Here is a 576,716-nt window from a genome sequence, read left to right on the forward strand (position 1 = left end):
AACTAACCAGAGGAGGTGACCCAGGGAGGGATGATGCAGACACAGCTAACTTCTATCTCTGCAAACGCATCAACGATGCACTAGATCTTACAGCCCCTCTAGCCAAAACCAAACCTAGTGGCCGTGTTAAAAAAAACGCACCCTGGTTTAGTAGTGAGCTGCGTAATGCAAAAACGTCATTGAAGAGAGCAGAAAGGCAATGGCGTAGGGCTTTCTCCAAAGACACTAGAGAGGCCTACTTGTCAGAGAGGCGACTTTACCATGGATTGATTAGAAAGGCGAAAGCTACACATTATGAGACCAAGATCAATGAAGCTGGTAACTCAACGAAGGAGTTATTTCTGCTTTACAAAACTCTTTCCAGTGGAAAATCTGTCACGGTCCCTGATGACTGTTCGCCTGAGTCTTGTGACAGAATCGCAGATTTCTTTGCTGAGAAAATATCAAAAATTTACTCGGCCTTCCCAACTCAACCCACGAATGGGATAGAGTTTGCAGAAAGCCCAAGGGATAGGGGAAACGCACCCACTCTGACCAACTTTGTTACCCCACCCACAGAAATCCCCCTAAATACCTGCAGATCTGTAAAGTCAGGTTCTCCACGGGACCCTACCACTCCCAAACGCCTAAGAGATAGCCTGGGGGTCTTGGAGCCCTACATTAGGCATCTACTGGACGTGTCTTTTAATACTAAGACAGTGCCTAAAGAATGGAAAAAAGCGGTGGTCCTTCCTCTCAGGAAAAAACCCACTATAAGCTTTGATAAACTAGACAATCTGCGGCCCATCTCCCTCTTACCTTATATGGCCAAGGTAGCCGAAAAAACGGTCAATCTCCAACTTATGGATTTCGTTGACAAAGCTGACTTACTGCACGACACCCAATTTGGCTTTCGCCCCCGCCATTCTACGGAATCGGCACTACTGACGGCTGTGGAGTCCCTACGGCAGGGGGTGGATGAAGGTCATACTATGGCCCTTATCCTATTGGACCTGAGTGCGGCATTCGATACTGTAGCTCATTCCACCTTGCTACAGTGTCTGAATGATAGAGGTATATCTGGAGCCGCACTCCAATGGATCCAATCCTTCCTAACGGGGAGAAGTTTCCAGGTCCGTCAAGGTGACCACTATTCCCGAGACATAGAACTGGGTCAGGGCGTTCCGCAGGGATCGTCCCTGAGCCCAACTCTTTTCAATCTTTATGTCTCCCCAGTGGCTCCTATTGTTGAGGGACACGGACTGCAAATTGTATCCTATGCCGACGACACGCAGCTGGTTGTCTCCCTCTCGCGTGCGCCCGGCCTTGCCATGGACAGTTTCAGAGCTTGCATGCAAGATCTAGCAACCTGGATGTCCACAAATTGCCTGAAATTAAATGGCAACAAGACCGAGGTGCTCGTGGTGGGAGGGAACCCATCTGTCTGGACGTCGGCATGGTGGCCACCTTGCCTAGGTGAGGCCCCCACACCACGGAAGGAAGTCAGAAATCTCGGGGTCTGGCTCGATGCAGACCTGTCATTCGGACCACAGATAAACAGGGTGACGGGCATCTGCTTCAGCATTTTAAAGACTCTGCGGAAGGTCCTAGCTCTCCTTCCTACGGCCGCCCGCAGAACGCTGGTGCACGCCCTGGTCACTTCACGCATGGACTTTGGTAACCTACTCTATGTGGGAGCTACCTGCAAAGCAATAAATCGACTTCAGGTGCTACAGAATGCTGCAGCTCGCCTCATTTTAAACCTCCCAAAAAGATCGGACTCTAAGGCTGCCCTCCAATCACTCCACTGGCTGCCAGTGAGGAGCAGAGTTGAATTTAAATCCCTCTGTACCTGCCATCGCATCCGCGCTAAGAAGGCACCAGCACCTCTCCAGAACCTAGTCACCAGGTATGTACCAGCTCGCGCTCTGCGCTCCTCGCAAGGAGGCTTACTTAAGGTCCCTAGGGTGAAAAAGGCCCGTATGGGAGGAAGATCCTTCCGTCACCTGGTGGCTAAAAGCTGGAATGCTTTACCTCTCAATCTCCGTCTGGACCCCTCCGAATCTAGTTTTCGGAGGAAACTAAAAACTCACCTCTTCTCAAAATAAGTGGGCTCCCACCCTACTACTCCTTCAGAGTGCATCAGTTTAGCGCGGGGACACGCATTCTGCGTAACCAGGCGCTCTATAAATGCCCCTTAATAATAATAATAATAATAACAATGTGTGAGACTGTCACCAGAAGTGAGGCTGAGTTTCACCACTATGAACACCCTTAAATCACCCCCTACCTTATGAGTGATACTGTGCTCTGAGTAAGGCTCACATTGAGTAAATGGCTATGTGGGCTGCCCCATAGCCCCTCTACACATTAGATGTAATGTCTTGTTGTTTTCACAATTGTGTTTATTCAAATTGTAAAGTATGGAGTATGTACTTTTTGAATGGAGTTTTCGCTCAAGGATCCCATATTATTGAATACATTGCTCTTGCCCAGGTACTACTGTGGTGCCCCAGACGCTACTGTCACTTGCGAACAGAGGCCCATGGCAGAGCCATCCAGTTATGTTGAAAACCACACTGAGAGGGGGAGGGTCAGGGAAAGAAAGGTTTTTAAGCATCCTGGTGTGTGATACCTTGGTTTTTAACTGTGCTCGTTTTTGTATTGTCTTGGATTGACAATGTCAATAAAAAGACTGGGGGAAAAAATTGCTCTTGCCAAGGAAAACATTTAAATTAAATAAAACTTTTTCAAAAGCTCATCTCCAATATAATTTACACCAACAAACAGTCCAGAAATTAAAATCAATTGCTCTTAAAGGTAAAATCGAAAATGTATCCTTTTGAATGTCATTAAATAAGAAGTTGGTGAAGAGAAAATACATTGTCTAAGGGCACTATGGTGGTTGTGGTGGTTTGAGTCGCCACATCCTGCAGAAGTCGGGGGAGGGCCGAGAATGTTCTGGCCATCAAGAAAATGTGAGGAAGGAGGTAAATGTGGTCCAATAGCAGTAAGGAGCCAATTAACCTGAAGAATGCTTACTAAGTAATGGGAATAAAGATAATTTGCGGGGCATTTTAGGTCGAGAATTTAAGACCTCTTGTATATACTTTAGTGTGTATATATATCTATATATTCACTGAAAAAACCATAGCTTTCACAAACGTTATAGTTAGGAATTAGCATTTAAAAATGTCATTTGAGATGTCATCAGTGATGTCATGAGTAATGTCACTGACCATGTCATGAGTGATGTTATATGTGACGTCATCAGCAGTGCATTGCGGGTGCGCAAGTTATAGTTAGCTGAGCAAACTATAACGGAGGAATTTCAAAGGTTTTGTATGAGAGAAATGTTCAGCTAACTATAACGTGTGAAAACTAGGGTTTTTTCAATGAATTTGCATAGTTTTTTGAATGTTAATGTTAATTCCTAACTATAACGTGTGTGAAACCTATGGTTTTTTCAATGAATTTGCAAGGTTTTTTAAATGTTAATTCCTAACTATAACGTTTGTGAAACCTATGTTTTTTTCTGTGAATTTTAAAGGTTTTGTAAATGATAAGTTATAAATGTATTAATTATTATGTCTTTCTTTTTACACTAATTTCTTATATTTTTAATATAAATATTTATATGTATTTAATTTTTTAGATTATATTTCATATTCTTATTATAAAATAATAACAAAAATAAATTGCAAAGTAATTTTTGGATTAATTATTGCTTGACTTCGGTTGCAAGTATAACACAACTCCAGCAATGCTCTGGGGCCCTATGCTCACAAAGCTGTATCAATCCTTACACCTTCTTCAAGCATGTGCAAGGTTTTGATGCAGTATAATAAGCTCAAAAGTGACTGAATGAAATATTGTACATTTCACTCAGTCACTTTTAGGAGGCGTTGCTGCACCCCCTTCTGCACAGGAAAGCCCCTTCTGGCGCACAGCTTTAGAATGTAATGCACCCTCCAGATGCGTCACATTGTTAATAGCATGGCACATCTTTTGCACCACCGCTGTGTGAAAGAGGCACACTGGGATTGTAATCCGCCCCCAACACATACAAATTCACCCAGGCAGTTTCACCAGCAGCGCAAATTGAAGCATAGACTTCTAACATATTTATGTACATATGTTACATTCAACTGCTTCGCACATACTACAGTATACTATATACAGTATACTATAGGTAAACACCTTATAGGTTTGTGCTGTAGCACTTCCTCATAGTTCAGCACTTTCACATTCTCCATACACTAATATATTCATTCATTCATTTATGAACTACACATTCATTCTGACAAACTTTTACACACTAACATAGAAATATTGTTCTTTCTTTGACCAGTGAAGATAGTTCTAAAAAGAACAGTTTTTTTTGTTTTGTATTTTATTTCTGTTTCCTCAACAAATTCCAAGAGGAACAAAAGAATAAAAAAAAGAACAACCAATGTCGAGGACAGCAATGATCCTGTATCCTGCGTTTTATCAGGTCGATAGACTGTTCCCCACAGCACAAAAGTTTATCACAATAAATGCAAAGAAATTTAACTTTAGCAAAGTCAGAATCAATATGTGGGTGTGGACTGCTTGCTGAAAATGCTGCCGCAGTTGATGTGCTTGGTGTAGCAGTAGGTGGGGTTTCGTGCAACCTCCGTCTTTCAGCTCGAGCAAAGTTCTTGGGGTGCAAGTTCTTCACGTGTCGAACCATATTTGCTGTGCCAAAGGAGTATTTTTTACATGGATTACCCCTTGAAAGAGTTCTTTGGCAAATTTTACAGGTTACTTTTGCAGCATTAACCTTTTTTTGACCTTCTGGAAAAGTGAAAAACTTCCAATATAAGAGCTTCTTTCATCTTCTTTGGAGCTTCTTCAGGAATGAAATCTCCCTCTGAAGACCTGCTGGAAGATGACTCTGTTGCTCTTATTATGGTGATCTTCCTTCTATTTGAGAAGATTCTCACAACAAATGCTTCTTCTTAGAAAGTCAAAGTCGAATAATTATAATGGGACGGAACTTTCAACACTCGCAATAGGAAAAGTTCAAATCTCTACTTTTAAAGTCACATGGCTTTGCGTACGCTTATGATGCACTTGCGCAGCTCTTTCAATACGAGTACGAATGATCTTCTACCACGATTTGTATAATTCTTTTTAAAAGTAATATAGGATTATTAAAAGTATTTAAAAAAAATCATAGTTATCCCAAATGTCTGCCCTTAGTTTCTATATTAAATACATAAATACATGTTTTAAACCAAGTACAAACATTGCCCCCTTTCGCGTACAGAACGCTGTACATGACATGACACCGAAGCTTTAATGTGACGCGTAACATCAAAGCATATTCGTACTGTATGCGCGGGTACACGCTGAGTATGATAAGCAGTACAAACTATGGTGCGATCACCTTTAAGTGACAAATCAAAGCTCAGAGCGCGTTAAGAAGAATGATTAGAAGTGCTGACTCATTGCAGATCCGAGTCTGGGCCTGCCTCTGCGCACATGATAACACCGCCCCCATCTCTCTCTGTTGTTAATTGTTGGTGCACACACTCACACTTGCACATTCGCGGTGCACGCCCGCCTACACTACCCACATGCCACCACCAAGCATGCTTGCTATCATTTAGCCTGGAAACCAATACATTAGCCAATGTGATCTCCCCAGGGCAATCATTCTCATAGACCGCGAAAACGCTACCAATGACAGCCCTGGGCTTGGTTTGGTCAACCCCTGCGGTTCCCATATAATGCGGGCACTGACGTGAGCACGCTCTCTTTTGCCTGCCTCTGCTGCGATGACACACAGACTGTTGAAAACACCCCAGACTCAGCGAAACCACAGCTTTTCAAGACACGACAAAAGACGACAGAAACAAAGGTAAGAGAAGACGTCACAACATCAGCCTCCACTGTAAATTGTATATGCATAATACTATTTTTTTATCCTTCATATGGCTTTCCTACCCCTCAATAGTTTTAAATTGTACTTACATAATTGAAATATTTCTTTATAAGTCACAAGGTCCTATACACCTCTAATCTTAATAATTGTGCGTGCATACATTTCTGTACTATGCCACGTGCTTAGGTCTCTATTATTATTAATTGTGCGTCCATGATAGTATTTTTTTTTCTGCGTCACGAGGCCGTCCCAGGCCTTTATTAACTTATTGATCTTCCTTTGTTTGCTGGAGCTTTCTGCAACAGACTTAACTTCGGAATATTAAGAACCCACATTAAAATTCACTTTTGATAGTAGTTACGCAGCTCAGTTTCAATGACTAATCAAAATGTCCTTTTGTTTCCTTCACCAAACATCGTTCAGAAGCAACTACGGCCTATCGAGCAACAGCTCTGTACTAGATGCAGGTCAAACGGCGGCACTGGTCTTATTAGACCTAAGTGCCGCCTTTGACACTGTATCCCATACCATTCTTATCCGCAGGCTTGGTGAGGCGGGCATATCTGGCAAGGCGTTGGATTGGTTCCAGTCGTTTCTCGCGGAACGATCATTTCAGGTAGTAGTGCCACCATTCAGATCAAAACCTCACGCCATTACTCAAGGAGTTCCGCAAGGTTCGGCGTTGAGCCCCACTCTTTTCAACTTATACGTCCAACCTTTGGCGACGGTTGCGAAGAGTTGGGGTCTCACTATGGTATCTTACGCCGATGATACCCAGCTGGCTGTGGTTCTTAATGGGGACTCTGACCAGCTGGCATCCAACTTTGCGGATGGTTTGAGGGCTGTTGCTAGCTGGCTTACTACCAACTGTCTACAGCTCAACGCCCTCAAAACCGAGGTGATGGTGTTAGGGAAACATCCTGATCTGTGGGGTGCGAGTTGGTGGCCCAACGAGTTGGGTCCCCCGCCCAAACCGGTCTCTGAACTCAAAAACCTTGGCGTGTGGCTTGATTCCAAACTTACCTTCTCATGTCATACGAAGAAGGTGGCATCTACATGCTTTGGCATCTTGCGTGGTTTGAGGCCTATCCTCAAATTTTTTGATGCCCCCACCCGCCAGTTGGTGATTCAAGCCAGCATAGCATCAAGGCTTGACTATGCAAGTTCACTGTTTTTAGGCGCCAATCAGGCGGAGGTCCTGCGACTCCAACGGGTGCAGAACGCGGCTGCCAGGGCTCTGGTAGGCTTGCCACGGTTCTGTTCAGCCCGCAGTACAATTTGTAAATTACATTGGCTGCCAGTAATCAGGCGTATAGAGTTTAAGACGATGTGTTTCGCATTTAAAATTCTTAAAACCGACACCCCTTCCATCCTTCAGCATCTTTTGACCCTGTATACTCCATCTCGTAGTCTTCGCTCTGCTAGTCAAAATCTAGCACTTGTTCCACGCTTTAAAAAAAGTAGACTAGGTGGTCGTTCTTTTACTGTATTGGCTGCCAAGATTTGGAACGCGCTTCCTGTGCACATTCGAGCCTTGGAAGATCTTCTGGTTTTTAGGAAGGCTGTTAAAACGCATCTCTTTCCCCTGCCTTATTAATATTTTCTGATCTTTTCTGTTCTGCTTGTTGTGTTGCTTTTCCAGTCATAGCGCCGTGACGCCCCTTTGCTGGGGCAGCTGTGCGCTCAAAAAACTTAGTAACATAACATAACATAACAGCTATGGAATTCTCTGCAACTTATTGAATATACTTTGACGTATAGTAGCAGACTTCAAGTCGAGTGGTAAACTCTGGTGGCCGCACTCTTTATACAAGGTAAGCACAGCAGCCTAGATCTACAAAGCCTGCATAGCAATGCATTTGAAATAAGTTGCCATAACGGGCATCAGTAACGCAGTAGGCACATCCATATAGACACAACTTGAACGCGGCACTATAACAAGTAAAATGTACCAGGTACACTGCACTCGTAAAACTGTAGTGTAACTTTTATTTATGAAAGGAGAGAGGGCCACATTATCAAACCTTGGCAACAGAATTATCGCCACTTTATCGTCAGGAAACTGGGGATAATGGGTTTGATAATATACTCTATGGAATTCCAATCGAAGCTCATGTTAGATGGGAAGGACATCTGACATGAGCTTCGATTGGAATTCCATAGAGCATATTATCAAACCTATTATCGCCACTTTAGCGACACTTTCCTGCCGATCAAGTGGCAATAATTTTTGTCGACCAAGCTTGATATTATAGCCCAGAGTGCGTAGTGTACAGCAGCTTCTCTATAAAATGTATAATTACCTCCAAGCAGTGACAACAGATAGGTTACAACAGTCTGACAAACAGATCATCAACCTTATTACGCCACTTTTGAGTCACTTTTAACATGGGTAAAGTGATGCAAAGAGCTAGAAAATCTACGTCTGGGTCAACAAACAATCTCAAATCCAGACTCTGCGACACAGTTTTAATGTTGTTTTCTCTCTCTCTCACTCTCTGTGACATCATTTCTCTTTCTCTCTTAAACTCAGACACTGCTGGCCGCTTGGACGTGTAGAAGATCTGCTAAACTTAAGTTGGGAACTCAACTTCCTAATGTGTTTGGCGCAAAGTTTACACAACGGTAAGCACAGAGGCCTAGATCTACAAATCCTTCATAGGAATGCATTAGAAATTTTTTGGCATAACGGGCGTCAGTAACGCAGTAGACACTTCCATATAGACACCACTTGAACGCGGCACTATAACAAGTAAAATGTACCAGGTACACTGCACTCGTAAAACTGTAGTGTTAGCTTTATTTCCGAACAGAGAGAGGGCCATATTATCAACCCTTGGCGACAAAATCATCGCCACTTTATCGGCAGCAAACTGCCGCTAAAGTGGCCATAATAGGTTTGATAATATGCTTTATGGAATTCCAATTGAAGCTCATGTTAGATATGAAGGACATCTGACATCAGCTTCGATTGGAATTCCATAAAGCATATTATCAAACCCATTAGCGACATTTTCCTGCCGATAAAGTGGCAATAATTTTTGTCGCCAGGCTTGATATTGTTGCCCAGAGTGCGTAGTGTACAGCAGCTTCTCTATAAAATGTATAATTACCTCCGAGCAGTGACAACAGATAGGTTACAACAGTCTGACAAACAGATCATCAACTTTATTACGCCACTTTTGAGTCACTTTTAACATGGGTAAAGTGATGAAAAGAGCTAGTAAATCTACGTCTGGTTCAACCAAAAATCTCCACTCCAGACTCTGCGACACAGTTTTAATGTTTTCTCTCTCTCTCACTCTATGTGACATCATTTCTCTATCGCTCTTAAACTTAGACACTGCTGTCTGCTTGGACGTCTAGAAGATCAGCCCACCTGAAGTTGTCCATCCCAGTGGCTGCAATGTTTGGCCGCAAGCTTTATACAACGGTAAGCACAGATGCCTAGATCTACAAATCCTTCATAGGAACGCATTAGAAATAAGTCGCCATAACGGGCGTCAGTAACACAGTAGGCACTTCCATATAGACACCACTTAAATGCGGCACTATAACAAGTAAAATGTACCAGGTACACTGCACTCGTAAAACTGAAGTGTTAGCTTTATTTCTGAACCGAGAGAGGGCCATATTATCAACCCTTGGCGACAAAATTATCGCCACTTTATCGGCAGCAAACTGCCGCTAAAGTGGCCATAATAGGTTTGATAATATGCTCTATGGAATTCCAATCGAAGCTCATGTTAGATATGAAGGACATCTGAAATGAGCTTCGATTGGAATTCCATAGAGCATATTATCAAATCCATTAGCGACACTTTTCTGCCGATAAAGTAGCAATAATTTTTGTCGCCCAGGCTTGATATTATTGCCCAGAGTGCGTAGTGTACAGCAGCCTCTCTATAAAATGTATAATTACCTCCGAACAGTAACAACAGATAGGCTACAACAGTCTGACAAACAGTTCATCAACCTTATTACGCCACTTTTGAGGCACTTTTAACATGGGTAAAGTGATGAAAAGAGCTAGTAAATCTACGTCTGGTTCAACAAAAAATCCAAACTCCAGACTCTGCGACACAGTTTTAATGTTGTTTCCTCTCTCTCTCACTCTATGTGACATTGTTGGACAGGCCACATGAAGGGCCGCTCTCCCCCGGCCCAACCAGGCCCGAGTCCGGGCCCGCAAGTACCACACACCACCATTACACGTCCTCTGTCCCCTCAGGGACCCCTGCCCTCGAGCATGTCAACCTCGCGGGTCCGATCCACTGCCGGCCCTCGCGCCCATCCTGGGGCGCCATCTTGGACCCTCCACCACGAGGCCGCCTGGCCCCCGATCGACCTCAACCCTGGGCCTGGCCCGGCCTCAGACATCCCGGCACCACCATCCACCCAGGAGGTGAGCGGGCTACTTGGCAAGTCAATGGGAGAAAGAGGTGTCGATGGCTCTCCCCCGCCAAGTGCCGCTCGCCCATCGCCTCCCCGGGCGCCGGCTCCACCCCCCTGCTGGGTGTCTGGACTCCCCCATCCCGGACCTCCCGACCTCCAAGTGCGAGGGTCCGGACATCAAAGCACGCCAGCCCTATAACTGGGGCAGCTCCAGAGCAGGAAGGTAGTTGTATCTTGGAGTCGAGAGACGTAAAGAGGAACTCATCCTGGACGGACTACTGGCGCTGCCATAGCTCTGTCCTGTGCACCATCGTCCTGCCTGTTGGCGCTGCCACAGCCGTCGTAACCTTCATCCTTCATCGTCGTCGGGATCTGCTGGCGTGGCCGCGGACCGTTGTAACCGTCATCTTCCACCGGGACCTGCAGGCTCCGCCGCGGACCATCGTCCTTCCTTCATCCATCTCGGGACCTGCTTGGCTCCTCCACGGCCCGATCATCTAGAACGCCGAGCTCGAGGATTGAGAGCTATTTTGTACTCATTGGTAACTAAGACTGTCCCGCTACCCCTTTCCTAAACCAGAGACTAGAACCGAGGGGACCCCTGAGTCCAGACCTCCTTGTATCCATCCTCGTAACCTAAGAATTGCATATAAAGTCTCGTTAACCTTCAACCTTGTGTGGTGTCCGTCTGTGGGGGGGAAGTTACTTATCTGTACAGTCGTTGGAGACGGCTCTCCCTGGAGACCTCTCCCCGTAACCTCGGCCGACCCTCCCGGTCCGTCTAACATTGGTGGCAGCGGTGGGATCCGAATCACCGCATAAACGTACAGAGAGTAGCTCACCCCACGACGAAGTCACAATGACCACGAAAGAGAGCGGATCAACCGAAAAATTCCAAATGGAGAAATTGGAGGAGTACAACCATCGTGAACTTAAACAATTCTGCATCGAACTGGGTATCGCTACCACCGGACTGAGTACCAAGGACGATTTTAAGCATGCCCTAGAATCTTGGGCAGAAACCGGGGCTGCCGGAACCCCTGATCAAAGCACCGTAGAAAAAACGACCACGGCCCCGGAAGGGCAAAGAACGGGTCTCTCGCAAGGCGAGATCCAGGAAAGAGAAAGGACCCGACTACACGAACTAGAAATGGCCCGACTTAAAATGGACGTTGAACTTAAGTTGGCCGAACAAAAAATCAACTTAGAGCACCTGCGTCTCCGAGAAGAAAGAGAGGAGAAACAGAGACAAAGGGAGCTCGAGGAAAAAAAACTAGCGTACGAACACGAACGAAACTTAGCCGAGATCAACCTACGCAAGCAGAATAAAGAAGCAGGGGTACCCGAGCGACCCCCCACCTCAGGGGCCACAGACAAAAAGGTACACATCCCCAAGGATGTTGTCCGAGAATACTTCAGAGAGGACGACATCCAGCAATGGTTTAAAGCCTATGAAATCGCTATGACTGCACACCGGATCGATAGAAGCGACTGGGGAGCCGGTCTCTGGGGAAGATTCCTCAGTGAGGGCCGCGACACCCTACTACAGCTCCCGGACCACCAGATGACCTCCTACGACCATATGAAAGCGGCCCTCCTCACCCGCTATGGTCTCACACCCGAGATGTACCGTCAGAGGTTCCGAGACTGCACCCGCATCCCGGGTACAACTTGGGTGGACTATGTAACATACTTTAGCCGAGCCTTCGAGGGCTGGATCCGAGGAAGCAACGTCACGACCTACGAGCAACTATTTAACCTGATGGTATGGGAGCATCTGTCGAACAATTGCTTCATTGAACTCCGCCAACACCTCCTCGACAGCAAGTTAACGGATCCCCGGCAGCTCGCAGCCGAAGCTGACCGGTGGGAGATCACCAGAGTGGGCCGGAATGGGTCCTACGAACAGAACCGGAACAACAATGGTCAGCACCGACCCAGAGGAGGAGGAGGGGGCCAAGGGCGAGGAAGAGACAACGCCCCGGTCGCCCCCGCTACCAACACCACCCCCCCGGCCAACCGGGGCAGCACCCCAGCGCGACCGGGATACAGAGCCAATGTCACGTGTCACCGATGTCAACGAGTCGGCCACTATGCGAACGACCCGAACTGCCCGCAGTACCAGAGCCCAAAACCCCGCCAAGTGGCCGCTGCAGCCCTAGGAGAAGAACAGATCTCCGAGGAACAAGAAGAGTACGAACAAGAGCATCAGGAGTGGGAGCCAGCCGCCATGACTCTAGCCTGCTTAGGGGGGAAAGACATGGTCCCGCGGGTCCCCCTACCCGCTAACACCCAGAAGTACAGCCAATGGGTGAGCATCAATGGACACCAGGCCGAAGCCCTTCGTGACACCGGGGCCAGTGTAACAGCCGTCCGCTGTCACCTGGTGGCCCCAGAACAGTATCTACCGAACATTCTCTGCCCTGTACGATCAGCCGATAACTCGGAGAGCCTGTGTCGGATGGCCTGCGTCCCCTTCGAATAGGGGGGGGTCTCCGGCATGTTGAAAGTGACGGTCCGAGACGATGCCCCCGTAGACTGCCTCCTGGGCAATGACCTGGAAAGCTCTCCGTGGGCCGCCGTGGAGCGAAAGGAGCACCTGGGGATGTTGGGCGTCCCCGACGGGGCGTGCGTCACCACCCGTTCCATGGCCGCCCGTGCCAACCACCAGCCAGAAGAACCCGAATGGCCGGCGCCACCGCCTCCGGTTGCCCCGGCCGAAAACACCGACCGTAACCTTCCCGCCGAACCAGCTCAACCCACCGACCTCGCTAACCTCGACCAGTGGCCTCAAGAAGGGGGGCCCACGCAAGAACAATTTCGCAAAGAACAGAAGACCTGTCCCTCCCTCGAGGGACTCCGCCAGCAAGCGCTCGCCCAAAGCGCAGGGGATACCCCCGGAACTCATTGGGTCTACTGGGACAATGATCTGCTGTACAGCGAGCAAAGAATCGCCGAGCTGGGGAGCAACCGAGTACTAGTGGTACCCCTCCGTTTCAGAGACTTCCTGTTAAACCTGGCCCACGATGTCCCCCTGGCAGGACATCTGGGACAAGATAAAACCTACAGTCGCCTAGTGACCCACTTCTTCTGGCCCAAAATGAGAAACGATGTGCACCAGCATTGCCGATCTTGCCCCACGTGCCAAGCCAGTGGGAAGAGCGGCCGCAAACTAAAGGCTCCCCTGCAACCTTTTCCCGTGGTCACTACCCCGTTTGAGAGAGTCGGAATAGACATTGTGGGGCCCTTGGACCCACGCACAAAACAAGGCCATCGATTCATCCTGGTGCTAGTGGACCACGCCACCCGCTACCCTGAGGCTGTTCCTCTGCGAACTGTGACAGCCCCGGTGGTTGGCCGAGCCCTGATGGGGATCTTCTCCCGTGTGGGCTTCCCCCGAGAAGTCGTCAGCGACCGAGGCACGAACTTTATTTCCAAATACATGAAGTCCCTCTGGCAACAGTGCGGGGTCACCTACAGATTCACAACCCCCTATCACCCTCAAGGGAACGGACTCGTTGAGCGGTTCAACCGCACGCTAAAGGGAATGATCGGGGGGTTGGAAGAGCCCCTCCGTCGCCAGTGGGACGTGCTGCTGCCGTGCCTCCTCTTCGCATATCGAGAAGTCCCCCAGAAATCCCTGGGCTTCAGCCCATTTGAACTGCTATATGGACACCCAGTGCGAGGGCCGCTCAGTCTCGTCAAAGAAGGCTGGGAGATGCCTCCGCTAAAGAACCCTCCAGATGTCTTCCGGTACCTCCTCACCCTCCGCAACCAGACCCGGCGGTTCAGAGAACTAGCGAAGGCCAACCTAGAGGCCAGTCAAGAGGACATGAAAAAATGGTATGACCAAAATGCCTCATCCATTGAATTTGAACCTGGCCAACAGGTATGGGTGATGTCCCCCACTGAGCCATGCGCCCTGCAAGACAAATGGACGGGGCCCTTCAAAGTAATAGAGCGCAAGGGGCCTGCCACTTATCTCATCGACATGGAATCCTCCCGGAACCCTCTCCGGGTCCTCCACGCTAACAGACTAAAGCCCCACTTTGTGCGAACAGAGCTCAGCCTCCTGATGGCCACAGACACTGGGGTTGAAGAAGACTCCGAGCCTCTCCCTGACCTCCTACGGACGCAAGAGCAAGACGGCTCCGTGGATGGGGTCCGGCTCTCAGAGGCCCTCACCAGAGAACAACGCCAGGAGTGTCAAGCCCTCCTATCACAGTTCGCCAGCCTGTTCTCCCTCACCCCGGGTGTCACTTCCTGGTGTGTGCACGATGTGGATACCGGGGACAGCCCCCCTATCCGCCACCGGGCCTACCGCGTGCCAGACCGGGTACGGGCCTGCATCCAGGAAGAAATAGCCAAGATGCTCACGATCGGGGTCATCGAGCCCTCAGACAGTCCCTGGGCCAGCCCTGTCGTACTGGTCCCCAAAGCAGCTGCCCCCGGCACCACACCCGAACTCCGGTTCTGCGTCGACTACCGGGGCTTGAATGCGGTCACCAGAACGGACGCGCACCCCATCCCCCGGGCAGATGAACTAGTCGACCGAATGGGAGCTGCCCGCTACCTCAGCATCTTCGACTTGACAGCAGGCTATTGGCAGATCGGCCTCACACCCCGGGCGCAAGAACGTTCTGCCTTCTCCACCCCCGATGGCCATTACCATTTCACGGTCATGCCCTTCGGCATGAAGAATGCCCCAGCAACCTTCCAACGGCTCGTCAATCAGGTCCTGGCGGGGCTCGAAGGATTCAGCGCCGCCTACCTAGACGACATCGCTGTATACAGCCACCATTGGACCGAGCACCTCCACCACCTCCGAGCAGTGCTGCAAGCCCTTCAGCGAGCTGGCCTCACGATCAAGGCCAGCAAGTGTCAAATTGGGCAAGGGTCTGTAACCTACCTCGGACACCAGGTGGGAAGCGGCCTAGTGGCCCCGCTACAGCTGAAAATTGCCGCCATCCAGGCCTGGCAGCCCCCCATCACCCAAACTGAGGTACGAGCCTTCCTGGGCCTCACGGGCTACTACCGAAGGTTCGTAAAAGACTATGGTACCATAGTGGGGCCCCTCACAGAACTCACGTCAAAGAACCAGCCCAAGAAAGTCACCTGGACCCCAGAGTGTCAAACTGCATTTGAACAATTAAAGGCCGCCATGTGTTCCGCCCCTGTGCTCCAGGCCCCAGACTACAGCCGGGAGTTCGTCGTCCAGACGGACGCCTCCGACCAGGGCATTGGGGCAGTCCTGTCTCAAGTGAACACCGAAGGCCTTGATCAACCGGTGGCCTTCATCAGCCGGAGACTCCTACCACGGGAGCAACGCTGGAGCACCATAGAGAGGGAAGCCTTCGCTGTGGTATGGGCCCTCAAGAAGCTCCGGCCCTACCTTTTCGGCACCCACTTTCGGGTGCAGACCGACCACCGACCCCTGCAATGGCTGATGCATATGCGGGGGGAGAACCCAAAGTTGCTACGCTGGTCCATCTCCTTGCAAGGTATGGACTTCACAGTCGAACACCGGCCTGGGCCAGATCACGCCAACGCGGATGGCCTGTCCCGGTTTTTCCGCCTCGACGAGGAGAGTCCCCAAGAGGATGGGTAACTCTCCCCGCCTTCAGCTGGGGGGGACGCATGTTGGACAGGCCACATGAAGGGCCGCTCTCCCCCGGCCCAACCAGGCCCGAGTCCGGGCCCGCAAGTACCACACACCACCATTACACGTCCTCTGTCCCCTCAGGGACCCCTGCCCTCGAGCATGTCAACCTCGCGGGTCCGATCCACTGCCGGCCCTCGCGCCCATCCTGGGGCGCCATCTTGGACCCTCCACCACGAGGCCGCCTGGCCCCCGATCGACCTCAACCCTGGGCCTGGCCCGGCCTCAGACATCCCGGCACCACCATCCACCCAGGAGGTGAGCGGGCTACTTGGCAAGTCAATGGGAGAAAGAGGTGTCGATGGCTCTCCCCCGCCAAGTGCCGCTCGCCCATCGCCTCCCCGGGCGCCGGCTCCACCCCCCTGCTGGGTGTCTGGACTCCCCCATCCCGGACCTCCCGACCTCCAAGTGCGAGGGTCCGGACATCAAAGCACGCCAGCCCTATAACTGGGGCAGCTCCAGAGCAGGAAGGCAGTTGTATCTTGGAGTCGAGAGACGTAAAGAGGAACTCATCCTGGACGGACTACTGGCGCTGCCATAGCTCTGTCCTGTGCACCATCGTCCTGCCTGTTGGCGCTGCCACAGCCGTCGTAACCTTCATCCTTCATCGTCGTCGGGATCTGCTGGCGTGGCCGCGGACCGTTGTAACCGTCATCTTCCACCGGGACCTGCAGGCTCCGCCGCGGACCGTCGTCCTTCCTTCATCCATCTCGGGACCTGCTTGGCTCCTCCACGGCCCGATCATCTAGAACGCCGAGCTCGAGGATTGAGAGCTATTTTGTACTCATTGGTAACTAAGACTGTCCCGCTACCCCTTTCCTAAACCAGAGACTAGAACCGAGGGGACCCCTGAGTCCAGACCTCCTTGTATCCATCCTCGTAACCTAAGAATTGCATATAAAGTCTCGTTAACCTTCAACCTTGTGTGGTGTCCGTCTGTGGGGGGGAAGTTACTTATCTGTACAGTCGTTGGAGACGGCTCTCCCTGGAGACCTCTCCCCGTAACCTCGGCCGACCCTCCCGGTCCGTCTAACAGACATCATTTCTCTATCTCTCTTAAACTTAGACACTGCTGTCTGCTTGGACATCTAGAAGATCAGCCCACCTGAAGTTGTCCATCCCAGTGGCTGCAATGTTTGGCCGCAAGCTTTATACAACGGTAAGCACAGAGGTCTAGATCTACAAATCCTTCATAGGAACGCATTAGAAATAAGTCGCCATAACGGGCGTCAGTAACGCAGTAGGCACTTCCATATAGACACCACTTGAACGCGGCACTATAACAGAACAGGAATATACCAGTCACACTGAACCTATAAAACTGTAGAGTTACCACAACTTGTAATGCTTCAGCTCATTTACTCACATCTATATAATTATAATCTCTAATTTTCTTTTTTATTTCACAGATTACCAATAGGACACCTTTTGGAATCCATTTCACAATTTCTTTATAACATTGTTTAACTTATTTTGCCAGTTCTAATATAGTTATAATTGAGTTTCGTTTATATTTATTGTTTAATGAAAGTTAATTAAAAAAAAACCTACATACTTCTTTTATTTTGTGGGGGAGGGGTATGACGGTCCACAATAAAACTAATGTTGAAATACTATAGTAAAATATTCAAGACTACGATTGAAAACTACTGAATTCTAAATAACTAATACAATAAATACAACGGTGAGAAACTACTAAAATGGCGGTGGACGGAGTACGTAATCAACGTTTGGCGCCTCGGCACTACCTTTCAAATAAATATATAAAAAATATTACTATTAATACTGTACAAAAGTACAGCACCGGATGAATCACACAAACCGGGAAAACAAAGCAACAGATTTTCCAAGTGATATAAAGAAAGGTTTGCTCGTTGAACTTGAAGAAAAAAACGTGAACTTCGAAACGACGCTGATCATGCGAAGAGAGTACAACTGCTACACCAAAAAAAGGAAAGCTTTACATTCAAAAGGCGATACATTATCGCCGCTTTTATCGACAGGAAACTGCCCATAAAGTGGCGATAATGTGCTTGATAATAGGCCCTTGTACCTTCCCATAGCAGCCCACGTTCTGTTCCTAACCTAGGCTGCTATGATTATTCACAAGTACCTATTATCAAGCCCATTATCTCCGCTTTATCGGCAGTTTCCTGCCAATAAATGCGACGATAATGTATATTGATAATATATGTTGATAATATGGACCATTGTTCATGTTTTTGACCAGTAAACTTAGGTGCATATTATCAAGGACCGGTGTTAAAATTATCGCCGTTTTATTGTCAAGACACTGCTGATAAAATGGCGATAATGAGCTTCATAATACGGCCTTGTTATTTCCCATAGAACCCCATGATAGCAACAGAACATAGGCTTCTATGGGACTTAACAAGGACGTATTATCAAGCCCACCCTCCCAACATTAATAAAAAACTCCAGACAATGCAGATACCCAGAGCTGGAAGGTCATTTTACATATCACTGGCCCAGAAATGTGGCGTTCCCCGCGACGTGTACGGGGAGAGAGAGAGCTCAAAACATATTTTTTTTTAAAAGACCCGAGGGGTGCCGCTCCCCGAGACTGCGGAGACTCGGAGTAGGACCGTAACCCCCCGCGTACTTCAAAATAAAACCAGAGGAGTCCCATTCCCCAGTGCTCGGGCACCTTACAAGCCCCCATTATGCAGAAAGATTGCCCCCGTAATTTACCCCCCCGGGACCTAATGAATAAAACGGACTTCTACTTTTTTTTCACCTTTTCCACGCGTACAAGTACTGCACGAGTACCCCGCCATTTTTTATTTTTTTTTAATAAAAATTGACCCTCAAGATCCATGTACCACCCCCTGACCAAGACTATAGGCTCAGAATGTTTCTACCCTGCCCCCTTTCCTTATTTCTCAACTTTGTTTTACTGTTTTCTTGTGACTCTGCTCTTCCGACAAACAACATGGCTGCCAATACTTCCTGGTTTGGAGTATTGACAGCCAATCAGCATGCAGCTCCTGCTCGTAATTGTAGGTATTTACATACGCCTACGCCGCAATTTTTCTTTAAAAAAAAAATAATAATAATAAATAGAGTCCAAACATCCATATACGACCCCCTAAGCAAGCCTAGATGGTCAGAATATCTCTAACCTACCCCCTTCCCTTATTTCTCAACTTTGTTTTGCTGTTTTCTTGTAACTCGGTTCTAGCGAGGCACAAGATGGCCGCCAACACTTCCTGGTTTCCAGTGTTGACAGACAGTTCACAGCCAATCAGCATGCAGCTCGCACTTGTAATTGAACAGATTTCAGTAAGCGTACTGAACTCAGACTCTAGATATCGCTATGATTTTACTTGCAATTTTCTCAGAAACTACTGAACGGATTTACACCACTTAACAAAAAGCACAATCTGCGAACAGAACTCTACCTCTCTGACAAATTTCGTGTCATTCCATTCAGCCGTTCGGGCTGTAGCCCTGGCTAAAGGTCCCCATGGAAAATTGCATGTAGAAAACACGTTTTGGGACCCCCTTTTTTCTCGGCCCCTGCTTGCCGAATCACCCCCAAACTTCCAGGGAAGGAGCGGAACCGAGCAGGCCATTTTCTTGGAGAAATTCCCAAAGATTCGTCCACCGACCCCAAAGTTATTCCAAATAGAATGTCGTGGATTTCCTATGGAAACTAGGTCCTAACTATAACTACCTACTGGCGACCGCCAGTAAGTAATACATATATATATATATATATATATATATATATATAATACTCTAAAGTCTCTGCACTTTCGAGTGCGCTGGCGAACAGAGGCGCCGTCCCAACGATGAGAGGCAAAATGTTTTATTTCATGCAAGAACCTCGAACTTGACGCGTTTCGGGTACCTAGTACCCTTGCTCACAAGTCAAGTTAGAAACATGATTCGCCATTTTAAATGCAAAAACTGTGTTGTAGTGCTGTCACCACGTGACAAATAAACATAAACAAAACACTAGCATTCTTATTTAAAAGCACTAGCGAGTCTGTTTTCCAAACAATTGCACCATCTCACCATATATATATATATATACTAGCAGCCCGTCCCGACGTTGTCCGGGTATGAATTGCTGCCGGCCAGTAGTATATTGTTTTGTAGGATTTCGTTTTGATAGCATTTCTTATCTGTGATAGGCCAGTGAAATGCTCCGATTCACAGTGCACTTAAGAGTGCGCGTTCAGTAGTGTGTGAACTCGAGTTTCCCTACTTTATTTTTCCTTGCAAAATTATACAGCGCGAACTCGACAACATGAGCACAATTTACATTACAGAAGAACACATTCATTTGTAGTAGGCACGGGGAGACAAAACGATTTGCCTGGAATCACAGGATGTTGAGCTGATGCCGAGATTCGAACGTAGCTCCCCAGCTCTAAAGTTTGCAATTCTAGAACTTGTGGCGGGAGGTGTGTCTAAAAGTGTATGTCGGTGCTGACCATCAATGAGAGAGACCTGTGCATTTTTCAAACCGGTGGTGAAAAAGTATGAGTATGTTACTGGAGATATGAGCCGCCGTGCCACCAATGTACTTACCGGGGGAGGGTAAACACCCATTATTCCGCAACTTTCTTTCCGCATACCATCACTCCGCATACTTTCATTAGGAAAGTACCATGACTCCGCAATGCCATTATAACGCATGGCATTACATTTTATATGCTTTTACCACACATACATTTACAACGAAATTTGTTGTAAATGCATGAATGGTAAAAGCATGTTTTTTTTTAATGTTTGGATAAGGTAAGTATGGGTATAGGGGTATATGTTTTGGGGTACTGAGGTATATGTTTTGGGGTGTTTGGGTATTTTAAGGGTTCAGATATATTTTTGGGTTATGGGGTACAGGGGTAGTTTTAGGGTTTAGGTATGGGTTTTGGGGTACAGGGTTTTTTTTAGGGTTCAGGGCTAGGTTTGGGTTTTGGGGTACCGGGTATTTTAAGGGTACAGGGCTAGGTTTGGGTTTTGGAGTACGGGGGTATTTTAAGGGTTCAGGGCTAGATTTGGGTTTTGGGGGTACAGGGGTATTTTTAGGGTTCAGGGCTAGGTTTGGGTTTTGGGGTACAGGGGTATTTTAGGGTTCAGGGGTAGGTTTGGGTTTTGGGGTACAGGGGTATTTTTAAGGTTCAGGGCTAGGTTTGGGTTTTGGGGTACAGGGGTATTTTAAGGTTCAGGGGTAGGTTTGGGTTGGGGGTACAGGGCTATTTTTATGGTTCAGGGCTAGGTTTGGGTTTTGGGGTACAGGGGTATTTTTATGGTTCATGGGTAGGTTTGGGTTTTGAGGTACAGGGGTATTTATAGGGTTCAGGGCTAGGTTTGGATTTTGGGGTACAGGGTATATTTATAGGGTTAAGATGGGTTAGTGTTTAAGGGTTTTGGGGTATTTTAAGGAGTAAGAGTGGGTTATGATTATGGGGTGCAGGGGCATTTAAAGGGAGCACGGTTGAGACCCGGAGCTGGAATGTACAGAACGTGGGAAGAAAAAACAATGAAATATTGGGCACACCGCTCGATTTTTTTTCCCGTAATTCCGCGCCCCGCACACGCCCCCAGCACACGATATGAGACATGGCATGAAGGGCAGAACGTACCACACGCCCCCAGCGTTTGTCACGCCCCCAGCACACGCCCACAGCACAACGCAGACACGCCCACAAGGGACTACTTTGCTGGCACGGTTCTTTTACCTTTTAAATGTATATGGTGGGCGTCTGCATAGCCTATGTCCTTCTGCTGCAACTGCCCTTTCCAACGCTATATTGGGTCTTCTGATTGGTGCTATGGTTCCTGAGATTACCCGCCTCAAAGGTTTGGGCTCTCTCTTTATTATATTAGTATAGATATCTATCTCCTACTGGCGATAGCCAGTAGGTATATATAGTTAGGACCTAGCTACCACAGGAAATCCACAACATTCTATTGGGAATAACTTTGGCGCCGGTTGAGGAATTTGCGTGTAATTTTCCAAAATTTAGGCCAGCACCGCTTCTTCCCTGGAAGTTTCGGGGGATTCGTCATGCGGGGGCCAAGAAAAAAGGGGGGTCCCAAAACGTGTTTTCCCCATGTTAATTTCCATAGGACGAATAGACAAGGCTACAGCCCGAACCACTGAATGGAATTACACCAAACTTTGCAAAATTGTAGGGACTGATACGCAGAAGTGCCTTTTATATATTTGGTGAAAATTGCTCCAGTGGTTTTTATGAAAATTAACTTCAAAAACACATATATATCTGGGCAGAGCCTAACCACACATCTCATTGTGAGATCTGATTGGCTGTCAGCACTTCATCCAAGAAGTGTTGGCAGCCATCTTGGGACTAATATACATGATAGCACCTCATTAAAAAGCATTGTAGTGAATAGTTACATTATAAATCATTTGTTGATGGTACCAAACTCATTATAGGAATTGTGGTGTGTACTAAGGTGATTTTACATGTGAAAAAGCCTTCTGCTGGGATATCATGAATCATGTTTGAAAGAAAACTATTATCTCATGCTTTTCCCACAGTGGTTTGGAAGGGGATCTATAAGCTAAACTGAAAGCATATTTTCTGTAAATTCACCTTATCTTTCTCAGTCATGTGAGAATGAAGTCTGACATTCTCCGTAAAACATGTACATACAACAAGGACAGAGACTGTCAGTTGATTCCTTTGTGTTCTACTGCAGCCTCCTAGAGTGTTCTAAAGAACAACTAGGGCACTAACAGTCCTACTTATTACAAAGGTATGGCACACCTGAAGCCATCTTGATTGGAATAAAGTGGTAACTCTTAAAACATTTAATTAAAAAAGGAACAAAATGAGGGGGTATATTTTGCCATAGAAAGTATGATTAGTGCTTCAGAAAGAAAAAGTAGGGCACATTTTGAGTGACTTCTCAAATCCTCTTCTATTTCATTTAAAACATTCTGACATGCAGTCTCCCAAGATGGCCACCAGAGACAAAAGAGCCCAAATGTAGCCCAAATATCACCCAGATGTAGCCCAAGTATAGCCCAATGACAGAATGTCCCAGAGTGTTCTAAAGAACAACTAGAGCACTAACAGTCTTACTTATGACAAAAGTATGGCACACCAGAAGCCATCTTGATTGGAATGAAGTGGTAAGTCTGAAAACATTTAATTTATAAAGGAACAAAATGAGGGGGTTCATTTTGCCATAGAAAGTATGTTTAGTGCTTCAGAAAGAAAAATTAGGGCACATTTTGAGTGACTTCTTAAATCCTCTTCTATTTCATTAAAACAATTCTGACATGCAGTCTCCCAAGATGGCCACCAGTGACAAAAGAGCCCAAATATCACCCAGATGTAGCCCAAGTATAGCCCAATGACAGAATGACCCAGAGTGTTCTAAATAACAACTAGAGCGCTAACAGTCTTACTTATGACAAAAGTATGGCACACCAGAAGCTATCTTGATTGGAATGAAGTGGTAAGTCTGAAAACATTTCATTTAAAAAGGATCAAAATGAGGGGGTTCATTTTGCCATAGAAAGTATATTTAGTGCTGCAGAAAGAAAAATTAGGGCACATTTTGAGTGACTTCTCAAATCCTCTTTTATTTCATTAAAAAAATTCTGACATGCAGTCTCCCAAGATGGCCACCAGAGACAAAAGAGCCCAAATGTAGCCCAAATATTACCCAGATGTAGCCCAAGTATAGCCCAATGACAGAATGTCCCAGAGTGTTCTAAAGAACAACTAGAGCGCTAACAGTCTTACTTATGACAAAAGTATGGCACACCAGAAGCAATCTTGATTGGGATGAAGTGGTAAGTCTGAAAACATTTAATTTATAAAGAAACAAAATGAGGGGGCTCATTTTGCCATAGAAAGTATGATTAGTGCTTCAGAAAGAAAAATTAGGGCAGATTTTGAGTGACTTCTTAAATCCTCTTCTATTTCATTAAAACAATTCTGACATGCAGTCTCCCAAGATGGCCACCAGAGACAAAAGAGCCCAAATGTAGCCCACATATCACCCAGATGTAGCTGAAGTATAGCCCAATGACAGAATGACCCAGAGTGTTCTAAAGAACAACTAGAGCGCTAACAGTCTTACTTATGACAAAAGTATGGCACACCAGAAGCAATCTTGATTGGAATGAAGTGGTAAGTCTGAAAACATTTGATTTAAAAAGGATCAAAATGAGGGGGTTCATTTTGCTATAGAACGTATGTTTAGTGCTGCAGAAAGAAAAATTAGGGCACATTTTGAGTGACTTCTCAAATCCTCTTCTATTTCATTAAAAAATTCTGACATGCAGTCTCCCAAGATGGCCACCAGAGACAAAAGAGCCCAAATATCACCAAGATGTAGCCCAAGTATAGCCCAATGACAGAATGGCCCAGAGTGTTCTAAAGAACAACTAGAGCGCTAACAGTCCTACTTATTACAAAGTTAGGGCACACCTGAAGCCATCTTGATTGGAATAAAGGCGTAACTCTTAAAACATTTAATTTAAAAAGGAACCAAATGAGGGAGTATATTTTGCCATAGAAAGTATGATTAGTGCTGCAGAAAGAAAAATTAGGGCACATTTTGAGTGACTTCTCAAATCCTCTTCTATTTCATTAAACAATTCTGACATGCAGTCTCCCAATATGGCCACCAAAGACAAAAGAGCCCAAATGTAGCCCAAATATCACCCAGATGTAGCCCAAGTATAGCCCAATGACAGAATGTCCCAGAGTGTTCTAAAGAACAACTAGAGCGCTAACAGTCTTACTTATGACAAAAGTATGGCACACCAGAAACCATCTTGATTGGAATGAAGTGGTAAGTCTGAAAACATTTAATTTAAAAAGGAACAAAATGAGGGGGCTCATTTTGCCATAGAAAGTATGATTAGTGCTTCAGAAAGAAAAATTAGGGCACATTTTGAGTGACTTCTCAAATCCTCTTCTATTTCATTTAAAAAATTCCGACATGCAGACTGAAACATGCACTTTGAACATCAGCAGCAGACTTCCCTGGTGAGCAGTAGCTTTACTACAGTGATCTAATGAGCAACTAGAGTGCTAACATTCAGAATTAACGGCAAATGTGTGACACATGTAAATGCCTTCTTGATGGAACCAAAGTAAACAAGCATTGAAAATGCGATAGATCTCGCCCTCGTTTAAGTTAAAGCCATTCTGTTTGTAATGAGGTGGCTTTTTAGCTTTGCTTTTATTAGTGTTTTTAAAACTTTCATGTAAATAACATGCATATGTATGCATATATGTATATGTATGCATGCATTTATATTTGTATTTATATAGATATGCAGATTATATATGTTTATATATGTATGTATGTATATATATATATATATATACACATACATATATATAAATGCATATGCATATATATGCATATATATATATGTGTATATGTGTGCGTGTAGAGAGAGGTAGAGGTGTAGAGGTAGAGAGGTAGAGACTAGTAGAGAGAGAAGTAGAGAGAGGTAGAGGGTAGAGAGTGAGTAATAGAGAGTAGAGAGTGAGTAGTAGAGAGTAGTAGAGAGCAGTAGAGAGAGTAGCAGAAAGTGAGTAGTAGAGAGTAGTAGAGTGAATAGTAGAGTGAGTAGTAGAGAGTAGTAGAGAGTATTAGAGAGTAAGTAGTAGAGTGAGTAGTAGAGAGCAGTAGACAGTGAGTAGCAGAAAGTAGTAAAGAGTGAGTAGTAGAGAGTGAGTAGTAGAGTGAGTAGCAGAGAGAGAGAATAGTAGAGAGTAGTATAGAGTGAGTAGTAGAGTGAGTAGTAGAGAGTAGTAGAGTGAGTAGTAGGGAGTAGTCGAGAGTGAGTAGTAGAAAGTAGTAGAGAGTGAGAAGTAGAGAGTGAGTAGTAGAGAGTAGTAGAGAGTGAGTAGTAAAGAGTGAGTAGTAGAGAGAGTAGTAGAGAGTGAGTAGTAGAGAGTAGAGAGTAGTAGAGAGTGAGTAGTAGAGAGTAGTAGAGAGTGAGTAGTAGGGAGTGAAAAGTAGAGAGAGAGTAGTAGAGTAGTAGAGAATGAGTAGTAGAGAGTGAGTATTAGAGAGTAGTGGAGTAGTAGAGAGTAAGTAGTAGAGAGTAGTGGAGAATATTCCAAAGTTTGGCACAGCACCACTTTCACAATAAGTCCAATCAAATCATATCACTTAGAGTCCTTATTGAAGCGCTGAATCTTGGTGTATATTCAAATGCTTTCATTTTCCTTACGTTTATGTACCACAGCCAGCCGAAACGTTTCGTTCTGTACAACAGAACTTCTTCGGGGCGTTCTTATTTCCTTCAAGTTATGTCGGTATCCTGTTGTGAGGTGCCGGGTTTTTAGAGATCCGGTGGGGCCAGGGGACCACACCCGAAGACCTCTGAGTTCTCCCTGTTCTGGACTTACAGAAACACAGAGTCTTCTGGTTGAAGTCAGTGATCGAGTTTTATTGGCTGCAACCAAGTAACATGCGTCCTAGAAGTACGACAACACGGGCCGTAAGTTCTCAGGAGACTGTTCGTTTTTACAGAACCAGCCTTCTCCTTATATACATAAATAACAGCTGCAGGCAAGAATTCTTGAGTTTATGAGATGGCTATACAAATATTTCTACAATAATACAAAGAGCGAAGTCATGCTGGTCAGCACATTTTTAGATGTCCAGTTTGTGATGGATTACCCCGCCAGATCCAGAACTCCCATCAGATATTGATGAAACACCAATAAGGTCGGGCACCTTCCCATCATAAAACGGGTCATAAACAAGAGTCATGGGCAGGTGTATGTGTATGGAAAACAGGGTCTGTATGTAGTGGATGGTTTATGACATGTTGTGCCTTGATGATATCTTGCTCGGCCACTGGGCGAGGAGCTGCCCAAACAGGCTTGGCTGGAGGCAGTGGGGACAGCTTCGGCCAGGTCATGGGGAAGTCAGCTACGGGGACGTGTCCTTTTAGATCAAACTCGGTCTTAATCAATTGACTATATGAGGGCAAGTCCTAAGATGGATGCCGTTTACAAAATGGAGTCTGAGGGTTAGGGGACGGAAACTACGATTTATGGGTGTTAGCATCACTCAATCATGACGCAAATGTATAGGGATAATGTCCTAATCATTACCGGTCCGTAGATACCAAATTCGTCATGGTACGACGATATTTTGTGACACGAGTGTTGGACCTCGATATCTGTGAAACAGCGGGGTCCGGATTTGCAGTACCACAGACCCTCCTTTTACCCTCATATTAGGCAATAACTCACGCTAGTCTGAGTCCAAATCTGTATTGATGAATTCACGGAGATGCTGCTGTAGCATCATTCTGTTGCTCAATTCGTCCCTTGACACAGGCTTCCTTACACATGAAGTGGCGCAGAGGCCACATATTGCAGGAGTGCACTGCACAAACAGGCAGGACATAAACAGAACGGCTAAGACTATCCCGATGAAGACCAGAGTTTTCCATCCCCAGGCAGATATCAGTTCCCAGAACCACCCGAGCAAGGACCAATCCCCTTTCTCCACGTGAAGGGAATCAGAGATTTTGTGTAATTTAAAGATGGCCTGGTACACTGTCGGAGCATTATCGGGGATGAAAATGCAGCAACTAGATTGGATCACTCTACATACACCACCACGGTCTGCAAGTATGACATCAAGGGCAACCCGGTTCTGAAGGGTCATAAGTCGATCCGACTGAAGCTCGGCTGTCAAGTTGCTAAGGGCACCGGCCGTTTCAGTCACGGCGAATTCAACTATACTCGTCAATTGTCGAATGTTCCTGCTGTTCACCATGGGCCCCCAAAATGGCAGAAAACCCTTTGCGAAGTCTCCAAACTCCTGACCCGCAGTGTCGTCTTGACTCACGACACCCCTAACTGCCCTTGTCCGATGGTAATCTGCCCCGGCCGTGTAGGTGAGTGGCAGCAGGAACGAGATAAAACATGTGCCCGAGAAGTCAGGGGGCAACCATGTGTAGGCTTTGTCATGGCAGACGAAATAGGTGCCTTTAGCCGCCAAGAATGGAGGGGAGGTTCGGGAGGCAAACGCATATGTTTCCGTGCATACGCTCTTCCCCAACTGTGCTTTGGGATCCCTGCCAATACCTTGCAGGCATAAGTGACCTCGGTGGGGCACTATCCAGACTGGGGAGGATTTCTTTGATTTCTGGCTTTTATTCAAAGAGATCCCGTATTTAGTCACGTTCCAACGGCTGTAGGGAGTGAGTTCATCTTTAGGAATCATTTGATACGTGTCAACATCCCTACTCATATTTCTTATCCCTACCACTAGAGCCTTGTTGCTGGAATCGCTCTCCGCGGAACGGGGCAGGTATGGTTCTAGGGCGAACAGGAACATGGTCTGGAAAGCCCACAGAGAACCGTAATAACTGAATGGTAGGATGAAGTATGGAATGCCCTTATCTGTCATGTGCGGCATGAGTCCGCAGATCCAACAATTCGATGTGTTCATTATGGACTGGTGCTGGTGTAGGAGCTGGATAAAGGAGTTATTTACGAACTCTAGTCTTCTGGCAGACTCGTGTTCAGGGAGAGGGTGAAAGGAGTGTAAAGAAACAGTTGGAGGAGGTGTGGGCTGAGTGTTGTTTACAAAGGTGATTTGAAACGTGGATAAGGTATAACCAATCAAGAACACCATTATGCTACATATCATCAAAATACATATTGTCAGGAATTTCTTCCTGGCCATCACAGTGCATATTTTCGTTTTAGAGTTCATGTGTCTAGCAGGTCTCTCTACCCTCGGAAACTCCATCCTCTGGTTGCTGCCCGCGGTGGGAGGTTGCTTCTGCCAAGATGTGGGCTCTGTCCAGTCCGGGGTAATTTCCTCAGACTGACCAGAACCGTTGACCTAGGCGTCCCCGGCTGCACTCCTCAGACTTCAACCGCGGCCCTAGTAGCAGAACCGGATGGCGGTTCGAAAATCAAAAATGAGCTAGTTCCCTGGGCGAGAGAGCTGTGAAATCAAAAATAGTTCATGGGAAAAAGGGGGGGGAAATCGTACAGATTCGATTATGTCAGTTCCTTGGTCTTGACCTCAGATTATATCGTTCTTTTCCAGGCACGGTGTGATCTTCAAACAATGTTTCAGGTTCAGTAGTGTCCAACTGCATCGACGGTGGCACAGATCCTTGCAAGATACAATCGCTCTTTTTGTCAGTACCAGTTCCTTTTAATCGTGCATCGCTGAAGGGGACAAAACGAGGTATAGACTCAGTTTCGGAGTCAGCGACTCCTTGCCGGACCCATCGGTCATATGGAAGGGGCAACGGGACCCTTTTGCAGTGGGCGCCGTGCACCCAGTGTTTCTTCCCGAGGACACGTACTGCAGAGCGGGTGGACAGTAAAACCTGGAACGGTCCGGTCCAGCGAGGCTCCTCGTTCTTGGTTCGTCTGAAATTCCAAATCAGGATCCAGGAGCCGGGTTCAATGGCGTGGCCTGGATCGTCAGACGCCGGTGGAGAGGAGCCGTGGACCTGTTGATGTAAAGCATGCAGTTTAGTTGTCAGTTTGTGCAAATAGTCAAACAGTGCAGGGTACTCTATTTCAATGAGTCTCCTGGGTCTCGGTACTCCCCATATATTTGCTGGGCCCCCGAACACGATCTCGTGCGGGCTAAGTCCTAATCTGGAATGGACAATCATCCTGGTAGACAGGAGTGCTAAAGGCAGGGCATCTGGCCACTTGAGACCTGTGCTGGCTTGGATCTTGGCCAATTTCAATTTTAACGTGCCATTATAGCACTCTACCAATCCTGCCGATTGGGGATGATTTGCAGCATGGAACTTCTGGCGGATGCCTAGACACTCACACACTCTCTTCATCACTCGTCCCACGAATTCACTTCCGTTATCACTCCAGACAATTCTAGGCATGCCAAATCTAGGGAAGAATTCCTTAACAAGGGCTTTGGCAGTTGACAATGCAGTGTTGTTCTTAAGGGGGTACGCTTCTACCCACCTGGAGAAGGCGCAAACGACAACAAGGACATATTTCAGGTTATTGCACCTCTCCATGTGGATGAAATCGAGTTGCAAGACCTCGAACGGGTACGTTGGAGGTGCAAAATGACCAGCTGGAGTTGGGGTTCCCCTACCGGGATTGTGCTTCAAACACACCATACAATTTCTGACCAGATTCTCTGCACATTTTGGGATACCACTATTCTGCCATACTGGGGCCAACAGTTTACATATTCCTTTCACACTGATGTGTGCCATTCCATGGGCCATCGTTACCACTGCGAGCACATAGGCGTCAGGTAACAACCATCGCTGATGTTCTGACAGTTCGACCCAACAACCATTCGCGTCTAACCTACCCTTGCTTTCTCTCCATTCATTCACCTCTTTCTCGGTAGCATCAGCTTGTATAGACTTCACACTTTCGATGGTGTCCTCACACATACCCACATCAGGGGTACATCTAGCAGGACATACAACATACATCCGACTCATTGTGTTCCTTGCAGTCTCTTTCGCGACCTCATTGGCAAATGCATTCCCTCGGCCAACATCATCTCGGATTTTCTTATGCACGCTGTACTTCACAATCGCAACCTGTAGGGGCAAGGTCAGTGACTCGAGAAGGTCGTGTACTAGCTGGCCGTGTTGGATCTTTGCACCACGTGACGTCAGGAACCCACGTTCACGCCACAATCTTCTGAAACTGTGGGCTACGCCAAAGGCGTACTGACTATCAGTCTACACATTCACTCGTTTTCCTTTCGCCAACACACATGCTCTTGTGAGTGCGACTAACTCTGCTGCTTGTGCAGAATTCTGGGGGATGCGAGCTGTCTCTACAATCGTGTGCAATGTTGTCACGGCATATGCTGTAGTCGTATCACCATTTGGCAACTTGAAACATGAACCATCAACCCATAAATTATCATTACATTCAGGGAGAGGGGTGTCCTGCAAGTCTACTCTCCCTTTTGTCTCTTCCTCGGTCCTAAAGCAGCAATCATGTTTGTCGACCTCTTCTGTCTCTGCTGGTGGAATGGGTAGTAACTTAGCAGAGTTGAGTGTATCACACCTTTTTATGTGAATGTGGCTTGCTAACAGGGTCAATTCATAGCTGGATAGTCGGGCACTAGTTAGGTGTTGCGTTTTCGTCCTATTTAGTAGGATATCTACTGCATGTGGGACCATAACGGTCAGAGTATTATTCATGACTAACCCAGCCGACTGTCAATCAATCAATCAATCAAAGGCATTTATAGAGCGCACTACCTACCCATAGGGTCTCAAGGCGCTTGGGGGGGGGTGGGGGGGGGGGGGTGCCGTTACTGCTCGAACAGCCAGGTCTTGAGCTTCTTCCTGAAGGAGAGGTGGTCTTGGGTAAGGCGCAGGTCGGCCGGGAGGGAGTTCCAGGTCTTGGCGGCCAGGTAGGAGAAGGACCTTCCTCCTGTTGTCGCTCTCCGGATGCGTGGGACGGCGGCGAGGGCGTGGCTGGCTGATCGGAGGTGGCGTTTGGGAGCGTAGAAGTTGATACGGTTGTTGAGGTAGCTCGGGCCTTGATCGTGTAGGGCTTTGTGTGCGTGGGTGAGGAGCCAGAAGGTGATTCTTTTGTTGACGGGGAGCCAGTGCAGGTCTCTCAGGTGTCCGGAGATGTGGCTGTTTCGTGGGATGTCGAGGATGAGTCTGGCTGAGGTGTTCTGGATCCGCTGGAGTCTCTTCTGGAGCTTGGCGGTGGTTCCGGCGTAGAGGGCGTTGCCGTAGTCCAGTCGGCTGGTGACGAGGGCCTGGGTGACGGTCTTCCTGGTCTCCGTGGGGATCCACCAGAAGATCTTCTGAAGCATGCGCAGGATGTTGAAGCATGACGAGGAGACGGCGTTGACTTGCCTGGTCATGGAGAGGGAGGAGTCCAGGATGAAGCCCAGGTGCCGCTGCGGCAGTGGCCCTCAAGCAACTTGGTAATGCCTTAGCTACAGGAGCTAGAGTCGCAGAGAAATATGCACATGGGCGTTGTTTGTCCCCAAAGTGCTGCGTCAAGACTGATAATGCACAACCTTCCTTCTCATGGACGTAAAATGTAAAAGGCTTACTGTAGTCGGGGTTGCCCAACACAGGAGCCGAACATAATGCCTCACGCAACTCATGGAAACTCGCCTGACAATCTTCAGACCAAGGCAAAGGATTGGGTGTGTCTTTACGCATTAATGCCAGCAAAGGCTTGGCCAACAGTGAGAAATTCGGTATCCATTGTCTACAGTATGATGTAATGCCCAAGAAGGCACGCACTTCTCTTTGTGTCCTTGGGACACTCAATTCTGCAATTGCCTGTATTCTTTCTAGGGTCAGTCTCCTTCCCTCCTTCGATAAGATGTGACCTAAGTAGGTTACTTCTTGTCGGCAAAATTGTAATTTGGAAAGCGAGACCTTGTGCTTCATGTCACATAAATGGCGCAACAATGACAACGTCGCTAGTTTGCAAATCTCTTCAGTATCTGCAGCGATCAGCAAATCGTCTACATACTGAATCAGAGTCGCGCCACCAGGTAGAACAATTGTATCTAGTTGTGTTTTCAGAGCCTGACTGAATATTGATGGACTCTCACAGTAGCCCTGAGGAGCGCGTCTGAAGCGGAAGCTTCGTCCTCCTAAATTGAAGCCGAAGATATCTCTGCTCTCCTCGGCAATCGGGATGCTGAAGAAAGCATTCTTCAGGTCTATCACTGAAAACCAATTGGCTGAGGCTGGGACCATTGTCAATAAGGCAGTAATGTCGGGGACGACTGGAAACTGCGGTACAACGATCTTATTCACTTCCCTTAGATCGATCACAAATCGGTACACAGGGAGCTGTGAAGGATCAGTACGCTTTAAGACAGGCAAAACAGGACTGTTACAAATGTTGCCTGTAGTCTCTTCGATGACATATTTCGCAATTAGATCGTGGACTATCGCTAACAAAGCCTTTTCACATTCTTTGGACATTCTATATTGGGGAACACGTGGCAACCTGACATTAGTTTTCAATGTTATGACATACGGTGCTATCTCTAAACGACCTACATCATTAGAACCATTCGCCCAAAGTATATCTGGGAGAGATGACAACTCAGTCGGAATTCTTTCTTTTGACAAATACATCGGGGAAATAACTTTCTTGCCAAGAGTGAGTTGTACTCCCGAAGGAGAACAATACAAAGTCGCATATAATCTCTTCAGTAAATCCAAACCTAACAAATTTTCGCCACAACCAGTTGTAAGGATGAGGGGTGCCTCTAATTCGCATGGGCCAACAGAAAGGGGCATGGGACTGGAGATCGGGTTTCTAACAGGGGCGCCAGAAAAACCTACTGAAACATTCATTTCGCCGGACAAAGGTGCGCCAGGAAGTTTTGAGTGCATAATAGAACTTTTTGTAGCACCAGTATCCAGCAGAAATGGCTCCGACACTCCGGATGTAATTACCTCGACATAAGGTCCATTCTGATCTACTGGAACTGAAACAACTCCCTCTCTTTGTCCATGGCTGTCCTAGCAATTATTACCCTCATTCTCGTTTTCTGCGTAATAGTCATCTGCATAGTACTGAGCTGACCTAGAAGATGCATTATTCTGTTGGTCAAAGCTATTCATAGAATTCTGAGGCGGAAAAGAATTGGTGTTCTGGGGGAAATTTCCACGGCCCCTACCTCTGGGAGCCTGTTGAACACCTCTACCTCTTGTGCCGGAGACACCGTTTAAACGTCGTGCAAGAGCTTGGCAATTACTTTTGAAATTACCCTCTTCTTTGCAATATGCACATTGATTCGGGCCATACGGAGAATGCTGGTGGGAAAACTCGTTTCCTTGCGCGTTTCTCGAATACTGCTGTGGCTGCTGATAATTGGGCTGACTAGGAGTGCGAGGCGGATAGGCTTGCTGGAGGAGAACTTTAGTTTTTAATTCTTTAGTCTTCTTGTCTGACTTATCTAGCTCGTCTTTGCGTCTATTTTCGTAGTACTGGGCTGTGGCTAAAATCTGCGCTGACGTGGAAACAGCCCAAGCACTCTCTGAATCTTTCAATTTATTGCATAATTCATGAAGCAGATTATGTACAAATTTGTCTACAAACAATCTTTGGCCACCCTCGGTAGCCATGTCCTGACCACTGTGATCAGTGAAAGTTTCCTCAAACCTCGTGAAAAAGTCAGACACATTCTCTCATCTTTCTTCTGCTTGCATGCAGATAGCTTGTCACAATTTACGCGAAATTCAGGCATTAACGTTTTCATGTACGCGATAATCCTACCGGGAAGATCTGCTATTAAAGGCTCGGGTTTAGAACCACCTACTTGTCTAGCATCAGTAGCAGTAATATTAGCCCATGAGTCACCTAGTTCTTGATCATGATCTGCATGACGGATTTTACTCCATAAAGGATGCGGAACAACGTTCCCAAACAACATGTCTATATCTGCTAAATTCATTATACATGAGCTGGCAGTCTGCGATAATTCCTTGTAATATCCTGCTGGGTTTTTACGGGGATCGGGTAGTGTCTGTTTGAGTGCTAAAACTTCGGATCTTTTCCAGGGGACATGTACCCATACACGCTGGAAATGTGGTGGAACAGGTGGTTGTGCATTTGCATCACCTTCCCTCCATACCGGAGGAACCTCTCTCATGGGGTACTGTCGTGCCTTTTTCCTACCAGACACATCATCCTCATCAAACGATCTAGAGCTGTTTCCCTTACTCCTATAGGATAACAACAGATCCATTGCTCGTTCAACATCTGCACCTATAATCATGCCTTCGTAAAATTTGAATCGCATGCGGGCTAGTTCCTGCATTCTGCGTTTTGGGTCATTGTCTTGTAAATCTTCCCAGAGGTACACGCACATTTCTTCAAACACATATCTTTGAGTGGATGAATCCCACTGACGGAAGACTTCCATAACAGACTGAACATCATATCTTACAGTATCAGTGACCCATTTGCGCGCTAACTCATTCAGTACTCCTCTTTCCTCGTAGTCGGGTAGTTGACTACGCAACTGTCTACGTTCTGGTTTAGGGGTCGTTTTAGGCGACCCAAAGAAGGGCGAGAATAGACCAGTGACAGTACTTGCCACTCTCTGTCTGACAGAAGGAGAAGCTTGCGGCGAAGCAGATGCGCCAGAAAAGACAGGCTGATGTAAAGAGGAAGTCGAAGCAACAGCAGAGGAAGTCGAGGCAGTAGCAGACGTAGTATCGTAGTGAATAGTTGGAGCAGTAGGCAAAGTCGTAGAAGTAGATGGAGTATGTAGCAAAGGCGGCGGCCCTTGAGAAGGCTGCGCCGGAGAAGTAGGAACCAGTTGAAGAGGAGCTGGTGCTTGCGCATGAGCTGCTTTTCGTGCGCCAGGGCGCGGTATAACAATACGCCTCGGGGGTCCAACAATACTCGATGTATATGGGGGTGGTGAGTTCAATAAATGGGACATTAATGGATCTTTCTCGGATGTTCCCTTTGAGTCTTGTCCCTCATGTGGTAACATCGGGTAGCATTTATCTATTGCTAGTTTCTTGCTTCTGAGCATTTGTTCACTTTCCTGGTCTTCCTGCGCGGGGATACACAGTTGTGCAGCCATGCGCTATACAAATGCTTTATTATTATTATTATTATTATTCCTCATTATCCCTGTATGCGATGGCAGCTTGTACCATCGACATGCCTCTTTTATTTTTCTTTGCTAATTTTATTTCTTTCTGTTTGGCTTCTTTGCGCCATAAGCGAAAAGAGTCAAACATCGCCGGCCGGGCTTTCTTCTTGAACAATTTGACCTCGAGGTTGTCAATATTTCTGAGTCAAAACTACCATATTGGGGCCATTTTAAAACACCATCCTTGCGAGTGTATTTTATCCATACCTCATTATACGTGATAGGACCTACTCCGTGTTTTATATATAACTCATATGTTGGAGTTCCGATCGGAGGAACCGGACACGAATCCTCTAATCGGGAGTCCTTACTACAACCAAGACAAAACAAGTTTCCAAGTCTGCTAAGACCAGGCATCTTCGCTCACTAGTCTAGCTTCAAACTTCAAGGGATTATCTAATTATGCGTGACTACACGAATCCCTCGGTTTTGGTGCTTGCAAGAACCAATACAAACCGTATCTCTGGGATACCAAAACTAAGAACCAAACTAAGAACTGGGAGACGCTCCACTTATACTTAACTGAATATTGAAGATCGGTGACGTCACCAGAAGACTCTTCTATCGTTTCGCTCTACCAAGGATCACTGGGTCCAAAACAGGGCGATAGTCAGGGCAGCAGTCCTTCGTAGCCGTCGGGACGCGGGGAACCTCGCAGCAAAGACCTTCGGAACCACGTCGACATGCAGGGGTCGCTGAAGTGGCTGGCCGTCCTCCGGAATTTTCACACGAAGCTCCTCACGAACATCTGGCTTGGACCGTCACCGCTTGATATCGCCCCACGTGGGCGCCAACTGAGGTGCCGGGTTTTTAGAGACCAGGTGGTGCCAGGGGACCACACCCGAAGACCTCTGAGTTCTCCCTGTTCTGGACTTACAGAAACACAGAGTCTTCTGGTTGAAGTCAGTGATCGAGTTTTATTGGCTGCAACCAAGTAACATGCGTCCTAGAAGTACGACAACACAGGCCGTAAGTTCTCAGGAGACTGTTCGTTTTTACAGAACCAGCCTTCTCCTTATATACATAAATAACAGCTGCAGGCAAGAATTCTTGAGTTTATGATATGGCTATACAAATATTTCTACAATAATACAAAGAGCGAAGTCATGCTGGTCAGCACATTTTTAGATGTCCAGTTTGTGATGGATTACCCCGCCAGATCCCGAACTCCCATCAGATATCGATGAAACACCAATAAGGTCGGGCACCTTCCCATCATAAAACGGGTCATAAACAAGAGTCATGGACAGGTGTATGTGTATGGAAAACAGGGTCTGTATGTAGTGGATGGTTTATGACATGTTGTGCCTTGATGATATCTTGCTCGGCCACTGGGCGTGGAGCTGCCCAAACAGGCTTGGCTGGAGGCAGTGGGGACAGCTTCGGCCAGGTCATGGGGAAGTCAGCTACGGGGACGTGTCCTTTTAGATCAAACTCGGTCTTAATCAATTGACTATATGAGGGCAAGTCCTAAGATGGATGCCGTTTACAAAATGGAGTCTGAGGGTTCGGGACGGAAACTACGATTTATGGGTGTTAGCATCACTCAATCATGACGCAAATGTATAGGGATAATGTCCTAATCATTACCGGTCCGTAGATACCAAATTCGTCATGGTACGACGATATTTTGTGACACGAGTGTTGGACCTCGATATCTGTGAAACAGCGGGGTCCGGATTTGCAGTACCACAGTTGTCATATAACTAGATATTTCTTCCAAATGTTAGACGAGACGTAAGTACATTCTTATTCAAAGTGACTAGGTATCAATTTCACCCACACTATTCAGGCAGACTTGAGTAATTTATAGCATCCTCAAAGTCAGTCTTTCAAAAATTCCAAAGTATAGGACATGATAATCCAAATCCAAATGTTTCTCAAGAAAAAGTCATTTTCAATCGTTCGGAATATCGGCGTTTGGGCAGATATGACCCAGGTACCCCCAGTATGCAAGGGGAATTAGTCCCTCCTCTGCAAACGTGCCAGTGGCCTGCGTTGCAGAGAGGTGTAAAAAGGGGCATAGCCTCATTACACCTCTGTGCAATGCAGCCCCCTGGCGCATAATGGAGGTTCCAGGTGGGCTAGTTGGGCCCCAGGGACCCCCAGTATGCAAGGGGAATTAGTTCCCCCTCTTCTAACATGCACGGGGCTGCGTTGCAGAGAGGTGTAAAAAAAGGGTGTGGCCTCATTACACCTCTCTGCAATGCAGCCCCCTGGCGCATACTGGAGGCTCCTGGTAGGCTAGTTTTCCCCCAGGATGCAAGAGGAATTAGTTCCCCCTCTGCAAACGCGCCAGAAGGGCTGCGTTGCAGAGAGGTGTAAAAAGGGGCAAGGCTTCATTACACCTCTCTGCAAAACAGTTCCCTGGCGCATACTGGAGATTCCTGGTGGGCTTTCAGGTCTTATATAGTAAGGAATTAGCATTAAAAAAACCTTTGAAATTCACTGAAAAAAACATAGGTTTCAGGCATTATATAGTTAGGAATTAGCATTTAAAAACCTTGCAAATTCACTGAAAAAAACGTAGGTTTCAGGCCATATATAGTTAGGAATTAGCATTTAAAAAACCTTTGAAACTCACTGAAAAAACCATAGGTTTCAGGCCCTATATAGTAAGGAATTAGCATTTAAAAAACCTTTAAAATTCACTCAAAAAACTATAAGTTTTAGGGGTGTTATAGTTAGCTGGACATTTCACTCATACAAAACCATTGAAATTGCTCCTATATAGTTAGTTGTACTAACTATATTTCGCGCACCCGCAATCCACTGCTCATGATGTCACATATTACATCATTCATGACATGGTCAATGACATCACTGATGACATCTCAAATGACATCACTGATGACATCATCCACGTGACAATCACATACACCTTTTTATACACTAGTAAAATCTTTCATCACTCTTTGTAAAATACAGAGTATCATATTTGAATCCATTGTTACAGCAATACAAGTATCTAAAAACCCACTCAGTGATTCATAGATGTATACACACATCTAATCACTTACCTGTAGATTCACTCATACATGCTGTCAATGAACAATAGAACACTATCAAAAATACTTATACATCTAAATCAACATTACACACCAGCACACATCCTATTCACATATGAAGTCATCCTACTCACTTAAGCAAACAATGGATCATACTTACATATTTACTTAGCTACACACTTATAAAAACACAACTTCATCTATTCATTTAGATAGTAGGTCATACTAAGTGAATTATAAAATCATTATTACAAGTATAAAGTTATCCATACAGTCACTCACACAATCATTGAGTCTTAAGTATACTTATTTATATACAACAACTGACACATACACTGCCTTTTATTTTTCTAGTTTGTTGGACATGTACCATTGAGAAATATATTTACTCATCACCACACCCATAAAGATATTCACTCACCCAAACAACTGCTAGAACATGTAGTTTTAACTTCATATATCTAGTGAATCAACTATTCACACATCTTTGGGCAGTCACACTCCCCCCACCGAACCACACACACATTCACTCTCCCATACAAATACTCAGTTAACTAATCAATGCTTGCTCCTAACTATATAGGGCCTGAAACCTATGTTTTTTCAGTGAATATATATATATATATATATATATATATATATATATATATATATATATATATATATATGTTCCAAAAGTTTCCAAGTAACGGTGCTCTCAGCCCACAAATCCACGCAACACCTCTCAAAGCTCCAAGGGTGTTTATTTAAACCAACAACATGTTTCGGCTGCGGACAGCCTTGTTCACGTTAGTTTTCAATGTGCACAGTTTCCGGTAAATAAAGTTTCATTTCAACACCATAGAAACAGGACTTGGTAATACATAGCAGTAAAAAGTAAAGTAACCACATTTCAATAGTCATGTGCATGACCCTCACACAATGTTTGTGTCTAGTAAGGTTCAACTCATATTAAAACGATAAAATAATACATTTTCATCGCGTGTAATTATTATTCACAAAATATGAAAATAAATACAAAAAACTCTACTGTTGGATGCACAGGAGAATGGAGTATGTTTAGAGCGCTTCTGAGTTAGATGTGCATATTGTAGTGAATGCACCCCAGCCCGAGATCCGCCATGATGGTAGTTTAAGCGGCAGCGCTGAACTACAGGTTGCTATGGCAACCTAGCGTGAAACCAGTGTTTCACAAATCAATCGGGCTGCCAGAATGTACGACCTGGAAAGTAAGAGATTACTTTTCCAGATACACTGGCATGGCCCAATCACGTGAGTGTGTGGCACAGAACGTGGCTGGCATGGGTGTCAGACAACACGCTGATCGTGTTGCCGGAGACACAAAGTGTCATGGGTGGTAATGTTATGCCCGTTCCCACTGTTACTCAGGCTTAGAGGGAGCTGCAAAAATATGAACTAAGAGGAAAAAAGTGTTACCTGCGTTCTACAACAAAGAAGCAAGGCACAAAGATGTGGTGTGCACTGGACCCATATTAGTCAGGGGACTATGTTTGTAAAATACACGGAGTGATGGAACAGAAAGGTCTGATGCATTGTGCCTGACAAATGTCGTGACCCATAAATTCCAACAAATTCATACGGAAGGCAATATGTAACCAAGTCCAAAGTGTGGTAGCCCCCACGAGTGGGGCCTACCTTGAAAGAAACTGTCTAGATGCCAAGTGAAGAGAAGGAAGTAGAGTGCTCCCAAAGAAGAGTGTCCATATTAGAAGGACGTGAGAAAATTAATTTGCAGTCGTGTTCTTAGTGGAACCAAATCTGTGAAGCAAAAAAACATAAATTACAAGAGTTCAGTGCTCAATGAGTTTGTTTCAACAATTTAAAAGATTCACTCAAAACATCATAATAAATAAACAAAGCATACTCAATCATGGAAGAAGCCTGATGTTACAAATAACTACGGGGAAGCTAACACAGATAATAGTGCTCATGCTTTAAGGTGGACTGCTAGCTCTTCATCCTGGTTAAGGCCCCCCGGTGTCTTGGTCTGGAATTCAATGATACATTTGGACTCTGTTTGTCTAAGTTTCAGGGTCCTGTCTCCCCCCCGAGGATTTCTCTCAATCTGTTCCAATATATGGAAGCTCATTACGGCTGGGTTGGAAAAATGAGTTTCGGCAAAATGTCTTGCCACAGGGTATTTTTCGTTTTTGTTGGCTATGGCACGGTAGTGTTCAAGCACACGATGTTTAGCTTGTTTGGTACTACTACCGATATACCATAACCCACAAGGGCAGACAATGACATATATGACATAGTCGGTGCTACATGTCAGGAATTGTGTCAATTTTCTCGTAGTTCCATTATATGTGACTGATTTTTTGTGGAAACTATGTCTGCAAGCCTTACAGTGGCCACAAGAGAAGAATCCCAATAGGCCCAAACTCTGGGATTTGGGGTAAACAGTGATATCACTTTTCACCAACAAATCGCGCAGGGACTTGCCTTTCCTGTAGGTGATGCGAGGCGTGTTGGATAGATCCTTACCGATCACATTGTCAGCGGTGAGGATGTTCCAATTTTAGGAGACAATTTTGCGAATTTGTTTGGACTCGGTGTTGTAGGTGAGAATGAGACGTGTCTGATCCTCCTCACTGTCAGTCTCAATTTCCTTGTCTCTGTCAACTAGCGTGTCTGCTCTAGGGATACCATCTGCCCGTGCTTTGGCTTTTTTAATCACCCAGGCAGGGTAACCTCTCTCTTTAAATCTTGCCATCATATCACGGCTGGTCTGTTCGTAACCCTGATCTGTGCTGCAGTTTCTTTTTGCCCTGAGTAGTTCACCAAAGGGAATACTCCATTTGAGTGTTTCTGGATGACTACTCAGGGCATGCAGTACACTGTTGCCTGCAGTAGATTTTCTGAATAGGTAGGTCTGTAGTGTACCTTGGATCACCTCAACTTTAACATCCAGGTATTCTGCGCTACTCTTACTGATGTTACTCGTAAGTACAATGTTGAGATCATTGATGTTGAGTTTGTTTACAAACTTGTTAGCCATTTCGGGGGAGCCACTCCATATCACAAAGAGATTGTCGATGTATCTCCACCATGTATCCACGAGTGGCCAATAAGACCTGAGGTTGGGGTCTGAATTGATGCTTTGCTCCCAGTAGCCCAAAAAGAGGTTCGCAAAACTGGGAGCAAAGCATGAACCCATCGCCGTCCCAGTTGTCTGTCTGTATAGGACACCATCAAAAACAAAGTAATTATTACATAGGCAGTACGACATCATGTCCACTAACATTTTGCTATGTTCTCTAAACCGTAGAGGACGCCCGGCTAGAAAAGTGGCGCAGGCATGTAAACCTTGTTCGTGGTCAATTATCGTATATAGAGATTGCACATCCATAGTTATTAAAAGATTGTTTTCCTTCCACTGGACCAGTGACAATTTCTTCAAAAAGTCTTTAGTGTCTTTAATATAGCTGGGAAGTTCTTGTACCCAATCTCTAAGGAAGAAATCCACATATTTGGAAATATGTTCCGAAACACACCCCCTCGAGGACACAATGGGTCTTCCAGGAGGGTTGTTAGTGTCTTTGTGGAGCTTGGGAAGAAGATATAGGACCGGTAATATTGGGTGGTCATTTTTTAGATACCTAAACTCTTCCCATTCTAAAATGCCCTGGTCTTTCCATTCAATAAGTTTCTCCCATAAGGTCAATATGCTTTTGTTATAGAGATCATAGGAGGTCGTGGTATAGTATTTCGTATCACTCAATTGTCTTAGGGCTTCTCTTGCATACATCTCACGGTCCATGATAACTATGTTCCCTCCTTTATCAGCTGGACGGATGACAATGGTTTTGTCATCCATTAGGGAAGTCAGGGCTTTTCTTTCTTGTGTACTGAGGTTTTGTTCTCTCATTATCCCTCTACCTTTTTTGTTCCTCTGTGTGCGGATTTGTTTATTAACACAGTCATTGAAGGTATCAAGGTTATCATGCGGCATGGTAGGGATGAAAGTTGATCTGGGTTTGAAACCTGATAATGTACTATCATCGGTCACAAAGGCAGCTTCCTTGAGCATCTGTGTGTTTGAGCCCAAGTCTGTTTCATCCTCTTCGGCTGATAGGCCTTGATCAAGAGTGATGATATTAATTATACTGTCCACATCACTAATCAACAGGTTATCATCTCTGATAGTAGAGCTATGCCCTCGCTTCTCATAATTTTGATTCAATCTTTTCAACTTGTGCCATTTTTTTAATTTAAGTTTACGAATAAACTTGAAAATATCAATGCGTGTGGTGCAAAAGTCAAATGGCATGGATGGACAAAATGAAAGGCCTAAGCTAAGGGTGGATTTCTCTAGGTATGAGATGTTTCTTTTAGATAAATTAATCACTGTTTTGTTTACCATTTCTTCATTATTCATTGGCCTCTCTTGGATCGTGTGACGATGTTTCTTGCCTCTCCCGTTGCTTTGTCTTTGTTCCCACCTCTGGAAAAGCCTCTTCCCCCGGTTGTTCCTCTGCCGCCTCTTCCTCTCGCTCGTCCTCTGCCCCTCGGTGTGTGAGCTGCTGGTAACAGTGGGAACGGGCATAACATTACCACCCATGACACTTTGTGTCTCCGGCAACACGATCAGCGTGTTGTCTGACACCCATGCCAGCCACGTTCTGTGCCACACACTCACGTGATTGGGCCATGCCAGTGTATCTGGAAAAGTAATCTCTTACTTTCCAGGTCGTACATTCTGGCAGCCCGATTGATTTGTGAAACACTGGTTTCACGCTAGGTTGCCATAGCAACCTGTAGTTCAGCGCTGCCGCTTAAACTACCATCATGGCGGATCTCGGGCTGGGGTGCATTCACTACAATATGCACATCTAACTCAAAAGCGCTCTAAACATACTCCATTCTCCTGTGCATCCAACAGTAGAGTTTTTTGTATTTATTTTCATATTTTGTGAATAATAATTACACGCGATGAAAATGTATTATTTTATCGTTTTAATATGAGTTGAACCTTACTAGACACAAACATTGTGTGAGGGTCATGCACATGACTATTGAAATGTGGTTACTTTACTTTTTACTGCTATGTATTACCAAGTCCTGTTTCTATGGTGTTGAAATGAAACTTTACTTACCGGAAACTGTGCACATTGAAAACTAACGTGAACAAGGCTGTCCGCAGCCGAAACATGTTGTTGGTTTAAATAAACACCCTTGGAGCTTTGAGAGGTGTTGCGTGGATTTGTGGGCTGAGAGCACCGTTACTTGGAAACTTTTGGAACATTTAATTTACCGGCAGGCTCGGCCGGCGTTGGTGCCACTTCCCACGGGGCCGCTGTCAGCGCTTGAGCGGACTTAGGAATATATATATATATATATATATATATATATATATATATATATATATATATATATATATATATATATATATATATATACATATATATATATATATTCCTCCAATCCTGCTTAAATCAAAGACAGGTCTGACACATGCTCAGGTTTCTCAAAGGGATTTAATTCAACCGGTGCACATATTTCAGGCTTCGTGATGTCCACAATATCAGCGTCCGGCAGACGCGTTTCGGCGTGTGCCTCTTGAGTGCCGGTTAGGTAGCTGATTGTGCCCAGGTGAGTTTTGCCACGTAGCTGTTGTTTAAAATACAATCCAAGTGTTTTCATTGGCTGGGAGTCGTTCTCACAAACAGCGGACAGGCAAAGTTCCTCCGTTGGTAAATGCCGCTGTGCCCCCTGCCAGGAAACCACGGATACAGTGCACCACATCCCGCAATAAGGAACCGTCGAATAACAAACAGTCAGTTTAAGGTACAGTGACCCAACCTTGCACACGATAATGCTTCTGTTGCTTTTTCTGGGTCCCTCAGTTGCGGGAAACACAGGTCGGCTTTCATCACTGCCGGGAAACCTTTAAGCAAACATACTGTTCGCTCCCTCTCCCCAATACCTTCGAGACACTCCAGGTTGGGGGGGCGCCGCACTTGTGCCTTCTAAGCACTCCAAGCCAGGAAAGTTTGTCGGTTATTGTGCGGAGCTCCAAACCGAGGGGCGTGTCATATGCGGTAGAGCCGACCTCCACCTTAACATACTCCTCCAATCCTGCTTAATTCAAAGACAGGTCTGACACATGCTCAGGTTTCTCAAAGTGATTTAATTCAACCGGTGCACATATTTCAGGCTTCGTGATGTCCACAATATCAGCGTCCGGCAGACGAGTTTCGGCGTGTGCCTCTTCAGTGCCGGTTAGGTAGCTGATTGTGCCCAGGTGAGTTTTGCCACGTAGCTGTTGTTTAAAATACAATCCAAGTGTTTTCATTGGCTGGGAGTCGTTCTCACAAACAGCGGACAGGGAAAGTTCCTCCGTTGGTAAATGCCGCTGTGCCCCCTGCCAGGAAACCACGGACACAGTGCACCACATCCCGCAATAAGGAACCGCCGAATAACAAACAGTCAGTTTAAGGTACAGTGACCCAACCTTGCACACGATAATGCTTCTGTTGCTTTTTCTGGGTCCCTCAGTTGCGGGAAACACAGGTCGGCTTTCATCACTGCCGGGAAACCTTTAAGCAAACACACTGTTCGCTCCCTCTCCCCAATACCTTCGAGACACTCCAGGTTGGGGGGCGCCGCACTTGTGCCTTCTAAGCACTCCAAGCCAGGAAAGTTTGTTGGTTATTGTGCGGAGCTCCAAACCGAGGGGCGTGTCATATGCGGTAGAGCCGACCTCCACCTAAACATACTCCTCCAATCCTGCTTAATTCAAAGACAGGTCTCACACATGCTCAGGTTTCTCAAAGTGATTTAATTCAACCGGTGCACATATTTCAGGCTTCGTGATGTCCACAATATCAGCGTCCGGCAGACGCGTTTCGGTGTGTGCCTCTTCAGTGCCGGTTAGGTAGCTGATTGTGCCCAGGTGAGTTTTGCCACGTAGCTGTTGTTTAAAATACAATCCAAGTGTTTTCATTGGCTGGGAGTCGTTCTCACAAACAGCGGACAGGGAAAGTTCCTCCGTTGGTAAATGCCGCTGTGCCCCCTGCCAGGAAACCACGGACACTGTGCACCACATCCCGCAATATATGTAGCATTACACTACACTCCTTGACCTTTGATTCATAATATACATATCTAAAATCAACTTTCTTAGGTAACAAAATGTATTTAAAACTAAGCACACATTAAAAAAGTGACATAACAAAATCATGCCATGTATTACTAAGATTATCCACCTAAAATAACGCATGTATATCTAATAATAACTCAGCTACAGAAATAAATGTGTGATGAGTACACAAATAGAATCATACATGTTACCTTATTAATGCTCCTAGTATTCCAAATGGCTATTCCTGGAAATTCTACTAAGGAACTGCTTAAGCTTATATATTCTGTCTAAACAATAACTTAATATTAAAACACCATCTTCAACAAACTGAACAGTTTCTCTTGTACTCTGGGTATGTAATGCTGGATTTAATGGAAACATCATTAGTCCACACTGTGGGAGTGTACACAGCACTCCTGTTGTATTCCAAATGATATTCTTTCACATATATAATTAAAAAATATGTTTGGAATCACCACTTTCATCAAGCTTGACTTATATTTCATTATCAAAATCATTCTTATTTGAGCACATTTAAAATGACCTGTAGAAAACAGTCTGTTGGTTCACCAGCAAAGGAGTAAGTCTGCACTGTCAAGTGGTCATTTCCGGGTTGTGGGCTCCCAGTCACTCACTGCCCCACTCAGACAGAGGCAACCAAACTCAGGGCGGGTCATCCAGTGCACCAAAACTTTGCAGTATGATCTAGGAAAGAAATAAATATAACTATTCTTGCAAATATTATTTTTCAGAAATCACATTCTCCTTTTTCTGCTTTGGATCTGATGACAGAATATTGTCGTTTCCATCTGCAATGGTATCTGCATGTTCTATGGAATGATTTTCGGATTCTACCCACACTTTGGCCTCTCGGTTCTAGGTAGTCGAGTCAAACCCTCCTTTCCCTTGCACAATAAGAAGGGCTGGGGCAGTCCCCTTCCTGACTATCCCTCCATACACTGCTGAATAAGTACATATCCCAGATTTCCATCCGCTGTAGCTTACTTCCCTTCTTTTTGCAAAGCGCCGAGACGCCCCTTTGTTGGGGCAGCCGTGCGCTATATAAGATCCCATAACATTAACATTAACATTAACACATATCTGTACTAGTAATTTTCCTCTCTCCAACTTGCCCCTCACTACCTGTGGGACTGGTTTATGTTGTGCATACCGACAAATAGGAATCACAACTCTCATCAAATTTAGGAAAATATGCATCCCTCTATTCTCTGTCCACCTATTAGTGGCTTTCTCTCCCACGTGTCCACATTTTAGTGTGCCTACTTAGCCATTCCCACCCAATTAGAATCCTGTGTTGTCACCTCTGCCTACAAGATTTTGTTTTTTTTGTCTGCAAGGGAACTAAACCAGCATTTGTAGTGGGACGACGGGCCTGTACATGATACAAAGTAACTGTGCTTTGCAGTAACATTTCCCAGATCTCGGGCCACAACTCCTTACCCCACTTCACAGGGGATTACTGTATCTAAAACACATACTGTAGCACCTCTGTATTTTCCACCGGGACATGCACCACCTGCTTTTCCAACACTGCAGTTTCTCTCTGTATTTACCACTTCCATTTGATTACATTTGCTTATTGTGCGTACCCTATTCTGTGTGTCTGTGTGGACGCAATTCATCCCCCATTGCATTAGAGGGATTTCAAGTCTGAAAATCACATTATGCCTTATTGTCATCTGCTCATTGTCTACCAGAGCGCCGTAACACACAAGCAACTGTTTTTCAAAGGGAATATACTACTCTCCAGCATCTGGCAATATTTTAGTCCAAAGCCAAGGAGCACCCTCTTCTTTCCTTGTTTTTGCCACATACTTCCCCTGGACGGTCACATGTAACTTATTGTCTCCTTCCTGAATTGCGACACATCTACAGCATATTGTGTAGACTCTTGTCAATTCAAAAGCACATTGCTGCAGCTTTCCTCACTCAGAATCATGTTTAAAAAATAGCATTACTCATAAGTGCTTCGTTAAGGCTCTGCATAGAATCTGACAATGTAAACCAAGGTTTATCATTCACTGCCTTGTCTGACTCTGTAGGATACTTGTGATTGCACCCAGCAACCACTAATATTTTATAATTCCCAAAATGTTCCTGTACAATGGGGTCAAGGCTTAGAGTGCAAAACGTTGCATATTTTTATCGGTTTAACATAATTTCAGAGGCTCCTAAATCAAACAAGTGCACAATCCACGTTAGCAAAGCCACCCATGGTTTCTTTTAAAATCTGTCAAAAATGCCATTAATCTCTTGCTTAGTAAAGACCTCCAGAGAATTCATTAAAACCTCCTATGGGTATTGTGAATCAACCTGCAACTTTTGTTTGATCACTGGCTGTTCATGGACAACATTCCTTTCTTCCAACTCACTCTGGCTATCTGAACAGTCTGGTAATGTATACTGCATCACACACACAGCATCTCCCTTTGACTCTGTCTGATATATCTCCAGTTTATCTTTTAACAATTTGTTTTCACACATCAACATATTAGAATTCTTTTTAGCTTGAACTAACTGCTGTTGTATTTAATCAGTCAGTCAGTCAAAGAACTTTATTTCGGTAAACATACCATAAAAAGGCCATACACAGAATACACACATCAGAATAACAGTTAGAACTAATGATACTAAATGTAAATATGTTAAAAAATCTCATATAAACAGTTCCTACAAAAGTTTAAAACATCAGTTAAAACACAAGAGTGTCAATATATACATTTTTTATTAAAAAAGTGTGACACCCCCTCGAGGAAACCCTTAAAGCAAAGTCTGAGCTTCCAGCTTTATTATTGCACATCTCGTATACCACATAGACTGAAGAAATCTAACTGTGGCAAACACTATCAGAGGGGAGGTATCATATTTAAGGATCCTAAAGACCTCCCTGTAGTCCCTAAAGCCCCTAGCCCTACACAGCTGCAAAATCTATTTCTCCCTTGCTCTGGCGTAGGAGGGGCAGAAGAGCAGAACATGCAGATCTGTCTCTCTACCGTTCGAACACCCTGGGCAAGTGCCCACCGTTGGGGGGGCCTTCCTCCATTTACGTGTTACAGCCCTCAGTGGCAATGAGCCGTGTCTAAACTGGATCAACAGTTTCTTGGCCAAGGGAGGCTGGATATCATCCAAGAAGACTTCGAAAAGAGGATGGGCCTTAATATTCAAGAAAGTGTCAGTCAACCTGCCCATGGAGGAATTGCTTGTTGTAGACTCCAATCGGTGACTCCTTAAAGCCACATTCAGTAGTTTCTTGGAGAGCAATGGACAGGTGTCTTGGGGAACCAACCACAGATCTCCTCTACCTAGGGCGTGGCAGAGGTGCTTAATATAGTTCAACTAAGGTATTTTCCGCGAGGTCCCCCTCTGTAGAATGTCTCTCAGATAATCCCTATAGCTCGAAAGCTCAGGAGTCGCCCACAGGCGTCTCTAATACAGGAGAGGGCGATTTGCTACGATCTCCTGTATAGGTACCAGGCCCAGATCCAACCGCAGCGGGATCAGGGGGGAGCTCATAGGTAAACGGAGCAGGCGCCTAATAAAGCTGTTTTCCGTAAGCATCAGGGGGGCAGCGCTGGTATGGCCCTATAGATCTACGCCAGGGTCGGATTGGGATCACAATTGGGCCCGGGCACTTACGAAAAAAGTGGCCCACATTCAAGAGGCGTGGCCCATATTTAAGGGGCGTGGCCCACATTCAAGGGGCGTGCCCTTTCATGAAACACCATTTGCACAGACAGGAATGAAAGTGGGATGATACTGTTCTTGCACACGACACAGGGCCAAGGTGACAATGGCCTACATACTGAGCAACTAAAAAAAATACAACTAAAAAAAATACAACTAAAAAAAATACAACTAAAAAAAATAGCAAGGCCCCTTTTTGTCACAAAATTATTCCAGCCCTCCAGCACAGGAGCACCTGAAAAGCAGCAAAGCCCCTGCTATTACTAACCTACTCAGCCCTCATCAGACCTTCAGCTCAGGAGCACATGAACAGAGGTAAGGACCCTGCAATTAGTAAATTAATCAACCCTCCAGGCCTTGGGAAAATGTCCTGGCAGGGGAGGACAAAACACAGCTTTCTGGGTCATCCAAGGTAGCCAGGTAGCCAGGTAGCCAGGGGGGAGGCTGAGGTGAAGCTGGTGCATGGGAAGTGCCTTCCCAGTGTGTTCTGGCAGTTTGAGTGTTTACCATTTACTGTAGTATTACCCTTGTACCTGTGTATGGTACCCTTTTGTAACTTGCACAAGTCACTTTTCTCTTGTAACACACTGTTTGCTACCTCTCACTTTTGTTTGCTTTAGATACTTGCACAAGTGCCACCATTGCCTACGTAACGTTTGTTCTTGTGCTGGAGTGTCTGCCATTAATTGCAGTATTATACCTCTACTTGTATTTTGTACGCTTTTGTAACCTGCACACATATCTCTTTTTCCTCCTGTAACGTATCGTTTGCTCCTTTTGTATTTTGGTTGCTCACTATTGTCACTTTTGATTCATGTAACTTAACGTTTGCTTTTGTAATTTGTCCACTTATAATTTTCTCCTCATGTATTATTGCTGTTCCTAGTGTGAAGCGCTCTGACACCTTCGGGTAAAGTCCGCGCTATATAAAATTGCATAAATAAATAAATAAAACCAAAAACTTCCAAACATCACCAGGCCCCCAAAGCAAGACCCATTCTTCCTCGCCCACTATGCCCTGAATGTGAAGGGCTGTGGGCGAGGTGTTAAGACTAACACCGTTTCTGGGCTGCATGGGCACCAGGGGGCAGAGGTGCAAATGGCTCAAAGGCCTGAGAAACACCTGGCCACCAGGGAGGCCGATTATTGCAAACAATCACCCCTCCCCAGCCCAGCCTCAGCTTGATTGCTTGGCAGGGTAGGGGTGAAGGAGAGCCCACAGCTGACAATCGCTGTCTGGCCGCACAGCGAGGCTGCTTTCAATTTCTCAGGCTCTGTCTCCGTGCACTCTGTGGGCCGTTTTTTTTTCTCCCCTTTCCTAGTCCACTCTCTGCGGACTGGGACAGGGGAGAAAAAAAACGGCCCACAGAGGGCACTGAGGCACCGGCCCTTCGGCCCATTCCCGAATGCCCGCCTTGCCAATCCGCCCCTGATCTACGCCATAGAGCGGCCCCCTCTTGCCTGAGCCTTATAGATCTTTAAAATACCACCCGATGATTGGGCCAGCTTTAAGTTGGCCCTAGCCTTGTGTGTCCCCCAGTTCATCTTATCATTGAGTGTGACCCCCAAATACTTGAAGGTAGACACTTGATCCAACACCATTCCATTCATATGTGGACGGGGGCAGTTAGCTGATTTATTATTATAGACCATGAACTTTGTTTTGGAGATATTAATCTCCAAGTTTCTCAATCGGCAGAAAGAGCAAAATGCCTCTAGTGTGCGCTGCATACCCCCCGACGATTTTGACACCAGGAGAGTATCGCCAGCGAACATAAGGGCAGGTATCTTTCGCCCTGCTAGACTGGGAGAGTCCAGATCTTTTGCCCCCGAGAGATGATCTATTAACCCGTTAAGGAAAAGGGAGAAGAGGGTAGGAGCCAGGACACACCCCTGCCTAACTCCCCTTTCTACCGGGAAGGGGGCCGACAACTCCCCTCTCCTCTCATACCTCACCCATGCGTATGTGCCCTGGTGCAGACGTTTGAGTAGGTGGCACATATAGGGTGGAGCGCCCATCTCCAGCAATAGTGCCTAAAACCTGTCCCTGTGTACCAGGTCAAATGCGGACCTAAGGTCCACAAAAATCAAGAACAAACTACCCGCCCCGATGGTGACCGTCTTCCAGTAGACCAACTGTAATCTGAACAGTTGGTCTATGGTGGAAACCTTCGCACAAAAGCCCGCCTGAAGGGAGGTTAGGATGTGTTGTTCATCCATCCAACTCTGCAACCTTGATAACAAAAGGCGTGCAAAATTTTCTGGAGTACGTCGATCAAACTTATGGGGCGGTAGTTAGCCGGGTTGAGGGGGGAAGCTTTCTTGTGGATGGAGATTATTTCGGCTCCCAACCAGGTGCCGGGGATCTCCAGGCCCTGGAGGATGGCGTTAAAATAGACACAGATGTAGGGAGCCCAAACCTTTTTTTCACTACAGCAAAGGTCCCCAGGAATCCTGTCAAGGCCCGGGGCTTTCCCTGACTTCAAGCTTCCAAGGGCCACCTGCACTTCATATATAGAGCAAGGTGGACAGAGTGGGACCAAGGCCTCCAGGAGAGCCGGTTCTGGGAGGCAAGTTTGGGTTACGGCCTCTCCAAGATGTTCACTATGGCCAAGTGAATAAAGGGGCTTGAAGTGATCTAGCCAGACATTTTCACTGAGATTAGGGATAATGGCAAACTTCCCCTCGGCCGACCCATCTCGCACAAGGTTCCAGAATGACCTGAAATCTCGGGCTCCCAGTGCCGCCCTAATGCAGTCCCACTTTGCGGCTTCCCACTCAGACCTAGCCTCCTTGATCAGGCATTTGTACGTTTCCCTCGCCTTTCTAATACTGGGGATTGTGCCCGACTTTACCTCCCTGATCAAGCACCTCTTCGCGTGTCTACATGTTTTGTTAAACCAGTGATCTCGCTTTTTTATCCTGCGACACTTGGGATCACTAGAATAAAAATAGCTGACCAGGGAGCCAAAGAGCTTGTTATGAATGAGCTGCAGCCCCTGGGAGTAGGGATAAGGAAGATCACTGGTAGTACCCAAGAGGTTAGAAACCTCTGTAAGGGAGCTTAGAACGAGTTGGTAAAGTTCTGCCAGCATGCCGGGCGCCGACACAATCCTCTCCCATCTAACACGTCTTCCTCCAGCTGCTAAAACTAAATTAGGATCGATGGCAGTCCCCTCACGCCCAGGTTCAGTGTGACAACCCAGGGAGGCTAATAATTCTAATGACAGTAAATTGTGATCACTGTCAACCCTTGGAATCACAGAAAAAGCTCTAAGGCAAGCCCAAAACTCTACACTCACCAATATATAATCTATTGTCGTGCTTCCCCCGGTCTATTAAAAGTGTTAGTACCTGGAACATCTGGGGCCAGTCTGCCATTGCAAGTCCTTAGTGAATACAAGAAAACCATCTTATTGATCGCTAGGGCCAATGGAAGTAGGCGCTTTTCCGGGTACATGGTGCAGTCCGGGATCAACCAACTTTCGTCCTCATCCGAGGATATGGAAGGATCCCCAAGAGTGGTTCAAAATGACAGTTGAGGTCTGCACCGATGATTTTGTGAGTCGACGGGGGAAGAGATTGGAAAAGGACCTCCAGTGCATCCAAAGTTGATAGGCCCCGCTGGAGCAGGTGGGGGCACAAGTAAATATTAAACACTGACGTCAATGAGCCATTTGTAAAATTCAGTAGCACACAAAGGATGTCCGGGCAGTGAGAATCAATAACCTTTACTGTGCATCCCAAGTGGACCGCAACCTAAGTACATAGATCCCCCGATGGTCTGCCCCTCAAACCCTGGACTGCCGGAACATGGAAGGACGCATAACCTTCCCTAACTGGAGGGGTCAACAACCAGGTCTCTTGAAAAAGACATAAATCATAGGAATCCATCAGCTCTCCCCACTCCGGGTTTAACAGCTTCGTTCCCCACCCTGCTACATTCCAGGACCCAATAAGAGGTAAATGAGATGGAACAGGGGGCGGAGAGTGTGCCAACGATTGGGGCTCGATAAGGCAAGAAGAATCTGAATATAGAGGGCTACCCACTTCCTCTACAAAGCTGGCTAGGCCACTATTAGGGGAGGGTGGAGGTGTATTTATGTTTGCCCTGTACAGACAAGCTGTCTGGCCAGGAGAACTCTCCTCTCTGCTAGAGTTCCCCACACCCTTACTTGCCAATTCAATCGGGACAGTTCCTGCTGGACACAAAGTTGGTAATGGTCAATCTATGTAGCTTAATGCAGAGAATCTGTTACCCACTGGGATGTTAAATTCAAAAACACGACCTGCAGGAAAGGAGTGAAGAGGTTCAAGCCCACCTGTAACAGAAGGTTGTGAATAAAAATACCCCAAATGGACAGTATTAATGGTATCCATATGGGAAAACCCTCCATTACGTAATACATGTCCCACAACCCTTGGATCCCGAAAATTTACAATCACACAGTCACCACTAATGTCCTTAGGTCGCGTCCCCAGCCAGCTAACTCTGCGTGCAAACAAGATTTCCCCCTGCCCAACACCCATTAGAGGTCTGTGCCTACTTAACCAGAGAATAACTTTGTTCTTCCGTTCCGGAAAAGATTCCCCTAGTTCACTAGAGAGGGGTGGAACACCTGTGAGCACCACCACATATGGCAGGGCTTCCGGAGGAAGCTGGGGTTGGGGAGGAGGTTTAGAAGAACCCAACATGTTGTTATTCCTAGGCGGACACTGTGAAGACCCGGCTACCTTTGTGTGCTGCAGCAATTCCCGTGGTTTAGATCCAGGCACGGCGGGGGATTTAATAGGGCAACCAGTAGGGCCAGGGACATTTGTGGCTGGTATAGGAAACAGCGTATTAGGGGGATCGAAGCAGGAGTAGAGGAATTAGGGCAGAGACTATCACCCGTGGGTTGGCCCTTCGTAGCTACCTGAATAGGTCCTGAAGCACCTGCCGAGATAGTATTCCCCAGTGTAGTGACTGGCTGTACTTTACCCGGGCCTTTACTATTTATCAATGAGACTAGTCTATCAATCTTAGAAGACAGAGACTTAAAGTGAGTATTGATGACCAGTTCCATGTGTGCCTGGAGATCGGACAGAAGGTGACTAGCCCAGAAGAGGGGACCAAGATTAGAAACACGGGGGCCTAGATCACAATCACCACGAACAGGAATAGATATTGGTGTCTTAGTTGGTTTACCAGCCTTTTTAGGTTTCTTAGATCTGGGACGGCGTATATACTCCTTAGGAGGTGCAAGGGAAGGGGGAGATGGAGATTGAACAGTCTCCGTTACAAAATTCAAATCAGACTCGATCTGGGCACAAGGTAAGTTTGAGAATGAGGGCATGAGGGAAGACATAAAATCAGCAGGGAAAGCTGTGGCTACAGAGCAATCCTCCAAAAGAGTAGAAGAGGGCATAGCAGGAGTAATTGAAAGGCGCCTTTCAGTATTTTCTATTGCATTAGCCACCACCCCTATTGTTTTCTGTAGCATTTTATCAATAGCAGTAAGGCTAGGAAGGGGTTGGGTCGATGCCGCTAATTGCCGGGTCATAGGGCGCGGAACAGTCGTCTTGTCAACTTTACCCATGCTAATACTAGATGCCACTTACAACCAAATGGGGGGTATACACAATTAAACCAGATGCAGGAACAGTAAGGTGGCCCTAGGTAAAATAACTAATAAAACAGCAGGTTTTAAAACTCACTCTGACTGCATAATATAGAATAGCATTAAAACAAGGTACCGTGCTAAAGTTCGCCCAGCAGTTAGATAAACTTTTGAGGGAGAACTTAGAGGGGTAGCCCAGCCCGGCCCCCTTCGGCCCCTGACGGCCACAGACGGTCCAGCCCTTGTCCCGGGCTTCTCCCGGGACACTCCCGCGCCGCGGGGTTGGTAGTGGAGAAGTGTGGCTCAATGATTAGAGCGGCAGACCCTGATGCAGAGGTCTAGCCCGGGACCAGGGTTCAATTCCCCACCTCTGCGGGTCTTGGGCTCAAAATTCCACGGACCTGATAATTCTCGCCTCGGTGCCTATTCCAATCATGGAGTCCCACTCTGCAACTCTGGGCAATAGCTTGCTTAATCTCCACAACGGCCCCCACAACCCTAAGGATGCCTAGCCTCCACCTTGGGGTTGCCCAGGAGTGGACGCCTCACAGGGAAAGCCAGGATGGGTTCCACAGCGGTATTCGTACAAGCGCCTTGAGACCCTTGCGGGTGAGTAGTGCGCTATACAAGTATCAATTTACATTTTAGTTCGTTTAAATCATGCCTGAGGCTGTGGGCGTGTCGGGTCTCCGGACCAGGTGTGCGGCGGCAGAGAATCCTGGGACTTGCAGTCCCGCAAGAGTGACGGTGGATTCTGCAGCAAGCAAAGGAGCGCCTCTCCCGCTTCGAACGATGTGGGGGTAGTCAGGCTCCTGTTAGTCCCCCAGCAGCTGGAACAAAAGTCAAGGGATCACACCACAAACCACTTCTAGCGCTGCGGCACCCGCGAAAGCGGGTACGGCGAGGGTATTTCAGTGCGCCTGAGGCTGTGGGCGTGTCGGGTCTCCGGACCAGGTGTGCGGCGGCAGAGAATCCTGATACTTGCAGTCCCCCAAGAGTGATGGTGGATTCTGCAGCAAGCAAAGGAGCGCCTCTCCCGCTCCGAACGATGTGGGGGTAGTCAGCCTCCCGTTAGTCCCCCAGCAGCTGGAACAAAAGTCAAGGGATCGCACCACAATACACTTCTAGCGCTGCGGCACCCACGAAAGCGTGTGCGGCGAGGGTATTTCAGTGCGCCTGAGGCTGTAGGCGTGTCGGGTCTCCGGACCAGGTGTGCGGTGGCAGAGAATCCTGGGAATTGCAGTCCCCCAAATGTGACGGTGGATTCTGCAGCAAGCAAAGAAGCGCCTCTCCCGCTCTGAACAATGTGGGGGTAGTCAGCCTCCTGTTAGTCCCCCAGCAGCTGGAACAAAAGTCAAGGGATAGCACCACAAACCACCTCTAGCGCTGCGGCACCCGCGAAAGCAGGTGAGGCGAGGGTATTTCAGTGCGCCTGAGGCTGTGGGCGTGTCGGGTCTCCGGACCAGGTGTGCAGCGGCAGAGAATCCTGGGACTTGCAGTCCCCCAAGAGTGATGGTGGATTCTGCAGCAGGCAAAGGAGCGCCTCTCCCGCTCCGAACGATGTGGGGGTAGTCAGCCTCCCGTTAGTCCCCCAGCAGCTGGAACAAAAGTCAAGGGATCGCACCACAATCCACTTCTAGCGCTGCGGCACCCACGAAAGCGTGTGCGGCGAGGGTATTTCAGTGCGCCTGAGGCTGTAGGCGTGTCGGGTCTCCGGACCAGGTGTGCGGTGGCAGAGAATCCTGGGAATTGCAGTCCCCCAAATGTGACGGTGGATTCTGCAGCAAGCAAAGAAGCGCCTCTCCCGCTCTGAACGATGTGGGGGTAGTCAGCCTCCTGTTAGTCCCCCAGCAGCTGGAACAAAAGTCAAGGGATAGCACCACAAACCACCTCTAGCGCTGCGGCACCTGCGAAAGCAGGTGAGGCGAGGATATTTCAGTGCGCCTGAGGCTGTGGGCGTGTCGGGTCTCCGGACCAGGTGTGCGGCGGCAGAGAATCCTGGGACTTGCAGTCCCGCAAGAGTGACGGTGGATTCTGCAGCAAGCAAAGGAGCGCCTCTCGCGCTCCGAACGATGTGGTGGTAGTCAGCCTCCCGTTAGTCCCCCAGCAGCTGGAACAAAAGTCAAGGGATCGCACCACAAACCACCTCTAGCCTGCGGCACCCACGAAAGCGGGTACGGCGAGTGTATTTCAGTGCGCCTGAGGCTGTGGGCATGTCGGGTCTCCGGACCAGGTGTGCGGTGGCAGAGAATCCTGGGACTTGCAGTCCCCCAAGAGTGACGGTGGATTCTGCAGCAAGCAAAGGAGCGCCTCTCCCGCTCCGAACGATGTGGGGGTAGTCAGCCTCCCGTTAGTCCCCCAGCAGCTGGAACAAAAGTCAAGGGATCGCAATACACACACACCACCTCTAGCGCGGCGAGGGTATTTCAGTGCGCCTGAGGCTGTGGGCATTGCGGGTCTCCGGATCAGGTGTGTGGCGGCAGAGAATCCTGGGACTTGAAGTTCCCCAAGTGTGACGGTGGATTCTGCAGCAAGCAAAGGAGCGCCTCTCCCGCTCTGAACGATGTGGGGGTAGTCAGCCTCCCGTTAGTCCCCCAGCAGCTGGAACAAAAGTCAAGGGATCGCACCACAAACCACCTCTAGTGCTGCGGGCGAGGGTATTTCAGTGCGCCTGAGGCTGTGGGCATGTCGGGTCTCCGGACCAGGTGTGCGGCGGCAGAGAATCCTGGGACTTGCAGTCCCCCAAGTGTGACGGTGGATTCTGCAGCAAGGAAAGGAGCACCCCTCCCGCTCCGAACAAAGTGGGGGTAGTCAGCCTCCCGTTAGTCCCCCAGCAGCTGGAACAAAAATCAAGGGATCGCACCACAAACCACCTCTAGCACTGCGGCACCCACGAAAGCAGGTGCGGCAAGGGTATTTCAGTGCGCCTGAGGCTGTGGGCGTGTCGGGTCTCTGGACCAGGTGTGCGGTGGCAGAGAATCCTGGGACTTGCAGTCTCCCAAGAGTGACAGTAAATTCTGCAGCAAGCAAAGGAGCGCCTCTCCCGCTCCGAACGATGTGGGGTAGTCAGCCTCCCGTGAGTCCCCCAGAAACTGGAACAAAAGTCAAGGGATCGCACCACAATCCACTTCTAGCGCTGCGGCACTTTAATCATGTTTGTTTTCCAACTGAACACATTTTTAATACGTGGTACGAAAAGCACTCAAAATAATCCAACCTTTTCTCCCTGAAGTACTAATCTCTTTTCCCTCTTCAAAGGAGACTTTCTGCTTCGAAGGCTTTGAAGACATTGCTTTTTACTCAACGCGCCCAATAGTCTGCTATGGCTCTAGCCAGGTGGAGCTGCCTCCTTCTTCTACAGTCTATCCCTAGCGCCGGGAAACCCATTGTGGGTAGCTGCGCGCGGTATAAGCTTAAATAAATAAATAAATAAATTTAAATATCTGTGCTTCCCCTCAACTTCTACACATGTATAAGGCAAAAAGAACAATTGATGGACAGAACGCTGACCAATATCATACATTCACCCCAGTGATCTGGGGCTAAATCCATTGTTTTGTTTGCTCCTTATGCCTTTCCAGTTTAGACCCAGCCATATGCAAATCAGTCTTAACCCTGTTCCCCATGGGAACAGTCCAGCCCGAACTGCCAAGCCAGGTCTTCCCTGGACTGGAAACAAGCATCCTAGGGCCAGTTTCTGGGTTTCAACCCTCATCAGCCAGACTAGCGTGCCTCAAGTTGCATAGAGAGCACGCAACCCATGCCTGGGAATACCTGTTCCATTCGGGCCAGAAGAACAAATGATGGACAGAATGCTGAACAATGTCATAAATTCACCTCAGTACAGAGATATGGGCCTAAATACATTGTTTTTTTACTCTCCTAAACTGGGGTGGCATGGTGAGAAAAAGAACAATGAATTTAACCCAGATCTCTTGACTGAGGGTGAATGTTTTGATTTGTGCTGCATTCCATCTATCACTTGTGTGTCTTTTGCTTTCTCGCCCTGAGTGCGCCAGGTATGCCAGACATGGGTCCTGGACTCACTGTGCCACTGGATTCAGGCTAGCCTGGCTGATCAGAAATGAAACTAGGAAACCAGTCCTAGGATGCTTGTTTCCGGTCCAGGCAGGACCTGGCATGGCAGTTCAGGCTTGACTGTTCCCATGAGAAACTAGGGTAAGGCTGATTTGCATATGGGTGGCTCTAAATTGGGGTGCCATGATGAGCAACAGAACAATAGATTTAACCCAGATCTCTTGAATGGGGGTGAATGTTTTGATTTGTTCTGCATTTCGTCCATCACTTGAGTGTCTTTTGCTTTCTCACCCTAGGTGCGCCGTAAAAGCCCAGACCTGGGTCCTGGGCTCAATGTGCTACTGGATACAAGCTAGCCTGGCAGATGAGGGGTGAAACACCGAAAATAGTCTTACAATGCGTATTCCTGGTCCAGGGAGGACCTGGCTTGGCAGTTTAGGCTTCACTGTTCCAGAGAGGAACTTGGGCAAGACTGATTTGCATATGACTGGGTCTAAACTGGGGTGGATTGGTAAGCAAAATAATGATGAATTTAGCCCAGATCTCTTGACAGGGGTGAATTTTTTGATTTGTTCTGCATTCTGTCCATCACTTGTGTGTCTTTTCCTTTCTCGTTCTAAGTGCGTCGGGTATGCCAGACATGGGTCCGGGGCTCACTGTGCCACTGGATTAAGGCTAGCCTGGCCGATGAGGCGTGAAACTATGAAAACAGTCCTAGGATGCTTGTTTCTGGTCCAGGCAAGACATGGCTTGGTAATTCAAGCTTGACTGTTCCCATGAGGAACTTGGGCAAGAATGATTTGCATATGGCTGGATCTAAATTGGGGTGGCAGGGTGAGCAAAAGAACAATGGATTTAACCCGGATCTCTTGACTGGGGGTAAATGTTTTGATTTGTTCTGCATTCCGTCCATCACTTGTGTGGCTTTTACACATACATAAGTGGCGTCTTCCCAACCCAATATCTTATTTGACTTCGGAGAGTCTGCAACTGATAATATTATCCCCATATCCCTTTAAAATATTAGAAATTCAGTACTTCCAAGATGAGGCACTCGGTAAAGCAGGAAGAAACACCTGGAAAGGAGGCTCAGCACTCACAAAATGAGGCAAATCAAAAGGCAGTCTCAAAATAAAGCATGGGGTTTTATTAATGCAACAAAACATAAGCAGATAATAATGGACGTGCAAAGCAAGAAACAAGCCCTGTCAAATACCAAGAAAAAGCCCTGTCAAGTGAAATATTGAAAAATAAAGAGCTTGTATACACAACATGAAAACATTACAGAGCAATGAAACTTATAGCTCATACTTCACCTTTAAGAACACATTATTCCGGTCAGCTTGACTGGGAATCCCTTTCAGTCATCCAGAAGTCTCAATGGGACAGCAAAACCTTTCCTGTGAAAGTGCGTCCACCCCACGAGTGAGCTTCTATATGAGTGCCAAACTTCCTGTCTTTAATACCTTTTACTAACAGAGAGAGAAAGAGATCTCTAGAAATCCCCCCCTCCCCTCATCTATTACAAAACTAAAGCTGACCGAACTGGTCTGTTTCAAGGTCAAGACGGAAGCCGGCCAAACCTCCATGTTTTGACTCTGAAACCGAGAAGTACCTTCCTCTCTCACGCTTTTAAACGCACATCTCACAGGGTCTGTTCCAGTAAGGCTGTTTTTCTCTGTGCTGAAAAGAAAGAAAACATCCTGCTCTTAAGCTGCAAGAAGGCTCAAAATGAAATCATTCAAGAGCACAAAAATGATGCTGTACATTCAAAATGGAGTCAGTTAAAACACGTAGAGTTAAAGGTCACCACAATCTCGCGATGTAAAAATATTTGTAGCAAGAAAGAAAGATAGAAAGAAAGAAAGAAGGAAACACATTGTTTGAAGCCAAGATTTTAACTCATACTTGGAAAAAACTCTTTATACAAGTTATTGAGAGGAGAAAAGCCATTGTAAGCATTTAAACTATATATTTTAGGGGCAGAGCCAGGCAGCGAAATAGTTGGCCGTGCTGTACTCAGATTCAGAAAGGCCTTGGTTTCTCCTTTGCTTGGTGCTGGTTCAAGGAGTTTGAGACATACAGAGAGAGCCAACAAATAGTGGAAGCAGTGAGGACTCCACTGATCCAAAACATTTGTGGGTGTGAAGTGTCCTCATCCCTGATGCAGACCTAACTGCGGCAAGGAGAAGCCTAGACGGAAGTTGCACCTGGCGTGAGGAATGCATGTAGCTGTTGGGGCTTCGTGCACACTTGTTGGAACATAAGTGTAGCTATTTCCTCTTCAGGTAGTATGAAGAAGAAAGTACATTTAGGAACGGTCTTAACTATAGAGAATCCCTAAAACCAGAGTGGCTAACCAGAAAGATTCATTGGGTTTCAGCAGCCTTCTTGGAGGAAGAGGAATACATCTGGAGACGTTTTATGGTGGGGAAACACTCTAAAAAGTGAAGGGAGACCTTTTTTTATTTTTACTACTCCGATGATGAAAAAGAGAGAAGGAAAGGACACATACCGTAGAGGACTCAATAGCAGGTGTGAACTGGGAGACAGAGTGACATGATGTGAAGAGTGGGGGTGCTTACTAAGAAGTTGGATGGCGAGGAAAAGGTTTTTAATAGTCAAAAAGCAGATGGGTGAAATAACACACCAAGTGTCGGGGTGGAAGCAGCAGTATATTCAGTGAGCAAAAGAGTTCATTCTAGATTATCGGGCCGAAAACATGTGAACCTGAAGCACAAAGAGGTAGCATACCTGGGCAAAGTGAAATGTAACCCATGATTGCTTGAAGCTCTCAATAATAAGATACTGCTGGCGCAGAAGTATTGGTGGTGACACAGTCTTTCTTCACTGATCGCTTGATGTCCAATGGAAACTCTCACCCACCTCTGTTGAGGACCCTTTGATTGCCATCAAAACATTCTGAGTCATCAGGGACAATTATGATGGTACTGTCATACCCAAAACTATAAGAGTTTATTGTAAACAAATAGCAGTGGCTTGAACGTTGACCTTAAGTATAAGAATAAGAGGACACTCTAATTAATGGTAAGTAAGATGGAGCTCTTAAAGAAGCAATTGAAGAATGCTCATTTATTTTAAGGGCCTTTCTAGACAAATTGCACGGAAGAGGGTCATTTTGTCAGTTTATATCATTGCCAGGACACAAATGCTTGGTTCTTGCAATAAAGTGTCACTCTAAGTGCCACACATGCAACATTAAAATGACACACATAACAACACTGAATGCATTTAAATTCCAGACATGAGCAAACAGAAAACGTTATAGCTTTGGATAAATCCCCTTGATCCCTCACAGCCTGGACGACTGCCGCAGGGGCCCTGTGACCAGGTCCATTAATTGCTTACTCTAACCGAAGCCTCCATCCACCTCCTAGGGGTCACCCATGATTCTTAATTACGCGCTACCACCTTCTTCTTTCCTTTCCCTTCTTCCACCAGTGGTTGAAGTGGGCGGGATATAAAGAGAAAAAAGTTCCCAATCTTTTAATTTTCAGAAACAGTTCCAATACTTTTTGTTAAAAGAAACAGCCATCCCTGAACGGTTAATGCCGACCTCTGGGGGCCTCCAGCTGAAAGAGAAGGGGTGGAATTGTCCTGTACCGTGAAACCAATGTAGAGGCAAACAGCAAAAGAAGAAGCATGCCTTCCTATCAGGTTGCTTTTACCTCAAAGAAATATAAATATGTACAATAGATAATCAGCACATCAAAAGGCTACTTGGGAATCCATGATATTGCTTTAATAGTTGGGAGTTATTTGAAGCATTGGGGTGACAAATATGTATTTTATGCATGATAATGCGGCTGAGTTCGGGAAAATGCTGATGGAGCAAGGATTCGCACGTAACGCGACTTGCTTGTACTCAGTCCTCCAGACATAACGTTAATATACTAATCAACATGTTTGTTTTAATAATATTGCATTACACAGCATCTAAGGGTAGCTTGCATATGTGCTTTTACTAATGATAATCCGCTTGCAAATAAAATGGCTGCTGCTTCGCGGGATTTTCTACTGCGCATGCGTCTGTCATACTCACGTGACATGATGTATCTTTCACTTGGGGGGAAATTTTCGTTTCTGCGCACTAGAACTAAAATGGCTGCTCTGTGTAACCGCATGATTGAAGCTTGCCCAGCTGCTTTTGCTAAGCTGTTCGTTCTGCTTAACACTAACGCAATAGTTAAAAATAAAGTAATGGGAATAGAGTTAAGTGGTATACAGTGCATTCATTTATTCTGTGTTCTAGAACTGTTTCTTTTCTGCTTTTCATGTATCGTAATCTTTGGGCCCGAGAGGTTCTATTACTCCATCTTGAAAACCCACATTGAGCATGTCTGACTCTAAAGAGAACTGAAGTAATCTAACCTTGAAGCAATGGCAAGCTACCGCGCACTGGAAGATGTACATGAAAAAGCGAAATTTTGAACTTAAACGGAAGAGAACTTGTTAATATGTTATAACAATGTTTTGTTAAAAGAACATTCATTGTCGGTGGAATAAAACATACGTGGGAAAATAATTTGATGGGCGGGAACGGTAAATTTAATATCATCAAGAAAAGTTTCATTTTGGTATGGTGTGATGACCTCTCCTCATTCTTTGTCCAATCAAAATTGGGAATCCTTACACTTGCAACATTGGGGGGTGGTACACTGACCTGGAAAATAGCATAACTAGGGTAGGCTTAGCTAGTTAATTTGTCCGACTTGTCCGAATAGCTGACCTATCACTGACCCAACCCACTCAATAGGTGACCAAGAGCAGAGGGCTGCGGAGCACTCTGTCAGAAGATTCGATAACCCAATCGGGGTTCCGGGAAGCTGAAGTTGTGGCGTAACACTTTGACGGTGAAATCGATAACCCAATCGGGGTTCTGGCTGTTAGCTGCAGAGAGGGAGTAGCGCAGGCGTTGCAACTGAACTGCAGGTGCCGGTCTTACCTTTGGTGGTCCTGTCCTGATCCAAATTTGGCTTTACCTGTCCTGATTCTGATCTGCACCTGCTAGCCTACTGGCAACTTTCGGGGTTCTGTCCTTGAACTGACCTATGGCCAGGGTTGGTCTTCACACCATTTTATGTAAATATAAATTTGTGTGGGTTTGTCATTGTATTGTTTCCTTTCTCTTTACCCTTCCTACTGTTAAATTCATTTGTTAAATGCTCAAATAATTTTGATTTTTCTCTATTTTTCTTCAATCTACCACCCTGATCCAATAGGTTTACAGGTACTAGTCAAGTATAGGTAAGTCAATGGTATAGAATCTAGTAAGTAAAATAACTGGTAGTAGAGCGAAGGTTACCTGATTAAGTTATGAGTTATTGATTGTGGGCCCAGGTGAGTATGGTAAATTTATAGTCGGGTGACCTGCGGGCTCTATCAATGCATTTCCAACAGAAACTTACAAAAGGGTTTCACTAAGAAGAAACTAATTGCATCTTACTAAAAATATATATTTTTAAGGCACTTGTTTTACCTTGAACACTAAATCTTTTTGTACATTTCTTAACACCCCAACTAATATTTTAATTTTAAAATAATAACTTGCATATTCACAGTGCTTTCAGTCACAGTATGGGACCGACGTAGTACTAAAAAATATGTCATTTTGCCCCACTGCGCAAACCAGGATCCAGTTCTGCCACTGTCTGGTTACACACATAAAATCTCTGCTGCAAGTGCAATAATCATTTGGGCTTTCATACGGAAGAAAAGTGCATTTCCAACCGATTATTCTACCTTCCATGAATTTTTATTCCTAATTTTATATATCTTTACCTGAAGGTAAAATGACAACAAAACAGTTAGATATCATTGTGTTCTTTTTTACCCATTTCTCTTCCTTCTGTAGACTCACTGGCTCAGCACCACTGCACTCGGAAAGATCTATTTTTCAGTTTTATATAGCACGAACTCTATCCGAGGGTATTGGATGGCTTTACATAAACACCAACGGCAACAGGCCGCTAGACGGCATCTGTAGACTGTAGGGAGAAAGACGGCTCTGAGTCTCATTGAGAAGCACGTGAAGACGCAACCAATCAGCACTTCTGAATACTGAGCAGCACAGTAGGCGTTACTAAAGGTTCCCCGATCCTCCAATCCGAAGTCACCTTACAGGTTTTCGGTACTTCCCACTCCTAAATGACTCCTAAAGTATGTTCAGCTGTGGTATTGGATATTATGAAACCCGGAAGTGCTAAAGTTACTCGCGAATAGTAACCGCGAAACAATGAAACATGAGCAATGGATGTTAGTCTCGATTAACGGGCCGGTTTTAGAAAATTGCGGGCAGGTGACGAAATAGTTCGATATTACGTCTCGGGCACCCCAGAAGGTCAAATGGACCAGCCGAAGAGTGAAGACAACATTTTAAACCTTTATAGGTGTGTGAAACATAGCTCTGTATTTATGCAAATACCTGAGTACAATATTATGATTTTGTTTCTTTGTTTGTCCCTTTGTTTGTCCCCTCCCACCCCGATAATATTGTATTGACAATAAACAACAGGGGAAAACTTCTTGCAAATGTATCGTACACAACAATTTCAAGTCAACATTGGACGCATGCACATATTGGTGTGGTCATTTTACGCAAAACTGATCTATTTGTGTTGTTATTAAAAATGTTACATTATATACTTAAGGCATATTACACAGTTGGACGGTAGTGGATATACACGCTTCCAAGTTGCTATGTAAGGGAAATGATATCGGAGCACGAGATCGTGATCCCAAATGGACATGCAAAGTGCAAAATTTAATGATATCAGTAATTTTTGTTGTAAAATGACAACAGTAACGTATTCCTCATACACTCATATTTTCTGTTACTTCGGGATCCTAGATTTTCTAGATCAAGAGAGTTCAAAGCAGTGAGCCATGCCAAATGAGTTGATCGTATGTCGAAGCACATATCAACGTGGTTTAGATTGCTGCAGGAAAGAGTCTAACGTATCCCATAATTGCTGTGATCCCTGATTCCTATTTAGAATATCGATCATTACTTTGTCAGCATCTCTAGCAGAGTCAAGCCCATCATGTATGAATTGACAGTTGCTTAGAGCTTTTAGATAGGATCCATCTGACTCCAATAACTATCACGAGACCCATACATCAGAACGTTTTAATTTGGGCACATGGTTACAGGCAAATATGCAAAAGAAGAGCATACTATAGGTAGGGAACTAATCTGCGTTAGAATTTTATTTGTAAAATAACTTGCTTTATTCCAGAATAGGCGAGTACAGCAGACATTTAGTATCTTTCGTTTTAAATTACCAGTCTCCTTTACACAATTCCAAAAATTATTGGTGGTGCTGGGACGTAATTTATTTAGTCTGTATGAGGTCCCGAAATTTCCGTGCACAGACCAACATTTTAATTTGGACAAGTCTAAGGTATTGTTTGCTGTTGTCTATGAGCACTAATTCAATCACTTGCTTCCTATTATATTGGAGGTAGGATAAGAAAGGCTATGATGGAATCCCATTTTTCTTAAGTCTTGAGAGTAAGTTTTCATGTGTAGGTTAATAAAAACCTATACACCTTTGCAGCAATGTGACCTTTCTGGGGGGTGGGGATTTGTATGAGTAGTTTGGGTGCTCTGCGTGACAAGCCTCCTTTGTTTTTGATACTGCAACTTTCAGTTTTAGACATTTATATAGATCTATCTCAAGCAGTCTGTGTTTCTCTTCCAGTTGAGTGAATGGTGGAGGTCGTTTCATTGTGACCAGGTGTCTGCTTACAGTAATCCCTTTCTTCCCAATAATATTTTCAAGGAAAGTGAAGGAGAGAGGAAACTGAAGATTTTCTAATTTTATGAGCCAATTTATTATCCAGTCATCATAGCCCAGATGGGTTACTCTGTCACAACGGTGACTGATATCCCATCAGCCGAAATAAAAATCCCAATATAACCAATGGCTTTATATTTCGGCCAATGTGATCCCTGTCACCGTTGTGACGGAGTAACTTGTCTGCCGCAATTGAAATCAGACCCTTTGTCTTTAGAATGGTTGCGCTTAATTTCTATTATAGTAACAATTGCCATTAGGTATAAGGGATGAACTAGGTTTCTTCTTTGTTGGCATGCTGGAAGGTTATGAATGTCTTGACTAATCAAGTGTGCCCGGGGGCAAAGGCGGTGCGGTTCCCACCAGAGTGTAACCAATCAAAATGCATACTCTTAGAGTAGATCTCAGATCCCAGCCTCGAAATAACGCTAGTGAACACCAACCCCCCACCCATTGGCAAGCTTTGATGGCTAACCAGAGCTTCATGCATATGCCAGACTCGCAGAAGACATTTTCAATTGTGGCTTACTACCCAGATCATAGTGTATGATTGGCGCAGCCTGCATGAGTGGCAGTGCTTCTTTACCAGACTTAAGACTAAGAGCAGAAGGTTAGGCAGTGTGGAGGTGTGATACGATGTGCAATCACCCTGGCAGCTGAAGCACACTGATTAGTGGATGGGATCCAAGAAGAAACCTCGGAGTGTGGTACATCAGGCATTCTATTACTATTTTCCATGTCGATCAGTGGCAAGGTGGGGGGGCAGGAGGACAAAGCCCCCCCTCAAAGCATCAAGGTCTCACGTTGTGGTTTGCCGAGGCTCTCCTGGGAGAATGTGGTGGACGGCAAGAGCCTAATGATTGGAGAGCCCTGAGTATGGAAGAGATAAAAAATAGAATCGCCTGGCACTGCCCATTTTCCAATGTGGTAGGCTCCCCCTTAACGCTGCATGCTGCTTCCTAAATCCTCACTTGTGTCACCCACCAGAGGCCTTTCCTACAAAGCATATTGATAATTCTCTATCAAAATACTGGTGCTGGTGCTGCTTACTATTGGGATCCACTCCTTGCTTTAGCAACAGCAAAACTGATTCAACAGGTGGCTGCTACAAGGTGCTGTACTAAATTGCCGCTGCCTCACCCCACTATAGTGTTGATCTTGGGCCAATGTTATTGGTAAGACAGAAGCACCTCAATTGAAACAGCTAACATTAAGGAGAGTGAAAGAGCACAAATGGGACATTGGGGCCAGAGAAGACAATGCAGAGGACTCTGATGTTCAGACTTTGTTACTCGAGTTGAGGAGGAGTTCAACTCCATAGACTTCAAAATGGACATTCTTACTATCCAAGTTGATCACATGAAGGAACTACTGGATAAATACGCATAGAGACTGGATGTGCCAGAGAGACGCATATCTGATGCGGAAGATGACATAGCTACACAGGATATAAAAATACAAAAGCTAGAGAAAGCTAAAGACCACATACTTGCCACACCGGAAGACTTGAAAGCAAGATATGAGTGTAATAACCTGCGCATAATAGGTCTCACAGAGACCTCTATCACTGGTCGTATGGATTTATTTGGAGAGAAACTACGGAAGCAACTGTTTGGAGAAACAGAAGTGTCTTCCGTTTTTGTAGTTGAGCCAGCACATCGATCCATATAATTTCCAGGTTACTAAATTATAAAGAGAGGGACTTACTCTTATAATTGGCTTGAGAGTCTTATAATTGGCTTGAGAAAAAAGGACTTGCACTCGAGAAGCTCTTTATTAATATAGCCAGACTTCAATGTCAATGTGCAGGTCTTAAAGTCAGCCTTCCTATCTGTGAAGAAAAAGCTACAACAAATGGAATTGGAATATATGATGGTTTCTCCTGCCAAACTTAAAATAACGCGCTAGAGTAAGCAGTTGTTCGTAAAGTATATTATGATCTTTCTAATCATATACAAGTGTATGCAAGCTGATGTATAGGTATGACCACGAAGGGTATTTTGCTTGCTATGATATATGGTTCACATAGGTTTACTCTTTCTCTTTCAAGAGTTACGCTATATTGCATGTACACGTGATTAACAACGTTTTATGATTACAAGCTAATGTTTTTTTTCTTTCCACAAACATAACTGATAGGCTGGGATGTATATCGTGGGCGGGATAGCATCTCGGTGAGCCACTGGTAGTCACATGTGCATGTATTGCATTGTCAATAGAGCTTCAAGTACTGCACTCTTAAGCTTATGGTATTTATATTCGAAGGCAGCTTCAGTTATGGGAATGTTTTTAGTCACTGATAGTTAGAGTTCACAGTGTAGTTAGTAGCTGTGTGATTTGGTATGTTTCTTGTTCAAAACAAGAAGGCAGATATGTTACGGACATTCAGAGAGGTCGGATTAGGTCACTTTCGATGTATTGCTACCAGAATGGATGATATGGATTACATAGGAATGGCATCCAAAAAATGAAAAACTACCACTCTTCAATCAATTTTTCATTCCTAATTCAACAAAATCACATACGACAGGCACATTATTTAATAATGTATTTTAGTTGACATTATTTGTATTCGTTGTACTTATTCTTCGTCATCAATATTTCAAGCCTCTACAAACATCTACTGTTCCACAATCACATGCTACCTGCTAAGGCTAGCTCTCATATGCTGATGCCCCTGCTTTAGTTTGGTCTGCAGCAGGAAGCCCTAAGTAGACTCATTACACACATGCTGTGATTTGTTAATTGAAAGTTGATTCTCTGCCTCTCCGGAGAATACCGCTCAAAGTATATAGTTAAGCTCCCCTTTTACTGTCCATTTTTTTAATGTTGGTAGTATGATTCCCACTTCTTTGGTTGCGTTCCTGCTGCTCTGGAGCAGCCACTGTATGGCATACACTTTGGCTATTGGTAGTAATAGTCACACCTAAGGGTCACTCTGGAGTGGGCGCCTTAACCAATATACCGTGGCTGATTGTATAACTACCCAGTCCTACCTGTATTAATCCTGTTGCTCCTGTAGCAAAACTAAGTAAAAGCTCACAAGATTTATTGCAGATTTTTTTCTTTGGTAGTAGATACACACACATCATGGACTGTTTCATGAGTTGTGCCAAAGCGTTCATCTTCTACATTGGAAAAACGTAATAAGATAAAATTTCTTTTTCCTAGGACTTGAACATGCAAGTTTATGATCTATGCTCTATGATCCTGTAAGCAGCACATAAGTGAACCATAGCATTGTTGTACAAGCCTGTGGATTTCCGCACTTGTTATTTTCCTACCCATTTGCTCACAATCTATTTGGAAGTGGCAGGGTAGGGAAATCAGCAGACTTTGGGAGGGAACGTTTTCTGAATTTATAAAGCAATAAAAAAAAAGATATGGAATATGTAGACTAAATGAGGAAGTACACTGGTATCTTGAGACAACACAGTGTGTTCGAGCCACACGCTGAGGGCCTTTAAAGAATGCAGTAAGTATGATCTTGATAAATTGGGGTAATGTCTAACAATGTCAGTGGCTGCTTTTCCTATGATCAGTCTAATATAGATCACCAGGAGCAGGTAATCCAATATTGTTTCAGATCGATTTGAAACCTGCAGGGGTGCTTAAGACAAGGGTACAATTTAGGTGGGATTATGCTGCTTTGCATGGTCTTCTCACCCTGACAGACAACGATCCAGATTTGATGACATTTTAGAAAGGAATTGCTCTTAAAACTGAAGGATGGCACATGCTGTTAAGTCAGTGCCACTTTAAATATTGAAATCAAAGCAGTTGAGAGAAGTAAACTTTAGTATATGTTCTTTGTGATTTTTCCCTTTACTTTCAGTTCTGGCAATGAGTGATATCGAAGAATGTTAAAATGTGAATGTGTCTTAAGAAAAACAATAGCTTGCGACATTTAATACGCCTGTTAGACATTTGCAATGTTTCATTTATATTAAACCGCTTTCGCTAAGTTCTGACAAGACCACACATCTGACATGCAAAAAGGAAGAGGAGTATTCAGTACAATAAAGCAATTTATTAACTACTCTACAGCTGGTCCATGATAATCTAAGCCTGCCTTTTCCTTGCAGGCCTGATAAGCGTTGGCATAGGTATGGTGCTAAATGCATTGCTAACAAGACAAAAACCCTGCTGCTTCACGATCAATGGAAAATTAATCTGTACTGTTTGGTGTATTGCTCAGTGCTTTGCGTTATGCGGCCAAACATTCTTGGGAGGAACCAGCAGCCAACCACATAAATAGCGAAAAGAAATCCCATTGAACCAGCGCACATCCAAAACAGTCACCTAGCCCTGGACTTCACAAAAGTAGTAATTTCTTTGGGAGAGGAATCATTACTGTGTGATAACTATGTGAAAAGTAAAAAACGAAATTACAAAACAGAGGTTAACTAGCCTACTGATGTCACTTGTGGAACATACTTCTCATTAGATTGACTTTATGCATTTACTATCTACTTGCGGTGAACCACAAAAACATGTATGCTAGCTCAAAGACCATTTACGTTCTTGTTCAAGCTATATTTTGACATCTTATCTGGTAATCAATTGCTCCAGTTTATTATCTGAAGTTGTATGCTGCCAACATAGTAACACATTCTAATATTTGGATTGCGTTATTTGGATCATTAATGCTTCAACATTTTATCAGTTGGTTTTCCCCTTCTATCTCAATGCCAACTGTTTACCCTAACTCATAGTGTTACTGTCGTACAAATGTAGCAAAAGTCCGGTGGAAAAAAATACAAATTTCTCAAAGTGTGGTTAATGTTGCTAATAAAGTTCAGCTAACCTGTGTAACAAGCTAACCTAAATAACGTGTGTATTCTGTTTTCTATTTGTAGACTTGGAGAACAAATAACACAGCAGCTAACAGAAGTCCAGAGAGTACTTGCAACCAGTAAGTAGACCTATTGTATTTTTCTATTGTACATTTTCACAGTTATTAAAAGAGTTTCCTTGCACTTCATGCTGTACCCTGTTGGCTTATATTTAAGGTGGAAATATGAGCTGTGAGGTAATTTCTAGAGGAGACATCACTGGCATGTGTGGTTCTGATCCCACACCACCTCATACCTCCTCATTGAGTGAGTGGAAGATTGTAAAGTTGGCAAGTACCCATGTTCCAGAACCCACAGAGTGAGGCACATCCTAATTTCAGAGTCTTCTGGAACCAGTTTGTAGAACCTGGGTGTTTTGGAAATGAGGGGACACCCTTACTTCCGCTTGGGTGTTGCCAGACTCTTATTCAACATAGCCTCCTACTACCCGTTCGAGCATGTGTGAAGTTCATAGGACAGCATGTTGAGCTAAATTCTGATGTTACTCTTTACTGCCTGTGGTACCTGGGGTTTAGAGATCTGACACTGCTTTATTTTCTCTGTTGAAAATACTTGTGGGTCACTTTTCTACATAGTTTAATTCTGGGTGTCGTCTTGTTCCTATGCATAGCCCGTGCATTCTGGTAGTGGAGCAGAGGCATAGCTCACACTCCTTGTTTTCACCCTTTTCTTTCTCTCCTCGTATGCCCCCTCATTCTTTATTATTCTTGTACATAACTTTCACCTGGCCAAATTGATAATTTATTTGTATTTGTTTGGAGCAGGTCATGCACTGATTAAATTAATTTTTTAACACTTAGAATAATTCATTTGTGCATAAACTTGAAACGGCACCAGGCCTCGATGCTAATATGGAGGTTCTACAAGGGATTGCAGCTAGTACAATGGAAAAGATTTTGTCTCTGGGGCATATATTTAAGTTGGGATTAAACAAATAGCATGCTTATTGAGAATAGGTTAATTGAAAAGAGGTGACTTTAAAGGCCGTTGTTATGGATTAATGTGCCAAAAGGTTGTTTCATAGTGAAGACCCTATGCGTTGGGAGACCTTCCCAGAGCACATTTTATCTCACTGGTCAGATTTTTTGGGTCTGTCATAGGTGTCTTAAGACATGGTAAGGCTGAAATGTCTTGGATCACTGCTCCTCATGTGAGTATGCAGTACTTTGTGTACCAGGTAATGAGTTGTGAAATGTGGCATTCTCCCAGGAACTATTCTAAATAATAACTTAATGTTTGGCATTCTAGGATTTAGATAACTTGAGTTTATAGGAGTTGTTGAGTTTGGGCTCTTTGCAGTTTGGGGAGATCTTTTTTGGGATCCCGTTATAGGAGGCATTTCAGTTATCTAATCATGAAAAAGCCACAGCTGTTTAATGGGTTAGGTTCAGCTGCAGGAGGATTCTGCGAAGCAAGTATAAGTGATGAACACATTCTTGATGACTCTTGACTTAAGAAGATGTGAAAGGTACGCCACTGTCAAACAGTACTTCTCAGAGCATGTTTGCCTATGTGATGACATCTAAGACTGTGGTTTCTATCCTGAGTGGCTGGAAACCTATTTGATAATCACTAAGGAGGTTGTTCATTTCGTGATGAATGGAGAATTACTTGCCCCCGCCATGCACTGCTTATGACCTTCCATACTTCACTCATGACGGTAAATGACGTCATTGATAAAACCACAAATTACCTTATTGAAGAAATCTCAATTTACATCATTGAGGACATTTCAAATGACATAAAAAATGACATAACTAATGACATGATCCAAACTACTGCTCCTCGAAGTACTCTATAATTCGCTTTATCATTTTAATTAGTAAAGCTCCCACATACATATGCAGCCTAGATTGACTATACATTTGTGCATACCCAAAATAGAAACCGTGTAGTACTGGAGACAAGTCTGATTCACTGTGGTAAAAGTTTTATGTGCGCAGTTTAACCATCAATAAATCTTTAAGTGCAAACTGTATTTCATTTAAACCAGAAAGGGACTGTGTGCGACCAGTGTGAATTGCAGACATATGTTGCAAATAGGTTGCAGCTTAAATCAAATGACAAAATATGTTGGAAAATCTAAAACTTATCCATGCAATACATTATTCACCTGTGAATTTTTGTGCATGTGCTGATTGATGTTAGAGTAGTCATGCAGTGCTAATGACAATTATAGAAACTGAAGATTTATGAGATGCAGATATTGATTTCCAGATGTTCATGGAAAATTCTGCTGAGATATTAAACATTGTTAATGGAGATCTAATGTGTTGGTGGCTTATTTCCAAAAGGTTCAAGTTGCAGTATGGCTGTAAGCATTATTCCGATGGTGTACACCATTCTGCTTGTTTCAGGAATAGGTGTAAGCTATTTTTAGAAACTGAAGAGGGTTGTATGTAGGACCTGGTTATGCCTACCTTATCAGTGGCTAAGGCATACATGTGAAGTAGCTGCCTTACAATTCTATATCTGATGAGTCATCTAGGAGGTACAACTAATTAAGGTAAGTAATGACCAAACCTTTTTGAACGCTGTTCAATGTTTAATAAATTGCTGATCGCATTAATATCTACAGAGACGTTAACAGGGTAATTCACAAAGATAACATCCACTGGTGAGTAATTTACATGTCTAAGTTTACTAATAAATACATTGCTGATCCCATTAAAGTCTACAGAGATATTACTTTTCTTATATGCCTATATACCAGTAAAAAGAGCATGAATGTGGGTGATTTCACAGATATGGTTAATGTTCTCCATATATTTCAAAATGCATGCAACACTACGGAGGTTATAGAAAAGAGTATTGCAAACTGTAACATTCATTTGATGTCGTCAGTGAAGTCATTTGAGATCTCATCAATGATATTGTCAATTATGTCATTTAAAATGTTATGAGTGATGTAATAAGCAGTGCATGGCATATTGAATTCGCTGTATAACTGGAGAAGTTCTGTTTTAAAAAAAAGTTTTTAAATGTAACACAAAACCATAATGTTACTTTAAAATCAACAAACCAATTGCACTCAGACTTCTGCCATGCTCAGCTGGGGGTGTACCAGGCTCAATCCCCACTGGTGCCCAATCCACAGCAGCCTGTCGTCCATGGTCAGTATGCTAACCCTTTTCTGCATGCCTTCCTATCTCCCAAAAACTATGGAAACAAGCATTTGCAATGCAATAGGTCTCGCATTAGGAAAGTTTGAGCTATTGGTATTGTAAATGACACATTTTTTATTTATGTTTTGTTTTTGAAAGTAACGAAATTAATAGCTTTGTCATTTACAATGCCAATAGTTATAACTTTCGAAAATGTGACACCTATAGCATTTGTCATGCAATATGTGTTGTATTTACGTGACTTACATGTATTGATATTACAAATAACAATGGTTTTTAATTTTTTATCAATAATTAACTTAAAAAAGTTATTGTAATTTATAACGGCAATAGCTTAAAGTTTTGTAAATAACTTTTGTGAAGATTATGTTCAGTGTATTTTATTGTGACGAAAATCCAAGAACAGAAGTGAAATATTAACATCTTTTTGTTACATTTGTAATAAAGCTTGAAACATTGAGAGAACATATTTTAACCAGGTGTTGTTGAATGGTTGCACAGACTGATGCTGTGGTGGTGCTGAGTGATGTGATGGCGAACGAGTGATGCTGTGGCGTTCAGTGATGCTGTGGTAGCGCATAGTGATGTTGTGGTGCCCTGAGTGATGCCGTGTTGGTGCAGAGTGATAATGTATGCTATGCTATGTTTTGTTTTACTATCCTATGTTTTGTTTTACTATCCTATGTTTTGTTTTGCTATCCTATGTTTTGTTTTGCTATCCTATGTTTTGTTTTGCTATCCTTTGCTTTGCTATCCTATGCTTTGATTTGCTATGCTATGCTGTGTTTTGTAATGCTATACTATGTTTTGTTATGCTATGTGATGTTGTGTTTTGTTATGCTATGTTTTGTTATGCTATGTTTAGTTTTGCTATCCTCAGCTTTGTTTTGTTATGCTATGCTATGTTTTGTTTTATTATGCTATGCTATGTTTTGTTATGCTATGCTATACTTTGTTATGCTGTGCTATGTTGTGTTATGCTATGCTATGTTTTGTTGTGTTTTATTATGCTATGCTTTATTTTGCTATGTTTTGTTTTGCTATGCTATGTTTTGTCATGCTATGTTTTGTTATGTTATGCTTTGTTATGCTATGTTGTGTTATGTTATGCTATGCTTTGTTGTGTTTTGTTATGCTATGCTTTGTTTTGCTATGCTATGTGTTGTTATGTATGCTATGTTTTGTTGTGTTTTGCTATGCTATGTTATGTTTAGTTATGTATGCTTTGTTTTGTGTTTTGCTATGTTTTGTTATGCTGTGTTTTGTTATGCTATGCTTTGTTTTATGTTATGTTATACTATTTTTTGTTATGTTATGCTATGTTTTGTTCTGCTATGTTTTGCTGTGTTTTGTTATGCTATGCTTTGTTATAATATGCTATGCTTTGTTATGCTATGCTTTGTTGTTATGCTATGCTTTGTTTTGTTTTGTTATGCTATATTTTGTTTTGTTATGCTATGTTTTTTGTTTTGCTGTCCCATGCTGTGTTTTGCTATGCTATGTTTTGTTATGCTATGCTGGAGTGGGGGGGGGGGGTGAGTGAGGGTGTGAGGGTGTGAGGGTGGGTGAGGGGGTGTGTGAGGGTGGGGAAGCAACACAGAGCATGGGTGGGGGAACCAACATGGAGGGCATAGGTTGTGGGGTGGGGAGAGCAAACTGGAGATAGCAAGAGCAGCAAGAAGCACAGTAAGAGAAAAGCAAACAGGTAGAAGAGAGCAATGTACAGCTTAGATGGAAGTGGGGAATGAAGCACACGGGCCACAAAGCAACGCTTGGAGAGAATCAGTCGGGCATGTGCATCATGGAGGGGGGCAGGGGCAAAGAAAAAGGATGAGATACAGCAACACGGAGCGTGAAGAGAGAAGAGAAGAACACTAGGGAGACAGCTGGAAAACACATGCACCAAAGCAGAAAGCACTGTGATGTTAGTGGTTTGTTAAGCATTATTTAGAGACAGAATCATCATAGAAGCGATACAACAGAAAACAGTAACGTCAAAGAGGCACGTCTTTTGTTTTTTCCAGATCTGAACCCCCTCTACCCTGACTAGGAAAAACAAGAATTAGGAAAGCCAATAGATTTCATCTTAAGGACCTATTAGCTTTGCCAGCGATTTTTAGCGATGATGTACATCATCCACGGAGCTGCTCATCATGATTGATAAATAATTTTTAACAATCCTGTGACGCACCAAGCATGCACTCTCAAATTGACGCAGTGCCTTTTTTCTTTTTATTTAGTGATCCAAGTTGGATCGGCAAATAAAAAGAAAAAAATTGCGAACACATTTCTTTTTAGGAGGATTGGGGAGCAACACGAGGCGTGGGAGTGGGTGAGGAAAGCAATAAAGGGGAAAGGTGGGGCAGAAGTGAAACAGGCGATAGTAGGGTGGAAGTAACACAGAGGAACGAGTGGGATGAAAGCAACACAGGGACAAGAGTAACGTGAATGCAACACGGGGGCACGACTGGCATTAGAAACATGTGGTACAAGCGGGATGGAAGCAACACAGGGGGTGCAAGCAACACAGGGGTGCAAACTGAATGGAAGCAACACAGGGGTGCAAGCGGGGTGGAAGCAACACAGGGGTGCAAGCGGGGTGGAAGCAACACAGGGGTGCAAACTGAATGGAAGCATCACAGGGGTGCGAGCAGGATCGAACACAGGGGTGCCAGCGGGGTGGAAGCAACACAGGGGTCACAAGTAGGGCAGCAACATGCAGGGTGCGGTTGCAGGGCAGAGAAAAACAAACTGGCTAGAGGGAGCAACGTGGAGCACAAGAGTTAACAAGAAAAGAGTGGCAGACCATATAAACGTGGACGGGCATGTAACCACGACCACGGCCGATTTCCGGCATCTGTGACTGCTAGGCAGTCTGGTGACGAGAAGGGGTGTGGAGTGAGTACAAACAAAGGAGCCTGATTAAAGCAGAGGAGAAGGGAAGGGGAGTGCGAGCAAAGGAGCCATTAAAACAAGCTCTGTTTGCATTGCACGGAGTGGGGTGGGGGAGCTATTCCTGTAAAGTGTAAATAAACCAGCATGAGTGCGGGGATGTCAGAGAAAAGCCTTGACAGAGGAGCTTTCAATTAGCATCTTCTTGTAACACCTTTGCATACGACTTGTGATTGTGACACAACACTGAAAATAATCCCACGAAATGTTGGCACAAAAACGAATACGAAAACCAACCTCGCCCGCAAAATATAAAAAAAAAGCTACTCTCCCTTCGACTTAGACCCGACTTATCCTCAAGCGCCAAAAATATCCTCATAGGACGGTGTGCATATTACTACTCCGAGTGAAATACTGTTCAGGTTATGAAACAAGGATCACAGGAAGAGAACAAAAGAGAGGGATAGAAACAAAAAATCTAGAATCCTCCCCGGCAGCAGGACATACAGCCAGTGATTACCTGCTCCTTAACTCTTAACAAAAGACGTGCGCGTGCACTGCCGAAAACTAAACCTGTCGTGGGGCGGGACTTACATCTTCTGCAGGAAGCCCACGGAGTGGCTGGCCAGAGGAGCAGTGGTGACGCGGGGCTCCCATGTCCGAGGGAGAGCCCTGCTGAGGCTGCAGAAGTCCGGAGTGGCGCCGATGCGATGAGTGGGGCTTACTTGTACTGGGGGTGGCATGTCTCTGTGCGCTCGTGTGTGTGTGTGCGCTCGTGTGCGGCGGCGGGGGGTTGTGTCTCTGTATGTGTGCGCGTGGATGTGCGCTTGTGTGTGTGTGTGTCTCTGTGTGCGCGCATGCGTGTGCAAAAGCAGGGGGGTGTGGCTGTGTGTGTTGGAGGCTTTCAAGGGAGACAGGAGATGGTGAACGCTGAGCGTGCCCATCTCTTGTCTCCTTGTAAGCAGAGCCGCCGACAATAGGTCTCTCGCTGCGACAGGGCTTCGCCCTGCGTCGCAGGTGCGAGACCTAAAAATGGGACAATGAATTTTAAGTGTAATGGAGCGTCCGTGCTTTGGTCAATAGGGGCACTTGTCCAAATGATTTGTTGTCTGTAGGGAAAACCCTCTGACAGGAATTGTGCTGAAAAGGAGGACACGATTTGTGTATTGACCAAAGCATGAACACACCATTACACTTAGTATTTTATGTCTTATTTTTCCGCAAAAAAGTCTATCCCTGTGGAACTTACACAGCAATCACATCTTTTGTGCTCTTTTATGTCCTTGAAACGCCATCAAGTTTTCCGTCTGAAACAGAATACTTACTGAGTTGTGATTGATATCTGCATAAATTCTTGATCTTTTCTTCTACGCATGCACAGTATTGTACTATCTTTACTTAGCACTAATTTTGTTCCTTTGTGTTTCACTTTGTGCTGTCAACACAAACGTCACAGTTACTTAACACAAAGCCAACGGTAAGCAGTGTGCGGAATGCATTCCCAGGGAAGCTTTCGGACTGTCCCCAAGAAGTTGCTAGAAACAAGCTGTGTTACATGATAAGTTTCGGCTTAAAAGTGAAATACAAATCTATGAGCTTCCAAAATTTAGAACGATACAGTGGACTTAATTTTTACAATTTTGACAATTGAGCCTGATAAGCACTAGAGACGTTTTAAGAGGGAAATGCATAGACTTCGAAAAGAATTACCAATGCTTGATTTGCTTCAAAAGCGTGCGTATATCAAGCCCATATACTTGTAACTAACGTGAATGGTACTGCCTAGTATTAAACAAGATTTCAGTAGTTCATTGCATCAGGGAAGTAGGAAAATGTTAGTAAATTCGGAATGCTGAAGTAAAATGCCAGTTGACAAAATGATTTTACTGCAGAACGTTGAAAAAAGAATTGTAAGTGTACAATGCACTGACTTCCTGTCCACCCTCGCTACCGCACTCAATTTCCAAGGCTGTTCCTGCGGTACAAGCTGCTCAGCCTTTAAAAATAATGGCAAAAACACTCAATGATACGAAAAGGTTACAAAACTCACTAAGGAAAACCACAAGTGAGTGCATTCTGGAGTTCATGCCTGCTGCTGGGATGCATGAGCCCAAAACAAAGACTGGTGCCCCTTTTGGATTACTCCACGCCCCCCAGGAGAGCCCACCCTTCAGTTAGAAAGAAGACCACTGCCTTAGGAAAGCGTTTGCATATTGATTCTGCTTGACCATTTTGCTGGGGGAGCTTTTGCCATTATTTTGCTTCCGTTTACACTGGGGAACTGCCTTCATCTACCTGCCAGGATCACACCCCTTTTGCAGGGTGTTAGCCGCTGTGCTGCCTAGCCGCCCCGGTTGCTTCTCCAGCTGTATGTAACCTACTCTACTTAAACTGCTCCCAGTCGTGCTGCGCGGACTGCACCCAGTCAAAGCCTAGGCCAAGGGCTCACCCATCGGTCTAGAGGAGGCTGAGTTGGGCCACCCCTTTTGGATTTTGTATTTGAGATATGTGCCTTTGCCCCCTGGTTTTAGTATACTAATGACTGAAGTTGGTCGCAGAGTTTGTTTGTATGGGAGATCATTAAAATGGGGAAGAGAAAAGTGGGAGGTGGTCCAAGTTCTGCTACTCCTCCACCTGTAACTGCCTTGATCCACTGGATGATGCTGCGAGCGTAGAATGGCCTCAGTAATGTGATTAACCTCACAGAAAAAAGACTCCATTACCTCGGTCAATGGGTCGGGCCTGAAAAGTAAACCCCTTACTTCTTTATCAACCTGTTCTTCTGCTCTTCCCTTAAATGCATCAGGTCAGTCTTCGTTGTTTTTTCCTGTGCCTAATGTAAACGTTGTACATCTTGCTGGGTCATCTCGCTTCCTTGATATTTCATAACCTTGAGGAGTGACCAAGAGCTCAAAGCGAACAACCAGACCTTGATTAGTTGAAACTGTCATTTAGACCCACCACCCTTCACCGTTTCTAGCTGCTGCTCCAGCTTTAGTTGTAGCCTAGACAGTTACATCACCAGTGGAGAATAGGGGGGGGTGATTTCGTACCAGATCCCTGTGAATTAAGGAGTCTGATTGATGGCGGTTTGGTCAAAGTAATGAAGCTTTTGCAGCTCGAACTGACACCAATTCTCACCCAACTAGATGACATTGAATGCTCGTTATTAGACCTCAAACTGTCATGGGGTTTATCTGGTCAGGGCTCTGCTTTGTCAGTCACTGCAAATTCGAATGAGGAAGGGTTCCAAAGCTTACAACAAAATTATCCATCTAGGCACCCCTCCAGGCTAACGTCCACTTCAACACTTGTACCTTCTCAAGATTCACCACGTTTGGGGGCCTAATACCCTTGTTAAGCTAAATAACCAAAGTGTCTCTTCCAAGCATATCAATTTCAACCAAGCCTAGCCTCATTCAAATCAAATGGTACTGGGCTCAGGAAATCTAGCAAATCATGGTGGTGGACATGAGCAACTGATAAAGCAGACTGTGATGGGTCTCCCTCCTGCTTCCTGTCCCTATGTGATAATTATGTCAGGAGTACCACCTTTGCGGTAGGATCAAAAGGAAGCACAAGAAGATCTGTCCAAAAAGACTTTGATCCCGCTGGTTCGCTTTAGAAAGTTTGCATCTTCCATGGCCAATAATATTTTGCTGACAAGGATGGTGACCTGATTTAGGGCAGGGCCGAAGGATTGGCCAGGAGATTATATTATTGTCAATTTCAGATCACCTTTTCTGGTACAGAGTTTCTTTTTGGGCACATGAGCACCAACTATGACAATAGTAACATGATTCTTTTGCCTTTGAGCAATTTGTATAAACCAGACCCTCAGCTTGCCATGGACAGTAACTGGGTGCAGAGAGTGGCCCCTTAGCGCCAAATAGTTGCAATGTCACTCTAGTTGGGATTTCAACTTCTAATCGAATTGATGCATTAGAGGATATAGACTGACTCGGTAGGGGGGGATCTGGTTCTCATTCTGTTGTTTGTGAGAGTGAGCACTTGATTGAAGGTAGTACAAAGGTGGTCCCCAGGGTTAGTGCAGGTCTCTTTGGGGACCTGTAATACTCTTGGGGTATTGAGCTTGAACGTGGCACGGATCAGACTTCGATTAGCTGATGAACATAGGATTCATTTCTTTAAATCCTGTGGGATTGTGGGTCTACAAGCGACTTGGGATGCTTGGGGGATGGCTTTCCTTGATAGATTTGCAGCTTTTCGTGTCTGTGCCATACCCACGCTACATGGTAGAGCAAAGGAGGGTTTGTTGACATTCCTGAGCCTAGGATTGGGATGCGATATGGAGCTAGTCCCTTGTGATTCAAGAGATATCTTAAGTGTTCTTTATCTTTCACGCACAAGCTAGGGGTTTGGTAAGTAATGTTTACAACTCGCCCTCAACAGATGAATCCCTGGAAATAGAGCAACGAAAATTCCTGAAAGAATTCCTACTGGCCTGGTCTTTTTCTTTTTTTATTAGCTGAGGATTTTAACATCCATCCGTTCTCAATATGTGGTTCCACTAGGGAAGACCATGACATTTCTGTAGAGCTAGAGCAGACACATTTCACTGATTCTCGAAAAGGTGATATTTTAAATCTTTATCAAAATTCAATCTTATCAACCTTTGGACTAAGGATGAGTAGGATTTCTCTCCGATTTAAAGGAAGAGGCTTTAGCTCTACTATCAATTTTATTTTTGTGTCTGCTTGCATGTTGCCCTCTCTTAATTATTTTAAGACCGAATGGAATGGGGCTAGTGATTATAGCCTACTTCTAGTGGAGTTTACATGGTATGATTCTATGGATAGGAATTCTAATCTGTGCAAAGAAACTCTTGTAACTAAGGAGCAGGGTCGTAGAATAGGTTGCAGTAAGATTATTCCAGGGGAGTTTCAGAGGGATTTGATGCTAAGATGTAGAACTTACTTCAAAGTTTGCCTTCGGTTGGAAACTTCTGACCAAGTTATCTTGGACTTGTTCACAAATATCTGCAAAGAAGTATACAGACTGCCCTTACTAGGAAGGGAAGAATGGTAGATGGTTCTTGCTCAAAGTGGTTTGATTGTTGTTCAGAGGCCCATAAATATCTGATGACTGCCCTTCACCAGAAACCAAGATCCAAAGAGGCAGAAAAGGAGGCTAGAAGGCAGTATCCTATGGCTTGCCGGAATCACAAGAGTGCCCTGAAAAAGAAAGCTTGCGAGCAGTTAACGGCTGCTTGTATGTCAAGAGATATGGCCCAATTGATTCCAGCTCAGGAATGGGTTACACAGTTTGAGTCCATCTACTTGAATAATAACTATTCCCCTTCGATGACATCTTTTGCTAGAGGAACAAAATTACAGCTTGACTTGGCTGAAGTGTCTGAAGCAATAGCGTCGCTTTTCTCAGGTAAAGCCCTGGTCTGGATGGAGTGCCTGGGAATCTTTTTAAATCATGTATGGAACTTTGAGCCCCACTAGTCCCCCAACAGTTGAATGCAGCAGTGCGAGGTCTTATTTCACTGTCTTGGCAAAAATCGGTTATTGGCCCCATCTTTAAAAAGGGAAATCGATCCTACCCATAATGTTATTTGGCTATTTTTTTTATTAGATACCGAAGTGAATGTTGTTGGCAGTGTCCTTCTTAACTGATTAACAGATTGGGCAGAAAATGGAAATATGATGTTGGAAATACAATATGGCTTCAGACCGGGACGAGGGACCATAGAACAAAATCTAAAACTTTACTTGCTGAGTAATACGTACAGTGTAGGTAAGAAGGAAACCATCCATCTGGCCTTCATAAACCTCAGCACAGCTTTTGATACAGTAGATAGATCGAAGCTATAGGCTGTGCTGTGGGACATGGGGAGTAGATGATGCCTTTCTGCATGATTTGCATGCGGGGCTTGAAGCCTATGTAAGATTCACCTCCATTGGAGTGTGCCACACAGACTTTGATAGGGAAAGGATTCTGACAGGGCTGCATATTGGCTTCAATGCCTTTTTATACTTTATATTAACCAGTTAGAGTCGTTTTTAGGGGAACTTTGTAAAGATGTCCCAAAGGTGGGGAACAGACAGGTCCATCATTACTCTATGCGGATGATACTGTACTTATAGCATGCACAACAAATGGCCTTCGGCTTTTGTTCAATAGATTTTATGGAGAATCTGGACTTGAAAATGAATCTTACAAAATCATATACCATGATGCTGGGACCGAAACATGTTAAACCTAAAACGTATTCAATTAAAGGTCATGGCAATGGGAACATGGATACATTTTGTTATCTTAGCATTTTGCTAGATTGCAAAATGAATTGGAACCCATTGATGAGTACGCATGTACAGTCTTCTAATAGGATAGCACATTGTATTGACGCATTCTCTAGGCGCTTAGGTTATGTTCATATTAAATCTATGTTGGACCTCTATAAGGCTAAATGCGTGTCAACAGTGCCATTTGGTACTGCGATATGGGGATAAAAGCATCGTCACCCTCCACAAGTTGCAGAGAAAAATTCTTCAGGAGAATTTTGAGTATTCTCCAGAGTGTTCCTTCAGAGATTGTGCATGATGAATGGGTGCAGGTTTTGTTTTATTTCTGATTATATCCAAATTAGCTCCATATTATTGGGATTTTCACTTTGGCTGAAAAGTGATTTGGAATTCAATAGGAAGATTTTAAAAGATTGCCTGGGTCTGGGCCATTGACTTCGGCTACCATGGGTGCAATATGTTGGGGGCATTCTCTACTGAATTTTCAATTTTTAGATAGTGCTATTGTTTGTTTTAACTTAGCATTGCTTCTAGCGAGGTGTTTTATTCTGATTCATTAAGTAAAATAATTTAGTTTTTAAAGGACTTAAACTGATGTTATTGAAATGTGTTTATCAATGTACTTCTATGATTTACTAAGCTAAATTGAATAAAGTTATTTTGACTTGACGACTCTCATATTAGAGCTAGTCTATAACGAGATTGCTGCCATAAGTTGTCGCCGCACTACATCGCGCCAAAGGGACAAGTGGATTTTGTTACAGGACAAGTAGATTTATGAAGCAGCCTGCCCCGTGAACAAGTAGATTTTTTATTAAATTCCACACCCCTGATTGAGCACTATAAAAATCTCCAAATAGAATTTTAATATCACATTTTTGCTAGTGTTTGTACTTTTGTTGTAAATAAGCTCTAAATAAAAATTACACAGTCGATTCACACAATTGAAAATAGGAATATTTGTCATGTGGAAAGAGAAACATGAGAGAAACGATTACAATTAAATTCCAGGACAAAGTACGACAACTGATTTCAATGTGAAGTGTGAACATGCCTGATGAGAACCCACTGAAAAGAGATCCCCAAATGGGGAAGAGATCAACCTATATCTAAATTAGGTCCACAAGTGCTAAGAATGAATGATTTACATGGAGTGTGTGGGTTTATAAAAAATTCCCAAAGGCCATTAGAATAAGATGTGACATATTTGTAATCTAGCATTGATTCTATTCTTATTCGCTGTCCCTTCTCATATAGTATGTACTGTAACTGAGTTGAAACTTAATACTTGTATTTTATTTTATCTCCCCACATATCTGACAAATATTTTTGATTTTCAGGTGAAGAAGGTACTCCTATCATAGACCATGAAGACAAGCTCATTGAGACGTAGGTTTTTTGTGCCTTGCTTCTGTCTTAAAGAAATGTGATGATGCTTCATCTTCCTTTTTTTTCTGCCTTTCAGGATATTGAATTTCTGAATACCAAACAGAATAACTCTGCTACTAGTTACAGCTGGGGCAGAACACCAACCAAGTTAGTTACCTACTAAGGAAGTTATTTATGAGAACTGATTTGTAAGGTCGTTGCATCCTACGAGGGCTACAAACACACAACCTTCTTCATTTACTGTCTGCATGACACTGCTACAGGTCACCTTCTTAATAAAATTCGCATTACATGGATCTCGCTGATCAAAGATGGCACTTTGACCCCTCATTTTGCTATCCTTTTCCTGGAATGGGAGGATCATGACTCTTAAATGCTTACATTTAGTTACAATTTCTTTAGTTATACACAAACCTTCTCTAGCTCCCTAAAGAACTCCATTACCTCTTCTTTAATGACTGCAATCAAACTCCTTGTCTAGTGTCTCGAAGTACTAGAACAAAACAGGTTGCATAATTCTTTTCTTTGTTATTCCTCCAATGAGTCAATTTTTTCTCTGTCATAAACTTTTAATAAATGTATATCTTTCATCGAATTATTTCCTAAAATGTGATGTTTAACACTTGCTTTGTGTTTCGAACTATCAACTGAAGAAGTAATCCCTAATAAAAAATATTTTAGAATTGGCACATTCAGGCTCCATGTATTTTAAGTATTTCAAGTGTATATTATCACATATACTACTTACTCTTCAATTCTTGTAGTGGCTTCAGTAGAAGGACAGAGAAGACCAAAAAGTTATCATTCTGAAAATGACCTGTGCAGAAACATCTATCTGCAAATAAACCTCAGTGGTATTCTGTGGAGTGAAAAGCTTAAATGATTACGTTGATAGTCTCGATATGTAGTATTAATTGTAAAATATCATTACAGACCTGTATGTACTTTTAGAACTTTTTGTGACTAAAGAGTATGTGTTCTGGCTCTGTCCTCTACAAGAACTATGGAAAGTAGCTGGCAATAGCTGATGTATCGCTAAATGTGAGAACCAAAAGAGCAAAGTGACAGATTTAGCCCGTAGCAGACAGAGTACAGTTTGTCAGGGTGTCGGAGGTCTTAAGGTCCACCTCCCAGAGTTCGATGGCGTACATGCGGGCGGAGTGGGTGTTGAGTAGGATGCATCTGAGATGATTGCGTACTTTCTCGGTGGGTGGATTGGCGGGTCGGATGCTGGTGAAGCTGCAGTTCCGGCAGGAGAATGGTCCTTTGGTGCGCTTCGTGGCGGCCCGGAAGCAGGTGTGCGATCGTCCGGTGTTGAGTGCGTGGAGGGTGCTGGCATCGTAGTGGTGATGGGCGTTGTGGTGTTTGCAGGGGCCAGGGGTTCTGGCGATGTCGCGGACGGGCGCAGACGGGCTTGCCTTAGGCACGCCAGCGGCCCCCATATAAGGTGGAGGTGGGAGGGAGGAGCAGCTGGGAGGCGAGAGTGGGTGACGAATGGGTGAGCACTGGGCTGGGGCCGCAGGGACGCAGTGGTGGGAAACTGGTGAAGGGAGGGGCACAGGGGTAAACAAGGGGGGCACAGAGACAAGGAGGAAAAACTAAGGGGGCAACAGGCAGCAGTACAAATGGACTAAGGGCACAAGTACAGGCAGCAAAAACGAATAAGACAAGGCAGAGCACAAAAAACGGCAGTACCGGCCTACCGAAGCTGAGAGGGGCCTCGAACCTGCGGCTCAATCTCAAGCGTATTAGAAACTGGAGGGTGAAGAAGGTGCTCCCATCATAGACCATGAAGACAAGCTCATTGACACATAGGCTTTTTGTGCCTTGCTTCTCTCTTAACCCCTTGGGCGCGGCCGCGATTCTGCGCCTGTGCAGCCGTTTTAATGAGTGGGCGGGTTCATGACGGCCCCCAGCTGTCATCAGCACACGCCCACCGCGCACCGTGATGCATGACGGACGGGGGCCGTCATCAGCATGGAAGGGGTTAAAGAAATGTGATGATGCTTTATCTTCCGTCTTTGCTGCCTTTCAGGATATTGAATTTCTGAATACCAAACAGAATAACTCTGCTACTAGTTACAGTATTTGTTGGTCAAATCAGAGTTCTCAGGTCAGCTATGCTCTACATCCCTGTGGTAGGAGACCGACATCTCAACAGTCCGTTCCAGTGCGAACTCTCAAGAATCACAACAAACAAAGTAACAAAACCCTCTCCTCCCCAACTTCCCCCCATTCAACTCCTACACCCCCCTCCGCCCCCCAGGCAAGTCGCTCAATCATCTATGTCTCTGTGGAGAATAGTATCCAGTCATGCAAGGCATCAGGCACAATAATTCCAGTAGGAAGGGATCAGAAAAGGGTAAGCCTCTATGCAATTTATGCTTCCAATCCCCAGGCTACGTGCACAGATAAGGCAACGTTTCAACCCCCACACAGGGTTCTACTCATTAAAGGGGTGGTTCGTTATCAGTCATGTGCTTGAGCAACTCTACTAACTCCACCCACGCTCTTGCTGTATCTAGCATTTTTTCATTGCCTGTTCTCTGGGCCATTTGCAGTCTAAGAATCCCTTCACAATCTGCCCATTTTGTAAATTCCCGCATCCACCTCGAGAGACTAGGGGCACTGGTCGCCTTCCAGTGACTGGTAATTTCTTGTTTAGCCAGGACCAACTCCACGTCTATGAATTTGCTGGTCATTTTATTCCAGGCAGTGTGAGGAAACCAGTTTATTAGGCAATATCCCGGGGTTAGTGTTCTGTCTATTTCCGTTATGTCGCGTAGCGTAGTCGATACCTCCCTCCAGAACCCGTCTAGTAATGGACACTCCCAGAACATATGTAAAAATTCGGCATTTTCTAAGTTACACCGCGGACAGGCTGATCGGGCCCAAAATACTCATTAACCATGTGCGGGTGAGATACGTTCTGTGGAGGACAAAAAAATGGATTAGCTGGAATCGTGCATTTCTGGAACTTTTTCATGCTTTTTCGACTAGTGTCTCCCACAGCTTCTCATCTATGGGCATCCCAAGGTCTGTCTCCCATTTAAGATGCAGGCTCTCCAAGGGACGTCTTATTTCCTGGGTGAGCCGCCTATAAAGGCAAGTGACTGTCTTGATCATCCCGACCGCCGATACTACATACTGGCAATGTAAAGAGATCGGCGGTTCTACCATCCCCTTCTTCCAATGCTTACGGATGGCTGCCGTCCGAGCGGCATGTAAGAGAAAGGCTCTTCCTAGAAAGCTCGTAACGCTCTAATAAATCATTAAAGGGTAGCTGGGTATTGTCCTCGTAGAGGTCTCCGATAATGGAGATCCCCGCCTTCCCAGATCCGTATTCCCTGCCAGTCTCCCCCATGGGGTATTGACTCGCAAACTAGCAGCGGAATCTCAGGCGCATATGGGGGTACCTGCTGGGCTCTTTTACTAGCCCGGTTCCAGCATTGGCTCATCGCCCACAGGTCCCTCGGAGGGGAGCCACTGCAGCACACGGGAGAGATGTCTCAGATCCGGATCTGTACTCCCTTTGCTCCCATGACCTCATTGCGAAACCTTCCCTCCCATCTATTTCGTGAACCATTGTTGTTGAGCTGCGTGGTAGTAGGCCTGGAAATCAGGCACTGCAAAGCCCCCCTCCCGTCTAGGTCTCATCATAGTAGTGAGTGCTACCCTGCTTCTCCCAAAGCCCCATAAAAATCCAGTGATCATTGTGTTAAGTTGGGTAAAGAATTTTTGCGGGATCCATAGTGGTAACAAGCCAAAATAATAGAGAAAGCACGGTAGTGTGACCATATTTAGCAGTGCCACCCGTCCTGCCACTGAGAGCGGGAGAGTCCCCCAGAATTCAAAGTTAGTCTTGGTGGCTCGTATCGCCACCTTCCAATAACTCTGCAGCTGTGTGATAAATACGTAATTCCAGATAAGTCAGACATCTGCTTTCCCATACCACAGCCCACCCCAAATATGACCTTAACTCAACAACTAACTAACTGAAAACCTCATGGGCCACTCAACTCACGTTGAAGACCTACTCCTCCCAAAAAGTGGTAATAACGTTGGGCACTAAACATGATTTTTCATTTTCTCCCATTGTTTGTCCTTACATGTAAATCACTAGTCCATTAGATGAGGCAGATTCAGGGATTAATTGAATCTCTTTAGGGGAACGATAACATAAGCTGGTAGTGTTTACTAACAGCATATTGATTATACTTGGGAAACCTTGCTCTATTCTTATTGCCCTTTATGGCAGTTCTTTTCAGAAGTAAGAAAATTGCTCTTTTTCATGATAAATATGGATACATTTATACATGAGTGCTGGTACAGTACCTCTAGCAGTACAGTAATTTTGCTGCTATTTCTCTACCGTGAGGCTGCCGACTGCCATTTTTTGAGTGAGGGCCCGTCACATATGTGCTCCGTCAGATAATACTGATGGCATAAATGATTTACTGGTTAATGTTCGTAGACTTGGTGACATACTAATTTCCTTGAAGCCTCGTAACTTGCCTAAGTCTTGACGGTGATAAATGACAAAATTCGAATTCCTTTTAGTTAGATTTCCACTCCCCTTGCTAACCGATTTTCTCTCCCTCAGGCTAGTCATCAGCACAGTTACTTTTGATTGAGTACTGCATCCGTCTTTTTTTTTATTTTATTAGGAACCTAATTCCTTTCACTGGTGACTGATTAGTCATACGTTTAGTGGGATATGATTGTTGGTATAATACCTCTTTCAGAGAGACAATTACTAGTGTAAATTATCTGTAGATTCGTATTGTACACATACTTCATTGCGTGGGATTGGTGGGGTTAATTCGCTGTTTATTACCTTTTCCCAGTTTGGAAAGGCAATGCCGAGGAGTTACAGGAATAATTCCTCTGTAGTGAAAGAGATTCAAAACCTGCTTTGTCTGCTATGGTAGATGGTTGACAGTTTTTGCACATCCTTGTTATTTATATGGTGTCTGTTCCTTTTACCAACAGAAGTAAAGAATTGGAAAAGGAAATTGAATTCGCAAAAGTTTCACACCAAAACAAAGCGCTGACTTTACAGAGGTAAGTGTGGCTGATTGTAGTAATCTTCAATATTCGTGGGACAATTGTTGCTCTAAATCAGAAATGGTATGAAGCATTGCATGTTCATCACTTTAATGGATTGTTAAACCCTTTGGCTCAGTGGTGTATAATTTGCCTCCAGAAATAACATTACTTAAATTCTGTTTAAAGTGCATTTTTCGCTCTTGTTCATTAATGTTCATACTGCAAGTGCTTGGAAATTCAAGCGTTAGATTAAGGTTGGCACACAATACATATGTTTACATTGAAGTGGTGGATGCTCATGGATTGCGTTCAGCATGAAAATATATTGACACTAATTTCCAGCAGATTCCATTCAAGAAACTTCAAAGATATCCACCTTGCTGATATTTACTGAAACATGTGCCGGAGTTTATGTGCACCCCTCCTGTGTACGCCAGCGTGTTTGCTCATCCAGCTACCTGTCTTTTTAATTGTACCTGGTGCTGTAATTATACATGTGTAAAGATAAATATTTACAAGTTTTTTCTAACTCCTACCCTTCAGTTTAATGTTTGTAGGCAGCCATCCGTGCCACTGAACTCTGCCCTTAGTAGGAGAAAGACCTGGACATGTCAATGTGGTAGGCGACCCAATGTGTTTGTGTAGGCTGCATCAGCCATTTGCTCTCCAATTACAGTTTTTTTCCACACAGCTATTAATATTTTCTTTATAACTAGCACATTAAGGGCCTCTTGTTTTCAAGAAAACATGTGACCAATACTGTTTCCCTCCCCCTGGTGAGGCTATTTTTAGGTCCCGCCTAGGCTAAGCTGTCTCTTTGAAACATGCTATATTCAGGTATGGACTTTAAGACCCACCCATTTTTTTACCCATCATTTCAATTGGCTCCTCTTACTGTCCTTAGTAAAGAATGGCTTTTGATTTGTAAATCGGCTTAGTAGTCTCTCCTTAGTACCTCTCTCTTTTGTTGTTACCTCCCATGAGGATAGGTCCTCTTACATGTGACCTTACTCTCTAAGTTTCATTAACAGTTGGTAAGCACTATTTAGTTAATTTATGTCTTGTTGAAGCAGGCACAACATGCTGCATAGGCGGCCACTGCATTTGTTTTCCATTTATTTACTTTTGTAGCAATGGCGAAACGCAGCGCTTTATTTTTAAACATCTTAAGCGCGGCATGCTGGGATTGATACGCAGGTCTTTTTTTTCCATTTATTTACTTTCGTAGCAATTGCTGCACTTTTTAGGTCTCGCGACCTATCAATGCGCGCAAGCGCATTGAGCGGAGCGAGAATTCATGTCAGCAAAACACAAGTCAAACCAAGGGCTTTCAGCCCCGCGGTTTTCTTGCAGTTCACGTTAATAAACAAGCACGCACATCAGACACTCATCCCACACCTCACGGACATCTGTTCATTTCTCCTCCCCAGCCAGCTTCCCCCAGGCCCCTGCTGCTTCACACCCTCATTGCCGCTCGGCCCCCTCCCATGCCCGCCGTGTCGCATTTCTCCTCCCCCCTCCCCTTCTCTGCCTTGCCTTCCCTCCGTCTTGTTTTCTTTGTCAGTTAAGAACTATAGTGAACTCCCACAGTTCAATACAACAGCTGGGCTCCCCTTTCATCCACACATCGCTCTGTACCAGTCAAGCAAAGAAAGCACTAGTAGATCCAGCAGAACCACTATGTGGCTCCAGCACAGTGCCTCGCGTGCACTCAGTCCGATGCAGTTAAGGCAGGAAAAGGCAAACAAGCTGTCCCCAGTCTTCGACTTGTATACAGGATCAGCGCACACTTTAAAGTCTTTCTGGCGCTGCGGAGAATTCAGTCCCAACACCAACCACAAAATGCCCAGAGCAGGTATCAGCAGGCTACACGGAAGTGCTCGGATTTTATCTTTGTCCCGACTTTCATAAACTTTCCCTTTCATCGACATAGGAGGACAAACCAGAAGGGTTATAAGAGGTGTTTGAAACATGACAGAAAAGAAAGCGTTCTGATTGCTGCAGGATAGCTCAGCGTGGTGACCGTTCTGTTCTATAACCTAAGTAACGTTTGTAGGTCAGGAGTTCGATTCTAGGCACTGACAAATCAGCTCATCTATCTTCTGGTGGGTAAACTGACTTTTATTAATAATAAAATATGCCATTACAGCGCTTAGAAGCTTAAAGAGTGTGGCATACAAAAAAAGTAATTGGTACATTGAGCGTGCATTATTTGTTCACATGTCCAAATTCTACCATGGCCTTTGTGTGTGCCATGGTAACACCATTTGTACATTTTGTTTAATTGCTTCGAAATGAAAACTGTCAAGTTTATTAATGCACACACATTTTTATCCTAAAAAATAAAGTATTTACATTTGTTTGGTTGTATCCATTTTTGCAGTCCTGAAGCACATCTTGGCAAAGGTGCTGCACAATTACACATAAATCAAGTATGACCTATTTAGTCCGTAAATCCAGAGCTGCCTGTGAAACTCCTACGTGTGATTTGTGGCATTCACCCACCACCACCACATCCACCACACCCACCACCACCCCATCCACCACCCCATCCACCACCACCACCGCATCCACCACATCCACCACCACCGCCACATGCACCGCCACATCCGCCGCCACTACATCGCCACCACATCCGCCACCACTACATCCACCACCCCATCCACCACCACTACATCCACCACTACATCCACCACCCCATCCACCACCACTGCATCCACCACCACTGCATCCACCACCACATCCACCACCACTGCATCCACCACCACATCCACCGCATCCACCACATCCACCACATCCACCACCACATCCACCACCACTGCATCCACCACCACATCCACCACATCCACCGCATCCACCACTGCATCCACATCCACCACATCCGCATCCACCACATCCACCTCCACCGCATCCACCACCACCACCACATCCACCACCGCATCCACCACCACATCCACCACCGCATCCACCACCACAGCAACCCCCACATCCACCACCACATACACCACTACCCCCACATCCACCCCCACATCCACATCCACCACCATCACCACCACATCCACCACCGCAACCACCACCACCACCCCCACATCCACCACCATCACCACCACCGCAACCACCACCACCCCCACATCCACCACCACCCCCACATCCACCACCACATCCACCACCACTTTCACCACATCCACCACCACCACATCCACCACCACATCCACCAGTAGGTCTCGCAGTAGGAAAGTTGGAGCTATTGGTTTTGTAAATGACAAAGCACTTTATGTTTTTAAAATGAAAAGAAAAATACAAGGCATTGTTATTTGCAATTGTAATAGCTCCAACTTTCCTACTGCGAGACCTATTGGCAACGCCAGTGCTTGTTTTGGTTTTGTAGCAATCATGGCATGCCACACTTTAGCTTTAAACATCGGAACCTAAAGCGTGGCTTGCCGCGATTGCTACAAAAGTAAACCCATTTAAAAAAAATGCGGGTGGCCACTCCATTAATTTACTTTTATACCAATTGCAAAATGCTGTGCTTTAGCTTTAAACATCTGAAGCTAAAGCACAGCGTTGTGCAAATCGTTTTTTGCTGTCTTTTCTTGCATCTGTGCAGTGCTACATCTTCCTCTAACCTGGGCGCTTGGGAATAAATAAGGTTGTATTGTACTATGGCTACAGGAGAAGATCCCTTCACCTTAGCCAGAAGGGTAGGGAGGTGTTCCTAGAGGGGATACGTTCTCCCAATTCAAATATTGGTCCTCAATGGTATCCCACCTGGTATAGAGATCACAGATGGGCACTATTCTCAACTCAAGGGCACCACCCACTCATGCGCGGAGAAGGAAGCCATTCCTTTTTGTTAAATACCCTTACACACTCCAGTAGTGTCATGCTTCATCATCAGGTTCACCCGGACTCCTAAAGGTAAGGGTGGGCTCGACCGTATTTCAGGGAGCACTTAAGAGAAAATGGCCATGGGGTTTAAAGATTAAAACTCCTCCTCTGACTCTAGGTATCCCTTTATTAGCAGAGTCGTAGGAGATATTAAAAATAGAAAGAGGGGGTCGAAAAGAGGTAATGGTTCTATGACCCTAATGCCAACATGTTTCAGCACTATTAAGTGACCCAAACGGATCATGGACTTTCTTAAGGGCAAACAGATCTCCCCCCCTGTTTTTTAACTAGCTACTTTCCTATATTTAAATACAGAGTGTTGAAAGCTGCACTCATAAGGACCGGTAAGTATGTTATGTTACATCTGCTTATATAGCGCGGCGGCTGCCCCAGCGAAGGGGCGTCCCGGCGCTGGACTAGACAGGAGAGAGCACAACATACAGACAGGCTATCAGGTCAACTTAGCAAAACAGGTGGGTCTTTAATGCCTTTCTGAAGGCAAGGTCATTTATACTTCGGATCCACAGTGGTAGTGCGCTCCATAGTTTGGCAGCCATGTATTGAAAGGAACGTCCTCCAGTGCAGGCGAGTCTGTCACGGGGAATCATGACCAGATTTTGTCCTTCTGGTCTGAGAGCTCTCTTCGGAGTGTACTGCGTTATGAGATGACATAGCATGGGAGGTGAGGATTTTTTTAGAATCTTAAAGGCCAAGCACAGGGCCTTGAAATTAATTCTCTTTTCCACCGGTAACCAGTGCAGTTTTACCAAGGTCTTGGTTACAGACTCGAACTGGGGAAGCCCTGTCGGGGCCCGCGCTGCCGCGTTTTGGACACGCTGCAGACGTTTTTTTTCCGCTTGATTGGCTCCCAGGAGTAAGGAGTTAGCATAGTCCAAGCGGGAAAAGATTGTGGCTTGGATAATTACCTGACGTGTAGAGGGGTTGAAAAATTTTAATATAGGTCGTAGGTTGCGTAGGATACCAAAGCTTGTGACAGCTACTTTTTTTGTGTGGCCAACAAAACTCAAGGTTGAGTCGAACCACACCCCCAAGTTTTTTACCTCTGCTTTGGGGTCAGGGAGGGGGGGGGGGGGGCAAGAGTATTGGGCCACCAGTCCTTTCCCCAAGCTTCGGCATTTTTTCCTACTATTAACACCTCCGTATTGTCAGCGTTAAGTAGTAAATAATTGGCCGTCAGCCACTCAGTTACTGCAGTGAGGCCATGCTTGAAATTCAGTGCTCCTGCTCCGTTGTCATCACTCAATGTTACCACCTGACGTAAATAATTAATTTACTCTCTTAATTTCTATGCAGGTAAGTACTTAATCAATAATAACTCAGATCGGATGAAAAAAGACAGAGTCCGTGGTGTTAGAGTTTCTAAGGGTTTTATTCCTCAAAAAGGAATGGTCGTGACCAAGATATCGGATTCTGAACACCACAGGGGTGTCAGAAGGGATAGATGAGCGCGCTACATTTTATTGTCAATCCATAGCTTATATACTTGATTCACATCATAAGCAACAGTGCAAGAGGCGTAACAGCTGAGAGAAGACAAGATAACAGTATACACGTGGTACTAGTACGTAATCAAGAGGCGTGAACTAGGCGTGAACTGGAGGTGTGTGCTAGAAACGTCACTGATAGGTGACGCAAGTGGGTGGCACCAAGGGGTGGTGCTAACTGAATTGTTGCAACGTCAGCAGAAATCGGAAGCTTGGATGCGCGCGCAGCTGCATGACGTGTGATTGACGGGGTGCAGGGGACTTGACATTTACACTGACGGAAAGAGACAGAAGTCTGGCATGTCAGATCAACTTGTACTTCTATCATATCTGATATCTGATGTTTAGGAACCATACTATCTGGGCGGAAAAGGTCTCTAGGGCAGAAGCTATTCTATGCTAACTGTGGATGCGTGTATAAGCGCCTAAGTGTCTGCATGAGAAGCGTGGGGGCATGAGGCCTTCCATGGGAGCATGGTAACAGAGGCTATGAATTACTTGCACTGAGACAGGTCGGCCCTTTGGCTCTGCAGCTGGGGAGGATGTTTACTGAAGCTAGTAGGCAGGAATGCATTCTCGAGGAGCGGAACAGATAACTCGAAGGTTATAGTCAGTCTTGGCAGAAAGCAGGCTGAGCTGAGCGCGAGGGGCCGCGCTGGAAGTAAGTCAGAGTTCACGGGTACAGAGGTAGCCTGGGCAGAGGCTGTCAGAGTCAGGAGCCAAAAGAGGCTCGATGGCAGAAATTCAGGGCCTACTCTGTCAGAGCAGGAAAATATGTAAAGTACACTACAAAAAGACGGTGGCATAGCATACTTAGGAACGGACTATATAATCCATTCAGGGTGGATCTAAAAGAGGACAAGTTAACGTTGGACGCAAATGTATTTGCGTCTTCATAGCTGACACAGGAGGGAAGTTACATGCACTTTAAGCTGGTACATGGAGTCGGTGGGGTACGCGCTAGGGAACATAACATGACCAAAAATTTATATTTCCTCATTCCCTCCTTGTTCCCTACGGACCCTTCATGAAATATCGATCCTCATGAATCGATCAGTTTGTTCTTGCAACATCATTTGCTCTTCTTTCTTTCGTTTGCGTTTTGAGAGAAAACTAGAATGTTCAATACAAGAGGTGGCACACAGTCCACAAATCGCTGGCCCACACTGTAGGCACAGGCAGCAACTAAATACTAGGACTAGGCCAATGCCTAGGAAGGATAGGATCTTCCATCCCCAAGCTGTTAACGTTGTCCAGAACCAACCGGACCAAGTCCAGGTGCCTGGATTCTGATGTATCTGATTTGCAATTTTATGGAGACGGGTGATAGCTTGATATACAGATGGTGCGTTTTGTGGTATGAAAACACAGCAACTTGACCCGATGACCTTACAGGCTCCACCTCTATCTGCCAAGATGACGTCAATAACAAGACGGTTCTGAAGGACAACAACCCGCATGGCGGACTGCTCTTCTGTTAAGTTACCTCAGGCGGCGGCAGTTTCATTCACTACTGCTTCAAGTGTTCTAGTTAATCTGCGTATTAATTTACTATTCTGAACAGGTCCTAAAAAGAAAAAGAATCCTTTGTTAAAATCGGTGTACTGTTCCCATGCCGTTTCTGTGTAGTCGACAAGTGGGATATCTCTTCTGGGTCTATTCTTTACTAGATTGGTATTTCTATGGTAATCAGGGGGAGCTAGGAAAACAGGTGGCAGAAGGAATGCAATGTAACAGGTACCATCCCAATCTGGAGGTAGACGTATGTATGCGGTATGACCACAAACAAAGTAAGAATGACTAATAGCTTTAAAGGACGATTTTCCATGATCGCTGAATTCGACCACAGTAGTGCATTTACTATGGCCTAAGTGTACTGAACCTTTCTTCCTGATACATAATTCACCAGTGACTGGCAATACTGACATAATGGGTATAACTGGTGCAGCTTCGGACTCGACAGTAAGAATCATAAGGCTAATTGTATAATTACCTAATCCATACACGTCATTTTCTAGATCAGTTCCTATTCTAGTGGGGAGTCCCTCCTTATCAGGGTAACAGACGTCTAGCAGGACTAAGTTCAGGTTTCCCCAAACCCAACCCCCATCGAAAACAGCAATGTCAGGATCTAAGGAATTAATTATTTTAAACCATGCACCGCAGGAGCCATTGTGAGTGAACGGGTACGGAAAGAGGGGCAGAGCTCCCTTGTAATTCTGGTAGGGAGGGAGTCGGCCACATATCCAGCAATCTGTAGCATTGTTAGTTTGATGGGAATGGTGTAACATACTAATGAATGTGTTGTTGCGCAGCGCAAGTCTGTAGGAAAGTTCATGTGGAGGTAACTCACTAAAAGTGTGTTCAGCAGATATATTGTAAGCAGATTGTTCACGCTTGAAAATAGGGTAGTAGATAGGCAAAAGGATGCTAGTAATAATAATTAAAATACTCAGAATAAACATGATTAATAGGGTCACTATACAGTGACTACGAAGTGATTTACAATATGTACGTTTCTTGGCTTCTCTCTCTCTCTCTCTATCTCGATCTAGGGGATACATGTCAGAAACTATTTAACCGATTCACCTAGGGGAGGACTTAAACAATTAAACTGTCTGACTTGCTAGATCGGAGTTTCATGCGATACTTTTCTTGGGGAGTTTTTTCTCGTTCAGATTCTGTAAAGTCTTTTGGCTCGACACAGTCTTTGGTGGGGGTGGACGAGTCTCGATCAGGTTTCAGTCCCAATTTTTTTTTCGCATGACTCGTATGAACCCACCCCTTTCTCCCCTCGATCTTCACGGCGGTCCTCGTGGTGAGAAGGACGGTCTTCGGTGATTTCCAGCGGGGCTCCAACGGACTCTTTCTATCAAAATTGCGCACCAGGACTAGGTCGCCAGGACGGACGTCGTGTGGCTTTACATCAGTGTTGTCAGGGAAGGCTGCGGCAACCTGTGAACGACATGATTGGAGTGCAGACATCAAGGAGGCAAGGTAATCTGTCAACATATTACAATCAACATCAGTAATCTTTTTCGGAATGGGCGTCCCCCACATATTCGGTGGTCTGCCAAAGACCACCTCGTACGGAGATAGCCCTGATCTCGAATGGGCAACCATTCTCATGTAGAATAGTGCCACTGGCAGGGCGACTATCCAGTCGACCCCTTTCTCCTGACATATTTTGGCAAGGCGGATCTTTAGTGTCTGGTTATGCCTTTCTACAAGGCCTGCGGCTTCGGGATGTCGGACACAATGGAACTTCCACTGGTATCCCAATAATAAAGAAACTTCTTTCATTAATGCAGATGAGAATGGCTGACCGTTATCTGAGTACACGACACGAGGCAGGCCGTATCGTGGGAAGAATTCACGAACCAGCTGCTTGGCAATGGTCGGAGCAGTGTAATCTGGGACTGGGTATGCTTCGGTCCAGCGGGACAGAGCACAGACAACTACGAGAACATATTTAAATCCTCGACAACGGTCCATCTGGATATAATCCATCTGGAGGACTTCAAAGGGGTGCTCGGGAGGATGAAATCCACCTTGCTCTACAGGGACGCTTTTACCTGGATTGAACTGACAACAGATCATGCAAGTACGCACTTTCTGTTTTGCGGCTGCTCGTAAGTGTTTATTGTTCCAAAGATTTTGTAAACTGTCTAACATCGCTTTCTCTCCTAGGTGTGCTGGGCTATGTGCTGTATTTATCATGACTTGAACCATAGAGTCAGGGAGAAACCATGTAGATTTTCCCTTCGTCACCCAACCTTGATCTGTTTGGATCCCTCCTAGTTCAATCCATTTCTTTATTTCTTCTGGAGTAGCATGTGTCTGAATGTCGATAACATCTAGTGTGGGATCCCTGACTGTCATACAGTTTGTCGGTTCTGTTGTCTTTGTCGTATCAGTTGTCTGAGTGTGAGTCAGTGCTGTATGTTTTGCTGTCTGGTCTGCCAGGTCGTTACCCTGGGAAACAGAATCTGTGACTTTAGTATGTGCTTTACACTTCATGACGGATATGGCTGAAGGCAGATGTATTGCTTCTAACAATGCTTGAATGAGGGGACCATGTTGGATCTTGGCACCATGAGAGGTCAGGAAACCTCGTTCTTGCCATAACATGCCGAAGTCGTGTACAACTCCGAACGCATAACGGGAATCAGTGTATATGTTGACATTTCTGTTCTTGGCTAGAATACAGGCTCGGGTCAGAGCGATGAGCTCTGCCGCTTGTGCAGATAATGTATCAATACGATGTGTTTCTTTAACTTCAGTTTCAGTGGTCACGGCATATGCGGCCACTAATTCTCCTGTACTTGTTCTCATACATGAACCATCCACATAAAGTGTCAGGTCTGGATTTGTCAATGGAACATCTGTTAAGTCTCGTCGGGGCTTTGTTACTGCATTAATGATCTCTATGCAATCATGCGGAGCTGGATCTGTCATAATTGTAGGTAACAGTGTTGCTGGGTTCAGGATACTGCAACGTCTGATTTCTATGTGTGGCTGGAATAGTGTCAATTCGTAACCTGTCAGTCGTGCTATAGTCAAGTGTTGAGTTTGGGTTCTGTTTAAAAGAACCTCTACGGAATGTGGAACTTGTACTGTTAACTGATGACCTAGAACAATTGAGTCGCTCTGTCTGATTGCTAGCGCTGTTGCTGCTACTGACTTTAAGCACGCAGGGAGTGCCTGGGCTACTGAGTCCAATGTACTTGAAAAATAAGCACAAGGCTTATGTGAACCTGCTTGATCTTGAGTGAGGACAGACAATGCTGTACCGTCACGTTCTGTAACAAAAAGTGTAAACGGTTTGCTGTAACATGGTGTCGCTAAAACTGGTGCTTGGCATAATGCTTTCTTTAATTCCTCAAAGGCTTGTGTATGTTCCTGAGTCCAAGGGAGGGCAATCGAAGTTGCTGCCTCCTGCGTCGTTAACTGGATGAGTGGTTTAGCTAGAAATGCATATTGAGGAATCCATTGTCTGCAGTACGAGGTGAGGCCTATAAAGGCCCGCACTTCCTTTTGTGTCTGGGGTCGTGGCATGTTTACAATTAACTGAATGCGATCGGGAGTGAGCTGTCTCCCCACTTTGGACAGCAAGTGACCCAAGTATACAACTTGCTGAACACAGAATTGTAGCTTCGAAGGAGACACCTTGTGTCCCTTGTCGGCCAGGAAATGTAAAACTGTCAATGATGCTTGTTCACATTCGGGCTCACTTCGTGCGGTGATCAGTAGATCATCGACGTATTGCAGTAAAGCGGTGTTAACTGGCATTTGAATACAATCTAGTTGTCTTTTCAGTGCTTGACTATAGATGCTGGGGCTTTCTGTGAATCCTTGAGGTGCGCGGGAAAATTTGAAACTTCGTCCATTTAAACTGAATCCGAAGAGATATTGGCTCTCCGGATCAATAGGTACACTGAAGAAAGCGTTCTTGAGATCAATTACAGTGAAGAACGTTGCTTCTGAATCAATAGCAGTCAATAGGGAAGAGATATCGGGGACCACAGGGTACTGCGGTACAATGCATTTGTTCAGTTCTCGAAGATCAATCACCAGCCGATATACTGGCGGTGCATTGGGGTCTGTACGTTTAAGAATTGGAATGATAGGTGAATTACAGATATTGGAGTCAGTCTCTACGACCACTCCCTGGGCAATAAGCTCTTCAATGATTTTCAGTAAAGCCACTACAGCATCGGGTGGTAACTTGTATTGTCTGATTCTGGGTAGAACAACTCCTGTCTTGAGTGTAACACGATATGGAGTGATATGCATACAACCTACGTCAGCTGGGCCTTTTGCCCATAGGTGATTTGGTACATTTTTCAATCTGACATCAAATTCTCGTAAAACATAATGACCCTTGAAATCCCGTAGAAAGAGTCTAACTCCCTCCGGGGAACAGCATATTATAGCTCCTAGAGCCTTCAGTGTTTTAATTCCTAACAGATTTTCTGGGCATGAGTTCGTAAGTAACAAATCTGTAACTCGTGATAAAGGACCCACAGCCAACGGTACTGGTTCCGATACTTCATTTACAATAGGCTGTCCTGAGAAACCAAGGGAAACATTCTGTGAGCCTGAGAGGGGTGCCCCTGGGACTTCATTATGACTGATTGTAGTGCGGCTTGCCCCTGTGTCAATTAAAAACTTTCTGTCTTTTCCCAATACGTGACTGTGTACATAAGGACCTTCTTGATCTACAGGAATTTCAATAAGAGGCAAACCACCTTCCCTCTCTAGGCTATTTCATGTATATCGGGGGTAATCTGGATATGCAGATTGGGCATACTGGTACATCTGTTGTGAAACTTGCTGAGTCGCGGCAATGGGCTGTGGCTGTGGTACTGCTACTGTCTGCGCTGTGTGGGATGAAGCATGCATAGGCTGTGTACTCTGCATTGGCTGTACATTTTGTGAGGTCTGTTGCTGGACCTGATCGTGTCTAGGCGGATGCGGTCTTTCTTTAGTTTTACCTGTTGAAATGTTATGTTTCAGGACTGGGCATTCATGTACATAATGACCTGGCTGTTTACAATAATTACATGTCCCTTTAACGGGAGCTGTAGTGTGATTTGTCTGTGTCCCACCTTTTCTTTGACCGTCGGCTGGGACCGTCTGAGCTACTAACATCTTCATTTTCGTGTCTTTCATACGTTTCTGTTCCTGATCTTGTTCTTCTCTAATTCTATTCTGATGATATTGTAACATTTGTAACATCTGGGATGGCGTATTTGCCTGCCAAGTACTTTCAACTTTGTATACTCTATTTTTAACTAATGGTAGGGAATTCTCGACTAATTTTGATACGAAAAGGTGTGGATATGACTCGCTGCTTGGTTGTAGGCCACTATTTATAATGAAACATTTCTCGAATCTTGAATAGAAGTCACTAGTATCCTCATCATGTTTCTGTTTACAGGACGAGATAGCGTCCCAATCTTCCTTTCTAGTTGTCAATAATCTTGGCAAAACCTGTACTATTAATCCGGGCAATGCTTTAGTCTTATCCCCAAGGCCTAACCCTGGGACCCGTTTACTTTCTTCGTCTTCTATCTCTGCCCATGCAATCTTTGTGTCCCCCACCTCCCATTCTTTTTCTTTTAATTTCTCGTAAATGCCCGTGGGCAACAGTACCTTCAACATTTTCATAATATCATCATACGTGTAATCCCCCATTAACAACATGTCTTTAAGCTCTCTGTGAAAACCTGCAGGGTCTTTATCATGACACGGAACTAGTTTCTTCATTTCTAATAGTTCTAACTTAGTCAATGGCGTGTGTACATATACACGTTTCAAGGTGTGATCCGTACCCATAACTGGGTGTACTTCTCGTAAGGGATTCTGACTTTCAATGCCACTACCGCATTGCATGTGGTACATTTTTCTTTCTGGAGGCGGGGCGGGAACATATTCAGAGCTTATGAAGGTGTTATATTTATGTCGTTGTTCTAGAATTATTTGTATTAACTTGGTACTGAAACCTCTCCATCTATCCATGAGTAGTGCTTCTAATGTTTCGTGTAAGGGACCTGGATCGGAATGGCGGTTTCTGTACTTGATGAGGAGGTGCTGAATCATGTATACACCTGCTAATTTCTGCTCGTCTGGGGAAAGGTTCAAGAATGTCTGTGCTAACGTATCATCATTATATATGTCTGGGTTTTCGGCCCATAACACGGCTGACCGGGCTAGTTCCTGTTCATCCATAGAATTTAGTACATGGTACCCCATTCGGTCTCGAAGCCTTTTATCAGTTTCCTGGAACTGATGTTCAGAAGAATTCGGGTTTGTTAAAGCAGAGAGAAAAACTCTCTTGTTTTCCGGGCGGATGCCTTTCCTAAGGTAGTTTCCCTTACCTACATACGCTATAGTATCTGTAGTCCTTCCTGGTTCTGCAAGTTCTTCTTCCTCCTCGGAGGAAACCTTGTCATTCCCTTTATGGTGTACCATTATCACTGCTTTTCTAATTTTCTTGTACATACTGGCTATGCAAGCCCCCCTGTCATGTTTTCCATCGGCTATGTTTTGACCCCACTTGTTTAGTGCATCTAATTCACTTTGATCTGTCTCAGGCCTGTCTCGTTCTCTTATTAAACAATTTATAAAAAATCGTAGTATTTGTGCTTGAATATCAACCTTCTGTTTATCCATTGCATCCTTGATACTGTCAGGGTCTTTCCCTGTCTGAACAAACTCATATATTCTATCTAGCCGTTCCTTCATTCCTACATAGCATAACAAGATATCAGTGGCAGATCTTAACCGTAGTGATGCCAATATCATTAGATCGTTTTTTCCGGGTACTGGATCATATCTGCAAACTGACATGTTTTCCTTTAATGCGTCGAGGCGGGGAGACTGGAACGTGAGAGGACTCTGCGTGTCCCTGAAATTGAATCTGCGTGTTAATGGCGGGGTCCGAAGACCCGCAGTCGCACCTCCTGAAGCGGATGCTTGGGCATTATCTCCCTGCTGAGTCTGGATCTGAACTTGAATTTGTCGTATAGTAGGATCAGGTAGGACTTGTTTCGGTAGGTCAATCTTGGGTGCGGGAAGTGGCGGAGCTGGCGGAACGGGGGAGGTCTGTCGTGGTACCGGCGGAACATGATCTGGGGGCGTAGTGCCACCCCCGTCCCTGTCAGTGGGCAGGGCACGAACAGGCAGATTGGCGTAAGCTGGTGCTACATCCTCTAAATATGAATTTAGGAATATGTCTTTAGTAGTTTTATGCATTACTTTAGTTGGAACTAATGGTGGCGGTAAGTTTTTCGGTATTTCTGATAGGGCCTCAGGTGTACCTTCGGCCGCGAGATACATTCCGTTTACAATATTGTTTCGGGCACGGTCTATTTGTTCTGTTTTCACTCGGATCCCTTCAATAACTAATTCATTTTCTTGGGCTTTTTCTGATTCTTTAAGTCTGTCCTCTCTACGGAGTGCTTTCTCAGCACGCTTATGTGATTCCTTACGCCAGAATTCTATGGCGTCTTTCTGGGATTGTCTAGCTTTCTTTTTCCATAATGCTTCTTCTACCTTCATGATGCACTCGGCATCCCATGTTCCGGTAACAGGCCATCTGTGTCTTTCGTCTAGGTGCTTGGTATAATCGGCCCATAAGTCTAGATACAATATGGCGTCTATGCCATGTTTGTGATACATAAAGTTACCTGGAGTGTCCCTAGGGGGAATAGGAATTTCTTCCTCCAGTATCCCTTTCCTAGTTCCTATCTGCTTTAACTTGTTGAAAAACGGCATTTTGCTTACTTATTACTGAATACTCAATCCTTACTACTTAATACTGGTTACAGCTACTTTATACAAGAAACACAAAAATGCACATTAAACGGTCACATTCATACCACGACATTAATCACATAAGAAGACATTTAAGACATAGATGACTACCCCCCTATACTGGATGTACTGCTCAACAGTACAGATACACTGGTGTAACAGTGCAGAAATTCGGAATACTAAATATACTGCTAAACAGTACAGATACACTGCCTAAAAACAGTGCAGACCGGACTTGTGTACCCAAACCCGTCTAGATACGTCCCAGCAATGGTACTCACCGGGAAGCACGGAAACAGAAGGCCTCAGAAAACTCGACTGGACTCGACTCGGTACTTCGGAAAACTTCGGAAAACCTCGGAAAACTTCGGAAACCTGGTGGGCCTCTTGACACCTCGGACCTTGCTTCTTTCGGCTAGGCTCTGGTCGGGATCCTCCGCACTCCTCACCGCCTCGTCTGGGCACTGATCGCAGTCTTCGTCACCTCCTTGGGTCAGAGGGAGATGCAGGAAATCCTGCCAGTACGCGTAGGTTCCTTCTAACTGATGGCAGGGGACAGAGCTTGCAACGCACCAACCGGCGCGTGAGGTGGGGGAGGGGTCCCTGTTCGGGCGCCAAAATGACGTAAATAATTAATTTACTCTCTTAATTTCTATGCAGGTAAGTACTTAATCAATAATAACTCAGATCGGATGAAAAAAGACAGAGTCCGTGGTGTTAGAGTTTCTAAGGGTTTTATTCCTCAAAAAGGAATGGTCGTGACCAAGATATCGGATTCTGAACACCACAGGGGTGTCAGAAGGGATAGATGAGCGCGCTACATTTTATTGTCAATCCATAGCTTATATACTTGATTCACATCATAAGCAACAGTGCAAGAGGCGTAACAGCTGAGAGAAGACAAGATAACAGTATACACGTGGTACTAGTACGTAATCAAGAGGCGTGAACTAGGCGTGAACTGGAGGTGTGTGCTAGAAACGTCACTGATAGGTGACGCAAGTGGGTGGCACCAAGGGGTGGTGCTAACTGAATTGTTGCAACGTCAGCAGAAATCGGAAGCTTGGATGCGCGCGCAGCTGCATGACGTGTGATTGACGGGGTGCAGGGGACTTGACATTTACACTGACGGAAAGAGACAGAAGTCTGGCATGTCAGATCAACTTGTACTTCTATCATATCTGATATCTGATGTTTAGGAACCATACTATCTGGGCGGAAAAGGTCTCTAGGGCAGAAGCTATTCTATGCTAACTGTGGATGCGTGTATAAGCGCCTAAGTGTCTGCATGAGAAGCGTGGGGGCATGAGGCCTTCCATGGGAGCATGGTAACAGAGGCTATGAATTACTTGCACTGAGACAGGTCGGCCCTTTGGCTCTGCAGCTGGGGAGGATGTTTACTGAAGCTAGTAGGCAGGAATGCATTCTCGAGGAGCGGAACAGATAACTCGAAGGTTATAGTCAGTCTTGGCAGAAAGCAGGCTGAGCTGAGCGCGAGGGGCCGCGCTGGAAGTAAGTCAGAGTTCACGGGTACAGAGGTAGCCTGGGCAGAGGCTGTCAGAGTCAGGAGCCAAAAGAGGCTCGATGGCAGAAATTCAGGGCCTACTCTGTCAGAGCAGGAAAATATGTAAAGTACACTACAAAAAGACGGTGGCATAGCATACTTAGGAACGGACTATATAATCCATTCAGGGTGGATCTAAAAGAGGACAAGTTAACGTTGGACGCAAATGTATTTGCGTCTTCATAGCTGACACAGGAGGGAAGTTACATGCACTTTAAGCTGGTACATGGAGTCGGTGGGGTACGCGCTAGGGAACATAACATGACCAAAAATTTATATTTCCTCAACCAGCTGAGTATCGTCAGCATATGACACGATGGAAAGGTCCCACCTCTTGGCGACCTCAGCTAGTGGTTGGACATATAGATTAAAGAGTGTCGGGCTGAGCGCTGAGCCCTGAGGTACTCCCTGCATTATGTTACACTTTTTAGAGACAAATGGGGGGGTAGCTACCTGAAAAGATCTGTCTGACAGAAATGCTTTAAACCAGGCCAAAGCTGCGCTCTTCACCCCTGCTGCCGTATCAAAGGCAGCGCTGAGGTCGAGCAGGATCAGTGCTGCCGTTTGACCGGAATCTCTGATGGATCTGAGATGTTCTGTAACACTAAGAAGTGCCGTCTCCGTGCTGTGATCTGCACGGAAACCGTGCTGGGAGGCATCCAAGATGTTATTGGCATAGAGGTGTGCCGTAAGGATGGTGTTTACGTAGGACTCAGTGATCTTGGCAGGCCATGGTAGCAGAGATATGGGCCTATAGTTTTCAGGTTTTGTCGGATCTAAATTTGGTTTTTTGATTATGGGATTCACCCATGCCTGCTTCCATTTTATGGGGATTTCTGATGTTGTCAATGATGTATTAATAATGCCTCTTAGTGGTTCAAGTACTGTGGTATCTGCTTTCCTGAATTGCTCAGGCTTTAGGGGGTCGAGGGGAGAACCTGATTTGACTTTTTGACAGAATCCGTAAAAGACCTCCTGACTTAGCTCCGGGATGTTAGTAAGTTCAGATATAATTTCTGTTTTAGAAGGGCTGAGCATGGGCTTTGCGGGAAATACATTATAGATTTTTTTCAATTTTTTCCACAAAAAACAAAGCCAGTTTATCGCAGAACATCTGTGATGCATAAATGTTAACTTCTGCTTTTTTAGTGCTCAGATCTTTCAGGATTTTAAAAATTATTTTGGAGGGATTAGAACTTACATTGATTTCGTTGGCATAGAAAGTTGCACGGGTTTTACAGACCTGCCTGTGATACTTTTTCTGAATTGTATTATATTGAGCTTTTAGGTCGGGTCATATCGTTTCCTCCATTTACGTTCAGCTATTTTACAGCTTTTTTTAAGGGCGAATAGCTCTTCGTCAAACCAAGGGCTTGACTCCTTAGCGCGTGCTTGAATCCAGGAAGTAGGAATCAATATATCCAGGGCCTGAGTTATCCAATTACAATAATTTTCGTAACATAGGTTAGTGTCGTCAGAGTGGGATAACGGTAGTTTTTTTAGCCGATTGGCAAAGTCTTCTAACCGTAGTTTCCTCCAGGGCCTCTTATACATCTTGTGTATTGGCCTGGGCTGAGATTTAGCCTGGTTGAGGATGGACATAATAGTTAGCATACTTATCTCTTATCCGGTACCGTATGGTTTCATGTCTGCCTGTAGAAGCAACAATGATTGTATGAACATATGTGTCCAGCTCGCGCTACGCCTACAAAAATTAATTCAGGATGGATGCTATGTTGTGCTTTCATCCATCATGCTTTGTGTGGTTGTGATCAAACACAAGCTTTCTGGGATACTGTCCCAGGAAATTACAAATATCGAGTGGTGATGCATTTCACATCTCACCACCCATTTTGTGGAGCCAGGTAAAAAGGTGTTGTTTTTAAACCTCACAGCTCTTTACACTCACATTCATACTTCCGGGTTAGGTATTGTCCGTGATTTATCACTTTTCACTCGATAGTTTTCACTACATTTAAATATCTTACCATTTGGCGTAGGTTCTAGAATGTCTCAAGGGACTGGGGGTAAAAAGGGGGTAGCCTTGTAGTCAGACTCTGTACAAGTACGAGCCAAAAAGTAAAAGAATGAGGGAAGACAAAATAGAAGAGACACTCGCTTCGTTAATGAACTGCGGCCGGAGGACTTACACATGCATCTCCGTCCATCACAACCCCCTTTTGTACCGCTTTGTTCGCCATAAGTTGGCAGGGTATGCTCAGACGTGAGTCCCTTGCTCACTTTGCCACTGGATTCAAGCAAGCCGTGCTGAAGACAGCTGAAATGCCAGAAACCGGGCCTTGGAAGCTTGTTTCCGGTCCAGGGAAGGCATGGCTTGGCGGTTCGGCTGGACTGTTCCCATGAGGCACAGGGTTAGACTGATTTGCATATGGCCATGTCTGAACTGGGGTGGCAGAGTTGGGCTAAAGAATGGTGATGGATTAAACCCAGATCTGTTGACTGCGTGTGAGTGTTTGATTGGTTCAGATGCTCCGTCCATCACTACCCCCTTTTGTACCGCTTTGTTCGCCATAAGTTTGCAGGGTATGCTCAGACATCAGTGAATTGCTCACTTTGCCACTGGATTCAAGCAAGCCGGGCTGAAGACGTCTGAAATGCCAGAAACCGGTCCTTGGAAGCTTGTTTCCGGTCCAGGGAAGGCATGGCTTGGCGGTTCAGGCTGGACTGTTCCTATGAAGCACAGGGTCAGACTGATTTGCATATGGCCATGTCTGAACTGGGGTGGCAGAGTGGGCTAAAGAATGGTGATGGATTAAACCCAGATCTGTTGACTGGGTGTGAGTGTTTGATTGGTTCAGATGCTCCGTCCATCACCACCCCCTTTTGTACCGCTTTGTTCGCCATAAGTTGGCAGGGTATGCTCAGACGTGAGTCCTTTGCTCACTTTGCCACTGGATTCAAGCAAGCCAGGCTGAAGACGGCTGAAATACCAGAAACAGGTCCTCAGAAGCTTTTTTCCGGTCCAGGGAAGGCATGGCTTGGCGGTTCGGGCTGTACTGTTCCCATGAGGCACAGGGTCAAACTGATTTGCATATGGCCATGTCTGAACTGGGGTGGCAGAGTGGGCTAAAGAATGGTGATGGATTAAACCCTGATCTGTTGACTGGGTTGAGTGTTTGATTGTTTCAGATGCTCCGTCCATCACCACCCCCTTTTGTATCGCTTTGTTCGCCATACGTTGGCAGGGTATGCTCAGACGTGAGTCCCTTGCTCACTTTGCCACTGGATTCAAGCAAGCCAGGCTGAAGACGGCTGATATGCCAGAAACCAGTCCTCGGAAGCTTGTTTCTGGTCCAGGGAAGGCATGGCTTAGCGGTTCGGGCTGGACTGTTCCCATGAGGCACAGGGTCAGACTGATTTGCATATGGCCATGTCTGAACTGGGGTGGTGAGGTAAATAAAGTATTACCCTGTCATAATTTCTATAAATAAACAAAGGGTCATGCATAAAATGAGAGGCAGAGTCCGTGGTGTCCGATTCAAATGGGCTTTATTTCAATAACTCGAGTTAGGGGAGAATCGGTTCCATCACCACGAAGGTACAGGAAGGGTCTTCTAAACTTTATTCACAGAGTACAATATTTATACATTCAATTTCGCACTAAGGGAGGAGTGCTCCAGGCAGAGCAAGAGAAAGAGAGATAAGAACATGTGGGCGTGCATGAGGGCTAACATGTGGGCGTTCACTTGAGGAGTCATAGGTGAGTCATAGGTGGGTGGATACATGGAGGGGGGTTGCATGGCCAGCTGGAACCTTACCCTACTTGTGTGCGCAACTTGATCATGACGTGCAAGTGACGTGTAACTGGGGGGAGCTGACTTTCGGTCTGGTAGGGAGGCCTTCAGTGTCAGGGCAACCAGCACGTCTGGTATTATCTGATATCTTAAGTCCGGGGATATATTATCTGAAGCAAAGGTCGCTCATCACCAAGAGCCAGTGTGGGCATCTATTTCTTCGTTCATTGCGTGGGGGCCTTGAGCTTTCTACGGACGCGAGCTCTGCAAATCACTTAAACGGAGACAGAAAGGCTAGGCCCTATCTCTGCAGACGGGTTCTGTTTACCTTCTTCACCAGGCAGGAATGTGATTCTGTAGAGCAAGCAGATAACTGTTGTGCACAATACTGTCTTGGCACCCCGTGCTGGGCCCCTCTCGGCTTAGCCAAAAGTATGCGAGGTCAGGGATACGTAGCTGCAGCCCTCAGAGTGTCTGGAGGCATGAAACTTCAATTCGGGGACTGGCTGAGCCACAAAATGGAGAAATGTGTTTTTCGCGATATATTAAAAGCGCACAATGCAAATACATGGGCCACATGGGCCTCAGTGCAAAATTAACGTTTCTTTTATGGAAGACTTGGTGACTGGCATCCTGATGTGGGACGTAAATGCAGAGGCATCATTATTGCAGGCCATAGAGGGAAAATGCATAGGTGACATGCACGTACACTAAACGTTAGGGTACACGCAGGGGACATATTGGCCATGTAAAATTTCTTTTTTCTCATTCCCTCCTTGTCACCTACTGTACCCTTCAGGACACATCTATTCTCATGAGACCGTATATTTGTTCATACAGCATCATTTGTTCATCTTTGATCCTTTATATACGTGGATGTGGAACACAGGCAGTCGCACACAGGCCGCAAATGGCCAGGCCACACTGCAGACAGAGACAGCAGCCGAATATCATAAGCAGTATCATTCCTAGGAACGACAACACTTACCATCCCCATGCCGATATTACACCACAGAGCCAACTGGACCAAGTCCATGTGCCTGGGTCTTGATGTATATCGTGAGCAATCTTGTGGAGCCTTGTTATTGCTGCGTACACAGATGGCGCGTTATTAGGTATGAAAACGCAGCAACTGGAGCCGATCACCCTACAGGCCCCGCCCCTATCCGCCAGGATGACGTCAAGAACAAGGCGGTTCTGAAGAACAACCAGTCGCATGGCAGACTGCTCCTGGGTCAAGTTCGCCAGGGCAGATGCAGTCTCATTCACAACTGCTTCCAGAGTCCTTGTTAACCTGCGTATGAGTTTACTGTTTTGGACGGGACCTATGAAGAAAAAGAATCCTTTGTTGAAATCTGTATATTGCTCCCAGGCTGTCTGTCTGATCAATCTCTGAGGCATCGGTCTCTCTCCTGTGTCTAACATGCTCTAGTCGTGAATCTCGATGATAATTGGATGGGGCCAGAAAGACGGGTGGCAGCAGGAACGCTATATAGCATGTCCCACCCCAGTCTAAGGGCAGATGTACATAGGCTGTCTGACCGCAAATGAAATAGGTATGGCGAGATGCTTTGAAAGAAGACTTTCCTTTATCATTAAACTCCACTACAGCATTACACTCGCTGTGTCCCATATGTACTGATCCTTTCTTTCTAACGCACAAATCACCTTTTACTGGTAGGACTGAAATAGACGGTGGACCCGCATTTTGCGTGGGCTGAACATTCAGCATTATAAAGCTGAGGGAAGCATTTCCTTGCTCGTACTCTTCATTTTCTAGATCGGTCCCCTTCCTTTCGGGGAGTCCGTCTTCGTCTGGAAAACATACCTCATTCATTACTTTATTCAAGTTTCCCCATATCCAGTCACCCTGGTAAACTGTGGACTTTTTGTCCATTGATGACATTAAGGCAAACCATGCTCCGCACGAACCATTGTGGGACAACGGAAAAGGAACGAGGGGCAGAACTCCCTTCATCTTTTGATAAGGTGGGAGTCGGCCACATACCCAGCAATCTGTCACATTGCTGGTCTGATGAGAACGGTGCAACATCCGAATAAAAGTATTGTTGCGCAGGGCCAGTCGATATGACAGTTCATGGGGTGGCAGATCACTAAATGTATGCTCTACGGTGTCATTAATGGAAGAGTGTATATGTGAGGCAATAGGAGGAAAGAAAACGTGTAGTATTAAGCTGACACAGATTATAGTGATGCACAGAAGAGACAGAAGAATCAAAGATACTATACATCTACTACGTAATATCTTGCAGTATTTTTCTTTCATTTTGCTCTTTTTACTATTATTGTCCGCGATCTTATGCATGTCAGAAATCTTGTTCAACCGATTCACCACCTAGTGGACTTAAATGATCAAACGTAGTCTGGCTTTCTAGATCGTAATTTGGACCTGTACTCTTGCTGTGGAGTCTTTTCTAGCAAAGGGGGCTCAAAGTCTGTAATGTCTTTTTTCTTTACCAAAGTTCCAGAGTCTCCAAAGTACCGTTTACAATGATGGGCGTGAAGCCACCCTTTTCTCCCTTCGACTTTGATGGCTGTCCTCGTTGTTAGTAACACTAACTTCGGCGCCTTCCAACGCGGCTCAAGGGGGCTTGATCGATCAAAATTCCGGACGAGCACATAATCTCCTGGGGCTATGGCGTGCTCCTTGACCTGGGTGTTGTCAGGGAAGGCGGCGGCAACCTGTGAACGACAAGAGAGTAGTGCAGACATCAAGGAAGCCAGGTAATCTGTAAGCATGTTACCGTCAACATCAGTTATTTTCTTAGGCATAGGCGTTCCCCACATGTTCGGCGATCTACCGAAAACCACTTCATATGGTGATAGGCCTGTTCTGGAATGGGCTACCATACGCATGTAAAAGAGGGCAACCGGCAAGGCTACCATCCAATCCACGCCTTTTTCTGCACAGATCTTTGCTAGTTTCGTCTTAATTGTCTGATTATGCCTTTCTACAAGGCCTGCTGCTTCAGGGTGTCGCACACAATGGAACTTCCAGTTATATCCTAACAGAAGAGACACTTGTTTCATTAATTCAGAAGAAAAAGGCTGACCATTGTCTGAGTAAACGACACGGTGCAATCCGTATCTTGGAAAGAATTTGCGCGCCACTTGCCTGGCGGTTGTCACAGCAGTATAATCTGGGACTGGATACGCTTCTGTCCATCTAGTTAGTGCACACACAACTACCAGGACATACTTGTAACCTCTACATCTGTCCATTTGGATATAATCCATCTGGAGGACCTCAAAAGGGTGGTCAGGAGGATGAAATCCGCCTTGTTCCACCGGGATGCCTTTACCTGGATTGAACTGACAACAGATCATGCATGTTCTTACTTTTTGTTTCGCTGCTGCACGCAGGTGCTTGTTAAACCAGATATTCTGTAAGCTGTCCATCATTGCCTTCTCTCCCAAGTGTGCTGGACTATGTGCTGTGTTTATGATCACTTGTACCATTGAATCAGGAAGAAACCATGTTGCTTTGCCCTTAGTCATCCAACCTTGGTCAGTCTGGACCCCTCCTTGTTCAGTCCATTTCTTTATTTCCTCTGAAGTGGCATGTGTCTGTATGTCGAGTACATCTTGAGAAGGATCCCTGACTGTCATACTTTTTGTCAGTAATGGTACCTCTGTCTTTGTCGTGTCTATTGGCATCTGGGCTGTAAGTTTAGCACTTCGGTCTGCCAGGTCATTACCCTGGGAAATGGTGTCTGTAGCTTTGGTGTGTGCTTTGCATTTCAGGATAGCTATGGCTGCAGGTAAATGTATTGCTTCCAACAGGGCCTGAATAAGCGGGCCGTGCTGAATTTTGGCCCCATGAGAGGTCAAGAAACCTCTCTCCCTCCATAGTACTCCAAAATCATGAACTACGCCAAAAGCATATTGTGAATCTGTATAAATGTTCACTTTCAAGTGCTTAGCTCTTATGCTTATGCTTGATCGATCAAAATTCCGGACGAGCACATAATCTCCTGGGGCTATGGCGTGCTCCTTGACCTGGGTGTTGTCAGGGAAGGCGGCGGCAACCTGTGAACGACAAGAGAGTAGTGCAGACATCAAGGAAGCCACGTAATCTGTAAGCATGTTACTGTCAACATCAGTTATATTCTTAGGCATAGGCGTACCCCACATGTTTGGCGGTCTACCGAAAACCACTTCATATGGTGATAGGCCTGTTCTGGAATGGGCTACCATACGCATGTAAAAGAGGGCAACTGGCAAGGCTACCATCCAATCCACGCCTTTTTCTGCACCGATCTTTGCTAGTTTCGTCTTAATTGTCTGATTATGCCTTTCTACAAGGCCTGCTGCTTCAAGGTGTCGCACACAATGGAACTTCCAGTTATATCCTAACAGAAGAGACACTTGTTTCATTAATTCAGAAGAAAAAGGCTGACCATTGTCTGAGTAAACGACACGGGGCAATCCGTATCTAGGAAAGAATTCGCGCACCAATTGCCTGGCGGTTGTCACAGCAGTATAATCTGGGACTGGATACGCTTCTGTCCATCTAGTTAGTGCACACACAACTACCAGGAAATACTTGTAACCTCTACATCTGTCCATTTGGATATAATCCATCTGGAGGACCTCAAAAGGGTGGTCAGGAGGATGAAATCCGCCTTGTTCCACCGGGATGCCTTTACCTGGATTGAACTGACAACAGATCATGCATGTTCTTACTTTTTGTTTCGCTGCTGCACGCAGGTGCTTGTTAAGCCAGATATTCTGTAAGCTGTCCATCATTGCCTTCTCTCCCAAGTGTGCTGGATTATGTGCTGTGTTTATGATCACTTGTACCATTGAATCAGGAAGAAACCATGTTGCTTTGCCCTTAGTCATCCAACCTTGGTCAGTCTGGACCCCTCCTTGTTCAGTCCATTTCTTTATTTCCTCTGAAGTGGCATGTGTCTGTATGTCGAGTACATCTTGAGAAGGATCCCTGACTGTCATACTTTTTGTCAGTAATGGTACCTCTGTCTTTGTCGTGTCTATTGGCATCTGGGCTGTAAGTTTAGCAGTTCGGTCTGCCAGGTCATTACCCTGGGAAATGGTGTCTGTAGCTTTGGTGTGTGCTTTGCATTTCAGGATAGCTATGGCTGCAGGTAAATGTATTGCTTCCAACAGGGCCTGAATAAGCGGGCCGTGCTGAATTTTGGCCCCATGAGAGGTCAAGAAACCTCTCTCCCTCCATAGTACTCCAAAATCATGAACTACGCCAAAAGCATATTGTGAATCTGTATAAATGTTCACTTTCAAGTGCTTAGCTCTTATGCAGGCTTGTGTCAGAGCGATGAGCTCTGCTGCTTGCGCTGACAGTATGTCTATTCTTTGTGTCTCTATGACTTCAGTAGCTGTGGTCACGGCATATGCTGCCACTAATTCTCCCGCCCTCGTCCTCATGCATGATCCATCTACATAGAGTGTTAGGTCAGGGTCTGGGAGTGCAACATCTGTCAGGTCTTGTCTTGGTTTCGTCACTATATTCATTATTTCCACACAGTCATGTGGTGCGGTGTCTACTGTACTTGAGGGCAAAAGTGTAGCTGGATTTAGTATGTTACATCGTCTGATCTCTATGTGTGGTTGAAATAACGTCAGTTCATATCCTGTCAGTATCGCTACGGTCAAGTGTTGTGTCTGTGTCCTGTTCAAGAGAACTTCCACTGCATGCGGTACCTGTACTGTCAGGGGGTGGCCCAGCACTATCGAGTCACTTTGTCTTATGGCTAAGGCTGTTGCCGCAACCGATTTCAGGCACGTAGGCAGAGCCTGGGCCACTGGGTCCAGTGTACTAGAAAAATAAGCACAAGGCTTGTGTTTTCCTGCTTGATCTTGTGTGAGGACAGATAATGCTGTTCCATCCCGTTCAGTTACGAAAAGCATAAAGGGTTTACTGTAACTAGGAGTCGCTAAAACTGGCGCTTGACATAAGGCTCTTTTTAATTCTTCAAATGCCAAGGTGTGTTCTTGTGTCCAAGGGAGGACAGTCGATGACACTGCCTCCTGTGTTGTCAACTGTATGAGTGGTTTGGCTAGATAGGCATACTGGGGAATCCATTGCCTGCAGTATGAAGTGAGGCCAATGAAGGCCCGCACTTCCTTTTGTGTCTTGGGCTGTGAAAGGTTAGAAATTAACTGAATACGTTCTTGTGTCAGCTGTCTACCCCTCTTGGACAGCAAGTGTCCAAGGTACACCACTTGCTGTGCACAGAATTGTAACTTTGAAGGGGACACTTTGTGCCCCTTGTCTGCCAGAAAGTGTAAAACCGTCAGTGATGCATCTTCGCAGTCTGTTTCTGATCTTGCTGTAATCAGGATGTCGTCAACGTACTGTATCTGTGCTGTGTTGGTAGGCATATTAATACTGTCCAGCTGTCTCTTCAATGCCTGACTGTAAACACTAGGACTTTCTGTGAAGCCCTGTGGTGCTCTCGTGAATTTAAAACTGCGTCCTTTTAAACAGAAACCGAAAAGGTATTGGCTGTCTGGATGAATTGGAACGCTAAAAAATGCATTCTTCAAGTCAATGACTGTAAAGAACGTTGCCTCAGAATCAATAGCAGTCAGTAATGAAGAAATGTCTGGGACCACTGGGTATTGTGGGACTACGCATTTATTCAATTCTCGAAGGTCAACAACTAGTCTGTAAACTGGTGGTGCATTAGGGTCTGATCGTTTAAGGATAGGAAGGACAGGTGAGTTACACACATTCGAGTCAGTCTCCACCACCACCCCTTGTGCAATGAGTTCGTCAATAATTTTCAATAAGGCCACTTCGGCATCAGGTGGTAATTTGTATTGTCGTATACGTGGTAGTACTACTCCTGCTTTGAGAGTGACCTGGTGTGGTGTTATGTTCATGTAACCTACGTCAGTCGGACCTTGTGCCCATAGGTGCTGTGGTACATTCTGGAGTCTGGGGTCAAAATCTGTCAACACATAATGACCCTTAAAATCACGTAAGAACAATCGCACTCCCTCCGGAGAACAACAGATAACTGCTCCTAGTTCTTTTAATGTCTTTATACCAAGTAGGTTTTCTGGACATGATTTAGTAAGTAGCAAGTCTGTGGTACGTGACAGTGGACCAACCCCGAGGGAGACTGGTTTCGATACTTCATTAATAATAGGCTTTCCTGAAAATCCCAGGGAAATATTCTGTGAGCCCGAGAGAGGTGCCCCTGGAACCTCGTCATGGCTGATGGTAGTTCTGCTCGCCCCTGTGTCAATCAGAAACTTTCTGTCCAGTCCCAGTACATGACCATGTACATAGGGACCTTCTTGATCTACAGGAACCTGAATAAGGGGCAAGCCATCTTCCCTCTCAAGGCTGTTTCATGAGAATGATTGGTATTCTCGATAGTCTGACTGTGTGTACTGATACATTTGTGGTGTGGCATGAACAGGCGGTGGTGGGGGTGGAAAAGTCGCTATTGTCTGTTGTGTGCTCTGTTGGGTGCTATTTTGCCTAGGAGTGTGTGGCCGTTCTTTTGTTTTGCCTGTAGCTATATTGTGTTTCAGGACAGCACATTCCTTTGCATAGTGACCTGGTTGTTTGCAATAATTACAGTTCCACTTGACAGGTGTCGTGCCATTTTTGTTCGTATTTGCCGGTACCGTTTGGGCAACCAGCACCTTCATTTTTGTCTCTTTCATGCGTCTCTTTTCCTGATCCTGCTCTTCTCTAATCCTGTTCTGGTGATATTGTAGCATCTGCAACATTTGTGAAGGGCTGTTTTCTTGCCAAGTACTCTCAACCTTCAGTACTCTATTCTTGATCTGGGGTAGGGAATTCTCTACTAATTTGCTCACGAAAAGATGGGGATACGATTCGCTACCGGGCTTAAGGCCACTATTAATAGCAAAGCATTTCTCGAATCTAGAATAGAAATCGCTTGTGTCCTCTTCTTGTTTTTGTTTACAGGCTGAAATAGCATCCCAGTCTTCCTTTTTAATAGTCAATAGTCTCTGCAAAACCTGTATTAGGAGTTCAGGTAGTTCTTTAGCTTTGTCACCAAGACCAACCCCCGGGCCTCTGTCTTTATCCTCTGTTTCCAATGCTTCCCAGCTTAACTTTTTCTCTCCCACCTCCCAGTCTTTTTCCTTAAGCTTTTCATAAATGCCTGCTGACAATAGTACTTTCAATAGTTTCAGAATGTCAGCGTGCGTATAATCTCCGATGCGGAGAATGTCTTTTAATTCTCGGTGAAACCCCCCCGGGTCTTTATCATGTGAGGGCAGCATCTTTTTCATTTCCAGTATTTCTAATTTCGTCAAGGGGTTGTAAACATACACCCGTTGAAGCTCATTGCTTGCATTTTTGACGGGATGTACCTCTCGTAGGGGGTTCTGTCTGTCTACGTATAGGTGCTTTCTGTCGTGGTATGGGGCGGGAAGGATGCATGTGGTCAGAAAATTAAGTACTTATGTCGTTGATCCAGGATGACGTTAATTAATTCAGTACCCAGGCCTGTCCATTTATCTAGAAGTATGTCGTCCAGTAATTTATACAATTGACCGGGATCGGAATATTGATTCTCATACAACGTTATTAAATGTTGGACCATGTAAATACCGGCCAAACGCTGTTCGTTCGGCGGGAGGCTCAAGAACGTTTGGGCCACTATATCATTGCTATATATATTAGAATTGGACACCCACTGGGTGGCTGACCGGGCCAACTCCATTTCGTGTGGGGTGTGAGATCGCTCGTTCTTTATCCGTCGGTCCAGTGCTTTTTCAGTAGCTTGGAATAGATTTTCAAGGGAATATCTTTCTTGTATAGCCGGCCCCTGTTTACGGTAGTCGAGGCACTTGGGCCTGTCTAACCGTCGTGCATTACCTACATAATTTATTTTGTCTTTCGCCTCGTCTACCTCTTCAGTTGATGACTCACCCTTCTCGTCTGGCTCTACTTTGTGTGTTGCTAATATTTCCTTTCGTATTTTGTTCATCATGCTGTCTGTCTGTCCCGTTTTATCATGCCGACCGGCATCCATGTGATCACTCCATTCTATCAAACCAGGCTCTACATCCCCGTCTCCTTCGTCTTTTTCCCTGATCAGGCAGTTAATAATAAAACGGAGGATGTAGTTCTTAACCCCCACCTTTCTGTTTTGCATGGCCTGTGCTATACACTCGGGTCCCTCCCCCGTTCTAATGAAACGGTATATTTTATCTAGGTGGTCTTTCATATCTGGTAGTTTGTCCAAATATGCGACGGCCTGTCTTAGTCTTAGTGAAATCACGAGCATTGAGCCCTTTCCTGGTTCTGGATCGTATATACAGTGGGGGATTGCTACATCTATAGTAGGCCCCCCTACGGCCCCGGGCCCCACGTCGTCTTTCACGAGCTGCTGGAGCTGTTGGAGCTGTTCCGCTGGTGGGGGCGGAGGGAAATCTGCGTTTGCGTAGTCCGGTGGGGACTCTTCTAGATAGGAGGAAATAAACGCCTCGGATGCTGTCGGCTTTATTCTACGTACTCTATAGGGTACAGGTGGTGGCGTTCGCGATCTACGGGGTGTTTCTGAGGGGGTCACTCTAGCTAGTTCTTCTGAGAGGACGGGATTAATACCAGTAACGACGGCATTTCTTTCTCTATCAGCCTGTTCTGCTTTGACCCGTTCCCCCTCCTCCCGCAGCTCTTTTTCTTTGGCTTTTTCCGCTGCTTGTTTAGTTCTCTCTGCTTGGTTGAATATTTTCTCTGTTCTCCTATGTGCTTCTTTGCGCCATAACTCAATGGCATCTTTCTGAGAGGGTCTTGATTTCTTTTTCCATAGCGCTTCCTCTACTCTCATAATGCATTCAGAATCCCACGTTCCCGAGACAGGCCATCTGTACTTCTCCTCTAAATCCTTTGTGTAATCTACCCATAGGTCTAAATACAATATGGCATCTAGCCCATGTTTATTATACATATAATGACCAGGTGTGTCTCTAGGCGGGATGTTAACTGGCTCTTCTAGTATACTTTTTCTGGTCCCTATCTGACGTAATTTTGAAAACAGTGGCATGTTGAAACCAACTTAATGAAAACACAATACACACCAAAATAATCTGACTGAAACAATCATTAACACTAAAACACTAAAACACTAAAACAGATACAGTTTAACTCCATGTACTTGAAAACAGTTAACTTTATGCACTGGAATACAGCACAACCATACCGGTCTCATAAATGAGACACGTCTTTACCGTGTTCAAGTAAATGAACCCGCCTTTACCGTGTTCATGTAAATGAACCCGTCTTTACCGTGTTCATGTAAATGAACCCGTCTTTATCTTTATGCGTTCCCAATAGTGGTACTCACCGGGAAGCAGAACTTGAAGGCCTCGGACACTTGATACTGCGCATGCGCGGAACAGGTGGACCTCTGGAAACCTCGGACTCTCACGGGTTGGGCTCTGGTTGGGATGATCCGCGATCCTCATAGCCTCGTGTGGATGCCTGATCGCAGTCCGTCTCCTCCGTGGGCCTGAGGGAGTGAGCGGGAAGTCCCGCTGGCGTGTACACTTTGAAGTCCGTCACGGCTGTAGAAGGGGGCAAGGGCTGGACCTACATCTCCGGCGCGTGGGGAAGGGGATTTGTCCCTATTTGGGCGCCAGATTTATGTGGTAAATAAAGTATTACCCTGTCATAATTTCTATAAATAAACAAAGGGTCATGCATAAAATTAGAGGCAGAGTCCGTGGTGTCCGATTCAAATGGGCTTTATTTCAATAACTCGAGTTAGGGGAGAATCGGTTCCATCACCACGAAGGTTCAGGAAGGGTCTTCTAAACTTTATTCACAGAGTACAATATTTATACATTCAATTTCGCACTAAGGGAGGAGCGCTCCAGGCAGAGCAAGAGAAAGAGAGATAAGAACATGTGGGCGTGCATGAGGGCGTACATGTGGGCGTTCACTTGAGGAGTCATAGGTGAGTCATAGGTGGGTGGATACATGGAGGGGGGTTGCATGGCCAGCTGGAACTTTACCCTACTTGTGTGCGCAACTTGATCATGACGTGCAACTGACGTGTAACTGGGGGGAGCTGACTTTTGGTCTGGTAGGGAGGCCTTCAGTGTCAGGGCGACCAGCACGTCTGGTATTATCTGATATCTTAAGTCCGGGGATGTATTATCTGAAGCAAAGGTCGCTCATCACCAAGAGCCAGTGTGGGCATCTATTTCTTCGTTCATTGCGTGGGGGCCTTGAGCTTTCTACAGACGCGAGCTCTGCAAATCACTTAAACAGAGACAGAAAGGCTAGGCCCTATCTCTGCAGACGGGTTCTGTTTACCTTCTTCACCAGGCAGGAATGTGATTCTGTAGAGCAAGCAGATAACTGTTGTGCACAATACTGTCTTGGCACCCCGTGCTGGGCCCCTCTCGGCTTAGCCAAAAGTATGCGAGGTCAGGAATACGTAGCTGCAGTCCTCAGAGTGTCTGGAGGCATGAAACTTCAATTTGGGGACTGGCTGAGCCACAAAATGGAGAAATGGGTTTTTCGCGATATATTAAAAGCGCACAATGCAAACACATGGGCCACATGGGCCTCAGTGCAAAATTAACGTTTCTTTTATGGAAGACTTGGTGACTGGCATCCTGATGTGGGACGTAAATGCAGAGGCATCATTATTGCAGGCCATAGAGGGAAAATGCATAGGTGACATGCACGTACACTAAACGTTGGGGTACACGCAGGGGACATATTGGCCATGTAAAATTTCTTTTTTCTCAGTGGCATAGTGGAATAAAGAATAGTGATGGATTAAACCCAGATCTGTTCACTGGGTGTGAGTGTTTGATTGGTTCAGATGCTCCGTCCATTACCACCCCCTTTTGTACCGTTTATCAACTCTAGTCATCTCAGGGCAGCTTCAGGCAACATGCAAGAAGGCAAGATTGATAGTTTTACATTTTCTGCACTGAACCCGGTCAGGAGTGTACTACAAGCGGTGCAACTTCTTGAATTGTACCAACTTATGTTGAAAGTTAAACAGCATATTGTTAACCTGTGTACAACAGTAACTCCAACTTTTATCGGGATGGGTCTACACAGCTTTATCTCCCAATATTGTCTCTCCCAATGCTGTATGGATGCGTGGTCTGGTTTAACCAAAGAAATGATCAATTCCTCATGCATAACTGATATAGTCTTGCCCACTTCTCCCCTTTGTATCAATTTGGCCAGCATTCCTAGTTCTGGCAGGCACTTGGAAAAACTGAGAAAAATTGAAGGTGCGTTGTGCCCTAAAAGATAGAGTAGCATCACCAATGCAATGTTTCCACCTTTGTCTCCAAATTCCTGTAGGCCAATAACATTGCCCCCTTTGAACAAGTAACCTAGTATGTTAGTACCAGATTTGTGAAATAGTTTTACTGTTGTTCGTTCTAATAGTGGTAAAAATAGTGTTTATTATCTATTTTAACAATGGTGAGTAGGGATTTTCCATCCCCTACAGTTTAGCAATTTCCTGCTGTGTCCCGATCGGGATGGCTATGACATCTACCTCATTGCGCTGGTATACTGTTTTTTTTGCCCCTGTTATTTTTGGACGTAGGTACGGTCTAGCTAGTGTCTTTTCCTCTGACTTGAGTCACGGCTGCTGTTTCCATGAACCTGTATTTAGCATGATACGTTTGTGCAATTAAGAACTACAACGAAGGGTCTGGTACTCCTAATCCCCCTTTGTACGCAGGCTGTGTAAGTATATCCCTTTTCAAGCGTGGTTGCTTACCCCATATATCAACCATGTTAGCTGTTTCAGGAGCTGTCAGAAAAACTCTTTTGAGATTCGTACAGGGATGTTCACTAATAAATCTGGCCCTTTTGACAAGATCACCATTTTGATTAAGGATACATGACCCAGAATGGACATGGGAAGCTTTATCCAATGTTCATTTGCCTGTTTTAGGTCTTCCATCGTTGCTCTGAAATTTCTTCTCACTAGCTCTGAGGTGACTCTAGTGACATATATCCCAGATATTTAATTCCTTCAGGACTTCAAAAGAGCGGGTATTCTCCCTTCCACTGTCCTGTTTCGTTAGTTAATAGGAACACCGCCGATGTATCCCAATTAATCTGTAGTCCAGAGTACCGACCAAATTGGATTATATCTCTAATGGTAGGTGCCGCATTTGCTGCAAGGCCCTGAATATTTAGTATGACATCTGCATACATTGGCACTACTGATAATCCACCTCTGATCTGAATCATACTACACGAGTGAAATCCCGTAGCCAGCAAGTGAGTGGCTCAATGCATTACACAAAAATAAGCGGTGACAGTGGGCACACCTGATGGGTGCCCCCACCCATATGGAATGCTGAGTATTACCTACCATTTATAGTGACGTGACCAATTATGTTTGTGAATAGCAGTCTAATCTGGTTCCTGAAGTACATACCTAGACCAATAAGCCACAAGACCTCCTGCATATTTTTCCATTGTAACACATCAAACGCTTTCTCAGCGTCTAGTAACATGCCCAATGCCGATATTGTAGGGGTGGGTCTATGTAGCGCAGCCATTAACATTCGAAGATTGTTGTTGTAAAATCATGAGTAATGCATTAAAGGCTGTAATCTTTGTGGTAAGATCTGATGAAAATCTTACTGGCCACGTTAAATATCGAAAGCAGAACGGCCTGTGTGGGCCACATTCACTGAGGTTGTGGCTGGGTTTTGGCAGACCTGGAATCACTGCCTCAGGCATTGACAGCGGCAGTTTACCTTTAAATATCGATTTGTTATAAACTGTCAATAGTCTAGGGCTCAGTATATCAATGAATTCTTTATAAAATCCCACGGGTAAGTCATCGCCTCGCAATCCACTAAACCATTCCATTTGCCAAAGCAGCAATCGCCAATTTCACATCTTCTCCTATTGGGGAGTTTAGCAATTTCTGCAAGTTTCTATCCTGGCTAATTATTATTATTATTATTATTAAAAGGTTCTTTTATAGCGCGTGGCCACTCGAGAGCATCCCAGCGCTTAAAACTGACCAGACAGGGATGAATTAAAGAAGGAGATCTGAATTATCTGGTTTTTGGAAACAGAAGAGTTTTTAACTTTTTCCGAAAGACAAGAAGGTTAGGCTCCTGACGAAGAGGTGGAGGAAGAGTATTCCACAACCCAGCCGCATTGTGGGAGAACAGACGACCTCCTGTGCGGGCTCTGCTGATCCTGGGAGCTATCAGCAGGTTTTGTTGGTTCGAGCGGAGATTCCTGGTGGGTTTGTATGGTCTGATCATGTCATCTAGAATGGGGGGGCCACTCCCATAGAGTGTTTTATGGACCGTGCAGAGTGTCTTAAAATGGATTCGCTCCTTTATGGGGAGCCAGTGCAAGGTGCAGAGTGCGGGCTTGGCTGATGTACGATGGTTGGTGCCCGTAAGTAGCCGTGCTGCGGAATTCTGGACAACCTGAAGTTGCCGGATAACCGACACGGGGGCTCCAAGATAGATAGCATTTCCATAGTCCAGCCTAGACAGAATAAGGGACTGGACTATGGTTTTCTTTGCTGCTTCGGGTAGCTGAGGGAGGATTTTCCGAATTGTTTTCAGCAGTCCGAAGCAGGTGGCCACTGTCCTCCTTGCCTGGGTCTTAAATGACAACTCTGCATCCAACCAAAACCCGAGACTCTTTATCTCGGTCTTTGGGGTAGGTCCTGGACCCATACAAGGGGGCCAATGCATCGTGTTATTGAATATGGCTCGTTTTCCTAATAGCATCAGCTCTGTTTTTCCTCCATTCAATTTCAGGTGGGACAAGTCCATCCAGTTTGCTACTGCCTCCAGGCAACGGCAAAGCCTGGAGGGGGCGGATTCCACCTGATTGAGAGAGACAACTAGCTGGGTGTCGTCAGCATAGCTTACCAGTTGGATCCCAAAGGGAGCTACTACTTCCACCAGGGGCACCATATATACATTAAACAGTGTGGGGCTAAGGGAGGAACCCTGTGGCACCCCACACTGTAATGGCATTAGTGGAGAGCAGCTATTTTCTGAGAAGACCTTAAAAGATCTGTCACCAAGAAAGGATTCCAGCCACATGAGTGCCCTGTCTTTGACGCCCAGCTTTCTGAGACGGGACAGGAGGACCCGGTGGTTCACCGTGTCGAAGGCGGCACTGAGGTCCAGAAGGATAATGGCCGCGCTGCCACCTGCGTCCAGAATCCTCCTGGAATCCTCTACCACCCTCAACAGTGCCGTCTCCGTTCCCTGCCCTCTCCGAAACCCAGTTTGGGTTGGATGGAGTAGGTTGTGGGTCTCCAAAAAGGATGCTAATTGTTTATTTACCCATTTCTCGGCAAGTTTACTAATGCCCGGGAGCAAGGAAATGGGACGATAGTTGGAAAAGTCCTGGGGGTCGAGATGAGGCTTTTTTAACAGGGCCCTAACCATGGCCAGTTTCCAGTCTTGGGGTACCCTTCCTGATTCAAGTGAGGTGTTGACTAGATGGATGATGTGTGTACTAATATTAGGCAGGGCCAGCTTTAGAATATTCATAGGGGCTGGGTCTAACGGGGATCCGCTTTTTACAGAGTTGAAAAGTGAGGGTAAAGGCTCAGTGCTAAGGGGGGAGAAGAAAGAAAGGCAAGGCAGAGTGAAATCAGTTTCATCAGGCAGAGGAAGGATTGGTTCTTCCAAAGAAAGAGGGGGGAGGGACAGGAGGTCTAATGTAGCTAATGCTACATTATCCAAATAACTATTGATTTCCTGGTCACCAGATCCCAGTCTGGACGTATATGGCTCTTCATACTATTGTCTGAAGACTACTAAGGTGCCATCCATTTTAATTTTGTCATCCTCACCCATGATAGAAGGCATTTCCAAGGTCTCTTCATGTGCCTTAAATACCTAGGCAATTGTCTCTCGCCTGGCCTGTCGCCAGAACCCTAAATGTTTGTTTCCCTACGTACAGTACTTCTTTCTGTCATCTCCCTGAAGTCCTCTAGGTCTTGTTGAATTTTGAGCAATATGGCTGAGTCTTTGTTGCTCTCATAATCTATTTCACAGTTTTTTCCCACTTTAGTATGCCTAATCTTGTAGGTAGCAACTTTAATGTCCTGCCCTTTGGATATATAAACGTCACTCATATAAGCTATGAATGCATCCCCTAAAGTTCCTAATTCTGCCACTAATCCCTGGTTCTGTTGAAAATATTCTAGAATACTGGCTCTTAACTCTGAATGAAAAGCTGAATCCCTCAGCTTACCCCTCATCAATTTCCAAGTCTAGGCTCTATACACCCTGTCTGCCACAGTGAAGACTAATACCACAAAGAAGTGGTCAGGCGGGGTTCATGGTAAGATCGGTACCTTGATAAGTCAGGGGCTGTGCCACCAACCGGACACTTTTTACTGTACTCCTTGTTTTCTAAGAGTTCAGTTATTGCCATTATCATTATGTACACCGCATGGCCCAATAGATAATGCACTTGTAAGTTTAATTCCAATAATATACATAATAAACAACTATAAATGTATAACTTTTTGGAGGGGGGGAGGGGAGGCTTGCCTGGCTGCAAGATGGCAGCGCATTGAAGTAGCTCTGTGAGACGTAAATCCTATCCGACTCGATCCTGCTCTTATATTCCACATATAACACTCCCCTGCTGCTGCCGTCGCCCAGAGAACACATCAGCTGCCAGGATCGCCTGAAAGGCTCGGTGGCGTGCCTCGACTGGGAACTGCGGCCTATATCCGGCCTCGTGAGCAGAGTGCGCAGCCCGTCTGGTTGTGTGGTGCTGCCACTGCGGAGACCGCTTCTCTATCTGTGACTCCCGGAGTGCTCCTTGCCAGCTATACAGCTCCGGTGTATCGGCGCTGCACCGGCCGGAGTACTGGTCGTCTTCCGGTGCCGCTGACTCCGGGGCCTGGCCACGGTGGTGGGGATGCCTTATCGTTGCGGCTGCGAGGTGCGCCCGGCGCTTCGCTGGACATGCGAGTACATGTGGCGACCCACACGCGCCCCCGATGACTCAGCGAGGGGCTGATTGAACTCTTTGCATGGTCCAATATCCTAGAGCCCCCTTCTGCATAAAACACTGTTCTTGCTGTGTGGCATGGCCACAAAACCCATGCGGGGTCTTGGGCCTACAGATTGTTGGGATTCGGTCTACATCTCCTGCTGGGAAGCCCGCTAGGATCTCTGAGCCCCACTGCCTTCCACAACACCTGCATCATGGGCAAGGTGGTGCAACTGTAAAGACGCTGGCAACTTCCGGTACCATTGAGCCCCGTATCTGATCATGGGGGCAGAGGTGCCTTACTACTATTGCTGCGTGGTCTGCACTCTCCAGCTCCATTCCTCCCCACACTACCGTAAAGGCCTACACCAGGTGCTTAACTCCTGGTGGCATAGGGAGGCGCTCACCAGTCCCCCCAGCGCGTTTAACATATTGCGGCTCCCCCCGTGACCATCTCTGAGACTGCACTGCAGACCCCTACGATGCCGGTCAGACAATTTCATACAGGACCTTGGTTTAGCAGCTTGTTATATTCTACGGTACACCTCCTCCGCCTCTGCCTCTCGTAACCCCAGAACTACATGCATAGGTGGCACTTGGACTGCTAAGCCTGAGAGGAACTGAGGGATTGCAGGAGTTAGACACAAAGGCGGGGTAAAGCGGACTGTTATTTAACCAGGTCCAGCAAACATGTCCGGAATAACAGTAGATCAAAACCAGTATGCAGTTCCTGACAGTGGGTGCAGGATTTAAAGTGTTTAATGTGAATGTTCGAGACCTACGCAGAGTCAGATTGGTATGGAGAGAGAACCTCTCCTTCGGAAAAGACCCCACACCCAGCCAGCTAGGTGTCTTGCTTCATCATCGGGTCTGCTCCAAATCGGGTCAGCGGTGCAATACCCGATCAGGCACCCGTGATGGGGCCTACTTGGCGGAGATCTTTTTTCCTTAATGCCGGTGGGTGAGGTGCGTGTGAAGGCCCTGGGTGAGTGTAGGTGTAAGATGAGTGTGAGTGAGGTTATAAAATAGGGCAGGAGGTCCACTCAGGACAATTTTAATAACTGTGGCCCCTACCCTAGTTAAAAAATATACAACAAAACGCGTATCTTCACTCTAAGGATGTGGAGTATACGTGTTTGTGGGATGAGGTCAACATGTTTCTCGCCTTTCAACCTATTAGATGGTGATTCATCAGGACCAGAGGGATCTACCTACACTTTTTGGTAGTAGTCAAATTGACATATGGAGTGTATAAGTGACCACCAATACAGCACCCTAAAAAGTGGTACCTAGTAACAGGGGTTCCCATTCTCTGCTCCTGTGGTGGACTTCGGATGAGCTCGCTACCCCTCAGATATTTAAACGCTGGCAAGGCTGTAACTGAAATCGGGGGACAGTCCACAATAGCTACCTGCAGAGTGGGGGTGGATCACAGTAGTCACTCGAGAAATGGCGCATCCCTCAGGTGGGGTCCCAGCCCCTACTGAAGTGGTTTCTGCGAGGAGGTCCCCTTTAAGTCTTATGAGCTTCCCGGTACCGCCGGGGTGATGATGGGTCTTACGGAGTAATCTCAATCCAAGTTGCAATTTGAGCCACGCAAGACCCCCAGGCAGCAACCTATCTAGAAATACGCTTGTGAGTCTGGATCGGAGATAGGGGACAGTGCTGCTGACTCTGACCTAAAACAGATTCTCATGGCTATGCAACTCAGCTTAACGAAAATTGACGGGAAGATTGACGCCCTGTCCTTCAGGATGGACAGAATGTCTGAGAGGCTGGACAAATATGCAGCAAGATTAGATACAGTTGAATAGAGGGTGTCGGGCACCGAAGACACGCTGAACTCCACTTTGAGCTCCACCACAAAGCTAGAAAAGCTCCCTCACGCAGTCAAGTCTGAGGCTGAGGACTTGGAAGCGCGATCAAGGAAGAACAATTTGCGCACAGTGGGTATTGCTGACTCATCCAACATACCAAATATGGAGATTTTTGTGGAACAATTGTTGGTAAAACTTTAGGGTAAGGATACCTTTGCTAACATGTTCATTATTGAGCGTGCCCACCGCTCTCGTGCACCCAGACCTGTCCCTGGGGCTCTCTCCGCGCCCCCACCATCGCACGGGTGTTGAACTATAGGGACAGAGATGCAGCAGTGAAGAAAGCCAGGGAATTGCAAACCTTGAGATATGAGGGCTCGGAGACATCCATTTATCCGGATTTCACGCAAGGTGTTCAGGAGGCGCGATGCCAATTTGTGCTAGTAAAACGGAAATTGCGAGACTTAAACCTGGAACACAACATGATCTACAGAGCGAAATTGAGGGTTCGTGCTGATGGGAAATACCACATTTTTGAATGACCCTAAACAGGCCTTGCAATTCCTGAAGAATAGAGAGAGTGACAACCACAGTGGCGGTTCCCCAAAAACTCGCTCTATGCTGGATGACGATTTTCCAGAACCTGAAGCACAGTGAATTAAGTGTTACGCCACTGAATGAGTTTTTTGTATCTGGCCCTGAACAGTGGGGTGTCACTAACTGTGGTGTTTTGGGGTGAAGGGCCAGCTTTGAAATGTTGTTTTGGAAGATATGGGTTATACTGCCCTGGTTATCTTTATGCACAGCAAAGCGGATTAGATTTGAGGAGAAAATATATGTACAGTCTCTAGTACCAAACTCTAGATGTGAGCCAGGCAACATCTTCCCCAGTGTGTATTCCTCCTACGAGAATTGGGTTTGTTTATTAATGATTGTTTGCATTGTGGTATTGATTCATGTTTGCGGGAGGGGGAGGCTATGGGACCGACTATGCCAAGTTGGGGTAAGCATAGCGTAGGTGGGTGGAGGTGTGGGTCGATGATCATTTATAAATTGATGGCAGGTAATGGCACACTGATATTAGATGGGCACGCTGGCATGGAGTATGACACTGGAAATTACTGTTTAATGTACATTGTTTGCGAACTCCATACATGACGTCCAAGATGATTAAACTCTGGACATGTAACATCCGGGGGCTGAACGATTATCGTAAGCTCTGTAAAGTTGTGGCCTAGTTGAACAGACACTAAGTAGACCTAGCAATGATACAAGAAACCCAACTAGCCCCACAAAATAAGATGCTCTCTAGGCGGCGATTACAGGGTCTATTCTGTGCTGCTGGTTTTACCTCACATGCTAGTGGTGTTCTCATTTGGGTTAATCCTAGATCAGGCCTTGCTTTGCATGTGGAGGAGTTCGGTCCTAATGGTAGATTTGTAATGGTCCGATGGCAGGCTGAGGGATTTAGTGCACTTCTAGTAAATATATATGGACCCAATTACGATCATCCTCCGTTCTCTCAGGCTATGACGGCAAGCATGTTCACCACTGATGAGCTGCCACAGGTGTGGGGATTTTAATTGTATACTTGACCTCAACAGAGATGGGTCACGGGGCTCGCAGAGGAGGCCTGCGGGGCTGCCAGTGCTATCACAGTGGTGATGGAACAGCTTGGATTAGCAGATTGTGGAGGCAGCGGCACAGTGCCAACCCTGGGTTCACTCACTACTCTGCCACACACAACACCCACACTAGGATCGAGTACTGGATTGTTTCTAGAAGTCTCTCTTGTCGAGCTGTGAGCCGCTCCCCAGAACTTATTCGGACCACTCCCCGGTACAGCTGAGCTGACAGTCCCCACTATGAGACATGCCCCATTTATGTGGAGGTTCCCCCTTATTCCTTACTCAATAAGGTATTTCACTCGGAAATGGCTATAGCTATTGATAAATTCTTTGGGGAGAATATAGGCACAGTCCCTGCCTTTTCAACCGTCTCGGAGATTTTTAAAGTGTCCATAAGAGGGGAAACAATAGCTAAGCATGCTGGAGTATTTAGATCAATTCAAAACAGGCTTACTAAACTAGAGGCAGACATTGCAGCCCTGGAAAGGGAGCATCAGCTGATTGGTAATGTAGAGAACAGTATTAAAGAATTACTGGAGGAATATCAGGACATAGCTGAAAGCGAAGTCAAACATTTACACCACAGCGCGTGTGTATGGGAAAGGCGAACGTCCTGGTGCCCTTTTAGCTATGCGCCCCCCTAGGGAAGCTAACCCTATAGTTGAGATCATGGGCGAAGTTGGTAGAATGATATAGACTTAAAAGGCATTGCGGATAGATTCAGTAGATACTATGCTGAGCTCTACAGATCATGGTTCTCCCCGCTGGTCCTGCTATAGAGGACTATTTTGACACCTATCCGCCTTGCTAGGCTCACTGACCTCCATAGGGAGCATCTCATGGCTTCCCTTGACCCCAGGGAAGTTAGGGTTGCCTTACCGATAAAAAGTGGCACCGCTCCGGGCTTGGACGGGTTGACAATCGCTTTCTATAAAGCCTTTCAAGACCTTCTAATACCACATCTTGTTACACTAGTTGAAGAGATGGCGGAGAGTAAGGTGATGCTCCCTCAATGCATGAGGCAATGATTGTTACTCTCTTCAAACTAGGTAAGTCCCCTAGCGAGTACTCGTCAGATAGGCCCCTGTCCCTGCTAAACATAGACACAAACCTATTGGCCAATCATACTTCTCCCCTACTTCCGGGACTAGTGGGAATCGAACATGCAGGATTTGTACCTAGGCGCAACCTATCATCCACCTTAGAACAATTTTTGCCACAATTCATCACATTAACCCAAGAGTCAAAAGGCTTTCGACTCTGTTGAATGGCCTTTTAATGGAAATGTCTGTGTGGGTGTGCACTGTTTTTATTGAAGCCTTGTCCTCTTTTAATAATGGCTTTTATTTTATTAGATAGTCTTAACTTGTGTTGTGCTATGTACTTTTTAAAATCTTTGTGATCGAAATAAAGTTATAGATGATGATAACTTTTCCTACATGACTAACTTTGACACAATATAGGTCATCTGTACTACTTGAATAGTCACATAGAGGGGTATATAGCTCAGCTCATTTAACAATACGTGGTGATTTCAACATCTTCAATTGTTATGCCTACCAGCTGCTGTGCCTCAATTCGCTCGGTCGAAAGTGAGTCTTCAGAAATTCCAACACAGACTCCGGCTGAGTGAAAAAATGTAATTTCACCTTATGCTGCACACTGCACACTGAATTTGGCTGGGAAAAGCATTGAGTATTCATCGCTTATGATGTTATATCTTTACTTCCAGGAAGGATCTTAGGAATTCTTGCGCAAATGATATAAAGTTAGGGTAGAACGCAACTGGGGAGCCTTTCTATTGAAGATCCGAATGTTGCCTATTTAAGCATAGATCGGTGTCCCTATAATTTAACAAGTGGGTTATAATGGGTCTGTGGTTCTAGCTGAGCCTGGATGCAAACATTCTTAGCGCTGTTTTGACAATAAAGACTGTGGAGAATACCTCTAGTCCAAACAAAGATTCAAGCATTGATTCCACAAACTACATCCTGAAAGTAAAAAAAAATAAAAAATACTTCAGAGCTTAATGATGCAACTCAATTCACCTTTTCATATAGCTGTGTTCTCACCCGGTAAATGAATTTGCGAAACTTAGCCAGGTGCAATTTAATAGCTGTGTAAGTGGTAGATTCTTCAACCCAAATTTCTATGGCCAGATGCAACTTTTCTGCAGCTATATTCAAATAGTCGTGCCATGGATTATTCCCAGTAATGAAGAAAGAGTTTTAGACTGCTTTCATCGAGTTATCAGGTTATGAAATTATCTGAAAAAAGTATTTTGCATGTGGGACCATACATTCACGTTTTTAACCTCAGTCGTAGGGCTCAGAAGATTTGTGTTTAATTTACACAGGTTATTTATATCCGCTTTCCTTTAATTTTCATCGTTTGCTGGTGTGTGATGGATTTCCCAGTATCACAAAACCATGCACCAAGGGAGTTGTAGTTTCGGACACACACTATCTTCTGAGACCTAAGCCTTCATTTCTGTTTCTTTTTCTCTGTAGAGCTCCAAAATCATTGCTTTTGTTTTATTTGAGTTGGCGACGAAGTCATTCCTTTCGTGGTATTTATTCAGTTCATCCAATGGCTTTGAGGTAATTGGAATTTTTATGGTCAATTTTGTCCCCTAACGTAGACCCCAACGGCTCTATGTACGTGCTTCAAGTACATGTAATTTCCCTCCATGACCAGATATGAAGACGCAAATACATTTGCGTCCAACGTTAACATGTCTTCTTTCAGATCCACCATGAATGGGTCGATAATTCCGTTCCTAAGTATGCCGTGCCACCGTCTTTACATGGTGCACTTTCACGTTTTTCTGATTCTGCTGAGTTAGGCCCTGATTTCTGCCATCGAGCCCTTTCTGCCTTCTGCCTCAGAAAGCTGCAGCCTGGACCTGCATCCATGACCCTTACCCTACTCCCTGCGCGGCGAGCAGTGCCCGGCTCGGCCTGCTTGCCTGCCAAGACAATTCAGCCTTCAAGTTATCTGCTCCGCTCCTCGAAAATACATTCCTGTCTAGTGATTTAGGTAAACATCTCCCCAGCTGCAGAGCAAAGGGCCCGGCCTTTCTGTCATCGTGCATGAAATTCATTGCTCCTGTTACCATGGTAGGCCCATGGCCCCTCGCATTACACGTAGACACGTAGACACATATGCACGCACTAGCAGTCAGTATAGAATAGCCTCTGCCCGAAAGACCTTTCCTTCTAGATAAAACAGTTCTTCAACACAAGATATCAGATATGATTTGGGATTAGGTTGTTCTGACACGCCAGACTTCTGTCTCCCCTTTTGGTGCTAAATGTCAAGTCCCCTTCACCCTCCAGTTCCACGTCAATCACACGTCATGTTGCCTGCGCGCGCATCCAGCCATATATTTCTGCTGACACTGCAGGATTCCTCTTTGAATCCACCCACTTGTGACACTTTCATGTGACGTTTCTAGCACACACCTCCGTGTACGCCCTTGTGCACGCCTTCTGTTACGTACATGTGTTCTTATCTCGTTTCTTTCAGCTGTTACGCCTTCTGTATTCTTCATCATTGTATGCATTTACTATATATAATGTGCACTGTTAATAAAGCATTGTCTATCCCTTCCTGAACCCTCGTGGTGATGGAACATGATACCATGGTTCGAACCATTCCATTACATGGAATAAAACCCTTATAAACTCAGCCTCCACGGACTCTGCCTCTCATTTTGATTGAGCTATTTTATTGAACTTATACCGCATAGAAATTCAGTATACGGTAAATTTATTTACCACATAATTGGCGCCCGAACAGGGACCCCTCCCCCACCTTACACGCCGGCGATGCGTCGCAGGTGTTGCCCCCTGCCACAGCCGTGACGGACAACTACGCGTACCCGCAGGATTTCCTGTATCTCCCTCAGGCCTACGGAGGTGACGGAGACTGCGATCGACATCCAGACGAGGCGGTGAGGAGTGCGGAGGATCCCGACCAGAGCCCAGCCGAGAGAGCAAGGTCCGAGGTGTCTAGAGGCCCACCAGTTCAGAAGTACCTACGTCACGTGTCGAGTCGAGTCCAGTCCGGTCCAGTCCAGTCGAGTTTCTGAGGCCTTCCGTTCCGTGCTTCCCGGTGAGTACCGTTGCTGGGGACGCATCTAGACGGGCGCATTAATTTGTGTCCGGTCAAGACGGGTTTGGGTACGCAGACCCGGTCTGCACTGTTTTAGCAGTGTATCTGTACTGTTTAGCAGTATATCCAGTATCCAGTTATTCAGTTATTGTTCATTCTGAAATGTTTAAATGTATTTCAATGTCGTGGTATGAGTGATTGTTTGATCGTCATTCCTGTGTTTATTGTATTAGTTGTGTCCGAGTAAGTATCAAGTATCAAGAATCGAGTTACAGGATGCCTCTATTCTCTAAACTGAGACAGATAGGAACTAGAAAAGGGATACTTGAGGAAGCTGTTCCCATCCCACCCAGGGACACTCCCGGTCATTTTATGTACCACAAGCACGGCTTAGACGCCGTATTATATCTCGACTTGTGGGTGGATTACACTAAGGACTTAGCAGAAAATCAGAGATGGCCCGCTACAGGGACATGGGATGCCGAGTGCATCATGAGAGTAGAAGAAGCGTTGTGGAAAAAGAAAGCCAGACAGTCTCAGAAAGATGCCATTGAATTATGGCGTAAAGAAGCACACAGACGGACAGAGAAAGCACTTAGAAAAGCAGAGAAAAGTAGAGAGGATTCTGAAAAAGCCAAAGAAAAAGAACTACTAGAAGAAGGAGAACGAGTTAGAATTGAACAACACGACAGACAGAGTAATGCCATTTTGACAGGATTGTATCCAGTCCTGGCCGAGGGCCTGCCCAAGGCGACCCCGGAAACACCGAAAAATCTGCCCCCTCCATTGGTTCCGACTAAATTACGTCATAAGACCGCAGCAGACATTTTCCTTTCTTCCTATTTAGACGATGTAGCTCCCGCATATACCAATGTACCTGCCCGTGTACCACCTGACAATAACCTGCCCCCTGATCATCAGCCCCCAGGTCCGCAACAGCAGACCCCTCCCGGTCCGCTTCCTGCACCCTTACCTGTCGTTCCCCCTGGTATTCAACAACTACATCCTCTTAATCCTTTTAAGACTGACACGGTTCAGGTTCCAACCCAGTTACAGCAGGTACCGACCCTACAGCCAGGTTATGCTCAAGCCTCCGCCTCAGGAGGTGCTACAGGAGGTTATCACACCCCACCACCGTTACACCGAGTGACAATGAGAGAATTCGCAATGGCACGGACACCTAGAGGTGCCCCGGCAGAACAGCTTAGACGACAGCTTACAGATTGCAGATATGACACAGTGCCTGGTACGACAGGACCCATGTTGTTAGCGTCCCTACGTTTAAGACGTGTTACAGATTATTTGCAATTACTACCAGAAATGCCAGACCATCTAGACAAAATGTATCATTTTATTAGAACAGGAGAAGGACCGGAGAGTGTTGGTGACGTCATGTCACGTCAGAAAGTTGAGAACAAAGGTTTAATCATGCGATTTTTGGTTAATTGTTTGATAAGAGAACAAGATCAGGCAGGTTTTCCACAAAATGAAATGGATAGATTGAACAGATAGAGCCAGAATATTGCTGATGGTAAGCATGATAGAGCGAAAAGTGTACATGTCATGGTTAGAAAGATCCGTAAAGAAATAATAGATATACATGCCCATCGAGAACCTGAAGAACCACTCGGATCAGACGAGCCAAACTCCTCGCAGGAGGAGGATGATACAGAGGATCTAGCAGAGACATCGCAACTGACAGACAAAAAAACGATAGCATATGTAGGTAGAGAGAAACATCCTAGACCGCACTCTTTTGATAGGCCCTTCGTTAGACCCATTCGTAAACAAGAAACGTTCGAAAACAAGGAACGTTACCTTTGCCCGATACCAGAGCGATGTACCCTTGAACATGTGTTCCAAATGACTGACAAAGTACTGAAAGAAAGGATAGGTTATCAAGAACTCAATACCCTACGTGATCAGGAACTAGCCCGGTCCGCAGTACAGTGGGCCGGAGATGATAGTATATATAAAGATGATTCGGTAGTGCAAACGTTTTTAAGTCTCATTCCAGAAGAACAGCGATTAGCTGGTATATACATGACACAACACTTCATTATACAGTATGAAAATAGAGCATCTGACCCAGGTCCGTTATATAATTTACTGCAGGACTTACTCCTGAGAAGATGGAGAGGTCTAGGTACTGAACTAATTGAAACGATTTTAGAACAACGCCACAAATATAGAACCTTCTTGGCTCCACATCTTGTTTCTGTTCCACCCCCAGTCAGGAAACCATTTCACTTTGACTTTGACAAACAGAATCCTTTGCGAGAAGTACATCCAGTCAGGAATGCTGATGATACCCTTACACGTGTTTACGTATACACGCCTATAACTAAAATGGAATTATTGGAAATGAAGAAAATAGTGCCCAGTCATGATAAAGACCCTGCAGGTTTTCACCGTGAAATAAAGGACATGTTACTCATGGGAGATTACACCTATCCCGACATTATGAAAATATTGAAAATTTTATTGCCTGCCGGTATTTACGAGAAACTCAAAGAAAAAGAATGGGAGGTGGGAGACCAAAAGATTGATTGGGCTGCATTAGAAAATGAAGAAACAACTCGAACCCCAGGTTTAGGTCTTGGGGATAAAACTAAAGCATTACCAGGATTGTTAGTACAGGTTTTGCCACGTTTATTAGCAACTAAAAAGGAGGACTGGGATGCAATCTCAGCCTGCAAACAGAAACCCGATGAAGACACTAGTGATTTTTATTCCCGATTTGAGAAATGTTTTATTATTAATAGTGGCCTGAAAGCAAGTAGCGAGTCATACCCACTCTTTGAAGACAACAAGGGTTCCCTGTATGCGCGTTAACATTCAACCCCTAGGTCAGGGAAATAAAATTAATGGAGAAAACTACCTAGGCAGTAAGTTCAAATTTAAAAAACACAATAAAAAAGGACCAAAACTGAGAATGAACAGTTTCCAGATAAGTACATAAGTTTATTACAGTTTATTATAGTCACAATAACAAAAAAATAAAATTAACATTTCATAAAAAATTTAAATTTACATAAATCATGACATAAAAATTCTTGAACATGGAAGGTAAGTTGTGTGTCGACGCGTTTCGGCGACCAGCGCCTTTCTCAAGACAATTTACAATGTTCTGAAAATAAAATACAATGTATAATTTTAATTTTATATACTCGGTTTTCACAATAACATATTATATACATGTTTTTTAAAAATATAGCGAGTCATACCCACACCTTTTTGTATCCAAATTAGTCGAGAATTCATTGCCCCAGGTTAAGAACCGTGTACTGAAAGTCGAGAGCACATGGCAAGCTAATTTGCCTTCACAAATGTTACAAATGTTGCAGTATCACCAGAATAGGATCAGGGAAGAACATGACCACGAACAGAGACGTATGAAAGACACGAAAATGAAAATGCTAGTTGCTCAGTCAGTTCCAACAGACGGACATAAAAGGGATACTACACAATCCAATAATTCAAATTCAGCAGCTCCTGTTAAAGGGATATGCAACTATTGTAAACAGCCAGGTCACTATGTAAACGATTGCGCAGTTTTGAAACACAACATATCTACAGGTAAAACTAAAGAGAGACCGGGTCCTCCTAGACAGGACCAGGCCCCACAACACGTTCCACAGAATGTTCAGCCTATGCAGACTACACAACAGACTGTAGCGGTACCACAGCCACAACCCATTGCCGCAACACAACATGCAACCCAGCAGATGTACCAATATGCACAATCTGACTATCCCGATTATCAGCGATACACATGAAACAGCCTAGAGAGGGAGGTTGGCTTGCCTCTTATTGAGGTTCCTGTAGATCAAGAGGGTCCTTATGTACATAGTCAGGTATTAGGGAAAGATAGAAAGTTTTTGATTGACACAGGGGCAAGCAGGACAACAATCAGTCACGACGAGGTTCCAGGGGCACCCCTCTCAGGCTCACAGAATGTTTCCCTTGGATTTTCAGGAAAGCCTATTGTTAATGAAGTATCGAAACCAGTTCCACTTGCAGTTGGTCCATTGTCCCGCACTACAGATTTATTACTCACGAAATCATGTCCAGAAAACTTACTTGGTATAAAGACCCTGAAAGCTCTAGGAGCTGTAATTTGTTGTTCTCCGGAAGGAGTAAGACTGTTTCTGCGTGATTTTAAAGGCCATTATGTATTGAGAGATTTTGACCCCAGGTTACAGAATGTTCCTGCACATTTGTGGGCGAAAGGCCCCACTGATGTAGGTTGTATGCACATCACTCCATATCGCGTCACACTGAAGCCAGGAGTAGTACTACCACGCATTCGACAATACAAGTTACCACCAGATGCTGTAGTGGCTTTACTGAAAATCATTGACGAGCTCATTGCACAAGGAGTGGTTGTAGAAACCGACTCCAATCTATGTAACTCCCCTATCATTCCAATTCTTAAACGTACTGATCCGAATGCACCCCCAGTTTATCGATTAGTTATCGATTTATGAGAATTTAATAAATGCATTGTACCACAATATCCCGTGGTCCCAGACATTTCGTCCCTATTGACAGCTATTGATTCCGAAGCGACGTTCTTCACTGTAATCGATCTCAAGAACGCCTTCTTTAGTGTCCTTATTGACCCGGAAAGCCAATATCTTTTCGGATTCTGTTTAAATGGCCGAAGCTTCAAATTTGCACGTGCACCTCAAGGATTCACAGAAAGCCCCAGTATCTACAGCAAGCATTGAAGAGAGAACTTGACAGTATCCACATGCCTGACAACACTGCCCTACTCCAGTACGTCGATGATCTATTGATCACCGCCCGTAGTGAACCAGAGTGTGAACAAGCGTCACTGACAGTTTTGCATTTCCTGGCGGACAAGGGACACAAGGTGTCTCCTTCAAAGCTACAATTCTGTGCCCAGCAAGTGGTGTACCTTGGGCACTTGCTGTCCAAGTGGGGTAGGCAGCTGACACCTGACCGAATTCAGTGTTAGAGGCATGTGGGCTGCTGAATTCATATCTGTGCATAGATCGCCGCCTAGTGTTGGGTCCGGATGATTGCACATTGTTGTCCTGGAAGAGTCTTCGAAGTATCACGAGATAGGTGGCTCCTCCCCTGGACTACAGTGCGCATGGGCATCGCCTCCATCCCCAGATTGTTTTTTCCGCCATTGGGTTCGGATGTGTGTCGGTTCCCTCTTTCGGAACCGATAGTTGTTAACTCTCTTAACTCGAGACCAAAAGGTCTTTAGGCTGGGCGCCGGTATCGTTTGCGTTCGGGTTTACTATATTCTTCAGCTCCGAACTCTCGCTGCCCATCCGCGTGCTGTCGGCGCGGACGGGCCTACACGACGCTCCAGACATGGACCGGACTCTGTTTAAACGGTGCCCGGTGTGCAACGCGAAGCACTCGCGCCTCGACGTGCACCCAGTGTGCAACACTTGTCTGTCGCCGGACCCCGACGAGGCCAGATGTATGGCCTGCTCGAAGTTCCGGTGCAAGAAGACCCTCAAGATTCGTCGGGCTGCGAGACTCCAGGCCAGACTGTCGGCACCCCCGCCGGACGACATCTTCGAAGAAGACGTCGGAAGCGACAATGTCCATCAGGTTTCGGACTCTAGCCCTGCGTCCGAGGGGGAGGCCTACGACGCAGGAGACGAGGAGTTTGACGAAGCCGGCGACGAGGTAGGGGACGACGATACGGCCATTGCCACCGTGGGGGATAGCTCGGAGGAGGAGCATCCCCGGACTGACTCGGGGGTCGACCCCATTCCTGCGGCACAGGTCGAGGGATCGCCTTCGGGCCTTACCCAAGACCATGTTATTAGTCCAGCAGCTCCGCCTACGGGCCCGGCCACGGACATTTTGGAGGTGCCACTCACATTTCCAAAAACGAAAGTGAAGCCTTCGGGTTCAACGCCTCCAGTTTCTAAACCGAAAGTGAAAGCAGTGCTGAAGGCTCTAGAGGCGTCAAAATCAAAGAAATTCAAAATGGCCGTCATGGACAGTCCCGCCAAGATGGCCGACCCAAAGACCTCAGGGTCGGTGCCGAAGGCGAAGTCGTCCGACGCGGCTGCGTCGGCGCCGAAGAAGGTCGCGGTCGATGACCCGAAGAAGGCTTCGAAGAAGCGTCAAGGCGATCCCAAAGCTCTGGCTTCCCCGGCTCCGGCCGTCGGAGCCAAGGACGGTAACGCTTCGACTCCGAAGACGGTGCCTCTCGCCGACACCACTCCCAAGTCTGGAAAGTCACGAGAGGCGGACACTCCCTCTCCAGCCCTTTCAAAGAAAGTCGAGGAGTCCCTGCAGCGAATTCGGAAGGTCGCGGAGCATCCCGACCCTGAAGCTGGGGTGTCGAAGCCCGCGCAGAAGCCGTCGAAGGCACAAGCGCCTATCCGTTTCACTCTGCCGCCGAAGTCGACGCCGAAGGCCTTCGCTTCGAAGCAGGTAGCTGGGGTGCCCTCGAAGGAGGTGTCGACGCCCAAAGCGTCTCCGGTGGTGGCTAAGCCTCGGCTCCAGCCACTCGCGGAGGAAGAACGTCGTGAAGTCATCATCAACGCCAATACCGGGAAACTGCCCCTCCTCAAAAGGAAAATCACCACGGAGCCGGTGTTGGAACACTTTCGCATTCCTCTCAAGAACAAGAAGGACTCTGCGGGTACTTTAGCACCTTTGGCGCCGGCGTCGCCGAGTGACCTGCCGCGTTCCCCGACTCACTCCAACGCGGGGGATGGCGACGAGGAAGAAGTCGAGTACAACTATCCGGCGTACTCGGATCCGGAGGAGGAACATGAACCTTGGTCTGCCGGAGGCGACCCTGACGACCCGCAGTCGGGTCAGGAACCGCAACTCTTTGCGGCGAAGACTTCGCCAACGGAGGACTCTGCTGCCTTCAACGCGTTGATCGAGAGAGCTGCGGCTAACCACGATGTCGAGCTGCACTCCGATCCTGTGGATGTGGACTTTTTATTTGACACTTTCTCTGTGGCCGAAAAGTCAATCAAAACTTTGCCAATGCTCAAGGGGGTGCTCAAGCACGCGCAGGAGTTCTTCAAGGAGCCCACTCGGGCACGTGTCGTCAACCCACGCATTGATAAAAAAATATAAGCCAGCGCCCTCGGATCCAACATATATCAAGGGACACTTGCCACTGGACTCTTTGGTTGTGTCCAACGCTCGCAAGCGGGCGAACTCGCAGACGACTGGTGACGCTCCTCCCCCAGACAAAGAGTCAAAAATCTTTGAGGCCTCAGGGAAGCGGATTGCTGCACAAGCAGCTAACATTTGGCGCATCTCAAACACGCAGGCCCTACTTGCACGCTACGATAGGGCTCATTATGACACCCTAGAAGCACTGCTACAGCACTTGCCTGACCAGTACAAGGAGGCAGGGGAAATGCTCATTCAAGAGGGGAAGCTCATCACAAACGCTTCCATCAAATGTGCGCTAGATGTGGCTGATACGGCCTCCAGGGCAATCAACACTAGTGTGTTGCTCAGAAGACACGCATGGCTTAGGATTTCAGGGTTTAAACCTGATATACAAACGACCATCCTGAACCAAACGGTTAATCCTGACCATTTGTTTGGCCCTGAGGTGGATGCGACGCTTGAGAAAATGAAAAAAGATACGGACACTGCTAAGTCTATGGGGGCCCTCCAGTCTCAGCAGTTTCGGGGCGGTTCCTTTCGCCGCTCCAATACCAGAGGCACCTCAAGGGGTCAGGCATCGCAATCCACCCAGTACTACAAGGGCAATACCCAAACCTCATACACCAACAAGGGTAGAGGTGGCTACAGAGGCAACAACATCAAAGGCAGGGGACGTGGAAACAACAGCTCCAGGTCCACCGCCGCCAACAAGCAGTGACGCCTTGTCACTGCCCCCCGACCACACAACACCGGTCGGGGGGAGACTCCAGCAGTTCCTGCCCGCGTGGAAATCCATCACCACGGACAGGTGGGTCAAGTCTCTTATCCTGTACGGTTACTGTCTGGAACTTACCTCCACTCCACCGAACATACCCCCAAGAAGCCGTCCTATGTCCGGCGAGCACTTGCTCTTGTTGCAGCAGGAAGTTCAGGTCATGCTGCATAAAGGGGCAATCGAGCTCGTCCCACTGCAGGAAAGGGGTACAGGGGTTTACTCTCTGTACTTTCTGATCCCCAAAAAAGACGGTTCCCTGCGGCCCATCCTGGACCTCAGGCCCCTCAACTGGTACATTCTCTCGGAGCATTTTCATATGCTCACGTTGCAACAGGTACTCCTTCTGCTTCAACAGGGGGACTTCCTGGCTACGTTGGATCTAAAGGACGCATACTTTCATATCCCCCTGCATCCTTCACACAGGAAATATCTCAGATTCACGATCCAAGACCAGCACTACCAGTTCAGGGTTCTGCCGTTCGGGGTCACCACAGCGCCAAGGGTCTTTACGAAGTGCCTGGCGACGGTGGCGGCGCATCTGCGACACCAGAACGTCCACGTCTACCCTTACCTGGTTGACTGGCTCATTCAAGCAAAGACAGACCAACAGTGCGCCGACCACGTGTCCCGCACCATTCATCTCCTGCACGATCTGGGATTCTCTCTGAACTACCCGAAATCCCATCTCCAGCCCGCCCATGTACGACAGTATCTGGGCGCGACAATAAACACTCTGGCAGCCACTGCACAGCCGAATTCGGTGAGAATCGCCAGTATCCAAACGCTGATCCAACGATTCAGACCCCAACACTCGCTTCCAGCGAAGGTGTTCATGCAGTTGATAGGCATGATGGCCTCCTGCATCTCTATTGTCCCGCACGCGAGACTACATATGCGTCCGCTTCAGGAGTGCCTGGCACGTCAGTGGACTCAGGCTCATGGGCAACTGACAGACCTAGTGTTGGTGAGCGGTCGGGCGTACAACTCTCTGCATTGGTGGAATCCACAAAACCTTTGCAAGGGCCGACCGTTCCAAGAGCCTGTGCCACAGATTATCCTGACGACGGACGCTTCTCTCCAGGGATGGGGAGCGCATGTACTCCACTACACAGTGCAGGGACTATGGACACTACAGCAAAGGAAGATGCACATCAATGTGTTGGAACTGATGGCAATCTTCATGGCCTTAAAGGCGTTCAAAGTACATCTGTGCAACAAGGTCGTGTTGATCTGGACGGACAACATGACAGCCATGTACTACATTCAGAAGCAGGGAGGTACACACTCTCCGCAGCTGTCTCATCTGGCTCAGAGCATGTGGAAGTGGGCCATTCAGAGGAACATCTTCCTCATGGCAGAGCATCTCCCGGGCAAGGACAACCAGATGGCGGACCTGCTCAGCAGGCACAGTCATCAAATGCACGAGTGGGAGATACATCCATCGGTACTCCAACCGTACTTCCAAAGGTGGGGTCATCCAGAGATAGACCTGTTCGCCACAAAGGAGAACGCAAAATGCCCAAGCTTCGCCGCCAGGTTCCCACACCCGCAATCACAGGGCAATGCGATGTGGATGAACTGGTCAGGCAGATTTGCGTACGCTTTTCCCCCAGCACCTCTGATACCGCTGGTGGCACGCAAGCTCAGGCAGCACTCGATGACTCTCATCCTGGTTGCTCCAACGTGGGCTCGCCAACCATGGTACACCACGTTTCTGGAACTCTCCGTGGTACCGCATGAAAGGCTTCATCTCACTCCCAGCCTTCTGACGCAGAGCCATGGCGACATTCAGCACCCAGATCCGCAACAGCTCAACCTGGCGATCTGGCTCCTGAAGTCCTAGAGTTTGGCTACCTCGATCTTCCTCCCGATTGCATGAACATAATTCGGGAGGCAAGAAAGCCCACTACTAGAGCTTGTTATGCGGCTAAATGGAAGAGTTTTGTTATTTACTGTGTTAACCACAATATTGACCCGCTAGATGCTTCAATTCGAAACATCATTTGCTACCTGTTCCACCTGTACCAATGCAATTTAGCGTACTCTTCCATCCGCATTCACCTGTCTGCTATGGCAGCATACCTCCAGAACAGGCAACACCTGTCACTTTTTAAGGTCCCTGCTATCAAGGCTTTTCTGGAAGGACTCAAGAGAGTCATTCCGCCAAGGACCCCACCAGCTCCAGAATGGAACCTCAATGTGGTTCTTACAAGACTGATGGGTCCTCCCTTCGAGCCACTGCACTCTTGTGAGCTTCAATTTCTGACTTGGAAGGTTGCTTTCTTAGTAGCAATAACATCGCTACGGAGGGTTAGCGAGTTGCAGGCGCTCACCATCCAAGAACCTTTCTTCCAAGTGCATGCTAACAGGGTTGTGCTCCGCACTAACCCTAAATTCTTACCCAAGGTTGTGTCTCAATTCCATATGAACCAGACAATTGAGTTGCCGGTGTTTTTCCAAACCCAGAGACGCTGGCGGAGCGGATGCTTCACACCCTTGACGTTAAAAGAGCCTTGATTTTTTATGTGGACAGGACAAAAGATTCTCGCAAAACCAAGCAGCTTTTCGTTGCTTTTGCCTCACACCACAAGGGAAACGCTATCTCCAAAGCTGGGATCGCTAGGTGGATTGTGAAATGCATCCAAATCTGTTACGCTAAAGCTAAACGCACTCTCACTATCCCACCAAGAGCCCACTCCACCAGGAAGTTGGGGGCCTCTATGGCTTTCCTAGGTAACATTCCCTTAGAAGATATTTGTAGAGCAGCCACATGGTCCACCACACATACTTTCACTAAACATTACTGTGTAGACGGGCACTCCAAACAGCAGGCAGCTGTTGGTCAGGCTGTTCTCAAGACACTTTTTCAGACTGCTGCAGCTGGCACGGGCGACCGCCGCTAATGGAGGGACTGCTATGTATTCTATGCACAGATATTAATTCAGCAGCCCACATGCCTCGAACTGCAAATGCTACTTACCAGTATGCATCTGTTCTTGGCATGTAGAGCTGCTGACATTCATATCGCCCACCCTCCTCCCCGGCGCCTGTAGCAGCTGCAGTCTTCATGTACATATATGCTCATAGCATGGTCATCACTCACATACTTCACTCCATCTCTGCCAATGGCTAAAAACAATCTGGGGATGGAGGCGATGCCCATGCGCACTGTAGTCCAGGGGAGGAGCCACCTATCTCGTGATACTTCGAAGACTCTTCCAGGACAACAATGTGCAATCATCCGGACCCAACACTAGGCGGCGATCTATGCACAGATATGAATGTCAGCAGCCCTACATGCCAAGAACAGATGCATACTGGTAAGTAGCATTTGCATTAATTGCACATCTTCCGCAACCTAAGACACAGAAAGAAGTACGAGCCTTTATTGGACTCACTTCCTATTGCAGACAATGGATTCCACAATATGCATTCCTAGCTAAGCCACTCATACAGTTGACCACACAGGAGGCAGCGTCTTCGACTGTCCTCCCTTGGACTCAGGAACATACACAAGCTTTTGACGAATTAAAGAAAGCCTTATGTCAAGCACCAGTTTTAGCAACACCATGTTACAGCAAGCCTTTTACACTTTTTGTCACCGAACGCGAAGGTACTGCGTTGTCAGTACTCACCCAGGATCAAGCAGGTTCACACAAACTGTGTGCTTATTTTTCTAGTACATTAGATCCAGTAGCCCAGGCTCTGCCTGCGTGCCTGAAATCTGTAGCAGCAACAGCTCTAGCGATCAGACAAAGTGATTCCATAGTGTTAGGACATCAATTGACAGTACAAGTTCCACATTCCGTGGAAGTCCTTTTGAACAGAACACAGACTCAACATCTGACTATAGCACGACTGACAGGGTATGAATTGACATTGTTTCAGCCACACATAGATATCAGACGTTGCAATACATTGAATCCTGCTACACTTTTACCATTAAGTGAGACAGACCCTTTGGCACATGATTGTATTGAAGTCAATACCATTACGACGAAACCCAGACAAGACTTAACAGACACCGTATTACCAGATCCAGACCTGACACTTTATGTGGATGGTTCATGTATGAGAACAAGTACAGGAGAGTTAGTGGCCGCATATGCAGTCACGACGGAAACTGAAGTCATAGAAACACATCGCATTGACACACTGTCAGCCCAAGCGGCAGAGCTCATTGCTCTGACTCAAGCCTGTATACAAGCAAAGAACAAGAGAGTTAACATTTACACGGATTCACGTTATGCATTCGGAGTCGTACACGACTTCGGTGTACTCTGGCCAGAGAGAGGTTTCTTGACCTCTCACGGAGCCAAGATCCAGCACGGTCCCCTCATTCAAGCTCTGTTAGAAGCAATACATTTGCCTATAGCGATATCCATCATGAAATGCAAAGCACATACGAAAGTTACAGATACCATTTCCCAGGGTAATGACCTGGCAGATCGAACAGCCAAGCATACAGCTCAGACTCATACTCACACAATTGATATGACAAAGACAGTAGTCCCGACACCGACACATTGCATGACAGTTAGGGATCCCGCCCTAGATGAAATCGACATACAGACACATGCTACACCAGACGAAATCAAGAAATGGACTGAACTAGGAGGGATCCAGACAGAACAGGGATGGATGACGAAGGGAAAAGCCACATGGTTTCTCCCCGACTCGATGGTTCAAGTTATCATTAACACAGCACATAGTCCTGCACATTTAGGAGAAAAAGCCATGTTAGACAGTATTCAAAACCTTTGGTTCAATAAGCATTTACGAGCAGCAGCAAAACAGAAAGTGCGTACTGGCATGATCTGTTGTCAGTTCAACCCAGGAAAAGGCATTCCCGTAGAGCAAGGTGGATTTCATCCTCCCGATCACCCTTTTGAAGTCCTCCAGATGGATTATATCCAGATGGAACGTTGTCGAGGATTCAAATATGTCCTCGTAGTTGTATGTGCACTCTCCCGATGGACAGAAGCATATCCAGTCCCAGATTACACTGCTCCGACCACTGCCAAGCAGCTGGTACGTGAATTCTTCCCCCGGTATGGTTTGCCCCGTATCGTGTACTCAGACAATGGTCAGCCATTCTCGTCCGAGCTTATGAAGCAGGTATCACTCCTGCTAGGATATCAGTGGAAGTTCCACTGTGTCCGACATCCCGAGGCAGCAGGTCTCGTAGAGAGACACAATCAGACCCTGAAAACACGTCTCGCCAAAGTGTGTAAAGAGAAAGGCGTAGATTGGATAGTAGCTTTACCAGTTGCTCTTTTCTTTATGAGAATGGTAGCCCATTCAAGAACAGGGCTATCCCCGTACGAGGTGGTCTTTGGTAGGCCGCCGAATATGTGGGGGACGCCTCTGCCTCGTAAGATCACAGATGTTGACTGTAATATGCTGACAGATTACCTTGCCTCCTTGATGTCTGCACTACAATCATGTCGTTCACAGGTAGCCGCAGCCTTTCCCGACAACACAGAGGTGAAGCCACACGAGATCGTCCCTGGAGACCTAGTGCTTATCCGGAATTTCGATCGGAGGAATCCGCTGGAGCCCCGCTGGCAGGAGCCGAAGCTTGTTCTTCTCACAACAAGGACCGCTGTTAAGGTGGAGGGCCGCAAAGGCTGGCTCCACTCGAGTCATATTAAGAAATACCATGGATTTCCGCCAAAAACAGACTCCCAGCTCTGCCCCGTTTCAGAGACTGATACTAAACTTCCCCTGGTAGAGAATACTCCTCAGCAGGAGTTCCGAATGAAATTGAGGTCTAGCAAGTCAGACAGTTTAATTGTTTAAGTCCTCCCCTAGGTGAAGCGGTTAGACAGGTTCCTGACATGTATCAGTTAGACCCCAATAGAGAGAGAGATAGACAGAAACAGATCAAGAAAGAGAAATATTGTAAATCTCTCCGTAGCCATTGCATTGTTGCATTATTGATTATGTTTTTTCTGAGTCTTACGATTATTGCTACAAGTTTATTATTACACATGTATTTTCCTATTTCCGTACGTGCACATTCTTCCTCAAATGACACTGTCGAGCATACTTTCAGTGAATTGCCCCCTCACGAGTTATCATACCGACTTGCGCTGCGCAACAATACTTTCATCAGTATGTTACATCATTCTCATCAGACCAGCAACGCTACAAATTGTTGGATATGTGGCCGACTCCCTCCCTATCAGAAATACAAGGGAGTTCTGCCCCTCTTTCCGTACCCGTTTACGCACAACGGTTCCTGTGGTGCATGGTTTAGTTTAATAAATTCTTTGAATTCTGATTCCATAGTTTACCAGGGCAATTGGGTATGGGGGAATCTGAACACAGTTATGCATAAAGCATGTTTCCCTGACAAGGAGGGTCTTCCACAAAGGACAGGGACCGATCTAGAAAACGAAGTATATGGATTGGGTAATTTTACACTTAACCTCATGATTCTGAATGTACTGTCCGATACAAGACCAGACTTACCCGCTATGTCAGTATTACCAGTCAAAGGTGAATTATGTGTCAGAAAGAATGGTTCAGTACACCTAGGTCATAGTCAATGTACTACTGTGATTGAATTTAGTGATAAAGGCAAGTCTACATTCAAAGCTTCCCGTCATTCCTATTTCATTTGTGGTCAGACAGCTTATGTACGCTTACCTCTAGATTGGGATGGTACTTGTTATATTGCATTCCTTCTGCCACCTGTTTTCCTAGCCCCACCTGATTATTATAGGGACTCCCTTCTAGTACACAATAGACCCAAGAGAGATCTCCCGATTGTCGACTATACTGAAACAGCATGGGAGCAATACACAGACTTTAATAAAGGTTTCTTTCCCTATTTAGGCACTGTCTCGAATAGTAAACTGATACGTAAATTAACCAGAACCCTTGAAGCAGTAGTGAATGAAACTACTTCCGCCCTAGGCAACCTAACAGAGGAACAGTCTGCTATGAGACTTGTTGTTCTTCAGAATCGTCTTGTTCTTGACGTCATCCTGGCCGATAGGGGCGGAGCTTGTAGAGTCATCGGATCGAGCTGCTGTGTTTTCATTCCAGAAAATGCACCATCAGTATATAGAGCCATAACCCGTCTCCACAAGATTGCAAGTCAGATACACCAGAATCCAGGCACCTGGACTTGGTCCGGTTGGCTCTGGAGCGTGTTATCAGCCTGGGGATGGAAAGTCCTATCCTTCCACGGAATAGCCCTTCTCATAGTATTCAGTTGTTGCCTATGTTTACAATGTGGGCCGGCGATTTGCGGCCTGTGTGCCACATCATGTATTCCCCATCCAAGTCCACGTTCTAAATCCCGCCTGAAAAAGGAAGAGCAAATGATGTTATTTGAACAAATAGATGGACTAATGAAGATTGATATATCATGAAGGGTCCGTAGGGGACAAGGAGGGAATGAGGTAATTGGAATTTTTATGGTCAATTGTGTCCCCTAACGTAGACCCCAACGGCTCCATGTACGTGCTTCAAGTACATGTAATTTCCCTCCATGACCAGATATGAAGACGCAAATACATTTGCGTCCAACGTTAACATGTCTTCTTTCAGATCCACCATGAATGGGTCGATAATTCCGTTCCTAAGTATGCCGTGCCACCGTCTTTACATGGTGCACTTTCACGTTTTTCTGACTCTGCTGAGTTAGGCCCTGATTTCTGCCATCGAGCCCTTTCTGCCTTCTGCCTCAGAAAGCTGCAGCCTGGACCTGCATCCATGACCCTTACCCTACTCCCTGCGCGGCGAGTGGTGCCCGGCTCGGCCTGCTTGCCTGCCAAGACAATTCAGCCTTCAAGTTATCTGCTCCGCTCCTTGAAAATACATTCCTGTCTAGTGATTTAGGTAAACATCTCCCCAGCTGCAGAGCAAAGGGCCCGACCTTTCTGTCTCCGTGCATGAAATTCATTGCTCCTGTTACCATGGTAGGCCCATGGCCCCTCGCATTACACGTAGACACGTAGACACATATGCACGCACTAGCAGTCAGTATAGAATAGCCTCTGCCCGAAAGACCTTTCCTTCTAGATAAAACAGTTCTTCAACACAAGATATCAGATATGATTTGGGATTAGGTTGTTCTGACACACCAGACTTCTGTCTCCCCTTTTGGTGCTAAATGTCAAGTCCCCTTCACCCTCCAGTTCCACGTCAATCACACGTCATGTTGCCTGCGCGCGCATCCAGCCATATATTTCTGCTGACACTGCAGGATTCCTCTATGAATCCACCCACTTGTGACACTTTCATGTGACGTTTCTAGCACACACCTCCGTGTACGCCCTCGTGCACGCCTTCTGTTACGTACATGTGTTCTTATCTCGTTTCTTTCAGCTGTTACGCCTTCTGTATTCTTCATCATTGTATGCATTTACTATATATAATGTGCACTGTTAATAAAGCATTGTCTATCCCTTCCTGAACCCTCGTGGTGATGGAACATGATACCATTGTTCGAACCATTCCATTACATGGAATAAAACCCTTATAAACTCAGCCTCCACGGACTCTGCCTCTCATTTTGATTGAGCTATTTTATTGAACTTATACCGCATAGAAATTCAGTATACGGTAAATTTATTTACCACAGCTTTTGGAGTCCTATTTTCGTGTTGTCTAAGAGGATTAGGTCAACAGCATATTGCATATCGTAGCTCTTGATAGTGCGGGCCCAAATCAGCTGTATACAAATGAAATAAAATTGAGTGGAGAACACATACTTGTTTCTCTTGGATTTTTTAAGTAGCCATTTCATTAGAGAATGTTATGCATACCCATGTCTTGTTGTAAAGTGACATAATGGCTTTCAGAAGTATATTTTCTGTATTCCAGTTTTGCAGCTTCTGCCAGAGTTTGTTACGCACTACTCTATCAAATGCGGCAGAGTATTCGACCAAGCAGGCAAAATGGGCAAGTTGATGGGAACGGCTGCTTGTTGTGCTATATATAGGAGAGGGCCTTACTCTATAGCATGGGTACTCACAAACTTTCTCTCGGGGGACAAATTTACAGTGTGGTTTGTGGCCGAGGGCCGCACCGGTGGGGGCGGGGTCAGTGGGGGACGGGGCGGGGCTCAAGCAACAAAAAAAAATGGTACCATGAGGTGGATCACTGCTCCCTGCAGCGGACGCCTTCGTGCACTGAGCCACCAGAGCTGACATACACACATCTCTCTCTCTCGTTCTTTCTCAGTCTCTCGCTCTCTCTCTGTCTCTCTCTCTCTCTCTCCCCCTCTTCCTCCCTCTCTCTACCTCTCCCTCTCCCTCTGTCTCTGTCTCACTCACTCTGACTGTCTCACTCCCTCTCACTCCCGCTCTTCCTCTGTCTCACTCACTCTGACTGTCTCACTCCCTCTGTCTCACTCCCTCTGACTGTCTCACTCTCTCTCTGTCTCCGTCTCTCTGTTTCCCTCTCCCTGTTACCCTCTCCCTCTCTCTGTTTCCCTCTCCTCACTCTATTTCCCTCTCCCTCTCTCTACTTACCTCTTCCCCTCTGTCTCCTTCCCTCTCCCTCCTTCCCTCTGTCTCCCTCTCTCTCCTTCCCCCTCCCTCACTCTGAGGTCTCCCTCCCTCGCTCTGTCTCCCTCCCTCGCTCTGTCTCCCTCCCTCGCTCTGTCGCCCTCCCATGGCCTCCCTCCCTCGCTCTCCCTCTGTCTGCCTCTGTCTCCCTCCCTTACTCTCCCTTGCTCTCCCTCTGTCTCCCTCCCTCGCTCTCCCTCTCTCTGCCGTCCCTCGCTCTCCCTCTGTCTGCCTCTGTCTCCCTCCCTTACTCTCCCTTGCTCTCCCTTGCTCTTCCTCTGTCTCCCTCTCTCGCTCTCCTTCTCTCTGCCTCTGTCTCCTTCCCTCGGCCTATGTCTCCCTCCCTTGCTCTTCCTCTGTCTGGCTCTTCCTCGCTCTCCCTTTGTCTCCCTCCCTCGCTCTCCCTCGCTCTCCCTTTGTCTCCCTCCCTCGCTCTCCCTCTGTCTCCCTCCCTCGCTCTCCCTCTCTCTGCCTCCCTCGCTCTCCCTCTCTCTGCCTCTGTCTCCCTCCCTCGCTCTCCATCACTCTCCCTCGCTCTCCCTCTCTCCGCCTCTCCCTTGCTCTCCCTCTGTCTGCCTCTCCCTCGCTCTAACTCTGTCCGCCTCTGTCTCCCTCCCTCGGCCTCTGTCTCCCTCCCTCGCTCTCCATCTCTCTGTCTGGCTCTCCCTCGCTCTCCCTCTATCTCCCTCCCTTGCTTTCCCTCTGTCTGCCTCTGTCTTCCTCGTTCGCTCTCCATCACTCTCCTGCGCTCTCCCTCTGTCTGCCTCTCCCTCTCCCTCGCTCTCACTCTGTCTGCCTCTGTCTCCCTCCCTCAGCCTCTGTCTCCCTCCCTCGCTCTCCCTTGCTCTCCCTCTGTCTGCTTCTCCCTCGTTCTCCCTCTGTCTGGCTCTCCCTCGTTCTCCCTCTGTCTGGCTCTCCCTCGCTCTCCCTCTGTCTCCCTCCCTTGCTCTCCCTCTGTCTGCCTCTGTCTCCCTCCTGCGCTCTCCATCACTCTCCCGCTCTCTCCCTCTGCCTCTCCTCGCTCTCCCTCCTGTCTGCCTCTCCCTCACTCTCCCTCAGGGAGGGAGATGTGTGTCTATCCTAAGCCCACCAACACTCACCCCAGTGTATGTCGGGGGAAAGGAGATGTGTATCTGTCCTAAGCCCCAGCCGAATGGTTTGGTGCCCAACCCGTCAAACCTTAACTGAGACCCTTAATTAAAACTCATTAGCGCCATCTAGACTAAGGATCAAACTCAAATTCTTCTCCATATATAGACTTTTTATTATAACATATATTTGCCTTTGTCTTCCCTTAAAAATATGTGCCATTTCTTGGAACACTTTTTCCCTTTTTAAATAGTGTTTAATTTTCCATTTTCTTCCAGATTTAACAGAATGACAAACCCTTCTATGCCAACCTAATAACATGACGTGACTGACTCCGCCCGCCTCATTTGATTTCCAGATAGGACCTAAACTGAGAAAATAGTCCGTGCATGTCTATAACAAAAACAGTTCAGCTGAGTTGTCATTTATCAGTAAAAACCGAGAAGGTGTTAAAGGTGAGACGATAGATATAATGTTGCTGCATACATCTGCCTTTCTGCACTTTTAAAATGCAGTGACCAGCCTAGTAGTCTTTCTTCATCGTTTAGCTGCACAAGTGTGGCTGACGCTGGCCCAGCCCTGTCGGCCTTACAGGGTCTCACTCGTCCAAAGCCCTCATTCCCTTAAAGATGCAAGACTGACCTGTGTCTGGTTCTACCCTAGCTCCCCCTGACTTTCAAACGGTGCCATTTGGTAGGTTGGCAGACAGGGATGAATTGTACCTCTTTAAGACCAGGTAGCCATCCATCCTCCCCCTGGTGCCGGTTTGCTAAAAAATACCAAATATAGATGTTTTTAGATTCAGAAGCCAAACTATAGTTGGTATAGCTAACATCAATCTCAACTAGATTTCCCCTTGTTTAAAGCACAAATCCTACCAGATTTATACACCCCTTTGTCTTCAAATCCTGCCTGTGTGTGCCTGGGCTGAGACAGCTTCCGGGCACACACACACACAGCCGCACCCGAGCAATTCACTGGTCTTTAAAAAGACCATTCCCACGTTAATGAGGCTTTGTTCACCTCGTAGGTCCCTGCAGCTCCACGGAATCGCCCGGCACCGGCCCCACAGAGCAGCAGTCTCTTGACTCACGCTGCCGCAGGGGTGTTTGCTGACACTATTAAAAAATATATATATATATATTAAAACACGGGTACGATGTTTGGACGGGCCGCCCGTGAAGGCTTGCCGTGCCACTGGCGGATCTCTTAATTGCTGCAACTTTCCATGACCCTATTTTCATTGTTGTAGCCTGGTGGTTTGCACTTCCCACAGCAGTGTGGTTATTGCATGGAATATCTTAAGTTTTTTCCGTGCCTGATTTGCGGCAATCCAGCTCCAGTCATTTGCTTAGTCACTTGCAGTTCACGGCAGCATAATTATCCTTTGGTCTCTTGCGTGCGCCTCGGGTCGGTACTAAAGAATTACATTCCTGAAGCTGTAATTGGGCTGCCTTCTTGATGCGCCCATTGAAATGTCTTTTTTTTGTGGGCTGTAACTCGTGAACGGGCGCCATATTTCTTAGCATGTGTGGCTATTTTTCATCTCTGGTTCGCAAACAGGTTTTTTTCCAATAACCTCCTTTTTCACATACCTGCGTTTTTCCAAGTTATTATTGTGGATTCTCTCAGTTTTACTTTCCAGTTGAATTGGATGCTTAGTATGTCTTTGCTTTTAGTGGAAACTAATGAGGGGTTATAGACTACCTAACTACGTATGGCTCATATGCTTACTCAAGTAGGGAACTTATCACCCTAGGGAAACATACCCCGGGCACTATGCAGACAGAATTTTTACCCTGCGGATAGTCCCACCTATTGGCAATGTGGCACTTGCAAATTTGAATGGACCAATAGGTCTCTCCAGAAAGGCATAATGACCTGTGCCCCCAACAGCTGTCCCTCCTAAAAGTAATTGTCCTGCTATCAGCAATTACACCAGCCTGGAAGTGGTCTGTAGTACCCCATCCCAGCTATGTTGCATTTATCTTAATGCACGTTCGATTCCTAAACATGTCTCAGAACGATGGGGCCTCCTAGATGCCACAAAGCTGGATATTTGTTTTAACACTGAATCATGGCTAACCCGGTCCTCCTCCTCTTCCATAGCTGTAGCATTCCCTCAAGGCTACAGCAGAACTAGGTGCGATAGACCGCACAAAAAGGGTAGGGGTTAGCCATAGCGATAAGAAACCCTTCAAGAGTAGACACCCTGGACTCATGCTCTACACCTATGGTGGAAATGATAATCTTTCAACTGAAGGTCCCAACGAACATAACCTGGAAGGGAGCCCTTGTTTATCGCCCTCTGGATGGAAAAAAAGGACTTCAGCACCAAGCGAATGGAATGGGTAGCGCCTCATATCATAACATCAGACCACTTCCTGCTTTTAGGGACTTTAATTATCACATAGGCAATCAAACCTATACTGATACTGTGGCCTACTAGCAGCAATAGAGTCACTCGGTCTTCATCAACTGGTAATATGCCCGCTCATATGGGAGCGCATACATTTGACCTATTCTTCACAGATGCCAATAATCTAGCAATAGACACTCCTGCCGAGCAGGTATGGACTGACAATTTCTCCATTAACTTCCACATAGAAACTAAAACCCATAAGGAAACCTGCAGCTAAAGAACCAAACTTTCAAGACACTGGAGAAAGTTAGTGCCCTCCACCTTTCTCCCTATCTTTATCCCTCCTATCATCACTAGCCATGAAGATATCAATCTGGCCCTAACAGCCTTTCAAGACGCCATTGCTCCACCAAAAAGACCTAAACATCGAGGAGAAACCCCCCCCTGCCCTCTGGTACTCTGAATCTCTAAAGAAGGAAAAAGCCACAGTAAGTAAACTGGAACGCTAATGGAGAAAATCTAAAACCATAGAGGGTAAAAGCTCCTATAAAGTTGCCTGGAAGACATATCTAAGTACTGCAATTCGGCCAGAAGAACTTGTATAGCAGAGAGAATTATCTCTGCAGAAAACTCATATAAGTAGCTTTTTAAAGTTCTCAAGAAACTTACCAACCTTAGTAGTAGCAATCAAACAATACCGGTGTCACAATCACATTGCGTCAACCTCAAGGTTCACTGTGAACAAAAATTGAACAGCATGTACAGCTCGTTTACTAACAATGCAGCCTTCATAATCCAGGGACCTCAAGGGGCACTGCAGTCTTGCACCCTGGAATCCTTCAGTCTGATGACTGAGGACCAGGCTCAAGTAGTCTATCCTGCTCACCCCTAATACCGATTTATGTAACCTCGCCTTACCATTGGCCGCTATCCCTCGCAAATGGAAAACAGCGTGTATTAAGCACCTCTTAAAAAAAGCAAGAGCAGACCTACAGAACCCTGCTAACTATAGACCTATCTCTCCTCTTCCTTTTGTCTCCAAAATTTTAGTCTTCAGTAAATGCCCAACTAGTCTCATACCTTGAATCTAATCATCTACTGGACCCCTTGCTTCAGGTTTTCGTGCCTCTCATAGCACTGAGACTGCCCTAGTAGAAGTAACGGATACACTCAAAGTGGCACTTGACCAGGGATACTCGGCCATGCTTATGAAACCATCTCCCGTTATATCCTAGCACAAAGACTCCGGGAGTCAGGGGGAAAGAGTGGCTAAAGGATTTCCTGTCAGAAGGCACAAACTCAGTTCTGCTGTGTGAGCTTACATCGACATCCACAATCCTGAACAAGCATTTTCAATGCAATGGTTTCGCCTTTGGAAAAGTTTGAGCTATTGGCATTGTTAATGACAACATTTTTATTTATGTGTTGGTTTTGAAAACAGATAAATAAATGGCATTGTCACTTACATTGTTATTAGCTTAATCTCTGGAGTCTCTAGAACTCCATAGCACTCCCTAGCACTGTGCACTTCCTAGCTTCCCTAGTCCCTCCGCACCTCTTAGCATTGTGCACTCCCTAGCTTCCCTAGTCCCTCCGCACCTCTTAGCATTGTGCACTCCCTAGCTTCCCTAGTCCCTCCGCGCCTCTTAGCATTGTGCACTCCCTAGTCATTTCCTAGCACTCCTTAGTCACTCCCTAGTCACTCTGCACTCCCTAGTCACTCTGCACTCCCTAGTCACACATGCACACTTAGAGCCACACCCCCCCAAAGCCACACACTCCTCCCAGAGCTACACACACCTCCCCCCAGAGCCACACACACACCACCCCAGAGCCACACACACACCACCCCAGAGCCACACACCACCCCAGAGCCACACACACATACACACTTTGAGCTACACATATATAGCCAGAGCCACACACATACACACTGATTACAAACACACCCAGAGCCACACCCAGATGCACACACAGAGCTACACATACATACCCAGAGTCACACACATATAGAGTTATACATACACCCAGAGTTACACACACACATACAGAGCCACACACACATACACACCTAGAGCCACATACACACACCCAGAGCCACACAAAGACATACACACACAGAGCCACACGCACACACACACATCCTGAGCCACACACACTCAGATCCACACACACAGAGCTCCACACACACACACCTAGAGACACACATACACCTAGAGCTACACGCCGCTTGCAAGCTGTCTAGGCTCGACCTAAAAATCAGAGTGGAGAAAATAAGAGTGGCAAAGTGTTTTGTTTCTAATAGATAGATTACTGTTGTGTGGCAAAGTTCGTAAACAAACTGGGGATTTGTATACACTAGGGTACTGCAATCTACAAGTCAATATGCTAAGCGTAATTACTGGCAAATGTAAAACATTGGCTTTATCAGTCATGTGACAGTACCAAAACTTATCCTAGTAGAAACCACCTTTCACAGAATGCAGAGTTAAAATGATTCATTTTGTACAAAACTGGTAGCGACAGAAGTACGATGTTGAGATTCAGCACCGTGTTGGTTGCAGCTACTGGGCACATGCATTAGTCGTAAAGCTAACATTAATTTAGAGGCTTTATACCTGCCAACAATTATGCCGACATCGCCGCAAAAAGCCGCAAAACAATGTCACTGAAGCCAAGCATGCATGCTTAGATAGCTGCAGTACCTTTTTTAGTACAGTAAATTGATCAAACATCCTGGCCATTTACAATTAAGAGTGGAAGTACGGATAGATAGATTTTTTTTTTTTTTTTAAACAACGAGATAGAAACAATTACTTTTATATGTAATTATTGGATTTACGATATTAAGAGGCATGGGAAACATGCACAGATGGGCAAATGTTCTATATCTGTGATTTAAAAAACTCTTTCTTCAGCAACACCAAATCCCTGCATTTTTTAATATTAATTAAGAAGCCTCCTTTTCAAAAAAATGTGTGCCCCAAGGCCAAGGGATTCCTGAAACCCGTCCTTCACATCTGACTTGGGCATTTCAGACGAATAGGCCTCCAAGCCCCCCGAGGTCTGGCTCCTTTTACAAGATGTGCAGAAAACAGGGGCTAATGGGGCTTTGCTGAATGCACGGCTCTGCATGTCTCCTCCTGGGAGGCGGCCGAGCAGATGTGATATGGTAGGGAAGCAGCATTACTGATGGCGTGCAGCCCAAGGAAACTGCCAACCCCGTACACAGAAAGGACACGCCCCTGCAATGTGTTTGCCACCTACATCTACCACCAAAATAGAGGCCAGTTTAATATATCATTACCACAAAAAATGCATATGCAAATAATGTCTGCTGTATTCCAAGAGTCTTTGAAACATTCACTGGCACGCTGAAATATGAGTCAACTCGCCTAGCTTTTAATGGAAAGGGTACAAGGCTGACTAAAATGTGTAACTGACCATGGTCAGGTGCATGACGGGAATATGACTATATGTATCCACTTGTAATAAGTGGGCACCAGACTTAAGCAGTGGCTACAATGATGTTGACTGTGCACGTCAGAAAAACATCCAAGGGTCGCAGTGCACACAAAGCGCCTTGCAGATGCCTGCAGTGTGTAACGCACGCGTTTCTCAAGTAACTCAATGCACAGGAGCTCGTGGAACACACAAGCCAAAGATTGTTGTAGAGACCGGATATGATGCCCCTGAGCTCCTCATAGATGCTCTCTGTAATTACATTTACTTTGATAGAGTTTGCACAGCGCTGTGCATGGCAGATATAGCTGTTAATCAATAGGATTCGTTGTTGAGACTCGTGAAGGATGAAAGGCTGATTTAACCCGGGTTAAATGTGAAGACTTGACCTGGTGATTATGCACGGACCTCAACACTGATTAGTTCATTTTAATAAGTTATATTACAGAAGAGCTACAAGTTATCTTGCCAAATGCAAAATTATTTTTCAAAGGCGAGTTCAAAATTAATAAACCTACTGGTCAGTAATGCCAAAAAAAATGGAAAATGCATGTGAAGGGCAAGCTATAAATCAATGCACAACTGCTACAACATAATCCATATTTTACAGGTGTGCTCGTCTTTATGCAGACATACATAGCCATGGCCCTTTTAAAAGCGCATATGATATCCTCCCAGTGATGCTCGGCGTAAAAACACTACTCACAGTCGCTTCCACCCCCATGTTTTGGCAGCAGTCGCTTTTCCGTGATCTTCACGATGAGTACTTGAAAGTAACCACTCCACGCACAAAAAATACTCACTCGGCGCGAGAGAAGAGTGGTCGTGGTCAAATGAGGACAAATTTATGCTAATCTTTGATAAACATTCACAAACAAACATTTATTTCGCTTTCGACACGTTGGCCCCGTTTGAAAGCATGGAGGCGAAGCCAGGATGATGTGTGTGTGTGGGGGGAAAGAGGGGGGGGGGCTAACATAAAGATGCAAAGGACAGCTTAGAGGCTGCCACAGAGCATAAATATTCAGAGAGAAGATTATAGGATTCGTGTAAGGCGCTCTTAGATTTCACCAAAGTCCACGTAGAATACTGAAGAACAAAAGTGGTGGACGTGGAGCAGATGTCAGACAATGCTTCGAGTCCCCCCCCTTCCCGCTCTCACTCACTCCGCTGTACTTAGATGCTTTCAAGAGAGGGGGGGGGGGGCCTCTCTTTGAAAGCACCCGCACTCACCGGCTGTCTTCTGGCGGGCGGGGCTAACCTCCTCACACGGGAGCCTTGCTCCCTGCAGCACTCCTCCGGCGGTCGCTTTGGGGCCGCGGGCGGGGTTCCTCTCCTCCTGGGCTCTCCTAGATGCAGCAGGGCTCCCTCGCATCACGGGAGCCCTGCAAACCGGCCGCCAGGCTTCTTCTTTCTTCCCTCCGGGCTGCGGGGGCGGGCACTTCCGGCCAACCACTTCCGGGTCGCTGCGGGCAGAGCAGCGGCCCTTCTCCTTAGGCAGGCAGGCGGGGGCTGATTTTATCGGGCAAATGCCGGGTGGGCACCGGCTCTTTAAAGATAACTATCAATCGAGGTGGGCACTCGATCGGCCCACAAGTCCGCCACAAAACGGTCCAGATGCCGGGTGGGCGAGGGGGGGCGTGGTCGAATGACGAAAATAAACCCAGGGGGCGGGAAAGGGAAGAGGAGAGACGCAGAAGTGCCGGCAATGCCGGAACAGACTCGGGGGCGTTCCCGGCGTCGCGTGACGTCGCCAAAGCCAAAGAATCTCGGGAACGCCCCCGTGTCTCCTCCGGCCATGACGGACGCCTCTCTGTTCCAATGGCTAGCCTCCATTTATGGAGCTAGCCAATGAAACAGAGGGAGGGACTAAGAGTACACACTAAGAAACATAAGATTTCTCTGGAGGCGGAGCCTAACGGCTCCGTTCCCCAGCGAAACCTAAAAAGGGGGGTGCCACAGGGCTCAATCTTGAGCCCCATGTGTATATAGCCCCCTAGCAAGACTTATAAGATCACATGGATTTGAAACCATCTCTTATGCCGATGACACACAACTGGTTATCACCATGGACCAGGACCCCTAACCAAATTAAAGAAATGCTTGCTGACCAGAGCCACATGGATGTCTAACAACTATCTACAGCTGAACATGACTGAAACCGAGATTCTCCTGTTCGGGAAATCACACACAGCCTGGTCAGCCGACTGGCGGCCATTGGAGTTGGGCCCTTCACCTTTCCCCAATAAATATGCAAAGAACCTAGGAGTGCTCATTAATGACAATCTCACCATGAGTGAGCATGTCAAATTGGCCTCTAGAACCTGCCTTGACCTCATGCGATTACTTAAAAAGGTCTTTCAATGGACCCCTCTACATGCCAGGAAAACCTTGGTGTAGGCATTGATGATGAGTCGCCTGGACTATGGCAATGCCCTTATGGTGGGTATCAACGAAAGCCTCCTATTCAAGTTACAGATGGGGCAGAACTCTGCTGCTTGCCTGGTCTTGAATCTTCCCCCCAGCGCTCCGTCGGAGCCTGCTCTCTTTTCCCTGCACTGGCTCCCGATCCAAAAGCATGCCCTTTTTAGGTCTCGCGTACCGATGCAGCGCCATGCGTTGCTCGCGTAAGCGACACTTATTGGTGCTGGCTAGCTTAGCGAAGTGGGACAGGAGAAGTGCACAAGCGTGGAAACACATTGGAAACACATTGGAGTCATGCCCTGTGAACGAGCGCTTTTGGACACATGAGCTGTGAGCGTGTACGGCTGCGTTAGCCGCGTCTGTTCTCGCATTCTCCCGTGCTTTCACTTTTGCTCACGCCGATGTGCACGCTCACGGTTTGTTGTTACCACCCTTGTTATGTCCACTGCAATCTCGCTTTTCTCCTCCACTGTCTGTATTTCCATGAAGTGGTGATTACGTTGCACCTGACTGAAATATGTTCCTTGAGCTCCCTACGGGCTTTACGAGCATCTGTGTTGACGTTATTCCAGTGGGCCACGCCCCTGGTCCCCGCGCTCCCGGCTCCGCTGTACCCCGGTGATCGAGCCGCCGCAGCTCTAGTGACTGTCACGGAACCCCCTTCACCTGCCCACCCCCTCCCCTGACAGAGATGGCAGCGGCTCCCCCCGCACACCCACCCCTTGGGCCAGGTCTAGAACGGATTGGATACTATGAGCTGGAGCGGACCATCGGCAAGGGTAACTTCGCATTAGTGAAGCTGGCGACACACATTGTGACTTGTGCAAAGGTAAGCCCCCTTGCATCCCACACCCAAAGGTAGACTGCTTCCTACGCAGACCTTTGAACCTCACTTTCCACACCTGCAATGACCATTGCACGTCTTACAGAAGCATCCCGCTGTAAAGCCTGCCTGTACCTGGGGACCCTTGTTTTCTAAGTGGTTACTTAGCTGCAATACGACAGAACGCTGACTAGCTTTTACACTTTACATCTACGAGCAAGTCAAAGACATAGCATGTATCTTTAATTCTTTCTTTTTGGTGGATCTCTGGTGCCAAGGGCTGACTACCAGGGCTTTACTCTGTAAAAGTGCATTTGACCAGTTCAGTTCATAAGGCTTTATTGCGGAATATAAAAACAATGTCCATAAAAGCACAACAAATACAAAAGAGTACATTCATCAGTAAAAGAGCAAGATAAATTGTCTATGTAAATAGTTAAAAAATCATACTTTTCCTGGCCCTAATCGCTTTCAGAAGAAAAGTAGTAGTAAAAAAGCAGATATCAACATGATTTAAATTAAAAAGCAATTTCAAGGCATCATGAACTGTCCTAACACCAAACTTAACAAAGACAGGTTTTAAATAGGCGATACAAAAATTTTCATATAACTTACATATCAGAACAAAGTGCAGAGTGCTTTGTGCGGAGCTATTGTCACATGGGCACGCGACCTCTGGGTGCTTGTTCAGGGAAGGGAAAGCCACCAAATGGTGCACAATCCCCAACCTCATCCGAGTCAAAACAAATCGGTGGGACGCTCTATTAACATGCCTTAGATAAGGTTGAAAACCCGCACTTTCGTTATATTTGGCATAGAAGGAACAAGTGGATAAATTAGCTCCATTACATCGCCGCTGCTCAGACTTATACATTAAAAAAGCATTCTTCAGTTCAGCTTTAGACAAGTCGGAGGCTGCTAGGCTGTCCCCCTTGACATCAATTCCAATGATCTCCTTGAAGGTGTTAATTACATATTTAATACAGGGGATCTTAACATAATTGTCAAGCGAAAGACAGTCTCCTATAATTGCTCTGTTTAAGGACGTTTCTTCCTTCGCCCACACAGCACGCTATAACGTTAGATGTCTTAAAGCTATTAAATCAGACAGATGGGGGATTCCTAGTTCCTTGTGAACTAAGTCGTTAGAAGAAGATTTAGGTAAGCATAAAAGTCTTTTAAGGAAACATTTTTCCTCCACCTGGAGACTACTTACAGATGCAAAACCCCGTATCCCAGCTTAAATTGCAATCGATAGGGTTCTCGCCTCATAGATCTTAAGCATGTCTTCAATCCGCCTATCTCCCAATTTTGGTGGCAAATTTGCATACCCCATGTGCGCTTTTCGCCCTTTTGCCTAACGTTATTGAGCTCACAACCCCAGCCTTTGTTTTTAGAGAACGTAATACCCAGGTAGCAAAAATTGTCCACTAGTTGGACCTTCTGGCCATCAATAAAATATAGGTAATGTTTCCCCCTACCTTTACCACATTCCATAACATAAGTTTTGGATTTGTTAATGACCAGTTTTCGTTCACCAATAAAAAGAGAAAACCTATCCATAAGTCGTTGCAAACCCAGGGGAGTCCTTGACAGCAGCACCGCGTCATCCACATATAATAATACCGGGACGGCGATATTATTTACTTTAGGGGCGTCTGCCACAATAGTTTTAAGAACTTTATCAACTTCATTGATAAAAAGAATAAAAAGGAAGGGGGCGAGGACGCACCCCTGTCTAATTCCCCGCCCTATCCTAAATTTGGGTGTTCGTTCCCCCCTTGGGCCATAACGGACACTCATACAAAGGTTGGCATAGACACGTGCTAGGAAATAGACAATGCCCTCAGGCGCTCCCAGTTCTAACAGTTTGGCCCAGAGAATGTCATGGTCCACCAAGTCGAAGGCGCTACTCAAATCCGCAAAGCAGAGGTAGAGAGAGCCTGACTTTGCCTGGGTATACTTCCCTATCAAGAGTTCAAGATTGAGGCATTGTTCGATGGTACCCCTCCCCTTCCTGAAACCATATTGGCAATCTACAAGAATATTATTTGAGGTGGCCCACTCTTCCAATCTTGTAAGTAAAACTCTGCTCATAATTTTTACAGAAGAGTCTAATAGCAAGATGGGGCGATAGTTCTTCGCCTCTCCCCTGTCACCTTTCTTGTAAATTGGGACAATAATGGATTCCTCCCATGAGGGAGGAACCCCGTAACAAACTGCAGCATTAAAATCTTTGGTTAACAAAGGTCCTCAGAGCTCAGGGATAAATTTATATACGTCAATAGGTACCCCATCAGGGCCCTGGGCTTTGCCCCCTTTACTGGCATTGATGCTATCCTCGACTTCCGTTAGGGTAATATTTAGTGGAACAACAGGCCACGTACCATCACAAACCTTAGCCCAGCCTTCCGAGTCAAAAATACCTGAAAAGTGAGCAACCCAGGAGTCAGAATCAACATTTGAAGTCAATTCGGGGACTTTGTCGTCCTTTAGGAACGAACCATTCACTCTGGCCCAGAATAGTGTATTATTGGAAGTTTCTGCTGCCAGAGCCAAGTTATCCCAGGCTTCCAGCTGCAGTTCCTTCTTTCTACGTTTAACTTCCTCCCGGTAGACAAATCTAAGTTGTGTTACCACACTCGTTTTTCTCGGTTTTACAGTGAGTGCCTCCTTCAACTTTTTCAGTGCGAGGGTGCAGGCATGATCAAACCACCCCCTCTGTCGGTAAGTTTTCCCCTTGCCAGTTTTGGTCATCACTCTCTCAGTAAGAGCATTAATAGTAATAACATTGGCTACAGTCTTACTATTGTCCACATCGCTATCCAGGATGGCAATGATATCTGAAAAACAGTTCCTAATGATGGCAGTAGACATCGTTTCTGCTTTGTCCCCCTTCCATCTAATTCTAAATCCATTCATTCTGTGTGGTTCAATGTTAACAATAACACCATTATTAAGGGCTGAATTTAACTTCCAAAAAGTCACCTCAATAGCTACACAATTATGGTCGCTATGCAGGGAGGAGTCCACAACCCTAAGCGCCCTACACCTGGAAATGAGGTGGGAGGACATGCAGATGTAGTCAATTGTGGAACTTGAGTTCCGTCCTGTATAGGTAGGGATGTTGGCACGAGAGGTATCTTTAGCAGAGGGCAACATTTCCATATCGTAGGCAGCTAACATGTTATTCAGTGCATCCCCATATTGATTATGTGGGAAATGGATATCAACATCCCCGTTCAAATCAACAATCCCACATACCCTTCGATCAGAGAGAGGACAAACCACCAAATTAAAGTCGCCTACCCAGATCATTTCAAAAGCAACATTAGAACCCATAGTAATATCTTCAAGGGCACTCTCTAGGGCAGCAACCACCAAATGCCGTGAACTGTCAAAGATGTTGGTATAAAAATTAATTAAAAGAAAGTTTCTGCCATTATCCTGTTTCAGCCTTAGAATCTGTGAATGAGCGCCTACTAGCACATGTTTTTTCACCATGATAGGAAATTTAACAGAAATCAAAACCAAAAGCCCTCCCTTCGCTCTTTCTGATGGAGATGCCAGAGCTGGTAGAGAGTAAGAGACATATCCATTAAGGGTAATGGGTTCTTTGGACCAAGTTTCCTGGAAACATAATATATCGAAACTATTTACAAACTCTGTCCAAATATGACACTCCAATTTGACAATATGCGCTATGTTCCAACTGCCAATTAGACAGGCCGGTTGCCTGGAACCACTATCCAGAGCGGTTAATGGCCTGACGCTACTATTATTAGGCAATTCACTTTCCTTTCCTATAATCAAATCAGGCAGTGACTGGTTTCCACTACAATCCATAGGCTTACTAAGGGTGGATACGGATAAGGGGGACTGTACGACCTCTATGTGTTCAGTGCGTCAATCCACAGCCTCTAATTCACGAAACCGATTAAAGCAGGGGATGTTAAAGGGGACATATTGTGGGCCCATGCAATCTGCATATTGCTGTCGGTCGTTATAATGTATTCTCCCCGCCCTTCGATGTATTTATTTATTTATTTATTTATTTTATTCGATTTATATAGCGCGTTATAACCCAGGGGTCTCTAAGCGCTTGTCCGGTAAGCACAGCAGAATTCCTGAAAGGAGTTATAGCCCACCCCAGGCCTTCTGGAAATGAACAGTTTTCAACTTCTTCAGGAAGGACAACAAATTGGGTTCCTTACGCAGATCCGCCGATAGATTATTCCAGACTGCTGGGAGGGTATTAGAGATGGCACGACCACCCACTGTCGCCAATCTGAAACGTGGTTGGGTAAGAAGGGTTGCTTCAGCAGATCTTAGCACCCTACCCGGTTTGTATGGAATCAGGCGGGTCTTAATGTATCTTGGCGCCTTGCCATAGAACGATTTATGTGCAATACATAACCCTTTGAAGAGCACCCTCTGCCTTACTGGGAGCCAGTGTAACTTGCGCATAAGTGGGGACACATGCGCGCTCCTGGGTTTCTTATGAATAAGCCTAGCGGCATCATTCATCACCACTTGGAGTTTGTCCAAAAGTTTTTGGGGCAATCCTAAATAAAGCGAATTGCCGTAGTCCAACCTTGCTAATATCATTGCGGACACCGCCCGTCTCAAGGTGGAATAGGACAATAGTGGCGCAATTTTTCTAAGTTGACGGAGCAGGCCAACACAGGTTCCTACCACCATGGTGACTTGCTTCCGCATGGATAGTTTATCATCCACATGGATGCCTAGGCTTTTTACTGCTACTGCCGGGGGCGGCCCAAGTTCCCTAGGCCAGAACCCGTAGTGCCATGGATTGCCAGCGATGGTAATAGGTAAAACCTCCGTCTTGTCCGGGTTGATTTTTAAGGAGTTCAGCGACATCCAATTAGCTGTATGCTTAAGAATAGTTTGCAGATTTGCTGACGCCCCAGGGGCATTATCCATTTGGATAATGATTTGGGTGTCATCAGCGTAGTTATATACCTGACAATCCATTTGATTAAGGAGTGAAATCAATGGTTGGAGATATATATTAAATAACAGGGGCGACAAGGCCGACCCCTGTGGCACTCCACAGGAAATTGGTGTTGCAGTAGAGAGCAATTCTCCCAGCTGAACTCTTTGTGTCCTCCCTTGTAGGAAAGAAGCAAACCAGGCGTGGGCTGTGCCCTGGATGCCGAAATCCCTCAACCGCGACAGAAGTTGTTTATGACACACGGTGTCAAACGCCGCAGAGAGGTCTAACAACACCAGGGCACCAGGTATCTTCTTATCTGCCCTATTCCTGAGCTCATCCTCGATAGACAGCATGACCAGTTCCGTGCAATGATTCGCACGGAACCCCGATTGATTTGGTTCCAACAGACCGTTCCTTTCTAGATGGTCAGAAAGATCGGACAGAACATGCTGTTCCAGCACTTTGGCAAGGAAAGGGATCTGGGAAATAGGCCTGAAGTTTTTTAGGCATTTCACATCTGCCCCAGTTTTTTTTAGCAGAGGGATCAACCTTGCCTCCTTAAAGGCTGTGGGAACCTTGCCTAATGCTAAGGATGAGTTCAAGAGAGTCAAAACCTCCTCTTCTATTCATGTATTGAAGTCCAGCCATCATTTACCCCCTCTCCCCAAGTATTTTGGCTTGGGTCCCCAAACGTTTCTTGCCCCCACCCTCCCCTGGGATGATTAGAGCCCCTCATCCAGCTCCATCTATTGTCCGCTGGCTGTGCTGGCATGTAGAAAAATGAGAGTGGTCTTGCCACAATTGATACTCCATTATTTCTCTTTGCCCCCAGACAAATATGGTCCACTGTTCTTGGATCTTCAAAGGTTACCACCACACAGTCTCCTTGAATACTCTTTCTAGTTTTTCCCACCCAGGGAACCCTCTGTACCATCAAGATGTTGCTAGTTACTGTTGTTGGGAGGGGGTGGTTAGAATTTAGCCAGTGAAGCACCTTATTTTTAAGAGCCCGGAATGGTTCCGTGGCTTGGGGAACCAATTCAGGGACCCCAGTTAGTATTACCACGTATGGGCATGCTTCAGGTGGTAGATTGATCCCTCTGCGTTTTTCAGTCCTATCTTGGTGGACTTTATTAGGACTGTGGGTAGGGATAGTTAAGGTGACTGGTTTATTTGTGATAGACTCAGTGTTCGGAGTGGATTTAACACATTTTTTACTTGTTACCGGCGGGCAAGAGTTTGGCAATGGCGTTTTGGGAGGTGTTTTATTTTACTTCAGTAGATGGCTTGTCTATTATTCGAGGTTTATTGACAGGTAGAGTTGAATGACCTACTTTTTTAACCTGGGTCATACGCAAGGCTTCTATATCCTTGTGTGGCACATTAAGTTGGGATTCTATTGCCAGAAGCTTGTTTTCCAGGGGAGACAATAAGGATTTAATGATGGTTTTTAGTGTAGATATAAAAGGATCTTCCCTATCTACACTAATACCTGTACTATTCGGTCTAGTGCTGTTAGAAAAAATATCAGCCACGGTGTCATCTAGAGTGGAATCATCAATAGTCAGAGGCAATATTCTAGAACCAACCTCTTCTTTCCCTGAGTCCGCCCTAGAAGTTTCCCTCACTAATTCTTTACTAGTTTGGGCTCCCGGTTTTTTCACAGTTACCAATTTTGTCTTTTTAGAGATGGTGTTGTTTTTGGTATGTCTATTCTTTGGGATTGCTCCCTCCCTTTTCCCTCGCAACTCATTATTGGTACTTTCCACCTGGGAATCTATTAGTGTAGTAATCAGGATATTTTCTGATGGTGCCAGGGCCTGGGAATCACCGGGGATAGAATCCCGAAGTGCGGGCTGGGTACTAGTATTGTTGTAGACTTCTACGTGTGTCTGCAAAGGTGTAGGATTACTTATCACCTTAACCGGGCTGCAAACCTCAGCAATGTGGCCCATCGAAGACCTCTTTGCAAACGCTAAGTCCTGGGAGACCCTTCTCTCCATGAGCACAATTCCCTGTTCTATCAGTGTATTTGTGCGTACTATAAAGTCATCAAGTGTTCCTGCCAGCTTTACCCCACCAGCTGCAGCCTTGCTTCTAGTTTCACGCGTCATTATTCAAAACGACGGTGGTTAGTTTAGGTGGACAAGTTAGAAGTTATTTCTGCGTTGGCGGTTTAAAAGTTAGACACAGATGACCACAATGATAGAAATATGCAGGACAGTATAAAATCTGAGTGCCTGCAATTCCAAGGGATATCCGTGGAGAAATGAGCAGGGTTTCACGCCCAGCCCGGCCTCCTCTGGCCTCTGAGGGCCACGCCCTTGTTCCGGGCTTCTCCCGGGACGCTCCCGCGCAGCGGTACGCTCTACTCACTATAAAGGGAGGGGGAGTGGTCAGGGGGCGGGGCAGGCAGGCAGGGAGAGCGGACCAGGTGATGTTGCTAGGTCAACAGGGGCTCCTGGGAAACGAAGTCCCTGTGTGAACGCTCGCAGCCCTGTAGCCTGATAAGCCCTCGCCTTCCTGTGCTCAGCGCTCAAGTGTTCAACCAGATGCAGGTAGTTACAAAGTCCTCAGCCTGCGAATATATGAGCCTGCACACTGCTGTTCTGGTGAGCGCCCATCATTGATGTATTCTTTTCCACACCCCTCACCACTGCGCCGTTTATTCACTTGATTAAGATGTCAATGTATTCTTAACCTGACTATGAGATATTGTATACGATTCGTTGGCTTTTTCCACTTTATTCCAAACCCATTGCGCCGTTTTTCACCTGATCACGATGCAATTTAATTTACCCCAGCACCAACAACCACTGTAGTATCTACTCCACCTGATAATTCCAGTATCACTGCGCCGCTCTTCACCCTGACACTTAGCTCTGTGAACCACCTACACCTTAGCACCTAAACTGTCGCCTACAGCATGTGCAACCGCACCCAGTCACATGCTTGTCAAACACCCAATAAGTCACTCGCTGTTTCCACCAGGATACAGATCTATAACCATGTCACCCTCATGATGCATGTGAGTAAATTTAATGTAATTTTTTTGTCCTCCCCTTAGGCTAAAGAGGCTAGTAACTAAAAAAGGCAACCATTGCTTTGTCCTGATGATGGACCCCATCATTTAGCAAGGGGGTCCGAAACGTCGTCGACCCACTGTGTACCATATACCTGTGAAATTTACAATACAAAACTATGTAATGGTACCCACATGTAATTCTCTGTCCAAAATTGGAACCCTACAGAGACTGTTGATGTTGCCTTGCAAGCCCTTTGTGTATGTCCTTGTCTGTGCACGGTCGTGGTTGGGTACAGGCTTGTGCCCCACGCACGTGAATTGTTGAAGGAGTTATTTTGTTTTGTATATTTTGATTTAAATATAAACCTTGAAGACCTCTGCCCGGCTGGGTATGTCTTCAATAATATAGAACTGACTGGGTCTATATTCATTTTCAATCAGCATTCTTCTCCCTGCCAGGAACCACTGTTGTGTTTATAAGATTAAGCTCCCCGAGGTCCCTCGCTGATACCAATTGGGGACCCCTTGTTGTTTAAAATATGACAAAAGTATGGCACACCTGAAGTCATCTTGATTGGAATAAAGTGGTAACACTTAATACATTTAATTTGAAAAGGAACAAAATGAGGGGTTTCATTTTGCCATAGAAATTTTATATATATATACACTGAAAAAACCATAGGTTTCACACCAGTTATAGTTAGGAATTAGCATTTAAAAAACCTATTAAATTCACTGAAAAAACCATAGGTTTCACACCAGTTATAGTTAGGTGGAAATTTTACTCGCATAAAACCATTGAAATTCCCACGTTATAGTTAGTTGGACTCACTAGAACTTGCGCGTGCAATGCACTGCTGATGATGTCACACATTACATCACTCATGACATGGTCAGTGACATCACTTATGACATCACTGATGACATCTCAAATGACATCACTGATGACAAAACTATATGGAACTATGAACTACAAAATGAAATATCTGGGTCATAAAACAAACTAGTGTATCCTGAAACAAACTTGTAGGCAATGCACTGCTGATGACGTCACACATTACATCACTCATGACATGGTCAGTGACATCACTCATGACATCACTGATGACATCTCAAATGACATCACTGATGACAACACTATATGGAACTATGAACTACAAAATGAAATATCTGGGTCATAAAACAAACTAGTGTATCCTGAAACAAACTTGTAGGCAAACTAAGAGACTAAAAGCTAACCAAGGAGAATAGACAGAGGCTGAGAGATTCTCATCAGACCACCTAAATGGCAGAGTGTCTTCCTATGAGGTTAGATAGTGGATCCAAACAACGCCCAGACCATCATGTGACGGTATAGTTGTGGATACCAATTAATATCTCCAACCAGGGGTTATCCTCAATTGGTTGCTGATGAGGTGCAGTGCGTGAAAGTGAGTGAATTTTAAAATTGATTACCAGAACAAAAATATGTTTAATTGGTATTGTTCTGGCGTCAAACATAAAAACTACGCCTGGTAGTCTGACAATATGACTACCCAATGGAGCTGTGTTAGACGGTCGACATTTTTCAGCCAGGAGGAAGTACTATCCGGCTTTCTTCAGGAGCAGATCAAAATCTAATGCTACTGCACTGAAAAAGTTCTTACCATAAATACGTGTAAGTGTGAATAAACAAAATTATAATCATCCTACCAGGACCTTGGAGCCCCAATGTGCCCTGGAGTTATGAATATTGCGATCCTTACCCAGCTTTATGTGGGTGGTGGACCTCACCTCACCCGGCATCCGCTTGGGAAAACTGAGGCACCGCTCTCTCCGTCGGTACCCCTCTCTGGCGTCCGAGAGGAAGAGTTTAACCATCTCGGCGATTTGTTGCAGTGCCCGTGAGCGCGTGCACATCAAAGCCACCAGCCTCCTCAGGCATCTCAAGCTTCCCCCAGCCGGCATTTCTCCTCCCCTAATTATTCACTGCACGGCCGGCCGGCCGGCACATCAAAGGCTGCTGCTACCGGCCCCTATTTTTCCCTTCTTGCCTCTCCCCGCCCCCCTTCCCTCCACAGCAATGCCGAGGGCTTGTTTGTATTGCAGCCTAACCATCTCGCACGCTGCTCTTGAAACAATAACCGTTGTTGATCATGATATAATTAAACGCTCTAATTATTTTATCAGGGCCACACAGAATTTTATAAAGTCTTTTGCTGGTATTTTCGTTTTATACTGATTGCTATTTTACACCTTTCACATGCTGGCAATTTGCTTCAAAGGAATACATTCATCCTGAATCCCGTTACTAGAACTTTCTCCTCTTCTGCTATATATGGGTTTTAGTTGAATTTAATTGATCTCTTTTACTAATGATTTATAAAAAGTGCCACCCACTACACAGCTCCACCTACACAGCTCCACTGATGCACCCACCACACAGCTCCACCGATGCACCCACCACACAGTTCCACTGATGCACCCACCACACAGCTCCACCGAGTCACCCACCACACAGCTCCACAGATGCACCCACCACACAGCTCCACAGATGCACCCACCACACAGCTCCACAGATGAACCCACCACACAGCTCCACAGATGCACCCACCACACAGCTCCACTGATACACCCACCACCCAGCTCCACCGATGCACCCACCACACAGCTCCACCGATGCAACCACCACACAGCTCCACCGACACAGCTCCACCGATGCACCCACCACACAGCTCCACTGATGCAACCACCAAACAGCTGCACCGACACAGCTCCACCGATGCACCCACCACAGAGCTCCACAGATGACCCCACCACACAGCTCCACTGATGCACCCAAGACACAGCTCCACCGAGGCACCCACCACACAGCTCCACCGAGACACCTATCACATAGCTCCACCAATGCACTCACCACACAGCTCCACCTATGCACCCACCACACAGCTCCACAGATGCACCCACCACACAGCTCCACAGAGGCACCCACCACACAGCTCCACAGAGGCACCCACCACACAGCTCCACCGAAGCACCCACCACACAGCTCCACCGAAGCACCCACCACACAGCTCCACCGATACACCCACCACACAGCTCCACCGATGCACCCACCACACAGCTCCACCGAGGCACCCACCACACAGCTCCACCAAGGCACCCACCACACAGCTCCACCGATGCACCCACCACACAGCTTCACCGATGCACCCACCACACAGCTCCAGCGATGCAGCCACCACACAGTTCCACCGACACAGCTCCACCAATGCACCCACCACAAAGCTCCACCGATGCACCCACCACACAGCTCTACCGAAGCACCCCCCATACAGCTCCACCGAGGCACCCACCACACAGCTCCACCGATGCACCCACCACACAGCTCCACAAATGCACCCACCACACAGCTCCACAGATGCACCCACCACACAGCTCCACGGATGCACCCACCACACAGCTCTACCGATGCACCCACCACACAGCTCCACCAATGCACCCACCACACAGCTCCACCGAGGCACCCACCACACAGCTCCACCGAGGCACCCACCACACTGCTCCACCGAGGCACCCGCCACAGAGCTCCACCGAGGCACCCACCACCCAGCTCCACCGATGCACCCACCACCTAGCTCCACCGATGCACCCACCACACAGCTCCACCAACACAACTCAACCGATGCACCCACCACACAGCTCCACTGATGCAACCACCACACAGCTCCACCGATGTACTCACCACACAGCTCCACTGATGCAACCACCACACAGCTCCACCGACACAGCTCCACCGATGCACCCACCACAGAGCTCCACAGATGCCCCCACCACAGAGCTCCACCGATGCACCCACCACACAGCTCCACCGAGGCACCCACTACACAGCTCCACCAAGGCACCTACCATACAGCTCCACCGATGCACCCACCACACAGCTCCACCTATGCACCCACCACACAGCTCCACCGAGGAACCCACCACACAGCTCAACAGATGCACCCACCACACAGCTCCACCGAGGCACCCACCACACAGCTCCACTGACGCACCCACCACACAGCTCCACCGACACAGCTCCACTGATGCACCCACCAAACAGCTCCACCGAAGCACCCACCACACAGCTCCACCGATGCACCCACCACACAGCTCCACCGATGCACCCACCACACAGCTCCACCGATGCACCCACCACACAGCTCCACCGATGCACCCACCACACAGCTCCACCGATGCACCCACCACACAGCTCCACCGATGCACCCACCACACAGCTCCACGAGGCACCCACCACACAGCTCCAACGCACCCAGCACACAGCTCCACCGACACAGCTCCACTGATGCACCCACCAAACAGCTCCACTGAAGCACCCACCACACAGCTCCACGGATGCACCCACCACACAGCTCCACCGATGCACCCACCAAACAGCTCCACCGAAGCACCCACCACACAGCTCCACCGATGTACCCACCACACAGCTCCACCGATGCACCCACCACACAGCTCCACTGATGCACCCACCACACAGCTCCACCGATGCACTCACCACACAGCTCCACCGAGGCACCCACTATACAGCTCCACTAAGTAACCCACCACACAGCTCCACAGATACACCCACCACACAGCTCCACAGATGCATCCACCACACAGCTCAGATGCACCCACCACACAGCTCCACAGAAGCACCCACCACACAGCTCCGCCGATGCGCCCACCACACAGCTCCGCCGATGCGCCCACCACACAGCTCCGCCGATGCGCCCACCACACAGCTCCGCCGATGCGCCCACCACACAGCTCTGCCGAGCGCCCACCACACAGCTCCACCGATGCACCCACCACACAGCTCCGCCGAGGCACCCACCACACAGCTCCGCCGAGGCACCCACCACACAGCTCCACTGATGCACCCACCACACAGCTCCACCGATGCACCCACCACACAGCTCCACCGATGCACCCACTAAGCTCCACCGATGCACCCACTACACAGCTCCACTGATGCACCCACTACACAGCTCCACTGATACACCCACCACCCATCTCCACTGATGCACCCACCACACAGCTCCACCTACACAGCTCAACCGATGCACCCACCACCCAGCTCCACCGATGCACCCACCACACAGCTCCACCGACACAGCTCCACCGATGCACCCACCACACAGCTCCACTGATGCACCCAAAACAGAGCTCCACCGATGCACCCACCACACAGCTCCACCGATGCACCCACCACACAGCTCCACTGATGCTCCAACTAAACCCGACCAATGCACCCACCACACAGCTCAACCAATGCACCCACTAAGCTCCACCGATGCACCCACCACACAGCTTCACCGATGCACCCACCACAGAGCTCCACTGAGGCACCCACCACACAGCTCCACCGATGCACCCACCACACAGCTCCACCGATGCACCCACCACACAGCTCCACCGATGCACCCACCACATAGCTCCACCGATGCACCCACCACACAGCTCCACCGATGCACCCACCACACAGCTCCACCGATGCACCCACCACACAGCTCCACCGATGCACCCACCACACAACTCCACCGATGCAGCCACCACACAGCTCCACCGACACAGCTCCACCGATGCACCTACCACCCAGCTCCACCGATGCACCCACCACACAGCTCCACCGACACAGCTCCACCGATGCACCCACCACACAGCTCCACCGATGCACCCACCACACAGCTCCACCGAGGCACCCACCATACAGCTCCACCAAGGCACCCATCACAAAGCTCCATCGATGCACCCAGCACACAGCTCCACCAAAGCACTCACCACACAGCTCCACAGATGCACCCACCACACAGCTCCACAGATGCACCCACCACACAGCTCCACAGATGCACCCACCACACAGCTCCACCGAAGCACCCACCACACAGTTCCGCCGATGCACCCACCACTCAGCTCCGCCGATGCACCCACCACACAGCTCCGCCGATGCACCCACCACACAGCTCCACCGATGCACCCACCACACAGCTCTGCCTAGGCACCCACTACACAGCTCCACCGATGCACCCACCACACAGCTCCACCGATGCTCCAACTAAGCTCCACCAATGCACCCACCAAACAGCTCCACCAATGCACCAACTAAGCTCAACCGATGCACACACCACTCAGCGCAACCACAGCATCACTCAGCGCAACCACAGCATCACTGGTTCAAATATGTTCTTTCATTGTTTCAAGCTGTTATCAAGCTTTCACGCTTTATTACAAATCACAAAAAGATGTTAATATTTCACTTCTGTTCTTGGATTTTCGTCACAATAAAAAACACTGAACAGAATCTTCACAAAAGGTATTTGCAAAAGTTTAAGCTATTGCCATTACAAATTAAATAATTATTTAAGTATTAATTATTTAAAAAAATTAAAAGCCATTGTTATTTGTAATATCAATACATCTAAGTCACGAAAATACAAAAACTGTTGCATTACAAATGCTATAGGTGTCATATTTGCGAAAGTTATAACTATTGGCATTGTAAATGACAAATCTATTAATTTAGCTATTTTAAAAAATAACACATAAATAAAAAAAATCATTTATAAGACCAATAGCTCAAACTTTCCTAATGCGAGCCCTATTGCATTTCCAATGCTTGTTAATCTTTTCATACCAACCGTGTTCCTGAGTCGTGAAAAGGTAACATCTACAATAGTGAATACCCAGCTTTACCAAACTAGCTATATAGGCCTATTGCATTAATCGATGTAGAAGTAGAGCTTGATGCGTCTTGTCTTCTTGAGCACTTATAAGGTTAGGCAGAAGGAAGAAACCGGATTCCACAAATACAAACCGAGTTCAGGGCAGGCACAGGGACACTATCTAATCTCCTAGTAAAGAAGGCCAAACATAGAAAATCACAGCTATTCGCTTGCTTTGTAGATCTTAAATTTGCTTTTGATCAGGTTCCACGTTGATGCCTATGCTCAAAATTATATGAATGGGGCATCCCAAGATGTTTGCTGAGGGCAATTGTAGCACTGTATGCAGAAACCTTAGCTCAAGTTAAAATTGGAGACGCAGGCAGAGTTAAGAACAAAATAGCTTCAATGAACAACCTTAAAACGGGATGTGGTTTAGCCCCAAGTTGTTCAACTTGTTCCTTGCAGGTCTAGTAGGAGCCCTCTCACAGAAAAGAACAGCTACCCTCCAATCCTGTCTTCAGAGAAACTAGGATACCTTCAATATGCGTGCAATATCGTCCTATTGAGTCAAACACCAATAGGCCTGCAACGCAGCGTGAATGCCCCACAAAATTAGATGAACGAGCAAGGGCTAGAGCTAAACTCAAATAAAAAAAGAAAGTGGTCCGGTTTGTGGATTCCAAATTCAAGTTACTTACCTGATTTCTAGAAGGCAGAAAAGTTGAGATGGTTACTACACAAATATCTAGGAGTCAATTTGAAACATCGAATTTTTAAACATTTTCTAACTGCCATGCAGGATAAAGCTCAGCCGCTAACTTTTGGGTTCAAATTATTAAAGAAGAAATTGAGTTATCCGTCATTTAGCAATCATTATACTGCAGTGTCTGCACAGCTTATGCCAACGGTGACCTATGGCACGGAAATTATGCAGGGCCAGGAAATAGTCACTCTTAATAAGATCCAAACAAAAGTATACAAAACTGAGTTTAACATTCTAAAGTTAGTTTCACGAGGCCCAGGTACGTCTAGAATTGGGCTTAAAAAGTAAATCTTTTCAAAGCAAGAGTGCTTTTATTAAACTATGCAGCTGGCTTCACGCTTCTGAAAGGGGTTCCATCCACAATTTTTGCTGGTTGGAAATTGAGGAGCAACAACACTGCAATGTAAAGCGCTCATGGGGAAAATACTGAAGCCAGGCATTTAAAGAATTTGGCATGCAAGACACCTGTGCCACCAGTATGGAAAAATCAGCTTTTTACCAAGCAACCAATGCCTCAGCTCGGATCCTGTCTCATTTAAAAGTTGATTACTCCCTCGTGCGAAGACGGCATGTCTGGGCCGTGATTAACTCATTACCTCCTCGTTAGTCTTCCTCGCCACATGACTTACATAGTGAGCTTCAGCTCCACGACAGAACCCTCCAAAGTAAAAAAAAGCCTCCCACCCCCTCCCAACATGGCCGACCAGTCACCCCTGACCTCTATAAGAGGCGGGCCGGCCCAACCAACAGCCTGTTTTTTTTGTTATGCGCGATTCTCTCCAGAGGCGTTGTGCAGGTAAGGTTGGACCTGCTCCAGCTGGTCATTGGGTTTTGGGTTTGAGGTCCTGCCTTAGCGGACCCTGGGACCTTTTACCTTCAAACCCCCCCCCCCCCCCGTCCCTCTTCCTTCCCCCGGTCCTGCGGGCCGGTTAGGTGCTGCTGTAGCGTGCCAGGGGTATACGGGGGGGGGCAGCCGGGGATGTGGGGTTTGTGTGGCATTCCTTTTCCCTCCCCGGTTGGTATGTTAGGGGCCCTCGCCTTGCTACGGCGCTGGGGGTGCCCCTGTTTGTGCCTGGCCTTGCGTAGGGCGGCGCTGTTACTTTTTTAGGTATCCGGAAGGTGGTCCCGGCCGCCTTGGTGCTAGCGCTGTGCACCGTGTGCCGGCTGGGTACCGCGATGCGTCCTGCGGCGCGCCCCTGTCTGCCGTGTTGATTCGGCTTGGAGGGGCGCGGTCTCACCTTGTAGGTCGGGCGCGGCTTCGGGCTCCTCTCGGTGTCTCGTGCCCCGGGTGTTGGGAGTCGGACAGCGTTTCCGACGCTTGCCTTCGGCAGTCTGGGTGCTCATTGTTTCAGCGCTGGACGCTGCCTTCAAGAGCGGGGTTTTTCAGTCCTTCGTCCCTCGGCTGATTACAGCACTGGGATTGGCCGGGCGCTTCCCGCCCCTTGGGGGCGGGGTCTCGCACCGGGTGCAGTTTGAATGCCTTCAGCTGGGTTTCCCGGCTGCCTATTTAAAGTCCCGGCGTCCTGGGTTTCCCTGAGTTTCACCTTGTCATTCAAATTGGTGTGTTACTCTTGAGTATGGAGGATTCTGTCGCAGCTGGGTCGGTGTCTGACTCCTTGTCTGCAATGCCCTTTTCTGCGCAGTCCCTGCAGCTGATGATACAATCTGCTGTTGCTGATGCTCTGGCGCAGCGTGATGCCCAGGGTCCTTCCTCACCGAAGCGGCCTCGCAGGGACCCCGCTCCGGTGTCTGATGCGGAGGGGAAGAGGAGGATCTCCATGGCCGTTACATCCAGGGTCAGGAGCTTCGTGACGTTCTTTCCCACATCAAGGAAAACTTGGCCTTCCCTCCTCCTGCGACGGAGGATGTCTCCGAGGATTTCTTTGTCCAGTATCAGCGCAAGGCTCCGGACTCCCTCCCTCTTCATGCGTCCATCAAAAAGGTCATCGAGGGGGAGTGGCTGGATGTTGATAAACAGTCCTTTCCGGGATATCTGTCAAAGCGTTACGCTGTTGAGGAGTTCACTCGGGACTTCCCGCCGGCGGTGAAGGTGGACTCGCTGGTGGTGGGTCTGTCGTCCCAGGGTTCCATCATTTCGGAGGATGCCTCCCCCTCTGACCCTGTGGACAAGCGCGTTCTTATGCTGCGGCTAATTTCACCATCAGGGCCTCAGTCTATTTGTCGTGCACGGTGCAGTCTTTGTTGAAGGACTTCCAGTCCCTGGGCGAACTCCTGGATCAGGGGGCTGATGTTGTCCCGACACTGACCTTGATGGAACAACAGACGCGCCTCCTGTCGGACATCTCCTTTGACACTCTGGGTGCGGCGGCTGCCGCTGGGGGTGCGGCGAAACAGGCCCGGCGTCAGATCTGGCTACGGCATTGGAAGTCGGAGGCGGCCCAGAAGGCTCTGCTCATGAAGATACCGTTTTCCGGGGCTAAGCTGTTTGGCCCTCCTCTGGAGGTTGTGATTAAGAAATCTGCTGAGGACCGCAAGTTGCTGGCTCCCATCAAATCGTCTGGGGCCCGCTTCCCGGGTCGCGGACGGATTTTCTCCTCGTCTTCCAAGGGTAAGGGCGGTGCGCCCTTTCGTGGAAGGGGTCGCGGCCGGGGCACCCCTTACTTCAACAAATCCCGTCTCAGCCGGCTGCTGCCGCTACCTCTACCGTCCCTAAATCCTGACTTTCGGCCATCTCCCTCCGGGTTGTTCCCTGTGGGGGGACGTCTCCGCCACTTCGTCCCGGCCTGGGTGGAGTCTGTCACGGATCTTTGGGCTCTTCGGATTGTGAAGGAAGGATTCTCCATCACCTTCTCCTCCCCTCCTCCGGATTTTTTCCTGGCTACGCCCCTGCCTTCCTCCCTGGTCAAGAGACGGGCCTTGCTGGCCGGAGTTCAGGACTTGCTTGCCAAACGGGCCATCCGCCCGGTCCCTCCCTCACAGAGGGGTTCAGGCTTCTACTCCATCCTGTTTCTGGTGAGGAAGGTGTCTGGGGATTTCCGCCCTGTGTTGGATTTAAAATGGTTGAATTCTTATATTCCTCATACTAAATTCAAGATGATCTCTCTGCAGGAAATTCTGCCTCTTCTGGTGCAGGGCGAGGTGGTGGCTTCGCTGGATCTCCTCGACGCCTACCTCCATGTCCCGGTCCATCCGGTTTCTCAGTCCTTCCTCAGGTTCTGCGTTGGAGGTTCCCACTATCAGTTCCAGGTACTTCCGTTTGGCTTGTCATCTGCCCCGAGGGTGTACTAAAATACTGGCTCCCCTGGTTGGTATTCTTCACCAGGAGGGGATCACGGTTTTTCCGTACCTGGACGATTGGTTAATATCTGCCTCTTCTTTTTCCAAGGGGATGCTGCACGTCGGACGGGTCTGCGAGGTTCTCTCCTCCCACGGCTTCCTGATCAACGAGCGGAAGTCACATCTGTCACCCACTCAGGACTTGGCCTTCATTGGGGGTCGTCTGGACATGGTGCTGGGGAAGGTGTTCTTGCCTCTGGGTCGCCGGGACACTTTGTGGCGGGATCTGAGGTCCCTTCTGGCTCGGGGTTCTGCCCCGGTTCGCCTCTGGCTACGAGTTCAGGGCCTGATGTCGGCAACCATAAATGTGCTCCCCTGGGCTCGCCTCCACCTTTATCCCTTGGTCAACCATCTGCTATCCTTCTGGGATCCCCGCTCGGAGGATTACGAGTTCCTAGTCCCGGTCTCCCCTCAGCTTCGTTCGGAGTTGGGTTGGTGGTTGGTGGAGTCTCACCTCTCCGAGGGTCTTCCTTTCTTGGTGTGCCCGTCCAGGGTGGTCACGACCGATGCCAGTCTCCTCGGCTGGGGGGCGACCTTGGGCGCAGGGTCGATTCAGGGTCGTTGGGATCTCCTTCTGTCGCGCTGCTCCTCGAACTATCGGGAGTTGAAGGCAGTCCTCCTGGCCTGCCATCATTTTGCTCTTTCTCTACGGGGTCACCATGTCTTGGTCAGGACAGACAACCAGGTTGTGAGGAGCTATGTCAACCATCAGGGGGGGTGCAGGGTTCGCTCCCTTTGGTTGCTGACTCAGGAGTTGTTGTCTTGGGCGGAGTCGTCGGTCCTGTCTCTTCGGGCTGTCTATCTCCCGGGGCCGACAATGTGGAGGCGGATCGACTGAGTGGGATCTTTCCATCGTTGCCTTGTCTCTCCCTGACTCCGGTGGTGTTTCAACGCCTGGTGTCTCGCTTCGGTCTGCCGCTGGTGGATCTGTTCGCGGACGGGGACTCGGCCCTCCAACCAAGTTCTGCTCTCTCCTCCCGGTTCCGGGGGTATGGCGTGTGGATGCTCTGTCATTCACTTGGCCCTCCGGTCTTCTGTACGCATTTCCCCCGTTCCCACTGATTCCCCGGGTCCTCTGCAAGATTCGCTTGGACAGAGCCAGGGTGCTTCTGGTGGTTCCCGGCTGGGTCCGCCGCCCCTGGTACCCTCTCCTTTGCGAGCTGGCGGTTCAGGCCTACTGGCCGATCCCGGATCTTCCCTTTCCTTTGAAGGGCCCCCGCTCCCGGAGTCGGTGTTGCGCCGGCTCCATCTGCAGGCCTGGCTCTTGAGCGGGTGACGCTGCTTGCTCGGAGTTGTTCTTCTGGAGTAGTGGATTTGCTGCAAGGCTCCCGCAGGTCTTCCACCTTATCATCCTATGCCCGGCACTGGGCTTCTTTCTCGCGTTGGTGCGGTCTGCAGGGTGCTGAACCCGCCTCCGTGGATCCCTTGCGGGTCTTGGATTTCCTTGCTGAGGGGTTTTCCTTGGGCTTGGCCCCTTCTTCCCTGAGGGCCCAGTGGGCGGCCTTGCGGGCCTTCCGCAGTCCGGATTTCGTCGGGCTGGATTCCCTGGTGGCTCGTTTGCTCCGGAGTTGTTTTCTCCGTCGCCCTCGGACGCTCTGCCTGTCTCCCCCTTGGGATCTCCCTCTCGTTCTACGAGCCCTTCAGGGTCCCCCCTTTGAACCCCTGGCCTCGGTGGCTATGCGGTTTCTCACCTTTAAGGTGGTTTTCCTGGTGGCCGTGGTGTCTGCCGGGCGGAGGGGCGAGCTGCGTTCGTTCCTCCGCTCCCCTCCCTTCTTGCGGGTTTTTCCTGACAGGTTGCTTCTCCGTCATGACCCCCGTTTTCTTCCCAAGGTTCCTTCCCTGGTGAACCGGTCTCGGGAGGTGTCATTGCATTCTTTCCCTCCCGACACGGATCCTTCCTTGTCCTTGCTGGATGTCCGGCGTGCTGTTTTGATTTATCTTGAGCGCACGTCTTCCCTTTCCCGGTGTGATAGCCTGTTCGTGACTTTCGGTCCCGTTCATTCTGGCCACAAGCCCTCTCTTTCCACCTTGATTTGCTGGCTTAAACAGGCTATCATACTTTCCTATGCTTCACTGGGTTCGGTGGTACCGGCGGGGGTCCAGGGTCGTTCCACTAGGAGTGTATCTTTGTCCTGGGCCTCCTTCAAGGGTGTCTCCACTGAGGAGATTTGTCGGGCTGCGACGTGGTCGTCCCCCCACATGTTCATGGAACACTATCGCGTTGTCTTGGGTGGTTCTGTCCCTGGGGACTTCGCTGGGGCCGTGCTGAGTGCGGGAGCTGTGGCTCCTTGATGGCCTTTTCTTTGTGTCTTGATTCAGGTTTGCTGGAATTCCTGTTTTCTTTTCATTGTACTGAATAAACCTTGTGTTAGTTTTTCTGCATCACCGTGTGGTGTTGTTCTTCTTGTGGTCAATGAAGCCTTTTGGCTTGGGTATTTGCTCACTATGTAAGTCATGTGGCGAGGAAGACTAACGAGGAGGTAATGCCCCGGTTACTTACCGGTAATCTTCATTACTCCGAGTATAGTCTTCCTCGCCACATGAGTTCCTTCCCCCCCTCCCTGTCTGGCTATCGGCTTCATTGTTTGCTTGGTGGTTCAGGCTGTTGGTTGGGCCGTCCCGCCTCTTATAGAGGTCAGGGGTGACTGGTCGGCCATGTTGGGAGGGGGTGGGAGGCTTTTTTTTACTTTGGAGGGTTCTGTCGTGGAGCTGAAGCTCACTATGTAAGTCATGTGGCGAGGAAGACTATACTCGGAGTAATGACGATTACCGGTAAGTAACTGGGGCATATTCTAACTTGAGACGCCAGGAATATCTCTCAGCGCACGTTTCCCTTCCCAGCCCTTAAAACATCTGCTCATGTTATTTTGCAAAGGGATCATAGACACTAAAGGCCTCGTTCCAGCCTGGACAAATCAGTGTCAAAATCAACATTGCAGCCTTTGTGGATCCATGCAAGAGTCGTTAGCACACATTTTTACCTATGTCTGGTGCCACTGGCTCAAAGCAAAAAAATACTGAAACCAATACTAGTAAACTTGCAGAAATGCTCTTGCAGGCAAGCAGTAATTACTGGTTAAGTGGCACTTCAATCCCTTTATCCTGTTAAGGTTTAAAATTTGTAAAACCGTTCCTAAAAGAATTGGACCAGTGAACGAGTAAGTTCTGGCTCAGAGACATTTCCCTGTGCAAACTTCTGTGATCAGGCAAGTCCTAGGAGCACCTAACAACACAAGGCACGGCACTTTATACCCATTCTAAAAAAGCCAACAAAGTAGCTAAGTGTGGCCATTTTTAAGAACGCTGGTTTGCACAAGTCATTACTTGCCAAGGCCTGGCTATTCTTCAGGATAACTAACCTTATAAGCAATCTGCACTTTATAATCTGCATCTAGGGGGGAAAAGAAGCAGCAAGGCGTCCTACTGGAAAGATTGGAATTACGTACATGGCACTTACATTTTTGCCTGCAAACTGAGCAATGACAGGCCCCACAATCTGCGGGTAGGAGGAACATGAAGCAGTAAGGACTGTAGACTTGGATTAATATTGGCCAATCAATCTGCGCAAAATGAAGGAGTAAGGACTGGTGACTTGCTAGATCATTGGTTTGCACAAGTCGCTCGCGCTTTACCTGTTAACTGAGCAAGGACAGGAACAGTATTGGGCCAACGAAAGACCCTGGTCCAGCTACTTGTACTTTATGTATTACATCATCAATAATTATAGGCCGAATGACACAATAATGCGGTTTATTGTGTAACAGTAGGGTTCTTTTGCTTACGGAAATGCAAGGTTTTTAGAATTGTATTCTTTGTATTTTAAATGAATCCATTAGATGTTGTTTTATATTGTTTACAGAAACTCTATGCAATTGTTTTAATTAATTATGCAAATTGACTTGACTGTTGTGTTCTCTCTTGATAATTGTGAGAAGGGTTAGATAAAGATATTTCTCTGTAGATTGTAAAAAGAAAAGTATGGATGAGACCGAAAAGGCAGCCATTTGTGAATACAGTCATTTGAATGAGGGGCAGGTGTCTTTAAAACTAATACTGGTAACCTCATAGAATACAACTTGTTTATGGCATGCAGCTGAAACATGGTTTCTGGTGCCTTTGCCAAGTATAAAATATATGGCTGCATTTTGTGCTCTTTGTGGCCACTGCAAACCGGAATAGGAAACCTTGTATAGAGGTCAGTGCATTAGCCTAAATGGGCATTTACTGTAGTCCTAAGAGCAAATACCATTTTCAGAGAGCAAAGGGAGAACAGGCTTCAACCTCCTCAGCTAAAAAACATTTTGAGCTCCTAATTGACTTTTGGCCAAACAAGACATCGACATCCAATATTATACAAAGGTTCTTTACTGCATCAGTTGTTTTGGAATAAAGGTTGACATTTTAGGTGGTTTCCTTAACTTACCACTTTGTTCCGATTATCTTATTCTCAGCGTTTGGCTACCCTACCATTTAAAGCAGGCAAGGCGCCGTAAACCACAAATGATTGCCCTCAACAGGTTGGGAGTAGATTACCATACGTTGGAATTAGATCCTCACTAACTAGAGATATTTTAGCACCTGTGACATCCAAATCTTGAACTGTTTGAAAGCAGAAACCACAAACAATACTAGTTTCTTTTCTAGTAGGCACAGGCAACCACAAAAAAGGCAAAGTGCTTTAATTGAACTGGTCAACAAGATGAAGAGAGCTGTATATGGTCATCCTGTCTGCCTCAGCCTGACCCAGACCATGTTGAGGTGTCAGGCCTTTAGCACCTCACCCGCAGACCACACATTACCAATGATATTCCTATGGCTCTACTTTCCAAGTTTTAGAGTCACTTCCTGCATGATATCCAAATTTCACTCAGTTTGACAGCCTAGCTCCTGTGATCGTTTCATTTGCCCACTTTGAGATTGCAGCAGATTGCAAAGGTGTGGTGACTGAATCTGTAGCAACATTGATGACTAAGGCCTATACCCCCACTGAAGGAGTTTATATGGCAATTGTTTGGAATTTTAAACTCCTGTGCATCAGCCCATGGATTCATGTGAACTAAATACTGCCGAGACACATACTTCTATTTAAACCCATCCACACAGTGAGCATGAAGGTTCTGCCTTGGGATATGGCCTTGTGTCCTCAACATGAGAGGATAAGATCCATGTTAGCTTTCACATAAAAAATGCCTTGGTTTGAAATGCAGAAATGTATACTTATTATACATTTCAAGTTCTTTTCAGATCTTTGTCTCGATTATTAGTCTGCACTCTTTATTTTCAAACCCTACTAGTGCAGCATCCCTTAATGTTAGGTCATTGAATGTAAAATGTAAGGTGGTAACTAAGAAAACAAGGTTCTCTTTCATCCAGGCAGGGAACAGCTTGCATCACATTTTTACATATGAAGGCCACTTGTCCTCTCAATGGAAGAGATACCGCCCACTTTACAAGTTGTTTGTAGACCACTGTGCCTTTGTTTACAGGAGTATCTTCTCGACATTTGTAGGGCTGCTATATGCAAGAGTCTGTAGATGTTCACCAAACTGACAAATTCGTTCTTTTGCAAGTAGTTCATCACAATATTTCTTTAAGGTGAGCCTACTTACTTGCTTACCACCTTCTTATATGTATTATGTGTATTATGAACTGCTTGCCATTCTGATTCAAGCACATGAATATGAATGATCCAATGTGGGGAAAAAAGTAGCTTATGTTTTCCTGTCATCGAGGTGGAAGTCCCATGGTAATTATAATAAGTTGTGTATAGTAAAGCATTGTCAGCTAAGCCTAAACTAGTGACATTGTTAGCCAGCCCCCATCATTTTAAAAAGAAACAAAGTTCAACCAGAAAACTGCTCCTCAAGCTCTCTTGCCCTCAAGAGCCACCATACTTCACATTTCTTACCGCACGGTGTGTGAGAGAGAGTCCCCCTGAACTATGCTCAGTTCATCAGTGTTCTAGTTGGTTTATCTCATTTTTTTTTTTTTTTTAAATATATTTTTATTGCAGGAATCAGTACAACAATACAGTAACGACCAGCATCATATTATAGCCAACTCTTCCAAGATATGGCCCACCGACCCCTTTCCATAGTATTGCTATACAGCCAAGCGGCCCGTGTCCTTGGGGTTGGGCGGTGAATGTAGCTGGGGTCAGTAGGATGCTGAAGCTGGTCCGGATAACACACTGTCCGTCATCTGCTTTTCTAAACAAACCCCAACCCCCAAAAAGATACCCCCCCCCCCAACTACCAGGCATTATGAAACCCCCCCCCCCACCATCAGCGCCAGGGAGTTTATCACTGTAGGATCCACTGTTTGACCCACGGGGAAGGAAATAGTGCTGTTAATGCTAGTGTCTAATGGGACTCGGGTCTAGTTGCTTCTTCGCTTTCGGAGTCGCTGGGGGTACAATAATCCCTGAGGGCCTGCACCAGCGTTTCCCAGTCTAACGCGGCCTCCTGCGCCTTCTCATTGTTTTGCCTCCAAGCCAACTGATATCGCAGCGCGCTCTCACCCGCCGCCCATTTCAAAAGTTCACCGTGCCATCTGCTGCCCGTAGGACCAGCACGTGCCTTCCAGTTCCTGGTCACCTCTCGCTTAGCTAGTAGGAGCCCCAGGTCTATAAATTTACTGGTGATTTTATTCCGGGGGGTATGGGGGAACCAGTGCAGTAGCGCTACCGCCGCATCGAACGATAAGTGCCTCCCCGTCACCTCTTCTAAAGTCGCCGCCACCTCCTGCCAGTAGGACGTTAGCCCGGGACAGGCCCATAGCATGTGTAGGAGGTCCGCCTCCTGAGCCGGGCATCTAGGGCATTCCGCCGAGGCTGTGGCAAAATAACGCCTGATCTTAACCGGGGTCAGGTACGCCCTATGGAGAACATAGTAGTGGACCAGTTGGAAACGGGCACAACGTGTACCCTTCCATGCTCGCCTCACCAGCTGGGACCAGGTCGTTTCCGGGATCTCCTTACCGATGTCCTCTTCCCAGCGGGACTTCAGTGTGGTGAGAGGGACCAACCCCTCGGTAATCAGCCTGCCGTAAAGGCAAGTGACCGCCTTCACTGTTCCCGCCGACATCATCACATACTGGCACACCTGAGACAACTGAGGTTCCTCTAGTCCGTTTTGCCAGTACGCCTGGATCACTCGCACAATGGCCGAGTGCAGCAGAAAGTCGCCCCGGGGAATCCCAAAGCGGTCAATGAGACCCTGAAAGGACAGGAGCACTCCGTCCTCATACAGGTCTCCGACGAGCTGTAAACCCGACTCCTCCCAGTCCGCTAGACGCGACCAGTCTCCTCCATGGGGGAGGGCCGTCAGCATCCCCAATGGTATTTCAGGTGCATATGGGGTCCGCAGGTGACCCCTGTTATGAGCCCGATTCCAACAGAGTCGGATAGTCCGCTCCTCCATCGACAGGTCCCGAAGGACTAAACGCTGCCGCAGCGCGATAAAGGAGAGGACGTGTCTGGCTATACCCGTCCCTCTACCGTCTTCCGGGCCTCTGAACTCCCTGGCTATCTCCTGGGTGTATGTCTGGAGCTGCGCCGCCAGATAGTACTTCTCAAAGTCCGGCACCGCGAGCCCCCCTTCGTCCTTCGGCCTCATCAGGGTATTGAGGGCCACCCGCCGCCGGCCCGTGCCCCAAAGGAACCCGATCACCAAAGAACGCAAGCGGCGAAACGTAGCCGGCGGGACCCAGATCGGCAAAGTCCGAAAATAATACAATAGTCGGGGGAGCGCCACCATTTTGAGCAGGGCAATGCGCCCTGCCACAGAGAGCGGCAGCGTGGCCCAAAAATCCATGCTGCCTCGGAGTGCTCGTATGCAACGGGCGATGTTTCCGTCCAGGAGGTCGGGTTGGTCGTGGTACACAAATACCCCAAGGTATTTAAAGCAGTCGGGTTCCCACCTGATCTCTCTACTTAGCGCCGGAGCGGGGACACTCCTACGCATCGGGAATAGGCAGGTCTTAGACCAGTTCACTCGCAGGCCTGAGACTTCCCCGAACTCCGTTAGCGCTGATTCCGCTCCCCGTAATGCGTCGATCGGATCTTCCAGGAAGAGCAACAGGTCGTCCGCATAGAGCGAAACGTAATGCGGGCCCGCCGCTGTCCATAAGCCCGTATAGTGGGCTCCCGAGCGAAGATGCATCGCTAGTGGCTCCACCGCTAGTGCAAAAAGAAGCGGGGATAAGGAGCACCCCTGCCGCGTGCCACGCTCCACCGGATATCGCGATGAAATCAAAGGGCCCGATCTAACCCTGGCTGAAGCAGAAGCGTAAAGAACCGCTGTCCATTTAATAAATCCCTCCCCAAGGCCGAATTTCCGCAATACCGCGTCTAAATAGTCCCACTCCAGGCTATCAAACGCCTTCTCCAGGTCCACCGACAAGACTACCGGGGACGGGGCATCTACGAACGGTTCCCCAAGCAAGCGAAACAACCGTCGGATGTTCATGGTCGTATTTCGCCGTGGGATGAAACCGGCTTGGTCCTCGTGCACTAGGGAGCTCATGTGTCCCAACAGCCTCGAGGCCAAGATGCTGCTCAATATTTTGTAGTCCACCGTCAACATTGAGAGGGGACGGTAGGACCCCGGGTCAGACGAATCTCGGCCTGGCTTGAGGAGAGGAACCACCAACGCCTCACACATCGAGCCGGGGAGGCGACCCAGCCTCTTCGCCTCCCTGTAGACCACCATTAAACGAGGGGCCAGGAGGTCAGCATAGGCTGCATAGAACTCCACCGGCAGGCCATCCAGGCCTGGGGTCTTGTTCCTCGCCATCCGTTTGATGGCCCCGCGGATCTCCCCCAAGCCTATGTCAGATCCCAGGGCGTCTGCCACTTCTCGTTCCACTGTGCGGAGTTCCAGCGGGCGAAGATAGTCATCAAGCCGGTCCGGGTCACGCGCGGAGCGACTGCGATATAAACACTCGTAATAATGCCGGAAGCAAGTAAGAATCTCCGGTTGGGTGCACACCTCGGTCCCATCCGCCCCACGCATCCCAGTCGTCGGTTGGGACTGGCGCGTAGGGTTGGCCAACCACGCCAGTAATGCGCTCGATCTGTCGCCCTCCGCTATAGATCGGACCGTGTAGGCCTTGTAATCGAAACAGCGGAGCCGTTCTACCTCCACCGCCACCTTCTCCCTCGCCTCCACCGTTCGTGTTTGCAATTCCGGGTGTCCGGGTCGGCTAATTTCGAGCTCGCGAAGCGTTCGGTCCGCTGCGTCTAAATCAGCCAGGATAACACGCCGCATGCCCACCCTCTTAGAGATACAGTACCCCCTCACCACCACCTTGAAAGCGTCCCATTCGAACGCCCTAGTACTCGCGGAACCGCCGTTGGCCGCAAAATAATCCGTGATTTTTCCCCCTAGGTCTGCCCTGAAGACACTGTCCTCGAGGATCTCGGGGCGCATCTTCCAGGTGGGTACCGCTGGCGTCCCAGGGAACCAGCGAATGTCCAGTAGGAGGGGGTTATGGTCCGAAATGGTCCGCGACAAATACTCCGATCGGACCGCTGCCGAGACTAATTCGGACGAACCAAGGAAGCCATCCAGTCTGACATGCAGCTCATGGAGGCTCGAAAAGTACGAATAGTCTCTAGACGCGGGGTGATGCGCCCTCCAGATGTCCGTCAAACCCCAGCGGGTCTGCCAATCTTGACGGCCCTTAGCCGTCCGCCGGACCGGGGAGTCGGGGAGCGGGGGATGCGAGCGGTCCATATCTACATCTACCACGGAGTTGAAGTCTCCCCCCAGCAGGAGGGGACCGGTGAAAAAGTGGGCCAACGAGCCCGATAACCCGGAAAGGAAGGCAGTCTGATCCATATTAGGGGCATACACACAACAAACATTCAAGTCCCTCCCTCCTAGCGTGCCTGATATGGCCACGAAGCGCCCCTCCGGGTCTAACACTGTCCTCGTGACCCGGAAGGGGACTCCTGCCCTGATCCATATAAGCGCCCCCCTGGCATAAGCAGAGAACGCCGTGGAGAAGACCTGCCCTCGCCACCTACGCTGAAGCGCCGCCCCTTCCGCCTTGTTCAGATGCGTTTCCTGCAGCAGCGCCATTTGCACTCCCCTACGCACTAAATAAGCGTGGACCTTGTGACGCCTAGACATAGTGTGAAGCCCCCTCACGTTCCAAGTAATACATTTCAAGTTAGCAACATCAGCCATTGTCCCAAAGTGTTCTTGCACAGTCCCTCCGTCCGGGTCCCCACAAAGAAAAACCATCATTCCTCCCAGCGCTGTCGGCGGCCATTTTCCCCAACCAGAACCAAACCCCCCAAAACCAAACAAAACCCCCTCCCAACCACCCCAGAACAGGACCCAAACTGCACCATCTAGATCCCATCCAAACTTCTACGGAGAACAACCCCAAAAACCCTGCTAGTCCTACGGTCGCCACCGTAGGAAGGCCTTATGGGCCAGGTGCGGGCTGAGCGGAGGCAGTGGGCCCTCGTCGCCCAGGCTGCTAGGACTATCATAAGCCCCCCCGTGTCAAAATCTTTCGGGGCAAGAGTAGAAGCCTCCCGACCCTCCCTCTCCCATTGTCAGCAATAGAGGACGGCAGCCGCCTCCCCCCTGTCGGGCCCCCACCCAAAACAAGGCAATCGATCCCATTACCCCTGTCCGTCCAGAAGGTCCTCCACCGATTTCGGTGTGATCACCGGTGTGTGGGTACTGTCTGCCACTGAGTCTTCCGAGTCCGATGGTGCCCCCTGAGCACCCGGGTTTTCTTCCTCCTCCTCGACGTCTTCGCCCCTTGCTCCTGACAGTTCCGACAGAACTTCCAACACTCCCCGCCGCTCAGATGATGTCTCCGCTGTCGAGGGTCCTCCCGTGCGGCCGCGGCGGTTCCTGACCCTTTTAGATCGCCTCCTTTGTTCCGGCTCCTCCGCCTGATGGGTCGAGGCGTTATAACCATCCTTCCCTGTTCGGTACAGTTCGAGCCAGTCACAGGCCTCCTCCGGGGTGTCGAAGAACTGGGTTTTGTCGTCGACAATGACTCGGAGCCTCGCGGGAAATAGGAGTGAATATTGGATGCCTTCACTCCTGAGTTCACGCTTAACCGCCAAGAAGGAGAACCGCTTGCGCTGCGTCTCATAGGTATAGTCAGGGAAGATATTCACCTGGCTGTTTGCAACCTGGAACGGGCCATTGTGTCTGGCGGCATTTAGGATCAGGTCTCTGTCCCGGAAATGTAGCAACCGCGCCACCACCGGCCTCGGGGCTCGTCCCTGCTGTGGGGGTCGCGCTGGAACTCTGTGGGCCCGTTCTAGAGTGTAAAAGGAGGACAGGCCCTCCGGGACCACCGTGTCTCGGAGCCATGTCTCCAGGTAGCGCACCATATCGCCTTCCTCGACCTTTTCCGGCAGGCCCACTACCCGAATGTTATTCCTCCTGTTTCGGCCTTCCGCATCCTCCGCCCTCCGTTCGAGGGTCTCGATTCGGGACATGGCATCCTTTATCGTCGCAGCCAGGGTTCTCTGCGCCGGTTCTATAGTCCCCACCTTGCTCTCCACCTCCTTGACCCGGTCCGAGAGCTTACCATGGTCTGCCCTAAGGAGGCCCAGGCCAGTCGCCACCTGGGCAATGTCCTGTTGTAGGGCCGACCGAGTTGCCTCTATGGCTTCCAGTACACGGTCGAATTGTTGTTGGAGTGGTGCGCCACCAGGTCTTGTAGGATCTCCATGTTCTTCCTTGTCCTGGGCCTCAGAGTCCGAGGTGGCCTGGCTGGATCCCTTGGCTCCTCTAGGTTTCCCCATGCTGTCAGGGGCTCTCCGCAAAGGTCCCGGAGTAGTCGCCTCCGTGTGCAAGTGTCCAGCGCGATTGTCCCGGGATTTCGCCCTCCAGTCCGGAATGGGCGATCTCCTTCTCCAGAGCCCGTGGAGACTCCGCCGTTTCGACTCACGCCACCGCCACGGCGTCCGAGGGCACCGATAAGGGGGCGGAGATACCCGTCTCCGAGTCGGGCAAGTCCGTTCACCCACTATAGCTCCGGGGCAAGGGCCACCAACTCCCCCGGTTGTCCTGTGGCGCCCGAGCGTCGCGCCATCCATGTAATTGGGGCGGCCAGGAACTCGCAGCCAGTTGCGGAGTCGCGGTGTCGACCACTGCCTAGAACCGAGTGCACCCGTGCCCGGCGCCCTCTAGCGCGTGGGCACCCGCCCGGTCGTCTAATCGAGTATGGTCCCGCTGTAGAGGGTCCGGACCAGCCAATGTCTAATGTCTAAAACAACTGAGGCTGGTGAAGCCGGGTGCCGGGCGACACCCGCGAGACCTCCTCAACTCCGCAGGTTCGATCAAGGGGACAAAGGGGTCCGGGCGCCATATTGGGTCGCACTCCGCCACTCCGCAAACTTCGGCATTTCTTCAAAGCCACCTCCGTCCAAACTCCACCAGGGCCCTCGGGAGGGTGTCGTCGCCTCGCTCAACCGAATGCGGGGTCTGGGGTGCCCCTCAGCCTCCGATATTCATTATAATTCCGGGCTCAGTCCCGGAGCCGAGCTCTCAGGCGACCATCGCCATCGGCGCTCAAGCCACGCCCCCTTGGTTTATCTCATCTTTTGAACGCTTAACTGTTTTTGCTGCCATTGGCTCTCATTGGCTGCGAGTGGCTACAGGAATTTGTTTGAAATCTTGTACATTGTTCACAAGGCCCTAATAAAGCTGGCCCCATTTATTTGACTAGCAAAATTAAGCTTCATGCTACCAATTAGGAAGTAATAAGGAAGTTAATTAATAAAATTAAAATGAAAGAGATGAAAAAGGACGGAGTAGTGGAGAATTTACAGTTAGACATTTTGAGGAGTAAATGAAAATTGAAGCATATGTAGTAATAAACATAGAGCGTTATATACTTATGATTCTGATAATTCGGTAAAAATCATAGTATGTTATAGAAAACCAAAAGCCATTTAGAATTATCACGTTGTAAAGTAATATATATATATACATGTTGTAGAGAAATGTGGTATTCAATTATAAATTGTCATAAACATAAATATTAAAGAAGGAATTTCAAGGGGGTTTAGGCACATCTTCAATCAACGTTTGAAGTAAAACATACAAAATAGCAGTATTATTTAGATCAATGGTAACAGGAGACCATAGAGTTTCCCTTTTCATAGAAAGTGAGATGGGCACAACATAAGCTTCATCAAGTCTATGGTTATAACATATTCTATACCACCAAAATGTGTTTTGAGTTCTTCCAGTTTCTAGTAATTTGTTGTAATGCAACTGCTAACATAATGTCAATTATTTTAACATTCAACATGCAATCACTCCAGTTGTCTAATAAGCTGCCTAGGAACAGATTGCCATTTAAAACCCAGAATATACCTGTTCCCAAACCTTAATCCAAAACTAGTGAGTATAATGACAACTAAATACTAAGTGCTTTTAGACAGTGTTACATTCATTACATGTCATACAAAATAAAGGAGGCCCCCTTCTGTTTTGGGTCTGGGACCAGGGGAAATCTTGGAAGAAAGGACAGAAAAGTCCCTACATGAGCCACAGAGGTGGTCTCAAGTATATAAAGTTGCCCTACTGTTAACAGCAATACCAATCTCACAATAGTCTGGAACCTCCAAATATCAAAAAAACATAAGTGATCACACATTAACAATAGGAAGGATTATTACAGATAGTAAGCAGAGAGAGAAGCTTTTATTTTAAAAATTGTACAAGTGTGTATTTATTCAGTAGTATTACTGTTTGATAATCACAAAGACTGGAAGAATACATTCAATTATAAAAAGTACATGATCACTAAAAATAATACAATAACAAAATACGGCGATAGTTAAAATTGTTCACAAGAACAAGGGTCGACGCAGCGTTTCGGTTGTAATTGTCAATTAAAAACCTTCTTCAGGACCAGTTCTGAGTTATATTTAATTCCTCCGAGTTAATTATAGAGGACACAAGGCCCGTTGCATGATCCGGGTGGGGCAGAGTTCAGGCTTTAATAGTATGGATATGTCTGAGGAATCTGGTATTTATACCTTCAAATGGTTCTGTTCATGCTCACACTATTATAATAGGAGCCACCGATGTCCGCTTTATGTAGCTATTAGTGTATTGCAAACTTCATTGTGTGGCAAATCGCTGTACTCGTAGCCATCCGATGAACACAGAACCCCCGACACGCCGTTATAATAGGAGCAGGGAGGCCGACTCTACATGAAAAGTGGGAGGACAACCTCCAGACTAGTACTATCGTAAAGAAAAGTCACGTAAAAGGGCTACGAGTACAGCGACACTACACCTTGCTCTAATGTTCCCCGTGTGACCCAGAAACAACTCCTGTGTAAAACGAAGTTTGCAGTTTATGTGCTGGAGTGTCCCTGTGGCCTGCGTTATGTGGGCAGCACCAAGCTGCAGGTCCACAAGCGGATACTCCAGCACATAAGGGCTATCAACACAAATGTCGCAACATAAACTGTTGCACGTCATTTTAAGGATCAGCACGATAACCAAAGTCTTCTACTTAAATACTTTGTGATCGACTCAGTCCCATCCCTTCGCAGGGGAGGGAATCGGGAGGCAATTTTGAGAGCACTTGAGACTAGGTATATACTGGACCTGGACTGTAAGTCTCCATCGGGCCTCAATACGTGTGTCGATTTCTACACGTGTTTATAAGTGCTTTTCTTAGGCCCCTATCTGCACCTTCCTGCCAACTGTAGTTCAAAGTCCCACTTTAGCCGCTCTCCCCTAGGGTAAAATGATGTATTAATAAACTGCCCCGAAGAGAGCAACCTAGGGAGTGTCATTAGTTCGTGGTCTCCTTTCTACATGTAATTCAGTGACGTAATCAACATCATGCACATTCTAATGTATTCTTAAACATTTAATGTTTTTTTATCTTAAAGGGAAATATATAAAAATTGATTTTATTACACAGGTCTTTGCACTTCTGAAATTCACTTCTGTTACATGAGTTAGTTGTATAATTAATGTAGTACAACCAGGGACGTTCAAAATTGTTCTTGATGATGATGGATTGTACCCACTGGGGTTATATCAGGTTTGAAACGTTCAAAGCGGTGAATTGATTTTACAGCATAAAACTGCATTATATATGAACCAACAGCCAGGCTTGAGAAATTCTGGGGCTACATCTTTCGCATGGGCTATTGATTTCACCCACTTGGGTTATATTTGGTGAAATTCCTTTCTTGATTTCACTTTGTTTCTAAATTAAGGAACTCGAATGAATTTCTGTTTACCACGCTATGAGACTTAAATGTTTAATATTGCTGGTTATTGGTACCAATGGTGCTATTTACTATATCTAATTGTTCTATTTCCTGTTAGGTATTGTGAGTCATGTTTTAACCCCTTCGCTGCGGGGTTAATTCCCCCGCTGTGCTGGGGGGAGAAGGGGGGCCCTCATGACGAGCTCAGCTCATCATGAGCTACAGTGCTCCTGTGCTCATGACTAGCTCAGCTCGTCACAGGTGCATTGGTTCCCGTGGAACGCTCAGCACAGCAGGGGAATTATCCCCGCACCTGAGCGTTCCACAGCCCATGACGAGCTGAGCTCGTCATGAGCACCGGAGCACCGTGCCTCATGACGAGCTCAGCTCGTCATGAGCATGGAAAAGGTTAACTTCATTATGAAGTTTTGAAACGTTGAAACTTTTTAATGCGAAAGTATAACGTTGAATATGATGCGCCCAGTATTTTCTCTGTGTTTAACAATTCTAGCTAGGGTGACAACCAATCATGTAACAGGTTTTTGCACACTTGCACTTTAAATAGAAACTGCTACTTCATTAGCGTCATGTGACCAAGGCCTCTGGTTAGGCCGAAACGTTATGCTGGTGGCGAAATTTGAGAATAAATAATTTATTCACCTTAAGCTTGGGTTGGCTCTCGTTTCTTGTCCCCGGTGGAATTCTTCTTGTGGGAGAACTACTATATATCCAAAATCAATGAAGTTATGCGACTGGAATCAATCAGATTCCACTCTGCTGCAACAAGATTATTTTCACTCTCTAAGAAGCTCATTCCCACAGGAGCAAAGTTGCTCAGAACACATTGTCCTTTTCCGAGAAAAAACCGCAAACTTTGTTATTTAGTATACATCAGTGTGAGCATTTAAACCTTTCCCACTCCCCTCCTGTCAGATGAAAAACATAACATTCCCTTTTAACCTAGATTTCCTCCCACTAAGTCCCACCTTCCACATTTTGTTACTGACTTGTCTTAAACATGCAGTATATCCTGGTTCTTTCTTGCTGTTCCTACATTTTATTCCTACATTTTAATTTATGTTGGAGACCCTGGTTTCTTTGTTAATTGTAAAGTACAATGACATACTTCAAGGTAAGCGCTTCGCTATGTAAGAATCATAAGTAAATAAATGTTGAATGAGTGTCTCTTGTTGTTTGTATGGCGCAGCTTAACACCCATGAGGGTATCCAGGCTCTGGAGCAGGAGCATAAGCCCGGTTGTGCTCCTAGTGGAACAGCTAGGTTTTAAGTTCCTTGCAGAAGTTGTGAAGTGTATTGGCAGTACTGATGTGTTGAGGAAATTTGTTCCAGTTGTTTGCGGTGATGAAGGAGAAAGCTCTTCCTCCTGTCTTGCTTCTGCAGATGTGGGGTATGCGAGCGAGGGAGAGAGCCAGAGAGAGAGAGAGAGAGGTAGCTTATAGATCTCATAAGGGTTGGTGGAATTGGAGGTGGTCATTGAGGTATGCTGGTCTTGTGCTGTGGAGGGCTTTATAGACGTAAATTAGCAGCTTGAATGTGCAGCATTTCTGGATAGGTAGCCAATGCAGTTCAACGAGGCATGGAGTGATGGGAGCGCTTCTGGTGACCTCCAGAGTGACTTTGGCACTGGTGTTTTCAATTGTATGTAGTCTTTGCATGAGTTGCCGCTTGATCAATCAATCAAACCAGACTTGTAAAGTGCGGCTAATCACCCTTGAGAGTATTAAGGTTGAGAGTCTTGCTGCGGAGTTAGGGCTCAGTTGAACTGCCAGTTTTTGAGTCCTTTCCTGAATTCCAGCAGAGAGGAGGAAGTCTGAAGGTGAAGGGGTAGGTCATTCCAGGACTTAGGTGCGAGGTAGGAGAAGGAGCGTCTTCCACTGTTATTGGATAGATGCGAGGTGTGTGGGCGAGGGAAAGGGAGACAGAGCAGAGATGTCTTGCGGGTTGGTGGAAGTTCAGGCGGTGGTTGATGTATGCTGGTCCTTGGTTGTGCAGGGCTTTGTATTTGTGGTTCAGCATCTTGAAGTGACATCTCTTCTGAGTGGGGAACCAGTGGTGCTTCCTGAGGTGGGGGGGAGGGGGAATGATTCAACATGCGTATATATGAATAATTCTAACGCTGGAGAACTGCAGTTTCACGTAAGTAACTGGCTTGAACCTGCACTGATTTTTCAGACACAAATGGTTCTGCTCAATATTCTTTTCCATGCGTCAGATGGCCGTCCGACGTCACGGTGGGTGTTTGTATAGGATGGCGGGGGAGCGTCCAATCTGCGCACGGGTCAGATTCGGCCGCACCCCGGTGAAATGTCCGCCGCGGCAAAGCAGCTAAAGAAAACAGTTTTACTCAACACTGTCATATTTATTGCAATACAAACCAGAACAACATTTCCAGAACATTGATCCCTCAAAAGGATTTAAATGTATGCAGGTAAAACTCTTGACATCATAAAGACAAAATGTATTTTCTTAATTTTTCATTCATCAATTTATCTGCCGCCATCAGTGTTTCTGGAAGTGCACCCATCCATGCCTTTGTCTGTCCGTACATGCTGCTTATGATTGGTTTGTGTGTAAATAGATGTTTGTTACAAAGGTTGCTTGTGTGCCTCTATTTAGCAAACACGTGCATGTCTACCTCAATTCTTCTGATTATAATTTCATCTTGAATTAACTTTAAAGTCTTATCCAGTCTGGTTTCTGAATGATTGCACTGCTTATTTTCACAATCCTGGCTTTTCTTATCATTGTTTTCCTGCATGTGGCCTCATTAACTTCTTATACAGTAGTTTCCCATGGTGACCAGATTTGCATTTTGGTGTTAAAATCAGATAAATATTTATACATCACAAAAAACCAAGGGCAACAAAATACTGAAATACTGCTTAAACATACATTATTCAAAAAGATGGGTATTTAGCAGGATAAACTGTTGAATATGCCTGAGATCACCTGGAAGCAAGTTCTAGTCCAGCTTCTTTCTACCTCATTTTAGAGGTATCAAACGCTTCTTCCAACAGATCTTAAGGCGTATTTGTGCTAGAGATCTTAAGGCTCGTTTGGGCTGGTTCTAGGGGAAACTATATTTTAAGTAAGCCATGTGCACTCCTGTATAAAAAGCTATGCAATCATGTGAGTATTAGGAGTGATCCTAGAGGCCACTTGCAACCAACGCAACTTAAATAAGAGGTGTGCATAGTAATGGGAGGAGTAAATACTATTCTTAATTCCGAGTTCTACAGCCCATGCAGCTTCCTAACATTTGATTTTGAGGCATCAGCCAGCACGACATTACCATAATCAAATTTTGAGTATATCCATGCTATCGTTTTCAAATCAAATTTTGAGTATTTACTGCATAGGTTTCCCCCAAAAGCTTATTGCTGGTTTTCTCCTGGAGTTGAACAACATACTTAGTACCAGATGATCGTACTAACATGACATCCATTGTCATCTATTCATCAGACAACACTCCTAATATATTAACCCTGTCCAATATCTCATTTTCATGTTCCTACCAAGAAAAAGCGATATAGTGCCATGCCATTTCTCAGACATTGATCAGTGCCAAATAACAGAAAATTGTGGCATTTGAGGGTAGACAGTTTTTATCTGTTCACTTTTGCGTCAGCAACTCTAACTACTTTGAATGTGTCTGTTTTCTAGTCATTTGATAGGCAGCACATAACCTTTGTTGCATCATAATGAACATTAACCAATAAATTGTGCAGATGCTGAACATAGATATTGAAAATAGAGATAGACAGGAGCCCAGATGGACACCTCGGGTGACTGGCGAGGTACTGATTCAATCCAACACTAGCCTTCCAATTCGATAAAAATTAGTCAAGGCACCTTAGAACCCCAACTAGTCTCTTCTGCCACTTGGGCTGGTATACAGTGCCAAAGGCTACGAAAAGGTCCTGTAATGTAAAGAGTGCTGAGTCCTCAGAATCTGCAATGCAGAAGATGGCGAACTGAACACTCCTTATACGCTAGTATCTTTTGAGCAATGGATGTTCTATTTAGAACTGCTTCTGCAGAGGAGGCCTCAATCCTCTATAATAATAGATGCTCCGTTAGAACTACCATTCAAAGACTTCACTGGCTGCCAATCGAATCTCGGATTCAATTTAAGGCCACTGCTTTTAAAATTCTTAAATCTGAATGTCCTGAACTCGCCCATTCTTGGTACCCTACACTCCTCAGCGCAATTTGCGCTCTTCAGGTCAACACCTTGTATCGGTTCCTCGAACTAAGCTCTGTGGAATGGGTGGCCGCTCCTTCAAAGTTTTTGGGGCCAAACTTTGGAACTCTCTGCCACTGCACATTCGTTCCCTGAATAACTTGCTTGCCTTCCGTAAGGCAATTAAAACTCATCTGTTCCCTATGTCCTAGGCCTCTCGCTGCTCCTTCCCTTCCCCCTCAGCTGTTATTTCATGGTTTAGCGCTGGAAAGGCCCCGTTGCTGGGGCAGCTGTTTGCGCTCTAACAAATTTTTAACATAACATAACATAAGTCCAGTATTATGAGATTTGCAACCACCATCTCTCTTCCGTTTTTTTTCCCTATTACATTAATACTGCCTTAGTAGCACACAAATGATTTATCTATTCGTATCTATGTGTGATTTCCTATTAGAGGTTCATCCTATAGATGTAGCAATCTTAGGGCTAGATAACAACACTCATTTTGACAAATGTGGCCTATTATAGCAGAATAGTAGTGACATTTGTTATGATGCCCGAAATTCTATCTAAAAATGCACTGTTTTAGCCACTAATATTTACTCTATCATGTGTTTTTCACCATTTCTATAGGATTCAGTTGGGACACTCTCTCAGGACAAACTTAGAAGAAAGTGGAGACGACTCTGAGTAAGTTTTAATTTTTTTTGTCCATTTCTATTTTGGGCATAAAACTAGATTATTTATTTTAACTGAATTATCTATTCATGACTCAAGCAGTCAGAACCAGCCATGAATTAGCTGAAGTGCCTTTAAACCTAAATAGATATGTATAACAAATGTAATTATTATTTGGGGTGTATGACTTTCCAACTCAAGGAATAATCACAAGCCTTATCAGGGTGAACCCTTAAAGCCACTAAATTAACCTGAACCCCCAGCGCCTGGTAGCTTTAGTACCAAGCAGACAGGCTTTACTTAGGTCAATGTGTAAATTATTTATGCAAGACCAAAACAATAATGAAGTCAGAATGCAAAACAATAAAAATCCTACAACGTATTAGAAAAATATAGACAAAATGTAATAAGCAAACTGACACAAATCCATTAAGGGTATACATTTTCAAAGTTCTAAATAGAAACCGCGCCAAAAAGCATAAAGTGCCAATAGTAGTCAATGGTCGCAGTAGACCGTGGCCTAGGCTCAAGGCAAGACTGACCACACTATAGCGTGGATCAGATACACCAACCAGGTTTGATCTGGTCAAAGATTCTACCTTATGAATTGGGGCCTGATTAATAGTGTGGAGTTGTGTGTTTACTCTGTCATGGTGATGGAGTAAAATACTCCATCCTCCTGACAGTGTACCCATTCTCAAAATTTAGAGATGTCTGCCAGTCATTGACAGGAACCGCCTTCATGGCAGTTCCTATTGATGTGTTAAAAGTTTGACGGACAGATGTTACACATTTTTGCTTTTTTTTAAAACAACATTCCAAAGCACAATTTTGTTTAAAAAAAGATAATATTAATGACGTCCTACCAAATTGTAGGTACACCAACGGAACTGTAACAAAAGTGGAAGGTCATGCACCATTCTTTTTGCTTGTACAGCATTGGGCAGCTGATTAAAACCAATCTTACAACTTCCTTGTGCCTAGACACTTCCCCCCCTAGTTTGCAAATTCTAATGCACACTGTATGTAATACACTCCCAGGTCTGTGGTTACATGTCGCATGCAAAAACAACAGTTGATGGACAGAATGCAGAACAGTGTCATACATACTCCCCAGTACAGAGATCTGGGCCTAAATCCATCGTTTTTTTGCACTCCACACCACCCCAGTTCAGACATGGCCATATGCAAACCAGTCTTGACCCTGTGCCTCATGGGAACAGTCCAGCCCGAACTGCTAAGCCATGTCTTTCTTGGACTGGAATCAAGCATCCGAGGACCGGTTTCTGGCTATCAGCCGTCATCAGCAAGGTAGCTTGACTCCAGTGGTTTGAAGAGCACGGGACTCACGTCTGAGCATACCCATCCCACTCGGGGTGACAAATGCAAAAACAGGATTAAACCCTGATCTTTGACTGGGGGTAAATGTTTTGCCATTGTGCAACATTCCGTCCATCATCTTGTGTGTTTTGCTGTTCACCCTATGTGGGAAGGGTATGCCCAGACGTGGGTCCCGTGCTCACTAAGCCACTGGAGTCAAGCTATCCTGGCTGAAGACTGCTGATAGCCAGAAACCGGTCCTAGGATGCTTGATTCCGATCCAGGGAAGACATGGCTTGGCAGTTCGGTCTGGACTGTTCCCATGAGGCCCAGGGTCAAGACTGATTTGCATATGTCCATGTCTGAACTGGGGTGGCTTGGGGAGCAAAATAACGATGGATTAAACCCTGATCTGTGACTGGGGGTGAATGTTTTGCCATTGTGCAACATTCCGTCCATCATCTTGTGTGTTTTGTGGTTACATGTCGCAGCATAGTTACTGTGCCTTTATGGCATTTACAATGCTTGAACACATCATAGCAGACATTGCATGCATGCAATATATTTTGATGTTCAACATTTTTACATGGTGTAAAATAGGTCCATACTCCGGAGTGGTGGTGGCCTCTTTGTCCTACTGGGGCAACGTCAATCCCAGCTGCTGCAGATCCTGCATTTCTGCCCACAGCCTCAGGAACATATGAATTATCTTCCCACACCTCTCATTTGCAGCAGCTACTTGTCCTGTGGGCTTTGTTCTTATGAAAGTCTTACAGAGACTCTAGTACAATATATATCTAGTGTAAATGGCCCTGCTTAGTGCAATTACTTTTACGTTTAATTGGCTGGATCCTAACTATTGGAATGCAGATGTTCTTAAAATGATACCACTTGAACACCTGAACAGAAAAATACCAATATACCATTCATATTACAAATCAAAAACATTTTGCAATTGAAATGTTACAAATGTATGTGAAAACTGACTAGAAATGCAACACTGAAACAAACAATGTTGCATTTTCAGAGAGGCAGCAAACCACAGCTAAAAAATGTCCTAAAAGTACTCTCTTCACAACCTCAGGAATCTGAAATAAATGTGTTATTGAAATAATGCTCCTAAACGAAGTTGGGATGCCAAAAAAATCAAGGTTTGACATATATTAAACTATTATCCTTGTTTTAGTCTTAAGTATAAACAAGTTTTCATAAAGTTGTAGTAAATATATCGGCAGCATATTTCAAAATGCTTACCAGACTTTTTCTTACACAATGTTACTTATCCTTATGCACTAAGCCCCATGGCAACAGGACATGACACCAACCAATTCCATTTACCATTAAATTGAAAAGCAAACCACCTATATTTTGTAACAGCTTTTGCCTTGGTGGCTTGGCACCAGGCTCATCTTTTGTGAGAGCTGGCAATCTTGACTTTCATTTCGATTTCAATCTGACATTGCTCAATGGATATTGCTTGTAAATGAGCCACAGTGCAAACAATAAAAAAGCTATATTGAAAATCTAGCACCTTTGATACCTGAGCCTCAACTCAAAGGAAAAACCAATGCAAGTAGTTGTAATTAATCAATTTGGACAGCCCGAGTTCCTGTTGTTTTAACCTTTATAAATTGCAGATTGTAAACTTGAGTAATAGGTAATCTGTTTAGAATAATGTTATACCATCAAATGTAGCAATTGTCATTGTCTTTAGGCATAACCACAGTGGTCAGAGATCTCCAGATATTACACTATACCGATTTTCCTCATGAACTACGCCTGCAGCTGAAAGCAGATTGCAGACACCATACTGAGAAAAGTGGACCAGCTGAGCCACCTTAACATTAGAATAGAACCGAACTGTTTAACTTTTAGTTCCTGGTAAATGTTCTTTAGAAACTCCCTTTGTCCGGCTGTTCTCAGACGGGGGTGCTTCCACTGCAATGGCAGCACAAACTGGAAGCAGAAGTTACCAACACTCTTGTTCTCTTGTTTGTGATGTGGCAGGCACATATACTGTCGTGGACGAGTAGTGAGGAATAGCATTCGTCATTCATGAATATCAAGCTGAAAACATTAATACGTTTATATTCTCTTTATTGTTTTTCACTTGTGTGTTTTGTATAGTGAATAGCTCTGTACCGTACCCTTTTAAAAGGTCCTTTCTGGGTCCTCTAAATTGTTTGAAAGTAGATAAGATTTTGTTTTTTAAATATATTTTTTAATGAGTTAACTGTTCCTGAAATTAAGTATAATGTTTTCAAACATAGCACACATTTGGAAAAAAAATGAATTCGTATAATATAAACATTGATTTGATGGAGAGATTTAAGTGAATATGACAAAGTAACATGCATATTATGGAAAAACCAATGCCTTTTTTTCGTTTACATCTAGATTCAATAAAGCCAAAAACCACCTCACTAATTGCAGCTTTTCAATCCTTACACTGCAAATTATAAAGCCCAATCTTGGCACCTCTTTTTGTAGTGATAAAAGCCAAGCTTATCTCAACAATGAGCTTTGGCACAGTGGCTTTCCCGGGGAAGTTTGGGCCCTTTTTTAACTCTGTACAAAGCAAGGCATTTCCTTTTTGCCTACTGCATAGCACTTACCCAGCCCAGTTGCCGCTGGAATTTGGTCTGCCAAACCAGGTGTTAGTACAACACAGCTCTTTACTTAAGTATATGTCACTACTAAGGCTGTCCGATCAGTCGACACTGTGTGCTGAAATATGGGTAAAAATCTAAATGGAAACTCCAAACTCTGGCGGGCTTTCGATCTGGCTGTGAATGCTCTTAAGGCTATTGAACTATGGGAATCAACACTACTGCATGCCCTCTTCAAAATCTTTATTTATTAGGTTTTATTTTCCAACTGGTCGGTTGTACACATATATGCTATACAATCATCCATACTCTTTTTCTTGAAACATGCAGATCTCCAGCAATACATCATTCAAGTACATTTAAACATAGCGAGAGGAAATAGATGATATACAAATCATGTTAACGAAGATACGATCTAATGGTAAAGGGACATGAGAGACTTTAGTAACAGAAGCCATACATGGATAGTCATTGACTCTTACAAACAACCCTGCCCGCAATCATACTTAACTGTTTTAATGTGGTTCTTCATTAAAAGCAAGTTCCTTCCTGTGTGTTTTGGCCTGTACCAAACTTAACAACTGCCTGCCAAAATGGTCAAGGAAACCTTTGTGTTCTAAATGTAGGCTTTACATGCGGAAAGTCTGACTCACATCGTAGCAAGTTGTTCAAAGTTGCTGACTGAATGTAAGGCTTTGTTGCATAACCTTTTTAATCTGAACAACATCAGAACTTGCTATCATGCCTTACTCTTCTCTCTAAAGATTTATCATAAAAGTTGATGGCTGCTATTAGAAAAAGGCATAGAGGCTTGTCAAGATGAAAGGAGAGCGGAGGACTCCTCAGCCGACTTTGAGGTTGATCTGCCCTGTCTCGTAAGAAATGGTGCCCTTCTGGACATCCCAATGCCAGTTTTCCACTCCCAGATAGGAGTCTGAGGTCAGGCAAAGGAAAGTGGGACTTCCGGATGTACCACCATTACTGTGGCTGAGATGAAGTGGGTTTATATACCAGAGGTACACGGTCCTTTTAAAAATGCTGCAACGCCAGATTATGGCGGGCACGCCGGACTGAGTGAGGAAGGCGCCGAGTGGAGAACTGGCAACTGGGAGGGTGTCTTATTGTCTCAAGAGGAACACGGTGGTGGGGACAATTTGGAAGCTGGTCCACCCACACAGGACTGCATGTGAAAGCAGGAAGCCTGACAATGCTAATCCAAGGGGCGCAGGATTGCAAGGGCAAGGCAAATTGGACGAAGAGTCGACTGAACCAGGAGACCACTGGTTCACGCTGTGCCCGGCCACGCTCCTTGGGGAGCGTGGCTTCACAAGGTGCAGAGCCATATCAGCCAGTTACATGTTCTGGAACTATGGGGAGTATGTCCTTTAGTATTTCAGTAGTAGGTTTTTGAGAGTTAGTGCTAGCTTTTTTTCAGAGTGTCTAAAGCGTCTCTCACTTCTATTTCAGCTATGTTAGGGGGTGGTTATGTTCCTTAACATTTAATACAGTAGTTTCTTTTGTTTTAGCACTCCCATAAAATGCATTTGAATAATATTTGCTGCATTTTCAATTTATTTTGTTGCCTGTCTGTTTTTCTTGGGTCTAGACATATCCCATGTACCATTATTACATTTTCCTTCTGAAAAGGTATGAAGTTTGCAACTTCAGCCATTCTGATGTTTTAAATGCTATGAGAAATGTATATAAAAATATAAAATGTATTGTAATTGTTTTTTATTGTAATAAAGATTTTTATACAAAATTATACTTACATGCTTGAATATGTTGAACTTTTTTTGACACTGGGGTGTTTCTGTTGGTGCTTGGCTTTAATATTTAATTTTATTTCCTGCAGGCAAAAATAATAACTTTAATAAATGTGTTTAGCAGCATTTTCTGTATTTTGGGGTTTGTGTGGTTAGTGGGCGTTTTGGTTTGGGATTTATAGTTGTTTTAAAAGTTTAATTTAGATTCATACTTTTTTGGCAAGGTGATTTTTTGATGATGTTTGTAGTTAGTTGAGTGTCTTGTGGAGTTACTCTAGAGGAGATATAATTTAAAAAGACGTTAAATTATTGTAAAACCTGCTTTTCGATTATGTTATACTGTTGTAACATTAAATAGATATTTTACTTACTTTGTGAAGTTGAAATCAGAGCTTTCAGTGAGGAAGTCCAATGTTGCAGAAGCAATCCTGCAGAGATTCCCCTTATTCTTCATTTTGTTGTTGGTGCATAAAATAATGTTACATTTTCTTTAGTTTATATAGTGTTTGTTTAATTGTGCTTTGAATCTTATTGGGTTATTTAAGTTGTAGGTGTTTTTTATTGGTTGTTACTAATGTTTTCAATTAATTTGGCAGTTATTTCCTTATATGGGAAACGCTAATTAATGTTCAGTTCAACTTTTTTTATTCTTACTTTATTTAAAAGTATAAAAGTATATTATTTGTAATTTATATTGCATTGAATGTAAAATGAAAATCATTTGTTTTATATATTTGTAAGAAGTATTTTGGTGAATTTAATTATGTTAAAGGTATTTTTGTAATGATAATTTAACTTAATTTTTTTATTCATTATGTTGTGTTTGTGATATTTATTTTTTTATTGTATAGTGTGTTAAATATATTTTTAACGTGTCGATATTTTTATATTTTTCTTATCGATATTTGTGTCATTTTGTATGTGTATTTAATGTTTTAGATATTAGTTATGACAATATTATTATCACCAATATTAGTGATATCGATACTGTTTGACGATATTTAAGTGTCGATATTTGTGTATTTTTTAAATAAGTACAGTATATCGATATTTATGTTTTGATAATTTTGTAGGTCGATATTATGAGTGTCGATGTTATGTCAGTGATCTAATTACAGGAAGTGTTCTAAGTGAATTACGCAAGAGTTAAGGAAGTGTCTCAATCTTTAAAGTGCTTGTGGGGTTGTATTTTTAACATCGCTAGAGCGGCTTTGCCTCCTCATTGCCGCACATGTATTTTGTGTAGCTTTGAGTCTTAGGGCTGTATCCAAATAATTCGTTTGGTTTGTAGTGCTAATGTACTGTTTTACATTGCAGGTTTGCTTCACAGTTTTCATTAAGCCCTCTAATGGGTCTTTTATTTGCTATTTTGTTTGATCCTTTGATGATGGCAATTGCACTGCCCATGTGTGTGCTTCATTGGGTGAATGGTCCACCAGTTTGCAGTGGGATGTATAGGTATCTGATTGTTATTCGTATCCTTTAGTTGGTGTAATAATTGCTAACAAACTATTTCAATCTTTAATGTCTCCAATCATATACATGATTTTCAGAGTGGGCCAATGTTCATTGCAGAATTTAACCAAGTCTTGCTCCTTATTCTCTGTACATGATTATAAGCAATCAACTTTGAATTATTTCCATAGTTTTTTCCAACTGCACTGTTGGTTCTTTTCATGATTGAGTTGTAGGATATAATCTTTTCCCAGTTGTCTCTGTTTTCATAGTGTTTATTCATTTGATTGTCCATTGTAGATGTTTTTTTTCCTAGATTATTTTATTTTTGGTTTTTCTATGTCTTATATTTACCGCTTCAAGGGTGTGGAATTTAATAAAATGTCAACTTGTCTATGGGGAAGGTTGCTTCATAAATCTACTTGACCTGCAACAAAATCCACTTGTGCCTTTGGTGACATGTAGTGCAACGACAAATTGTGGCAACAATCTCATTATATGAGAGCTCTGATATAGCCTCTCTGATTATGCCAAGGCTCATACCATAGTAGTGTTTGAATACTTGCAATCCCCTTATTTTGCCACGTTACTGCAGATCTACATACTGGGGCTGAAAGTAGTATTAAGCAATTGTTCAAGGGTTAGAATACCCTATTGAGTCTGTGCAAACCTACTAACTTGCATGTTTTAATGGTTTTCCACAACGCTTCACTAATCTTTGCCCATACTGAGAAATGTTGACAAATTATTCCTGCCATTGGCAGACGTAAACCTTCTTCCAAAGTCAAACCAGATTTTCGCATGAGCAAATCTACACATGCATATTTGCTCATGCTAAAATGCAGTTCACATATATTTTCTAGTACTACTTTTTCTTGTCATAGTTTTTTACATTCTTGGGAATTCTCGAAAGCCGTATAGCTGCACTTATTATTATTTTTATTCTTATTTGTATGGTGCAACTAATCATTCCAGAAGGGACGTCTCAGCGCCTGAGAAAGGACACCCTATGAGCAAGGACATAAGATACCACGAGTGCACTTTTGAAACTTTCTTTAATAATTGGGCCCCTAATTTGGTCTGGCGTTGACAGTGATTTTTTGAGTTTATTAAAATTCTCTCTCTCTCTCTCTCCCTCTCCTCTCCTCTTTTTCCTCTCACCCCCCCCCACCCGTGAGTGACAGTGTTCTGCTCTTTCACAAGGAGCATATTGGCACACAGCGTAGTTTTGTTTAGTGCCAGTAGATACTGTGGCAGTGTGCTTTTTGAGACCAAAAACACATTTTGCTAATGTTTGTTATAATGGTTAGGGCTTGGCTGCTCCCACACCAATAAGGTTTTATCAAAATAATGCCTAAACAAGTCACACATTGACAAAACTAAAAAGCTGACCACCAATTTCAGACCGACTGGCTTTGTCAATGCTTGTTTATTTGTGTTTCCCACACTCTTATTGAAACCGATTACACTGATTTTCCATTATGAATATTTTTTGGAAATACTAGTATGTATCAACATGTTACTAAATGATGCTGCAAAGAAATGGTACCTACACTTTTAATGTTTTTCTTTCCTGCTTTCATTTTTATATGAACATTTTATTTTGAAAGCAAAGAATCATCAATCTTGCTTATCAGCTCCTGAAAATATTTGCATCAACAGAGAGCTTTCTGGGATCATTATACATAGCCTCATATTGCTAAACTTTAAAAACATGTGTAAACAATTTTTATACTGGAACCACTGTCAGTATTGCAGTCAGAGCTTACAAGATTTCCATAGAGTGCTGACCCTAATAATAAAGGCTTTCAAGTAATGAACCATAAATTCAAGTTTGAACAGCATTAACATATGGACAGAAATATGACCTTAACTGCAGACAGTGCCTTTCCCTGAGCCATAATGTGGTACTGCAAACTGACAGGCAAAGCGTTTGGGCTGCAGGGGGCTGGGCCTACTTGCCCCAAGGACAAAATACACATGAAAACTTGCTGCCCTTGACCACAAACAATATGTCCTGGGCATCGGGCTATAGGAATTCCACATCCCTGCTGCTTCCTCATACTTGTTGATAAGTCTTTCTTTCTCAGTTTCAGGGATGGTTCTTGTAAAGCTTTGTTGTATCTGTCATCCAGAGAATGTTTTTATTTGATTGCTGTGTCATAAGTGTACATAAAGCTCTTCGTCCTGATTCAAATCTTTCGGAGTCAAGAGTTCATAGTGATAATATGTACCTAGATTCTCTGGCGTGAGAGTTTTTCTCTGTTTTCCCCTCTTCCAGATGGAACTATTGATCAATGGCATACTAGTGGAGATCTTCCCATTTGCTGCCAAGTTGTAGCTCCATGTGTTTTATCACTGCTTTCTTTATTTTGGGTGGCACAGATATGTTCAATAATCCTCTTTTTATTTTAGTGGTGGTACTTCCAACGCCATTTGCGGGGACATTCAATCACGTATACTACATATTTGCATTTGTACGGGATATATTGCGTTATTGCCAATGTGTGACCCTTTTCCAGGATAAATTCTTTTTGATTTTCTGCTGTTTTGCAGGCTTTGCAATAATTGTATTTTCAGAAGCCTGGGAATTTTATACATGTCTTCTTATTGCTTTTTCTCAAGTGACTGTGTACTAATCACTCTTTAAAGTTTCGGGCCCGTGTATATGTTATATTGGGATGATCTCCTGTTACTTCTGCCACAGCTGAGTCCAGTTTCAGTAGTCTCCAGTGTTTTCTCAATATGTGACATAGTTAATTCGATTCTGCAGAATATGTTGTTATTCTTATCTGATTGGATTCCTTTTTTTGTATTGCAACATTTGTGTTCCCTGCTTTTTTCCGGCTCTCTCCAACATAGATTTTATTATTATATTTTTGGGATATTTGCCTATTTTGAAACGTTCACAAATTGTCTGACTGTGTTTTTCAAATTCAGTGTTTAATGAACAACTACTTTTTATTCTCAAGAATTCCCCATATGGGATGCACCATTTAAAGCTTTTTTGATGGAAGCTCTCCACCTGTAAAACCTCATTAGTAGCTGTATCCTTTCTGTGCAAAGTTGTCTGAAGCATATTATTGTGGATGTAAATCTGAGTGTTCTGGAAGGTTACACTTGTTGTGCTGATGTCATATGTGAATTGAAGTTTGACTTGGTTGTTGTTAAGAATTTGAAGCATACGTTGAGAAACTTAATTGGTGCCATCCTATATAAAAAAGATCAATAATGAAGCGAAGCCACATTGTTTTTTCAGTAAATTTATCTTTCTTGGGGATGCAGGCGCTCTGCTGCTTACACCACCCCATTGTAAGGTTGTCTTAATTTGGCAAAAATAAAAAGCCTACAGCACTACCTTTGATTTGTGTAACTTTTACTCTGTTGAAAATGAATATATTATTAAACACGGTACAAAAGGGAGTGGTGATGGACGGAGCATCTGAATCAATCAAACACTCACACCCAGTCAAAAGATCTGGGTTTAATCCATCACCGTTCTTTAGCCCACTCTGCCACCCCAGTTCAGACATGGCTATATGCAAATCAGTCTGACCCTGTCCCTCATGGGAACAGTCCAGCCCGAACTGCCAAGCCATGTCTTCCCTGGACCGGAAACAAGCTTCCGAGGACCGGTTTCTGGCATTCCAGCCGTCTTCAGCCCAGCTTCCTTGAATCCAGTGGCAAAGTGAGCAAGGGACTCACGTCTGAGCATACCCTGCCACACTTATGGCAGCCAAAAGCGGTACAAAAGGGGGTGGTGATGGACGGAGCATCTGAATCAATCCAACACTCACACCCAGACAAAAGATCTGGGTTTAATCCATCACCTTTCTTTAGCCCACTCTGCCACCCCAGTTCAGACATGGCTATATGTAAATCAGTCTGACCCTGTGCCTCATGGGAACAGTCAAGCCCGAACTGCCAAGCCATGTCTTCCCTGGACCGGAAACAAGCTTCCGAGGACCGGTTTCTGGCATTCCAGCCGTCTTCAGCCCGGCTTGCTTGAATCCAGTGGCAAAGTGAGCAAGGGACTCACGTCTGAGCATACCCTGCCACACATATGGCGGCCAAAAGCGGTACAAAAGGGGGTGGTGATGGACGGAGCATCTGAATCAATCAAACACTCACACCCAGTCAAAATATCTGAGTTTAATCCATCACCGTTCTTTAGCCCACTCTGCCACCCCAGTTCAGACATGGCTATATGCAAATCAGTCTGACCCTGTGCCTCATGGGAACAGTCCAGCCCGAACTGCCAAGCCATGTCTTCCCTGGACCCGAAACAAGCTTCCGAGGACTGGTTTCTGGCATTCCAGCCGTCTTCAGCCCGGCTCAGCATACCCTGCCACACTTATGGCGGCCAAAAGCGGTACCACCCCCTTTTGTACCGTATATTATTAAACAAGCATGTCTCCATCATTTCCAGGAGCATCCGATTATGATGATAAAAATCGGTGTTCCTTTGTTCCAAAACTTATTCACTTGCATGGAGACCTATCTCATGTTCAATGCTTGTATAAAGCTAACCCATATCCATTGTGATGAGTTCATACATTTGTAGCCAGGGTATTCCAGTTGTGTCTCTGAGAGATGAATTCGAATCTTTCACTAATGGTGGCAAAATATTATCTAAGTAGTTAGAAACCGGTTCTAATATTGAGCGTCTTGCTGACACATTGGTCTTCTCCTGGGATTTTGTCTGATTTTATGGATTTCCGGTAAAAAATATATTGTTGGTGTGATCGGATGATCTGTTGTTAGATATTTGTATTCTTCCTTATCGATCACTTCCTTTTTCAGACATTTATTGAGATTTGCTGTTAATGTTTCTTTTATCTCCTTGGTGGGGTTGTTGGGCAGACGACTGTAACAAGCTTATCCATTAATTGTCGATTTGCTTATGATTTGTTGAGTATGTCTATATTCCCTCCTTTGTCTTTTATGTCTATAGTTTAATTTTCTTGTTTTTTTTAAGAGCTGCCTTCTCTTGCTGTTTTAAGTTGTTCTTCAACCAAATAGTCTCCATTGTGTATTAATCTTTGATTTTTGGCCTCATGGAAAATATCAATTTTATTCCTTGCTCGTAAATTGGGATAGAAAAATGATTTTGTTTTCCGCTTAACCCAGCTCCCATTGGCAGTATTTCATCGTCAATTTCACCTGGTTCTTAGGTCATAGTGTCATCTTCCAAAGTCATGAGGGCAAAGAGGGTGGATCCCTCCTTCACCATTAGATTACAACTATGCTTCACTTTTGAGGGTTCTTCTCATTCCGAAGATTTTGGCCTGTTTGATATTTCGAATATATTTGTAAAGATCGATTCTTGTTTCTGCAATGTCCAGATGTGCTGTAGGACAAAAATGTAATCCTTTCTTCAGAAGCATAGTGTCTTCCTAAATTATCATTCAAGTGCACAGATTGAGTAAGTTCCCGAGTCTCTTTTTGTCATAATTGTTTACTTGTTTAACACTCCCTCTTGTCTGGACTCCAACTCTTTCTTGATCCCTTTCCCATCGTATCTCTCTTTGTTTTTCTCCTTCGATGCTCTGATGTTTCCTCGTCTACGCCCTCTCCCTCTTCTCCTTATTGGTGGGTTTTTTCTGTCCCACTGTTGTTGTAATGTGAGGCGCATCTTGGTTAAAAAAAAAAAAATCTTTTTGCTGTTGGTGAATGGGGTGGCGACCACTTCCTATTCACTGTAGTCTGTCTCTGTTAGGAATTCACCGCTCGATTGCTCTCTTGCTGTGCTGTCTAGTTGATTTTTTTCTCCGTATTGTATCGAACCTTTTCGCAAAGGTTAATATCCTCCCCTCCTCACAGTCCTCTTTATCCCTTTTAAATTTGGGTTGCTTTCTTTGCTTTACTGCTTTTTCAAGCTTTTCAATTTTACATGATATCCCTTCTTTTTCCAATTCTTTCAATTTTTTTTGTATTTAATTTAGTGCCTTTTCTGTATTTTTAATCAAAATGAGTACAAATTCAAGTGATGCGCCTAGTATATTTTCACCCCATTCCTGCCACAGTTCTCCACTTGTATTGCAATGACTCAAAATACTCTTTGTACCTACACAGATTTTTTCAGGGCGACGACTTCCCGCTACTTGTTTATTGTTTTTTTTAATCATTTCTTCCATTCTCATAATTTGCTTTTCACATCCACTTTTAAGTTTTGTTGTTTCCCATCTCCCGATTTTGTTTGTGAACATTGTTGCCATGTCTGCATTTCTTTTGGCCTCTCTTAGCTCAATCGTTCCTTTTCTATGTTTCTATGAATTATTGTTTAATGGTTAGCAGTATTCTCTGTTCTGTTCTTTTATTGCTTTTGAAGTTGATTTATATTATTGAGGTCATTGCTTTGTGTGTTGACTGCAAGCTCGTATTTTACCACTGTACGCTTTCACCAGGCCCACCCACCCCTTTACTTGGGGCTTAGGCCAACATTGTGCACCGAGTACCTAGGGCTTTCTTTAGCCACTCTATTGTATTGTATTGTATTGTATTGTATGTCGATTTATAGAGCGCGATTGCTGCCCCACGGGCGTCCAAGCGCTGAGTCTCTAGACAGAACTGGGCGTTGAGGAAGAAGCTAGGTCTCGGTGGACTTTGCAAACAAAAGGGTCTTTAATTGTTTGCGGAATGAGAGCAGATTAGGGTTGGAGCGAAGTTGTGCTGGAAGTGAGTTCCACAACTTGGAGGCATTTAGGGAGAACATCCTGCCTCCGGTTCTAGCTCTTTTAACTTTGGGCACTACGGCCAAAAAAGCCTCCGTAGAGTGAAGATTCCTGCTTGGGTGGTAGCGGGTGACTAGGTTGTCATTAATTGCTGGGCCCATCTTCCAGAAGGCCTGGTGGGCGATGCACAATGCCTTAAATGCGACTCTCTGCTTCACCGGCAGCCAGTGCAATCTTTTTAGTCCGGGCCTGGCTGACTGAGTGCGGGGGATCTGTAGCAGGGTACGGGCTGCACCGTTCTGTACAACCTGCAATTTCCGCAAGGTCAGTTCTGGGGCACCCACGTAAAGGGCGTTATTAAAATCTAGCCGGGACTGTATCAAGCCCTGTACTGCCACCTGTTTGGCTTCCATTGGCAAAAGAGGCAGAACTTTCCTCAGTGTTCTGAGTAAGCCAAAGCACGTGGCAGACAGTTTGGTTGCCTGGATGGTAAAAGAGATTTTTATCCAGCCATACTCCCAGGCTTTTTACACTTTCCTTGGGGGTAGAGGGGGTGTCCAGGCAAGGAGGCCAGAGGGAGATAAATGGCACTGGTGATACTGGGCCCAGGAGCATGAGCTCTGTTTTATTTCCATTAAGTTTTAAAGAGGAGGCTGTCATCCATTCCTTGACATCCTCTAGACATTTCATCAGGCCTTCCGAGGTTTGCCTGTTACCATCCTGAGCCAAGGAAACCACTAGCTGGGTATCGTCCGCATACGATATGATCTTGATACCGTGCGGTTCGACGACCCCAGCCAGTGGTTTCATATATATGTTGAACAACGCAGGGCTCAAGGAGGAGCCCTGCGGAACCCCACAACTCAGTGGTTTGCTGGCTGACACTGTGTCCCCGTCAAAGATCTGAAAAGATCTATTGCTCAGGAAAGAGTCAAGCCACCTAAGTGCCTTGCCTGTTATTCCGATGCTAAATAGACGGTTCAGCAGAGTGGTATAGCTGACCGTGTCGAAGTCTGCGCTTAGGTCAAGGAGGATCACTGCCACTGATCCTCCTTGGTCCAGTATCCTGCGTGACTCTTCGGTAACCGCTAACAAAGCGGTTTCAGTTCTGTGCTTGGGTCTAAAGCCTGTTTGAGTGGTATCCAGTAGCAAGTTGTTCTCGAGAAATTGAATTAGCTGGATGTTTATATATTTCTCCAAGATCTTGCTTACCCAGGGGAGAAGTGAGATTGGGCGGTAGCTGGAGTGATCTTCTGGGTCAAGGTTGTTTTTTTTTAGCAGTGCCCTTACCATGGCTCTCTTCCATACAGTGGACACTGTGCAAGATAAGATGGAAGAGTTTAACAGATCCAGAATTGCGGGCAGGGTGGCCTGGCTTGCCTGCAACATGATCTCCGGAGGTGCTGGGTCAAGTGGAGAGCCCGATTTGACTTGGCGGGCCAATTGATTCAGAATTTCAAGATCTAAAGTGGGGAAGTGTTCAAGGGTTGGCCGGTCACGGAGAGTAGGATGTTTCAGAGGTATTTGGTCGACTACTCCTGGATTTGTGGCTACTGTCGGGAAAGAGGAATAGATCTGGGTAGCCTTGTTGTGGAAAAATTCCGCTAGCTCATTACACTGTGCTTGCGTTTTTGCCAAGGGTGGGGCAGTGTTATTGACTTTAGTAAGTTTTTTTACTCTATGCTGATGAAACAATCAAGACGTTTGAAACACTTTCGCCTCGTGTAGTTCTCAAAATGCCAGAGCCAAATGGTACCCATAGTTTTTTAAATTTCATTCATCGCAGTGCTTCGCTGCTTACCTACTCTGCTTTGGTTGCAGGCGCTGCTACCCTCCGGTTACCGTTTCACGCTCTTGCTGCCTTTCGGTTTCCAGCACGATCCTTCCTTCCTTTATCTCACCGCATGGAAAATGGTGGCGGGCGCCCGTCCAATTTATTATGTCTCAACTTTGGCCCCTTTATGTGGGCCGATTATGAGCAGATTACGGGCCTCTTCTTTTTTTAATGGCTGTGAATTGTCCCTGGCAGGTCCACGCCGATTACTAAATCTCCTAACTTGTCACCAAAGTATTTGCTCAGATCATCTGTCATCAGGCTATTAAGGGGATTATAAATAGTCCCTATTTTAGGAGGGTTACTGTCGATCAGTTTCTCCATGAGTTCACCTTTACCAAAACCGGAGGGGCCATTCCCTTGCACTGTAGAAATTTGTAGATATTTTTAAAAATTCCTGTGAATAAAGGGCAAAATTGCTTCTTAAATCACTAAATGATAATATTCCAACAAGAGAGTAGAATGCACCCAGTTTATCTATCCCAGCCTTGATCCAAGGTGCCAAATAATGGTCCCCAAAGATCTCAGGTAGTTTCTCGTTATTTCCTGTTTGGAGTATAAAAACTCAATCTACCAATGCCTAAGAATTTGCAAACAGTGGTAAAAGCCTTATAAACTCCTACAAGGGTCTTGAATCTCACCCTTTTGTAATACCCCAAAATAAAGTTGCCGCCACAGACAGCCCAGGGTCCGGGCCCAATTAAGAGTTCAAACTGCGAGGGAGGATCCAAAGTCCGATCAATGGAACAATCTTGTAATAACACGGGACAGTGCTGCAGCATAGTCGCCCAATAACACAGTTTTGGGTTGGGCAGGACCCATCCACCTCTATCCTTTGGGAATGATAAAAACTTTATAGACCTTCTGGGCTGAGATTAGGCCCGGGCAAATAGTGAAAAGAGGTTATCAAACTTCTTTAGCAATTGATTCAAAAATTCTAAAGGAATTACTCTAAACATTTTAGGCAAAAACGATCATTTGTAAAACGTTACATCTACCTACTAAAGAAAGGTGCAAATTATTCAGTCTAAACAATGAGCTATTAGTCTCGATGGCTAGTAGGGCTAGATTTTTTTCAACAATCAAGTCGGTATTAGCCAATACGTTCACCCCAACATACCTTGCCTTTTCCACCACTCTGGAGTCAGCCCATTCTATTTCCTCATTAAGGATAATTTGTGTATTTTCCTTATTTAGGGCATATCCCGCCATGTCCCCAAAAATGTGGGCCTCTAATTCGCTCGCCTCAATCGAAGTTTTCGGATCGGGGGTTACTAATGCGATGTCATCAGCGTAGGCCATAATTTTCGTGTTGTGCCCATGCCTAAGAATCTGACGAATAATCTGATTATTTTCTACCCTCTTACTGAAGGGGCTGATATATATTGCAAAGAGCAAAGGAAAGCAGGCAGACCCCTGCCGAGTCTCCTGTGAAATCTGAAATTGTTCAGTCAACTCCCCATCTATCAGCACGCTGGAGGGGTGGCTGTCTCGCCCGAATAAACCCAGAGACAATCCCCATTTTCTTTATGTCAGTCTAAGGGAAAAGCCAGGAGACACTATCAAAAGCTTTTTCTGCGTCAAGCAGAATCCGTGCCATAAAGTCTCCTGCAACCTGCATTGCGTCAAGCAGAGAAATGGCCCTTCTTACATGATCAGTAGTACCGCTCCCAGGTATAAACCTATGCTGCCACTTAGAGACCAGTTTGTCAATTACTTGCGACAGAAGGGTGGCTAATATTTTTTTATGGGTTTTAGAGTCCCCATTTATGAAGGTAATCGGGCGGTACAAGCCCAGCTCCTGAGTAAGTTTATCTTTTTGGGGAAGACCATCATATTGGCGGATGACTGAGAATAAGAGGGAGTTGTGCCATTGAACAGTTGCTCAAACAGGGATGTTATAATATCCTTAAGTTGGCCAGAGAAAACGTTATAAAATTCAATGGGCATATGGTCTAAACCAGCTGCCTTTCCATCCGGCAAACTAGTATATGCGGTAATAATCTCCTCTCAAGAAGGCGGACCTTCCAATAGCTCTTCTTCCTCCCCATTCAACAAAATATAGTCTCTCTCTCTCACTCTCTCTCTCACTCTCTCTCTCTCTCTCTCTCTCTCTCTCTCTCTCTCTCGCTCTCTCTCACTCACTCACTCACTCACTCACTCACTCACTCACTCACTCACTCACTCACTCATTCACTCACTCACTCACTCACTCACTCACTCACTCACTCTCTCACTCAGTCATTTTGTTCAGTGCCAGGAACTACTATGGCAGTGTGGGCATTTTGAGACCAAAACAATTTACAGTAGTTTAGCTAATTTTTTTGCGCTTTTTTTTGTTTACATTTTATTTTAAAGCAAAGAATCATCGATTTTGCTTTCACAAGCTTCTGCAAATATTTGCATCTAATCAGAGAAAATTTGGGAGCATTATACATAGTTTCATATTGCTCAACATTGAAAACGTCTGTACACATTTTTATACTGGAACCACTGGCATTAGTGCAGTCTGAGTTAACAACATTTTCTTGGAGCGCTCACCTTAATAATAAAGGCTTGCATTATTGAATCATAAATAAAAGTTTGATCAGCATTAACACATACACACAAATATTACCTCACAGGCAATTACTTTCTCTGATCCGTACTGTGGTACTGTAAACTGGCAGGCAAAGAGGTTTGTGCTGTAGGGGGTTGGGCCTACTTGTGCCAAAGTCAAAATTAACATGAACACTTGTTGCCCTTGACACCAAACAATAATTGCCAGGCATCGGGCTATAAGAATTCCTCATCCCTGAGATAGAAATAAATATATATACAAGGACAAGTAGCGGTAGCTCATGATAAGTGTAAATATGCATCATGAACAGTGAAGATAGACTCAATCCAAATCAGAATGCATTTCATACACTCTCAATATATAAATATCCCAAATTCCATTCAACTGCTAAAACCTTTGACGACATCAGTATAAAGATAACCGGCTATATGCATATTTAGTGTATGAAATGCATCAAGAATCTTGCACGCTTCAATTAGAGTCGGACTTCTTCTGCCTACAGGACCAGAAATAAGCATCCTGGGGCTGGTTTGGGGGTAACACCACTCATTATGTTTGCTTCATTCAGCATTCGTCTATCATTTGTTCAGCCGCGTAGCTAGGGGGCGGCGGGGGGGAGAGGGGGCGGTCCGCCCCAAGCAGCACCTTTTCTGAGGCGGCCGCGCGGGCGGGCCACCAGGCCCAGGGCTGGCCGTGCTGTGCGGTGTGTGAGTGACGTGACACCGGTCAGTCTGTCAGCTAGTAAATCACCAGCCATCCCATCTCCGATCTACGATCTCCCCCCAGTATAAGCACACCATGCATAATGTATTCAGTATTTAATTATAAATCATCTATGTCGTTTGCGCAATGCGAGTGCGACCACTTCCGATTCATTTCGAACTTGAAGCACCTGACCTGATCACGACGTCATCTCATCAACTACTGGCCCCCACCACCTCCCTCCCTCCCAGCCTCGCGCTCACAGTGCCGTCAATCAGGTAGCGTGCGCGGTGCGCACAGCCGCAACCAATGATGACGGCCCTGTAACATTTTGGGCAAGCCCTCGCTCTCGCCACTGCACTGGTGACGCGTTACGCGCTGCGCGCTCATAGTCGGCCCCTCCCGTCGTGTCGAGGTCCGGGAGTAAGTGTGGAGAGGAGACCACCACCATTCTTCGAATCCCATTCTTGCCGTAACCGTTGCCTGCCCTGGCCCTGCTGAAGCTGCCCTGTTGCACTTGCAGACAGTACTGTCTCTCTGTGGGCGGCTGTGGCTGTGGCTGCGGATGGCACTGGGCACTCTGCTGGACTCGAGCTCGACATACACAGACAGTGAGTACACACGTCGTCACGAGTTTAACTATAATTGATTGAGGAGAGTGAGTGAGCTGGTGAGAGAGTCAGATCGATCGATCGATTGGAGTCGAGTCCAGCAGTCAGATGGATGGGGCCCAGGGGGCACGGCAGACAGAGACCGTGACATACCAGGGTGGTGGTGGGGCTATGATGCATAGCTGCTGGTGCTGGCCAAGGTTTCAAATCGCTACCATGCTATCTGTAACAACATCTATCTTCATAATTTCAGTATATGAACAATGAGTGAGTGGCATTTCAACTACTATGAGTGACACACTGTCTTGCAAGCCATACAATGAATGTAGACGAGGGAAACTTATATTTCATTTGAAATTAGTCTCACTTGAGCACAGTGCACAGGTCGTCACAACTATAATTGATTGAGGTGAGTGAGCTGGTGAGACAGTCGGATCGATTGGAGTCGAGTCCAGCAGTCGGATGGATGGGGCCCAGGGGGCACGGCAGACAGAGACATACCAGGGTGGTGGTGGGGCTATGATGCATAGCTGCTGGTGCTGGCCAAGGTTTCAAATCGCTACCATGCTATGTGTAACGACATCTATCTTCATAATTTCAGTATATGAATAATGAGTGAGTGGCATTTCAACTACTATGAGTGACACACTGTCTTGCAAGCCATACAATGAATGTAGACGAGGGAAACTTATATTGCATTTGAAATTAGACTCACTTGAGCACAGGCAAGCATAGAGAAACTCTGAGGAGAACTTAAAACTGCAGCTGGTGGCTGGTGCAAATGCCCGAGATGGCTGACTCACATGCCCTTAGGTGAGTGAAATGGGCTGGGACTGCCAGACAGGAGTCATCTAGTCCCATTTAGTGTATTGGACTGGCACTACTAAAGCGTGTGGCAGTGCAATACAATACTCAACCTTCACAAAGGCGCTTTTTGTTTAGCACCAGAGCTGCTTTCCTTTGAGTGCCACACACATATTGCTGCATTTACAAGATAACAGGGTCAGGGACTGACCAGGGTACTGGGACAATTGGTGTGAATTTAGCCCCTGCCGTAGGGCAATGCACAGCAGGGACCGTTGGAACTCTCCAGGAATTAGCTCCCATGAAACTAGTCATGCCTTTGGTTGGGAGAAAGATGAGACATAAAAGGACAAGGGAGGGACTGGGAGGAATGTAAAGTGAGGTGACAGGTGAAGTTAGGAATGTTGCTTTTTCAGATAAAAATGCAAGATATTAACTGAGTTCTAAAATCATTAATGGACTTGTAAATTGCATTTTAACACAAATGTGTGCATTTCTTCTTAACACGTGTTTTTGGATTATATATATATGTAGGGACCAGTGAAAAAATGTTAGAGACTTGTGGAGATAGTAAGCGAGAGATGGGAGTAAGAGAGGCAGAGCCAGCGAGAGAAGGATAGAGGATGGGTAAAGATGAGAGGCAAGTGGAGAGGACATTTGGATGTAAAGGCACGGAACCAGCAAGAGACATGATGAGCCTGGTCATAGGGAAAAGGGCATAAATAAGAGAGTTCTTGTGTGGTGTCCCTTTGTAAAGTTCTTCACTGTGTTACTGTGTAGGATCATAAATGTTTTACACACTGCCTCTGAGATAAGCCTAGCTGCTCGTGCTACGTTACCACAGGGTTGAGCAGGGGTTATCAAAGGGTGTGTAGCCCCCTTACTCTGACTTAGGAAGAAGGGTCCCCACTTGGACAGTGGCAAGCCATTGCCAACTAGAGACCCCCATTTCTAACAAACACCCATTGCGATATTGAGAGGAGTAAACATCTCAATGCCCATTAGATTCCCCATGAATGTTAGACTTATGTTCTGATTAGTTACCTTTGCCTCAAATTGTAAAGTGCTCTGACATCCTTCGGGTTCATGTTCGCGCTATATAAAACTTTATAAATAACTAAATGTAACTTTCATGATCGAGGTAACTGTTAGCAGCAATACTACGTGTCTCTCCTCGGAGACTCTGACAACTTTAAAGTGATCAACATCCTTTTTCACCCAGCCCCCCGGGCGTCAATCTGAAGGGTCCCTTGCTCACTGTTCCAGTGGATTCAAACTAGCCTGGCTGATGTGGGGGTGTTGCCTTGAACCCAATCCCAGTATGCTTGTTTCTGCTCCAGGGAGGACCCGACTTGGCAGTTCAGGCTGGACTGTTCCCAAGAGGAACAGGGTCAAGACTGATTTGCATATGTCTGGGTTCAAACTGGGGTGGCGTAGTGAGCAAAAGAACGATAGATTTAACCCAGATCTCTTGACTGGGGGAGAATGTTTGTTTCATTCAGCATTTTGTCCATTATTTGTTGCCGCAGGACGAATACTCATCAAAGGCGGAATGTTTTGGTCCTTAATTAGGTGAACGATTCCACTATACCCACTTCTATACTCCAGTACCAATAGAGGCAGCAGATATGATCCTTGCCACAACATCCTCTGTGGCGCAGCTCGCTGGCTAATTGAGGACTTGGCTAAATGATGGAGAAGCAAGCCACCACATTTCCCTTTCCCTCCCCTCTCACACTGCAGCCCTAAGGTACTGGCTTCTGCTATCATTGTGGCCCCTAAGGCCGCTGACTTTAAGATTCTGTCTCTTTCAGTTTTAGTTCTACTACGTTTTTTTCTCACTTTTGGGATACTTGGGAACAGTGTCAACCCCTATTTGTCTCTCAGTTAAAAGAAGACCATTGGCCAGTGGACACAGATTGTTACTATGTATAAAGTATATTCGAAAATAAGCACATCTTCTGAAAGTGAGTTATAAGTGATTCACAGAAAATGCTCAAAGCTTTCTTGCTGTTGGAATATTTAGTAAAAAGCTATGATAGCTCAGCAAGTAAAGTCACTTGAAGTTTATGTGAGCAGAGTGAATTCCAAGAAACTTCACTGGCATTATTCTTTTCTGTTATTTGTCAAACACAGACTGAGAAACTTAACATTGATCTTTCCTTTGAACTACAACTCCATTTGCTTGAAAACTGCATGTTGATGTTGAAAATATTTCCTTGTAGGAACTTGACTTTTTGGTGCTTTAAACTTCCCGAACAGTTGGGTGCCAGATTTCTAATGAAACCTATCAATATCTTTCTATGTTAAACTTTAGTCCTCATTTATATCCTGATGATGTGAAGCTGTGGAATTTCTATTGATAGATTTCTGAAACATTGACAATGCAACAAAAATCTGTAAATCCTATTTCATTCGAAGGACCTTGCCTAGTCGTATCTACTGATGTATGATATCTCACTTGAGTGAATTGTGTTGTTTAATCTCACAGTTTAAAATTCTACTGCCTCAACAAGTGTTTTGTTTGTTATTAGGCAGATTTTGAACACGATGAAGCACACTCTAAGCCTTTGTTCTTCAATACTTCAGTCACAAGAGGTAAGTATGATGAACTCTGCTATTGGAACACAGTACTGTATTCTTTCTACGTCGAGAGCAGTGAGCATGTTACATTTACTCTTCTATGTTAGGCCATAATCTATTTAAATGAAAAACAGTAATTTAAGAGGACACCCAAGCAAGGAAAGGCATAGTATTTGTGAATACCCCAATACCCCAATCAATCAATCAATCAATCAATCAGAGTACTTGTAAAGCGCGCTACTTACCCGTGAGGGTCCCAAGGCGCTGAGGGTCGGGGGGCTGCTACTGCTCAAAGAGCCAGGTCTTGAGGAGTCTTCTGATGGCGAGTAGGTCTTGGGTCTGCCGTATGTGGGTAGGGAGGGTGTTTCAGCTTTTGGTAGCGAGGTAGGAGAAGGATCTGCCGCCGGAGGTCGTTCGTTGGATGCGGGGGACAGCGGCCAGGCTGGCGGAGCGGAGTTGGCGGGTGGGGGTGTGGAAGCTGAGTCTGCTGTTCGGGTAGGCTGGTCCGGCGTTGTGGAGTACTTTGTGTGCATGGGTGAGGTGCTTGAAGGTGATCCTCTTGTCGACGTGGAGCCAGTGTAGATCTCTCAGGTGGGGGGTGATGTGGTTGCAGCGGGGAACGTTGATGATCAGTCGGGCGGAGGCGTTTTGGATGCGTTGTAGTCGTCGTAGGTGTTTCGCTGGAGTTCCTACTTAGAGTGCGTTGCCGTAGTCCAGTCTGCTGCTGACGAGGGCCTGTGTCACCGTTCTTCTTGTTTCGGTCGGGATCCACTTGTAGATCCTGTGGCTCATGCGGAGGGTGTTGTAGCAGCAGGAGGAGGAGACTGCGTTGACCTGCTTAGACATGGAGAGGGAGGAGTCGAGGATGAATCCTAGATTGCATGCATGGTCGGTGGGTGTTGGTGAGGTTCCCAGTGTGGTCGGCTACCAGGAGAAGTCCCAGGCTGAGGGGGTGGGTCCGAGGATGAGTACCTCCGTCTTGTCCGAGTTCAGCTTTAGACGCCTGCTCCTCATCCATTCGGCGACGGCCTTCATTCCCTCGTGGAGGTTGGTTTTTGCGGTGTGTGGGTCCTTGGTGAGGGAGAGGATGAGCTGGGTGTCGTCAGCGTAGAAGATGATGTTGAGGTCGTGATGGCAGGCCACTTGTGCGGAGGGGGCCTTGTAGACGTTGAACAGCGTTGGGCTGAGGGATGAGCCCTGGGGGACGCCGCAGATTATGTTGGTGGCTTCGGATCGGAAGGGTGGGAAGTGGACGCTCTGGGTTCTGCCGGAGAGGAAGGACGTGGTCCAGTCAAGAGTCTTCTCTTGGATTCCGGCTTCTAGGAGGCTTGTCTTTAGAGTGCGTAGTTGGGTTGTGATGGCTGCGTCTGCTTTGTTGAGTACGTGGTGTGGGCATGGGTCATACGGAGATCCTGAGTGGATAGAGTTCATGACCTTGTGTGTCTCGTCGTCGTTGGACCAGGAGGTCAGGCGGTTGGCGCTGGTGGTGTTCACAGGGGAGGTGGAGTCTGGCATAGTCGGGGCGGTCGTGGATGTCAGCGATCTTGCGGTGGAAGAAGATGGCTAGTGAGTCGCACAGTTCTTGTGAGGGTGGGATGTCGTTGGCGCTGGGGTTGGAGAGTTCCTTTGCGATGCTGAAGAACTCTTTGCTGTCGTGTGCGTTGTTATCCAAGCGGTCTTTGAAGGAGGATCTCTTGGCTAATCTTATGGGGTGGTGGTGTCTGCGGGTGGCGTCCTTGTCGGCTGCGTGGTTGTCCGGTGTGTGTTCGTGGAGCCATGTCTTCTCCAGTTTCCGGCATGCGCGTTTAGAGGTCTGGAGCTCGTCGGTGAACCAGGTGGCTTTCTTGTTGGCGTGGCTGTTGGAGGGTTTCTTGAGCAGGGCGAGGGTGTGGGCGCAGTCTTTGATCCACTGTCTGAGGTTTCGGCTGCGGCGTCTGGGTTGGTGGGGTCGGTGGTTGGGTTCTTGGCGAGGGAGGTGATCAGCTGATCTTCGGTGACTTTGCTCCAGCAGCGGCGAGGCAGCTGTTGGATGCGGTGGTGCGTGGTTGGTTTCTTGAAGGTGAAATGTATGCCGCGGTGGTCGGTCCAGTGGAGTTCGGTGGTGTGGTCGAAGGCAACATGGGAGCCTGTGGAGAAGACGGGATCCAGCGTGTGGCCGGCGGTGTGGGTGGGTGCGGTGACTAGTTGTCTGAGGCCCAGGTGGCGAGGTTGTCCATCAGGGTGGCGGAGTTGGCGTCGTTGTTGTTCTCGAGGTGTAAGTTCAGGCCCCCGAGGAGGATGTAGTCTGTGGAGGCGAGTGCGTGGGTGCTGGTGAGGTCCGCGATGGAGTCGCTGAACTGAGCACGAGGTCTGGGGGGTCTGTAAATGAGTGTTCCTCTGAGGGTGGTGTTTGGGTCGGTGTGGATCCGGAAGTGCAGTTGTTCGGTGGTGTTGAGGGTGTCGTCTGCGTGGGTGGCGACCTTGAGGGTGGATTTGTGGACGATGGCTATTCATCCTCCGATTCCGTTGGCCCAATCCCTGCAGGTGATCTTGGAGCCATCCGGGATGGCTATGGCGATGTCGGGCGCCGAGGAGTCGTTCCACCAAGTCTCGGTCAGGAAGGCCACGTCTGGGGCGGAGTTGTCGAGCAAATCCCAGAGCTCGACGGCGTGTTTGCGTGCGGAGCGGGTGTTGAGGAGTATGCAGCGGAGGTGGTTGGGTCCAGTCCTTGGAGGTTTGGTGATTCTGTCGCAGGTGAAGCTGCAGGTGTGGCTGGAGAAGGGTCCGTGGGTCCATTTCGAGGCGGCCTGGAAGCAGGTGTGGTTTCGGCCGGCGTTGAGTGTCTGGAGGGTGCTGGAGTCGTAGTGGATTCTGGGGTCGTGGCGTTTGCGGGGTCCAGGGGTTCTGGCCCTGGGCGCGGTCCAGGAGCGGATGGGCGTGGCGCGCCATTGGCACGTCCGCTGCGCGGCTGCTTCTTGGCCTGCATATGAGGTGGCTTGTGAGGGAGGAGCAGCTGGGAGACGGGAGCTGGGAGGCGAATGTGTGTGCATTGGGGGGCGGGAGCACAGGGATGCAGCGGCAGGAAAGGGTCAGATCGCGAGCGGCGTAGGGAACTGGTGCACAGGGCAGAGGGTAGGGAAAACCCAGGAAACAAAGAGGCAGGAACCAGGCAGTCGGGTGACGAGCAGCGGCCTGGGGGCGACCTGCCTGCAAGCAGGGTCAAACGAGTAGCACAGAGGCACAAAGGTCACAGAAAGGTCACAAAAAACAGGGGCACAGAGGCAGAAAGGTCACAAGAAAGGGCAGAAAAGGTCACAGAAAACGGGGGAAACGAGTGGCACAGAGGCAGAAAGGTCACAAAAAACGGGGGGAAACTAGTGGCCCAGAGGCACAAAGGTCCCAAGAAAAGGCCGAAAGGTCACAAAAAACGGGGGGGAAACGAGTGGTACAGAGGGCACAAGGGGAGTAGAGGCAAGAAAAACGAGTACAATCAGGGGAACAGAGCGCAACAAAAACGAGTGCAATCAGGGGAGCAGAAGGCACGAAAAACAGGTACAATCAGGGGAGCAGAGGCAAGAAAAAAAACGAGTGCAATCAGGGGAGCAGAATGCAAGAAAAACGAGTGCAATCAGGGGAGCAGAAGGCAAGAAAAACGAGTGCAAATCAGGGGAGCAGAAGGCAAGAAAAACGAGCGCAAATCAGGGGAGCAGAAGGCACGAAAAACAAGTGTAATCAGGGGAGCAGAAGGCAAGAAAAACGGGTAAAATCAGGGGAGCAGAAGGCAAGAAAAACGAGTACAATCAGGGAACAGAAGGCAAGAGAAAGGGGACAGATAAGAATGCAGGCACAGGGGGGAGACAGGCAACAGCGGTCACCGACACGAGAAGACAGTATGGGCAGTACAGGGAAGACAGACAGACAGCGACAGTGATACAAACCTAAGGCCTACCACTGGCCACCAGGGATGAGGCACAGGTGGTAGCCTGCGGGTGGAGGAGGGCCTCAACTTCTAGAGCAGGTGCAGCTGGGGCAGCGTTGGGGTACACAGACGGGGCTGTGTGGTGGGGGAGCGACCTACCAGCAAGGTCAAGCGACGCCCAGACATCAACTGGGGATTATAAATCCCCAAACTGAAAATGTGAGTATGCGTATGCATTTGTTTAGATGTGGACTCATCTGCTAACCGCTTTATTACCCTCTAAGTTTCTAACATCCTGAAAATATTGTTCGAGTTTTGATGAATGCTGTGTCATTTAAACATTTCATTCATCTTGCAACGTGGCAGGAAATTGAGACACGTTTACATTTTAGAACTATGACCTGCAGGAAAAACACTGAAGAGTTTTTCAGTTGAGGTAAAAAAACAAACACCTCAGATCATACCTTTCACAGTATTACTCAGACCGGATAGGGAGTTTGACCTTTTTTTAAAGATGTCTTGCTTAGCACTAAATATCTCTTACTTTTCCATCATTAGTTCCTTTATTACATTTTTTTCGCACCAATTAAATCTGCCTCGCTGCTGGATCCTGGAAAACCTCATCAGAACATGGGGAAAAAACTCAATAATTGTTTTTTTAAAAAATATATATATATATATATTTTTTTTTTTTACCGGGCCCATTAGTGAGAATTAATGCCTTGTACAAGATAAAACTCTTCAATTATCAGAAAGAAATAATGCCCATTTTATTTTGTATCTTTAGCTCCTACTTTTGCCTGTTCCCTTAAATGTCAGTTTTTTCCACATCTACTCCAAGTCATGCGAGAAGTGTGTCCTGTTGCACCTGAAAACGATCCAGGAATGTGAAGCCAAGGACTTTTTAATAAGGACTGCTCACGCTCGAAGTCAAGGACAAAGATACAGTCCTGCGACAACTCGTCTTTGAAGTCCAAGTCTCTGGGGAAGTCAATATCAAAGAAAAAACACAAGAAGTTGAAGCAAGCCTCATCCCAGCCCGCCACTCTCCGTCTGAGAAGTTGTGAGAGAAGCATTTAATGAATGCACAAAGGCTTCTAGTTGGGTTACCACTCGTGGGGTCCACCCTCAATATTATGTTAAGAGTTTATAAGCACGCAAATACCTAAAAAGTGTTCTGCTGCTAAAAGATTTATGGCAACCCTACCCAGAGCTGTAAGACAAATATAGAACACTGAAAACCTAGCAATGATCTGTCCCTGCAGAGAAATTTTCTGAAGCTTGATAGGACTAGTATTCTACAAATTCACAGATTCCACCGAAAAAGCCCTGCTGCCTTTACTGGCCCAATAGAATTTGGGAATGGAAAGAATATAGGCATCCTTCAGGCAGAGAGAGAGATTTGTGGCGAAGATATTCAATTTATTTTCCTCGAATATAGTGGTCTGGAATTATGATCGTCCTTGTGATCTGTTGAGAGATTTAAAAGTGATCCTTTTTGATACTGGAAGGCAATATAGCAAATGCAAGGCAGAGGCAAATAAGGCATATATGGGCAATCTAAGGGCTGGTCTAGCATCAATGTTTTGAATATGCTGGAGCTTATTGCCCACACCCAGAGGTGGACGACATTCCTGGCGACCTGAATGGATAGAAGGAGGGCAATTTTCCCTAGCACAGACAACAAAAGAAAACAGGAGGAGGTCATATAGTTGCCCATATTTCGTAAAGTCAGATTCTTATCCAGAGAAAATTTTGACAGATTTTGCTGAGTTTGAGGAGTCAGATCAGGATGGAGGCCCGAACATGGATGGAAGGAGTCTAGCCGGAGAGATGTGGGAAATCCAGAGGAACTCTGCCTTTACAGATTTGCACTTCAGGACATTGAGTTGCTGCCAGGAAGTAACAGCAGTCATGCAGTGATGGAATGACTCAAGCAGGGTCAACAATTTCCTAAGTCAATGATCAATTGAGTGTCGTCGGTGTAATTCACACAAGTGACAACAAAAGAGCTAACTAAAGTGGCCAGAGCACGGATGTCAATATTGAAAAGGGTGGGGCTTGGAGCAGGATGCCTTGCCCCATTGCCTTTAGGGCCGACACAAATGGAGACAAGTAAACTGCTTGATGTTTATCCTCTATATAGGATTTGTACCACTCGTAAGCTGTCCCACCAATACCAGCCTCAGTGAGTCTGGGTAAAAGGATGGAATGGGACTCACTTTCGAAGGCGGCAGACAAATCAAGAAGTACTAAGGCAACAGGATCCTCCTTGTCTATTTACATTCTCAGTGCTGTCTGTGCCTCCTGAACCCGTTCCAGGTTTATCTCAGACTCCACATTTGGCACCATGATCTATGGTGGTTCCTGCCTGTCCCACTCTGAACCAAATCTGTTGTGATGTTGGCACAAGCAGCGTGCAAGTTCAGTTCCTTTACAGCCTGACCCCATACACTCTTACTCTGATAAAACAGTGTCCTTGTCTGGGAGCCGCCCCTAGTGCTTGTTGGGATCAGACTTTTACCAGATCCAGTCAGGTTTTGTGATGGTGATGTTAGTTGGGACGAGATTGCCACACAATCTTATGATGACACATTTTATATGGACCTTCAAGAGGCCAGTAGGCCGGACATTACTCTTACACTGGGCCAGTCTCTCTCCCTGATCCTTCCATGGAAGAGTCTTCCCCATTTGTCATGGTAATTAGAAGAGTGGCAAAGAATTAGACCTACCGTTGCCTTCTGTTGATGTAAAGACAAGCGTACTTACAGAGGTGTTACAGCTGGGTGTTACAGCCTCAGCTTCTTCCTGCACAAGGACAAATTGAGATTGATAGTGCTGGTCCAGGTTCTTGCTACCCTGATTCAGGCAACTGGATGGTGACGTTGGACCTGCAGGATTTATTACCATGTCCCAGTCCTGCAAGCCCTCTGGCGCCCCCTGCAGTTCAAGGTGGGCCACAAGAATTTTGAGTTTGCAGTGCTGTCTTTTGGACTCACCATTGTAGGTGTTCAGGAAAGTGATGGCAATGTTGGCATCATACCGTTGGAGGTCGAGGATACCAGACTTCCCCCTACCTTGGTGACTGGCTACTATTGGCGATCTCACCAGTCAGTCATTTCCAGATGATGGCTTACATCCTAATATCAATGCGGTTCACTATCAGTGTGTCAAAATCACATCTGACTTTCGCAGAGGCTCCCTTTCATCAGGACCATCCTGTATTGCGATTTCATACCTTCCCTCTGGATGAGCGAGTTTAGGATATTCAGGCTATGATCCTGATGTTACAGCCTCAGTCCTAGATCTCAGTTAGGGTGACATTGAGACTTTTTGCCAGCTGGCACATGCCGTCTCTGCAGTGGGAGCTGAAGTCTCAGTGGGCCCACCACCAAGTAAAGGTTTCAGACTAGACTGCAAAATATCTGCAGTGGAGGTTGCTCAACCCCACTTAGACCATTGGCAGACCCTCATCCCTTCCCCACCCAGAGCTGACAGTGGTTACAGTTGTAGCACTACTCAGTTTAGACCATTATCTGGAAAGATGGAGATCAGAGGACTCAGTCTTCGGCAGCGGCCCATCTCCATATCAACCTGTTGAAGTTGCAGGCTGTTCGTTTGGCGTCCATCAAGGAGAGGCTGATTGAGCTTCTCACAGACAACACCATCGCCATGTAGCACTGCAGCCAGCAGGGTGTTGTCGGGCCCTGTGCCAGAATGCTCTTCACCTCTGCAACTGGGCATTTTTGTGCTCAAGAACCACTTGGTGGGGTCTTTGAATGCCGAAGTGGATAAGTTCAGCTGTCTACTCCTTGAAAATTATGAGTGGCAGTTGGACCCGGGGGTGACGCAATGTCTCTTCCACAAGTGGGGAGAACCTTGGCTCGATCTATTCGCACCCGCCGAGAACATGCAATGTCCCCAGTTTTACGCGTTGGAGTTTCCAGGGCGTCTCTGGCTGCTTAGAGTGACTCCACCTTCATGCTTCATGCTTGGAAATTGATTTGTGACAGTTCGGAGAAAGGTGATTGGTGACCAATCACCTTCCTCCGAACTCCAGCTTTATGCTTCATGCCTCGAGATTGATCAGCGAGAGCTGAATAACTTCAACCTTCCAGAAAAACAACAAGAAAGTAGCCTGGTCCCAAATCAATGTTCGTGTGCCATGTTGAGCCTAGAACCTAGAATCCATTAGTGACACTGGAGTGAAGACACTGAGCTAGAAAAAATCCCATCAGCCCACCCATTTGGTGGAGTATTGTCACGTGGGAGATGTATCATGAATCCAGATCTTAGTCAAGGCATCCAATATTGATGCAAAGATGGATTCTGTAGATATGATCTTAGCCCACAGTGCTTCACTGGTGATGCTAATGGAGTGCAGTGCAGGTGAAAAAAGTGAAAGTGAATATAAAATTGACTCAAAGAACCAAAAATAAGTTTATTGGGTATGGTGCTAGGGTCAAGATTAAAACAACAAAGCCCAATAGTTTTAAATAATAACTACATCGGGGCGTGATGTGGTGGGGTCGACATGTTTCAGCTAGATGGACAATTGGTCCTAGCTTTCTTCAGGACCTAGTGAATACTGCGACTGCAAATGATAAGTGAATTACAAAAAGTGATGAGCTTGTACACTTGTAATGGATAAATCCTACCAGTCACTCTGAGCCCAGATGTATACTAGTGGCAATCCAATCATGCGGTCTTTCCTAAAACAAAAGAAAGTGTGTACAACTCTATCAGAGGTGTATAATGGTATCCAGGATACAACAGACAAGACAGGCACACAAACAAAACGGAGGAGAAAATCTCCTCAGTAAGCAGTAGTCATAAGGTACTACCTGGTATTCTGTGTATAAATCACAAAACATTCAAAGATATATCAACTCACCCAGCTTTCTGTGGGATTAAGCCTCACCTCACCCGGCACCCACTCGGGAAGAAGGAGGCCCCGCTCTGTTAGAATGGAAATAAAATAAGCACCTCAGAGTAATATCAAAGGTACTAGAGTCCATGTGGTCACCTATTTCCAATACTTTACTAACAAAATCTAGTTGTAAAAGAAGGAGACTCAACCTCTTTTGAACACATGACATAAACTCTGCAGGGAAGTCAAAAAGGGAAAGCCAAAACTAAATAAACTGTATAGAAAGTTTGGCTTGGGAGCATGGCAATAGGATGACAGAAATGCCAAATCAAACAGTATCTATTTGCAGATCCTCAAACAAAGACTAGGGGTCATAGCATAGAGTATCCTACCTCTCCGTCGGTACCTCAACACCTACGTCCGAGTGGAAGTGGAGGTAACTAACCCAGAAGCACACATGACCTTTTATACCCAACCAAATTGGTTAATTAGCTGCAGCTGTTGGAAGAGCGTTGTTTTGGTGCTTGGCTACGAGGCCTCAATGTTAAAAACACGCTCGCGCCGCCTGAAAATACTGATTCTGAGCGCATGCGCAGTATACACGAGGCGTTCTGTATTGAGAAACGCTCGCGTCGCCTGGAAATGTCCTACCTGCTGCACATGCGCGCTACGAGTAGCGCGTTCAGCGCGATGTGCGCAGGCTCATTATACGGGCACTATTATTGTCAGAACTCCGCCTGCGCCTGGGATGTTGATCCCTTGTCTGCTTTCATACAAACGCTGCACTGTCTGCTCATGCGCGATAAGTGTGTAGCGTTTGCATACAAGACGCGCTAGATTGTATTGTAATATGATGTTGCTGAAGCGCGCCTTGGACATGTGTATAGCAAGTAATACGCTGCGCATAAACATTGGAGCTACCCTTATATGGTAACGTTAGTGGCAGTCCACTGAGACGTTCGTTGTGCAATAGAAAGACACTATAAAGGCAAGTATATGTGCCTACACTACCTGACAGTTATTCATATATTTCAGGTGTAGCGTTTATTTATACAATCATGCCCATTAAACGGGATAGTATTCCCAAGGCGTGTTAGCACTGTATTCAGGAGGCCTATATGTTTATATTACCAGGGTAATATGTAAGATGTAGTTTAATGTAGCGCGATGTGTAATGGGCCTACAAAGGGGATTCATGCCTTAGAGGAAGCAGTGAGTATGAGGGATACCACTCTGTGTTTGGATGAAAATCTCAGAGTCACCTAGTCACATTACTACATATCAATGGACATACTGGTAATTCATAATGATGTCCAGGGTATTTCATCATTGAGTCCTTGGATATGGCTTTTAAAAAGGAAAATCCACTTCTGTTCCTTTCTAAATAGAAATTTCGACACATCGCTAATGTGGGGAGGGATGTAGGGCTGTTCTAAAATCACCCATTTCATGTCATCAGCTGCATGTTTAAAATCCAAGAAATGATTAGTGAGTTTGGTTGCTTGTTTGCGACACCTGATGGTACTTTTGTGTTCCCCGATTCTCAGTTTGATTTTTCTAGTAGTGTAGCCGATGTATCTCAAAGAGCAGGGGCATGTGATCATGTAGATGACGTTGTCGGTGTTACAATTTGTATGTTTCTTAAGGACCCACGTCCTACCTGTCCCGATATCGACTGTGTTGGTTTTAGTTGTCTGAGGGCACACACTACATGAACCACATGGATGGTGGCCAGAGACCGGTGGGAGACCCCATAAGGTAGCCGAACTTTCAATGTTATGTGTCCGAGGTCTAGTATGGACAAGGGAGTCTCGCAAACTTGGTGCCCTTTTGAATGCAAACAGAGGGGGGGGAATGTTGGCATCAGTAGTGTTAAGAATCCCCCAGTGCTTGCGAACTGTTTTCTGAACATTGGTTGACAAAGCATTGAATGTGCTAACAAAAGTGAGTCGTTCCATTGGTGGTTTTGGTGGACGTCTTTCAATCAATGACTCACGATTATTATTAGATGCACGTTTCCATGCTCTTCTTACAAGATGTTTAGGGTACTGACGTTCCTGAAGTTGGGTAGCTAGAACAGTGGCATGCTTTTCAAACAAATTTCTTGATGAACAATTCCTCCTAACTCGGAGGTTCTCCCTTAAGGAACGTGGGTGATGGCTATTGAAGAGTAAGAGTGAGTTTCTCGCCATAGGTTTAGTGTATAACTCACTTTGAAGGCCACCAGCTTCTGGAAAGATAGATAAGTCCAGGAAGGAGAGTCTTTCGTGACTGTATTCCAACGTGAAGTTTAGATGTTCATTGCGTTCGTTCAGCCATAGATGGAATAGCTGAACTTCCGTCACTGAGCCTCGCCATACTACAAAAATATCATCTATATACCTCTTCCATAGCACCAGATGATCAAAGAATGGGTTGCTATGGTTGAGGATATGATTTTGTTCGAACTGATGTACGTAAAGGTTGGCAAGGCTCGGAGCAAAGACACTCCCCATGGAGGTCCCGGAGATTTGGAGGAACAATTGTTCTTCAAATTTGAAGAAATTTCTCTTCATAGCCAATTCTGCACAGGTCAAGATGAAATTGACCGACAAAGTTTTTTTACGTGACTGGTCCCTTATCGCCTGGCGCTGCACGCGGGATTGGCTAATATTGATCATCAGCACGGCCAAAAGGATAGCAGATGCTATCCTCGTAGACATTCAGATACTTGAAGGCCAGATCAAGGCCACTTGTAGCACTTTATTCAAGAAACGCCTTGATGAAACAAATAAAGCCAATAAGGATTATAAAGACAACATCGTAACTAGTAAAATGGATAAATTTAAGAAAGATTTAGAGCGATTCTCTCTGGAAAAGGTTTATCCATACACTAGCGACAATTATGTAGCTCCAAGCATTAACAGCAAAGGGAGAAATGATGGGTCTAATTATTCATCCTCTGGCTCTGACTCGAACTCCAGCGATTCGGAGACATCCAGTCGCACTGGAACATATCCTAACTGGGGTGGACAACAACAACGACCATATAAAAGAGGTGGACGTCAGTAAGGTGGCATGTTTAACCAACATCCAGGCAATTATCAAAACCCAGGTCCTTGGTGGCCACCAGGTCCATGGGGCTTTCAACCACCACCACCATTTGCACAACAACCCAATCCATATCAGTATCCTCAGTTTTTTCCTGACCAGCCTTTTTTAGGGCGTGGCTGGGGACAAAACAGAGGCAGAAGAAAAGGACCACAGACTGTCCACTGGGAGGCCGACCAGACGTTCCCCAACACCCGGAGCAGGAAAGCAGCTCAACAGAGCAACAGCACAGAGACAAACGAGATTTGATAGTCAACTTAAGTTCTCGTGCCCTGACAACTGTCGAACATACAGTCCTGAAAAAGGGCTTAGGCTTTGTTCCTACTAATCAAGGAGATCCATTTTTGATGAGAACCGAACTCGAGAAATTTTTCCGGAAAGTGCGCCTTCATTTCTTTTTTAAAGAGAGAACGGAAGACTCTCAATCTGGAGACGTCATACCTACTAATACAGGATTACGTCCGATATCCACCTTCACCCCTTTGAGTCAGCAGGTTCCATCTCACGTTACCACTTTTGAACAGGCAGTCAGACATGATATTGCACTTTTGCAGGATACTGATCGGCAAATTTTCCACAACTTCTCCAAATCAGAACAACAGGCCCTCAAAAATCTCTCGCAAGATCCGTCTATTATTATTAAACCTGCGGATAAAGGGGGAGCCACTGTAATTATGGATTTGGCTCAATACCGACAGGAATGCCTGAGACAATTGGACAACGATAAGTTTTATCAACGTCTGACTGAAGATCCCACCCCACATCTACTCATTGAGATCAAAACTCTGATAGATGAGGGTAACACTGAAGGGTGGATTACACCACAGGAAGCCAGATTCTTGGTGACAGAGAAACCCATCACCCCAGGCTTCTACTGTCTACCTAAGATCCACAAAGCCACTAGACCACCACCAGGACGTCCCATAATTTCAGGTATTGGTTCCCTTTTGGAACCGCTTTCCACCTTTGTGGACTTTTTTCTTAGACCCTTAGTCAAGAAAATGCCGACCTATCTAGAGGATACAGCGGATGTTTTGAGGCTTTTACCAACAGTAGAATACAATGTAGAGACTGACCTGTTAGTCAGTTTTGATGTGGAATCACTCTACACCTGCATACCTCAACAGGACACATTAGACACAATCAGGAGTCTGCTGCCGGCGGAAGATCTTGATAGCATCACCCCGGTCAATTTCATCTTGACCTGTGCAGAATTGGCTATGAAGAGAAATTTCTTCAAATTTGAAGAACAATTGTTCCTCCAAATCTCCGGGACCTCCATGGGGAGTGTCTTTGCTCCGAGCCTTGCCAACCTTTACGTACATCAGTTCGAACAAAATCATATCCTCAACCATAGCAACCCATTCTTTGATCATCTGGTGCTATGGAAGAGGTATATAGATGATATTTTTGTAGTATGGCGAGGCTCAGTGACGGAAGTTCAGCTATTCCATCTATGGCTGAACGAACGCAATGAACATCTAAACTTCACGTTGGAATACAGTCACGAAAGACTCTCCTTCCTGGACTTATCTATCTTTCCAGAAGCTGGTGGCCTTCAAAGTGAGTTATACACTAAACCTATGGCGAGAAACTCACTCTTACTCTTCAATAGCCATCACCCACGTTCCTTAAGGGAGAACCTCCCGGTAGGCCAATTCCTCCGAGTTAGGAGGAATTGTTCATCAAGAAATTTGTTTGAAAAGCATGCCACTGTTCTAGCTACCCAACTTCAGGAACGTCAGTACCCTAAACATCTTGTAAGAAGAGCATGGAAACGTGCATCTAATAATAATCGTGAGTCATTGATTGAAAGACGTCCACCAAAACCACCAATGGAACGACTCACTTTTGTTAGCACATTCAATGCTTTGTCAACCAATGTTCAGAAAACAGTTCGCAAGCACTGGGGGATTCTTAACACTACTGATGCCAACATTCCCCCCCCTCTGTTTGCATTCAAAAGGGCACCAGGTTTGCGAGTCTCCCTTGTCCATACTAGACCTCGGACACATAACATTGAAAGTTCGGCTACCTTATGGGGTCTCCCACCGGTCTCTGGCCACCATCCATGTGGTTCATGTAGTGTGTGCCCTCAGACAACTAAAACCAACACAGTCGATATCGGGACAGGTAGGACGTGGGTCCTTAAGAAACATACAAATTGTAACACCGACAACGTCATCTACATGATCACATGCCCCTGCTCTTTGAGATACATCGGCTACACTACTAGAAAAATCAAACTGAGAATCGGGGAACACAAAAGTACCATCAGGTGTCGCAAACAAGCAACCAAACTCACTAATCATTTCTTGGATTTTAAACATGCAGCTGATGACATGAAATGGGTGATTTTAGAACAGCCCTACATCCCTCCCCACATTAGCGATGTGTCGAAATTTCTATTTAGAAAGGAACAGAAGTGGATTTTCCTTTTTAAAAGCCATATCCAAGGACTCAATGATGAAATACCCTGGACATCATTATGAATTACCAGTATGTCCATTGATATGTAGTAATGTGACTAGGTGACTCTGAGATTTTCATCCAAACACAGAGTGGTATCCCTCATACTCACTGCTTCCTCTAAGGCATAAATCCCCTTTGTAGGCCCATTACACATCGCGCTACATTAAACTACATCTTACATATTACCCTGGTAATATAAACATATAGGCCTCCTGAATACAGTGCTAACACGCCTTGGGAATACTATCCCGTTTAATGGGCATGATTGTATAAATAAACGCTACACCTGAAATATATGAATAACTGTCAGGTAGTGTAGGCACATATACTTGCCTTTATAGTGTCTTTCTATTGCACAACGAACGTCTCAGTGGACTGCCACTAACGTTACCATATAAGGGTAGCTCCAATGTTTATGCGCAGCGTATTACTTGCTATACACATGTCCAAGGTGCGCTTCAGCAACATCATATTACAATACAATCTAGCGCGTCTTGTATGCAAACGCTACACACTTATCGCGCATGAGCAGACAGTGCGGCGTTTGTATGAAAGCAGACAAGGGATCAACATCCCAGGCGCAGGCGGAGTTCTGACAATAATAGTGCCCGTATAATGAGCCTGCGCATATCGCGCTGAACGCGCTACTCGTAGCGCGCATGTGCAGCAGGTAGGACATTTCCAGGCGACGCGAGCGTTTCTCAATACAGAACGCCTCGTGTATACTGCGCATGCGCTCAGAATCAGTATTTTCAGGCGGCGCGAGCGTGTTTTTAACATTGAGGCCTCGTAGCCAAGCACCAAAACAACGCTCTTCCAACAGCTGCAGCTAATTAACCAATTTGGTTGGGTATAAAAGGTCATGTGTGCTTCTGGGTTAGTTACCTCCACTTCCACTCGGACGTAGGTGTTGAGGTACCGACGGAGAGGTAGGATACTCTATGCTATGACCCCTAGTCTTTGTTTGAGGATCTGAAAATAGATACTGTTTGATTTGGCATTTCTGTCATCCTATTGCCATGCTCCCAAGCCAAACTTTCTATACAGTTTATATAGTTTTGGCTTTCCCTTTTTGACTTCCCTGCAGAGTTTATGTCATGTGTTCAAAAGAGGTTGAGTTTCCTTCTTTTACAACTAGATTTTGTTAGTAAAGTATTGGAAATAGGTGACCACATGGACTCATGTACCTTTGATATTCCTCTGAGGTGCTCATTTTATTTCCATTCTAACAGAGCGGGGCCTCCTTCTTCCCGAGTGGGTGCCGGGTGAGGTGAGGCTTAATCCCACAGAAAGCTGGGTGAGTTGATATATCTTTGAATGTTTTGTGATTTATACACAGAATACCAGGTAGTACCTTATGACTACTGCTTACTGAGGAGATTTTCTCCTCCGTTTTGTTTGTGTGCCTGTCTTGTCTGTTGTATCCTGGATACCATTATACACCTCTGATAGAGTTGTACACTCTTTCTTTTGTTTTAGGAAAGACCGCATGATTGGATTGCCACTAGTATACATCTGGGCTCAGAGTGACTGGTAGGATTTATCCATTACAAGTGTACAAGCTCATCACTTTTTGTATTTCACTTATCATTTGCAGTCGCAGTATTCACTAGGTCCTGAAGAAAGCTAGGACCAATTGTCCATCTAGCTGAAACATGTCGACCCCACCACATCACGCCCCGATATAGTTATTATTTAAAACTATTGGGCTTTGTTGTTTTAATCTTGACCCTAGCACCATACCCAATAAACTTATTTTTGGTTCTTTGAGTCAATTTTATATTCACTTTCACTTTTTTCACCTGCACTGCACTCCATTAGCATCACCAGTGAAGCACTGTGGGCTAAGATCATATCTACAGAATCCATCTTTGCATCAATATTGGATGCCTTGACTAAGATCTGGATTCATGATACATCTCCCACGTGACGATACTCCACCAAATGGGTGGGCTGATGGGATTTTTTCTAGCTCAGTGTCTTCACTCCAGTGTCACTAATGGATTCTAGGTTCTAGGCTCAACATGGCACACGAACATTGATTTGGGACCAGGCTACTTTCTTGTTGTTTTTCTAGTTGGTATAAGGGCCTAAGTTGTCCTGGTCGTTAAAAATGCCCTTCTTGACCCTCCCACTGTATTTTTTCATAACTTCAACCTTCCTCCAGAAGCCAGGTGGCCCTTGACCAAAATATTATAGGCCTGTTGTTTGGTCCAAATTTGTGGTTGGTGTGGCACCTGCCAGATTGACCCTCTCCTGGACAAATTATCTTATGTTCCGTCTTTGTGTTTTGTCTCTTGCCCGGCAGGTCTTTGCTTTGGGCACAGTTCAACGATATGTGTCTGTTCTTTCAGCCTTTTCATGGTTGCCAGATAAGCCCTCACTATTTAAATCACTGGTTTTTATGTATTTTTTTGAAAGGCCTGGAAACTGGTTTCCTCTCTCTCTCCCATTGTTGTGCCACAGTGGAACCTTAACTTGGTCCTCACATATTTAATTCTCAACATGGTGTTCCTCATTGCCATAACATTGTCCCATTAAACTTTCTGCCCCAATACGCCATACACCACTGTCTTCCTAGACAAACTGGTTATGCAGACGTGAGCATCCTTCTTGCTAAAATTGTGACGTTCTATGTTGGTCAAACCATCGCTTTGCCGGCGTTCTTTGCTCTACTTCACCTCTTTAAGAGAGAGGAGAGGCCCCATTGCTTGGACACCTAAAGAAGCACTGAGCTTTTACATGTATCAAACCAGAGAACACTGGGTGGACAATGAGCTCGTTGTGATACTAGCTGGAGTGAAGAAAGACCAGGCCATGCAGAAAAGGGCCATCACGCCCTGGATCATATTCTGCATCAAGATCTGCTACGCACCGGCTAAAAATTGTCTCCTGGAGAGATGCCAGCTCACTCCTTCAGGGCCAAAACTGCAAGATGGCCTTGAACAACTAATGTTACTGCGTAGGAGTGGAGCCTATATGAGTCTTCACATTATTTTGCAGAGCAGTACAACACCAGTGTTAAGAACCTTGCTACCTACCGGTGTGAAGAGTTGCTGAGTTTCCGGATGCATTCTGACACCTAAGGAAAGTTCAAAAAGTTGAGTAACCTGCAGTTAGATGTAGGGCCAGATGTACGACCCTAGTAAATTGTGACACATAATTTGCGCTCGTCTGCGAATTGCAAATTGCGGGTTGCAATTTCCTATGTATGACAGTCTCAGAGACACTGATTGCGTTTCCCATTGGAGTCGCAAAATGCGAGGCTCATTAATATTAATGAGGAACTCTCATTTTGCGACCTCATTGGGAATGGCTGGCCCTCCTAAAGATGGTGGAATGCTGGGCTCAGAAGACTACCATGTCTTGGACTGCTTTTAAATAAAGCCGCTTTTCTTTTCTTTTTTAAATGCAGTCCTTTTTCCTTAAAGGAAACCGGGATGTATTTAAAAAAAAACTGAAAATTAAACGATTTCGTTTCATTTTTTAAAGCCTTGGACCACTGCCTGCCCTTAAAAAATATTTTCTCAAGCATTTGCAAAGGGGAAGGGGCTCCCTGTGGACCCCTTCCTATTTTCGAATGCATTACCACCTACTTGAAGTAGGTGATAATTGCTTGGTCGCAAAAAAATAGTACATGGGTTAGAGAGTCGTTATTTGGAAGGGAACACACCTTCCAAATAGCAAGTCTCTAAACACTTTTTTGCGTGTCGCAATTCATTTGCGACTCGCAAAATTGTGTTAGCGCATGCTAAAATTGGTATGGCCGTGTACTAACGGGTCGCTGACCCGTTTGCGCATGCTAAAATTGGTTGTACATCTGTCCCAAAGTCTCCACTAGAAACAGCATTATTGAAGAAAGTAACTTGCTCATCTTATCCATATCAACACAGAAATTTGCAGTTAGTGCCCATAAGATGAGTCCCTTGCAGAAAGTGAAAATTAGAGCCTTGTCTTTTGACGTATTGCATGACTGCATATCTTTTGACTTTATTATACAGCCAATTAGCACTTTGTGATAAAATTTTGTGTGTGATGGGATTCAGTGCTTCATTTAATCTACTAACCATTGGGGGTGGTGGCGGTTGTGTATTCAGTGGTCTTGTGCTATCTGCCTCAATGTGTAAACAAACCAAACATGAACTCTAACACATCCCTTCCAATGACCTCCTTCCCCACACTTCTATCCAAGAAGCATCTGTTGTCCATATGTGAACTTGAGAAAGAAAATAATGGTAATATATAATCAACGTCAAACAACATCAAATAGATTCAATCCTGTTTGGGTCTAGGCATAACAGGGGGACATCTCGAAGTAGTATTGCCAAACTGAGGAATATGTCACAGTACAAGTATTTGGATTTCCTTTCGTTTCACTTGTCATCTTACCCATCTGGATAGGATGTGCACGAACCTCGGCGGGCGGGTGGGTGTCTCAGATCAGGCTTCTCGGAGTATCTCGTTAGTTACTAGTCGCTCTCCAGCTACTCACAAGTAGCTCCCCTGTGTACACCCAGTCTAACAAATGTAAAGCTTTTGTTTGGTTTAATAAATACATGCATGTCAAAATTGAAAAGTGTGTATTCGAGACAAAATTGTGTATATTTTCGGACCTTGAGAGCTAGTGTGTGAGGAGACTTATTACTAATATCAACTTGGTGCCCATCTTCTCTTTAGCTATCAAGTATCTCCACCGGGCATCGACCAAAAAGCTAGGTCTCCACGGTCAGGGGTAGGTTCACAGATTCAGTATCTTGATGGGTAGGTCGTATGGGGGGATGTGTTCGAGGTCTGGTCGATGTCAGTTTTTTTCTCAGAGTAGTATCTCAACGTAGTAGGGACCACTGTGGCAGCCATCTTGGGGTCAGGCAAGGGATTCTGACGTTGAAGTTAAAATCATCCGGTTCCTATTTTATTCTTTCGCTTGGGGGGGGGGGGGGGTTGTGAAATGGAATTCTCTTGTAGAATGGTAAGGAACTGGTCTCATTAATAAAATAACAATAATTGTAGCGATTTAGAAAGCTAAAGTGACATACGCTGCTGCATATTAATACCATTTGTTTAAGTGCAAGCACTATCTGTTCCTTTATTTGTCTTTAGCAATGACCAAAACCTCTGGAGCACAGCTTCTGATAAATAGGGGGTGCATATTTTATTTGATATAGGTGGCAAGTGAAAAGGCATTAGTGGATTTACAATAATGAAATGGGACATGAATTGAAAAAGTTGATGTTTCTGGAAACGTATGTTCCCATGTTGTGGACAGCTCTTCCTTATGGAAATTGCAGATTTGAGAAGATCTAGCTGGGATCTAGTCTTTAACCCCAAATTAAACAGAGGGACTGTTTTACAAGCCAGGGCATGTCAAAAATGTTGCTGGATAGCCTTTAGTATTCAGGATTGAGGGACATGTGGAGCTAATGTTTAATATATATATATATATATATATATATATTTTTTTTTTTTTTGTTGTTGACGAAGCTTACCTGCGAAACGCGTCTGTCAGGGGTGAAGGGGGGTTTGGAAAATAAATAGACTTTGAAAAAACATCTTTACATCGGAGTGCTTGCCGTTTTCTTGACCTAATTGGTTGGATTGTGTGGCTATATATATATATATTTATCTTTATTAACATTTTAATTTTCTATTCAACAATCCTGAATAACTGAGCAATGCACCTTTCAAGTGAGTGCTACATATACATACATATCCTTTAGAATTCAACTTCAATATCAATTTACATCTCACTGGGCATAATGTACAGAACAAAATCGGATGCTCCCAGAGTCTCCACCCTTCCCAATCCCTACCCTCTTCTCCCCAATTGGATTCACGGGGGCTGCTGTCTGAGGACTGTCATCCTACTAAGCATCTCTCCCTAACTAACCAAGTCTTCTTACTCTGCCTTATTTCGCCTTGTAGGCCTGATATGTACTTCATCAGCTGTTGCCCAATCTATCAAATCTTTCTACCACTGACTGTGCCTCTGCTGGGGGTCATGTTAACACCCATTGTATCGCTATCCATCGCTATCCAGTGTCTTGCCAACACCACTCCAAGCACAAAAATCCTAGCTTCCATCTTTGTCTGCTGCATCCTCAGGACAATGCCCAAGACGCACAGGTTGACCAACCCCTCCAGTGCGAGCCCTATAATACTGGTCAGGTACTGTACCACATCCCTACAAAACTCTACTATATGTGAGCATCCCCATGTCATTTGTAAAACGTCCACTGCGACATGGCGGCAACAGCCACACTAGTAACAGAAGGGTATACGTTTTAGTTATGCATTAGGGGACACTTGTTTTTGTTGTTGTTTTTCAATCTTAACATTACAGCATAGAATAGTTGGTAGGTACTTTAAACACAACCTCTATAATGTCGAGGTCTGCCTGAGAAGACCTGGAATCGATAATATAGTTCACAATGAGGGATACATCATACATTTCATCATTGTGGACTGTAAGCATTAAGATAAGCGTTCATTTCATCAATCCACCCCCTGCTTTCCCCCCCCCTGGTTTTCAACTTAGCATGTTTCACTCCCGCTGGATGTGGTATCACTCAGCTCACTCCCCCCCTCCCCTGATGTGAGAGCAGGGTTGCACAGCTCTCACCATTCCGTGAGGTCTGCCAGTAACCCATCATCTTTGCATGTTAATTTCATATGTGTTTTTTCGGCTAGTGCCCATTCCCTAACATCTCTAAGCCATGTTGCTATATCTGGGCTTCTCTGCCCCATCCAATTTATGCCAAACAAAACAGATAGCCAATCAGGTTTTACTTATTTCTTACTTGATCACACCCAGCCTGCAAGCACTGAGCGGTCAATATTTTATTTATGTTTTTTTGTCTTCTTGGATTTTTATATTTCTTTTTTGTATGTCATAAAAAGAACAATTATCAAACAATAAAGAATGCATTCAGAAAACAATGTTTACAAGACGGGCAGGCAGTATTTATTAACTTTGTTGTCCGCCTGTCTTCTGTTATATAATCTGAAGGACTGGTGCCTATCTCTAAAATTGTTTTTAGGCATTGTATCAATTTGATTTATTTGTTGTAATGTATTTTTGGTGTGTTTGAAATTCAGTATTGATGATGTACACATTGAACACTTGTATATATTGCGCAAATTGTTTTCTGAATGCATTCTTTATTGTTTGATAATTGTTCTTTTTATGAAATACAAAAAAGAAATATAAAAATCCAAGAAGACAAAAAAAAAAAAATGTTGACCGCTCAGTACTTGCAGGCTGGGTGTGATCAAATAAGAAATAAGTAAAACCTGATTGGCTATCTGTTTTGTTTGGTATATTAGAGTGGTCCAAGCCAGTCAGAGACAGGACCCTCACCTTCCTTGTTGCCCCATCCAATTTATGGGCACTCTGTGATTAACGAAGACCAGCATCAGCCTAAGGAGTTTGCGTACCTGGGCTAACAGGCATTGAAGGGGCTTTTCTCTTTTAGGGAGACCTGTACTTGTGCGCACCTTTTCTACCAACAGCCCCCAAAACTGTTAAGGTTCAGGGGTACGCCCATTCCAGGTGTAGAAAATATGCTTCCTCTGTGGTTCACCGGGGGCACCTGCCATCATTATTATGTGAAATACGGTGCAGCTTCACTGGTGTGAGGTAGGTATGGTGTAGGAAGTTGTAGTGGATCAATTTAAACCTTGTGTTGCAGGAGACTGTGTGTGTGAGCTCGCAAATGGCCGTCCAAACCCTATCTTCAGTTTGTGTGTTGAGGTCCCTCTTCGATGGAGTCCTTGACCGCATGCGACTGGGAAGTTTAGTCCTGCCTCATGACTTTATACAGGAGCGATACCACCCTGAGCCCCGATGTGTATGTGAGCAGTAGGTTATGTTATGACAAGCAAGAGAGAACTGGCTAGGTTTTCAGGTGCACTCAAACCCCTTTGTTTCAATGAAATCAAATTAGAAAGTTTTGCAAAACAACAAAAAGTCCATCTGGTGCTTCAGGAGGGAAGGAAGCCAGCCTTTACCTCTCAATAAGACCAAAGTACAGAAATTATGAAGAATGTCTCCAAGCTCACAGAAATGTGGGCTGAGGTTCCGGATTCAGACGTCCTTTATTCAAATATCTGTGCTGCTGCCCATATGCCAGCATGTGTTTCGTCACTAGCTGTTTCAATCACAGTGGACTTCATCAGGGCAAGAAGTCTAAAATACAAATGTATCATGAAATCGGTAGGAGTTATTTCTTTTCTGTTAATATAACCTCCACCCGTTTTTTTAAATTCAAAAGATTCATCCAAAAGTGGAAAAATAGTCGAATAAGAGTTTATACTCCTAGAGTAAATGTAGATAACATCTGCTAATATCTAAAGTATGTGTTGGTTGGGGAATGTCAGGGTACTGGGGCCTTGTAACTTTGGCTACCTCTTGAATTACCCTGTACTGTAAGTAGTGACCCTGTCCGAGAGTAAAGCTTTCACTTGCTTGTTCGTATGTAATAAATGTCTTGTTCGGATAGAGATCCGCAATGACCCTGCATCCGCCGTTCCTCCAAGCCTGAATACACATGTGGTCACCCATGTCTCTGATAGGGGCCAGTATCCATATGGGAAGCTCTCTGTGGAATGGCGCATGTCCCAGCACCTTTTCCACATATTGTTGCCATATGCTTGCGGTTTGGTGTACTAGATTTTGGAGATCCCGTTCAGCTCCTCTCCCCTTCAACATCGCTATTGGGAGGGCTTCTGGTTCTGCCCGTCCAGCTAGGAGCTGCTTTTCCCAATGGTCCCCTTCTTCCATCCAGCGAGATGCATACTACAGCTGGGCAGCCAACTAGTACAGGTCAAAGCGTGAGGCCTCCAGACCTCCTCTTTGTATCTACGTGTCAGAGTAGTAAGGGCCACACAACTGCGCCTCCCCCGTCCACAGCAGTGAGATGATTATCATGTCCTGCTGCTTGAATATTCGTGTCAGAATCGGGCAGAGTGAATTTTGAAGTACGTAAAGGCTCCTAGGAAGCATTACCATCTTGGATACAGTGAGTCTGCCCATTAAGGACAGCAGGAAGGTGTTACAGAAGGTCACAGAATGCTGCAATGCCACCAGGACTCTATCTAAGTTTAGGGCTATTAACTGGGCATTGTCTAGCTCAATCTGAACACCAAGGTATCAGAAATGCGCTCCTTCCCATCTGAGTTCCAAGTCTGGAAGGAGGTCGTACGCACCAGAGGAAAGATCAGCGATTTATTACGGTTGAGCCGCTCGCCAGAGGCCTCACTAAATCTGTCCTGGTGGTGCAAAAAACTAGGTACGGCCACTTAGGGATATGCTATGTAGAAGATAGAGTCTTCCGCTTATAGAGAAATCACATAGGTCGTGTCTCCTACCCAGATACCCCACTGATACAACTCGGCTCTCATTCGCATAGGTGCCACTTGTTTAACTTGAACACAGGCTGTTTTCCAGTTTGGCAACGTCTGGGCAATCCCCATGCCTGTGTACCTGGCCCGTTCAGTGTTCCCCCTCTATCTGCTACTAAGGTGGTATACAGGCGGGTTATCAAACATCTGCACCCAACCATTTCCAACATCTGTCTCATCGTGACATGGTCCTGCGACCTGGCGGGAAATGAGGGCCACACTGCTCATGCACTGTGTGCCATCATAGAAGAAAGCAGGAACTGTCCCAACCCCACGCCAACCGGCTCTTGGGGCTGGGCAAAAGACACAAAACAGTAATTGGAAAACATATCCCTGACTCTCATGCATCCTTCCTTCTGCCACACTGCACATAATGGGTCCTTGTTTATATTGTAAAAGGACTTCAGTGCCTTATGAACCACCTTGTACCACATCCATCGCCATGTGTCAGAGCAGGTAGGGAGAGTCTCTCGGAACGCCTTCCTCCCCAAAAGCACCTCTCGGAGAATGTAGGGGTTGTGTGTGTCTGCCAAGAGTTCCTTTTTCCACTTTGTGCCGTCCTCTAGCCAATGTACTGCATGTTGCAACTGCATCGGGGCATAATAGAGGAACAAATCTGTCAGCCTCATCCCACCTTCAGACATTGGAAGCTTCAGCGTGGACAAGCACACCTGGCTTCTCTTGCCCACTCACACCAAGTCCGTCAGCAACCTATCCAACCGAACAAACATCATAACCGGCACCAGACCCATCACATTTTGCAGAACATACAAGCACTGTTGCAAAAAACACTTTTTGTCATGGCAACCCTCCACAATAGAGACAGCGGAAGCATTTTTCCAGATGTCAACATACCTTGTCAGCCCATCTTTTACTTTTGCCCCATTCAAATTGTATAGTTTTTGTCGGAACACATCACGTTTTCAGCCAAGTCTGAGGCCCTCTGGAAAAGGGTCTCTCTCTCTTCCCTGTCCACCCTTTGGCAATAGTTTAGATGTGTCTCTGTTTGTGCGTAGCCCTGACACTGCAGCAAAGTCATGCATCAGCTCTAACAGGGGTAACAAATGCACCGGGTCCTGGAGATAAACCAGTGTGTCATCTGCACGCAACAAGACTACACAGACAACATTCGCTGTCTTTATGCCTCATCAACTCTATTCCTTTCAGGACCCGCTCTAAGGCATTCTCCGACAACTTATGAGTGCCGGCAAATCCCTCATGCAGGTACATACGACATGCATCATTTATCTGGTCCCTAGCTATCAGGGTAGCCAAGCTCTCCCCCTGCCTATATATATGCACGTGGGGCTTCTCCCTCTTCACCAACCATGCCAGCAATTTGCCAGAATTGTCACTCTCTCAGAACACTTGCCTCATCTGCTTGGTGATTTACCAGTCTTGCCTGCTCCATCTCTAAGCCATTCTCATTCCAGCTGGCTGTCTACGGCAATCACCTGAGCCACACACTCCCATCTCAATGTAACCTTATAACTCTCCCACTCTTCCGCCGTACTATCTGTAGTGCCCCGATCCTCCCTCGTTACCAGTGCGTAGACTTATAGTTTTAATCTGTATGTGCAAAGTTTATCTGGGCCCCGGGTAAACCAAGACAAGCTAGCAGGTTTATGGCCCTTACAGTGGAGGAGGTGGTTTGGCCATACCAGATTTTGCCCTATATTTTTCTGTATGTTTTTTGTCAAAAATGCGGATTTTATTGACTGGGGAAGGAGTGGGTAATGTAGCAGAGGCCCCTTCAATTTTCGCGATGTTGCTTAGATCTGAAGCACGACAATGTTTATTTAAAGAAATTGATGGGAGCTACTTCAAGAGAACAAGATTTAAAGTTCTGGAAGGTGCTTTTAGAGTATGGAAACCAATTTGCAAACTTTGTTCATTAGAGAAGGTATCTTATTACACACCTATGAATGCTGAAAAGATTCTTCCCCCTATTTTCTGGGACAATGTAGCCCTTGTATGGAAGAATAAAGGTATTACAAGACTAAGTATTTGTACGCAAAAGGGGGGCTTCTTATGTCTTTTGAGGAATTAGGGAGAATGTATAATTTAACAAATTTTCAGTTTTTCAAATTACGATATTACTTAGTGCGCATGAAAGTATCGTTTTACCCAATCTTTTTGTGGGGGCAGTAAGATGGCAATAAAAGATAGGGGTGTTGTATAAGTTAATATTATCTTATAGATCTTATGATCTAGGGAAGCATAACGCTAAATGGTCTAACATTTTAGGAGATCAGAATATATCTATTGAAGACGCTATTGTCAGTTCTAAGGTTGTGTTAATGTCTGCTAATTTGAAAGTGCAATTCTTTAACGCAGTGTTTGACCTGTATTATACCCCGGCTTGTATGCTTAAATGGGGGGGGGGGGGGTGGTTATGAAGGTAAATGCTTTCGCTGACAAGTAGATGATGAGGATAGCTTGCATGTCTTTTTCAGTTGTTCTAAACTATCCAGATTTATTATGGATATAGAGAAATTTTTGTCTAAAATTTGTGACAGTCCGATGCGGATTACACCCGCCATAATGTTCTTAGGGATTGGGTTGGAAATTGATAAAGGTACTCCACTATATAAACATCGCTATTTGATTTTTGTTGCAATTACTGTTGCTCGATTGTGCACTGCTTCTAAGTGGCTTCAAAATGACCCCCCAGCATTTGAAGCATGGCGGGCCAAATTGTATATTTTGTTTAATTTAGAAATTAGTTTATTTTCTGTTAAGGGTCCAAAAAAAGAAGATTGGGTTGAGTATTTGGGGTGCTTTTGGTGATCATACATGATTGTGTGTCATTGTTTAAAAGATGTATTGTTGGAATAATAAATAAAAAATAAAAAAAAATAACACAGACTTATTGCCTTGAGAAAGCCCGTGGCCAAATTGTCATACAGGCGAAACACATGTCAGCTGCTTTTGTCCTTTCTTTTTTTGCCATACTGACTCTATCCCAAATAAATGAACAAGTTTCCAAAAGATGTGTATTGGACTACCAGATTACAGGATACATCAACTTCGTTACCCCCTGAAAGTGATGGCTGTAGCTGCGTTTAAGCTTCACCCCAGTTAGCTGGCACCAGTTCCTTTCTTTCTGGGCCTTCATACGTAGATCCAGAGCTAGCTTGTAACTTTTTCTCATCAGTTTACAAGTTTTTTCTCACGTGTGCACCTCCAAAACATTGTAGAGACTGTTGCAAGCAGATGTCTGTGACAGATCACCACCAGGTGTGTCTCTGGTGTATGGGTACTAGTAACAACTCCAAGTCATGCGAGGAGTTTGGCCTTATGCACCCGAAGGTAATGTAGATTCATAAAGCCAAGCTGTACATCACCGGCAGTCGCGTGAGCCCTACTACTGTTCATAGTCCAGAGCACAGACTAGTTCCTGCTCTTTCGGCTGCTCCTGCAGCAGGTCTTCAGAACGATCCAAAACTTCGGATAGGTCGAAGCTCAAGAAGAAACATAAGAAATCCAAGCAATGCTCGTCCCAGGCCTGCAACTATTCTTCTGAGAAGTTGACAGGATGTTGAGGTGTCCCTCAATCTCGCATCCCCTCCCCTGCTGAGGAGAGGATTCGGATGTGCTCTGAATTCCCAGGGGCGTCAGCGACATCGCAACAGATTGAGGTATTGATGAAAGCCATGTTACCAATCTTCCATTTGGCCCTATGGATCAGCAGAGACCTCTGGTTGGGTTACCACCTGCAGATCTAGCCTCCGTACAGTGTGTGCGTACTGAACTTGTTTTGAGTTCAACTTCGACTCGACTCCAGAGACCACTCAATGTCCAGCACCAGGATCCATGCCGACTCCAATGCACACTCAATGTCTGGCACCAGGATCTATCTGGGCCCAAAGCCAGAGGATAACCTGGATATTACTCCGAGCTCGGTCACGGCCTCTCCTGAGATCACAGCCTGGAGCAGTTACAACGCAACACGCTGAAGTCCATTCTGACTCTGACAAAACACCTTTCCCTAGGAACCACTCTCCAGCTTTGCAAAAACTTTTTGGATCAAACTCTGACCGAAGACAGCCACCTTCTCTTGAATATAGAGATAATGGGCACAGCTTTTTCCACTATATGATTTTTTTTTTTAAAACAAATTTTATTCAAGTTTTCAGTCAATGAGACACAATTACTTCAGTTTCACATTACACTTCATCACACAAAGGTTGATAAACGTTGGCCCTATTATAACTGCTCCATACTCCCGTTTATCTCCCCCTTGCCTCTCAACTTTCATTTCTTCACGTATGCTATCTGTGCCGTATAATTGTCTGTGCCATTACGACCTGCAATTCTGTCCTGGGCATTAAGTCCATATTGCTCTAAGCTTGTGTACAGTCTAATTCCTCCCCACATCATATAAGCATCTATCAACCCACAACAAACTCCCCCCCCCTTCCCTCCTCCCTCCCCAGGCCCACTCCCCCCCCCACCCATCAGACATGTCGCTTGTTTCCTTCAACTCTTATGCCATACAGCCTGTAAGCCTGTCATCCACTTCAACGCACTATGCCAGTAATCAGGGTCTCAATGAGGAGGATGCACCCAGGACAAACATCTTACCCGGCACCACTCCCACCTTTACAAAGGTAATGTTCCATAGCAAGAGGAGAGGTCTCCCCCTTCAGAAGGTCAGTCATCCCCATCACAAGGAATTTTGAGCAGGTCCACCATCCCTATCCAGGCCCTGTCCACCTCAAGTAATTTGTCATTATTGGTTCTCCGAGCCATCTGTAGTCGGAAGATCCCCTCACAGTCCGCCCATTTTATGAATTCCTGCAACCATCTTGCTGCATTGGGCCTAGTGACCGCTTTCCAGTGGCTAGTAATCTCTCGTGCAGCTAGGACTAACCTTAAGTCTATGAATTTACTGATGAGCTCATTATGGGCAGTGTGGGGAAACCAATGTAGCAGGCAAACTCCCGGCGTTGGCTGCAAATCCCTATCCGTTACCTCTTGTAGCTTAACCATGACCTCTCCCCAAAACCCGTGCAACAGGGGACATTCCCAAAGCATGTGGAGACGTGAGGCATTTTCCATCTTGCACCGCTGGCAGGCTGTGTGGGATCCAAAAAACTCATTATGTTTAAAAGGAGTCGGGTACGCTCGGTGGAACACATAAAACTGTATTAGTTGAAATCTCGCGTTCCTGGAGCACTTCCATGCCCATTCCATCAACATCTCCCATGTCTTCTCCTCTGTGGGCGTCCCCAGATCCGTTTCCCATTTAGTGCGCAACTCCTTTAAAGGAGTCCTGGATCCCTGTGTAAGTCTCTTGTATAGGCAGGTGACCGTCTTAACCCTCCCCCTGAGGTAACCACATACTAACAGGGTAGGAAGGCCTGCAGCTTCTCTAGCCCTCTCCTCCAGTGTTTGCGAATGGATGTCGTCAATGCCGCATGTAGGAGAAAGTCCTTCCCAGGAACGTCCTGTCTTTCCATGAGATCCTGAAAGTGTATGAGGATTCCCTCTTCATAGAGGTCCCCGAGACTGGAAATCCCCAGTTCTTCCCAGTCTCGCAACCGTTGCCAATCCCCTCCGTGTGGTAGTACCTCACAGAACCACAGTGGGATCTCAAGTGCGTATGATGGCATCACCCCAAGTCACCTGTTGGCGCGATTCCAGCATTGTCGCACCACCCACAGGTCCCTCAGCACCTCTCTCTCAAGAAGCGGTAGCTGAAGGAGAGTCCGAACGAGTTGGCGAAGTTTCAGGTCCAACCCCTCTGGTTCTTCTCCTCCCTCAGCTTCCCCGCCATCCACTGTGCGTACCACTAAAATTGACTTTTTCCACGATATGATGATGCAAACTTTTATTTGGATCCACGAAAGGCCAGTGTATTGTACATCTCCCCCGATACAGTGTCATGTTCTCCCCTGGCCCTTCAATTGAAGATTGATTCAGCCACATTTGCTGTATTTAACGGACGTATTTACAACAAGGGGTGGTGAGGGACAGAGTCTCTGAATTAAGAAGAATACTCTCACCCAGTCAAGAGATCAGGGCTAGATCCAACACCGTTTTTTTGCTCACTGCACCATCCCAGTTTCAGAACCCGGCTGTATGCAAATTAGTCTGTTCCTGTCCCAGTGCATGATGGGAACAGGGCAAACCAAACTACAAAAGCCAATTCTTACACTGGGAAGGAAACAAGCTACCGGGGACCGGTTTCTGGCATTACAGCCGTCTTCGGCCCGGCTTGCTTGAATCCTGATGGTGCAATGAGCAAGGGACTCATGTCTGAGTATACCCTTCCACGCTTAGGGTGGACAAAAATATTTACAACAAGGGGTGGTGAGGGACAGAGTCTCTGAATTAAGCAGAATACTCTCACCCAGTCAAGAGATCAGGGCTAGATCCAACACCGTTTTTTAGCTCACTGCACCTTCCCAGTTTCAGAACCCGGCTGTATGCAAATTAGTCTGTTCCTGTCCCAGTGCATGATGGGAACAGCGCAAACCAAACTACAAAAGCCAATTCTTACACTGGGAAGGAAACAAGCTACCGGGGACCGGTTTCTGGCATTACAGCCGTCTTCGGCCCGGCTTGCTTGAATCCTGATGGTGCAATGAGCAAGGGACTCATGTCTGAGTATACCCTTCCACGCTTAGGGTGGGCAAAAATATTTACAACAAGGGGTGGTGAGGGACAGAGTCTCTGAATTAAGCAGAATACTCTCACCCAGTCAAGAGATCAGGGCTAGATCCAACACCGTTTTTTAGCTCACTGCACCATCCCAGTTTCAGAACCCGGCTGTATGCAAATTAGTCTGTTCCTGTTCCTGTCCCAGTGCATGATGGGAACAGGGCAAACCAAACTACAAAAGCCAATTCTTACACTGGGAAGGACACAAGCTACCGGGGACCGGTTTCTGGCATTACAGCCGTCTTCGGCCCGGCTTGCTTGAATCCTGATGGTGCAATGAGCAAGGGACTCATGTCTGAGTATACCCTTCCACGCTTAGGGTGGACAAAAATATTTACAACAAGGGGTGGTGAGGGACAGAGTCTCTGAATTAAGCAGAATACTCTCACCCAGTCAAGAGATCAGGGCTAGATCCAACACCGTTTTTTAGCTCACTGCACCATCCCAGTTTCAGAACCCGGCTGTATGCAAATTAGTCTGTTCCTGTCCCAGTGCATGATGGGAACAGGGCAAACCAAACTACAAAAGCTAATTCTTACATTGGGAAGGAAACAAGCTACCGGGGACCGGTTTCTGGCATTACAGCCGTCTTCGGCCCGGCTTGCTTGAATCCTGATGGTGCAATGAGCAAGGGACTCATGTCTGAGTATACCCTTCCACGCTTAGGGTGGACAAAAATATTTACAACAAGGGGTAGTGAGGGACAGAGTCTCTGAATTAAGCAGAATACTCTCACCCAGTCAAGAGATCAGGGCTAGATCCAACACCGTTTTTTAGCTCACTGCACCATCCCAGTTTCAGAACCCGGCTGTATGCAAATTAGTCTGTTCCTGTCCCAGTGCATGATGGGAACAGGGCAAACCAAACTACAAAAGCCAATTCTTACACTGGGAAGGAAACAAGCTACCGGGGACCGGTTTCTGGCATTACAGCCGTCTTCGGCCCGGCTTGCTTGAATCCTGATGGTGCAATGAGCAAGGGACTCATGTCTGAGTATACCCTTCCACGCTTAGGGTGGACAAAAATATTTACAACAAGGAGTGGTGAGGGACAGAGTCTCTGAATTAAGCAGAATACTCTCACCAAGTCAAGAGATCAGGGCTAGATCCAACACCGTTTTTTAGCTCACTGCACCATCCCAGTTTCAGAACCCGGCTGTATGCAAATTAGTCTGTTCCTGTCCCGTATTTAACGGACGAGCAACTAAAGTCCTGGACTTAGTTATCGTCCGTTAAGATGAAAACCAGTGTTCTCACTGAAGTCTTATAGCCTGGCCAGACCTTATCCAAGACCTTGCTGCCATTCAGCGAAGCCCTGAATGACACCATTGGATACCTGGGATAAACCTTCCTTATGCCCGCCTGTGATCAGACAAGTAGCACGGTGCCACAAACCTGCTCCGGATGACCCTGCTTTCTTAAAGCAGCACCCTAATTCACGCAAGTACCATCAGGGTTCATCCCAACTTCTTCCCTAAGGACACTACCCCTCCTTCCTCTCCCCTCCAGATGGAGAGTCAAAGAGAATTAGACATATAGGAAACATATGTTCTCATCAGAAACCTCACCCTTTGGTCAGTCCAGGCCAGCTTGCTTAATGGGTATATACTCCCACGCATTATGGAGCATGGTTGCAGAGATCTTGCTTACAGTCATGGAGGAAGTTTGTGCCAACCTTGAGCAAACTTATTCAGGACTGACAGGACCCAGCCAAATACAATTTTAGATCAGGACTTGAAAGTACTGACTACTTACCCCGAGCAGTCAGGACTAGTGTGGTGCTCTGTCACCATGCATGGACGAGACCTATGGGCTTCTTGGGTGACGTTCAGGCTTCACTCGTGGAAATGCCATTTGACAGGTCTCGCCTATTTGGCGAGAAGACTGATTCCTCATTAGAGTTCTTCAATGAAAGCAGAGCCACATCACAATCCTTCGATTTCCCCACATCCACAGGACGATATCCTCAACCGTTTTGTCCCTTTTGTGGCATTGCCAGGAGCTTTGCTTGGAGGCAACGCCAAGGCCCAGCAACAGGCACTCCTGTTCTTTCAAATTGAATTTGGATGTTACTCCCACTATCTTCTAATACCGAAAAAGGGTGAAGTTGTTCAGCCTATTTTAGATCTCTGGCTTATCAATTTCTCACTGCGGGAGGACAATTTCAAGATGCTTACACGGTCCCAGAGTCTATCTGCCCTGGATACAGGAGACAGGATGGTAGTGTTGGGCCTGCAGGATGCTATTTCCATATCTCGTCCTGCAGGCTTACTGGTACTTTTTGTGGTTTAAAGTAGGCTAGATCATTTATTTAGTTGGCTGTGCTCCCTATCAGCCTCCCAAATGCGAATTGTGTGTTCACAAAGGTGATGGAGGTTGCCCTAGCGTACCTTTGGAGGTCAGGTAACTTGACGACTGGCTGTTTGTTGAAGGTGTTCTTACCAAATTTACTCTGTATCACCTCCAGATGGGGCTGAACCTTCTGACTTCATTGGTGTTCACTGTCAGCATGCCGAAAGATCACCTGATATCTTTGCATAGGTTCCCATTCATCAGAGCCATCCTGGATATGGTGTGTTATCAAAATTTAGTGAGTCCAAGACATTTGGGCTATGATCCTGATGTTTCAACCTTGATCCTGTGTCTGAGTGAGAGTGGCTCTCTGGCTTTTTAGACTCCTGCATCCTATTTGTTGACTTTACCGGATAGCATATGCGGGCTCTGTTGTAGGATATGAAGTCTCAGTGGGCCCAGCACCAAGGAAACCTGTCAAATTTTATCTACATTTTAAAGGCAACTTCAAAAGATTTGAGGGTGGATGCTCGACTGCCACTGGGCCAGTGACAGACCTCTCTTTTTACCCATTACTGGCAGTGTTGACCTTGCATTACTGCATAGTTGGGGAGTTAATCTGTGAGAGCTGTACATCAGAAGACTCTGGTCAGGAGACCTGCCTCCACATTAACCTGCTGGAGTTCCAGGCCGTTTGCTTGGTGTTGAAATCCTTCTTGCTGTCCATCTACGGGAGATTGGTTCTGGTTCTCAAGAACACCACCACCACCATGTGGTATTGCAACAAACATGATGGAGTGGGATTCTGGGTCCTGAGTTGGAAGGTCTTGCACCTCTAAAACTGGCTGTGTTGTCAGCACATTTCCTTGACTTTGTACCACCAGATGGGATCTTTGAACACCAGGATGGACAAACCCAGCCAGCAATGTCTAGTGGCAAGTTTTCTTGCACTTCAAGAGGAGGAGTGGAAACAAATATTCGAGATGCTTGAGGAAAGATCTCTAGCTCTGTTTTGGAGCTATGTGAACAATATAAAATCCCTCTGACTTCAAGAGAAAATGCAGTCCCAGCAGCGGATTCGGAGAATCGTGTCACTGGGCTGTTCTTCGTATGTAACTACACAAATTAAATGGAGCTTAGACTGCAACAAGCAGAAGAAAAACGAGAACTAATCTCATCTTCTCAAATTGTAAAACTAATTAAGGACATGAAAGGTGATGGAGCCCCAGGCTCAAATGGCCTCCCAGCTGGAATTTTTAAATGTACCTCAGAAGATTGGGCCACTCTTTGAACACCGCTCTTCAATTCGGCCTACTCAATGGGCCAAATCCCTGAACCTTGGAGAGGCTCAACACTATGCCCGATTTTGAAAGGGTGATCCTTAAAGCTGAGTAATTATCATCTAATAGCTCTGCTAGATTTAGAAGCAAAGGTAAATTCCCAAATCTTACTGAAAAATCGGAAAAACTGGGCAGAAGAAAGAGCTGTTCACTCTCTTCTAAACAGGCTTCCGTGGGGGTACAGCTACTAACGACAACATCATAGTATTATCCGCCCTCTGTCACCAAGCCACCCATATCAACCAACCACCACTTTTCTGTTGTTTAATAGACTTTATTGTGGCATTTGGCAAAATAAACAGGCAGACCCTGTGAAAGAAACTAGCAAGCAGGGGTAGTCCATCTCCTCCTCGAAGTGCCATAATCTCCCTCTACTCAGAAACTTGGATCCGAATGAAAACAGGCCCAATATCGTTATCAGCTAAAATATGGACCACTGGGGGTCTGAAACAAAGCTGCGTGCTGGCACCTCTACTTTTCAATTTGTATACCGCTGATCTGGGAGAAGCCCTGACCACCAGTCGCCTTGTTCCACCCTGTCTAGGCCACAGACCCCTTCACATCCTCCAATACGCGGACGACATAGTCATTATGGACCACACCAGAGTGGGGATCCAATGTGCATTGATCAGGCTACAGGAATACAGTGTCACAAACTCTCTTGCCCGCAATCCAGATAAGATGAAAATACTTGTAGTCGTCCGTCATAAAAATACGAAACAAATCTCATGCACTATGGGCCCCCCAATCATCACATCTGTCCCCAATTATAAATATCTGGGGGTGTGGTTCAGAGATTACGTGCAACCATCAGCTCATAAAAATGCATTGAAAAAGATACCAACCGCAATCAAGCTTAATAACAACCTAAGGTGCCCGTCTGCAGAAGAAATAAAGAAAGTAATTCAAGCATCCCTCCTCCCTGCGCTCAGCTATGGGCACCAAGCTTTTCCCGGAGCCTGCTATGAAATTCTGGAGCAGGCTCACTGTGTAGGCTGCAAAAAGATCTTTCAATTACCAAAATACCTGCTCAAGGCAAGACTCAGACTGGAATTTGGGCTGGTAAAACAAGCTTTTAACTTCGAGGCTGATTTTCCTAAATATTACATCGGTATTTTAAAGGCTCCAGAAAAGGCCTGCCTTAGACATATTTTTGAAAAGAAATGGCTCCCGTGAAACAAACAGTTCAAGAGAGCTTTAGCGAACACAGAGAGAAATCCATCAACATTAGCACTGGCTTCAATTTCCTATTCAACTTGGAAAAAGACAATGAACAGACAAGTGCAACTGACTTCATTTCAGCAAGATCAGGCCGCATTAAAATCAACTTCTATCTTGGCCCCACTAAACTCTTCGTATCTGGTGTCCAAACCTCAGCCTTATATTCCTGCCTCCCTTAACTGAAAAACTTGAAGAGAGTTCATGTGCTGGCGAATGCTGGCTTTACAAATACCGGACTAAACTCGAGCCCGGACCGACCAGAAAAACGCAGGAGCTTGCAGATTCATGATTGCGCCTCTTTTGCTGTTCTCCCACCGTAGCCGGTGAAAGCAGAGCTTTACTTGGGGAATTATTACTGTGAAATGGAGCTCACCCTTGGTTAGAGGCCTCGGCTATATGCTTTTCAAACACGGATGCCTCCACCATGGCCTGCTGTGAGGTTTGTACAAAGGCTTGAGGACGCTCTTCATCCTCGTACTGGACCCTCTCAACACCCCTACAAAGCCCAGAAGCGGATATTGGACTTTATCATAAAGATATGGGGAGAGAAACAAACCTCTTCACAGCATTTATTTTCTCAGATCACTCAGTAGTATAAAAGCGAACTGGCGGCAGGAGCCTATAGCCATTTGATAAGACTGGTACCCATTCCCGAGGCAAGAACACCAGCAAGGGGATCCCCGTTTTTAGGTCTCGCCTGTCGATGCGCATGCGCATCGAGCAAGGCGAGAGTATTGGGATTTATCTACTCTTTATCCACACTGCAAGGAATCGTGGCGATTCCTTGCAGTGCCCGTGACTTTTAAGCTCAATGCGCATGCGCATTGAGCTTAAAAGCGCGTGCACGTCCGTCTTTGTTTACCCGCTCCGCCCCCTCCCCTTCCCGCCGTGTCGCATTTCTCCTCCCCTCTCCCCTCTCTTCCCTCCGTCTTGTTTATTTTACCCGCTCCGCCCCCTCCCCTTCCCGCCGTGTCGCATTTCTCCTCCCCCCTCCCCTCTCTTCCCTCCGTCTTGTATGCCACTCGCAACGCTCCCTGTTGCTGTCTCACACAGGTATGCGTCTCTCTCTCTCTCTCATGTCCTTCTCCCCCGCCCCTCTGCGCTGCTCTCTCCCTTGTGCTTCTCCCCCGCCCCTCTGCGCTGTTCTCTCCCCCTTGTGCTTCTCCCCCTACCCGTGTTGCTCTTACTCGCTTTTCTTGTGCATCTCCACAGCCTATGGGTGAACAAACCTACCCGTGCAGCCCGCCGGACGAAAAAATGATTTACTGTTCCATGTTGCCTGAGCTCTCATCAAAAAAAAAAAGTCTGCATTTTCCTGTAATCTCCCTCTGGGAAACGGTGCAAGGCCTTTAGTTGCGCACAACGGAACCGCTTTTGGAGGAAAGAATGCGTTATTAAAAAAAAAAACTCTGAACTTTGCAGCTGCAACTTAGTGTAATACTTTGTTTTTTTCCTTTCATTCTGGCAGGCCCGCCCCTTCCGCTGGGTCTGTCCCCACGCGCTGGCTCCTTCCTCGAGTGTCCTCACCATATCTTCACGTCTTCCGCCCTTGACTTGTCCCACTTGTCCCTGAGCACAAGGCTTTTCCTTTCACAGGAAGTTGCACATTGTCCCTTCCCACGTCACGCCAGGAGAATGGCGCTTATTTTTAGCCGTGTTTGGGTTCCTCTCTGCATTGGCATTGTTTTTTTATTTTTTTTTTCTCCCCAAACATGCATGTCGGCCTGGGCTCGCCTCCAGGGTGTCCTCGGACCAGTGATCCCCTCCAGCTCGCCTGCGGTGGCCAGGTTTCGTCGAACCGGATCACAATCCTGTTGGCAAGCAGTACACCCCGAGTCCAGCAGGGATAGCGTTACTGGGGCCAAGAAATGGCGGGAAGGAGGCGGGACTGCACCCGCCGGGTCCTAGTGCCCCATTGTAACCAAGAGTTGGCATCACATGTTGGTGCCGTCAACAGATGCCCTTGCTTACTTCTGGGGTACCAAGTGCACCTGCAGCTGATCCTCTTTCCTTCATGACAGTTGTGTGATCTTGGGCAATTCCAGCTCCTCTACCTGCGCCTGGGACATGGCCCATCTTTAGTACTCCTCGTCCTTCCAGCGCCTTGTGATGGGTACCGTGGCCACTTGGTGGTGGTGTCTTTCTGACAGTCTCGCTGCAGTGGTACCTCTCGACAAAGGAACCCATTTTTGGGTTTAGGGCTTTTTTCTCCAGTGTTTCTCCAGAGCCTCTAATATCTGCTTTAGTTATATTTTAGCTTTATATTTTACTCTGAGTGATAGAAGGGGCTCTGTTAGTAAAAAGCTGTTACGTACTTTAGGATGCAATTTAATCACTTGTTGAGTAACATTTTAAACCCCTCACCCTCCCTCACCCACCCTCACCCTCACTCACCTTCAACACCTCACCCTCACTCACCCTCACCCACACTCACCCTCACTCACCCTCAATGCCTCACCCTCACTCACCCTCAACACCTCACACTCACTCACCCTCACCCTCTCTCACCCTCTACCCTCACTCACCCTCAATACCTCACCCTCACTCACCCTCACTCACCCTCACCCTCACTCACCCTCACTCACCCTCACTCACCCTCACTCTCACTCACCCTCAACCCCTCACCCTCACTCACCCTCAACCCCTCACTCACCCTCACCCACCCTCACCCTCACTCACCCTCACTCACCCTCAACCCCTCACCCTCACACAGTGCAATAGGTCTCGGAGCATTTGAGTTAGAGCTTTTAGAAATGTTTATGGCTTTTTTTTTTTAATTCTTTAGCATTGGCTACAGGAAACAAAAATGCTAAAGATTTACAAAAAAAACCCATAAACAATTCTAAAAGCACTAACTCTAATGCTGCGAGACCTATTGCATTTCCAATGCTTGTTTCATTTCCGTTTGCCCTCCAGGTTTTTAAATGGCACTAGCACTTTCCCCTACGGCTATGCGTCGTAAGAAAATTACAAACTGCTGCTCCTTTAAACACCTATACACGTTACCCACAGACCATAGGCCTACTCAAAGCAAAAAGGACTAATAATGAAAAGCAGCGCTCGTGGGTAAAGGGGCAGTCGAGTAACTGAGCAGCGACAGGTCTCCAACGTGGGATGTGTTCACTGGTGATGAATCGCTACAATACCACTTATAAACCATTTTAATGTTAGAACCAAATCTGCTGTTTCAAACTAAACCTTTAAACGGATCCCAGAGTACCTGTTTTTTAAATGTAATTGTAGACTTAAGGATCTGTCCTGGCTAGGTTTATAATTGTATTGGTATGCAATGATTTAAAAATTAACTTATGCAAATAAACTTCACTATTGGGGGATTAGGGATGGCACTTACACCCAGATTTCTTGAAAGCTTACTTAATATGTTTACTCCTAAACTCTATGTGATGCCACAATGAGATCTTAATGTGGTCCTTACTTTTCTTATATACGTCCTTTTTGAACCAGTGCACAGCTGCTCTCTATGCCTTCTGACTTTATTTTTTGTGAGGCTTCAGTTTGTTGCGTAAGTAAGTTTCATGTTCTTACATTTCAGCCTCCCAACACCACTCATTTTAATGACATATGCTACTGTGGACTAGAGCAGTTGTAATGACCTGTCATGATAGACAGTCCATTAGACTGCTGACGTTCTTTGTGCCACCTCACACCTCTAAGGAGGAGGAGAGAGACTATTGTCCAAAAGGGTTTTGAGTTGTGACATCAGGCGTACCAAAGACCATGGGGTAGACTGTTAGCTCTTTGTGGGGTTATTTAAGGCAGAAGGCAAGGCAGTGCAGAAAAGGACTTTGTTCGGGTGGGTAGTCCTCTGCATTAAATTCTACTATGTGCTGGCCTGCAAGAAGCCTCCTGAAGGACTGAGGGCTGATTCCTCTAGAGCCAAGGCAGCTGCCTCTTCGTTGGCATGCATTGTGCCTTTCCTGGACGCTTGTCAGATTGTAATGTGGGCTTCAGTGCTCAGCATTACTACCTTCACAGCCAGGTCTGTAGGAAAGGGCATTTCGGCAATTCGAACCTGCAGGACTTTTTGCTCTGAGCGACCCTCCGACCCGCCACCTTGGGAGGTACTGCTTTGGTATCTATTCTAAAGGTGAGGAATCTACAGTTAGAAGTATCCATCAGAAGAACAAGTTACTTTCTTCCATAACGTTCTTTCTGGTGGTTACTCTGTCTAACCACAGATTCCCAGACCGCCCTTTTACTTCTCCGTTCTGTGGAATGGCCTATATTTCAATTTAAAAAGGCCCAAAATTAGTGATCTACAGACTGGCACAGTTAATTGGTTTTTGGGCTTCATGTACCAAGGCACTGACAGTGTCAAGAAAGAAACTGATGACCTGGGGGGAATTAAACGTATCTCCTTGGTGCATCTCTTCTCATCCTTTTTCCGCTCCAGCCGGAACAGGAAGCACCCCGGCTCCCCTAAGCCAATCACACCTCTGCAATGCAGCATTTTCTTTGGTCTGAGCACCTTGGTTCGGCGCTCAGCCTGGGAATAGGAGTTTGGGCATGTTCCCCAACCAGGCTGTAATGCAAACATTGGTGGAGAACATGCATAGTGTGCATGACTGTTTGGCCTGCCGGCTAAACAGTCATGCGCACTTACAGAGTGCCCACCACTCCTCCCCAGCTCTGACAGCAGAGCAGCCCGCACGCAAAGTTGCAGTAGCAGGAACAAATAAAATGATAATAACAACGAGTTAATATAATTTTATTTTTCCTTTAGTTGACTGCTGAAAGCAGTGGGGCAACGCTCCTCCGCCTTAACTTTGGAACGCCACTGCGAAGGAGGAGGTTTTCAAGTTTGTACACAAGAACAAGTTAAAAATTGTACTGTGCCAAAGATTTTCTCGTACTGGAAGCAAGGATTGATTAGCGCCCCACTACCTTCAGAATGCCCGTTTCTACATTCCATTTCACAAACCTTAACACAAATTCCTCAATAACATCGTGGCAGAAGCATTACCAGGTCACAACCCATCCCTTGGCTCTCGGCTGTGCTCTGAGTCCTCACCAAGATCTGGACTGCAGTCGTGCCACAGCTGTACAGGTTGGGAATCTCTTTATCCTAGGTTTTCTTTCTTATATCAACCATCTGTGCTTCAAAAGTTGTTTTTTTCTGTCAATATAACCACGTTTTATTCTTACCTGTTGTATGTGACTCCAGTTCATTGGAGCATTTATGGGCGCAGCTAAAGGAAGGTGGTGGTTTTTCTGCATGTGGGAGTGTCGTCCATCCAGTAGTCATTCCATCTTTTCTATCTCGGTAGGACTATACAGGCTCCCAATCCGTTGGCTTTTGATCCTCATAGCCTTTTGCTTCCTTCTTGTCATGAAGCATTTCTGAGGATCAGGAGTTTGAACTGGAGTCTGACTCGCACATGGCAGGGGAATTTTTATCTTTAGTACATTTTCTATCATTTCCATTTTTCCTCTAGTTCTCCTGAATACACAAAGTTGATGTAATCTTGATTGAAACTGACTGGACAGGGGGGATTGGTATTGCAACTTTCGAGATGCAAGTTTGTCCCCTACAAGTTTCTTCATTTCTGACCACACTTAATTTGAAGAGATAGGAGGGAGTTTTGTAATCCACCCTACTCTCCTTTAGCGTTGTTTGTGTGAAGGTTGTAAGGCATTGGCTAACTGGTGTTTTCCCGGTGGCAGGCATCCTGCAACTAAATATGCCTTTGCCTACTGCAGGAAGAGGGTTTCCTCTTGGTTATCGGACGACAGTGATAACTACTGTTCAAGTGGATATTTCCATTCAGCATGGGTTTGCTCTTTGGCTAAGGCAAGTCTCAGTGATACATAGTTGCAATTTCAGCCGTCCCAGAAACAAAGTCCTTGGTTCTGCCTTTTTTCAAGGAGTGGTTCTGCTCCAAAGATATTTTCTGTCTTTCAGTATGACCGTAACTTGCTTCAGTCATTGTGAAGGGGTCCCATTGGAGTCTGAGATAGCTACAGGTACTCTGTGTGTGTGCAAGTTCCTTTGATCTTATTTTTTTCAGATATGGCTGAGTTTATTCGTGAAAAATGGTTATACGTTCTATTCTCATCCTACCAAGCAAGAGAAATTATTACAGTCTGTCCCCTAGAATGTCACTCATCTCTTTTATGTTGACCCCACAATATATCGTTCAGATGATAATCAGTTTGTAGGGTGCACTAGTACAAAGAAGGGTTGCTGTCTGCTATGAGATTGCCTAAAAGGACTTCGTAAATATATGTGGGAGCATTCCACCCGGAGAAAGTGCTGTCACTTATGTCCTATTCTGTGGAGTGGCTAATGTCAAGCCACTGCTTGGACTTCTTTCATTTTACTAGGATTAGAACAAACATATGGTGCAGTGTAATACATGTGAATTTTTCAGTATGTGGTAAATCTGCGAGGTGGTGATAAAACTGCTTTAGAAATTTTTTATTTAAAGTTGATACCTCAGTCTTTGATGATATAATTTCTTTATAATCTACATGTTATTGTAATTTGATTTGCAACATTCTTTTGAACACATCTTAAGTAAAGTTATTTAGATGTGACTAGCTGTCTTTATAGGGCCGATTGTTTCTAGGTACCTAATTCTGAGTAAGCAAGAGATAAAACTCAAGACCCCTCTTGGGCATGGGTGTTCTGTGCTGTTCGTGGATCAAGACTTTCTTCAACCTACCAAGTCCACGGGTGCCCCCTCTACTTCATCCAGCAGGGGTGCTCCAAAATGGTTGTCATATTTTATATGGCACAAAACAACATAAAACAAATATGTAAGAAAAGGAGGAGAATGGCCAAAATTATTTGACCTTGCAGTGTTCAAGTTGTATTACATTTGATTTTTCCATAGTGAGTATAAGAGGTGAAGCTTGACATCATGTAGAGTCTTTTTATTAAGAACATATGTGAAATGGGCTGACTTGTGGGCCTGCTGTGTTTATACTGTTGTCAAAGTACACATTTCCATCTTTTTTGTTTAATTAAAATACCTTTTTTAATTCTTTGTTTTTAACAGAAGTGCAGAGACCTGGAAGAAACACTGATTCAAACTAAGAAGAACAGATTTGGTAGGTAGTGCAATACAGCGAAGAAAGCAAAAGGCGTTTCAGGTCTGGACTTTGAGACAGCTTTATCCATCTTGCTGGACTATTGTTTTTCCCAAAAATCAAACATAATATATATAAACATTGAAAGGCGTTCGGCCAGAGGTCTTTTCACACTGGTCTTTTAAATTGTTCTTTGCATTTTGCTTCTACCCACAACAGCCCGCAGCATCGGGTAGTAGGTCTGTCCGTTTCACCCATCAGATCTCTTCACTTTAAATGACTGCACAAAGCTTATGCATATTATTTATATCCACTTAAAATTAGTTCCTTTCTTTTTAGTTGGTTCTAAGTGTGCTTTATCATTAATTTTATAATAACTGTAAATACTGGATATTTATTTCCTTGCAATTCTAGTGTCTATTTTGATGCCAATTTATTTTGCGTCTCCTTTTTAAAGTTCCTCTTATAAAGTGTTTAAGTAGAAATGTTCAACCAGGGTTGCCTATGACACCACTGGTAATGAGACCCGGGGGAGATGGAGGACGTAGACTGGGAGGCGGCCCTGATGCATCCCCAGGAGATGACCATATGGGTGCACTCCCACCTGGCCTAGCTGACGATCCTACTCGAGGTATATTTGGACCAGGTCAAACTTCATAAAATGGTTAAGGTACACCTGCACAGTTGTCTTGGATGCAGCTAAACCAAGGGCTCGTTCTATCATACCCTCTGGTGGCGCAGAGAGGTCCAGAAATACAGGGGCATGATCCTTCAGGAACTCAGTCTAGTTCTTGAGAAGGACATACTACACAATCCCCAATTCCTACTTTATGGTGTCCCTCTGGGATATTGAGCTGCCGAGGAAAAAATTGATATTTTGAAAACTTGGGCTGATAGTGGTGAAGAGAGATATTGCCCAGAACCTTTTGCTTTGTTCGCCATAAGTTGGCAGGGTATGCTCAGACGTGAGTCCCTTGCACACTTTGCCACTGGATTCAAGCGAGCCTGGCTGAAGACGGCTGTAATGCCAGAAAACGGTCCTAGGAAGCTTGTTTCCGGTCCAGGTAGGCATGGTTTGTCAGTTCGGGCTGGACTGTTCCCATGAGGCACAGGGTCAGACTGATTTGCATATGGCCATGTCTGAACTGGGGTGGCAGAGTGGGCTAAAGAACAGTGATGGATGAAACCCAGATCTGTTGACTGGGTGTGAGTGATTGATTGGTTCAGATGCTCCGTCCATCACCACCCCCTTTTGTACCAGAACTGGGGGGTGACATGCACTGCCAACGACAGAGGATGGACCTAACCCATTTCCCGTAAGGGAGCACCTCATTTTGGTTGAGTGGGGAACCCGGGGGCCTGAGCTGGCCCCCCAAGCCTGCCACCCTCTGCATATTCGTAATGTATCATATCCTGATATCGTTGTATGCGTCATGTTGTAGACTCACTCGGGATGTTACAAAAGAAATAACTTAATAAAATACATATTTGTTAAATTAAGGAAGTTGGACTAGAGCCACGTAAAGCTCTTTGTGAAGTTAGGAATCAGGAAGATGAGGTGACTTCAGATTGACTTCAAGGAGAACCCACCCTCTGAAAAATACATTCTTCAGACCACTCTTGTTTTCCAACAACATCGCTCTGATCAATGCTCCTGAGTCTTACTTGTGTTCTTTTTTCCTGTTATTCGGTAGTCTTTTTCTCATCCCTTTCAAACTTGTTTAAAATTGTGCGCTGGTAAGGACAGGAGAAAATCTTCTAGCAATGGATGTCTTGTTACTTTTATAGCCTTTCTGTTCATGTCATTTGCAACTGGTTTCATGCAGTGCATCCAGATTGGTAAAACCTGTATACTGTTTCTGGAGGCCTATCATCTGGTCAGATCTTGGGTTTTCTGTGTTTGCTTTCATCAGAGGTCACTGAGAAATCTTCATATATCAAGGTCACAGAATGGAACGGTACTGAACAAGTTGAGTTGGGACTAACATCATCACATCTATGTAAGAGGGATTTAATACCAGGTGCAATTACCAAGCACTGTACCAGCCATTTAGGAGTTACACTGTCCAGCCGAGCCCTCTAGTAAGTACAGTTTCAAGAAATAGCAAGTCACCATCCTGATGACATTCTCATGTTCATTTCAAATAGTACCACCGAGGGATGATGTTTGCCTTCGTACACATAACAAGCTGAGAACATCCTCTGGGTGGTCTGTTTCCCAGAGCCCAATCTCCTGATGAGGGAGGTGGACCTGAGACCAAATTCTCACATTCCTAGGGCTCTGGTACTGGTATTTGAATTCTTGTGCTTTGGTGTTCAAAATCCCGAGAACAGCATGACCAACTTCTGCTCTGCCTGTTAATGAAAATTGTTTTTCTCTTTTGTACCAGAGACTCTTGAGGAGGTTGTTAAGCCTCAGTCAAGAAAAAACATTCAGTGATGTGTAAAGATTTTGAACTCTCCGCCTCTTTCAATTCCAATTTGTTTAGGTATTTCCCAAGATTTACTTCAATCTCAGACCAATTCTCAGCATCACAGCATGTAATCCAGATTCAAGAGGAAACTTTTTATATTTCTTTGTTCTTTTGTGATGTATATTTAAACAAAAAATAATCCACAAAAGGATGTTATTGGGGTGGTCCCTACAATGGCGGGGAGCACACAGTGTTCTTGAAAATACCCCTCACACACCAAAAGGACACTTGGTGTCATGCTTCATCATTGGGGTCTTTGCACACCTCTACGGAATGCGGCATGCTACTAACCGACGATTACGTGGGAGCACTTTAAGTTTTGGCTATGTGTGGTGTGTAGAGGGGATTGGATGTTAAGTGAGTGGTGGGTTCGCAAAAGTGAAGAAAGTGAATATTAAAAAATACTTGGCACGTGAGGTCTAATCATTTTAATGGGCCTCCGTGCTGGTACCGTTAAAAGGGGTGGAGTTGAGGTATTTTGTATGTTAATGTACAACACTTCATGTGTGCAGCAACATGTTTCGAAGCTGGGCTTCTTCTTCAGGACGAGGTGCACAGATCCCCACCTTACTCACGTTGTGGTGTCACTAGGCGTAACTTTTAAACACAGTTCTGTATTTTTAGCTGAAAAAAGGCTAATATGTGCCTTCTTAGATATTCACAGATATCTGCAATGAGTACCTGAAGAAAATGGAAAATAAAAGAACACAAAAAGAAGCATTTGGAATTACAATAGCAAAATATCCAACATGCTGGTTCACTGACCTAGGGAAAAGTGAGGGCAGCACTATCTAGACCAAATATGTCATCCTATTTCTGTGAGGTGCCCTGTAAAGGAAAAGGACGAACGCAAGACACACACACACATGGAACATAAAACACACGCTCTATTTCGATATCCGTTTAGGAAATGTTATGCTCTGCGATCCAGATAAATCAATGTGGTTTCCAAGTCAGAAAAACAATTTTATTGCATACTTGCTGCCAAAGCAATGGTTAGCATCATGAGCCTTCAGGATGGTGGGGTTGTAGTGCTTAATAGCATCCTGGAAAGAGGTAGGTAAAATAATCAAAATCATGGTCCAGCTAACCCTTGTTTAACCCACTTGGTGAAAGTTGTCCCTATGATCTGTCTCAGCTGTGCTGTACTCACTGAAACAGGAGAATCCCTGTCCTTGACTGCCCCCAACCGCGGCTCCGTCGATAATGTTTGTAGCCTGACTTTTTTTACCCTTGAATACAACCTTCAATTGCCGTTAATTGATGAAAAACGGGAAAAATGGGGGGCCATATCATGTATTTCCGGGTCTGGATTGCCCTCGTACTTGCCCTATCTGGTAGTATTAACAGTTGGCACCTGCACAATAGATAAAACACCACGTGCGACTGCGCTTTGGGAATATCAATAGTGCACCGTGGTCGCGCATGCCCAGAGTGAGCTGCGGCGCGTTATTCACTCACAGATGTGATTCCCTTGCCTGTCTGTTTCTTTAATAGGGTATTGTTCCGGTAAATGCATTAGTAATCAGCAAGTCAGTAGACCGTCACGCTCATAGAAATTGCTCATACAAAAAAGGGAAGAGTATGTGCAAGAAGGATGTGAGACCGTATTCTTCTTAGGTATTCCTTCCTACCTCTAGTCTATTCTCGAGTTGAGATAGGAATTACTGGCCACCAAAACAGCGAGTTTGGGCAGTGAAAAAACATATTCACCAGTCATACAAGAGGTGGTGATTCAGAGTCAAAAAGTATTACACCTTCATATGTGTACCAAGTGACATAGCAACAGTGCTGCGCTGCTACATAAAGGGCTTTAGAAAAACATATGATGGCTTATACAGTTCCCACAGGGAAATTTGGTCGGACTGTGTGGCCTTGATGAAGGGTTTTTGACACCCTATAAATCATAAATGGATGTACCACTCCTGCTCAACTAATGGGGGGTATCCATACATCGGTATATCGTATTGTGGGTCGGAGACTGATACCTTACTAAGAAATTGGTCTAAAGAGGGTGCTGGGGGGCGTGGCCAAGATGGCGACGTGAGCAGATGTATCGCTCTCCTGCTCCCGCTGACGGCCGTTCTAAAGCACCGGTTTCGGCCGTCCAAGGGTCCGTTGACGCCTAGCTGGAGGTCGGTCCCAGTCGCAGGGACAGCTTGGCCGGTCAGTGTGGCCGAGTGGTGGCTCAGGCGAGTGGTGTACGGGCGAGGCCGAGCATACGGCCAGAGCGCGCCCCTCCCCCACGGAGCTGTGCGACGGAGGCCTGGCACTTCCCGGCGAGAGAAGACCTGCAGCTTGGTGTGCGGAGGGCCGGGCGGTTAAGACTAGAGCGGGCTCGCCTGTTGGGGGCCGGGAGACAGCGCAGAGGCTGATTGCAGTTTGTGGCGGGATTGGTGTTGCCCCAGGACCGAGGTGGAGATTGACCGCGGCGCCATTTTGTGGGACTCAGTGGCAGACTATGGTGCCGAGTGCGCGGTCGAGGGCTGGGCCGAGTCGCCAGTGCCTTCCCGCGTTTAAGTGAAGAAGACAGCGAGGGTGAGCCCGCCACGGCGGAGAGGCTGGGACTACTGGCGGCCCCCAGGTGAGGCGGGGGCCCTTGATTGCCGGAGGTGGCGGGCAGAGAGGGAGTGCTGCCACGGGACCAGGGGCAAGCCTTGGAGACCAGCAGTGAGGCCCAGGAGTACTGGAGGCGAACACCTACCCCTAGGGGAGGAGCACGGCAGTCCGGCGAGGTGCAGGTTGAATGTGAGGGCCCAGGCTACGGAGAGGATCTAGGTGGGACTTGGGCCTGGGGGGGAGGTTTGCAGCACGCTGTGCGCCACGTCTGACAAAGCCCAGAGTTGGGGACACGAACCCCGGGGAGCTGTCTGCCGCCAGACGGGGTCAAGGAATTGCCTGTGCGAGGAGGGGACCGGAGTGGCCCCTAGGCAACAACGTAGTGAAGAGCACGCGTGGCGCATGGAGCAAAGGACTTTGGTGTCCGGCGACGACGGGGGACGCTTGGCTGGCCCCGGAACACTAGCGGCGCAAGTGGGTCACTAACGACTGCCAAAGGAGGCTAACCGGTGGTAGGCACTGCCACGGCCGGGGTAGGGTTCTCTCGAGACCCGTGAGGAGGCCCAGGGCAGCTATTGGAGGTGGTCAGCCTCGGGAGAGAGGGGGCCAGGGGCCCAGTGGAACACAAACAGTGAGCGGGGACCTGGGCCGCAACGAGACAGGAGGTGGGCCCTGAACTTGGTGAGGAGGCCACATAGAGACTGCAGGTTTGATGACCCGGCTCTTGGGACACTTTTGGTGAGGGAGAGATTATTGGCCCTTCTGGCGGTTTTTAGGCCTGAAGAGGGCAAGCGAGTTGCCTAAGGAGGTAGCGAGAGTCGTCACCCGGTAGAGGACCGGGCCCTCAAGAAGGGGGACCCGGCGAGGTGGCAATTGCCTTCGAGCAGGAGCAGGAGGACCAATAGGCCAGCGAAGAGTGGTGGACTGTCTCCGGGGACGGCCTTGTGGGCTGCTTGGCCACGTGGCGGAGATTGATCCGGCATTGGCCGAAGGTGCGGTCTATCTTTGGCCTTCACGCCCATTGGCTTAGAGTGAGAAGCGTCGGGGGTACATCGCCTGGTGCAGCAAGTTGGTAGTCTATAGCCTGTCATATGGCCCACAGCGCAGGGGCCCCAATTGAGGGACACCGTTGTGAGGAGGATACGACTGCCCGGGCCTCCCGAGTCTGTTGAGGGTCTCTGGAAGGGAAGTGTTTGGCAGAGGTCCCCTGGAGAGCACGAAACACGATATATCCACCTCCAGAATCTGCAAAGACAAAACCGAGAAGGACCTGTTCGTTAAAGCCCAGGCTAGCCAACAGCATAAAGACATGGCGGCGTCAGCTGCCCACCCAGCCACAGACCACGCGGATGGCTCGGAACCCATTACGAAAGCCTTTTTGAAGTCACTATTCACTGCCTTGAGGGATGATATCCACACCTTCAAAAAGGAATTTTCAGAGGAACTTAAGGAGGTCCGCAAAGATGTGGACGGTATAGGGGAGCGCGTGGCGGAGCTGGAAACCAAGAATGACGGGAGAGACACCGAAATCGAGGCACTGCAGCAGGAGATATTGCAGATACATGATCAACAGGTGGACCTGCAAACGCACCTGGAGGATTTGGAGAACCGTTCTCGTCGCCATAATGTTCGGATTCGAGGTGTGACGCTGACCGAAGATACCAAGGATCTGTTCGGATTCACAAGAGAACTTTTCAATCACATCCTGGGTTGCCCTTTGGAGTCTGAGCTGAGACTAGATAGAGTACAAAGGGTGGGTTCCCCTCGTCCCCTGTCGACACCCCACCAGACATCCTACTCTGCGTGCAAGATTATCGCACTAAAGAAGACATCCTCCAGAAAGCTAGGCAGCTGCATCCCCTGTCCTTCAGAAATCAAGCACCGGTCTTTTTCCAGGACTTGTCAGCCCTCGCTTTGCAGAAACGCTGGATCTTAAAGCCTGTTACGGCGTACCTACAACAGCACAACATCTCCTACAGTTGGGGCCACCCATTCCGCATAGTGTTCAAACTCGACAACTCTATCAGCTCCGATCACTGAAGGAGGTGTGTCGCCTGCTGGGTATAGAACTGCTTGCGGAGGAGAAGGAGTCGGCGGGTTGCTCCGGGGGTGCTGAGGCCTCTGGATCCCAGTGGCGCCAACAAGTGAGAAGGCGCCGGGTAAAGAAGCCACCGGGGGCCGAGATCAAGTATGGTCAGTGCACAGCAGTGGAGGCAGTTGCCTCTGAGCTGACCTCGCCCCACCCCAGCTGACTTTCATGTCCTCATTCCTTGCGGCTGTCCAGGTCGTCGGCGAGGGGGTGGATGGTTGTGACTTGATTGCAGTATCCCATGATCCTATATTCCCAATCACCTATGCGGATGATGGACAATATATAAATACTCCTGCCGAGCAATCAGAATCATGAGCGATATTTATAAACAACGAATATAATGTTTTTCAAAATTCATAAAGCAAGTATGAAAGCAAAAGTCCAAATTCTCATCCAATAAGTTTTTCAGACTCCCGGGTCTAGTAATGCATTGATCCGTATTTTAATTTCAATTCTCAAAGTTCAATCCAAGTTCAGATTCAAAGATCCGATGTTCAAGTCAAAATTCAATACAAGGTTCTAAGTACAATGTTCAAAGCATAATCAAACTTCCAAAGAAAACAATCACTGCAGCCAACACGTGTTTCGTTGGGCATTAATCTCATGCCACATAACTTCCTCAGGGCTGCAAGCCAAAATAATAAAACAATAGTAAATATACTAACAATAATCAAACTAAGAAGGTACTTTTAATAAAGTCACCACCTAAATGAGAGGAAAACATAGTACCCTTAATCGAGTGACAGATTAAAAATACAGTTTTGTGAAAGTCCCGGTGTCAGATATATAAGGACAACAAAACATTCCGAAATATTACCAAATTCAAAAAATATAGTGAAGAGTTACCTGAATCACAATAATATTTCCATCATTATCAAACTCCTTCTAGGAAATGTATGTATTTGAATTAGCAATTTATGGAATGATATAAGGAGGCTCTTAGTTCTGTCACCATAGTCCATCACAAAAATTCTCTCTATAACACAGACACTATTTGTACTCATATGTCTCAGTAAGTACTGATTACGATTTATATCCTTCTTACATGTCTTAAATAAGCAGTAATTAAAAAACGCAAGCCCTTGTCATGACACATCCTAATGTTAAATAAACATTCTTTATTCGGTGGAAAATCTTTAAGCTAAACGTGACCGTGAATAATATTTATGTCTTCTATAGGACAGGCTGTATTACCTTTTCTTTCCTATTCTTCGTTCCCCACGTTTATTATACCATTAATCGGTTCCGAGTTTTGCAGGAACTATAATAAAGAGCCATATGGTTAGACTCTTACTTCTAAGAAGTGTAAAAACAAGTATCACTATATAACAGATTCCCCTTACCTATATCTCAGCAAGAAGGGGTTTGTTGCAATTCGCTTCCGATATCAATATTGTCGTGTTCTACACTATATCGTCATCACAGGTTCTAACATAAAAGAACCAAAGATCCAAGGACCTGCTGCTAAATAATATCGCAAATATTCTAAATTTCAACACGTAAAACCCTTACCTGTGTCCCCCTTCTAAGAGTCCATGTATCTTCTGTCCGGCTCTATCGAATGTCGGCGTCTTCTATGGGCGCCATATTGTTTAAGTACCAAGTCTAAATGCTAAGACTGCGGTACGTAATATCGCCGCCATATTTGAGTGGGTCACCGCGTCCGTAGATAAGGCATATTTACACAATCACACATTAGTGTGAGCAATATAACTTATAGTTTCTATTTCATGTACGATTAATTTAGGGAATTGATGAACGCTCTCATAGAAATTATATATACTGAGTCTAGATGCTAAGACAACAGTATGAGAATCGGCGTCTTCTATGGGCGTCATATTGTTTAAGTGCCAAGTCTAAATGCTAAGACTGCGGTACGTAATATCGCCGCCATATTTGAGTGGGTTATCGCGTCCGTAGATAAGGCATATTTGCACAATCACACATGTGTTAGCAATCTATCTTATAGCTTCTATTTAATATACGATTTATTTAAGAAATTGATGAACGCTCTCAAAGGACAAATATACACACTACGTCTAAATACTAAGACCGCGGTACATGATGTCGCCGCCATGATTGATTCAAAAGGAATATGTTGTTACAATATTAAATCGTTGTTGTGGGGGGGGGGGCCTCGGGGGAGGCGAAATAGTAAGAAATATATGTTAAAGGATATATTTTGCAGCCTATCCATATACATGTATACTATATATTCAGCTATACATTCGCTATTCCTGATTAATAAAGTTATTTGACATATGTGGTGACATTGCATTGAGTCTCCCATAACTTTCCTGTGTGTTTAACTTCACATAATAATTGAGAGAGTGTAGTGGCATTTGCATTCAAGTTCCCCAAGTGTCAACTTGAATATTTTCAAATCAGTGTAACAGAATAACCAATTCTTAAGAATAAAAGCCAGATCACTAACATCTACTGCATCATTTAGCATATAGAATTACAATATAGCTAATCTCCCAAAAAATACTGTAATTCTGTATCAATATTGCGCCCTTCTTCTACGGCCCGAAGAACCATAATCCACCGGGCCTCTCTTCGTCTCAATTTTAATAATCTGTCTCCTCCACGTCTATCCCGAACCACTTGTTCAATTCCATGAAAGGAGAATTTATGATTTTCAGAGTCATGTCTATTTTGAATAGCATGTGAGGCTATGGGGTACCTTGTATCACCATTCTTGAGTGCCCGGTAGTGTTCTACCATCCGGTCCTTAAGTCTTCTAACCGTGCTTCCAACATATATCTTTCCACACAGGCAAGCAATAACATAAATTACAAAGGTAGTTTCACAATTAATGAAAGAATCAATGTAAAAGGTGCCTGTGTCATTGTATTCAAATCTCACAACCTTTCTTTTAGCCCACCAACATGAGCTGCAATTTCCACAGTAGTGGAAACCTTTGGGACGAATTCGCAACCAATCACTTTGTCCAGGATAAGAAATTGGTTTAGGGTAACTCGGGCTTACAATATTGGCAATGGATAGTCCCTTCCTAAAAGTAATACTTGGCCTTTCCGTTAAGTAAGATTTCAGATCTTTATCAGAGTATAACATATGCCAATATTTCCTCATAATACTGTGGAGTTTGTTACTTCCAGTGCCAAAATTCGTAATCATTCTGATCTTTTGGATCTTACCCCTAGTCTCATTCTTATTCTTTGGTCTCAATGTATCATCTCGCTTTAGTTTCTTTACTTTTTTAACAGCTTTGGTAACAGTTATATTTTCATAGCCTCTATTTTTGAATCTCATCACCATATCTCTAACATTAACATCAAAGTCTGTGTCTTTGGAGCAGTTTCTTCTTGCTCTAATCATTTCCCCATATGGGATAGAATTGATCTGGCTTTTAGGATGGCAACTGTCAGCTCGTAGTAGTGCATTACAGCTCGTCTCTTTTCGAAACATACGACTGTACAGTTTGTTTCCCTCAACAAATAATTCTATATCAAGAAAGGTCAATTTCTCTTTATCATACTGTGTTGTGAATGACATGTTTAAATCGTTGGTGTTAAGAAAATTAAAAAAAGACTCTAATTCTTCCATCGTACCTCTCCAAAATAACAAGCAATCGTCAATGAATCTACCCCAGTAGTATATGTGGTCTATCCATCGGCTGCCCCTGGGGCCCCAAATCCACTCCGCCTCCAGGCTCCCCATAAAGAGGTTCGCAAAGGACGGAGCAAATTTGGAACCCATCGCAGTCCCAGTCCTTTGTTTTTACCAGGTGGATTCAAAGAGAAAGTAGTTGTTCTCCAGAACCAGTCTCGTCATCTCAAGCAACATAGATGAGTGGTCTAAATATTCAGCTGATCTGTTATTCAGAAAGCTCTCTATGGCCGAGATACCTTTTTCATGGTCAATATTTGAATATAACGATACCACATCTAGAGTTGCTAAAATCATATCATTGTCCCATACCACATCATTCATTATATTGAGGACATGTTTAGTGTCCTCAATATGCGATGGTAAGTTCTGTACAAATGGTCTCAGATATGAGTCCACAAATTGAGACAACCTTTCCGTAGGCCCTCCAATGCCCGAAATAATCGGTCTTCCGGGTGGTCTATCTCTGTCTTTATGTACTTTGGGTAGGCAGTACATGCATGGGGCCTTGGGTGATTGAATTTTAAGGAAGAGATATTCGTCATAGTCCAATAAGCACTTGTCATACCACTCTTTAAGTTTCTTGTTAATTTTGTCTTTAACCATCTCTAAGGGGTTAACAGTTACTTTCTCATAATATTTGTCATTTCCCAATTGAGATAGAACTTCATTATTGTAATCAATACGATTCATGACGACAACGTTGCCACCCTTATCAGCACTGCGTATTATTAGATTTGGATGATCGGTCAGTTGTCGCAGTGCCTCCCTTTCTTCTATTCTTAAATTGTCTGGGAAAGTTTTTCTGTGATACCGCTCTTTCTTAATCAGATTGTCAATCTCAAGAGTAACAGCTTTGTAGAATGCATCAATAACATTGCCAGTGGACAACTGCGGTGTCCATTTTGATTTGTCTTTAAAACCACTTCCTGGTGCTGCACCTGGATTAATCTCAAGATCTCTTAATAAAGAATTCATAGTTACTGGGTCATCTTCAGATTCAGTAAGAGATAACAACAGTCTTGTATCATGCAGATCTTGGATGGTAATATCAGTGAGTATTGGTTTATTCACAGTATCCACTCTGACATTGTCTCTTTGAGAAAAAAACTTTTTTAACTTCAGCAAACGAACAAATTTATACAAATCAACCTTTGTAACATACCAATCTATATTCTTGGTTGGACAATACCCAAGTCCTTTTTTAAGCACATTGTTCATACTCACAGACAATTCAATAGAAGAAAGGTTGATCACATCAATCTCATTAGTTCCTGTATTTATTTCCTCCATGACCTGAGTCTCTCTCTCATCCCTGGGGCCACTTCTCCTGCGTCTGCCACGGCTCCCTCTCCTTGTCTTGTAGTTTGTGTGTTGCCAAATCTCCCTCCTGTATCTCGACTCCCTCTTTTGAACCTCTGTACTTCTACTAAAAAATTATTATTATTCGTGGCATCTCCACTAGGGGCATTGGGAGCATCTGTTGTGCCTCCATCTGTAGATATGCTACTCGATGAGGTATTTACAGCTGAGCTAAGGGGTGTCGTATTTCTCCTGTGTCCTGATCCTGTTTGAAAGAGAGAGTCAAATTTACGCGCAAAGGTAAATACCCTACCAGCTGTATAATCTTGTTCATCCCTTTTCAATTTTCGCGCTTTTCTCCTCTTGATATCTGCCTGAAGATTAGTCAGAATCTCATCTAACATATTATAGTTTTTCATAGTCGCCTCAGGTAGATTTAATAGTTTAATTTCATCTTCACATGTTTTAATCTCAACTAAAAGTTTCTCAATCTTGCGCTCCGCATTGTCAATTAGTATCCTTATTAAGTTACACGAACTAGTGGTTAACTCATGCTCCCATTTGTCCAATAAATCCGGCTCTAGATCTTCATATGTTGGCATTATAGTTGATCTCAGACCTCTTGGAATGCGGTTCAAATTGAGATATTGTTTAAGTGTTACCGCATCCCACCATTTATTAAGTTCCGCTCTCTTAAGCTTTTCTAGTTTGAGTAGTACATAAAGACAGAGATAGACCACCCGGAAGACCGATTATATGATATGATTTTAGCAACTCTAGATGTGGTATCGTTATATTCAAATATTGATCATGAAAAAGATATCTCGGCCATAGAGAGCTTTCTGAATAACAGATCAGCTGAATATTTAGACCACTCATCTATGTTGCTTGAGATGACGAGACTGGTTCTGGAGAACAACTACTTTCTCTTTGAATCCACCTGGTATAAACAAAGGACTGGGACTGTGATGGGTTCCAAATTTGCTCCGTCCTTCGCGAACCTCTTTATGGGGAGACTGGAGGCGGAGTGGATTTGGGGCCCCAGGGGCAGCCGATGGATAGACCACATATACTACTGGGGTAGATTCATTGACGATTGCTTGTTATTTTGGAGAGGTACGACTGAAGAATTAGAGTCTTTTTTAAATTTTCTTAACACCAACAATTTAAACTTGTCATTCACAACACAGTATGATAAAGAGAAATTGACCTTTCTTGATATAGAATTATTTGTTGAGGGAAACAAACTGTACAGTCGTATGTTTCGAAAAGAGACGAGCTGTAATGCACTACTACGAGCTGACAGTTGCCATCCTAAAAGCCAGATCAATTCTATCCCATATGGGGAAATGATTAGAGCAAGAAGAAACTGCTCCAAAGACACAGACTTTGATGTTAATGTTAGAGATATGGTGATGAGATTCAAAAATAGAGGCTATGAAAATATAACTGTTACCACAGCTGTTAAAAAAGTAAAGAAACTAAAGCGAGATGATACATTGAGACCAAAGAATAAGAATGAGACTAGGGGTAAGATCCAAAAGATCAGAATGATTACGAATTTTGGCACTGGAAGTAACAAACTCTACAGTATTATGAGGAAATATTGGCATATGTTATACTCTGATAAAGATCTGAAATCTTACTTAACGGAAAGGCCAAGTATTACTTTTAGGAAGGGACTATCCATTGCCAATATTGTAAGCCCGAGTTACCCTAAACCAATTTCTTATCCTGGACAAAGTGATTGGTTGCGAATTCGTCCCAAAGGTTTCCACTACTGTGGAAATTGCAGCTCATGTTGGTGGGCTAAAAGAAAGGTTGTGAGATTTGAATACAATGACACAGGCACCTTTTACATTGATTCTTTCATTAATTGTGAAACTACCTTTGTAATTTATGTTATTGCTTGCCTGTGTGGAAAGATATATGTTGGAAGCACGGTTAGAAGACTTAAGGACCGGATGGTAGAACACTACCGGGCACTCAAGAATGGTGATACAAGGTACCCCATAGCCTCACATGCTATTCAAAATAGACATGACTCTGAAAATCATAAATTCTCCTTTCATGGAATTGAACAAGTGGTTCGGGATAGACGTGGAGGAGACAGATTATTAAAATTGAGACGAAGAGAGGCCCGGTGGATTATGGTTCTTCGGGCCGTAGAAGAAGGGCTCAATATTGATACAGAATTACAGTATTTTTTGGGAGATTAGCTATATTGTAATTCTATATGCTAAATGATGCAGTAGATGTTAGTGATCTGGCTTTTATTCTTAAGAATTGGTTATTCTGTTACACTGATTTGAAAATATTCAAGTTGACACTTGGGGAACTTGAATGCAAATGCCACTACACTCTCTCAATTATTATGTGAAGTTAAACACACAGGAAAGTTATGGGAGACTCAATGCAATGTCACCACATATGTCAAATAACTTTATTAATCAGGAATAGCGAATGTATAGCTGAATATATAGTATACATGTATATGGATAGGCTGCAAAATATATCCTTTAACATATATTTCTTACTATTTCGCCTCCCCCGAGGCCCCCCCCCCCACAACAACGATTTAATATTGTAACAGCATATTCCTTTTGAATCAATCATGGCGGCGACATCATGTACCGCGGTCTTAGTATTTAGACGTAGTGTTGTATATATTTGTCCTTTGAGAGCGTTCATCAATTTCTTAAATAAATCGTATATTAAATAGAAGCTATAAGATAGATTGCTAACACATGTGTGATTGTGCAAATATGCCTTATCTACGGACGCGATAACCCACTCAAATATGGCGGCGATATTACGTACCGCAGTCTTAGCATTTAGACTTGGCACTTAAACAATATGACGCCCATAGAAGACGCCGATTCTCATACTGTTGTCTTAGCATCTAGACTCAGTATATATAATTTCTATGAGAGCGTTCATCAATTCCCTAAATTAATCGTACATGAAATAGAAGCTATAAGTTATATTGCTTACACATGTGTGATTGTGTAAATATGCCTTATCTACGGACGCGGTGACCCACTCAAATATGGCGGCGATATTACGTACCGCAGTCTTAGCATTTAGACTTGGTACTTAAACAATATGGCGCCCATAGAAGACGCCGACATTCGATAGAGCCGGACAGAAGATACATGGACTCTTAGAAGGGGGACACAGGTAAGGGTTTTACGTGTTGAAATTTAGAATATTTGCGATATTACTTAGCAGCAGGTCCTTGGATCTTTGGTTCTTTTATTTTAGAACCTGTGATGACGATATGGTGTAGAACACGACAATATTGATATCGGAAGCGAATTGCAACAAACCCCTTCTTGCTGAGATATAGGTAAGGGGAATCTGTTATATAGTGATACTTGTTTTTACGCTTCTTAGAAGTAAGAGTCTAACCATATGGCTCTTTATTATAGTTCCTGCAAAACTCGGAACCGATTAATGGTATAATAAACGTGGGGAACGAAGAATAGGAAAGAAAAGGTAATACAGCCTGTCCTATAGAAGACATAAATATTATTCACTGTCACGTTTAGCTTAAAGATTTTCCACCGAATAAAGAATGTTTATTTAACATTAGGATGTGTCATGACAAGGGCTTGCGTTTATTAATTACTGCTTATTTAAGACATGTAAGAAGGATATAAATCGTAATCAGTACTTACTGAGACATATGAGTACAAATAGTGTCTATGTTATAGAGAGAATTTTTGTGATGGACTATGGTGACAGAACTAAGAGCCTCCTTATATCATTCCATAAATTGCTAATTCAAATACATACATTTCCTAGAAGGAGTTTGATAATGATGGAAATATTATTGTGATTCAGGTAACTCTTCACTATATTTTTTGAATTTGGTAATATTTCGGAATGTTTTGTTGTCCTTATATATCTGACACCGGGACTCTCACAAAACTGTATTTTTAATCTGTCACTCGATTAAGGGTACTATGTTTTCCTCTCACTTAGGTGGTGACTTTATTAAAAGTACCTTCTTAGTTTGATTATTGTTAGTATATTTACTATTGTTTTATTATTTTGGCTTGCAGCCCTGAGGAAGTTATGTGGCATGAGATTAATGCCCAACGAAACACGTGTTGGCTGCAGTGATTGTTTTCTTTGGAAGTTTGATTATGCTTTGAACATTGTACTTAGAACCTTGGATTGAATTTTGACTTGAACATCGGATCTTTGAATGTGAACTTGGATTGAACTTTGAGAATTGAAATTAAAATACGGATCAATGCATTACAAGACCCGGGAGTCTGAAAAACTTATTGGATGAGAATTTGGACTTTTGCTTTCATACTTGCTTTATGAATTTTGAAAAACATTATATTCGTTGTTTATAAATATCGCTCATGATTCTGATTGCTCGGCAGGAGTATTTATAAGTTTCAAATCTTGGACGTGTCCATGATGTTTAAGGGGGTTAGGTAACCTCCCTTTCCAGCCTAGCAGCAATTTACTTAGATGCATTAAATTTTCACTTTGTAGCCATACTCTCAGCTGTGCGCCCTATTTCCCTGTTACCTAACTAGTTTGTTCATTTATAATTTGGGTTGGGCTGCCGCAGTGGCTTTTGCAATAACTATGAATAGGGAACAAGAAGCATTGGATTTATTTAGAAATCTAAGTACTGGCTCATCTGTTAATGTAGCAGTAGCCTCTACTACACCAGCAAAACAGGAAGGTCTTAGAGCCAAATTCATCAAACTAGAAAAGCTTAAGAGAGCGGAACTTAATAAATGGTGGGATGCGGTAACACTTAAACAATATCTCAATTTGAACCGCATTCCAAGAGGTCTGAGATCAACTATAATGCCAACATATGAAGATCTAGAGCCGGATTTATTGGACAAATGGGAGCATGAGTTAACCACTAGTTCGTGTAACTTAATAAGGATACTAATTGACAATGCGGAGCGCAAGATTGAGAAACTTTTAGTTGAGATTAAAACATGTGAAGATGAAATTAAACTATTAAATCTACCTGAGGCGACTATGAAAAACTATAATATGTTAGATGAGATTCTGACTAATCTTCAGGCAGATATCAAGAGGAGAAAAGCGCGAAAATTGAAAAGGGATGAACAAGATTATACAGCTGGTAGGGTATTTACCTTTGCGCGTAAATTTGACTATCTCTTTCAAACAGGATCAGGACACAGGAGAAATACGACACCCCTTAGCTCAGCTGTAAATACCTCATCGAGTAGCATATCTACAGATGGAGGCACAACAGATGCTCCCAATGCCCCTAGTGGAGATGCCACGAATAATAATAATTTTTTAGTAGAAGTACAGAGGTTCAAAAGAGGGAGTCGAGATACAGGAGGGAGATTTGGCAACACACAAACTACAAGACAAGGAGAGGGAGCCGTGGCAGACGCAGGAGAAGTGGCCCCAGGGATGAGAGAGAGACTCAGGTCATGGAGGAAATAAAAACAGGAACTAATGAGATTGATGTGATCAACCTTTCTTCTATTGAATTGTCTGTGAGTATGAACAATGTGCTTAAAAAAGGACTTGGGTATTGTCCAACCAAGAATATAGATTGGTATGTTACAAAGGTTGATTTGTATAAATTTGTTCGTTTGCTGAAGTTAAAAAAGTTTTTTTCTCAAAGAGACAATGTCAGAGTGGATACTGTGAATAAACCAATACTCACTGATATTACCATCCAAGATCTGCATGATACAAGACTGTTGTTATCTCTTACTGAATCTGAAGATGACCCAGTAACTATGAATTCTTTATTAAGAGATCTTGAGATTAATCCAGGTGCAGCACCAGGAAGTGGTTTTAAAGACAAATCAAAATGGACACCGCAGTTGTCCACTGGCAATGTTATTGATGCATTCTACAAAGCTGTTACTCTTGAGATTGACAATCTGATTAAGAAAGAGCGGTATCACAGAAAAACTTTCCCAGACAATTTAAGAATAGAAGAAAGGGAGGCACTGCGACAACTGACCGATCATCCAAATCTAATAATACGCAGTGCTGATAAGGGTGGCAACGTTGTCGTCATGAATCGTATTGATTACAATAATGAAGTTCTATCTCAATTGGGAAATGACAAATATTATGAGAAAGTAACTGTTAACCCTTTAGAGATGGTTAAAGACAAAATTAACAAGAAACTTAAAGAGTGGTATGACAAGTGCTTATTGGACTATGACGAATATCTCTTCCTTAAAATTCAATCACCCAAGGCCCCATGCATGTACTGCCTACCCAAAGTACATAAAGACAGAGATAGACCACCCGGAAGACCGATTATTTCGGGCATTGGAGGGCCTACGGAAAGGTTGTCTCAATTTGTGGACTCATATCTGAGACCATTTGTACAGAACTTACCATCGCATATTGAGGACACTAAACATGTCCTCAATATAATGAATGATGTGGTATGGGACAATGATATGATTTTAGCAACTCTAGATGTGATATCGTTATATTCAAATATTGATCATGAAAAAGGTATCTCGGCCATAGAGAGCTTTCTGAATAACAGATCAGCTGAATATTTAGACCACTCATCTATGTTGCTTGAGATGACGAGACTGGTTCTGGAAAACAACTACTTTCTCTTTGAATCCACCTGGTATAAACAAAGGACTGGGACTGCGATGGGTTCCAAATTTGCTCCGTCCTTCGCGAACCTCTTTATGGGGAGACTGGAGGCGGAGTGGATTTGGGGCCCCAGGGGCAGCCGATGGATAGACCACATATACTACTGGGGTAGATTCATTGACGATTGCTTGTTATTTTGGAGAGGTACGACGATAGAATTAGAGTCTTTTTTTAATTTTCTTAACACCAACTATTTAAACATGTCATTCACAACACAGTATGATAAAGAGAAATTGACCTTTCTTGATATAGAATTATTTGTTGAGGGAAACAAACTGTACAGTCGTATGTTTCGAAAAGAGACGAGCTTTAATGCACTACTACGAGCTGACAGTTGCCATCCTAAAAGCCAGATCAATTCTATCCCATATGGGGAAATGATTAGAGCAAGAAGAAACTGCTCCAAAGACACAGACTTTGATGTTAATGTTAGAGATATGGTGATGAGATTCAAAAATAGAGGCTATGAAAATATAACTGTTACCAAAGCTGTTAAAAAAGTAAAGAAACTAAAGCGAGATGATACATTGAGACCAAAGAATAAGGATGAGACTAGGGGTAAGATCCAAAAGATCAGAATGATTACGAATTTTGGCACTGGAAGTAACAAACTCTACAGTATTATGAGGAAATATTGGCATATGTTATACTCTGATAAAGATCTGAAATCTTACTTAACGGAAAGGCCAAGTATTACTTTTAGGAAGGGACTATCCATTGCCAATATTGTAAGCCCGAGTTACCCTAAACCAATTTCTTATCCTGGACAAAGTGATTGGTTGCGAATTCGTCCCAAAGGTTTCCACTACTGTGGAAATTGCAGCTCATGTTGGTGGGCTAAAAGAAAGGTTGTGAGATTTGAATACAATGACACAGGCACCTTTTACATTGATTCTTTCATTAATTGTGAAACTACCTTTGTAATTTATGTTATTGCTTGCCTGTGTGGAAAGATATATGTTGGAAGCACGGTTAGAAGACTTAAGGACCGGGTGGTAGAACACTACCGGGCACTCAAGAATGGTGATACAAGGTACCCCATAGCCTCACATGCTATTCAAAATAGACATGACTCTGAAAATCATAAATTCTCCTTTCATGGAATTGAACAAGTGGTTCGGGATAGACGTGGAGGAGACCGATTATTAAAATTGAGACGAAGAGAGGCCCGGTGGATTATGGTTCTTCGGGCCGTAGAAGAAGGGCTCAATATTGATACAGAATTACAGTATTTTTTGGGAGATTAGCTATATTGTAATTCTATATGCTAAATGATGCAGTAGATGTTAGTGATCTGGCTTTTATTCTTAAGAATTGGTTATTCTGTTACACTGATTTGAAAATATTCAAGTTGACACTTGGGGAACTTGAATGCAAATGCCACTACACTCTCTCAATTATTATGTGAAGTTAAACACACAGGAAAGTTATGGGAGACTCAATGCAATGTCACCACATATGTCAAATAACTTTATTAATCAGGAATAGCGAATGTATAGCTGAATATATAGTATACATGTATATGGATAGGCTGCAAAATATATCCTTTAACATATATTTCTTACTATTTCGCCTCCCCCGAGGCCCCCGCCCCCCCCCCCCCACAACAACGATTTAATATTGTAACAACATATTCCTTTTTGAATCAATCATGTACATCATGTACCGCGGTCTTAGTATTTAGACGTAGTGTATATATTTGTCCTTTGAGAGCGTTCATCAATTTCTTAAATAAATCGTATATTAAATAGAAGCTATAAGATAGATTGCTAACACATGTGTGATTGTGCAAATATGCCTTATCTACGGACACGATAACCCACTCAAATATGGCGGCGATATTACGTACCGCAGTCTTAGCATTTAGACTTGGCACTTAAACAATATGACGCCCATAGAAGACGCCGATTCTCATACTGTTGTCTTAACATCTAGACTCAGTATATATAATTTCTATGAGAGCGTTCATCAATTCCCTAAATTAATCGTACATGAAATAGAAGCTATAAGTTATATTGCTTACACATGTGTGATTGTGTAAATATGCCTTATCTACGGACGCGGTGACCCACTCACATATGGCGGCGATATTACGTACCGCAGTCTTAGCATTTAGACTTGGTACTTAAACAATATGGCGCCCATAGAAGACGCTGACATTCGATAGAGCCGGACAGAAGATACATGGACTCTTAGAAGGGGGACACAGGTAAGGGTTTTACGTGTTGAAATTTAGAATATTTGCGATATTACTTAGCAGCAGGTCCTTGGATCTTTGGTTCTTTTATTTTAGAACCTGTGATGACGATATGGTGTAGAACACGACAATATTGATATCGGAAGCGAATTGCAACAAACCCCTTCTTGCTGAGATATAGGTAAGGGGAATCTGTTATATAGTGATACTTGTTTTTACGCTTCTTAGAAGTAAGAGTCTAACCATATGGCTCTTTATTATAGTTCCTGCAAAACTCGGAACCGATTAATGGTATAATAAACGTGGGGAACGAAGAATAGGAAAGAAAAGGTAATACAGCCTGTCCTATAGAAGACATAAATATTATTCACTGTCACGTTTAGCTTAAAGATTTTCCACCGAATAAAGAATGTTTATTTAACATTAGGATGTGTCATGACAAGGGCTTGCGTTTTTTAATTACTGCTTATTTAAGACATGTAAGAAGGATATAAATCGTAATCAGTACTTACTGAGACATATGAGTACAAATAGTGTCTGTGTTATAGAGAGAATTTTTGTGATGGACTATGGTGACAGAACTAAGAGCCTCCTTATATCATTCCATAAATTGCTAATTCAAATACATACATTTCCTAGAAGAAGTTTGATAATGATGGAAATATTATTGTGATTCAGGTAACTCTTCACTATATTTTTTGAATTTGGTAATATTTCGGAATGTTTTGTTGTCCTTATATATCTGACACCGGGACTTTCACAAAACTGTATTTTTAATCTGTCACTCGATTAAGGGTACTATGTTTTCCTCTCACTTAGGTGGTGACTTTATTAAAAGTACCTTCTTAGTTTGATTATTGTTAGTATATTTACTATTGTTTTATTATTTTGGCTTGCAGCCCTGAGGAAGTTATGTGGCATGAGATTAATGCCCAACGAAACACGTGTTGGCTGCAGTGATTGTTTTCTTTGGAAGTTTGATTATGCTTTGAAATTGTACTTAGAACCTTGGATTGAATTTTGACTTGAACATCGGATCTTTGAATCTGAACTTGGATTGAACTTTGAGAATTGAAATTAAAATACGGATCAATGCATTACAAGACCCGGGAGTCTGAAAAACTTATTGGATGAGAATTTGGACTTTTGCTTTCATACTTGCTTTATGAATTTTGAAAAACATTATATTTGTTGTTTATAAATATCGCTCATGATTCTGATTGCTCGGCAGGAGTATTTATAAGTTTCAAATCTTGGATGTGTCCATGATGTTTAAGGGGGTTAGGTAACCTCCCTTTCCAGCCTAGCAGCAATTTACTTAGATACATTAAATTTTCACTTTGTAGCCATACTCTCAGCTGTGCGCCCTATTTCCCTGTTACCTAACTAGTTTGTTCACGGATGATGGACAATGTGTTCTTGGATTTTGAGTTTCTTGCTGGGGGGGGGGGGGTGTTTTGGGGAGGGTGGGGGGGTTGGGGAGGGGTAGTGTTCCTTGTCCACCGTGTGTATGGGGTGTGTCTGATGCGTGATTCCTAGTCTTTCTGATATTGCTGGCACCTCTGGTTCCTAGGCTTTATTACGCTGGCGCGGCTTTCCTGCCTCCGGGCCACCCAGTGGAGTAGATGTTCCCCACAGAACTTAAGGTCCTCACTTTGAATGTGAGGGGGTTGAATAACCCGGTTAAACGCAAAGCGGTCCTTTCCTGTCTGGAAAATTCACAGGCGGACATTTGTTTCCTACAGGAGACGCACCTCCTGCAGAGGGATTGCCACCGCCTGCGCTCCCGCAAGTTCCCATTCCAGTTTCTTTCTTCAGGACCCAATAAAACGTCAGGAGTGGCCATTCTGGTGGCCCAGAGGTTTGAGGGGAAGGTTATGCAGAAAGAGGCTGAGATTAAAGGCAGGCTGCTGACCTACAGGTTTGCATTGGGATCACACGTTCACGGCTGGTTCTATCCATGCCTCTAATGAAGGCCAAGAAAAATTCTTCCAGGCTGCCCTCACAGATGCTACGGTCACACCAGATCACCACATTTTGCTAGGGGTGGATTTGAATTTAGTGTTTGACAACATCCTGGATAGATCATGTCAACGCTCCTCGCAAAACTGGCGCTCTTTCTGCGGAGGGGCTCACCCGGCTTCAGTACTTGGGTGCTCATAAAACATATGTGCGACTAGACTACCTGCTGGCGACGGCTTCTTTGCGGGCGCTGGCATCCGAGGTAGAGATTGGGGTCGTACCACTCTCCGACCACGCTCCAGTGACAGCGGTGTTCGCCTCCTCCCCCCCCCCCCCCCCCCCCCCCATGCAGCGCGCTCAGCGAACATGGCGCCTCAGGGAGACCCTATTACATTGCAAAGAGGTGGTTACCAAAATCCAGGGCGCTATCGCGAACTACCTCTTGCACAACAGCAACACATACACCACACTTACTACATAATGGGCAGCGCTAAAAGCAGTCCTTATAGGGGAATTTATTGCAATCTCTGCGGCTGATAACAGGGAACGTAGTCGCAAGCGAGAAGAACTCATACAACGCACAAGGGAGTTGGAGCAGATGCACCAACGCACCGGGGCTCCACATATCTGGCGACAACTTACAGCAGTAAGGCAACAATTGGCAGCAATTGATCAGGATAGGGCAGAATTTGCGGTGCTGAGACTACACGGGTGGGGATAGGTGCGGGCGACTGTTATCCCATAGATTGCGTGAAACTCGCCAGCAGCAAAATGTTAAGGAAATTCGCTGTCCAGATGGCAGGTGTGTCACTGATGATTTAGGTATCGCGACAGCCTTTAGCGACTTCTACACGGACCTCTATACTAGCGCCCCCTGGATAGCGCGGAAGCGGAGGCTTTCCTTGCCTCCGTCTCACTGCCTGCCCTTATGACGGAACAGGCTGAGCACATAGAGCGAGATATCAGGCTCTAAGAGGTCATCTCCACCATCGCGCGCCTTAAGGTGGCCAAAGCGCGTGGCCCGGATGGGTGTCCGGCGGTCTTTTACAAGACCTTCTGCGCGCAGATCGCCCCAATCCTTACACAACTCTTTAATAGTTTCTCAGAGCCTGGGGCTATATCTGGAGACCTCTTGCAAGCCTCCATAGCTGTCATCCCTAAGCCAGGGAAGGACAAGGCGCAATGTGGAGCATACTGCCCCATCTCGCTCCTTAATGTGGATCTTAAGTTGTACACAGGGATTCTGGTGGCCAGACTCGCGCCACTCATGGGCCGTTTAATCCACCCGGACCAAGCAGGGTTCATACCGGAACGACAAACTTCGGACAACACTAAGAGGGCCCTGCATCTAATCGAGAAAGCTACGCGAACGAGCGGAGAAATTTTACTGCTGGCTATTGACGCTGAGAAAGCGTTCAATAGGGTGCACTGGCCTTATCTGGAGAAGGTGCTGGAGAAGGCAGGCTTAGGGGCTAAATTTCGCACGTATATATTGGAACAGCTACAAGTTTCCGACGGCTGTAGTGCGGGTTAACGGGTATACGTCCCCCCGGTTCCCCATTGAGAGAGGCACCAGGCAGGGGTGCCGTTTGTCACTCCTTCTTTTTGCTCTTTATATGGAGCCCTTAGCACAGAAGCTTCGGTTCCATCCACAGGTGACGGGTATCAAATTTGAAGGCTATATCCATACAATTAGCCTCTATGCGGACGATGTGTTGGTCTCACTGTCTAAGCCGCGTGAATCCTTACCCGCCTGCCTAGCAGTTTTAGACCTCTTTGCACAATGCTCTGGCTTCAAAGTTAATGCGGGCAAGTCGGAAGTCCTGGACCTATCTCTGGGGGAGCCTACGTGTGAACATCTGCAGCCCTCGCTCCCCATCCAATTGGCGACGGCGGCTATCCTGTATCTGGGTATCCATTTGGCTCCCTCTCTTGATGATACGGTTAACATTAACTATACTTTATTGCGGCTGAAGATTAGGCAGGAATTGGGGCGGTGGAAACACTACCCACTGTCTTGGTTGAGCAGGATAGCTGCGGTCAAAATGACCATCCTTCCCCAGATTCTATACCTGTTCCGGACCATTCCTCACCGGCCACCAGCGGGGTGGATTCAGCAGACTCAGTCCTAACTGGCCCGGTTCATTTGTAATGGTAGAAAGCCGCTTCTAAAAGCACGACTAGCGACACTGTCGCCGGAGGATGAGGGGCTGGGAGTGCTGGATCTTCTGCTCTACTTTCAGGCAGCTCAATTGCGTCTCTTGGTGGAGTGGAGTAGGTGGGAGTCCGAAAAGCACTGGCTATTTTGAGATCAAGCAGTGGCTGGCCACCCCCTTCAGGAGGTTCCATTTCTCCGGAAACAGCATCGATCCCCCAATCTGTATGCGTCTCATATCACACGAGTCGCCCTGGAAGTCTGGGACCAAACCAATTTGTGGCACGAATTTACCACTTTCGCATCCCCGCTTACCGCTTTGGTAGAGAATCCTGACTTCGCGCCCGGCACCAACACAGTGGCCTACGAGAAGTGGCGACCAGCCGGCTGTCGCTACCTCTTCCACATGTACTCTGCGGAGGGGGTGATCCCTTTCGCTCAGTTTCGGCAGACGTATGAGATGCCAGATGCGGAGAGATTGCGCTATCTTCAAGTGCGACATTGGGCACTCAGTGATCAGGTGCGCTCAAGGGCCGACAGACATCTGCTGCCCTACGAACGCTAGCTGATTACTCGCACGGCGGATAAAAAACGAATTTCCGATTTATATAAGATGTTGCTGGCTAGGTATGCCCATACATACAGTGCAGGCAAGGCGCGCTGGGAAAGGGACCTGGGTAGGACCCTGAGCCATAAAGAGTGGGAGGGCATATTTTACAGGGCCAGACATTCGGGGTATCATATGGGGCTTACAGACACTCTCACTAAAATCGCAACATATTGGTACTAAACCCCTGAGCGTGTCCACGCGATGGATCCCACCACTGAGGCGACATGTTGGCAGAGATGCGGGCAGGTGGGTACCTTGGTCCTCTTACTGTGGGAATGTGTTCATCTCCAAACGTATTGGAAGCATATATTGGATGATCCCTAATCCCTTAACCTATACCCTGCGATCTCGTAGAGGCCGACTGGTTGCAATTGCACTGGGCTCCGCCTTGCAGAACATACTCACACACTGGAGGACCGATCGCCTCCCTACATTCAATGGTTGGCTTCATCGTCTGTGGCATGTACTTGGGATGGAGAAGCTTTCACTGACACTGGCGGGGGAGGGTTCCAAGCTTTCCCCTCCCCTCCCTTCTCCCCTTCTGCTCGAAAATAGTGGGAAAAGTGGTCAACGGGCAACTCATGAAATATCTGGAAGAGGAATCCCTCCTCCACCCCACTCAATCGGGGTTCAGAGCCGGCTACTCGACGGAGTCTGCCGTCCTCTATTCCACTGAGTGCCTCAGACAGATGGTGGATGAAGGACAGACAGCAGCGTTGGTTTTATTAGACCTGAGTGCAGCTTTTGACACCGTGCTGCACTCAACGCTGCTGTCTCGCCTCTCAGACATGGGAGTGGAGGGATCCACCCTTGCCTGGATAAAATCTTTCCTAGACAACAGGAGTTTCCAGATGCACTGCCCCCTTTCAAATCCTCCCCCCGGAAGCTGAGCCATGGGGTTCCACAGGGCTCTAGCTTGAGCCCTACCTTGTTCAACCTCTATATGGAACCCCTGGCTCATATAGTCGAAGCTTTCGGGGTGGATATTGTCACTTATGCCGACGATACCCAACTGATGATCAAGCTTACGCTAGACCACACGGAAGATGCCACTAACTTCTCCAACTGCCTGTCATCAGTGGCAACATGGATGAACAACAATTGTCTGCGCCTTAATGGCGAAAAAACTGAACTGCTAGTCGTTGGCAAATCCCCTACTGCCTGGTCACACATGTGGTGGCCCGCGGAACTGGGCAATTTTCCCATTCCCGTCGACTCTGTCAGAAACCTCGGAGTGATGCTCGACTCGGACCTCTCCTTCAGGTCTCAGGTTAGCAAAGTTACGGGTAGGTGTTTTAGCACACTAAAAACCCTCTGCAAAGTCCTCGACCTGCTTCCCAACAACGCCAGAAAGACACTTGTCCATGCCTTAGTCACATCCCACCTTGACTACGGCAATGTCCTGCTCCTAGGTTTAAGTAAAAAAGGCCTGCACCAACTGCAGTGCGTACAAAACGCTGCTGCCCGCCTGGTACTTAACCTGCCTCGCAGAGCATCCGGGAAGAATGCTCTAGCGAAGCTTCACTGGCTTCCGGTCAAGGAACGCATCCAATTCAAAGCTCTATGCTTTACTCATGGCATTGCCCAGGGCAAAGGCCCAAGCTACTGCAAAAGGTCCTCACTATCCACCGCCCCACCCGGAATTTGAGGTCGTCCGGAGCGATGCTGTTCACTATCCCCCGCACTCGCAGAGCCAGGATGGGAGGTTGTTCTTTCAGGAACCTGGCTCCTAGGCACTGTAATGAATTACCGCTCGACCTCCGAATGGAACCTTCAGAAACCAGATTCCGTGCTAAACTCAAAACCCACCTGTTTCCAGCCATCTAACATCCCCTTTTCTTTAATCTCGACTTTGTTCTCTCTCAACGTTCTGCCTCTCGAGATTTAGCAACAATCCAGCGCGGGGACACACTATTTCTAGTGCAGCCAGGTGCTTTAGAAATGGCTTTATTATTATTATTATTATTATTATTGGCAACCCTTTTTATCGCTACTGGCCTTGGAATTCCATGAGGTTACCTGTCCTCGTTACCTCAGGCTGTTACACCTTTCTAATTCTGAGCATCAGGGGAAGGAATGAAAGTTGCAATAATGTGCATGAGATGGGTGGTGGACTTGGAAAATGGTTGGGGGGGCTGAGGGTAGGGTGGGAGGGAGGGTTTTTGTGGGAGTTTTTTCTGTCACTGTTATGATGTTGGCACACCCTACTTGGCCGCAGCTTGAATTCGCATTGACACGATTGGCTTTGCGGAGCTATGTTTTCTTCTTGTCATTGTGCTACAGAATTGATATGTTGGCAGCGATTGATGCAACTGATTCATGTATGTGCTACATTCTTTCAATAAAAAGATTTAATATTAAAGAGGGTGCTAGTTCAGCTGGCCCCAAGGTATGTCGTTGTTAAGCCCATCAATATGGGTAGCTAAACGGAACACCCAGCGTTGTTCTTTCTCAAACAGTTCTTTTTCTGAGGGCAGTTGCTAAATTATGATCTAATTGAGGTCATTCACAGAGTGCATCTCAGTCAAAAAATGGGATGCCATTTTGGTCGTACTTTTTTTGCACCTCACATTGCTCTTATGTTCGCCAATTCTGGTTTTTGCTGGTCTTGTAGTCTTCCCGATGTACTCGAGCCCACATGGGCAAGTAATCATGTATATGACGTGTTTACTGTTGCAATTTGTAAACTTTCTTTGTTCCCATGTGCTACCATTCCTAAAGGTCAGGTGACTACTTTTTTTCGTTAATTGGCAGCTGCCACAGTTGCCACAAGGGTGGTGGCCCTGTACCCATTGGAGTGCAGGTTGTTCTTGTTGGTTCGTGCGTGGTCGGGTATGGACCAGAATGTCCTTAAGGTTCCTGCCTCGCTTGTGGGAAAAAAAGGTTTTTTCGAAGTTCAGTTTGCCACAAACAAGGATCTGCCAGTGTTTATTTACGATCTTGGAGATCTCGTTGAAGTGGGTATTGTAGGTGGTCACACAAATGGGCCTTTTGTTTGGTTCTTTTTGTACCTTTTCTTCCAGGAGAGCTTCTCTGTTGCGAGCCCTCTTAATGGCCCTGTCTATCACGGGTTTAGGATATTTCCGATTCTGAAGCTTAGTTTTGAGGTCCACTGCTTGTGTTTTGTAATCCTTCACGTTGGAGCAGTTCCGTCTCAGGCGGAGAAACTGGCCATACGGAAGATTATCTCGAAGGTGTCGCGGATGAAAACTGTTGTACCTTAGGAGACAGTTTCTAGAGGTAGGTTTAAACCCGAACCCCTCCACACACCACACACAGCCAAAAATTAAAGTGCTCCCACGTAATCGTCGGTTAATAGCACGCCGCATTCCGTAGAGGGGTGCGAAGACCCCAATGATGAAGCATGACACCAATGGTCCTTTTGGTGTTTGAGGGTATTTAAAGAACACTTTGTGCTCCCCACCATTGTAGGGACCACCCCAATAACATCCTTTTGTAGATTCTTTTTGTTTAAATAACTGTGTTCAGGGAGACCGAATCCACTTCATCTCTCCTCTCCTCTTTTTGTTGTATTGACTTTTGTGATGTATGCCGACTTGATGTCTGTCTGTGTTTAACTGCCTATATAGTTCAGAAAGAAAATGTAACAAAGATGGGCTTTGAAATTTCAGTAAGACTATTTAAAAAAAGAAAACAATTAAAAAGAACAAACCTCTCAACACATGGGTAGTAGCACAGCTTCACAGTGACTTGTGAATGACATCCACCACAGCAAACATTAATTCTTCTGGGATTAAGGGATCCTCCATTTTCATAGTTCCACAAATTCGCTCAGCACAAGACCTTTACAGGAGTGCTTGATCAATAAACTGAGTCAGCGATCCAGGAGCTGTTGGGTGCGACATTATTCGTTCCTAGGGTGGATAAGGCATGCCACAGTGCCTTAGACTCGCCTGCCTTTTTCAATAAATGACTGTCTTTTAACTGCAAAATATCTTGGAAGGACAACAATGATGTGGCTGTTACAGACTCAGAATATTTTAAAGAGCACGGCACGTCAAAATGTTTAATACAGAAGGCTGAGAAATAAAGAGCTAATATAGGGGAAATTAACAAACAGAGCAGTCCCTAGTACCACTTCCAGCTCATCAAAAGGGTTAAGAGGGCTAGTTTCCTCATCCTCCTCTGCCCCAGTGAGGACCAGGTCTAACCATTGTTCTACTTCACCCCCTAAGTGGGATTATACAAAACCTTGCAGTGCCAAACACTCAGTCAACCCCAAGATGTTTGACATCACCCACTTCATTGGCCTTGTTGTCAAGTACTTTTTCACATTCCTGTCCTTGCTGTCGCTTAGGGCACATCCTTTTTCAAGCCAACATCAATTTCAAATTTTTTGAGTTGCTCTTCCTTCAAGAAGGTCCGGACTCTATCTCCCATCTCTTCAGCTTCTGAAGGCTTCTATAGAGATCTTCTTTCTGTACCTGAAAAGGACGCCACACAAGGCATCTGCCAAGAGTGAAAATCTCTTGGAATACAGAGGAAAGACCCATTCAAGAAGGATCCCAGAGGCTCATTCCTAGAGTTAAGACTAAGATACCATCCTCCACCATATGACATTCCTCCTGCTCTTCTTCCAGGGTAGTTTTGTTTCTTGTCACTGATGAGGATTTAGACTTGTCTGGAGCTCAGAGGACCAATACATCCTTCTCTTCCAGGGGACCCTCATCAATAGTCATAAGCATTGAATAGTTACACCCACGCAAGGGGACCCTGGAGATAGATAGATAGATAGATAGATAGATAGATAGATAGATAGATAGATAGATAGATAGATAGATAGATAGATAGATAGATAGATAGATATATGTATATATTACCTACTGGCGGTCGCCAGTAGGTAGTTATAGTTAGGATTGTTTTCTATAGGAAATCCGCAACATTCTATTGGGAATAACTTTGGCGCCGGTTGAGGAATCCGCTCCTTCCCTGAAAGTTTGGGGGGGATTCGTCAAGCGGGGGCCGAGATAAAAGGGGGGTCCGAAAACGTGTTTTCCCCATGTTAATTTCCATAGGGCGGTTGGACTCACTTTTAGCTCGAACGGCTGAATGGATTTCCACAAAACTTTGCAAAATTGTAGGGACTGGTAGCCCAATGTGCCTTTGCTATGTCTCAAGATATGTGCTCCAGTGGATTTTGAGTAATTTAGGTTAAAAAAAATATATATATATGGGCGGAGCCTAACCACACATCTGATCTGATTGGCTGTCAGCACTTCATCCAAGAAGTGTTGGCAGCCATCTTGGGACCAATATACATGATAGCACCTCATTAAAAAGCATTGTAGTTAATAGAGGGTTTTAGGACTTTAGTTACATTATAAATCATTTGTTGATGGTACCATACTCATTTTAGGAATTGTGGTGTGTTCAAAGGTGATTTTACCATGTGAAAAAGCCTTCTGCTGTGATATCATGAATCATGTTTGAAAGAAAACTAATATCTCATGATTTTCCCACAATGGTTTCGAAGGGGATCTATAAGCTAAACTGAAAGCATATTTTCTGTAAATTCACATTATCTTTCTCGGTCATGTTAGAATGAAGTCTGACATTCTCAGTAAAACATGTACATCCAACAAGGACAGAGACTGTCAGTTGATTCCTTTGTGTTCTACTGCAGCCTCCTAGAGTGTTCTAAAGAACAACTAAAGCGCTAACAGTCCTACTTATTACAAAGGTATAGCACACCTGAAGCCATTGTGATGGGAATAAAGTGGTAACTCTTAAAACATTTAATTTAAAAAGGAACAAAATGAGGGGGTATATTATGCCATAGAAATTATTATTAGTGCTGCAGAAAGACAAATTAGAGCACATTTTGAGTGACTTCTCAAATCCTCTTCTATTTCATTAAAACATTCTGACATGCAGTCATCCAAGATGGCCACCAGAGACAAAAGAGCCCAAATATCACCCAGATGTAGCCCAAGTATAGCCCAATGACAGAATGTCCCAGAGTGTTCTAAAGAACAACTAGAGCGCTAACAGTCCTACTTATTACAAAGGTATGGCACACCTGAAGCCATCTTGATTGGAATAAAGTGGTAAGTCTTAAAACATTTAATTTAAAAAGGAACAACATGAGGGGGTATATTTTGCCATAGAAAGTATGATTAGTGCTGCAGAAAGAAAAATTAGGGCACATTTTGAGTGACTTCTCAAATCCTCTTCAATTTCATTAAAACATTCTGACATTCAGTCTCCCAAGATGGCCACCAGAGACAAAAGAGCCTAAATGTAGCCCAAATATCACCCAGATGTAGCCCAAGTATAGCCCAATGACAGAATGTCCCAGAGTGTTCTAAAGAACAACTAGAGCGCTAACAGTCTTACTTATGACAAAAGTATGGCACACCAGAAGCCATCTTGATTGGAATGAAGTGGTAAGTCTGAAAACATTTAATTTAAAAAGGAACAAAATGAGGGGGTTCATTTTGCCATAGAAAGTATGATTAGTGCTTCAGAAAGAAAAATTAGGGATCATTTTGAGTGACTTCTAAAATCCTCTTCTATTTCATTAAAAAAATTCTGACATGCAGACTGAAACATGCACTTTGAATACCAGCAGCAGACTTCCCTGGTGAGCAGTAGCTTTACTACAGTGATCTAATGAGCAACTAGAGTGCTAACATTCAGAATGTATGGCAAATGTGTGACACATCTGAATGCCTTCTTGATGGAACCAAAGTAAACAAGCATTGAAAATACAATAGATCTCGCCCTCGTTTAAGTTAAAGCCATTCTGTTTGTAATGAGGTGGCTTTTTAGCTTTGCTTTTATTAGTGTTTTTTAAACTTTCATATAAATAACATGCATCTGTATGCATATATGTATATGTATGCATGCATTTATATTTGTATTTATATAGATATACAGATTATATATGTTTATATATGTATATATATATATATATATATATATATATACATACACATACATATATATAAATGCATATGCATATATATGCATATATATGTGTATATGTGTGCGTGTAGAGAGAGGTAGAGGTAGAGAGGTAGCGGTAGAGAAGTAGAGACTAGTAGAGAGAGAAGTAGAGAGAGGTAGAGAGTGAGTAATAGAGAGTAGAGAGTGAGTAGTAGAGAGCAGTAGAGAGAGTAGCAGAGAGAGTAGCAGAGAGAGTAGCAGAGAGAGTAGCAGAGAGTAGGTAGTAGAGAGTAAGTAGTAGAGTGAGTAGTAGAGTGAGTAGTAGAGAGCAGTAGAGAGTGAGTAGTAGAGAGTAGTAGAGAGTGAGTAGTAGAGAGTAGTAGAGAGTGAGTAGTAGAGAGTAGTAGAGAGTGAGTAGCAGAGAGAGAGAATAGTAGAGAGTAGTAGAGAGTGAGTAGTAGTGATGTCACTGACCATGTCATGAGTGATGTAATATGTGAGGTCATCAGCAGTGCATTGCAGGCGCGCAAGTTATAGTGAGTCCAACTAACTATAACGTGGGAATTTCAATGGTTTTATGTCAGTAACATTTCCAGCTAACTATAACTGGTGTCAAACCTATGGTTTTTTCAGTGAATTTAATAGGTTTTTTAAATGCTAATTCCGAACTATAACTGGTGTGAAACCTATGTTTTTTTTAGTGAATATATATATATATATATATATCTCTATAAGACCTCATTAACCAATAGGCTGCCATAAAAAGAGTAAACCTAAAACTGATGCAGCGCCCATAGTATCCCATCGTGCCCTACATGTGACAGTTAGGTTGGCTTGTATTTTTTGGCATTTTCAAACAAGTCTCAAGTGATAGCCAGACCGCTTTTTTATTTTTTATCAAATATACCTTCACTCTTTGTGAATTGTCTTTCCTGTGGATGAAGGTTCAGACTGATCCTCACTCAGTCTGTATTGTCTGCATGCCAAAGTCACACTCTCCTGACACCTGTCCTTACTGCCAGAAGTTGTTGAGGTGCACCCTCAAGGACAGGTAGAAGATCAGAGTCCATGGACTTAAAGAGAAAGGATTAGCTGGATCAACAAGAGGCCTTGGGGTGCACTATTCTTCTTCCAAAGAGCCCTCCTCTCGTTCAAAAGACTCCCACAAATTCAGACCCCTCTAAAAACACCAGAAAATGCGTCCTTGTCGACGTCGAGAGGTATTACATTGAGGGAAATACCAGTATGTTCGCCACTGACGTTGAAGACCCCATCGAAGGTGGGGTCGGCTCATCGCTCGACATTGGAACACACTAGACGATTGACGCAGAGTCACATCACCAGAAAGCAAGCACCATAGGTTAACATGTAGGCACTCCTGTGCTTCGAGACCAACAGCGCCGTCAAGATTGGTGTGACGGCCAGATGACAATCCTTGCTGTCAAAATCTCACGACATCGCCGTCAAAACAGCAGTTGGCTTCTACTAGGCATCCATCGACTTCCAAGCTGCAGTCAACGTCGATGCATGTAAAAAAAAAACGCAGGACGTAGAAGAAGAAGCATTTATCGACTTCAAGTGACAAGCTGACATTTTCCCATGCTGCAGAAAGGCCTCAATTTACTTCAACAGAGTTCTAGTGTGTCTCTGAGGACTTGGTGGAATCTAGGCCTCTATCTCCTGCAAGATCCACGTCGCCGTCACCCATCAATATCTCTTCAAACTGGTTGGAAAGTCTGCGAAAAAGACATATACCCCAACTTTACTCTCAAGCGTATTCACTAACATACTCTCCCTCAAGTGTCCCATGCCATACGATATCTCCGATACTCTCCCTCCAGTGTCACATGCCATACGCTATCTCCGAAGAGAACATCTTTTCCAAAGCTCTCTTCTGGCACACAATCGGTACCGCCAGCTGTTCATCCAAGACCACTTAGAAGTCTGCAGCCATCACCTCGGAGGCCGAGAAGCTCTATACATCACCATTCTAGATCTAAAACATTTAGAACCAGGCCAGGGACCATAAGTAACCAGGCCAAGGTCCATAAGCTCTCATACTGCGTCATCCATGTACAGAAGGTCACCGTTTTGGTCCTCAACGTCTCGGTGCGAGATTATTTTTCTACACTCTCGGATACACCTCCAGCAACTTTTCACCAGTAGGCCATCTCTTGACCTTTAATGATGTCCTAATTAGAGGTGTGACAAAGTTGAATCTGGACATTCTAACCATGGCAACAACTTCATCTGTGTCTTTGAAACATTGCATCACAGAACCGCCTCAAGACTACTCTTGCCACTGGTGCCTGGACTCCTAGAGCAAGCATCTCTTTGATCCGCTCGATCTTGCATCTTTAAGAAATGCAAGGCCCCTGATCAGGACAAGTAAAAAAGAAGGGAGGCCTCCTTAGTAGTCCAATAGGGGACAAGGAGAAAATGAGTGGAGAACTTAACAAGTCCCGGGAATCAACTCTTGAAAAACCTTATTGTATATTACCCTCGTAACTCAAAGTGCCAACTGAATAGAAGCGTGTACCATATAAGACATACAATGAAAACAGAAAAATTGCTGTAAATTAATAAAACATTATTTGTTTGTTAATAAGTTGCCTATGCTGGGTTTTACGGGAGTGGGTTCTCCTGCATGATCAGAGCCCCCTGCAGCCTTCGGAGACCATTCTCCCTGGTTATCGGTGACACAGCCAGACATATAGCTAGAGGTGCATTATATGCTGGTGTAAAATACCATTTCGAAAATGGCTGCAACAAACCTTGTCGTGTTTGGTATCAAACACCTTGGAATCATATCTCCACATCGGTAACCGGTGAGGGAGGTATGATTCCACCCTTCGAAAGCAAGCTTTGTCGTGTCCCTGGTCTTCCGGGTACCAGCCTTCTCGAGCCGGACAGCACAAAATGGTTGCTGCCGACCAGAGACACAGTTCTGCCCTCCTACTGCTGAGCCAAGCTCGAACAGAGGAAGGCAGCTTAATAGACATCCTGTCACAGGGTGGTGTGACCACCTCCCAGACAGGATTTAGTGTATTGGGGCTAGGTGGGTGCACTTCCAAAGTGCCTAAAAGTCTGCATGAGGGGCACATTTGGTGTCCCTGTGCATAGTCTAGTTCAGACCAGACCTGGGAGCCTTTGGCTCCTGGTCTGGTGCGAAACTGGACAAAGGACATTCGAGTATCCTCTCCTCTGTCCTGACCTTCCCCTGGAAGGGTCTCCTGAATCTGTCCAACCCTCTCTCGTGGGAACAAAATGGCTTACCTGGCTATAGGACCCTAGAGTCGACCTGGACAAAATTCTGAACACGAAACCACTGACCTTCGACAGTATGGACACTCTGGAGCTCGCTAGACTTCGAGTGGACCCGACTTCGTCTCCCTCTCCGTCCAAAGTAATGTCTGTGCCTGTGTACCATACAGGTTCCATGCAGGACCTGTAGAGCATCAAGGACAACTGAAGTATCTCCCTTGGTGAGAAGGAGTCACTCCTCGGCATTCGCAGGCACCATAACACTACTGAGTGTTCTTCTGATCCTGAGCTCCTGTGGAGTTTGAAGGATCCTTCAACACAGGAGGTGGGGTCCTATGTTCCTTGAGGTCGAACTGCCCTCTCACCAAGTTTGAGGCCAGTATCCCTCTTGGAGACTGCATAACCCGAGCCCCTGTGCACCACGTACTTTTCCAATTGCATATGCTTGTTGTATGTTTCCTAAGTAAGTGCTATCGATAGCCCCAACCTCTGCGCACATTTCGTATTAAGGACTTCAGCCTCCTCACACTCTGTGTCCTGCAAGCTGCAACATTGTGAATTTGTTAGAGGTCCCCTCGCGACTCTTGTGCCTTCAGCCTGTGGGTCCATTTGAGGGACAACACTGCTTTTCTTGGGCTCCCCTGGTTGCTCCAGGCCTGCCTTGGCTCCCCTTGCTGTGGTGAGTCCCCTGGTCCTTGCTGTGCTAGACCATAACCTTATTTGACCTTCGTGGGTTGCTGCTGCCAAGGCTTGTTGGTGCTTCCGCTGGATCGACCTCTCAGCACTCAACATCCTTCGTGGGACAGCTCGTTTCCTGTAGAGTACAACCCACCATCTACACAGATGATATGTCCACTTTTAAAGAAGACTCCCCGCCTTACTGTCTTCTTGCCTTGACATCACTCTGCTGAATGCAGTTGGTACCCCTCTAAGAATGCGTAAAAGGCCATGGGTCACAGACAATGGGAGAATGAAAAGAAACAATTTTATAAGCGTAGCACTCCATTCATTCTCTAGGATTCAAGAGAAAGATCATGCTTCAAGAAGTTTGATTTCATAAACCTTCTTCAACACAGACCCCCTTTGCAGACTGCTGTTTGTAAAGTTTGGAGCCCACATTGGAGACCTCTTAACTTGGAGGAAGTGATACCTTCACACTGAAATATCTCCTCAACAGGCTGGAGCTGACAGTTCACCTAGCCCTGAAATCCTTTCTTCCATTTCTCAGTTTTGCATCCATCCTTCCTCAACACACAAGAGGAAATCACATCCAGAATCCTATTGAGGGAAGCTCTATTGCTCAATCATTGGTCACTGGTGTGGCACATCTCCACAATGGCAATCTTTCTCTGAGGCCTACAGAATTGAAAGACAGGGAAGCTCAGCAGGCACCTTGATGAAAAACTTGCAGAAAATGCAAAATGCTAAGACATCCCCTTCGTGGAAATAATTCTTGGGGAATATTCTTTTGCTAGACTGGTGGAAACATTTGTAAATGCTTTTCCTCCAATTTACCTGATTCTGAGGTTGATTGCCATTCTGAGACAACCCAAGAGGAGAATAATTCTAAAATCTGTGTACTGGCTGAGATATTAGTGGTATATGCACTTTCTTCCCCATTTTCTGCAGTGCCACATGACGTTTCAGTGCAAGCTAGACCTTCTAACTATAATGCTGATCAGGATTCCCCATCCTAGCCTGCTATTTGAGTTTGACTGCCTGCATACCCTCAATCATCCCACCTAAATCTGTCAAAGAACTGTGTGAATATAGTAGTAGGTGGAGAAAGATATCCTATTGGAGGATAACCTTTTTCCAGCTCTTTCAAAAAATCTTTGACTGGTATTTGGAAAAATTATACTTGTCTCAGAGATTTTGTATGTGCCTTGATGGCTGCCAGGTTTACTTTTAGTCAAGAAAACTGAAGCTTAGATGGAGCCACGCGTAATAAATAAGGAAGATTCACGTCTTCTTGAGATGTCTTCATTGGATTATGTCCTTACTGTTGACACCAAATACACAATTTTTCCATTTAAGAGCATTATTTGTCCTTGTTGATTGGTTTCACATCCTTCAGGATTGCCATACAGGCTGTTACCAGATTCAGGTGACCATATTGTCTTACCATTATCCCATGTAGGCAAATTTCATGACGGCAGGATCAGGAGTCCAATTTGACCTTGGAGTCTCATTAGCATATCTAGTCTGTATGGCAATCTCCAGTGTGGTTTTATGGACATGTGTAACAAGTTTGAGTGCCACCACTGTCTGTCTGGAGCTTCAGTATAATTTTTTATGTAAACATTTGAAGTTTTAGAGTCACTGTTGGTATTAATGGGATTAGTAAAAAAGTATAGAGAAATTACATTCAATCAAAACGTCATTCCCAAGAGAGATCCCTGTTCTGGGAGTTTGAATGCAAAGACTCAGCATTTATTTGTTTTCTTTTGTTTTGTCTAATGACGGAGTTCCTCATTCTTGGAAATTATCCTTTAGGACCTCATTTTATAATACCCATTCTTGAGATTCTTCCTATTACCTGCTGAACTGCGACTTGTCAAGTTTACATTGTTGGACAGTGCTCAATTCCATATTGACTGAGCCTGCAATGATAGGTCTCGACCTGGTGCCTCCTTGTCTCTTTATATATCAGTGGTGATAGTTTCTTACTGTGTTTGAATGGTAGGTGATACTTTTAAAGATGAGGAACGCTTTGAGAGCTAGATGAACAGCCTGTAGCTCTATGTAATTTATGCAGTGTGATTTTTCTTTTTGACTACTGTAACAAAATTGTTCGATCATGTATGTGACCTACCCAACCTGTAAGGGATGTATCTGTTATCACTACGAAAGTTGTTTCTAAAATGAAGCTCCTACTAGGTAATTCTGGCATTTGAACCACCATGTGAGGCATTTTCTTGCTGCTAAAGTTCATTTGTCTTCCCAACTGTTTTCTCTTTGACTCCACTGGGTCTTCTTAGCATTGCTGGAAAGGCCTCATATGCAACCTTGCATTTGGAACAATGTTTACGCAAGAGGCCATCAATCCTAGAAGTGAGGTTCTCTTTCTTGTAATTGGTTGATGGGTTACCCGACGGACAAACAATGTATCCTTTATGGAAGAAACTCTCTTCTTCAAAGGAAACTCTCTTGCTTTTATGGTTTTCAATGTCGCCCCTAAATAAGAGGTCTGGAACTGATCTGATTAACAATTTCACTGTCATTAGGTAGTTGTGTTCTAGCTTCTGTGAACTGTGATCCTTTTCCCATCTTGTACCCAAACTCTGGAATAGCTTGGATCCTGACATCCGATCCATCCAAAATGAAACCCAGTTCAGGAAAAAAATCAAGACCTGCCTCTTTCCACAGTCTCTCACCTCCTGCGCTTCTTTGTCCCGCAGCGCTGAGATACCCAAGAATAGTCACGCACTTTACAAATCCCATAAACATAAACATAAACTGTGAGCTTTCAGCAGCCAATTATCCAAGTAAGGATAAATAAATATTCCTTTTCTTAGGTGAGCCACTAGTTACCACCATATATTAGGAAAACATGCATACTGCAGATTTTAGGCTGAAAAGAAGTACTGTAAAGCTAGTTTCCTATTAGAAATTGAAGACATTTTCTGTGGGAGTTGCACACATCTATTCTATTTCCCTCGGGTGCTGATACATTTAATGAAGGCCTAACATTCAGTTAAAAAAAAAAATGAATCTCCGATCTAATAGGAGTCTGATTTCTCTCTTCAAATTTTTTTCCATTTTGAGGACATTTCTGGAATATACGCCTAGACCTTTTTGGTCTGACGGATAGATGTTTCTTTCGTTAGTATGAAAATGTTGTACTATGCAGTAGGTTTTAGTGGCATCTGCGGAAGGATAGTTTTGAAAGGTAGAAAATATCCAACATTTAAAAAAAATGTTTTTATTTTTGCACCAATAATCCAATTACATGCATATATTAGTTACTAAATCATGTTACAAATTTTCTTTCGTCTTGACATAAATCAGAAATAATAAAGCCGTGCAATTTTCCATTTTCTTACTGTTACTGTTTCCCCTATAAACGTCTATAAACCCCTCTCACCACCCCACCCGCAGCACTTACTAAACACCCATTGGTAAATGTTCCCGGTAATGTCTCATGTCTGTACATCTTTATGGCTGTCTCAATTGTCGATTGCCTACCCTTACATTGCATGTATTGTGCGTCGCAATATCAGGTTCCGGAAAATATCCAACGTCTACAATATTTAGTACCCATTTGTCTCTTGTGCCAGATGATTTTCGTCCTCTAGAGGACAGATATATTTGCTGAGTTGTTTAGATATTTTTTGGTTTTGGTTTCGATATTCAGCATTGGAATGGGTATTGCTGACATTAGGATACTATTGTTGTTGGTTGAAAGGTTTTGAACCCTACCCCGATAAAATCTGTGATCTCTTGATCTGTACTATGGTTGGATGAATTTCTTTAGTTCCTCTAGTCCAACTGCTTTCAATGTCTCGTCCTCATTTGTCACCTTTTGCATTTCTTTCTGTGTGTGCTCGCCAAACTGAGATTTCTAGAAAATGGTAGGTTGATCATTTCTAATTACGCTTCTGGCTTTCGACATTGAAGACCTAGCCATGAATATCTTGTTATGGATATACCATTGCAATATCCTGGTTTTGGTAGGTCTTTGATTAAGGAATGCATTCCCTCTTATATATCTCTTTGGTAATGACCAAGAAGGGCATTAGCACTTGCATTTTGAAGATGGGAGACCGCAGTTAGTCATCTGTTGTTGTTGCTCTCGTTGGAGCTCGGTATCTTCTTTATATTTTTTGGCTTGGAGAAGGAGTTTGTCTTCTCTTCCTTATCAGCGACATTGATATTTGTCTGACACCATCCTTGATCATGTGTTTAATCGGTGTAGAGGTTCTTGCAGCAAATCTTCAAAAGGTGTTATTGGCTATATTGCTTTACATGGCAACAGATGTGAATCTGGTGTAATTAGATGGGAGCCCTGCATGCTTTTTATCCAGCAGTGTCTATGCACTTACTTTCACTATATGGAAGAGCTGTAGTCTCTTGATCAGATGCATGTTTTCTCCTGACAGAGGTTACTAAAACAGAATCCGGTATTGTTTTCACCTTAAAAATTCGGGGTCATGTTGAGGTGGTCGATATTTCTTTATTAACCTTGGGGTACCTGTTTTAACGCTGCCAGGCGTTAAAAAAGAATCCTCTGCTATTGCCAATAGACCAGGAACTAAGGGTAAAAGGGGCTTGAGAGCTGCTTTATTTTGCAAGATCTTACTATGGCCCATACAGTAAAGGGATATTCACCTTAGTTTCCCCTCTAACCAAGACCTTTTGAAAAGGTAGAGATGATGTCCAGTGGAGAGGATCTAGATGGAGATGCTGCTGATGTAGTTGGAGTATAGGATGTAGATTGCAGCAAAGCTGCAGACGAGGTTGGAGTTTCTGACATGTTTGGTGAGATTTAGATCTTCGTTGACTTTGAAGGAGATGGAGTTTGTCGTGTATGGTCTTTTTTCTTTAACATCAAAACCATTGTTGTCGAATGATGAGAAGTCTTCCACATCGTAGACTAAGACTGTGTCACAGTTTGGTCTTTCCTCCACATCGAGAGATGCCTGTGTATTGACGTTGATTGACGGTATCTAATCTCTTTCTCACAACAACGTTTGTGAAATGCCGAGCCCTCATTGAAGTGCGAACAAGTCAGGACTGATACTCTTTCCACCGATACCTTAGATATTGAGTGAGAATGACGTTGAGAGTGATGTCTTCGATACCGTGACAGTGAAGAAATTTCGTTAGCTCTTCCTCAATGGGAGTCTTTATCGACAGGCTGTTTTTCAGAGGGGACATAAGATCTCTCAAGTCTTCTCTTTTTCTTCTGCCCTTCCTTAGTACATTCTCGACGCCCCTCAGCCTGATGCCTTCTCTCTCCATGAGAGTATGTTAAGACATCTTTTTACAGATTTGGGAGTCTTTCACTGTACAATCTTTTGACAGACACATCATTCATAACTTGTTGGGGTCTAACACCGTCTTTTTTTCTGCCACATTAAAGGCACTATTGAAAAAGACAGTGCATTTTGTGGAACAATTCTCTCAGGAACCCGAATTTTTACTCTTTGATGAAGTTTTAAAAACACTATCAATAATGTTAAAATGTAAAAACTGAGGTTCTAAATGTCACGTGCTCTGAAGGCACTATTAAAATATGGCAGGTACTTGCTCACCTGGATAGGCACCAAGTAAAGGTTTGTAGTGTAGTTCCTATTTTCCCAATAGGCTCTGCGCATTGGAATAACATAAACAGCAGTGTAGACGTAGGACTGAGGTCATCTAGGTCTCTACTAACTATGTTAAACGTAATTTAGGTTTGCGCCAGTTAGCTCAGAGGTCACTGGAAACATTCCTGAATGAAGAGGGAGGGAGAACCTTCCCTGGCTCAGACAAGAAGGGATTCAGTTTCCGACAACCGCATAAACATGACAACTTTGCTCCCTCAGAATAAGAGTATATCTCTAGAGTCGTGTGAAAACAATAGACAGCTATTTCACTCAGTCAGCAGTGCATACTTAGTTTCACCAGTATGCAGAGAAATAGAGAGACGGGCGTTTTCAATAAAAAGGTGTTATTTATTGAGCAGTCTTCCTTCTCATGCAAGAGAAATGAATTGCCACAATTGCAATACTTAAAGTAAAGTAAAGTGCGTACAGTAAAAGTAGTATTATGAAATAATACTGTAAAAGCATTGAAACGGTTTCTTAGCCATATGATACTTTAAAATGGATAAAATATATACATATATAAATATATTGACTAAAAGGCTCAACTGGTGCTTCTAACTAAGCCTACCCCGGTGTACCTGACCTAAGCCTAATACGTGGGAAGGGACAAGTAAGTAGCTGTGTTAAGTTAAGTTGGTTAAGATAATTTTGCCAAGAATCTGCATCAAGAATTCTCCTAAGGGTTTAGTCAGCTCCGTACCTTGGTAATAGAATGTGGGAGGTCTGGTATCTCTTTCCTCAGGACTCGATATCCCAGCAACCCCCAAGGGTAGGCTGGAAACACCGGAGCTGGATTTTCTCGGCTGGAGAAAAAGACAGCGTCTCTCTCAGTGCGTCAAACAGGAGGGGCGGCTTCCGCGGGCACTCGCATCAGCTGGGCTCTTGGGCAAGTAGATGACCGCTCTGCTCCAAACCACTGTGTCTTTGCTTAAGGCAACTGTTGGTATTTTATACCTGAAAGGTGCCGGGTTTGACGTAAGGTTGGACATAAGACGTCACCAAGAACTAACATTCTTGCAGGACTTCAGGAGTTCTTGTTCAAATCAAAACAAAAGCAGGGGGGGTTTCCCGGGCTGCTGGAGGCTTGGTTTGTTTAAAGAACGCGTTGTGCTTTCTAGGAGTCGATGGGAGTAGCCATGCTGTGCTTTGGATTGCATGGGCTATTACTGAATATGAATCTGATTCTTATGCCTTTGTCAGGACATTATTGATTATAACCTCACAAGGGCATAAATCAGGAATATCGAATTAGGGTCCTAGATAAGAACACAACACCCACTCCACGAATTGATGTCCATCATTACTAAAACTAAGCAATATTAAACATTCAAAGGTGCATGTGTTTTTTCCGACCCACCCCAAAATACATATTTCGCATTTAAAATGGTATACGGTAAATACACGGAATTGAGTATTTGTACTGTACGCTTTTCAAGCAGTGTTATCATTCAGATAAATGCATATATATATATATCAGCTGAACGAATTACGAAAATTACACATGAAATGGCTCTAAATACAGAAAAGAAGGTCGAGACCATTTCATCACATATTTATACAAATTGCTGTATATCTGCTAGAGGCTGAGGTAAAATATTGTCTCTAGTATCCTAAAATAGAAGCTCTGTTCTCTAAGAATAGTTCTACTTTAAGCAGAGTACCATGTGCCAAAAAAAGGTAAATATTTTGAAAGTATGGGCAAAATAATTTCTTTTTTCAGGGGAAAAGTTTCAAATATTTTCTGTAGCTTTGTTTAAAAAAACTGAAGGCCGAATTCAGAGTTCAGGGAACGCTGTGTGCTCATTGTTTTTATTTAAGAGTTATTCTCGTTGATTGGAGAGAACATTATTTCAGACAGACCTGCAAAAAATTGGTCTACCGCTTCAGGTGAAAGTTCGACCAAGTTTGAAAGTACTGCCACTGTGCAGTTCTCTGCGTGATTGCTATCATCGATGGTTGGATCAGCAATGCTCACAGAAGGCTGTACCTGTTTGGTGCTGCTTTCCTCTCGTACTTCACCGCCACCTATTCGTAGTGGGGAAGTCTCATGAATGCCGTCATCAGAATCGGTAGCCGCTGGGGACAACACGATGCATGAGTCGTTACAGGACCTAGCAAAGTATCGATATCCATTGGTACTGCTGATTGTAGTGTAAGCCAGATGTCCAACACGCATTCTTCTCCGCATAGCAGACATCGAAGCATAGGTATGATGCAATTTTGCCAGATCGGTCTGAATGAATGAAACCAGGTTGTACTCAGATCTCTTAGCTGGGCCAATCCGAGGACCTTAGTGATATGGTCTCGGTATCGTATTGCTAGGATCGTTTCTTCCATCGTTGCTAGAGTCTTGCCTGTGGATTGGCTTGCCATATCGGTGCAGAAGAAGCAAAAATAAAATTCCTGCCACGAGTCCCAAGATTAAGGATAGGCCGCCAAAGACAGAATGGACAAAATTCGGAAAGATGCCCAGAACTGTTTCAAATGGTGTTAACAGTCCCGAAAAAATTGTCTTAAATACATGTGCGATGCCACTGGTATCAGACATGTTTAAGATTTGGCTTAACACTTCTATGAAATGTACGGGGCAATTTGATGATAAAAGGGTATGTATCTCTGCTGTCGTCCTTGCAACTTGCAGTTCATATGTTTCTTTTGATGAGGTTAAAGGCACAGTTGTCTGTAAAAGAATAGACTTCATTCTGCTTAAAGTATCAATTAGAATAGAAGAGATATTCAACTGAGGCCATAACGCAGCCCCCATATCTGGATTGCTGTGTGGATACAATACTTGCATACAGCAAATGGCCCTGGAAGTTACAGTTGTCAGATAGGCTTTTCCTGGCAGCATGCCACAACAGCTGTGGTCACTTATTAAAATGTAACTACCATTAGAAAGTGATCTAAAAAATGGTTCTATCTGTTTTGCAGGCGTGCCATGCAGGTGACGTGAAGCCCCCTCGCAGGCTCCATGCAAATTAATACCCTGACACAGAAGTGTGCGCCAGGACGCTCCTTGGCTGGAGTATCTGTGCGCACAATAAATAGTCGTAACATAACATAACATAACATAGTGATTTTCTACAATTTTTACCACTAAGAAATACCTCCTTGTTTCCTTCACTATAACATCTGTGTGTATCAGGTAAATCCCAGGTTGATTTGATGTATTCTTTACCCAACCTTTCATACTGGCCTGCTGGTATATACTCTTGACAGTAGTTAAACCGGAAGGTTGTTATTGTAATTGTAATCGTTCCATGTATTATCCATTCAATGACCGGTCTTTCTGACATTGTCAATGGTAATCTCTCGAGTTTTACAATGTTCAGGATTGTATAATCTGCTCCTTTTTGTGCCATACTGATTTGTTTATCAGTAAGGTTAAAGATACCGAATAATGACATTGTGTTGATTAAACACCATGGTACGTAGCCTGAACGCAGATTTGTGCAACATCCATCCAAGCTGTACAATAGAACGTAATTGAGACTGGCCATGCTGTAGCATTAGTAAATCCTGCTCTATTATGTCAAAGGCAGACAATACAATACTGTCCAGTGAATATATTCTGGAAGACAGTCAACAACAGAAAGTGGTTTTTCCAAATTTATACGATCAATTTTCCATGCTTCGTTGTATGCAGCGTATATACCGGCCGCTATGAAACGTTTTTGACGCTGTTTGCGTGGTCCCATTATGAAATCACGCAAGTCAGCACCGTCTTTAACCCCTTCGCTGCTAGTCCTTTTCCCCTCCTGTGCTGAGCCCTTTTTTGGCAATTTGGGGTAGTGCGCGCTTAGGCCCCTATAACTTTTTGACCACATAAGGTATCCACTCCAAATTTGTGTCCTTTTCTTCCAACATCATGTGGATTCCAAAGGCGCCCAGGGTTTGTGGATTCCCTTGGAGGGGTCCCAGAAATTAACCAAAATATAGTGATTTTTTAGTTTTTTTCAGAAAAATTGGAAAAACGGGCTGCAAATGAAAGCCTCAGGGTTTTTTCCCTGAAAAAGTTATCAAAATAGGGGTTGTGGGGCTGAAATCTCCATTTTCTCAGCTTTTAGGGAATGACAGTCTTTTGTCAGAGATCCGACATTTTTCACACAGTATTGGCATTTTTCTGTGACATAGCCTATTTTTGCTATTTTTAGAGCTTTCCACCTCCTTCCAGTTAATGGTAGAAATGAGTTTGAAAGCAATAATGGATCCTGGAATGCTGTACATTTTCGAAATGTAGACAAAATTCTGAATTCAGAAAGGGGTTATTTGTCTAAATCCATGAAGGTTTCTTTATAGAAACTAACAGTTAAATATTGGAATAATTGAAATTTTGTTGAAAAAAACAGCCTTTTGTCTCAACGTTTTCACCTATAACTTGTTCTAATTTTGACAACTCTTGGAGAGCAATATATTGTTACATCCGATAGACCTTCCTGGTTGTGGGGATATATAGGACTTTTAGTTTCACCAAGAACCCGACGAACCCAGATCCAAAAACTGAGCAGCAACTTGCAATGGTATTTTTTCATTTACCGGGTATAGACCACTTTGTCTTGGAAAATGTATACATGGAAAAATCTGTATGAAAGACACCTATGTATTTCTGAATTGGGTACAAATTATAGAGTTCAGAAACAGTATATAATTGCGAATTTTCAAAATTGGGAATACTCATACTAGCATGAGAATTATTGGTAATTTTTCAAAAATATTTTTTTTAAACACAATGTCTTTCATTTTAAAGGGAGAAATGCATTAAAGATCAATTGGTAATAACAGTTGATTTACAAATCTGAATTACCCCGATTCTCCCGATAAAAACGGTACCTCACTTGTGTGGGTCGGCCTTGTGCCTGCGACAGGAAACGGCGCAAAATGCAACGTGGTCACACCTAAATTTTGCAGTTACAAATTGACCCTTTTTTGGCAAAGTGCCTACCTGTAGTTTTTGTACCCTAGCTCTGCCGGCACCTAGGGAAACCTAGCAAACCTATACATTTTTGAAAAGTAGACACCCAGGGGAATTCAGGATGGGGTGACTCGACTGCCTACCACCAGGTTATGTTACCCAGAATCCCTTGCAAAGCTAAGATTTTGACAAAAAAAACACATTTTCCTGACATTTCTGTGGTGGGAAGTTCCGGAATCTGCGTGGATCAACAATTTTCCACCCACCCAGCGTTCCCCCAGGTCTCCTGAAAAAAATGGTACCTCACTTGCGTTGTTAGGCATAGTGGGAGCGACATGAAACAGCGCAAAACGCAACGTGGTCGCACCTCAATTTCCCAGCAAAATTTTGCACCTTTTGGACAAAGGGACTACCTTTTGTTGTTGCGCCCTAGCTCTGCCAGCACCTAGGGAAACCTAGCAAACCTATACATTTTTGAAAACTACACACCCAGGGGAATTCAGGATGGGCTGACTCGTCTGCCTACCCCCAGGTTTCGTTACCCAGAATCCCTTGCAAACCTAAAAATTTGACCAAAAAAACACATTTTCCTCACATTTCTGTGGAGGAAAGTTCTGGAATCTGCGTGGATCAACAAAGTTCCATCCACCCAGCGTTTCCCCAGGTGTCCCGAAAAAAATGGTACCTCACTTGCGTGGGTAGGCATAGTGGCTGCGTCATGAAACAGCGCAAAACGCAACGTGGTCCCACCACAATTTCCCAGTGAAATTTTGCGCTTTTTGGACAAAGAGACTACCTTTTGTTTTTATGCCCTAGCTCTGCCAGCACCTAGGGAAACCTAGCAAACCTATACATTTTTGGAAACTAGACACCCAAGGGAATTCAGGATGGGGTGACTCGACTGCCTACCCCCAGGTTTTGTTACCCAGAATCCCTTGCAAAGCTAAGATTTTGACAAAAAAAATACATTTTCCTGACCTTTCTGTGGTGGAAAGTTCTGGAATCTGCGTGGAACAACAAATTTCCACCCACCCAGCGTTCCCCCATGTGTCCCGGAAAAAATGGTACCGTACTTGCGTGGGTAGGCATAGTGGCTGCGACATGAAACAGCGCAAAATGCAACATGGTCGCACCTCAATTTTCCAGTGAAATTTTGAGCTTTTTGGACAAAAAGACTACCTTTAGTTTTTGCGCCCTAGCTCTGCCAGCACCTAGGGAAACCTAGCAAACCTATACATTTTTGAAAACTACACACCCAGGGAAATTCAGGATGGGGTGACTCCTCTGCCTACCCCCAGGTTATGTTACCCAGAATCCCTTGCAAAGCTAAGATTTTGACAAATAAACACATTTTCCTGACATTTCTGTGGTGGAAAGTTCTGGAATCTGCGTGGATCAACAAATTTCAACCCACCCAGCGTTCCCCCATGTGTCCCGGAAAGAATGGTACCTCACTTGCATGGGTAGGCATAGTGGCTGCGACATGAAGCAGCGCAAAACGCAACATGGTCGCACCTCAATTTCCCAGCGAAATTTTGCACCTTTTGGACAAAGGGACTACCTTTTGTTGTTGCGCCCTAGCTCTGCCAGCACCTAGGGAAACCTAGCAAACCTATACATTTTTGAAAACTACACACCCAGGGGAATTCAGGATGGGCTGACTCGTCTGCCTTCCCCCAGGTTTCGTTACCCAGAATCCCTTGCAAATCTAAGATTTTGACAAAAAAAACACATTTTCCTGACATTTCTGTGGTGGAAAGTTTTGGAATCTGCGCGGATCAACAAATTTCCACCCACCCAGCGTTCCCCCATGTGTCCCGGAAAGAATGGTACCTCACTTGCATGGGTAGGCATAGTGGCTGCGACATGAAGCAGCGCAAAACGCAACATGGTCGCACCTCAATTTCCCAGTGAAATTTTGCACTTTTTGGACAAAAAGACTACCTTTTGTTTTTGCGCCCTAGCTCTGCCAGCATCTAGGGAAACCTAGCAAACCTACACATTTTGGAAAACTAGACACCCAGGGGAATTCAGGAAGGGGTGACTCCTCTGCCTATCCCCAGGTTTTGTTACCCAGAATCCCTTGCAAAGCTAAGATTTTGACAAAAAAAAACAAATTTTCCTGACATTTCTGTGGTGGAAAGTTCTGGAATCTGCGTGGATCAACAAATTTCAACCCACCCAGCGTTCCCCCATGTCTCCTGGAAAAAATGGTACCTCACTTGCGTGGGTAGGCATAGTGGCTGCGACATGAAACTGCGCAAAATGCAACATGGTCGCACCTCAATTTTCCAGTGAAATTTTGAGCTTTTTGGACAAAAAGACTACCTTTAGTTTTTGCGCCCTAGCTCTGCCAGCACCTAGGGAAACCTAGCAAACCTATACATTTTTGAAAACTACACACCCAGGGGAATTCAGGATGGGGTGACTCGACTGCCTACCCCCAGGTTATGTTACCCAGAATCCCTTGCAAAGCTAAGATTTTGACAAAAAAAACACATTTTCCTGACATTTCTGTGGTGGAAAGTTCTGGAATCTGCGTGGATCAACAAATTTCCACCCATCCAGCGTTCCCCCATGTCTCCCGAAAAAAATGGTACCTCACTTGCGTGGGTAGGCATAGTGGCTGCGACATGAAACAGCGCAAAACGCAACATGGTCGCACCTCAATTTCCCAGTGAAATTTTGCACTTTTTGGACAAAAAGACTACCTTTAGTTTTTGCGCCCTAGCTCTGCCAGCACCTAGGGAAACCTAGCAAACCTATACATTTTTGAAAACTACACACCCAGGGGAATTCAGGATGGGGTGACTCGACTGCCTACCCCCAGGTTATGTTACCCAGAATCCCTTGCAAATCTAAGATTTTGACAAAAAAAACACATTTTCCTGACATTTCTGTGGTGGAAAGTTCTGGAATCTGCGTGGATCAACAAATTTCCACCCACCCAGCGTTCCCCAAAAAAATGGTACCTTACTTGCGTGGGTAGGCATAGTGGCTGCGACATGAAACAGCGCAAAACGCAACATGGTCGCACCTCAATTTCCCAGTGAAATTTTGAGCTTTTTGGACAAAAAGACTACCTTTAGTTTTTGCGCCCTAGCTCTGCCAGCACCTACGGAAACCTAGCAAACCTATACAGTTTTGAAAACTACACACCCAGGGGAATTCAGGATGGGGTGACTCCTCTGCCTACCCCCAGGTTATGTTACCCAGAATCCCTTGCAAAACTAAGATCTTGACAAAAAAAACACATTTTCCTGACATTTCTGTGGTGGAAAGTTCTGGAATCTGCGTGGATCAACAAATTTCCACCCACCCAGCGTTCCCCCATGTCTCCCGAAAAAAATGGTACCTCACTTGCGTGGGTAGGCATAGTGGCTGCGACATGAAACAGCGCAAAACGCAACATGGTCGCACCTCAATTTCCCAGTGAAATTTTGCACTTTTTGGACAAAAAGACTACCTTTAGTTTTTGCGCCCTAGCTCTGCCAGCACCTAGGGAAACCTAGCAAACCTATACATTTTTGAAAACTACACACCCAGGGGAATTCAGGATGGGGTGACTCGACTGCCTACCCCCAGGTTATGTTACCCAGAATCCCTTGCAAAACTAAGATTTTGACAAAAAAAACACATTTTCCTGACATTTCTGTGGTGGAAAGTTCAGGAATCTGCGTGGATCAACAAATTTCCACCCACCCAGCGTTCCCCAAAAAAATGGTACCTCACTTGCGTGGGTAGGCATAGTGGCTGCGACATGAAACAGCGCAAAACGCAACATGGTCGCACCTCAATTTCCCAGTGAAATTTTGAGCTTTTTGGACAAAAAGACTACCTTTAGTTTTTGCGCCCTAGCTCTGCCAGCACCTAGGGAAATCTAGCAAACCTATACATTTTTGAAAACTACACACCCAGGGGAATTCAGGATGGGGTGACTCGACTGCCTACCCCCAGGTTTTGTTACCCAGAATCCCTTGCAAAGCTAAGATTTTGACCAAAAAAAACACATTTTCCTGACATTTCTGTGGTGGAAAGGTCTGGAATCTGTGTGGATCAACAAATTTCCACCCACCCAGCGTTCCCCAAGGTCTCCCAAAAAAAATGGTACCTCACTTGCGTGGGTAGGCATAGTGGCTGCAACAGGAAACGGTTCAAATCGTATGGTGTTGAATTTACAATAACAAGTAGCAACATTACCTTCTTTTTGGGGGGGGGGGGGACTGAGTTTTTGGACCGGAGCTCGGCGGGCATCTTTGGAAAGTACCAAACCCAAACAGTTCTGAAAACTAGACACCCGGGGGAGTCCAGGGAGGTGTGGCATGCGTGGGTCCCCCAATGTTTTCCTACTCAGAAATCCATGCAAACCATAAATTTAGGTTAAAAAAACAGTTTTCCATACATTTTTGCGTGGGATCTCCGTGTCGGCACAAATGTCCTACCACCCAGCATTCCCCTTGTTCTCCCGAGTAAAATGATACCTCACTTGTGTGGGTGGGCCCAAGGCCTGTGTCTAAGGCAGGGGGGCTTAATTTGTAAAACTTAAATACTACTTTTTCAAAAGTCATTTTCGGACTGTTCTGCTTTGGGGCACCCACACAAGTGAGGTATCCTTTTACTCGGGAGAACAAGGTGAACGCTGGGTGGTAGGACATTTTTGCCGACACGGAGATCCCACGCAAAAAAGTTTGGAAAAGTGATATTTTTACCTAATTTTAAGGTTTGCAAGGAGTTCTGGGTAGGAAAACATTGGGGGACCTACGCATGCCATACCTCCCTGGACTCCCCCGGGTGTCTAGTTTTCAGAACTGTGTGGGTTTGGTACTTTCCAAAGATGCCCGCCGAGCTCCGGGCCAAAAACTCAGTCCCCTCCCCCCCCCCCCCAAAAAGAAGGTAATGTTGCTATTGGTTATTGTAAATTCAACACCATACGATTTGAACCGTTTCCTGTTGCAGCCACTATGCCTACCCACGCAAGTGAGGTACCATTTTTTTCGGGAGACTTTGGGGAACGCTGGGTGGGTGGAAATTTGTTGATCCACGCAGATTCCAGAACTTTCCACCGCAAACATTGATGAAAAAATGTATTTTTTTAACTAATATTGAGGTTTGCAGGGGATTCTGGGTAAAGGAACGTTGGAGGATCCACACAAGCCATAGCTCCTTGAAAGCACGTAGGTGTCTACAATTCAAAAATATATGGTTTTGGTAGGTTTCCCTAGTAGCCCATCAATTCCAGACACATACACACATACTGGTTGGATTTGGCACGAGGGCAAGTGATGGTTCAGTATATAAAAGAACATTAACAAGAGATTTCCCAAAAATGAAATGCACTGTCAATTACATGGACAAAGAAACTGAACCAATGACTTGCAGCTCGTGAGCTGTAAAGCCAGCGTCAAGGCACCAACCGCTTTACAGGCCATTTACACTCCATTCATACCTGAAACAAAGAAAAACAATCACACCACCAGGCACAAAAGGAACACATCACAACATTTACCAAAAAAAAACCCAGAGCACCCTTACTGAAAAATATAAAAATAAAACAAAACACAGCAAACAAGTCCTCAAACACACACACTGGTTGGATTTAGCACGAGGGTGAGTGAAGGTTCAGCATATACAATTCTATTAGCAAGCGAATTCACAAATATTGAAATGCACTGCTAATAATTGAAAGAACGAGAAACTGAACCATTGACTCACAGCTCGTGAGCTGTAAAGCCACGACAAGGCACCAACCTCTTTACAGGCCATTCATACACCTTTCATACATGTGACACATACAAAACATTCACACCGCCAGCCGCAGGCCCTTCACATCAAAACACCAACAGACAGCGCCATTCAAGGGCCCATCACATTCACACGCCCACATTCCAGACACAGCAAATATGCAAATTGATGGACTGGGTGGAGTGGCACTCAGCTAGCACTGTGTGTAGTGACCATCAGAAAGTAAATACTCACACACCGCCTGCCAAGCGCAAGTCCACCAACACCACCAACCAAGCCCTTGTCGACACACACCGCCAGCCAAGCACCTAACCTTGCACACAAACACCAAAGCACCATCCATTCACACCGCCAGCCGAGCACCAATCCTTGCACACAACCAGCAAAGCACCATCCACTCACACAGCCAGCGAAGCACCTAACCATGCACTCCGCCAGCCAAGCAAAAATCCACGCACCCCCCAAGCACAACTCCAATCCATGCGATATGCCAGCCAAGCACCAGTTCACGCACACCACCAGCCAAGCGCCATCCACTCACACCACCAGCCAAGCACCTACCCATGCACTCCGCCAGCCAAGCAAAAATTCACTCACCCCCCCAGCACAACTCCAATCCATGCACTATGCCAGCCAAGCACCAGACTACGCACACCACCAGCCAAGCACCAGACCACGCACACCACCAGCCAAGCGCCATCCACTCACACCACCAGCCAAGCACCTAACCATGCACTCCGCCAGCCAAGCAAAAATCCACTCACCCCCCCAGCACAACTCCAATCCATGCACTATGCCAGCCAAGCACCAGACTACGCACACCACCAGTCAAACGCCAGTCCACGCACACCGACAATCCAGCACACACCACCATCGAAATTAGACTTTTTTAAAGAAATACCACAAATGAAATGAAGAAACCTACAAATCTGCTAACACAAATTCAGAAACTAAATGCTGTGCACTAATGCTCACCTTGAAGCAGACTAAAACATATTACAGAATACAGACCAGACAGTACACTTACAAGCTCAATGAAACTCCCAAAACTTCTTTTGTGTGTGGTACGATTTAAAACAAGCTGGCACACACAATCCAGGTTTTTAAGGACAGTCAGGGCAGTACAAACGAGACTCCCTCCGCACTTCTCTTCGCCAACAGACTCTACATCTTTTAGTGGGATTGTCTTTTGCAGTTGTGGGAGGAATGTATTCTGGAAAGTGGCGATCTTTCAGTCTAGCCACTCCCTCCACCACTCCAAATCTTGGGACACTTGCCTGTTCCACTAGTACAAGGCTGCCTATTATAGTCTCCTGAAACTTAACAAAAGGCATCTTTAACTCAGGACAAGATTTCTGGAACACAACGAAAGCATTAAAGGATGCCAAGTGGAAAAGATGAATAGCCAACTTCTTGTACCAAATGTAAGACTTTCGAAGAGCAGCATAAGGTTCCAACCTCTGATCTACTCTGTCAACACCACCCATGTACTTATTGTACTGTAAAATGCACACAGGTTTACACACTTCAGCACGCTCACCCCGAACAGGCAGAGCTTCAGTGCTTTCATCATGGATTGTAGTCAGCATGTACACATCTCTCCTGTCTGAAAACTTCACAGCTAGAAGCTTCCCACATCGCAATGCAGTAGACTGTCCCCGCACAAGCCTTTTGCAAACAAGTTCTATTGGGAAACCTTTCCGGTTACTGCGCATCGTGCCACAAGCAACAGTGCCCACTTTGGCGAATTCCTTGAACAAACGCACACTAGTGTAGAAGTTATCAACATATAAATGGTGGCCTTCGTTAAATAATCGTCTACCTAGTTCCCACACAATTTTCTCAGTCACTCCAAAAGTGGACGGACAAGCAGAAGTGTTAATGCTGGAATCCTTACCGGTGTACACCCTGAAATTATAAACATATCCAGTCTCACTGTCACACAGCATATACAGTTTGATTCCATAGCGTGCCCTCTTACTAGGAATGTATTGCCTAAAAACCAAGCGGCCCTTGAACAATACCAAAGACTCATCCACAGCTATTTGTTTTCCAGGAGCAAAGATCTCAGAAAAACGATCAACAAAGTGATCAAGGACAGGCCGAATCTTAAAAAGACGGTCACAATCAGGGTGATCGTGTGGCGACGCTAAATCATTATCAACAAAATGCATCATGCGAAGAAGAAGCATATACCGATCACGAGTCATAACTGCTGGAAATATAGATGTTGCCATCAAGGGACTAGTGGACCAATAAGAAGACATTGATGGCTTCCTTAGCAAGCCCCTCAAAAAAATTAATCCCAAAAACTTCTTCATCTCTTCAACATATGTGGGAGACCAATGGGTAACTCTAGAATGGGGCTTAAGGCTGGCACTGTGGTCCCTCAAGTACTGCTCTGCATACAAATTAGATTGCTCCACAATCTCTTGCAAAAACTCATCGTCAAAAAACAACTGAAAAAATTGAATTGGCAGAAAATTGTCAGTATTCACTCTACACCCTGGAACACCAGTGAAGTCTGGCAATTCCGGCTGCACCATGCCAGGGGCAACCCAGACGTCATCACTAACGTCGGAAGAAGAAGCCACCCTAGCCTGCAGCCCAGATGCCTCTTGCTGCACTACATCAACGGGAACACTAGCATCCCCAGCTGCCTCTTGCATCTCAACATCAACAGAAGAACTCGCCTCCCCAGATGCCACTTGCTGCTCAACAACAACAAAAAGACTAGCAGCACCAGATGCCTCATGCTGCTCTACAACAGGAAGACTAGCAGCACCAGATAACCCTTTGCGAACCACAGCAATGTGAAACCTTTTGGGCGCAGCCTTTACCACACTTGCCTCTTCCCGACGAAAAAAAAAGGGAAACCTTGAGGACCTAGGCTGCCGCTCAGATGGCTCTTGCCTCTCTACCGGCACAACTATGTCCCTCTCTACCACAGGCCCTTCATCAGCACTAGAAGAATCATCATCCGATGATGATGATACCATGCGAAGAGAAAACTCACTGCCAGAATCTTCTGCAGCTTCCTCATGCTCCGAATCGGAGTCAGTGTCTGGACCATGCTCAGAGGAAGACTCAAAAAGCAAACTAACAACGTGCTGAGCAGTCATCCTGCGAGCAGCCATTATCCTTACAAAGCAAGAAGACTACACACACAAGTGAACAACAAGCTACACTGTGCAAAGTAAAAAGTAAACAAGGTAGAGTCTTCACACAAAGATCAATACACTTTAAAAACAATTCAAATCTAACCAAATATAAGAACACTCACCAGCACCTACTCTGCTGAAACACAGCAAAAAGAAAGGAAATCCCACTAGAAAGAAAAAAAAAGTATAGATTAGACAAAGTACACATCAAGCAGCAATAAAAAAAAGTAAACAATCAAGAAACACAAAGCCACACAAACAGCAATAACTACACTTTTCATAAAAACACATTCATCTAGGGAAAGTAGTACAAAAAACATTTACTTACCAAGCACCTGCAACTACACAAGCTGCAAAACCACCAGTAACTGAACCACAACCTACACCAATACAAACAGCAAAAGCCTGGACCAAAAACAAAGAAGAAAAAAAAATTAATACTACATTTCACAAACAACATAACAAATGAATAAACAACACAAAAATGTACCCCCAAAATCACATCCACACAGATGGGCCATCAAAAAGGGCAAAACGAACAAAAGTACGGGTTGATTTGCCCACAGGGGGGGCAAAAAATCTAAATTAAAAATCCAACCCACCAGGAAGCGACCCTTGCAAAAGGGGTCACTTCCTACAATCTAAAATAAAATCCCTGGTGCTAGTGGGGGCATTTCCACCGCACAATCGCAATGCTGTGCGCAACCGTGAGGCAGAAATGCCCTGGAAAGAGACATCAGGAGAGAGGAAAATCACTTGCCTCTCCCCTGATGCCTCTTTGCGGCCCCTCACCCCCCCCCCCCCCCCCCCCCAAGACTCTCAAAAACAACTTAACACCTCCAGGCGCAGGAAGCAAATGGCTTCCCAACCGCCTGGGAATCCCTGAAGATGTTGGCGCGTGCTGTGCGCGCTGACGTCATCAGCGATTCTCATGGGGAGGGGGGCAGCAGAATTACTGTGGTTAACTGTGATGCTGGACAGAGGCACTTGCATCCTTGACTTTCACAAGTGAAATCCAAAAACAGTTCCTATCACCAGGAGCTTCTTTCTCCCCATCTGCTGCTCTCATCAGTCTGTGACCATTTATACACATAAGAGGCATGTGAACTCGCACAGAAGACCCCAGTTTGGCCCCGCCCACCAACTAGCGGAGTGCACCATCTTTCCTAAATTTACCCACTATGATGGACAGCTCACTCAAGGGACCTGTGGACACATCGGTGCGATGGCATAGTAACACACACGGTCACTGGAGACAAAGCAAGCACTCGAGTTGCAGCACAAATTCAGGAAAACATTCATCAGCCCAAAAACATTTGTGACCTTTCCACTATGATGGACAGCTCACACAAGGGACCCCTGCGCACATCTGTGCGATTGCATAGTTACGCGCACGTGGTCACTGGAGACAAAGATGGCGCTCGAGTAGCAGCACAAATTCAGGAAAAAAATCATCAGCCCAAAAACATTTGTGAGCTTCCCACTATGATGAACAGCTCACTCAAGGGACCCCTGCGCACATCGGTGCAATGGCATAATAACACACACAAAGGTCACTAGAGACAAAGCAGGTGATCGAGTTGCAGCACAAATTCAGGAACACATTCATCAGCCCAAAAACATTTGTGACCTTTCCACTATGATGGACAGCTCACACAAGGGACCCCTGCACACATCTGTGCGATTGCATAGTAACGCACACATGGTCAATGGAGACAAAGATGGCACTCGAGTTGCAGCACAAATTCAGGAAAACAATCATCAGCCCAAAAACATTTGTGAGCTTCCCACTATGATGGACAGCTCACTCAAGGGACCCCTGCGCACATCGCTGCGATGGCATAGTAACACACACATGGTCACTGGAGACAAAGCATGTGTTCGAATTGCAGCACAAACACAAAAAAACATTCATCAGCCCAAAAACACTTGTGAGCTTTGCCTAGGCAGGACAGGTGTGTTTCTTAGCCACTTCAAATAAACACAAACTAAAAGTAATGAAGGACAGAGGCAATTGCATACTTGATTACAATGAGCACTATAATGATGTTTTCAAAATGACCCCCATCAGCATTTTTTTTTAACAAAAACGGCCATTTACACACATAAGAGGCACGAAAAAACATCGAAGATACAGTTCCCCCAAAAAGGGGAGCGACCCTTTCCCAAGGGGCCGCTCCCCGAACAACGAAATTGGCAAATAAAAAAAAAAAAATTAAATCCCTAGCATTCCTGCTGCACGATCGTGCAGCAGGAATGCTCTAAAGTTGCATCGAGGGAAAGGAAAAGCCTTTCCTTTCCCTCGATGCAAGTTTCAAAACGATCCCCCCCGCCCCAGCCGCAAAACGAACCTCTTTTGCCGAAGACGCGCAGGAAGCAAATGGCTTCCCTGCGCGTCGGTAAACAAAAGGAACCTCCAGTGACGTCAGCGCGCCTCGCGCGCTGACGTCATTGATGACGCGGGCGGGGAGGGCGGGGGGAGGCAGGGGAAGGTCTTCCCCTGCCATCCCCGCAGAAAAGAAGAAAATCGGGCAGACTCGGGGGGAGCGCTGGCGCTTCCCCCGAGGGTGGGGCTCATGACGAGCTGGGCTCGTCATCAGCGTGCGAGCGCCCTACTCCATGACGAGCCCAGCTCGTCATCAGCCCCGAAGGGGTTAAGTAAAGTCATGTGTTGCTTAATTTCAGCCAGTGTGGATTTCTGTAGCCATTCTAGGCATAGTTTCCCTATACTGTATGTTGTAACTATCCCTGGATGTTGTCTCTGGGAATATCTAGGGTCTGGTCTGGTCATTTTGAACCCCTGTGTTTTGTTCAGGAATCTATCTTGACAGTTATTCGTGTCTGTTGGCCAGATCAACCACTTTTTCCAATCAGCATGTGTTCTATTTTGGTATAAAATATTAGAAACGTCTATCTCCACATCAGTAGTGCTATCACTATCGGGCATGGGTTTTCGAATAGACAGTGTGTTCATGTCTTTTATCTTAGCAAGGCCAAGACAAGTAGTTTGTTGAATTGTGTCATTAAAGAAAATAATTTGTTCTGGGATCATGCAGGCCCTAAAAAGTGCTTCTAGGCCTTGTACTTGCCAATCTTTGGAACCCCAGATTGTTTTTGTTTCAATGGTGTCTTTCCAAATTTCGAAACCTAATGTAGACATTTTGTCATAAAATTTTTCTGAATAAATCAATTTAGTATTTGTCAACATTGTTTTCATTCCTGTTCTATTTGATATTTTAAAATAAAACGTTTTTGGGTCACTGTTATTATGCCCTGAGAAGTATTGGAATTTATCAGAAAACTTTTTTGAACTCCCTTTTGGTGAAGTAGGACCGTGTTCCCACTTGTTAAAAGATAAAACATTTCTAGGCTGAGCACTTTTATGCAAATAGTGATCACCATAATGGTTGTAGCAATAAAGCTCTTCATAATTGGATGAACCTTGCAAGTAATCTTGTTCTGTAAATTTGGCTGACATTACTAAATCTGACATCATATTATTAATGTTTTCAAAGTCCCAGTCATCAGAGAAGGTACTAGGTGTTACAAAGTCACTTAATGAAATCTTGAGCTGGTGGGGATACTTTTAAAGCTCGACCTGGCCCAAAATGGCATAATCAGTTCTGTCCCATGCTACCCCACCGGGTATTGGAATGGCTATGATGTTTACTGATGACAGTTCTCTTTTCTCGATGTGAGAAGATGTGTGTGGCTTTAGGACCAAGTTGATGTTTTGACTTGCTGTGTCCATTGTACTATATTTTCCTTCAATGAATCTTCCCAAACATATAACCATGATGAGCCAAAGCAGGAGGAAAAGTACACCTAACACAATCCAAAATTCAATCCATGGTGAAATTAGGTAAGTCTTTTTTAGTTTGTTGAAAAGTTCAATTACTTTGTTATTGAAACTTTGTGTTGGAGGAGTTTCTTCATGTTCGCTTGGGTTTTCAGAGAAATTGTCTAAGTTGATGAAATAGCCTGATGCAGTTCTATCAATTGTAGGAATTGCTTCCGGATTTTCATTTGCTTTTGCATTTTTCTTTGTTTCATTAAAATAGTCTGAGGCCACATCATTGTAGATTGGTGTTTTTTGACGAGTTGGTATTTTTTGGGTTTCAAGAGACACTAGTTCCATGGCATTATTGCACAGTCCTTTTTTATTCATTACTGATTTCTCCAATTTGATTAGTCTCTCAGCATGAGCCTCTTGGATTGTAGCAAACTTTGGTATTCTGCTATTTCTTGGGAGTCCACTTGGCCTACTACTAATTATTGGCCACATGATTGTGGTTTTACCAGGTCGACGGATACAACTCGGCTCTCCTTTTTACCAGCAAGGGGCGGTAGTACTACTGATCTTGTTCCGTTGATAGCTAAGACAGGTACTGCTTTTCTGTATGAAGGCCCAAATTCCTTCTTTACCGCGATCTTTTCTCTGACCAGATCCCCAATCTTTGGAATCCAGACAGGTCTTGCTGGGACAGGTGGTTTTTCTTCAGTGGATGTCGACTGTTGTTTCAACTTTGTTACTCAGGTTTTTTCTTTTTTCATTTAGATCCTGTAATACAGGCAAACAATCTTTGATATCAAAGCTTTTTTCTTCTACCACTGAAGTGTGACTATCTAAGTCCTGAATAAGCATTCTAGTTCCGAACAATAGTTCGTATGGAGTGAGACCTTTTAGAGAGTTTCTTGGCAGATTATTAAGACTACGTTGGACACTTGTTAAATGTTTGACCCACCCATCACCTGAACCTAATACCCTCGCCGTTACAGATTGCTTTATGTCCCGGTTTTTTCTTTCCACAACCGTATTTCCCTCAGGATGGAAGGGAGAAGAATACCGCAATGCGATGCTCATACTGTTCATGGCCTCTTTGTAAGCTCGAGAGCTAAACGCAGGACCCTGATCAGAATGGAGCATGCCAATTGCGTATGTCCCGATAAAGACTCGCAAATCTTTTATAACGGTTCTGGCGTCAGCCGAGCGCTGGGGCCACATCCAAATGAATCTCGTACAGGAATCCACTGCGACCATGATATATTTATAGGTGCCATCCCTTTTAAAGGGACCACAGTGGTCCAGGTAAACACATGCTAATGGTTTATCTGAGATTAGAAGGGGCGTCTGTGCTGGTCTTTTTACTGTTGATACTTTCATTCTTTGGCATATTTTGCATTCTAAAACATAGTTCTTAGTTTGCTTCCTAATACCCGGCCACCAATATCTCTGTTTTAATAATGATGTTGTGGCGGAAATACCAGCATGTGCCGATGCTAAACCTTCGTGTGCCGCTGAAATTAGTCCTAATCTGTGTTCCATGTTTGGAATCGCTCTATCCCCCACTCCAGGGATTCGAGCAAATGGAATTTTGTTCGCATCAGTTATGTATGAGTACTTTACTGGAAAGCCTTTCGGGAGTGTTTTTCTGTCTTCTTTTACTGATGCACTGACAGCTTGTAGTATGTCGCTGTCTATTTTTGTTTTTGACCGGGTGATAGCAGCTACGGAAGCCGTTTGCACAGGTGCCTTCGCGGCTTCATCATCCAATGAATTCCCTGCAACGTGAACACCATCACGTTGATGACTCAGTGTGTGTATCACGTGAGTCTTTTGTAGTTCTTTCTGTAAAAGAACTATTTGTTCCCAAAGCATTTTATGCTTGATTGTGCCACCTTTTGCATCTTTGAAGCCATTCTGAACCCAGTTCTGCAAGTATTCATTATAAGACTGAACGCAATAATATGAATCGCACACTATTAGTGTGGTGAATTCGCGATCGGTATTTTCACGCGCCATCTTAAATGCTAGTAGTTCAGCTCGCTGAGCTGTACAATCTCCTAGAGATTGAGTTTTAGTGACCGTTGGTCTAAATTTCCCTTCATGTCATCGACCTTTAACGATCGCGCATGCAGCACTATATGCTTGTTTACCCCCAACTGCGGGTTGTGCTGATCCGTCTGTATATATTATACATCCGTAATGATCCAGAGGCAGGATTTCAGCTGGCAGAGGACATTCATATTCATAGTGCAGAAATTCTTGTGTTTTCAAATTAGGATCAAATTCGTATTCTACGTCTGTCGCAGCAAGGGAATTAACCCATTGTATCCATCTCGGATGTAATGCTTTGGCATTTGGTATGCTTGCTTTTGTCACTGCTTCTAAAGCAGGTATCGGCGTGACGATTATTATTCGTTTACCTTGTGCTAGGGCTCTTTCTCTTGCTACAGCAGTTTGAACCGCAGTTAGAATCTTCTCTATGGAGCTGAATTTCATTTCAGCTTGAGTGTACAAATGTGATTTGTAAGCTATAGGTACCGTTTCTCCCTCATTAGAGGTCAGGTATGTGAATCCGCATCTTCCTGGGATGACTCGGATTACAAGGTTGCGTGTGTTTTCACGTGTTTGCAATTTTGTTTTAGTTAACATGTCTGTTTGTAGTGATCTCAAAATTTCTGTATTTCTGTGTGTTTCTGAGTCCAATTGGTTTGTTTGAAATCTGGTTTTATTAATTCATAGAGAGGTTTAACTCTTTCAGCATAATTTAGAATATATGTTCTTTCGAAATTCAGGAAACCTAGTAGTGATTGCAAATTCTTCAGCGTTTTTGGTGATTGGAGTACTGCACATTTTTCTAAGAAATTGTCTGCCAGGCGTTTGCCTTCACTTGATAATTCATAACCTAAAAATAGGACAGTTAGATGGGCAATTCGTGACTTTTTAAAGTTGAATTTGTAACCCTCTGAGGCGAGTCCAAGTATTATAGTGTTCACCCTTTTTAAGTGAGTCTCCAGGTCATCATCTGTGAGATAGATGTCATCGACATATGATAATGCTTCATCATCATATATTTGTAGTAACTCTGTTACCCTTGCTGAGAATAATCCTGGGCTATTTTTGAATCCCTGTGGGAGTCGGCAAAATTATTTTTGCGATCCAAATATTGAGAAAGCGGTCAAATACCTGCTTTCTGGTGCAATGTTTTGACAGAAGAATCCATTAGAGATGTCTAATGTCGTTTTATATTTTTTGCGCACAATGTTATTCATTAGTGCTGCACTATGTGAGTTTTGTACTGCAAATGTTTTACAACATGAGTTAAGGTATCTGTAGTCCAAAACTAGACGATATGAATCGTCTGGTTTGGAGACAGGAAACAAAGGATTGGTCATTTGAGAGGTGCATGTTTCGATCACCCCTTGGTATTCAAGTTGATCTAAGATTTCCCCGACTTGTTTAACTGGGTACTGCCTTTGTGCAGTGGGCTGATTTTTTAACTAGATCTTGTGGTGAGGTGAGTCCTCATCCCATCCTACATGATTTTTGTACAAAGCAGGAGCTTGTTCTACTGCCCATTTTCTTGCATATGTGTATTTTTTATGAATCGGGATATGATTCGAGAATGCAGGCATAATCATTTCTTCGCCATGAGGGCACTCCCTGACAAACTCTGGTGGCCAGTCTTTCTCACCTTACAGAATGTCATAGCCTTTTGAAAGTTTTTCCCAAAAGAGACTTTTTATTTTCCTGGTTTTATCTCCCTCTATACGTAATGTTATTTCATATAGCTTATGGGGCACACTAACTCGTGTGTCTGCAGTTTCCACTTGAATGTACTCATTCGTGTCCACTGTCTCCAGAAGATTCATCAGGGTCTAGTGAGCTATGGTCACTTCTGCTCCGCTGTCTAGCATTGTCGGTGCCCACTCTCCGTTTTTCAGCTGTGTCCTCAGAATTCTCGGCATGTTTAATCTTAATACTTGCTACCTTCTTTCTGGGAAATTGTAGTTCTTTACTTTGATGAGCAGGTTCCTTGTCTTTGGACTTGATGTGCTCTTCTCTGTGTTCTGACCGTCCTCTTCTTTCCGATTTCTGTGAGGAAGATCGAGAAAGATTCAGTGAGAAAGATCAAGAGGGACGTGTATCAACATCTTGATATCTGTCTGGTTTTCTTATTTTATCCCTATCTCTAAGGTTGTATCTTTTTTCAGAGGGTTCCCTTTGGGGAGACTTGTCTTCTCGGCCTGGAGATCTCTCTACGCTGAGGAGACCTTCCTCTGGACTGGAAACGTTTTTCCCTCGGAATGGTTTGTTTATTACCTTCCCAGCTCTTTTTTGGAGTTTTTAAATTATTTTTAATAAATGATTTTTCTGTTAGTTGGGGTTTTATCGGTTTCCCATCCAAACTATCTCTTCCTAGCTCTTCATATGATTTTTCTATGATTCTGGCAACTTCCAATGGTTGGGCTGCTATATCTGTTTCCTTCAGTTTCTGGCGGATCGCCACAGATGCTGCTTCACCTTTATGTTAGCTAATAATATAGCCGAGACCAGCTTGAAGTCCTTTAGTAATTTCATACCCAGAGTTAAAGCTGGTTCTGCACCGTATTCATTTTGAATCTGTCTTAATACATCTGGTATGACCGCCGTAGACGGGACACCGTGTGTTTTTGTGTAGATGGAAGCAAAGACTGTGCCCCAAGTGTCACAGTCCTCCACATGTGGTGCGATCCCCATCGGGAGGCAGATAGTCAGAATTCTGTGTTTCTCAGTAGGAGTAGTATCCGGGAATACTGCCTCTATTTGAGTAATTTTCTGTGCTAACCAGAATGGGATTTGTTCCCGTTTTATGGGTACTTTACCAAGACATGATTGTATGTTCTGTGGTGTGATTTTGTTTATGTTCCTCTGGTGAGGGGTCTGCTGTGGAATGTTAAATGTCGGTTGGTCTATTGAAATCTGCATGACATATTGGACTAATTGTCTATGTATTTTAATTAAGAGTTTTAGCTGAGCTAAAAGTTCAGGAACTGACATTTTATCAATGTCTGGATGTGGTGTGTAGCTGGCCAGAACCGGCCATGTTGCTCCTGGTCTACCTAGTGGACCGAGCCTGGTGATGTGATTATTATGATTTAGGGCGCCTTTAAACCAGAGCAGGTGCTCTTGGTATTTTAGTGGAATCTCAATCTCCTCGAAAGGAGTGTATTCATCCGAAGGTTCCTCTATTTTGTAATAGTGGAAGTCTTTTGTCGTAGCGTGTGCTGCTGGAAAGTGTATCCATGAATAGAATGCCTCTGTCTGACGATATTCGTGTGCCTCTATCACGAATATGACTGTACCACCTCGCGGTGTCAGCCCATTTTCTATAAGTTTTAGAGTTATAGTTCTTCTTAGATTAACCGGAATGAGTATAGCATTTGGTTCGGTTTCATGAAGACTTGTGTCTTCATCTAAGAGTTGAGCTGCTATTCTTAATCGCTCCCTTTCTTCGTTGCTTTCTGTCATTTTAACTGACTGAAAGTTTTCTGTTGCAGATTGAGTTTCAAGGAAACAAAGATTAGGTGCACAATATTTTGGAACACTGTATCCTTCAACGTTGATCAAACCAAAAACTAATACATAGGATTCTCATCCTACTAAGTTCCGGCGGATATTAACCTTTCACCCACTCCAGACGTCTATTGGAGTTTTTACGGGAAAAGGGTTCTGTGTGAAAAAGCACGACTGAGTTACTCTAGTGTTTTGCATTAGATTATTGCCTTACCAAACGTTGGGCGCCATGTAGTGTAGTTCCTATTTTCCCAATAGGCTCTGCGCATTGGAATAACATAAACAGCAGTGTAGACGTAGAACTGACGTCATCTAGGTCTCTACTGACTATGTTAAACCTAATTTAGGTTTGCGCCAGCTAGCTCAGAGTTCACTGGAAACTTTCCTGAATGAAGAGGGAGGGAGAACCTTCCCTGGCTCAGACAAGAAGGGATTCAGTTTCCGACAACCGCACAAACATGACAACTTTGCTCTCTCAGAATAAGAGTATATCTCTAGAGTTGTGTGAAAACAATAGACAGCTATTTCACTTAGTCAGCAGTGCATACTTAGTTTCACCAGAATGCAGAGAAATAGAGAGACAGGCGTTTTCAATAAAAAGGTGTTATTTATTGAGCAGTCTTCCTTCTCATGCAAGAGAAATGAATTGCCACAATTGCAATACTTAAAGTAAAGTAAAGTGCGTACAGTAAAAGTAGTATTATGAAATAATACTGTAAAAGCATTGATACGGTTTCTTAGCCATATGATACTTTAAAATGGATAAAATGGTGTGTTACCGCTACAACGCATCTTTTACAACGTAATGCTGTTACAACGCAGCTATTACATCGCAAATACCATTACAATGCATGCCATTACAACGCATGGCATTACATAGCAGATGGTATTACAACGCATACCATTACATCGTAAGTATTGGTAAGTATTTAATTTTTTTTTTTTTTTTATTTAATATGTTATTATTGATTTAATTATTATTAATTATAAAAAAATATTTATTTCGTTTTTAAATATTATAAATTAAATATATTAATTTAAGTATTTTTTAAAATAAGTATGAGTATAGGAGTATATGTTTTGGGGTACTGATGTATATGTTTTGGGGTGTTTGGGTATTTTTAGGTTTTAGGGCAGTGTTTGGGTTTTGGGGTACAGGGGTGTTTTTAGGTTTTAGGGCAGGGTTTGGGTTTTGGGGTACAGGGGTGTTTTTAGGTTTTAGGGTAGGGTTTGGGTTTTGGGGTACAGGGGTGTTTTTAGGTTTTAGGGTAGGGTTTGGGTTTTGGGGTACAGGGGTGTTTTTAGGTTTTAGGGCAGGGTTTGGGTTTTGGGGTACAGGGGTGTTTTTAGGTTTTAGGGCAGGGTTTGGGTTTTGGGGTACAGGGGTGTTTTTAGGTTTTAGGGCAGGGTTTGGGTTTTGGGGTACAGGGGTGTTTTTAGGTTTTAGGGCAGTGTTTGGGTTTTGGGGTACAGGGGTGTTTTTAGGTTTTAGGGCAGGGTTTGGGTTTTGGGGTACAGGGGTGTTTTTAGGTTTTAGGGTAGGGTTTGGGTTTTGGGGTACAGGGGTGTTTTTAGGTTTTAGGGTAGGGTTTGTGTTTTGGGGTACAGGGGTGTTTTTAGGTTTTAGGGCAGGGTTTGGGTTTTGGGGTACAGGGGTGTTTTTAGGTTTTAGGGCAGGGTTTGGGTTTTGGGGTACAGGGGTGTTTTTAGGTTTTAGGGCAGGGTTTGGGTTTTGGGGTACAGGGGTGTTTTTAGGTTTTAGGGCAGTGTTTGGGTTTTGGGGTACAGGGGTGTTTTTAGGTTTTAGGGCAGTGTATGGGTTTTGGGGTACAGGGGTATTACGACTTTATATAAATTAAATTAATTAAATTAATTTTATTTAATTTAATTAAATTAATAACAATATTTACAATTATTAATTTAATTGTATTAATAAACGATTACAATTAAATTATATTATTTAAAAATGTTTAATTAATTAAATTCTTTTAATTTTATTAAAGATAATTATATTATGTATTATTTATAACTTAATTAAATTATAATTATATTTATTGTAATTAATTGCATTATTTTATTTTCTATTTATAAATGTTTTATATATCATTAATTATATTATTTTAAATATATTAAATTAATATATTATTAATTTAATTGTATTAATAAACGATTATAATTAAATTATATTATTTAAAAATGTTTAATTAATTAAATATTTTTAATTTTATTAATTATAATTATATTATGTATTATTTATAACTTAATTAAATTATAATTATATTTATTGTAATTAATTACATTATATTATTTTCTATTTATAAATTTTTTATATATCATTAATTATATTATTTTAAATTACTATAATTAAATTAATTACTGTTTAAAAAATGTTATATTATTTTTATTATTTTAAATTAATTTAATTAACTTTATTACATTTTTAAAAAAAAAAATATACTTACCAATACTTACGATGTAATGGTATGCGTTGTAATACCATCTGCTATGTAATGCCATGCGTTGTAATGGCATGCATTGTAATGGTATTTGCGATGTAAAAATCGCGTTGTAACGGAACACGTTGTAAAACATCGCGTTGTACTGACACCAATCCGGATAAAATATATACATACATAAATACATTGACTAAAAGGCTCAACTGGTGCTTCTAACTAAGCCTACCCCGTGTACCTGACCTAAGCCTAATACGTGGGAAGGGACAAGTAAGTAGCAGTGTTAAGTTAAGTTGGTTAAGATAATTTTGCAAGTAGATGGCCGCTCTGCTCCAAACCACCGTGTCTTTGCTTAAGGCAACTGTTGGTATTTTATACCTGAAAGGTGCCGGGTTTGACGTAAGGTTGGACATAAGACGTCACCAAGAACTAACAGTTCTTGCAGGACTTCAGGAGTTCTTGTTCAAATCAATACAAAAGCAGGGGGGGGGGGGGGGTTCCCGGGCAGCTGGAGGCTTGGTTTGTTTAAAGAACGCGTTGTGCTTTCTAGGAGTCGATGGGAGTAGCCATGCCGTGCTTTGGATTGCATGGGCTATTACTGAATATGAATCTGATTCTTATGCCTTTGTCAGGACGTTATTGATTATAACCTCACAAGGGCATAAATCGGGAATATCGAATTAGGGTCCTAGATAAGAACACGACAGGTTGCTTTATTGCAAGAGATGCACATTGACCCCAGTTCAAAGGTAAGCTTTTCTACACAATTGGTGGCACATCGAATTACCTTGTCCTACTTATCCTATCCTTGGGAAGTAATTATAATGATTGGAAAGGGCACAACACTACAGATGGACTTTCATGGCAGATATGCACTCCTTTGGGGCAGATTCAAAGCCAAACACATCATTAAAACAAATTACTACATCACTAGGCTGTGGCACTTGGATGTGTAAACGAAAGACAGAGTATTCAGCGTAGAGCTGAGAATAGAAATTAAAGACTATTGTGAATGTAACATAGGTTGAATGGGACAGCTTGGTGTGGTATGGGAGGTCTTTAATGTCACAATAAGAGGAGCGTGCATCTCTAAGCAAAACAATATCCTAAAATCACTTCACACGCACTTAACAAACTTAGAATGAGATATTGGCAGACTGGAACAGACATTACCCCAAAAAGACACTGGCCAGATGCTGAAGCAGATAAGAGAGAATGTCACAGAATACTCTGAATTATTAAAGGCAGAGAGGGAAAGTTCAGAGGCAAATATGCACAAGGCTGGTTAGATCCCAAGCCACATTATTAAAGAAATGAAGACACCCTAGGGAACTTCCATAACGACAATGAGTATATATTACGCACCTTTTCAGCCTATTTCACTGACCGACGCGCCAATAAAAACACCTGTCCACAGGCTCAAAATGAACTGTATAGGATACAGCTTTATTATGGCTGGATTATGCACAACAGCTGCTTCTGATACTACTGTTTACACTGGATGACGTTAAAATAGTGAAAGAAGAATTACTAACAGGCAAAGCACCGGGGTTGGAAGGCCTTCCTGTATAATTTAATACGAACTTTGTTCAATCCAGAGTTAGATGCTGAAGCGATATTTCTAGACCAAAACTCAGACATATGCCTCCCTGAAGTCAGAGTTCCTTTTCTCCATATTATGTAGAATGGGGTGCCCGAGTTTTTGTTGATTGGATCTGTACACCTCTTCAATGGATAGTTTAACCATCAATCAGGTAACATCGGTGGCCATGGAGCTATCCAGAGGCACACATCAGGGCTTGTCACTAATGGCTCTTCAGCCATTAACTGTCAAATTGCAACAAAATTGCTCTGCATGTGCGCTGAGGTACACAAGCCGCCTGCTCCTGGTTTCATTACACGTAGATGGTATGACCCTATACCTTAGAAATCTGATGCAGTGACTCAACCTGATCATGAGAGAATGCAGAAATTTTAGAAAGCTGTCCGAAATATCCATAAACTGGACTAAATTTCAGATATTCCCACTTACCAGAAGCACCCCATAGTTCACCCCATATTACCCACTAGTATAGTGTGAAGGATCGATGGAAAATACATGTTTTCTTCAAAGACTTTGGCACTATGCTCTGTTAACGCAGCTCTCTCTTATGGCAATATACCCAAGTCCTTATGCTATCTTGTCGCTTAAATCTTAACCGGTGTCCTTGTCCACTTGCATCCTTTTCTCACACAGGCTGTCCAGGATAGGCGCAGCACAGATAAATTCACCATCTGCTGTGGATTAAACACCACAAATTTACTAGGCAGGGCAATTTGCACCAGTGTAACTATAGTTCAAGTTCAAGTTCAAGTTCAAGTTCAAAATTTGTATAGCGCACTACTCACCCAGAGGGTCTCAAGGCGCTTGAGGGAGAGGGGGGGGGGGGGTATTTACTTATCGAATATCCAAGTTTTTAGTTGCTTTCTGAAGGAGAGGTGGTTCTGTGTAAGGCGGAGGTGGGTGGGGAGAGAATTCCAGGTTTTGGCCGCTAAGTAGGAGAAGGATCTTCCCCCCCATGGTGGATCTTTGGATGCGTGGAATCGTTGTGAGGGCTTGATTGGACGATCGTAGTTGGCGGGTGGGGGTGTAAAAGGTCAGGCGCGTGTTGAGGTATTCTGGTCCTAGGTCGTAAAGGGATTTGTGTGCTTGGGTGAGGAGACGGAACGTTATTCTCTTGTTGACGGGGAGCCAGTGGAGGTCTTTCAGGTGACCGGAAATGTGAGCTTGGCGGGGGATGTCTAGGATGAGTCTGGCTGAGGCGTTCTGGATGCGTTGGAGTTTTTTCTGTAGTTTGGCTGTGGTTCCGGCGTAAAGGGTGTTTCCGTAGTCCAGTCGGCTTGTGACTAGTGCATGGGTGACCGTTAAGAGACTTGTTAAGCGCTTGATCACCATGCGGTTTATTGGCGCTAAGGACACAAACCCAGAAAGATGGAGGCAAACGGCTTAGGGCGAAAAGGCTAGTGAAAAATGAAGGTCTTAAGGGCTTTGCGGAAGTCAAGGTAAGCGGGAGAGGACCTAATGGTGAATGGGAGAGTATTCCAGAAGGTCGGAGCCAAGATGGAAAACCTCAGGCCCCCTGATTTTGTCTTTCTAAAGCAAGGAACAGAAAGTAGAAATTGAGTGGACGAGCGTAGATCTCTGTTGGGGACGTACGCTTTGATTTGGGAGTTGATGAAAGCTGGTGCAGTACCAGCGAGGGCCTGGAAAGTCATACATCCCATCTTAAAAAGGGAATGCTCCCGGATGGGAAGCCTGCAGGGTTTTTAGCAGAGGGGTAACATGGGAGGATCTGGGAGTTTATAGATGAGTCGGGCTGCATGGTTTTGAATGTGTTGGAGGCGCCGAAGATCATAAGCAGGGGCACCGGTGTACAAAACATTGCCATAGTCGAGTCGTGACATGACCATGGCCAAAAGAATACGTTTGAGGGCTGAAAAGGAGAAAAAACTGGAAATTTTGCGTATTGTTCAGAGGGTCAGGAAGCAAGATGAAACCACAGTGCTGATCTGGGAGTGCATTGTTAGGTTGCTATTGACTTTAATCCCTAGTGTTTTAACGGAGGAAGAAGGTGAAGGGGGAGTTCCAAGGGTAGGTGGCCAAAAGAGAGGGGTCTAGGGACTGGAGCTGCCACCTGTAAGTACCAGTGCGGTCTTATCGGGGTTTAACTTAAGGTGATTGCAGTTCATCCAGTCACTGATGAAAGTCATTACAGCTTGAAAGTTGTGAATGGAGGCAGGGGAAGAGGCAAGGTTAAAAATCAATTGGAAATCATCGGCATAATTGAGTACCGTGACCTCCATTTGCAAATGTAGAGGTTGAAAAGAAGAGGGGAAAGGGAGGAACCCTGTGGTACCTCCCTTCCTGCCATTTCTTGACACCCTGCTGCACGTTCCACCCCCCTCAGAACAGCTGACAGAGGACCACTTGTCTGTTCTGCAGCAGAAAGTGCAGCTCTTCCGGCCAGAGGAACCATAGAGAGGGTGCCGGCATCAGAAATAGGCTGTGATTGTTATTTCTGCTACTTTAAAGATGGAGGCCTTTGTCCTATTTTAGACCTTTTCTCCTTCAATACAGAGAGTCCAGTACATTTGTGCTATGATTTTGATGTTTCAGTATCTGTCCTGGATCTCACTGAAAATAAATCTGAGGCTACTGGGACTGATGACATCCTGTTGGTGAAGCATGCCATGCGGCTTATGCAGGCTCTACAATGGGATCTGAAATCCCCTGCAATGGGGAACCTCTGCGATTATGCCCTGATTTCAAAGCCGACTACAAAAAAATCTGGAGTGATGGTTACTGGATCGCGATTGGGTCAGTGGCTGACCCCTCTCCCTACCCCACTCAGAGCTAATGGTGGTTACTGATGAATTGCTTCTGGTTTGCAGAGGCCATCTAGGAGAGGTGGAAATCAGAGGCATCTGGTCTCCTGCAGTGGCACAGCTCCATATTACCCTTCTGAAGCTGTGACCCATCTGCTCTGCATTGAAGGCCCTCCTACCATCCATCAAAGGGAGGCTGATGCAGAGGCTCCCAGACAACATCACCACCACGTGGTATTGCAAAAAAAACAGCGTAGTGGGGTTATGGGCCCTGTGCCAGGACATGCTACGCCTCTGGAAATGGCTGGAACACCAAGTGATCTTCATTGTGGTATCCCACCTGATGGGATCACTAAAGGAGAGTGTAGACTAAATTAGGTACTGACTAGCAAACCATGAGTGGCAGTTACATCCAGAGTTTGCACTAAGTCTCTTCCGCAAATGGGGAGAATGTTGGCAAGATCATTTTGCCACCACGAGAATTTGCAATGTTAACACCTTAGCACGTTGGCGTTTGCAAGGTGCGTCTCCCTCTCCCTCTACCCCTTCTCCTCCCCTGCACACCTTCCAACCAGAATCATCTTAGTGGCACCAGATTTGGTACGGAGAGTGTGATATCCAGAACTCCTGGCCAAGAGCATCTGTTCTCCAATCGGGCTGCCATTTCGGGAGGAGCTTCTGTCACAGCAGCAGAACAGTCCTACACCCGAGCCAGCTAATCTTCTTCTCCATGATTTGTTAATTGAGCAGCGATGGACTGCTTTCGACCTCCTTCTCAAGGTTGTAGGTGTCATCTTGACAACCAAGCATCCCTTGACTAAATCTGTGTATCCTGTACCCGGAACATTGACCCCTCCTAAGAAAGCCATCCCAAGTGTTGCTTTTTTTGTTGGCTTTGGGCACAGTTAAAGGGGTATATCACAGCCATTTCTGGCTTTTTTGAGGTTGCTGGATTAGCCCTTTTTGTTTAAAACACCTGTTTTGATGCATTTTTTTTAAAGGCTTGGGAGATTTGTTTCCACTTTCTCACTTTATCATTCCCTAGGCGGATCTTAACTTTAGCCTCAACTTTCTAACGTGTACTCCATTTGAACCACTGCATAGCTGTCTGCTATAACTTATTACCCTCAAGACAGTGTTCTTCATCACCATAACATCTATGCAACTTGTGAGTGAGATGCAAGTTCACTGTGATCCCGTCTTACAGTACATTCTCCCCAGACAAGCTGGTCCTGAGAACCGAAGCTTCCTTTCTTCCAGAAGTGGTGACTCCTTTTCACATCGGGCACAAATCATCATACCAGCATTCTTCGTTCCATTTCTTCTCTCTAAAGAGGAGAGACTCAATATGCTGGATCCTAATTAGGCTCTTAGCTTTTAACCCCTTCGATGCTGATGACGAGCTCAGCTCGTCATCAGCCACGGGTGACGTGTGCGGATGACGAGCTGAGCTCGTCATGTATCGCGGTAATTTAAAAAATGCCGCACAGCGCAAAAATCACCGCAGCAGCAATGCGGTTAAATCCATTGTACCAGGGAACTTTGTGCGAATGATCAGCTATCTGTAGGATTCGCTGGAGCAAAGAAAAACAAGACCATGCGTAGGAGGACCTGTGTTTGCATGCGGAGTGCCTATTCGCAATATTTGCCAGGCTGCTACATGGGCGTCACTCCATGAAGCTCTACTGTCTGGATAGCCAGGGTAGTTGAGATGGACATTTTGACCACTCAGTTTTGTAGGACGTTTTGGTTTGAGCTAGTTCATACACTTACTACCTGGGAGATACTGCTTTAGTATCTATTCAAAAGGTGTGGGAATCTGTGGTCTGGAATATCTATCAAAAGAAGTTACTTACCATGGGCTGTGCTCTTTCTGGTAACTGCAAATTCCTCACCGACCGTCCCATACTCCCTTTTATGTGAACTGGGCTCTTTTCTACCAAAAGGTCCTAAATATAGAGATCTGCGCGGGTCAAAAGCAATCGCTGTTGGACTCAGTATCTGGAGGCACGCACCGGCTGGAAATCAGTTGATGTTCGCGCATGCGAGTGTTCTCTTTATGCGGTTCTGCATGTTACTTTCTGAGTAGAAAGTTGGCATGGACCACACAATTCCATCTAGTGGGGTACAGAGGTACTGCTGAAGTTTCCACTTACAATCTGACATCTATGGAGTAATCTTCAAGTGAGGAATGTGCATTTAGGTAGAGTATCTACCAGATAGAGCATTACCAAAGGCAAGTAACTTGTTCTTTCAAACTAAAAACATGTAGAAGTTTGCCTCATACAGGTTTGTGTACTTTATTTAAATGCATATTTCGAGTTAAAAGGTATAAAAGGTGCTCCAGAATTCCCACTGTTGTTTGGTGATAGTCTCCTATTATGGATTCCGCTTGAATACTCATGATGGCGATCAAGGACCACCGATTATAGCTAACCTTTCCTTACACGGACATTATATACATAGCTTTGTTCCTTGAGTAAATATATCTTCGGAAAATCAATAAGCAAGTTGCATTCAGTTGTGTATTAAGGTAAATCTACTCACAGAAAATGCTTGTGAGTTAAGCTCGGAAATTCAGGAGTCATTTCACATCTAAAACCCACTGATGAGGTATTGTCAAACACTGAAAACTAACCGTTCTCGACCAGGATGTAAAGTATGCATCCTAGTTTCTGTGTTTAGGAGGGCACCAATAGTATTCACCTGCCTGTTAATACTGCCATTAAAACATCAAATTTCTTTTACCAAGGAGGTGTTTTCATCGTCTAAACTTTAGGACAAAAATGTTTATTAATTTTGCTTCTTTAAAAAACCAAAAAGCACTCAAAATATTTAAATGTTACAGTGGGACAAGTATGTGACATACTGGGGGAGATTCCATAGTTTGTGTGAGGGGTATTTCATTATATGGGAGCACAGGGTGCATGTGAAGCACCAATCGGTGGGTACGCAGTTTCCCCAAAAATCACTTTTTTTCTACTGGTGCTGGGGACTGGATGTTCTTCAGTTCACCACTCCCTCAAACTTTCTGGTTATTCATAAGTGTTGTCAAATCTTTCTGAACCTCTTCTTCCTTGTGCATCTAATTTTCTTTGCCTAAATTAGTTACTGCATGGTTCGTATGAAGTCACCTATGCCAATCGCCGTTCTTTGAAACTGACCTGAAGTACCAAGATGGCTGTTAATTAAATTGATAAATGTGTACCCCTGAGGGGTTTCTCAGCACTCCCAAAAAGGAAGTAACAAACAGAGACCTTAAAATAACTAAAATTTTAACAGTTTATTGAACTCCAAAACAAAGTTACAAGTGCGGATTTTTAGAGGGAGAGAATTCCATATGGTGGGTTCTAGAAAGGCAGAGGACCTACCATATTGCCTTGCAAGTTTAAAGCGAGGTACGTTTGCCAGGAACTGACTCTCGGAGCAAAGAATGTGTTTAGGAGAGTAGAAATGAACCAACACACGGAGGTAGGTGAGGCCACATCAGTTCAAGGTCTCGTGCATATAGCCCAGTGTTTTAAATTGAACAAGCTTATCTAAAGGTAGCCAATGAAGAGTATGTAAATCAGTGGCTACCAAAGAGTAACTTGCTACCCAGCAAAGCAAACGTGCGGTGACGTTTTATGCTATCAGAAGTCTTTTCAACAATTTTTTGGGGAATGCCGAAGTAGCGCACACTGCCATAATCTAGCCTTTGAGCTGAGAGAGTAAGAAGCCAAAGAATTTTTCTTAGACTAATGAGTAGCATAAAACAGACCACGATCTTAGTTATTTGACGATCCATAGATAGCGGGGAATATGCAATCTTACAGCGCATGCGATACATCGCATGCCATTACAAAGCATTCATTACGACGACCTCGTTGCTACATCGCACGGCTTGCTGTTGGGGTCACTGGATGTTGGAATAGTATAATTTACTATACCAACTCCAGTCTGTGCAACAGTAGGGAAGATGTTGGATTTTCAATCCGACACCTTGTGCCCCCTACAGCAAGTCGTTGTAACGACTTGCAGCAAAAGAAAAAGGAAAATGAACACCGGACATGTCAAACAATCAAAGTCACTGCAATAAACAGAAGTACACGAGTGTTGGTCATGATACATATTAAGAAAAACGTGTTTCACTTACTAAAAAGTGGTTGTTTGAATCTCTCTAGTCGTCTGTAAATGCAAGCAAAATGAGAAAAGTAGAAATAAGGGCCCAGAAGGCAGAAGAGCCACCACATACTTGGTTGTAATGTACCTTTAGATACTATGCAGATTGTTAGATATTTTTCCAAACGCACTTACACTTTATTTATTTATTCATTTATTTTTATAGAGCGCGAACCAGACCCAAGCTAGGGTATCAGAGCTCTTTACATAAGGCGTAAGGTGAACACATTCAAAGGGGAACATTGCATACAAAGAAACATAGTCTGCAAGTAACAAGGAGTAGCAGCATTGAGAAGACTTGTTCTAAGCAATAAAAGACCATTCAAGTTCGTGTGGGTCTTCATTTCTCGTGGCAGCTTGGAGAAGAAATGTTCTGAGCAGTAAAATACAATTTTAGTTCATGTAAGTCTTAACTACGCGTAACCCGAGAGTAGAGGTAGTTTGGAGTTTGCCGATCTTGTGTCGTGGTTGTACTGATTTAAGGTAGGAATTTGCTCATCAGGAATAATTTTGCTTCCCTTTTGAAGAGAGGCATAGAGGAGATTTTTCTGATGTGTGGTGGAAAGGAGTTCCAAATTCTTGGCGCTGCCCCAGAGAATGCTCTGTTGGAAGTTTGAGACTTTTTGAAACGTGAGGGTTTCAGAAGTAGATTGTTAGCGCTCCTTGAATGTCTGTTTCCTCCACATAGGGGAAGTTGTTGGGCTAGGTACTGGGGGGTGTTGTGGTGTAGCGCCTTGTGTGTGATGTAGGCCATTTTTAGGTGGATTCGAGCTTCGTAGGATAGCCAGTTGAGTGCTTTCAGGTGTGGCGATATGTGGTCAAATTTCCTAGAACCTGTTATGAATCTTGCTGCAGCATTAAGACAGGCTTTTAGAGGGGCGGTTGAGATTTTGGGAAGCCCCGCGAGGGTGGTACATCCGCATTCAAGCCTAGAAATAACTAAGGACTGGACTGCAGATTTGAGGTCCGATTTCTCGAGAAATGGTTTCATTTTTCTGAGATAGCTGAGATGGAAGCAGGAATTTTTAGCCAATAAGTTGACGTGGTTTTGCATGTTAAGGTTCTTATCCAGAGTGATTCCTAGGGATATGGAGAAGTCCACTACAGTTGGCGTGCAATTCAACACAGTGATAATTTTTATCCATTCCTTTGTCTCAGTGGAGTTCTTAGGGGGAGATTAGGAGAAACTGTTTTTTGAGAGTTTAGCTTTAGGAAGTTGGTCGATAGCCATTGGACTGTCTTTTCGAGAGCTATATTCATTGACCGTATCTCTTCGATAGAGGAGATCTTGATGTACAGTTGGGTGTCGTCCGCGTACATGTGGAAGGATATGTTCTCCTGCTGTAGTAGCTCAGTGAGTGGTTCGACGTATAGGTTGAATAGATTGGGAGGTAGTGTGGAGCCTTGAGGAACTCCCAGTAGGGTAGGTGAGGAAACTGAAAGATTGTTGTTGATCAAGTATGATTACATTCTGTTTTCCAGGAAGGATTTGAACCACTGAAGGACTTTACCAGATAAATCCATCCTGTATTCTAGTCTTCTTAGTAATTTGTCGTGGTTGACCGTATCGAAGGCTGAGGAGAGGTCCAGTAAAACTAGCAGGCAGGTTTTGTTGTGGTCAAGGGCTTGCAGCTCGTCATCTACTATGTGCAGGATGGCTGTTTCTGTGCTATGCCCAGGTCTGAAACCCGATTGGTGAATGTTCAGTAGATTGAAGTGCGAGATGTGTTGGTTCAGTTGTTGCTGAACACATTTTTCCAGGACCTTGGCAAGCATGGAAATGTTGGTTATTGGTCAGAAGTTGTTGGGGTTGGAGTTATCTGCTGTAGGTTTTTTAAGGATAGGGGTGACTTGGCCTGTTTTTAAGAAATCTGGGATGTAACCATTTGCTAGTGAGGCATTGATGATATTGGTCCAGAGAGGTGAGATGATATGGAAGAGGTGGGGTAAGCAATTTGAGGGGAAATGGTTGTTGAAGTGGTTGTTAAGTTTGGTCGTCGCAAGAATATTGGTGATTTCATTGAGATCCTAGAGAGTGAAAGTGGCCCAGTGAGTTATTTTTGGGCAGCGTTAGCTCATGCAGTGCAGGAATTTTGGCTTGACTGCTCTTTGGGGTGGCTGAGTTGAATGCTGCTACACTAAGTTTGAGTTGAAGGGAGTTAGTTTTAGCTGTGAAAAATGAGGAAAATTCTACACTACTCAACTGTGATTTAGTGAAGATTTGGCTAATTTGTTAGATTGTTGTTTCAGAATTTCAAAGAGTTTCTTTGGTCTATTTTTGGCCTTGTCTAGTTCTGATCTGAAAAAATCTTTTTTTGATTGTAGTATACTTTTATTGTAGGTGTTTCTTGATTTCCGGAGACGTTTAAGATGGTTGGGGGAGGGATGTTACCTCCATTTCCATTCCGCTGATCTGAGTTTGCGTCTCTCTTCATTTAAGGCTTCGCTGAACCATGGGTTTTTGTCATTATCCAGAATTCTTTTGAGTTTTGGTGGAGCGGCTTGCTCAAAGACTTTGGTCATTGAGGAGTTGTAGTGAACTGTGAGGTCGTTGACGTCTGACACATTATTGGGGGGAGTGAGAGCCTTCTCACAGTGAGAGGCCAGGCTGTTTCAATTGATGTTTTTTGTGTCTCTTATCCAACGTTTTTGCTTGCTTTGTTGCGAGAAGGTTTTCTTGTAGGCGGATGGAATTTGGAAGGTGATAATGTGATGGTCTGGCCAGTCACAAGGCATAACCGAGAGTAAGTCAATAGTATTTTGTTTAGATATGATCCAATCAAGAGTGGCACCATTTGAGTGAGTCGGCATTGAGATAACTTCAGGGAATGGTCTGCTAGGAAGGTTTTGAGGGCGTTAACCTGCTTGTCCAGAGGGTTATCCCAGTGGAGATTGAAATCACCCAGGTATATGTCTTTGGAGTGAGTGGAAAAGTTTGAGGTAATCATTTCCACAAGCTGTTCAGTGAATTCAGCATTCGAACCTGGAGGATGGTAAAGTATGTGTAGTTTGTGAGAGTGGGTACTTGAAGATTTAACAGAAATCCCCAAGTATTCACAAGAGACAAGGGGTTCCGAGTGAAAATTGGAGTTGGTGATTTCGGACCGATGTATGCAGGCTAAGCCTCTGCCTGTTTTGTGCGTTCTGTCTAGTCTAATGATGTTGTAGTCAGGGGGGACTAGAAGATCTAAGCAAGGGGAGGATGAATCATTGAGCCAAGTTTCTGGGAGGATGATTATATCAATTGTCCTGTCTGTTGAGGGCAAGGTCAGCGATGTCAGAGGCGTGTTTTGGGGCTGGCCGGCAGTTCAGTAGAAGGCAGGAGTCATCAGCTTAAACAATACAACTAGGTTAAGCTTTGTAATTGGATATACAAGCACTTATATGTTTAATTTGTATTTTCCCTGTATATGTTTGTTTGACATTGCTTTTTAGTCATGGCTTTTATGATAAATATCAGGCATACTTCTAATTTACATGTACCATGTACAGTATTGCACTCTTGTTTAACCTTTTCTCATATTTCTGTTTATGTTACTCAATCCTAATTTTGGTTACTTGATGGTTCCCTTAATGCTTTGATTTCTCTCTTGCTTTTAACACAGGGTGTACCTTCCCTCACTCTGTAATGTTTTTATATGGACGACATCCCTCGCAAACCTCACATCTCCTTTGTTTCCTCGCCCTACCCAACTCGATTTTGCACATTCCTGCTTTCCCTACGGCCTCCACCCTCTCCCTACAATATACACTTTTTCTTCCCCTATTCACCTGTGTCCGGCTGTTTGTTGCTCTCACCTGCATTCTAAAATAAAAAGACAAAGGACCAGATTGCAACCATCATTTTGCTTATATTTTGCTTACTGAAGAATATCATAACAGACCGTGCCACTTCCTGTCTCCTACACACTATTTGTACTTCTGGGATTACATCAACCCTGAGACTCAAGATAATTTCTGTAGGCACATACCTATCCACTCTGTGAACATTGACTCCTTATTAGGTGGCCCCTGGGTGAAACCACTGCTTAGGGATGTGCCATAGCCATGATTAGGTCCTGGCCATTTGTGCGTGAACCCTGGTAGCACCCACTACCCCCTATCCCTAACCAAGTATGGAGATCCTAATGCTTGAGGTTTTTACCAGAAGATAATACTTAGCAGTATGGATATGATCCTTAATATCCGACTCTGCAGACATCATAAAAAGCTGTGATACAGGTTCCATAAGCTTTAGTCAGAGATCTGTGACTGATGGTCACACGCTATCATAAAGGCTTTCTGGAATCAACATCTGAAGCTACAAATCAGCCTCCAAAAGCCTCACACAAGACCAACCAGCCCATGCATCACTTATTTGCATTCCTATTATACAACTGCCTTCATCTCCTTTGGTTCAGCATTCCCCTTTGGCTACACAGTCTAATCCATCAGCCACAGTGGACCCATCCTCGAATGACGGCCAAGATGATGTTCAGATGGAGCCAAGCACTCCTCAATCTAGAATTAAAATACTATAGCGTTCAGGGCAGAAGTCTGACAAGCAAAGATCCATCACATAGGATTCATAGGCAGTAACTCCAATATTATGACTTTAATGAGTCATGGAAAATTCTATAGTCCCCAGTACATGTATTAGCAAAACAGCTGTCACGTGTGTCATCAAGAAATTTGATTTTTTTCAAGGCTACAAGTACATGAAATCACAGTAAGAACAGGAATAACATACAAATCTTTCTTCTAAAATAGATGAGAAGGCCAAGTGCCCATAGGTGAGAAGAAAGATTAAGGGTAAAGAAGTGAATTTCGTGCCATGCCGCACTCAAGAAGTAGAAGAGAAGAGGGCATGGTGCTCCATGTGGATAACCATTCAAGAATGTGTGACTGAGAGGACCAAGTATAAATGAATAGCAAAAACCTCCACTGTCGAACTGCAGAGTAAAAACCAAGGTTAATGATCACTGTGAGGGTCAAAGGGTTAGGTCTGAAGAATAAGTAAATGGTTATGGGGTTGAAATAACCGAATAGAAGTACGATGAATACCAAGGACTCAAAGTGATGTGTTAAGTCCTCCAATCAAAGTGCTGGTCTGGTAAAAGAAACATGACAGAAGTCAGTATAATGTGTATGGGAAATCCAAACAAAAGAATAGCTTAGAAGTAATCTGTAAAGGGCCAACCTGAGATGGTCATGGAGATCTCAAGTAAGTTAGATGCTAGTGGCGGTGTGCGTTCTGAATCCTGGGATAGGGATCGAGGTGTTGAGTATTTACTCAAATGGTGGCCAACTATATAAATTATAAACAAAGTTAAGAGACAAAATTAGAAACCAAAGGTAAAGTGGTGCTCAGAAGAGTAAGTGGGGAATGGAGCTTACATACTGTGTCTAATGGATATGTAGATCAATGTAGTATTTAGATGTGCTCTGTTAGACCTGTCTGCCTTTGGGTAGTCCCTCCAATTTATTATTTATTTTTGTCCCCTTTCTGCCCCTCATACCCCTTAATTTTTATGTCCACTGGATATTTTTGTGGTGTTGACCTGGGGGATAGATGCTCTTTTGCCCTCATAGATTTTTACTTAAGGCCTAGGAGCCTTTTCTGACTGAAATTCATCCAGACCTACAAAATGGTGGACAGCAACTGCCACAACTGCCACCCCTGAGTCTTGACCCATAGGGAAGAATAGAAGCCTCTAGAACCTTCTGGTCCCTTCTGGGCCTCTGAGGGTCAGCCTATATAAGGCTAGAACCAGGGCGGCCATTTTAGAGCTGGGCAGAAAAAAGGGTGAAGTGGGACTGGTCAGGAGTGAGGCGACTAGTGAGGAGGAGCACGCACTGAGAGGGGAGAGATTGACCTATAGGCGGACTATCCTTTCAGGCTGACGTGTCCCCTTGCCTGTCTACTAAGCCTTGTCTCCATGGAAAACCCCCCTGTCCCCAGCTTGTAACTCTGCCTGCCTCGGAGTACCCAACCAGGAGTGGGGTGAAGCTGAGTCTGGCGTGTCACCGCCTCGAGGTATTGATTGGACCTCTCTGTTAAGTGGAGGAAAGCTTCATGACTAGACTGGGAGGTCAGCCCCCACCCAATGGAGGCGCTGTGAGAAGTCGCGACCATAGATCCGCTGTTATCGCACAGTGGGAAGCTTACCGCACAGCTGTTCTGTTCCGCGGTCAGAGAGACTCTCGGGGAGGACCCCAGTGACGCGGGTGAGGGCGTAGAAGCGTCGGAGGAGGTCGGCTGCCGGAGGTTCCCAGTGACGCGGGTGAGGGAGTAGAAGCGTCGGAGGAGATCGGCTGCCGGACGACCCCAGTGACGCGTAAGAGGGCGTGGAAGCGCCGGAAGAGGACGACTGCAGGCGGAGCCCTGAGGGAGGAGTCGGCGAGGAGGAGTGCGCGGAACCCGCCCAACGCTGGAGCAGGAGCGGCTCCGTGGAACGCCTGCCGGTCTGCTGGAGCGCCGAGTGACACGCACAGAAGGGCGCCTGCTCTCCTGACAGGAGAGAGAGCAGGGAAACCCTTTCCTTATCGAAGGAAACACACGAAGAGGAAGGGGGCGGTCGTTGACCGGAACATATGTACTACGCAGCCAAGTAAGCTGGGAAGGTGAGGGGAGGGAGAAGCAGGACAAACCCAACGTCTGCCGGTAAAGGAGGACTGGGCAGCACTACATCCAACCCAAACTAATAGCCATGAAACAGTACGGCACTGGCTGGTTCCAGAGTTCATGAGGAAATAGGGGGCCTGCTGGGAAGAAGTTCCTTAATTAGCCAGCTGAGTTAACTTAGTTGCCAGTGGGGAATCTTCTGGCAAGGCTTCGCCTGTGTAAAACTTAGATTCTCCTTCTGTTGAGGGGGATTGGTCTTGACAGAAGCCAATGTAGGTTAAATTGCCCTTTCTCTCTCAGCTACAGTGGTATGAAACCTTCCTCATCTAGTACTGGAGAGGAGGTTCCCTGTTTGATGGGGTTTTCTAGAAAATCAATAACCTGAAGTCATCTGGGGAATGGTTATGCCAATCTGTTTTCCTGGAATGAAATATATGTGGGAAGGATTTAATTATTTGGTAAGAGCATAATTTCAGAAGGAGGTTTTAGAAGTGCTTATTGGAGAGCTTTACTGTTGCACATGATGTGTTGAAAGATGTAAATGTTTACCTGGTCTATGTAGAGAAGAAATGAGATATTGAGAACTTAATTACATTTGATAGTGGGAATTGGAAAACAAAGAAACTAAGAGAACTTTTATAAAACAGCTCGTATTTTTCCAAATTTGGTGTAGTGTCCTTATTTTTGAGTGTGGATGTCTTGTTACTGAAGGGTGTGACGCAAACTTAGCACATGTTCCTTGGAGTTAGGCCTGCCCACTTAGTGCCAAGCTACCCTATGTGACTTGGGGGTTCCCTAGGTCCAACATGCTCCTTCCAAGAAAATGCGGTGTCCACTGCCTCGGCATGAGAAAGGAGTATCCCGCTTGTTCACCTAAGTAAAATGAGGTCATTGGCATCATCGGGAGCAGAATGAGCATGACAAAGAAAAATGAAAGAAATCTCAGATAACGTACCACTCTGTTATATATAGGGGAAACAAATTTTTTCAAGCTGGATTGCCCCAAAACTTAACCGGGCTATACAAATATGTGAGGAATCTTCTATCTGAGGAAAATTGCGTTTTCAATCAGATGTGGAAAAATGAACTAACTGATTTGACAACCATAAGTACAACAGATACCTTTAAACTGTAACGTATAGTGAAAATAACTATTTTCTGTAGAACATATTAGTTACAATTTTTATGTCCAAGATATCTGTAGTATGCCGGATGGTTACAGCAATATGGTGCCTGACCTAAGGAAGAGGATGCCGTGCCAAATTTTATGCTATTAAAGTAGTGCATTCAGATAGATAACATACTCTCATAAACAAGTGGGATATTGACTAAGTAGTTCTGCCATCTTAGAAAAATTACAACACAAAAAAACAGACGAATATTGTAGTATAAATGCAAAACATAAGATTAATAGCTAGGATAGAAATGCCACGCTGAGAAAAGGAGGCACCAAAGCAAAAGAATAGCATGTTGTAATATCCCTTTTCTCAAAAATAGAATGTAAGGCACAACACGAGTAGTGTATCTAAAGTAATCGCACATGCGAGAGACTCTTAAGTCTATTAATACGTTTTAATGGAATTTGACGTTGAAGAAATAAAGTAGGAGAGACAGAGAAAATCAAAAGGAATATAAAGTGTGGAAAGTAAGGCAATTGTCACCGAAATTGTGAAAGTTGATAATGTTCCTAAATGGGTATAACAAATCTTCTTCGTATTAAGATATTAATAGTTTTGTACATCGATGCATATAATTCTGTACATAGAGCAATCAAGACGGGATGGGATTAGATTAGATGGGATAGTGTACCACTTTCTGGTAGAAGTTTTAATTATTACTGTTTTCTCATTTGGAATGTGTAGAAGGTTTTGTTCACAGAGGGGAAAAGAGACAGAATGCCATCATGACGGCTAGATTCACAGAATGCTGTTCACTAACTTAAGAGATGATATACGCAATATTTTTGGAGCTCAATTTTGCTATAATATGCATCTACATGATGACTTGGTGTTAAGGGGATCAATGCCCCAGACAAACAATTGGATGCCATTCATCTCTTAAAGGAGATGTGCCAAGTTAAGCACAACCAGCCTAAGTTGCGATCCAGGTGGTGTTTAATGCTGTGTTCCTCTTTAGGCCTGCGTAAAAAGGAGGGGTTGGCGATACTATGTGCCATTTTATGAAGGTGGTCTGTGATGAGATTGGCAGATCTAAGTGGAACTTAGTGTCCTTGGGATCTTAAGCCCACACAGTAACGTTATTGTATGCACAATAATTGGGAACAGTTTCTCAGCACACCATTTCCTATATTTTCTCTGTGGACGAAGGTGATTGACTCTGACTTATTTTGAAATCTGTTTTATTTTTTAAATCAGAAAAGAGAAAAAGAAAAAAAAAAGAGGTGGAGTCCATTCATACACAGCGTTAAGCCCACAACCCCTTACAGAGGCCGGCCGCGTGAGCTAATACCTACATCAATAATAACGCACTGTGGGATAGGTCAGGACTCTTTTAGAACCTAAAAACTGTAAGAACGTAGGCGAGAGACCTCGGCAAAGTGGATAGTGGTAGAGGGACGTAGAAAGGTTTGGCAAGAGAGAAAAGAAGATAGAGGAGAGTCGCGAGCTGCGTGGGTGAGCGGGCAAGCTGATGCATAATAGCTGGTGGCGGCGGTGACATCTAGCGGGGGCAGCAACAGGGGCCGTATTGATCATTGAAGAGGCAGGCGGGCGTGGTCAATCAAGTTACGCAAGCAGCCAATCGGTTCTGGAGGGAGTATGGCATCCTCAAAAAGTCGCAGCGCTCGAAGCTTAGGGAGCAGGTGTAGCGCATGCTCTATTTTACAGAGACATTGGACTAAGGGGCGCAAGATAGTGTTGAAGCGGGTGTCTCGTGATTTCAATCGCGCTGTGAAGAGTTCCATGGTTATTGCATACCACAAGCGTACAAACCAAGAAGCAATCGGGGATGCCTCTGCCTTTTTCTAGTAAAGCACTGAGTTACTTGGCTGCCCCCAGCATGTGAAGTGCTATAGTCCAGTCGCTGCGGGTAATCACTTTCAAATAATCAGGTTTAATGCCCAATAGAATTGTGGCCGTAGATTCGGGCAGGGGGAAGCCCAACACCTCCTTAATATGACTAAGCACCTCTTTCCAGAGCAGCGTCAAGAGCGGGCAAGCCCACCAAATGTGAAGGAAGTCGCCAGATGCATTCGCACACCTCCAACACAAGGGGAACGTGGCAGGGAACATTTTGTGTAACCGGGCTGGTGTGTAGTACCACTGTGTCATAATTTTGTAAGCGTTTTCCCTCTGCGGGATTCTACGATAGACCCTAGGTATGTCTCGCCATAGTCGACTCCACTGTGTAGACGTGTTTTCCGTAGTGGACGTCCGTTGCCATTGACGCAGATATGGGTGTGTGACTACCACGGGTGGGTGTTGTAGAATTTGAAACGTCCGGGATATAAGGCCTTTCGAGGCATCAAAGGAGTGGACCAGCTGCTTAAAAGGGGTGTATGGCCTTGTAGCGGCCTGCTGCATCTCTGGTGAGGAAACCCAGTGGCGCAAATGCGCATACTGGAGGTCCAGGTCTTGTGGGAGACGAAATTCTTCTCTGCACTGAACGAACGGTTTCAGACATCCCCCCTCAAACAAGTCCCCGATCACTCTGCAACCCCCCTGTGTCCATTTAGCAAACGCTGATGAGTGGAAGGCCGGAGGGAATAGCGGGTTGCCCGCAATGAGATTATGAAGGGAAGGGAAGTTGGTCAGCCCCTTACGTGTTTCTACCTTGTCCCATATATCTAGGACCGTTTTAGTAGGTACTGCAAGATAAGCACTACGAGAACGTGCCTTACGGTGAAGCCAAGTCAGATGCCAGATAGTGCGCCCGTGACCATCCTATCCATATGGAACCAGACCTTTTCGCTTTCCGTGGTTGTCCATTCCGAGACAATACGGAGATGTGAGGCCCAGTAGTATTCCAAAAGGTTAGGGCATGCTAGTCCCCCCTATCTCTTGGCAACATGAGGATCCTGTTGGAAAATCGCGGCCGACCCCATATAAAGTTGGTGATCTCTTTTTGGAGGCCCTGTATCTGTTGCTGCTGTATAGGGGTGGGGAGACATTGGAATAGGAACAAGATTTTAGAGAGGATAGACATTTTGACGGCATTAAGCCTACCGAGCCATGAGATAGTGAGGGCTTTCCACTTCCGCAAATCTTCCAATACAGTTTTCTTGCACTCTTGCCAGTTAGTCTGGGACCATGTGTCCAAGGAAGGGGTCAGCTAAAGTCCTAGATATCCAATATGATCTGTAGTCCATTGATAGGGAGTAAGTATTTTCAAGACTAGCACCTCCTCCTCCGGAATCGTGAGGTCCTATGATTGTTCTTGAGGCCCGATGCCCTTTCAAAGTTCTGCAAAAGAGCATGGAGCGCCGGGAGAGAGGAACGCGAACGCGTCAACTTGAGGATAAGGTCATCCGCGAATAGTGCTACTTTATTTTGCCGACCTCCAATAGTGAGGCCGTGGATGTCAGCAGACTGTCTAATCATCTCTGCCAAGGGCACTATTACCAGGGCAAATAGCAGAGATGACAGAGGACAGCCCTGCAGTGTACCCCTATGTATGAAGAAAGGCTCCATGAGCTGCCCGTTAACTCGGACCCTCGCCTGCGGTGATAGATAAGGGGCCATGATCATAGAGATCATGTTGCGACCCAGGGCGATCTTGTGTAACACCACGCGGAGAAAGCCCAAGTCCACCCGGTCGAAAGCCTTCTCCGCATCAAGCAACAGAAGGCAGGCTGGTATGTTCCAGTGGTGCGCTTTCCCTACCAAATGCGCAATTCTACGCACATTGTCCGCACCCTGTCGATTGCAAATTAAGCTAACTTGGTCCGGCTCCACGAGGCCAGGCATATGGGGGTCCAGACGTTTAGCTAACATTTTAGTGTAGATTTTGAGGTCAGTGTTCATTGATACTATAGGGTTGATTCTGACTTAAGTTTCTCAGAATTTCATTGTCTGGCTAGTGGGGCCAGTTGCGTTTGGTCGTCATGTGACGGTCCCATCACAGGAACAACTTTGAAGTTACATTCTGCTTAGCAGCAAGCATGTGTTAGGTTATATTGTCCAAATCATGAATTGAGTTCCATATTGATTTCAGGGGCCTGAATACCCAATCTCAGAATCAAAAAGAGACTCAATAATACCATTTGCCTCATGATGGTGTACTTAAGAAGTCCAAGGAAACTATCTAAAACTTTATGCTAGAAAATGATAACGTTGAAACAGATAACTTTGCTTTTGGACACACTTAATACCGTCCTTAAAGGTATTTTTATATCTTCAGCCTCACACCTCATGGCGAAATAAAGCAGGAGCATAGTAAAGAGCATACCAGGAACAGCAGCTAGCTATATTGAGGGCAGGCCATAAGCGTACTATGTCAGTCAATAAGTGGTTCAAAGGTTTGGTGCTTAGAACACAGGTTCAGTCCTTAAACGAAGACCGGGCCAGCATCAAACAGTCCTATTATGCATCAGATAACAAAGCAATCAGTTTTCATACAACCAAAATATGCACAGAAGCGGTGGCCATCAAATGTTTGTACAACATGATGAATGGGAATAGGGCTGTTTTCCCAGAAGGCTTTTGTCGGAGGTTGTGACTAAGAAGGTGTAGATTGTGGCTATGGCCCATATCTGTTCGCACATAGGGCAACAGATAAGCCAGACTCAAGGTAAAGCTTTAGACAGCCCAATAGCTATTAAAGAAGTTTTGGGTTATACTGACAAATTAACTTTGTTCAAGTCTCAAAGGACCTATTTTACAGAACCTTTTGTGGAGCACTGTTACTCTTCCTGCTAAAGCTCTTCAGTTTATTTTGTGAAAGCACTAGCTCAGCATACTCTGTTAGATCTGGCAGGTTGGGTTATTCTGAAACCGGGTAAAGATCCTAGACTCTGTGGCTGCTGTCTCTTTTGAATTTAGGTGCCAAACTGTTGATGGGGATATCAGCTACACAACTAGGACCATTGTAGCACAAATTAATAATAAAAGGTCATTCAGGCTTCATCTCAGTAGGGCAATGTGGAAACAATTCTAAAAAAAATTAAAATAGCAGAGAATGCAATAAGGACCCATAAGAATGGTCTGCTGCTCTTACTGAATGCAGAAAAGCATTTATCACTCAGTGGACCTGTATTGCCCGATCAGTGCAATCCCTAGGATTTGGTCCAAGCAGGCTACTAGCCAAGCACCAAATATGAGGCCCCAGGGGGCGTGGCTTGGCCGGCTGCAAGATGGCCACACTCTAAGTGGGCTCTGCTGGCCAAGCTCTTAATCCGACATTATCCTGCAGAGTAGCGCCTCATTGTCTGCCTGGCTCCTGCATCTACATCCTTACCTTGTCCTGGATGCTGGCTGCTGTCCGCTCCGCCACTCCTGTGCTGGATTTTGCGTCTGGGCCTGCTCCTCGTGACCGGGCCTTCCAGTCCCTGCATTAAGGCCTCTTCGCTGCCGCTCGCCCGTTCTGAGTGCTAACCCGGCTACCGCTCCTCTACGCTGCCAGGGGGGCCTGGGGAGTGAGTCGCCTGCTGGGGGGCTCTCGGCAGCGGGGATTGGGGGCCTGTCTGCCGTACCGCCCGGCCCGCTGTGCTTCTGAGTGCGGGCGCCGCCTGTTCCTGCACCGGCGCCCGCTGGGCCAGTCATCGTTTAGCACGGTGCCGGGCGACGTGGAGCGCCCTCCGTGATTCCCCGCCACTGTTGGGCTCATTGTGGTGCGCCTCCCACCTCATTGGGGCCCGGCTGTGGCCTGCTTCACTCTCCGCTTCCTCACAGAGCATCTGCCCATCTCTGTGGCCCGTCCTCCTGATTGGTCCCCTCCCCGGCCTGACGTGGCAGCGCACCAGCCCTCTCTTCACGCATCTGCTGGCCGCCCAAGGCCCGCCGGATCCCGCCTAAGGCGCAACTCCTATACAGCGCTGTACTTCTGCTGGTGCCCTCGCGGCCTCATTGGACGAATCTCCTTGCTTCCTCCTGCTGCCAGCACCTGTAGGGGCCTGATTGCCGCTGGACTCCTGTGGACGGGGTGAGTGCAGGTTTTACTGTGGACCGCTGCGACCGGGTTGGGGGTGGCGCATACCACTCCGCGGGGCCCACGCATATGTCTCCCCTTTCATCCTCTGCTGCTCTAAGGGTTCTGGCCCCGGTGTGTTGGGCTGCGTGCCCCCCTTGCATCACTCCTGCGCCGCTCTTCGCAGCTGCACCCCCTGCAACACCTGCACAGCTTCCGCAGCCCGTGTTCCCTGCCTGGTGGAGCACAGCCTCACCGTCTTCTCGCTTCTTTGAGCCAGATCCGCCGCATTAGTGCCCCACACCTACGAAGCCCTTCCTCATTGCCGGCTGGCCTGACTGCCCGGGTGGGGTCTGCTGCTGTCTCTCGTCTTGAGGATGAGAACTCATAATCCGCCTTTGCTCTCTTCTCCTAGCGCCTTCTTGGACGTTGCCTGCTGTATCCTCCTCTTGCTCTGCTTGTCGTCCTTGTAGTTTTGGAGACTGTTGCCCTGCTATTCGGCGGCGCTCCTCGCCCTTTCCCCTCCTGGCTGGTGGCATGGGTAAGGCTGACCCCAAACAACCAAGACTTATTTTTGACCAACGCCGCCAGATGCGCCAGAACGGTGCGGTCCCCGACGGAGGAGATTCACACGTCTGGATGTGGTCAAATCAGGGTGGACTTGCACGACAACCGCTTGCTGCATCTCGAGACGAGGGTCTCTGATGCTGAAGACGCTGCCACCCAGGATCGTCAGAAACTCCTGCAAATGGATAAAATCCTAGAGCTCATACGCACCAAGAACGAGGACTTGGAGACCCGTTCTCCAAGGAGTAACCCTCGAATCATGGGTGTGCCTGAGTCCAAGAACATTGCGCTAATGGAGGATTTTGTGGAACAATTGTTGCGCAAACTGTTTAGTGATGTGCTTACCCCGGTCTTCATTGTGGAGCGCGCCCACCATTCCCTTGGCACTCGCCCTGCCCCTGGACTGCCTGCTCACCCCATCATCACTAAAATCCTCAACTTTCAGTATTGTGATGCCATCCTCCGGGCGGCCAGGGACAGGGGCGAGATCCGCCATCAAGGTAACTCCCTGTCTTTTTACCTGGATTACACCCTGGCGGTGCAGGCTGCCCGCCGAGAGTTCCTGCCTGCAAAACAGATCCTCCAACAGCACAAAGTCTCCTATTCCTTCGCATACCCAGCCAAGGTACGTGTCAAGCAGGGCTCCAAAACTCTTGTCTTCCCTGATCACAAGGATGCTCTCTCCTTCATCAAGAAGCTTGACCGCACTCATCGTTCCACTCCAGCCATCTCTCAGGACTCAACCTCCGGCGTCTTAGGTGACAATGATTGACTTCGTCCACTTCTCCAGCGTTAATTGTATTTTGTTTTTCACTCTGGCTCCCTGCATGTTGTTTCCACCGGTCTTAGCCTGCGCTCCCTGGGTCTTTGTGGCTTGCTGTTGGGCCAGGTACGAACGTTCCCTTGCAAGGCTCTGCTTGCTTAGGTATCTGCTCTTGATTTTCAGCTTGGTCTCCCTGTCTCTTTGGCAGGGGAGTATGCCGAGCACCGCCATGCCCCCACGGGATGATTCCCACTTTGGACATTGACTTTTCCCCTCCCAGTTGTGGTCTCCCAGGGTGGGGTTGGTTGGACTCTCGACCTGTTTTGGGGGTTGGTGTGGGTGGTGGGAGGGGGGGAATATTTGGGGATTTGTCGCTTCTATAATCCTGTTTGGGGGTTGGTGTGGGTGGTGGGTTTTTGGGATTTTTTGCCTCCTTCTGAGGTGCATTGGTTTTTGTCTACATGTATTATTGTTTTTCTGGGTTTGCATTGTTGCATCGAATTGTTCCTGCTCTGCTATGTCCTCTGCATCAGTACATGGCCACTGGCAGCTCTTACCGCACTTTACACTAAGACAGTATGACAGACACTAACTTCTGGACGTGGAGCGTCCGCGGCCTCAATGACTTTCGCAAAGCTCGATTAGTGCAGGCACATCTCATCCGCCACAAAGTGGACATCTGTCTGCTACAGGAGACTCACCTGCTGCTGTTGTCTGCTGCCAGACTCTGCTCCTGACAGTGGGGGGAATCACAGTCCTCTTTTTACTCCAACTACTCCCGGGGGGTATCTATTCTCATTCGCAGGGGACTTCCCTGGCCCACTTTCCAGGTAATTACGGACCCCGCTGGGCATTTTTGTTATTCTTCATGGCTTCCTTCTGGCCCAACCCCTGATGATTTCTGCGTTATATGGTCCGAATACTGATGACCTGGACTTCTTTGCTCATGTATGGCTTCACATCTCATCCCTCGGCCCTACGGCGCTCCTCTGGGAAGGGGACTTCAATGTCACGTTGTCCGCCTCTTTATATTGCTCCGGCCCCCATGCTTCTCACCTGCGCACCGCTGCGCTCCTTAGCTCCATTCTCACAGAGAATTCACTGTTTGGTGATTGGGGCCATATGCGCCCTGCAGTCCGCGAGGGCACGTGTGTCACTGGCACCCGTGGCTGTTGGTCTTGTTTGGATCAATGGATCACCTCTCCGAACGTCCTCTCCTGGCTCACTTCTGTCAACCAAAAGGCGCGTACCCTTTCAGATCATGCGCCGGTTCAGCTTAGCCTCAGGCTACCGCATTCTCCTCAGCGCTCTTTTTGGTGGCAGCTTCCGTCTAATGCATTACGTGACACTGTTTTCTGAGACGAGATCCAGACAGCAATTACTAACTATTTCAAGCTTGATAAGGGTTCTGTGGACTCTCCCTCCATACTTTGTGAGGGGTTCAAAGTTGTCATCAGCGGTGGGTGTATCTGCAAGCAATCTGGGGTCCTACCCTCTATTCGTAGCGCTATTAGTAAGCTGGAAGCAGAAATCAAGTCCCTGGACTCTTCCCACGCTCTCAATTCTACTCCTGATACACTCGCTCGTCTTCGAGAGAAACACACTGAATTTGCCGTGGAGGCCAATAGAGAGCTCTCCTTCCTGGGCAGAGAGGCCCGGGCACATTGCTTTGGTGAGGGGGACCGGCCCGATAAGAGTCTGGCCAACTTCCTTTGCCCACCTCGTGCAGCATCCTTTAGAACAAGACTTCGGGATGGTGGCCCGGCTTGGACCACCTCCACTGAAGAAATTAAGTTGAGATTTACTGATTTCTACGAGCAACTGTACACTTCTGGGTCTACCTCTCCAGGCGAGGTATTTGGCCAGTATTTTGATACCCTCGAACTATTATGGCTCGAGAACCATCACCGTGAATATCTGGATGAGCCTTTCTCGAAAGAGGAGATACTCGCTGCCATAAATGGTATGCCTGGTGACAAGACTCCTGGTCTGGATGGCCTGCCTGCCTCATTCTACATGACTCTCGCCCCACTTCTCGTGCAGCATTTGGCTGCCATCTATAATGACTCCTTCGAGAGCTGTCACTTTCCACCTTCGCTTCGCAAGGCTATGTTATCTCTTCTGCTCAAACTGGATAAGCCCCCCAATCTCCATAACTCCTATCGCCCTCTGTCCCTCATATATACAGATAATAAAAATTTTGCCAAATTGCTTGCTTCACTTCTTCTCCCCCTCATGCCGCATATCGCCTGCCCAGACCAGTCCGGCTTCATTCCTGGCCGTGCGACATCTCATAAACTTCGCACTATTTTCTCCGTCCTCCATCAGATTAATCCAGTGCTCCCTGCCATGGCTGCCCTGCTCGACGCCGCCAAGGCGTTCGACACCCTCGAATGGCCCTTTCTATTCTCCCTCTTGCACGTCTTGGCTTCATTTCAGTCTTTATTCGCAAGATCTCGCTCCTGTGCACTCTTCCTACCACCCGTCTCAGGATTAATGGCCTCATTACAGATCCCATCCCTATTGGTCGTGGTACCCGTCAGGGGTAACCGCTCTCGCCTATGCTCTTCGCCATCGCATTGAAGCCATTGGCGGCTAGACTCCGTCAACATCACACACAGAAAGGCATTGGGTTTGCGGCCCGCACCCTGTTGTTCTCCATGTATGCGGACAACGCTACTTTTTATGTCCGCAAACTTCAGGAAAATCTCAGTACTCTGGTGCTCGAGGTCATCAGGTTTGGTGGCTATTCAGGTGAACTGGAACAAATCGGTCCTCTTCCCTTTCCCTGACGCCACTAGGCCCTTTACCCCGGACTGCCCCTTTGTGTGTGCGTATGGCCCCACTCATTATTTGGGGGTCTGGCTGAGCAGAGATGTTGACGACATTTGGCGAGCCAACTACGGTCGCATGGTGGACTGGCTCGAGTCGAAGATTGCCATATGGAGCTGACTGCCCCTGTCGCTGGCCGGTCGAGTATCTATCATCAAGATGGTAGTACTTCCAACATTTTTATATTTATTCCTGAACCTCCCTATTCCTCTGACTGCCCACTTTTTTCGCAGGGTCTGCTCCCTAATCATCTCTCTCCTCTGGGCTGGCAAACAGCTGAGGATCGCTTATGATACTCTTACACTTCCAATGGCGTGTGGCGGCCTAGGTGCCCCTAACATTCAGCTGTACGCATTGTGTACCCAGGCCAGCTTCTTGCTTTTCTGGCTTCCCCCCACCCCTTTCCAACCACACTTGGCAGTCGAAGCCGATCTCGCGGCCCCATGGCCAGTCACGACGGCCCTGTTTGCCCCGGCCAAACTCCCACGCAATGAGATAGATACGGTTGAGACTTTACGCTGGGCTTGGGAAGGCATTTGCTGCCTTTTCCATGCCCCCATGCTCTCAGCCTCAGCGATGCCGATCGTTCGGCATCTAGCTTTCCCCTCTCTACAGCCCTCTGGTATGGCTAAATATGCCACCTGTTTAGGGTTAACCACATTTGCCAATCTCTACCCGGGTAACACCTTTTACTCATTTGCGGACGATTTCCAGTCCTATGGACATTTACTCTTCTATCAGTTATGCGCAATCTGCAGGGAGGTGCATCCCACGTGCCCTCAGCCTCCTCCCTCGATGAGCACGCTAGATTTTCTGTATTAGTCTCCTTCTCCACGGAAGTAGATAGTCAAACTTACGCCCTCATTCTGGCGGCCTCATCCATATCTACAAACCGTGCCTGCACGGCATAGAGTGCTAGGTATCGACATCCCCAGGCTGGATTTACTGTTGCAAACAGACTAAACTTTTCTCCCCAAATTACCACCTGCGCCTTATTCATTTTAAATACTTGCATAGGTTGTATTGCACCCCCGTCTAGCAGCATAAGCTGGGACTTGTTCCAAGTGATAGATGCATGCGCTGTTCTGCACCTGCAGCGGACTTCTCATACCTTGCCTGGCTCTGCCCTAGGGTCTCTGCTTATTGGCATGAAGTCTGCACAGCCATCTCAGAGATCACCCGCTCATCAGTTCAGCCCACACCCACGCTTTGCCTCTTAGGCTTTGTCAAATTCTGCCCAGATGTCTCACGTTGTCTGACCGCCATGCTGCCTGACTATCAGACTATACTGTCTGAATTCTAAGACCTCATGCCCGCTAGATCTCGCCCACTCGATATCTGGGGCCCCCTTGTTACATATCTCCTTACCTGCACCTCCCCCTTTCCTGCTACCTCTCCTGCGCTCCCCACCGTCTCACCGCCCGTGGCGGCTGCTGATTGCGGTCAGTAATTTGCCTTTTTCCCCGCCCCTTTTCCTTTCGGCTGGTCCAGTCTCCTCTGCTATAGTTTGTGAGCCTCCTGTAAATTGCCATTATCATCTTGTTGAGGCCAAGTCATATCTGCCATGCTACTGTCCTCCGGTGTTGTGTGATAATAATTCACACTGTAACCCTCTTTGTGTCTTTTGTATATGGTGCTTTGACTTATTGCAAATGTAACTTGTCTATTTGATTTGATCAATGAAGGTTTTTTGAAAAATTAAAAAAAAATATATATATATATATATATATCAATTCAAAGCTTTATTTCGATAAACATGTGATATCATAAAAGCACATACACAAGATAAAAACAAGGAACCATAATTCATAGGTCGCTACAATTTACAGAGTTAATAACAATAAAAAACGTCCATGCTACAATAAATAGATTAAGAGGCATATTAAACAGTGAAAGCTTTGTAGAAGTAAAAATTAAGAATGTTTAGTTAAAAAGTGATTTATCACAGAGATTTTGCTCTTATTACCCAGGCCCAACTCAAGAATTTAGCAACCCCACAGACTAAACGTGTGCTGGTGTCAGTTTTAAGAATTCTCAAGGCTACGGAATGACTCCTGGTGCCGAGCAATAGACATGTGGGTTTTAACCATCTCTGCCTAGGCTTTGCATATGCCGGGCACACAAAAAAGACATGGGCAATAGTTTCGGTAACGCCATTACAGTTAGGGCACTCAGATGAGGTTTGGTACGGGGGCTTCCATTTACAGGTGTAATCATGCAAAGGTAAGTTTCCCAACCTGAACTGGATGAACAGGGATCTATCCCTTGGTTTTATAATAAGGTCCAGGTAGGGCTCCCAACGAGGCTCAATTTTATGCTGTTTAAACTCCTCGGTCAGCCTACCCTGGTTAGGGTCCCTTAGATCTTGCTCATCCACCCACTTCCAGTAGACCCGCTTAAGTTCAAGCTTGGGTACGGAAGCTCCACGCTCCCAACCAATTGGCAAGCCAACGTCACTCAAAAGCTTCTTAATGTTACGGATCCAACTGACTTTATGGGAACCATTAAGGTTCATGACCTCTAGCAAACCATCAAGATATTTAGAGAGCTCGGGTGTCCGCCATAACCTGGCCCAGTATAAAAGAGGCCGAAGCCTAGCTAAATCTCGAATAGGGCGGCGGCCCAGATCACTCAATAAATACTTGCATAGGTTGTATTGCACCCCCGTCTAGCAGCATAAGCTGGGACTTGTTCCAAGTGATAGATGCATGCGCTGTTCTGCACCTGCAGCGGACTTCATACCTTGCCTGGCTCTGCCCTAGGGTCTCTGCTTATTGGCGTGAAGTCTGCACAGCCATCTCAGAGATCACCCGCTCATCAGTTCAGCCCACACCCACGCTTTGCCTCTTAGGCTTTGTCAAATTCTGCCCAGATGTCTCACGTTGTCTGACCGCCATGCTGCCTGACTATCAGACTATACTGTCTGAATTCTGAGACCTCATGCCCGCTAGATCTCGCCCACTCGATATCTGGGGCCCCCTTGTTACATATCTCCTTACCTGCACCTCCCCCTTTCCTGCTACCTCCCCTGCGCTCCCTACCGTCTCACCGCCCGTGGCGGCTGCTGATTGCGGTCAGTAATTTGCCTTTTTCCCGCCCCTTTTCCTTTTGGCTGGTCCAATCTCCTCTGCTATAGTTTGTGAGCCTCCTGTAAATTAACAAATAGAAAAGGGAGTTAGAGGATTGTTAGCTAGGCTCGCCCTCCAGAGTTTAAGTCAAACAAAACGGTCTCTGTTTCCAGATACCTAAGAGCCTTGCTCAAAAGCGCAGTCAGCACACACTGGGGTTGACTGTGAGAAATATGTTAATGTGTGTAAAAAAGGAAGGATTGCTCCTTTTTTAGGTGTCCCCTCACTCACCGGGGTTGCCCCACGGTGACATGCTTCATCATTGGGGCCATCCCAGTCCTCTACGGGCTGGGGCGTGCTACGACTTGCGAAGTTACGTAGGAGCACTTTTAAGGACTATGTGTGGTGCATGTGTAATTGTGGGGAGTGGACTATGTGATGTAGGTTAAAAAATACCTGCCCAGTAGGTTTTCAATAAACTTTATTCTGGCCTCTAGGTGGTAATATTAAAAACGGGGTGGGGAGATAGGCTGCCCTAAACTTAATGTGTCCAGATGTATATATCAACTCCTATAGTCGACATGTTTCGTGCATACCCCAAGCACTTCTTCTGGACTACACAGGCACCATCCCTGTGTTCGCCACTCCTTAACTCTTCAATGAGATTTTATAGAAATTAACTCTCAACTGCAGCAAACTCTATTAAGTGCATGCAACAATACCTACGTATTTTGTTCCAAAAAACACGTGGTTCCTGAAAGATAAAAAACAACTTAAAAGTCACGGGGTGGATACCCCCATATCTTATCACACATAGTTTGCAGGCAGAAAATGTGATGATTTTCTGTGATCTAGAAGCGGACATATTGACTGTGGTTGTTTTCATGCACAAAAAGTGATTCATTTCGTGCATTGTAACGTGATTAAAAACACACCTCTCTCAGTGACACACCCAAGCATTCATCTGTCACACTCACTCATACATACTTTTCAAGAGACCTAACTGGGCCCCATGGAGTCGGAGGGGTATCGATATCCTAGCAACTCTGGTGAGAGAAAAGCGGAGTTTGTAAATAACCAGAAAAAACGGGCCGGTTGGCGATGTCAAACTGACCCATTTACGGTCCTCATTGCCCCGTTCTTACTTACTTGTGCACCGGATACCTCCTGTATTTAGGCACCTACTTGTGTCCCTCCGGTCCGGATGTTATCGGACTGAGGGTTTCGGTGTTGTTTTTAAAGGAGTGCCGTTCGCGGTTTGTTTACGCTTAACGCGGGAACGCCCTTACGTGAACTAGAGCGTGACGTTCCCTCCCTGACATATTTGCGGCGGCCATCTTTGGTGTACCGTTTTCGTTTTCTTAAGGAAACGTTCTAAAATAGGGACTATACAAACATAATTATACCTAAAAGATAATTTAGGGTGTTGTATGGGGTATTTGGCGTATTACCAGGCTAAATGCTGGCCGGGTAATTTTTAAGCGCATCCATTACTTTTCAGCACGATCTTTGGGATCGTATAAAAATACGGAGTCCTTGGGTGTTTGTTATCCAGAACGCCTGAGAATTGAGATTGCAGGGATGGTGGAAGAATGTCTGGTAAATGACTGGCTAACCAAAAAGGAAGCAGACTTTCTGGATAACAAACACCCAAGGACTCCGTATTTTTATACGATCCCAAAAGATCCACAAAAGACTGGAAAAACCACCCGGGAGACCAATCGTCTCAGGGATCGGATCAATACTAGAGCCCCTGTCCAAGTTTGCAGATGCATTCTTGAGACCACTAGTACAAAAAACAGAGACATACCTACAGGACACGAAGTCAGTGTTGTGCCTCATAAAGGACCTTACTTTTGACCCCTCCATGCAGATATTAATCGGTCTCGACGTGGAGAGCCTCTATACAAGCCTGCCCCACAGAGAGACACTACAAATTCTGGAGGACATCCTATTTGAGAACGAATGGGATTACAAAACACCAAGGCATGTAGTGTTAGAATGTTGTCGCTTGGCGCTAACCGAGAATTTCTTCCTCTTCCAACAAACAATATATAAACAGACCCACGGAACCAGCATGGGAAGCACTTTCGTGCCGAGCGTGGCAGGATTGTACGTGCACTGGCTAGAGAAAAAGAAAATCTTGAGTACAGACAACCCTTACTCCACCAAGATCCAGATGTGGAGACGTTATATTGATGACGTCATCCTCATCTGGAATGGGAATGAGCAGGAGGCAAATGCTTTCCTGGTTTGGCTGAACCTACAGGACCCTTTCCTAAGGTTCACCTCAACAATGAGTCGTGAACAACTAGTCTTTCTGGATCTAAACATTAAGGCTGAAAAAGGGATACTGACAACCACAACACATTTCAAACCTACATCAAGGAATTGCCTACTAAGCTTTGAGAGCTTTCTCCCACGTCAACTTCAGGAAAATCTGCCTTTTGGACAGTTCCTACGGCTAAGGAGGAACTGTTCTGAGAAATGTGACTACGAAGTGCAAGCCAAAGAGCTTTGTGAAAAACTACACCAAAGACAGTATCCCAAAAAGATTGTCCAAAAAGCAAAGAAAAGAGCATCCAATAATAACAGGGATGCACTGCTTGAAGCAAAACATAAGGAACCACCAACAGATACCTCTGAAAGAAGACCCATCTGTATCACTACCTATACGGTAGCTTCACAGCAGGTAACAAAAATTGTGAAAAAACATTGGAAAACACTGAATAGTGGAGGTCTGAACATCACCCAACCAATGTTCAGTCACCGGAAAGGGAAAAACCTAAAGGATCTAGTGGTACATACACGTCCAAGATATATGGAAGGCCATATCCGACGCCTACATCCGTTGCCAGTGGTTCATCACCCATGTTCTAATTGCAGTGTATGCCACCTAACCGAAACTACCAAACAGGTGACATGTAACACAGGCCTCGTGTGGGATCTGAAAAACTTTTCAAATTGTAATACATCAGGGGTCGTGTACATGATCACATGTGTGTGCAATCTGCACTACATAGGAATGACCACCAGAAAGGTAAGCACGAGAATGGTGGAACATCGAAGTAACTTCAGGTGCAAACACTCAAATACAAAAATGACCACACACTTTCTGGAAAAGGCACATACACCCAATGACATGCGCTGGGTGGTCCTGGAAATCCAACAGCCCCATGCTGACATGGAAAAGAAACTACTTGAAAAAGAACAGCGTTGGGTGTTCAGACTCCGCTCGCACATTATGGGATTAAATGACGATATCCCCTGGGGACAGTTTACCTAAATGTGAAAGGTTTGCAAATATGAGAGCTGACCCATAATGTAAACGACTCATTGAGTATCTTATATGTAAATATCACCATTGACCCGAATTGTTCATGAACCATGATGGTGTTGACTTGACCCATTCTGCCACCCCAGTAAATGTGAAAGGTTTGCAAATATGAGAGCTGACCCATAATGTAAATGACTCATTGAGCATCTTATATGTAACTATCACCTTTGACTCGAACTGTTCATGAACCATGATGGTGTTGACTTGACCCATTCAGCCAACCCTAGTAAATTATATCACTGATGTGAGAGACTATAAATAACCAAAAGGGCATAACTGGTTAACTTGATGTACCAAAGATGGATAAAGGAAACAAAATAAGAAATCCTTTTTCCACCGTTTTTCGTGCTGAAAAGTAATGGATGCGCTTAAAAATTACCCAGCCAGCATTTAGCCTGGTAATACGCCAAATACCCCATACAACACCCTAAATTATCTTTTAGGTATAATTATGTTTGTATAGTCCCTATTTTAGAACGTTTCCTTAAGAAAACGAAAACGGTACACCAAAGATGGCCGCCGCAAATACGTCAGGGAGGGAACGTCACGCTCTAGTTCACGTAAGGGCGTTCCCGCGTTAAGCGTAAACAAACCGCGAACGGCACTCCTTTAAAAACAACACCGAAACCCTCAGTCCAATAACATCCGGACCGGAGGGACACAAGTAGGTGCCTAAATACAGGAGGTATCCGGTGCACAAGTAAGTAAGAACGGGGCAATGAGGACCGTAAATGGGTCAGTTTGACATCGCCAACCGGCCCGTTTTTTCTGGTTATTTACAAACTCCGCTTTTCTCTCACCAGAGTTGCTAGGATATCGATACCCCTCCGACTCCATGGGGCCCAGTTAGGTCTCTTGAAAAGTATGTATGAGTGAGTGTGACAGATGAATGCTTGGGTGTGTCACTGAGAGAGGTGTGTTTTTAATCACGTTACAATGCACGAAATGAATCACTTTTTGTGCATGAAAACAACCACGGTCAATATGTCCGCTTCTAGATCACAGAAAATCATCACATTTTCTGCCTGCAAACTATGTGTGATAAGATATGGGGGTATCCACCCCGTGACTTTTAAGTTGTTTTTTATCTTTCAGGAACCACGTGTTTTTTGGAACAAAATACGTAGGTATTGTTGCATGCACTTAATAGAGTTTGCTGCAGTTGAGAGTTAATTTCTATAAAATCTCATTGAAGAGTTAAGGAGTGGCGAACACAGGGCTGGTCCCTGTGTAGTCCCGAAGAAGTGCTTGGGGTATGCACGAAACATGTCGACTACAGGAGTTGATAGGTACATCTGGACACATTAAGTTTAGGGCAGCCTATCTCCCCACCCCGTTTTTAATATTACCACCTAGAGGCTAGAATAAAGTTTATTGAAAACCTACTGGGCAGGTATTTTTTAACCTACATCACATAGTCCACTCCCCACAATTACACATGCACCACACATAGTCCTTAAAAGTGCTCCTACGTAACTTCGCAAGTCGTAGCACGCCCCAGCCCGTAGAGGACTGGGATGGCCCCAATGATGAAGCATGTCACCGTGGGGCAACCCCGGTGAGTGAGGGGACACCTAAAAAAGGAGCAATCCTTCCTTTTTTACACACATTAACATATTTCTCACAGTCAACCCCAGTGTGTGCTGACTGTGCTTTTGAGCAAGGCTCTTAGGTATCTGGAAACAGAGACCTCCTGTAAATTGCCATTATCATCTTGTTGAGGCCAAGTCATATCTGCCATGCTACTGTCCTCCGGTGTTGTGTGATAATAATTCACACTGTAACCCTCTTTGTGTCTTTTGTATATGGTGCTTTGACTTATTGCAAATGTAACTTGTCTATTTGATTTGATCAATGAAGGTTTTTTGAAAAATTTAAAAAAAGATATATATATATATATAATTTCTTTTTTCCACAAAAGATGCAGCACTCTTGGATGGTTTTTAGCTTTTTTTATTGATAAGCCTTCACCCAACCAACGCATTTCAGCCACTCTAGGCTTTTTTCACGGTTAGTAAGTCCTTCTATACTTTCATCATTTATACTCTCATATCTGCCTTTAAGTGGCATTATGGGAGATGTAGTGTTTTAGCATTACATTTCAAAAAACTTTATACATATAACAGAAAGACAAGTGCGCTTATGTCAGATAAACATTTCAATTATTCGTGGCTATACCATGTACTTGACATCAGTTTTTAAATTTGTTTATACATCATGTATTATCTCTGGGTTTAGTACCCACCATACTGTCCCAATTTGATAGGATTCTGTATTGTCTTTATTTCAAACATAGTGGTTCCAAAGTATACACATACTGTATTTTGTGATTTTGCTTTTGGGTATAGTACCCATTCACGATATGTTTTGCACAATTTTACATGAATCAAAAGTTCTTTTCTCTCATTGAAAGGTTACTTGATTTTATTGTTCCAAATGAAAATAAAGCTCCTCATCGTTATTGATACCGCTTGAGTACTTGGTTCTAAATCTTATAATCATGCGTGACTCAAGTTGACTCAGCTTCTTCACACCTCGATCTTCTTGCTGTATCATTTTTATCCCACACATACTCATATGTTTTGCTGTTGCATATGTCATATTGGCGTTCTTAACTGCACGTATAAGATTCGTTTTTTCAACATGCAGGTCGTGCTTCCAATGTATTTCATGACGCTTTTACACTATCATGTAGATGACAAATTTTGACGTGCAGGTTATATTTTGATCAATTGCCATTGTTTTCCCATTTGGTTCAGGAATATTCGTCATACTGCGGCCTATTTTGCAAGTTTTGCAGGATTTGCATGGTTTGAAGCCCTTTCGTTGATCCGTTAGCCAATCTGTTTTTTGTTTTGTTTGAAAATGGCTTTTCACCAAAAGGTCTTTAAGGGAGACACTCTTTTTGTAAGTTACCGTTGGTTTGTTCCCTACTAGTTCGCCTATATCAGGATCCCCTGAAATAAGGTGCCAGTACTTCTTCATTTTATTCATGTAATGTAATGTAACTGTTTTTTATATAGCGCAGGTTACACTCCAGGGAGCATCTTAGCGCTTCAGAGTGTAAACGAAACAGATGACTTTGTTCGTGTAGCAGGTCGTGATAGGGGTGTTATATCATATTTTTACATTGTGTGTTGGATAGGGTGTAGATCCAGTTTTTTGAGGGTCTTTCTGAAAGTGGTTTCTGTGGGAATTTGTCGGAGAGGGGGCGGTAGTGTATTCCAGGCTTTGGACCCCAAAACTGCCAGGGCTTTGCCTCTCCTGGTTTTGAGTCTAAACTTGGGGATGGTAAGGAGGTTGTCATCTTGGGACCTCAGACATCGGGAGGGGACATAACGTTGGAACATGTTTTCGATGTATTTGGGTCCTGTTCTGTTGAATGCCCTAAAGGTGATTAGCAGAATTTTGAACAGCACCCTTTTATGTATTGGCAACCAGTGCAGGGTGCTCATAGCTTTCGTGGCTGAGGTCCTTCATTTCCATCCTAGTACTAGTCTGGCCGCTGCAGGCTGCACCATTTGTAATTTGTGGCAGACTGTCCTATTAGTTCCTGCGTATACGCTGTTGCAGTAATCAATGCGAGAGGTAATGAGGGCTACTGCCACCATCTTCCTCGCTGAGAATGGGATTAGGTCGAAGAATTTCCTGAGCCCTTTTATTATGCCGAAGCAGGTCCCTGCCACGGCTACTGCCTGTTGTTGGAAACTCAGGGAAGGGTCAAATTTTATCCCTAGGTTTCATACTACGTTGGCTGTGTTAGGGGGGACGATAGCATCTTCTGGCCACCACAGTGTTGGGTTGAATGAGTTTCCTTTTCCAAAAGGTAGGATCTCGGTCTTCCCCGAATTGCATTTAAGGTGATCCGTGCTCATCCAATGGAAAGTGGCTTTTAGACCGTTTTTAAGCCTGGCCTCTGCTTCGCTGGTTTCGTCCTCCACCACTAGGATGAGTTGTGTGTCATCCGCATATGAGATGGTGGCTATGCCAAAGAATGATATAAGGGTAATCAGGGGGGCCATATATACATTAAAAAGTGTTGGGCTCAGACAGGAGCCCTGGGGTACACCTGAGTTTAGTGGTATCTCTTCTGATCTGAACTGGCCCAGGGTGACCACTTGTCTGTTTGTTAGGAAACTTTTCAGCCAGCTCAGTACCTTTCCGGGTATTCCTGCCGCGGCTAGTCGGTCTATCAAGATGGTGTGGGACACCGTGTCGAAAGCCGCCAACAGCTAGGAGTATAAGGACTGCTTTTTTTCCCTGGTCTAGCGCTGCTCTGAGTGTTTCCGAGGAAAAAATTAAAGCTGATTTCGTTGAGTGCTGTGCTCTAAAGCCAGCTTGGTTGTTGTGCATGAAGCTTCACTCTCCTTACTATAGGTTGTTACCGATTTCATTGTGATTCAATTTGGAAAAGTACTTGCGAAACTCTTGATCTGTTCCATTCCAAATGAGAAATAGGTCATCTATGAATCGGACACACAAGATGACCCGCTCCATCTCTATCTAATTTTCCGTGGTGCGCTCTCAACACCCTATGGTGATGTTGGCATAATTCGGGGAAAACGAAATTCCCATTCCAGTACCACATTCTTGTTTAAACAGCTCCTTATTGAATAGGAAAACATTGTTGGTAAGACAAATGTGTATCATTGTTAAAAGCATTGTTGCATGGTCCAGTGCGGATATATTACGTTGTTTCAAAAAATATTGGCACGCTGTTATTCCAATCTCATGTCTAATCGACGTGTACAATGACACAACGTCTATTGTGAACAAGAGGTATCCTGGATTCCATGCTATTCCTGTGAGTATCCTGAGGAAATCACCAGTATCTTTTAAATATGAGCTCATATTTTGAGCAATCGGAGATAGAAATTTGTCCACATATTTGGATACATTTTCATACAACGAGCCACACGAAGACACTATGGGCCTCCCTGGAGGTTTAATAAGAGTCTTATGGATTTTTGGAAAAAAATAGATACATGGTATTACCGGAAAATCCATTGTCAGAAACTTCCTTTCTTCATCACTGATAAGTTTTTTCTCATATCAAAATTGTAAATTTTCTTTTAATGCTTTGATCATTTTCTCAATTGAATTATTTTGTAATGTACAATAGTTATTGGTGTCATTTAACTGTCTTAATGTTTCTTGGACATAGTCCTTCGTATCCAAGATCACAATATTTCCCCCCTTGTCAGCCGGTTTTATCGTGATTTCCCCATTGTCAGATAGTTTTTTTACTGCATTCCTCTCTTTTACAGTGAGATTTTCCCTCTGTTTGGGGTTCCTCATTTTGGGCAATCTGTCCAGTTCTTCAATCATAGCATCCGAGAATAAATCACTTTTATTTCCCGGTGACAGAGCTGAAAAATATCTTGATTTCTTTTTTAGGCCAGTGTCAGTTCTTTTGTTTGTTTGTATTTCCAGATATTCCAGTTTATCTTGCTCAGTCATAGCCTCATCTCGAATTCATACAAAATATCAAACATGTTTTTCAGATCAGGCAGTTGATCTATTGATATCGGTAATCCACTTTCCTCCATAGATGGTTCAATGTCTATATTTTGTGCGATACACTTTTTGTTTGCATTTACTTTCGCCAATTTCAATTTTCTGATGTGCTTATACAGATCAATCCGCACTAAAGTGTAATTAAAATGTGATTCAGGACAGAATGATAAGACTTTATTAAGGACTGCCTCTTCTTCATGTGATAGTCTGTATAGTGAGAGATTGATGATAAGACTAATTATATCTACTTCCTGTTGCGCAGGGGATAATGCCTTTTTTCGTTTGGCCCTTCTGGTTTTTCTCGTACTTCTGAGGGATTTGGTATTCCTTTCCGTGGCCCTCGTGGGATCTCGAAGTATTGCCTTAAACAGGGGAACAAGAAAGGGATGTCCAGTTTTACCCCCATCACTTGCTCTTCCATTACAACCTTTTTCCAACTGTGTTCGGCAACAGTGAAATATTAAGTTAAGGCAAGAATAACTTTAAAACGACTGTATTCGCGAATGGCATAATGGTATATGTCTCTGACCCGGTGTACTCCCTGCCTCACTTTCTGAGAGAGCTAGAGCACTTTGACTTGGTGCAAATGTGTAAATAAGTATGCATGGTTATCCGGTATTGGGATATCTTTCATAGATTCAAGTGCCTGAATCCTATACCGTCATCGAGATGGGAGTCCCTCGGTAACATAATGAAGCAGTATTTAAGTAATGCCTTAGGCTATAATGGCCCAGAGCCATGTTTAACACAGCCTAGCTATGTTCATTTTTAAAAGGACAACATGTTGAATGCCGCCAATCAGCAGCTAGCACCCTCTAGAACTCTCCTAGTAGAGGCAGTTTCCCTTAGATTTTCGCTGTATGTCGTGTTTAAGGGAGTTCCCCCTTCCCCCATGTAAGAACTGTGGCAGGAAGAGAATCTATGTGGATGATCCACATAAAGAGAGGTTATTTACTGCCTCCACCTATCTCATGAGGTAAGACAAAGCAAGATCTGTCGGACCTTTTCTTGTAAAACTTTGGAGGATAGAGAGGGAAGGCTGCTTTTGTGGCTCCAGTTTACCAAGCAACAAAAGTGTTCTGAAGAGGACAGTGATTGCTCATCCAGACCGCACAAAAGATCATGGTCTCAAGATGATACCCCAGGTGAGGGCAGAAAACACCTCAAACCCTCCCAGTGGAGCATAAGGCCACAGAGAGGAGAAGCATCATAAAGTTTCCAGAGCGCCTTCAACATCCTATCCCACCTCTCCTGTGAGGAAGGAGAAGGAGCGTCCTAGAGCCTAATCCACAGACTCTACAAGGAAAAAAGACAAAAAGTCATCCTAGTTGACAAGGATAACTCCTGGATCGTCAACGGCGACAAGTACCACGGTCACGTCATCAAATTGGTTTCTGTATGATTTTAAGGAGGAAGCCAGGAAATCTGTTTGTATGATCCCTATAATAGATTATATCTGGCAGGAGGGAGTAAAAATAATGAAAGAGGAAATGGAGAAGAATCTGTATTTGGTGCCAACGAAATGGCATCCATTTCAGATATCCCTGCAACAGATTTTTCAGTATCTCCTCTCCTTTGCCAAAAGTTCTTTTACTGAAAGAACTACAAAAGACTCCCGTGATTCACACACTGAGTCATCAGCGTGATGGCCCTTGACGATTGCTGCGTTATATGGTCCGAATACTGATGGTACAGTGTGGGTATGCAGGGGAGTTAATTAAACACATCCCTATACAGTGGGGTGTAAGATAAGGGTGTGTTCTTGCTCCCACTCTCTTTAGCCTCTATAAAAATGAAGTGGCTGATATCTTGAAGAATTGCAGAAATTACTCCCCTCCACAAAATGGTAATAAGTTACTGATTCTTTTATTTGCAGACGACTCCCTCCTCATTTCTAAGACTCCAATGGGTCTCCAGCTCCCTGTTCATAAATTTAAAGATTTTTGTGTGTCAAGGGGCTTGGAGCTCAATGCTAGTAAAACAAAATATATGGTATTTGGAAAGGGAACGGTTAAAAATTCAATCATACGGGCTGGGGGAGAAGCACTTGAGAGGGTGAGGAGCTTTGATTATCTAGGAGTTAAAGTAATGGAGAGCCTGAAGAGGAATGATCAGCTAAGGAAAAGTACACTACTAATTGAGTGACAGAGCAAATGCTATTATTAGGCTGCATAGGCAAACAAGCACCTGTGCAGTTTTGCCAGCCCTGGACGTTTTCTGCGGCAAACTGCAAGGGGCAGCACTAAATGGAGCCGAGACTTGGGGATTTACTGACTCCTCTCAACTTGCTGCTGCAGATAATTGCCTTCAAGTGACTAGGTAATTTTTTTTAACTACTGTTTTATTCTGACAATATTCATTTATTACATGAAAGATAATTTGTATGTGTTTTTATGTATTCGTTGATTAATTTGCACATAGCTCTGCTTGACTTTTGCTCTTGTTTTGCACACAAATATTGGCTAAAGAAAATTAATTCTGAATAATATTGTTTTTAAATAAATTGTGTTGTGACATGTCTTCAAATGTTTTTTGGGTGAATTTTCGCAATGTTTTGCACATGTGCCCTTTGATGGTACCTGGCTACCGAATAACGTCTACCACTACCACTACCACTACCTGTGTTATTTACCATTTTTTGACCAAAATGCCAAATCTGTTTTTGGACGTCTGTACAATCGGATGTTAATGGCAGTTTGGCCACATTATTAAAGAATCCAGATTCATGCTAAATGAAGCTCTATGTAGGATTAACCTGTTTTATTGACAAATTCAGTGAGAATGCCATTAACATTTTCTTAATAAAATGCCCAAATTTAAATAATGGAAAACAAAGCTTACGTTGTGTTTAAAGATAATATAACTAAGGTAAATGTAAAATCGTGATATTGATTGGCTTCAACTTTAAAAAAAATTGCTAGTATGTGTGTGATACATAGTTTGATTTTTGTAAACAGCATTGAAAGAAACGGGAGAGGCAATGATGTCCGAAATTAGAATTATGAAGAAGAAACAGAAGGAAGATGTGGAAAATCTTGAAAGCAAGGAGCTAAAAAGTCTGCAGCGTGTCCTAGAGGAGGAAATACAGCTCACTACTCTTGTTCAAAATGTTTTCCAGGTAATATTTACTTTGTAATGCTAACCGAGAAATCTGAAGTTTTAGTGTTTGAATCCCTGTAAGACCAACTAGACATTTTATCCCTCTAAAGTCGCCAAGTAATCACACTGAGTTGGCTAATAACACATATTACGTAAGCACTAGGAACATTTAATGAGCTTTTTCCCAGCAATTAAGTAAATTGATTGGCACAGCAAAGTGTCCCCCATAACAAGGATATGCAGATGAGAATTTTAGTTCAAATGCCCATGAAACCAGTGAATAAGTACAATTTTATGAGAATCTTGACAGGGAGATGCCCGTACATGCATCCGAACACATTAAAATTATGTCTCACCCTTCAGGTTGGTGGTGCTTAAACCACACTGCTGACAGACCACCTCAAGCAGTCCAATTACCATTTGGTTCATATGCATTTTGCTTATGAAAGTCCTACACGTGATGGGGGCTCTAGAGGGCGCCAAGCAAGATTGCTGCTCCTCTGTGAGGCTCTTGCGGCTAGGGCTTCCATCCGCCCATAATCCTCTTCATCTCTCGAGGAATACGTAATACAAACACTGCATCTTGCTGCTGATACCCTGGGGGACTCGCTGTGCTGCCTTGCTGTGATCTCTTTTACCTGTGGCCGGAGAAAACCAGACTTGCTGAATACCCTGTAGAGAAGACAAGATGGCAGCTTAGCTCCCCAGACAGAGCTGAAGGGACACGGAGGAGAAGGTAATTAAAGCCGGGGCACGGACGGCCCATGGAGCGACATAGATAACGCCAATCTACAAGACAATTAGCCGCCACCGAGCTCTGCCTGCCACAGGACGGAGTCTGTTAGAACTTTCCAGTTGCCTACTGTCCAATCACCCCACAGCTGAGGTAACTGTACCAGCTGTTATGTGGGGGAGGGCGACACTACAACAGATGCAACCGATAACTAAAGAGATACGCTTCACGTAATTTAGAGATGAAGAGATGAAACTACATGCCATCGCCCGAGCACCCTCGCCTGAGAGAGGAGAGACTGGCCGCCTTCTAGAAGCCACCCAACAAGCAAACCCTCAGAACTTTCTACCATAAATGGGTGATTTGTTGAGCCCATCTCCCCCTGTTGGGGCGGTGAAACAGGGATGTTATTAGGAGGGGGAGGGAGGGGACACAGTGAGATTGGGTCACTGCTGTGGGAGTAGGGAGGGCCTGGGGAAAGTCTTCATGTCGAATTTCATAGAGGCACGCCTCATGACGAACTGGGGACACAGTTGGGGAAGGGTGTGGGGAATGTTCTTTGCACACCATTTCGCACTGTACCAATTTGCTCACATATGTTGATGCCGCCTTCTATAATCATATGTATCGCGCTCTACACCAACACAATTCTCCATATGCTCCGTGGAGTCCGGTCCTTGAACCCTCCATTATAACTTTCTGACGTGGAACGTCCGAGGACTGGGAAATCCCTGTAAACGTTGCCATATATTAACCTATCTAGACCGTCACAATATTCACTGCGCTATACTCCAGGAAACACACCTTGCTCTTGCTCTGTCACCCACCTTTGGAACCCGCTGGGCAAGCAACAGATGCTTTTCGTCCTACTCTACATATGTCGGAGTTACCCTCATCCTAGTGAAACACATGCTCCTTTACACCCCCATCGGTTTTCATGGTGACCCACAGGTCTACGCCAGCATCCTGTGTGGGCGGCTATCCGCACAGTCCATCACACTAGTGTCATGCTACGGGCCCAACACCGATGACCCAGAATTCTTCCGGGTATTAAGGGGGAAGATACAGGACATAGGATCCACCCACTTGTTATTGGGGGGCGGGGGGGGACTTTAATGTTACCATCAACCCAGGGCTGGACAGGTCGCACCCACAACTGCACCACTACACCAATGTACAACTCATCCTAAAAAACATTGTGAATGATCATCATCTTATAGACCACTGGAGATTTCTCCATCCACAGATGCGGCTCACTCCTCCTGATCGCGAATAGACACTTGGCTGATTGACAGGGGACTGGCAACTTGGATGTCACATGCGTCCCACCTCCCTTGCACATATTCGGACCATTCCCCGATGCTCCTCACTTTAACGCCACCACATGAAGATCCCCCCTTCCTCTCCTGGCGCCTCAACCCACAGATACTTCTAGACCACGTTTTCAAAGACTAACTCGAGCAGGAAATATCAGACTTCTTTCTCTGCAATAATGGCTCTACTCCGCAATACTCCACGATATGGGAGGCCTTCAAGGTCACCATACGGGGAGTCTGCATAGCCAAAAGCGGGGGAGTCTTAAAAGACATTCGCAACACACTCCAGAAGTTGCGCTAGATATTAAACAAACTGAGTTATCCATACAGTCCACACCCTCCCCTACACTGCAAACGCATCTGCGCACCCTGCTTACAGAGTATCAAGAGACAGCGGAACGAGAATGTAAATTTGGAGGACAATACCAAAAGGCCCGCCGCTACGGAGACGGGGAATGACAGGGAAGGGAGCTGGCCTCCTCTCTCCGACCCCCTCGCTTTGCCAATACTGTCCTTGAAATCGAGGATGAGGACAGCCTAACGCACATTAACACTTCAGATATCCTTGCTGCTTTTAAAAGGTTCCATAAAAAACTGTATACAACTCACCGACAAGCCCCAGTGGACTTCACTTCATTCTTTGAAAACACTGCTTGGCTGGGGAATGGACAAAGAGAATTCCTTCTTGCACATCATGAGGATGAGGAGATCATCTCTGCTACTATACAGTTACAATCGGGCAAGGCCCCGGGGCCAGATGGCCTCTCGGCTGAATTCTATAAATCATTTTGCCATCTTTTCATCCCGATATTGCGACATGTCTTGAAGAAGCCCGAAAATCAGGCATCCTGCCCCAGACAATGAGCGAAGCACTCATTATCTCCCTACCCAAACCTGGAAAACCAGCCACGCAAGTTGATTCGTACAGGCCCCAATCCCTCATAAATGTAGACGCCAAAATCCTAGCTAAATTAATTGCAAATCGAATTAGCCCTCTTATGCCAGTAATGGTCCTCCCCGACCAGTCGGGGTTTGTCCCAACTAGAAGCACGTCCCATAACCGACGCACTCTTTTTGCGCTACTTCATGATATTGACCCTGACAAGGATGCAGCCGCTATCTTCCTTAATTTCCTGGAATCGGATTATTTATCCTTCCTACTCACACGCATGGGCTTCCCTCTCCCATGCTTAGCCTGGATAACTTTATTGTACACTGTGCTTCGGGCTACGGTGATGATTAATTGTATGCGATCCTCCACCTTTCCACTGGCCAGAGGCACCAGGCAGGGATGCCATCTGTCCCCCCTCCTCTTTTCCCTGGCCATCGAGCCCCTTGCCGCCAAGATCCGTCAACACTATCGAGACCACGCCATTATCTATCCCAGCAGACAGATACTCATCTCTCTATGCGCTAATGACCTCACCCTCTATTTTCGACATCCGTACGTCAGCCTGAACCCCATCATCCAGCTGTTCATTCTTTTCGGGCGGCTCTCAGGAGTCAACATTAATTGTGGTAAATACCTGATATATGCCCTCACTGACTCTACTCCCAAATTCACACCAGATTATCCCCTCAAAAGGCATGACGACACTCTTATTTATCATGGAATAACTGTCTCTCGCAACCGTGAGGAACTGATGAGAGCCAACTACGGCAGCGCATTAGTTTCAAGAACTGACAAAATCTCGAGATGGATCGCAATGCCCCTGTCTGTGGCTGGCAGAGCTGCCCTAATAAAGATGATCATATTGACCAAACTTCTATATCTTTTTGTAAATATTCCCTATGCCCCAAGTTGCCATTGTTTCTCATACATTAAGACTCAGCTCATACGACTCACCGGGGGAGGTAAACAGGCCAGATTACGTTGGGATACCCTCAATCGCCCCTTCTGCGCAGGCAGGTTTGGGATACCAGATATGGACTAATACTTTAGCTGCGCACAAGCCCATTTTGCTGCCTATTGGATGAAATCCCCCCCTTACATGCCCCACCTCACAATTGAGGATGGCTATATGGCCCCCACGCCTTCACCGTCTACCCCAGCACCCCCATAGTCCCGAGCTGCCTCACTTCCACTACTGTCCAATGCACCACCAGCGCCTGGCATGACTTAGCTAAGTCCACACAATGCACACTAATATACTCCCCGCTTGTATTCCTCCCCGGGAGACAGGATATCCCGGTTACACAGGAGGGCAGCTGCCGTAGACTCCTCCATAAACTGTCCATACAAACATTGGGGCAACCCTACTTAGATGGAAAATTTCATACAAGTGACAGCTTATTTGCGATACCAATCCCACTCCCCTAGAGCGATTTTACTATATCAGGCCGCGCCAGAATGTGGAAGCTATCACACCTGACTTCCTGCTAAAGCCCCTTATCATGCTTCCACTGCACGTACTCCTACAACAAACTGCCCCTGCATGTGTCCTCTCACTATTGTACCGCACGGTCCAATCCAACAGAGAGTATGACCCCCCTGGCCCGGAGTAGATGGGAGGAGGAATTAGGACACCACCTTACTGAGGAGCAGTGGACATTTTGCTGCAAGCAAACGGGAGAGATATCCGCTAGCAGTAGATTTAGAATCATACGCTATAAATATGTACATCGCCTCTACTACACGGCTGCACCACCTGCGACTTCAAAATAACGATAAATGCGACTGCTGCGGAGGGGAGGGAGCAGATTTCAAACACATAGCCTGGGACTGCCCGTCCATCCAGCGTTTCTGGTCGGAGATACTAATAGCGCTAGACCACATGACAGGATTACACATACCCGACGATCCCCTGACAGCATTGTTGGGGTACACTGAACCCATTGCTACCAAAGTGCGAAAATACACCTCCCATGTGCTCCTTTTTGCTAAGAGACTGTAGGTGGGGAAGGGGGAGGGCTCCAAAATTTAAAGATTGGCTTCAAGAACTTATCTACTGCCAACAGCAACTACATACTTATGCTGATCTCCCACCCCCTTCATCCCGCCCAAGGGACATTTGGGGCCCCTTACAGACATATCTGTTGGAGCACACCACTGTTACAGAATCAATGACACCCTAGTGGAAACATGGCTTGTTACAAAGGGAACCCCCACCCATGTCCACACAATTATTACTCACTGGAGACCACGGAACACCAGGAGACACTACCCTCTATCCCAAGGAGCAGACTGCATCACCACCTCAGATATACACTCTTTGCATATGATGTGCTAATGGAAATATTAATCTCCTTTTTCCTCCTCAGTTCATTTTCAGCATTATACGATTACAGCTGTTAGACTGCCCCTAAAGTGCATTATTCCAACTAACGCGGCCGGCCCGATGTGGTTGTAGGCGGCTTGCTGTATACTCTCTTTATACTTGATGCATCGCAATGCTGGCCCTAATGTGGATGTAGGCAGTACACTGTGATTTATGTTTTTATACCCTTAAAGGTTTTCAATTTAAAAAAATAAATAAATCCTATATGTGAATGCCAAAGTCCTCGATGCACACCCATTTCAGAGGGCAGCACTGGCCTATGTTTTGGTTCCAGGGTAACCACTGACCACAGCTCTCAGACATGGATACTCATTGGTCATAACTCTCAGACATGGATACCCACTGGCCACAGCTCTCAGACATGGATATTCATTGGTCATAGCTCTCAGACATGCGCTTGTCTGTGTGACCGAACATCTTCCAGTATTACAGTCTTCGAAATGCAGCAGTTGATGACACTGCACTGTGATACCAAATTCTTCCGCTCCAGGATGCATAGGTCAGTGATGTTGTTACACTCACAGATCAGACACTGCCTCCATCTTCCTCTCGTGAAAGAAGCAGCTTGGCCGGCGTTTCCCGGTGTCCTTCTTAGTGAAGTATGAGAGCATGGCACCAGCGTTTTCTTGTTCTCCTTATCGCCTTCCTCGTCGCTGTCATCCCAGTGCACAGGCACTTATCTGCTGTCCAATATTGTCTGAGTAGTACTCCAGCTGAAGCGCGCGAACTGGGGTAGCCGAAGACTGTGTCCAGTACCATGGCCAGCCAATCTTTGGTCTTGGGGTCATTTGGGTATGTGGATCCATATTCCAAGCCGAAATCCCCTAGACCCTCCAAGAACTTCCATCCTTTCACAGCTGGGTCTCGGGCAACCTTGGCACAGGTATTGGCTGCACTCACCAGGGGAAAGAGAGACTCAGCCTTCGCCCTGACAGTCCCCCCCGCCCCAGCTCTGGGAATCTGCCCTTTAGTTTCTCCTCGTACTTCTCCGCTGGGCCCACCGTGTGGACAAACGCCTCCTTCAAATTCACCCCAGAGGCCAGTGCGAACTGGATCAGCCCAAGAGCAGTATTGTGAGACATGGCATTGAGATTGTACCTTGCCATCTGCTGCCTGCTTATAGAGATGGTATTGGGGGAAAGACCCTGCAGGGCCCAGCCCATATAATCCTTGGCGTTGTCCAGCTTCTCCAAAAGAAGCTCCCTTCTTCGGTCACAGTCTTGGCGTCTGCGACCTTCAGATCCACCAAGACCTGCTTTTTGGACACTGGGCAGTAACATATGCCGTACCCCATAGGACCCAGGATGGGGACCGGCCGCTTAATCTAGTCCAAAACAACAGGGTTCGCTCTCGCCGACGCACAAAGGAGGCACAGCAGAGCTGAGCCTGCTGCTGTAGCTGTTGTCGTTCTCAAAGTCGCTCAAATCCATAATGCAGACACACAGTCAAACTCCCGCGCTCAGGACGGAGAAGGATGCACGCACATACATTTAGGGGTACGTGCTGTATAAATAGTCATTATTATTGTTATAGCTCATTACCCTAATGGCAGCCTAAAGTTTTCTTGAACTGTTAGTTGTCTAAGTCCAAAACATATGACTTTTAAAAGCAGAAAGCCATCCCATGAGGGCATGGTCGAGAATTGAAACTCATGTCCATGGCAAACATAAAAATCCTCCACTATCAAAATTGTGCTGCTCTGAGCTAAAACACAGAAGAACTGTCTGCTCTTCAGTGGCTGTTGGTGAACTTAGAAAGGAGTGTAAACACCCACCCCAGAGTGCGGCAGAGAAGCAAGGCAAAGTTAATCGAGATAGAGCTCCGGGGGTTCTCCTATAATAAAACGTTTTAAATATAAGGCCAACATTTACATTTGTAGAGTTCAATCGTGCCTGAACCGGCTAAAGGGCCACAGCTTCAGATGAGGCAATTGTAGACTATCACAATACTTGAATGGTGTGCCACACAAGACTGACTCTTCTCAGGGATCCTGGGAATTTCCTCTCCCAAATGAAGCTTTTTAAAAAGAGATGGCAAACTGCACTTTCAGCATAATTTCCTTAAAAACTGTCCGAAAGCCAAAAGATTAGAGGCAGTAAAAAATGCAATTTGACATGACCGATCATTTTTTAAACTGCATATAGTATTTCTTTTGTCTTGTACTTACTGGCCCTTTCATTTTTCCACCCTACCTTTTCCAAGTAGAGTCAAGGTCGTATTTTGAGACTGAAATGACTAAGAATGTACTTGAAAGGACCGGGGTGTAAAAGGTCTCCTGAATTCAACATGAATTATTACTCCAGTACAATCCTAAAATGTATTTTGGAAATGCAAACCTCAGCTAACCAGTTTCTGAAAATGTTCAAAATTTGCATTCAATTGTAAACTTTTCATTTTGTATAACATTCCCTTGAAATAGGACAGAAAGAGCATAGATACCTTTCTGGCAGTAGTCTTGGAGGACACGTTAAGAATACTATGACCGCCAGGAAAGCAAACTGATGTATCCTTGAGCGAATCAAACCATAACTTTCACTCCAACACAGATGACCGATCAAAGCTCAGAGGACACATCATGCCAAGACCCAATTCCCTAAAAAAAGACTGACACGTGGAAAATGTCAATAAGAAAGAGGGAAAGGGACTACTAGCAGCAAGGTAGAGGGACTGAATGATAGTAGCAATGAAAGTACCATTGAAAATTGTGAAGACCCAAATAGATGACAGGGAGTGCAAAAGACAGCCTAATTATATGGATGTCAGAGATGGTCTTCGACTTAATAGCTGCTAAGATGACATGAACAATTTTTTTTTTCGAAAGACCAGCTTTTAGTTTTTCATAAAACAGCCTGCCCAAAATAACTTGGTAGTCCTCCTTTCGCACTCGTCCTCCAATAGTTTGCCTTTGCATGCTTCCTGTGTGAGGCTGAAAAACTGAAGCTCGGGGCATTTAGCCTGTGCTAATATTGCTAAGGATAAGAAGCCCAAGTTAATAGATTTCCTGAAAAGGAAGACTTTTAAATCCGACTTCTTAGAACTCGTGTTCTGTAATGCCAAACATTGCCATTTTTTATGGAAGGTGGCCAATGGCCTTTGTGAGGCAATTGTAAAGATGAAAGAGTTCTGTTTGATACTTAGGTCTGCATTTTCCTCTCCTGATAAGTACCCCCCAGGCACCAGACTAGAAGAAACAAATGCTGGCATCACTGTCCTGCACCAGTAGGGGGTGCTGGCTCCATATCTGCGCCAAGAACAACACCACAGTTTCCTCAATGAGGCTATAGGGCTCCCACTCCAGCACACTGACATCACTTCCTGTTTTGCATGTCCTTCAGCGTGAATCTAGAGCTTTCGGTTCTCGTTTTCAAAGTGTTAATTAGAGCACTTTTTCTCTTTAGGTTCCTCCACAGTGCAGTGCTTATGGGTGTAATTCCCTAAAAGGCCAGAATTGAAAATGCCCATCACTGACCCCCCACAAGGTTTGCTTGGGGTGCCTTGGATTGAGGTGCACCTCTTGCTTGTGTGTGCAAACTGTGTCACACCATGAACCCAAAGGCCATAACTGAAAATGAACCAAACTGTTCATGGCCCATGGCTATCGTCGGTCTCAACTTTGGTCCATGCCAAGATCTTCATCCAGATCCTCTCCTCTCCTTTTAAATGCTCGAGTAAAAGAGATGAAAACATAAGAAGAGAAAGCATGGAGATGCTTTTCCAAGACACAGAAAACAGTCAATGCGTAAGTCTCGATGGCATTCTCTGTCTTTTGCGGAGTAGTCAACTGAGCCAGTATTGTTGGAGATCAATCCTTCTGAGGAGCCTCTGCCAATGCACCCATTCCAGGACTTCTACCATCAGCTCAATCATGGCGGCCTTTTCTTGCACCGCCTCTGGCCTGCCCTGAGTTCCTAGCGCCAAGAGTTGATCAGGCCTTCTTTATGCATACCGTGATCAAGATTTGTGTGTACCATCAGGCTTCATACGTCTAATTGAGGCTTAGTTTGGCTCCCACCAGCAGGTTTTCCTCTTGCACTGTACATCCCCTTCGTTTCCTATTAAATATTTCTGATGCTATCCAGAGTCAACTCTACATCAGCCCTCGCCAGTTGTCCTCCCTCTTAAATATCATGCATCCTCCTTTATGGGCAATAGGGCCTATGTAGGGGTGTCTTAGTAATATTTAAAAGGAAGGTTTAGGCTTGTCAAAAAGGATTTATTTTGGCAGGTCAAATTTGCAGTTTAAAACTTCACAGCCAGGCCACAACGGTAGGTCTGGAGACCTGCTTTACAGTGCCATAAAGAGTGCTGTAGTCCACTGATATCATTTAATTTACAGGTGCGGAGTACACTTGGCACTATATACTAGGGACTTTAAAGCACATTAACTACATCAATCAGGTGTATACCAGTTATACCATGGCGAAAGGAGGAGCACAAGCACTTTACTACTGGTTATCTTAACATTATCTGGCTTCAGAGGTGAGAAGGGATGGCTGTTTCACATGCTGGGTACTACAGGATTCCATAGTTTGGCTAGCCATCAAAATCCGCCACCTGGAAGGAGTCCTGATTTGGAATCGATTCAACAGTTGAGGAATCTGTAGGTAGAAGCATCCAGAGATAAAAAAGTTGCTTACCTCTGGTAACTCTTTCTGGTGGTAACTGTCTATCCGCTGTTATTTCACGTGATCCCACCCACCTTCCCATTCGGAAGAATATTAGGCCACATTTAAACGATTCCATTGTAGATTGCCCAACTGCACTGCCACAATTGATATTGCTTAATCTTCTTTGTCTCTAAAGGCATGGAAAAAGTTAATCGGAATCTGACGTCTTTACGCAGGGATGAGTGCTTTATGGCTCTGGTGATGTAACTGTGGCATTGTTTGTGGTGCCAAGATGAAGCCAGCTCCCCCTATTGGCACAGTAGAGCTATGTCAAACGTTTCTGATACAGTCTGACGCGTGAAGATATTCTTACTCACACTGTGTGTAGGATAACTATAAAAACCATATAGGGGTGGGCATATCTTTTATATGGACGAAAACCCTCACTCACCCAAGGGTGACATGCTTCATCATAGGGTTCCTCCAAGCACAAAGGGACCGCAAGGTACCCAGTGTGGGCTACAACTTCCCAGCCGGGAAGGAGCTGGAGTGTTTTTTGATAAGCATGTTTATTATGTTAACCTCAATGAGTATCTAGTGAGAGGTAGAGTTCCATTTAGCTAAAACAGGCAGTGAAAACTGGACTAGACACAGTCTGTGGATTATACACAGCCTCTAGATGTATAGACTCCAGAGTTGTGCTTCAGTGGCACACATTGATGAGATCAGCTGGGCTTTCCAGTGATTTACAGACCAAATTAATTGCTTGTAGTTTGACTTACAAATATTCTGTTAAGAGACAGAGTCTGTGTAAAAAAGCAAATAATTATATATTAGAAGTATAAATACAACATCAGCTACAATTGATGTCTGGTACCACCCAACAACACTAGAGTGAAGATCACCGAAGACCCCAGAACACTCATAATGCTTGATAAGATAGGAATTTTTTTTACACTTTTTTCCTATGACTGACAACCTCCATCGCCCCTCCTGAGACATTCCTACACTTTTTGCTATCTCGATAGTCTTTTAAAAAGTAAAGTTCTTACATTTGTTCGTGGAACTTATAAGCAATTGCCTTAAAACGTCTGTAAGACAATGGGTGCCAATCTTCAACTGCAGATCAAAGCTGATTACGTCACATCTGGCAGTGTTGAAGATGATAACATTGAGGTAGTCTTTACCATTACACAGAAAACCACCACACATAGCCTACTCCCCTGCATACAGGTCAGTGAAAGTAATACAATCTCTTCAGCATGAACGGACAAGAACATATATCCTCTATCAGGAAAGGGGGAAGAGCTGCTGTTTCCGATATGTGATTCCCCTAAGAAATAGAGAGGAATAGCTTGTGCAGTATCCTCGTGGGATTGTCTTTGATGTTTATATTTGATTATTAAGAAGTATTAAATAGTACAGTGCATTCGCTTTCAGTTGTCTTGTGTTGTAGATATGTGAAAGTCAGTTTGTTGGGGTGCCAGAAAAGATGTGATTACTGTATCCTAAATTCCTAATTTACTTTCTTACCTTACACCCAGTGCGTGAAGGTCAATTGTAGGTGAACAAGACACGTTCTGTTTTCAAGCCTTTCATAAAACATCAAAGTTAGGCTCTGCTTTCAGGGTTGGGTTCAGCACATTTTAAAGTATGGGAACATGAGCTTCAAAGTCCTGCTTTCAAACTATAGGGTGCTCAAGCCTACCATTTACAAATTCAGGAATGTGGAAGTGTAAAGGGGTGTTACTTTTTGGAATTATTTTGGATCTTTGCCTCAGTAAGGCAGGTGAGCTCAGCAGAAAACTTAAAAGTTGATTCTTGTGTCCATTGGGAGCCCTGGTTGCCCATTCAAAGGTGGCATGTGGTAGCGCCGCCTCAGCTTCCATAACAGTCTGGTAGTTTGAAATTGAGATCTTTACAGTCTGTAAAAAGTATTTGTTAGGAGCTTAATGTAGATACATTTACAGTCATCTAATGAAGCTGTTATCAAGGCTGTAATGAACTCCACTTGGTGTTGGGTTTAGAGGATAGTCCAGAGAATGGAAATATGTAAGTTGATGCCAGTTACCACCTCATTGACTGGGGTCATTAATGGAGCTTCATGTCAAATAAACTATTCCTGTAACTTACCAACAGCAAAGCAGACTGGAGTGCTTCAAAGCTCGGAGTGCCCTTGAATGGTGGTCTTGTGGTTACCTTAACACCCCACGTCAACTCTCAGACTTGATCACATTTGAGGAAAACAAAGTTCCTTCAACAGATGGGTTGCATTATCCACGGAGGTGGGGATATTGGACTGGATCGTTGCATACTAGTAACAAAAATGGGAGGGGTGCCACATGCCCCCCTTCCCGGGCTGATTTCGGCTATCCCTATTTATGGGGTCAGAAGGTCCCTACAGCTATTCCCTCTCCAGGACGATTTTGACTCTGGGACCCCATCCCCTGGGGCCCAGCTAAAATTCAATGGGGGGGGGCTGCTCACCACCCTCCCCTTTGGCATATTTTGACCCAGTGGACCCCATCCCCCAGGGCCTGGCCACGTCTCCCAGGGTGCCCTGGAGCTCACCCAGGACACCCAGTCTGCAATGGTAGGGACAGTGGGGGAGCTTCAAGGCACAGCGTTCCCATCCGGCTCCCCACATCCAGCAGTAGACGACATTCCTCTTGCCTGCAGGGAGCTGCTGGAAAAGCAGCTCCCTGCATGTGGGAGCAACACTTTAATCTCTTTCCCTGCCCGTATGTCTGTGGGCAGGGTAAGAGATGAAAACTCTGCTTCCAACAAGCGTAAATCAAACTATTTCCTTACCGGCCATTTTTCCTAACCCAGCAGCTCCAGGAGAGAGATCTCTGCATTCCCTTGATTTATCAAGACTTTGGAAATTCTATTTTGACAAAACTAGAGATATTAGGTAATCTGAAAGGCTCTTCATAAATTATGGGCCAACAAAAACAGGTTTACCTTCTACAAAGCAGTTCATTTTGCGATTAATAGTTTCATGTATAATTTTTGCATTCCAGTTGGCAAAGAGACTCTTACATCGTAGACCTAAAGGTCATGCTACTTGAGGTAAAGTGGCTGCAATAGCTTTTCCTAGAAATGTCCCCATTTTCAGAGATTTATAAGGCTGCGACCTCGAGGTTGATCAGTAGTGTTTCTAGGCATTTTGTTTCTATATTCAGACTCCAGAGAGGATTCTAAATTAGGGCAGGCTTCTTTGAGGAATCTGTGTGTGTGATTGGTGGGCTGTCCATTTATTGACTGCTCTTTTGTGGGGTGCGCTTGCTATTCTATTCAGTGCTTATGACTATTGATGAGGATCCCCTGGAAGAGAAGGCAATGTTGCTTACTCGTAATCCTAGTTCTTTGCCAAAAGGCTCATCATCATAGTCATGAGCAACCCCCTCTCCTTCCATTACAAGAAATACAGTTTTCAGTAATTTGTTTAATCCAGAATCCTCCATTATTCCCTAAAAATGACCTGACTTAACTGTCACCTGTGGTGCATGATTGGATGCTGGGTGTGCTGTAAGGCTCTTAAGGCAACAGTGTCAGTGTTGTTAGCTCAGCTTTTCCTCGCAGCCTATTGGCTAATTCTTTTTTCCTTTTAAAAACAATTTGTGAAAGATTAGCCCTGATCACTTATGAAAAATAATTGGTGTATTTGTAAAAAATGAAAATAAAATACAATTTGGCCTTTTTAGACTTTTGTAGGCTGCAAATATGTATGTATGAGTATAAATTGAGTGTGTGTGTGTGTGTCTGTGCGTGTACGATTCCACCCTTGCCCCAGCTAGCAAGTGACCACTGACTCTTTGTCAGTGAAATTGCTCTCCCACCCTCGCAGCTCCACCATTGAGTGAGGCCTCCCCAATCCCTGCACTCTCTAGTGTGAGTGTTCGAGGCCCTCCTCCACCTGCAGTTTCACCTGCGCCTTATCCCCCTTGGTCCATTGTACCTCTGTCTCCCACTTTCCGCTCCGTTTTTTCATTTGTTTTTCACCCTATTTCCTAATCTATTTTTCTGCACTTTTCAGCTGATTTCTCTTTTTTCCCTTTCTACCTACTTTTCCTCCCCTCCTGCCTGTTTCTCCACCGCCACTGCTGCCCCCGCAGCCCCTCCCCCCAGCATGACCACCGTGACCAATCCAGCTCCCTTCCCCACCATGGGCCAAAACCCCGACAAAACCCCGACACCTGGAGAGACACCTGGTGACCCCCCTAATGAAACCCTGCCAACCCCCACGGAGCAAGCACGCAGCCTGGGAATCATCCTGGACTCCGAGCTCAAAATAGACCGCCAGATCAACTCCTTCTCGTCTTCCTGCTTCCACACCCTCGGCCTCCTTCGTAAGACCTTCAAATGGATCCCTCTCGAACACCGAAAGACCGTCACTCACGCCCTGGTCACCAGCGGACTCGACTACGGCAACGCACTCTACGCCGGAATAAACAAAAACCTCACCCACAAGCTACAGAACATCCAGAACGCCGCTGCAAGACTGGTCCTCAACCTACCAAAACACTGCCACATCACCCAGCACCTGCGTACACTCCATTGGCTCCCCGTCGAGGCGAGAATCACCTTCAAGATAATCACCCACGCACACAAGGCACTCCATGGCACCGGACCAGCATACCTGAACAGCCAACTCAAATTCCACGCACCCTAAAGGACCCTACGAACAGACCAGCTCTCCTACGCTGTGGTCCCCCGCACCAGAAAGACCAGATCGGGAGGCCACTCCTTCTCCTTCCTCGCGGCCAAAGCATGGATCGCCCTTCCGCTCCACCTCAGACAGACATCATCGCTCCCATCTTTGCAAGAAACCTCAAAACCTGGCTCTTCGACAGACCCCCTCCTTGATGGACTGCCCCACCCCTAGCGCCTTGAGACCCTTACAGGTGAATAGTCACGCTTAATAAACCCTTGATTGATTGATTGATCATGTCATTGCAGACTCAGGATACTTCCTGAGTGGATAACTGCAAAAATTGAACTATCTTATGTCCCAGGGGCTCTACCCCTCTGACCCCAGATGTGCTTTGGGGACCTTGTTCACTGCTCTCAGAGGCTGACAACTCTCCCTCTTTGCCCAGTCCAAGTCTACTTGCTGGCGCCGATTTATCACTGCCTCAACTATTGTATCATTTACTTTTGGGCGGCAAGGCCGCCCTGTAGGACTCTAGGTCGAGGTCATGTGTGAGTTCTATAGCCTTGTCACAGGGGGCAGCTCCCCCACCCATGCTAATGCCTGCTCTGCACTGTAAAATAAAGTATGGCTTGCTTTGGTGGATAGTCGTTAGCCAAGCCGGGTAAAGGAGCATGTATTTGGTTTTTATTGCCCTCAGTTTTGCTTCGATCTCGGTGTCTACTTCCTGCCACCGATTTTAGCCCTGCCTCAACTTTTAATTGAACTATTAATCTGGCTTCATAAAGCGCGGCTAATCACCCAATAGGGTATCCAGGTGCTTGCAGGCTGTTAGACCTGCCATTTCTTGGCGTGGTTACCACTGACTTTTTTCCTCTACTTCCTCTATTTTTGATGCTGAGCTGGATTTCGCTTTGCTGATCAGTGTCAAAGTGCAAGAACTCCCTGTATAAAGTGTTATGGTAATTGTTTATCCATAATTGGTATGTTTGTCTTACTAGTAAAGTCCCTAGTAAAGTGCACTATGTGTGCATGGGCTGGTAATACAAATGCTACTAGTGGGCCTGCAGCACTAATTGTGTCACCCACACAAGTAGCTCTAAAAAGAGATCTTAGGCCTGCCACTAAAATGCCTGCGCGCTGTTTCTTAACTGCCTTGTTGTCCTGACAAGTGCACACACTTGCCAGGCCTTACCCTTCCCTTTTTATGCCTATAGTAGGCCCAAGGTACCCCCCTGGGCAGGGTGCAGTGTATGTGAAAAGTAGGACATGTACTGAGGTGTGTACCATGTCCTGACAGTGAAATACTGCCAAATTCTTTTTTCACTGTTGCAAGACCATCTTGCCCATAGGACAGAATGAGGAATGCTGTGTCGCATGTTTCCAGCATATCTTCCCATAGGCATAAGATGGAGAGATGGAGTTTAGTGTGCTGCACTTTTAGAAGTGGCTGGTTTCTTGTCCTAACCATCCTGCATGCCTCTGCCTGGTTGTGTATGGACTGTCTGGGTTTGGATGTGACAGGGTCTGAGAAGTGTCCTGACCCCAGGGAGGAGTAGTTGAGACAGCAACAAGCTGGCCTGCATTTGATGTGTGGGGGGGGGGGGGAGTAGCCCCCTGGATGTGAAGAGGGCTGTGTTGCTGCCACCAAAAGATGGCTCCACATCTTGCGGAGCGCTTGGGGCCCAGAACCTAACTATCAAAGCAAGAGGAGGTGCACTGGCAGGAAGACACCCAGGTCTGGGTTGGACCAGGCTCAGAGCTACCCTGAACACATGTCTTCAAAGGCAATTAGCGGTATAAATGTGAGAGCTGAAACCCCTGAACTCAAGACTGAAATCCAGACTGAAAAGTGATAGAAACTACTTTGTAATCAAGAGGAACCTCTGCCAAGGAAGAACAGCTGAAGAGACTGAAGAGAAGGACTGCCCTTGCAGTGTTCTGGGGCTGGCCTGCAGTTTTATGATTTGACTAAGGAGAGGACCATGTATTTTGCTGTGTGCTGTGTCCCCCTGCTTGCGAGGACTTTGCTGTGAGCTGTGTTCTGAAGTAACTTGTCTCCAAGGGCCCGAGGAGAGCTGGTCCCCTGTGGTGGAAACTCGGGAACATCAAAGTTTTCAACTGTGTCTCAGCTACAGTTGGTGAGTGTGCTTTTGCACTCCTGAGACTGCTGTGTGGTGCTGTTTACGAGGTGGCCCGTGACCGCATTGCCCCCGCATCGTCCACGCTGCTGCATTGCTGTTTGTGGGACGAGCAGTCATCGTAACTGAGGCTGTAAGGATCGCTACAGCCGGCCTGAGTCGCAACGTGCTAAATGTTTTCTTGAAGCGAAGGTAGCTGCAAGGTGAAAGGGATTGTATTCATTGTTCACCAAGAGGAATCTGCCCAAGATCGTCAACGAAGGAGAAGACAGCGCTGTAACCCGTCCGGCTACAGCGTTGCCTAACAAAGGAGCTGCAACGTCATCGGGCCGCCCAGCAGGACGTCCAATGAGCTATGAGCGAGGCAACCCCCCCCCCTCTCCCCGGTAAGGCAAGCGTGTGTGGCATGGGGAGGCACATGCAGGAGGAGCACAGGAGTGCTCCGATCTCTCTCCCGCTGCACAGTGTTAGACGCACTGATTCCCCGAGCGGCCCATACCTGCCCAGCAGTATCGGGGCCGCCCCTTTAAGCTTTCGACCGTTCTCTCTGCTGTTGGTGCCTAGTGGTGCCCGAATTGACCGCGCAGATTGGCTTATAGCATTTTTTCTTGCTTTACGAACCGCACTATTCTTGCATTACTACCTGCATTATTCCTGCGTTACAAACTGCTTTAGCATGTGCATTAAGGACTGTCTTATTACTACATTACGAACTGCATAGCATGGCATTAGGACAGCATTAGATCATCGTGCACTGCTCATTAATACCGCAAGAACCTATAAGAGATTGCTGGCCTAATAACTGGCAAAGTGAAATATAACGAATAATCATATGTTGGATTTCTATTGTTTAGTCTCATTGTATTCCTTTTGATAAAGATATTGCTATTTTTATAAAAACAGTGTGGTGTCCATTTGTGGTGTTATCACTGTGTTACTGGGAGTGTGGTTGTAAATACTTTACACATTGCCTTGGAGATAAGCCTGACTGCTTGTGCCTAGCTACCGGGGTGTGAGCAGGGGTTATCCGAGAGTTTGTCCCGCCTTTCCCTGACTAGAAGCAAGGGTCCCTATTTGGACTAAGGTACCTACCTCATTCAACTAAAGACCCCCAGTTCTACCACAGGCCATAGAGGCTTGAGGGCCTTTCTTAATTCCGAAATTGAGGTGATGGTCCGGAGGTGCACGGGGAGGCTGTTCCAGGTCTTTGCTGCGATGTGGGAGAAGTAGCGTCCTACACTTCTGCTTCAGTAGATGCAGGGAGTATGGACAAGTGAAAGGGAGGCAGCGAGTAAGTGTAAAGCCTCGTGTGCATGGGTCTGCAGCTTGAATTGACATTTTTTCTGCAAGGGGAGCCAATGGAGTTTCCTGATGAGGGGTGTGATGTGGGTTAGTCAGGGAAGGCCAAGGAGGTGTCTGGCTGCAATGTTCTGAAATCTCTGTAGAAGAAGTGTGTTGATTCCTACTTGGAAGGCATTGCTGTAGTCCAGTTGGTTGGTGATGAGGGATTGTGTCACGGTGCATATCATGTGTAGGGGTAGCCACTTGAACATCTTATATAGCTTTCAGTGAATGAGAAAGCAGGCGGAGGAGCTGCTTGGGACTCCTTAATCACATGTAAGATTTCCGATGTAGGATTAAAATCTCTCCCCGTGCCACCAGGTTCCGGACAAATCTGCTGGCCTGAATTGTCGACTGTCCTCGACCAGACCCCAATTCCGCTTATTCTTGGAGCTGAAGTATGACCGTTTCAGTGATCTAAGTGAGGACCAGTAAATTAACAAGTCGATTTACAATGTAGAGGTGACAAATAGATTTGGGCCCCTTAATCTTTAGATGAGAATGATTGACTCCGTGATATAAGTGACAATCATATCTGTGTAGATAATGATGTACATCGAAATCCCTGGGAGAATATGTTAATGATTATTGCTGGGGAACCTAATTCCATTCAAAGAGATAATGGATACTAGGGATGAAATGGTAGAATCATTGGTTGTAGAAATTAGCGATGCAAGTATATATAATGCCATTGAAGGGGTTGAGACGATTAGACAGGTTCAGAATGATCATGTTGCTGACACTCCATATGTATCTTCATCAGGGAGAATTAGGGTTATTTTTTAATATTGCTGGTTTACAATCAAAGTAAATAACTCTATTTGGACTGATTTTATATATAGCTTTCATATTGTATGCTTCCAGGAGACATGGCTTTTGGATAAAGCAAATATAGATGGCTATAAGGCCTTTTACACGCCAGCAGTACAGTCAGTACATGGAAGACATAAAGGTGGGACATGTGTATATATTTCGAATTTTATAGGGGTTACAAAAACTGAAATGATAAAATCAACAATATATTACCAAATTCTGGCCATCCATCTGAATTTAAATGTAGTAGTGTGTGTAGTTAACTTTTATAATAACATTGAAAAGAGACAAATGGGTGATATTATAAACTCACTTAGGGATGAATTAAGTAAAATAAGGGTCCCAAATGGTACCGATATGATTATTCTCTGGGGTGGTGATTTTAATGCTAGTATTTGTTCTCAAGCTGAACGTGGGCTGTGTGGTGTATAGAATGACGAAAATGATCCTATGTTGCATTTTGTGCATTCTGAGATGGGGGAGAAGTGATTTAATGGCCTTACACGATCTGGGTTTTGCAAACATTTTGAGCTCCCCGCCTGTTGATTTCATTCATACATTTATTGGCAGAGGACTCAAATAATTAATAGATTTTATAATTGTCTCCAACCGTTATGCAACATGGATTGATAACTTCAAAACGCATTCTAATGTCTTGAGTGACCACTTGTCCCTGAGTATTAATTTAGTCATCCCCAAACTAGCTGTTCAACCCAAAAATAATACTTTGGCATGGACGCCAAATATTGCCCTAGTTCGCCAAAAGGGCTACTCTCTACGATGAGGCAAGATAAACCCAGAGGAGATCAATAAACGGATCGTTGTTAATGCCTATGATCAAATAGTAGTGTGTCTACAAGATAGTACAGATAATGATGACACTTTGAGGGCCTTTTCTCTTATTACATCAGAGATCCAAATTTCTTTAAGAGCCAAAAATAAGGCATCTCTGGTTAAGACTAACGGTTGGTTTCATTCAAAGTGCACCAAAGCGTATACCCATCTGAAAGGTGCACTCCATAAGACAGAGAGAAACCAAGAAGAGATTAAAAAATGCAGGAAGGCATATAATCTGGCCAGAAAAAATACAAAAAAAGAATTGAATTACCAGGCAAGGGATACGCTCTATGAAGCCTCACTGAGGAAGGATTGCACTATATTTTGGCAGGCAGTTAATGCCCCATTCTTTCCAATAATGATGGTGCCAAGATTGAGGTTGCAATTGATGAAAAAGTATGGATTGACTTTTTCTCGAGCGTGTATAGTATCATGGGAAGTGACACTACTGACACTTAATTATTAGAACAGGGAGGCACTGTAGGCTTTACGCCTATTGAGCTGCATATTACATGCGACGAAGTGACAGCGGCAATTAATGCTAGTCAAGGAGGTAAAGCGCCCGGGAGCAGATGGTGTGCCAATGGATTCTTTACTAAAGGTAGCGGGTAGGATTGTTTTGAATAGATTACAAACATGGGCTGAGGACAATAATATTTTAAGCACAGTACAATATGGGTTTAGACTAGGGCTAGGGACAAATGAGTAGGTTTTAAATTTTACTATTTTAATGGGAAAGTATACTCAAGCTAAGGAGGGGAAACTTACGTAGCATTTGTGGACCTCTGCCGCATTTGATTGCGTCATACATAATAGAGTTTGGGAAATCCTTTTGGATTTAAAGATTGACCACTATTAGTGCAATTTTTTAGACAATTGTATGCTGGGGCTTTTGCTAAGTTGAGGCATGGACTGATGGACGTTTACTACTACAGGGTTAAATAGAGAAATCATTAGAGATGCTATGAGTCTACACCATGCAAATAAGTTTACCTGGCTGAACTATATTAGAAGATTTTTAATACATCTGGACAGACTTGATTTCTATGCTTACCCCGTAACTATGAGTTCTATTTCCAGGAAGGACTTTAAATTGCTATGTTTGTTGCGCTTGGAGTCTTTAATGGAAATGAAGAAATGTACTGGGATTCAGCATCAGCTAACCCTGGTAACCCCGAGTAATCAACCATATTTGGTTTTGTGCATAGGAGGGTATGACAGGTACCTCCTTACCAGATTCAATCAAATCAAATCACATGTATAAAGCGCATGGTTACACTAGGCTATTGAGTCCCCGCGCTGCGGTACAGACTGAATAGTAATTGTCCAAACAGTGGCTCTTGAACAATACTCACACACCTAGATTAGATACCTATAAATGTACATCATACATACCAGAGAAATTAAAGAAAAGAAAAAGATAAAGAGAGGCCTGAAAAGAACATGATATCAAAGAAAGCCATGTACAATGTATAAATAGTTTTAATCATACACAGAACTCATTAAAACGATTACACTCCTACACAATGTAAAGCACAAGACATGTGAAAAAAATAAAAAAACACAGTGGCAGAGGAAAATACTTCTACAACAATCAACACAGAATAGGATCAAAGCATTAATGTTCTCAATGATTTAGGCCATGTTGGAAGCGTCCACGGCGTTTCAACCCCAGGTGGTTTTCAGGGTCATCATCAGGACTAGAAGCTTCAGGAGTGGGAAGCGACCACATAGCGCACATTTCTTTAAAAAGCTGTTCAGCATTAGCCTCCTCCATGTCTCCAATGAGAGAAAAATGTATTGTAAGTTAACAAGAGGGTCCAAGAGCTGTAACTTCAAAACTCAGACACTAAATATCAAGTCATCAGTAAGGGGCAGAAGCTCGCGGAACGAAATTCAGACATAGAGTAAGCTCAATGTAACATCCAAGCTTTCCATAGAAAATTAATTGAGTAAAACTCGTCGTGCAGTCTACATCCGACATCAACCGACAAAAAATCCTGCTTCCGGAGTCCTCGCAGGACTTCAAAACTTGTACCTGCCACTCGCCTAGTATGGTGTTCAAACTAGAGCCTAGTGTCCAACCATACCTCTAAGTTACTTACCTGTTCACAGGGAGTCTGGGTAGGTTCCAATGTCTGGGGCCATCAAGCCGACGACCATACTGATGGTGCTTTACCTATCACAAGCACTTCAGTTTTGTTGCGATTCAATTTAAGGCAGTTGCTAGCCATCCAGGACGCCATTTCTTGCAGGCATGTCACAAATTGATGGCTGCCTTCTCATGTGCTTGTGTTTGGGACTCCACCAGTTGAGTATTGTCCGCATAGGACACGACACTGACACCATATTTTTCAGTAATCTCTGCCAAAGGAGTGACATAGAGATTAAACAGGGTCGGGCTGAGAATGGAACCTTGTGAGACCCCCTGTTTCAGCGTAATGCTTTTGGACTGGTAAGGTCCCTGCGCCACCTGGAAACTGTGATCCTGCAGAAAGGATTCCATCCATTTCAAAGCCCTGCCAGTCACACCACCTACCCTGAGAAATTGGAGCCACAGTGTTGACGGCGGCACTGAGGTCTAATAAAATTAAGGCCGCCGTCTGCCCCTCATCTACATGTTTCCGAATGGTTTCCGTGGAAAGAAGCAGAGCCGATTCGGTAGAGTAAGATGCCTGGAAACCAGACTGAGTAGGATGATGTAAACTATGTTTACTGATATGGGCCGTCACTTGGATGTTAACCACCTTCTCTGCAACTTTAGCAAAGTACAATAGCAATGAAATGGGGCGCAGGTTATCCAGTTGGTCCATACTGACATTGGGTTTCTTCTTTAACGGAAGAACAACCGCCTCTTTCCATTTCTTTGGAACCGTTCCTGAGATGAAGGAGAGCTCTAGGAGATGTCTAATGCAGGGCTCGAGAATCTCAATGCTCCCTCTGAGCACCTTGGGAGTAGCAGGGTCTCTGGGTGAGTCTGACTTAATGCTGATGGCTATCTTATTATGGGTGTCATGCGGGGGAACACTGAATTCATTGAGACATTCTATCTCCATTATATTGGCTGTCTCATCAACGTCCATGCACCCCATTCGTGCAGAGACCAGGAAGGTAGAATAAATCTTCTCCACCTTCTCCGCAAAGAAGTTGGCATCCGATTGAAAGACTCCACTGAGCCTATGTTAGGCGCTGCGATTTTAGCCAGAGAGGATATCGCTTTAAAAACAGTAAACCGCTCCTTCGCCGAGTTCTCCCCTGTCTCTAACCTGTCCTTATAATAGGTGGCCCGAGCCTTCCTAATAAGAGAGCGATAATTCTTGAGACTGGCTTTATATTCAATATTAACAAAGACCGAAAAGTCTCTTCTCCACCGTCTTTCCAGTCGTTTACAGGCTGTTTTTGCTATTCTAAGTTCGTCACCGAACCAGGGAGCAGATTTGAATTGTCTCCCTGACGATTTCGAAGACCATGGTCCATTACGATCTAATGCCTCCACGATATGCCTATCCAGAGCATCACAGCCAGATTCAATGTCTAGGCCGCCTGGTAGCCCACCCTGTAAAAGGGCCCTATTGAAATTCACTTGTGAGAAACCAGTCCACTTCCTGTGCATTTTCTTAATCTCCAGTTTCTCCGGTACGTTCGGTAAGGGCAACTTTGCCTTGACGGAGATCATAAAATGATCCGACCATAGAACTGGGAGCGGAGGCTCCACTTCTAAGGCGTCCCAATTAGCGAAAATAGGGTCTGTTAAGTGGCCCCGTTGGTGAGTGGGGAACTCTGATTTCAGTATCAGTTGTAGGTCTACCAGTTCCTAACAAGTCTCTTGAGCCCCAGAGTTAGATACATCGTCAAAGTGAAGATTCATATCACCCAAAAGTAATTTCTCGTAACGTAGTGCTGGTTGAATTAGTCGTTCTATCAGGCTAGGTGCAAACCGTGTAAAGGGTCCTGGGGTCTATAAACCAGAAACCCTTTTATGATGTTATTGATAAAAGCCGTGATAGAGAAAAGCCTGCTTCACTGTCCGCAATGTCCACCGACTCAAGTTTGCAGTGAAAGGAGTGTTTGTGAATAATCGCAATCCCCCCTCCCCTGCCGGTAGGTCTATCCACTCTGGTAATTCCATAGCCATTAGGGAGGGCCTTGAGAATTTCAGGAGCTGTATCTTCAATTAGCCATGTCTCTGTGAGGAATAACACATCTACCTGACCATCCGACAGGTGGTCTTAGATCTCCACTCTGTTTCCTCAGGGATCTACAATTTATCAAGGAAAGGCTAAGTATCTGGCCTAACTCCATTAGGTTTGATAGTTTCGGTTAGTTAGCTTTCCCACAGTAAATGATTGATCTAGAGATTTATGTCAATTTCCATGCGATAAGAGGTCTTCCCAATCAACAATACATGTGATTTTATTCTGCGAATTGTATTTACTCAAAAGATCAAGATGGATTTTGCCGGTGTTGAAGAGAGAGGGGGAGGCAATGCCGCCTTGCCTTTTTATATATGCAACTGTTGGAAAATGCTTATTGTGTGGGAGTAATAGCTGGATTTTTGAAAAGCACATTGAGAAAAAAGGAAAAGCATAACTGGTTAATCTTGGTATGAAGCTGGTTACTGTATACAATTTTAGTATTTCCTTCAGATGATTTTTGAAATTAATTGATGGGAACTGTTAGGATTGAGACTCTTGAATAGATGGAATTGTGTGTATTTTTAATTCTGAAAGTTTTTAACATGTTACTTTTAGGATTTTTAATGTCAAAAATCCAATAAAGTATATTTGATTTCATTTGAAATTAAAGATAGACTGGTAGATATGCAAGACCTTTTCGGCTGATTCATGATGGTATGTTTCTAGAGGGCAAGAATAGCTTCACGTTAAAAGGATGCATTGATCAGGAAGTTGATATGGGAGGAATTGTTCTGTGCATGCAGGTAAGTGTAGTTCCAGAAGCAAATTAATGTATTTTTGGTTTTTGTGCCAGTTTTAACAGCACCTCTGTCATGTAGTTCCTAGAAATCCCCCAGTATCTGCGCGTTTTAGATGATCTGAACTAAGGGCTTTGTGTCGCAACAACTTCTTGAAACCCCCACAGGATATGTCAGCCATTAGACCAGCTAGCTCCATAGAACCATTCCGACCACCTCCCCCGATTACTACAGTGGTGTAGGTGGTTTCTGGCAACCTTGATTCCTCAGGGATCTTGGAAAAGAGTACAGTACTCTTCGCTCAGACACTCGTGCTTGCTTTCTCTCAGAAAATACACAGTATGGCTTTGAGTAAGAGTGTATTGGTCCAGCAACAGCCTTGTGTAAAACATATGTGCTAGTACCAATATAGTAAATAGTAGATACATTTCTACCATAGTGCTAATAAGATGAACATAAGCAGTTCAGATAAAAACAGTAGCACTTGCATATTCCTAAAATGCACACCCTATGTAATGTGCTTAAATGTACCTTGCCTAGATCTGTATGTGTAGCATTTGTATGCACATATTTGTGTAGCCAAGAAACCCCTAGGGATGAACTAGCCCCCTCACCTGATGGTTGACATGCTTCGAGGATGACACCCCGCAAGGGATACTATTAAAATTCCCAGTTTTTAGCTGAAAGACTGATCCATGCAACAGTTAAAGAATGGAAGGAGATACATTTGGCAATACATCGTCTTCCACTAAACATTAATCTACAATGAATGCATTATTTCTTTCAATACCAGTTATATTACAACCCCAAAAGATTCCATAAAATAAATTCAAAAAGCAGTAACTAGAACACCAGTTGTCTAAATAATGTGGGAACCTGGAGGTACATAGTGAGGGAGTGTGAAAAATTACAATTCTTCTAGTATTCAGTATTTAAGAAATTGGAAAAAGCCTTGAGATTCAAATTGATCTGTATTAATGTGTGGCAGTTTAGAGTTGGCTGGCCATGACTCTGGCTGCACAGATGTGTAAATAATGTGTACTTTCAGATAGAGATTTCCTCACCTAGTAACTTTCCCCCAGGTGATAGACTGAATCTGGAAGATTCTCATGCATTTCACTTGTACACCTGTTGGTGGCATTATGTGTATCTCTGTCGGGTCCGCCGCACCCTGTATGTGACGTACAGGCCACTATATCTGCGCAACCTTCTCTCGCTGACGTCAGTTCCTTTCTTTCTGCACACTAAGAAGCAGATCGGGAGTTTGCTCCTTCACTCTGTCAAAGATTTGAGAGCGATTTTTCTTCAAATTCTACCAGTGTGCTAAGGACATGTCCCCACCTAAAATCGCAAGATTCACTCTGTAAGGCTTGCCATGAGCAGATGTTAATAATTGACCCACACGAGGTCTGTCTCTTGTGTAGTGGCTACAAGCATGACTCTATTTCCTGTGATTGATGTGCTAAGATGAACCCGAAAGCCATCTGCAACAGTGAAGCCAAGCTCTACATTGCAGAACACCAAGGGAAGGTGAAAACAGAACGGTCTCTGTTGAAGTTAAGAGTGAAGATGTGAACCTGCCCCATAGGCCTCTCTCAAGAACAGTCTTCGTTGAAGCCCTGGTCTACAGATAAGTCTAAGAAATCAAAGAGAGACAGGCAGTCCAAACACAGCTCCACTTTCTCCCGCCACTCTCACCATTCAAAGTCATGCGGCGCACCAGGTACCTCTATGCTGCAGCTCTGTCTCTGACTCCGGAAGCAATTCTGTATCTGATTCCTATGTGCCCCAACTTCACTGGCCTCACAATGACGGCGCAACAAATCTAAGATTTCCAAGAAGCCATGGACCGGATATTTTGTACCTAATTGTATCACACTGGACCATCTTTGGGGCCCAAAAATTCGATGTGCTGCATGCAGATTTGTCCCCGACACAAACTGTGCGACTAGATCTCAGCCCAAGTGCTGTTTTGATTTAGGGCTCAAAGGCGCGTCCTACACCTTTTGTTGCACCACAGCCCATGTTGCATCCCTGTCCTTCTATGTTACCAATACTGCTGAGGAGGCTAATAGACCTTTCCAACTCCAAGACAAACCCTGAGCGACTTTCACTGGGTCGACCCTATGCGAAGTCTGATCCTGAGTCTCTTCCACACCTCCTACATGAATATGACAGTAATGACGATGAATCACTTCTTCATTACAATGAAAACTTAAAGACCCGCCGGATGCCAGCGGCCTAGATACCTTGCCTGAGGTTGGCCTTCACTTGCGCCTACCCATTGTGGCTACTGAAAGATCTGCCTCTTTTGCTACGGTGATCAGGAGAACAGCCGAAGTCTTGGATTTGACTCTTCTCTCAACTGAAGTCAAGGCTAATGTTCTTACTGATCTGTTGACTGGGTAGGAGTGTTCTGTTTAACTCAGATACTCTGTCCATCACCACCCCCTTTTCTGAACCGTTTTGTCCACCACAAGCGTGGAAGGGTATACTCAGATGTGAGTCCCTTGCTCACTGCACCATCAGAATTCAAGCAAGCCGGGCCGAAGACGGCTGTAATGCCAGAAACCGGTCCCCGGAAGCTTGTTTCCTTTCCAGTAAAAGAATTGGCTTGGTAGTTTGGTCTGCCCTGTTCCCATGATGCACTGGGCCAGGGACAGACTAATTTGCATGTAGCCAGGTTCTGAGCTGGGATGGTGCAGTGAGCTAAAAAACGGTGATGGATCAAGCCCTGATCTGTTGACTTGGTAGGGGTGTTCTGTTTAACTCAGATACTCTGTCCATCACCACCCCCTTTTCTGAACCATTTTGTCCACCACAAGCGTGGAAGGGTATACTCAGATGTGAGTCCCTTGCTCACTGCACCATCAGGATTCAAGCAAGCTGGGCCGAAGACGGCTGTAATGCCAGAAACCGGTCCCCGGAAGCTTGTTTCCTTTCCAGTAAAAGAATTGGCTTGGTAGTTTGGTCTGCCCTGTCCCCATGATGCACTGGGCCAGGGACAGACTAATTTGCATGTAGCCAGGTTCTGAGCTGGGATGGTGCAGTGAGCTAAAAAACTGTGATGGATCAAGCCCTGATCTGTTGACTGGGTAGGAGTGTTCTGTTTAACTCAGATACTCTGTCCATCACCACCCCCTTTTCTGAACCTTACTGAGGTGCGGCACCCAGGACACATCATGCAAGGGCCTCTACTGCCATTCAACGAAGCATTGACTGACACATTGTTGGGCACCTAGTCAAAACCAGGATCCTGCCTGCAAGTCAATAGGCAGATTGCAAGGCAGCACAGGCTTGCACCAGAGGACCTTCCTCCTGCAACACCTTTTTTCTGAGACCCTAGTAGATCGAGCCTCCATCTTCTGAATAAACCCAATTCTCTTCCAACCACTCCACCGCAAATCAAAGCTCATGGAGACCTTTGCAAAATTGATGTTCTCCTCAGCCAGCCTTGCACTGAGATTAGCCAACAGTAGCTGTCAACACTAGCAGTCCCTTGGGAAGATACTCGCACATGCTTTGGGACAGGGTGGCAGATATCTTGTAAGTTGTCATAAACCTACAATGTCTTATTCAAGATGACAAAGATGCTGAGAAGTAATAAGATCAGATCTGGACACTACTAACTGCCTTGGTAGAGCAGCCGGTAACAGCGTGTTGCTTAGGCGCCACGCTTGAATCCACTCCACAGGAATCTTCATGACCCATCTCTTTAGAGACGAGGTGGATTAAGCCCTAAAGCATTTTAAGAACAGCAAGGCAACAGCTCACTCTCTTGGGCTCACTCAGGCAGAACTCCAGTTCCCCCAACATTTTTGCCCTTTTTGAGGCTTGGGAAGAAGATACTAACTGAGACAACAACAAAACTTGCCTCAAAAACAAGAGTCATCTTAGTCCTTTTGAGGTAGATTCACAGAATCAGGGCGCCATCGCCAAGGCCACCAGGGGTAATGGCCCTCCCAAATCTAGCAGACCCTCTCCCTTCCCCCACCCGAAATTAACGGTTATGCCGGATGAATCATTGCTGGGTTGGAAAGGTCATCTGGAGGAGGTGGATATCAGAGGACTCTGGTGTTTACCAGAGACCCATCTCCACAACAACTTGTTGGGGTTACAAGCGAATTGCTTAGCACTGTAGGCGTTCCTTCTGTTCACCGAGGGCAAATGTTACAGGTTCTCCCAAGCAACTCAACTGCTATGTTCCATTGCTACAAACTAGTTTGCTTGGGTTGTAGGTCATGTTCCAAGAGGCGCAATTTCCATGGAAGTGGCTAAATGCTCAGGGCATTTTCTTAATTCCTCCAGCACCTGACAGGGTCTTTAAATGCCAGGGTGGACAAACTCAGTTGTCGTTGCCTAGTGGATCATGAATGGCAATTAGACTCTGAGGAGGTACAGTGTGTCTTCCAACAATGTGTAGAACCTTGGCTTGATATATTTGCCACCTCAGAGAACATGCAGCATCTAAGCTTTTCCATGTTGGAGTTCCAAGGCTGTTCCTGCCTTGGAGACACCTTTCACCTGGACTGGACTCCTGTATGCTTTTCCACCCTTAAATCTCCTGCCTAGAGTATTGAAGATCAAAAGATACAGAGCCAAAGTCATGCTAGTGGCTCAGGACTGAGTGCGTAGAGAGTGTTTCCTTAACTTCTGGCAATGAGCATATATCCTCCGGTTAAGCTTCTTCTTCGGGAGGACCTCCTGTTGCAGCAGCACGGACGAGTCCTGCACCTGTGCCTGCAAAACCTGCACCTCAGAGTGTGAAGATTGAACAACAACATTGGATATCCTTTATCGATCTTGTTCCCAAAGTAGTCTGTAGTGTCTTATTTAAGGTTATGTAAGCTAGTGATGTCCTTTAATTTGTTATGGAATGTAGAATACTGGTGTTGCTATGGTAGACTGAGCACCTGATCAGATGAGTTGCCAGTCCTGGATGTTGGATGGGGTTTCTGATACCTGGATCTTAATAAAGAGATCATCACCTTCATATCTGCTTCCTGTCCTTTTATAATTGCTGATCTTACATTTAGTGATGATGGACTTCTGAAGAACCACTACAACTACTCTAAGAGACCCCAACACAATTTTTAAACAGGACATTTCCATACCAAGCTTCTTGAAGATCTACATAAGAAGAAAATTATCTCTCTGCACTTCATATCCTGTATACCTGCTCGTTTTCAAGAAGGCGGTGAGGCGTATGTCTTATCTGCCCTTTCACATAAGACCTCTAGTCTTCTTTACGAGTTCGTGTGCAGTTGATTGCTACTCTCTCTCTACTTCTTTTATTGTTCTATTGCAGCCAGAGACTATGTTCCTATTTTCAAGTGAACGTAATTGTGTGGAAGTGCTAGTCGTGTTCACCGTTGAACGACAATGAGAGTATGAACTTTACCTCTCCTTGCGTTTCTGTGGAATTTCAAAAAGTCCCTTAAATTCATTTATTGCCTCAAGCGAAAAGTATATACTCTATTTTGATTCAGAGTATTTCGATTCGGAGTGTGTTAATTTAAGACTGTATTGTCTAACGCTAGCGCTACAATTAAAACTTCATAAGTAAACAGCTAACAGTCATTCCTCTATTCGTGCACTTCTCTCCTTGGATGACCTATGGTGTCTCTGTTCAACGACGCCTCCTCCATTCTTCTGTCCTGAATCAGTGGCTTCTTCTATGTGCAAGACCTCCCATGATGTTTGCCAGCGTGACCCCTACGTAGACACGCATCAACATGTTTACACATCACGTAGACGCTGCCATCTTTGATCAGGTGCAATTCATCACTGTCTGTGTATCCGGTTTATCGTCTTCGCTGATATTTGCTGATACACACAGCTGTTCCTCGTCGATGCAATATAACGTAGTTCTGCAATTTGGCGCCTTGTATTATCTGAAGTTTTCAACGTCTGAACAAATTATTTTAAGGTAAATTAACAGCGCAAGTTACATTCAACTTAACTTGTTTCTTTTAACGCGCTGACATGCAGGTTTTACACACTGGCACACTCAGTTTTTGAACAATTCAAGTGTGTCAACAGACTATTGTGCAGTAACTTCAGCATATTGTTTCTTGCTCCTCGCTGACACACACAGCTTTTGAACATTTCAAGTGTGTCAACAGATTATTTTGCAGTAATTTCAGCATATTGTTACTTGTTCCTCGCTGACACACACAGCTTTATTTCGACCTACAACTTGTTCACTTTTTGCTGACACACACAGCTTTCATATACCTACTTGTGTGTCACTACATTCTTTCTTACTCACGAAGGTTTTATTTGAGAATATTATTATTTTCTGTATTCTCACATTTATTCCATACAGGTTTCATCTAGTGTTTTCCTTTTGGCTTTGTTCTCCAACCGTGTTACTCCCAACTTGTCTCAATTATGCAGAATTTACCTACACCTCAATTTTTTCTATCGTCCCCTGGTGAACAAGTTTTCTCTGGCTTAAATGGGAAAAGGTATTTACTCATTACGCAAGGGTCTGTGACACCTCCCTCAGTGCGGAAAGGAAAACTTCTTTATTGAGACATTGTTTGGGTTCTGAAGGCCAGGACGTTTTTGTACATCTTCCAGAGCTCTAAGACAGTGACGCTACAAGTTTAAATGAATTAAAATCTCAAGAAAAAAATTGGATCTACACTATCTCCCAAAGATTAGCACAGTCCTTGAAAGATATCATTTTGGAAGAAGGATGCAGAGGGAAGATGAGTCAGTGGAACAATACATCACTGAGTTACGTAAACTAACTGCCACATGTAACTTTGCTGCTTCCTTAGAAGAACGTCTCCGCGACCAGTTCATGTTAGGCTTCACTATTGATAAAGCTTGTATCTGAAAGAAACAGGTTAGTATTATATTCCTTACCTTGGAATATCCCCAGGCGTCAGACTGGATCCGGAAACTTTTGCGTAGCAGTACCCTTGCGTGTCGGTAAGCATCGTCTGTGGCTCCACGTCCGTCATTGGCGCCGGGATGACGTCGCCGGAGTACTTAGACACCGCCCTCGCCCGCTGACATCAGTTCTTCTTTTTTCCGCGCCAACAAGCGCAGATCCGGAAAAAGTTGTACCCTTAGTCAATTTTTGACTAACTTTTTCGATCTTTTTTGATCATCTTTCAAAGTCGCTCGACTCCGACGGTGCCGGTAGGGATGCCCGGGTTCAAACCCTGCGTCGACTGCAACCAACTGATGTCAGGTACCGACCCTCATCGCTGGTCCCTTCACTGTCTGGGCCCGACCATGACGGCAAGTCCTGCACCGACTGCCGGGCCCTGACGCCCAAAACTAGACGGGAGTGGTCCCGCAAGCGACTCGAGCTCCGGCAGTCGGCCCCGCGCTGCTCGAGGTCCCGGTCCGCGAGGAGGTCAAGGGACCGGTCGCAGGGTCAGAGTCATCATAGCTCCGGGAGTCGTCACCAGTTTTCGGGCTCGAATTCCTCAGGTAAGAGGCACAAGAAGTCGAAGAGGCGTCATCGCTCTTCTGACTCCCCCCGACGCTCACGCGACGCGGCCAGGGGTTCGGGCGACACCGACCCCGCGGCTCCTGCTCCATACCCGCACAACGCGACGCCGGAGAAGATCGACACCTTCCTCATGGCCATGAGGTCGCTCGCTCCTCCGTCGGGATCCGCGGCCTCCCCAAGCGTGCTTCGGCCCTGGCGTCGTCGGGTGCTTCGGCCCTGGCGACTTCGGCCCCAACGTCGCAGAGCCCCGCTGGCTCCGGTTCCGGATCCGGGTTGTCGCCGGTCGACCTTACGACCTCGCCGGTGCCGGCCACCAGGGTGTCGCCTCCGGCGCCGTCCCAGGACAACGTCGTCCCTGGTCCTACCCTCGATTCGGGTCCGGCATCGGAGCGGCGCCACTCTCAACGCCGATGGGAGATTTCTATTTCTATGACCTGGCCCCATCTTTTGACCCTGAGCATCAGGAGATGGGTGGCGAGGGGGATTGGGAGGGGTCCGAGGACCCTCTGGCACGTGAGTGCCAGTCTTTTCAGGACTGGACAGGTGAGCTTGGGCAGCCCAGTGGTCTGGACACTTCTCCCGACACTGGTTTTGTCTCCCCTCCTACCGTGGCTACGGAGGAGGGGGTTGCCTATAGTGTGGTGCTGACGCGGGCTGCCTAGGCCTTGAGCTCCCCGTCCCGGCTGTGAGGACTAACCTCCTCACGGAGGTCCTTACACCGCAGTCAAGCTCGGCCGAGCCTCTGCTGCCGTTTAACGAGGCCTTGTCAGACATTCTTCTGGGCACTTGGTCCAAGCCTGCTACAGGTCCGCCTGTAGATAGGAACGTGGCCAGGTGCCACCGCCCGGCTCCAGGCGATCCTTGTTTCCTGTCGACCAATCCCCATCCCAGAGACCCTGGTCTTCCAGGCCCCTAACTTCCAGACCGCATTCCCGACGGCTCCCCCCGATCGGGAATCCAAGAGGTACGAGCAATATGGAAAAAAGGTATTCTCCTCCCTGAGTTTGGGGTTGCGGTCAGTCAACACCGCGTGCCTCTTGGGCCGTTACACCCACTGTCTGTGGGACACGGTCACGGACGTGCTGCCACAATGTCCAGAGGAGGTCCGGAATAAACTCACCCAAGCCCTTGCGGAGGGTCAAGATGCGGCACGGTATTCCATCCGGTGTGGGCTGGATACCCCTGGCTCACTGGGCAGAGCGATGGCAACGACGGTGGCGATTCGTCCCCAAACCTGGTTGAGGTCTGCCAACTTTTCGGCTGATGTCCAAAACACCCTTATAGACATGCCGTTTGATGGCCGTCGCCTCTTTGGCGACAAGGCAGACCATGCGCTTGAGCGCTTTAAGGACTCTAGGGCTACGGCCAAGTGCTTGGGCCTCTCGGCCCCGCGTCAGCAAACGGCTGCCTTTCGCTCCTTTCGTGGCCAAGGAAGGGGCGCCCCCACACGTCCTACCAGCCACGGGCCACAGACTACCATCCAGCGTGGTGGTGGACATGGAAACCGCTGTGGCGGCGGTCGGGGACAACGGCGAGGCCAGTTCACACCTGCCCCTGCAGCATCCGCCTCAAAACCCTCCTAGTCTGAGCTTTCAGGCCCATGTGACACCAGTGGGTGGCAGGGTTCACCATCACCACCTCCACTGGCGCACTGTCACATCGGACAGGTGGGTACTGCAAATCATCCGAAGGGGCTACTCCCTCCCCTTCGAGGCGTCCCCTCCAGCCATGCCACCGCAGTACCACCGCGTGTCGGGGGATCACTTGAAGCTTCTACCAGAGGAAGTTACGGCCCTCTTGGCCAAGGGGGCCATCGAGCGCGTTCCTGGGCCAGAAGTAGGGTGTGGTTGTTACTCCCACTACTTTCTGGTACCCAAGAAGGGCAAAGGGGGCCTACGCCCTATCTTGGAACTAGGGAACATCAACGGCTTCCTCCGGAAGGAGAAGTTCAAGATGCTGACTTTGGCTCAGGTCTTAGCTGCCCTGGACCCGGGAGACTAGATGATAGCGTTGGACTTACAGGACGCTTATTTTCACATCCCCGTCCAGCCGGCCCACTGGCGTTACCTGCGGTTCACAGTAGGCCACGAGCACTTTCAATTTACCGTGCTCCCGTTCGGCCTTACCAGCGCCCCACGGGTGTTCACGAAAGTGATGGCGGTGGTCGTAGCTCATCTGCGCAGGTTGGCGGTTTCAGTCTTCCACTACCTCGATGACTGGTTGTTGAAGGCGGGCTCGCCCCAGACAGTCGTCAGCCACCTCCAGACTACTGCCGACCTCCTGCACCTGCTGGGTTTCTCCATCAATGTGCCAAAGTCACACCTGTGTCCCTCTCAGAAGCTCCTCTTCATCGGAGCGGTTCTAGACTCAGCGCAGTTTCGGGTTTATCCTCCCGAACAGCAGGTTCTGGATATTCAGGCTATGATTCCGATCTTTCAGCCGTTATCCCGAGTCTCGGTCAGGTTGACGCTGCGGCTTCTGGGGCTGATGGCCTCCTGCATCCTTCTGGTGCATCACGCCAGGTGGCGGATGCGGGCTCTGCAGTGGGACCTGAAGTTTCAGTGGGCCCAGCATCAGGGCAACTTGTCCGACCATGTCTTGATCTCGGAGGGTACTGCAAGACAGTTGCAGTGGTGGCTCACAGACCGCGATTGGGTCAGCGGCAGATCCCTCTCCCTACCCCAACCGGAGCATGTAGTTGTGACGGACGCGTCCCTCCAGGGCTGAGGGGGGCCACATGGGAGAGGCGGAGCTCAGAGGCCTCTGGTCTCCGGCGGAGTCCCGGCTCCACATTAACCTTCTGGAGCTGCGGGCGATCCGGCTTGCACTGAAGGCATTTCTCCCCTCTGTCCGGGGGAGTGTAGTGCAGATATTCACGGACAACACCACCGCCATGTGGTACTGCAACAAGCAGGCCGGGTGGGGTCGTGGACACTATGCCAGGAGGCTCTGTGCCTCTGGCAGTGGCTGGAACATCAGGGCGTGACCCTGGTGGTTCAATATCTGGCAGGTTCCCTGAACGCCAGGGCGGACGAACACAGCCGTCGGTGCATGATGGATCACGAATGGCGTCTGAACTCGAACAAGGCCTCTTTCAGCAGTGGGGAGAGCCTTGGTTAGATCAATTCGCCACAGAAGAGAACGCGCAATGTCATCAGTTCTGCGCGTTGGAATTTCCAAGGCGGTACTCGCTCGGAGACGCTGTTGTACACCTTTCCGCCTATACCACTTCTGCCCAGAGTGCTGAAGATCAGACGCGACCGGGCCCAAGTTATCCTTGTGGCTCCGGATTGGGCACGAAGATACTGGTATCCCAAGCTACTCAGCATGTCTGTCGATCCCCCGATTCGTCTGCCTCTTCAGGAGGACCTTCTGTCGCAGCAGCAGGGGACGGTCCTCCACCCGAACCTGTCCAGTCTCCACCTCCATGCTTGGAGATTGAGCGGCGATAGTTGAGGCCATTTGACTTGCCTCCTGAAGTTTGTAATGTAATTCTGGCGGCCAGGCGGCCCTCCACAAAGTAGGTATACGCCTGCAGGTGGAACAGATTTGTGGCATGGTGCACAGCAAAGGCTGTGGATCCACTCTCTGCCCCCCTTTCTGAGGTTCTCCTCTTCCTTCTTTCTCTTGCCCAGAAGGGCTCTGCTCTGGGCACTATCAAGGGCTACCTTTCTGCCTTCTGAAGGCTACCTGATCAGCCTTCTTTGTTCAATTCCCCGATTGTAAATAGGTTCTTAAAGGGCTTCACTCATATGTTCCCCCCTGTTCCTTTCGTGATGCCCCAGTGGGACTTGACCCTGGTTCTGACTTACCTGATGTGCGCTTCTTTTGAGCCACTTCATAACTGTCCTCTCCGTCTTCTTTCGCTTAAGACTGTCTTCCTGGTTGCCATCACCTCTGCCAGGAGAGTGAGTGAGCTCTAGGCTCTTTCCTCCAAGCCTCCTTTCCTTTCTGTCTATCCGGACATGGTTGTGTTGCGACAAGACCCTCTTTCCTACCCAAGGTAGTCAAAGCCTTCCACATCGGGCAGTCCATCACCTTGCCCACCTTCTTTCCGCTTCTGCATCCCTCTAAAGAGGAAGAGCGGCTCCACCGTCTGGACCCAAAACGTGCGCTCTCATACTATCTGGACCGCATACGCCAGTTCCGGGTGGATGACCAACTCTTTGTTGGTTACGTGGGCACTAAGAAGGGACGGGCGGTGCACAAACGAACCATCTCTCGGTGGGTCGTGTTGTGTATCAAGGCATGCTACTCTTTGGCTAAGAAGGAGACTCCTTTTGGGCCAAGGGCCAATTCCACTCGGGCCACGGCGGCTACTACTGCCCTGAGCCGGGGAGTCCCCTTGCAGGACATCTGTCAGGCAGCTACGTGGGCCTCGCTGCACACGTTCGCAAGACATTACTGCCTGGACAGCCAAGTCCGGAGGGATGGCTTCTTTGGCCGTTCCGTCCTCCAGGACTTTCTGGTGTGATTATTGGTTCGCAGACCCACCACCGGGGTTGGTGTTACTGGGGTATCTATTCTAAGGTAAGGAATCTAATACTAACCAGTTTCTTTCAGATGCACAAGTTACTTACCTTCGGTAAAGATATATTTGTAAGAAACAGTAGTTAGTATTAGATTCCTTACTGCCCCACCCATCCTCCCCGTTCTGCGAACCGATATCTAGGGTTAAGGTCATCCCCTTTCAGGGCCCTAGGTTCATGGCACCAGTGTTGGTTTTTATCATGGCTCTGCGTTTCTGGTGCAGAAAAGCTGTGTATAAGAACTGACGTCAGCGCACAAGGGCGGCGTCTAAGTACTCTGGCAACGTCATCCCGGCGACGGACCCGGAGCCACAGACGACGCCTACCGACGCGGAAGGGTACTGCTACGCAAAAGTTTCCGGATCCAGTCTGACGCCTGGGGATATTCTAAGGTAAGGAATCTAATACTAACTACTGTTTCTTACAGATATATCGTTACCGAAGGTAAGTAACTTGTGCGATAGTATTTGGCAGAAAGATAATCCATCTTTACATTAGGTTATAACAAATGCAGAAACCCATGAACATTCTAAGGCTTGTATTGACACCATACGCAAAAATAATTCTGTTAAGAAAAAGGATGATAGTAGTGTTTTAGTTGTGGAAAAAGAGAAAACTTCAAAATCAAAAACTTCTGCTAAAGCAGAGTTCAAACCGGTGTTATCTAAGCCATTCTCTGGCAAGTGCTTCAGGTGTGGCAATTGAGGACATTTGGCCAATTTTAAAGGTTGTCCTGGGTTAAAAGCTTCCTGTAGCGTGTGTGGCCGCAAAGGTCATTTTACAAAATGTTGCAGATCAGGAAAGGATCTAAAGAAGGTGAGCGAAATAGATCTGTATGACTCTGACTCTGATACGACAAACATTTGTCAAGTCAAATCTGCAGGTTGTGATTATCCCATGGAGGTTGTTCTTATAAACAATGCCCTGGTAAAAATGTTATTTGATTCAGGAGCCAAGGTCACCCTGATTACAAAATCGTTCTTTGAACAATACTTAGCAAAAAAGGTCAAATTATCCAAACCTGATATTAAACCTAGAGGATATGGTGGGGAGGTCTTTGACTTGTTGGGTTGCTTTTGGGGTACCATCGACTTTAAGGGCAGAATTGTACCTGGCAAGGTGTATGTCTCTATGAAGGGAGATTCTCTCATCAGTTGGTTCCACCAACGTGATTTACATATAATTTCGGACCCCAACAAGAATCCTTCTGTGTGTTTAAAAGAGTTACCCACTGTAAGTCAAGTTGGTTACGAACGTAGATCACGGGTGAGAGTTTCCTGAAGTTTTCTAGGCTAAACTGGGTTGCCTTAAGAATTACTATCATCATATTAAGATTAAACATAATGCATTACCGAAGTTTGCTAAAGTTTGTAATGTACCTCTCTTAGCAAAAGCAAGCATGAAAGTTGAACTGGACAAACTGGTTGCCAATAGGGTTATACAAGAAGTGGAAGCCACAGAATGGCTTTCTCTCATTGTTATGGCTCGCAAGGCCAATGGGGAGGCCAGGCTCTGTGTGGACGTGAGGGATTTAAATAAAGCAGTTGTAATAGATCACTACCCTCTTCCCAATATTAGTGAAATGGTGTGCTCGTTGAATGGTGCTAAACATTTCTCTTGATCTCACCTCCGCCTATCATCAGGTAAAGTTATACCCTTTGTCTCAAGATCTTACAGCATTTATAACACCTTTTGGTACTTTCACATTTTTGAGGATGCCATTTGGTCTTTTTACGTCCGACTCTGTCTTTCAGAGAGTTATGGAACGTATTTTAAAGGGTATAGCAGGTGTGAGAATCTCCCAAGATGATGATCTAGTATTTAGTTCTGACACAGGTGAGCATGATTATAGATTGAGAGCAGTCTTGAGGAGATTGCGTGATGCAGGTCTCACTTTGAGAGCCGACAAATGTTGCTTTAATGTGGCAGAAATTTAATACCTTGGTCATCTTTTGTCTTCCAGTGGGATTAAGCCTAAACCAGCCCTGATTAACACCATTTCTAGTTTGAGAACAACTGAAGACGAACTGGTAAAGTTTTTGGGAATGGTGGACTTCCATCATAAATGTATTCCCAACTTTGCAAACATCAAGGAACATTTAAGAAATCTTCTAAAAAAAGATTGTGAGTTTGTTTGGTGCGAAGCATGTGAGGAAGAGTTTCAAAATTTGAAAGTCTTTTGAACAAAGCCCCAGATCTAGGTAGTTTTGATCCTAGGAAAGCCTCCTTCTTAATGACTGATGCCAGCTCAAAGGGCCTTGGAGCTGTTTTACTACAAAAAGGGAAAGGAGAGGATAAGACTATTTTATTTCTCTTGAGACCTTTGAGGGATGGTGAGTTCAATTACTCAGTCATCGAGAGGGAAGCTCTAGCGATTTTTTTTGAGCCATATGTAAGCTTCGAAAGTTTCTGTGGGGTTGTCACTTTTCAGTTTTAACTGATCATAAACCTTTGAAGGAAGTTTTGTCAAAGAAAGGTATTGATTTGGTTTCTCACCGCATTAGAAAATGGGTGGTGGCTTTACAAGAGTTCAATTTTGCTGTCAATATTCTCCCGGGAGCTAGTAATACATTAGCTGATTGCTTGTCCAGGCTAGGAGACATAAGTGATGATATTGCCTCCTCTGTGATCATGGTGAAGGTGAATGGTTTGATGGTGAAGAATTTAAGGAAGAAGTTGATGTCTGCCTCATCAGCGAGGGAATAGTTTCTGAGAAAGACTGGAAAGATTTGTTGTCCATAGATGAGGTGTTACAGAAAGTTATGTCCATGGTTTTGGGTCGTTGGTGTGATAAAAAAGACTCTAGTGACGATGTTAGAGGCTTCTGGCAAGTCAAGGAGGAGTTGCCTGTGGTAGATGGTATCCTTCTGAGAGGTGGTAAGTTGGTTCCTCCTCCGGAACTAAGGAATGGTTTACTGGAACGTGCATATTCTAGCCATATGGGTATCGTCAAAACGAAAGAGAGAATAAGGGAGGCCTATTGGTGGCCTGGTGTTGACGTCCACGTGGAAAGAGTGGTTAGGAATTTTCTTGAGTGTGCTAGCAGTGACAAGATTTTAAAATGCAGGACACAACCAATGATAAAAAGAGAACCCTCTGTAGGACCATGGTGTGATATCTCGATTGATATTTTGGGCCCTGTGAGGAGGAATTCTTCTGATGGGTATGTCCTGGTCTGTATGGATATGCACTTGCGATGGCCTGAAAGTAAGTTTGTGAATTCTGTAGAAACTAAGGTTGTGATTGAGTTTTTAGATGAGTTGTTTGAAAGGGAAGGATTTCCCTCTTCTTTGTTATCTGATAAAGGTGTTCAATTCACCTCAAAGGTTTTTGATGACTTTCTTTCCTCAAGAGGAATAAGGCACAAAAGGGCAGCCCTTTATCATTCCGAATTTAATGGTTTGGTAGAGAGGTTTGTGAAAGTTTTGAAAGAGTGTTTTCAACAAGCCACTGTGTCAGGTAAAAACTGGGAGCAGGCTATGAGAAAGAAAGTAAGGGAATATAGGGTTACTCCACACTCCTCCACGCCTAATGTTGAGGTTTGTCCTTCATGGGTGTTAGCCAAAAGAACCTTGGTTGATGGGAATGTTGGGGGTGTTGAAGGATGGAAGCAGAAGGAGGAAAAAGTGTTAGAAAAACGCAAAATTTGGTTTGATGACCGTAAAGCTACAAAGAAAACAGTTGTGTCTGTGTGTGATTGGATAAAAATCAAGTCTCCCCGTCCTGACACAGGTTGTTCTAAATTTAGCAAACCTTAAAAGGTCTTTAAAAATGCGGTTAAGACCAATGATCATAGAGTGTGGAATCTCAATAGAGTGTCTAAATGTTTTCCCACAGAAGTGTTAAATTCTCTGTCGTCCTCAATTTCCACTTCATCTTTGCCCGTTCTGGATGCCAGGGTGAGACCTCAAGGGGCTGTTAGACGTCCATTACAAGATTTTGTGTAACCTATGGACATCGTTTATCAGGGTCTTATATTGTTTGGTTTTTTATTTATTATTATTTTGTCATTAATAGGGGAAGATAATGTAGTGTCTTGCTTAAGGTTATGTAAACTAGTGTTGTCCTTTAATTTGTCATGGAATGTAGAACACTGGTGTTGCTATGGTAGACTGAGCACTTGATTAGATGACAGTTGCCAGTCCTGGATGTTGGATGGGGTTTCTGATACCCGGATCTTAATAAAGAGATCATCACCTTCATATCTGCTTCCTGTCCTTTTATAATTGCTGATCCGTGGAGAAGTGTGGCTCAGGGGTTAGAGGCGGCAGACCCGGAAGCTGAGATCGGTCCTGGACCAGGGTTCAATTCCCCGCCTCGGCGGGTCCTGGGCTCAAAAATTCCACAGACTCGATAATTCTCGTTCCGGTGCCTACTCGACTCACGGGTTCACACTCTGCGACTCTGGGCAATAGCTTGCTTAATCTCCACTACAGCCCCTCGCGGAGGGATGCCTGGCTTTCACCTTGTGGATACCCTGCTGGGGTTATCTCACAGGGGAATACCAGGACGGGTTCCCAAGGCAAGCGCCTTGATGCCTTCGGTGATACGTGCGCTATATAAATCGCAATACATTTACATTTACACATTTACATTTAGTCAATATCATCCTGACAGTCAAATGTCCCTCCACTATAACCTTATGTGATGGACGCTGGAGGAAGTTTGTTGTCTGGTGTTCCTCCTTTGACATTCAGCCTTACAGGCAAAGTTATCTGGCATTTTAATATTCTGTCTATTCTGTCTCTGTAGCCTAACAAGGCCTTGCTGTGGTGACATTTGAAGGTTATCTTTTGGCCTTTGTACAGTTGCCTGATCAGCCATCCCCTTTCAAATCACTTGTTGTAATGTGTTTCTTAAAGGGGCTAATCCACATGTCCCCACTGTTATGTTATGTTATGTTATTTATTTTTTGTATAGCGCACGGATGCCGCAGCCAAGAGGCGTCCCGGCGCTTGGAGAACTGGATAACACAACACATATGAGAAGGCGAAGGCAAGAAGACAGACTAAACTGTGGAGAAGAGGAAGGTCTTCAAAGCCTTCCTAAAAAGAAACAAGTCTGGGATTGAACGGAGTGGGGCTGGCAGAGAGTTCCAGAGTGCAGCCGCCAGCACTGAGAACGAGCGTCCACCCATTCTAGCTCGTTTAAAACGCGGCACCATGGCGAGGTTCAATCCAGCAGAGCGAAGAGCTCTAGCAGGGACATAGTACAGGATAGTCTGTGAAAGAATAGGAGGGGAAGCTAGTTTAAGAATTTTAAAAGTTAAGCAGAGGGCTTTGAACTTAACTCTTTGCTCAATCGGTAGCCAGTGGAGATTCTGGATAGTTCGGCGAGCTGAGACAAATTTCGGGAGGCCGACAAGCATCCTAGCTGCCGCATTTTGGACCCTCTGAAGACTAAGCACTAACACGTTTTATAATGCTGCAGGGACCTTAATTTGATTATCACCTATTTGATTTGCACTCCTTTTGAACTGATGTACAGTGGCCCGCTACGCCTCCTAACCTTTATCAACAGTGTTTAGCTCCGTGAGTAAGTGAACTCCAGGCCTTGCCCATCCAGCACTCATGCACAAAGTTTGTCACGCCCTTCCACATAGGGCAATCCATCACTTTGTTGTCTTTCTATACTCCACCTCTTGCCTCCAAGGAAAAGGAGCAGTTCTGCCTTCTTGATTCTGAGAGGGCCCTCAGATTTTACAGTGATCGGACAAGAGACCATCGATTGGACGATCAACTTTTTGTGGGCTTCTCAAGATGAAAAAAAGATGATAACAATACAGAAGAGAACCATCTCCCAATGGTTTGTCTTATGCATAAAGTTCTGCTGTAGGCCAGCCAAGAAGCAGCCTTCCATAAGGCTTGCATGCTCACTCCTCCAGAGCAATAGTTGCTTCCTCTGTGCTGGCACGCAGTGTGCTAGTCTTGGACATCTAGTAGGCACTACTAGTGCATCCCTGCTTATGTTCACAAAGCACTATTGGCTGGACAGGTAGGCCTGGCGGGTTCGGCTCTTCGTCTAATCTGTCCTTCTGGATTTTCTTGTCGGAGTCATTCCACAGACCCACCACCTGGGGATTTACTTTTTTGGTATCTCACCTAAAAGTAAACAGATCGGGCTATTGCCAGTGTCTTGTTAATTCTGTCAATATCAGGATAATTCTGGATCTGGAATGCCTCCCTTTCATTATCACGGTTCAGACTAATGGGATCAGTGGAAAAGCGTAGAGAAAGTGTACTGACTAGTCAATCAGAGGCCAAGGAAAGAGTTGACTACCTGGTAGTCCAAAAGGGAAGCAGGGTATCGCATAGGTGAAAGGAACATTGTTCCTCCAGGAGAAATAATTTCATTATATTTCGTATTTACCCTTACAACCAATTACAGACGAGTGCACGAAAATGTGAAGAAGTAAGCTAAAGACAACAAGAGAGTTTGTACAGTTTTATTAGTTTTCGTTCACAAATTGAGTGCTGGGAAGGAATACAAGAAAGGTGTAGAGGCACGGTGAGTAAGCACAGGAAGTGATGCTGGCAATAGCCCGATCTCTCTACTTTTAGGTGAGATCCTAAAGGAGGTGTCACGCAGACTTGATCTCCTCCACAGAAGTCACGGCAAATTCTCCACCCTAGCATCTTTGAACTTGTCACGCAGCTTCTAAATATATCTTATATAGCCTTTTAACCTCTTCTGCACATTTCTGTAATGAGCACCTTGTCAGGTGTTTGCGCTGCTGTTACAATGGTACCTCTGTTGACAGTTGGGATTCCTGGCCATGACTTGTATACACCTTTTATGGCGTATATGCGCGTCAGTAGGGTAGTCCAGGGGTTAGATCTACTACAGCATAGTAACCCCATTGTGAAATAGGCAAAGCACACACCTGCCAGGTTTTTTTTTCCTATACATAGATGGGGTTTTGCATCTGGTTAGAATAATCCTTCTGTATGCCAGGAAGAAGCAGCTTTATCCTATTTTCTTCACTTGGTTAATACCGGTCCAAAATTCAGTTCCATAAAGTTACACCTTGCTTCTTAAAAAAGGTTTTTCTGAGTTTCTTGTATCCATGCATTTCTTTGGGGGCATCAAGCAAGTCTTCACTCCTGTTAGGAAGTAGCCTTCCTCGTGGAAGCTGAGTGCAGCTATAGTAAATAGCTATAGCAAAATAGAAATCATAATGCATGTTCCTCAAAGGAAGGCTTTCTTGTACCAATCATTTTTGTACGCAGTGTTTTCCATTCAGACGAGTTAATCATTAGGACTCACCTTGATTTTCGAACAATACTTGGTGTTTGGTGTTTCTCTAATGTACACTGTATTACCTAGGCCGAATGTGAGAATTTTATTTAGATACAGCTAAAGATATCAGAAGGATCAAACAGTTTCCAATAGTGGCTCGATTTAAACAGACCTTTTTCCAAGTAGATCTACTCATTTCGTAGTGTTGTGCATAGCTTGTAGCTTCAGAATGCGAACAGACGTCTACCATGGAAACGTATGACTCATTCTGCAAGAAGAAAAGCTGCCACTGCAGCCTTATTGAGAAATGTCCATTCGTCTGGTTGTAAAGTTTAAACCTAGCAGCATGTTCTTACATTTACTGTTCACAACTCTCGATACTGTTTGGACTCCAAGTACCGGAACAGATGCCCAAGTAGGTCAGGCCTTGTTGTTGGATGTGTTTCGTTGATATACTCTTACTTTCTGGGGTTTCACATCATATTGTTATTTCCACTGCATTTGATCAGGGCAGGTCTTGCTAAAATATTCAGTATTTGAATATCAGTACTTACACTTTCCTGTTCATGTGAGTTTGAGCTGTATCCTCACTCTATGAGCCCCAGGCTTTGGCCAGATGGGCCTTCCACACAGGCCTGTGAAGGATGTACATAGACCGCATTATTGACTTAAATGCTAATTTTCATTTCTTGACCAAAAATGACAGGATATAATACCCCAAACCTGTCACACTTCATCTGATTGCTTGGTTTCTGAAGACGCACAGATGGTTTCCCAGATGAGTGTTGACACAACTTTGGGGATGTCAGGGTGCTGTCAACATTGAAAACTTAAAGGCAATGTCCTGCATATGCTCGCATGATGAAATGCTGACTAGATTCAGGGGAAGTGGAGATACTTTTCATACAAGGGGTTGTTGAAGTATATCTGTACTGTTTTGAAAATGAAGAAAATGGTGTAAGAAAAATTGACAACGTATTTTATGAAGTACTAAAGGTTTTGTGTCTTGTACGCTTAAACAGAAATAATTGATCTAACTACTCAACCTCACAAATTGTTCCATATGTTTTACACTAAGCAAAATTTAGGCCACCTAGTGGTAATATTTTGAGGCTGATTTAGATTGTGGAGTGTAGTATTTACTCCATCGGGTTACAGAGTAACGAACTCTGTCTCTGGTTGAGTAACCATGCTCAATATTAAGAGGTAGCTGCAGCCCCAGCACAGACATCTCTTACATTGGCAGGAACAACTGTCACAGGGATTGAGGTCAAAGCATTAAAAGTATGCCCTGCAGCTCCGTTAACATGACGGTGCCCTAATTCACATTTTCGATATCTTTCTTTCTGAAAGTAAAAAAAAAAAAAAAAAGCAACGGACCACTCCCTATAGAGGTTTTCTCCCTGGGCTTGGGAATCACTAAAATGTTTTTACTGTCACTTAGGGACACATTTTGCATGCTGGTGTGTGAAAGTAAAAACTGGCCATATGTTCGCTCACTGTAAATACTCTGGACAGACTAATGGCCAAACCACAACCTCAGTCGCTGACCTACTTACGGAATTTCAGTCGGGCGGCGAGGGTACTCCATCAATACTGCGATGGAGTACCCTCTCCGCCAAGCTCTAAATCAGGTTTTATTACAGATGTCAACCAATACACAATCCGTAGTCTTCTCGCAGAATAAGCACATTTCCTAACTGTTCTACTTTTTTCATTTTCTTTCTAAACTGCTCAAGCATGGGAGCTTAACATGATCTTGGCTTTGGTGATAAAACCGCCTTCATTCATTAATGGCGCATGAAGTCACATATCTTATAAAACAGCACTTCTCCTACCAGTAAACGTAACCAAGAAGGTTAGGGTAATTCATGCTTTTTGATTCAAAGAACCATACATCGAGTTCTTTCAGGCAAGCTTGTCAGGAAAATGAATTCCCCTTTAATACCAAACGTGTCCCAAGACGTCTATGTGAACCAGCCTGTCGTGCTTCTGACATTCATTTCGTTGCTGACAACCATGACTGATAGATCTGTGCATATCTTTAGAAGATGTCTAAAATTCTACCCGGAAGGAGCCGAGACACGTCTTTCTGTAAGGATGATTAGCTGTTTAATATTTGGAAACCCCAATGCATGTTAACTGTTGACCAAGGAAGGGATGACCTTCTTTAAAGTAGCAACACCTTGATTATGCCTTTCTAACGCATGGTGACCACCCTCCGACAGGCAAAGCAAGTGCTTGCTACAAGATGAATACATATGACAGCAGCACTTTTTGCTAGAGTTCTAGTGGCAGATGATTACAAATATGTGACCCAGACAATCTTGCACTCTTTCTTCATCATTGCCTCTTGAAATATCGGATGCAGGTACAAAGCTGTGGTGGATAAAACCGTGTTATGGAATCTCTTCCATTAAGGTGATTCTCATCTCCTATCTTCTCTTTCTGCATCAATGTGTTGCTTGCTAGTCCTGATTAGAGCATGTGACTATTGGGAACAACCTATTATATGTTTTCAGTTTTCCTACGATTGTATCGGTTATAGATTCACATGGGAAATTTCTTGAAGACTGGAGAATCTGTACTTACAGGTTAAATAACTTTCATAATTGACTTAAGGATAAAATTCCCTTAAACAAGTTAAACTATAATACATTTTCCCCTCTCCCTTTAACTTCCTCCCCCACTCCATCAGAATAAGGCATAACCCCATTGGAAAATGATATTAACATTCTTAAGGATGATGTGGGGACAGTTTACAAATGATTTTGAAATGATGAGAAGACCATACTGTTACTCGAAGCGCATGTAACAAAGATGTAAATATCAGCTTGATTGGCTGTAATGTTGTTTAACATGAAAAGCAATAAAACATGTTTTTAAAAAAAAAAATCAAACTATTGTCCCTGATTACAAACTGAACATCGGAGTCACAGAGACTGTAAACCCAGAAACATTTACTTTCCTTAAAGGCACGCTGTGCCCTTTTTTCAGGCTGTGCCTGGCTCCTGCAACTTTGGGCAACATCTTGGAATGGGTTCTAAATCCATTTTAATTGGTTTTGTTTACTTTCACATTGTTATTTTAGTTACCTTTATTTTCACCAGTACCTTATCGTCCTCTAGGGAACCCCTCCGGTTCGGTAAGTGGGGTTTCTGGACCCTGGTTTGTTTTATCATTTGCCCAACTGCTTAACCACTCGCTCCTACAGTGACCATCGTTGGCCATGCCCCCTGGACATGCCCCTCCAATGTAGGGTTCCTTAAACACACTTTCAGCGCGCCTCCGTGCAGCTGAGTCACAGAGGCTGTGTAAGCTCAGAAACATTTACTTTCCTTGTAGGCACGCTGTGCCCTTTTTAGGTCTCAGCCTGCGATGGCTGCGCTTGCGCAGTCTCGCTGGCGAGATTTAATGAGAGAGAGAATATCACTAGCGAGGTTAAGCCCCGCCCCTTTTCTCCATTGGCTGGCCTCCTAATCGGTGGCCAGCCATTGGAGAAGAGGTCCTAGTGACGTTCTTCTCTCTCTTTAAGCACCGTCCTTTTCAGATTGGCTTCCTTGACTTACTGCTGAAGTAAAAGGTTTCTTATCTTCTTTATAGGTCTAGATGGCCCCATAAAGAAGATAAGGAACCTTTTACCCCAGCAGGAAGTCGGGGCGCCCAGTCTGAAAAGGATGGGGCTTAGAGACAAAAGGCTGTGCATTTTTGGTGGATGGGATGAAGCCAGCCATGGAAACTGCAGCCGAGGTAGTCATTGAACAGGGCCAGGAGAAAAAAAGTATACAACATATTGAAGCTGTTAGCAACCGTTGTTTGCGCCGTGCATGGCTGCCTCGTGCAGCTTTCCAATACTTTAAGCTAAGATGAACAAATGGGTGAAAAAAACAGATAAGGATGTGAGCACATTTTACATTGGATGACTAACTATAGAGACCCAACTAGGGGATTCTTTTACTTAACTATGAATGTGTGAAGATTGCACGAGTCTAGAATGATCACAGAAGCTCTGCATGCGTTTGTGGTTTTTCATGTCTCGACCCCTTGGTGGGCAGTCCTTTGCTCGCTCGCATTAGCGTACAATGAAAATGACAGGTTGGAGGGTTTCAGTTATGCTTGTTTCGGGTGATTGATTGCTCAACAGTTTCTCACAGGGGTGATTTCAGCTCTGGTGGGATTGCCAGGTTTGGGGTATGTTCGCAGGAAGGCGCCCCGTCAACCGAGCAGGAGGCACCATCTGTCCAACGAGAACATCAAGCCTCTTTAAACAAACATATTGAACCTGTTCACCGTGGCCCCATTGCAGCCTGTGTGACAGCCCGAAACCTCGGAGGAAATATTGCATCTTTCCTGCGAAGCCCTGGAGCTGGGCAGCAACTGCATCTTAATCTGGCGGTTTAGCAAGACTGCCCGCAGATTGCCGTGATTATCTTTCTGCAACCATCACATTCACCACCACATCCACAACCACATCCACCACATTCACCACATCCACCACCGCCACATCCACCACAACCACCAAATTCATAACCACCACCACATCCACCACAACATCCACCACCACCACATCCACCACCACCACATCTACCATCACCACCACATCCAGCATCCCCACCACTTCCACTACCACACCCACAATCACCACCACATCCACCACATCCTCCACTTCCACCACCACATCTACCACATCCACCACATCTACCACTACCACCACCACATCTACCACCACCACATCTACCACCACCACATCCACCACCACCACATCCACCACACCCACCACCACGACATCCACCACCACCACCACATCCACCACCACAACATCCACCACCACATTCACCACCACCACATCCACCACCACCACATCCACCTCCACCACCACATCCAACTCCACCACATCCACCTCCGCCACCACATCCACCTCCACCACCAATACCACATCCACCAGCACCACCACATCCACCACCACCATATATACCACCACATCTACCACCACATCCACCACCACCACATCCACCACCACCACATCCACCACTTCCACCACCACCACCACTTCCACCACATCCACCACCACCACGACTTCCACCACATCCACTACCACCACCACCACGACTTCCACCACATCCACAACCACCATCACCACAACATCCGCCACATCCACCTCCAAATCCACCACCACATCATCCACCACCACCACATCCACCACCACATCCACCACATCCACCACCACATCCACCACCACCACCACCACATCCACATCCACATCCACCACCACATCCACATCCACCACCACATCCACCATCACCACCACATCCAACACCACTACCACCACCAGAGAGATTAAGCTATTGGCATTGTAAATGACAATGTCATTTATTTATCTGTTTTCAAAACCAACACATAAATAAAAAATGTGTCATTTACAATGCCAGCGTTGCATTGTAAATGCTTGTTTTCAGGAAGTGCCTGGCTCCTGTAACTTCTCTTGGTACGGGTTCTATGCCCATTTTAATTGCTTTTATGTGTTTACTTTCTCATTGTTATTTTAGTTACCTTTAATTTCGCCAGTACCTTATTGTCCTCAGGGGAGCTTGCTGGTCTGTAAGTGAGGTTGCTGGACCCCGGTTTGTTTTATCATTTGCCCAACTGCTTAACCACTCCCTTCTACAGCGATGATCATTGGCGACTCCACCTGGTCACACACCCCTCCAATAGAGGGTTACTTAAACACACTCTCAGCACGTCCGCGCCAAAGGCAGGCCCGTCCGCACCTAGCGCCAGACACCCTAGTTATTTCCTGACTGACTCAGGTAGGAAATGTTAATCAAGGGAGGCAAGGATATCCCTCAACTCAGAAGGTAACAACATTTGCTGTACAGCAATTAATCCAGCCCACCTAGTAGCCTCGCCGACATCCACATGTCAAGGCTGTCTCAAGGTTTGGAGGAACCTACAAGCCAGTATAGGAGTTCAGTTAAAGGATGCTGATACCTGCCCACAACACATGGAGGCCCCTAACCTGGCCAAATGTAAGAGTGCCCTTTTAAATGCTAAATCACTATTAGACACAACACCGAATTTGCCTTGCTTGTAGAGCACTGCAACTTAGACATAGTATTTATCACGGAAACCTGAGCTGAAGCCTCATCAGGTCCGGATTTAGTCTTAGCAGTGCCGGCCGGATATTCCATTTACAGAGCAGACAGGTCACTTGAGAGAGGCAGCGGCATTGCATTAGCTTACTGTACTCTCTTCCCTGCCAAATTCCAAGTCTTACCATCTAACACATGTGAAGCGCTTTCATTTATTTTTGAGCTATCTAAAATCCAGTCCTGAAATTGGATTTTAGTCTATAGACCCCTGGTCTGAGATCTGCTTTTATTCAAGAGATGACTCCCTTATTAGAGTCCAGGTTTTTTCAGCAGACTTTACCATGCTAAGTGATTTTAATTTTCACCTTGAGTCGTGTGCGGATAAAGATACTGAGGAATTATTGGACATGACATCATGCTTTGGTCTCACGCAGCTTGTGGATGGCCCCACACATAGTAGGGGCCACACGCTGGATAGCATTTTTTTTAACAGTCATATGGTGTCTTTAACCGATATTCTTCCACTAAGCTGGTCGGACCACCACAAGGTCTTTTTTTAAATGAACTTTAAACAGGTTAATGCGCAGTCTCCCAATCACCATATCTCCCACACATATCAAGCCTGGACTATAATAGATCTTTTAGATTTCAAACAGGCTTCAACTGACTCTCTGCCTTATAAGTCTAATAATTTAGAGCTCCTCACCCTTGACCAGGATAATTGGATTCGATCCACAGTGCAGGCTCTATCGCCTATTAACCAACAAAAATTATATGTCCCCCTTGTAATTATTAGTCTATTACATAATTCTCCAAACTATACTTCACACACACACAAACAACCCACACTGTAAGTCCTGTTTTTTGTTAAAAAAAACGTTCTCCTCCTTTATCAAATGTGTTTTTTCAAATACAACAGTAAAACCGATTTAAAACCCAGCAATTCATAGAATAGTGTACAGGAGAATTCACAAAATGTTATTCTTATACGCTGAATCATTAATGCATATACATGGTAATCCTTTTCCTTCAATAGGATTTTCATTCTACTCATGCTTAGTTTTGCATTATAAACCGAGAACATAATATTTCTTTGTTCCTAGTGCAAGTGTATTCATGGATAGCACTATTCCGATAATAACTTTGAATTCCCGCAAAAACCATTACAAATAATACAGATAATGAAAAAGCAATACAATAAAAACAAGTTGTTTTTATTGTATTGCTTTGAGTATTGAGTATAAATCCTATTGATGGAAAATGATTACCATGTATATGCATTAATTATTCAGCGTATAAGGATAACTTTTGGTGATTTCTCCTGTACAATAGACTATGAATTGTTAGGTTTTAAATAGATTTTACTGTTGTATTAAAAAAATGTGTTTTATAAAGGAGGAGATATTTATTTTGACAAAAAAAAGGACTTACTGTTTGGCTTGCTTGTGTGTGAGTGTGTATGAAGTAAGAGTTGGGAAAATTAAGTAATAGACTAATAATTACATGGGGGACATATACATTTTGTTGGTTACTTTTAACCCAGTTCCCGTTGTCTCGAAGGGTTGCTCTCACATTTGTTTTCTTGAGTCTAGCTCCTATTAAGGCAGTTAAATGTGGCAGATCCAAACCCTCTGCACCATGGTTCTCCACCAGACTGAGAAACCAAAAACAGATCTGCAGAAAACTAGAAAAACAATAGAGAAAGGATTCTAATCAGGTTGAAACAGCTAATTATAAGTGATATATTGCAGCTTATAAAAGTATGATAAAAGAAGAAAAAGCTCAGTAGTTTACTCAGAAAATAGAGCCGCAAAGAACTCTACAAAATAATTATTTTTAACAGTAAAAAAACTCTCCAATGTCCCGTGAGTTGATTCAAAGGAGAGTAGTAGTTCCTTCTGTAATTCCTTGGCAATATTCTCTCAATCAAAGGTGGAACTAATTTTTAATAAATTCACAGCCTCGTCTACTTCCATGGGGAAGGGAGAACGACTGGTCAGACAAATTTCAACTATAGCTACCCTCACTGCCTTATCCCCCCTAAACGACCAACAAGTTATGGAATTGATCAAAACCACGTAATCAGGTTCCCCCTATGACTCATGCCCCGTAAAGATTATGCAACTGGTCCCCGAGATCATTGAAAGTAACCTTATAATAATTTTTAATAAAATGATCACCAGAGTTTTTGCAGAGTGACTGAAAGAAAGCGTCCATAGTACCTCTCTTAAAGAAGCCCAGCACGACTCCAAATAGTTATCGCCCCATCTCTAGACTACCCTTTCCTGTAAAAATCATTGAAAAAGGCCTTGATACCCAATTGGCTGGTTTCATTCAACAGCATTATTGTCTAGACCATGGGTACTTACAAACTTTCTCTCGGGGGCCAAATTTACATTGTGGTTTGTGTCCGAGGGCCGGACCGGTGGGGGCGGGGTCAGTCGGGGATCGTGCGGGCTAGAACAACAACAAAAACTATGACAATGAGGTTGATCACAGGTCCCTGCAGCGGATGCCTTTGTCCACTTAGCCACCAGACCCGGCATACACACATCTCTCTCTCTCTCTCTCTCTCTCTCTCACTCACTCACTCACTCACTCACTCACTCACTCACTCACTCACTCACTCCCTCTCTCGCTCTCTCTCTCTCTCCCTCCCTCCCTCTCTCTCTCTCCCTCCCTATCTCGCTCCCTCTCTCCCTCCCTCGCTCCCTGTCTTGCTCCCTCTCTCCCTCCCTCTCTCTCTCCCTCCCTCGGACCCTCCCTCGCTCCCTCCCTCTGTCTGTCTGTGTCTCTTACTCCCTCTCACTCCCTCCCTCACTCACTCCCTCTCTCCCCCACTCCCTCCCTCTCTCCCTCCCTCCCCCTCTCTCCCTCCCTCTCTCTCTCCCTCTCTTGCTCCCTCTCTTGCTCCCTCTCACCCTCCCTCTCTTGCTCGCTCTCTCCTTCCCTCTCTCTCCCTCCCTCGCTCCCTCTCTCTCTCTCTCTCTCTCTCCTTCGCTCCCACCCTCTCTCACTCCCTCTGTCTCTCACTCACTCCCTCACTCACTCACTCACTCCCTCACTCACTCACTCACTCCCTCTCTCCCTCACTCACTCCCTCACTCCCTCTCTCACTCCCTGTCTCTCCCTCCCTCTCTCCCTGTCTCTCCCTCCCTCCCTTGTTCTCTCTCTCTCTTTCACTCTCTCTCCCTCCCTCTCTCTCTCCCTCCCTCTCTCTCTCTCTCCCTCCCTCTCTCTCTCCCTCGCTCCCTCTCTCTCTCTCCCTTCCTCCCTCTCTCTCCCTTCCTCCCTCTCTCTCCCTTCCTCCCTCCCTCTCTCCCTCCCTCTCTCGCTCCCTCTCCCCCTCCCTCACTCCCTCGCTCCCTCTCTCTCTGTCTCCCTCCCTCTGCCTGTCTGTCTCTCTCTGTCTGTCTGTCTCTCTCTGTCTCCTTCCCTCTCTGTCTCTCTCTCACTCCCTCCCTCACTCCCCCCTCTCTCACCCTCCCCCTCTCTCACTTCCCCCTCCCCCCTCCCTCTCTCACTCCCCGTCTCACTGCCCGTCTCTCTCCCTCGCTCTCCCCCTCCCTCCCTCCCTCTCTCCCCCCCGCTCTCCCCCTCCCTCCCTCCCTCTCTCCCCCCCTCCCTCTACCTCCCTCTGTCATCTCACCCTGCCTGTGTGTCAGCCTGGGCTGAGACAGCTTCCAGGCGCACACACACACAGCCACACCCAAGCACTTCATAGGTCATTAAAGGCCATTTGCATGCTAATGAGGCTTTGTTGTATTTCACCTCATCTTAGGCCCCCGCAGCTCCACTCTGGCTATGCGAGAATCGCCCGGCCCCCACAGAGCAGCAGAGACTCTCAGAGTCGCGCTGCAGCAGATACTCTATAAAAAAAAAAATACATGGGTACTATGTTTGCAAGGTCCGAAGGCCCCAAGGAAGGCTTGCCGGGCCGCCACCGGCCCGTGGGCCGTACTATGGGTACCCATGGTCTAGACCATACCCAATTCACTGAAACTGCTCTTAAAATGGCCACAGAAGAGATCTGATGTATCCTGGACAATGGAGGACATGCTGTTCTTCTATTATTTGATCTTTCAGCGTCATTTGACACTTTTAATCATTCCTGATCAACCGTTTGGCTCATATCACAATCGGAGGAGTTGCTCTCTCCCTTTTAAAATATTTTCTTAGTGATCGTGAACAGACAGTGTCTTTAAAAGAGTTTGAATGCAAGCCCTTCTCATTGCCCTGCAGCGTGCCACAAGGGTCTTCATTGAGCCCAACACTATTTCATGTGTACGTTAAACCCCTTGCGAATCTGATTAAATGGTTTGTTTTTTTCCTGGTATCATATGCTGACAATTCCCAGATTGTGGTATCCTTCTCCAATCCCTCGGACACAACAACACTTGGACTCAATGATAGCATGTCCGTAGGAGACTGAATGGGCAGAAACTGTCTTAAATTGAATTCCAGTAAGACGGAGGTTCTCCTTTTTGGCAAAGAAATCACCTGCTGGACGCGTTCCTGCTGGACGCGGAATCTAGGGCCATACCAGCTCCTGTTAAAAAAGGTCAGAAATCTGGGCGTCCTTATGAACAATACATTTACCTTTGGAGACCAGGTCAATACCACTATTTTGACCACTTTCTATACTCTTCAGTTAATCAAAAAGATTCTTCCATGTATTCCACCTTCTTTACAAAGAACAGTAGTAACAGCATTAATACTCTCAAAATTAGATTACTGCAATGGGCGTATTTAATCTTACAGGTGCAGTACCTAAATAAATTGCAATCTCTTCAGAATGGTGCTGCTAGGCTCTTCTTCAGAATCCCCAAATTCCAATCTGCTAAACCAGCTTTAAGGGTGCTTCATTGGCACCTGGTCAAACAAAGTCAATTTCAAAGCTGTATGCATCATCTTTAGAGCTTTGTATGATCTTGGGCCAACTTACATTAAGGACATTCTTAAATGGCATCTGCCAGAGAGGCCCCTCCGTTCAAGTGCAGCAAGAAATGTTAGGATCCCTAAGTTTATACGCGCCGCCTGGGGCAGCAGAAGTTTTGTGACAGGGGATTCTAAACTTTGGAACTCCTTGCCTCTGCATATTAAATTTCAGACAAACTTGCTCTCTTCCATAAGTCACTGAAAACATGGCATTTCACCTATTAACTCTGCTCACACGCCAGGATAATCAGTCGCGCCTTAACGCCTCCGGGCAACTATTTGCGCTTTATAAAATTAATTAACATAACAAACTTTTGTAAACTAGCAAGTATATTTGTAATCAACGTTGATTTTACTTTGTGAAGTTGAGCAGCAATCCAGCCTTTCCCTGACAAATAAGTAGGTGACACCCAGCGGCAGCTCCTCTTTTATGGCGAGGGAACGTCACCCCACTGCTGGAGCTAGCGGATGAAAACATGTAAATTAAGATGATAATAAAGCAATTAATACAATTGCTTTATTATTTATTTTTGCATGCCAGAGCTGCAGCGGAGTCTTGAGGGTGGTGCCATCCTCTGACAGCAGCATGAGTAGTGCACAGGGTACTGCAAATGCACATGCTAAGTTAGCTGGCTGTTTGGACAGCCAAACCGACATGCGCACCTAGATATCTCCAGGCAGTTGCTTGGAGAACAGCAGGCACAGGCTCACAGTCTCTGTTGGAGCGTAAAACCAGCCCGCTCTGCCCAATCCCAGGTAGTACCAGCATGAGAGAAGCATCTGAATTGGCGCAGGGGAGTCTTGGAGCCTGTACATTGGGAGCTGAAGAGCTTTTTTTGCTTTTGGTTATTTATTGTCCACAGCTCTGTCCGACAAACTTTTCCCTGCTCGCAGCCGCCGCTGGTGACCCCTAAGGAAATGCTTTTGAAATTTTAGTTTTGTTGCACTTATTCAAACAATTACGAGAACATTATATCTATTAATAACACATCTTGTATTACAGAATATCATTCTGGGGAGCAGAGTCAACTGGGCAGAACATCGAAGTCTAAAAGATATTGTTCTGAAACTGGAGATGAGTACGGAATCCATCACAAAGAGATGAATTATGAAGCATTTTGACACCATGGTTTTATTTACCGTACTTAATAGATTGTTAGAATGTTGGATGCAAAACATGCCCAAAATGATTTCTGGCGATATTAACCTATTGTTTTTTTACAGACCGTTTCTGCAGGAAGCATTTTTAATGGATTTTAAATATTTTACATGTATTCTTTGCTTGTCTTTGGCTTCTAAGATACAGTGTATGATGGCATTTTACTTTGCTGTATTTCTACACCATCTTTTAGTTTTAAAGATTGCTTATTTGTTATTTATGATCTGTTCATTTGTTATGAATTTAGCATTACCTTTTGCAGGAGCAGTGCAGGATCCATGTGCTTTTATTTTTGTCCCACATGGTTTGCATATGGGCAAGCTTCTTTGAAGTGTTCTGACAGGCAATGAATGATCTGTCTGGCCTTTTGTGAGCAGACCCAAGCAAGCTAGGAAATTCGTGTTGCACCACCAATAAAAATTGGTAGTGAATGAATTATTTGTATTGAAGTAATTTGTAAAGTTCTTCGGAAGAAACCAATGAAAGCTTTAATTCTTCTGGAAGTACACATGTAAGCCCTCTACCGCATTTTTCTATAGTTTGTACCTGTTCTGGGTCATTGTTGGTCCCCTGGAAGTGTGAGGTACATGACTTCAGAGGAGACAAAAGATACATTTCTATAGCACCAGAAATCCTGGCAAATCAGCACACTGCCATGTTAATATCCTGACGCCCATCATTACAATAGACACCATATGGTTAGCAGTTGTTTAAAGCTTTTAATTGAATTTTATCAGATCTTTCCTGTGCTTGCCTAGTCTCCAATTACAGTATTCTAACAAACTTGAGTGTCATAATAGCTGTCGGTGAACCTAAAAGAGAGCCCTACACAAGGCTGTAAAAATCATATATTTTTGGTATTCATAAATGCACTGTCTCTGCATCTCGAAATACGTTTCAATATCAGATTTACATTTAAAAAATGTAAAGAAAACAGCCAATATTTTGAGAAGTTTGACTACTATTAAAGCATAATTTTGTAAAAATGCCAATCCAAAGTGGTTGTATTAAAAAAGACAAAGCTAGAACTAGTAATCGTAAATAGGTTTTCATAAATTATAGAGGAATTTGAATTTTGGTTTCCTTAATCAAAACATTAAATACTTAATTGGATGCAATAGTTAGATGCACAGTGCTGTGCATTATTTCTTTTCAGGGGCTCAAGCTGAGAATAAAATTCAACTATAAGAAAAGCGGTCACCGCAATTCTCTTGAGAAACATCCCATTTCAATGCATATTTGCAACGGCTTTTACAGCTGGCAAATATTTCTGCATGTATCCTGACTCCACAAACCTTAGTAACCCAAGCCACCCGCTCCAATTTTCTAACGTAAAACTTTTCCTATCCTCACTGTCCATTTCTTTTTCCCTGAGGTATGAATATATTGTTGTTTTACATTGCTTCCTACTGTCAAAGGAAATTCTATTACGGAAAAGGAAATGTTCCTTATTTCTCCATCATGGGTTTTTATTTTTTACTTCCTCCCCTTCCTTTTTAAGGCCAGAACATAGTATGTATTCAGAATTGAAGTCAGAGCCTGACTGTCAAAAAGGAACTACCTAACTAACTCTGCTGTGAATTCTGGGATAGTGTATTTATTGAACCCTTAATGTTACTGTGTCACGTTCCTCACATGAAAGTTTTCTAGTACAAGGACCATTCCTGCTTTATTTTATTATTTTTGTTAAATAAATGTTTTTGAAATAGTGTTTTCAGTCAAATAGATTTTATGGCAATTGATTTCTTCATATTTGGCTGTAACAGAGGCAGAGTATCGTGCTTTGCATGAGCATGTTTTGTTAAAAAGTGTTACAATTAAAATGTGATTTAAATTTTAAAAAAGGCAGTGGAACTCACACGTGAATAGAGATTGTAGTGATGTGTATTGTAACTAGGGTTGCATGTGCTGTGGAATTGTTATTAGAATTATTACATGTCATTTAGAATGTAAATGTGTCATATGCTTAGAGTGCTGGTCAGTCCATGATTCTCTTCCAAGCTGGCAGCACCTTTTTACTACTGCTTTACGTCCTTCAAATAAAGCTTTGAATTTATCTAAATCTGCATTAGACTCACTACAGATTTGGCAACGAGGGAAACCTTTAAACTATGAATTGAATTTCATAAAGCAGGATATTGTAATTAGATTATTCTAATTTTTTTGGGGGGGGGATTTCTTCGTTTCTACCCGATTTATCAAGAAGCTTTCCTGTTGTATGTGGCTTACATCGGAAACTACGAATCATTGGAACTCTACAATTCAGTTGCGGTGAGATCTACTGTATTTTATTTTATTTCTACCAGTGCTACCTTTGCATTCTTTGAAGTGGCTCCCGTTATCAACCGCTGCTGCACCAGCCGCCTTCAGCGCACTTTTTAAAAGACGCAGCTTCTCGTTAGAACTTGTCTTGCCGCGTCACCGACCATTGTGCGTCACTTCAAGTGCGTCCTGGATATCCTGATGCACTCTGGGTACGACCCCACGTAAGGTCACGTCGTCGGCCATCTTTATTTACATTTTTAAAGTGATTTCACCGCGATCTTTTGTTAAAGGAAATCGGAGCTTTGAAACCAAGCTTCACCGCGATCTTCATAAAAAAAAGAAATCGGAGTTCTCAATCCAATTTTCACGGTATTTTCACTGTTTTATTGTTCCGATTATTACTTTCATTTTCCTTTATTACATTTTTATTTGGAGAAAGTTAAGGTGCTGCCTGCTATTATTTTGCTTCTGTCCTCAAGGATTTGAATACTTTCTTTTAAGCTGAATTGCATAATTGTGGCTGCTTCAATATGCCTGACACTAGTGAAGCTACTGCTAGTGGAGAAAGATCTATTCATGGATTAAACTTAAATCCACCGAGAGAATTTTTAATTTTTCCTGGTGATCCTCCAGTTGCTTGGCTAGATTGGAAGGAGTACTTTCTTAATTACATAGCCAATCTTGAGGATGTCAGTGGTACTTTTACACAGGAAAGGAAGAAAAGAATCTTATTGTTGGGTCTGGGTCCAGAAGGATTAAGAATTTATAATCAACTTGATAAGACAGACAGATCTTCAGGAGATATTGATGTATTCAATGCAGCGTTATTGGATATGGATGATTATTTTTCTCCTTGTGTCTGCATTGCTGTCACCAGACATTCATTTTTCCAACACAAGCAAGAAAAAAGCGAATCAGTTGAGGATTGCATTTCTGCTTTAAGAAAGTTAGCTTTCAAATGCAAATTTGCCCAGCTTCATGATGATCGTATTCGTGATCAGATTGTCATGTACACTAAAACTAAAACCATACAAAACAAGTTGTGGGTGGAAGGTGGTTCATCTTTAAAAGAAATTATTGCCATGGTTAAAAAGGCAGAACTTTCTGAACGCTGTGCTAAAGCTTCTCTTTCCAATGACAAAAAGGAATCTGAGATTGTTAGCAAAATTTCTGAGGGTAAAACTTTTGTCAAACATAACAAAGATTTCAAAGCAGGGAGTATGAGAAGGGATACTTATGATTCAAAAAAAGGTCCTGACCCTGTTTGTTATAGATGTGGAAGTCATTCTCATCTTGCTCATTTATCCTAAATGTCCAGCGAAAAATACTAAGTGTTTAAGTTGTGGTGTTTTAGGCCATTTTGCAAAGGTTTGTAAAAAGAAAACCTATAAGAATTTCAAAAGCAAAATTGCATGCATTCAAGAAAATGAACATGATGTTAGTTCATCTTCGGATGATGAAGTACTACAAGTACAGAATATAGTTAAAAAGAAGGTAGTTTTGAATATTTCAGATGTTCATTCTAGCAAACCTTTTTGTCAAGTGTCTTTAGGAGGAATTCTAACTCAACTGGCTGCAGATTCAGGTTCACCTTATACTATTGTCAATAAGCATGTATGGGAGGAGAAATTTATTAATCAAATTGGGAATTGGTTAGAACCCTCTGATATTTCACTAGTTAGCTACACTGATAACACTATTGAGATATTAGGTTTTAGAGTTCTAATGTTTAGATTCAAAGGAAGACACGCTACATGTAAATTATATGTCTCTAAAGATGGACCATCTGTTCTTGGATGGAGGGATCAAAGAAGTTTACATATAATTTTGGATCCAAACAGCAAAGAACAGGTTTTGGTTTCTTGCACGAGTGAAGACACAAAAAAATGGGTAATGGATGAATTTCCATCTGTGTTTACTGGGAACATGGGTAAACTCAAAGGTTTTACACACCAAATTAGATTAAAGGATAATGCTGTTCCTAAAATCCATAAGGCTAGGAATATTCCTGTCATTATTAAGGATGAAGTCAAGTCTGAATTGGATAAATTACTAAATTCTAACATCATTGAAACTGTAGAGGCTGCTGAATGGGTTTCTCCTTTGGTCGTCGCACGCAAGGCCAACGGAAAGGCCCGTTTGTGTGTGGATTTGAGATATTTGAACAGCCAGATTTTGGTTGATCAATATCCACTCCCACGTATCGATGAGATGTTGTCCCTCACTAAAGATGCCAAGGTATTTTCCACCTTAGACCTATCGGCAGCTTATCATCAAGTGGTACTTGACCCTGAGAGTAGACATTTAACATCATTTGCCACTCCTTTTGGCTGCTTTAGGTTTAAAAGAATGCCTTTTGGCTTAGCCTCTGCTGCGGCTGTGTTTCAAAGGTTAATGACTAACCTTTTTGGACACATCAAAGGAGTAATATTCTTCCAAGATGATATTTTGATCATGGGAAAGGATAAGACTCACCATGACAATCTTCTGAGGAAAGTGTTGAAAATTTTAGATGACAATGGGTTAGTGGGGGAACTTAGCAAATGTAAATTCTCTGAAAGGTCGGTTACGTACCTCGGACATGATATTTGTGATGGAGGTATTAAACCCACAGCAAAATCAGTGGAAGCCATTGTAAACTCACCTGAGCCCAAGTCCAAGGAGGAGCTCAGATCATTTTTGGGTTTAGCTGAGTTCTACTCGAAATTTGTTAACCAATTCTCACAAAAAACCTTTCACATGCGTGTTTTGATGAAGAATAAGTCACCTTTCTTGTGGGATGAAAAATGTAAATGTGCATTTAAAGAAATTAAAGCAGCCATTGTTAATGCACCTATGCTGCAAGGGTTTGACCCCTGTGCAAAAACGTTTTTAACGACTGATGCTAGCTGGGTTGGTTTGGGAAGTGTTTTGTCACAGGTTTCTGAGCAGGGCGGTGAAGTGGTCATAGCTTTCGCTTCTCGTTCCATATCGCCTTGTGAAGAAAAGTACTCTGTGATCGAGCGTGAAACCTTGGCTGTTGTATGGTCAATGGAACATTTTCGCAAATTTATTTGGGGTAAACAATTCACCTTACGTTCTGTCCATAAACCCTTAACTAAACTTCTTACTACAGAAGGTTTGAGCAGGGCATCAGCTAGGATTGCAAGGCTGTCAATGAGGCTTCAGGATTATATATATACCATACAATATGTACCTGGAGCGAAAAATGTGGTGGCTGATTTTTTAAGTAGGTTACCTTTGCCCATGAAGGAAATTGATCTTAACTCGTGGAATGATTATTGTGTTGCTGGAATTTTTTCTAGTGCACAAGGTTTGTCAAAAGAGGAATGGGAATCTGAATCTATCAAGGATGTTACATTAGAAGCAGTCAAAGACAAAATCAACCAAGGGTGGTTTATTCAACCTAAAACTGAAGTCCAGTATAAGCCATTCTGGGAGGTCAAAGACGAACTCAGTGTTGAGGATAATTTCTTGTGTCGTGGTGATAAACTTGTGCCCTCTTTTGGTGTGCATCAAAAGATTATATCTTTAGGGCATGAGGGACACCCAGGTATTGCCAGAACCAAGAAGAATGTAAAGGCCTTATACTGGTGGCCTGGTATTGATATGGAGATTGAAAGGTCGGTGCGTGATTGTGTTCAGTGTGAATGTTCCGACAAAAGTCAAGATACTCAATCCCCCGATGTCATCTCTTAGTTGTCCTAAATTGCCTTGGGAGGATTTAGCTTTAGACATTATGGGGCCAATCATGTGGCAAGATGATTCTATTAAGCATATTCTAGTTTTAGTTGATTTATTTTCCAGGTGGATCGAACTGAAGGTTGTTGATAGGGTTAATACTGATGCGGTCATAACTTTTCTGGATGAGTGTTTTATCAGGGAAGGTCTTCCTGCATCTATATTGACCGACAACGGTGTTCAATTCAAATCTGATGCTATTAAAGTCTTGATGGATTCTACAGGTATTAAACAAAGGTTTTCAGCACTTTACCATCCCCAGGGTAACTCAGTTGTTGAGAGGGTTAACAGAGGGAACTTTACAACTTGCCAGTAAGAATAGGAAAGATATGTACAATGCATTAGATAAAATGTTGTGGTCATATAGAATCACTATTCATGAAACTTGTGGTGAAAGCCCTTTTGGTTTGATGAGAGGCAGATTTCCCTATTCCAAGTTAAATCCTATATGGATGGGCAGAAGTAGAGAATACATTTGGAATGCTGATAAGGTCATTGACAACATATGTAAATCTCAGAATAAGAACAAATCTTACTATGATAAGAAACATGGGACCAAAGACACTCATGTTAGCGTTGGTCAATTAGTTAGGGTCAAGTTGACTAGGAAGGTTGGTAAGCTGCAACCTCGTTTTTAGGATCCTGGAACTATAACTAAAGTTATGCGTAACACTGTTATGTTGGATGATGGATCCATTCATCATTTAAGTAAGATTGCTTTGGCCAGAATGTCTAATCCTAGTAAAACAAAGGAGGAGGAGGTGGTTGATGTTGGTGAATTTTGGTGGTTATCTCCAGTGGGGTTGTCTGATTCAGGTTCTGTTTCTTCCAACCGTGATGAAGTTCCTTCTGATGGAATGGTTTGTCAGCCTCTGGTTCCACTGAGTGACTCTGAGGTCTTTGCAGATTCTTCGGAGTCTTTGCTCCCATATTCTCAATCTTCTTCTTCTCACACATGTTCAAACCATGGTACTGATTCTTCACAAATTCCAAACAGTGTGGATTCATCAATTGATAAAGAGTTACGTTTCCAAACTTCCACCAGATGTGGAAGGAAAATTGTTGCTCCAAAATTCTTGGAGGATTATGTTTGTAAATAATTATTTCTCCCTGTTTAATTTCTTTTTTGTTTTTTTTTTGATAATGCTATTTCATTCTTTTGTTGTTTGATCAATCTGTATATTTAAGCAGGGGGATGTGTAGTGATGTGTATTGTAACTAGGGTTGCATGTGCTGTGAAATTGTTATTAGAATTATTACATGTCATTTAGAATGTGTCATATGCTTAGTGCTGGTCAGTCCATGATTCTCTTCCAAGCTGGCAGCACCTTTTTACTACTGCTTTACGTCCTTCAAATAAAGCTTTGGATTTATCTAAATCTGCGTTGGACTCACTACAGAGATGTTTTTTGATTTCCACGAAAATATCCATAAATCCAGAACCAGGAATGCAAGCAATTGCTGTTTCCATTTTTATACAGAATAGCATACATTACGTTGTGTCCGTCCGCCTAATTAGCTCTGTATGGTGTCAAAGTTTAACATCAAACAAAACAAACCGCAGTTACAAATGAAACATCTGTCATACTTTGTAGTCGGACAGCAGTATCGGGATAGCTGTGGCAGGTAGTGAAGGCATGAAGTTTTGCAGGTGAAACGGCCTGTAGTCCAGTGCTTCTTGAGCTCATCGAGGTTCCGTAGTGTGGTTGCTCAAGGGTCAGAAGTTGAGAAGGCAGCTAAATGTCTTGGGAATGGGCCAACAGGCCGACGTGGGTAGTGTGCCTCTAAGCGACATTGGCTTTGGGGATGGAGAGTAGGTTAGGTATAGTGTTTATCATACTTCAGCGAGGTGGACTTTTGTCATTGTATATTGTGACTTACTGAACTAGTCAATTTCTTCATTTCTTTTTAAATTGTATGTGTACTTTATATTGATGAATGGTTTGATGCTGTATTTTTAATATGAAATAAAACTTTGCTGGCTGAACTAACCCATTAATGAGTTATCGTACTGATATAAAACTATTTTTTTCAGAGAATGAATAAAAAGCAAGTGATTGGCACTTTCTTTCAGCTAAGTTCCACAGTGTAGACCTCGAAATTAAGAACATCGGACAGTTTGGAATTAGTATATCTTTAGTGATTGTTCTAATAAAACTTGAACTACATAAAAGAGCAAAACAAATAGAGACTTAGAAGAGTGGGAATGTTGGTTTCCATTTTAGCAGTTAGAATACATTGACAAACGTACAATAAGTTGACCGAACCCTCTGACCAAAATAATGGATGAATATAAAGCAAAACATGATACAGCACTAAACCGTGGTAAAGGTTAAAAAAACATGCTTTTTACATAGGTACTCGCATCCATTCTTGAAAAGGCTGTTTTCATCCAACGAGTCAAGAGTCTTTGTGGATCGTTTAACAAAATATAAAGACAATTTGACTGAGGTGGGAAAAGTACAAACCTTTAGGATGATAATTCAGGGTGATCTGTTCCTATTCGCAAAGGTAAATTTGGCCATAAATGTATGTTTACAACCAAGTTTACCCTGCAAAAGGTAGGTTTAAAGACTCAAATGAGGGTGAAGATCTCTTCCGTGAATGCGGAGATCCTCTGCATTTGTTAATCCCTTTCAGAAAAGTGGGGATTCCAAGGCATGGTTTGCCTTAGAAATTTAAGAACGTCACAAACGAGCGCGGGGATGGAGTAACTCCCTTTCTATGGTGGAAAGGGAATTGAACACCCCAGATTGGGTTGGGGTGCAGGAGAATGACTTATTACAGGGAACACTATGGAGAAAAAAGTTTCTGTGAATTTGTAGAGGGCATTCTGTTCCCCTTGTGTGCAGTTCTTCACTTTATAGATTGTCGAACAGAGTAAATAGGAGCCCATCCAAGTAGTCACCTAACCCACCAAGGAGAATGCCTATAAAAACATGCTCCTGGTGCAGCTTTTCTAGGCATACTATTGGCATTGTTGGTGAATAGCAATACATCAGAAAAATAAACGTTTAGGCAAGAGATCTCCTCCCATACTTTTCAGACGTATCTCATAATTAGGACCCAGTCTTTTTATCTTTTTTTTTCTTTTTAAGAATGGGAAGGAAAGGCCTGACCAAAAATGGACTGGTAGTACTCTGATGGTCTGATTTAAAGATGATCCATTCAAGACCTGGCACCCAGTATCCAAATCAGTTCTACCATCACCAACCATAGTGAAAGAGAGACTTCCCTATCCCTCTTTCTATCCCTTGAGGCCCCTGAATCCAAGCACAAGGGACGCTGTCATCATTGCTAATCTTCTTAAAAGTAAGAAGAAATGAACAGCGATTGTGCTTGGATGAGCGCTGTTCCCCTGCATTGAGCTATTGTATGTTACAGGGGGCCTAATAGCATTTTCCATGGGTCAGCCTTTGATATGTATGTACCTATTAACCCCTTCCGTGCTCCCCAGTGCTGCCAACGGCCGCCGCAGCCCCGCCCGCCCCGCCGCACAAAAACCGCCGCGGTTAAGGCGTTAAGCTCTTGCATTATGTACCTAGGACCGTGGGCTTATTTAATGCTCTTTTTTCTTTGCAGGAACGTTAGCCTTCTTATGCTTGGCCTGTGTTGTATGTTTTTCTTATTCAATAAACAGAATTTTCAAACAAAAGTAAAAATAATTTTCTTGAATATGGTGCCAAAAACTGAAGATTCATCACAAGGCCATATGTTCTGCCTGAGGAAACTGCCAAACGTTGTTGTGATTTATTTCTTGTGGTTTTATTTATGTCCATGTTTTATTGTTTGTAGGACCTCCTTTTCATTGTGGGTGTTGTGCACGCTTTGCTCCCCTCTCCTGTCTGTCACTCTTTTTTTTATATAAATCCTTATAATTAAGGTTATCTGTAGATACAACACAATTACAATACTTAAGCTGCTCATGTCCCAATAGTGCACTATATAGTGCTGCATTTCAAAAGTAAATCAGGTATCAAACATTAGAAAATATTCCACCACTAATTCCAGATCTTCTTTTACTTTTTATCACCGTCTCTTGCTATAGATACCTTTCATCAGCCTTTGAACAATAGACCATGCCTCTTAAGCACTCTCGATACGATGGGGCATGTCTCGTTTTGTGATCATCATTCCCAGTGTGACCCGCGTACAAGACCAACAGGATCCTTGTCATTCCTCTTGTATTCCAAGGACTGCTTTCTTTAGGTCAAAAGTTATTGACTGTTGGTGGCCTAAAGCATGGCCGAGTAAGATGTGCCTCTTTTGAGCTCCCGACTGGAGCTGTAATCCTACTATAATCCTGCCAGAATATCAACTTGAAATCGACGCACACTTGGCCAAGCATTATCCAGGGGACGTGTGGACCACCTAAACCCCTCTACGGACGGTGTGCATATGAAATCCGAGGTCCGGGCCCGAGTGATTGGCAGATGGAGAAAACGGCAGACACGCAGCCCTGGTGCCTCGCGGGGTCATGCGGACTCCTGAGGAGTGAGGGATCTTCTGGCTACCTGATTGTCTGGAGTGGGGGCCAACCTGTGTCTTCCCCCCCTCCCTCCCCTCCATGGACGGGGGTTCCTACAGGTGAAGCACCCGGAGACTCCATCCCGTTCCCGGGGTCACTGCATTGTCCTTCCGCTGTGGCGCTGTTCAGAGGGACGGACTCATTCCTGGCATCGGAGGTCCCCTCCCCCGAGGACGCAGAATCTGCGGGGCACCTTGGTGAATGGGGGCGCTGATCTGCGTGCTGTACCTGGGCCCCATCCTCCGCCGTTCATTAGCGTCTGCCTTTTGTGCCTGCTGGGGCCTGGACTTGGTTTCTGATGGGGTTGGGCGCCCCGGAGACATGAGGGGTTGAGACGCTGTCTGAGGCTTTCCCTCCCCCTCCACTGAACAGGGGTGCCAGCCGTTGGAGCCTCCCGCTGAGGTTCTGCAGCACTGTCCCCTCCCTTCCCCCAGCGGCGGTGCCCTCTCACCGACGTGGGAAGACTCCTGGAGGACGCGTTCTGGCCCTAAATGAGCAGAGGTCCCGAACTGCATGCCTGAATTGTGTGTCCTACCTGCTGGGACCAGATTGTGGCTGCAGGGGGGACCGGCGGCATCCGTAGCCTTGATGCGCGATTTTCCGTGTGCAGGACGCACCGAGGGAGCAGACCGCTAGCCAGATACATCCCTGGAGTGCTGCAACACTTTGACACAGTGAGTGTGTGGATCCCGGTCTCTGTGACACTGCTGCCTCCCAGGGTTTTGCCTGGTGTGGAGTGCCACGCCGGCATTATCCTGTATATCATCGTGCCCCTCCCCCTCGCATGATGTGGAGCAGAGTGACACCAGTGCTGCCTGCCTGGGGCTAAGACCCCCCCCCCCCCCCCGATGTTGCCCCGGAAGATCAGAGTTCTCACCCCAGTGCGGGTTAATTGGACGGGGTGAGGGGGGTCATTGTACGTCCTTGTGGCCAGTGTGCGGACCCTGGGACCATTGGGTCTGTGAGAGCTGCCTGGTACTGTCTCCCCCCTCACTCGAATGAGGGTGCTGTCACCGAACTATATCCTGTGGGACAACAAACTTGGCCGACTGTGGAGGAGAATCCGTGGTGGGGCTTGGCTTTGGGGCTCCCTGTCTTAGAATGACTAAAGATAAAGACCCAAAACCCCCCATACATGGGAAGATGGATAAGTACACCAAAGGAGTCGTCCCACAAGATAGTGTACAGCCTCTGTCTGAGGCCATTACCATACTTCAGGCAATACAATCATCCGGAGAGGCCCTGAAAAATAGGATTAGGGAGGGACGATCTGAGGTTTCATTGCTGAGGCAGGATCTCCAGAATGTCTCTGAACGAGTCACCGAGACAGAGAGCCGAGTTTACGAAGTAGAGGATTCTGTTAAAGATCTGCAAAAGGAAGTGATGGAACTCCATAGTTCTAACGTTGACTTGCAATGGCGTATCGATGACGCAGAAAACAGGACACAAAGGAATACCTCTGTTTCATGGGGTTTCTGGAGGGGGTCGAGGGGTCGGACCTGCCTGCCTTTCTGAATACTTGGCTGAGAAACATTATTTCACCTGAACACTTCTCTACTTGCTTTGTGCTCAAGCGGGCACACAGAGCCCTGAGTGCGAGGCTTCCACCTGGTGCCCCCCCTCTTCCCCCAAAGCCCATCATAGTAAAAATCCTCAATTTTCTGGACCAAGACATGATCTTACGCGAGGCACGCGGGCTGGGAGAGATTAGGCATGAAAACTCTAAAAAGATGGTTTTCCCGGACTACAGCAGGTTGGTGCAGAGGAGGACATTTGACTCTGTTAAAGCCAAACTGAGGACAATGCAATTACAATATATGTTACTATTCCCGGCTAAACTGAAGGTCATATATAAAGACAAGGCCCACTTCTTCCAAACTCCAGAGGATGCGTGGGCATGGATCGAGGAGAGGCCGGTCCTCCGCATCCTGGGGGGACAGACTGGGGTGACGACGGGCCTCGGGATGTGGGGGCTGGGCTGGCGGATGGGCAGCGTAGGATCAAGAGAACTAAGAAGGGCACTGGGAGAGCAGGCCTGGCGACGCTGTATGCCCTCTGGGAGTCCAACAAAAAACAGAAGAACCCAGAAAATAGTCGATACGCACAGAGAACATAGATGATGTGGAAACAGATGAGTCAAGCCAGCAAGATGCACCGGTGGACTCTGATGACTTGAGAGACTCCTCTGGAGCTGAGATCTGCATCCTTTGGCCGCAGATATAAATGCCCTGGAGGGTGGTGCAGAGGGCGGCCAGCCTCTTCCAACAGGGGATATGTAACTGGTCAGCTTTTACGATCCTGTCTACTAAAGCTGGCATATCTTACCCAGCCGGGGATTGGTAAGCACCGTAACATGCTGCCTGCCTCCTTACCTCCTGGCAGCACAACTAAGAACAGAACTTAAGTGAGACCTGAGTGAGAGCTGCGAAAGGCTTTTGATCAGTTAGACTTTGGGTGCACTGCCCGTATATACGCACATCGGTATAAACTTGCAGACTATTAAGGTGCAAGACGGCGAGTGGAAAAACCTTGAACCACTCAATAGGGTAGGAAGACACCTACTCTGGTAAGAACAAAATTGGTTGCTGTTGCACTCAGGACAGTGTGAACAATGTTAAGTAACACAAAGCAATACACTTTATACAAAATGACAGAATTATCTAAGCACAAAAACTCTCGATAGGTAAATCTTGGAGTCTTTAATGTTGCATACAGCCAGCCTGAGACCTCACACAGGTTTGCTTCCCAATACTCGTACGTAAGCTGTCCAAAGTGGGAGATTGTTGGGTAGTGTTGTTCTAACTTTTTGAGGGGATGGGCGACAGACCTCTGTCTTTTTGCACACACAGTTGTTTTATCAATATGGGGTTGAGTGTAGGGGATAGGGAAAGGGAGTGTATTAGTTTGTTAAATGCACTGGACCGATACTACATGGTCAACTTGGTGGACCTATCTACAGCCGGGGGCACGCCTCGAGAAGACTACCCCATTCACATCATACTATCCATGTCATCCCCCATTTTGGATCCAACCCTTTCAGTGCTCACCTGGAATGTTAACGGTCTCAGGGACAGGATTAAACGGGGCTGGTAGCACAATACATAAAGCGTCTCCACCCAGACATAGTTTTACTCCAGGAAATGCATTTACTGGACACACAATGTAATTTCCTTGGGAGGGCAATGTACACGGCACACGCTGGCTTTACCTCTGGCTCAAGAGGAGTTGCTATCCTGGTTAGGAAATCTCCCCCTTTCGCAATAACCCGTAAATGGATAGATCCGGATGGTAGGTTTGTTGGGGTTATGGAAACATGGGGCAGACGTAACCTTACCATTGTGTGCTCATATGTCCGCCCCCCACCCCCCCCCCCTGATTGCAGCCCCCGGTGCTGGACATTCTCTTGGAGACCCCTGCGTTTCTTCACGTCATAGGGGGAGACTTCAACGATGTCCTGAACACTGAGATGGACCGGTCAGGAAGGCTAGATAGAGGTACGGACATCACATCTCTGGCACGCTTTACCGACACTATCAGGCTTACGGATGTGTGGCGGTCCCAACATCCTTATACCCGACAATACTCCTATTTTTCTGGGGCACACGGGGTATACTCCAGGCTGGACTATGTTTTTTCCCCCAAGGGTGAACTGGGGATTGTTGGCCGAACGGACTACCTCGCTTGGGGTCTGTCAAATCACTCCCCGTTACTGGTCTCACGAGGGTCTAGGTCCTGAGATTCTCGTCCCACTTTGAAATTAAATGCCTGGGACCTACACAAAGACGGAATTCTCGGGGCGTGGCTAGGCGCCGAGCATGGCGGTCTTCTTGTAGACGAGCTCCGTACCTGGGCCACCGACATCCTGAAATAAATCCGTCATACCTGCAAAGAGGAGGTCAAGCATCTAAATACTGCTGCTGGAAGCGTGGTACAGTCGGGCGATGTCACCGTTAGGCCTGTAAATCGCCGATTTGTACCATTCCGCGAAAGTTTGTCGCTGTGGAGGTCGGAGGGCGCCATGTTAGACCCGCGGCGAGAAAACTGGAGGAGGGCCGCCGTGGTCCGCTGATGCGCTGGGTCTGATACGGGCAGCTGCGGAGTGAGGGAACGTACACAGCCGGTGCCGGGACTAGAAGACAGAGAGCCTGCTGGACCCGCAGCCAGCCTGAGGAGCGAAGGAGGGGCTGGATCGGGGGACGCGGTGTGCCGGTAAGATCGGAGCGGTGCGCCGACCTGCTCCCCGGCCCCCCTCCCCCTCACACGTGCATGCAAAGACAGCGCGGGCGAGAGCTCAGAGCAGCAGCGGCGCCCACTAAGCGCCCTTCCTCTTTGGGCCGCAGCGGGAGCATTTGCGGGAGCATTTGCGGAAGCGGGGAGTCTCCGGCTCCTATCCTACGACCGGGCCCCGGACTGTGCGGTCGGCGCTACCGCCGGTGCTCCCTCAGCGACTGCGGCCGCGACCTGCCCTGCAACGGTGGGAGGCACGGACCCCCCGCGGCGGTGAAGATTTCACTGGATGGGGACGACAATCTGTCCCTGCAGGCAAACTGCCTCCCCCCACCCCCCCCTGGAAATATGGAGGCAACTGTGTTAACGTGAGGCAATTACAGGCACCACAACGGGAACTGCCTCCCCCAAAACGAGACATTGTGGGACATATATATACGGGGCTCAGCTACTGGTCCCGCAAGCGGATGGGTACAGAGTCTGTGCAGAAGTTAAAGCAAGGCACAGCTGGGAGTGGACCCCAATTGCAGGCAAGCGAGGAGGTGTAGCAAGGAATTGAGTGGTAGGCTGTGCAAGACAGCGAGAAGCCTGCAATAGTAAAATAGGCAAGTGTGGATTGTCTGCAGTTTAATGATCTGGGAGTCCACTGTGTGCGACTGGACCCCCACGGCCAGAACCGGGGGGGCCACAGAGGATATATTGGAGGACACTGTCCCCAATGGGAAGAGGGATATAAAGCAGGACTAGCAAGGACGTGTGAATAACTCGCCTCTACATATGCAAACTCCTAGCTGCTGGAGTAAGATTCACTTGCCTGGCGCACAGTCATACCATTGTGCTGTGGGGTCCGTGTGAAGTGTACCTGTTCAACTGAGGAGGAAGTTGAATACTTGCGGTGTTGCGACTAGATACAACACAGATCGTCTGCCCTGAAGGATACGGTCATTGCCAAGGAACACCATAGTGACTCGGAGCAATGGGGAGGAACAGGGCGAAGCAACAGGATCAAGGCTGCACTGATTCTGTCCAAGACGTAACTAACAGTGTGGGCAGCACGCCAGCATCTGGTTGTATCCCTCCCACTACGGTGAATGCTCCAGAGGATAAACTGGACCTTATATTGTAGGAAGTGAGAGACACTAGAAAAGCAATTGAGATCCAGATAGGAACCCTGACCACCGGCCTGAATTTGCTTAGGGCGGACCATGCGAAGACGGCGGATAAGGTGAAAGATAATGCGGCGACGCTAGCCGAGGTGATGCCAATACAAAAACAGGCTGAAACTGATGTGAAGCAGCTGCAGACACAGGTGGCCACCTTACTGGAGCGAGTTGAGGATGCAGAAGAGAGAGCGAGAACGAACAACATCCGAGTGATTGGAATGCCGGAGAAAAGTGAAGGATCCGATGCATCGGGATATATGGAGCAGTGGTTCAGAGATCACATCACGACGGAGGGACTCTCCACACAATACTGCATAGAGCGAGCGCATAGAATACCCACGTGGAGACCGAAGCCGGGTGATCCACCGCGGCCCCTCATTTTTTTTTTAAACATATTTTATTATTTGCATGGTCACAAAGTACATATAACAGTGCAAGCATTGATATAAAACTTCGAGTCAATATCTGGAACTTTGCGCTATAACCCCTTCAATGTATTCCACTGTAGAATCAGATCTCCAAACAATAAGGGCACTGTAATCTACCCATGGTCACCCTCCTATCCTAAATATATGAACAATCAACTGCCAAAACAACTTCTAGTCTCATCTAAATTCCTCCCCCCCTCCCCCTGCCACTGGTGTGTATCACATCAACTGTCCAAATAAATCCTGTCCCTTGGACCAGCTACTATGTGATCGCTCCCACAATTGCCATGCGTAGGGCCTCCCCAGCAACTACTCTCCCCCTTTATTCTTCCTCTATTTGTTGGTCATTCAACGATCGCACTAGCATCTCCCAGGCCGTCGCTGTTTCCAGAGCCTTTTCATTGTTCGAGCGTCGGGCTTGTTGGAATCTAATGGCACTCTCACTACTGGCCCATTTACTAAACTCTGCCCTCCATTTCCTACTGGCTGGGACCTTCCTTCGACTTCCAATGCATTGTTATTTCCCTTTTCGCCAATAGTTACCCCATGTCCACAAATGCACTGGTCACCTTCTTCCTGGACGTGTGGGGGAACCAATGCACCAAGCACGTGGCTATATCAAAGTTCAGTTGTCGGTCTGTAATTGTATTCAACAGGTCTCCCACTTCTTCCCAGTATCCCCCTATCTTTGGGCATTCCCATAACAGCTCTACTCCTTCTCTCGCACATCTAGGACACGCTGCATCCTCCACCTTAAAATATTTCCTGATCTTACCCGGAGTCAGGTATGCCCTGTGTAACATGAAAAAATGCACCAGTTGGAACCGTGCATTTCTAGTGCCCTTCCAGACCCTACGAATCACCTGTCCCCATGTAGTCTCTGGTATGGGCTTCCCAATGCCTGCCTCCCATTTCTGTCGGAGCGTGTCAAGTGGTTTTAGTCCCTCACTTAGCATTCTGGAGTAAAGGCAAGTAACCGCTTTGAAGGTCCCTGCTGCCATCACCACATACTGACACGCCTTCGTTATTTTGGGCTCTGCCGATCCCCCCTTTCAGTGTGTCTTAATTGCAGCCACTATAGCTACATGTAGTAGGAATCCACCCCTCGGAAGGTCATATCTCTTGCACAACATCTGGTAGGGCAATAACTCCCCCTCCTCGCACAAGTCACCTAGCATCTGTATCCCTGCCTGCTCCCATTCCATCAGGGGAGTCCAGTCGCCGCCATGGGGTAACGCTGTGATCATTTCCAACGGGATTTCTGGAGCATCCTCGGCCTTACGCTGGCTACGGTTCCAACACAGTCTTAGCGTTCTCTCCTCTTGTGTAAGATCCCTCAGGTCAAGCTTTTGCTGCAAAACCATAAATGATAATACGTGTCTCCTGATCCCATTCTCTCTTAGGTGTTCCGAACCTCTAAATTCCACCGCAATTGCCTGGGTCAGTACCTGGAGTTGAGCTGCTAGGTGATAAAGCTCGAAGTCCGGGACCGCTAGTCCGCCCTCGGCCTTTGGTCTTATTAATGTCGCTTGTGCCACTCTCCTTCTTCCAGTTCCCCAAAGGAACCCAACGACCATGGATTTCAGCAATTTAAAAACCGAAGCTGGGACCCATACCGGCAGTGTTCTAAAAAAAAATACAATAGCAGAGACAAAGCCACCATTTACAATAACGCTATCTGTCCCATCACCGACAATGGGAGCGTTGACCAAAATGCCATGCTACCTTTCAAAGCTCTTACACGTCTCCCTATGTTCCCTTCCAACATATCTGCAGCTTCATGATAAATGCGAACCCCCAGGGATGTCAAACATGTGGCTCCCTGCGCACCTACCGGGAGAGCACCGGCACCACCACGCTGGGCCTCGTCGGGAACACGCTCATCTTGTTCCAATTCACTCTCAGCCCGAGGTGTCTCCGAACTGCGACAATAGATCTACATCTCCCGGCAGCGTTCCCTCGGTGTCCCACAAGAATAGCAGTAGGTCATCCGCATAGAGCGATATATACTGCGGTTCCCTCATAAATCTTAGACCTTCAAAACATTCCCCCAATCTAGCTCTTGCGGCTAATGGTTCTATTGCTAACGCGAATAAAAGCAGAGAAAGCGAGCAACCCTGTCTCGTGCCCCTTGCCACCCGATATTGGGGCGAGATCAGCGCCCTCACTCGCACTCTTGCCACTGCTGACGCATATAGCACCCTAGTCCAGCCTACAAACGCATCCCCCAGTCCAAACTGCTCCAATGTTTTATATAAGTATGGCCATTCCAAACTATCAAAAGCTTTTTCTATGTTTACTGAAAATATTACAGGCGTCCCTGGGCCCCGTTGGTCCTCCCCCATAATCCTCAGCAATCTACATATATTTGTGGCTGTGTTCCTGGTTGGTAAGAACCCAGCCTGGTCCCCGTGTTCCAGGGTCGTCATATGCTGTAGGAGACCAGTCGCCAATATCCGGCTCAAGATTTTGTAATCTTTGGTTAACATCGACAGTGGCCTGTAAGCCGTCACATCTGTTCCCTCAATTCCTTGTTTTAACAAAGAGATAATAAGCGCCTCTCCCATGGACATGGGAAGCCCACCCAGTTCTCGTGCTTCCCTATACACCTCCAACAAACGCAGGGCCAGCGTATCCACATACCACAAATAGAATTCTATGGGCAATCCATCCACCCCTGAAGTTTTGTTCCTAGCCATTTGTTTAATTGCACACCTGATCTCCTCGAGCGTAATATCACGGCCTAACAAAACCGCCTGATCCCGCGGCCCCTCATAGTCAAACTACTGAACTTCCGAGATCGAGATACCCTACTGCAAAAAGCAAGGGAGGCAGCGCCGATAAACTTTGTAAGCGCGAGAATCTCCTTGTATCTGGATTACACAGTGATGGTTCAGAGGCAGCGATCTTCCTTTAAGGCGGTAAAACGGCGGCTCAGGGACTTGAATCTAAAATATGCACTACTCTTTCCGGCGAGATAAAAAATAATGCACGACCAGAAAGCTTATTTTTTCGAAAGTCCGGGGGACGTTGAGGACTGGCTTGAAGTAATGAAATTAACCAACGCTGCGGAGATTGCCACACAAATTGAAGAAAGGACTTGATCCCTCGCTAGCAACTCAACGGGTCGCAGAGGCGGAAGATCGCGACGGACCACTGGGTGTGCATATGTCACCTCGCAACAGGTGTGGTAAAACAAGACGCAAGCGATCATCGCAACGGCAACTTTTACGAATGCCCCACGAACAGACACTAAGACCTCCTCAGAAGACGAGGTGACACATGGATCGGACTCCGAAGGCAGTGTGGCTCTGTTCCCATCAGCCACCCCGCAGCTGATCACAGACCTATTTGGTTGATGGACTTGTACAAGTACAGATTTTTCTTGTGTAATTGTAATATGTAACCATGTTTACCTCCCTTATAATATTGTAAGATTTCCTGCAAAAAGCAAGACATTATTAGGGTCCAGGTACCGTAGATGCTTAAGAGTTGTAGCTTGAAGTCACATAAAACCGCATGCAGAGCGCAGGCGCACCCCCCCCCACCCCCCCCCCCCCTCCATATGGCGAAGGCTCTTTTCATGACTATTATGTTTTTATTGGTTCAGTTTTGTTTTATGGTCTGGTATAGTTTGAAGACCAGACCGAGTATTGGAAATGTTGGGGGGTGGGACGGTCACAGTATTCAGGTATGTGTAGATGCACGGGATTTCTTGAGAACCATGATATCTTACTACTGGAAAAAACACTTAGTACAATGCATACGCTGGGTAAATACACCATTATAATATGGAACATACGAGGTATGGGCACAATACACAAACGACATAGGATCCATGTGCACCTACAACACTGTAAAGCACAGATTGTATACTTAGAAGAGTCACATATGGTGGAAAGTGAGGTGTTGAAACTTAGAAAGAAATGGCGTGGCCAAATTTTCTCCACCTCTTACTCTAATTATGCATGGGGAAGCACGATCTGGATACTTCATGGTGTGCCGTTTGTGGCACACGAGCAGAGGATTGACAAACTGGGTAGATATGTGTTTGTGAAGGGTGCACTAGATGGACAATTAGTGGTACTGGGTGCAGTATACGCCTCTAATTTTGATCAAGATAAGTATTGGGACACAGTGAGTGGGGCGCTGGCGGGATGGGACACATGCCCGTGGATAGTGGTAGGTGACTGTAACACAGTAATGGATGTGCCTTTAGACAGATCACACCCGCCATTACGCGGAGCTGGGGTCTTTAAACAGACCGAAGCATTGGTCAGATGGGCAGAAGGATGGGAGATGTGTAACATGTGGAGGATGCGACATTCTGGGCAAAGAGAATATTCCTAATATTCCGCAGTTCATGACCTACACACTAGGATCAACAGAATATTTTGCTCTAATAGAATAGCCATGCAGGTACTTCACTCCACATACTTGCCCAAGACTTTCTTGGATCATAACCCACAGGAGGTAGTTATTACATGGGGCAAAATACCCACCCCGGTCCCTACATGGCGGTTGTAGCCACAGTTGTTGGAAGGCTCAGTATTCCGACATGATCTCTCACACACTATAGACTGTTAATTTGCAGAAAACAGTAAAACGGCAACGAGTAGATTGGTTGAGTGGGACGCCTTTAAGGCAGTCATAAGGGGTAAGGTCAGTGTGACAGTGGGAGCAAGACAGGAACTCCATAGATCCTTGGTACAAGTGGAGGAAAGAATGGGCGGGTTAGAGCAGGGGGCAGTGACTGATGGGGAAAAAAAGGCCCGTTACAAGAGGCGCAAATTAAACACGCTGAACTATTGGAATCACTTAGAGACATAGACTATCAGGCATATACCAGACGGGCCCACACAGAAGCAGATAAGGCAGGTACTCTGCTTGCTAGATTGATCCAAGATACCCCTCCTACGGTAGTGATAAGCGAAGTTTGCACAGAGGATGGAACAAGGGTCTCTAGTCAGGGGGATATCAATGACGCCTTCAGGAAGTATTACGCCAAATTATATGATGTGACAAACACTGCTACAGGAGAGCAAATGGAGGCCTTCCTATCCTCTTTAACATTTCCAGTGCTCCCGACATCAGCACAAAAAGATATGGCGGGGTCCATTACGCAACAAGAGATCAAAATCGCTATGAAGGATCTCCCACATAATAAGACCCCTGGTATAGATGGGCTCCCCGCTGAATTCTACGCCACATATGCAGAAACCCTAGTGCCCCAACTTAAGGACCTGTTTGAAGCAGTTTGGGGAGAAGTTTCCTTACCTCTCACCACGGCGCAGGCACTTGTAATGTCCCTACCAAAGCCAGGAAGAGATCACGTGGACATGGCAAACTATCGCCTGCTAGTGTTATTGCCCACTGAATACAAAATACTGAGTAAAGTGCTGGCCAATAGATTGTTGCTATATAACAAATATAAGGAGTACCACCAAAGATGAGGCTAAGCAGCCAGTATTGGTGGAATGAGACTCTGATTGGGAAGAAGAAGTCCTTCTTTGTTTTTTAAGGAACCCCTCACTCACCGACCTGGTCGGTGACATGCTTCATCATCGGGCCACCTTGACAGCCGAGTGCCGCCAAGGTGTGCTGCGACACCTGAGCCCGCTGCAAGAAAAATGCTACCCGCCTAACAGACCACTTCCTTGAAAAAGGCCACACACCAAATGATATGTTTTGGACTGTGATTGAGCAAATCACCCCTGGACCGAACATCCAGAGACGCCTGTTTGAAAAAGAACAAAGATGGGTGTACAGGCTGTCCACCAACAAACATGGTCTTAATGACAATATCCCGTGGGCCTCGGTCCTTTCTTAAGAAACTGAATTGTCAAAAAACTAACTCTGAAAAATGCAGTCATTTGGTACAGGCACACTGATGACTCATCCACAGAAATGAAAAGAACCCCCATCCTCTTTTTGGCTGATTTTCCTTCCAATCTTATAAGGAACATCTTCCTTAACCACCAAAACGTAGAGATTTATGCAGTAATATAAAGCCCCCCCCTTTTTTCTCTCTTTGTCTCATTTTTTTTCTTTTTTTCTTGTGCAAGCACTGAATGCCAATACGGAATTAGTAAGCATCTCTCACGAACAGTGCACAACAATTGCACGTTTGTTCCCTTTAATGTGCGCCCGTTTTTTAATAGACTTTTTCCGTTGTAAAAATATCCATGGATGTCTATGCAAAAATACCCTATTCCTACTTCACCCCGTTTACATCAAGCGGCTTACTCCGTTACACGGAGATCTTTGTTTACACCGGGCGGCATGACACCCCGACGCACGCGCGACGACCACGTGACGTCATCGCGCTGCGCCGACCAGCCACGCCCCCCGCGCCCGCAATGGCAGCCGCCTTTAACTCCGGCGCTGCTTCTCTGCCAAAACACGGGACGCGGAGGGGCGGTCTAGGTGAGAAGTCGCTCTTAATGCTGAAAAACTGTAAGTAGATAGTGCGCTAATGGAAACGCATCCGTTTTGGGACTACTTCCGCGAAGGAGGTATGAGAACAGTCGGTATTCTGATACTATCTCTACCCCCATTCCCCTTGACTCCACAGAATACGTTTTTGAGCTTTGCTGCCTCCCTTCAATCCCCGTGCAGCAATGATTTCTCCACTGAGAAGTGAGCATTATCTAATTTCTGACCAATATATATGTTGTGTGTTGTTCTGTCTTGTGTGTATTGTTACTTTGGATCAAGTTGGCATATTACCACGTCGGCAATTTCCTGACACTAATTAAACACAGTCATGAGTTAGGCACGCACGATGTAGCCTGTGTATGACTGGTTTAAACATAGAATTATATGTACACAATCACACCAACATTGATAGGTGTGTTTTTTAAGGAAACTGTTTGTTCCTACAAACTAATCTGGTACACCGCACGTTGCACAATTCGCTGATACTGGTTGTGGAATGACTCAAAGATAGAACGGACTACGTCACTTCACTACGTTACAGGCATGTAAACTATCCTTTGTGACTTATAACCCTTCATCTTTTTCACAGGTTTTTGTCATTTTTTGTAACCATACTCGGTTGCAAACCTTTTTAACCATTTAGCAAACTTGCTATCTAGGTTCTTGAGAGGGTTGCAGGTATGGCAGGGCGTTAGTGTACCCTGACCACCCAACTCCTTTCATTTTTTATGGTCCTGAAGAAAAACCGGTAACTCCCACCTATGGTTTGAAACATGTAGACCTATCACATACCTCAGATACACTAGGTCCTATTAAAGCCTTCATTGTATCTACACACACTATTTTAACATTGTCCAGTAGCCTTAGAATAAATAATATTAAGTCATACCAGGACAATTTTTAACCCACTGACCTTTTTTTCACATTCATCACTCACATACCCGCTCCACTGTATTTCAGGTGTCGCAGCACACCTTGGCGGCACTCGGCTGTCAAGGTGGCCCCGATGATGAAGCATGTCACCGACCAGGTCGGTGAGTGAGGGGTTCCTTAAAAAACAAAGAAGGACGTCTTCTTCCCAATCAGAGTCTCATTCCACCAATACTGGCTGCTTAGCCTCATCTTTGGTGGTACTCCTTATATTTGTTATATAGCTATTGAACCTGGGGACTGGGAGTACCCTTCCGTCCGCTCAAGTGGATAAAATCCCTTTACTCTCTATCTCTTGTTATATATATATCTTGGCAGCGCACAGCTGCGAGAGTTTACCCTGTCCTTCTTTGATCCTTAGTCCATTTGTTAGACATTTCACACACACTATATATTTTTGCTCATTTCGTTTCAACCATGGGAGAAAACCAAGGTCTCACGTACTCCACAGAGGAGATTGATGCTATTTTTGGCGAAATCTCTGGATTTGCTGATGCCAGCATCTCACAGACGATATCACAAACAGGCGATTGGGAAAAACTCACAGAAATGAAAAGGGAACGCATAAGAACAATACTACATGGTACCATCCTAAAAGAATACGTCACGAACAATATGGCACCCAAGGGCCTTCTGGTTACAAATGCCCCACGAATTTTTCTAAATGATGCTCAATTTCGAAAGGACTGGGCACTAATAGCCTGGCACTGCACGCATGATTGGATTGTCCTAATACTAAAAACAGCGTTGAGACTGTCTGAAACCATCCAAATTGATATCCAAAAGACGGAAGCACATATAAAAGCCACTACACAACCTCGTCATCTCCTGAGGCGGAAGCCGGGAGACCACTTATTTTAAAATTGTATTTTGTGTCACCATTTAGCAATTTCCTTGTATTTTAAAACTCACTCACCCGTCTGCCACCACTGGAGCGGGCTCCTAAAACGCCGAAACAGCGACCCCTTCGCTGCAACAGAGAGATTGTCAACAAACAATCCTGACGCCATTGACGGCGAGGGAGAGAGGCCACGCCTACTCTTAGGCCACGCCCACCCGCCGATCAGAGTATAAAAACGCTGCCTTCAGCGCCACGTAGCCACAACCTCGTCATCTCCTGAGGCGGAAGCCGGGAGACCACTTATTTTAAAATTGTATTTTGTGTCACCATTTAGCAATTTCCTTGTATTTTAAAACTCACTCACCCGTCTGCCACCACTGGAGCGGGCTCCTAAAACGCCGAAACAGCGACCCCTTCGCTGCAACAGAGAGATTGTCAACAAACAATCCTGACGCCATTGACGGCGAGGGAGAGAGGCCACGCCTACTCTTAGGCCACGCCCACCCGCCCCCTTTTCTTACCATAAAAGATGTGCAATTACCGGACGCGCAGCGGACGCGCCGTCAGCGCGCCGAAGGCGCGCCAAAGGCAAGCCCGTCTGGGCCCGTCCGGGCCCAGACGGCCTCAGGCCCAGACACTATGCCCAAGTCACAGAATCACTTATCCTACACTCCGGATACACTCCGACTCTGGAATACTAAAAAACATCCTCAGTGTGAATTCATCCTTAAGGATAACACCCCGTTTACAGGTTGCACCCTCTGCGACACCCCTGAAGCCACGGACCCTAGCCACACGCTTCGACTCGGGCTCCTGAACTGCAGGTCTCTGGTAAAACACTCTCACAAGATAAACCTCCTCACTCAAGCCCTCTCGCTAGACGCCCTATTTTTGACCGAAACATGGCTGACCCCCAGCAATGACTTTGACTTGGTCAATGCAACCCCCCCCGGCTACCAAATCTGCTGCCTGAACAGACCGGTCGGAAGAGGCGGCGGGCTCGCAATACTCCATAAAGACTATATCAGTTGTAGAATCGATGGCGGCTCGGTCAAGGACTGTGAAAACTGTAATTTCATCCTTCAGATCTCCCCTACCACCTCACTATCGGGTCTTCTGGTATACCGACCACCAGGCTCGCTAGGAGATTTTTCTAGCACCCTGATGGACCACATCCTTCTAAAAACTATATCAACGCCCAATTTTCTCCTCCTAGGGGACCTGAACCTACACTTTCTAGATCCGGCAGACAACACTGCCGCCAACCTCCTAGCAGACCTTATGTCAGCTGACCTCCTGCTTCTGAACTCGAAAGCCACCCACGAGAAAGGACAGCTCCTAGACCCGGTCTTCACCAACATTAGGAACCTCCAAACCCAAGACCCCACTCCTCTCCCTTGGACAGACCATTTATTGGTCCCTATGTACTGGCCCCTTCAGCCCACCCCGGTTCCCAAACAGAAAACTAGGATACAAACCAGACGATGGCACAAGTTAAGACCAGAGGGATGGGAGGCGAAGCTACGGGAATCTGATGGCCCCCTCCCAACTGATCCAAACAGCGCCGATAGAGAATTCAACAGCTGGCTCACCAACCCCCTAGACAGCCTCATCCCACTAACTAGCTCCCTTAAGCATGTAAAAAGGATCAACCATGCACCTTGGTACACTCCGTCCCTGAACATTCTAAGGAAGGAGTGCAAAAAGACAGAGCGTACATGGAGAAAAAATAAATCGACGACGGAGAAAGACGCTTATCAAACAGCTATGAAAGCTTACAAACAAGCCCTCCATAACGCTAAAAGCTCCTTCTACGAGGAAAAAATAAAAAACTCCTCTTGCTCGGCCAAAGAGACTTTCTCTATCCTCAAAGAGCTTCTCCATGTCACAGCCCCCGCGCAGACACCCTTGGACCCCATAGCAGCAGAAGAAAAATGTGTCAACCTGGCCAATTTTTTCGACGATAAAATCAAAAAAATCCTTTCCTCTCTTCCTGCCACTAATCAGGCCACCTTGGGAAAAGCCAAAGAGCCATCCCCTGCATTAGGGAACCCCCCTAATACACCTGATGCACCTCATTTAGCTTCATTCGGACCAGTCACGGAAGAGGAAGTGGCAGCTACTCTAGCATCGACGAAGAGTGGTGCCCCCAGCGATTCAGTTCCCATACGGTTCACTAAAAACATCGCTCGGACCATTACAGCTAGACTTACTGCCCTTATTAACACCTCGTTTATCCAAGGAGAAGTCCCACAAAGCTGGAAGGAGGCCGTCGTCAAAGGACTTCTTAAGAAGCCCTCGCTAGACCCCGCGGACCTATCCAACTACAGACCCATCTCGCTCCTCCCTTGGATAGGTAAGGTCGCGGAGAAGCTGGCTAACAAAAAACTATCTCACTTCTTAGAAGCAAACCATCTCCTAAAAAACTCTCAAACAGGCTTCAGACCAGGCCAGGGCACTGACACCGCCCTCCTGGCAGCTGTAGAGAAAGCTAGGGAAATCATTGACACTGGAGGATCAGTGGCAGTGGTCCTCCTAGACCTAAGTGCGGCATTCGACACTGTCAGCCACCAGGTCCTAACCCAGCGCCTGGATAACACTGGCGTGAAAGACAGTGCGTTGAAATGGCTCACATCCTTTCTCTCCCAACGCTCCTTCCAAGTCTGGGAAGGAGAAAGCCGCTCCCCCTCGATCCCCCTCCGGTGTGGAGTGCCTCAGGGTTCCTCATTGAGCCCCACGCTTTTCAACGTGTATATGGCCCCACTGGAGGAGCTGGTCTCTCCATTCGGAGTCACTATCGTCAGCTACGCTGACGACACTCAGCTGGTGGTGACACTCTCACACCCCAAGCTAGGGCCCTCCAATCTTCGAGACTGTCTCTCCAGCGTCCATCAATGGATGAGAGACTCAGACCTAAAGCTATGACGTAAATAATTAATTTACTCTCTTAATTTCTATGCAGGTAAGTACTTAATCAATAATAACTCAATCGGAAAGAAAGAACCAGAGTCCGTGGTGTTAGAGTTCTTAGGGGTTTTATTCCTTAAAAAGGAATGGTCAGGACCATAATATCATGTTCTTCCCACCGCAGGGGTGGAAGAAGGGATAGAGCGCGCTACATTTTATTGACAGTACATAGCTTATATACTTAATTCATGTCATAAGAAACAGTATAGTAGGCGTAACAGCTGAGAGAAGACAAGATAACAGTATACACGTGTTACTAGTACGTAATCAGAAGGCGTGGACTAGGCGTGAACTGGAGGTGTGTGCTAGAAACGTCACAGATGGGTGTCACAAAGGGGTGGCACTAACAGAAATGTTGCAATGTCAGCAGAAATCGGAAGCTTGGATGCGCGCGCAGCTGCATGACGTGTGATTGACGTGAAGCTGGAGGGTGCAGGGGACTTGACATTTACACTGTCGGAAAGAGACAGAAGTCTGGCATGTCAGATCAACTTGTACTTCTATCATATCTGATATCTGATGTTTAGGAACCATATTATCTGGACGGAAAGGTCTCTAGGGCAGAAGCTATTCTATGCTAACTGTGGATGCGTGTGTAAGCGCCTAAGTGTCTGCATGAGAAGAGTGGGGCACTGGGCCTTCCATGGAAGCATGGTAACAGAAGCTATGAATTACTTGCACTGGGACAGGTCGGCCCTTTGGCTCTGCAGCTGGGGAGGATGTTTACTGAAGCTAGTAGGCAGGAATGCATTCTCGAGGAGCGGAACAGATAACTCGAAGGTTATAGTCAGTCTTGGCAGGCAGCAGGCTGAGATGAGCGCGAGGGGCCGCGCTGGAAGTAAGTCAGAGTTCACGGGTACAGAGGCAGCCAGGGCAGAGGCTGTCAGAGTCAGAAGCCAGAAAAGAGGCTCGATGGCAGAAATTCAGGGCCTACTTTGCAAAAGCAGGAAAACATGTAAAGTACACTACAAAAAGACGGTGGCATAGCATACTTAGGAACGGACTATTTAATCCATTCAGGGTGGATCTGAAAGAGGACAAGTTAACGTTGGACGCAAATGTATTTGCGTCTTCATAGCTGACACAGGAGGGAAGTTACAGGCACTTTAAGCTGGTACATGGAGTCGGTGGGGTACGCGCTAGGGAACACAACTTGACCATAAAATTTATATTTCCTCATTCCCTCCTTGTTCCCTACGGACCCTTCATGATATATCGATCCTCATGAATCGATCAGTTTGTTCTTGTAACATCATTTGTTCTTCTTTCTTTCGTTTACGTTTTGAGAGAAAACTGGAATGTTCAATACAAGAGGTGGCACACAGTCCACAAATCGCTGGCCCGCACTGCAGGCACAGGCAGCAACTGAATACTAGGACTAGGCCAATGCCTAGGAAGGATAGGATCTTCCATCCCCAAGCGGTTAACGTTGTCCAGAACCAACCGGACCAAGTCCAGGTGCCTGGATTCTGATGTATCTGATTTGCAATTTTATGGAGACGTGTAATAGCTTGATATACAGATGGTGCGTTTTGTGGTATGAAAACACAGCAACTTGACCCGATGACCTTACAAGCTCCACCTCTATCTGCCAAGATGACGTCAATAACAAGACGATTCTGAAGGACAACAACCCGCATGGCGGACTGCTCTTCTGTTAAGTTACCTAGGGCGGAGGCAGTTTCATTCACTACTGCTTCAAGTGTTCTAGTTAATCTGCGTATTAATTTACTATTCTGAACAGGTCCTAAAAAGAAAAAGAATCCTTTATTAAAATCGGTGTATTGTTCCCATGCCGTTTCTGTGTAGTCGACAAGTGGGATATCTCTTCTGGGTCTATTCTTTACTAGATTGGTATTTCTATGGTAATCAGGGGGAGCTAGGAAAACAGGTGGCAGAAGGAATGCAATGTAACAGGTACCATCCCAATCTGGAGGTAGGCGTATGTATGCGGTATTACCACAAACAAAATAAGAATGACGAATAGCTTTAAAGGACGATTTTCCATGATCACTGAATTCGATCACCGTAGTGCATTTACTATGACCTAAATGTACTGAACCTTTCTTCCTGATACATAATTCGCCAGTGACTGGCAATACTGACATAGTGGGTATAACAGGTGCGGCTTCGGATTCAACAGTAAGAATCATAAGGCTAATTGTATAATTACCTAATCCATACACTTCATTTTCTAGATCAGTTCCTATTCTAGTGGGGAGTCCCTCCTTATCAGGGTAACAGACGTCGAGCAGGACCAAGTTCAGGTTTCCCCAAACCCAGCCCCCGTCGAAAACAGCAATATCAGGATCTAAGGAATTAATTATTTTAAACCATGCACCGCAGGAGCCATTGTGAGTGAACGGGTACGGAAAGAGGGGCAGAGCTCCCTTGTAATTCTGGTAGGGAGGGAGTCGGCCACATATCCAGCAATCTGTAGCATTGTTAGTTTGATGAGAATGGTGTAGCATACTAATGAATGTGTTGTTGCGCAGCGCAAGTCTGTAGGAGAGTTCGTGTGGAGGCAACTCACTAAAAGTGTGTTCAGCAGATACATTGTAGGCAGATTGTTCACGCTTGAAAATAGGACAATAGATAGGTAGTAAGATGCTAGCAACAATAATTAAAATACTCAGAATAAACATGATTAATAATGTCACTATACAGTGACTACGAAGTGATTTGCAATATGCACTTTTCTTAATTTGTCTCTCTCTCTCTCTATCTCGATCTAGGGGATACATGTCAGAAACTATTTAACCGATTCACCTAGGGGAGGACTTAAACAATTAAACTGTCTGACTTGCTAGATCGGAGTTTCGACCGATACTCTTCTTGGGGAGTTTTTTCTCGTTCAGATACTGTAAAGTCTTTTTGCTCAACACAGTCTTTGGTGGGGGTGGACGAGTCTCGGTCTGGTTTCAGTTCATGGAATTTTTTCACATGACTCGTATGGACCCACCCCTTTCTCCCTTCGATCTTCACGGCGGTCCTCGTGGTGAGAAGAACGGTCTTCGGCGATTTCCAGCGGGGCTCCAGCGGACTCTTTCTATCAAAATTTCGCACCAATACTAGGTCCCCAGGACGGACATCATGTGGCTTTACATCAGTGTTGTCGGGGAAGGCTGCGGCAACCTGTGAACGACATGATTGGAGTGCAGACATCAAGGAGGCAAGGTAATCTGTCAACATATTACAATCAACATCAGTAATTTTTTTCGGAATGGGCGTCCCCCACATATTCGGTGGTCTGCCAAAAACCACTTCGTACGGGGATAGCCCTGATCTCGAATGGGCAACCATTCTCATATAGAATAGTGCCACTGGCAGGGCGACTATCCAGTCGACCCCTTTCTCCTGACATATTTTTGCAAGGCGGATCTTTAGTGTCTGGTTATGCCTTTCTACAAGGCCTGCGGCTTCAGGATGTCGGACACAATGGAATTTCCACTGGTATCCTAGCAATAAAGAAACTTCTTTCATTAATGCGGATGAGAATGGCTGACCGTTATCTGAGTACACGACACGAGGCAAGCCGTACCGTGGGAAGAATTCACGAACCAGCTGCTTGGCAGTGGTCGGAGCAGTGTAATCTGGGACTGGGTATGCTTCGGTCCAGCGGGACAGAGCACAAACAACTACGAGAACATATTTAAATCCTCGACAACGGTCCATCTGGATATAATCCATCTGGAGGACTTCAAAAGGGTGATCGGGAGGATGAAATCCACCTTGCTCTACAGGGACGCTTTTACCTGGATTGAACTGACAACAGATCATGCAAGTACGCACTTTCTGTTTTGCTGCTGCTCGTAAGTGTTTATTGTTCCAAAGATTTTGTAAACTGTCTAGCATCGCTTTCTCTCCTAGATGTGCTGGGCTATGTGCTGTATTTATCATGACTTGAACCATAGAGTCAGGGAGAAACCATGTAGATTTTCCTTTCGTCACCCAACCTTGGTCTGTTTGGATCCCTCCTTGTTCAATCCATTTCTTTATTTCTTCTGGGGTAGCATGTGTCTGAATATCGATAACATCTAGTGTGGGATCTCTGACTGTCATACAGTGTGTCGGTACTATTGTCTTTGTCATGTCAGTTGTCTGAGTGTGAGTCAATGCTGTATGTTTTGCTGTCTGATCTGCCAGGTCGTTACCCTGGGAAACAGAATCTGTGACTTTAGTATGTGCTTTACACTTCATGACGGATATTCCTGAAGGCAGATGTATTGCTTCTAACAGTGCTTGAATGAGGGGACCATGTTGGATCTTGGCACCGTGAGAGGTCAGAAAACCTCGTTCTTGCCATAACATGCCGAAGTCGTGTACGACTCCGAACGCATAACGGGAATCAGTGTATATGTTGACATTTCTGTTCTTGGCTAGAATACAGGTTCGGGTCAGAGCAATAAGCTCTGCCGCTTGAGCAGACAGTGTATCAATACGATGTGTTTCTCTAACTTCGGTTTCAGTGGTCACGGCATACGCGGCCACTAATTCTCCTGTACTTGTTCTCATACATGAACCATCCACATAAAGTGTCAGGTCTGGATTTGTCAATGGAACATCTGTTAAGTCTCGTCGGGGCTTTGTTACTGCATTAATGATCTCTATGCAATCATGCAGGGCTGGATCTGTCATAATTGTAGGTAACAGTGTTGCGGGGTTCAGGATGCTGCAGCGTCTGATTTCTATGTGTGGCTGGAATAGTGTTAATTCGTAACCTGTCAGTCGTGCTATAGTCAAGTGCTGAGTCTGGGTTCTGTTTAAAAGAACCTCTACAGAGTGTGGAACTTGTACTGTTAACTGATGGCCTAAAACGATTGAATCGCTCTGTCTTATTGCTAACGCTGTTGCTGCTACTGACTTTAAGCATGCAGGGAGTGCCTGGGCTACGGAATCCAATGTACTTGAAAAATAAGCGCAAGGCTTATGTGAACCTGCTTGATCTTGAGTGAGGACAGACAATGCTGTACCATCACGTTCTGTAACAAAAAGTGTAAACGGTTTGCTGTAACATGGTGTCGCTAAAACTGGTGCTTGGCATAATGCTTTCTTTAATTCCTCGAAGGCTTGTGTGTGTTCCTGAGTCCAAGGGAGGGCAGTCGAAGTTGCTGCCTCCTGCGTCGTTAACTGGATGAGTGGTTTAGCTAAAAATGCATATTGAGGAATCCATTGTCTGCAGTACGAGGTGAGGCCTATGAAGGCCCGCACTTCCTTTTGTGTCTGGGGTCGTGGCATGTTTACAATTAACTGAATGCGATCGGGAGTGAGCTGTCTCCCCACTTTGGACAGCAAGTGACCCAAGTACACAACTTGCTGAACACAGAATTGCAGCTTCGAAGGAGACACCTTGTGTCCCTTGTCGGCCAGGAAATGTAAAACTGTCAGTGATGCTTGTTCACATTCGGGCTCACTTCGTGCGGTGATCAGTAGATCATCGACATATTGCAGTAAAGCGGTGTTAACTGGCATTTGAATACAACCTAGTTGTCTTTTCAGTGCTTGACTATAGATGCTGGGGCTTTCTGTAAATCCTTGAGGTGCGCGGGAAAATTTGAAACTTCGTCCATTTAAACTGAATCCGAAGAGATATTGGCTCTCCGGATCAATAGGTACACTGAAGAAAGCGTTCTTGAGATCAATTACAGTAAAGAACGTTGCTTCTGAATCAATAGCAGTCAATAGGGAAGAGATATCGGGGACCACAGGGTACTGCGGTACAATACATTTGTTCAGTTCTCGAAGATCAATCACCAGCCGATATACTGGCGGTGCATTGGGGTCAGTACGTTTAAGAATAGGAATGATGGGTGAATTACAGATATTGGAGTCTGTCTCTATGACCACTCCTTGGGCAATGAGCTCTTCAATGATTTCCAGTAAAGCCACTACAGCATCGGGTGGTAACTTGTATTGTCTGATTCGTGGTAGAATAACTCCTGTCTTGAGTGTAACACGGTATGGGGTGATATGCATACAACCTACATCAGTTGGGCCTTTTGCCCATAGGTGATCTGGTACATTTTTCAATCTGACATCGAATTCTCGCAACACATAGTGACCCTTGAAATCCCGTAGAAAGAGTCTAACTCCCTCCGGGGAACAGCAGATTATAGCTCCTAGAGCCTTCAATGTTTTAATTCCTAACAGATTTTCTGGGCATGAGTTCGTAAGTAACAAATCTGTAACTCGTGATAATGGACCCACAGCCAAGGGTACTGGTTCCGATACTTCATTTACAATAGGCTGTCCTGAAAAACCAAGGGAAACATTCTGTGAGCCTGAGAGGGGTGCCCCTGGGACTTCATTATGGCTGATTGTGGTGCGGCTTGCCCCTGTGTCAATTAAAAACTTTCTGTCTTTTCCCAATACGTGACTGTGTACATAAGGACCTTCTTGATCTACAGGAATTTCAATAAGAGGCAAGCCACCTTCCCTCTCTAGGCTGTTTCATGTATATCGGGGGTAATCTGGATATGCAGATTGGGCATACTGGTACATCTGTTGCGAAACTTGCTGAGTCGCGGCAATGGGCTGTGGTACTGCTACTGTCTGTGCTGTATGGGATGGAGCATGCATAGGCTGTGTATTCTGCATTGGCTGTGCATTTTGTGAGGTCTGTTGCTGGACCTGGTCTTGTCTAGGCGGATGCGGTCTTTCTTTAGTTTTCCCTGTTGCTATGTTATGTTTCAGAACGGGACATTCATGTACGTAGTGACCTGGCTGCTTGCAATAATTGCATGACCCTTTAACGGGAGCTGTAGTGTGACTTGTCTGGGTCCCACCCTTCCTTTGACCGTCGGCTGGGACCGTCTGAGCTACTAACATTTTCATCTTTGTGTCTTTCATGCGTTTCTGTTCCTGATCTTGTTCTTCTCTAATTCTGTTCTGATGATATTGGAGCATCTGTAACATCTGGGATGGCGTATTTGCCTGCCAAGTTCTTTCAACTTTGTACACTCTGTTTTTAACTAATGGTAGGGAGTTCTCGACTAGTTTTGATACAAAAAGGTGTGGATATGACTCGCTGCTTGGTTTTAGGCCACTATTAATAATGAAACATTTCTCGAATCTTGAATAGAAGTCACTAGTATCTTCATCATGTTTCTGTTTACAGGACGAGATGGCGTCCCAATCTTCCTTTCTAGTTGTCAATAATCTTGGCAGGACCTGTACTATTAAACCGGGTAATGCTTTAGTCTTTTCCCCAAGGCCTACCCCTGGGACTCGTTTGCTTTCTTCGTCTTCTATTTCTGCCCATGCAATCTTTGTGTCCCCCACCTCCCATTCTTTTTCCTTTAATTTCTCGTAGATGCCCGTGGGCAACAGCACCTTCAACATTTTCATGATATCATCATACGTGTAATCCCCCATTAGTAACATGTCTTTAAGCTCTCTGTGAAAACCTGCAGGGTCTTTATCATGACACGGGACTAGTTTCTTCATTTCTAACAGTTCTAACTTAGTCAGTGGCGTGTGTACATATACACGTTTCAAGTTGTGATCCGCACCCATAACTGGGTGTACTTCTCGTAAGGGGTTCTGACTTTCAATGCCACTCCCGCATTGTATGTGGTACGTTTTTCTTTCTGGAGGCGGGGCGGGAACATATTCAGAGCTTATGAAGGTGTTATATTTATGTCGTTGTTCTAGAATTATTTGTATTAACTTAGTACTGAAACCTCTCCATCTATCCTTGAGTAGTGCTTCTAATGTTTCGTGTAAGGGACCTGGATCAGAATGTTGGTTTCTGTATTTCGTGAGGAGGTGCTGAATCATGTATACACCTGCTAATTTCTGTTCGTCTGGGGAAAGGTTCAGAAATGTCTGTGCTAAAGTGTCGTCATTATATATGTCTGGATTTTCGGCCCATAATATGGCTGACCGGGCTAGTTCTTGTTCATCCATCGAATTGAGTACATGGTACCCCATTCTTTCTCGTAGTCTTTTATCAGTCTCCTGGAACTGATGTTCAGAAGAATTCGGGTTTGTTAAAGCAGAGAGAAAAACTCTCTTGTTTTCCGGACGGATGCCCTTCCTAAGGTAAGTTCCCTTACCTACATATGCTATGGTATCTGCAGTCCTTTCTGGTTCTTCAAGTTCTTCTTCCTCCTCGGAGGAAGCTTGTTCTTTCCCTTTTTGGTGTACTGCTATCACTGCTTTTCTAATTTTCTTGTACATACTGGCTATGCAAGCCCCCTTGTCATGTTTTCCTTCAGCTATATTTTGACCCCACTTGTTCAGTGCATCTAATTCACTCTGATCTGTTCCAGGCCTGTCTCGTTCTCTTATTAGACAATTTATGAAAAATCGTAGTATCTGTGCTTGAACGTCAACTTTCTGTTTCTCCATGGCATCCTTGATACTGTCAGGGTCTTTCCCCGTCTGAACAAACTCATATATTCTATCTAGACGGTCCTTCATTCCTACATAGCATAGCAAGATATCAGTAGCAGATCTTAACCGTAGTGATGCCAATATCATTAGATCGTCTTTTCCGGGTACTGGATCATATCTACAAACTGAAATGTTTTCTTTTAATGCGTCCAGGCGGGGTGACCTGAACGTGAGAGGACTCTGCGTATCCCTGAGATTGAATCTGTGTGTTAATGGCGGGGTCCGAAGACCCGCGGTCGCACCTCCTGAAGCGGATGCTTGGGCATTATCTCCCTGTGGAGTCTGTATCTGAACTTGAATTTGTCGTTTAGTAGGATCAGGTAGACTTTGTTTCGGTAGGTCAATTTTGGGTGCGGGAAGTGGCGGGGCTGGCGGAGCGGGGGAGGTCTGTCGCGATACCGGCGGGGCATGATCTGGGGGCGGAGTGCCACCCCCGTCCCTGTCAGTAGGCAAGGCACGAACAGGCAGATTGGCGTAAGCTGGTACTACATCCTCTAGATAAGAATTTAGGAATATGTCTTTAGTAGTCTTATGCATTACTTTAGTTGGAACTAATGGTGGCGGTAGGTTTTTCGGTATTTCTGATAGGGCCTCAGGTGTACCCTCGGCCGCGAGATACATACCGTTTACGAGATTGTTTCGGGCACGGTCTATTTGTTCTGTTTTTACTCGGATCCCTTCAGTAACTAATTCGTTTTCTTGGGCTTTTTCTGATTCTTTGAGTCTGTCTTCTCTACGGAGTGCTTTCTCAGCACGCTTATGTGATTCCTTACGCCAAAATTCTATGGCGTCTTTCTGAGATTGTCTAGCTTTCTTTTTCCATAATGCTTCTTCTACCTTCATGATGCACTCGGCATCCCATGTTCCGGTAGCGGGCCATCTGTGTCTTTCATCTAGATGCTTGGTATAGTCGGCTCATAAGTCTAGATACAATATGGCATCTATGCCATGTTTCTGATACATAAAGTTACCTGGAGTGTCCCTAGGGGGAATAGGAATTTCTTCCTCCAGTATCCCTTTCCTAGTTCCTATCTGCTTCAACTTGTTGAAAAACGGCATTTTGCTTACTTACTTATTACTGAATGCTCAATCCTTACTACTTAATACTGGATACAGCTAGTTTTACAAGAAACACAATAATGTACATAAAAACAGTCACATTCATACCACGACATTAATCACATGAAAAGACATTTGAGACATAGATGACTACCCCCTATACTGGATGTACTGCTAAACAGTACAGATACACTGGTGTAACAGTGCAGAAATTCAGAAATTCAGAATACTAGATATACTGCTAAACAGTACAGATACACTGCCTAAAAACAGTGCAAACCGGACTTGTGTACCCAAACCCGTCTAGATACGTCCCAGCAATGGTACTCACCGGGACGCACGGAAACAGAAGGCCTCGGAAAACTCGACTGGACTCGACTCGACACTTCGGAAAACTTCGGAAAACTTCGGAAACCTCGGAAAACTGGTGGGCCTCTTGACACCTCGGACCTTGCTTCTTTCGGCTAGGCTCTGGTCGGGATCCTCCGCACTCCTCACCGCCTCGTCTGGGCACTGATCGCAGTCTTCGTCACCTCCGTGGGTCAGAGGGAGATGCAGGAAATCCTGCCGGTACGCGTAGGTTCCATCTAACTGATGGCAGGGGACATAGCTTGCAACGCACCAACCGGCGCGTGAGGTGGGGGAGGGGTCCCTGTTCGGGCGCCAAAATGACGTAAATAATTAATTTACTCTCTTAATTTCTATGCAGGTAAGTACTTAATCAATAATAACTCAATCGGAAAGAAAGAACCAGAGTCCGTGGTGTTAGAGTTCTTAGGGGTTTTATTCCTTAAAAAGGAATGGTCAGGACCATAATATCATGTTCTTCCCACCGCAGGGGTGGAAGAAGGGATAGAGCGCGCTACATTTTATTGACAGTACATAGCTTATATACTTAATTCATGTCATAAGAAACAGTATAGTAGGCGTAACAGCTGAGAGAAGACAAGATAACTGTATACACGTGTTACTAGTACGTAATCAGAAGGCGTGGACTAGGCGTGAACTGGAGGTGTGTGCTAGAAACGTCACAGATGGGTGTCACAAAGGGGTGGCACTAACAGAAATGTTGCAATGTCAGCAGAAATCGGAAGCTTGGATGCGCGCGCAGCTGCATGACGTGTGATTGACGTGAAGCTGGAGGGTGCAGGGGACTTGACATTTACACTGTCGGAAAGAGACAGAAGTCTGGCATGTCAGATCAACTTGTACTTCTATCATATCTGATATCTGATGTTTAGGAACCATATTATCTGGACGGAAAGGTCTCTAGGGCAGAAGCTATTCTATGCTAACTGTGGATGCGTGTGTAAGCGCCTAAGTGTCTGCATGAGAAGCGTGGGGCACTGGGCTTTCCATGGAAGCATGGTAACAGAAGCTATGAATTACTTGCACTGGGACAGGTCGGCCCTTTGGCTCTGCAGCTGGGGAGGATGTTTACTGAAGCTAGTAGACAGGAATGCATTCTCGAGGAGCGGAACAGATAACTCGAAGGTTATAGTCAGTCTTGGCAGGCAGCAGGCTGAGCTGAGCGCGAGGGGCCGCGCTGGAAGTAAGTCAGAGTTCACGGGTACAGAGGCAGCCAGGGCAGAGGCTGTCAGAGTCAGAAGCCAGAAAAGAGGCTCGATGGCAGAAATTCAGGGCCTACTTTGCAAAAGCAGGAAAACATGTAAAGTACACTACAAAAAGACGGTGGCATAGCATACTTAGGAACGGACTATTTAATCCATTCAGGGTGGATCTGAAAGAGGATAAGTTAACGTTGGACGCAAATGTATTTGTGTCTTCATAGCTGACACAGGAGGGAAGTTACAGGCACTTTAAGCTGGTACATGGAGTCGGTGGGGTACGCGCTAGGGAACACAACTTGACCATAAAATGTATATTTCCTCAGCTAAACGGGTCAAAAACGGAGATCCTGCTCCTAGGTCACAAAACTCTGAGCCTCCCCTCCAACCTCTGGCCCGCCTGCATGGGTGAACCCCCTACTCCTAAGACAGAGGTTAAGAGTCTGGGTGTATGGCTGGAGACAGACCTCACCTTCAGGACTCAGGCTAGGAAAACTGCCGGCATCTGTTATGGTCTACTTAGATCATGCAGAAAGGTGCTTCCCTTGTTACCTTCCCAGTCCTGTCTTCTGCTAATTCAGGGCTTAGTTCTATCCAGGCTGGACTATAGCAATGCCATTTACCTCGGAGCGCCGGAAGCCACCCTCCAAATACTGCAAAAGACCCAAAATGCCGCAGCTCGCCTACTCACAAATACCCCAGCAAGATCATCAGCCAAACCAGCTCTTAAGAAACTGCATTGGCTCCCCGTAAGGGAAAGAGTCGTCTTCAAGGCCCTTTGCCTGGACCACAAGGTTCTGCACAACGTCGGCCCCCCTATTCTGAGCACTTGGATCACTCCATATATACCGACGAGAGCGCTCCGGTCAGAACAGGGAAACCTCATCGTTGTCCCTAGGGTGAAGAAGGCCCGCACCGGCGGCCGCCGCTTCTCGGTCAACACTGCCAAGAAATGGAACGCCCTCCCCCCGAGCCTCAGAGCTGAACCAAACCTCCTTCGATTCAGGAAATCCCTCAAAACCCTAATGCATCTGCAGCTTCTCTTTGCCCCCCTTAGGAGTCCGAGGTTTCAGCGCTGGGATACTCGAGGGTGACTACGCGCTCTATAAAAACCTAAAATAAAATAAATAAATAAATAAAATACTATAACTGGGTACAAAAGAAGACTAGATGAAATCAATAAAGAGATAACTGAATATAAAGACAATTTGACCCAGCAAAAAGTCACAAAGTTTCAAAAGGACCTTAAAAGGTTTTCTTTTGTTAAAACATACCCCTACTCGGATCCCGATTACAAACCACCTGATAAACCTACATCTGACTCTGATGCATCCAGTGTCTCATCAGGCAGCAGTAATGGATCCAACACCAGTGTAAACAAACAGAGGGGAAGGGGAGGTAGAAGAGGGCAAGGAAACTTCTGGCCTGGATTCCACCCCCCACTATTCCAAGACCCATTTAATCAACCAGCGAACTTCCAGATGTATGGATGGCAACCTCCCTTCCAACCACACTTTCAACCCCCGCCTTTCCATCAAAATCAGTTCCGCCCTCCTTTTTTTCACAGGGGCAGAAGGGGAAGGGAAAAAACAGACAGTCCAATCAAGTACACTGGGAGGAGGACGACCCAGTGAGCAACAGAACGAAGAGCAAAGCAGGCACAAGCAGTGCGAAACCTTAGTTACAAATCTATCAACAAGACCACTCACGAATATTGAAGAGAATGTTCTTAACAAAGGACTTGGATATGTCCCCACAGCACGACTTGACAAATTCCAGTTACATTGTGAGCTGGCCGGCTTCTTCAGAAAATTAAGGCTAAAAGCATTTTTTGAGAAACAAGGCCAACTGAGAGACTGTGAAGTGGAGAATGAAAGTGGACTAAAGTTGAAGTCAACCTTTATGCCACCCCAACACGCAACACCGGTTGAAATAGTGACATTCGAACAAGCCGTCTACAATGATGTTGAGAAAATGCAAACAACTTCCAGTTTTCAAAACCTAAGTAACATGGAAAGAACAGCATTAAAAGAACTACGTGCTTGCGAAACAACCACTATAAAACTTGCTGACAAAGGCGGGGGTCTTGTCATTATGGACACCACTGCCTATCGCGAGGAGTGCATCCGACTTCTGAGTGACAGAAAAAACTACCAAGTCTTGGACACTGATCCATCAAGCGATCTAAAAGCTGAAATCTATCAGCTAGTTGAGATTGCAGAGACTAACGGAGCAATATCCAAACAGGAAGCGGACTACTTGTGTACCACTGAAGGGAAGATCCCTTACTTCTACATTTTACCTAAAATGCACAAGGGGAAACTACCGCCCCCTGGACGCCCAATAGTCTCCGGTATTGGCTCTTTACTAGAACCTCTGTCCAGATTCTGCGACTTTTTTCTCAAAACTATTGTACAAAAGTCAACCACTTACCTACAAGCCACAAAAAGTTTACTGAATCTACTACAAGAGGTGGAGGTTGATGAAAACACTATACTCCTAAGCTTTGATATCGAAAGCTTATACACAAGCATACCCCAGGACGACACCATCCGTGTCCTGGGGAACACTCTAGAGAATACAGACTGGCCCTTCCACACTCCCAAGGCATTCATTTTGGAATGCGCCACCCTGGCCCTCAAACGAAATTTATTCGAATTCGAGGGAAAACTTTTCCTACAGACCGGGGGGACCTCAATGGGCAGTGTTTTTGCCCCCAGCATAGCTGGTATGTATGTATACGATTTCGAGAACAAATTCATCCTGAACGACATGAATCCATATCGTGAACACCTAACCTTCTGGAGGCGATACATTGATGACGTCCTTGCCATCTGGCAAGGACCGACTGAACGTCTTGAACAATTCATAACCTGGATCAACACCTGCGATATGAACCTCAAATTCACCAGTTGCCATGACAAAAAAGAGATTGTTTTTCTTGATGTAGTAATAGCGAAGGAGGGCAATCATCTTGAGACAAAAACCCATTACAAACCAACCTCGAAGAACAACCTCTTGAGGTTTGAAAGTTTCCACCCTCGACCCCTTAGGGAGAACTTACCCTACGGACAATTTCTAAGACTGCGTAGGAATTGCAGTAAACTGTCTGATTATAAAACACAAGCAGAAGAACTTTCAAAAAAATTAGACAACCGTGGATACCCTAAGAGAATAGTAAACAAATGTCAAAAGAGGGCCAGGAACCAACCCAGAGAGGCACTTCTTGAAGAAAAAACCAGGAATGATGCAGAAATACCATTGACCTGTGTCACTACTTTCAACTCAATATCGAATCAAGTAACTAAGAGCATAAACAAGCATTGGAATATATTGAACACTGGAAATCTACACTGGGAAAAAACACTCTTTTCCTTCAAAAAATCACAAAGCTTAAAAGATACTCTTGTCAATACCAGACCAAAGTTAAAAAAGACCCCACCCACAGCCTCCATCACCAGGACTTGGGGCCTACCTGATGTGACTGGACACTTCCGCTGCGGCGACTGCAGTGTGTGCCATTTAACCAAAAATACAAAGACTCTAGATCTAGAGGTTGGGATAACTTGGAAACAAATTGCACACACGAACTGCAATAGTGAAAATGTAGTATACTTGATTGAATGCACTTGCAAAAAACGGTACGTGGGGATGACAACCAGGAAGGTAAAACAAAGGATCTGTGAACATCACAGCACAATTCGCTGCAAGAAAAATGCTACCCGCCTAACAGACCACTTCCTTGAAAAAGGCCACACACCAAATGATATGTTTTGGACTGTGATTGAGCAAATCACCCCTGGACCGAACATCCAGAGACGCCTGTTTGAAAAAGAACAAAGATGGGTGTACAGGCTGTCCACCAACAAACATGGTCTTAATGACAATATCCCGTGGGCCTCGGTCCTTTCTTAAGAAACTGAATTGTCAAAAAACTAACTCTGAAAAATGCAGTCATTTGGTACAGGCACACCGATGACTCATCCACAGAAATGAAAAGAACCCCCATCCTCTTTTTGGCTGATTTTCCTTCCAATCTTATAAGGAACATCTTCCTTAACCACCAAAACGTAGAGATTTATGCAGTAATATAAAGCCCCCCCCTTTTTTCTCTCTTTGTCTAATTTTTTTCTTTTTTTCTTGTGCAAGCACTGATTGCCAATACGGAATTAGTAAGCATCTCTCACGAACAGTGCACAACAATTGCACGTTTGTTCCCTTTAATGTGCGCCCGTTTTTTAATAGACTTTTTCCGTTGTAAAAATATCCATGGATGTCTATGCAAAAATACCCTATTCCTACTTCACCCCGTTTACATCAAGCGGCTTACTCCGTTACACGGAGATCTTTGTTTACACCGGGCGGCATGACAACCCGACGCACGCGCGACGCCCACGTGACCATGTGACATCATCGCGCTGCGCCGACCAGCCACGCCCCCCGCGCCCGCAATGGCAGCCGCCTTTAACTCCGGCGCTGCTTCTCTGCCAAAACACGGGACGCGGAGGGGCGGTCTAGGTGAGAAGTCGCTCTTAATGCTGAAAAACTGTAAGTAGATATTGCGCTAATGGAAACGCATCCGTTTTGGGACTACTTCCGCGAAGGAGGTATGAGAACAGTCGGTATTCTGATACTATCTCTACCCCCATTCCCCTTGACTCCACAGAATACGTTTTTGAGCTTTGCTGCCTCCCTTCAATCCCCGTGCAGCAATGATTTCTCCACTGAGAAGTGAGCATTATCTAATTTCTGACAAATATATATGTTGTGTGTTGTTCTGTCTTGTGTGTATTGTTACTTTGGATCAAGTTGGCATATTACCACGTCGGCAATTTCCTGACACTAATTAAACACAGTCATGAGTTAGGCACGCACGATGTAGCCTGTGTATGACTGGTTTAAACATAGAATTATATGTACACAATCACACCAACATTGATAGGTGTGTTTTTTAAGGAAACTGTTTGTTCCTACAAACTAATCTGGTACACCGCACGTTGCACAATTCGCTGATACTGGTTGTGGAATGACTCAAAGATAGAACGGACTACGTCACTTCACTACGTTACAGGCATGTAAACTATCCTTTGTGACTTATAACCCTTCCTCTTTTTCACAGGTTTTTGTCATTTTTTGTAACCATACTCGGTTGCAAACCTTTTTAACCATTTAGCAAACTTGCTATCTAGGTTCTTGAGAGGGTTGCAGGTATGGCAGGGCGTTAGTGTACCCTGACCACCCAACTCCTTTCATTTTTTATGGTCCTGAAGAAAAACCGGTAACTCCCACCTATGGTTTGAAACATGTAGACCTATCACATACCTCAGATACACTAGGTCCTATTAAAGCCTTCATTGTATCTACACACACTATTTTAACATTGTCCAGTAGCCTTAGAATAAATAATATTAAGTCATACCAGGACAATTTTTAACCCACTGACCTTTTTTTCACATTCATCACTCACATACCCGCTCCACTGTATTTCAGGTGTCGCAGCACACCTTGGCGGCACTCGGCTGTCAAGGTGGCCCCGATGATGAAGCATGTCACCGACCAGGTCGGTGAGTGAGGGGTTCCTTAAAAAACAAAGAAGGACTTCTTCTTCCCAATCAGAGTCTCATTCCACCAATACTGGCTGCTTAGCCTCATCTTTGGTGGTACTCCTTATATTTGTTATATAGCTATTGAACCTGGGGACTGGGAGTACCCTTCCGTCCGCTCAAGTGGATAAAATCCCTTTACTCTCTATCTCTTGTTATATATATACAATAGATTGTTGCCACATGTATCAGAATTGGTCCACATCTTGCCGGCGCGAGCACATCATTAAATATAAGGAAATTACATTATTTGATGACAGAAGCGCCTAAACGGTTCCCCCATGCGGGCTGTACCTCGTTAGACCTTAGACAGGCGTTTGACTCAGTAAATTGGGAATACATGTTTCAGGTATTACTGAAATTTGGGCTACCGGAAGGGTACATAGCACGGCTGCGTCTAATATACAAGGCCCCGACTGCGCGTGCCAGAACGGGAGGACACATATCGGAAGAATATAAGATACATAAAGGGACCAGACAGGGTTGTCCGTTATCGCCTCTCATCTTTATTTTGTCACTGGAACTGTTAGCAATAAAAATAAGACAGAATTTCCTGAGATGGGAATACCGATAGGGAACACAACACATCTATTCTCGGCCTACGCTGACGATATTATTGTGTACATACGAGATCTCCGATTGCCCCTAGACCCAATGTTTGACTTGTATAAACAATTTAAGGGTTGTCGGGTCTGGCCTTAAACACTGCAAAATCACATGCATTTTTCTTCATGGAACATGCCGATGACAAGGAAGTTGACTTTGGAGATACTAAACTCCAGATAGCACCGACCACGTTTAAATATCTGGGCATCCAGATATACAGGACAAATGCAGATATGCTAGATGGCAACCTCAACAGAACAATTAGAACTTTACGATCCAGCGTAGCCTTTTGGACTGCACTGCCACTGATGGGGAGAGCAGCAATAGCGAAAATGGTTGTTCTACTGCGCTTATTATATTATTTTACAAATCTACCATTATTAGTGCCGCAATACACCTTCAAATTACTGAATACTTAATAGATCTCATATGGGGTAAGGGTAGAAGACGTATAAGCTTGAAGAAACTGCAAGTGAGTACTCATATGGGGGGCTGGGAGTTCCAGACTTCCGAGCCTATTATTACGCCTGCCAATTACAATGGTGGGACGTAACCTGCAGTAAATAGGTTACACTGAAGCAGACATTGACAGTGGTGCACTACATGCTTTGTTATTGCCAGGACATAAACCCCAGAGAGACCTACACCCACTAGACACTGCGCTTAAGTGTTGGAAAGCAGCATTGCGATATACGAATGCACCCCCTGAATACGCAGATAACATTCCACTCTTAGGTATCCCATTAGCAAGTGGCAAACTCACAAATCGCAAGTTAGCACCCTGGTCTGAAGCAGGAATCAACACGGTAGCAGACCTATTTGGTAATGAGACACTGTTCGATCACGACACCTTCGTTAACAAGACGGGAGCCCCAGCTCACCTGTACCTAACACACGCTGCCCTGCTTCAATACATTAAAAAATATTGGGCACCACAGAGGAAGGAACCTTCCAGCAACGAGCTGGTAAAGATGGTATACCATATGGGCAGAGGTAGACATTTGATTTGCTGGCTATACACTGGTATCAGCGCCCACAAACGGGTCTCTTTAGATGCACTAAAGGTTGTATGGGCGGGGGATATAGGTAGAGACCTGACGGATAAAGAATGGATGGCAGTACTTGAGCATCCCAGAAAAGCGTCCAGAAATTCAAAATTCAAATTTATTCAAACAATGGTATTGCATTGTGCTTATTTGACCCCGTGCAGGTTAGATCAAATGTTCCCGCAAACGCAACGTTCATGCCCGAGGTGTAGGACAGAAGGAGCGGACTTGATACACATGATGTGGGCCTGCCCGTCAATGAGGGGATACTGGGACACGATTAGAAGAATAACTGGGGCGGCAGCACATCACGAGATTCAAGACACAGTGGAAGAATGCATTTTGTGTTTACACAAACATTTGTCCAAACACAAGATACAATACCGATTTATAGACCTTGCGTTAATACTAGCTATTAGAACCCTTACTATGCTCTGGAAGTCGAGTAAACCCCCTGCTGTGTCGAGCTGGTGTGCGGAAATGATACGCTGGAGTTGTGCGGAGGGTGCAGCACTACGCAGGGACGAAATAAGGGGATTGCGAAAGATACCAGTATCCCTAGAATGGGAGACTATGTTGGAGGAGTTGAAATTGACTGATATAGATCACAATGGTTAAATAGTTTATGCAACGAATAAAATGTGGTGCCCATGCTTCGACACATTGTGTATTAATGAAAAGTTGTACGTTTCAATATGCACAGTGCTAGATAGTGTGACGATAAAGGTGGTTCAAAATACACGGTAGCCAAAGAACTGTGACCGGGGAGATCCGGGGTGGGGGGTACTGTTGGGGATAGTTAAAAACCTAAGAAGTCTCAATGTTCCATGTACTGGTCAAACATAAACGAAATGTACAGTCAGAAATAATGTTGTCACTATTGGAAATCAAAAGACTTAACATGGAAATAATGACGCATAACGATATGTTGGAATAATGTTGTACGAAACATAAATACTATATGGATTACACGCTGTAATGATGTAAGGAATACACCCAAAAAACAGAGACGGAATTCTCAAAGGTCTACATACCGACACCAAGATTTTCCTTCAAGAGAATCTGCGCACTGTAGACTCTGGAACCACACTATGGGAGGCATACAAAACTGTTCTGCAAGACCGGGCTCAGAATCGGATTTCATGGTAAAAGAAGAAAGAACTGGAACAAATCAAGCAGATGGAAAGCTATCTACTTACCTTAGAGAGGAATGTTATAAACAAGCTGGACCCATTGTCCTCCAGACAGCTAGAAGCCCTAAGAATATAATATTGGGAACTGGCTCAGGAAGAGGCAAAGAAGCAAAGGCTAGCAACTCTGCATCATTTATATGAAGTGGGGGACAAGGCCGGGAAGTTACTAGCCTTGCTCAGTAAAAAGGAATCTGATGCCAGATGGGTTGATTACATCATGGACGGCCTGGGTGAGACACACACCACGGACGCACAGATGGTTTCAGCATCCGCTCAACACTAGGCAGATTTTTACGACAGGAAGACGACTTGCACTACCGACGATATTAGAAAATACCTTACAGAGATCCATACCCCTAGAATAGGTGAGGATGATGTGAAGATGCTAGAGGAAGATCTGACGCTGGAAGAGGTTGGGAATGCTGTGAACGGGCTAAGACCTAGCAGAACACCGGGCCCAAACGGTATCCTGGCCACATTTTTTAAAAAGTGTAATGACCTCCTTGGTCCCCATATACTGGGTCTCTAGAGAGATGCATACTAGGAGGGAATTCTCCCAGTCGACTTACGAACTGCCACAATAGAGGTCATCCACAAGAAAGGCAAACCCAGGGATAAGTGCGACTCATATTTGTCGCAACTGTGGACTGCACCACCTAATTCAGATTTCTTAAGTGAATAGATCCTTCCAATGTCATTTTTGTTAGATTACTTTATTCTTTGTGTGTAATAAAAAAACAGCCAAGCAGCCAACGCGTTTCGTCCAGCTTCAGTGGACTTCATCAGGGCTCATTATAGTCAGTTTCTTTTTTTTCTAAAGGAATTGCACACATGGTGTGCTATCCAATATGTATTATCTAATTTCTGACAAATATATATTCCCCAGGTAAGAATTAGTCCCTCCTGAATCCAAGGTACTTCATTAGTAATCGGCCCCTGTGCCGCAACTGTCTGAAATTGCGGGACGCCACAAAGTGGGCGACTAGATGGAACCTCCAGAGAGCACATAACTGGATGATAGCCACCAGAAATCGCACCACTCTGCACGCCTTTCTGGCATTAGATGCAGAAAAGGCTTTTGATGCGGTACACTGGCCCTTTCTAGACGCTGTCCTGGTAAAATTTGGTTTTGGTCCAAGATTTTAAAATGATTCTCTCTCCTATATACAGAACCGAGAGCAGCAGTGCGAGTTAATGACAGGCTCTCCCCTACATTCCCTATCTTTCGCAGAACCAGGCAGGGGTGTCCCCTCTCCCCAATGCTGTTTGCTTTAGTGATAGAATCCCTAGCTTGTATAATTAGACCGCATTCGGGGGCACAGGGCTTTCGGATCGCAGATAACGACCAAGGGGAGGAAAACATTTCGCTCTATGTGGATGATATCCTCTTATTTATCACAAACCTAGCCACAACGATTCCCTTGGTGTTCCATATTCTAGAGGAATATGGACAGTTCTCTGGGTATAAGGTTAATTACCATAAATCCATACTGTATGGACTAATGCAAAACATGGATAGGCCACCGTTACCCAGAGACTTCCACATTGCTACAGAGGGATTCCAGTACCTTGGGATCTTTATCACCCCTAATCCCACAATCTGTTGCGCACATAATATACAGCGGGTACTATCAAATTTTAAGCAAGACGTCGACAGATGGGGAGGCCTCTCACTTACCATAATGGGGCGTGCAGTCAAGTTTAAGATGATTTCTCTGCCTCAAGTTCTTTATACATTACAAAACACATATCACCCTTTACCCAGATCAATATTTAGGTAAATTGACTCTGAGCTCCATGCATTCCTCTGGCTTAAAGGACACCCCAGAATTGCTTTAAAGACCCTACAATGCAGCCCATATATTAGGGGACTTTTGCTTCCCGATGTTGAGGCATATTATTGGCAGCTCACCTTACACCCATAAACCATTGGATACATGCATTAGGAGACCACCCCACCTATCGACTGGAAAGGGAGACACTAGCACCAAACACATTCCTGCATTTTCTATATGGAGGTATAGGAAACCACAGACTACTTCCTGCCACAAGAGTCGCCATTGAGGTTTGGGACAGGACCACCAGGGTTCTGGGTTGGGCACGCAAAATAACCAGGGCAAGCCCCCTGTGGAGGGGTACCTGGTTTAAAGAACTGAACACGTTTTGGGGCTTCGAAACATGGGATATACTGGTGATTTCCACAGTGGTAGATATCATAGCCATGGGTGCACTCAAACCCTTTTCAGTCCTTCAGACAGAATTTCAACTTCACACCTCCCAATTTCTTAAATATGCTCAGTTGCGGCACACATCTTGGGGGGCATGGAAGACAACGAGTTCCCAGAATATGCACCTCTGGAAGGGAGAATACTCCAGGAAGAGTTAACCACCAAGGCAGTCTCTGTCACCTACAGAACAATAAATAATAATATGCCTGACTCTCTGGGTAAACTTAGGGAGAAATGGGAAGGAGACTCCGGGGTGATGGAGGACATATATTGAGAGGTTGCTTTGATGAACCCTAGAGAGGTTGCGATACGGGCCAGGTTCTGTCTCATCCAATTCAAAATCCTTCGTCGGGTTTATTATAACAGAGAACAACTACATAAAATGGAATTTGCAGAGTGTCCTTGGTGTCTGCGCAGCCAGGCTGCTCCAGACAACTTTCTTCACATGGTATGGGCCTGTCCACATATAGTGACGTACTGGTAGGTGATAATTGGCGAATTAAATCTAATTGTGAGCACCTCTATTTTGCTAGACCCTAAATTCATCCTCCTGGGTATCCCCTGTGACATCGATATCCCCCGACCTCAACTACTTTTTAGTACACTGGGTTTGGTGGTGGCCAATCGGTACATCGCACAATATTGGGGCGCAGGAAACCCCTTCCCTACTAGAATGGCAGCGGGGTATGTATCTTTATATAGCCGTGGAGAGGGCGACATATAAAAGCAGAGGGTGCCCCAGAAGATTCCCAAAAATATGTGGCAGCTGGATGAGATACTATAGTCTAACCCAAGATGCCGGGTACTCGTAACATGTTGGAACGGGGACGTCTGAATAAAAGATGTCTCTTGAACCGGGGAGCCCTGAGAGGGGAATATGATGGAGATCGCAGTTATTTTTTTAAGGTATATTGGGGTGGTGGAGGTGACTTCTCTGGCGATACACTGTTGATCAGATGGCTACAGAGTATGAGCAAATTATGCAAATATGTACGGTCTAAGTGCAATTTGTTGTTATGGTTATGTGAATGTGTAATGTTTTTGCTCCTGATGAAAAATAAAAAATATTTTAAATAAATAAAATAATTATTGACTGTCCCCATTCACTTCCAGCGTGTTGTGTATTTTGCTCCAGTGTCTTGCCACCACTGGGCAATCTCATATCTTCTGAATGAAGTTGCCCTCAGCAAAGCTGCACTGTTCGTAGCTCAAGCTGGGTCTTCTTTTCCATTTGCCTGAATCTCGAGGTAGTTGTAAGTTCTATGAAAATATTTGAATTTCATTAATCTGAGGCGGATAACGGCAGGCATCACTAGGCCATTTTGGCTTGTGTCCACTCCTCAATTTAAATGCTCCTCAGGCCGTGCTCCTACTGGATTTTTAGAGCCCTCAGAGGGTTAAGAGTGTTGATGGGCAGTGATCTGCACTTCCTTGAGATTCCATTATGTCCTATGTTGAAGTTGACCAGTTGTTATCTTGGCCTCCAGGGAATTGAATCCTGGGACCGAGTCAACTTTATCTTTGTATGCTTGTGTAGCTGCAAATACCAGGAGAAGTGAGTTTTATTCAAAGTGTATTTAGTTGCCAACTGCTCAAAGTACTTCATATGATTGTTAGCCCATATATTGCCCAGTTTCGCAACCTCTGACAGGTCCTAAGGTTTAAAACCTCAAAAGTCATGCACCCAAGCCTGCCAGGTACCTGTGCCCCTACCACAATAGAGTCTTACCAATCCGAATCCCGTACCATGTGATGTGTGTAAGTGCCTGTTGACAACAAATTAGTAGTATGCTAGTTAGGGCAGGCAAACATTATGGAATGGTCAGATACCTGGAGAAGGTTGACAGCAAAAAGGCGGCATCACCTCTACCGTTGGAATATCAGTTGTTGAAGGTGATAAACTGAGACGCCCAATAATAGGGACAAGATGAATATCACCAATTCCGCATCCTGCATCATACGGTGCTTGTACACATTTGAGAAACATTGCACAGGGAAGTATCCCCACCCACAAATAGTTCCCCAAAATTGATTGTAAATCAGGGAAAAAGTAGGAGAAAGTATGGGGTAGTTCTGGGGATTAACGCCATCATGTTGAGAGCTAACCAGTGATTAGTTTGTTTAAAAAGAAAAAAGTAAACTTTAAGGGAAACCCATTTGGCCAGGCATTTTGCCCCTCACACAGTGAAGGGAATGTCATTGGGCTCACACCACCATGCAGCGACGCACCAGACCTCTTCGGGGAGCAGTCACCAGACCCCGAACAGGAACCAGAGGACACAGATGCGCAGACGGTGCCTCCAGATGTACCATACTGCTGGCTAGGCAGGGGAGGAGAGTACCTCGGCAAAAGCCATCCAACCCCCTACCAAATCACCCAAACCGGCTTTTGAAGCTGCACTGCCCTCGAGCCATGGCAGTCTCTTCATCGGGTGCACAAAGACAAATCCACTTCGCCTGGAAAGTCCTCGACTAGCGTTGTAAAATATAAGGCCTTGAAATTTGTTTGGGCACCAGTACCAACAAGCACTGGCGTTGCCAATAGGTCTCGCAGTAGGAAAGTTTGAGCTATTGGTTGTGTAAATGACAAAGCCCTTTATGTATTCTAAATGATAACAACAGTGAAAGGCATTGTTATTTGCCATTGTAATAGTTCCACCTGTCGTACTGCACGATCAATTGGCAACGTGAGTGTTGTTCGTGTGTGAGTGGCGTTGTGTGTGTGAGTGGCGTTGCGTGTGTGAGTGGCGTTGCGTGTGTGAGTGGCGTTGCGTGTGTGAGTGGCGTTGCGTGTGTGAGTGGCATTGCGTGTGTGAGTGGCATTGCGTGTGTGAGTGGCGTTGCGTGTGTGAGTGGCGTTGCGTGTGTGAGAGGTGTTGCCTGTGTGTGAGGCGTTGGCTGTGTGATTTGTGTTGCCTGTGTGAGTGGCGTTGGCAGTGTGAGTGGCGTTGGCAGTGTGAGTGGCGTTGGCAGTGTGAGTGGCGTTGCATGTGGCAGTGGCGTTGCATGTGGCAGTGGCGTTGCATGTGGCAGTGGCGTTGCATGTGTGCGTAGTTGAGTGGCGTTGCGTAGTTGAGTGGTGTTGCGTTGTTTAGTGGCGTTGCATGTGTGAGTGGTGTTGCATGTGTGAGTGGCGTTGCATGTGTGAGTGGCGTTGCATGTGTGAGTGTTGTTGCGTAGTTGAGTGTCGTTGCGTAGTTGAGTGTCGTTGCGTAGTTGAGTGGTGTTGCGTTGTTTAGTGGCGTTGCATGTGTGAGTGGTGTTGCATGTGTGAGTGTCGTTGCGTAGTTGAGTGGCGTTGCATAGTTGAGTGGCGTTGCATAGTTGAGTGGCATTGCGTAGTTGAGTGGCGTTGCGTAGTTGAGTGTCTTTTAGTAGATGAGTGGCGTTGCGTAGATGAGGGTGAGGTGTTGAGGGTGAGTAAGGATGAGTGAGAGTGAGGGTGAGTGAGGTGTTGAGGGTGAGTGAGGAGTTGAGGGTGAGTGAGGTGTTGAGGGTGAGTGATGGTGAGGTGTTGAGGGTGAGGTGTTGAGGGTGATTGAGGTGTTGAGGGTGAGTGCGGGTGAGGAGTTGAGGTGGAGGCGTTGAGGGTGAGTGAGGGTGAGTGTGAGGTATTGTCATTGAGTGTGAGTGAGTGTGAGTGAGGGGTGTGAGGGTGATGGGGTGTGATGGTGAGGGTGTGTGAGCGTGAGGGTGTGTGAGTCTGAGTGTGAGTTATTGTCATTGAGTGTGTGTGAGTGTGAGTGAGGGGGTGTGAGTGTGTGAGTGTGAGGGTGAGGAGTTGAGGGTGAGTGCGTGTGAGGGTGACTGTGGAGTTGAGGGTGAGTGAGGTGTTTGAGGGTGAGTGAGGTGTTGAGGGTGAGTGAGGTGTTGAGGGTGATTGAGGGGTTGAGGGTGAGTGAGAGTGAGTGAGCGTGAGGGTGAGTGAGGGTGAGTGTGAGTTTGGGTGAGGTGTTGAGGGTGGGTGAGGGTGAGGCGTTGAGGGTGAGTGAGGATGAGTGAGGGTGAGTGAGGAGTGAGTGTGAGTTAGGGTGAGGGGTTGAGGGTGGGTGAGGGTGAGGGGTTGAGGGTGAGTGAGGATGAGTGAGGATGAGTGAGGATGAGTGAGGGTGAGTGAGGGTGAGTGAGGGTGAGTGAGGGTGAGTGAGGGTGAGTGAGGGTGAGTGAGGGTGAGTGAGGGTGAGTGAGGGTGAGTGAGGGGTTGAGGGTGAGTGAGGGTGAGTGAGGGTGAGTGAGTGAAATGTTCTTAATTGCTTGTTTCTTTGCTCATTTTTTGAGAGCAGAACTAGAGCACAGCTTGTGGCTACTCCTTTCAGTCTTTCGTCATATTTCAGTTACTGGGGCGGGTCCTGCATCACTGAGGCACACGGCCCTGATGCTGGGTGTGCAGCGGCGATTTTTACATTGACACAATCATTGGAAATAACTGATGTAAATTGAAGTTATACTGCTTTTGTGCATGCTATTTAGAAAACAAAAATATGCTATTCCCTCAAAGTTATTACTAGCAAAATACTGGTAGTACGTGTGAGTGAAAACCGCAAGTGTAGTTTGCACAAAGCTCTAAAATAGCACTGGAAACAAAGAAAACAAGTGAAAGCAAGTTACGGTACCATAAAGTGGGTTTGAACTTTCATTTAATGTTCTTCCCGAAATGTGCTCCAGGCAACACGTAAATCTCTTTGTACGCCGTGTTTGTGCTGCACATTTGGAGGCTTAACAAAAACATGCTAGTTGGGGCAGAGCAACTCCATCGCTGCCGTACCAAAATGGTTAAAGGGACTGTAAGAAGGGGCGGTGCAAGGAAAACAAACTGCGACGTGCTGAAGGAAGGAGACTGTAAATAAAAAAAATTCTAATGAAAAGAAGCGGGACAGGTATAAATTACAACAAACTGTTGTCCAGCACCACAGCATTTATATTGGAAATACTGTGCTTCTGTCAGACGGTGGTCAGAGGGCGGAAACAGCAGGGGTCCCGGACAAAAAAACAAGCGTTAAGAGCGGCCGGGAAACTGAAAGCACGGCCGGCCAGCCATGATTAATTAGGGGAGGAGAAGCCGCTGAGCGCACGCTGGGCGAAGCCCTTTGATGTGCTGGTGGCAAGAAAGTGCATCATTTTCGAAGAACTGCCGCTTTAAATATGTGACTACATAAAGGATGAAGGCGGAAAAGAAAGTTCTCTCTTTCTGACTTCGGCTCCAGGTGGCGTTAGAGTCTTACACTTGTATATGCAACTGTTAAAGTAAATGGCAGAAATCAAACAATTATCTCGCATCTATACAGAGCTGAACTTTCTAATTTGCGAAAAGTCTCCTAGAAGCCAGACGTGCCGTGTAGTACAGATACTTGGAGAGGTCGCTGCCATTGGGAGATAAGAAAAGCTGACTGTATTTATAGACTACAGTGCAGATGATAGCTAGTGCTTAGCTCAAAATAAATGTTTTATTTTTCAAAAAGATCTTTTAAAACTTAGAATGTCGGGATTTACATGGTAATTACGCATGCTTGAAGTTCAAAATGTATTACGGAAAAGTCACGATTTTTATTGTTTATTGAATCAAAAGTTCCACTTTATGCGCCGTGGCCTGAATGATAAAAGGCACGAGACGAGTCGACCTCGCAAGCGTTTTACGCTCTGTGAACTCCAGGTTATATTAAAGTTACCAGCATACACAAACAAACACCAAAACTGTTGTCTGAACATCCAGACACTGTAGAACTCATGAATAAACCTCCCCTCGAAAGCCGCATATCTCAGACATACAACTATTCCAGACCTTTCCGTTAAAATGGAGGGGATTTGTTGAGACAAATATATCAGTAAACAACCTGGGAAGCCAAAACGAGCACTCGGACAGGAGAAACGCGACGTGCACCAGAAACAAACAAAAAAAAAATGAAACGCCGGATGGGGGCGGGAAAGCCTGGTGGGAGGCGTGAATGCGCGAGGGGAGGCAGGCGGATTGGGAGAGAAGCCTGATGGGGGCGGGAGAGCCTGGTGGGTGGGCGTGAATGAGGGGAGGACTGGGCTGGGCTTGCATGCGGATTGGGAGAGAAGCCTGATGGGGGCGGGAGAGCCTGGTGGGTGGGCGTGAATGAGGGAGGACTGGGCTGGGCTTGCATGCGGATTGGGAGAGAAGCCTGATGGGGGCGGGAGAGCCTGGTGGGTGGGCGTGAATGAGGGGAGGACTGGGCTGGGCTTGCATGCGATGCGCGTGCATGTTGACGGGCACTGCATGAAAACCGCGGGCTGAAAGCCCTTTGGTTTGACGAGAAAATAGCCGACTTGAATTCTCCCCATTTCCCATTCCTGCGGAATGGTAAAGGCTCGACCTAAAAAGGCCACATCAGTACTCCTGAAGCCAGGCAAGGTTTCCGATCCGAAGCAGCACACGTCGAATCCGAAAAGCGCCTCAGAACCAAAAATAGTTTCAGCACTAAAGCCATCGGCACTGAAGCCGGCACCTAAGCCATCGGCATCAAAACCCCATAATCATAAAGCCGCAAGGGGGACGAGACCCTCTTTGAGGCGTACCACGCATTAGATGCCAAAAGGCTCAAAAGATGGTGCTGAGCCACTGCAAAGACAAGTGCAGCTGATTTTAGAGCGCTTGCAAGACATGCTGGACAGGGGACAAAATACTCTTTTTGTACACCCCGACACTCGGAAACTGGGCACCAAAGCTCTACCATCTGTTTCCCTCATGTTTCATAAAAGGAAGAACACATTTGAGGAGGGCATTGATGGGCCTGACCCACCTAAAACGGCAAAGAAGAAACAAAACTGATGCACAAGCCCTTTTCTTTTCCCTCATTCTCCTACTCCACCTCTTACTGCTCCACCTCTTCCTCCGCTTACCTTTCCTTCACCGCTACCAAGGCCAGTGCATTCACCCTCTCCTGAATACCTGCCCTTAGAGCAGCCACATTTTTCACCAGATCAGTCGCCTACTGGTGAGGACCAACCAGAAGAATATAATATCCCCTACTTCACTGATCCACAGGGCGATCCATAAACTGCTTTTGACCCATGGGATATTTATGATGCCAATCCGGTGTATGATACAGATCCTAATATCTTTCCAACCAAGCCATCACCGCCAGATAATACAACATGATATCATTAGTAGAGCTGCTGCTTACCGTAAGGTAACCCTACACACTATACAACAAGAGGATGATTTCCTGGTAGAGACACGTAGTAGGCTGCCAACAACAGCTCAGTTGCTCTCTTTGCTTAAAGGCATGTTGTCCTCTACATAATACATATTTAAGCAGCCAGTTAAATCTAGGGTAGTCACACCTAGAATTGAAAAGTACAAGACTTGCCTATTGGACCCTGAATATAATAAGGGCCACGTTACACCGGATTCATTGGTGATACACACAGCCAAGAAGAGAGTAAATTTGTAGAGAACAAGAGATGTGCCTCCTACCGATTAGGAGAGTAAAAAATATGATTGCGCTGGCAAGCGCGTCACAGCACCGGAAGCCAACCACAAGTGCCTTGCAAATTCTTTAGGGCTACTCTCCGGATATAATCATGCCACATGGAATGAAATGCAGGAACTACTGCAACACCTCCCTGATCAATACCAACAACGTGGTACACAACTGGTAGAAGAGAGCAGGGCAATCTCTAATGCCACTATATAGAGCTCCCTCGAGGTCAACACCAGTGTCCTTATCAGATGCCACGCGTGGCTCAGGGTCTTCTGATTCAAACAGGACGTGCAATAACACCTTCTGAATGTACCATTTGATGGAAAAAATCTCTTTAGGTGGATGAAATGTTGGAAAAGTTAAAAAAGGACACAGACTCCGCTAAAGCAATGGGGGCCCTGCAAACCTACTGACATTGTAGTTCCTTTCGTAGGGGCCAATATAGGGGTGCAGCCATAGGAGGTTCGTCCTAAGAACTTAAAGATGCATACTTCCATATTTCCATAAACCAGCGCACCACCTTTATCTCCATGTCCCATTCAGTGTCCAACATTACTAATTCAAAGTGCTACCCTTCGGGTTCACTTTAGCTCCAAGGGTTTTCACAAAATGCGTTGCAGTAATGGTGGCTCATCTCAAAAGGGAAGGAAAGCACATTTTCCCCATCTCAATAACTGGCCCATCAAGAGTCCAAACTACCAGCAATGTCTTCAGAACCTTCTGCACAAACTAGGGTTTACTCTCGACATACTAAAGTCTCATCTGCATCTGATACAGATTTAGCCCTTCCTAGATGCAACATTCAATTCAGTCACAGCCAAAGCCTATCCCAGTACAGAAAGCGTGCTAAAGTTTACACAGACATTGTCTTTTTCAACCACAAGCTCAACTTACAGTAGAGGTACGCATGAGCTTTTTCAATATGATGTCTTCCTGCATATCCATAGTCCCACACACGCACCTACATATGCACCCCCTTTAGCACATTCTGCAGTCTCAATGGTCTCAAGCGGCGGTAGGGCCAGCAACCCATCGCTCTCTACAGTGGTGGAACAGTAACAACTTGTTGTAGGGCGGGCCTTCAAGGCCCCAATTCCGCAAGTCACCATTACCACAGACCCAGCCCTTCAGGGGTGTGGAGCACATATGCTAGATCTCACAGTTCACAGTCTATGGACAGTATATTAGAGACATCTACACAGCCATCATCTAGAGATTCTAGCAATTCTGCTAGCCTACAAAGCTTTTTGCAGTCACCTACACCAGACGGTTGTACTAATACGCTGAGACAATATGACTGTAATGCATTATATTCAAAAACATGGGGGGACGCACTCCTCACAGCTATCCCTCCTATCAGAGCACATCTGGCATTGGACAATCTCTCAAAATCCACCTCCTATCAGAATACCTACCTGGGATGGACAACAACTTCGCAGAAATGCTCAGCCTGACTCTTTACCAGGTGGACGAGTGGGAGATCAACCAACCACTACTCCACCCTTGAACTGGTGGGAAACACCGGGCATAGACTTGGTTTGCCACTCACCTAAATGCCAAAGCTGCTCCTCCAGGTTCCCTCTCCCTCAATCCAAGGGCAATGCTGTATGGATAAATTGGTCAGGAGTATTTGCCTATGCTTTTCCTCCACTCCCACTCATTCCATATGTGGTACAAAGTTAACACAAACGTCTCTAACACTTATCCTAATAGCTCCAGCATGGGCACGGCAGGCATGGTTCACACAACCCTACTGCAACCATTTGTAATGCCACCCCAGGAAACTACCTTTGGTCACATCTACTGACGCAAGATCAAGGAAAGGTAATGCATCCCACGCCCAGGCAGCTGAATCTGGCAATTTGGCTCCTGAAATCCTAGAATTTGGGTATTACCACAAGAATGTATGGACATCCTTAAGCTCGTAGGTCATCAGCAATAGGATGTTACACTGCAAAATGGAAACGGCTTGTATAAATAAACAAATCCAACCTTTAGGACCCACAATACAAGACCTTATATGTCATCTAATCCACATGCAGAACAGCAACATATGTCCCTATTTAAAATACCAGTTATCAAAACATTCATAGAAGGACTCAAAAGAATGATCCCACCTTCCACTCCACCAGCCCCAGGCCTGGAACCTAAACATTGTCCTTAGAAGGATTATGGGGCCGCCATTCGAACCACTTCATTCATGTCAACAATTTCTACCTTAGAAAGTTGCCTTCTTAGATGCAGTCACTTCTCTCAGAAGGATATGTGAACTACAGGCACTTACTCTGCAGGAACATTTCTTGAAATCTTTCTCAACGGAATTAGTTGTATGGACTGCTCCAAAATTTCTACCAAAGGTAGTCTCAGCCTGTCACACAAGCCAGCCAATAAAACTACCAGTGTTCTTTCCTAACCCAGACACAGTAGCGGAGAAAGACCTCGATACATTAGATGTCATTAGGGCTATCATGTCCTACACTGATAGAACAAAACTCTTTAGGAAAACACAACTTTTTGTTGCCTTTACCAAGCCTCACCAGGGGGTATCCATATCCAAGGCAGGAATTGATCGATAGATAGTTAAATGCATTCAAACTGTTACCAGAAACCCAAGAGAGTACTTACAGTACCACCACAGGCTCATTACACTTGTAAACAGCGAGTCAGTGTGTTTTTTCTAGGAAATATCCCTATAGAGGATATTAACAGAGCCGCAATATAGAATAGCTAACATACATTCAGAAAACACTACTGTGTTGTCTTCATACATCAACAAGCGAGAGTGGGTCCAACTGTACTTAAAACACAATTTCAAACCAGTACTTCAACCAGTCGCTAGCCACTGCAAAGGAAAGCACTGCTTTACATTCGATGCTAAGCAGATGTATCTACGGCCAACACATGCTACAAATGGAATATGTTCCTAACCCTGTAAGCATCTATTCGTAGCGTATAGGGCTGTAGATTCATATGCACCCACCCTCCTCCACGAAAGCTTTTAGTTAAAGCATTTCCTAATATATATTTAGCAGAGTGAATTCCACAGCAACACTTTTACACGTTTCTCTACTCTCTCACTATATTGCTCCTTTTCTAGCGCTCACCCAATGAGCTAAAGACAATCTAACAAAGGAGTCAAAGAACATGCGCAACACACACCGGAGAAGGCGTGCACCTTGTAATCGTCCGAGCCCAACACTAGATGGCAGGATAAAGCAAAGTATATGAATCTACAGCACTACACGCTACAAATAGATGTTTACAGTGTAATTAACATATTCTTACTTATAGCTAATCTGGTGCAGACTATTCAGGGTGAGTGACCATGATGCAGCCAAATACATTATTTAATTATGGTTAGACACTACTGATTGCTAAAGCAGAACAGTCAGGACTAGCGTGGTGCTCGAGATGTCATGAATATGCCTTTTGATGGGCCTCGCCTACATAACAAAAAGGTCAATTCCACACTAGAGTGCTTAAAAGAAAGCAGGGTCACAGCGCGCGCCCTCTGCTTGTGCAAGGCATCATCTCCAACAGTTTTGTCCCTTTAGGTACATTGCTAGGGGTTTTGCTTACATGCAAAGCTACGGTCACCCACTCAGAAACAGGCACCCTAATTCTTTTGGGGTTTGGGACTTAGCAGACTACATACAGGGACAGCGAACCTTCCAGTTCCGCACATTTTGACAGCAGCCTCCAAGTTGCTTTAATTTTCCCATAGCAGCACACAACACTTCTGTGGGAATAAGGAGCAGTCATTTTCTCCAGGGGAAGCAGGCCATAACATCCGACAGGTGGGTCCTGCAGATAGTTCAGAAAGGCTGCACCCTGCCATACCTTTCGGACCCGCTGCATTTTCCACCCCCATCAGAGTGGCTTTCGGAAGATAACTTTTAGCAAAACGAGTTGTAGACTGAGGTCCGATCTCAGATATCAGAAATGGGTATTAATACACGTATTTCCTAGTGCAGAAAAAAGGTGAAGGCCTTTGCCTTATATTAGATCTCTGCCCTCCCATTTCTGTCTGTGGAGGGACAAATTCAAGATGCTCCTGCTGGCCCAGGTTTTATCTGCCCTAGATCCAGAAAACTGGATGGTGGCGCTGGACCTGCAGGACACCTGTTTCCATGTCTTCGCCCATGTCTTTATCCTGCAGACCCACAGACGCAACTTTGGGCTCAAGGTGGGCCAGGAAAATTGTCATTTTGCTTTGCTCCGCTTCAGCCTCACCAGTGCTCTTTGAGGGTACACGTAGGTGATGGAGATGGCGTATTTTTTCAGTTTGAGGATACCAGTCTTGCTCTACCTCACAGACTGGCTGTTGAAGGCACGACTTCCTCCAGATGACGCAGACTTTCAGATATGTTTTGGATTCACTATCAACATGCCAAAGTCACACTTGCCTTCTCTGCAGAGGCTCCCTTTGGAGGCGGCAGCAAAAGATTTGCGATGGTGGCTGCTTGACTGACATCAGCAGAAACCTCTCCCTAAATCATCCAGATCTGCTGGTGGTGATGGATGCCTTGCTGCTGGTTTGGGGAGTGAATCTGTGGAATGGGAAGATAAGAGGATTCTGGTCGCTAGCGGTGACCCGTCTCCTCATCAACCTATTGGTGTTGCAGGCCATTTACTTGGCGTTTAAAGCTTTCTTACCATCCATTAAGGGGAAATTGGTTAAGGCCCTTACGGACAACACCATTGTCATGTGGTATTGCTACAAACAAAGTGGAGTCGGATCCTGGGCCATATAGCAGGAGACTTTGTGCCTGTGCAATTGACTGAATCGTCAGGGCATATCCCTGATCATATACCACCTGACAGGATCTCAAAACACCAGGTTGGACGAACTCAGCCAGTAATGCCTACTAGATCATGAATGGTGGCTACTCCTGGAGGTGGCGCAGACGTCTACTAGCATCGAGGAGAGCTCTGGCTCTATCTCTTCGCCACCGCTATGAACGTTCATTGACATTTTTGCACACTGGAGTTTCTAAGACAGGTCTCTCTCTCAGACACAGTCTGCCTATAGAGGAGCACTTGACTCCATTATGCCTTGCCGACACTACCCCACAACCCCGAGTTCTGAACAACCGGGCTTATGTCATCCTAGTGGCTCCTGATTGGGCTAGGGAAGTGTGGTACTTGGAAGTTCTGGGCATGAGTATCTATCCACCAATCAGGCTGCCACAGTGGGAGGTTTCCTGTCGCAGCAGCAAGCAGGGCAGAGTGTTGTGCAATCTACACCTCCATGCCTGGAAAGTGAGCAGCTGCAGTTGAATGCATTCGATCTCCCTCCCATATAAGTGGATGTCACCCTTGCTGCCAGGTGTCCTTCAACAAGTCTGCTTATGCTGGATGCTGGGACAAGTTTGTGGCTTGGTATGGCACTACAAACCCTTTACAGGCCAAATTGTTGTATATATTGTTTGTTTTTTCTTTGGCACGGTAAAAAAGTTAAAATTAAAAGTTATTTGTCAGCCCTTTCTGCCTTTTTCTGTTTACCGGACTAGCCATCCTTGTTTAAATCGCATGTTATGTTATGTTATGTTATGTTATGTTAAATTAAATTTATTAAGCGCACGTACGCCCGTAGGTTTCATGGCGCTGCAGAAGACTGGCAAAACATAACATGTAACAGAAAGAAACGAAATTAACTAAGGGTAAGCTTGCTTAAAGAGCCAAGTTTTAAAAGCCTGTCTAAAGGCTAACAAATCTTCATGAAGCCTTAGCGTCAGTGGCAGAGAGTTCCACAGGGAGGAGGCCAAGAAGTGGAAAGATCCGCCTCCCTGGCGTTGTTTCCTGATCCGAGGCACCACTAACAAGTTCTTTTGACCTGAGCGGAGAGCACGAGAGGGAGTGTAACTGACAAGCAGGCTGCTAATGAATCCAGGGCCCTTGCCTTGTAGAGCCCTGAAGATAATGCATCCCGCTTTAAATACTGCTCTCTGCGCTACTGGCAGCCAGTGGAGACTGGCCAGTCCCGGTCTGATGGACTGCCACTTAAGAATCTTGCAGATCAACCTGGCCGCTTGGTTCTGGACCAGTTGAAGTCTCTTGTGATGCAATTTCTTAAGGTCCTAATTAGTAGCTTTCCTCCTAAACCCTTTGTGATGCCACACAGAGATCTTAATTTGGTACTTACGTTACATATGTACACCCATTTTGAGCTGATGCAAAGGTGCCCTCTTGGGCTCCTGTCTCTGAAGATGGGCTTTCTTTTTGCAATGCTTGTTACATGAGTGAGTTTTAATTTCTTTCAGTCCAGCTGCCCTACACCACTTTCTTTCATGAAAATGTGGTGCTGAGGACTACAACGGCCTTTCTAACAATGTTTGTGACTCTCTTTCATGTTGGACAGCCCGTAACACTACTAATGTGCTTTGCCTCACCTCAACTCCTTGAAGGAGGAGGAGAGACTCGTTCATTTGGACACTGAAAGAGCACTGCGTTTTTACAATGAGTGTACCTAAGACCATAGTGTAGAAAGTCCGCTACTTGTGGGCTCTGGAATGAAGAAAGACAAGGCAGTACAAAAAGGGATGGTGGATAGTCCCCTGTATTAAGATCTTCTGTGTGCTGGCCAAGACGCAGTCTCCAGAAGGGCCCATTCCACCAAGGCCAAGGCTGCTAATTATGCATTGGCATGCAGTGTATATGTCCTGGATATTTGTCAGGCTGCAACGTGGTCTTCAGCACACACATTCACAAAGCACTACTTCCCCCACAGTTGAGTCCGATGGGAAGGGCATTTTGGAAGTTCAGCCCAACAGGACTTTTTGGTATGAGCCGCCCCACAGACATGGTTGTTATTCCTGCTGCATTCTGGTGCCCAAATAGGACAGATCCTTCGTCCAATTTTTAACCTGTGCCCTCCAAATAACTTTTTGGGAAAGGAGAATTTCAAAATGCTTACCCTAAACCAGTTCTTGTCTGCCCTTGACCCTGGAGACTGGATGTTAGTGTTAGTCCTGCAGGATGCCTATTTTCATATACCTGTCCTGCCAGCCCATTGGCGCTTCCTGCAGTTCGTGGTGAGACAGAAGCATTTTTGGATGGATGTGCTCCCCTGTGGTCTCCCCAGTACCCCTTGGGTATTCACGAAAGTGATGGCAGTGGTGGCAGCACACCTTCAAAAGTCAGGGGTACCTGTCTCCCCCTAGCTCGATGACAGGCTTTTGAAAAGGCGGGTTCACCACAGGCAATCATCAACAACATCCAGACTACAGCGAGCCTCGTGTTTTCTATGGGGTTTGCTATTAGCCCGGCAAAGTCACACCTAACTCCTACATCGGAGCCGGTTTGCTTTCTTGTTTTTTGTGCCCTTCTCTTGGGAAAGGAAGTATAGGAAATGCAGGCTATAATCCCAGTCTTTCAGCTTCGGTCTTGGATTTCAGTGAGGTCGACTTTATTTATTTATTTTGAAACCTTTCAGCAGTAGCCAAAACCTAAAAATCGGTCTCGTTCACGCGGTCAGAAAACGAAACGTTTATAGCACGGCCATAATCAAGTTGGGCACGAAGCAGCATACTACGTACCACATCACGTAGGTCAAATGGTATAAGTACAAGGTCAATACATCATACTGTAGGTAACGGGTCATCCTCTGACAAACATTGAGTATCATCAAAACTTCCCTCCTTCGACAACAATTATTGTCTCAAAGGATCTCAAATACCCCTGGACCGAGATTGGTGCGGGATTACTATGCTGCCTCTAACGTGGTATTACACCAAAGTAGGTAATTCATCTAGTCTTCACCGCTAGACATCTGCCCCTACCCCAGCATAACGCCGCTCTTCTTTTTGCCATAAGGTGCACGAGCGCCACAAACCTTCTGTGTGTTAGGAATGTTCTTTACAAAGCCCAACAGTGCTCGTAGCGGGGTTAGGTTAGAGTCGGCACCTGTCATGGCGACAAACCCTTCAAAAACGTCATCCCAGTAACAGCTCACTGCAGGGCACTCCCACGCCCGATGGGACAGCACATCATTGGCCTGGTTTGTCTACACAGTAGGGCGTGATATGCTCTATATTTAAAGTGCCTGAGCCTATGTCTACCCTTAGAGGACACTCGCTGTGTTTGCATACAGCAATACACCCATATCTCCTCCCCCAATATCTTGGCCTCTATCTTTCACCCAGCTGGCTCCTGCCAGACTTGGGGCCTCTGTTCTCTGCGTGTCCAGCATGATCGCGGCTTACATGATCAAGGTTAGTCTGGTGGGCAGAATGTTCGAGATAAGGAGTGTCCACAATTTCCCTTCAGTTGCCCCATCTGTGTATGTCGGGAATCGTCAGAGGTATAAGTATATGTCTAGTGTATTATTACCCACAAATTCCTTATATTCCTGTAATGGTATGTATGTGCCAGCACTATACATATCGCCCGTGTTCCAGAGTTATCTATGGCTTCTTTCTAGCTGCAAGTCGTGAGTCACCTCCCATTGTGGATTGTTCGATAATGGCACTAATGCAGAATACATCATATCATACCCACAGCGGCTGATAAACTTGACCATGCTCAAACAGTACAGGTCACTGCATTTATTGCTTTTTCAGATCTAGACCTTTTTCTATCACTTATTGTGGTGCTCGTCTAATATTATGATTCCAGTGTTGCGTGTACGTGCGCTTAAGCTACCGGAAAATACATTTCAACATTTTGGACCGCAGTCCCCGCCGCACCCCCCTCAATCTGCAACTAGGGAGCGTCTCTAACAGGGAGAGTGTTCCCGAAGGCAAGTAACATGTTCAGCTACTCTCTCCCACCCACCAAACCCCCATGCTTCTCCTGTTGGAGCATCTGTCGCCCATAGTAAATCTATGGTGCTTTCACTCTCCGATGGCAAGGACACTTCGGGGTTCTGATTGATTGACACACTTGTCTACATTCAGTTCGGAGCAGCAACATGCAGGCAGCAAGGGAGCTTTCTTATTTAGACTTCCAGTTGAAGGCACAACGACTTTATTGTATGATTAATTAAAATCCTTTACATAAGTGGGAGAAAGTTCAAGTTAGAAAAGGTTAAAATAAAATACATAAAATCTAAGTAAAACAACAAGAGGTTAAAATGCAAAGATACTAGAAAGTAACTGTACTTAAGTAACTTTGTACCAAAAAAGATCCGTTTAGAAACAACTCATGCAGAATTTGACATATGGGGGTATGCAAACTGTAGAGGGCATACTGTTTCTAGCAAAAGTTAGTATAGACATACATAATATTAAAAGTGCTATGCTAAATAATTGCAAGTGTCAGAGGTACTTGAAGCATGATTTATTCAACTGTCACTTCTCTGGCCGATCGTAAGAACATTCCAGCAGCCGCATAAAACTTACCAATTAGTGCCAGCTCCATCGGGACTGTGGTGGTGTAAATGTGCCTTAAGGCCTCCCTACATGTTCTTACGCCGTAATGTATGAACAAGGTTCTTAAATACAAGCGCCTTGGGGACAGCAAAGCTGTACAACAGCAAATGACATGTTCCGCAGATTCTGTGTGGTATTGAAACAGACAACAACCGGACCCACTTAGCGACCAGTTTTTCCAGTAGGCTCTATAGTCTGGTATGGGCAAAGTTAAGAGCCTCACCCTCATGACATTTTGTAGGGCTTGCCTTCCAAGACCTGCTTTTTAGTAGGGCTGGCATGCGATAATTTCATGTGAATTAATAAGGCCTTCTGCACCCAGGACTGATCTGATCCGTTCAAGGTCTTGTTGCCTCAAGATGTTCTTGCCACACTTGTTTAGCAGGATCTTTAGACTACACTTTGTTAATGATATGTCTGTTGCAAGTTCAATTGATGGTCCCAGTGTTTTTTTGGCCATCAATAGATACCTCGCCCAGTGACTATTGTTATTTGTAAAGACCACCTGTAGCGCTGCCCTGATTGTGCCCGGACATGCATTGATCATGTTATGTTGGAATTTGACTGTCTTTTTTTGCATTCAATGTCCATTGCTGTGATGTTGAACTCTAGTTGGATCAGTAGAGGGAGCTTGAAGACTTTTCTGTGCGCCATTGTGTATAGGCCCTCCAATTTTTTGGTCAACAAATCAGGGAAGACAAGGTGTCCATAGCTGAGTGTAGATATTATGTTGGCTTGCATTACTCGTCGGATCCCCTCCGTCGAGTGACTTACAAGCTTGTGGTGTAGACTTCCAGTTGGGCCTGTTTCAAAGGGCTTCTCAACCCTTCTTTTGTTTGAGTATAATACTTGGATGGGATCAATCTGGAGCCCAACTATGATTTGGAGGCAGGTTTTCTACTTTGTTCAACTCCCCCATATAGGAGATTTATTTGCACTGTTCGAATGCAAGATTTTTCTGTATGTTTGAGTAATTATGCTTGTGAAACCCTTGGAGAAGAACATTGGTGATAGCTGGGCAGAACTACAAGGCCCATAATCATTGTTGTGCAACAGAGAAGGGGCTTGCAAATTCGGACTGGATGCGTGCATAAAGCACTACTAGTATGCCCACAGCATGGGGCACTTGAATAAACCTTGGTGATAGCTGGGCAGGACTACAAGGCCAATAATCATTGTTGTGCAACAGAGGAGGGGCTTGCAACTTCGGACTGGATGCGTGCATACAGCACTACTAGTCTGCCCACAGCATGGGGCACTTGAAGAAACCGTGGTGATACCTGAGCAGGATTACAAGGTCCATCATCCTTGTTGTGCACCAGAGGAGGGGCTTGCAACTTCATGCCAGTCGGCCACATAAAGCGCAGCCAGTCTTCCCACGGTGTGGGATGCTTGGAGCATCTTGACGATACCTGGGCAGAATTACAGGGCCCATAATCATTGTTGGATTATCCTGCAGGAAAAGACAAATCCCAGTTCCCAAGTTGCATTTGCTACCCAAGTTTCCGCCATCTGCCCTCAGAGAAGGAAGACAATGTTGGCTGTCAAGGACTCCTATAGTCTCATGGCAGATATGGTTTTGGCACTAAAAACTTCAGTCCAGAGCTTCATGAGTAACATTATGAACTCCTTAGAAAATATGATAAAGAATATGGTCAAGCCTGTTTTATTCTGATTAGAATCTTTGGAGTCCGCCATGGAATAGTTGTTCTTTATGGCTTTTAGGCAAGGGGGCAGAAGGGAGAAGGGGTTACCTAAATTGTTTTGGAGGGTGTTCAGGCAAGGAGTGTGGTGGATGCATGTGGTTTAAACACAGATGCCAGTAAGGCTACAGTGGCAGAGACATCAACCGTGCGGCCTGAGACGGGGCATTTTGTATCACCAGCCCCAAGGGCTTCAGGGGGATATGGCTAGGAAGGTAAGTTATGCACTTACAACCAGAGTGTACGCAGTATTTGATTGTTTTAAAAAGGGTTTCCCCCTTGCCTCTTGGTCAATTTAAAGAATTAAGAAACCAAGTTACATATTAGTATAACTAGAATATTAAAATTATTACCTAAGTATGAATACACTTCCTCAGCCACTACCCCTATCTCCCTTACATCCAAAACTTTGACTTGATATTTTAAAACTAATTTTAATTCATTCTTTAAAAAATATTACAATATTTAATACATAGATTACATAATTTATACGCAGGTATCATAATTGATAGAGACTTCTAGCCACAGATTCCTTACTTTAGAATTTCCCCAGGTGTCAGACTGGATCCAGATGATTTTTCATGACCAGTACCCCTGTGCTCTGGTAGGTGTTGTCAATCGGCTCTGCGTCTGTCATCTGCATTGTCCATGCCGTAAGTGATGTCACAGTACCTATATAGGCGCCACCCAGGCATTCTGGCGTCAGTTATTTTCTTTCTGCACCAACCAGCGCTGAGCCAGAGAAGAGCTACCCCTCAGTTGTTTTTTGCAGGTTTTTTCCTACATTTTGATGACTATTTTTGAGGTTTACCGCCTGGTGTGTTTTAAGCTTGCGGTACCTGTCACCGTCCGATGTCTGTAACAGACTCACACCTTGTCTGTCTGTGGTACCTGTAGCGTGACAACAATACCAAGTTATGCTCTGGATGCCAGACTATGGCCTGAAGGCTTTGAAGGAGCAGTCCCTGAAACTGCCAGCGACCCTCTATTCGACTCCGCAAAAGTCAAGATCCCGATCGAGAGGAAGGTCCTGGGATCATTCACAGAGCCCAAAGTCCTCCTCGTCCTAATTGGAAGCCCTCAGGAAACTCGTATAGGCGCACAAGAAGAGGAGCAAGAAGTCAAAGCACTCTTCTGCTTTTCCTTGGCTGTTAGCCGATGAGAATAGGGAGCCTCCTCATTCTAGACTTCGTTCCCCAAAATCTGCGCCTGGGCCAAATCCGCGCCTCCCCTAATTGCTGGATCGACCCCGCCCAACTGAAGGAGTTCTATGCAGCCATGCGCCTCATGTTTGGGTAGCCTGACATTGTTGACATGCTTTCGGGCACCGCGGGGTCTGAAGGGGACATATCTGATTTTGCACCGGTAACTCCGGCCCCGGCTCTGGTGGGGCCCCAGGGATTCATTCCTGGATCTGGACTGACACCATTCGTGCATCGTGACCTTCCCTGTCGCCGATGCACCTGGCACGGGCCCTCGGCTGTGCCATCCCCATTGTCATCCCAGACTCTGACACGGGACAGGAGCCTTGCCTTCTAGATCGGAGCCTGAACAATATTTTTATAGGCTAGGCATCAGGGAATACTGGGAGAGGTCACTGGACCCTTTAGAATACCAGCCCTAGGAGGAAGAGCAGAGTGTGGATTAGTGTGAGAACCTAGGTGAGGCCGGCAGTCTGGATACTTCTCCAGCTGCTGGTCTGCTTTCTCCTCTTACCATTGCAATGGAGGAGGGAGCTTCTTATGCAATGGTGGTGCAGAGGGCTGCTGAGGTCCTTAACCTTCAGCTACTCTCAGTGGAAATCGAGACTAATCTCTTGACAGAGGTGCTACAACCGTAAGTTTTCACGTTTGAACCCCTACGCTTATTCAATGATGGCCTGAACCAAACCCTACACGGGGGCTACTGTGGATAGGACGATTGACCGCCGCCATCTACCCGCACCTGGGGACCCAAACGTCCTCACGCAACACCCTACCTCTGAGAGCTTGGTGGTCCAAGCCTCAATCTCCCAAATCGCTTTACCTACCGCTCCCCGGGCAGGGAATCCAAAAGGCTGGGCTAATTTGGGAAGAAGAAGTTTTCTTCCGCCAGCCTGGCAGCGCGGTCCATGAACACCGCACCCCTTTTGGGCTGTTATTCTCACACTTTGTGGGATAGGGTTGCTCAAGTGCTGTCACAGGTCCTGGAGGAGGCCCAGGCTGTAGTCTCCTAAGCTGTCACTGATGGGAGGGACGTGGAAAAGTTCACTATTCAATGCAGACTTGACACAACCGACTCGCTAGCAGAGCGATTTCCACGACAGTGGCCCTTAGGCGCCATGCCTGGCTAAGGACCACTGGTTTTTGGGTGATGTCCAAGCTTTCCTTATGGACTTTCCCTTTGATGGCACCAGTCTGTTTTGAGACAAAGAAGATTCATCGCTCAAGCACTTTAAGGATTCTCATGCTACGACCAGGTCCATAGGCCTCTCTGTGGCCCTACACTCATCTCAATCTGCCTTTCGCTCAATTCATGACTACGGAAGGGTCTTCTAGCAGCACCAGTTCCCGCCCAGCCACTGTGCTGCACAGGCTCCCCAGCCTCTGCATGGCCAAGGACATGGTACCCATTGACCTTGTACATCCGGTGACCAGTGGTCTGGTCAGTCCACCACCCACCCTACAACTGCAACAGCCTTCAAACCCTCCTAGTCTGCCCCTCTACCACCATAGGGACCTAGTTGGTGGCAGTATTCGCCTTCACCTGCCTCACTGGTAGCCCATAACACCGGACATGTGGGTTTTGCATATTATCGAGGAGGCTACCCCTTCCCCTTTGATTTTTCCCCTCCCCATGCATCCATCTCACGATTGGCTGATGGAGGATCTTCTGTCCCTTCTCCACGAGGTGGTCATGGCTCTCTTGGCAAAGGAAACCACAGAGAGTGTTTTGGTGCCAGAAGTAGACTGTGATTGTGATTCCTGCTACTTTCTGGTTCACGAAAAGGACAAGGGCCTTCATCCTATTCTTGATCTCCAAACTCTCGATCTCTTTCTCAAGAAGGGTAAATTCAAAATGCTCACGTTGGCTCAGGTCTTGCCTGCCCTGGATGCAGGAGACTGGATGGTAGCATTGGGCTTGCTGGACGCCAATTTTCATATTCCCACCCTGCCTCCCCATCGGCGCTATCTGCAGTTTAAGGTAGGCTATAAGCACTTTCAGTTCACTGTGCTCCCCTTTGGCCTTTGCGTTGCTCCTTGGGTGTTCACCAGGGTGATGGTGGTGGTTGCAGGTCATCTGCGGAGATAAGGGGTGCCAGTCTTCCCCTATCTTGATGACTGGCTGCTGAAGGCAGGCTCACCCCAGGCTGTCATCTCTAACCTCCAGACTGTTACGAACCTCCTGTACTGGCCTTTTGAACTTCTATGTTCACTATCAACGTGTCAAACTCACACCTGACTTCCTCTCAGACATTTCCTTTCATCAGAGCTGTTCTGGACATGGTGCAGTTTCAGACCTTTCCTCTCGAGCGAATAGTCCCCCATATTCAGGCTATGATACCGATATTTTAGCATCTATCCTGGGTTTCGTGAGAATGACTCTGAGGCTGCTGGACATCATGGTCTCCTGTATTCTGCTGGTAACATACGCCAGATGGCAAATGCAGTGGGACCTGAAGTTCCAATGGGCGCAGCATCAGGACAATCTCTCTGACCAGGTCCAGAGCTCAGAGGGGCTGAATATTATTTGCAGTAGTGGCTAATGAACCTCAATTGGGTGAGAAGCAGACCCCTCTCCCTTCCCCAATGAGATCCCACAGTAGTGACAGATGTTAGATGGGGTGGCCATCTGGGAGAGGTGGAGATCAGAGGAATCTGTTGTCTGGCGAAATCTGGACTCCACATCAGCATGCTGGAGCTCAGACTGACATGGAAAGCCTTTCTATGCTCCATTAAGGGAAGGCTGGTACAAGTGTTCACACACAATACCACCACCATGTGGTACTGCAACAAACAGGGTGTTGTGGGTCGTGGACCCTATGTCAAGTGGCCCTGCTTCTCTGGACTTGACTGGAATTCCAGGGAATATCTATGGTGGTTCAACATCTGGCAGGCTCTCTGAACGCCAGAGAGGACGAACTAAGCCAACAATGTCAACAATGTCTAGCGGATCGCGAATGGCATCTCCAGCAGGGGAGAGCCTTGGTTAGATCTGTTTGCTACCGCCAAGAACACTCAATGTCAGCAGTTTTGCACACTGGAGGTTCCAATACTACACTCGCTTGGAGATGCTTTTTGTCTCAAGTGAAGCTCCGGCCTCCCATATGCCTTTATTCCCATACCACTCCTACCCAGAGTTCTCAAGAAGATCAAGAGTGACCGTGCCCATCCATGTGGCTCAGGACTGGGCACGGAGAGTCTGGTAACCAGAGCGTCTGAGCATGACCATCGATCCTCCTTTCAGGCTGCCCCTTTTGGAAGATCTTATGTCGCAGCAACAGGGGAGGGTTCTCCACTTGTTCTTGTCCACCTTCCGACTTCTTGCTTGACGATTGAGCAGTGGCAGTTGACAGCTTTGGACCTTCCTCTCAGAGTCTGTAATGTCATCTTGGCAGCCAGGTGTCCTCCACCAAAATGTTATACGCCTGCCGTTGGAAGAAATTAGTGGCCCGTTGGAAGAAATTTGTGGCATGGTGTGCAGAAAAATCAGCTGATTCCCTTTCTGCGCCTCTTTCTGAAGCTCTGCTTTTCATTCTTTGTCTTGCCCAGCAGGGCCCTGCTCTTGGCACTGTTAAGGGCTATTTTTCTGCCATCATACGGTTGCCTGATCAACCCTCTTTATTCAAGTCCCCTATTGTTCATAGGTTCTTCAAAGTATTACTCATCTGTTCCCTCCTTCACCATTCAGTATGCCTCAGTGGGACCTTAATTTTTACTTTTTGGATGTGCTCTTCTTTTGAGATGTTAAACAGCAGTCCACTCAGGCTTCTCACCTTGAAAACAGCCTTCCTTGTGGTGATTACATCCACCCACAGAGTGAGTGAGATACATACTTCATCATCTAAGCCTCCTTACCTTCCAGTCTATACTGACACACATGAGCCTCCTTTCACCCAAAATTGATCACTCTTTTTCAAGTAGGTTTATCATCTTGCCTACCTTTTCTGGTCCTCCACAAGAGGTGCAACTCCACTGTCTGGACCCAAAAAAAGTGTGGTCGTTCTACCTTGAATGTACACCAGTGTTCCGGGTGGATGGCCAACTGTTTGTGCGGTATGTTGGTTTGAAGAAAGGTCAGGCAGTGCAGAAGTGGACCATCTCCGGCTGAGTCGTGCTCTGCATCAAAATCTGCTATACACTGGCCAAGAAGCAACCTCCTGACAGTTTGCTCACTCATTCCACCAGAGCTATAGCAGCCACCTCTGCGTATGGAGTTCCAGCCCTGGATATCTGCTAGGCAGCAACGTGGACTGCCCTGCACACGTTCACCAAACATTACTGTCTGAACAGTCAGGTCCGCAGGGATGAGCACTTTGCCCATTCAGTCCTGCAGGACTTTCTCTTTTGAAATTGGTTTGCAGACCCTCCTCTGGGGATTGTGTTGCTTGGGTGTCTATTCTAAGGTAAGGAATCTGCGGCTAGAAGTCTCTCTCAGATGAACAAGTTACTTACCTTTGGTAAGGCCTTATCTGGTAGAGACTATATCTAGCCGAAGATTCCTTACCGACCAGCCCAACCTCCTCGCTCTGCGAATGGATTTCTAGGGACAGGGATTATCCCTTTCATGGCCATAGTTTTGACACACCCATGGTCGGTGTTCTTCATTGTTCAGTGCTTCTGACGTGGAATGTCATGAGAAGAAACTGATGTTGGTACGCCTGGGTGGCATTTATATAGGTACTGTGATGTCACTTCTGGAGTAGACGACGGACTCATAGATGATCAACGCCACCTAGTGGCACGCTGAGGTACTGCTCACAAAAATCTTCCGGAACCAGTCTGACACCTGGGAAAATTCTATGGTAAGGAATGTCTGGCTAGAAGTCTATCAGATACTCTGGTATTAGCTATGATACCTGGGTATAAATGATGTAATCTATTTAATAAATATTGTAATATTTTTTGGCATTACTAAAGGTAAGTAACTTGTTTATTGACCATCCAATACCCCTATATCCCTTACATCTCGCTCCTAAAACTTTCATTTGATATTTAAAAGTGTTATGGCAATCATTATTATAAAAATATTACAGAAATTATTAAATAGAGTACATATTTAATACCTAGATATCCTAGTTGACACCAGAGTATTAATACACTTTCCAACCCAATACCCCTCTATCCCTTACACCCGGCTCCTAAAAGTTTTAGTTATTTGTAAATTCATATTTAATATATATATTTTTTTAAATAACACAATCATTAAGTAGGTTACATATTTAACACCCAGGTACCATAGTTGATTCCTGAATATTAACACACTACCCCACCTAGTACATAAATATATATATTATTTATAATTATAGATTTAGTGAGGAATGTCCTAGCAGTGCTTCTTTCTTGATTGGCATTGGACCCATCGACTAGGCCACCTCTTATCTCCTTCTGGTTCATTATGTTGTGGAGGGCTTGCTTTATCCCCTCCCCTCTCCATGCTGCCTAAGAGAAACCTATGTAAAACCACCGTGATATTTTTGACGGCCTGAATTCCCACAGACATCAGTAGGCCAACCACAGATCATCTGATTCAGCAGGTGTATTTGTTTGGCCCCCCACCCACGGAAGGTTCCACCCCTTGGTTGGCCATCCTTGATCCCGGTCTTCCTTTGGCATCTGGGCGACCCCCTCGGATGGTACCAGTTCTTTTCTGCTTCACAGAGTACATAACCTGTTTTGTGGATTGGACCGCCCCCGTCTTCCCTCTGTCCTTGGCATTTTGTTGGTCTATTTTTTAGCGCCCTGAAGAAAGGGGTCTCGCATTTTGGTCTCGCACCAAAACATGTACTTGTCATCACATCTTGAATGTGAAGCTGAAGAGTACATTATTATTGTTCATAATCAGAAAGGGATTAACTAATGTTATGTATTTGATGATTAAAATTGTCTCTAAAGAAACAAATCTAACGGATTGTACATCAGAAATACATGTTATCATACCTCATATTTGAGAAAACTTTGTGGTTCCATTGGTTTTCCAGTTTTTAACGCTTTGTTGTTAGGCTGTGTTTGATTGAACCTATGCCAGTCCTACTACATTCATGCTATTAATCAAGTGGCATGTAAAGCGTGACTAGTCACCCGTAAGGGTCTCAAGGAGTTGGGATGAGTGGGGGTGAAAGGGGCTTCAGATCTGTCACAAGGCACTGTGGTTCAGTTGAAGAACCAAGGGGCATATTATCAAGGACAGGCGATACATTATCGCCGCTTTTATCGGCAGGAAACTGCCGATAAAGCGGCGATAATGGCCTTGATAATATGCTCTATGAATTCCAATCGAAGCCCATGTTAGATGTGTTCACATCTAACATGGGCTTCGATTGGAATTCATAGAGCATATTATCAAGGCCATTATCGCCGCTTTATCGGCAGTTTCCTGCCGATAAAAGCGGCGATAATGTATTGCCAGGTCTTGAGGTCCTTCCTGAATTGGGGCAGTGATGGTGATTGCCTTGGAAAGAGAGGCAGGGTGTTTCAGGTCTTTGTTGTGAGGTAGAAGAAGGACATTCTCCAGCCGAGGGCTTGCGGATACGTGGGATGGCGGTCAAGGCCAGTTTGGCAGAGCAGAGGTATTTGGTGGGTGCATGGAACAAGAGGTGATGGTTGAGGTATGCAGGTCCCATGTCATGTAGGGCTTTGTAGGCATGTGTGAGAAGCTTTAAGGTGATTCTTTTGTTGACTGGGAGCCAGAGGAGGTCTCTCAGGTGGCTTGTGATATGGCTGCAGCCGGAGATGTTGAGGATGAGTCTGGTGGAGGCGTTCTGCATGCTTTGCAGTTTCTTGAGGAATTTCTGGGTGATGCCAACGTAGAGTGCTTTGCTGTAGTCGAGTCTGCTGCTTATGAGTGCGTGGGTGGCAGTCTTTCTGGACTCTGTGGGAATCCACTGGAAGATCTTTCAGAGCAGGCATAGTGTGAGGAAGAAGAATGATGAGACAACATTGATCGGGCAGTTCATGGTGAGCGAGGAGTTGAATAATATGCCGAGATTTTGTGCATGGTCAGTGGGTGTGGGGGGAGGTCAAAGATGTGCGGGCCACCAGGAGTTGCCCCAAGCAGAGGGGGTGGAGCTCAGGATAAGGACTGGAGTCTTCTCTGAGTTTAGCTTGAGGAAGCTTTCCTTCATCCAGGTGGCAACCGCTTTCTATCCGTCTTGGAAGTTGCTCTTGGCCACTGTGGGTTCGTTGGTGAGAGAGAGGATCAGCTGGGTGTCGTTGGCATAGGAGACGATGTTGAGTCTGTGCTTCCTGACAGCTGCGAGTGGGGCCACGTAGATTTTGAAGAGTATGCGGCTCAGGGAGGATCCCTGAGGCACTCTGCAGCTAATTTCTGTGGGTTCCGAGTGGACTGTGGAAGCCTCTCTGTGTTCAGTTTTGCGAGGAAGGATCGGATCCATTGCAGGGCATTTTTGCAGATGCCAGCTTTGTGGAGTCTTGTGCAAAGGGTGTGGTGGGAGACATTGTCGAAGGCGGCCAAGAAGTCCAGGTGGATAAGGGCTGCAGTTTCTCCTGGATCAAGGAGGGTGCGGACGTCATCAGTGGTGGCAAGGAGGGTGGTCTCCTTACTGTGATTGCTTCGGAAGCTGGATTGAGCGCGGTCTTGGATGTGGTTCACCTCGAGGAACTTGGAAAGTTGAGCATTGATTGCCTTCTCGATGACCTTGGCTGGAACGGGAAGCAGAGAGATGGGTCTGAAGTACTTGAGGTCCTTTGGATCGGCAGAGGGTTTGTGTCTGTATGTAATTTTTTAGTACAAGTGGAATGTCAGGTGCCTGCTGAATGATCATATATGTATTTCTTGTATCTTATATTACTTTTCTTTTGTGAATTTATTATGAATTTGTGAAAGATATGGCATGGGAATGTGCTTTTATACAGTTAAAAATTTGAATAGCAGAAAAAGGATTTATGGCACTAATGTACATGTTTTGTATATGTATAATTGGCTCAAATATTTATAGTGTATTATTTTGTGAGATGGGAGTGTTAGTCATGTTTGCAGGATTTTTAATATAAATACTGCCTCTTAAAAAGTTGTTTCCCTCCTCCTGGGGGCAAGAAGATTACTGTGGTCCCAATATGTTACTTTTACAGACCCACTTTACGGTCGAGGGAGCAGTTCCAGGGTCAACATTCCCCCTACTTTCTTAATGGGCCCCAATTGAGGGGAAACTGTGATAGTTTAAATATCTCTAGTGAGCTTTGACACCGTTTTCTCCCTTTATGTAATTTGGAGGACCAGGATGGACCGTTCCCACTATCCGAAGGAAGTGGTTTTTCCAAGGGGGAAGTCACGAAGCTTCTAGCGGGAGCGTGGGTGGGGGCAAGATGAGTCATACGGGACTAGATGAAGAGTAGAACCTGGGGACTATAAGCTAGAATATAGGGGCGAGAAGCAAATTAAAGAATAAAGAATGGTGTACTCTTATCTAGTGTTTCCCTGTTGTGTAATTTCAAGAAACATGGGTGATGTCACCCTTTTATGTGGTTAGATTTAGTGACCTTTGCACTCCCACTATAAAATCAAACAGGACTTGGAGAGGAGAGAACAGTAGAAGTAGCACAGTAGTCCTGAAATTTGGTAAAGTGAACAAAGAGAATTTTTAATGAGATTTGGTTGCCTTGCACAGAGAACAGTTTGCCCTGTCCTTAGATGAGGATGAGTACTCCTGAGTTCAGGCCTTTGCACTCTGTCCCATATTATGAAGGCAGGGCTTATGTGACCCAGTAGGAAGTATAAAAACTCAGGTAGGTTTGACAAAGTTTGAAGGGATGTACATTGGGCTCTTTTGGTATCCCTTAAATCTGTTCCGAAGGACGAACGGGGCGCTTAAAGAGTGCAGATTAAAATACAAGAAAGCTGTGGAATATAGGAAGCAAAAGCTCACGTAATAGGCTTGGAAACGTTTGATGGATGTTATTAGACAAGGGGATAATTCTGCATTTCAGAGAATTGCTAATAATGCCCTCTTTTGGAAGGACCTAGGTCCTACCATGGTATTTAATATCCTCCCTGGTGATTTGATTACCCACTTCTTTGCTATATTTTCCGAAGGAGTGGACCTATGTGAGAGTGATATTGAAAAAGTATTGGGAAACAATGAGGGGCGTACGTGGGTGTGGAGGGTATCGTTTTTGAACACAGTGAATTTGTTGATGCCCTTCATGGGTCTCGAAATGGAAAGGCAACTGTACCGGATGGGGTTCCTTTAGATTTGTTTTTGGAGTCCATTGAAATTTCGGCTCTGTGGATCCCTAATGTTTTAAATGCAATCGCAAAAAGTTGGTCCCCCACCGTCCTGGAAGAAGTCCGTAATTGTTCCAATCTTCAAGAAGGGTAATCAAGCGGACCCGGCCTGTTACAAGCCAATCTCCTCCCTGGTCTTTTCTCTTAAGGTGGCAGGCAAAATTCTCCTAGCCAAATTGGAAAAATTTGCCTGTTAAAATAAAGTAGTATGGCTCTGTTAATTAATAAATGTACAGTGGCCAAGAAAGAGACTCTTTATCTGTCCTTTATGGACCTGTCATCTGCCTGCGATTTAGAAAATTATTTGTTTTAGGATTTCTTATCAGACCTAGAGGTTGATATAGACAGTATTTATTTTTTATGTCAGGTTTAATCTTACAATGTGCCCCAGTTCATAATGGCCACAATGGAGAATGTACAGAGTTTTTTAGAGTGGAAAAGGGGGGTGAGAAAGGATTGCATATTGGCCCCTTTTCTTTTCACCTGATACATAAATGGAACTGATCCATTTTCAATTGGCAAGTCTTTGGACATACCGTATAAAGAGTCCCGCCAGTAAGAGGCTGGTTTAGTATATGGTGCACACTTATTTAAGAGAAGCACCTTGCACTAATCAAGAGATCCCTTGTGGTGCCTTTCGTGGTCTTAGACAACCATAGAAAGTCTCTAAGTGGTAGCTGTTGAGAGCAGCCTTCAGGCGTAGTCCAGAAGGAGTGTTAAGCAGCTTGTTTGCCAGAACTAGTCATATAGTGTAGGTTAAACAAAAAAGAACCACCCAGTGTAGTTATAAAGGTAGTTATATTAATTATACATACTGGTTAACACATTGATATATCTCCTACCTGGAGATATCAGCACAATACACACAATATTTCAAAAGTAGAACAGGTAATTAGCACAAATACATAGTGGCCTCCAGGGCGAGCCCAAACCATATAATAAGAAAGTGGAATGCGAACTGCGACTGAAGCTGACACTTGGACCAGAAGACTCAGAAGAGCTGGGGACTCAAGGAACCACCTGTGGTAATTACGCAGGAAGCCCACGGAGGCTGTGTGCAGAGTGGAAACACAGCTGCGTAATCAATGCAAGTCAACGGGAAAGTCGCAGTTGCGATTTTCAAGAAGACGGACCCTTCCCAGTGGACTCTAAAAAAAACCTGTGGAAGATGGAAGATTGGAGAGTCACCCCACCCGTGGATACTCTAGGAGCCAGGATACCTACACGAGGGAAGCCAGATGCATAGGTGTGGACTGACGTCGGAAAGTGCCGTAGACCACAATGGAGGACTTCAGTAAAGATGCCGCTGGTGAAGAAGTTGAAAGAGTCCGGTGGAACCCAAGGATGGATCCTTGAAGAAGAGTACCTGCAAGCAGAGGGGACAGAGTCTATGCCGTTCGGGAGTGACCAGGAGGCACGGAAGACCAATAAACACTGATGACTGAAGATGCAGGAGAGTTGACGGTAATCTTGTCGCTGCAGCTATGTGGACCAGGTGACACTGTGGAAGACCAGAAGCCATTCACGAGCTGTCTCATGTCGGTAGTCGAGAACCAGGGGGTCGGTGTTCGGAAGGAGCACCAACAAGCCTTGGCAGCAGCAACAGACGTGGTACACTAAGAAGATGAAGTTTCAGTCCCAGCAAGGTCCAAGGGACTCACCAAATGCAGGAGAGTCAAAGCAGGCCTGAGCAAGCAGAGGAGCCCACTGAAGCCAAAGAAGACCCTCAAGAGGAACCACAGGCCGAAGGCACAGGAGTCGCAAGAGGATCTTGAGCAGCTTATCAAAGATGCAGGAACACAGTGCAGAAGATGCAGTGAGGACGAAGACCTTGGTAGGGAGAGATGCTGGAGGTTGGAGCTTCTTGTCGTCCAAAGATCTCTGGAGTACGGAGTCAACAAGCCTTGGCAACGGCAGGTCGACGAGGTGCACAGGGGCTCTGTTCCAGCAGTTCTGATGAGGGATACTGGCCTCAAACTTGAGAACACAGTGCAGGCCTTGAGGGAGTTGCAGAACCACCACCTCTGTTGCTGAACCTTTCGTAGTCCGTGGGAGCCCAGTAGCAGCAGACCGGTCAGCTTTGTTGCGGTGCCTGCAGATACAAGGGAGTGACTCCTTCACTCCAAGAGAGATTACTTCGGGAGTCTTTGATGCCCACAGGCCTGGAGAAGAACCTGTATGAAGCACAGGCACAGATGGTGCAGAAGATTGGCAGGACGACGAGACCAGGAGCAGCAGGGGGTCTTCCTTGATGTAGTATCTGTTCCAGGCGAAGTCCAAGGTGCCAAGACGGTTGAAGTTGAAGTGGTTTCGGATTTGAATCTTGTCCCAAGACGAATCTGAAGAGCCACCCACAGGTAAGCACTTAAGTACCCTAGGGAAGGGATTGGGATGATTCAGGGATCCCTCCCAGAGAAAAGGCTGGACGGAGGGGAGGATACTTTAATGTCCTTTGTCCAGTTTTGGGCCAGAGCGGGAGCCAACAACTCCCTGAACTGGTTCCAGCTGGAGTATGCAAGGAGGGCACCAAATGTGCTCTTGAAAGCAGTCTGGTGGCACTGACGTGCACCCCTGCCCCAGCCCAATACACTAAGTCAAGCATGGGAGGTGGTTACCCCTCCGTGTGACAGGAAACCTATTGTTATACCTTTCCCTGCTCGAGCTCAGCTCAGCAGCCGGAGGGCAGAATGGTGTCTGTGGTCGGCAGAAGCACTAGTTTTTCTGCCAGAACCTGAAAGGCTGGTACCGGGAATACAGGGGGCTCCCCAGTACATGGTATCCTAGATCCAACACTGGATTTGGTGTTGGGTAGGATTTCAACATGTTTGTTACCAAACATGACCGGTTTTGCTGCAGCCAATATATAGTTAGACATCACGTAATTGACTGGACTCCACTATATGTATTAAATTGACTCCAACCTAGCACCCTGCGTTCAGGATTGAAAGACCTGCCTTAGGGTTGACATAGGTTTTAAGTGCAGGGAACTCACATATAAGGAAACATATATCTGTGGTGAGTGGTGCTAGCACTAGCTTACACAGACTGCAATGTCAGGCCTGTAGTCACAGTTTAGTAGTCTCTCATGGGTGGCATAATACATGCTGCAGCCCATGGGAGACCAGTAAGTAGCCAACTGGTAAGGTACAAAAGTACTTACCATAGTCAGATTTAGGGAGAAAGCACAGTGACTGGGTTGCTGATTAGCAGGATCCCAGTCACCATGCAAGAAGGATCCTACCTTCGTACACCGCCAATCACCAATTTTACTTTATGTGTAGTGTGCGATATTGATAGCCCGCACCAATAATTCACTGTGATCACTTTTGGACAGTTTTGTCATTTTTATGGATGGTTTTGGTTTGAACATGAACAGGGGGAAAACGTTTGTCATTTGAATTGGGCCAGGTAGGAAAAAGTCAAGGTGATTTTTCATTCAGGGGGATAACATCACAGAGACAGACAACATTAGTTATTTGGGGATTACATTTAGCTCCACTACTTCATGGTCCTAGCACATGACCTCTAAACCAATGTATTTTGAGAGAACATGTTTTGCAGGTTTTCCACCAGGCTGGACCACAAGCCAGTCAGAGAATTTCTGAATTTGTACCAGAGTAAAAACGGTCTCAGGGGTTTGCTATGGTTCGGGGGTGCGGGGTCATTCCTCTCTGGTGCCTCTCCAGAAAGTGGAAACCAAATTTCTAAAGAGATTACTTGTGCTTCTGATTGGTTGCACAAACTATGTATGTCATAGGGAGTTGGGAATTCCCTTTATTATGGATTCAATTGCAATAGCCCCCATTTTACTCTGTCATTCTGTTTGGTCCAAACCTGCAGCTAGTTTAAATCGAGACGTATTAGAAGAAGTTTAATCTCTGGACGGTTCTACGTGTATCCCATGGTTCAGTTACACAAAGTTTCTCTGTGAAAGGCTCGGGAAGGTAAATTATTTCACCGATCCATAAGGGCTGCTGGTGATTGACGGGGGTATCTGAGCAGGTCGCTGTTGGAGCGAACAATGAATGATCGTGAGGAGGTTGAAATGGAAAAAGACTGTACGTTCTCTTTTTTTTCCCCAAGTAGCTCTTTATTGAGTTTTTAGATACTTCTACAAACATCTTGGTCAACACAACAATTTCCTTGGACAATAGTTTCACATAACCTATGCAGCAGACATGGTAACACAGTGTCCGGCATCTCATTTGGGGTTCTCATAATGGAATAATGCAGTAACACAATGAATGTCAGACATACCCATGCATTGCCGTCTGTGGGAGTGTAGTTGACAGATCAGTCGATGTAGGGGACTACTCTTGATGCAGAAGGTCCAGGGAGGATGGAAATACGTATTTACGGCTACCAATCACGCCTGCAAGGCCAGTTGGTTCTTGCAAGCGACCTCCCAGGTTTTGGGGTGGGGTGGGCGGGCGAGGCCCCTCATCTGTCTTGCCTGACAGTTTATCAATATAGGCATCCCAAGTGTCCAGCTGGGGTGCGACCCACCTGCTGCAAGGGTAGTGATCTCCATGTCGGTCTCAGCAGTCGCCCAATTAAGAAGGTCTGTCAGCCAAAGTGAAAGCAATAGCGCCAAGGTGGACTTCCAAGCCATAGCTATGCAGTGCTTCGGGAGAACGAACGCCAAGTCGAGGAACCTGATGACATATCTATTCTTGCATGACTGCGTAGTCAGCCTAGGGAGGCAGTGAAGTGGATCTCACTGCAGGGGGCAATCCATGATGCCATGCATGGCCAGAACGGTTACCCCCAAGTAGCAGGCAATCTCTGGTGAGTCCCATACCATATGATAAAAGTTGGCTGCTGGGCAGAGGCATCAGGGGCATCCTGGAGGGACACCCAGAAAGATACGATGAAGACTCATCGGGGTCAGATAATGTCTGGAGGACATAGTTGTATTGAGTATATTTCAGGCTGGAGTTCCTGGAGGCACACTGCACCAGTTACAGCGCACGGGTCTCCTGCGCGTCTGCCAGCTCCTGGCCAAAAGACAGAGCCCATTTGTCCTTTAGGGCCTGTAGATCACCAGCATCTTGGCAAGGGACAGCCTACCCTATGGGGAGAGCAGCAGAGTGTTCCAAAAATTCAGCAAGCGGCACGCCACTGCCAGGTTCCTGCCCAAATTTCTGTCCACCACATCCTGCTCTGCATGGTAAACATTGACCCCAAGGTAATGGAAGGTATTATATTGCCAAAGCAAACCAGAGTGGCAGGGGCCTCAGAAATTCTGCATTGGGGGAGAGATAGGGCTTAGACCAATTCAGCTGCAAGTCAGATGCCCCACTAATATTGCGCCCATCAACCCGTACAACTCACGATTAAAGCCCTGGAGGAACACCAACACAACGTTCATATAGAGCGAAATCACCTCACAGATGATGCCACTCCGCACGCCCTATTGCAAGCTCGTCAGACAAAGAAGATCCACCGGTGGATCCAAAGGCACAATGAAGATAAGTGGAGAAAGTGAACATCCCTGTCTGGTGCCCCTAAATGGTGTGGAGATTTCTCTGCGGTATGCACTCAATGTCCAATGAAAGGGCCACTTCTTGGAGCGCCCAAGCGGTTGATTATCCACAAGGCGAAACAGACGACAGAGATTTAAGAAGGTATTTCTCCCAGTGGTGTGAGTGTGCGGCAACTGTTGGTACACAATAATCTTCCCGAACACTTTACAGTCCAAGTTAAACAGAGAAAGCCGCCGATAGGAACGCACCTCTAATGGGTCCCTATCTGACTTAAGTAGCATCACAATCAGTGCCTCTCACATGGATGGCAGAAAGACACCTGCAGACTTAGCTAATTGAAGCACTTGCAGGAGCCTTGGGGTGAGCATGGCCCGATACGCCAAGTAAAGCTCCACTGGGAATCTGTCCGTGACTAGGGTCTTATTATGCGCCATCTTGTCCAGCCCTATACGGCTCTCAGCGAGCATGAACCAGTCGTCAAGCGCCTGGCGATGGACGGGGACTAGGCAAGGAATTGGTAAACCATCCAAGTATGCTGATAGAGTGGGCTCCCCAACCAACGGCGTCCTTCTGATAAGGAGAGCTGAAATCATCAAAGAAGACCATTTGATGACCGACTGTTGTAAGTATGTCACACGTCGGGGACCTAATAGCAGTTCTAGCTCTCAGAGCGCAGCAGCCACACCAGGACATGCCCTGCCTTATCACCCTCCACATGCTGCTTAGCAGTGTATTCAGCATAGACTAGCCTTCCTAATGTGTCTGCCAAAGCCATGAGGGAAGTTAGCTCCTCTAGCCTTTCCCCGCCACACATGCAAATCTCAGCTACACAAATGTCAGGCTCCATTGCCATCTGCTCACGCCGCAAGGTCACTTACATGCGGTATTTGGTTTTAATACAGAGACCACGCAAGACAACTTTAAAGGCGTCCTAACCCCTGTTGGAATCAGTGTCGTCATTGAACACAAAGTACTTGGGTGATGTGGGTACCCGCTGTCTTGCGGAACTCAGGTCTAGAAGCACAGGAGCAGGCAGCTTCCAGGTGGGGATCGGAGTCCGACGCCTTCCTTAACTCAACGCCACCAGGAGAGGATTATGGTCCGATAAGATGTGTACCGGGTATTCGATTGACCGAACAAAGGGGATCATCGACCAAGAGGAGATCAGTTCTGGCATGGAGATGGTGGACATGGGAGAAGTGAGAGTATTCTAGTGCTATGGAGTTCAGGTAGCACCAAACCGCCTGGAGTCTGCTATGCGTCAACCAATCTGGAAAATCTGGAGAGGAGGTTGCAGTCCAGGTCGCTTGTATGGCAGGAAGCACGGGATTGGGCCTGTCCATGTGTGTGTCATGCACATAATAAAAATCTCCCCCCCAAGGTTTGGCACGTGTAGGTCATGGATCATAACTGGTGAAAGGGTCTCAAGGAAATGGGATTAACCCTCATTACGTGCATAAAGCGCCACGAGAGCGATGGTGGCACAGTCCATCTGCCCCTCAACTACCACATGCCGTCCCTCAGTGTCCGTCCTCTGGTGTACAATCTGAAAGGTACCGTGGGTGCCACCCAGATTAATGTATGTGGAAGTTTTCAGTTTACACCACCTGATCTCTACAGCGGCGCTGCAAGCCCAACAACTCCACTACTGTTGTGTGTTTCCTGCAGGCATGCAATGTGAATGTGTTTCAGGTAAGAATACACCTGATGACGTGGCTTTGGAGTCCCCATCCCCTGCACATTCCCGGATGAATAATTATAGATGTTGGAAGAACCAGCATATTTTAACATCATTGCCGAATCCGCGAAGTTCCTCTCCCCACAACCCATCTCCCCCATGCCACCTACATCTCCCCAACTCATTCTCCTCCAGCAATGCACCTGCAATCACTCACAGACAAGAAAGCAAGATAAAACAGAACCAGAAAATGAAACTTCAATCCCAACTCCCTTTCCCAGGTCAAAGCAAGAACAAGCCCCAGACCTATAACACATTATAAAACAAGTCTATCAAAGTCTGCCAAGGTCGCAATTGTGAATCCAGCAATGGGGAAAGTATGGGGAGGCTGGTCTGCCCAACATGCTCAAAGGCAAGTGAGACCTACAGCGTCCACAGGGCACAATTCGCCACGGCCCCCCAAGCTACAACCAAAAAGGATATGAGGCCACTGCTCAGATCACTTGATCCTAGGACATTGGGATAAGCGCTGACCCAGCTCGTAACTCACGCGGAATGTCAGCCAGAGTGTGTGTCTGCTCCTTGTCCAATGTAGACATGGACCAGGCAGGGAAATCTGTAGCATGACTATGGCGGGATTCCACTTCAGCCACCACCGGAGCCCGCTCTCTCGCGGCTTGTTTCTCTGTCAGCCTTCCCTTGGGTGAACCAATATGCCGCAGTTGACGAGGGGGATGCTGGTGTCGCTCTCCATCAATGTCTGTGGTATCCTGAACTGACGGCAATACCCCTTTGGACTACAGCCAGTCCCAGGCCTCAGCGAAGACATGAAGCAACGAGTGGTGTCAGAGTCCATGACCCGCAGCTTGACCGAAAACATTAAGGAGTAACACAGGCCCATTTGTCAAAGCTGACTCTTGACCTACATGAAGGAGCTATGCTGGAACTGTAAATCTGCCATGTAGTCAGAGTACATGTTCAAGGGATTCGTCTCAACCTGCCAGGGGCCCTTGGTATGTACTACCTGTACTATGTATTGTATTGTATTGTAATTGCATTTATATACCACTTACTACCCCTGACACTTGTCGAATCGCTTTTTCAGCGAGTAGCAGGCTACTCCGGGACCCATAGAGGATTAGTGTTGAATTAATATAGTGAACCATGCAAGTACATTTTAAGTGGTGGATAGGTTAGTCTGTTATTTGGGTTTGGAATGATAGCAGAGGACAAAGGTTTGTATTTATATAGCGCCTATTGACGCACGCTATTTAGGAAGTCTATAAAGGCTTAGTGGTGAATTAATATGGTGAAATATGAAGTAATTTCAGTGGTGGATATTAGTCAGTTACTTGGAGTGAGAAGGATAGCAGAAGGATAAAAGGGGAAGAAAGATTTGCCTTCATATAGCACTTGTTACCCCTGATGGGTGTTTAAGCGCTTTTCTGGCAAGTAGCATGCCACTCCAGAACCCATAAAGGATTAGTTTTGAAAATTAGTATAGTATAAATATGAAGTGATTTGAGTAGTGGATATGTTATTCAGTTATTTGGGTAGTATATTAGTATAGTTGAATATGGAATTTGAGAAGTGAACATGTTAGTCTGTTAATTTCGATTGAAAAGGATAGAGGAGGGATAAAAGAGTGAAGGATTTTCTCTTTTGTTGTTGTTTTTTTTAGGTCTTAGCAGTAGGAGAAGGCGTTTGGATGAGTAAAAAGGAGTTTTGAAGGGAAGGAGTCAGAGGGAAGAGTTTAGAAAGGTTTGTTTTAGGGGATAGGTATATTAAAAAGAGGTGTCAGATGATGCAAGGAGGGGTAGAGTAGGAGAGAGTCTAGAAAGGGTTATTTTGGCGATCATAGTAGTGGTATGGGGTTTGGGATAAATGAGAGAGTGGATGTAGAGGATGTATTGATAGATGTATAGGATGAGAGATAGGGTAGTGCATTGGAAGGAGTAGTAGAAAGAAGTTTGAGATGAGTCAGAAGGTTGGGCTAGAAGATATATTGAGCGAAGTATAGGCTGAGAAATAGGGTATTGCATTGGAAATGCTAAATTAGAAGAAAGTGATAAATATATAGATCCATAAGTACATTGAAAGTATATAGATACATAAAGGAGGCAAGTATATGTAGATTAAAGATATTGAGGGAGGCACAGGATGAGAAATAGGGTAGTGCATTGGATATGCTTTTTCAGGAGAAAAGTAACAGACACACAGATCCAAGTACATGGAAGGTACATAGATGCACAATGGAAGTATGTACATGTAGACCAAAGATAATTTTTATTTATTCATTATTATTATTTTCTCTTAACAACATAATATTATTTTACATGTTTATACAAAGTAATACACAAAGATAGGTACATATCTATAGCGAAAACAAATGCTTATGTACAGAGAGATAGGCTGTAAATTTCTGTTTGCGTATGGTGCTTATGTGGGGAAGAGCCAAATCTTGAGTAGTTTTCTGAAGATAAGGTGGTTGTCGGTGGACCTTATGTTGGGGGTAAAGAGTTCCATAGTTCGGCTGCTTGAACAGAGAAGGATGTGCCACCCATGTTTTTTTTTCTTGTGTGGTGGGATTTTGAGGCGAGATGCTCCTTTAGAGCGGAAGTTCCTTTGTTGAATGTGTTTAGTGATTTTATTCCTGATGAAGAGTGGTCCTATTCCATGTATTGCATTGTGGGTGATACAAAGCAGCTTGAACGTGGATCTTCTGGCAACTGGTAACCAATGCAGGGCTTTGAAGACAGGGTGGATGTGGTCTCGCGGTTTGATATGCAAGAGTAGTCTCGCAGCCGAGTTCTGAATCTGTTGTAGTCTTTTCATTGTCGTTAAAGGTGATCCGTGGTGGAGGCTATTGGCGTAATCGAGTTTGGACAGAACAAGGGCGATGGTAGCTTGGACCTTGTGTGGAAATCCCAAATGAGGGAAAATTTGTTGCAGCGTTTTTATAGTAGAAAAGCTTGATCTTGCTAGTTTATCCACTTGGGCATTCATCGACAGCTTGAAGTCCATGGTCATTCAGCGATTTCTTACTTCCTTCGATACTTTAGGCAGTGATCCCAGTTCATCAGGTCATGCGGCAAGTGAGTTGTAATGTTTCCAATACTCATGTATTTCAGTTTTTGAAGCATTCAATTTGAGATGGCTCCAAGTCATCCACTGACCCACGGCTCTGAGACAGCTGAAAATTGGTGATTTTCCAATGTCTTTGGGGCATTCCAGTTGAAGGAGTATTTGCGTGTCATCCGCATAGTTATAGTATGTGAGGTGAAATTTATTGATCAGTAGTGGTAATGACTTCATGTAAATGTTGAAAAGCATGGGCGAGATGATAGAACCTTGAGGGACCCCTGCTTTTGTGGAGTACGGTTTGGACGAGAAAGGTGGGGTATGGTTGACATTAGTTCTGTTTTGAAGGTAGGACGCAATCCGGTCTAGAGCAGTTCCCTCTATGCCGGCTTCATAAAGTCTTTGTTTCAGAGTGTCATGGTCAACCATGTCAAAGGCAGCTGAGAGGTCCAAGAGAAGTAGCGCAGCAACCCCGTTGCGATCAACTGTAGTCTTTAGGTCATCCCAGATGGCAAGAAGGGCATATTCAGAACCTCTTCCCGGAAGGAATCCTGTTTGGAAGTCTGAAAGTATGTCATTCTCTTCAATGAATTGTGACATCTGGGTGAACACTGCACTTTCTATCAGTTTGCCCAGGAAAGGTCCATTTGTAATGGGTCTGTAGTTATCAGGGTTCAGCTTCTGGAAATATTCCAGTAGTTAAGGAATTGTTGATGATTCTTCTTACTGGAGTGGCAGCAGAGGTTGTTAAAAGCATTGTCTTGAAAGTTTGTGGCAGACAGGGGTCAGAAGGGATGCCGGCAAGCCTGCTTGCTTTGACCAGGTCCATAAATTCATTGTGTGAGATGTGTTGGAAGGAACGGAGAGGCTTGATTAGAACATTCTTGGATTGTTGTTTTGTACAAGGGTTAGTGCTGGTGCTTTGTTTCTGTTTTAAGTACGAGTCCAACGTGTCTGCTTTATCCGTGTAATGATTTGCCAATTTGTCTGTGAAATCTTGAGTAACAGGATTTGTTATTTCTAGGCAATTTGGTTTGCGAAATCTATTTAGTATTTTATAGAATTCTTTATTTGCACATTTAGCGTTTTGAATTCTGTCTGAATGGTACCTTTTCTTAGCTTTTTTGATAGCCGACTTGTATAATCTGTTAATTTTCTGTAGGTGAAGTTTGTCTTGTTTGGCGTTTGTTTTGAGCCAGGTACGTTGTAGCTTTCTGATTTTTTTTTTGTCTTTTATTTCTATGTTTCTTTAAGGCACTTTTTTTCTTTTGTTCTGTTGTGTGGTTTTGAGTGCTATCAGGATGTCAAAAGCTTCCTGTAGCCACTCATATAGTTTTTGAACAGAATTTATGGTTTCCAGATTTGTACTGGATCTTAGTTGTGTTTCCAAGTGTTCCAAATTGGGTTTGTTCCACGGCCACTAGGTGGATGGATGTAAGGTAGTTTTAGGTGAGTCGCTTAGCGTTGTTTTATGTTGGAAAGCAAGCAAGTGGTGGTCTGACCTTGTGACTGGAGTTATAGTTTGAAAGATAACTAGTTCAGTATTAGCAAAAATGACATCTAGGATATGTCCAGCGGTGTGTGTTGGATTGTGAACAGTCTGATGCAGGTTCAATGCGTCTAGGCCGGTGATTATTGTTTTTGGATGGGTCATATTGGGTTCATCAAACCAAATGTTAAGGTTACCCAGGAAGCATAGTTTGGAGTGTATTGTTATCAGGTTTGAGACTGTGTCTAGAAGTGCTTCTGGGAATGCTGCATTGCTAGATGGAGGTCTATAAAGGAGCAGGAAGTTACAGGAGGAAGACGGTGTAGGATTGCATCTTGTTAGAAGAGCCTCACAATTCTTTATGGAGATGATGTCAATTTTAGTGTATTTTTTGCCTAAATACAACAACTAGACCACCTCCTTTTTTGGCTATATGATTTTGGGTGATTATTTGATAGCCTAGAGGAATGGCTTCATGCAGGAATGGAGCCATATCCTCTTCCAACCATGATTCGGTTATGAATAGTATATCTGGTTTTGCATCGGTGAGGTCATAGATGTGATGCTTGTTTTTAGAGAGGGAGCGAGCATTTATTAGTAGACAGTTTAGTGAGTGGCCTTTGGTGATAGTGGGACATTGTTTTGTAGAAGAGTGAACAGTATTGTGTGGGTTTGTAGCAGGTGTGTTTTAGTGCTGGTATTAGCTGTATTAGGATAGCAATCGTGTAGCTGTTCTGTATCGTGTTCCTCATCCAGCATGCTAAGAAGGCATAGGGATGGGTCTGCGTGTGTATGTGCTGGAGATGGTGTTTGAGAGTGAGTTGGAGTGCTGTGTTGCTTTTGTGGTGTAACATTGTTGTGAAGTAGACACGGGGAAGCAAAGGTGTGAGGTGTGGCATGTTGCTTATATTTTTTGTGTGTGTTTAAGGCGGAAGGTGTATGAGTCAAGGGAGAAATTGTCCAATGCATGAAATGTGGTTAGAAGAGAGGTGCTGTATTTCTGTATCTGTGTTAGGTGTGGTGGAAGAGTGAAAGCTTGGCATTGGAGTGTGTTCCTGTGTGTGGTTTGAAAACTGGGTATATGTTTGTATTTTGTGATGGAAAGTATTATGAGGTGTTGCGCTTTGAAGATCTTGTGCTGTGTGTGTGATATGTTTTGCTTTTGAGGAGTAGTGAAAAGGGGTGCTGGTGTATATGTTGCAATGGATTTGGCTGTAAAGTATTGTTTGTGAGAGGAGGTTGTGACGTAGAGAGGGTTGTGATGTGTTTATGAGTAGAGTGTATGTTGTGTGTAGGAGGGAATGAAGTAGAGGTGAGAGTGTTTATGTTAGACTGGTTTGTTGCAAGAGTTACAAAGTGATGGTGTGCAGTGTTTGTGTTGTGCGTTAGTGTTATTATGGTGGAAGGGAGAGGAGGGTGTTTGTTGGACAACTGATGGAAGGATGATTATTTGTTTGTTAGTGATAAAAGGTGGTCTGTTAGGTGTAGTTACAGCATTACAGCAAGGAGAGTGTGTCTGAATGGGATATCGTTTTGTATGGTGTTGATTGGCGTTGTGTTAGTGATGAGTGTATTGGAGAGTGGTATAGTTGTGTACTGTTTGTAGATGATGGTGGATATGTGTGGTAGTTGGGATAGTAGGGTGTATAGATGTGGTTTGGTTGGGTTTGTGGTGCATGCTGGTACATTAATCTGTGCATAGTGCGTGGTGTACATTTGGTGTGAGTGTGTTGCTCTGTTTGTGGATGTGGATGGTGTGGGCTGGGTATTGCTAAATAGGAAAATGATTAACAACAACAAAAGAGTGTTCAGAGCTCGTCAGGAAGGACGGGTTTCAGAGCACAAAGAGAAGAAAGTAGAAACACCCTCTTGGTGTTTATAGAAAGCCCTCACTCGCCGACCTGGTCGGTGACATGCTTCATCATCGGGCCCCAGTGGGAGTGGCCGAGTGCCACCCCAGTGTGCTTCAACGCCAGATTTACTGTGGAGCGGGTAATGTGAAGTCGTCCACCAGACCCGGTTACCGAGGGCAGACGCAGGTACCAAGCGGGCTGCTAGGTGCTGAGGGCGGTGTGCCAATAGCATCACCACCCCTCTCCCGAGGTCTGTCGTGTAATAGTTTCACACCTGTCAAGTGCATTTTAATTTTTGTGTGGTCTCCAAAACTGCGAGAACCTACCATTTTGTTGCACTTCTTTTTGACAGTATTTTTATTTTTACTTACACGTCCCTTGGTAGGGTGGGCAATAGCGCGTCCATACCGCCGGGGTTTATTACACTATAGGTCCTGACGAATGCCAGGTAACTTAACACCGACATTGGCAGAAACATGTTGACCAGCACATAAATCTAGAGGAAACAAGCCACTCAATTTATCTGGCTGAGTTTTCCCACACTTATTTTTAATATGTCTTATTGATCAGGCAATAAAGAATTTTTTGATACAATGAAGGCATTTTTAAGCTCACCACTTACACTTTCTCTAGTCACTTACACAACCACTTAGCCACTCACGACTTCACATTACCCGCTCCGCAGTAACTCTGGCATTGAAGCACACTGGGGTGGCACTCGGCCACTCCCAGTGGGGCCCGATGACGAAGCATGTCACCGACCAGGTCGGCGAGTGAGGGCTTTCTATAAACACCAAGAGGGTGTTTCTACTTTCTTCTCTTTGTGCTCTGAAACCCCTCCTTCCCGACGAGCTCTGAACACTCTTTTGTTGTTGTTAATGATGATCAGTGTGGAATAAGAGTGTTCCTTTCTCCCTACCTCTCTCCTTGTTGATACGTAAATAGGAAAATGGGCAGCATTTCTGGCCCTAGTCCCGACCAGTCTCGAACAGGCTCTTGTCCTCTCTGCCCTTAACAGGCTCAAACAGGTAACTGCCCTTGTCCTCTCTGCCCTTCTCCTCTACGCCCGGGCTGAGATGCCCTAAGCCTGGCCTTTTATAGCCCTAGTAATCAGGTGACCCCTTCAGCCAATGGGAACCCTATCCAATCACAACACTAGCCCTAAAATCTAGAACCAATAGGAGACCAGGACCTTACAGGCAATCTTGGCCCTAGTCCAAGCACCCAATCAGTTTAAACACCCTGATCTCTATGTCCAATAAAGGCCCTAGCCCTACCAGTAGTCCCAACCCAAGTCCAAGCAACCAATCGCACAGGTAGCCCTAGTCCCTACTTCCAATAGAAAGCCTAACCTTACTCTGAGTCCCAAAACTAGTCGAGCAACCAATCACACCAGAAGCCCTAGTAGCTACTTCCAATTAAAGGTCTACCCTAGCCCTAGTCCCACCCTACTCCCAACAACCAATAACATAGGAAGCCCTAGTCCCTACTTCCAATAGAAATCCTAACCCTAACCCTAGCCCTAATCCCAACCCTACAATGATTGACTCACAGACCCAGAAACCAATAAGAACCCTCAATTAACCCTAATACAATAGAAACACCATATACAACCACCAATCAGTGTACACATATACCAACCACTAGCAGACCATATATTGTCCCAGACACCTCAGACAAGGTTTGCTGGCCAGGGACTTGGAAGCTGCTTTTCCTGTTCAGAATCTCCTAGGAGACAGACAGGCTCAATCCACACTTTGGAATACTGCAGGTAAAGGCCTCACTAACTTGAAATCTAACAATACTGTTTGAATAAAACTTTACTCCCTCTGCTGGCCAAAAAACGAAGTGCACAGGCCCTAGTAAACACAGTTTAAACAGCTCACAGAAGCACCCTCTGATGTACAATAGCCCTGTAGCTGGAGGGGGGGGGGGAGGCAGGGGGTCTGGTTTCACTGGCCTGTGAACACAAAATGATGGTTGGGGGTGCACTTTTTTAACATACAGGTGTTAGCACAGAGCAAAGGAGAAATTTGGAGGGAAAACAGATTTGGCACCAAGGAATGAGAGGGATAAACTACAGAGGTTGGACTTCAAATCCCACAATTCAACACGTTAAATGGAAGCAATCATGGGCAGGGAAATACCACAATTTTAAAACACAAAACAGGTGATAAAATAGGCAATCGCAGGCAGGTCAAAACTACAATTTTAAACTGTAACAACCATAGGCAAAGACAGTAATCACAGAAAGGGAAAATCGTTTTTTAAACAACTTTTGTTTTGGGAAGAGACAGCACTAGTCTGTATCCTTACCACTTCCTGGACTCTGCTCACTGCAGTCTGGGGCACAGGTAGGCTGCAACTCACAAGATGGAGGAGAATGATTTGGGGTGCTCCCAGCAAGGCCTTAAGGGCCCTGGGCAGGTGTGAGAGGAGGGCTCAGACTTGCCTGGTAGCTGAATAGCCAATGGTCTGCTGGCCTGGGGGTGGGGGCTGGGGAGCTGCTTTTCCTGCCCAGAATCTCCTAGGAGACAGACAGGCCCAATCCACACCCTGGACCCCCGCAGGCAAAGGCCTCACCAACCTGAAATCCAACAATACAGCTTGAAAAAAACTCCACTCCCTCCACTGGCCAAAAAACGAAGTGCACAGGCCCCAGCAAACACAGCCCAAACAGCTCACAGAAGCACTCTCTGATGCAGAACATCCCATTGCTGGGGGGGGGGAGGAGGCAGAGGGGCTGGCCTCACTGGCCCGTGATCACAAAATGGTGGCTGGGGGTGCACTGCTCCAACACACAGGTCCCAGCACAGAACAAAGGAGAAACTTTGAGGGAAAACAGATTTGGCACCAAGGAATGAGAGGGATAAACCACAGAGGTTGGACTTCAAATCCCACAACTCAACACGCCAAATGGAAGCAATCATGGGCAGGGAAAAACCACAAGTCGAAAACACAAAACGGGTGACAAAATAGGCAATCACAGGCTGGTCAAAACTACAATTCTAAACTGTAACAACCACAGGCAAAGACAGCAACCACAGAAAGGGAAAAATCGCCTTTCAAACAACCCCTGCCTTGGGAAGAGACAGCACCAATCTGTCTCCCCACCACCTCCCGGACTCTGCTCACTGCAGTCTGGGGCACAGGCAGGCTGCAACTCACAAGATGGAGGAGAATGACCTGGGGTGCACCAAGCAAGGCCCCAAGGGGCCTGGGTAGGTGTGAGAGGAGGGCTCAGACTTGCCTGGCAGCTGTACAGCCAATGGTCTGCTGGCCTGGGGGTGGGGGCTGGGGAGCTGTGCCACCATCGGCCGAAGGGGAGTGCCGGGGGAGGCAGCCAACCAGGCACTCTATGAACATGCTCTTCTGAGAAGAAAGTGGGCCTCTGCCCTTCAAGCACCGTGTTGAGTGGCCAATCTCAAGAAAGAGGTCCATGTTGGGATCCTCCGCCCTCTCCAGGAGCCCCACTATGCAAACTATGAGTGCAGACTCATTAGATTCCACCCTGTCTCTCAACTTGGCTTAGTCTGCCCCAAATAGACTCATTTTACTATCAGTGCATCCAACTTGGGGTCCAACGTGGCCTTGACGTCCCTGATGGCCACCAGTTCATCAAACCTGTCTGAGGTAGGTGGCCCAGCGATCGATTCACGGGGCCCCCAGCGGCATAGCAGTGCAGACTCATTAGATTCCACCCTGTCTCTCAACTTGGCTTAGTCTGCCCCAAATAGACTCATTTTACTGTCAGTGCATCCAACTTGGGGTCCAACGTGGCCTTGACGTCCCTGATGGCCACCAGTTCATCAAACCTGTCTGAGGTAGGTTGCCCAGCGATCGATTCATGGGGCCCCCAGCGGCATAGCACCTGGCAGAGTGTGGGACACCCCTCCCCCAGTCTCCAGACCCCCATAAGACTGTACGTTCTCATGCCATCTTATTGACCCACCCTGGAGTTTAACCATATTTAGAATAGGTCACCAATAGGTATCACTGCTTTTTGCTGACCAGATTTCATTTAAATATATTTCATTTAGACATGGGTTTTATGAGGGGGCACAGGATTCCTTTCATTTACCAGTGTATCCATGTGATGATTTTTCTGATCAGTCATCTTTACATCTTTTATTTTTTTGTAATTTTTACCAGTTGCTGCTGACAAAGTATATTTTACCTCTACTGAAGGGCTTACAATTTGTCCAATGTAGGCTGTCTTTATTATATCTCCAGCAATTGCACTTACACTTTATTTGTCTCTCTGTAGCCATTTTTTTTATTGTGTGATGCAAGGATTAGCAAAAGTATTCCAGAGACCTTTCACAAACTGGACTTCTAATGTTTTGTCGAGAGTTTAGCTGCTAATTTATTTTTATTTGATATGCTTGGTTTTATTGACTCACTTTTAGGAATGTTTATTTATTGAAGTAATTATTTTATTTGTGAATACATCTTTTGATGAGATATCTTTGCTCTGAATAAAGATTAATTGAACTGTATTGAATTGAGTAATTACACAAATATTGATGTAAATGGCACCCATTATTTTTTTCATGCAAATGTTTTATAGCGCTACTCATCTCAGTGTAGTGTGTTGGAGCGCTTTTACATCACACACAAAGGCACAATAAATCATACACATTTGTAAATCAATGTACAGGAAATGTTACCAGTGGCGGGCGGCACAGTTGAGAGCAGTGGGGGGGTAGGGAGGGCGGTAGGGTGGAGTGGTGGTCAGGGAAATCGACAGATGATGGGGTAAGTCAAATGAAATAGAAAACAAAATAAAATCACTTACCTTGCGCTCGCCGCATCGCCACTTATTTTGCTTTTTATTTCATTTCACTTATCCTGTCGTCTGTCGACTTCCACGCCGCACCGATCTTCCCTGTGCAAGCCGCCACTGAATGTTACGTAAGACAGTGAGGCTCACAACTTATACGCTGTAGAAATCACATATCATCCATACTTGCACACCTGAGGAACGTCAACAGCAGATACCATATTTGAATCTGTTCCCCCTATATGCAGGATGGCACTTATTCTCATACTGTTATGGCATGTTGTGTCTACTATGGAAAGCACACATACGCATAAGCCTCTTGGTATTACAGAATTATACTTCATGACATGGTACTTTTCAAAAAAAGATTGAGTCAAGTAAAATGGTCAATGGAATAAAATTTAAAAGGCAGGAGCTACTAATTAAAAAGTTATTTCTGTTTTCTGAAAGAACTTAATCGAGCTTCAGGGAGTTCTAGATTCTGGGTGTGGCAATGGACAAACCCTGTCTCCGTTAGATGAAACCTAGAGTTAAGTGCTTGGAAGAGAACTGATTAGCAGATTGCAAACTTTTTTTTAGTTTTAAATTAAGTGTATTTAGAACATAATAAGGCATAGGGATAGGGAAAAGTACTTTACAATAAATAATCCATAAATGATACAATACTAAGTAATACAAGTCATCTATAACGGAGAGAAATTAAGTCACGTCAAAAAAAAACAAGAACGTTTGGTAGTACAATCCTAAAAATACAAATACTTTATATATAAGGTACATACAAAATTGACTTATCAAGCAATATAATTAATTATGTTAAATGAAGATAGAAGGAAAGTCGGGGAGGTAGAAGGACTTCCTTTTGGGCAGGTGTGCGCGCAGAGGATCTGTTGTGCACTATCGTCTAAGAACTGTGTAACAGGGACCACGAGATGTGGCGTTTCGGAGCCAAAGACATGGGGGAGACATAACTTGTGTTCAGTCTTTGTAGCAAACCGCATTCCATAAAGCTTGAAATGATAACTTAGTAGAATCCTTCCAATTCTTGGTGATCTGTTGAAAAGTTGCTGCCAACAATAAATCCAAAACACGAGCGTCACAGGAGACTGGGGCCCAAGCTTCAGATATACTACCTAAAATGATAGTAGGAATAGAAAAAGGGACTGCAGTATGAAAAATGTAATTAATCTGAGCCCACATCTGTGACCAAAAGCGCATCACAGAAGGGCATGTAAAAAGTAAATGTTTTAAATCCGCTTGTGGCAAAGAGCATGTCTAACAAGTGTCCGCTGTAGCTGGGTGCATTGCATTCAAAAGGGTAGAAGTCACTAAAAGTCTTTTATATATAAAGAAAAGGGACTGTTTGGTATTTGCTGCCCTAGATGATTTTCTGATTTTATTCCAAATTTTTGCCCTGAAACGGATTGACCAATCAACTCCAAATCGGACTCCCAGGCCAACTCCACCTTTGTTTTGGCTCTGTCAGAGTCGGAGGCAAAAAGTGGGAATAAATAGTAGACACTCTTGGTGACGAGTGAAACAGAGTGAACCAGAGGTGGTTAGTAGATAATGCTGAAGATAAGGAAAGTTGACTTTGTTCATAGGCAGTACAAAGGGCACTATGCAATACTTTGTATTTGTTCTCAAATGTTAAGGGCAAATCAAATTGATGAGAGGTTTGGGAAAATGATAAGAAAGTATCATGCTCAAAAAGTTGGTGCACCTAGATTAAACCCTTGTTTCTCCATGATTTCCAGTAAATGGGTTTATTATTAATGAGTATAACTTTGGTGTGATAATGGTAGAACTAAGAAAAGTATCAATATCTGTGGGATTGCTATGAAGAGTGGAATCCAATAATTTACATGAGTGCTTAAGAATAGGCGTAGAAAGAGATTGTGGTTTGCGAGTGAAAGATAAATATTATTTGAAAGAGAAGGGGAGGAGGAAAGATTTCTCCACATCCATCCATAATGGGCCCGGCATCGTGGCGTCAGAAAGCCATCTACATGACTGACGCAATAGAAAAGCCTTATGGTAATTGGGAAAGTCCAGGAATTTAACCCCTCCTTCCGATTTTGGACGTGTTAATATACGTAAATGCAAGATTTTGTATGGTTCCAAAAGGAATGAGATGAGGATAGAATTGATATTTTTTTTTTCAATGTAAGAGGTATGGACACCAGGAGATTAGATATAATGAACAGTACAATGGGGCTCAGCATCATTTTAATGGTATCCAAGCGACCCCACCAAGAAAGATGGTCAGTGGCTGCATGGGTTGGTGAATAGCTACATGAGTGCCTATATGGGTTATTGATTGGTTGTCTGAGTATCTGTATGGGTGCCTCAGTGTCTGTGTGGGTGCGTGGGGGTGTGTGTGACACCGTGCATGGAGGTGTGAGTGGGGGATTCACTGGGTTTATGGGTTCATGAGTGCGTCTGTGAGGGGCTGTATGGGTGGGTGAGTGCGTGTATGGCTGTGTTGGCGAGTGAATGGATGTCTCAGTGGTACATGTGTGAGTAACTACATATGTGAAAAGCAGTATATGTGAGTGTTGGAGTATATAAGTGACTATATGTGATTGTGAGAGTGGCTTTATGGATCAGTGTGTGCTTGTGTCAGTGATTGTATAAGAGAGTAAGCATGAGATAGTAGCTGTATGAATAAGTGAGGTGGTGTGTGTATAACTGTATATTGAGTAAATTGCAGTGTGATTGATTCTTTGGGTGACTGACTAGGTGTGTGAGTAACTCTATGGGCGAGTGGCGGTGTGTGAGTAACTGTATAGGTATATGAGTGCATATATCAGTGGCTGTATAGATGAGGAACTGCATGTATGATTGACTGTATGTACTAACTGATATTGGTGTGTCTATGGTTTCGAGAATGGTAGTCTGAATTTTAGAGTAGGTGTATGAAAGGTTGTATTAGGGTTTAAGGAGGTGCATCAGATATTAAGTGGATGATGTCATCAGTGATGTTATTCGAGAAGTCATCAGTGATGTCACTGACTATTTCATGAGTGATGTAATAAGTGACGTCATCAGCAGTGCATTGTGGGGGCGCGAGTTATAGTTAGCTCAGCTAACTAAAACAGCCGAATTTCTCTGGTTTTGTATGAGTGAAATGCTAGCCTAACTATAACGTCCCTGAAACCTGTGTTTTTTCAGTGAATTTCTAAGGTTTTTAAAATTCTAATTCATACCTATAATGTACCTGAAACCTGTGTTTTTTTCAGTTAATTATTTATGTATATGTCATTGATTTGAGATCTGCCAGATGCTTTTGCATGGGTACTGTTGGTTTCACTCGTTCACCTCGAAGACACGAAAAAATGGGTGGAAACTGACTCCAGGACGCTCACAAGGGGTTCTTATGGCTTCAATGACGTCACACGAAGTCTCATGCAAAGCAGTGGCATAATGACGTTCTCATTGACGTGGGAGAGCTGTAAAGGAAAGTTTCTGTGGAATGCTGGCGCATTGGGATATTCAAAAGGTGAGGAATCCACAGGTAGATACTGTATCCACCAAAAAAAGCATTATAGAAGGTAGTAACTTAATCCACACAATATCTACAATATTATTCAAACTTCTTATTAACAATAACTATTAATACAAACTTAATTATTAAGGTTTTTTCCTCTAGAAATCAATTCATAAACATGTTTACCATATAGTCATTTTTTCAACAGAAACTCTCACATCACACACGTAGTTATCTGCATGGAGCAGCAGCAAAAATGAAGGAATTTGGCTGGGGGTTCAAGCCTTTTATAATGTTGGAACTTTGGTAGTGTTCTAAGTTCTTTAAAGGGGCTGCTGAGAGTGGTGGCAATAAAGGAGATTGCAATAATGTTAACCCCCGGTCTTGACATAAAATCCTGGCACATACCGTAAGCTTCTACCTCATACTTATAGGTTTTCAAGCAGAGATTGTATTTTCATAGGTCCAGCTCTGGGACTGTGTGATCTGGTCCCGTTGTCAACCCGCCAGGACTGTGCCCCCCTGAAACCTTACCGCTGTCTGGGGCGCCACGCCCAAGTACTTTCCGCCAACCCCCTCGGGTTCGTAACATTGCCGGAGCGAAAACCATGACCCACAGTTTCCCGCCCCTCTCTCTATTCCAGGAGCCAATCAGCGACTCGCAGCAGCCGGAAGCACTTCGCCGTGACCCCGGAAGTCCCACCACGGAGGCAGCGGCAGAACAAGTGAAAAGCGGAAGCAACATCGAGGACGTCGTCGGAGCATTGTGGCAGGATACTCAGACTGGTGTTGGAGAGCGAGAAGAGGAACAACCCGAAGAAGACGAGTGGACGGAGGACTGGTGGAGTCCTTAAGGAGGTGGCTGAAGAGCGGCCGTGGCTCACTGGAGAGCTACGGCGGACCGCGTGAGTAGCATAAACCTCCCCGTGAGCACGCTAGGTGCTCACTGTACATACTGTATAGATCTCTTACCCTTAGGCACTTATCACGTATTAGAAACACTGTGAATATCGTAAAGCACTCTCACCATAAGACGCCCTTCTTCCCGTCACGTTCACCCTGACACCCTTGCTATATTCTAGTTCTTTAAACCATCCGTTCTTTCCTCCTCCCCGTACCTCCCTCCCTCACTACTCGTTCTTTTCTGTCCCACTTACGTCCCGGTGTCAGTGGCGGCATACGTACTGAGTCCCTGTTCGGACTAACGGTCCCTTCTTTCTTTTGTTGCCCTCCGAGGTACCTCCCCAGCAACGGAGACAGAGCCCAGCCATGGACCATTCAAGCGGAGGCTAGCCGACCCGGAAGGACTTCCCGACCCAGCTGGATTACTCTGTACTACATCTTCTGTCGACTCTTGTAACAATAAAACCCCACTATAGCCCACTACATTCGGCCTCCTTGCCTGATTTTCCGGCCCGCGACACCCCCACGACCACAGACTGATTTTAGAGAGTCCCTGACTTTTGCATATTCTTTCCAGACTGGTCAAGCCACAGTCTTTAAGTGTCAGCAAGAAGGAGGGATCTGGCTGGAAGCTTCCTGTTAGAAGAACCCAAAAAACAAAGGCACAAAAGAGGATGTGGCTACCTCTTCACCAATTGAGAATAGCTAATCCGAGGAACTGTGAATCAGGATGGGGAGCATAGTCAAAGTAAAGGGACCCTGCTTTTCCTTTCTTCTACACCCTGGAGGCTGGTTCATTTAAAAGCGCCATAAGAACGCTTTAGATGAGCCTGCACTTCATGTTGCTGTCTGGCAGGCTCCCTCCAACCTCTGTTTTTTGTACCATTCATGCACATAGGATCCAGAATGGGTTGCATCACTGAAGCACAGCCCATGCTTCACCATTATCATACTACACATACATAGGCTAAGCATGCATTCAAATCCATGTCCCACAGGGATGGAGCAAGGAATCCTATTTTACGGGACTCCCAAACAATTTAACCCCTCGGGCGCGGGCGCGATTCTGTGCCTGTGCGGCAGAATCACAAGTGGGCGGGTTTATGACAGCCCCCAGCCGTCATCAGCCCACGCCCACCGTAGTGCATGACGGCTGGGGGCCGTCATCAGCATCGAAGGGGTTAAAACTGGAAATCATTAAAGTCAACTACCCTTTTCACCAGGAGGGCAAAAGTGAGACCATCATTAGCCCTTGATCCAAGGATAGAGATGCATAGAGCCCAACAGGTTGGAAGGGCCGGCATGAGGACAGGTTGATGGACTCGGCCTCCAAAAATGTCACAAGTTCATCAGAGCCCAGCTGCCGAGGAGGAAACTAAATGTTAAAAAGAGCAGCACCATCCCATCCAGTTACTGAGAAGAGTTCCAGTGCACATACCATAACCTCCATTTCAGCCCATTTCTTCTACCCAAGAGATAGAAGAGAGTAGCTGCTCACATGACCACTGAGAAAGTGATTTAAGGACTACATAGGGGTTCTTAAGCGCTGTATAAATGCCACAGTACAATACAGTGTTGAATGGCTATGGTGCCTTAGACTCCTGTGTGTGTACAACACAAAATTATGGTCTCCTTTGTACCCAGTTGGTGATGCCCATCTCACCAATAGTAAATGACAATAGTCACTGAGGAATCTGCAGTCTCCCCCACTGACTTATGAAAGCCTTCACTGATCACCTCATACATTCCGGTCACCCCTACTGAGCTGCATATGTGAGGGAGAGTTTCTGATAGATTTATTTCCTGAAAATCGTTTAGGTGAGAGACAGACCAAAGTGTCATTTTTATTTTCCCTAAAATGGCTACTAACTGCCCTTTTGGGTTTCTCTGTATGGCGTGTTCTGATAATTCACTGGAACATTTACAAAAAAGCCACCCTTGCTTATTTGAGCTTTGAAAGGACTGCAGAGAAGGAACCCAGTGCGATCTCGGCATACTCCCATCTAATTTTAATAAATGTGTTTCCTGTAGGACAGTTATGCCCACGTTGATCTCCTGTGGTCTCTTCAAAGTTGCTCATCTCGTCACTTAGGAAATCTGACTGGTGATGGCTCATTGCACCTGGGTGTGATCGAGTGTGAGACTTTTGTTCTGCAAAGAGTGGTTCCCTCTGCTTTAGTAATCTCACAGGGCCTGTCCTGCATTTGAACTCACGGATGAGGTTCCCCTTCTTGCACAAAAACAATCCTTCCTGCACAGGAGGCACCCATGCACCATGGTGCAAGGGTGCCTATGGTAGCGTTAGGCAGCAAATGTGCGCCAGCGCAGGGGGAACGGACAGGAATGCACAGTGTTTCATAAATACAGTGCACTCCTGTCCTTTCACATTGGCGTAGAGCAGCGCAGTAAGAAGACTTGCAGCGCTACCCTATCCCAATTCCTCATAAATGAGGTCGAAAGTGTACACAATGAAAACATAATGTTAAAAAAATAGTTTCAAATAATATCTAAAAAGTTTAATTATTTAGAAAAAATATTTAATACATTTCAACTTTTGCTATAAAAGCATAAAAAATACTAATGCTTAAATAAACATGTTTAAACATTTTAAATAGTAATTTAGAAAAGTGCATGCAATTGAAATATCGCTTTTTATCACAAGTTTCCGATCTTATAAAGTAAATTACCTGCCGCTGTTTTTAAAATAGTCATAATTATACAATTCTAAAAAATTACCCCACTGCAGTTTATTATTTGTATTTAAAAGAAAGCCGTCCACAATTAAAAAACGTAACCTTGATAAATAGCTCAATATTAAATATAGGTGTATTTACCTATTCAAGATTTATTTAACAAGGTTAAAATTATTTTTCGAAATATCAAAAAATGTATTACATTCTTTAATACATAACATAAACATGTATTTTATAATCCAAAGTACAACAGAAAAACAACCCAAACAAAATCAATTAAAGTAGTTAAATGTGCATTATTCATGCACTATCTTCTTAATTTGCCCATAACCACCCCCCACACATATCTTGAGAACAAGTTAATCCATACAAGCCTTTTTTAAAGTTCCCAAAAATTCCTTTATTTTTGCAAAGTTAAAATCTTCCACCACATTTTGTTTGTGCTATCTTCGTGTATGTAAATTTCCATATGTTGATATTCAGTTCTACGATACGTATTTAAATAATATCCACATGGTGGTATTATAGACCCATAAATGGGATTTGACTGTGTTTGAAAATGAACTTCTTCTTTGATAGGTTTGACAAGCTGTTGAATAAATAGTGGCGTAGCAAGGGTGCTCGGGTCCTAAACCAAGTAACGAAAAATGCTCCTCTGCTCCCGGTTAGGTTGTATAAATACAGCTTTAATTTGAGTGCAGTGAATCTCTCACACCCCAGGGTCACAGGGCCTCTATCCCTACTGCACTAATGATAGCTATGCCCCGTATCTCTTCAGTCCCCCCTTATCCCGGCATTATTACCTGCAAATGTCGAACGTCTTTGTCTGTTCCCTTTCCTTAATATCCCAATATCTTCCTCCTTGGACTCCCTTTTATGTCTCCACTGTATCCTTCCATGCACATTCTCAACTGAGGTTTCCTGTTTACATGGTATAGATTCCTTTTCTATAGCTTCTTTTGTCCCTTTCACTCTCTTCTTTGGACTGAGTTATATTCACTTTCCCCTACCCTTCCCTATTCTTCCTTTATCTCTACATCCTTCCTTGTATATCTGCACTGTCCACTCACTTTTGTTGTATTTGCCTGCATTCTAGCTTTACCTTTCCCCTATTTTGGCCTGTATTTTTTCACTTCCTATGTCTACTCTCCACTGATATTTCCATTCTGAACCCTTCCGCTTTCTCACTTTTCTTCTGCATCATTCTGGTTCCTTTCTTTTATCTTCACCCTCTCCTACTTTTGCACATTCTCCCTTAGATCCATGCATCTATCTGTCTGCAGCTAGCTACATTACATCAATCCCTCTCCCCTGGGTCTCTGCACTTTAGTGTGACTCTTACCATTAGCCCTGCATCTGTGCATCCGTCTTTGCCTATCTCCACTTCCTTATCTAATATTCCTCTGTATCTAGTTAATGTACATTTTTTACCACTGTACCTTTACTCTCTTCTTCGTCTCTGGCCATTGTCTCCTTTATCTTTCTATTCTGCTATCCCTCCAGGCTCCACATCTCCCTTTTTGGGTCTCTGCTAGACAGTGCATATCTCTCTTCGAAACAAGTTGTTTACAATCAGTGGGCTTCAGCTCACCCATAGGCTCACCTTTTGTTTGCTCTAAAACCGCTCTCGTATCCTTTGTTCCAGTTTGTCCATAGCATGCATATGTCATGCCTCTTCTTGTGTTTTGGCCCTCCCCTAGAGCATGGACCAAGTACTTGTGTTCATCCACTGCTCCAGTTTTAGGAGCTACTTTTTTCTTTGTCTTTGAGCACTCAACACAAGTGCTAGTGTTTTCACTCGCTGCGTCTCCACCCACTCACCCCCATCCTGTTGCTTCTTTTCCTCCGCAGATCGTGTTATGTGTGATTTTCTTTATCCGCCTCCTCACCCGCCTACCTTGCTTGTGTTTCTTTATTCCCCCCACACACACTCCATTTGTGGAAAAGAAATCGAAAACCTTCTTTCTTGTTTTAATGGCTGGCCCTGCTCGTAATTTAAAGGACATCCAAGAATACATCACTATAGACAAACTGACGCTGCAATTGTCTACCAGGAGGAATAGAATAACCATATTTCTGCCCCTCATGTCGATGCTCATTAGAAATTAGCATGTTACCGATGAGAAGTGCTGCAGAAACACCACTGATTTGCTGAGAACATTTAGAGCTACCTTTATTTACCATGTCTCCCTCTCCCCAGCAGAGCCTGCGTTGAAACTTCAAATTGGTGATAAATCCAACCGCCTGAAGCAGGAGCCAATTCAAGACTAGAGAGCTGGCAGGGGAGGCATCAACAACTGCTGCTGGATGGCATTCACACTGTTGTAGGCAATTTTAGACGGTGAGAGAACAGAAAGGCGAAACAACATAATCTCGCCTCCCAAGAAGGAGGCTCCCTCAGCACAGCAGTTGATATGCTGTCTGCAGCAATATAAGCCCCGCAGAGATCACAGGACAATATAGCCAATCGATGCATACTGATCTCCGCACTAAGCTGTCTTGTGAATACAACAAGCCTTCAACTCCGAATAATTCAACACAACTCCACACAATTAAATGCCATGCAATTCCACAAAACACAAATCAACACCACATATTTCCACTACACAACACACATTTCAACATCTCATAATTCCATGCCACACAATTCAACTCCACGTCATTCCACTCCATGTCAAATAATTCTAATCCAATAAATTTATCTCCACATATTTCCATTCCGCTCCATTCCACATAACTCCACTTCACATAGTAGTGTGACATAATTCACCCCACCGCAACCCTCATAATCACACTTAAAAAAACACAATTCAACGCCAGATAATTCCACTCCAACCTACATAATTATACTTGACTCCACATAATTACACTCCACATATATCCACTCAGCTCCAAAACACATAATTTCACTCCACAAAATTAAACTCTGCACCATGCCGTATAATTCCCTTCAACACCATGCCACATAATTCAACACAACTGCACACTGCCGGAGTCATCATGGAAGCTGCCTGTGAGCCGTAACTGAAATGCAGTTCTGCTGTCCCCGACCTGCATCCTAAGAAGAAAGATAGCGGTGCAAGAGAGGTGTGCAGCCTGCACACTTAAGACGAGGTGCATTCGTTAATGCACAGAGGCTGGCTTGTCAATCCACTGTACTAGGTAATGGGTTATGTCATTCCAATAGGACTGGCAAAAAGGTACTCCCAATATGTTCTCTTTAGCATAGAGGTTTTAGTGATAGGGGTTAGAATCACCTTCTAACCTCTGGTTTACCCCGGACTTGAGGGTGCTCAAGCAGGAGTGTAAAAAACTTGAACGGGCCAGGCGCCTTAGTGATTACTGCCACCTGGCTAAAGCCACTCTCAGGGGCAGGCAAAAAATCTACTATGCTGCTATCATACAGGCAAAAAAGCAATACCTCACAGCCGCATTGAGCAGGCCCGTAATAACTCCAAGGAGATCTTCCATATAGTTTAGAGTTTTACGTCTCAAGCGTGCGCTCTCCTAGCCACTGAGGGCTGGTGCAATACTTTATCTAACTTTTTCCTAGATATAATGCACTCAATTCTGGCGACTTTCATTTCTTGCCCTGGTCCTCCTTCTGTCCCTGTGCCTATTGCCATTCAGCCTGTTGCCCCAAGGCACACATTGCAAACCTTCTCTTCTATCGATCTGCCAAGTTCTGTAAAAATCCTGAAGGGCTTGAAGTTTAATACTGTCCAGACTGGACTACTGCAACGCCCTCTATTTGGGCATCAAAAAAGGCCAGCTGCGACGTTAACAACTGGTGCAAAATGCTGGTGATGGACATTCCGAAACATCTTTCGGTCTTGTCCTCCCTTAGGGCGCTACACTGGCTCCCGGTGGATCGTAGAATCATGTTTAAAACTCTTTGCCTTACCCATAACGCATATTATGGCCGGGGCCCTTTAGGTTTAAAGACCATTTTTAAACAGTATGTGCCCTCTGGAAATCTGCGGTCTGTAACAAAGAATTTCCTTGTTGTTCCTCGGGTAAAAAAGATGAGATGGGGCTGGAGGGCCTTCTCATTTGCTGCTGCAGGTGTTTGGATTTATCTTCCGAACTCGCTCTCCGGGCAACAGGAACACTCACTGTTCCGTAAAGCCCTCAAGACATGGTTCCCCTGAGGATCGGTTTGAGTGAGAATCGGTTTTGCCTGCATGATGTCTGCTCTCAGCGCCTTGATGCCCTTGGGCTAAGTTCGCGCTTTAAAAGTTGCACATTCATTCATTCAATCATTCACCAAGCCGCCCCTGAGCCACTGGTGGTGTAGTCTTGGTGCTACCTATTGGCCCCTACAGTGCTGACCTCAAACCCCCGGGGCCTGGGTCCCTGAACAGTGGGTACTTACCTGCAACCGGTGCCTCTTCGGGTGCCCCCAGCTTCCATGGGCTAACATTGGGCCCAGTGCCTTTTGCATGCAGCTGCACCAGTGCAGCTGGTGGGGCAGTACTTACCTTGGTTCGACCCTTGCCCTGTGTTGGTCAAACCCTCTGAAGACAGAACGTGTAGGTTGAGTACATACCTGAATTTACTTACCCATCTTTCCTCCCATAAGATTGCATTGGGTTCTCTCTGTATTGCACTAAGTGTTGATTCTTAGAAAAGTACAATGTATCTATTTGACCTTGAAAAGTGTTTCATGCACATGTAAAGTATTTTTGATGCTATACAAAACATTTGCCAACTGTATCTTAAAAGAATTGCATTATTGTAAAGTCTATTTACCTGTAACTGAGTTATATTTCGTTCCTAAAATAAAAGTAACAAAAGTAATATTTTTACAAACATTGGTATGGAGTTAGTCATTGAGTGTGTGTTCCTGCCTTAGATGAGTATGAACAACAAACGCATTCACACTACCTTTTGATAAGCCTAACTGCCTAGCCCAGCTACCACTACATTGAGAGTAAGGTATTATCTACTTTATCCTTTGCTATACCTTTGGGGACTCACTGGAATCTGTGCACACTATGGGCCCGATGTAGGTAAATCTACATTTACCACTTTGACACCCTCTAGCACCCCCAAAACATGCATGTGAGCCATGTGGCACACAGACATGCCTGTCTGTCACATGGCATAGGTGTGCATGCACACATGTGCATGCACACCTGGATTCGGTATTTTAACACCCAATTGGATTGGGTGTTAAAATACCGAATCTGAAGGGCCTGTGGGACAGAAAGTAGTCCCACCTACATCCCAAATTTAAAAATCGGTAAAATTACCGATTCGGTAATTTTACCGAATCTGTAAAATACCGAATCGGACAAAAAAAGGTCCCCTACATCTCAGTAGGCCAAATACCGGTCGGAAACGGCCGAAATCGGCCGTTTCCGACCGGTATTTGGTACCTACATCGGGCCCAGAGAGAGGGTCCCAGGGAATGTTTTACGACCTTCCAATACTACAACCCTGACAATTACTTACATACCAACCTAAGAGTAGCAAGGGGTCAAAAAAATCTGTGTGTGCCTCGTCCGATGATGGTGTGTGCTATAATCAAATGAAATAGCAAAATCTGTCAAAGGGTCTCTCCAAATGCTCAAAGAGATCCCATCAGACTTCCACCCTGTACCGCCCTACATCATTTGGGAACCTTCAAAGTGCAAAAACACAATAGAGTAGACCAGGTCTAATGGGGTGTGCTGCCCAAGGGGTAACTGAAGATCACACGGTCACATGCCCAAAAACTTGTATTTGAGTCACACTAGGCTAGAGATTCCCATCAGTCCACCTTCGTGGCGGAGTTTCATCATGTGGGAGTAGGCGGTCAATCCAGACACTGCCCCAAAAATGCAAGTGCCGGTGCAGGAGTTGGTCATGACGCTAGCCAGTGTATTGCTCAAAAGATAGTACTGTTAAAGTACAGTGCTCAGGTGATGGTGCTCAATAAAAATGACTACAAAAATTTGTTTTGTAAGAGAAAATTAGTCTCGGTGTCAAGATTAAAATACGCCTAATAGTTGAAGGGTTAAACTACATCAAGGCGCTGTGCTAGATCGGTCGACATGTTTCAGCTGTTTGGAGAACTACTCCAGCTTTCTTCAGGACCTAAATATGTGTTTAGCTATTGCAAACTTTGATAAGATCAAACAGTTGTAGATGGAATTAACATGTAGTTGTACTTTCAATAGTCATATCTACCAGGAACTTGGAGCCCCAATGTCCACTGGAGACAGACAAACATTCTTCTTCCTGTACAAAGACAAAATACACTATGTATACTTGTTTTTACCCAAACAACCACATAATCACACAGTTACCACACAGACAGTGCACACCTGCGAGAACAATTTGTGTTCCGCATTCTAAAAAGCATAGTAGCTCTATCACATGGAGGCATTTCCTCGTAGTGATACTCACCCAGCTTTGTGTGGGTGATGGCCTCACCTCACCCGGCAACCGCTCGGGAATTAGAGGCCCCGCTCTAGTGTGTAGAAAATAAAAGGACACAGTTAGCACGCAGTTCTACTGTGCCCAAGCCTAATAGCACTACACATGTAACCCAAAAAAAGTGTGATAGACACCCATCTGCATCATCAAGAAACTGACTCCAAGGTTAAACCCAGAGGGAGCACCCACGGCGAGTACTGTTGGTGGGTCCTGCTAAGATTTGTTGAATGTGTCTCAAAATGATGTTTGAAAGCTGATCAACAAACTAAAACATAGCTTAATATGCCACTTTGGAAGTCTCAAAACATAAAAGCGGATGCTATGCCCTCTCTGCTAACCACAGTCAAACAGGATCAGTAGTCGAGAAAAGACAGAGCTGCAAGAGCCTTACCTATCCGTCGGTGCCTCAAGCACTTAGCCGAGCGGAAGTGGAGGTACCGGCGGGGGCCGCTCGTAATGCTTATATCCAGGGGATGATTGAGTAATAGGCTTCCCACGTTGTCCAATGGGCGGTGGCGCCACAGCATGTGGACACCATAATTGCACCTCAAAACGGGGCGTTTGTACACCCCTTTGCATGTTGATAGAGGACAGCTGGGAGCGCGTTTGCCTCCATCGGCACTCCGTGGGGTTCTAATCCTTCGCGCATGCGCCATTGACATTGGAGCTGCCGAGTGTGAAACACTGCTCTGATGCGCACGCGCCGTTTTGCCGGTTTTCGGAACAAAACTTAACAAGTTGTATTAACCTGGCCAAGAGCAATAGATGTTTGCTTAACAAGTTGTATTAACCTGGCCAAGAGCAATAGATGTAATACAGGCCAAATAATCGGAACATCGAGAATGGAGAGTACTAGAAACTATATAATCATTGTGAACACTGCTCACGCTTTTACGTGTGTGCCTGGGCATGAGGTAAAAATACCCCGAGCAGCGTGGAGAGACAGCCATAGCTATCATAAAATATTCTAGCCTATGTCGAAGGAGCTGGCCTGTATCAAAGGGTGTGTAAGATATTTGCTCTCTACTTGGTTTCCAAGAGTGAAACCATTACTATTACAATCTTACACAGTGGATATAACAACATCACATCGCTCAAGTGTAAGGGGCGATGATAAGGGCTAAATGTGGTTGTAGATTTATCCTCAGGTTGCTGGGTCTAGATAGAGATGTGGCTATACTCAGTTAGCCAAAAACAGCTTTATCAAATGCTGAGACCTAGTGTGGGATCCACATAAAAGCAAAAAAAGAATGGGGGTAAATATTCCAACCAAGGGAAGTCAGAAGTGATGCGCAGAGGGAATCACACACAATTGAATTGGGTGAGCTAATGGTGTAAACGTACCTTGTGTTTTACACCATTAGCTCACCCAATTCAATTGTGTGTGATTCCCTCTGCGCATCACTTCTGACTTCCCTTGGTTGGAATATTTACCCCCATTCTTTTTTTGCAAACGCGCTCCCAGCTGTCCTCTATCAACATGCAAAGGGGTGTACAAACGCCCCGTTTTGAGGTGCAATTATGGTGTCCACATGCTGTGGCGCCACCGCCCATTGGACAACGTGGGAAGCCTATTACTCAATCATCCCCTGGATATAAGCATTACGAGCGGCCCCCGCCGGTACCTCCACTTCCGCTCGGCTAAGTGCTTGAGGCACCGACGGATAGGTAAGGCTCTTGCAGCTCTGTCTTTTCTCGACTACTGATCCTGTTTGACTGTGGTTAGCAGAGAGGGCATAGCATCCGCTTTTATGTTTTGAGACTTCCAAAGTGGCATATTAAGCTATGTTTTAGTTTGTTGATCAGCTTTCAAACATCATTTTGAGACACATTCAACAAATCTTAGCAGGACCCACCAACAGTACTCGCCGTGGGTGCTCCCTCTGGGTTTAACCTTGGAGTCAGTTTCTTGATGATGCAGATGGGTGTCTATCACACGTTTTTTGGGTTACATGTGTAGTGCTATTAGGCTTGGGCACAGTCAAGTCAAGTCAAGTCATAAAATGTATATAGCGCACTACATACCCAGAGGGTTTCAAGGCGCTTAGGAGGGGGAGGAGGATTATTTGTCAAATATCCACGTTTTAAGCTGCTTTCTGAACGCTAGGTGGTTCTGGGTGAGGCGCAGGTAAGCGGGGAGTGAGTTCCATGTTTTAGCAGCCAGGTATGAAAAGGATCTGCCTCCCATGGTGGTCTTGTTGATGCGAGGTACAGTGGCGAGGGCTTGGCTGGAAGATCGTAGTTGGCGGGGGGGGGTGTAGAAGGACAGTCGAGTGTTGAGGCAATCTGGTCCGATGTCGTAGAGTGATTTGTGTGCGTGGGTAAGCAGTCGGAAAGTGATCCTCTTATTGACGGGTAGCCAGTGGAGGTCTTTAAGGTGACCAGAGATGTGTTCGTTGCGTGGGATGTCTAATATGAGCCTGGCTGATGCGTTTTGGATTCGTTGGAGTTTCTTCTGGAGTTTTGCGGTAGTACCCGCGTAGAGGGTGTTTCCGTAGTCCAGTCGGCTCGTGACCAGAGCGTGGGTGACTGTTTTCCTTGTTTCGGAGGGGATCCAGCGAAATGTTTTTCTGAGCATGCGAAGAATGTTGAAGCAGGAAGAGGATACGGCGCTGACTTGTCTGTTCATCGAAAGTGAGGAATCCAGGATGACGCCCAGGTTCCGTGCGTGGTCTGTCGGGATGGGTGCTTTTCCGAGGGCTTCCGGCCACCAGGAGTCGTCCCATGCAGAGGGGGAAGTACCTAAGATGAGGACTTCTGTTTTGTCTGAGTTCAGTTTCAGACGGCTTTGTTTCATCCATTCGGCAACTTCTTTCATTCCTTCGTGTAGGTTAGTTTTGGCGGTGCTGGGGTCATTGGTGAGAGAAAGGATTAGTTGAGTGTCGTCCGCGTAGGAGATGATGTTGAGGTTGTGTTGGCGTGCGATGGCCGCGAGGGGGCTCATGTATACGTTGAAGAGGGTGGGACTGAGTGAGGATCCTTGAGGTACGCCGCAGATGACTTCAGAGGCCTCGGACTTGAATGGAGGAAGGCGGACTCTCTGGGTTCTTCCGGTGAGGAACGAGGTGATCCATTCAAGTGCTTTTCCTTGGATTCCGATGTTATTGAGGCGTTGTAGAAGGGTGCTGTGGCAGACTGTATCGAATGCTGCAGAGAGGTCGAGGAGGATGAGGGCGACTGTGTCTCCATTGTCCAGTAGAGTTCGAATGTCGTCTGTTGCTGCGATGAGGGCGGTCTCAGTGCTATGTTTTGCTCGGAAGCCAGATTGTGAGGGGTCGAGGGATTTGTTGGCTTCGAGGAAAGCGGCGAGCTGGTTGTTGACGGCTTTCTCGATGACTTTGGCCGGGAATGGAAGAAGCGAGATGGGGCGGTAATTTTTGAGTTCGGTGGGGTCCGCTGTTGGTTTTTTCAGAAGGGCGGTGAGTTCAGCGTGTTTCCAGTCTTCTGGGAAGGTGGCGGAGTTGAAGGAGCAGTTGATGACGTCTCGGAGGTGCGGTGCGATGACGGAGTCTGCTTTGTTGAAGATGTGGTGAGGGCATGGGTCTGTGGGGGATCCTGAGTGGATGGAATTCATCAGGCGGATGGTGTCCTCTGTGGAGATTGGGTTCCAAGCGTTAAGGGTGTTCACGGGGGGAAGATGGTCAGCAGATGGTGGGGTGGGCTGGTTTCCGGGTTGGTTGTCAAAGCTGTTGTGGATGTCTGCAATCTTGTTGTGGAAAAAAGAGGCTAGGGAGTCGCAGAGGGTTTGAGAGGGTGTGATGTCGTTGGAGTTGGCCGAGGGATTGGAAAATTCCTTGACGAATAGTAGAACTGCGTGCTAACTGTGTCCTTTTATTTTCTACACACTAGAGCGGGGCCTCTAATTCCCGAGCGGTTGCCGGGTGAGGTGAGGCCATCACCCACACAAAGCTGGGTGAGTATCACTACGAGGAAATGCCTCCATGTGATAGAGCTACTATGCTTTTTAGAATGCGGAACACAAATTGTTCTCGCAGGTGTGCACTGTCTGTGTGGTAACTGTGTGATTATGTGGTTGTTTGGGTAAAAACAAGTATACATAGTGTATTTTGTCTTTGTACAGGAAGAAGAATGTTTGTCTGTCTCCAGTGGACATTGGGGCTCCAAGTTCCTGGTAGATATGACTATTGAAAGTACAACTACATGTTAATTCCATCTACAACTGTTTGATCTTATCAAAGTTTGCAGTAGCTAAACACATATTTAGGTCCTGAAGAAAGCTGGAGTAGTTCTCCAAACAGCTGAAACATGTCGACCGATCTAGCACAGCGTCTTGATGTAGTTTAACCCTTCAACTATTAGGCGTATTTTAATCTTGACACCGAGACTAATTTTCTCTTACAAAACAAATTTTTGTAGTCTTTGTAGTCATTTTTATTGAGCACCATCACCTGAGCACTGCACTTTAACAGTACTATCTTTTGAGCAATACACTGGCTAGCGTCATGACCAACTCCTGCACCGGCACTTGCATTTTTGGGGCAGTGTCTGGATTGACCGCCTACTCCCACATGATGAAACTCCGCCACGAAGGTGGACTGATGGGAATCTCTAGCCTAGTGTGACTCAAATACAAGTTTTTGGGCATGTGACCGCGTGATCTTCAGTTACCCCTTGGGCAGCACACCCCATTAGACCTGGTCTACTCTATTGTGTTTTTGTATCTTGACAGTTGGGGCACGAGTTGACAGGTCGGTAAAATATTTCCCCTTGACCCTCCACACACACTTTTTTTGATAACCTTCAAAGTGCACATGGGAAATCGAGTACCCAGTGCAAGATTTGGCCAGACTCAACCAAATCTGTCATATCAATCCCAAGCAGTCTATGATGTAATCACTATTCGGTATCAGGAGGTTGTTGAAAAGCAGTGCTAAATAATGTAAACCAAAAGTGTGTAAAGTGCTGTGGCTAAAATTCAGTAAAAGGAGGAAAATATGTTTAATGGACACCTCCCTTTTCTCAATATTAACCCCTTGCATGCTGATGACGGAGCGGTTCCGTCATCAGCTACGGGTGAGCTGTGCTGATGACGGAACCGTTCCGTCATGACTCCGCCCGCGCAAGGCGGAGTCAGCATGGGCGGGGAATTCCCGCCGCACGCAAGGGGTTAAGAACAGTGCAAATGGTAGCTTTGACAAATAACTACACAGATGAAAAAAGTGGTCGACATGTTTCTTTTATGTTTATTTATCTCTAAGCATAATGCATCTATACACATAGGGCATTTTCACTCAAGCTCCTCCAATACATCTGGTCTCTAAGCATAATGCGTCTCCAAGCATAATGCGTCTATACATATAGCGCATTTTCACACAGGCTCCCCGAATACATCTGGTCTCTCACATGAGCATGAAACAGCAGGAGGGCTAAGAGGAGTGTTTCGTCAAACAAGATTGCTAACGATATAAAAACGGGGTGGATACAACTACATTTCCCAAGATTCCCAGGGGTTTTGTAGTATAATCTGTAGTCCTGTAGCGCTGAGTATAGCGGTCGGAGCATTCATTTCACACAACGAGTAATAAGGAATGAGTGATAGAAGACTGAATCACTTGGAGGCTCAAGCTGAGTCACAAGATATTAGGATAAGTGATTTTGAACACATCCACAATCTACATCTGCCATGTGAAATCGGCGCTAATATGCCAACGCACTACATTTCCCTGCAGCCTCGGGGGGGCGTGCTGATATGACATCACAGCGACAGCCAACCATGGATTCTGCCTAATAGACCTCCTCCTGTCCGTCCGGTACCTCCCACAGACAGCCCAGAAGGACGTCTGGAGTACCGACGGACAGGTAGGCAGGCAGGCGCCGCTGGTTGACAATTGAACTAGTAGAGAGATCAGAAGGCTTGCGATAGATGTTGGAAGGGAGATTTAGAAACTGCGAGTGCGGCAAAACAGCTGAGGTCATTCGTGCCCAAACGATAGCAAGCACTTTTTTACATGCTTAGAGACGGCGCGAGGGATGGCTGCTTCATTTTTGGGTTCCAAATAGACACACGGCGTAGAATAGCTTTAAATAGCAATCGGCCGGTGGATTGTTCTGTCTCGCTTTACTTAAGGAGTGGTGCGGTATACATTAAGCTTGAGTCATGGGCTTTTTCACCGTACTTTCCGCATTTAATAAGTAGTTGACAAAGCAAACTACTATGAGAGCGCATATATTTTGATCACAATAGGTTATGCGCGACATGATGCAGGTCATAGAAACTCATCCATGACGAGATTTGTGAGTAGACACTGCTCTATAAGTATTCTTGAGAATATGATGACTACTTGTACAGTCGTTGTGCCTCAATTCACCTAGGATGCCAAGGGTGACTTGATTGGTCAATGACTACTACGTTTATAATAAGAAATGAAGGTTCTATTCACACATGTTTGGTCTAGTAAAGGCGCAAAGTTTTGTTGTGCAGCAGCGAGGTGCTTCCTCTGATCTTTTTCATTTGTTTGGCTTGAACAGAGCGGTGCTCCGTGTTACCTGAGCTGTGGCCAGGTGAGGGGGGGGCGACATTCTCCTACAAATTGGGTGAGTGTGAGTTATATGTTCTCCGTACATATGATCATTAGACACACTGAAGGTCTAGCTCTCAAGGTACACCTACTTGAGGTGACATGATGTTTTGCAGTACATTTACCTGACTGGACACGATAATTCAGCAGCTGATTTTTGAAATGACATTGTCACTAATGATATGTACATTTCTCTCTCATTTTTGTGTGTGTGTATGTCTGTCCATTTGGTGTACTCCGACAATTTGATTGCAGGAGAAATTTCAGGTGATATTTACTTTGTCACTTTATTTTCTAATTTGATTCACATCACTACACATAGCAGTAGCAAAAATAGGTCCTGATTAAGCAGCAAGGTGACCTATGTGCCCATTGAAAGTCTGCAGAAACATGTCGGCCACTTTTTTCCTCTGTGTAGTTATTTGTCAAAGCTACCATTTGCACTGTTTTTAATATTGAGAAAAGGGAGGTGTCCATTAAACATATTTTCCTCCTTTTACTCAATTTTAGCCACAGCACTTTACACACTTTTGGTTTACATTATTTAGCACTGCTTTTCAACAACCTCCTGATACCGAATAGTGATTACATCATAGACTGCTTGGGATTGATATGACAGATTTGGTTGAGTCTGGCCAAATCTTGCACTGGGTACTCGATTTCCCATGTGCACTTTGAAGGTTCCCAAATGATGTAGGGCGGTACAGGGTGGAAGTCTGATGGGATCTCTTTGAGCATTTGGAGAGACCCTTTGACAGATTTTGCTATTTCATTTGATTATAGCACACACCATCATCGGACGAGGCACACACAGATTTTTTTTGACCCCTTGCTACTCTTAGGTCCCCTCGATCCACCTACTGTCTCTGGCAATAGGTTCATCCTGGTGGTTGTAGACCATGCCACCATATACCCTGAAGCTATTCCCTTTAGGACAGTTACTGCTCCTGCAGTAGCTAGAGCCCTACTTGGCATCTTCACCAGGGTTGGGTTCCCTAGGGAGGTCATTTCAGATAGGTCTCAAATGTCATGAGTGTTGAGTGACTTATAAGGAACTTCCCCTTACCATCCCCAAGGTAATGGTCTTGTAGAGAGATTCAATATGACATGAAGGGCTTGATTATGGGTTTACCAGAGAAACTCAGAAGGAGATAGGATATTCTCTTGCCATGCCTACTGTTTTCATACTGAGAGATTCCTCACAAAGAAGTAAGTTTCAATCATTTTGAACTGCTCGTTGGGCATCCTGTAAGAGGCCCCTTGAGTTTGTTAAGAGAAGGTTGGGAGAGACCTCTCAAAGAACCCAAACAAGATATCTTGGACTATGTGATGGGCCTTCACTCCAGACTGGGCGAGTACATCAAGAAAGAAAACAAACTTGGAGGCCTGCCAGGAGCTTGTCAAGCCTTGGTATGACCAGAAGTCCTTCATGGTTGAGCACCAACCTGGACAACTGGTGTGGGTCTTAGAACCTGTGACCCCTAGGGCCTTCCAAGACAAATGCACTGGGCTTTACCCTATCTTGGGAAAGAAGGTTGAAGTCACATAGCTAGTGGACTTAAAGTCCCCCAGACACCCCCACAGGGTGATACATGTGAATAGGCTCAAGCTCCATCGTGAGAGAGCAGATATCACAATGCTTGTAGTGACAGATGAGGGTAAGAAGTGTCCCGACTGCTGCCAAGTATCCCTGCTTGGGGCTTGCCGCAGAGTTAAACCAGGAAGTGAGGGGAAGGAGACAGCTGAGGTCGGCGATGCGTGTAATGTTTCTGCATCTCCCTGAGTCGGAACACCTCCAGGAATTCTACGCTTGACTCGATTGAGATTCTCGGGTGTAGCTGTATAAAAGCTGGGTCTGAAAGTTTTTGTGCCTGTTATTGTTTGCCAAACGGTAGTGTTACTTTTTTTTTGGGGGGGGGGAGGGATTTCTTTATTGTTTCTTCTCATAAAACAGCAGTTATTAACCATTGCCTGATGAATATTCTGTACAATATTTTCACTGTTACAATATAGAAACTGCATTAGTACAATAGCGTATCAACTTTTAACAATGCGCTCCACAACTTGGAGATCATAACTTGTAAAACATCCCTCAACCATCCTCCTCCAACCAGTTTCCGTCTGTCAAGATTAGGTGTGTGTTTTTTGTTTTTGTGTTTGGTACGGTGTTCTGGAGTCATCCTACGTATCCCTATTTCGTTCTTCCTGTCCTTGGGAGTCCTCTGTATCCCGCTGCTCTCCCTCCCCTGGATCTAGTTGGGAGGACTGGTGTGTGTCTATCACCTCCTGTATCATCATTCCACACGCCAACAATACCTCTGGTAGTCTCTCATCATGTCTGGTTTTCCTCATATGTTCTTCTTCTGCCGTCGCCCACTCCGTAAGATCTGTCTTCCATTTTTCAATGGATGGGCCCAGCGGCGTCAGCCAGTGGATTGCTATTCGTCATTTTGCTAGTGTGAGTCCCAGTATCAGAAAACGTATAGTTGTTTTGCATTTAGGATTGCTTGGTATTAATCCCAAAAGGCACATTGTAATCTCTAGCGATACCTTCCAACCCGTCACTCTATTGAGTTGTTCTAGTACTTCTTACCAGTATTCTTGTATATAGGGACACTGCCAGACCATATGTATAAAATTAGCTTGTGCGTACAGGCATCTGGGACATTGTGGTTCTCGGGTAGCATTGATCGTATGTAATTCTTTAGGGGAGAGGTACGTTATATGTATTATAGTATATTGTGTTCATTTAATGGGCTTACCTAGCCTTTCCTCCCCCAGTGCCCGGTATAAGTGGGTTACAAACTTACGCCCACCTGCCATAGCAATCAAGGTGACTAGTGTTTGAGTATTCTTGGACCTCTGGGAAGGTAGGCCAGAGCTTTTGAGCCGTAGAAACCATCTTTGCATATTGCAAAACTTGCCCGGCACCTAGCTCAAATGTATCTACCTCGTCCTGATAAGTTATGAATCTACCTTCTGGATATAGGTCCCGCTCTCCATTTTTCAATTGTCATTGTGTGCTCTATCCTGGCGAACTGCGGTATGCTCCAGACATCTGCCTCCGGTGCAAATGGCTTTCTCCTGATTATGCCCATGACTCAAGCTTAATGTATACCGCACCACTCCTTAAGTAAAGCGAGACAGAACAATCCACCGGCCGATTGCTATTTAAAGCTATTCTACGCCGTGTGTCTATTTGGAACCCAAAAATGAAGCAGCCATCCCTCGCGCCGTCTCTAAGCATGTAAAAAAGTGCTTGCTATCGTTTGGGCACGAATGACCTCAGCTGTTTTGCCGCACTCGCAGTTTCTATCCCATACACTGGCCATTAATCGTACCGGGGGTGGTTGTCGTGACTGGCCCACCCCTTCCCCCCCATGACCAGAGCTGCCAACTGCTGTCCCCCGTTGGTACCCTCCAACAAGGTTCTCTCCCAGGAGGAATCTGTATTAAGCCATTGAATTGCGTGCTTTAGCTGTGATGCCAGGTAATAGATCTCCAGATCTGGAATTTCCAATCCTCCTCTGTCCCACTGCCGTTTCATGACCTCAAGGCTCACCCCGCAGCGCTTCCCGTTCCATAGCAGGGAAGTCAGCAGCACTTCTAGTTCCTTGAAGGCCTGTAGCTGGATCTCATAAAAGGACCCCTGCATAACGTAGAGGCATCTAGGAAGGACCACCATTTTTATTAAGGCCTCTTTACCCATAAGGGCCAGCTTTAGGGTGTTCCAGAAGCAAACACTTCAGTGTAATCCCCTTATGATGCTTCTTATATTCAGATCATAAAACCAATCCCTGCCCCTAGGTATCGAACTGATTCCAATTCCCATCGGAGCTCCAAGTGAGGAAGTTGCGGCCCATTGCCACCTTGGGGCGAGAGATCGGGTATAATTGCGACTTTGACATATTTATCTTTAGACCAGAGACCGCCGCAAAGCAATACACCAAGGCAAAATGTTTAGTTGATCCTATCCTAATACCGTGTCCCCTCAGTACCTCTCTGAGGTGGCAGGCCAGCGGTTCCATTGCTATTGCACATATTAGCGGGGAAAGTGGGCACCATTGTTGTGTCCCTCTTTGGAGCTCCATGCTATCTGACACACAGCGTCAGGTACGGATCCTGGCTATTGGCTTTGTGTATAGCAGCTTTACCTACTCGATGTACTGCAGCCCTAGGCCCATCTTTCCTAGTACTAGCCATATATAGTCCCATCTTACAGAATCAAACACCTGTTCTATGTCTAAAAAGGCCAGGACGCTATCCCCCAGTGTCCCTTACAGGGTCTGCATGACATGTGCCTGGCAGCGGATATTTCGCTGGGTATTCCTGCGGGGTATAAAACCCGATTGGTCCTCATGTATAATCCGGGGCAGATATGGGAGCAGTCAGAAAGCTAAGACATGACTTATGGGTTTCAAATCCACATTTAACGTAGATATAGGCTGGTACAAGTTTGGTAGTGTAGGGTCTTTCCCTGCCTTAGGGATGAGCACTACAAGTGCTTCCCGCATAGATCTCAGTAGTGCTTTCTTCTCTTGAGCCTCGATTATAGTCTCGAGCTGTCGTTCTGTATCCAAGAACTGTTCATAAATTTCAGCTGCCAAGCCATCGGCGCCTATTGACTTTGATGTTTTCATCTGTTGGATCGCATTCATTATTTCCAATTTGGTCATTGGGGTACCCAGGACTTCCTGGGCGTCCTGATCTAGGCTTCGCTAAATAATTCCCTCAAGGAAACTCTCCATAGGCGAGGAGGGCACCTCAAGTGGGGGTGCAGTATAGACTCTCCTTAAATGTTCCACAAATACAGCATTGAACTCGTGCTGAGTGTATTTCGTACTCTGGTTCCCGGGTTCCTTTATAGCCAATATGGGTTTGGTTTGTGTTTCCATTTTTATAAGTCACGCCATTAAACGGCCTGATTTATCCCCCTCCAGAGACCAGTGTTTCCTACTTTTACTACAGTCAAATTTATCCAGCCTATGCCATAGCTCTCCTATCTTTTGCCTCTACTCTGTCCCTCTCTGGGGGCCCCCTAGATCCATGGGGAGTGTTGCTTCCATCGCGGCCAGCTTACGTTCTTGACCCTGCAGGTCTCTTTCTAATACTTTCATGACTCCCGCCTCTGTTGCCATGCATACCCCTCTAATTACCACTTTCATTGCGTACCACTCTGTCGCCCTAGTGTTGGATGTCTTCCAATGAGTATTGAAATATCCACTCAGCTCCGGCTCTATAGCTGCCTTATATACTGGGTCTGACAATGCTCCATGATGGTATTTTGGGGTAATGCTGTTCCGCGTGTAGTCTTTCAGCAAGGGCGAATGGTCAGACAAGTAACAGGCTGTGTAATACGTGTCGCCCAACCTATGGATGGACTCTGCCTGGGTGAAGAAATAGTCTAGCCCACTATATGTGTTTGTGGCCGGCGTATGGCAGGAGTACATTTTTTGGTGCGGATGTCGGAGCCTCCAAATATCTATTAGGCCGTAATTAGATTATATCACTCTCATGGCCTCTCTCACCTATGGGTTTAGTGCCTGGTCTCGATGGGAGCCTATCTAGAATGTCGTCAAAGGCGCAATTAATGTCCCCCGCTACCACTAATTATGAATCTGGGTTGAGCTAAGAATCGACCCAAGGAAATCCCCATCATCACTGTTAAGAGCATATACATTGATCAGTCACATTTAATGCCCATCCAACGTGCCTTCAAACAATACAAATCTACCATTTGGGTCCAGCTTGGTTCGTACCATTTGAAAAGGGACCCCCGGTGCCACCCACACCAATACAACCCTAGAGAACCCGGAGTAGGACGTCTCGTATATCTGACCCCTCCAGCGTCTTTGAACACACTTGTGACAGTCAACCCAGAGGCCCGTTTCTTGCAAAAATGCTATTGCGACCCCATATCGTTTCATGTAAGCAAATATACAGTTGCCCTCAACAAAATTATTCAAACCCCAGACATTCCATGTTATAAACTTGTAGATACCTTCTTTATTCCTCATGTCGCTGAACCATCTCGGGCGTTCGATTAACTCTCACCGAAGGCTCTTGATTATCACCACACCCATTATTAACAGCCCAACCTTTCTCGCTCTGTTGCCAGAGCTCCTAATTTATCTGCTGGATTTGAAAGTACCCCCAATTCAACGAGTTCCCCAACATGACCCTCCTCCCACCCACAAGCAGTAGCTCCCCATCCCCCTACACCAACAGTGGCCAAAGGACCTGGGTCTCAGCCCACACCCTTTATCCTTCCCCCTCCCTTATCCCCTTTGCTTTGTCAGTTGGAACTGCCCAAACTAGATCAGCGTACAATGCCCAAATTCAATGTTACTATAATCTACTAACTTTTACTCTGACGCCAGGCTGCTGGGCCCCGTGATACCCCGCTGGACCATTCAGCCCTGACGGGCCACTCTCGTGGGGAGGCAGCTGGGAAGTCCTTAGTGGCGGAGCCACACAGCATAGCGTCCTGATAGGGATATTTTGCCATGTGTACCCACCCGTTCCCCTCTCTTGAGCCTTACATCGCTCCTGGGAGAGAGGAGTGTCTTTCCACTGCCACGTGCCAATACACCTGACTTTCCCCTTACTTACAGTTCTTTATTGTCTCTCGAACAGCGTCTGGAACCTTCATCAATCACTAAAAAGGACTCTTCCGTCCCATTGTTTTATCCGTCCAGGGTTTGCTGTATTTGTGATTGAGTTTCTTCCACCAGGCAGAGAGGGGAGAATTGATTCTGGAGTTGTATGGCCGCCGATTCGGTTCGCGGAGTACCGATTGCGTCAACCAGGATTCCTCCTGTTTCCGGTGCCTCTTGCAGGGGAACCTCTGTTCCACGCCGTCCCGACGCTGCCCACATTGCCTCCGACAGAGTGAACACTGTTCTCGCCATCCCTGGTTCTGGTCTGGCCCGCCAGGCCCATCAACTCCATCCAGTCCACCATGTCTTTTCATTGACCTTGTCATTGACCTTGTCTTTATACTGTACTTGAAATTTTGCAGGGTAACGGAGCTATATTTGATGTTATGTTCCCTAAGGAATCTTTTGATTCCTTAAAACCCATTACGAAGCTCTTAAACTTTCCTAGTATAATCTGGAAATATTTGGATCATCCGATCTTCATACTTCGTGGGGCCATGGACACGAATATACTGGAGAATCATGTAGCTGGCCCTGTAATTAGATAGGCTATTAGCGCTCTAGGCCCGGAGCCCGGGCACGGTAGCGGGCCAAGGGCATGATGGGCCCTTTCAATAGCGAACAATTTGGAGAGTCTGATGTTATCTAGGGCAGGGTGATCCACTCTTCCTGGAAAATGTCCACCGCGGGCCCCTCTGCTTTTTCGGGGAACCCCACGTATCTTAGGTTGTTCCTCCTCTAGCATCCTTCCGCAGCTTCTACTAGATCTTCCATCCTGGTGGACTGGGTTTAGAATGTAGAGACCGTTGTGCTGAGCCGATGGACCTCCTCTCGCAGTGTGACCACTTCTTCCTTAGTGTTAGTGACTTTATCTGCCACCTTCCAAAGGTCAAGGCGGAGGTGTTTAATGTCCACTGCCATTGTATCCATCTTTGTTTCTAACACCACCCGGGAATCTCTGATGGCGTTCAGTATGTCTGTTTTGTCTTGCACCATTGTATTATGAGTAGTCGAGACCTCCACCGCCTGTCTGGGCTGTTCCGCTAAGCCAGGACCCATTTCTGTATATTGTACATTTTTATTAGATTGCCCTCCACGTGCTGTCTTTTCCTTGCCAATAGTAGGGGCTCGCCCTAATGTCATTTGAAAATGTGTAGAGTTAGCTGCAGGTGCTGCTCCAGGGAGTGGGCCTTGCAGCTTGCTGGTTTTACTCGCGGGCCCTCAGAGGTTCTCTTTTTCAATATCTGTATTTCCTTTTACAGGGCCCAACAAAGACTTCCCCTCTGCGCCCCAGCTCCTCCTGAATGATGCTCCCTGAGTGCGGCCACTAATCTGCCTTCCGCGTTGTATACTCCAACTAGGTGCCTGCTGTGGAATTTGTAGCTTTGGGAACTACTGCCCCTCAGGCTAACTCAAGGAGTCTGGGCCGATACCCCAACATTACTATTGCAGGGCCCTGCCGTACCTCAAGGCCTGGTCCCAATTTGAGCCCTGGATGGTCCTTTCCTGGACGCCCGGGCTCCTCTGTGATGACACGCAGGCCCCTTTGTTACATCAGCCCCTCCCAGGACAGCAAAAAGAACCTGCCCACAAGAGCACGCCCGGTCTCACTCTCTTTCAGGCCTACCTCAGTTGCATCCCTCCGGGCTGTGAGACACTTCCGCCTCTTCGGGCCATGGCTCAGGCCAGTCCACTTTAATTCCGTGGGAGTCCGGACCCTCACAGGGGTCACCACAACCTCCAGGAACTCCCTCCAGCCATCTGCTGCAACACAGAGATCTCCCTGCCCGCCGCCTTAGTTGTTCTCGGCTCGTAGGACAGGCACCACCATTACAGAGTCAGGCACTCCTCGCTACGCTGGCTCTCCGTTCGGCGAGTTTCCTCTGTTTTTGTTTTTTATTTTTTATTATTACCCCTGATCGTCTGGTTCCAGGTGGGCCCCTGCAACTATTCCTGGGTATGCAATGCGGTTAGCGCCAGGATGAATTCAGGATTTCTTTGTTCGCTGGACAGAGCCCTGCTCGGACGCGACTACATGGCCATCTTTGTTGGCCACACCCCAAAAAGGCAGTACTACTTACATCATTGCAGAAGGCCATTTTTTCTGCTGAATGAACCTCCTTCGCTGTGAATCTCCTTGCATTTAGTGATTCCTGCTTTTCGGATTGGCTGCTGCTGTCTCCCTGGTGTTCCTTCAGGTTTTCCTTATCTCTCCCGGTATGTAAACACAAAAAGTACAAAAGGATTTTCCAACATCTGATCTATCTCCCAAGTTGGTACAGTGCATGATTTCCATACATTGTTGGATATATACTTACCGCCCAGTACCGTGGATGATGGTTGTTTCCCCTGCAAAAGAAGGACAAGACTGTTAGTTGGTGTTTTTAGGTTTTGCCTCGCCAAAAAGATGCGCTCTGCGCATCTTTTTCGGCGCAGGCGAAAACCTGATGAGAACTGTAGTGTGCTTTGGCTCGGCCCTCCTCATTCATTGGCTGGCTCCGTAAATGGAGCCTTGCCATTGGACGAGGGGCCTGTCCGTCAATGCCGGACCAGACACGGGGGCGTTCCCGACATTCTTTGGCTTTTGCCGACGTCACGCGACGCCGGGAACGCCCCCGAGTCTGTCCCGGCATTGAGCCGGCACCCTTTCCTGCTTGTTGCACAGCGGTGACTTTGCGTCAAGAGCAACTTGGAGCAGCAGGTTTTCGAGGCATTTTCTCGTGGAGCGAGGGATCGGTGGAACCGGGCTGCAAGGGTGGAATTGCCTGGAGCGGCTGGCGAATATCGTATTTCAAACCTCCGGTCTCAAGGAGAACGAGCAGCGTCGTCGTCAGGGAGCCGGGCTCGGAGAGGAAGGAGCAACCTGGTCAATTTAAAGTTAAGTCGCGTGGTACGGGCACAAAGTATCTTGCGGTTTGGGTGCAATACGCTGATATGTGCTGTTAGCAGTGCTTATATTAAACGTAGACAAAACCTCGCACATTCTCTTGCAGACGCTGTTTCAGTAATCTAAATACGCTACCCTTGGTCTTAATAAGCCCCCCTGATAGCTCCGTCGGTAGAGCATCAGACTTTTAAGCTAGGGGTCCAGGGTTCAATTCCCTGTTCGGGCGCATAGCATCTTGCTTCCCTTTTGTCTTTAACTGCCGCAGCCATGTACTTAACAAACGATGGCATGTAATTAACTGCGTAAGTAATGTTTGTTTTCCTACACATGGGTGCATTTTACAATTAATGTGTCTATTTTAAGGGCTCGTGTCTTCATACACGGAAGAGCATTATTAAGCGTTAAAGTGTGCGGTAAAATAAGACTTCCGTCCATAGCCCCCCATCGTCTATCGACAGTACCTCCCCTGCTTCCCACTCATTCCTTTCGGACCACATCGCCGCCCTCTCTACAGCTGAGGGAGGCTGGGCTATCGATCGCGAGTTTTATGCAGCTCGAATAACGAGCTTGGGTGTTAGGGGAGCGACGCTGGTGAGAGCTGCTCTCCGAGCCCAAAGAGGTTGAGCCATGTGTCCGTGGGGGCCGATTGCCCCTCCCCCCCCCCTTTCTGAGGCTTGCTGGCGGCAACAGGGTGTCGGCCAAGCCCGTCTGGTGTATACCTTGGTTCCTGAGCATGTCCCCCGCGTATTTAAAAATTTAAGTGGAAAATATGCAATAATGGGGCCGCGGTTCGTGGGGGGGATGACAGGTGCGCAGCACAGAACATCTACCAGAGGAAAATTTCCTGCCCCTTTCTCGTTCAAGAAACGTGTCTGACAGAATGAGGGCTTAAAAGGCGCTAGGTTAAGGACGCAGTTAACCCCCTCCGCGTTCTACTCGGACCTCAGCGAATATCAATCCGCTTATAGCCTCTTGAAGGTAATTGCCACATTTTAATAAAAAATGCTTCGGCCGGTAAATAATTAAAACAGAGCAAATTTAATGATACCATGCATCAGAGCAATACCATGCATCATAATAAAGCCCGAACAGTCCTCTTATGGGTCACCTGGGGGACGTGAAATGAAAGGGAAAGAGGTAATGTAACTGGTGCTATCTAAGGCGATCTGATTCATGATTCATTTTCACGCTAGACGAACCGGGGATGTGGGTTCGAGCCTCGGTATCGACGCTAAACATCCTGTGAGTCATTGCAAAAATGAAAGGTGTATTTGTGTAATGTAAGGCGCTCTGATTCAGGTTTCATGTTTGCGCTATATAAAACCATAGCTGCCTGGGTTTCAGATTGCTATATGTGACGTTTGAAACATTGTTCTTTCCACCGCCAGCCATGAGCCGGGCCGTTCTCACAGCAGCCCCCACCGCAGGCGGGGCTGGGCACGCAGAGCAGCCAGTGAATAGTCCTGCGCATCTAATATGTGAGCAGAGAATGGCGAATTGCACACAGTTATAAGCATTATCTTCCTAGCTGAAGCATATGTTGGCTTTTAGAAGAGGAGGAAAGACAGCCACTTTCACCACTGAACTACTGTCTTAATTGCCTTTTTTTAAAAATGAGATTGGCTTATTGAATCCTATTAGTTGTTGGCGACATTACCTGTGAGCAAGGCCATCTGTTCTTTCATTCTTGCTCATTTGTTTGTATTGTTTTCAATCAGTTTGCTATCAAGGAAAAAGCTACAGTGGATGGTTCTTCGCCTAAAAATAAACTAATGTGGATAATGTATAGACATGTTCAACAGTTTTGCTTAATATATGCATAGGAGAAACTTTACAGGAAATATACAACCAACTTTCCACTGTGCTTCGTTTCCCCCATCAAATGTAGGCAACATAGGCCATTGTCCTGGACCCACAGTTCTTCATAACGTTCCCGTCTCCACAGGACTGCATTTGCAAATAGTGCAACGCTTCCAATCTAATATTACGAGGGAATTGATGCAATGTTTATGATTATGGAAAAGCGAAACAGAAGGATGTTATTCATGCAACCGTGTTGGCTGGAGCAACAGCACATGCTCGTCCCAACGCGGATTTTAATCGTAAATCAGGTACAGAACCCACTTCGCGCCTGAGTGGAGGTCACAAGTTTGGTGCTAATGGTGTAATGCGGGAGTGGTGGCAATAGCGTTTAGTTAAAAATGTCCATTCGGTAAAACCGTGCACATATCGTGCTAGAGAGTAGTGTCAATTTCAGGCGTCTGCAATTGCTGCGCTATTCTCCATTTCTGAAACTCACTACGTGTGTGCCCCTGTTGTCTGCTTGTGCCTCTGTGTGCCCCTGTTGTCTGCTTGTGCCTCTGTGTGCCCCTGTTGCCTGCTTGTGCCTCTGTGTGCCCCTGTTGCCTGCTTGTGCCTCTGTGTGCCCCTGCTTGTGCCTCTGTGTGCCCCTGTTGTCTGCTTGTGCCTCTGTGTGCCCCTGTTGTCTGCTTGTGCCTCTGTGTGCCCCTGTTGCCTGCTTGTGCCTCTGTGTGCCCCTGTTGCCTGCGTGTGCCTCTGTGTGCCCCTGCTTGTGCCTCTGTGTGCCCCTGCTTGTGCCTCTGTGTGCCCCTGTTGCCTGCTTGTGCCTCTGTGTGCCCCTGTTGCCTGCTTGTGCCTCTGTGTGCCCCTGTTGCCTGCTTGTGCCTCTGTGTGCCCCTGTTGCCTGCTTGTGCCTCTGTGTGCCCCTGTTGCCTGCTTGTGCCTCTGTCTGCCCCTGTTGCCTGCTTGTGCCTCCGTCTGCCCCTGTTGCCTGCTTGTGCTGTTGGTGTGTGTGGAGGGCTCTGTGTGGCTGTGTGTGTAGGAAGCTTTGTGTGGCTGTGTGTGTGGAGGGCTCTGTGTGGCTGTGTGTGGGGGGGGCTCTGTGTGGCTGTGTGTGCGGGGCTCTGTGTGGGGGTGTGTGTGGGGCGGCTCTGTGTGTGAGAGAGAGAGATTTGTTTAAATACCAGGATAATTGCCGGCAGCAGCACCCTTGCCGTGTAATGCCTTGTACTACATCTGTGTTAGCAGTCGCCTCAGGCTGTTGTTTTTTTTTATGCAGGGGACGGGATTTGATCATGCCCATTACGCCGTATTGCTTTTCAAAGGCAACTGTTGCAGAGCCAAGTGGGCTGTTGAAAATTGTGTTTTCTCCACCTGCCCCTGTTGCCTGCTTGTGTCTCCGTTTTCGTGCCCCTGTTGTCTGCTTGTGCCCCTGTTGCCCGCTTGTGCCTCCTTGTGCCCCTGTTGCCCGCTTGTGCCTCTGTGTGCCCCTGTTGTCTGCTTGTGCCTCTGTGTGCCCCTGTTGCCTGCTTGTGCCTCTGTGGGCCCCTGTTGCCTGCTTGTGCCTCTGTGGGCCCCTGTTGCCTGCTTGTGCCTCTGTGGGCCCCTGTTGCCTGCTTGTGCCTCCGTCTGCCCCTGTTGCCTGCTTGTGCCTCCGTCTGCCCCTGTTGCCTGCTTGTGCTGTGTTGGTGTGTGTGGAGGGCTCTGTGTGGCTGTGTGTGTAGGAAGCTTTGTGTGGCTGTGTGTGTGGAGGGCTCTGTGTGGCTGTGTGTGTGGGGGGCTCTGTGTGGCTGTGTGTGTGGGGGGCTGTGTGTGCGGGGCTCTGTGTGGGGGTGTGTGTGGGGCGGCTCTGTGTGTGTTTGTGTGTGTCATTTGCGATAGATAAAGCTAGTGGCATTGTAAATGACAATGCAATTTATTTATGTTAAAAAAACATAAATAAAAATAATGTCAAGAGCAATGGCAATAGCTCTAACTTTAACAAAGGCAAAACCATTGCATTGTAAATGCTTGTTCTACTGTGACGCAGTGATTGGAATCTAAAGACTATTATTGCTACTGGCTCTCCCGGAGATATTATTCAAATTCCTACATTTATTTACACTATATTTGTTTTTACAAGAAACCTAAGGAATGATTTTGGGTTTGGTAGTTAAATCATAGTAGTGGTAGTTAAATCATAGTAGTAGTGACTATCTGAATACTTATTAATTTCCGTCCTATATGTTTTATTTCTATAGGATTAGCGCTGCACTCTCCTGGGTTCCAGCTGCTAGATTCTAGTGGGAACATGGGAGGTATTACTGGAAAAATACATACACCAATTTATGTTAAATTTCCCGATTATGTTTATACTTCAGAAGGGAAGGTCCTAAAACAAAACATATAGTATTCTTGTAGAATCATGATGACACTCCAACACCGGAGGGATCTGCAGTGCCAAGAATTGAGGCAGTCATCTTGAAGGACCCTCATAGACGCTATCTTTGTTATTTTCTCCACTTCTCCTGGGAAATGTTTTGCCTTGAGTTATATATATTTCTCAGGTTGTTGCAGGGCTTGGGTGGTTTAGGAAACCAGCTTCTGGAACTCACATCTCGCTCCCACAAGATTACACAGCCAATTCAGGAATGGTTGAGTTAACATCGAAGAAACAGTTCGGTCTGGACTGACCAATGCCAAAATGCCTTTCACACTGTATAGGAAATGTTTGTGCTCAGAACCTGTCCTAAAGACACCTGCTTTTAGCAGAGTTTATTGTCCAAACTGATGCTTCAGAATATGGGATTGGGGGCAATGTTGTCACAGCTGAATAACCAGGGTTAGGATCAACCAATTGCCTTTATCAGTAGGCGTCTCCTCCCCAGAGAGTAGTATTGAAGTGTCATTGAGAAGGATGCCTTTGCTGTGGTTTGGTCCCTGAAGGAGCTTAGACCCTACCTGTTTGGGACTCACTTCAGTGTTCAAACTGACCACAGACCAAGACCCCAAACTGTTGTTGTGTCCATTTCTCTACAAGGCATGGACTTTACAGAGGACCACAGACCAGGGACTGATCATGCCAAATTAGATGGCCTTTCCAGGTTCTTCCACTTAGTTGATAAGAGCCATCAGGATAAGGGATAGTTGCTTATTACCTTTTGTCTGGAAGGGGGGCCATTAATTTCTGTCCTATGTGTTTTATTTACATAGGATTAACACTGCACTCTCCTGGTTTCCAACTGCTAGATTCTAGTGGGAAAGTAAGAGGTATTAGGTGAGAAAATACATGCGCCATTGTATGATCACCCCCAACGTTTTTGACTGATGCTGCTGGTTTTTCAACTTTGAGAGTTCAGTGAGACCTGCCAAGCAGACTTCAGCACCAGTGTTTTGACCTATCACAAAATGTATGTTAAATTGGATATCCCCAATTGGCATAAAGTGACTTACTCATAAGCCCCTGGTATATGGTACCAAGGGTACCCAGGCCATATAAGTTAGAGTGTTCACCAAGGGCTGCAGCACCGATTATGTCATCCTGCATGTGACATATTACAATATATTTCCTAGCCTGCCACTGCAGCTTGGAAGAGCAGTCTTAAAACTGCTACTTCAACTATGCCATTTAAACCAAGGGCAAAGCCCCCACATCCCTTAACAATAGTTAGGAGTCACCCCTAAGGAAGGCTTATCGAGCTCTAAAGCAGGGAACTGTACAATACCAACATCAACAAAATGGCCGAGCGGAAGCACTGCGCGCTTGGTCCTGTTGCAGATGATTGTAGGACTCTAGTAAATATTCCTGATTTCATGCCCTTACGTGGTTATATCAAATCATACCCTTATATAGGCATAAGAATCGTACCCATATTAAGACATAGCCAATGCAATCCAAATACGGCAAGGCTACTCCCATAGACTCCTAGAAAGCACAACCTGTTCTTAAACAAACCAAGCCTCCAGCAGGCCGGAAATTCCCCCTGCTTCTGTATTGATTTGCCCTAGAACTCCTGGAGTCCTGAAAGAACTACGAGTTCTTAGTGACGTCTTATGTCCAAACTTACGTCAAACTCGGCACCTTCCAGGTATAAATATACCAGCATCTGCATTAAGCAACACACGGTGGTTTGGAGCAGATCAGCTATCTATTTGCCCGACGCCCTGCTGATGCGAGTGCCGAAGGAAGCCGACCCTCCCTGCTGACACACTGAAAGAGACGCTGTCTTTTCTCCTGCCGAGAAATCCAGCTCCAGTGTTTCCCGGTCACCCTTACGGGTTGCTGGGAGATCGAGTCCTGAGAAAAAGATACAAGACCTCCTTCATTCTATAACCAAGGTACGGAGTTGATTAGACCCACAGAGAATTCTTGATTCAGATTATTGGCAAAAAACTGTAACTCATCTACTCCTTCCCTGTACTAGGCTTAGGTTAGGTACACTGGGGTAGGCGTATCTTAGAAACACCAGTTGAGTACGTTTAGTCATTATTTTATTGTTGTATGTATTTTAACCATTTTAAGTATCTTATGGCTTAGAAACCATATAAATGTTTTTACAGTATTATTTCATAATACTCATTTTACTGTACTCACTTTACTTTATGACAAGTATTTCAATTGTGGCAATTCACTTCTCTTGCATGAGAAAGTAGACTGCTCAATAAATAACCCTTTTATTGAAAACGCCCGTCTCTCTATTTCTCTGCACTCCTAGTGAAACTAAGCATGCACGATTGACTGAGTGAAATAGCTATCTATTGTTTCCGCGACTCTGGAGATATACTCCTTATTCTGGGGGAGCAAAGTTGTCATGTTTATGCGGTTTTCAGAAACGAATCCCTTCTTGTCTATTCAGGAAAGTTAACACCTTCTTGTTTACTCGAGGACGTTTCTAGTGACCTCTGAGCTAGCTGGCACACAAAATTAAGTCTAACATATTCAATAGAGACCTAGTCGACCTCAGTCCTACGTCTATACTGTCGTTTATGTTATTCCAATGCGCAGAGCCTATTGGGAATATAGGAACTACACTACAGTCCGGCCCCGATTCCTACATCATCATGTAGCTCCTGTGCCCCCGAATGCCACTTGGTCACTGCACATAAGGGGGGCACCCGCCGGAAAGAGACATCGAGGTCTGAGTGGGGAGTGGAAAGCCAACTATCTGGTGAAAGAAGCGGATGGGAATCAGCCTGTATGAGATGGCGCAGGCTATGCAACGCACTTTGTAGCTGGCCCGGAGGAGAACGACTGCCCTGACTGCAGTGAAAGAGCTGCATTGAATGGAGTGTGGGACTGGACATCTCCCCACACTCCTCCGGGAGGAGTCTAGGTGTTCCCCCGCCGCCAAGGTGGCTTCTGGCCGGCGGCGGGTCCTACTGTGGAGGCGGCAGCAAAGATAGGCAATGCTGAGAGTGGAGGTCCCGGAGGAGCCGACGTGGAGTGCCTCGCGGGCTACATACCTGAGCGCCCTCGATGCTCAAACCGCAGTGAAGATAGCGGGCGGGTTGTGGCCGGAGCTGGCTAGGCCTGGTTGCAACTGGTGCAAAAAAAAAAAGTAGGAGTCTAGAGGGAAAGACAGAACTAGGACGCCCTCCACTCAGTAAGTCATCAAACAAAACAAGTCCTAGTTCTAGAGGCAATACTTGTCTATTGATCTGTAGACATCACTGGTTAAGCATTAATCACCCCAGGACATCTCTTAATATAGAGATTATCAAGATGTCTCAGTCTATTGCCCTTAAAAAAAAGCAACCTAGCTCTGATCTACACATTTAGAACAACACAAGACCAACAATCACCTTGGAGGACAACAAAAAAATGTGTGAAGAGCGAGATGGCACCTCACGGGCGCACCACCAATGGGACCCCTGGCTGGTACTCACCAGGATGGCCCTGTTCTCATCATTGGTGCCATCAAGCTTTAACGTAAACGTGTCTCAAACCCAAAGTAAAAGGACAGTGAGTGGTGCAGTGGACACAACTTATATGTGACAAAAACTTACAACATTAAACATTTAACATACAAGTTACCGTGCAACCAGGACAATAAACTTTACTCATGTTCCTTTTTTTGTTGCATACAGTAAACACATAAACATAAAAAGGAGACTTTGAATACTACCTATCGATTCACACCCTACTTACAGCCGACATGTTTCATTGCCTTGGTTTTTATCAGGCAATTTCCTCAGGGCAACACAATTAAATGCCACTGCCAAAGACACTGTGCTTTGAGTGCCTTCAAGTGGCCATGCCTCTCATACCAGCCGAGAGGAACATTAAAACAGGAAAGCAGCCCCCATAGGTGAGCGTGATCCTATCTCCCTTCAGTTCTGTTACGGTGGAGAATAGTCGTTCGGCGTCTTCTCAGCACTCGAACGCCGAACGAGTGTTGCACCGATCTATTTACGTTTGAAAACGTACATAGATCGGTGCAACACTCGTTCGGCGTTCGAGTGCTGAGAAGACGTTTGAAAAACGTTTGAAAACGTACATAGATCGGTGCAACACTCGTTCGGCGTTCGAGTGCTGAGAAGACGCCGAACGACTATTCTCCACCGTAACAGAACTGAAGGGAGATAGGATCACGCTCACCTATGGGGGCTGCTTTCCTGTTTTAATGTTCCTCTCGGCTGGTATGAGAGGCATGGCCACTTGAAGGCACTCAAAGCACAGTGTCTTTGGCAGTGGCATTTAATTGTGTTGTCCTGAGGAAATTGCCTGATAAAAACCAAGGCAAGGAAACATGTCGGCTGTAAGTAGGGTGTGAATCGATAGGTAGTATTCACAGTCTCCTTTTTTTATGTGTTTACTGTATGCAACAAAGAAAGGAACATGAGTAAAGTGTATTGTCCTGGTTGCACGGTAACTTGTATGTTAAATGTTTAATGTTGTAAGTTTTTGTCACATATAAGTTGTGTCCACTGCACCACTCACTGTTCTTTTACTTTGGGTTTGAGACACGTTTACGTTAAAGCTTGATGGCACCAATGATGAGAACAGGGCCATCCTGGTGAGTACCAGCCAGGGGTCCCATTGGTGGTGCGCCCGTGAGGTGCCATCTCGCTCTTCACACATTTTTTTGTTGTCCTCCAAGGTGATTGTTGGTCTTGTGTTGTTCTAAATGTGTAGATCAGAGCTAGGCTGCTTTTTATAAGGGCAATAGACTGATACATCTTGATAATCTCTATATTAAGAGATGTCCTGGGGTGATTAATGCTTAACCAGTGATGTCTACAGATCAATAGACAAGAATTGCCTCGAGAACTAGGACTTGTTTTGTTTGATGACTGGTTGCAACTGGTACCTGGTGGGCCCACTGATAATGGGGCCTCTGTCGGACCCAAACACCACCAATTAAAAAGTTCGGGTATGGCGGCCCGCTGATGGATGCACCTGGGATGGCGAGCTCTGGAGGGGTTGCCCGCTCTGCAGGGGTGGCCCATGCAGGCTGCGTAACCCCTCTGTCCTGTGGAGGTGAGAGAAGGGATATTCTGGTGTTGATGACCCCCCCCCCCTCTGCCTTGATTGAGGGCAGCCGGTACCACCTGGGGGTGGGAATGTCGCTGATCACACCCCCCCCTACTAGCCTGGACAGAGCAGAGTGCTAGTAGCGTGCAATGCATCCCTCCCGCGTGCTGCACGATGACGGCTGTTGAGCCTTGGGTCGGCTCAGAGGGGAAACTGGGAGCCACAAACTGTTTGGGACTGGGCATGCAGGTTATCTGGAGTCCCCCCTGGCCCCCCCATAGGACAATTGGATTGTATTCAAGGCAGGGTCTACTGTCCAAGACAAGGAATACTGATATCGCTAGTGACTGTACTGTCCTAATATCTTAGAGCCTGCAAAATCATAAGGTGTGGTTCTGGGATGTTTCACGCACTGAAACAGTTGACGTGTTTTAAGGACTCCTTCCTTACAGTGCTGGCAGAGGTGCATTGCCTTCTTGCGGATAGACCCCGCACTGATCAGAAGAGGGCATGGTGGAGACCCCCCATGTGTAACCTGGTACGAGAGACATTGGGGACTAGAGCCGTGGCCGAATGCGGCACTCAGCTCACTCCCGTTTGGACGGCCCCGGATCTGGGGTCAGAGACAGTTGAGCAACTTGTGGTACAGGTCTACAGGTGCGTCACATAACAACATGGGCAAGGAAAAGGCAACACAGTCCACACAGCAAACAAAGATGGACCAATCCACTGCCCCACAAACCAGAAGTGGTCAGCAGATGGTGCCATCCCGAATTGGGCCAGAACCAATGGGAAGTCAGATACTGGTGGCCATCAAGGCATCCAGCCAAGCAGTTCAGGTGAAAGTTGAAGCAACTGCGATTGATGTGTACCTGTTGAGAGCAGACTGCATAAGGTGGCAGAACTCTCCACGTAAACCTAGAGCCAGGTAGCACATGGTGGCATTGGGATAGCTGCACAGGTCCTCAAGTATTCAGGGGGCGCGGACACGCTCCTTTTCAATATTGTTTATCAGCGTTACTTTGATTTGTTTATTGGTTCACATCTTTTATTATCATAGACTATTTGGTCGTTTATACACATTGAATAGCCGTACTGCCCATACACACATTATTTGTATGGTGAGATCTTGGCACACATAGGAGTGGGACGGTGATTGGCTTGTCTTAAATTAACCGTCTGACTCCTTAGCATTTTTCTTTTTTAATAAGGTAACGTCTGTTGTAGATCCCACCATAGTCCAAATTTGAGTGGAATAGCGGTTTATGTTGACAATGCTGATTTCCTTCTTACACTGGAGACTACCCTGCTCCCCTTCGCGGGATCCCCAATTATTTGGGTGGGGGACATCAATTGTGTATTGAATGAGCATTTAGATAGGCACCCAAGGCGGTTGGGCATGAAACCCCACATGGTGGCCGGGTTTACGAGAGGTTATGCACCGGCTTCAATTGGTGGATGTCTGGCAGGAGCTTCACCCATGACACAGGAGTGTTCCTGTTACTTCCCAACCCATGGTACTCACAGCAGACTAGGCAGATTTCTGATTGCAGGTGAAGGAGTCCTCAACATCGTAAAAGCCTACTAGCAGGTGCAGTTTCTCTAATATCACACTCCCTTACTCTTGGAATGCGGTGTGCAAGGACAACGTCCTGCTATTCCTTTTTAGAGTTTCAGATCTGGATCTCTGGGTGACCCCCGAATATGCAGCAGATAAGCAGAATGTACTTCAGGGCTTTTTCAACTCCAATCGGGGTACAGAGAGTTTGTGTGGTGTGGAATGAGGGACATTGCAGGTGGTCATCAGAGGGGCGGGCCTAGGTAAAACATATGGTATCAAGAAAAAGCTGAAGCTGGAACTGGGGGAGGAGTCACATCTCGCAAGACTGCAGAGGCAGGTGCACGGGTGAAAGTTAGACAAGAGGGCACTGACAATACATAGAGCATTGGCGAAGGTCTAGGACAGGCTTGATTACCATCAGCAACGTTTGCTGGCATGGGAACCTAGGGGGAAAGTCCCCTATCCACATTTTTTGCTCTCTATGTGCCTGATGGTACATTGGTCATGGGTCAGATGGCTATTAAGCAGCTGCTGTGTACTCATGTTTCTGGGCTATATTATGTACCACCGTGGGTGTAGATGCGGGAGTTACAGACTTCCTGGAACAAGGGTACTTTTCTTTGATTGACGCCAGCAGAGAGCTTGGGCTAGGTCATAACTTTGGAGGAACTGAAGGAGGCCCTCCGAACTATTATACCCGGAACCCTACGGACTACCGGTTGAGTATTATTAGGCGCATGCCACCACACTGCTTCCGGCACTTTTGGAGACCCTCTTGGAGGCCCGCAACCTGGGTGAGCTTCCAGCACATATGAGAAGCAGTTATACTTATGCTTCCCAAGCTAGGGAAAGACCTTCTGGACCCAGGGTCATATAGGCCTACCTCCATGTTAAATGTGGACATAAAGCTCCTCACAAAGATCTTAGCCCTGCAGCTGGGGCAGGGCATTACACATTTGGTGCGAGAGGGCCAATGTGGTTTTGTGCAGGGACGAGGACCGCACATGTACCTCAGGAATCTGTCTCATGTGATGCAAGAGACACTGGAGTCTGTATTTGAAGCCGCTTTGGTATCATTAGATATAGAGAAGGCTTTCGACAATCTGTCTTGGCCGTATCTGTGGGAAGCCCTGACTCGAATGGGTCTGGAAGCCGAATTTCTGGTGTGGGTCGAGTTGCTTTATAAATCACCCACAGCGAGATTGCGCTTTGGGAACAAGGTGTCCGAGGCTTTTGATATAGGATGGGGTACCTGGTAGGGCTGCCCACTTTCACCACTATTGTTCGCCTACCATATGGCTGTTTAAAAAAAATTCCCCTGTACCTCTCAGGGCCTGCACATGATAAGCACATTGTGAAAACTGGCCCAAGCTGCAGGTAATGAAAATTCTGAACTAATGTTTGGGTTGTTATCTGAGACTCATTATGCCCCACATGCTGCAGTAGAATCCAGTAAAGTGCACAGGAATTAATGCTTGAATTAATCTCAGTCATTAGTAATCAGAGTATACCAATCTATCTTCATTTTAACCACCATGCCACCTCAGCTTGGACCCAGCCATATTCAAATCAGTCTTCACCCAGCTCAAACTGCCTTGCCAGGTCCTCCCTGTATCAGAACATAAGCAACCCAGGGCCAGTTTCACCCTAGTTAGGGCTCCTCAGCGGGGTACAGCTTAGTCCAGTACGAGGTAATGGCCTGGCAGTTCGCGCTAAGGTGACATGGTGCACAAAATAATGATGGACTGGGACGCGGCCCGAGTGATTACAAGTGGCTGAGATTAATTCAAGCATTCCATCCATCACCTTTTTGTATACTTCAGTTTGAAGTGGAATCCAGAGCAGGGAGGCACTGAATGTGGGGTTGAGTGACAACAGTGGATGCAAACAACCCTAATGACACTGCTCTGAAACAATGACCTCTGACTTATGATTAACTTAATAAACAGAGGTGTTAGAGTCCAGGATCTGTGCTTCCTGCTGCATTCCTAAATTGGAAGTACTAGGTTGAAAGCATTAAGTGGATTAACTGGATCCTCAGTGTGTCTGGGAGACACGACAACCCAGTGCTGCAAAAAACACAACTGTATGCCACAAAATGTCCACTTTGGAGCCATAAAATGTGCTAATCCATGCCGCAGTAACATGGGGATTCTGATTAAAGGGTCAGTTGAGACTGCACTGCTCCGTCAATATTCAGGAGACCCTATCACTGCAGTTATGTGCCAGTAAACATTCACATCCTGGCACACAAGTGTGTTGTAAAAAGCATGATCGTATCCAACTCAAATATGTGAACCCCAGAATTTGCAAAGATGCTCTTTCATCTAGCTCTAGCCTGAGCACCAATCTAGTGATCAAACTGATAGAAACAGTGTGATAACAAATAAAATATTCTTGCACAAGTAAATGTTTTGAGATGTTGTTTTGTAAATGGACTGACTAAGAAAATTAGAGCTGAGTCATCTGCATTCCAGAAATTCAAGCATTTGAAAATGTAGTGAGTAACCTTGTTGTTGCTTGTTCATTTTTCCTACTTAATATAGAAAAAGTTTCGTTTGCTTATTTAAGTGGCTGAAGGCAGTACTAAGTAAGCATGTATCAAATGAGGATTAAACTGAGCTAAAATTAAACAAATTACAGAAATAATTTATGCAATCTAGGGGGGAATGCACGCATAAAGATTGTGCTGATGAGTCAATTGTGGTAGACACTAATGACCAAGTATGTTTTAGACCGAAAGGAATGCGTGGCTGTAACGAGATACTGGAGAACTCCCTTCAGTCACAGCATTTACAGTCCAGGGATAACATCTTACCCTAGATACGGGAACCGCCAAGGTAGGAGGTTACAGATAGAAGCACTTTCATCAAACAATCTTGGGACAGCCAGTTGTGGGAGACATGTTGAAAAGGAAACATACTGACATTTGGAGCTCTCCCTTATCCAGAGTGTAAGCACAGCTGACGTTCTGCTCTGGCTATTGAGAACTGTGCTCCTCAATTACTTTCACAACAGGCATGGCTCTGACAGGAAAATAGCCACTGAGTAACAAACCTCTCTCCCTCAAATATACCTGCACTTAGCGACATATGTTGTCTCAAAGCTCCTCTTTGTGAGAGTCCTTGCAACAGAGACCGCAACAAAAAAGAGAAAATGAAGGCACCAGAAGCCAGGACTTCAATAGAGAAGGGAAAGAAAGGATTGGAGCAGAGACCATAGACAATGGTATTACCAGAGGGTAATTGTGATTTTCTTTACAAATAAAACACCTATTAGATGCGAAAGAGGTTTTGAAAGAGCAAAGCATGGTAGACGAGTTAAGGAGCAGTAAAAATTCTACTAATAGGTAAAAATTAAACTTTAAAAGGGAACCCTACCTTACTCACTTAGGGCCAGATGTAGGAAGCCTAATTCCAGTCGGTAATGGCCAAAATTACAGAATTTCGGCCGTTACCGACCAGAATTAGGCTTTTGTGATGTAGGTGGCCAATTTACAGATTCAGCAAATACTGAATCAGTATTTACCGATTCGGTATTTACCGAATCATCATTTACCGATTCGGTACCGAATCGGTAAATGTAAATGTAATGTAATGCTTTAAGGATTCGTTATTTACCACCAACTATTAGTTGGTGGTAAATAACGAATACCTCTGTAAATGCAAATCTGTGCATTTATACAAGTGCCATGTGCAGACATACATGCCCTTAGGGCATGTATGTGTGCCACATGTGCACACAAGCACTATTCAGGGGTGCAACAGGGTGTCAATGTGACACCCTGCCACCACTGACTCTTTCCCTATTTTACCGAATCGGTATTTACCGATTCAGTAATTCACATTCATTCCTATGGGCCTCCAGGCCCATAGGAATGAATGGGAATTACCGAATCAGTAAATAACGATCCGGTAATTACCAAATCATACCGATTCGGTAATTTTTACCGATTCTTTTAGCTACATAGCATTTACCGATTATAAAATACCGAATTGGTCAAATTCGGTATTTTAGAATCGGTAAATTTCAATTACCTACATCTAGCCCTTAGTCTTTATGTGTTCAAAATACTTTATTTAGTAATATAAAATATATCAATACATGAAAAGGAAAAAATATAATAGCAAATAGACAGCAATTAATGCCTTATCTACAATATAAAACTCTTTATACGTTTTTGGGGAAAGGGAAGGAAAGAAGAAAGGAGAAGGATGGGGGAGAGGAAGGAATATGTAAAATTCATAAATATAAATATAATATAATATAAACTACACGTCCTCATCAGTACCTTAATATAAGTGAACAATACAACAAAATATACTTGGTATAAAAATTACATTCAAGTGCAAAAGAAGACAGAATATAAAAATAATTACAGTGATTAAAAATTTCCGATAATGTAGAAACAGTATGTGAGAAAATACCACCAACCTGATTAAGAAATACAGTAAGCGGTAACCATAACCTTGGAACATTGTGAGAGGGTAAACATTGCATCATTTACATAGTATGCAATTTACGATGTGAACATACAGAATCCCACCACACTTTCTATGATGAGCTGGTGATTTCCAGTTAAAAATGATTTGCTGAAATGCAATTGCCAGTAAAATATCTAACAACTTGTCATTAGGAAACAATGGAATAAGGGACTGAGTTAATGTACCCAAAAATAGATAAAGAGTATTAAAAAGCTATCTAAATTGATAACAGACCCTACAATAAAAGGAAAGTGTCTTAGGCACTAAAATAACATATGTATAAAGTCAGCTCGAGGAAATTCACAAGACCAACACTGAGGAGAACCGATCTTTGACCCTGTTTACAGGCAGGTCACTCCCCACGCCGCACAGCTCCACCAGATTGTGCCTGTGCTCCCGCCCTAGCTTCTGCTGCGAGTTTGTGCCAGTCCTCTGCTCTATTTTCCCCATTCCCCATTCCACCTGTCTGCCGCTTTATCTTCACGTTTTTCATCTATCATGATATTTCACTCCTATTGCTTATTTGCCTTTATCTGCTTCAGTTACTTATTGCTCGTTTCTCTCTTGATCTTGGTATTCGCATCTTCCCTTTCCCGCAGCTGCGTCCCATGCGGCCAGCACCCTCGCTAGCCCATTCGATCCCCACACCCACCTCCCAGCTGATCCTCCCTCCCACCTCCCCTTCTTAATGGCAGCCACTGTTTACAGGCAGGTCGCTCCCCACGCCGCACAGCTCCACCAGATTGTGCCTGTGCTCCTGCCCTCATTGCTGCCGCAAGTTTGTGCCAGTCCTCTGCTCTGTTTTCCCCATTCCGCTTGTCTGACGCTTTTTCTTCACATTTTTCATCTGTCGCAGTATTTCACTCCTATTGCTTATTTGCCTTTATATGCTACATTTACTTATTGCTTGTTTCTCTTTTGATCTTGGTATCCGCATCTTCTCCTACCCGGTGCTGCGTGCCCTGCGGTCCCGCCCCCCTTGCTCGGCCTCTCGCTCCCCGCACTTACCTCCAAGCTGATCCCACCTCCCCATCTTAATGGCGGCGCTGCTCGGCCGCGCCTAAGGTAGACCCGTCTGCGCCTGGAGGCGCCCAGCACCAAACCCCCTGGCCCCGTGAGTGCCACAACACCTGACACCACTACAACGGCAACCTCCTCCACGCACTCAACCCCGGCCGATCATCCACCTGCTTCCAGGCCACCCCGAAGCTCACCCATGGACCCTTCACATGCCGAAACTGCAGCTTCACTAGCCAGCGAACACCTGCACGCCCTGCCGCTCCCACCAGGGCAGGTCACAACCATCTCAGATGCATACTACTCAACACCCGTTCAAACCACAAACACGCCGTCGAACTCTGAGACCTTCCTGACTCATCCTCCCCTGACGTTGCCTTCTTGACGGAGACCTGGATGAACCCTCTTCGGCACCCGAAATTGCCATAGCCATCCCAGACAACTACAAGATCACCCGATGGGACCGCACCAACAAACCAGGAGGAGGAATTGCCATTGTCTACAGGAATACCCTCAGAATTTCGACCAGCACCGAAGACACCCTCAGCACGGCCGAACACCTGCACTTCCATGACCCACATCAATCACAACAACACCTTCAAAGGACCCTCGTCTACAGACCCTCCGGACCTTGAACACAGTTCAGCGACTCCATCACCGACATCGTCAGCATGCACGCCCTTGCTTCCACAGACTATATCCTCCTTGGAGACATGAACTTCCACCTAGAGAACGCCAACAACAGCAACTCCACCATGCTCAACAACCTAGCCAACCTCAGACTCAAACATGCTCGTCACGACACTTTCACCCACTATGCCGGACACACACTCGACCCCCTCTTCTTCGTCAGCAACCATGTCACCTTCAGCCACACCACCGAACTTCACTGGACTGACCACCAATGCATCCACTTCTTCAAGAAACACACCACGCACAACCACTCGCAACAAATCCCACACCACAACTGGACCAACTTCACCGAAGACCAGCTAATCACCACCCACGCTCGAGGCCCACCAACTGACCACACCAACACAGCCGCCCGCAACTTCAGGCCATGGATCGACGACTGCTCCAACACGCTCACCCAGATCAGGAAACCCCCAAACAGACGTTCCAACAGGAGGGCCATCTGGTTCACCACCGACTTCCAGGCTACCAAACAGACTTGCTGAAGACTCGAGAAGAAGTGGCGCTTCGAACAGACACCGGACAACCATGCAGCCCTCAAGATCACCAACTGCAAACACCACCAACTCATTCGAGCCGCCAAAAGGACCTCCTTTAAGGAACGCATCAATAACAACGCGCACAACAGCAAAGAGCACTCCAACATTGTGAAAGAACTTTCCAACACTAGCTCCAGCTCCAATGACATCCCGCCGTCGCAAGACCTCTATAACTCCCTAGCCACCTTCTTCCACCGCAAGATCGCAGACATCCCCGACAGCTCCAATACCCAGACCCCCCCCCAACAGACACCGACACTTCAGACTCACCACCCCTCAATCACACCGGCCTCCTGCTCTCCTGGAACCACGTCAACGATGAAGACACCATCAAAATCATGAACACCATCCACTCAGGCTCACCATCCGACCCCTGCCCCCACCACATGTTTAACAAAGCGAGCTCCATCATCGCACCCCAACTCCGGAAGATCATCAACAGCTCGTTCGAGACCGCCACCTTCCCGGAGAGCTGGAAACACGCAGAGATCAACGCCCTACTCAAGAAACCCAAGGCAGACCCAAAGGGCGTCAAGAACTTCTGGCTCATCTGCCTGCTCCCATTCCGGCAAAATTCATTGAGAAGACTGTCAACAGACAACAGACCCACTTCCCAGAAGAGAACAACATCCTGGACTTGCCCCAATCTGGTTTCCGCGGCAACCACAGCACCGAAATTGCTCTCATCGCCGCCACCGATGACATAAGGGCCCTGCTTGACAACGGCAAAACCGCGGCCCTCATCCTCCTGGACCTCTCGGCCGCCTTCAACACCGTCTGCTACCACACCCTACGTACACATCTCCACGGTGCAGGGATCCACAACAAAACCCTGGACTGAATCACCTTTTTCCTCACCGGCAAAACCCAGAGAGTCCGCCTCCCCCTTTCCGAACCAAAACCCCCAAGATTACCTGCAGCATACACCAAGGATCATCCCTCAGCCCGATCGCCAACATCGTTCGATCGCACGACCTCAACATCGTCTCGTATGTTGACGACACCCAGCTGATCCTCTCCCTCACCAAGGACCCAGCCACTGCCAAAACCAACATCCACGAAGGAATGAAGGCCGTTGCAGAATGGATGAACACCAGTTGCATGAA

At 45.5% G+C, this 576,716-nt stretch overlaps 1 protein-coding gene and 1 pseudogene across 3 annotated transcripts; one reads left to right on the forward strand and one right to left on the reverse strand.

The window, feature by feature from the left end:
* The first annotated feature begins 65,253 nt into the window (after nt 1–65,253).
* CENPH (centromere protein H) lies at nt 65,254–433,978 on the forward strand. 3 transcript variants are annotated; one of them, XM_086960717.1, is made up of 9 exons: nt 65,254–65,454; nt 71,724–71,779; nt 85,353–85,401; nt 90,394–90,465; nt 201,437–201,493; nt 224,351–224,414; nt 266,672–266,723; nt 375,690–375,850; nt 431,757–433,978. In XM_086960717.1, the coding sequence occupies exons 1-9, from the start codon at nt 65,411–65,413 to the stop codon at nt 431,856–431,858; spliced, it is 657 nt and encodes a 218-aa protein (XP_086816843.1). In that variant the 5' UTR covers nt 65,254–65,410; the 3' UTR covers nt 431,859–433,978. The 3 variants fall into 3 exon arrangements, with proteins under 3 accessions (XP_086816843.1, XP_086816845.1, XP_086816844.1); XM_086960719.1 differs by having other exon boundaries at nt 65,293–65,454; nt 266,675–266,723; XM_086960718.1 differs by having other exon boundaries at nt 65,293–65,454; nt 90,397–90,465.
* LOC147726659 (ribonuclease H2 subunit A pseudogene) lies at nt 381,677–382,588 on the reverse strand (annotated as a pseudogene).
* Nucleotides 433,979–576,716: the final 142,738 nt, after the last annotated feature.

This window comes from Lissotriton vulgaris, chromosome 3_1, assembly GCF_964263255.1.
Source record: "Lissotriton vulgaris chromosome 3_1, aLisVul1.2, whole genome shotgun sequence".
Classification (NCBI taxonomy): domain Eukaryota; kingdom Metazoa; phylum Chordata; class Amphibia; order Caudata; family Salamandridae; genus Lissotriton; species Lissotriton vulgaris.

What these genes read in the sequence shown, in the direction of transcription:
- CENPH (XM_086960717.1), top strand. Translation starts at nt 65,411, where the DNA reads ATGGACCAGCCGAAGAGTGAAGACAACATTTTAAACCTTTATAG. An exon ending in CCAGAGAGTACTTGCAACCA is followed by an intron (nt 71,780 to 85,352) that starts GTAAGTAGACCT and finishes TTTGATTTTCAG; the next exon opens with GTGAAGAAGGTACTCCTATC. An exon ending in AAAGCGCTGACTTTACAGAG is followed by an intron (nt 90,466 to 201,436) that starts GTAAGTGTGGCT and finishes CCATTTCTATAG; the next exon opens with GATTCAGTTGGGACACTCTC.